The sequence below is a fragment of the Pectinophora gossypiella genome, chromosome 12 (assembly GCF_024362695.1).
Source record: "Pectinophora gossypiella chromosome 12, ilPecGoss1.1, whole genome shotgun sequence".
NCBI lineage: Eukaryota > Metazoa > Arthropoda > Insecta > Lepidoptera > Gelechiidae > Pectinophora > Pectinophora gossypiella.
This window is the reverse complement of record NC_065415.1, coordinates 7,605,313-8,155,069: the sequence shown is the minus strand read 5'-3', so window position 1 is coordinate 8,155,069 and position 549,757 is coordinate 7,605,313. Positions and strand designations below refer to the sequence as shown.

General features: G+C 37.1%; 19 protein-coding genes and 2 long non-coding RNA genes across 39 annotated transcripts; 10 read left to right on the top strand and 11 right to left on the bottom strand.

Annotated features, from left to right (window-relative positions):
• Positions 1-9,661: 9,661 nt before the first annotated feature.
• LOC126371606 (uncharacterized) lies at positions 9,662-12,109 on the bottom strand. The gene is made up of 3 exons (XM_050016923.1): positions 10,517-12,109; positions 9,870-10,457; positions 9,662-9,718 (listed from the first exon to the last, which is right to left on the bottom strand). The coding sequence occupies exons 1-3, from the start codon at positions 12,107-12,109 to the stop codon at positions 9,662-9,664; spliced, it is 2,238 nt and encodes a 745-aa protein (XP_049872880.1).
• A 2,687-nt stretch (positions 12,110-14,796) lies between these two features.
• On the top strand, positions 14,797-16,811 carry LOC126371139 (BRISC complex subunit FAM175B-like). The gene is made up of 3 exons (XM_050016360.1): positions 14,797-15,053; positions 15,132-16,115; positions 16,188-16,811. The coding sequence occupies exons 1-3, from the start codon at positions 14,970-14,972 to the stop codon at positions 16,305-16,307; spliced, it is 1,188 nt and encodes a 395-aa protein (XP_049872317.1). The 5' UTR covers positions 14,797-14,969; the 3' UTR covers positions 16,308-16,811.
• Positions 16,737-23,550, bottom strand: LOC126371135 (Hermansky-Pudlak syndrome 1 protein homolog). Its single transcript, XM_050016353.1, has 11 exons — positions 23,347-23,550; positions 22,907-23,050; positions 22,376-22,488; positions 22,015-22,236; positions 21,778-21,890; positions 20,948-21,080; positions 20,480-20,603; positions 19,837-20,116; positions 18,801-18,949; positions 18,070-18,269; positions 16,737-17,923 (listed from the first exon to the last, which is right to left on the bottom strand). Exons 1-11 carry the CDS (start codon positions 23,440-23,442, stop codon positions 17,740-17,742), a joined length of 1,758 nt encoding a protein of 585 aa, XP_049872310.1. The 5' UTR covers positions 23,443-23,550; the 3' UTR covers positions 16,737-17,739.
• A 4,722-nt stretch (positions 23,551-28,272) lies between these two features.
• On the top strand, positions 28,273-30,270 carry LOC126371138 (dihydroorotate dehydrogenase (quinone), mitochondrial). Its single transcript, XM_050016359.1, has 5 exons — positions 28,273-28,488; positions 28,573-28,782; positions 28,859-29,253; positions 29,329-29,672; positions 29,750-30,270. Exons 1-5 carry the CDS (start codon positions 28,465-28,467, stop codon positions 29,974-29,976), a joined length of 1,200 nt encoding a protein of 399 aa, XP_049872316.1. The 5' UTR covers positions 28,273-28,464; the 3' UTR covers positions 29,977-30,270.
• LOC126371145 (ATP synthase subunit s, mitochondrial) lies at positions 29,657-31,107 on the bottom strand. The gene is made up of 4 exons (XM_050016367.1): positions 30,995-31,107; positions 30,616-30,910; positions 30,276-30,539; positions 29,657-30,074 (listed from the first exon to the last, which is right to left on the bottom strand). The coding sequence occupies exons 1-4, from the start codon at positions 31,010-31,012 to the stop codon at positions 30,046-30,048; spliced, it is 606 nt and encodes a 201-aa protein (XP_049872324.1). The 5' UTR covers positions 31,013-31,107; the 3' UTR covers positions 29,657-30,045.
• Positions 31,108-31,800: 693 nt separating this feature from the next.
• Positions 31,801-34,244, top strand: LOC126371144 (ras-related protein Rab-4B). Its single transcript, XM_050016366.1, has 4 exons — positions 31,801-31,960; positions 32,056-32,136; positions 32,242-32,574; positions 32,659-34,244. The coding sequence occupies exons 1-4, from the start codon at positions 31,945-31,947 to the stop codon at positions 32,871-32,873; spliced, it is 645 nt and encodes a 214-aa protein (XP_049872323.1). The 5' UTR covers positions 31,801-31,944; the 3' UTR covers positions 32,874-34,244.
• LOC126371137 (hexokinase type 2) lies at positions 34,241-61,793 on the bottom strand. 4 transcript variants are annotated; one of them, XM_050016356.1, is made up of 9 exons: positions 61,370-61,793; positions 52,659-52,821; positions 52,380-52,561; positions 52,118-52,291; positions 50,926-51,025; positions 50,127-50,316; positions 49,572-49,777; positions 42,547-42,773; positions 34,241-39,395 (listed from the first exon to the last, which is right to left on the bottom strand). In XM_050016356.1, exons 1-9 carry the CDS (start codon positions 61,394-61,396, stop codon positions 39,309-39,311), a joined length of 1,356 nt encoding a protein of 451 aa, XP_049872313.1. In that variant the 5' UTR covers positions 61,397-61,793; the 3' UTR covers positions 34,241-39,308. The 4 variants fall into 4 exon arrangements, with proteins under 4 accessions (XP_049872313.1, XP_049872315.1, XP_049872312.1 ...); XM_050016358.1 differs by lacking the exon at positions 61,370-61,793 and adding an exon at positions 56,938-57,172; XM_050016355.1 differs by lacking the exons at positions 50,926-51,025; positions 61,370-61,793 and adding exons at positions 51,828-51,927; positions 53,468-53,625.
• LOC126371131 (proto-oncogene tyrosine-protein kinase ROS) lies at positions 58,125-106,177 on the top strand. Of its 3 annotated transcripts, none has more exons than XM_050016341.1 (38): positions 58,125-58,170; positions 79,747-79,803; positions 92,855-92,914; positions 92,992-93,082; positions 93,354-93,574; positions 93,893-94,141; positions 94,395-94,542; positions 94,620-94,739; positions 94,820-95,156; positions 95,232-95,456; positions 95,530-95,931; positions 96,011-96,105; positions 96,215-96,353; positions 96,445-96,646; positions 96,736-96,925; positions 97,003-97,121; positions 97,298-97,493; positions 98,246-98,412; positions 98,635-98,822; positions 99,193-99,409; positions 99,612-99,881; positions 99,967-100,172; positions 100,309-101,138; positions 101,228-101,368; positions 101,449-101,683; positions 101,763-101,959; positions 102,040-102,175; positions 102,271-102,404; positions 102,618-102,833; positions 103,093-103,232; positions 103,315-103,479; positions 103,552-103,746; positions 103,858-104,077; positions 104,152-104,249; positions 104,328-104,437; positions 104,646-104,809; positions 105,136-105,189; positions 105,372-106,177. In XM_050016341.1, exons 4-38 carry the CDS (start codon positions 93,037-93,039, stop codon positions 105,779-105,781), a joined length of 7,182 nt encoding a protein of 2,393 aa, XP_049872298.1. In that variant the 5' UTR covers positions 58,125-58,170; positions 79,747-79,803; positions 92,855-92,914; positions 92,992-93,036; the 3' UTR covers positions 105,782-106,177. The 3 variants fall into 3 exon arrangements, with proteins under 3 accessions (XP_049872298.1, XP_049872296.1, XP_049872297.1); XM_050016339.1 differs by lacking the exon at positions 58,125-58,170 and adding an exon at positions 76,274-76,673; XM_050016340.1 differs by lacking the exons at positions 58,125-58,170; positions 105,136-105,189 and adding an exon at positions 76,274-76,673.
• Positions 106,117-112,954, bottom strand: LOC126371133 (smad nuclear-interacting protein 1). Of its 2 annotated transcripts, XM_050016342.1 has the most exons (12): positions 112,476-112,953; positions 112,288-112,381; positions 112,066-112,209; positions 111,872-111,982; positions 111,625-111,713; positions 111,465-111,546; positions 111,285-111,371; positions 109,253-109,315; positions 108,835-109,074; positions 108,160-108,354; positions 107,665-107,879; positions 106,117-107,363 (listed from the first exon to the last, which is right to left on the bottom strand). In XM_050016342.1, the coding sequence occupies exons 1-12, from the start codon at positions 112,843-112,845 to the stop codon at positions 107,116-107,118; spliced, it is 1,938 nt and encodes a 645-aa protein (XP_049872299.1). In that variant the 5' UTR covers positions 112,846-112,953; the 3' UTR covers positions 106,117-107,115. The 2 variants fall into 2 exon arrangements, with proteins under 2 accessions (XP_049872299.1, XP_049872300.1); XM_050016343.1 differs by lacking the exon at positions 111,872-111,982 and having other exon boundaries at positions 112,476-112,954.
• Positions 112,955-119,168: 6,214 nt separating this feature from the next.
• LOC126371077 (armadillo-like helical domain-containing protein 3) lies at positions 119,169-149,565 on the top strand. 2 transcript variants are annotated; one of them, XR_007566951.1, is made up of 15 exons: positions 119,169-119,658; positions 119,802-119,962; positions 120,418-120,585; positions 120,941-121,052; positions 121,631-121,798; positions 122,156-122,297; positions 139,969-140,048; positions 140,614-140,746; positions 141,175-141,259; positions 141,691-141,791; positions 143,253-143,384; positions 143,648-143,774; positions 145,439-145,593; positions 148,135-148,398; positions 148,607-149,565. XR_007566951.1 is itself a non-coding variant. In XM_050016267.1 (14 exons), the coding sequence occupies exons 1-14, from the start codon at positions 119,390-119,392 to the stop codon at positions 148,345-148,347; spliced, it is 2,046 nt and encodes a 681-aa protein (XP_049872224.1). In that variant the 5' UTR covers positions 119,169-119,389; the 3' UTR covers positions 148,348-149,565. The 2 variants fall into 2 exon arrangements, 1 of the variants encoding a protein (XP_049872224.1); XM_050016267.1 differs by having other exon boundaries at positions 148,135-149,565.
• Positions 149,566-149,615: 50 nt separating this feature from the next.
• On the bottom strand, positions 149,616-152,794 carry LOC126371087 (coiled-coil domain-containing protein 149). Its single transcript, XM_050016284.1, has 8 exons — positions 152,729-152,794; positions 151,934-152,020; positions 151,617-151,859; positions 151,243-151,419; positions 150,625-150,903; positions 150,476-150,554; positions 150,256-150,394; positions 149,616-150,169 (listed from the first exon to the last, which is right to left on the bottom strand). The coding sequence occupies exons 2-8, from the start codon at positions 151,997-151,999 to the stop codon at positions 149,800-149,802; spliced, it is 1,353 nt and encodes a 450-aa protein (XP_049872241.1). The 5' UTR covers positions 152,000-152,020; positions 152,729-152,794; the 3' UTR covers positions 149,616-149,799.
• An 81-nt stretch (positions 152,795-152,875) lies between these two features.
• LOC126371075 (protein Daple) lies at positions 152,876-160,862 on the top strand. 2 transcript variants are annotated; one of them, XM_050016260.1, is made up of 7 exons: positions 152,876-153,122; positions 154,309-154,725; positions 155,595-155,878; positions 155,959-156,129; positions 156,217-156,433; positions 156,517-159,121; positions 159,209-160,862. In XM_050016260.1, exons 1-7 carry the CDS (start codon positions 153,066-153,068, stop codon positions 159,553-159,555), a joined length of 4,098 nt encoding a protein of 1,365 aa, XP_049872217.1. In that variant the 5' UTR covers positions 152,876-153,065; the 3' UTR covers positions 159,556-160,862. The 2 variants fall into 2 exon arrangements, with proteins under 2 accessions (XP_049872217.1, XP_049872218.1); XM_050016261.1 differs by lacking the exon at positions 154,309-154,725.
• Positions 160,863-160,984: 122 nt separating this feature from the next.
• LOC126371091 (threonine aspartase 1) lies at positions 160,985-168,563 on the bottom strand. The gene is made up of 5 exons (XM_050016297.1): positions 168,206-168,563; positions 162,471-162,548; positions 162,252-162,380; positions 161,366-162,180; positions 160,985-161,284 (listed from the first exon to the last, which is right to left on the bottom strand). Exons 2-5 carry the CDS (start codon positions 162,496-162,498, stop codon positions 161,147-161,149), a joined length of 1,110 nt encoding a protein of 369 aa, XP_049872254.1. The 5' UTR covers positions 162,499-162,548; positions 168,206-168,563; the 3' UTR covers positions 160,985-161,146.
• A 137-nt stretch (positions 168,564-168,700) lies between these two features.
• On the bottom strand, positions 168,701-169,560 carry LOC126371121 (HIG1 domain family member 2A, mitochondrial). The gene is made up of 2 exons (XM_050016334.1): positions 169,232-169,560; positions 168,701-169,092 (listed from the first exon to the last, which is right to left on the bottom strand). Exons 1-2 carry the CDS (start codon positions 169,359-169,361, stop codon positions 168,929-168,931), a joined length of 294 nt encoding a protein of 97 aa, XP_049872291.1. The 5' UTR covers positions 169,362-169,560; the 3' UTR covers positions 168,701-168,928.
• A 317-nt stretch (positions 169,561-169,877) lies between these two features.
• Positions 169,878-525,185, bottom strand: LOC126371090 (uncharacterized). Of its 8 annotated transcripts, none has more exons than XM_050016296.1 (4): positions 524,696-525,185; positions 523,503-524,562; positions 519,553-519,641; positions 169,878-170,097 (listed from the first exon to the last, which is right to left on the bottom strand). In XM_050016296.1, the coding sequence occupies exons 1-2, from the start codon at positions 524,747-524,749 to the stop codon at positions 523,870-523,872; spliced, it is 747 nt and encodes a 248-aa protein (XP_049872253.1). In that variant the 5' UTR covers positions 524,750-525,185; the 3' UTR covers positions 169,878-170,097; positions 519,553-519,641; positions 523,503-523,869. The 8 variants fall into 8 exon arrangements, with proteins under 8 accessions (XP_049872253.1, XP_049872252.1, XP_049872249.1 ...); XM_050016295.1 differs by lacking the exon at positions 523,503-524,562 and adding an exon at positions 520,549-520,788 and having other exon boundaries at positions 519,553-520,503; positions 524,744-525,185; XM_050016292.1 differs by having other exon boundaries at positions 523,503-525,185.
• Positions 173,377-192,417, top strand: LOC126371099 (uncharacterized). Of its 3 annotated transcripts, none has more exons than XM_050016304.1 (7): positions 173,377-173,536; positions 174,226-174,596; positions 184,163-184,401; positions 185,316-185,401; positions 187,712-187,905; positions 190,321-190,466; positions 190,854-192,417. In XM_050016304.1, the coding sequence occupies exons 2-7, from the start codon at positions 174,526-174,528 to the stop codon at positions 191,030-191,032; spliced, it is 915 nt and encodes a 304-aa protein (XP_049872261.1). In that variant the 5' UTR covers positions 173,377-173,536; positions 174,226-174,525; the 3' UTR covers positions 191,033-192,417. The 3 variants fall into 3 exon arrangements, with proteins under 3 accessions (XP_049872261.1, XP_049872262.1, XP_049872263.1); XM_050016305.1 differs by lacking the exon at positions 173,377-173,536 and adding an exon at positions 173,757-173,773; XM_050016306.1 differs by lacking the exons at positions 173,377-173,536; positions 174,226-174,596 and adding an exon at positions 183,655-183,808.
• Positions 224,820-226,236, top strand: LOC126371124 (uncharacterized). 2 transcript variants are annotated; one of them, XR_007566956.1, is made up of 3 exons: positions 224,820-224,922; positions 225,496-225,643; positions 226,027-226,236. It is a non-coding gene; the product is annotated as an uncharacterized LOC126371124 (long non-coding RNA). The 2 variants fall into 2 exon arrangements; XR_007566957.1 differs by having other exon boundaries at positions 224,867-224,899.
• Positions 228,719-255,761, top strand: LOC126371605 (tropomyosin-1, isoforms 33/34-like). The gene is made up of 5 exons (XM_050016922.1): positions 228,719-229,502; positions 229,839-230,066; positions 253,021-253,180; positions 253,709-253,895; positions 255,753-255,761. The coding sequence occupies exons 1-5, from the start codon at positions 228,719-228,721 to the stop codon at positions 255,759-255,761; spliced, it is 1,368 nt and encodes a 455-aa protein (XP_049872879.1).
• LOC126371123 (protein couch potato) lies at positions 290,670-469,391 on the bottom strand. The gene is made up of 9 exons (XM_050016337.1): positions 469,197-469,391; positions 300,105-300,182; positions 299,305-299,358; positions 299,150-299,212; positions 297,953-298,097; positions 297,085-297,212; positions 296,360-296,577; positions 295,073-295,283; positions 290,670-294,380 (listed from the first exon to the last, which is right to left on the bottom strand). Exons 1-9 carry the CDS (start codon positions 469,254-469,256, stop codon positions 294,345-294,347), a joined length of 993 nt encoding a protein of 330 aa, XP_049872294.1. The 5' UTR covers positions 469,257-469,391; the 3' UTR covers positions 290,670-294,344.
• A 9,618-nt stretch (positions 525,186-534,803) lies between the features above and the next one.
• Positions 534,804-539,980, bottom strand: LOC126371114 (PRADC1-like protein). Its single transcript, XM_050016325.1, has 5 exons — positions 539,821-539,980; positions 539,520-539,656; positions 539,111-539,226; positions 538,628-538,753; positions 534,804-538,178 (listed from the first exon to the last, which is right to left on the bottom strand). The coding sequence occupies exons 1-5, from the start codon at positions 539,912-539,914 to the stop codon at positions 538,007-538,009; spliced, it is 645 nt and encodes a 214-aa protein (XP_049872282.1). The 5' UTR covers positions 539,915-539,980; the 3' UTR covers positions 534,804-538,006.
• Positions 539,981-540,224: 244 nt separating this feature from the next.
• LOC126371127 (uncharacterized) lies at positions 540,225-541,982 on the top strand. The gene is made up of 3 exons (XR_007566960.1): positions 540,225-540,633; positions 541,266-541,305; positions 541,474-541,982. It is a non-coding gene; the product is annotated as an uncharacterized LOC126371127 (long non-coding RNA).
• Positions 541,983-549,757: the final 7,775 nt, after the last annotated feature.

Here is a 549,757-nt window from a genome sequence, read left to right as displayed (position 1 = left end):
ATACTATCTATCATTCAACTACATATTATTATGTACTTAATAAACTTAGTATATACTAAGTCTGTAGTTGTTTTATGTCTAAACAATTATGAGTTGTACACGTTTTATATAAGTAAATTATTATTATCTTTGATTTCAGATATTAAATCCAAAAGTGTCGACTGGATTTACATGAAAAGGTATATCAAATAATTTTCTTTTTTTATATTTTTAACATGATATACATACAGGGTGTTAGTGACATCGTAACGAAAAAAAAAATGGAACGCCTATTTTATTGTACTAAAAACGATGGTGGGTGTTTTTCTTGTCGCAAATGTTTAATTAAGATTTTCAATTTTTACTGTGCCGCAATGTAAGTCGAACAACGCGCCACACAGACGCTAAACTTACGCGCGGCTACGTTACGCGTGCGAGATACGATGTTGATATCTAGGTAGGAGTTTTCATTCTCTTGTATTTAGATGCTTAGTAGTGGTTCAACGTTTAAAAATGTTGTTTGTTGAAGTAGAACACCTACTGCCACGATTTTTCACGCACGGTACCTACCTACCAGTTATTAAAACGTTCCTAACTTATTAACAATAAAAACCCTACTCTTGCCTTACCTTAATTGTTATTCCTTCGGATGAAGTACCTAGGTAGGTACCCTAGAACATGTCACGTCACGTAGGTATGCAACATCGCGTTTCCTCCGCGGTAGGTAGGTATCACACGCACTCACAAACACAACACCTTGCTCTTTAATAAACATCAACAATCTTCCATACTTTTGCGCAGTAAATGGTCTATGATCTATCATCATAGTCGACACTACTCATTTACAGAATGAAACAAACACTCACAAACACGAAAAAAATATCCTCGAAAAACATCACGCGATTCGGGTCAAGCTTAGTATTCGACTGAGCGGAAGCGCGCGGCGGCGGTGTTAGCGCAAAGCATCAAAGGCGCCGACTAAGGGCGCCGACGACGCACCGGCCGCGGCCGAGTCGAGCCGACGACTAGAGAGAGAGAGAGAAGTATGTTTATGGTGCAAGTGACAGAGAAAGAAATAGTATCTGTTCGTATGCCTACTTTATTGGCGAGCGTTGCCCTTGACCCGTGCGCCGGCTATTCACCTGCGAATAGCTGAAGTTGTAGATACGTTATTATTATTATTGATGACATTGATAAAATTTAATAATTAGTAATTTTTATTTGTTTATTTTAAATGTGCGTTCTATGCAGCTTAAAACACAATATGGGACTGAAAAAAATCTATTTTTTTTATGAATTTGGCGACAGGAAACTTCACTTGATACCTATCAACTCAAAGAAATACCTAGTATCTGTTCGTAATGCCTACTTTATTGGCGCGCGTTGCCCTTGATCCGTGAGGCTATTCACGTCCGAGTATCCATCAAGACAGATCAAACAAGCCCTAACTCGGAGGTCTTGCGTCCCAGGATCCTTTAATTATGTCTTAGAACCTTCTTGGCCTATGTGGTCCAGTGGTTGAGCGATGGGATGCGGAGGGTCCGGGTTCGTATTCCGGTGGGGACATATCACAAAAATCTGTTTATAAGGCCTTTGGTTGGGACGTTACAGGCTGATCACCTGATTGTCCGAAAGTAAAATGATCCGTGCTTCGGAAGGTACGTTAAGTCGTTGCTCCCGTCTACTAGGTACTTATGTAAGCACGTAGCCGTTACATGAATATTGTACACAGAACAGGATAGGTTTAATTAGTTCTTTACTGATGATTTAACAATGAGATTTAAAACCACGAATAACTTAGTACTTAGTACCTCGGTACGGTACCAACATGTAACAAGAAAAATAAGATCACTCCTCTCGGACAATTTTTTTCTTTGAACATGCCGACATTGCCTACGCGGCGGAGTTGCCGAACTATCGATAGGTAGATTATCAATTGTTGAACTTGAAAATTGTCTAAACTATCGAAAGTAGTGATAGTACATTTAGATCGATACTAGCGATAGTACCGATAGGTCTTGCTTTGTAACAATAATGGGTATTGATCTAAAAGATCTATCGATAGGTACCTACTATTGGTTTTTTTTTAACTAGGTATCGATAGAATATCGATAGGCAACACTCTGGCGGAGTGTCCGCCCAATTCTAGACGCGATCTCGCTCGATTTTTGTGTAGCGAGGTTTTGCGTAGGTACTTACATACTAAGTTGGTGGATGGTTGACATAGTAGGTAACTAATTACCTAATCTGTGGTGGTTGTGTTAGTTGGTTGTTAGTTATTCTAATGACAACAAAGAATACAATTATTTACTGTTTCAACTGTTTTAGGTAGATAATGGCCCTGATTCCTATGAGTAAATGAATGAATAACCCGGTCGAATCAAAAAGGTATCTCGCTGGTAACTTAATTCTGTCGGTTGTTTTAGATTTCTGCTTAAAATTGACGTGTATTCCATAAATTTTATGCCTGTTGAATATCCGTCCATTTAAGAATAAGAATAAAATAAATTTATAATTTACGATAGACAGAGAAAGAAATAGGATCGGTTCGTAGTGCCTACTTTGTAGGCCGCGCCGCCGCCGCGCCGCCGCCGCGCCGCCGACGTGCGGCGCGGGGCGCGCGGAGCGGGGCGTGCGGAGCGGGGCGCGCGGCGCGGTGCGTGTGGCCGTTGACCCGTTCGAGCAGCTGTTGTCTCCATTACATCGAAAATTTTCGATAATTTGTCATTATTGTTTTTTTTATTGAAATTTGGGTTCTATGCAGCTAAAAGCACAATATGGAATTGAAAATAATTAAAAACAAAACTCAAAATTTCATGAATTTTGCGACGGAAAATTCCACTAGATATTAACTCAGAATCATGGTCTGAATCATCCCTCTCAGTATTCGTTACGATGTCACTAACACCCAGTATATAGAGTGTATAATTCAACCAGCTGCACAATGCACTTAAATCAGATATATTTTACTTTTATTTTTATAGATTATTTTGTACATATACTATTTTAACATTATTATTAAACTTTATTTCAGTCAGTTCAAGAAGACGAGATGAAAAATTTAAAAGAAAAGCTGAACAAGTCCCGCCCCAAGATCAAACGACTTAATGAAAAAAAAAAACAATGTGACAGGGTGTCACAAAGACAGTTTCTAAGCAAATTGACACTGTTTAGAAATTAATAAATTTGTATTTATTGTAAATATAATGTACATAATTAATAACGTGTGAAATAAATACTTGCTAATGAACAGATTTACGATCTAATTTATATTTCATTTTACCTCCTGTTCTTATTTACTCCTACTCCAACACTCCAGGTTGATACGAACTGCGCCCAATAAAGAATGTAATGAATGTTATAGATTTGTGTAAGCGACTTAGATAAATCTTGACTAAACCTTCCTTTACAAATACAAATATACTTTATTGCACACAACATACAATACTTACAAGTTTTACACGAAAGATACAGTACACCACCTACCTACCTTTTACTTTCCCTTTCTGTTCTCTTATGAATACTTGTATGCCGTATTTTTTTAAGTATAATGCTATATCTAGTAGGTGCGAGTATGGTAATCCTAGTATTGAAACAGCTTGTAGCCCTAGTAAAGACCGCCATTTTATGTTTACAGAGTGGCACGTTTTTTCTGTAGGTATTTCCAGTCCATACTCTTTTCTATGTCTATGGCGTGACCCCATCGGGCCTCTTACCGTCTGTGCGGCTTAGACCCGGCGCGGCGGCGGCGGCGGTTCCAATTTGCACGGCACGTCGATCGACACCAGTGCACGGCGGATGACATCATAAATAAATTCGAATATTACAAAATACTTACCGATGAAACGATAACAGTTGGCTATTTTTTTTCCTTCCTGAATGTGAGCTGCAGCTCCAAACTAATATAAACCAGACAATATAATCCAAAAATGGTTAGATACTTACCTATCAGAGACAGAGTCTCCTTTCATCAAGAAGAAGATAATTGCATCCTACAAAAAGAAATCTTGTAAAAAAAAATTATCGACATTAATTGTAAGTAAATTTAATTTTATCGACATATTACTAAAGTGAAACCCAACACTAGGCAATGAAAAACTTGTGACAACCTACGAAATTACGAAACAATTTTTGTATATGCGTCTTTGTCTAACATTACGCCGGTTCCGTAAGATAAAGTAGAGCAGAATTATAGAGTTCTGTTGCTATTTTAGCCTTCCTTCTATGCTTTAGTTATTGTTCTGAGGGTAAAAAACAGGTTACAGCGACAAGGACAAAAAAAACGATAATGCTATCCCCTTTTTTCTTACGGTTACTGTGTTGGCTTATCTCTTTCTAGTGCGAATGAGACAAAAACATTATTTAGTCTATTAGTTTCTCTGTCTACGCCATGCAGCCTAGTATTCAGTATAGCCTTGGGTAGCTCAAGAGAGAGTGATAAAAATGATATATATCCGTACAAGAGATATAATATATCACCATATCACCTCATTTCTAATTATATCTCTAGCTCACTCTAGCTCACTAGTTTTAGGAATCATTTTTGAGCGACTGAAATACCGTAACACTGAGCCGAGAAGATATACGAAAGTAAGCGAGATCCTGAGATGTATAAACTATTCGAAAGACAGAGATAGTAGATGATATAAGAAAGTAAGCGAGACGTTGTTATGCGTTTACTATCGGAAAGACAGAGATAGTAGATGATATATGAAATTAAGCGAGACGTTGTTATGCGTATACTATTGGAAAGACAGAGATAGTAGATGATATACGAAAGTAAGCGAGACGTTGTTATGCGTATACTATTGGAAAGACAGAGATAGATTATGGCGTTGTATCTCCTCCTGTTTTAGGCTGGTTGGCCGGCGATTATGGAACGCACTCAAAATTATTTTAAATTTTAATTAAATTATGGTGAATAACATGAAAACAGTTGTCGGTAACTAAAGTTATCTCTGTTTTATTTCTGTCTTCAAAATTAAATCTCGCTCAACAATACAAATGCATCATTCAGTTGGGAGATATTGATAGGATTTATGCACCGAGCTAAATGAGCTACTGAGCCGAAAGAGTGATATATATCTTCTGATGCAAAAGATATATATCAATCTTTTCTTTTCAATGAGTGATAGCGCCCAAGGCTAATTCAGTACATTTTCTTTGCCAAGGGTCAGGTTAAGGTTATTAGACCATTCTGCCTTACTGTCAGCAGCAGTTTTAAACAGTTTTTTCGTTTAAAACGAATTAGTTTAAATGGTTTTAAACAAACCGCACCACGAATTGTCCAGTCGATGCCGAGCTAGCGGTGTGAGAATACTTCATACAACATGCCTCCGTTTAACAAAACAAGCTAAATTCACATTATTAGCAGCAGCAGCCAACCTTGCTTCGATACCTATGTATATCATGACAAAGAAAGTTTTGATGAACCGAGTAATAATAATAATAATGAGCGGCGCACACCCCACCACACGATCCAAATGGTGCGATATCGCACCGTGGTTCGGCCCGAACAGGTGCGATCGTCTGTTATACCCACTCCTAGCCATTTATTTGTTCGCATGATCCGCAGTTATATACCTAAAAACCCATTTAATGATCCAGATTGTGTGGCTTCATACTCGCAAGAAAATATAAAATCCCAAAATTGTAAACATAATAATTATTCATCTTTATTTTGTATCATTACAATGTTTTTGAATTAGATAGGTTGTAAACAAAACTACGCTGTCTGAATCGTGTTTGTCAACACTTTTGACCTGTTCCGAGCTTCTGATACTAGATCATTATAGGTATCAGTCTTGATAATTTTTATGGCAATTTAATGTCGTTTCCAAAAAGAGGACAATCCTTAAAGTTCATTGAAACTGAGCAATATCTTCGGAGATGTAATTTTAATTCACGTTTTCCTTTTATGTTTTTTATCATTTTTAGAATTTGTATTTCTAGCTCCAGTATTTCTTCTTCGGTGAATTCGCATGTAGATTTTATAATACTATCAAAGAATAAATGCAAACCACTCTCCTTCTCTGAATATCTGTCATCGCCTTTCTCTTCGGGTTCCTTTGGCATTTTATTGTTTGCCTTATCTGATTGATTGTTTACCACATATTGATCATCCACGGAATTTTGTTCCAATCCAAATAATTGTTTACCATGAATATCAACTGATTGAGACAAAAAGAAATTTGAATGTTTTGGAAAACTTCTTTTCAAAGAATTTAAAGTGTTTTCAAGCTTAGCCACTGCTAACTCTTTACATTGCTTTTCGGAATCGGCATTATTCATGTTACCCTTTCGCTTCTTTCCGGTAATGATTTTACCTAAAAGTAGTTTTAAATTACCTGAAAATATAGTTTAAAAAATGGAGAGACTTTCCAGGCGACGTTGCCCAAAAATAATATAGATGGCGCTGTAGAGATGTAACGTGATAATTACCTACCTATTTTCTCATTAGTTGGGTTAATGGCAGAAGCATAATATAAAAAATGTTATTGCTTGATATTTGGATCACATTATTGAGTTCTTTTTATTTTGATCGGAATACTAATGGGTGGAAGATTAATTGTGCCTGGGTGCAATAAAAAGGGTCGTCATTTATACCTTATAAGATACATTATAAGATTAAACGAAGGAAAATCTTAACAGCGCATATTGTTTTTGGCGAAAGTAGCCTGGAAAACCCCTCATCATCACGTTAAATCTGAACAGCGCCATCTATATTTTTTTGAGGAACGTAGCCTGGAAAGTCCCTCATTAATAATGAATTTAATTAAACTGTTTACAAGTCTAACTTGCAAAGGTATTATATTAATGTGCTACGTGCTGGTACCAGTACATGGCTGCCCCGGCATGACATGTTATTCCCGCCTTAATCTTATATAGGTAGTTTGCCATAGATAGTGCTAGTTGTAATACATCGACCATCGTGCGATTTGGTACAAATTCTTTAATATTATTAAAAGTCAGTCTATAGTTCTTTACTGACCAATAGCAAGCTTTTTAGCTCTTTAGCAAGCCACTAAATAAGCATGCTATGTCTATCTGTACCCTTAAGTAAGTTGGATGAAACTTTTAGAGAGTACCTTTGAATGATTTTTGGCAACCTTTATTATAAATGAAGTGTACTTACTAATAGTTGTTCTCAATGCATTTATTTGGTTGCGGTTTACTTTAAAAATGTTTGTAAAATCTGGTACAGATGAGTGAACTGTATGAGAAGACGCATTTCGAGTCGAACTGTGTTCGTCTTTCACAGAACCCATCACCATGTCCAAAATGATATCTGCATGAGCCATATTAAACAAATTAATAAATTATAAAATGAATAAAATAAAAAAAAATATATACGTAGTGCTATGGCACTACAATTCTTCCAAAAATGTTTGACAAGTGCTTTTTTTTCTTTTTTAACAATGAAACAAAAATTTACAAACAAAACAATTTAGATACGGCACGAAAATTTACAAATTACAAGAATTTACACAAATCTACCAAAATTTTATCTAAGCCCAACTTACAAAAATATCAAAATGCAATAAATTCTGGTCTATGAATGCAATAAAAGTTGAAGAACAAATTCAGCCAGTAGCAACCTTTAAAGTACTTTAAGAAAAAGTATTAAAAAAGATCGTAACTCTCGTACAAAACTCACACACGCGTATATTTATTAATGATCTAAATCAAATTGCAATAACCAGTTTTGACCAAATAGGTAAATGGAGTTGATTTTTGAAATCTCAATGAGGGACTTTCCAGGCTATGTTCCCCAAAAAATATATAGATGGTGCTGTACAATGTTTCCTTGGTTTAACCTTCTAATTTCATGGATCATAGACATCTTTGCATCTTTATCTTTGTTATTGAGAATACCCAAACCCACACCCACACGATAAGAAGAAGATTGAGTATAAATCTTAATCTTTGTTATTACACCCAGGCCCAACACAGCTTCCACCCTTTATTATTTTTGATCAAAATGTATTGTCGCGACGTGTATATTTATGTATGTATATATATATATATAAGTTTAAGAAACATAAATGAACTACTGATTGGTGTTACAACCTACCACCTACTTGGTGACACACTTATTTACTAAATATTCGTAGGTGACACATCACCCTGCAAAATGTAAACTGTTGGTGAATACCAGTGTATGTGATCTTATTAGTTACTCTTAGGTTTTACTTTGTCAGTTATTTGCCCTTTTATACATGTTAACTGTTACTGATTCTTATAGTATTTCTAACCGAGTCGGTGGTCAAGAAGGACCCTTTCAATGGTGTGCTTATCAGCACTTAGGTAGCTAAGGAAAACTTATTCATCAGTATGCCCGCCAGCACGTAAGTGGTCAATGAAGACCTCTTCAACAGTGTGCCCGCCAGCACTTAGGTGGTCAAGGAAGATCTCTTTCAACAGTGTGTCCGCCAGCACTTAGGTGGTCAAGTAAGACCTCTACAACAGTGTGCCCGCCAGCACTTACGTAGTCAAGGAAGACCTGTACAACAGTGTGCCCGCCAGCACTTACGTGGTCAAGGAAGACCTCTTCAACAGTATGCCCGCCAGCACTTAGGTGGTCAAGGAAGACCTCTACAACAGTGTGCCCGCCAGCACTTATGTGGTCAAGGAAGGCCTCTACAACAGTGTGCCCGCAAGAATATTCAATAAACAAAGTGTACCTATCTATTTTCGCTTCGTGCCAAGAAGCCGCGTCATAACTCAAAAGTTTATGCGGATTTTTGAGTTAATTCGTTTGGGGTACGGAGTAGGAGTCTACTTTGAGGGTGGAGACTTAGCTTTCATCATTCATGATCATCAAGAATCAAGAAATAAAATACTAAAGATGTGGCTGTATGGGCATTTCCTTTGCCATGCCCTTCGGGGAAAACCAAAACAAAAATCATGACAGTTGTTAACCCGTTCCCGTCCGTCATAAATAGACCCGTTTTTCCCCCGAAGGGTATAAAACGGATATTTAGGTTTCAGCCGTAGCTTGAACCACATTGAAGATTACACTTTGACATTCGTTCGTATTTCATTCATTCCTACCGTCTTTCAACAGTGGGAGTGAGTAGTTCGGAGCTAGTTCACTATACCTGTCCTTTTCTTATTTGATGTTAGCAGCGCGTGGCGGCCATTTTCTTCAGTACCATAAGCTGGCAAGGAAATTAAGGTGTGGTTCAAGCTACGGCTGAAACCTAAATATCCGTTTTATACCCTTCGGGGGAAAAACGGGTCTATTTAGGTGTTCGAGCCTACGCTTGAACCACATTGAAGACGTGTTTATTATCTGCCAGCGCTGCTACTCTAAGCGTACTGTGATGTATCAATAAAAGAGTTATTCAGAAATGATAATAATTATTATTTATTTAACACTTATTATTTTAATTGTGAATAAAATCAACCTTAATTGTGAATTAATCAAACTTACAACTTGTTTTATGATTCAAAATAAATTTATACTTATCAACTAGTGAGACTTGTATTTTTTTATTTTTTTTATTTTTATTTTTTTTATTTTTTTTACTTTATCATTATTATTATTTTTTATATTAAATTGAGGAGAACGTAGTATTTAAGACATTAACATTTTGTCTCGGTTCGATAACAACTTCTTTAAAATAATGGCGGAAGAGAGTGTTCTTGGATTTCCAATTTCCTCTCTGTAGTATTTCATCTATGCTGCTGTTGCTGGACCAGCTATTAGTTGCAACTGCGCCTCTGAAACTTCCTGCTGAAGCCGAGATTCCTGCTTGTTTGAATAAGGACCTTATCCAACCCGCAATGACAGAACGAGATGCGTTTCTAACTCTACCTCTGGTGGAGATAAATAAATTTTGTAAACTTGATCGGCGTGCTTTTGACATAGCTATTTGACGTTTTACCCAACTAACAAGGTCCAATCGACTTTCAGAAGCATCAGGAGTCTTTCTCAGCAGCCATCCCGATTGCCTGTGAGATGTTGTGTCTGTTTTTGAGCCAAATTTAGGCCAGAAGATTAACTCATCACCTTTGTCTTCAAAGTTTTCCTTCTCTAGAGTCAAGAGCGTCAGATCATGAACCCTTCTGCCGGTAGCTAACAGAAGCAAAACAGAAGTATGTCTTGAAACAGCAAAAAGGTTATCCTGATTTAGTTCATACCTTTTAAGGAAATTTATTAAATCTTCTATTCGCCAAGATAAGGGTTTTTTGATTGGAGGCTTATCAGCAAAGATGCCTTTGATTATTTGCCTAACTAAAGGGTGTGAAGCAAGTTCTTGTGCGCGAGAGGGGTTGCTAAAGTTGGCAACGACTGACTTGTGTACTGCTATTGTTCTGGGAGCTAGCTTTATAACCCTATAAAGGAAACACAGATACTTAGCAACATCTTCAGGGTCAGGATTATCGATGCGGATGTCATTTTTACTGGCCCACTGGCACCATCTTGACCATATAGGCTTGTAGGTCTGCAAAGTGGATTTCCTCCATGATGACTGCAACAATGAAACCTGATTTTCAGGCCAGTCTTTTATGTATCTGTTCCAACCCGAACCTTCCAGACCCCTAACTTCAAGTGTTCTATTCCTGGCGGTGGACGATTCGTTCTGAGATCGATGAGGTTCTCTTGAAGGTTTGGAATTAGAAGCGGTGGTTTCGATATGCGATGGAGTTCTGGAATCCAGAATGCTCTGTCCCAGATGGGAGCCACTACGAGGTATTGACCCTGTGACGTCTTCAGGTGGTTCAATACGCGAGGGATGAGTGCTGGCGGAGGGAAGATCCATCCCAACTTGTATCGCCACGTCCTGCTGAACGCATCTGTAAAGTGACTGTGTGTGTCTGTGGCATCTTCGCTGACGTAAATCGAGACAACAGCTGATCTCCTCGAAGCAAACAGGTCTATTACAGGTTTGCCAAGTTCTTGGAATATCCAGTCTAAGATCTGTTTGCTCAGATGCCACTCTGGGAGAGCTTTTTCCCGCGATAATCCGTCTGCTATTCCGTTGTACAGCCCAGGAATGTGGCGAGCTATGAGGTGGCACTGTACACGTTCGCAGTAGTGAAGGATTTTCTGTGCTGCTTCGAGTAGCTTGTTTGATCTCGTGCCGCCTTGTTTGTTGATGTACGCAATACTTGTCCGGTTGTCTGACTGTAGTAAGATGGTTTTTCCTTGTAGGGTGTATCCCAGGCGCTGGAGCACTTCGAAGACTGTCCAAAGCTCCTTCATATTGCTGTGCCACTTTTTCTGCGACTGATTCCATCCGCCCCATAGATGGCGACTGTTCACAATTGCGCCCCAACCCACGTCTGCCGCGTCTGTTGTAATAAAAATTGACGGATCTGGATAGTGAATCGGCGTCGCCATGCGAACATTCTTCAACCACCAGTTCAATTCCGTCATTACTATTGGTGGAATTGAAAATCTTCGACGTGGCTGTGTACGAGGTAGTATTTGTGACGCTTTCTGTATAAGGCGACAGTGAAGACGCCCGAGTGGTACCACAAATGATGCGAAGTTCAGCTTGCCGAGGATTACTTTGGCGCTGTGCCAGCTCCATCGGTTTTTCCTTAGTAATTCCTTGATGCTGTTGCTCAATTGTAGAACTTTCGCCTTGGATAGGCTCTTCGTGTTCCTTCGCGTGTCCCAGGTCACTCCAAGGTATTCTATTCGGGTTACAGGTTTTGTAGATGATTTGGTTTGGTTCACCTGCCATCCCAAATTCTTTAGGTATTTTATGGCAACAATCACCTGCTTCTCCAGAGTGTACTGGTTTTCGTGAAAGATTAGAAAATCGTCCAAGTAAACGATCACTCGTAACCCTTTCATTCTCAATTGCTGTGCGACCCAGTTTGTTATCTTGGCAAAAGCTGCGGGTGCACTCGCCAAGCCAAAAGGAAGGCAGGTCATTTCGTAGACTGTATTTTGATACACCAGGGACAAGTATCGTCGATGACTTTCCCTGACCGGAACATGAAAATACGCCTGTGATATGTCTAACTTCATCATATAATCGTTTCTCTGTATGTGACTGGGAATTTGAAACTGATTTATCAGGCGGAACTTGGGGGCTAAGACATAATCGTTGAGTCTCTTCAGGTTGAATATAGGCCGGTTTTCTCCGTTTGATTTTTTCCTTAAAAACATCGTAGAGAGATATCCCGCTTCTTGGGTACTTTTTTGCAAAGCTCTGCAATTTAGAAGTTTTAAGATTTCTTTTGACATTTCTTTTGAGTAATTGGTGCAGAATCTGTGCATATTTAATTGAGAGAATCTGGTAATTGGTGGAACTCGACGAAATGGAATCCTGTAGCCACTGATTATCCTTAACAGGTTTTCGGGTGCCTCTTTCCACATTGATGTGTGAGTCGCAAGGCAACCGGCTATGAAGGAGTCATTTTTGCCCTCCTCCCTTCTTTCCAGACTGGGTGTATCCTCCTCCCGAAAACTGTTTTTGGGGACGTTCATTATGGTCTTTCCACTTGTGAGAGGCATTATTTGAGCTCGTATTAGTGTGGTGTCGTTTATCTCGCCCATGGTATTGCTGCGAGTTTTGAAATCTAGAGCCTCTCTTGCTCTTTGCTGCCGATATAGAGTGGTTTGTAGATTTAGCCGGTCCGCTAATCTTCTTTTTATTTGGAAAGAACTTTTGAATGCCGCCGATTTCTTTCACTGTTTCGGAAAGTGCCTTTTCTTCGAAAAGATGAGATTCCGATGGAGGGATTTCGTGCAACACGTTTTTGAGCGCTTTGTTTAGTGGTTTAAAAACTTCTCTTCTCTGTTTAATAACTTCAGCCCGGCGGCCACATACATATTGCAGCAAAGCATCCGAATTCTTCCTAAACTCTGAGTCCGCTGCGACGAAGTCTTTACCGACTCTGCTTTTAATCTCCTTTGGAAGGCTGTCCAAAACTTTTTGAAAAATGAGTCGCTGTTGAATGAGGCCATTGGTAACAGCGCCCAACGTAAGATCAGCTCTTTCGAGAATTGACGTGGATTTCCAATTTGGGTTCACGTTGGCTAAAAGATTATTAACTTTTAGTGCACAAAAAGCAGGTGTCGCTTGAAATATTTTTTGAGTATCCGCGTATCTGATATTACACCAACCGCTTTCACCGAACCTTTGGCAATGAACAGCATGTTTCAATGCGGTTGGGTCCGCTTTAGCAACCTTCGGTTCTTGTTCATTTGTAGAGGGGGCAAAGTCGAAGACACTATCATCGTTTTCGTCCGATGAATTTTGCATAGCAGCTAATTGCCTTTGAGCTTGAGCTATTTTATTTCTTAATTCTTCCTCCTTCTTAACAAATACTTCATCCCGTTTCGGTGGTTGAGGCAACTCAGTTATTATTTCTTCTTCGTCTGAAGACTGTGTGCTGTCTGGTACGGAATCGAATGACCTATCTAGGGTTTCTTGGACATTGCTTGTCGATGCGATTGCAGTCACTTGTAGTTGTCGCTGATTATGTAAAATCTCCCTGACATTATCATTCTGTTCAGACTGCATCTTCACCAATTTTTCGAAGATTTGCATCTGATGAGTTAAAACAGATGCTAACAGGTTGTCATCGTTGCCCCGATAAGATGATTCCCTTGGCGTTTCACTGGGAATTGACGCTCCGTGATTAGGGGATGCCACCGGAGTTCGGAGGCGTTTTGATCGCTTTGTACATGAGTCAGCTGTTTCATTACACCTCTTCCTACCTTCTCTGTGTTCTTTTCCTAGGGAATTTCTTTCCAAGATAGCTGAAGTTTCGGCCCGTTTCGTAAACTTTGACTTCAGTTCACGAACAGTGTTCATAAAAACGTCATAGCAAGGTGAATGTATAGACTCCATGAGGCTATGTGGGGCGTATAATAGTGCTCTGCCCAAGGGCCAAGTTAAGATGGTTTTCCTCATAGCTCTATACGCTCGTTCTGATAGAGATGTTGCTGTAGAGTCGAATGCTCGAGCCATTTCTGTTGTCGGTATAGCGAAACGTATTTTTGTGTCTATGGCTGAAGGGACATGATCGCCTCCAAAAAGTTCTTCGAAGGTGTGATTGATCACCTGCCAGCTACGCCAATCTATAGGAAAATGCTTATTTAGGATTTCTACAACAGCTTTAAAAGCATGTTCTTCATCCTGGGTTGGTAAAATAATGGCCAAGTCACCCATTGTTGTAAGCTCCGGCATTTCTGGAAACAGAAACTGTTCTTAGTTTTCTTGTAGCCATTACATTGTGAAGACTGACGCCTCAACCGAGGCGACAGGGTCGTCGTTTCATTTGAAACTACTGACATCTCAACTTAGGAGTCTCATTTAGAGACACGACGTCGTCTGAGATACACTGTCGCCTCACTTTAGACGACTGTCGCCTCGTTGGGACTACCGTCGCCTCGTTGGGACTACCGTCGCCTCATTGGGACTACCGTCGTCTCATTGGGACTACCGTCGCCTCATTGGGACTACCGTCGTCTCATTGGGACTACCGTCGTCTCCCGAGACGACGACTCGGAAAGTTGAGGCGACATTAAAACATATCGAGGCAGTTTCATAACGAAAGCTTGCCTTGAAGCGTCGCTGAGTCAAAAGACATCGAGCGGAGTGTCATCGTTGGTCTTGCCGAACGGAAAAAGGAAAAGTAAAAGGGTTTACTTACTTATTTCTAATGATTGCTCCGTAATCTGCTCTTTACGAATATCAAAAGCGTACTGAAGAAAATGGCCGCCACGCGCTGCTAACATCAAATAAGAAAAGGACAGGTATAGTGAACTAGCTCCGAACTACTCACTCCCACTGTTGAAAGACGGTAGGAATGAATGAAATACGAACGAATGTCAAAGTGTAATCTTCAATGTGGTTCAAGCGTAGGCTCGAACACCTAAATACTTCATTTTCATTACTTACTTCATTTGATAGGTACTTGATTCGTAATTTGCGATTGAACAAAATACAAGCGTTCAATCCTATCTCAATATCGAATAACAGTTCCAAATGGTTTAATTACCTACGGTGTCAACAGCAATGGCTTATACGGAAAAAGTATCACTCAGTGGTACCGCTTTGTCCTTTCTACTTTATGAATGCGTGAACTCTGTAAACAGCCAGGTAATCGGATTCCCTTACTTATTGATGATAATTTTACCTTTTGTCCTGATTTAACTAAATGTTTATTGGCGCTTTCAGGAGGGATTTCTCATCGGCGATGTTACTTCTGAAGTTACAAATCATATATCAGACTCACAAAGTGATAACGCTCGGCTAGACACGCAAATCGTGATAAGAACAGTATTGCCGCTGCCTTCCGTCTCACTATTTTATCTGCCAACAGGTAGAATAAAAGAAGACGTTCTCGCTGATATGCTCTCAAGCACAGCCAGTGAAGTAGTGGGCTGGTATAAATACAGAAAAAATAGTAACATCAAGCCCACTTTTAGAGATAAACTAATATCGAAAGGCTTACAAAAATACTTTGAGAAGCATCATGGTAAGAAGAATTTTGTAACCTGCAACTTATCAAGCAAAATGTCATCTTCGGGATCTACCCATACATTCACCTACAGATTTGGCAAAATCAATTGTTTTGATATGTATGAATACATTGAGGATGTCACTGCAAATCTGGGTGAGAAACACACAGGTTACAAGAAAGGAAACAGGATGTCCCCACATAGCGTATTCAATAAAATTGTAAAAGAAAGTAATGTGCAAAGTAATAATGCCTCTGATGCTATTCTCCGTATCCAAGAAGCAGTCAATGTGAGGCTTGTGAAAGAAGCTCAAATTGCTGCTAAAACTGAATGTACAATCCGGGAGCTTGAAGCTGAAATAAAGCAAATGAATAATATTTTGGCAGATAAGCAAACAGCTGATTTGCAAGCTGCACATGACAAGATGATTGAGGAGAAGTTCATGAACAGAGAAGTAGAAATGGCACAAGCTTGTGTCCAGGCTTTGAATACTCCTTCAGGGGTTGACATTTTGAATGTTCCAAATATCATGATGAACAGCAACCATTTATTAAATAGTGAAAACTCACTGCAGCTTATTGAAAATGATTTAAAAGGCAGAAGTCCAAGTCCTGTTCTGATGTCTACAAGTTCTGTTAAACCTATGGTGTTGAATTATGCAGCTGCACTTAAAAATAAATCAGATAAGCCTTCAACAAGTGTAAGTGTTCTGATTTAACTATTGTATTTTTTTCATGATAGTATTATAATGTTTGTCATGTTTTGTTTACAGAAAACAAACAACTTCAGTGAAGATTTGATTTCTTTTGATGTAGAAGAAAATCATACACAGAAGATCGTATATACAAGTGATGATGTAAATTGTGTTGGTGACAGTTCACCTGAGTACTAATTCCACACGTGCCTTTCCATTATAAGTGGTTATTTAATAAGTTACCATATAGAAATTTAATTTTTTAAATCTAGATTATTTTTTGTTACTAATACTCATTATTGTAATTATCTGTAAAATGAACATGTTACTTAATCTCTGTGAACTTCATGTATAATCCAACCAATAATTTGAACCACATACTATTGTGTGAGTGTCTTATTTGCGATTGTAAAATGTTTGTTACACTATAATCATTAAATGTCTGTGCATCATTATCCTTGAAGGACATTAACTATCTTTCATTAGAAGTTCTAATTTCACTATTGACTATAATCTAAGTTTAAATGCATAAGAGATTATTGTACAAAGTATTTTTGTAATAATTTAGGATAACACAACTGTTTATTACATAGACATGTCAAAATCTTAAAATGAAACATATTGCAATTTCAACGTAATATGGTATTTATTGTAACACATTTAAATGCAAATAAATTAAAAACAATAATTACAATATTAAAATGGAATGTTATATTTTTTACACCAATAGTAACTTATATTATTATACATCAAGGTGTCTGCATTATGTCTAATATTTTGGTTAAATTGAAGATTAATCAATATAGCCTGACTTATGACATCACACGCTATAAATCAGTCTATAAATTATAATTTATTATTGAACTACATACTAGACTAGATAGTTTGTTAAGGTTTATTTCAGCTTAAATACATGGAATAAAATTCTACATTAGTGTTCTGTAGGAATTAAATTCTAAAAACCATATGATTTTATTTTGCAAATCCAGATTTAGGCGGTTCAAAATAAGTGTAAACTACATCAGATTACATCAGCTCTAATCACACTAATAAAAATTTTGTGAAGTCTTTTGCTTTTATAAGGAACAGATGGACTACGAACAGACCTCAGGCACAAGTCGCCCGACCTATGTCGTCGCCGGTCGCCCTCTTTTCGAATAGGAAAATCGTGTTATACCAGGTTAATAGTGTTCACTCGCGTCAAATAGCTGCAGGTTTGCGTCAAGTATGTCACGTATGTTCTGATAGATACAAATTTGATAAAGAGGGACTTTCTAGTAAGATTCTAGGTGGAACATTGGCGTCCCAATCACGATGAAAGCACGGCGGCGGCGCAGCTTTTCAGGTTTCTTCGCAATCGCTAGTTCATCGCACGTTTTCGTACTAACAGATTTTTTTGTGCTCATTTTCTTCCACCATGAAAATAATAAATAGGCGTACCCGTTACCGACGGGGCAGCCCTTACCTCTCCCCAGATTAAAACCTAAGTATGGCCACGATAGCTCTAGATTCTGTTGGGTGAGTGAGCATCTTCTGTGTCGCATGCTGTGATTGAACGTCTCCTCTCTTCTCTGCTTTAATGGAAACCTACCCTAAGTGGAATAATGGTTATGATAAGAGTAACAGTGCGTTAGAGCAGGTGCTGGGCGCGCGGCGCGGGCTCTTGCGGCGCGGCGAGCTCGTGCACGGCGTGCGCCAGGCGCCGCGCCTGCTGCACCGCCGTGGCGGCCGGCAGCAGGCCCAGGTGCACGCACGTCAGCTCCTTCATGCTCACGCCCGCCGAGTCGTTGGGGAACGCCAGCTCTAACAGTTGCCTGGGATGAACATTACTAGTTAGCAGTCAAGGCACTGGTAAGTGTAAGAAACAGTTGTCATTTGGCCAACAGTAATACAAGAGGCATTACCCCCGACACACGGCCCGCGTTGTGAGTGTGTGTCGAAGGGGTGCGATAAGTGTTACCTGTAGAAGGCGCCCTGTACGTCCCCGGGCGGCGGCAGCGCGCGCACGGCGGCCACGTGCAGCGCGCGCGCGGGCCGCGCCGGCGCGCCGCGCCGCTCCCACCACAGCACGCAGCACGCGTGCCAAGCGCCCGCGCGCCATGTGGCCGCGCAGTAGCCCTCGCGCACGTACGTGAAGCTGCGCGACACTGTGCCGCGGATCTGGGGGGATACGTACATGAACTGCTGATTAATAAAAAAATAATAATATGTCATAAAAAAGTTTATTTAGGTAAAACCTACGACACACATATACATTTACAACATTAAAATATACACACATTAATATTTAGTTTGTGGTTGCACAAGTGCTGGCTTTTTCTTCAGCTTGGAAAGTCAGGCCGCGGGGAACTAAAGTGTGACTCCACACTCGAGTCGCGAAAACAATATACGGTCGAATTGAGAACCTCCTCCTTTTTTGAAGTCGGTAAAAACTTGCTCGAGTTGCGAGCACCGTACCATATCGAATACTTATTGAATGACTAGGTAATCGCAAAGTGCGGAACTAAATCTCGGCCACTGATTAAATGAATGATTATAGTGTCAGCAGGTACAAAACGGTATGTGCTCTTTGAGAATTAATTCAACAACTCATATACTTACTATTTTAATAATAATAATCTGACAGGGCTGATGAAGTCGACCTTACAATCCACACGAAAAGAAGAAACATTTACATTTTATTATACGTACGGTATCAGGAGACAGCATATCCGCGCAGTCGGCCATGTCGGGCGCGAGGAAGCGGCCGGTGGTGCGGTCCACGTACACGAAGTGGATCAACCCCGGGAACTCTTCCACATACTTGTGCAGCGTTAGGGAACCACTGTCCATCTCGCCAGTGCGACACCCACATTAAGCGAAATAATTGAACAAATATAACACATGATCAACATACTGCTACCAGTGCCATGAGTCTCGTGATTTAAACCGAGCGGGCATGTATTGAGATTGAGGGTGGGTTTCTAGTAAAGCGAAGAGGAATGGTGACGATCGTAGATGTCCAGGAATCGTGCAATTACCACAAGGGAGAGACCGATAGAGCATCTTCTCTCTCGCACGCTGTCTTTGTCGATTCCGCACATCTTGTCTGTTGTACGTTTTGGCAGAGAGGAAGGTTCAGAAAAGGAATCTGACTTCCTTTTGAAATTCACTAAATATTTTTTTAGATAATAACCAAACTTTTGTTTAAAATTGTTTGTGAATCACGAAACATGACACGTTTAGAACATGCAAAATAAATAAAAAGTAATTTAGAAAATAATAGCAATGTAATCATGAAGTGATTGCGTACGCAAAGCCTATAAAGTAATAAATACATACAAAAAATAACACCGAATAGGTACCTTTATTTATGTTATATTATGCAATAACCTTCATGCTAACATTCATTATCAATACAGCTATCAGGATAGTTACACTCATCTTGGCAATATTAGGTAGGTATGATTGGTATTTTCCAAAAACGGATACTTATGGGGAAACGCGTATTCGAAAAGTTCCCCAAATATACTTATCCAACACCCTCAAATTCCCTCACAATATAAAGGTTATACACCCTCAAAATCTAAAAACAAGGATGTTTTTCAAATACCAAAACCGACCAATCAGAAGTTTTTCTGATTGGTAGGTTTACTTTATATTCCTCAATTACATTGTTATGCATATGTGTGTAGCTATCCTAAATCCCAATAACATACGACTATTATATAATTTTGAAAAGGATATGATCCGAGGCTGAAGTATCTCATAGCTTTGACTCTTAGAAAGTCAACATATGGTGCTAGTATAGTCCTTAATTCTTTGACAGGTTGGCTCATTTTCAGACTAGGTATGTCTGGCTTTAAATGGTCAATGACTGCTTCTAATGCGGTGTGCATTGCAGTAGCCGTTGTCTCTGGGGTCAAAGGTGTAGTAGTCGTACAAGACTTGCGCAACTCCAACATGCGGGTGGAGAGACGAGCGCAAAGATTCGCCGGCGCTTTGTTTTTCTTCAGTGCGTCTGTTGTCTGTTTATAGATAATATACAGGGTGTTAATGACAGGGGTGATTCAACTCATGATTCGGAATTAATATCAAGTGCAATTTTCCGTCGCAAAAGTATGGAAATGAAAATAATTTAAAAAACTAACACTTTCATGAGTTTTGCGACGGAAAATTCCACTTGATATTAACTCAGAATCATGAGCATCCCCCTCAGTATTCGGTACAGTGTCACTAACACCCTGTATTATAATGGTATTACATTCAAGAAATTCGGAAAGAATAACGAATAATTGCCAACAAGATAACAGAGACTGTCTGATATATTGCAAGTCTGATGCATTGGTTTAAACGTAGTTATTATAATAAATTCTTTATTTGTCATTTACCTTTTTTAACGCTCCTTCCAAGGCGTCGAGAGTACTCGGCAACATTTCTAAGTTCCTTTGTAGCAGGAGTCTTCTCAGGTTTGATAATACTTGATTCGACATTTGTGTTGCAATGCCCACATCTCTGAAATATTATAATGATAAAGAAAGATGTTAACAAATGCTCTATGGTTGTGGAAAGGAGTCTCTTGCGTGTGTGCATAATTTAATTAATAACACATTACATTTACCTTTTATGTCGGACTTGGAGCATTCATCAATGCTTTCTTTCTTAGGGCCTAGCCAAGTAAATATTCCTATTTGTACACTTGATAATAACTTACGCGAATCGAGATGCCTGTCAGGTTCGCATCGTCCCTAATGTAAGGTGTTTATTTCATTTGGACAGGTTATATGTAGAATTTGGAACATTTGCAACCTAGCTAGGCTACTTTCAAACCATGCTATTGAAAAGAGGCGACGATATACCGGAGCTCCATATCGACGAGTATTACGAAGATAATCCTTGGCGCGATTTCAGCGAGGTGCATGGAGTGCGGCGCGCTCGGCCCGGCCGCGCCCGCGCACGTGTGCACTATCGCGCTATTCTCCTCCGACAACCCTGAATATATTTCACATTTTATAAAGACTGACCACAATCACAAAAAAAAACTACATTTTTAATCTAAGTAATGTTTATAAAAAGTGTTATTAATTTATTATAAAAAATATATAGTTATAAGGCTCTGGTTGGACCAAATCACTAGGGTAAGTAATAAAACTATTTCGTTTCGAATGGACACAACATAAACAATTTTTAAGGGACTTTTCAAGCTATGTTCCTCAAAAACAATATAGATGGCGCTGTACAGATTTTCCTTCGGTTAACCTTCTAATTTCATGGATAACAGACATATGCATGTTTTATCTTTGTTTTTGGGTATAAATGATGACCCTTTTTATTACACTCAGGCACAATTACATCTTCCACCCATTATTATTCTGATCAAAATAAAGAGAAGCAATAAAGATAGTAACATATTTCTATAAATAATAGAAAGAGGAAATAAAACGAGAGACTGTCTATCCATAACAACCAATAATAAGCCATTTGACTGTGGTAACCGCTTCAAAATTACAGCACTTCTAAAAAAACAAGGCATTCAATTACACTTTTAGCCTGTTAATGTGCTGCTAGGCGAGGAACTCCCCTTCTCCTTCCACTTATATCTGTCCTGTTGCCATGACACACCTGTTCTTTATTTTATATTCTGTGAAAACTTATATTATCTAAACTAAAATGTAAATATCAAACTTACAGGGCAGTCTAGTTGGCTGTTCCTCTTGTTTATCTTTCCAATACTCTTGTGCAGCAATACATTGAATGCTCATGAGAATCAAATCTGGCGGAGTCAAGTCTTCACTGCCGCGACTAAAAATATATCACATTTGAATATTCATTAATCAATAAGCTAATAGTGTTTTACTATTACATATTTATGTCTAAAATGATCAGAATAATTGAGCCAATATGCACCAACTATAATATACTTCACCTAGAATACAGAGCTAGGAGCTTATCACCAACAAACAACATGAAATGATAATGGTTGTATGGTGGGCATTTGATTTCTTTGGAGGCAGCTTTGAGTGAATTTAGGGCGGCGGAGGTGGCACCACTCTCGCCAATGACGCCACTGGCTCCGGGAATCGAGTCTCCTTTGCCTCGGCTCTCCAATAGTACTGACAGCCACTCCTGGTAGATGGGAGAATGTAATCTGTGGATAAAAGGATTTTACAATAAAATATGATTTTACAAATCTGCTGTTTACAAATGAATGAAATAGAATAGGTATGTTCATTGTACAGTCTAAAATAGATTTTAGTAAAAAGAAGCAGTATCAAGTAATAACTTACAAGCTGACATTCTGGCCACAAATGTGCTGTACAAAGGTCTTGCAGTCCATTAATTCTCTGTGAGCATCATCCACACTCTGCTCACTAATAATCAAGAACACATGGTCCAGCCACTGAAACAAATTAAAGTTAACGAAATCAACATTAAATAACATGTGACAATATAAATTGAAAAATTACAGACAGAATAAGGAGACAATGGTATTGCACTTGTCCTGGCCTGACAAGAGCATTTCAAGTCCATCTGTCCGAATTACACTTTTTCGATGTAATTTTCTCTTTATTGAAAACAACCTCAGAATATTAAAATATCTATGAACTAGCAGGGTTTATAAATTAAGTTTTAAATATTTGTGTTATGTATGATTCAATATTGAAAGAAGACTGCTGCAAAGCAAGCATAAAATAATAACAACTTAATCAATAATTTACTTTTGAACATCTTAAATACTACATACAAAATAATAAAAGTATGTAACAGCAACAGTTGTAGTAATTTTAGTATTGTTTTTGTAATACAGAAATAATTACCTCATCAAAGACTATAGTAGTATTGTCTTTGCATTGCATAGAAGAGTAGGTGTTCCCGAACTGAGCAGCCATGACCCTCTGTGACGTGATGATTGGTGACAACAGCTGAGCAACATTGTGATTATCAGTCACATTCCCACTTTCCTGTAATGAGAAATAAATTATTTCGAGAGGAAATATAAACATACATTAGAAAATAAATAAGATCACGCCTATTTCCCTTTGAAGTAGGCAGAGACCACGGAATTCCACTTACTACAATCCTGATACACCACTTTCGCTTCTTCCACTATCATCAGACTACGGGAAACAGGCGTGGTGTTATGTATGTATGAAATAGAAATACGCATGAAAAACTTGATGCTTGTGAAACCTGACATAAGAATAAATATAGTCTCATCTCTGTAATATACCTAAGTATTCAATATTTTACGACTTACTTGTTCATTAAACGATTTCATACGTTGTAGGAAACCCTCGTCCCATTTAGAAAATACTAAATCGTTAACACTATCAAAAATTAAAGTCGCTTTCATTTTTCTAAGGAAAATGGAAATCAACAGGAACAACAACACAACAAGAACAAGATTACAATCGGAAAACAGACGGCATCATATAAATCATACTACAACAAACAAATCAATCAATCATTTTTTTTTTTTTTTTTGGTTTGGTTTTCCCCGAAGGGTAAGGCAAAGGGAACTATGCCCATACAGCCATGTCTGACGTATTTTTTTTCTTGATGATTAATGAAATGATGAAAGGTGATGATGATGAAACCTAAGCCCCCACCCTCGGAGTAGACTCCTACTCCGAACCCCAAACGAATTAACTCAAAAGTCCGCATAAACTTTTGAGTTATGAAGCGGCTTCCTGACACGAAGCGAAAATAGGCAGATACACTTTGTTTATTGAATACTCCAATATAATAACACTCGCGAATGTCTTCCGACTAACTGAATGCGATCATTAACCACAAAACACCACTTCGTATTAATTATTTAGACCACTCAATGAAGAAAGCAACTGTCCCGTTCCCGCCTCCCGCCAAAAAGCCATCAATCAATCAGCTGTTGGGCGCAAATTGATTTTTTTTTTTTGTTTTGTTTTTCCCCGAAGGGTAAGGCAAAGGGAACTATGCCCATACAGCCATGTCTTACGTATTTTTTTTCTTGATGATTAATGAAATGATGAAAGGTGATGATGATGAAACCTAAGCCCCCACCCTCGGAGTAGACTCCTACTCCGAACCCCAAACGAATTAACTCAAAAGTCCGCATAAACTTTTGAGTTATGAAGCGGCTTCCCGGCACGAAGCGAAAATAGGCAGATACACTTTGTTTATTGAATACTCCAATATAATAACACTCGCGAATGTCTTCCGACTAACTTAATGCGATCATTAACCACAAAACACCACTTCGTATTAATTATTTAGATTACTCAATGAAGAAAGCAACTGTCCCGTTCCCGTTTCCCGCCGAAAAGCCGCGCAAATTGATTGGGCGCAAATTTTTTTTTTTTTTTGTTTTTGTTTTCCCCGAAGGGTAAGGCAAAGGGAACTATGCCCATACAGCCATGTCTGACGTATTTTTTTTCTTGATGATTAATGAAATGATGAAGGTGATGATGATGAAACCTAAGCCCCCACCCTCGGAGTAGACTCCTACTCCGAACCCCAAACGAATTAACTCAAAAGTCCGCATAAACTTTTGAGTTATGAAGCGGCTTCCTGACACGAAGCGAAAATAGGCAGATACACTTTGTTTATTGAATACTCCAATATAATAACACTCGCGAATGTCTTCCGACTAACTTAATGCGATCATTAACCACAAAACACCACTTCGTATTAATTATTTAGATTATTCAATGAAGAAAGCAACTGTCCCGTTCCCGTTTCCCGCCAAAAAGCCGATTGGGCGCAAAGTTGGTTGATTCCAGTTGATTCAATCAAAAATAGTAAATTTAAATCAGGGTTGTCAGACAAATATTTTAAAATTTCCCATTTCCTAAAAAATACCCCGATACAATACTATTTCAGAAAATTTTCCTAAAAAGTCTTTTGTGAATTAGATATGAAAGATAGTGATTCTCACATTATTATATTACATCGTACACCACCGTACATTCACCATGCACAACAAACATCCTCGGTTGAACGGTTGATGTCACTCGTCATTAAAATTTATGAAAATTTGATTCATGATTACTGCAGAAACATAGTGATCAAAATGTCAAAATCCCTGCATAATAAAATTTCATTCTATTCCCCAATAAATTACTAATCAAATTGAGATTCCCCACTCTTTAAGGAATTCCTCACAAATTGACAACCCTACCAACTTCATCAATCAGGCAATTGACTTCAATCAAACAATTGTCAATGTCAACCAAGAAGTAAAACGTGTCAAAACCAAAGACCTTGTATAGAATAGACGGAGCATATTTAAGACGAAAGAAAAACATAGGTTTTGTCTTTCGCACTCATGTGAGCCGTCATAAGTTAAAAAGAGATAAATATACTATCGTCGTAACGTCTTTTGTACTCGCGTAGCGGGTTTGTTATAGAAACGTACCTTTGGTCAAAACCAAGAGTCACTCATAGAAGACAGAGTATTCTACTTTCCGTTATTTTCCATTGAGGTAAATCTCGGACTATCTAACCAAACTACATTGACTAACTAAACAACACTTTACTACTCCATCTTGACTCCATCCCATCCGTTTTCGTTTTTTGCACAAAAATGATTAATTAAAATATATTCACGCTAGAAACTTTTTATTTCAATTATTTATGATGTAGGTATCCGAATTCAATCAATTGTTGTTTGACAAGTCAAAACTAGGATTGATTGATTGACAATTTGACTTAGCATCTCTACTTGGTCTGTGTTAAGGAGAAACGATAATCCACGGCCATGATAAAGCCCAACTGAGTATTGTATATCGAAATATTCCGTGACCATATGTACACCGAATATCATCGCATACAATCCGTGGCTGCGAATTAACTCCTTGCACAAAAGCGACACAAGGTGATAATGCCCATCCAAATATTCCATGTACACTTCCTCCTATTGGTCGATCTCATCTCATCTATTATTTGTGGTCAAAGACCAAGTTTAGCGTAGACGGAGCGTATTTAAGACGAAATAAAAACATAAGTTTTGTCTTTCGCACTCATGTGAGCCGTCATAAATTAAAAAGAGATAAACATACTATCGTCGTAACGTTTTTTGTACTCGCGTAGCCGGTTTGTTACAGAAAAGTACGTATTGTATATATTTTTGTGTCAAGACCGCTAGTGCCGTTCCATGTCTTTATCGACATTATTATCGGCTAAATATTTCATGTTAGTCAAAGATCTAAAAATGTACAGGTACTTTACAAATTGAGTGATTAAATACAGAAATAACGCCCTAGTATCCGTATCTGGGTGGGTAGAACCACAAGTAAATTAGTCAAAACGATACCTATTCGTTCCCAGATAGAAAGATACCTATGAAGAACTGTACGGTGCGGTGACAGATTCAGAACCATTTATTCAACTTAATTATCATGGACAAACTTGTTAAAGGTCAATTTATCATTTTTGAATCTATGTCATTTCGCAAGGTGTTATGGCCGAGGAGGTCAGGACGGTCCATCTAGTCCAAATATACTATAGTATCATTTTAATACGACATTGCGGCCACACTTTGGTTGCTATAAATCACATACCTACCCCGGGAAGAACGCTTTGTTTTGTTTTCGCTCTAAATCATGCTTGATTCAAAAATATTTTATAACAATTATATACACGTTTTGTTTTTCATTGACTTGGCCGGGAATCGTATCGGCTCTCGATACAAGAAGCAGACGACCTTCTAGTATATTTCGGGTATTATCTCAATGCGATTAAAGAATAAAAGCAGATACTTCTTTATAAGATTTTTATTCAATATAATAAGAATACAATGACCACGAACCACTTAACAATTCCGATTTTTGGTGATAAAAACAAATATTTTCTCTTGTTCACTTTGATTAGAAGTGTATAGATAGTGTCGGCCCTGGTCGTCTTAGCTTTACCTGCAAGAATGGCACATATTAACGAGGAGCACACAAATACACACGCATTGCATGTGCACAAATTGCACATAGAAGGAAGAATAAATCACAGGTACTTACAAAAATAGTTATTCATGCTAATTATTTTGTGCAATTAAGAATACTTATGTGTATTGTATTGAATTATTTTTTCCATGCTTATGTAGAATACAAAAACGAAATTCATCTATTAACTTATTAACTAAACTTAAACTCACCTTATGTGAGATATGTGAGTGAATATTGTTGGTACTGCATCTCTATGTAATATTTTTGTTTGGTATCCTGCTCGATAGAAAGCAAGATACATCGAAATGTTATTAGCACAGGCTTAAATAAGGAGAAGGCGTCCTTCAGAAGAGAGAATCATGGTCTGAATCCAATTGTTTCTTAATTTCTGGTTTCGTAAATTAGGATATTTAGGAAATCTGGAAAATACAATATCTTTATGTAATCTTTATCCAAATCAAAAACAGGTCAAAAAATAAATTAAACATGTATAGAATAACACAACATGTAGATGTTACATTAAAACATAATATGTTATCGACATCAAAGGACAACTCTACTCATAATACTTTGAGTACATGATCTGTGAAAGCTGATTAACGTAATGTATGAAAACAATTATTTGTACAAATGTTACGGCTTTGCTGAAAATATGCGTCTGCATCGTGTTTAGGGCTCAATAAACTTTACAAAAAACAGACCATGTAATGTATTTCTTGCACACAAACATGTATTATGTGGTCGATAACTTTACCATGGTGAGACATTATTTGATCGTTCTCCATTATAACACCCATTCCACTCTCACAACCAATGGCTACGCCAGCCATGGTTCATAATGAAAAACTAATTCACAGTTTTTTTTTATATAAAAAGTTAAAATAACGTCCCAAAACACCAAAAAAACTAACACGAGGCTACCACAACGTCTCTAAACTGGAAACACTGACGTTCTAGACAGTGATGTTTGTTATGTTTGTTTCTGTTTTTCACACATAATGTTGCCATAGGGAAGACAGAGAGCTGTGATAGTTTCATCGTTATTATAAAATATTATCTGTCCATTCAAATACTTGGTCCTTGTTTGTGTCTATGATACTGAGCCCTGATTGGCTGATTGAATAGGTGGCCGCCATCTTGGCTTATAATTACTTGGCTGTACATTTCTTGACTGATAATTCGCAGTCAGTATTTCCCGACCATAGATTGTACACAAACGTATTCCGCGTAGATTGTTATGTACACGGAATATCAGGTCGTACATTACGTGGATGTACATTAACCGGACTCGTGATAAGCACGCACGATTATTATTGTCGAAGTTATTTCTATTAATTATATTTTATGTAGAAAATTGTCTTTGGATATTTCATTTACAATACAAGTTTTAGTTCATTGAAGTGGACATTTTAACATTTATTTCAATACAAAGGATCTGATCATCTTAAAGCCTGATCATGAGCAATAAACAAAAAGCAATAGTAAGTATCACACATGTACCTATATTTTTCAATGTTTGTCGCTAATATCTTATTAGATAAATGTATTGTATAATATTGTTACAGAAAAAAATAAAGTCGTTATGCTACGTAACACTAGGGGGTACCATAGTTTATCAATTTATTTACATGAAGAAAGACTTCAAAGGTTATTATGAAAATGTTCTTCAACCTGTGAGCCAGAAGATTAGTCCTGAATGGGCTCACAAAATTGGAGTAACAGCTATTAAATATGGTGTGTTCCCACCTGAGAACTATGATGATCCATCTGTTTTGGTAAGTTCAGTTCCAACAATTGTGGGTAACATGTTTTGTGAAAGAAGTTTAACCATTTATTTTTCTATATTTTTAGAGAACAAAACTATTCAATTACAGTTTGAATAATCCAATAGGCATAGCAGCTGGATTTGATAAACATGGAGATGCTGTCATTGGATTGAGGAACTTGGGATTTTCAATGGTGGAAGTTGGATCTGTCACACCAGAGCCCCAGCCAGGCAATCCCAAACCAAGGGTGTTTCGACTTCCTGAGGATAAGGCAGTCATTAACAGATATGGTTTCAACAGTGTAGGCCATGATAAGGTGTACAAAAGAATACATAATATAGACAAAGCTTTACTAGATAAAGGACTATTAGGTATCAATCTAGGGAAAAACAAAACAACTGAACATGCTAAGGAGGATTATGTTTTAGGTATTAAGAAGTTCTCTGATGTTGCAGACTATTTTGTTATAAATATAAGCAGGTACTTAGTACTTTCTGTTACTGTAATTCTATCAATCATTAATTAAGAAATTACTTATAAAATGTTACATTTCAGTCCAAACACTCCTGGTCTTCGTTCACTTCAGAAGAAAGAGGAACTTCAAGATCTGCTTACAGCAGTGAATAGTGCCAGAGAGGCCATATACACATTTAATGGGCGAAAACAACCTTTATTCCTCAAATTAGCACCAGACCTAACAGTTGAAGAAATGAAAGATGTTGTGTCTGTTATTACAAAGAAACCAAGTAATGTAGATGGTCTCATCATATCTAACACCACTATTGACAGGTCATCTTTAGTGAATCAGGAGTTTTCTCATGAGGATGGTGGACTAAGTGGAAAGCCACTGGCAAACAAATCCACAGAAATGATAAAAACAATGTACAAATTAACAAAAGGTAAAGATTATATTTTTTACATCTATTTCATTTTACAGTGTTTGAATTGTGATTGAATTATTGTTGTTGTGTCGTAGGTAAAATACCAATAATTGGTGTTGGTGGTATTTTCTCTGGACAAGATGCATATGAGAAGATATTGGCTGGTGCAAGTGCAGTACAGATATACACTGCACTTATATACTTTGGCCCCCCAGTTGTGACTAAGATTAAGACAGAGTTAGCTGAATTACTTGAAAGAGATGGATACAAAAGTGTCAATGAAGCCGTAGGCAAAGGTGTGAAACTAGGATACTTTTTTTAAGTTGAAACTTGAAAGTGTAGATGTGTGAACCTTATGTAGCTGTATAGTATTATGTTAAAATGGACATAATTATTGAGCTTTTTCATTTTCTACAGCATCTGAAAAACAAAATAATACTTTAATGACTGATTAATAACTAAACTACCTCAAGACAACTTTAATGAAACAAGATGTATAGAAGTAATATAATATATTGTTGGTATGTTGATGTTTCATATATTGTATACAGTTATTCACATTTTAAAACAAACAAAAATACACTTAAAAATAAAAATAAATTAAATGATTCTCCTATTTACCTTGTATGTTACAGTTAGGAAGCTGTGATTTAAGATATTGTTTACATTCTTCCAAATTTTTAACACTTGCTAAATCATATAACACTAAAGTTTTCAATTTGTCCAATATTTTTATTTCTTTGACTCCTTCATCAGTTACATCAGCACATTTTGAAAGCTGCACATGGGTCAGAGTTGTTTTCCCATGTGACAGACCCTTCATTGCTCTGTTATCGATGTAGAGGTCATTATGAAGGATGATTCTTTCTAATTTTGTACAGCCAGCTAAAAAAAAATAGAGCAATTAATGTTTTTAAAAACATGAAAGTTGTAATATTTACTTGTCACATTATAATATTACTTAAGTGAGGAAATCCGTAGTGTGAAATTGAAGAATCAGTTCCATCGATTTCGACTAGTTTGGGTACTGGCTGGTCGTCGGCCGGCAACGAGTTGTAGTCAGCAAGCCTTTTTCCAGTCTCCCACATGACTCGCCCGCCGTTGCGCAGCACCCATTCGGCACAAGCTCGGTCCGGACCCACCAACTTGATTCGGTCAGGGTCCGGTTTGTTAAACATCATATTCACATATTCCCAAAATGTACGTTTTTGACTCAGTCCAGGTGAGTAAAGTTTTTGGGTAAGTGGTATGACGGTCTATATCAAAAATAAAACGTTGGTTAATTGAAGATTACGTTTTCTTATTTGTATCTACCAACTAATATTTAATTTCAAACTTACATTACGCAATTGCATCATTTTTTCCTATTGTTTATTTCTAAAAACCCACGCAATGGGCCAATGACACAATATCAACCTCATTGATCGGCGTCTGGCTGTCAATGTCAAACAAAAATCAAGTGTTTTTTAGTTGGAGAGAAGCAACAACCTTAGCTTACCGAGCCTTGTCTGGCGTCTGGGTATGGGGCCCCGCAGAAACGAAGTGAGGAGTGTGAGCTAGTGACTCTTATGTACAATCAGACATCATATTCCTTCCATTATTCGGTGTTTAGGTGATCTCTGGATAATGCTGTCCAAGAATTTGGGAATATATAATGGAATTTATTTTTAAATGTATAAAGAAAGCTCGTTACAACCAGGCCAGGAATAAAAAGAAAAATGTCAATTTTGACATTTCATTTGTGTTGTTTTGGTGTGCCTATGGCTTTTCGGCGGGAAACGGGAACGGGACAGTTGCTTTCTTCATTGAGTAATCTAAATAATTAATACGAAGTGGTGTTTTGTGGTTAATGATCGCATTAAGTTAGTCGGAAGACATTCGCGAGTGTTATTATATTGGAGTATTCAATAAACAAAGTGTATCTGCCTATTTTCGCTTCGTGCTGGGAAGCCGCTTCATAACTCAAAAGTTTATGCGGACTTTTGAGTTAATTCGTTTGGGGTTCGGAGTAGGAGTCTACTCCGAGGGTGGGGGCTTAGGTTTCATCATCATCACCTTTCATCATTTCATTAATCATCAAGAAAAAAAATACGTCAGACATGGCTGTATGGGCATAGTTCCCTTTGCCTTACCCTTCGGGGAAAACCAAAACAAAAAAAAAAAAAAAAAATGGTGTGCCTATTTCGTTTTGCGAAAAAATTGTTAGTTTCGCTAAAATTAACGAGTATTTGCTGATTTCATAGAATTAATAAGAGTCTACATTAAAACAAATTTATTTAAAAATAATAAAATGTCCGAATCGTACGGTAAGTGCTCGATATTTGTTCATTGTAGGAAGTTGGTGTACATATGGCATGAGATACACTTTTATTTAATTCCTTGTAATTGTTTCCTGTTACAGAATACCTGTTCAAATTTCTGGTAATAGGAAGTGCGGGCACAGGGAAATCCAGTCTTCTGAATAATTTTATCGGTAATAAATGTAAGTAGAGCTCTTACTACGCCTATTTTGTTGCATGTGTGCTCAAGTCTATGCAAAATATCAGGCTAACAGATACTGTAACGTTATAATAAACCTTATTTTCAGTTAAAGAAGACAGATGTCACACCATAGGGGTTGAGTTTGGTTCAAAAATTGTGAACATTGGTGGGAAATCTACTAAGTTGCAAATCTGGGACACGGCAGGCCAAGAAAGGTTCCGCTCGGTGACTCGATCCTACTACCGCGGGGCTGCTGGCGCCCTGCTGGTCTACGATATCACTTCCCGTGACTCATTCAATGCTCTCTCCAACTGGCTGCGAGATGCCCGTACACTAGCTAGCCCAAACATTGTCATTTTGCTAGTCGGTAACAAAAAAGATATGGAAGAGTCCAGAGAGGTGACATTCACTGAAGCTAGTCAGTTTGCACAGGAAAACGGTAAGTTTGTCAATAATTGTTCACAAACACTATTATTTTCTTATCTATGATGAATAATACTACTTTGCTCTTTGCCAATTTCAGAGTTAATGTTTTTGGAGACTAGTGCCAAGACAGGAGAGAATGTTGAAGAAGCATTTTTAAAATGCTCTAAAACCATTCTTGCTAAAATAGAAACTGGCGAGTTAGACCCGGAGAGGATAGGATCAGGTATTCAGTATGGCACAGGCACATCAAAGAGACTTTCGGCTCCCAAAAAACCAGCCAGGACCCCATCAGAGTGTGCTTGTCGAGTTTAGATTGATACACAATTATAGTTACTATTATGCATGTGTATTTATTGACTCTATATGTGATGTATTTTATGATTCTCATAGTGTTTCTAGGCTGATAAAGTTATTCTTATAGGATACACATTGGACATCCCAATATTGTTAAAAAATCGAAAATGAATTTAAAACTATGCTTTTTTGGAGAGTGTTAGTGAGCATGGTAATTTGACTCTCTTATTTTTATACTATTATTATTTGATGATTCATGTTACTATTATATTGTAGTTGTAAGTAGTTTTTAAGTATCACAGAGCACAAGGCCTTTGACCTGACGTGTTAAAATTCATCCATGCACTTGTCCATTGTAAGTGTGAAAAATGTTATATTTTGTAAGTTAGAACAAAACTAAGAAAGGATCTTTTTATGAGGCAAACAAATTTATGTTTTGGAAATATCATTCATTATCCTCATTTGAAAATTAAGTTAATATTTTCATAACACAGAAAGTAGTGCTTGGCCACATACTGTTGTATATAATACAGTAACCTTGCAGTTAACACTTTAGCTGCTACGAACACACCTCTCGTGCCGACGTAACCTAGTCTACCGTGCGCATGAACACGACTAGCGCGTCCATACTACGACTTACTACGACTGCTACGAACACGAGAGTAGCGTCGGTCTGGTACTGCCCATTCGAGCCATCGTAATGGCCAGGTGTGTCCATACATTTTTTCTGTTATAAGGCGCCCTTCACACTGCGCGGTTTGAAGATTCTTAGATTATTTTTTTTTATAATGTGGCGATTTTTAGGTAAGTATATAGAGTTTCGTGATGTTCGATCATGTGTCGGAAGGAGCATAGTGTGATATTATCCTTTATTATATGACAAGCGACGAAGAAATTAAGTTAAAATATAAGTAGGTTAGATTAGTAAAAAATGTTTTAAATAATATGTAGATTAATAATTTATTTATAAAGCGTTTCTCATTAGAGATTATTAAGGGTTTCTTATTGAAAGGAAATAACGAAAATACTTACATAACGTCATTTATTAATAAAATAATAAAATTCAAAACAATAATATATAACTGACATAAATTATGTAAGTAAAAAAGCCGATTCAATTTAGACTCATTAAGAAGAATCGGCAAAGAAACTTAATGAGTTTGTTTTTTTTTTTTAACATTACACATCTTTTAAGAATGAATTATACTATGTTCAGTTAGATCATTTTAAGAAACTAATTTTGTAATATCCACTCTTTTTGAAATTGCACTAAATAGTGTATGCGTGACAATAAAACATGCAAAATGGCACTACATCATCTATTATTAAATTCTTTTTGAAACATGTTTTAAGGGGATAAAGTAGATGTGAAATAAAAATATAAATAGATTTTCTGTAAATTTATTTTAGTAATAACATTGCTAACAGCTCTTACACAGACTGAGCTAGCTACAGTTTTGATTGTCGATTTTTCCTTATTGGCTCAACATGATTTAGTTTCATATAATAATGTTGGTAGTTTTATGAAAATATGTTTTTTTTATAAAAACCCAAATTATTTAATAAAGTACTATATTAAATTATAGAATCACATTACATAAATAATCTAAAACAATCGAGCTCCAGGCTCCAGAGTTATTATATTTACATATAGACACACAATACCTCTATTATATAATCCGGCTGTTTCAGTGTGGATGTGATATGTACATTTTTGCTAATAAAGACTTTTGACAATAATAAATTAACAACAGATGTTCAAGACACCTATGGAATGTACATAGCAACATGCCCATCTAACAAAGATTTCAATTTTTATTACACACAGAGTTGTATCTCAAATGTTCGACACGTAAAATTAAATATGATCGTGATTTTATTTGAGCAAATCAATAAATAACTATTGAATTACACGGGTTTGAGAGAATTTTAAGTATGTTTTCGATTTGTACTTTCACGTTAGTATTAAGAAAGATTGTCTGATTACACTATTTAAAGTACGTAAATCATTTCACGATTAAATGACAATGGGCACTTTTGTATGAAACTTGGTCCAAGAACCTCCACTGATGAGACTTATATGTAATGAAAGCTTATGCTTTCCCTATGATTCTGGCAAAGTCCTATCAGATTCTGTCCCGGGGTTCTTTTTTTACGGCCATGTTTGTCCTGGCTAAAAATGTGATAAAATACAGTGGGAGCTAAAATCGACTCAAGATGTGTTGCTGGATAACTAAGTCTACATAAATAATTATGTATCATATTGTATATCATTTTAAAGAGGATCTTTTCCAGAATCCGAAACATAAAAAAAAAACAAAAAAAAATCTTTTTGTAAGCGAATTATAGTCAATTTATATCTGCAGCGCCATTGTTTCTCGGTAGCTAAGTTCAAGTTTCATGCCTTTTACCCCTTCCAAAAGTATCTTACCGATTTTTTTTATATTGCTTCCGGAATTTGATCTGAGTGATAATAACAAGAAAAATAAATAAACACCTCTCCGATAGAGACCGGCTAAGCTATTGCCTATTGCAAGAAATCGTCATCATTAGCAAGTCATTACGGTATTGCATATTATAAGCTTATCAGGAACTTGGAACTTGGTCCAAGAACCTCCACTGGTGAGACTTGCATGTAATGATAGCTTATACTTGTCCTATGATTCTGGCAAAGTTCTATCAAACACTGTCCTAGGGTTTTTTTACGGCCATGTTTGTCCTGAGTGTACAGTAGTGGACTGCAAAATCACCTCAGGATTTGTTGTCGATAAACTATTTAACTAAGGCTATATACATAATTATATATCATAATGTATATCAATTTTAAAGGGGAAGGTTATCAGAATCTGAAACACAAATAAAAAAATGCATTAAGTAAGTATGTAAACGACTTTTAGCCAACTCACGTCCGTAGCACCATTTTTCTCAGCAGCTACGTACGAGTTTCGCGCCTTCCAACCTTTCCAAAGAAGCCCAATCATTTTTTCCTTCTTCTGATATTGCATTCTTAACCTGACAAGTGACAACAAAGAAAAAAAAAAAATAGATACCATTCCGATAGAGGCCGCGTAAGCTATGGACCTATTGCAAGATAACGTACTCAAAGGCTAGTCATTATAATCCAACAGACGTAACATGATTAGAATGCGGCGGGACGGAAATGTAGTACATCGCCTTATGCGAAAGAGACGAAATATGTGTCTCTTTAACACTAACAGCAATACAACTATACAACTATACAGCTTAGTACGAGAGAAACAAGAAATAAGTCATTCTAATCAAGATGCAATACAATGACTCTATTGTATACAAAAGAAACACATTAAACAAGTTCAGGCAATAACTGGTGCAAAAGGCGGCTTTATTGCCAAGGTAGCAATTACTACCAGGCAACCTTACGTTTACGATACGTTTGTTGTACCATTCGGCATTGTTTATAAGACAAGATATAAGCCTGGATTAATAAAACAAGATTGTGGTGAAAGAAAACATACTACATTTGCGTCCTCCCGCATTCTAATCATGTTACGTCTGTTGGATTATAATGACTAGCCTTTGAGTACGTTATCTTGCAATAGGTCCATAGCTTACGCGGCCTCTATCGGAATGGTATCTATTTTATTTCTTGTTGTTGTCACTTAGTCTTGTCAGGTTAAGAATGCAATATCAGAAGAAGGAAAAAATGATTGGGCTTCTTTGGAAAGGTTGGAAGGCGCGAAACTCGTACGTAGCTGCTGAGAAAAATGGTGCCACGGACGTGAGTTGGCTAAAAGTCGTTTACATACTTACTTAATGCATTTTTTTATTTGTGTTTCAGATTCTGATAACCTTCCCCTTTAAAATTGATATACATTATGATATATAATTATGTATATAGCCTTAGTTAAATAGTTTATCGACAACAAATCCTGAGGTGATTTTGCAGTCCACTACTGTACACTCAGGACAAACATGGCCGTAAAAAAACCCTAGGACAGTGTTTGATAGAACTTTGCCAGAATCATAGGACAAGTATAAGCTATCATTACATGCAAGTCTCACCAGTGGAGGTTCTTGGACCAAGTTCCAAGTTCCTGATAAGCTTATAATATGCAATACCGTAATGACTTGCTAATGATGACGATTTCTTGCAATAGGCAATAGCTTAGCCGGTCTCTATCGGAGAGGTGTTTATTTATTTTTCTTGTTATTATCACTCAGATCAAATTCCGGAAGCAATATAAAAAAAATCGGTAAGATACTTTTGGAAGGGGTAAAAGGCATGAAACTTGAACTTAGCTACCGAGAAACAATGGCGCTGCAGATATAAATTGACTATAATTCGCTTACAAAAAGATTTTTTTTTGTTTTTTTTTATGTTTCGGATTCTGGAAAAGATCCTCTTTAAAATGATATACAATATGATACATAATTATTTATGTAGACTTAGTTATCCAGCAACACATCTTGAGTCGATTTTAGCTCCCACTGTATTTTATCACATTTTTAGCCAGGACAAACATGGCCGTAAAAAAAGAACCCCGGGACAGAATCTGATAGGACTTTGCCAGATTCATAGGGAAAGCATAAGCTTTCATTACATATAAGTCTCATCAGTGGAGGTTCTTGGACCAGATTCGCCCATTCTCCTTTAATTTAACGAAATATAATAAATATTTGTACACGAAAATTAACACTTTAAACTTAATTAATAGTAATTACATACAAATAAACATAATGCTTGTTACACTATATGCAACAACATTCGACATTCACATACTTAATCAAAATGCACCTAATTATAACTCTAGGAACTATGGTACGATGTGATGTTTGTATGGCCGTGATCACTTATTGAATATTTGATGTTACTTTGTGCATTGCATATTCTCGGTGTCTACACTCGCGTAGTGCACAGCACAGCACAGTGCAGCATGTTCAGATGAAGTGTCAACGTGGATACCGACTTATTGCTAGTTAACGAGATTTACATTAACAACAGAATGAAAATATAATAATATGAGAGTTGAAACATACATTAATTAACATTAGATATTCTTTTCTATTTCAGATTGTGCTTTGATGATGTTTAATAATAAATGAAATTACCAACTAATATTTATCAAATAGTCCTAGATCTATCACAGAAAAATATCAAAATCTTACTAAAGAATCTTTAATATCTTCCAAAGTACTTTAGCTTAACCGTCAAAATAATGTAAGGACGTGTTTGTTGAGTTTGAATAGATTCATTTGCACTCGTACCAAATGTTTTGAATCGCTAGAGAAGCTGCGATATAATATGTACCAGGGACTGGTCGGTAAATGGAATGATCATAAATGATATTCTGTACTAGACGTACCATCCTTATAGAGAATTATATTGAGATTGCCACGTGTGTCGCTCAAGTATTGGAACCTATCTATTACTAACAATCGTCTACAACGGTAAAATTCACGAGCCAAATATTACTGCTTCTGTACAATAAAAAATCACTGATATTTCGCTGTACATAACACGTACCTATATAAATATGCGTTGCATCTAAAGACGTACGTATAATTACGTTAGTAATTAATTTTCTAAGGGATAATAATTTCTTCATAATTTTCAACAATAGCTATATAAAATTATTATTATTACATATAGGTACTTATTGTTACTTATAGAGCGTTCTCTCCGTTAATGTACAATGCTAAACTACTTACATATTGCTAAATCATAACATAATATTAGTCACTGAAAACTATAGTTCGGACCGTGTAACTGTGTGCTGGCTAAGATAGGCGCTTGCCGACATGGCAGAGCACGGCCGGCCGCGACACGACACTAAGATCAATTACACTGCACGCTGCAGCGCTTCCGGGGCGTATTGATGTTTCTAATTTTAAATCAGTCTTGTTGCAATACTAATATAACCAACGAAGAATGTCAGAATAACAAAAGTTTAAGTAGCCATCTTTTAAAATCTGATTTGTGACTAGACTAAGACCGTAAATAAGTACATTTCAACCCTAAATGTTATATTTCATTGTGATTTCGGACATCAATCCTAGTGCCAATATTGCCTATCCTCAGATGCTGCTTCAGGAAACATTTCGGAAAACGAACATGGCGCATGGCCGAGTTCTAACGAGACTTCCAACAGAGAGCAAACGCAAAATCGTTCGACCCAAGCACACAGCGGATATCATAAGACTAAATTAGTTGGTACTATTTTTATCTTATGACAGCACTAAACCACCTCGAGTCGGAGCAGGAACTTCATAAGCGTGTAAATTTTATGCTTGCCGTGTTTGGCTGAGAACTTAAGAAATTCCATTTCCGACGTACGGTCTCGGGTGAATTGTATTGTCGAGAGCCGTGAAGTTAAAGCGAGTGAGCGACCGACGAGGGTAGCGCGCCGGTCGAAGGGCCACCTGGGCAGCCGGCGGAGAGACGCTGACAGAAGACAGCTGCGGTGGCGGCTGCGTCTACGCGCCCTGGCTCTGACGGCACGCCACCGCAGCGACTAGCGCCGCGCCGCGGCCGCTGCCATCCTCCGATAACATCAGGTCGAACTGGAAACGAAAGAGCACTTTAAATTATTATATTGTTTAAATACAACTCGTTAATAATACATGGAACCTACAAGGACAATATGTTTCTACAGAAGGTAAGTAGATACATCTTCTTAGTAGGTACGACTGAAGCATAGACGCGACAATAACATAATATGATGACAAGATTTCTTATGCAGTGCATGTCGTGTGCATGCCAGTAGGTACCGATGCTTGCTTTACTTTGCAAATTATTTCCTATCGACAAATCTTCCACCTTCTACTGTAAATGTAACAATACCCAGCGTAAAAAGGCGCTTTAAACTGTTTTATACATCGTAATCAGGTGCAGTAATCTTGTTAATCTCGAAGGTAAGTAATATTTGTGTTTGACCACTTTATCGGTTGGAAGGATTTCGTGCAGAACGAACGAGTTGGTATAAAGTTACGTAATCAAAATTATTGCGATTTATTATAGTTGGTAGTTAGAGGCGTAACTCAAACAGTGCGCGGTATTTTAGTTTATACGCTCTTGACATACTTTGACGAGATGACATTGAAATAGCGTGATCAAAATACTTTTCTTTTAGTCAACCATATTTAATTAATATCTCCAATAGATCCGTTATACTCATTTAATTATTATAAAGTCAAGGAATACGTTTATTTAATTAATACTTGTATGGATACATATACTGGTTAAAAGAGCCACTTTAATATGTTACGTTAATTAATATTAACTAAATGAATGTGTTAATGAGCGGGATGTGATGCAATACTTATATATAGTGGCTAATGACGAAACACCACACCCATACCAACCATACAGATAAGCACTGGTGTAGTGTAGCATTTGTCATACACATGTAAGCAGTACAGTGTAGGTACAATACCTACAGTCATTATCGTGTAGGTCCGGCAAAATTCATAGTTGTCATGACTATGATGTTTTAGAACAAAAAAATACGACCCACTGTGCAAAAATAATAGTCACGTAGACAAGACTGAGTTTGTTTGATTGCTGTTATTAGTTTTTTATGTCTTGTACCTTGTACCTACGCGAGTAGGTATAATAATGATACCAACCAATGGGTTGGTACTCTATTATTATTGGTAGTGACAATATCAAAATCCATATTATTACACGTAACATAAGCCCACGACTATATCCCAATTGGGGTAGTCAGAGGTACATCCATCGCAAGATAAACTACCTAAGTACCCACGTCTCACCGAGCTTTCTGTTAGATCAACGTGATAGGTGGTGGTTATTATTTTACATAGGTGTATATCGTCGTTGCCAATTTATATTATGTGCAATCGGGTCAATTTTACAGAAATTAAAAAAACTACGCCTGATTTTCTTTTTTATGAGTGTGTTAAAAATATTCAAAGATAATTGATAGGTATATTTGCATACATAAGAGTTTGTACTGAATGTTTTCGGAGCAAATACTATTCTATTCGGACAAAAAATAAATTTGGTGAGGACGACACATAAGAGCTTTTAATTTGGCAACGACCATATACGATTTAAGTCCCTTTAAACTACATATAACATTTATAAACTGGTTATTGCGTCAGAAGGGGTGTGTCTGTCAATTGCCAGTTGCCAGCTAAAGGTCGGCGGAAACCGGCTTCGGCTGTCGATAAACCAAGTTGGCGATAAAAAAATGTTTATTGTCCAAAGTTCGTAACGCCCTCAATTCATTGAAAACAATTTTATCGAATGAACGTTGAACTTGTTCTATAAACAAAAGGGGCTCGACTCCGATAGGATATCTATAAAGATAGTGAGGTCATGTTGTGTGACGACGTCTCAAATGATTTAATTAACTACTTATTATAGGGCCAACAATACTCCTCTTTGCGCAAATAATTGGTGTTCGAGAACAAAATGTTGTGAACCCCGTCAATTTAAGGTCAATTCTTCGTTTTAACTGTTACCGACTTTATTATCGACAATTGAAAATTTTCCACTCTCAATCTCAATAGTATTCCTATGCGAACGATAACGGTGCGTAATACGTCATACAATGAATTCGGGATTTTTTGTCCAAGTAGGTAGGTAGGTTTATCTGCGTCACCACACGAAAATAAATAACTAACGCATGAATAACGCATAAGTTACAGTATCAGTACTTATTTACGCTTTTCATGGCGTTTTAGATTGATAAAGAAAACATTATAGAAAGATACCTAGTTAGGCAGACAAGAGTTTTACGAACTCTTATTTGACCTTTCTGAACTCCATCGAAGCTGTTTTATGACTTCAGCTGATAACTGTAGTGTTCAAATTAGTATCTACTGGCTACGCGGTTACACAGGTCAAAAATTTGACGCGAACTGTGTCTAACTGTATTTACAAACATTTCGCCACACTCTGACCGCTTGTAAACGCAATAACAGTTTTGCAGGAAAGTCACAGTTTGTTTATTTCGTAGATTACCGCTTCAAGTCGAAGTTGAGCCAAATTGCTTTTATAAGGTATCTGCCTACGTAAAACATTACGGTTTTCTTAGGCTAAGTAAGTATTTGATCAGAAACTTAGCCATATTCTCAGCAGATTGTGTTTATAACTGTATCTTTAAAGATAAGTAATAATAAATGCAACAGATAAGTAGGTACTATACTATACTAGGAAGCGAAAATCACTAAGTACCTGTTTTTATTGTGACTTCCGGTCAAGAGACCTTCCGTGTTAATTTATCCTTCTAGTATCGGTACCGGATGCGAAAGTGTAAAAGCTTTGGTATCTCTTGATAAGAACTAGGTATAGTTTAATCGACTTAAAGTTTGTTACTATGAGGCTGTGAAGTGCGACATAGGACCGGCAAGAATAGTCTGAAATGCAGGTGAGATTTTGGCAAAAATAATTGAGACCTTTATTCACTGCGGCTGGTCCTATTTATTAATAAGTACGCTTGCATTCAGATTTGACATAGTAAGTTGGTATATTATTGTTATGGTTCCGATCATGCAACCTTTCATGTGCCTATAACTAAATATTGACTAGGTATATACTACGGGACAACGAACATAGGTACTTAATAGATTAATTGGTTCATTGGCGGTTTTGGGTTATGATTAGATCGGATAGGGCGCACTGAAGTAAAGGCTTAAAGGCAAACGATGATGGATGGGATAGATTAGGAACGTAATAGATACAGACCTGTATGCCAGGGTTGACGAGCTGCGCAATCTTGTCGCACATAAGCGTGTGGAAGTGAGGATGGAAGCGGTAGACGGAACCGTCGATGCCGACGGTGACGCGTGGCTCGTTCATCTTGTTGAGAAGGGTCGCGATACCGGCGGAGACCAGGTGAGCCGCGCGCCGCGACACGCACTCACACACGTGCCGCACGCTCGCCATGTCGGTCTCCGTTGCGTGTGACAACCCTGAGGGAATACAAAAAAAATGTGTGAAATGTTTGAATGTTTGTGTGTGTAAAGTGTGATTAAAGAGCAAAGACTAGGGCCGACAGAAAGACTTAAAAATCCTTTCTGATGCTTTTTAAGCAAAAGACGAAAGATTAAGACTTATTCAGTCTAGCCATAATATAGTACGCAAAACTAATTTGCATGCTCTACACTAAAACACACACCTACACTGAAAGGTGTAAGGTTTAATAAAGACCCTTCTAGTGACAACTAAACTTTTCTTCATATAGGTACCTATGCCCACACAAGTACGTAGGCGCAGTGTATTTTGACAGTTTCTAAAGTACAAGACTTATGCGAATGTTATATTATTAAATAATAGCATACATACATACATAAACTCACACACACAACAGTGACAGTGACAGTGGCTGCAAGTTGTCTTTGATTACTTGTGGCTCTGCCCACCCCATTAGGGATTACGGGCGTGAGTTTATATATGTATGTATTAAATAATAGCGATTATTATTATTAAAGCAAGTCTTTATTATATTATCTATCCTTGTTTTGTTAACGACATCTCGGGTTACGGGACCCTTCCATTGGAGGCTCGTTATCCGTGTTTGCATAAAGATGAGCACTTAGATCCGGTTAAACAAATAATAATTTATGTTATTGAAACGCAATGGCCGATAAAACGATGGTCACGCTCCATAAGGTTAAGAGGAACAATTTGATGCGCCACCGCCCTCTGTCTGAGAAAGCTCGGGCTTTTGTCTTTGATTTGATGTTTGAAACATGCTTTCTTTTGAAACTATCCGTAAGTAAACTTCCTACAACTGGGCAGCCACTTTCCCTACCCGAGAGGAATACTGAACAATAACAGTTGTATCATGTGTTTGTGTACGCTTCTACACCGAGCAGTTGATCTATTCTAAGTACTGCCTGATCGAACAGAAGGTTAATTTTATAATAAACAAGCATAACTTGGAGGGCGAGTTCCTTGTTACTTCCTTTTATTAATTAAATATGTTAATATATCCAAAACAAATGTCTGTAGGCACGAGTGTAGATTGTACCTGATCGCTTGTTTTCGATCCACATGCATAAGTTATCGGCAGTCACTTTCACCACTTAGAATATGAATACGGGGTCATAGTTTATCTAATAAAAACAACCACTTAGACTTTAGACTGGGTTTTCACGCGGCACATAAATTATCTTCTAATATTAATTGGTTAATATAAAATCTTGAACGACTGATAAAGCCCCGCAAATTAATAACTATTCCATGGAAAATGATACATACTTCTTGATAATATGCCTAGTTAAAACTTATCACTACAGTAATTTCCTTGTGATAAATATTATTATTATTATGATAATTAAGTTTATTTGCAATAGTGCAAGGTACAATAATGTGGGCAATGAAATGTCTAATGATGCAATAGTTTATAGTCTGATAGGTAGTGATACTTTGTGTATTATCAGCTAATTTAACGCTTCATTATTTATTAGACTTACTCAATGCAATGGCACAACCCCTTCATTTCGATTCGACCCCCAATCATTTTTAACTTCGTAAATTTGGACTTTATATAGAAAAGTTCTCTATGTTAGTCCCTACACCCATTTTCATCCATATCGGCCCAGCGGGACGCGAACAGTTTACAGGATTAGGTAATTTGGCATTTATAATAAGTAATAGTAGTATGGATATGGTTTATCATTTTTTGCTTGCATTTATTACTTAGCTGAAAGAATACTGGTTTAGTTGTGCAAATTGTTTCCTAGGCATTTTGTCTCTGCCTGCTCTGTAGGACTTATGAATGTCAGTGTAAATGAGCGAAAGTTTACTCACACTTATGTGCTTTTTTATATCGTCACTGGAAAGGCAAAATTACGTAAGCGCCAAAAGGCCATTTCGAGAAAAAGCCGTTTAAAGTTTCATTTTTTCGTTTTTTTATCATAACTTTTTACCCAATTATCCAATTTAGATGATGTCAATGTAAGGTTACATTGTTTTTTAATTTTCTATGTCCAGCAATACATATCATAACAGTTGGATTGCTATTTTAGGATATAGTGGCGCTTACGTAAAAATGACTTCAGTTTACAGTAAAGCAAATTTACTTAACCGCCATCTGGTTAAAATATTATTTGGAAGCAAAATTACTTACAGCTCTTACGACAATGCATACGAGAACGACAATATTTCTTTAAATATAATAATACTGTAATGTTAGCGGAGTAAAAGTTACTGAAACGACTTTTACACATCTGCTTTCATTATGTCAAAATTGCCTAAAAAGTGATCGATTGATTATGTCAGTTCACCAAAGATTCTTTAAAGTAAGTTTTTGTAATATCTTACATGGGTAAAAAGACGTAAGAGACAAATAATTATTCTTAATACCTCCTTAAATTACTTATTACTTCAATTGATTTATAAAAATAGCTATTAAAATACTGAAGTGCCAGAAATAAAGTTTCATAAAATATAAATAATAGCGTACAACCCGTTATCTGTTTGTAAAAGTTTCTTTTTAACACTTTCAAAGACAACGTATACGGACGTTCCGATTCCAAGGTGTCATACTACCTATTATGAACCACCAATGACCCATGGTCTCTGTCCGTGAAAGGGTTAAACGGTTTTATTTAGCTAAACCCGTACGGTATATTTGTATCAAAATTAGATATTACAATTTAAGTACCTTCCTGTTGTCAGATTGATCTGAAATTTGGTACGCACCTTTAATTCCGATGTCAATACAATATAATAAAATCAATAACATTATAAATCTAAGATGGCAGCCGGTACATAATGGGGGATTACATAGGGCAGCGCAGGACCGATCGTCGTGGAGATCCTTGGGGGAGGCCTATGCCCTGCAGTGGGCGTCATACGGCTGATGATGAAAACATATTTTTCCAAACCCCCTCAATATGGGTATCAAATGAAATAGCTACACAAGTAGAATACTGTGATTATGTCAAAATTTAAAATCCAAGATGGCCGCCGTTCCAAAATAGCGGACTAGGTACATATTTTTCCACAACCAGGGGGTTGTGGAAAAATATGTACCAATAAAAATATGTAATATGTATTGAGGGCAATATGGGTATCAAATGATAGGACTACACTAGTAGAATACTGTCATTATGTCAAAATTTCAAATCCAAGATGGACGATATTACAAAATGACTGAAAGAAGGATGTTGCCCTTAATTTTGTCGTTGGCATCCACCGTCCATAATATGCAGGGCAGCATAGTGGATCGCTGGGTAATGATGCCGCCGACGAACTGGCAAGGAGAGGATCAGACACCAGGGTATATGGACCCGAACCAATCCTGCCAATACCTTTCAGTCAGTTACGCTCGTGGGTACGGGACCATACCCAGCAACTACACAACGACAGATGGGCACAGCTGCCCACATGCAGACAGTCGAAGGATATCATGCCTATGATATCCAATTCACTCGCCGACTGCTTCGCTTAAACCGCAATGACCTCCGAATAGTAGTGGGCAGTATAACGGGTCACTGCCCACTCAACAAGCACCTATTTAACTTAGGGATAACGGACAGCCCACTTTGCAGAGGCTGTCTGGACGCAGAAGAAACTGCCCCCCATGTAATCCAGGAATGCATGGGAGTGTCAGCACAACGGGTAAAAATCCTCAATGGAATGGGGTCGCTCCGCAAAGCCTGTGAAATACCCAGGAGGCTTCTGAGCTTCTAGAAGGAGATAGGTTGGCTTACGTAGTCAACAATTACACGCATAATGGGCCACCTTAGAGTCTAAATGCGGAAAACAGAGCCCACTAACATAACATATGCAGGGCAGCACAGTCGACCATGCAGTAGTACATTTGGGCTCAAAATTGTTTGAATTAGGACAAGCATACGTGGCTCTAAGTCGAATCAAGTCTCTGGAAGGGTCAAGTCTTTTTAATTCCTCAATAATTTCTAATTCCTCAATAATTCCCCTTGTTGTTTTTCAGAGTATTTACCACGAAGTTTAATACACTTTTCCATTCGCTCGAACCAGGTATTATTTAACATTTATTCCACTCCAAAGTAGAGTTGTTCAAAATGGCTGACTTGAAAGCGTTGGCCGCTTCTTCACCGCACTGGAACCTTTGACCGCGAAGAGTTTCTTTTTTAATTTTAGGAAATGTAAAGAAATCATTGGAGCTTAGGTCAGGACTGTATGGAGGATGGTCAAGAATTTCTACGTTTTCCTGCTTCAAATAATCGTTTGACGAGCGGTGTGTGAGCTTGCGTTGTCATGGTGCAGCATCCTGCACCCCTGCGCATCATCATACGTCGCTTTGGGTTAGATTTTCGAAGTTCGGCGATGACTTGTGGTAAACAAATTGTGGTATACCAATCCGCATTAACCGTCCTACGATCTTCAAGTGCAATTGTCGCAACATGACCGATTTTCTCCACGAAGGTAGCCACCATCTTCTTTGAAGTGCTTCGAGAGCGAACAACTTTAGTCGACTTTGACTCGTTTTGGAAGACCCAAACTGTGGATTGTTGTTTGGAATCAGGATAATAGCATAAATCCAAGATTCGTCACCACTGATGATGTCGTACACGTGATTTGACTCTCCTCGGTTGAACCTCTGAAGAGTTTTCTTACACCATCTGACGCGGGCTACCTTATGATCGTCAGAAAATGCGGGATGCAACGGCAAACTAGTTTTCTCACACCAAGTGCCTCATGCAATATCGTTTAAATGGTTGTCCCTGAAATGCCTAATAACGCCTCTATTCTCGGTATGACAGCAACGATATTATCTTCAGTGAAGGCGGATCCACGCTCGAATTCTAAATACCAGCGTTCGATGGTTCGCAGACATGGCACTTCATCGTGGAATAGAGATTTTAACTCTTTGAAACACTGAAGTCGCGGTAGGCCTCTTCGAAAGTTATAGAAATTTTTTCTTTGTAAGATTCATTTTCGGACGTGACCTGACAGATTCAAACCAACGCTGTGACTAAACAATTGCATTAATCCTAATGCTTTCAATTGTTTTGATATTCGAAATTCCAACAAATTTGAATTTTGAGTTCTCAATTCAAAATTAGCGCTAAATATGCAAACGACAGAACTTAAAAAGTATAACAAATTCGCTTTTTCTGTCCCTATATCCCTATGTACGCTTAAATCTTTAAAATTGCGCAACGGATTTTGATGCAATTTTCTTTAATAGATAGAGTGATTCAAGAGGAAAATTTATAGGTATGTATAATAACATCCAATAAATAGTGTATAAATACTGTTATTTTTGAGGATTTTAATGTGATGTCGTAAATAATTTAATTTTTCCTCAGCATTGCACCCGAGCGAAGCCGGGCGGGTCGCTAATAAATTATAAAATCAATTCTAAAATAGTTTTACTTTTAGATCTATTGTTAAAAAATAACTTCCTGGGAAACTTACTGCTAGCCCACAAACTTGCTTAATAACAGCATAAAAATGCGAAGGCAAATTTACGTACACGCCTTACTTATTCTAAATACTGTAAGTCAAAATTACTTATTCGCCATTCACTGCATAAACATGCTAAGACATTTTTTTCTTATACGCCTTACTTATTTTAAAAGCTGTAAATAAAAATGACTTATACATAGTCTATTTTTTATTTTCAGTAGTCCAAAATTACTAATAAAATGATACTTTTCAAACTATAGAATGCCAAATTTACTTAAAGTTAATATGTAGTTATTATATAGGACCACAATATTACTTATACACCAGCCACGAAAAAAACACCAAAATCTTGTCGTTTAAGAAACTGGAATTGAAAAAAGTCAACTATTTTCAAATTTACGTAAGCGCCAAAAAAGTGCTCGTATCGCAATGCTACCCAGACAGATCGACGCAGAATGAAACGCTGATTCCGAATATATAAAAAACCCAAAATACCTATTTTGGCGCTTACGTAATTTTGCCTTTCCAGTGACGATATGTAAGAATAAAGTGATTTTGAAGTCGTGTGTAGTAGATATAATTGGTATTTTATAGTACGTCGTACAAATTTGGGTCTGTAACAAGCCATCTTGTTGATATTTGGCAAAACGATCAATCAGTAGTGTGACGTAGGTACCTATGTAGTAAGGTAAGACGCAACCATAGTTATATAAGCTCTACTCGAGCGATACTTCATATAATAATCAAATAGGTAGGTAGGTATATAACACCGTTGTTATATTTATAGGTACCTACTTAATTAGTTAAGTAAAGTACCTATCTATATAATAAGGTTGTAATACTCTATTGCCTTTTAAAATCCAAAACCCATTGTTTAACTATTCAAAATTCAAATATATATATATTGTGTCTAAAAATCCGGCCTTACGACGTTAAAACCAAAATGTAAACTTTATAAAATAAAAAGCTTGTAAGTGCTTGAAATTGTCGAATTTCTATTTACTTTTTTTATTGTTTAAATTATAATTTTATTTAATAACCAGAATAATTAATTGTATTTGTTGCATTCGCGCAAAAATGTAGGGTGACCATGAATTTTGAATATACGATTCATTTTTGACATGAGCAAATGTATAATATTCTTCACGAAATAAAATTGTTTTTTTTTTGTTCATTCGTCCATTTAAGAGTTAAGACTAATATCATAAGATAATACTGGCAAATCATCAGTCGACGAGAAAAAATAGTACATTACCTATTTACTTATTAGCTGTTTTTTTTTTTGGTGGTGGAATGTAAAACGTAGGTACTTAATGCTTACCAAGTTGGTGGTGGAATGTAAAACGTAGGTACTTAATGCTTACCAAGTTCTTCAAGAACCTCCATGCAACTTGTGAAGTCGCCAGCTTTGTCGGACTCGATTTCCGAGACGTATTTGGTGTAGAAGCTGCCACGTTGGAAGAGCAGATCGGAGCCACGTCCGCCGAACAACAGCCCCATTTTCGTAAACTTCACTAGCGCCAATCGCACCAGCTCACCCATGTACATGCCGGAGATCATCTTCTCTTGACTGGAACATAATTACCATGACTTTGAAATTTTTAATACTCATATTGCATAATATGCACAAGTACTGGCAAAGGAACTGAACTAGATACCTAAATAAATAGGAGTACAGTTTATTAATTGATATTACTGGCATATTTTATTAACCAATCAGGTGAATGTACGATTTTTTTGGCTGAGAGTAGTATGCAATTGCTTTGATAAGTCGAGATTGTTATCTAAGTAGCTAAGCCATCTGTTAAACAACGAGATAAATGTGCGAACTACTTAGTAATAATATTATTAGATTTATTATCTTAACGAGTTTCAAAGTCAAGTAGGTACGAATGTTATGCTGGTTATATTGAACTTACATCTGTTTGCCTGGATTAATGGAATTGGAGTCGACTTCGCGATCAAACTCTGTCCGTACGAAGTCCAAAGTACCATCATCTCCAAAAGCGCCCCACTCAGTGTTTATGAGTAGTTCCGGTTTGCCCGCCTCGCCATCAAACTGATCGCAGTTTTCCGTCTTTTCCACGTAACAAGCGTTGCTGCCGGTACCTAAACACATTAGCTGCGATTAATAGTTGTGACAAAAAGAACTCCGATTTAAATTTAAAACACACAACATTTATGGCCATTTAAAACACCCAACATTTATGGTAAACATAAATTTAAGAGTTATTACATATAAATAAAACAGCAAATTAAATATTAAGCAATGTATACAATTTGTTTAGGCATAACGTATGTATTATATAAGACCACACACGTCAAAAAATTGGGATTATACGTAGTATAGGTATAAAAAATGGAGATAACAAAAAAGTAAATACATAACTAAAAAGAAGATAATAACTTAAAATAATGTCATCGCATGAATCATGCAAGACGTTAGTAATGTAAAATAATCTTTATTAAAACAAATTAAAACTGGATAAAACACGAACAGTTTAGTGTCATTCGTTGACAGTAGGTACACACATCTTTTGACGTCAGAGCATGCATGAGGCAACGCAATCATGTGGTTTGTACTCGCGCGTAACGACTTACAAAAGATATGTGTAAAATCAGGCTGGTTTCAATTAGAACAATATGATGATGCAAATACATGAGGACAAAACAGGCAAGCGACACACCACCACAAGACAATAAATAAGGTAAACCTACCAACGATGAGTCCGATTTTGCAGTTGTGGTTTTTCCACGCGCAAGACATCAATGTACCCGTGGTGTCATTCAGAATAGCGCATATATCAATCTGTACGTCCTACAAGAGTGAGAAAACATGCGTTTAGATGTAGAGTAGAGACGACATTCCAGATAGAGACAGAATAGTGTTTAGACCCGCGATATGTTGAAGATGATCACAGAGGCTTTCACTTATCATGCCACTGCAATAACCCAGTACTTATACTATGTTCATTCGTGTGCGTAAAGTCACTATTAATAATTAAAACTACCTATAATATTATGTTTATAATCACTAAACACTTTAACAATTTTATTATTTATTTTATAGGTAAATGTGCAAAATGTTTTCAGGAAATGCGCAAATAATATATTGAACTGCAAGTTTAATTCATGTAACTGAATATAATGCAGACTGCATCGTTAGCTAAAAAACATAAAGTGATGTTTCTACTAAAAAGCAAAATTAAGTCCAGAAAATTTAACAAAATTGCATGGCAAAGATAAGGCTAGTGTAACACTTAAGAAGTATTAGTTATATCGAAAACAATAGTGAAATAAAAAACAATAAAAATAGGAAAGGTATTGTTTTATAAATGTGATCAAATGCGTCATCTAAGGAACTGGTTGCATATTGAATATTTTTTGCATATTGTATAAGAAATTCGTTACTTTGTAAGTTTATAACAATAAGATTGTTACTTTTACTTGTTAGGGAATTAAAATGAAGACGTTTTCATTTATAGACTATTTATATAAAAAAGAAAACGAATGAACATATAATAGCCACCAAGTTATCAAACTGACGTGAAAGCCTCTACATGGCTCTCGTTAAGGATCATGCCTTACTGCTACCAGAGAGCTGGTCATCATCAACTCACCAATTATAACGCCTATTCGGCAATGAGGGTTCTTATGTGCACAAGACATAAGAGTACCAGTAGCATCATTTAAGATGCCCATCACAGACAATGAAAGATCCTGAAACATTACTTCTATTTACACGTGATTTACACATACCGCCCTCTAAGTATGCAATGTTGATTAGATAACTTATTTTCGTAAGTTGCAAAATATAAACCGGAGCAATCATATCGTTTATTCTTTCAAGTTGATTTAAAATGTGAGCTTATGTGTAATGATAAGTTGTTTACAAACAAATCTTACTCACCCCTCGTCTGGCGATCGCGTCTTTGAGTCCTTGGACTACATCTTCGCCAACTACACCAGAGCAGGAAAATCCTTTGGTCCAACGTTGCAAAATTCCCTTAGTGAGTCCAAGTTGTTTCAGTGGAAAGCTAAAAGTAAACCCAAGCGCCAAGCGCTCTTCATAAACGCCATGTTCCTGTAAATCAACAATATTTTTTGAAACAGTTCTTTCATTTGTTGTGTCATTTTAATTCAATTCCAATAGAGGTAAATTTAAAATCTACCTTCATAAAGTTCGCTAAACATTCAGCTATGTGGTCAAATAGAGCCATCCCAGTACCAGTCATAATGTGTTGTGGGATAGCATAAATTTTGGACTGCATATCGAAGTGGTTCTCTCCTAAGTTAATGATCAGTACTCTGAAGTTTGTGCCTCCTAGATCTAGCGCCAAAAATTTGCCACGTTCTGAAAAATAAATCGGTCTTTAGTCTTTTACCTGAGCATTAAGGAAAAAATGCAGAAGTACCTATTATAATGTAATGCTTATTTAATGAAACTATACCTTTTCCGTTAGGTAAGTCCTGTATGTATGTTATCCAGCATTTGACAATGGACTTCGCGTGTGTATCTTTTCCGAGACCTTTTACGAGATCGTTGTGGAGTCTCTTCATGATCTCCCGGAGCTGCTTGTCCGTCATTTGCAGCACCTCGCATTCTTCGCGAATCTACACAAAACACAACAAGGTTAAAAATATGTATCTTCCTACGCTCTTACGTATGCGAAACCTCACTTGAAAAAGACAGGCCAGGCGCTAATTTTAGACAGTTTTTGTTGACCAGCTGAGTAGTTGTTACTAAACGTTATATTGTATAGTATTCCTTTCAATATTTTTTCTTTTATAATATTCGTATATTTTCTCTTTTTTTGCAATTCGTACTGTTTAGTTTTGTACATATTTAATTACTAAAAATATGAGTAAGTATTTGGGTAAATCTTTACAAACGGATTTTTTAACTAAATGCGAATAAAATGTAATAATTATCTAGTTGAAAACCTAAAACAACATTTTTTTGATAAAATTTATAATCGCTGATATCTAGCAAGTGAGCTGTGAAAGTACTTAATGATTAAATTAACGCCGTTACATATATTTTTAATTATTATGTGCGCGTCACAAGGAATGCAATTTTTCCTTGCGCATAATATATAAACGAATAGCGGCGAGCGAGTCGTTCATTATCGCGAACGAGTTTCACAAGGTCAAAGCGGTCATTACAACACTACCGTTTGCTTTCCAATTCAAAGCCGGCTAATAATAAATACAATTATTTAGCACCCACTACACGTCCTTAAAACTATAAACCACTCACCCGAGGTAAATTATTGACAGCCATACCCATTTTAATTTTTTTAACACTATTTTTGCAAGTAAAATATTTTTTTATTACGAGCGCGTCTGATTATTCTACAACACACGACTTGCCAAACCCGCGATGAAATGAGGAATACGACTACAGACGGCCACCGACTGTCGAACGAGGTCTCGTATAGACGCGCTCTTTTTCATTCATGATAATAAACCATACTGTTGTCTCACTCTCGTACGTCAAATTTGAACGCGCTAGACCGGTTCGACTAGAGGACGGTCAGGAAACAAATTGAATAAAAGATTTATTCAGATCAATTTCGATAATAGTCCCTTACCAGGTCAGAACGCATTCATAACAGGATTTAAATTACGGGAATTATAGTTTTACTGGGAACTTTGTGATGTTTCTAATTTTTGTTTACCACATTTCTCTAGGCGCGCCTCTTGGTGGAAGAATCTGATTGGTCGACGCGTGGGCTCGTTCGTGACGTCATGCGAATTCCTCGACGTCTTTCTATATTTACATTTACAACACAAATTGCATTAGTGGTAGTGGGTTTATACGTGTGGTTGGGCTGGCTAGGTAGGTTGTTAACGCAATCAATATGAAATTAATCATGTGCAATTCATGTGCCTTCAATCAACATAGTACAGAATTTCTGTTAAAAACGAGGCTAATATAGTTAAGTTCTACATTAACCAATCTATTTGAGTCAATGCGATACCTACTCAAATCGGCTAAATACGTGTAGATCACTTTTATAGAGACTAATTTTATTGAGCAATAGAACTGTCTCGTATAATCTACGAATAAATAATTATAATATTGTTACGTTTATATGTACAACAAGATTAATTTCTCTTAATCTTTCTACTTACTAAAATAGGATACCTACATATTTATGAATATGTTATTTATATTAATAAATCAGCATGTGATGTGTTAATTAATGTAAACCGTCAGGTGAACGCTAAATGCACGAAAAGTCGCAAAATAACAATCAAAACGAATCTGGTTTTAACTCGTTTTTCAATAAGTATGTGCGAGGCGACTGACTGCCGACTGTGACGAATGTCCGCAAAACACACTAAATCATGGACACAGTGTAACTAAAGACATTATAGTTTTCAATTATGTTATTTTTTCAAGAGAAGAACTCAATTGATTATTATTTGTTAAGTACATATAATATTTTATCCATTACCCATTCATTACCCGAGCAAAGAGAAAATAGGTAATTATTACATTAAAAGTATTCAGCGCCATCTATATTTGTTATAGGGAACGTAGTCTGGAAAGTCCCTCATTACTTTTATGGGTGACGAAAAGTTAGGTGACAAAAACAAATAATAGGGCGTGGGCCTAATCATAATACCTATTATAGTTGGAGTAGGTAGGAGTACTGCCTTTACTAAGAATTGTAAAGATAACAAACCGCGTCGTGTCTGCATTTTTTTAGATAACATTTTGAATCGGGGAAAAATAGTACTTAGGTAGATATATACCTATCTAGATAATTATAAATTGAAAACCTACTTATATCGATGTAAAAAATATTTTCAGTCTTATAGGTCTGGCATGTTAGGTGTATTCTATAAGGTAATCACATCGGAGCTTTCAAAGGCTACTTTTAGCGGTAGATAGGTAAGTATTTGAAATAATTACGAGTAAGCACTAGGAAGCAGTTACCCACATATCCATATACATACCTACTAGGTATTATTTGTTTAAAATATGCAGCTTTATAACTTTAGTATAATGACAAGCATCATGTTTCCTTATAGAGGGCAAAGTCGGATGAGTCACGGTTTATTGCGGAAGGAAAATTAAGAATTGAAGTTGAAATTCCAAGTTGCATCATGTATGTTATAGAAGCGAATCAGAGATCGGTGAAGATTGGGGCTAGTCATTTTAGGGAAGCGAAGAAGTTGGTTCCCAAAAATGAATTCTATTTATAAATATTGTTTCTTTTACGTCAGAGCGAACGCACGCGGGGCGGGTCTTGGCAAGCAGAGAGTTGTTTATTTTAGAGACGGACTCGTCTCGTGACGGCTACCGCTAATCCTTCAACCCCAATATCAACGCACAAAGTTCATTAATACGTACGTAGGTCATAGAATTCAATGCACCTATTCGTTGGATAATCACATATTTTCCGAGGACGGTTCCTATAGACATTGCCTACACAGTTCAATGTAGACAACTTCGTCATCACACTCGAGGCTGAAGCACCGTGATAAGTAGCATGACAGTGTAACTAGATAGCCATTTTATTGCAAATCATATAGGTACACGATAAACGTGATAAAGAAAGATTTCTATTTACGTAAATGATTCTTAACTATGTGGCAGAAGCGAACATTCAGAGTATACAAAAGCATAAATTGTTTCTTGTCAATTCAAATTGGTTGGCAGACGAGCCTTGCCACTTGATTGACTCCATTGACTTATCGAAACGAGTCTCGAGACTGCGAACAGGCCTTCAATAAGAAATCGCCTCATGTTTATTTATTAATGGTCATTCTTCGATCTTATGTAACTGATACATACTTATTATTAGATGATAAATAGTAAATGCATCGTTGCATAATCTAAGTGTGGATTAAATAAGTAGAATCCGTCTACTTGAGGTAATACGAGTCTACCCACGTTTCACGCCGCATGAGTTTGAAGTTAGATTAGACTTTAGACGCGAACGAAGCTGGTTATATCCTCACATCTGCTAATTTTTATGCTAACTGGTGTATTATGATGTTAACGACAAAAAGTCTCGGTAGGTATTATACGCCGTATAGGAGGTACCTTTTTAATAATTCTATGCGTAAGACGCGACGCAGAATAAGAGTATTTACACTACTGTCGGGTTATCTATCACGTAGGTAGATTTTTTATGATTAGGCGTACTAAAATATATTACTTACACATGAGAAACAACTTTTGTAATACAAAATAACAATAAGGAATTAGGAATACTTAGTCCGGGAGACCATCGATGTTTGGACACGTGTAAGTGAACGACTGACTGCGATGACCTTGTTACATGACCTTCAACAGACTATATTATCATATTAATGCAATATATAAAGTACCTATCGGGTAGAATGTAACATATTACGTTCGCGCTACTAGTAAACACGGAAGGTATGTTTTCAGCGAGCTTATTGGCAAGGACTTTCCTTCTTCTTTCCTAACGAAAAGCTCATAATGACGAAAATTTAAAGAATAGTGGTCGCGCAACTTGTTAAATGAAGACAATAATCTGTGAAAATGATTTGAAGGACGAATTGTAACGCGTAGAAGGTTAAAAGAAATACGGTTGACACATAACCTAAATATCGACCGGGCGCCGGCGGCGACTGTGAGGGACGACAGAAGCCCAGTATGTGATGACGACTGACGCTAGAGCTAGACTATCGGAAAATTTCGGTATCTCGCAAATATTTATCGTGATAATACGTAGCGATACTCACAAAATCTCGTGCCTGACGCATATCGATTCGTCTTGTCAGCCGGGCCGCCGACTGAGATAATAGGTGATGAACGAGGAGCGTTGGAGTCCACAGGGTGCTGTCATAAATTCCACTGGCACAAAGATACGGCGGTATCCGCGATCTGGCGAATACCGGTTACGCTGCTGACCGTTTGATCGTGCAGAAGTGAAAGGAGCGGAGTGAGCGACACGGGCACTTGTTCCGAGTTGAGGGTCACCTTGAGGCGGCGCGGCGGCGCATGTGCACCACACCCTCGTCCTCCGCCTCCTCGTCCCGCGTGACGTCAGCGCCCTTCCCCCCTCGCCCCGTAGCCTGACGCTCCGCTCACGTGACGCCCTTCACGCAATACGCCGACTAATAGCGCAACTATGAATAAATGCTTGTGAAACACCGCACCGCACCGATTCACTTCACACATTTTTTTTTTAATGTTAAGGAAGTTAGGACTCCAAGAAACCAATGAGTTCGTTGTTGTGAATCATATCACAACCTATGAAGCTACGAAGAATATGTATCTACCTATGTTCTTCAATGAAAAATGTTGTTCTAAGTTCACTTTTACCCTTAGGAAACTTTCAGTCGAACTTTGAAATCTTCTTGTTTGACTTTTAATAAAGATTAAGTTATTTAAATCGAGAGGGAAACACGCAGATTCTTGTTTCTTGTTTTAACCAGATTAATTAACCTTTTAATAAATACCAAGATGAGCGATATTTAAACAGATCGCTGACCGGTTTGACACACCTACATTGTCATCATATCAGTTCAAAGGATGGGCGCTGGAAAAGGCTTTAGTGTTCCCCTTTTTGTCAGCACAAAGTAGCAAGGTGGTCTAGGTATAAGTACGGCATATTATCATTAATGACAAAGATCTCCATTCAAATACGTAGGTACCTAAGTAGTTAATGTGAGAGGAATAGCAACAATAAAGCAGGTTAGAATAAAAATGTTATAACCCACCTAGTAACTGAAGACAAGACAGCAAAAACCAGAAAGATATTAACAAGAAATTACATCAAATATGTGTAGATTGCGTGAGGTTGTTGCACATTGGGATTAGTATTGCAAAAGCGGAGGGCCCGGTTCGTATTCACATGTGTGTGTGTGTGTGAATGTGCGGGTGTGGCGAACGTGCCCCCAGCGCGCGAGTGTGTGCACCGGCATCCGTGAGTCTGCGCACGCGCGCCTCCCAGGTGCCACTCCCGCCAAACGGTATGTCGCAACACGCTTCAAAATTTAAACAGTCGAGCAGTCATGTTCCTGACCTTTGTATAAGGACGAGTAATCGAACTACCCCTTATTTTAAAAGGGGGACCTTTTGCCAACATAAAAAAAGAACGATATTCTCAATTCGTTTTGTGTGTACGTATGTTTGTACATTTTGCATATAATTTCGTAATGGAGGAACCTTTTTGTTTGTTTGAAAGAGAACATCTCAGACTCCCAGTAGACCAATGTAGCTGATACTGATTTTGGACCGCCGCAGAACACTCCAATGACAAACAGCACACCACATGTACCTATTGTTGTTGAGTTTATGTATTCAAGATCACTGGCGATAGTTTGAAAGTTTTCGAATATTTTTTTGGTGAAGTTAGTCAACGGTCTGGAGAAAAACTACACGCCTACAAAACCTTTATTATGCAAAAGCGATCCTCAGTATTTAGGGAAAATGTAATAAGGTTGTCCACGCCAGGAGTAGTAATACTGTCTACCCCAAAAGGCAAAACATGTGTGATTTTATCTATAATTAGAGTGTGTATATGGGTAGTGATAATAAGAATTGATAAATGCGCAGTTATTAACTCAGTGATTACTAACTAAATCAAATATAATATAGACATTAAAACATAAACAAGAAAGACAATAGACAGTTTAATCAGTATGATACTATGTGGTGGTTTTAAAGATTAGAGTGACAACAGGGAAGTACCGTGTAGGTAAAACGTGACACTAAAATTCGACAAACATGACTTTTGCAACAAGATTACAAGGAAAATGGGTTTAAAGACGATAAAAATAAAAATAATGATACGAGAGGCGCATGTGACCATGTAGTTAAACAGACATTGTTGAAGTTTTAGAAATGAAGAATATATTTATGATCTAAATGGCAACAGAAAAATCTAAAAATCTCTTGACATCAAGGAAAAAAGCCTCACTAACTACAACGCAATCATAGAACAAAACAAATCGATCTCTCTATAACGAAATCGACAAACGCATTTTAGGGCGACGAGAGTTAGGCAATCTGCTACACTGCTATACTATACTTATAGGTGATTAAAATATACCTACTTACAACGTAGTAAGATACTAATTAATGACAGGTGATTTGAATAGTAGCAAATCTTACCGAGGCTTAAAAGTTCTTAAGATCACTTTGTATCACAGCCAGAACATACAATGTGAAACAAAAAGATGACATAATTCCTTTTCTTAATGTTCCATATTGATGTACGGAAATGTAACGTTTATTGTAAGTAATTGTATTTAGATACTTATTAATGTTACTAGAAGAGAGAAGAAGTAATAATACCTCACAATATTTCATAATATGCATGTCTAAATTGCTATGACTGCATGAATACACAAATTTTCAAAGATTTATTAAATTATTCGCCCACTGAACTATATTCATACAAAAGACATCAACGCAACCCTTTCCTTGTAAATCGTAACTTCTACTCCAGTGTACGCATAGGTACCAAATATTTTATAACTTAAAATATAATCGAGTGAAATTTTATAAACATAATACAATCTCACGCACATAATCCCTACAGGGTAGACAGACATACTAGTCGTTAAACGGCAACTTGCGACTACATTGAAATTGTAAATCTTACATAATTCTTCTTCTATCGTGTGGGTTGTGAGGTGTATTACCAACCCCATCTACCCTGGTGTCAGGGTTACTATTGAGCCGCCAAAGGCCCCTAAATTTCGTAGTAAAATTTGCACGAAATAACGAAAACGTCAACGAAAAAATATTACATGCCATGCCAGGGATCATCAGAATGGAACGTTCAACCTTCTATCGTCACTGACTGTACCAACTTGGTTACTAAATATTGCTAATTTATGACGTATAAATTACGAGTAAAAAAAGTTAATAATGATAATCCTCATTGTCAGCTTTTATGATAGGTAATATTGATACGTGTCCGCTGTTGAGTATTTTCGAGCATAAGTGAATAGTCGTAACTTATATTATGTATGTACGTCGATTCAATGTCAATAAGTATTAAACTCAATGTGGTAAAGATAAATTATAAAATGCTAAACTAGAAAATAGAAGCCTGTCTAAAATGACCAAAAATCAATCTTATTTTACTTCTACTTATTTTCGAATTTTATTTATGAATTAAGTAACAATGAGTACCACGTTTGGCCGCTTTTATTGATGACGTCACAGGACAGTATTTCCATGCAAACACCATAATAAAACTATCGTTTTGACGTTTCGTAAAAAGTTCATCATTCACTAGGTTGTCAAGTAGCCTATTATCCCTTTTTTTAAACGTTGACATAACTTGAATTCTGAAAAATAAATATGATATTCGGAAGATATAGGTACAAGATAATGAGGTGGGGGGAGTATCCTCTTTATTCCGGTTAATTGAGCGCAGATTATGTTATTTATGTTACGTAAGGAAAACTACTCTGGGCGCCATCCCATTCGCGTCAGACAGAGTACTGCGGGGCGGAAGGCAAGAGGGAAACCACTGCCCTATTTTTCCCTAAAAAAGTAGCATAGAGAGTATTTTACAGAAATGCTGCACCCACAAGAGCGTGGCTCTTAAATTGATGATGAAGGAAAACTGTAACCGTATCAAGTCAGGGTTAATGTCAAGATCACAATAAATATTATACACACGCATAACAAGTGCAATAAATAAGGCAAATGAACACGATTAATGTAAAATGAATTGCATTACGTTTGAAATATTTTCCTCAATCAAGCGCGGGATTCCTTTTGGATTTTCCTTCGTGCATCACTTTAATATGATAAACTTTCATCGTGGAAAAACGCTTCCTATTTATATTATTATATTGAATCCGGGCCTAATTTCGGCGTTGCGGTAGGTTCCGTCATACAAAAACATTTACATCAGCTGTCCAACTAATTATCATTCTATAAACCAATACAAAGATACCTCAAGATTCTGAGCTTTTATCGTTGTATTTATTTTAAATGCTTATTTATATCGTGTATACCTAAGTAGATTATAAATTGAATCATGTGAGTACAGATGAAGTAAGTGTTTTCTGCAGATTTCATCTGGTTACGTAATATCAACGATTAGTTATGAATGCTACTTTCAGTCTCCTTATTCAGTTATGTGATATTAACAATATTGTAATTGTGGTAATTATGGCTTGTAATGATAATAAAATATTTACTTACTTTAAACTTTACGTCATCATGGGCCATCTTGTGCGGTCGTTGGTAAGCTTGCAATGCACTCCGTAGCACAACAACTATAGAAATGAGTGTTTGACTTCAACAACGCAAGTTTTCTACTTGATCCTAACAATAAAATCTTTTATCTTTGGAATTACCACTGTAATCTTTATCTATATGGATATACGGAGGAATTTGCCGCAATGAGAGATATGAATTATAAAATTACAAGTGTCATTATCCGTCGGGGTTTTATTCTATCTCATATTACGGATAACTGTAACAATAAACTAATTCACTTTTATGCGTCAATAAAGACGTTTTGTTCGTATGTGGTGGACTTGGGTCTCGCCGCACAACTGTCGGTTGTGCCGAGGTTAGGTAACGAATCGCAGGCGCATTGGCACGGGAACCGACAGACTTGGATGGCTACCAACGGTTTCAACCAGTCGCAGAATACTGAAACTGCACATTAGGAAGCAGACTATATATGCTGAGTTTATTGACTCATCTTACTATTATCTTAATACAATAGTAACTCAGATACCTGCCCACTCTTGAGTGCATAATCATATCAATACAGTAAATAACGGAACAATACATAGAAAATCCTAGTCCAACTTTGATACACACTGCTTTTAAAGTTAAATATAATAAATATATAGAAAGTTATATTTATTTTGCTTACGTTTTTTATCATTGCGTTTGTGTGAATTCTCCTAATTGGACGAAATAGTAACAAGATCCCTTTTCTGTGACTCGGCCAAGAAATAGTACGTACGTACCTATTTTTTATTACTATTATTTGACATATTGTATATTATTTTGTTTTTTAAGATGTAAATAATATATTTATTTTTACCTATTAAAAAAGTACTTCTTTTAATAAAGCAGTCGTAAATGTATTTTCATTTACACTTAAAGTTACAGCTCGCCAGTCCGGTGCTTTTAGAACAATGATATCTTTAAATATGCAACAGGTATATGTGTTACAAGCAGGTAGCGCAATAAGTAGGTAATGTAGGTACCTACTTACAACAAAACGAACATTATTATTGTTGTATCGATGACAGAAAAATAATGAAACTTCAATGTTACCTATATAATTATCGTGATGTAGCTGCTATTATTTTTAACATAACTTAAACTCACGCCACTAATCTTTAATGGAGTGGGCCTCAGCAGAAAAACAAACAATCATGACGATTTGTAGTCAATTTTGGTATGAAGTCATATGATGAACCGTATGATAATAATTCATACATAAACATAAAACAATATACGTCCCACTGCTGGGCACAGGCCTCACCGCAATCAACCGGAGGGGGTATGGAGCATACTCCACCACGCTACTCTAAATAGAGGTGCAGCACAATGGAGTATGCTTCATAGCATTACTGGTTGAATTACGACGTCTACGCGGCAGTCAGTAGTCAATTGTAGATTTATAATAATTACAGTTGAATATCCAACAAAAAAACAAGCGAAATATTATTTGTTTAGCAAATGTTGTTTGCGGAAGTCTACTAAGAACCAGTTTACTGTTATAATATGTATTGATATATGTTTGTCACTAGTTGATTATTTAAACCTCGTTTGCACTTAGTACATAATTTAAACTGGAATATAAATAAAGATATAAGTATACTTAATTTTGAATGTTCTTTGCAGCTTATCAGCTTATCACATGGGTGTGGCGGAAAATATCGACTAAAGGATGCGACATTGCAATTATCTATAGGTATATATCTGGCATTACTGTTACCCGGCTGCATTAGCAGTCGTTAATAACCATCAATCCGCACTGGGCCCGCGTGATGGTTTAAGGCCCGATCTCCCTACCCATCCATAGGGAAGACCCGTGCCCCAGCAGTGGGGACGTTAATGGGCTGATGATGATGATATATCTGACAGAATAATATAGTACATCATAGGAGTTAGTATCATAAATAGATAATGTGCCGATAAATAGCGATTATACAGCAGTTTTTCCCAGCAATCCCTTATTTTTCGCGTTGTTTTTTCAATTGTATTTGCTTACCCAGATGGGAAATAGGCGTGAGTTTATGTATGTATGTATGTTTTCGAAAAAAAACATTATAAAATTAGTTTTATAATTTATATATTGCTTACGATTTATGTCTCTGTTCACCCCAGTAGGTACATGAGTTTTTTAAATTTTGGATTACAACATGATATATTTCAATTTCATTAAGAGGTTTATCAGTACACGACCTTTAGCTCGAATTAATAAGCATGAAAACAGTGATAGTAAAGAAAAATAAAAAAATATTTATGAAGTAGTTAGGGTCATGTCATAAGTCTAGATCACAGGTCTACATGGTAACAAGGTACACAGTTATCAACAGAATAATTATTAATACCTACTACGAAAGTTGGAATATTTATTTCAATGTTATTAATTTGTGCATGATTACTTGACAGGACTTCAGTATCGCGTTTTGCAGCTCATAACTTATTCGACTACTAATAAAAAAATAATAAGAAAATAAAAACAGAAATAAATATGCCCGTGTCGTCATAAGTAAATTAGCAGTCACAATTGATTACAAAGGGGTTAAAATGGTCACATCGAAGCAATTAATCTAAAAAAGCATTATTGTTGTTTTAGAGGAATTGCTTCGATATGGCCATTTTAACCCCTCAGTAATTTTTCAGCCCTAAGATGGATACGCTAAACGTAATGGTGACGGATTACCAACTAGTCGCTTATGGTCCATCAAGTTTAAAAGGCCACATTAAAACACCTTATTTATCTAAAAAATCTGCAACTTTGCGCAAACGTTAAATGAGGGACTTTCCAGGCTACATTCACCAAAAACAGTATACATATAGATAGCGTTGTACAGCTAAAACGTGATAATTACCTATTTTCTCATTACTCGGTTACTTACATAATTATTATTATTGCGTATGGCAGACACAAACAGCCCTTTTCAGGGCTCCCCCAGTAATATCTGTCCTACTCGAGTACCTAAGACGAGAACTGTTGGACCTGTCACACGAATCCTCCAAATAAACGTGGAAGGATTATCTGCAGCTAAATGTGAATATCTGGCCAGGCTAGCTTACTTACGTATAATTATTCCAAAATACAATGTAATGGCAAAAGTATATATAAAAATAATTGTATGATATTTGGATCACATTATGTATAGAATTATGTTGCTAGGTACGTCTTTACTTTAATCAGAATCATGGTGGGTGGAAGATGCAATTGTTCCTGGGTGTAAATAAAGAGGTCATAATTTATACCCAAAAACGAAGATAAAACATGCATATGTCTCTTGTTCAAGTAATTATAAGGTTAAACAAATGAAAATCTGTACAGCGCCATCTATCAGTCCCAAAATTGCAATTATTGCTTTTAAATATGGCCTTTCTAGACTGCCTGAACGTATTCCGTCCGCCGGAGGTCCGTGTTGTGGAATGGATATTCCAGCTGAGTAAAAACTTGAAATCGAGAGCAACAAATCAATCACCAAGAAGAAGACATCAACAAGATTATGTTCACGGCTTTTAAGTCGACGCGTTATATCTTGTTATTCTGTAAGTAATTAAGTATTCATTTTAGCATGTTTTTTACAACATTCTTTAGACAAGGTGACACCTAAACTAGTGACATTTTACAATTTTGAACTAATGCTTATACAGTCCACATACACGGAACAAAAGATGTGTAAAGACTGACTAACCAACAAGCTTTTTTGACGTGCTTTATAGTACCCAGTCTATCAGAATTAAAAAAAAAAAGTATAATAGTGATAGGAGAGACTGAAGACGATGAATAAGCATTTACTGGGAAAACGTATTCCGCCTTCGGCCGCATCGTTGCTTACCATATCCGGTGAGATTGATCAAACGCGAACCTAACGCAATAAAAGATTAGATTGCTAACTGGGTTTGAATGCTTTCGTACCTACATTGGTTGATCGAATAATATTATGTTATTCAACAATCAAACTGGAATCACTGAGAAGTTATCTGAACATTATCTGAAAATAATATAAGTACTTATTTACATGTACTTAGCACAAATCTGGCATTAGTTTAGATTAAAGAAGAGGAAATAAAAAAGGATAAGGCAATAAAACATTATTTTTTTAAATAAAATATGATCGCGTTTAACCACAATCTCACCTTATGGTAAGTGAGGATGGATCACGCTTACCTAGCAAATGCCTATTCACTCTAGCCTTAAAGACTTCCAGATTATAACGAGTTGGAAAAACAGACCACGGGACGGCAGACAGTTCTATCTAATCCTCAGCTGATCGCATCAAAAAGGAAGAGGAAAAACGTTCAGTGCGAATTGGTGGTATATCCACAACATAAGGATAAAATGCTTGCCGACGTCTACGTATAGTTGTCCGTAGAAGGATTGGGGTGGGTGGAATTAACTCGTGAAGTTCCTGCGCACACTCATCGTAGTACAAAAATGTACGCTCTCAATGTCTATTGGGGAACACAGACTCGGAACATATTTTTTAATAAAAACTAAAGCAGTAGCTGCTTCAGTTTGCTCTTGTGACGATATAGGTACCTACCTACATTTAAATTAAAATAATTCAACTTTTGAATCTTCCTTCGTGTGGGTTGTGGGATCAATGACTGACCTCATCAACTAGGTTGTTCATCATAATCTTAGGATTATGGAATACGTTATATACTTATGTAGATAAGTATGATTGTAAAGTACCGTTTGCTGTAAATATCATTCGAAAACGTCCTGTAAATTCTGTTTTTCGACGCTCTGTATGTACGAACAAGTGCTGTTTGACTGACATTTTGATACAAGAAAAATGTTCTAGTTTGTACATAGGTATATGTTCCGTTGGTGCAATAAAATCTTAAATAAATAAATGGTTTCTCCTGATCTTAAATAACATCCTCATCCTCTGAAACATTGCAAATAAGCGACGGACTTTCCGAGAGATTGACGCAAACTCAGAATGAGTAACATTTAGGTAGTTACCTACGTGCAATTACCTACATTACTTACCATTCTTGGTCGTCTACGTCTAAACTCAAACACATATGAGAAATATGTACCTAATGTCTAAGTAGGTAGGTACTAATTATGGCTCGTAATTGGGTGGGCTAGGTATTTCCCCAATATTTCTGTCATCTTATTCAATACAATCTACTATAGTCCGGCAATCTCGTGCGCGACCCTCCTGCGGGGCGACAGACGGTGGCGGGGACGGGGTAGCGCGTCATCATCTTGACATTCTAGAACACGGCTGCACACGTAGAGAAGTGTGCCAGGATAAATCTTGCAATAAGTTGTACTTACTTGTGACGTAATATATGTAGGAGTGAATAAAAAGATAGAACTATTTTATTTTATTTTTATTATTATGCTTGACGACCAATTATTAGGAAAACTAAAATATTAATAGATTGTTTTATTATAAATCAATTTCCATATCGCTTTCATTTTCACTCTCCGTTTGATATTCTTCGTCACTTCTCTTTGATTTCTCCGTGTTTTGCTCATTAATTATTTATGTACAACCTCCTTAAGTTGTCTTGAGATCGCCTCACTCATCCTCAGATATTAATCTCGTGTGCGTCTCCCTCAAAGTAGTACAGATTATCAAGCACGTGTTGCCGCTTCGGCTGCGCGGCCGAGACTGCCGTACTTGACGCGCAGATGCACGCGTTTCCCTTCCCCGCTACACCACCTGCTACCCGCTGACATCTTAGCTACCCCGTCCCCGCCACCGTCTGTCGCCCCGCAGGAGGGTCGCGCACGAGATTGCCGGACTATAAGCTAGGCTGTAGTATACAACTATATACAATAATATACATATAAAATACGTAGCTATTGTGTTAGATATTTCAGTTCACTTCTTCAAGGTAAATAATTAAATAAGACAGGCAGCGCCATCTCTTGAAATATTGCGAAACTACCTCGTCTGTTAACAACTGTATTCGTTATCGTCGCTCTGCGCTGCGTACGATTGCATTGTCGAACAAGTTTGCCAAGGAAATCAGGAATGATGGAATAGATGGCGCTAGTGTTAACTACATCAGTATTTTAAAACGCTTTTCGTATAAGTATTTTTTCTCTAGAGCAATTTCTGTATCGGTAATAGATAGAGAAAAAATACCTAAATATATTTAAAACTTATATATTTTGTCTGTCGTTGATGTCTTTTATATGGAACAAGAAAATGAATTATGGCAGGTATTTACACGACCAAATTAAATTGTATAGACAGATAGGTACTCGTAGACATTCAATTAAACAATCTAAGAAAGCAATAAAATGATCTTCGAAAAATTATAATTAAATAAAAATCTTCTTCTATCGTGTGGGTTGCGAGGTGGAGTACGAACCTCATCACCCCTGGTGTCAGGGTTACTATTGAGCCGCCAAAGGCCCTTGACGTGGCTCATGGTAACGACTACTTATTTACATCACTAAGTAGTAACCGGGACCAACGGCTTAACGTGCCTTCCGAAGCACAGATCATCTTACTTTCGGACAATCTGGTGATCAGCCAGTAATGTCCTAATCAAACTAGGGACCACAAAGTAATTTTTAGGAATCGGACCCGGGACCTCCGGATCGTGAGCCCCACGCTCAACCACTGGACCACTGAGGTCGTTAAATAAAAATGATGATTACGTATAAAAGACATCAACGTGCGCCCAATTCTTTTTACCTGTTAATTCCGTCATTAAACAATATTTGTAGGTATTGAAAGGAACGAAGGAAACATTCAACAAACGAGGAATTTGGATACAAGTTAACGCTAAGCATAGTACTTACTTAGTTAAAGCTTCGATGTCTATAGTCGAAAAAAAAAATAGAAACGTTTGCCATTTGGGTAGCTTATTTGGAACTTTGATGTATAATAATGTTACTATATACGTATGGGGACTATCAACTTCTAATCTAATCTAATCTAGCCTACAAGATCCCACTGCTGGGCAAAGGCCTCCCCTTCCTCTTTCCATTTTTCGCGGTCCTGTGCGTATTCCGGCCAGTCCCTCCGGCAAGCGTCCAAGTCGTCACGCCAAAAAACGGGAATCGCTGATGTGGGACGGGAAGCCGCAAAACTCAAATGGAATTGGGCCGGACATGTTTGTCGCATGCACCCTGAGCGGTGGGCACGGATCGTCACGCATTGGGTGCCTCATGACGGATACAGGCGTCGTGGCAGACCTCGATGTTCAAGCAGATGATGTGTGTAATGTGCACAGTGGAATCTTGGGAACGGGCGAGCGCGCAGAAGATGGAAATAAAACAATTCACGTCATCTTCTCTTCTTGTATTATCATAATCCAAAATCAGAAGTCACAATTTTCACATGTTTGTTTAGATAAAAATACGATTTAAAATATTAGTGTATACGGTAAACTTATGTTCTACATGGCGGCCACGGAAGGGGGGAAGGAGCCAACGACAAAAAGATCAGCGTGCATAGATAAATTTTAGTTATTGTTTTAAACTATAATGTATGCAATGACATCATTATCATGCAGCCTAGTCTGACATTCATAGTTATATAATTAATGAATATTATTTATATCACTTCCCCTTATTCATTACATTATATAAAAGCAACACCAATCATATACAGATTCGAATAAGGACATGTAGAGACAACATATTGACAAAATATCATTCATAAAATTCAAATAATGCAATAATAAAACATGCTAATTACATTATAAATAATTAATTATGCAAAGACTCTACATTTATAACATTCATGTCATTGATAAAATGTTTATGCTTCATGGAACTCAACGGTTTAGTTAATACATCTGCTATCATTTCTTGAGTTGACATATACTTAATAGTAGCAAAGCCAGTTTGGATTAAATCCTTTATATAATGGTACCTTAAATCTATATGTTTCGTGCGCTTGTGACAATATTCTTTTGACTCTAACAATTTTTGCGCACTTTGGTTATCATTATACAAAACTATTTTGGGAACTCTACATATGACCTCATTTAGGAAATTTTGTATAAAACATAAATCCTTACATACATCAGTTATCGCTAAATATTCAGCTTCAGTGCTCGATAATGCAACACATTTTTGTTTACGAGCCTCCCAATTAATTGTACAATTACCTAGCTTTACAATAAACCCTGTGTACGACTTTCTGTCTACAATATCGTTAGCCCAATCGGCATCAGTAAAAGCAGTAATATCTAAGTGATGGGTCTTATAAAAACATAAGCCATAACTTAAGGTCCCTGCTAGGTACCGTAATACACGTTTGGCAGCAAGCCAATGTGACATATTAAAGCCGCAACAAAATTGACTTAGCTGGCTACATACAAAAGCTATGTCAGGGCGTGTACATACAGCTAAATACATAAGTGATCCTATCAACTCTCGATATGGATACATGTTTTCATTTAGACAATTACCATTAGGCTTATCTAACTTACAATTTAGTATCATAGGAGTTGACACAGGCTTACACTTTTCCATGCCAAAACGTAACAAAAGCTTCTCAATATAAGACTTTTGATCTAATGTTAAAACATTTTTGCATCTATCACGACATACATTCATACCTAAACATGTTTTCAGAGCACCCAAATCCTTAACAATAAATTCCTGTTGTAATAATTTTAATAATTTATCTTTAGAGCAATTCCCAAAAACATAAAAATGGTCTACATATAATGCTATTATAGTCATCCTTTTATCAGACCTACATATATAGACACAAGGTTCACATTTGCTCTGTTTAAAATTATTATTACACAACAGCTGATGTACCTTTTGATTCCACATTCGACTGGCCTGTTTTAAACCATAAATGCTTTTTAACAAAAAACACACTTTATTTTTATCTGTGTCAAAGCCTTCTGGTTGTTCCATGAAGATATGCTCGTTTAAGTCACTATTTAAAAACGCGGTTTCTACATCAAAATGACTAATTTCCCAATTAAATTCATTAGCTAAGGCAAATAAGGTTCTAAGTGTAGTATGCCTAACGACAGGCGAAAAGGTGTCACTATAGTCCACGCCTTGCTGTTGTGAAAAACCTCGCGCTACTAAACGAGCTCTAAATCTATCCTTACCCGAGTCGTCTTTCTTTAGCTTGTAGACCCACTTACATTTTATGATGTTTTTATCATGTGGGCGATCAACAAGACTCCAAACACCATTCTTCATAAGAGCATTATACTCCTTCTCCATAGCAAGTCGCCAATCCTCCTTATCTAGCGACAGCATAGCGTCCTTATAAGACAGAGGTTCGACCTCATTATGAACCAGCAAAGACAGATCATAATCCCCATACCTGAGTGGAGGCTTGCCGCGAGTACTACGTACAGGACGTGACAAATCAGTTACCGAACCAGGTACCTGTAGGCCGGAACTAGAATCCACTTCCCCTCGAAGCGACGACGGATCAGGTTCTGAAGAGCCACAGTTCAAATCCTCAAGATTTGGACTAGCAGCAGCAGTTCCCGCATCATCATCACCAGTACAGTACTCCGAGTCCGCACCTGAATGGATGGTTGTATTAATATCATGATCACTTTGATTGAATTCATTTTTACTAGAACTAATATCACAGTTAGATTCAGTACAATTTAAAATATCACAGTTAGATTCATTTTGTAAATTATTAATTTCATTTGTGACTATACTATTATTTAAATTATTAAATTGACTAGAAATTACAACTTGATGTTCAGCAAAATTATTTTTATTTTTACAATTACAGGGAACATTGCCCATGTCCTTTAAAAATCTTCCTTCCAAAAATTCTACATGCCTGGAGTGTATAATCCGCTTGGGATTTTTTGGATCGATCAATCGGTAACCTTTAGTGGTATCACTATAGCCAACAAAAATATATGGTTTAGATTTAGCATCTAATTTAGAACGTTTTTGCTCTGGGATCAATGAGTAAGCAATGCAGCCGAAAATTCTAAGGTGACCTAGGTTAACATCAGTACCGGTCCACACTTGTTCAGGCATCAGTCCGCCAAGGGCAACCGTAGGGCTTCTATTTTTAATATATAAAGCGGCCATAACAGCCTCTCCCCAATATTCCCGGCTGAGACCAGATTCCTGCAGCATGCATCTTGCCTTCTCTAACAAAGTCCTGTTAAGCCTTTCTGATACACCATTTTGCTGTGGGCAGTAAGGCACAGTGACTTGATGCACAATGCCCTGAGATTTGAGGTAGGAGCGAAAACGCTCATTACAATATTCTCCACCTCCATCTGTTCGTAGACACTTAATGTTGACACCAATTTGCTTTTCCACAAGGTTTTTAAATTCAATAAAATAGGAAATTACCTGACTTTTCTCCTGTAGTAGATACACCCAACTCTTCCTGCTGAAGTCATCCGTAAAGGTCAGCATATATTTCGCACCGCCCCAACTTCGAATCGGCATCGGTCCACAGATGTCCGAATGTATGAGCTCAAGTCGACCAGTGGCACGTTTGGCTTCACCAGAGGGAAAAGCTTTGGATACTTGTTTGCCCTCTAAGCAAGCCACACACGCCGGTAGCTTGTGTTCTTCATTGTCCTGAAACATAAGAACATTGTTCTGTCGCAAAGCGTACATACCTCCGTAGCTCATGTGTCCCAGCCGCTTGTGCCAGATTTCAGCTGACACTGACAACGCACTCTGTTCCTCCTGAACTCGTTTCTTCAGAAGAACTGAAGAATGCACCAATGGCTGCGAAATATTACCTGGTGTACCGCTGGACAGCCTATAAACACCATTGATATCACATGCATGACCTACTACCATGCCTGTGATCCTACAGTCCCTATCTTTATAAATGTGACACCCTTTCTTATCAAATACCAGTATGAAACCACCCTTAGTTAATTTACTAACAGAAAGTAAATTCATCGCTAATTTAGGAACGAGCATAGCTTCAATTTGTACATGGCAAGAGGGAATAACAAGTTTACCTGTTCCTTCGCTAAGCAAATACTCGTCGTTAGCCATACACACACGGCTCTTATTATTCTTAAAGCTTGTTAGCATATTCTTGTTCTTGACCATGTGATTGCTGCAGCCGCTGTCCACAACAAAGTCTTCTTGAGCAACGGAATAAGCGCTTTCGGTGACATTAAAAGCCTTCTCAGCCTCTGCATTTTCTTTCTTCTGTTTGCGAAGCTTAAAGCATTTGTTCCGAACGTGTCCAGGCTTCCCGCAGAACTTACAGATAACCTTCTTCTTGACAAAGTAGGCATTTTCATGCATAGTCCCTTCATGGTTGCCATTCTTTCGCATCTCTTCTTGAAGAAGACGTGTCCGGACCAACTCGCTGGAGAGAGAAGAACTAATACATGCTGTTTCCAAGTTACTCACAAGAACATCATATTCGGAAGGTAAGCCAGATAAAAGGATTTCAGCAACCTCCCCGTCTTCAATAGTTCTTCCAATATCAGACAGTTGTGAGACTAGCGTCATGACCGCATTTATGTATTCTTGCATGCTCATAAAGTTCTTAAAATCAATACGATGAAGCTGTCGCAACAACAAAACACGACGGTATAGCCCCCGGTCTTCAAACACCATGGCAAGCTTTTCCCATGCATCACGTGCAGACACCGCTTCACGTACATATTGGTAAAGTGACGTTTCAATACTTAGGCAGATTCTGGCCAATGCCCTTTGATCCTTTTGAGTGTCTTGAATCGATTGTTCGCTTATACAACTCCATAGGTCTTCAAGAATTAATGTCATCTTGATAGAGAATTTCCATGAAATATAATTGGCCGAGCCACGCAATTTCTCCATGTGTACTCCGGCGCCGTTGCCAGTAATAGCCGGCTGCCTAGGAGCAGTGACGTTGATATTTGGCGATGATCGCGACATGTTGTTTCACAAAATAAATCCGCACGCTCTCTTCCTCAGCCCTTTTTCCAACTTCTGGGATTCTAATATTATAATATGTATTTAACACTGGTGACATAACCTGTTCAAGCAGATGATGTGTGTAATGTGCACAGTGGAATCTTGGGAACGGGCGAGCGCGCAGAAGATGGAAATAAAACAATTCACGTCATCTTCTCTTCTTGTATTATCATAATCCAAAATCAGAAGTCACAATTTTCACATGTTTGTTTAGATAAAAATACGATTTAAAATATTAGTGTATACGGTAAACTTATGTTCTACATGGCGGCCACGAAAGGGGGGAAGGAGCCAACGACAAAAAGATCAGCGTGCATAGATAAATTTTAGTTATTGTTTTAAACTATAATGTATGCAATGACATCATTATCATGCAGCCTAGTCTGACATTCATAGTTATATAATTAATGAATATTATTTATATCACTCGAAAGAGACTATCAACTTAATAAATAAAAAAGCAATTTATAAATAATTTTAGTTAAACAGTGATATCAGAGCACACAATAATAAGAGCACAACATAGAGGCTAATAATAAACTTATGTTCGTACATGAAACTATGTCAACGGCTCAACGCGCATCTTCCTACTTTACGACGATCGCGTATCATAACGGTCAATTTGTTTAATGTTTAGTGGGCAGCAGACTGCACTAGCTTAATTCATATACCTAGCTAAGATAGCTCAGGACTCATTCATACAATGCCTAGAGACTTGCGCAGACGCATGATTCAGGCGTTACTGGGTTAGGTAAGTACTTATAAAAAAACAAGTCGTTTATTTTCACCTTTTCTTACTCGTACCTCCGTAAGTACGTATCGGTAATAAGTAATGTATTACTATCATAAAGATTATTATATAAAATAAACTATTATAGTTCTATTCAACCTATAAATTAGAACGTGCAAGAAATTCTTCATGAGATTGAGTTATTTGTATTATTTGTTAAATAAAGAGGTCAAAATATTTATATGAGTGTTTACTTTTGCAATGTGCTATTATAATTATCTGTATTACATAAGTCTTTGTTTACAAATAATTAATAATTATCGTCATATTTATTAAAATACTCATCACACATACCGAATATTCCCTCCTACTGACTGAGAAATACTCATAGGTATATTTGAATTGACAATAGGGTATTTTCCAACTTGTCAAGTCAATTATGTATTACCAAACGTCAAAACACGAAATTAATTTGTATGATAAAGCAATCTGTGACGTCATAGAAAACATGACAAAATGTCGCAATTATTATTACATTTTTCTTTATTAAAATTCATAAATAAGTTAAAAAGAAAAATGAAAACGTTTTTTGTCACCTTTAGATCTGTCTTTTATTTAGTAATCAGAATTTCATAATTTATATTTGACCTAGGAAACTACCCAATTGGATATAAGTTAAGGCCGTGATTGTTTGTTCTTCTTCTTATCTTATTTGGGTATGGGCTGATAACTTGTCATCATACGGCTTGTTTATAAGCGTGCGGATTGTCTCACTTGTGGCTCTGCCAACCCCGATAGGAGTCGCAGCAGTGAGTTTGTTACCGTAAAATTGTTTGTTTCTGATAACTCAACGGCGCGATGAAATCATCTGAACAGATCGAGGAATGTTGTTAAAGCGTGGGAAGTTAACTGGGCGCGTATTAAACTAATTGGCCGCAGTAACGCTGAGGTCTGTCCTTGTTGCTCTGATATACGGCGCTATAAAAACTGACGGTTTGAGGATCACCCGGGTCAACGAGACTTTAAGAAATTAAAGAAGGTGTGAACTTTCATAGTTCTCGCTTCGATATAGGTACCATCACGACTTGTATTGGGCTGGTTTGCCCTTCGCGGGTTGAAATGGTCAGACAAGCAGTCGCTTCTGTAATAAACTGGTCCTGTCAAAGCTTTAAGTTAGGTAAGCGGAACCTGTGGAAACGGGGGCAAGGGAGATGATGATAATAGGTACCATCACGAACGTCACGTTTTATCGGATCGATATTGTAGGTACCTGTCTGGGTAGCATTCTCATTTACAATTATCAGATTTGCGAATCCGAGCATCACAGCATGCGATGCTATCGGTGTTGTAAAAATGACTTTACTTGCATCAAAATATATAAAACAATAAGACAGACATTATCCCTGCTAAGGTCAACATGAATTCGGACGGAATCTTCAAAAAACTCAGACTCTGACTGAAAATGGGACAAGCAACGTTATTAAATTACGGCACATACAATACATAATGTATCTATCAATTTAGAGTACCTAATTAGAACAAGGAACTGGAAACACGCATCCAAAATGCCTAAAAGAATTTCTGGCCCATGAAGGAGCTAATGAAAGGTGACTTCCCGATATGTCTCAAGTGCAAACTCGTTGACATGTGCATATTGCCCATCCTCACCAATGGTGCGCAAACATGGTCCCTGACCAAACGGCCATAAAGCGCAGCATGTTAGGTGTTAAACTGATCGATCACATTAGAAACACGACACTGCGCTCCAGAACTCAAATAGCAGATGTTGGTGAAAAATCAGCTAAACTGGCTGATGGTCGGCACATGTCTGCGGTATGCATCCGGAAAGTGGGCCTAAAGTACATCTGATTGGACCCCCCAGAGTCGTCCGCGTCGAGGCAGACCACGACGACAAGATGGATGGACGAGCTAGATGCCTTCCAAAACACCTGGCAAAGAAGGAGGGGAGGGTGTTTTCCCAGCAGAGGGACATCAATTAGGCTACAGAAAAAAATCATGAATGCGCTGAAATTGCTTGCATTGAAACGTTTTAACAATTTTAACCACGTTTTTGACATGTGAATAATGTTATGGTATTGTAAATACAACTGAAGTTTTAATATAATATGAGCTGCAAGGTGAACGTATCAATTAATAGGGCTCGATGATATCGCACAATGACAAGTGCAGACAACAGGTAGGGTCATAATAAGCGTAGCGGCCGAGCGTAGCGTCCTCGTAGCGCGTGGCGCGGGCGGCGCTGCTCAGTCCTCGAGCAGCTTTCGTTGCGCGCGCGCACCGCACGCACCGCCCGCGCCTCTACCGCACGCAACATCGTTATGTCAACTCTCGCGCGCATCCCTCTACACCGATACTACCCTTACTAATAAATGACGATTGACGACCTACTAAGATCTCCAAGTGTTTTCAAGACTGATTTTAAGTAACATGTTGTGATATTTATTATTGAATGTGGACATGTATGTTAGGTGAGACTGTGCGCAGGAGTGCGGCAGGCAGTGGGCACAATGAGTGCGCCGCTGAATTGGCACAAATGGCTAGTGTTGTCGCTGCTCGGATTGGCTTTGTCCGCTCGGCCAATTGGCTGCGATTATAGTTCCATCACCGAGAAATTTGGAGCGGAAGCCGTCGCTAGATGCAATGAAAAATGTCCTTTCCAGGTTTGCTTTACAAAATACTTACTTCAATATTCATAAGGTTCCTCAGCAATGCATGATATTTACCTACTCTGCGATGTAAAACGTAACTGTTATGTAATGTCTGTTAGGTAGGTACTTTAAGTTATCGCAATGTTATTTAAATGTATCTGCGTGAGATATTAATATCATTCTAAGTAAGCAATACTAGCTATACAATGTTAACACTTAATACGTTACACTAATTAATATAACAAACAAGTTGGAGCAATTAGGGCCTCTGCTCCGTGTATTGATCTATTAATTGCGTCCATTGATAAAGGAGTGATCAATGGGTTTATTGCTCAGGGATAAGCGATCGCTATTCGCGCATTCAGCTTAGTTGGTTGGCGGCGCCCGCACAAGTTCAACGCACAACTAATTGTCAGCAATTAATACAGTAATCAACGCCGCTATGCTAAATATAGAGACCCTAAACAAGACTCGCGATTGCTGGATACCGCCACTGGCCTTGATCCTTCTTTAAAATGTGGGCCAAAGCTCTTATCCCCAAAAAGATAATCCCTACGCTCACTTTGTCCTAATATCATTACAAAATGTTTGATACTATTAGATTTATGATCAGATAATAAAATGCTTGAACCAGATCACTATACTACTATACAAGCTTATTTATACAAAGTAAAAACTTAGTAAGTACCTATGTTATTTTTGTATACCGCAGCTACTTAGTGTTTTTATTTTAACTTATCTCTGTTTGACTTTTGCCACAATCAAGACAAAACATAAACAATTTTTTTTAAACTGGTATCGTATCATTATCTGATTCCGTGTAGTTTTATGAGGTTTGTAGCTTTGAACATAAGATTAATTAGACGCTGAATGGACAAGTTTTCGAACGTCCTAAAATCTCCTGTCTAACCAGAGCAGATACACGTATGTCAGGAAGATAGAAACATGTAAATACATACATACATAATGTATATGTATATTTTTATAATATTAAGATCGCGCCTAATTGCCGTTAGGGCAGGCAGAGACCACGGAATCCCACCTACCACGATCCCGAAACACCACACTCGCTTCCTCTACTCTCATCACAGACTTCATGCACGCTCGCCGGTTTAGAGTACCCGACCTTCTTTTCCTGTCTTTAAATTAAAGAATGAAAGATGTTTTAAAGAATATCTAATAATTATCACATAAGCGAGTATGCAACTCAAAACTTTTCAAGACGAAAACACCCATACGAAATAGTCTACGAAATACGTAAGTCAATGTGGGGAAGGCCGTCTGGCCAAAAAGACCGTCTAGTGCCAATAACTACTCATTTTGAATAACGGTGCTTTATCTTATATTTAGACTTATAAACATAACCAAGTAAATTATCTATCATACGCGATCATATGACTTGGTTTACAAATAATATCTTCTTCGATAAATCCAGTCAAACTCATATTTTAGAAGAGTACCTATGCCGGTCTTCTCCACATTGACTTACGTACTTTTTTCGAAGTTTGTACATTATACCTAATAGATTAATTATATGACAACTTAACATTAGATTTTTATCGATAAATGCGCAAAATGGATAAATATCTATAGTAACTATAGAAGGGTGAGTGATACGTGTGCGATACCAAAATCCCAAAAACCGCAGCGGATCACGTTTCGGCGTGAAGCCGTGGAGGTGCTCGCGCGCCGGGTTCCGGTCTCACGCTCGCAAATAAAACTATATAATATGCTGCACCACCAGATTGCTGGCAAGTTATTACAAAACTTAATTCATCACCGAAACCTAGGGGTTAAAAAGAACACATGCGCATATAAAATTAAGTGCACAATAATACACAAATGTAAAAAAGCAATATTGCTTTTTTTAGATGAATTGCTATGAAGTGGCCTTTTAAACCCCCCTGGGTATAAAATGTCCATCTGCCTGGCAGGTTATATCTGCCTAATTCTAGCGTTCCTCTTACGTAACCCTGAGCATTTAGAAGGCACGTTTTGACAGATATGGTTGCCTCCTGACCTTCTAAACCGCAAATCAACTACAGGTCAGGCCACAATCGTTCTTATCATAGTTAGACGCAAGAGCGTATAGTGTAATAAGCAAATATTACCTAAATTAAAAAAACTAGTATTTACGCCGCTGCCTCAATGCCTCTAGGATGTCGGCATAGGTATTTTACAATACAACTTACCTACGCGTATTATACAAAAAAACCTACAATCATTTACTGTAATTGTGATAGTCAGGCATCAAATAGGCAGGTAGAGTCCCGATGTCGCAGGCGGCACGGCTCGGTGCGCGTGCGCCGCCGGAAGTTCTCCCAACAGTGACTCCGGTGGACGCGGACACAATCATTTACTATCAACCTATCTTGGTGGGATTTCATCGCGCCTGTTTTATTGAAAAAATGAAAAATGCATCTTACGATTAATAAAATCAAAAACCTGCGCCTATGTCACCAATGGGTTGAACTTTAGTTAACTATATCATTTAATACAATTCAATTTAAAAACATGTTATTGCATAAAAATAAACATAACAAATAGGACTAAAACATACGAGGAAATTAATTTACATAGACAGAAAGTGAAATAGAGGTCACTCAGAAGCAGGTTCTATACATTTTACTTACGTACTAACCATTAAATGTTATAGGCGTTGTAGCCTACCAGTAAGATTAATTATTTACTTTTTATCGTTTATTATTTACCTTAAATAATGTTTAATGCGTAGCAGACAAGAGGGAAACCACTGCCCTATTTTTTCCTAAAAAGTAGCATGGAGAGGAATGCTACACCGACAAGAGCGTGGCTCTTAAATTAGTGATGAACCATATGATTATGACCTCTATTGTAAACTGTCAAATATACTATAAAAATAAACGATACATATTTACGGTTCGTATTTATCATAAGGATATCAATACCAATAGTCGATGCAAGTTGTCCACTGACTCGTTAGGGTACACGATGTGAAACAAGTTATGTTTATATATAAGTAAGTAAGTATGATTCTTTTGACAAGAAGTAACAAGTAAATTGATTGGTTGATATATATGATGATAAGTATTTATTTTTGTTATAGAACCGAACCGATGGACATTTCGACGTGAGCTGTGCATCTGACTGCAGCGTGCAGCAGGTGAGTCATCGTCAATTTAATTAATATAAATCAACTGAATAATGAGTAGGTGTGATACATATGATACACCACTATAATGACGCCAATGTTAGACTGCCTGGCTACGTAGCTACAACACATGTACTCTGTACTACAATGATATATCTACGGATATATATTAATATCAGCTTTAGTGACACTCTTTAGTGTTAGTACGTAGTCGTTGCATGAGCCATGTCAGGGGCCTATGGCGGCTCAATAATAACCCTAACACCAGGGTTGGCGGGTTGGTAATCCACCTCACAACCAACACGATAGAACAAGAAGTGACATAATCACATATACCTATAGTAGGTACCTATCCTATTTTAATAGAAACCATTTGTATAGCCTGTCACACAAGTTATTTGCGCCAAATAGTTAATCCAGAAGAGACGGATGGAATGTTGTGTTGCTCCGTGTCCGGACCACTATTCAGTACAAAACTTCAAATTAAGTAAGTATATAAATGAAATCTACGGAATATCTACTTTCACGTGTACACCAAGACCTACATCAAAGCATTAATAGAAAATGAATGTTAAAAGGGGACCGGCCAGCGGGTATTTATGCAGGAAGTTTGCATTCTTGTTTTCCATGTTACCTTTCTTTGTAAACAGGATTTGTTTAAATTTAAATAAATATTGTGATTTACTTGACGAAAAATTCGAATTATAATGATGTGCGTATAATATAACTTGGTGAAACGCGAAAAGGTACCTACTCAGTTCGTCATGCGATGTTGTACCGTTGACTATAGGTACCCGAATTGGGAATATAGTCATGAGCTCATATTTATTTATTTAATTTAAAAAGTTTTCCTTACTATTTATCGTCGCCTTATAGTGTAAACCACGGAATAGAAGAAAGAGGCTGGGTAGGCCCACGCGCATTTTGTATGAGAACCGCTGTCGCCGGTTCAACCCCACTCTCCTTTACTAATACTCCTGCACACAGAAAACTACGATAGCTCTACTGCTTCTCAAATTCCATAGCCACTTTACCGGCAATGTATGTTTTATCTGATAGGATACTATTTTACCATTACTTTTCGTAAGATACTGCATACAAAAGTATTTTGTTGATAAATAACTGATCATACTTACTAAGATTTTTAGCTTTCCTGTGATAAGGAGGGATCTCCTTGTCGATATTTGATTTTTTGCCCTGCAGGTTATGCACAAGACAATCTTTATACTATCACGTAGCTCCGTGCGTCGTAAAGTTTGCGGACGAATGGAGTGCAAAGTTGACGTATGAATTAGTTGCTCATACTTGTATGGCAGTCGAGAAGAGTGGAAAAATCGAGGGGAGGCCTTGGCCCAGCAGTGGGATCGAGTAGGCTAAATAAGATAGGAAACTTGTATTGCACGCATTTCGCGCTCACTTGGCCTTTCCCACCTCTTTCTACTATTCCGTGGTGTAAACCACGTAAGCGACTTTTTGAAAAATCATATTCTGGTGTGATATTCTTTAAGAAAATTTAGATTTTTGCAATTAATTTAATTCCGACTATAATATTTTTCTTGAATTAAGACTTGCTTGTCTATCGCGAGGTTTTACTAATTAAAATAAAATCCGAATATGATTTTCTATTCGCTTATTAGTCCGAGATTTCTAGACAGAATAGAAACAATGCGGTTTGGATTTTAAAGGGATATTAGGTCTTAGGACTATTAAGACGACGTAACAGACAGCGTGGCTCTGTAGGTAAAGGTCTTTAATTAACCAGATAATAAAACTAAATAATCTAGTTGTGTTTACATGAGTTGTAGTTTATTATAGTAAAATTTATTTTATTTCGTCAAACGCTCCGTGACCTCACATATACAAGAATCGTAAAACAAGACTCGATAAGCCATGTTTATTGTATTTTTATATTCAAAATACGCTTATATCAACCCAAAGTTTTATTATTTTGCGACGGAAACTGTTATACTTAATATTTTATACTTTATATAAGGATTACCCATACTGTGTGACGTTATCAACTTCATAATCAATCATAGATGAGAATAAAGTAAGTACTGCTTCTTTTGCCCCGTGACTCTACTTGCGTTGGTATAGGCTATTGCTATTCACAAGTTGCTGCCAAATCGCCAACAAATACAATATTAAGTTGTTGTTGTTATCAACAGCTGTACTATAATACATATGTCAGTAAGATCATCGTTTGGCCTTTATATTATTTTTATTAATCAATTACGGTTAATACGGGCAAAAGGCAAGACATATTGAATTTAATGAGAACATGAAAAACAATAATTGCAGAAGTACATTATGCCGATTTGCGCAGTTACCATACGAAAATAATTATACATATTCATAATAATAAATTGTTATTAGTTGATAAGTAAATTCAGGCATCTCGCCTATGACCTGTGCTGCGAGATATAAGGTATTTAATGAATACTATTTCCAAAACACCCGATAAAGCACATTAAGATTACAGTGCAACATTTCGGCTCTACTAAGTTGCCAATCGAAGAGATAGACTCGGTACCTAACCTGTAGGCTCTGTACAGTAACCGCGCCGCGCTCGACGCAATTATATCGAGGCAATAGCTGTTTGACGTCCATCTACGTAGATAGTATTCGTATCGTTTATTGGTCGAAGCGCTCGATATAATTCGCGCCGCGCGCGGCACGGTTGTCATGCAGACCCGGCAGCTAGATGTTAGAGAAAAAGCCACGTTTCAGAATAATGTATAGAAATATCCTATTATAGTTTTTATTGTCGTACCTGCTTAAAATGACTTTAACGGCCGTCAATTAATCAGAGGAGGCATGAAGCGACTGTAACCATGCTACGCTGCTCCATTGCGAGTTAGATGTCAGGGTTTGTAGCTAACCAGGCAACCAAACATCTGATTTTTTTCTTAAGATACAAATACAAAACCTGCTTACAGGTTTAATCCGATGACTTGAGGTTCTGCGTGGAAAGGATTACGAAAGGAACTTTAGAGATGCTTTAAAGAAAAAGGTTGACTGAGATTGTTTGCCTTTAGAGCACAGAACGAATTCACACCACACTGGAACTAGCCACACATAAAACAATACAGGCTCGAGAACATTGGCTTGGCTTGTCCTCTCCTTGTCAAACACTTTTTGTTATAATTTTGGTATGCACATGTTACCTGACCAAGTTTTAAAATCGTTAACATAAGTGTGACCGAAACATGTTGAATGTTACTCGACCTCTAAATGATTTAGTAAGTAACATAATGTGGTACTTGTATAGTCGTATTAGCATAAGTATATTATGTATGTTCAATACTTAACTAATAGAGAAATAATAATAAGTAGAGGTACTTAGGTGGTAGGTATCATACAGGCTAATAATAGGTACTTTATAAAATTGATATTCCACGTACTTATTTCCCGCTAGAGTATTAATCAAATCAAATACCTGTTACACTCTACTGCACAGAACTTAATTTTAACAATCGGACAGCACATGAATACGCAGCACAACTAGCAACAGCAACTTAGCTAATAGTATTATGATTGTGCTTTAATGCGGCTTAAGAGAAAATCGTATAATATTAAGTAAAAAACAGTGTTAAATAACTGCTTTGTGTTTGTTCCCGAACTAAATCCCTCTCAATAGCTCTATGTTATCCATCACTCGAGTGACTAGAACTGACATAAAACGGCGTGTTCCCGCAAAACTGACAGTTACTACTGGTTTATGTCAAAATTATCAGTTTCGTTCAATTTACGCCCCTGCCGCCGCGCCGCCGCAAAAAAGGTTAAGTGGCGAGACAGGGCTGCGTACACGCACCCTCCGTTGCGGCAGTCAATTGACTTGTTTCCATTTATTTATTATTCATGTAACAATAAATACGACTCTCAACATTCACAAAAGCTATACGAAAGAAATTATGCCCGCGTGTTTCTGTGAAATAATAGCTCTTTTAACGAATTGCTACAATTTTTACTTGGGGGAAATCCTGCAAATCATGGAATGCAATTGGTTTGATTGGGTAATCGATTGGTATTTTATATTTCTGTTTGGTGTTTAATATTTATGTTAACATTTTTTAAGAAGTTTGGTCAAAGTTGTAGATGGCAGAAACATTTCCTTCCGAGAAAAATACCTGAGTAAGAAATATACCTGTAGTCGTGAACTTTTATTATTATTATTACGAAAAGCAAACACCTACTTGTATGAGTCTCACATTTGTCTGAAGGCACAAAATTGTTTCCATAAAACGTGTTTCTCGGTAACCGAGAAAAATTGCGTGTGATGTAGGTATTGTATGTACATACGTAGCACGTATGGTTTTTACAAATGGGAGTTTGAACAGAAGCTTGTTTGTGTACAAGACAGGTCGGAGGGCTAATTCGTAGGTATGCATATTGGTTGCGTCACTCGTCACGGGTCTAAGGTGCGGTGCATACCGCATCTTCTACGCATCTTTGCTAAGCACGTGTTTACATGCGCGACTCCTGCTAACATGCTCGTTAACACTTCATACACTTCGTTTAGATTACTCGTATATCTGTAAGTAAAACACTCGCCGGATTCACTTTCTTGGAAATCAATTTCCGTTTACGGTTGTTCTAAATATAAAGCCTTTTATATCTTGACGTGTGATGGGTTTAGCTATGGAGAGAAAGACGTTGTCTAAACTACGTATAATTTGAAAGTTAAAGGTCGTCGGATAGACAGCAGTTCCTTGGTAAAGGTAGAGTTAGCGAGTAATTTGAAATAGTCAATATGAACAAAATTCCATTCATTTTAAACTTTTAATAAACGGGGGATACGGAGGTGTACCTACTATTTGATTAATTGTACTGAAGCGGAAGTATGTACCTACATCCAGTAGAAATTCAGGAGTGAAATACCTACTGTAAAAATTAAATAGCTTTCAATTAATATTGAACTTATTGAGTTAGTAGAGCAAAACCACCCGTAATTATTAAATTACACGTATAATAAAAGAGTGTCCGGCGGAGAGAGGAATGGCCGGTAAGACTACGATGGGCGGGGTTGGTCATCCACCATGTTGGATGTTGGGGTCGCGTGAGACTGCGCGCCGGATGCTCGCAGGAAGGAAGCGGCTAGTTGGCTCCCCTCGTGTCTATTTTAGAGTTCATTCGTTTTATAGACCACGCCGAGCGGGTTGCAATCAAGCGCACGATGAGCCTGTATCCGGTGGAAGTGACACTAAAAGAAAAGTTGAGGAAGTGGGGGCAACGGAAAAATGCAGTGGTAAGGTTTGACAGAGAACAGATTGTAGAATCACTGGTTTAGCCCCTAAGTATTAAAATCAAGACACTAGAGGCACTAATGTGATCATGATATCTATGCTTTAACGCCACAGACATCTAACGTAGAACTGTGTTTCGTCACTAACTCGGTGAAAAAAACTATTACTAATTTGTAATGTAACTCAAGCAGAAATGAAAATTAAACTCAGGAAATCTTAATCATTTTATTTTTAAAACACATCATATAGGTGCGAATGTTTTTCAGAACGACACCGTTTATACCGTCACCCATAACAATAAATATCATGATTACAGATAACTAATGGAGCGTATGATATGGTACAAGCATGGTATGGCACCCACAGTGCTATGGTACCTCTATAGATTCACGTACCTAACTATCGGAACGCTAACCCCATACGCGGTTCGCTGCCCGCTCGGAAATGAACAATCACTCGACGGAAACAAACTCTACGTTCAGATTCATAATTTATGTGTGAATGTAGAAATTATATCGAAATTGTTCGGTCAATTTTCCCTACATATCGTGGTTTGGCGAAGTTATGGAAACGACCCAAGCTTCACAGTGGAACATAAAATCACCAAAACTACCTAAATGGATGTCTCGCTGCTTAAACTTAAGAGTAAATTCTTAAAGTGGATGTACAATTAGCTCTAAGCAGTACAATTAATAATAAGCGGAATACTTAAACAATTCTTCTTGGAAACTTTTCTAGTAAGTAGGTTCTGAATGCTTATTGCACTACCCAATCTCGACGCCTACCCTACTGATCCCGACGCATCGAGCCCGATGGATGGGGTAGTCTGGTTTAGTTTGGGGGGATTTAGATAGAACGTTGAACCACACTATAGGTATATTACGAAAAGGTACACACAACGTGCAGCGTGGGAATTCGGTATATTCCACTTTTTAATACGTTTACTCCATATTCATGAAACCAGCAGAGCAAAACCATCAAAACAATGTTCCATACAACAGCGGAACTAAAACGAGAACGGCCATTGACGCGACAGGTGCATTCATGAATATTCTAAATATTTCACTCTTTAACCACGACCTTTGCACGTTAATGACTTTAATTTACTTGAGCCCTTAAATTAAATGCATATTTTAATATTAATGTCTAATACCTACATGGGCAAGTACGCTTTCGTATATTATACGACCCGAAACGCCCGAAACACAAACGTCAAACATATTTTAATTAATCCTTTGTGTAGTAAAATCTATTTTTTCATTTTTTAAAATGTACTTATTTTAATTTTTGACAGCCATTAGACGTTAGAAAAACAAATCGAAATCTTTTTAAATAAGTAAAAGGCTTTCACAAATATTTTTACAGGAATCGAAACCAGTGTTAATCGAGTGCTTTTTTTAAATTAAATTATTTATAATCTTTTTGTTTCTGCACTTTTGAACCATAAATATTTTTTTATTAAATAAAATCGGATAGAGGGCGATAATATACTGTTCTGGCTTGTATGTAGTAGTTTTTCACATGAGAACTTTCTCCAATGAAGCATTATAGCACGCATTCGTCTCGTAGGCGACAATTAGACGACAATTGAAATATGCGCGTCGTGAAGACGTTCGAGGGCTCTCTCCCATTAGCTAATCAACGCTGATTATGTTTGTTTATTTTTGGTTAAGTCTACTAATTCAAGTACCAATCTTTATCTGACTCTGTCACTTCTACTTAGTTATAAAACTCAGTCAGTAAATTTCGTTTAGCTACTAAAAATCTGTAAAATTTTTCGCCCTTTCTATTTTGTCGGCCATCTCATAAAAATATACTTCCTTAGATTGTATTTTTTTTAATACAATAAGCTCTCCGAAACTGAGCTTTAGTGACGTTAATGTTCAGTAGCTTTTAATTTATGAATGTAGATAACTTCAAATCGTCTTAAGAACAATTAGGCCTATACAAGTAATCTAGATCTAAAAATAGGCGAGTGCTAATTGAGTGCCAGACAGTTTCATATCAAGACGCAGCTTGCACCCAAACACACCTCTTAGGCTGACCTAGGCCCTGGACTCTATGGTATTTCCTGTTGTAAAGTGGAGGCAGCTTTTAATAGTCAGCATCAGAATTTCTGGATTGAATGAGGTGGCAGGCAAGACTGTGGTTTGGGTTTTAAAAGAACTTTTTATGTCAATTATTTGTTACTTTATTTTACTTAAGTACAGACGACACGACCATAACATAACTTCACGCCTGTTTCCCCGGAGAGGTAGGTAGAGACGTATAGTAAATACCTATTCCTCGCCAGCTATGTTTAAGTCCCATCAATAGGGAGCGAGCCTATTGCCCTTAAGCGGACATAAATCCTAGAAACCACGTGATAAACCAACAAACAAACACGGGAAAGATAAACCAGCAGCAATTTTTTTCTATATTTTTTATGTTAAGTAGTCTACATACAGTTACGATCCTCAGGAGTGACCGAAAGAAATTCAAATTCAAAAATATCTTTATTCAGTAGGTACTCGTAACATAGTTACACTTTGAATCGTCAATTTTTACATAACGAACGTCTCATCCGCCTAAAACTACTGCAGCTTCTCACAACCTGTATAGCCGGGGAAAAGAAGCTGCAAGAAAAACCTCGGCACAGGGCCCTAGACGTTCTTTAAAAAAATAAAAATAAACATAAAATATTGGTATACAATTGAGTAATTTAGCTGCCTAATATCAGTTCTCAGACAGTTAATCCCATGCATTCATGTCTTCTAAATAATCACTAACTTTATAATAACCTTTTTTGTAAAGTTTTTGTTTAACTACTGTCTTAAAACAAAAAACTACCTACACTAACCCGCAATGAGGCAGAGTAGTAAAGTAGGTAAGCTTCATACTACTTGCGGATGATTAACGGCCTCTGTGGTCCAGTGGTTGAGCGTTGGACTCACGATCCGGAGGCCCCGGGTTCGAATCCCGGTGGGGGCATATCACAAAAATAACTTTGTGATCCCTAGTTTAGTTAGGACATTACAGGCTGATCACCTGATTGTCCGAAAGTAAGATGATCCGTGTTTCGGAAGGCACGTTAAGCCGTTGGTCCCGGTTACTATTTACTGATGTAAGTGAGTAATCGTTACGTGAACCATGTCAGGGGCCTTTGGCGGCTCAATTATAGCCCCGACACCAGGTTTGATGAGGTTGGTATTGTATCTCACAACCCACACGATAAGAAGAAGAGGGGAGGCCTGTACACAGAAATGAGATATATACCTATTTGTTGTTTATGTGTTTACGTTAACAGTACTGATTTCGCCAGTTGCATAATCGTCTATGTTCATCATTCAGTAGTCTCGCAATATGGAATTTGACTCTGAACGTCCTTAACACACAATTCAAACACTTTAAAGTGAGAACGCGATGAATATGATAAAGAGCTCAGTTATCACAAAGAACTGCAGTCGGCTTCGCTCACTAATTCCTATTTCCTCATTAGCCGTGCGTCCCTGCGCCGGCGCAGCGCCCATTCAACATCCCTCCCCCCGCGCGGCTATTACCCCCTCACCCCCGCAATCCGTTGAGCGAAATTGCGACGAGAGCACTCAACCACAGCAAAGTGTTTTGATTTATTGTGCATTTATTGGACACTCGACCGACTGTGGCAAAGAGAACAAATCTCCTTCCTTTGTTGGCTAGATATTGTGATCTTTAATTTATAATATCAAATCCTATAAGCGTAGTAGATCAATGCCTATAGGAATTAGACTGACTCTAATTCGTGGCTTGAAGTTCAAGAGTCATGACGATCCAAATGTTAAATCGAAAGAAACGTTTATTATTATTATTAAGTGCTCTACGGTCACCTGTCAAAAATCTTTTGATGCCATTGAAAGCATCATTAAAGGACATAAGACATGTTTTCGTGTACTTGGAATTATTAGGGTTGACGCGTAAATTGTAGCCTTATCTCGCATATCGTAGCCAGTGGTAAGTAACCCAAATAAAGTTTGTTACCAAGTCAGATTTTGAATTTTATTTATAGAAATGAAATGACTAACGTAAGGTCGGCTGTTAGAGGCCAGCTGTACTCCATTGAAGAGCTGGTCCTCTAGAGGCGACGGGATGCGCCGGTGGGCCCCAATTTGACTGAGCATTATCCAATTGCTGTAGTCAAGTGGTTGGCGTGGGCCAACGCGTGACCTAAACGCATGCTTTTTTAGTTTCTAAAAGCACAAATTACGCCTATAAAAGTCCACCAGAATATTGATATTGTTTTAAAGAAAAGCCAGGTCAAGAATAGGTACGTCTAAACCAGTGGAGGAAGCGAAAGTGGTGTGTCAGCATCGTAGTATATGTGTAGAATTTCTTGCTCTGCATCGCCAATGAGAAATAATCCTGATCCTAGAATAAGTAGTGTTCTAAGTATTCTTCGCCCTTCAGAACATTTTGCTTTCTGTATATGTGGATGTCTCAAACATTGATGATTGAGGTGTTACTGTCACGCACACTTCATTACCTGGATGCATTGCTTCCGGTACTTATCTACTTAGCTAGATAAGTATATGTGACAAATACAGTGGAGACAATATTATATGAACAATTATTGAACGCAGTCGTTAAAGTATAGGTATCTAGTCTTACTTGTTGGCGCCAACATTTTTATCGCTCGTTAAGTCTTTAGCAGTCAATTTACGCGAAGCGTAAAACTAAGTAGGTATTTAAACGGCCTGAAGCACGCGTATTCCCTGTAAATACAGCTGATCAACTCGTGCAAGCTCTTCGTAATCTGTGTTGCTAAACAATTTGTGCAATTATCACACACGGGTTTATCACAGGTCAGCAACGGAGTTAGAAAAACACCAAGTTAATATTCCCGATGGCGCCTATTGACACATCAGTTCGATAACTTGGTGTATCATATATTAAATTAATTAAAAACTAAATAATACGTAAAACGTTGTTTTCACACTTTTACAGAGCGCCTTTGCGGGTCACGTTGGTGATATAGGTACCTAATATTATTAAATATCGAAGAGTCAGATAGACGAATTTTTTTATTATTTAAAAGCGTAGATCGCACACGTTACCACATAGCAACAACATAGCAAAGCGACACGCCTGTATCTCCGAACGGGTAGACAAGGTGTATAATATACAAACACCCACCTCCTCGCCACACACGCCACGTCACACGTTATCATAGGTAGTTATTTTATTTGTATATGAATATATTTTTTAAAGACATTAAATTACTACTTTTGGACTTGGAACGATAGGTTTTTCATCTGGGTGGGAAACTCCTTTATTACGTAGAAATACGTTAGGTTATCTACTAAAATCTGTGCGATATCTTTCAGGGATATAGGCAAAACAGCCGAAAGAAACCCGAATATTTTTCATACATATACCGAGTCTCAAAGAGTACAACAACTACCTACTACATAAAGAGAAGTTGCTCTAAGTAGCAATGCAGTAATTAACGAGTAAATTATCCGTGAGTGCTTTCACATCGCACTGCATCCGGTGTGCGCCCGCGCCGCGCTGCGCTTAACGCTCCCAATTGGACTTCCGAGCGTGTTTCCGAAATCGTCGACTGTCGCGCGCGCCGAGCAGCCATTGTTTTGTTATTACTAGCTATTATTACTAGTAATTTCTCGCACGAGACAGGATGCAGGCTAATTAGACACTCATTTGGTTACTTGTTTTATTAGTTTTATGTTTTAGATATACTTATTTTTGCGCGTGCCTCGTTAAAATATATGTAAGGACATACCTAACATTTTCTAATTATTATGTAAAGGATATTCGCTTCATAAAGTGTGACTGTTTTTTACCTTAGTAGATATAGTTCTTAATTGACGGTTTATACGTATCTACGTATCACCTTTATTTATTAAAGGATAGCGGCGGAAATTGTACATCATATATCTATTTACTGTCTCTAATATGTATCCTTTATTAACACAGAGGTCCGTAATATGGATTGACAAGTGGTCGTCCGTCAAACGCCAATGATTCCGCCGGAGGGCAAACTGGGCGTTCTGTTGTGACAGATATGGCGGAAGACACGCGTTAGCGAGGGATGCCCGCACTACTCACAACACCATAATAAATGATCCCAGTCCTCTAACATGAAGTGACATCATCACAATGTAAAACTGTCTTATATATCGAGATGTCAAATTAGAGAGGAGTTTTAATTATTCATCAGTTCAAGACTAATTCTCCAAGCGGAAGAATGCTATTAACAAGCTTCCGATTCCATTAAGGTCGTTAAAGAAACGAGTAATCACTTATTTGCTTTGGAACTAAAAACTTCGATAAATTCAAGCAATCCTTAGGTTAAAACAGCAGCCGTGTCAAAAGGTCGTCGCGGCGGATGATCTGCGTCATAATCGCGTCCCAGTTCGCTGATGGAAGTGCGCTCGCCGGGCGCGACCCGCAATTATATCCCCGAAACAACGGCACAGATCGCGCACACACTCATGCGCGTGTCCGTTTTAATTGTTATGCGCGTTGCTCATCTTGTTTGAATGGCACTTCATGATGGATTATATCTGCATGACGCTACGTCCTGCACTAAACCAGTTTTACGAGTACTTATCAACGCAAAACATTTTGTCAATCAACTCTTGTGTTGGGCCGTTTCTGTTGATAGTTGATGTCAAACAGACCAGCTTATCATATCACATGATGAAATCGACCCTATTTAGTTTAATTTTTTAATTATGACAAATTATAATCAACATGTTTACTTGTTTAGATACCGGGAATATTGAATAATAGCTCAGTGACATTTGATAGATAACTTCATTACTTAAACGAAGGACTCCCACCGAGATGTTAATTGAATTCGTCTAAATTTCGACACTATGATAAGTGTATCAAGTAGTTGAGTATGTGGTGATAGAATCGTTTAAATGTGCGGCAAATAGTCTCTACGTAGTGAATTACATTAACTTTGGTTTCTACTACAATTTAGGACACAGGTATACAGGTTGTATAAAGCTGAGAAGTAAGGGTGGGCAACGCAAGTGGGCACCTGCGCCTTCCGGCCAGTTTCCCGAACTCACCACCCGTAGAGGACACCGCTCGACCGTAAAAATCCGTTACAAATATTATGTGAACTTTCTTTCCCTTCGCAGAGATAGCATCTTGAAGAAAACAAGTCAAAATTGGAAGTTCTCAGGCACTTGAGCGTGTTATCTCCAGAATAATGTTTAGACGAACTCGCAACATGTGCGCGAGAGATGTAAACATAAGCAAATTCTGCTTTCTTGCGAACCAATCAGAAACACTTGAAAGCAACTGTAAATAAACCTGACTCCTACTTTGAACTTTTGGAAGTATCTACTAATTTCCGTCGGATAAGGAAATTAGAGTCAATTATAATGTGGTTACATTAAACAAAGAATATTGTAGAGCAAACGCTGGCTGCATAATTGGATCAGAGCCCGCACCATTAGTTGCTAATTGATGTAAATCATCCGGGTGTAAAGTGTAAAAACTATCTTGTCATCGCCTATTTAAAATTTCGTCTAATTATACTTATAATCGGACTTATGGTCAAACAGCCATCTGTTTTCGTTTAGCTTTAAAACAATCTGTATTATTATTTTGACACATTTATCGGGAACGTTAATTTTACGAATATCAATGACAATTACGCGGTAGTTTAATTTGATCCACCGTCACCCCTTTTTTCTTGCCCTATCAACTTCGATTAACCCCTGTTATTCATACGCTTCAACGTTCCGTGAAATTCAAAACTAGGCCTTTTTTGGAGTAAACTTAAACTACGACCACAAAAACTAACTGGATGTATTTGTTTACAGTGTACATTGGGATGCAGTTTATGGCAAGAAGGATTGGAGTTTTCGTGCCAAACAGTATGCGTAAGTACAAATTGTGTGTTCGCACAAATTAAATTTAAAAATACTGAAGTGTAAATAAAGGAAGTTAATTCTTTCAGAACGTCACGTTAGAGACTGTCGTGTCTCGTGAACTGTACTGTGTTATGGGATGCAACGAGGCTCTTAACACGTACTTTCAAAAGTTAAGAGGTGGGTACTGAATTACATTGTTTCCTTACTGAAAGTGTAAAATTATGAATGATTGGCATTGAATACATATTAAATGTGAAAACGATCTCATAAGGTTCTTTTTAATAATGAAGTAGATTTCTTTTACATTACTTTTATAAACAAGTAGTTTTATTATTTGTAAGATTTTTCTTGGACGTGCATCACTACTGAATGAAATGGAAATGCCTATAAGAACAACATTTAATCCATTTAATATTGAATCCAACTAAAACTGTTTTTATACCCTTAGAATTGATTGGCATCCCACCGGCACCAGCGCTCGTAGCGGACAGTCTGACCGCTACATCGTTGTCTCTAGTATGGGAACCTCGCATCCTAGGCAATCTCAGTTACCTTGTGCAATGGCGATACGAAGAGCTACCTGGCAGTTGGCAGTACTACTCTAATGCCAGCCACTCAGACCGATCCATTATACATGTGGAAAATCTACGACCTTATACGAAATATCGGGTAAGATGTGAGAACATTCGCCGTAAATAAATGTATTTTATGTTTGAAGACCCTTTTAGCCAAGTTCAAGAATCTTTAAGTCCAAAGTCCTTAAGTCAACTTAAGAGATTTTACGCACTATCAACACCATGGATAACTAAGATGGCATTTGAAACTATAGACTTTATGGATTTAGGGACTCCTTGATCATTCTTTGTATTATTATTCAAATTTTATAACCCTTGTAAGCGGACCCTGTGGAAAACGGGATAACGCTAAGGAGATAGAACTTTTGTTTTCATTACAAAGACATATTTTCATAATCATTTTTTTTTTCAGTTTCGGGTAGCAATTTTCCTCTCCGGCCACAGCGGGATAGGAGAGCCCGTGTACTCCGCCCCGTCAGTAGTTATCTCCACATTGGAGAGTGGAAAACCAAGCTCGGCACCTTCAGCTTTGCGTGCCGCGGCGCCCGATCCCAGTCGAGTGGCCATATCATGGGAACCTGGCGCGTTCCCGAACGGACCTCTAATATCATATGTGCTAAGGCTTACTGACACCCAGCCTAACACAATTGATGCGTTGGAGGTAAGTTTTAGACCTAAAGAAATTCTCTAATAAATAACCTTGATTTACGCACTCAACTCTAGAGGATAATCTCAAAGTTTAATCCTTATATTCTATTTTTAAACCATTTTCAAATGATTTTCACTCTTTCAAGCTGATGACTAAATATAAATCAAATATCGATCTTACCTTATCTTATTAATCTTCCTTGGTGCTTGATCCTTTACTTGGGCTATTGCGTCTTCATACTCCTGATCTTTTTTTTTCATTTCAGGATATGCCCGCTTCAAACAACACTTTGTTCTACATGTTTCAAAACCTGGCACCGGCACGAGAGTATGAAGTATCGGTTTCTATGCGTAACTCAGTCGGTGAAGGTCCCAGAGCCTATGTCAGAGTATCCACCCCTCCTTTACCTACTGGTAGGTTGTATCACTTTACTTTTCATTTGATTCGAAACACTTTATCGAAATATTAATAATCGGTGATATGTTTTCAGTGGTGCCAAGTGAACAACCTATTTTGATTTTGGGCGGAGAACAAAACATCGTAGCGGCACCGGCAAACGATATGCTGTCTGATCCTGTTGAGTTATACAGCACTGAACATAAAATCACAGGTAAGGAGATCGGAGCATCACATTAAAAATCAAGAAAGTTTAATTAGATATGTACATAGTTAAATATTAATTTATTTCAGGTGTGGGCTTGGATGTCTCCAGCGATTCCCTCTTCGTGTCAGTTTCAAATGGATACGTCTACCGAAGCTCTTTATCCAAAAAGAACATTCCTGAAGCTATTCTTACACCACAAAACATATCCTACAAACCTTTAGATTTGTCTGTCGATTGGTTGAACCGCCATCTTTACGTTCTTGGGGAGGTTTATTACACTCGAGATGCGAATTCATCGAACGCAACCTTGTATTCGATATGGGAGATACTAAGATATGATTTCGATGGAAGAAATCAGGTTGTGGCGTTGTCGGGCTATTTTAATTCCCGACCGATTCATTTCGAAGTTGATGCTTATAACGGGTAAGTAGAGTATCCTATCAAGTCTAGTACACGATCATGATCTTGAACTTGTCATTAATAACAGGTATCTTTCAGGTATTTATTCTGGGCACTTCGAGGCGTAGAGCGTGGCGGAGGGAGTGGCGGGGGTTTATACAGACTGGACCTCGCAAATATTTCCAATGGAGTTCGACATGATGCCCCTCCAGAACTGATCGTTAGAGATGCCCACCTAGGCGCCTTTACCGTGGACCATGCCGATTTCAGACTGCTAGTTGCACATTTAAAGAAAAACACCGTACTTGCTGTTTCTTTAGATGGGTACGTTTAAATATAAATTGAAAAATGTGATGATTTGATTCTTTGTCAGTTTAAACAACAACCTTATTTACAGGCGTGAAGTAGCAGATTTTCGAAGCAACACCCAAAAGCCAATGTTCCTATCAACACGTTCAATAGCATATGCGAGTGGCTTATTCTATTGGACAAATGGCAAAGAAATGCTTACGGAAGAGTATCACGCACAAAGTGACAGCTACTTTCATAACGAATATCCTTTGGCTTATAACACGAAGACATTGCAAACGAGACAGGTGCTGGTAGCTTTAAGAAGTTGTCAGCCAATCCCAGTACCCGTGAATCCACCTATTGGAGTACAGAGTGTGATGGGGATAGAACGAGCGAAAGTTTCGTGGTCTCCACCACACTTGTTGGGTCATCAAGGAAGTGGCGCTTGGCAGCAATGGACATTCCATCTCCAACTAACTCACGCTGATAGTGGAGAAACTATAGACATGTATGTATCTCTTTTAACCTAAAGTGATATGCAGTCGTCAGGTAAAATATTAATAATATCTAATAACTTTTGTTTTCAGTAAGAACATAAATGAGTCCACGTTTATTGTTGAAGACTTGAAACAAGACGTTGAATATGTCATTAGAGTTGCGGCAGTGACCAAATCTGGAGCAGGTAAGTTGTGACAACAATCTTTCATTAAAGAAATAAGTACAAAGTTACTTACATTACTTTTATTTTATTTTTTTTACATTTGACTACTTCTTCCCCATTCCTTTTGTAGGTCCGTGGTCTTCGGAATTTGTAGGCAAAACATTAGCAGCATCACCGACTACTTTAAACAGCACATTAGTATGGTCAGGTCCTGATGGATTATTAGAAACCGATTTAACAGGAGAAAAATTAAGAACTTTGATCGACAGGTAAGATTTTGAATTGAACTTCTATAGCAATAAAATGTTGTTCAAACAATGACATCTTTCTAGAAAATAATTAACACTTTACAAATTGCAGGACCTCTCTGAAAGACTTCCACATAACGGACATATCTTGGTATCGTGACAAGCTATATTTGGTAACCAACGCGTCAACAGTCATGTGGTTCAACACCACTTCTCATGAATCTGGTCTGATGTCGAATATGGAAAATGTAGGAAGTTTGGCAGTAGATTGGGTTGGCAAAAAGATTTATTGGTCTAACCCCACACAGCAATTGGTAAGTGAAAAATATAAGTACTCAATTTTTGGCATGATTTCTAAAACGTGGCAGCAGGCGCAGTAGCTAATAATCTACGTTTTGTGCAGATTACTCGAGGAAATTTCGACGGCAGCAATCGAGAACCAGTACCGATTGTAACGGTGGCGAAAGAACTGACTATTGACTCTTTGGGAGCGTACATCTATTGGAACACAGGCCACGCTGTAGAAGCTGCAAGATTGAACGGTGAAAACAAGATGGTTTACTATCCAGCTCAACTCTTCAGTGGTAAACAAGGTAAAGAGTATCCAAGCAAATAGTAAAATTGTAAGTAATTTCAAACAAAAAACGCAATTTAATCTTCTTTCTTATAGTCATGGGTCTAACAGCTGACCTGGAAAGGAAATGGTTGTACTGGCTAGTGCGAAGTTACGATGGATCGGAGCTGCATCGGGCACCGACTGCTGATCAAATTACCAACGGCATCTATGAGGTAAGTCCTTCGATAGTTTGAATTTATAAGTTAAAATTGCGCAATTTGCTCATTGTTCTTCTGGGTTTTGTTTTAGCGGCTACATTGTTTACGTATTTTAAACGACTTCAAAAAAGGAGGAGGTTCTATGATCAATACACTGTACGTATTTTTTTGACTTCAAATATTATTCCCAGATCTCCGGTTCGCTGGTGACGCGTCTAGCAGGCACAGCCACATTGGGACCGTTATGTTACTTCAGCGGACGATTAGTTTGGGTTGAAGACGCTTCCCGTGCTGTGGTGTCAGATCTGTATGGCCGATACACGGCGGACCTCGTGCCTAGAGTCCACGTCGTAGCTGTCAGAATACCCGCACTTCATGCTGACAGTGGTAAATTTTAAATCTATTCTTTAATTTTGTTTCACACATACTTTTACACGACAAGTACCCTAATATGGATCAGGGAAAGACAAGAGGAAGAGTCAACATTTCATTTATTACAATTTCCTACTCTGATATTATATAGTAACAACATAATATGAGCTATTCCCAATTGGGCTAGTCAGAGTCGCTTCAGCGAACTTTCTGTTAGTTGGATAATGTGTTATGTTACAATTACAACAACATATACGTATAATGTGCGTGTTGCCAGTGATGACCTACGGCAGTGAGACGTGGCCGCTTACTATGGGTCTCGTGAGGAGGCTCGGTGTCGCTCAGCGGGCAATGGAGAGAGCTATGCTCGGTATTTCCCTGCTCGATCGAATCAGAAATGAGGAGATCCGCAGGAGAACTAAAGTCACCGACATAGCTCGAAGAATTGCAAAGCTGAAGTGGCAGTGGGCAGGACACATAGCGAGGAGAACCGATGGCCGATGGGGCGGAAAGGTTCTGGAATGGCGACCACGTGTCGGACGACGCTCAGTGGGTAGGCCCGCTACAAGGTGGACCGACGATCTGGTGAAGGTCGCGGGAAGCCGCTGGATGCGGGCAGCGCAGGACCGATCGTCGTGGAGATCCTTGGGGGAGGCCTATGCCCAGCAGTGGGCGTCATACGGCTGATGATGATGATGATACGTATAATGTGTTATGTAATGGTTTTTAAAATTTAGAAATATCTTACTCAAGTTATTGGTTTTCAGAATCGCTGATAGCCATTCCGGAGACAATCAACTCGTCTTCTATAACGGTGGTGGGGGAGTCACACAACTTCAATGTCACTTGGTCTCCGGCTACCAACGTCAATATCAACAACAGTAGCGTCTACTATGACGTCAGCTTGCACTTCGCTGGACACTATAAAATTGAGGTATATGGCGTTTTATTAAATACAACTTGTAAGTTCAAGAAAATGGATCCAAGATTGATATAGGATTAAAAGTGCAAAGAGGTCCATGACTGGTCTGATATTTACGATACATTTTTTGGTGATATTATATTATATATAATATGGTGGTAGCGATATATTGGATGGTGACCTTCTTCATAAATGTATCTCGAGTGATTTCAAAACGTATTTTTCCACTTTCAGAAAACCGTAGACGTGCCATGGGTGGAAGTGCGAGAGCGGTCACTAGGACCGTATACTGCGATGGACGTGACAGTCCGCGCTCACACGCACTGGGGCGGAGGCGCGGCGGCGCGGGCGCAACTGTACTCGCCACAAGCGCCGCCCTCGGTACCACGCCGGCCTAGAGTATATATACAGAGACTGCACAGGTAAATTAATAAGATTAACTTTTTCGGAAGTTCTATATTTTTTAGTAGCCTCCGTGTTCTCCGATTTGGAAGTCCGGATTCGATTTTCGATGGGGATATTGTCTAAATCACTTTGACCCATTGTTTAGTTACAACACAGCAGACTGAAGCAATGACTGTTCGAAAAAATAAGATAATTCGGTGCTTCGGAATGCTCGTTAAGCCATTGATCGACTACTAGCCCAAACACCTGTACCAAACCGCAATTAATCAGCGTGGTGGAGTATGCTCTTTATCGGCTCCATGAGCTTCTTCCTGTTATGTTACTCCTATTGGAAAATTCTTTTAATTGCATTCAGGGCCAAAATGTAAGTGAAATATTTCGTTCCAGCGGTGGTCCATTAACAGCGATATTCCGTTGGGAACCGCCGGCGCAGGCTAACGGTATCATCCGCGGCTACGAGGCGCAATGCTGGACGCTGCCGGCGGCGGGGCGCTCGCTCGCACTGCCAGCTAAACCATCTGCCTGCGCTGACGCACAACTGTCGCCGACTCACACGCAGCTCATGCTTAGAGACCTTGTCAACGGGTCCACTTACTTCTTTCAAGTAAGCAATTATTCGTGGTAAACTCGTATAATATTATATGATGTATTTTTTCGGTCCATACACTAGCGATATTAAAAGAAGATTGAAGAAGCATCAAAACGCCCTCGAGTGGTAATGATTGACCATTCCCACGCCAAGAAAATGACAGATTTTACAGCTGATCTGATAAATTTTAATATACGTGTTATGTTTTTGTATTTAGGTCCACGCTAACACAGACGCCGGCTTCGGTCAATACTCAGAAATAGTATCAGCATCACCTGATGGAGTCAATCCTATCCCGAAAGTATTGATATCTTCACAAGAATCCATCAAGATAATAGATTTAGATTCCGGAGAGAGCGAAATTATACCGAAAAGCACAGGAATACCGTTGGATTTTACAGTTTCCATTGAAGAAAATATTGTGTACTGGGTCAATAATTTAGAAGAGGTGTTCTCATCCAGAATCAATGGCAGTGGACATTATAAGGTAACGCATAAATCTTATAATAACTATTAGTAATAGGTGTAAGAACTGTAAACAGTTGATAAACAGTTGACGTTTATTTTTACAGTTGGCGTCTATCACAGATACAGCAACAAGTATATGTGTGGATTGGGTGGGCCGTTCCGTGTATTGGGCTCAAATGGAGATGACATCGAGCGAAACTTATGTGGTGTACCGAGCTGACCTGGGCATCCCCAACACCCGACCGCACATCTCACGAATGTTCGCTAGGAGACAACCGATTTACAGTTTACAAATCTCACCTTTACAGCGGTAAGACACATGGAATTACTTATTATTACGTAAAAAATAATACTCTTTCTTTTCAATATGCGAAATCTTGAGAAGAAATCAAATTCCTGTTTCTTATCGATTTACGAAAAGCTATCAATTTGAGTCTTGTTTCCAGATCATTATTTTGGTACGAAGAGAGTACCCACCCGGGATTGGGCACCTTAATGACAGCAAAAGTTAACGGCTCCCAACTAAGGACATTCTTCAACAACACCGGAGAAGACAGTGATTCGCGAGAGGACTGCACATGTCCAGAAAATCCTCAAGTGGCGAGACCATTCGTTATAGATATGACAAGTAACGACAACGAACTATACTGGGTGGATCCCTGGGTACACCACATCGTAGCTGCGGACATGGATGGATGTAAATGTCGAGTTATATTCGACGCAACACCGAAGAAGAAATACGGCTTCACCCCCAAGTCGATAACAGTAGACAGCAAATTCGTCTACTGGTTCAATTCAACCGAAAAAGTAATCTTTTTTACCAATAAAAATAAAAAGTCGAAAGTAGAACAGTTTAAAACATCTTACGGTTATAAAATTATGGCGTTAGACCCAGGTAATCAACAGTATCCGCCAAAAGATTGTTTATACCCAGACAGAACACAGAATATTCACCCCAAAGTAACTTCTACATCAGCGAACAGTATTTCTTTGCGACTACCAAAGCTTGACAAGCCTAGTAAATGCAAACATTTGGAGTACGAAATGGCGGCAACAGAGTACACGATATATTACCGCTTGCAACAGAAAGATTCACTGACATGTGACAAGGAATCATGTCCATCCATAACTACTACAAGTACAGAAGTGATTCTTAACGAATTAAAGCCGTTTACAAACTATACCGTAATGCTCGAAGCAACTAATTATTACGCAAAGCTTCATGAAGTCAAACCTATCGTTGGTTCATCTATGGTACTGCACACTGCTTCGGAAGGTAGACCATGGTCATATTGTTATTTAAATATTAAATACTTATTTGTAGAATTATCAAAATAATCGAGCATCTACTTTCTTTTCTTCCAGCACCTACGGCCCCAAGGAACGTGACTTACTCGGTACTTAGTCCAGTGCTGGCTCGAGTTGAATGGACGCCTGATCCTGGATTATGGTACGAACTTCATTGGAGGACCGATGACTCTCCTTCACTGTCACATAAGTTAAAAGGTATGATTTCTTTAAATCCCCCGGTCTCTGTTTGATTCTTTGATTTGTACAGCATATTCATGTATTTTTTTATGTTTTAGAACACAACACGTTCGAAGTATCAGAAGGTCGCAGCGCGAACATGATTGGTTTATCCCCAAGCACAGTATATACGGTGTGGGTCCGAGCTCGGTCAAATTACAGCGAAGTATCGGCTGATTCAGAACCATTTAAACTTCGAACGTACCCGCCCCCTGCTCCATTGGCACTGAAGAATACTACTGCTTACGAAATGCACGTATTGTGGCCACCGCCTACATCCTACACCACGCACAAGTAAGTACTAAGAGATGAAGAAACGTTTTTGTTTAGTCACTAATAAACAACAAATTAATAATGACAACTTTTCCTTTAGATACCAGGTGGAGTACACAGAAATTGGTCTTTCAACCGTTGTTTGGAAGTTCTGTACGCATAGCGGACATGGTGTGTGGAGAGCTAGTAACTTGCGACCGAAAACTCGCTACCGCTTCCGTCTTCGCCTTCAGTACGTTGTTAATGGCCCGGCGTACTATTGGCCACATGACGACAAATTCACTTATGAAACTTTGGGTAAGAGGATCGATTCCATTTCTCTAGAAAATTGAGGAAATGTATCAACGCAAATATGTATAAACTTATTGTAATTGCAGGAGATGTACCCGGCCCTCCTGGGTCGCTAAGGGTAGAGGCAGTGGGTGACAGGGTCCTACGCGCTTGGTGGTCCGAACCTGACACAAGAGGAGCGCCTATAGAGGAGTACCGAGTTTGGGGAAGACCCCAACACAGGTAAGTACCAAATTTACTTCTGCTCCTCATTGTTTTATGAATGTACAAGAGGAGGGGTAAGGTAACATAAAGAATCATCACTATTATTTTTTCAGGATAAGCTACGTATATGAAAACGTTACAAAGAATATGAGCGAAATGTTGCAATCGGATCTCCCAGCAGATTTGGATAAGGAAACATTGACGCATATTATACGTGAAGGACTTCATCTGCTACACAATGGGACTGGTAAAATAAAAATCAATACCTAGATATTAACGAACTCACATTGTGAGACTCTCACTTGTTTGCTTATATTAGGACATGTCTAGCTGTACATATAAGTAGCTGAGTCTCGCCTTGTTAGGGTCACCAGATTTCGGAGACAAGCCACACGAAAAGAAGAAACAATAAACGTGGACAAAAAGTTAACGGTAGCCCTAATAACTGAATTTCCCACAGAAACGTACTGGTTGATCGGCGCGGGGGAGGTATCGGAAGGGTATGTGGCGCGAGTGCAAGCGAAGAATAGCTACGGCTGGGGCGCGCTGTCAGCCGCGGCCGAACTTGATGCGGCGCCGCTAGCGTACGCTGCGAGGCCACACCCCGCCGCGCTCGCTGTCGCCGTGGCCGCACTCGCCGCGCTTGTCTTGACCGTCGCTGCTGCTGTGTTTTATAGTGAGGAAACTGAATATCTAATTTGTGTTCATCCAATGAGGAGTCGATTTACATTCTTGCAATAAGTCTTGAAATCTTCTAACGACTAAAACTTGTGACGTTGTATGAAGAGAATCATGATTTCTTCAGCAAACTTTACATGCGTTAATTAGATCAACTTGACTTGCATGTTCTGATCAACGCATACATTAAATATTGAATTGAGACATCTTGAAGAGTTCAATATAATTCACAATATACAAATCAAATGTTTTTACAGCTTATAACAATCGGACTAAGAAAAAGGCTGCCATGGAAAATCAGATGATGACTAACGTACCCAGGCGAGGACCCGATGTTGAACTGGCTACGCTGCGACAACTCCCAATTAGACATTCCACTAACATACTATACAATCAGGTAAAGAAAAACAACTTTTTCAAAGGTTCTTAGTTCCAAATTTTTGGCTCCATAACGTAATAATAATGATTCTTCTTTCCAGGGAGTACATTGTCCATCGGACGCAGAGCTGGCGAGCTTGCCACACATTCGCAGAGAACAGATCACTCTTACCAAGTTTCTAGGGTCTGGTGCGTTTGGTGAAGTATTTGAAGGCATTGCCAGACAAATTAACGGCAGCACTGTTGACACTAAAGTAGCGGTCAAAGTAAGTATTCTAAACTTGGTATAAATGAAATAGCATTCGCTTGGTTCTAAAGTCTCGAACATTTCTTTGTAGACTCTGAGAAAAGGAGCAACGGAACAAGAAAAGACTGAATTCCTGAAGGAAGCGGCATTGATGTCCAACTTCAAACATGAGCATATTCTGAGACTGTTGGGAGTGTGTCTGGACAATGATCCCAACTACATTATCATGGAGTTGATGGAGGGGGGCGATTTGCTCAGTTACTTGAGGGCAAAACGCGCGTCTCTGGTAAGATGTACAAAATTGCAGCTTAGATTCTGAAACAGTGTGGGTAGATGCAACACTGGCTCAAACATTTGGGAAACCTTTCGCATTAATGAACGTTTCTTTTCTTTACAGTATACCCCCGAGTCACTCACGCTCCTGGATCTCCTCAACATGTGTGTGGACGTCACTAGAGGTTGTCGGTATTTGGAAGAAATGCACTTCGTACATCGCGACTTGGCATGCCGCAACTGTTTAGTCGCACACCGGGCAAACGGCAGAGTCGTCAAAATCGGAGACTTTGGTTTAGCTAGGGATATTTATAAAAATGACTACTATAGAAAAGAAGGCGAAGGTACGTTTGGACACGCCACAAGACTAATAAATAATTGTCATCTAGCAAATTGACTTATAATAACGTTATTTCAGGTCTTCTGCCAGTTCGGTGGATGGCAGTGGAGTGTTTAGTAGACGGAGTATTTTCTTGTCAGTCCGATGTTTGGGCATGGGGTGTGCTCTGCTGGGAGGTTGGTTCTGTCTATTTAATCTACCTCGTAGAACCATTTAATTTTTAAAGTTTTATTAAACAATATGTATTTGCTCAGGTTTTATCCTTGGGCCAGCAACCATACCCAGCTCGGACAAATCGCCAAGTCCTAGGGTATGTCCGCGCGGGAGGCACACCTGATCGACCGCCTAATTGTCCCTCAGTCTTGTAAGTATTCTTTCTTTTTTCTTTTATAGCACTTCAATATTCCCTGTAACTGTAACTACCCACATCAGATTGGAGCTGGTTAGCGATACAAACAGTCAGTCAGCCTCTTCCTAATCTCAATTTCGAATACATAGAAAATTATCTTTCGTCTGTAAGTTCCAAAAACTGAGGCTGCAAGTTTAAAGCATAATCCTTTATTGTTATTTAGTTACGAGCTCCTCCAAAAGTGCTGGAGTTACTCCCCGGACGGGCGGCCGTCGTTCCGGCACTGTCTCGAGGTGGTGACAACCCTGCGCGACAAGACATCGCCGAATATAACGCTCACGGCGACTCCGACACCCGCGCCGCACTACCTGACGCTTCTAGGTGACGGTAAGTTCACACATAAATAGCCTATATATATAGTTTATAATTCAATATTTTCATCACATTGAAATAAAAGCGGGGGAAAATAATATTTAAGTGGATGTTTCGGCATGCCTAAAATATTGCATTTCTTTACAAAGAAACGATTTCATTCTGACGATATTTTTAGTTGGGCTAAAAATGCCAGAGAACTTTACGAGATTTATCAAAAATATAATTGCATATAGTTTCATTAATTGCTACTGTCAAATTGTAGCAAATTTTCAACATCATTGTACTAATAGCATTGTCATATAACTAACATGTATGCATTGTGCATGGGCCGCATGCAGACGCCGTCGACAACCGCACCTACCTGCTCGACGAGAATGACAACGCCTGCTTAGGTTCGTTTCATCAACATTATCTATAGTAATCATTGCTAGACTTTTAGCACTAAACAAACACACGTTATGTAATAACCAAAAGCTACTTAAATGTATAAAATTCTGGCTGCATTTCATCATTCATTTACATCTATCGCAATATTGGTCCTAATAATGATTTACTAATCCGATTTCAATTGCAGATGAAGATTTCCCTGAACAACAAATGGAGCCGTCACATCTGCTACCGCAACGGACGCCGAAGTACCTGGAGCTGATGTATGACAGCGATTCGGGTGCCGGCACTGTGTATGACGGGTACGAAATCCCGCGCGCACCAGTTACGTACCTGCCGTTCTCACGGCACAGTATAGTCGGCGTGGCGCCCAACAGACTGATCAAGCCGCCCATATACAGGACGCACTCCCTGCGCACACACACGCGCCCCCCGAACGCCACCATCATCCCTCTACGGAACGGTATCGTCAAGCGAGCCTCCCTTTGCGAGACCATACAAGACACATTCCCGCGCGACTCGCCCCGCCCCAGCTCGTCACGAGAACGCTCCATCGATCACGATATCGACAAACACGTTTTCAAGACTCCATTTTAAACTGTGATATTGTTATTAAGCGATTTATTATACTTTGTACATTACTCCACCGATCCTCAAGTCTTTTTACTTGTGAAATATTTAATTATTTATTTTATTAGATAGATGTAAATATTCGAATCGATGTACATATTGTAAGATAGATGTATTGTGTAATTTGTATTTAAGGTTTTTTAGCATGACAACTTAACATAGAACGTGCTTGAAAGTGAGAATCAAATGCTAGTTATAAATACGTAATGACAAACTAAAGATAAGTAGGTATTTTGTCTCTCAATAGCACGACTTCAGAATAAGAAACGCGGTTACGCTGAATGCAAGTACAACAAAAAATATGAAGAAAATATAATGCATTTATTGTAAGCAATTCCTATTTAATTAAACGTTTTATCTTGATTATGTAGTTTCAATAAAAACACTTCTGCGAAGAGAAGGAAGAACATCATAGTTCAGCTACAACTAACGTAAATAAACCTTAATTATGATAACGTCAAAATATTCTAGTTATTACATTAACAATAAGAAAATGTCTACTATACATAGTCCTATGTACAAAGTAATCTTATTAATTTGAGGAACTCTATTTACTATGTCGGAAGAAATTATTTTCATCCGCTAATACACATAAGGAAAAATAAAATAGAAATACAACTCTGTATCTGTCCCTCAAATATTTTAAATAGTTACCCCATATTATTATACTAGTATATTAAAAGAGGGTCTAAAATAAAATAGGTTTTGAAGAATGTCTGCAGTTATAAACCACTGAAAAATCTTTTCATAATCAGTAAGTAATTTAGTACAAATTACACACTACAAAATACGAAGCCATCATAACATCGAGAGGTTTCTTTTGGATAATGTTTCACTATTTTAGTTAGCGACTGTCACTGTTATCAACTATATAAATTTCCAGAACAATCAGATTTTAATCTATCCAGCTTAACCTATTTTATTTTCGACTTAAAAGTATAAATCTACGTTACAGGATAGGCACGGATACTGAACGCTGATCTTTATTTGCTCAGTGGTTGAATTTCGCATCTGTTTAGCTGGTATAAAGTAAAAAAAGATGTGCGAAAGGAGTGTCCTAATTTATATGTCACACATTGTGCGCAACCTATACACAGTCAAGCGTTCAAAATCTGTACCCATGTCTATAACACGTGCGAATTAACTATATCCCCTTTCCGAATGTAAGCCTGTATGAATTTGCGAGGCGTCTCGGTTCCCGCGAGTGGATACTACGTATCTCAAACACTACATTACTTCATCAAAGTGCCTAGTTGATTCGCACGGGTTGTACTAGATAATTAGACATAAATATGTCTAACCTATTCCCCGTCCTCGGCGACCTCCTGCTTCACTCGCTTGTCCTGTTTGATCTGGTCGGTGGTAGTAACAGCAGCACCTAGTGTCGGCTCCTGGTTATCGTCGTCCTGAGCGTCGTCCTTGCTGTTCTCATGTAGCAGTACATACTCGCGCTGTGAGAACCCGAACTTGACTACATCGCGCTCCAGAAGCTCTACGTAGCGCCTCGGCTCTATCTTCTTGTTGTTCACAAATGTGCCGTTTGCCGAGTCTGTTGAGGGAGACGGATTGTTAGTAAAAGATGTTCATTTGCTATACAAATTATGTGTTATATGGAAGTTTTTGCTAGAAACAATCTTAACGTTTTTTTTCTAGCTAGTGTCGTGTGTGTCTGTGTGTGTGTGTGTGTCTAGTGTGTCAGGATCGAAGCAAATGGAATTCTGTAGTCTCTGCTTACCCTGGTGGGAAATAGGCGTGAGTTTCACTTCAATGAAGCAACATGATAGTTTATACTGCATGTGCCCCCGGTCGAGAATGAGTGTGTCGTGTGTAGGCTGTGTCATGTGCCGTACCCAGGTCGATGATGTAGGGCCGCACGCGGCGCCCCTGCGAGCCGTCCGGCCGCGTGAAGGGCGTGGCGCGGTACTGCAGCGCGGCGTGCTGCTTGCTGACGGAAGGGTGCTCCAGCATGATGTCCACCACCTTCTTGTCGCGCCCCATCAGGAACGCTGACTGCCGGTGGATGTACAGGATCGGCAGCGCCTTATCGCCTTTGAATGGGTAGAACCTGGAACGTAAAGGGGTGGAAACAACTATTTCTAAACTCTTGCGATAAATTCGTTTCGCCGCGCGCGATATCGTAACCGCGCAGACCGTTTTTATTGCCGTTTTAGATTAGATATTGTTAATAACGTGTTACCATAGCCCACCATTTGTAAGAAGGAACGATAAGTAAGAAAATGCACCCGAAAACCACCTAAAAATAGTCCATCAGTCTCGGTTTTTTTACTAGCATCATCTCGTTTTTCACGGAGTCGGTTTAGTCTCACGAAGGAAAACCTCCTTACCTCCACCTCCTCTTAGGTTGTTTAGCGTCATCAGGCTCGGTATACTTGATGACCACTCCATTGACCGTATTGGCGTCTGCGGTCAGCTTGCCTGACAGACCGAAGTTCGGCTTCTCCTTGTCAGCGGCATTGGAACCTTCCTTCTTCACTTCTGTCTTGCCCCAGCTGTATTCCTTATTGTCCTCGGGACCGAATCTGAGCATATTAAAAAAAAACATGTTTTAATTGTAATACTTATTTTAGGTGGAGATCAAAAATGAGTTGTATAAATGCGTAAGTTACTTATAAATGTGCTAGTTAATTTACAATCTCTTTTCATTGCGAAAATGTAGTTAGAAAAAAACAAATTATAAGAAATATTTTAACAATCACTAGACTACCTGAGAAAAGCTAAGAAAAACTCCTTATAAATACGATACATATAACGAGTCGGAAAATAACAGGCCTCAACGTTAACGACATTCTTGCCCATAAAATGGAACAGTTGATCATACTAGTGATAGAACAACACCCTGATCGCCTTTCCTTACACATGGCGGCAATTAGGCTCCAACCGATTGTTAGTAAGGTACTGTACAGTTAGCTCGACGGTTATAGGCGGCGATACGGTTCACCACCTACGATGGACTATCTCAATTGGGATAGTCGTGAGCTTGTTATGTTACATGTACACACCTGCTCTTGCGTTCCCGAGGTTTGGGCTCCGCCTTGACCGGCGGGCGCTCGTCCCCGCGCGGCGGCCGCTCCCGGCGCGCGGCCTCGTGCGGCGAGCGCGCCTCGCGCTTCGGGTCCCGCACGTCCCGCGCCTCGCGGCGCTCGTTGCCGCGCCCCTCACGGAAACGAGGCTCCTCTTCTTTAACCTCCGGTCGCCTATTCCTCTCCCTGTAACGGTCTTCTGGGCTTCTAGAATTTTCCCTATAAAGTTTCAATACAATGGTTAAACTCTCAATGATCCAGACTTACATCTCTTATTGTAGATAACACTGAATATGCTAAGCCGAAGAAGCTAAGAAAAAGAAGCTAAAGCGTCATATACAATGCCAATTATATAAATAAAGAGAAACAATGAACTTGGAATATAAGTAAAATTCACCTTTGTGCTGGCATAGGTGGCTTGTCCGGTCTGGCAGGCCGCTCGCGTCGCACCTCACGAGTCCTGCAATTGATAAAATACAACATCAACAGGAGAATAACTCGTCACAACATTTACACACAACACTTAGACTAACTGGTAATAGGAAATTTTCAAATAGGGTTTTTATAAAAGGATCATAACTTCTGGTTAACAATGAAAAGTATGCGTCTCTAATGTCTTTAATTAGGTAACTTCAAGCTGACATTAACATGAAAACAAGATGCATATGTTTCAAAATTAGCAAGATACTAATTGTAATGGTAGATGAATTTACCAATTCTGTAATAATAAAAATTAAGTAATATAACCGGTATAACATCCTCGAGGATTCATTATTTTGCCACTCCGTAAACAGCGTACACTTACCGTTACTCTCGATATATACGACGAAAAGACGGAGATACTACCTAAGAGGGTACATCCAATCGTGGATTTATCGTCTTTACAAAATAGTTCTAAAATTACACATGAAATTTTGTAATTTTATTTGCGATTTAAAGAAAGTCGGTTTTAGCATCTTATTAGATTTGAATGTAGTTTTTAGATATTCTTCTTGTACATGTTTAATTGCACAATCAACTAGTAAAATAAGGAAATCAGGGAATGTAATTAAATCATAGGATTGCAAGATTGTTTTCCCTTAGTTTTAGTTATTTTCTTAGTCTTCATTGTAATTACAGTTCACTCAACATTTTCACCTTCTGACGTTAGATGACATATTAATCTGTGCATCCAAACATTTTCAATCAAATCCTTTGGAGTAGCAGCAGCTTTTGGAGTTTGCGTACTTCAACTAAAACATTTGTTGTTTCTATTCTCTTGAAACACATAATTTATACAGCAAGGAGCTCCAAAACTTGAGCAATTTTTCTTGTGGTACCACAAAGTATGGTATTCTATCATCATCATGTTTGTGTCTTACTTTTTCTAAAATAATAAATATTTATTTTTCTGTTTCATATATTTTTCTCCCTTCGGTTCTCTGGCTCATTATACTTTGTTTGGCCATTATAATTTACTTTTCATTAAATCATTACCATCTATTAACTTGAAACGCCATCTTTGTTGAAAATGATATCTTGATAGATATATTCAATATTTAATCTGAAAGGTTAATCTGGTGCTTCTAGAAGGTCTGTATTACATCAGGTCCAAGTTGTATAGTGTTTCTGGATATGATTTACTCTCTTCAACACAAAGGATATAATCCATATTGGATGTTAACTTCTATATCTTCTTTGAATAAATATAGTTTTGTTTGAGTATTTGCTTTGTAGTAATAAGCATCTATAAATTCTTTAAATCATTGTTATCCTGCTACATGATGATCCCTTCATCTCTCAAGTGTGTTTGCCATTCAATGAGATTCAGTTTCATTAGCAAAGCTATAAAACACTTGTAAAGAAAACTTGTATGTTTTCTATTCGAATCAAACACCGTTGTTTTGTTCTACCAATCATACACAACACTTGTAATGATATACAAATGTAATAATATCCATTATTTCAAGTGCAAGACTGCATATGTAATCTTTTCAAGCATGGTGACTGGATACAACAACAGTTAGTATCTGACTTGACAAAATAAGTGATTGTCAACCCACTTCCTGGGTGACTCCCTCAAGGGAGTCTAATTTCCTTTCACAGAGTCCAACATATCTCTACGTAGTCACACATGCCTAGACTGACATTCATTTAAAGTGCAACTAGTAAAAAACCTCAGTAACCGCAACACGTTCTGACCAAAGTCATTATAATTTTCTGTAGAGATGTCACTGTAAAAACAAATACAGTCATTTAACGGAGGAGCACCCACCAGGCTGACGTCAACATACATGCAGTTCCTTATAAATACATTTCATTGCAAGTTATACACTAGTTTAACAAAACCCTGTTTCATTAACTACTAACACAATACATTACTTTAAAATGATACAACAGTTGAGCGCAAGAGTGTTCATTGTATAAGAGACAACATAGTAGGTACATACCGTTCTGGAGAAAACTTCTCTTGAAATCTGTCCCTCTTCTCTGGATATTCCCTTTCACGGTAACGGTCTTGCTCTGGAGGTGGGCGTCTACAGACAATAAATACATTTATTAAAAAATACAATTCATTCATAAAAAAAGTAAATAAAATTTACAATGTTGTTGCCATTATTGTATTTTACCTCTCACGATATTCCCTGCCATCATCATAGTTTCTTTTAGGTCCTCTTTCTTCATATTGATTGTATCGGTTATGATTGTAACCTAGAATAGTAGATAAGTCATTATGTCAACGTATAATCTAAATAATTTCAATTAATAAATTTATATTATACTACTAACCTCTTGTATCCTCTCTAGGATGGTATGTTTCCTCTCTTGGTCTTCCATGATACTCCTCAGGTGGCCTCCTCTCTTCATATCTCTGATTCCTATAAAATAATTTAATCATTACCATCAACAGATAATTAAGTATAATGAACAGTACAATAATTGAGCAATTATGTGATGAATTAGTGACATAATTAAGGGACATATACAGTGAGATAAGCACACAAACATGAACTATATCTAGTACAATAAATTGTACCTTCTATATTCATCATACTCTCTCTGTCTCCGACCATAATCTTCAGAGTCGTTATAAGGTGCACTTTGATCATACTTTGGTCTATAGTTTTTGTCTTGATTTGATGCATATCTGCAATATATTCAGATTTAATGGACTATTGTATAGGGAATTTATAATGTAGGTAAGTAAAATAATATCCCAATAATACAGACTTGTAGGTGCGTTCTCGGTCATACTGGTAACGTTCTGCATACTGATGAGATCTTTCCTTGCTTGAACCTCTGTAGAAGCGTTGTACTTCACGTTCACGATCGTATTCTGGTTCGTCGCCAGATCCTGACTGACGATATTCTCTCCTAAAATGGCGTAAAAACTTTAAGTATGTTGGTTAGACATAATCAATATTCCATTTTCTAAATAGGTATAATACATACTGGTAATAGGTGCGTGAAGGCTGACTGCCCTCTTCCGATGAAGCACGACGCTCTTTAACAACACTATTTAGACGACGCTCAACGTGTTCTTCGTCTGTAAAACAAATTGAAAATATTATTATGATTTCATTTACTTCACCTACTTACATGCATGGCGATAAAATACCACGATAACACATTATAATCACCTTCGCTTGCAGACGAACTACGCGCTCGCTTTGAATGTTTATGTTTGTGTTTCCGTTTCTTTTTGGACGATATTTCACCCTCACTCATAGAAATCTCTTCCACAGAAAGACTTTCAACAGAATCGGTACGCCTTTTCTTTTTCCCATGCTTCTTCTTCTTTTTCTTGTGCTTACGTTTCTTTGTACGTTTTTGGTCGTCAGAATCGCTTTCTGAATCCGTGGAATCAGCACGTTTTCTTTTCTTCTTGTGCCGGTGTTCAGATTCCGAAGAATCATCACTTTCACTTCCAGAAGTACTACTCGACTTAATACTTGCATCAGACTCTTCTGATTCTTCTGAAGATGACTGATGCCGTTTCTTAGATTTCATTTTACAGAAAATTATAAATCCGCACTGTCTGAACAAAACACTGTGAGACACTATCCACCATTAGCTAGCATTAGCACACGAACGAACGAACGAAACGAACGTGTTACCTACGAAAAATAAGGCGTCACAATTTGACAGACGATAGCGGCTTCACGCTCACTTCATGCGAATAAATTTGAATGAGTGAATGATTTTTCGTTTTAGCCTGGATATAAGGATTTTGGGCCAAAGTGTTGCCATTTTAAATATTTACCACTAGTCAGCGTTTAAGAAAACGCTAATTTGAACCGGTTCTTATAAAAAGATAATTTACTTTCATTTGTCTATGATTTTTTTTTTTGGGGCTTTTTGGCGGGAGGCGGGAACGGGACAGTTGCTTTCTTCATTGAATAATCTAAATAATTAATACGAAGTGGTGTTTTGTGGTTAATGATCGCATTAAGTTAGTCGGAAGACATTCGCGAGTGTTATTATATTGGAGTATTCAATAAACAAAGTGTATCTGCCTATTTTCGCTTCGTGTCAGGAAGCCGCTTCATAACTCAAAAGTTTATGCGGACTTTTGAGTTAATTCGTTTGGGGTTCGGAGTAGGAGTCTACTCCGAGGGTGGGGGCTTAGGTTTCATCATCATCACCTTTTATCATTTCATTAATCATCAAGAAAAAAAATACGTCAGACATGGCTGTATGGGCATAGTTCCCTTTGCCTTACCCTTCGGGGAAAACCAAACCAAAAAAAAAAATGTCTATGATTTTTGACATATGTCTGTCATTCATCCATGTCATCAAGAAAAAAAACGCGGGAACCTTGAAACAGAGCGGGAGTGAAATTTTTTTCAAATATTTTAAATTGTCTCAATAGTTGTTTCTGTGGTTAAAAACCCTTATTTTCTGATGAGATTGTTACGATGGGTAGGGCTAAAAGAAAAAAATTAAAGGACCCTGACAAAAAGGGTACATCCGAAGCTGAATCGGAAGTTTCTTCGGACGCTTCTGAAGATCACGATGAAGATCCAGCTCTGAAGTACAAGCCATATTTCGTGACTGATTATGGCCGTAGATATCCGGAGGATTCAGGACTTACTGATTTTGTAGTTTTTATAGAATCTGCTGATGAAAAACATCCAATAAGCATGCGGGACATGATGTCCCTATCATCCAACATGAAGCGTTTTAATAAAGGCGTCAAATTCCTGAAAGCCATGAACAAATATAAAATAGGTGTTCATTTTGAAAAGGCCGCTCTAGCTAATGCGTTTTTGAATAATAAAACGTTTATGACTCAGTACAGATTTAAAGCTTCCATACCTGCCTCAGGGTCTGAAGTAACCGGCGTTATACGTAATGTTCCACAAAACTTGTCTAATAACAAAATTTTTACATTGATGTCCAGTTACAGAAAGATTGTCTGTGTGAAGAGGATTATGAGAAAAGAGAGGAACGAGACTTCATACAAACTTGTACCAACGGGCACAGTAACTATAACATTCGCTTCAATGAACCTACCGGACTACGTGGACCTGCACGGCTGGAGATTTCCAATCTATCCGTACGTACCTCCTGTTAAACAATGCTACCACTGTATGAGATTTGGGCATCTTGCCAAATACTGCAAAAACACAACACCAGTTTGCTCTATATGCACAGAAAGTCACTCTTATAAAGAATGCTCAACTGCCGTCAGTGAAGCGAAATGCATTCACTGCAAAGGTAACCACCTTAGTATATCAAGCAAATGCCCAATTAAACAACAAAAAATTAAAGAGAACCAAAACAATATAAACAAAAGGTCCTTTGCTGAATTGTTTAATGAGAAGTCGTTTCCTTCACTAGGGAATAAAGCTAGACCTATATCATCTTCAGAACAATTGATATCTTTGCTCAACTCAGATGATATATTGAATGTGTTATTGAACTCTATAGTTAAAATAATTGCATTAAATAAAACACAAGACAAGTCTATCTCCTCTGAATTTATTAAAACTGTCTTAATGGATACTATCCATAAAAAGTAATTCATTACAACTTTTTCCTTTTTTTTTTTGTTTTCATGGATCAGTTGCGAATAGTACAATGGAATGCTCAGAGTTTAAATAGTAACAAATTTCACTTTACACAGTTTTTATATGACAATAATATCCATATTGCTCTTATCAGTGAAACTTGGTTAAAAGCTACACAATGTTTTAAAATAAATGGTTATAACATAATTAGATTGGATTCAGGCAATAATCACAATGGTGTTGCTATACTTATTAACAATCAGCTACATTATCAGCATATAAGTACTACATATGATGATTCTAATCAAAATATAGCATTACGTTTATATTTTGGCTCTAAACAAATTACTTTTCTTAGTTATTATAGTCCTCCTAATTCTCCAAATTTCACAAAAACTTCACTCAATGCTCTTTTTAACAGTCTTCCAGAACCAGTATTTATTGCTGGTGATTTTAATGCGCACCATTCTGTTTGGGGTTGTTCTTCTGTTGATAACAGAGGTGATATTCTTCTTAAATGTATAGATGATAATAATTTAGTACTGCTAAATGATGGCAGATTAACTACTGTAGGATCTAAGACATGGCGGCAAAATGCTCTTGATCTGACTCTGGTTTCCCCCTCCCTTGCTGCTGCCTGCGAGTGGGGTGTTCATGACGATGCGTTGGGTAGTTATCATTTTCCTGTAATTACAAAAATTTCCTTTAGTAGTGTTGGGGAGCATTTCCCTTCATCTACATCTACATCTCTTATTAATTATCGCTTGATAGACTGGACTAAGTATACTAAGAATATTAATGATTTATTGCTGAATTTTCAATTTGATTACACCAATCCCTTGCAGGCTTATGATCAACTTGTTAATTTAATACATTTGGCTATACAATTATCTCTTCCTAATATAAAAAAGTCTTCTAATAATATGGCTTCTAACACAAGATCTCATAAGAAAAGATCTTTACCCTGGTGGAATGATAATTGCAATACAGCTGTAACTGTTTGTAAAAATGCATACTTGGTTTTTAAAAATAATCCAACAGAGTCAAATTATATTGAATTTAAAAAGCAGCAAGCTCGTAAGAAACTTATTATTAAAACTGAAAGAAGGTTAAGCTGGGAAAGACTCTGTGAAACTTTTAATAGATTAACTCCACTATCTAGAATTTGGTACTATATTAGAAAATTTAACAAGTCATTTATTTCTAACAGTAGGTCACAAGTTGTTTTAGACTGGGTTCATGACTTTTTGACAAAGTATACTCCTGACACAGTTGAACAACCATTGTCTTCTTCACATACTGTCACAAGTACTAAGTATGAATTTTTGACTAAAGACTTTACCCTGTCTGAATTAAACTCTGCAATATTCTCACGTAAAGACACTGCATGTGGTTTGGATAATATTAAATACAAGACATTAAAAATGATGAGCTATGACAGTCGCATAATTGTATTGGGTATTTATAATACTTTATGGCAGAACTCTATTATTCCTGTTGATTGGAAAATTGATCTTATTATTCCCCTTTTAAAGCCAAATAAACAACCTGAAGTAGCAGGGTCATATCGGCCAATTACTTTAACTTCTTGCATGGGAAAGATATTTGAACAATTACTTAAGCAGCGCTTAGAATTTTACATTGAAAATAATAGTTTATTACCTTCAAACCAGTTCGGGTTTCGACGTGGGAAGTCAGCCAGGGAGAGTATAGCACATCTTCATCTAGATATTTTTAATTCTATTCGTAATCATCAAGTGCTTGTGGCTGTTTTTGTAGACATTGTTGGAGCATTTAACAATGTTAACCATCACATTCTTGCACAGGAGCTGAGATTCCTGAATTTTCCTGAAAAAATAATATTTTGGATTTTTAATTTTTTACATAGTAGAAAAGTATTTGTTAGAGTTAATCATAATTGTGGCCTAATAGGGCCTAGACTCAGCCATAAAGGTGTATGCCAGGGTGGCATTTTAAGTCCTTTATTATTTGCCCTGTATATACATAGATTAAATTCAATTTTGGGTTCTGAAGTATTAAACCTACAGTATGCTGATGATCTAGTTGTTTATGCCTCTGGAGCTAATGTTGCTAATATTGTACAGTCTTTAAACAATGCTTTACTTAAATTACATGAGTACTTTTCATACTTGAATTTAGAATTAAGCACTGACAAGAGTAAAGTTGTAATTTTTAATAGAATTCGGCCTTTTAATGTGAAATTATTTTATAACAATCAATTATTGCCAATTGATACTACTGTTAGATTCTTAGGTGTTATATTTGTAAATAACTTGTCTTGGACAAAATATGTAAATTCCATTGTAGATCGTGCTACAAAATCTTTTAATACCTTAAAAGCCTTGGCTGGTACAAGCTGGGGTGCTGATCCAAAGATATTACTGATGCTTTATAAGTCTCTGGTGAGAAGCCACTTTGAGTATGCTTTCTTGTGTTATGCTGAAAACAAAAAATTAGTTAATAAATTAGAAATTTTACAAAATAAAAATCTTCGCACAGTCACTGGTGCTATGAGAACAACACCCATTGTTTCTTTACAAGGAGAATGTCAGATGCCTCCTCTCTTACTCAGATTTAAATATTTAAAATTTCGTTTTCTTTTAAAACTGTCCTCTCAACATAATCATCCTCTTATGAATAAATTATCAACATATTTTCATCTTTTGTCACCTTTGAGTGATACTGCCCCTTATATACTTCACGACTTCTCAGAGATTCTTCAATTTAATCAGCAGTATCACATTTATAAAAGTGTGTATACATGGCCTTGCTATAGTGGAAGTTTTGAGAGCAAATATAGTGGTATGAATATTGTTATCAACCGTGACCTACAAACGAAGGAAGAAGTGTATGAACTGATAGCAAATTATCCTGATTATCACAGTATCTATACCGATGGCTCCAAATGTGAAGACAAGGTGTCAAGCGCTTTTTATGTATCTCATAGCAAGTCAGGAAATGGAATTGTATTACCTGGACACACTAGTATTTTTACAGCGGAATGCATGGCGATTGTTTTGGCTCTTCAGTTTATTGAACAGAACTCAAATTTGATCAGGTGCAGGTGGCTAATAATATCTGACAGCATGAGTGCTTTATCCTCCCTTCAATCCGACGTCTTAAATACTTCTGCTAACTACATTCAATACGAAATTAAAGCTTTGTACTGGAAATTGAAAGAAAATCACATTTCTGTTACTTTCTTATGGACTCCGTCTCATAAAGGTGTATTTGGCAACGAACAAGCTGACTACTTAGCGAAAACGATAACAAACTACAGTGACATTGATAGAGCAAACGTCAGACCTAGTATTGCTATACCATACACTGATCTCTACCCTATTCTCAGGCGAAAAATGTACGAAGATTGGTCTAAACACTGGACAAATATTGTTGAAAACATTGAAAGTCGAAAAGGGACTTGGTATTGGGCTATAAATAATAAGATTGTGTTGCCCTGGTTTGCTAGACACAAAAATCTACTTCCTAGAAAATTTTACACGACTCTTTGTCGTCTTCGCTTTGGTCATTGCAGAGTTAATGCGCATTTAGCTAGAATGAGAATAATTGCATCCCCTACGTGCAATTTATGCTCTATAGAAGATCAAACTTTGGATCACATTTTCTACAATTGTCCTCATTTTGCAATAGAACGTTTGCTTTTAATGGATGACTTGCTTAATATTTACAAAGAGCCTGGCAAAGTCCCGCGTGCTGTGCTTGAACTGCTTCAAAATCCTGAGACTTATTTAGCACTGTATAAATTTGTTTCTAGAACTTTATTGGAAATTTGAAGACTATACTTACGTACTTACCTTAATTGGTTGGTATAACCTTTACCGGATAATACTTTACTGGAATGGAACTTCTTATTATTGGATGTGACAAGATCATGGATAAAGACGAGGCTTAGGCCTAAACTGGATTTTACTTTCAAGATTTTGGATACAGAAGACAAGGCTTAGGCCTAATATGGATTTTAAATGAAAGAGATTAAAAACTGAAGACAAGGCTTTGGCCTATTAAGAATATTAAATGAGAGAGATTGAAAACTGAAGACAAGGCATTGGCCTAAATTGGATATTGGAAACTGAAGACAAGGCTTTGGCCTAATAAGAATATTAAATGAGAGAGATTGAAAACTGAAGACAAGGCACTGGCCTAAATTGGATATTGAAAATTGAAGACAAGGCTTAGGCCTATTTTGATCGTGATTTTCGAATATTAAATTACTAAAGTCAAGGCTGTATGGTCCTGAGATCTTTGCCTGCCTTATATAAGGCGAATTTAAACAACAACAATCCATGTCATCAAGCGGCTGATATTTTCCGATATATTTTTCTTTTTTATTGAGGCAAATATTGTATATTTAGTGATTGTATTATATTGTTGTACGCTTACATGAGTCTATTATAATCGTAATGCTTGTCAGAAAATATTCATTACGTTAATTTTGGTTGTTTAATTTGTAGACACAACCATTTAGTTTCACCGCGTATAAGTTAATCTAGTTACAAAACATGGCTATGCGAAAGAGAAGCGGTTCAGGTTCAAAGAGACATCTAAAGGAGAAGGTGGTACAAATCTATGAAAGCTTTTTTCGGGGAGAAGATTTATCAACAGATAACCCAACTTTTTGGGATGAATTCTTTCTCCTCAAACCTAAGATTCCCCAGCTGGAAGCGGAAATTCACAAGCTATCTACTGAACAACTAATGAATATGAAAGACAGTATAAATCTCTTAGTTGCGCAATGCATAGAAATGCTAGGGCAAGAGCATCATATAAGGTAATCCACAACTTACTTTTACTTTCATTCACTGTTATTGGACTAATAATGGTTGTTCGAACTGTTTTCTTAATTCATCTTTTACTTATCACAGCACAGACTTATCCCTCATCATACACAAATAACATAAACATTTTTTTCAGGCTTGTTTATGCATTACAAACCCTAAGTGCACTGCTGATAACAATGTATCAAAGAGTAGGGCAGGACCCTACTTTTAACATCAAAACAATTTTAATTGGAACTGACAATGCAGAAACCAAAATGCAGAAACTGTTAGAACAGTGTAGCACAATACTATCAGGTAAATATATTTATATTCATGGTATCTTGTGAAACATCGACTGTTTTTAATTGAAATGTTTTATTTATGATTATATTTCTTATCAAATACCTAATATTCTGATGAATATAAAACTTTTATAGCTGATTGTACAGCAGGTAAGTTTATCTAGTTTCAATTATCACAGAAGTGTTAAATGTCTTACACCCATCATTACACCTACACAAATATGGCCATAAAGTAACTTCCAGAATGAGAAACTATTTTTGAAGCAAGTGAAATGACACCTTAACTTTTGAGCCACCTGTGAATTAATTCAACTAATAAAATAACTTAATCCAAGTACCTACTTGGTAAGCCGCCTTTTGTACTTGTGATTATAGAACTAATTATAATTGTTTATTTCATAGTTTGTTTCAAGTGCAATACTTTGGTATTGTATAGTAGATAATTATGAATAATTAAATTTGGTACAGGTGATGTTCCCGATAGCTTGAAGTCAATGGTCCTCAAACTGTTGCTAGTGATTGCAACAGGAGTGGATAATATTGACGACAATCCTCTGGTTGAGTACCTGATGCTGAACTCTCTCTTTGAACCACTGGTGCAACTTCTGTGTACTTCTACTGAAAGACAACAACATGGTGAGTCATTTTATTTACATGATCAATGATATAGGTAGGCTTATAACTTATCAATAACAAAAGTATATATGCAAGTTTCTTTTTATTTTCAAATGTTGTCATTTTGTTTTACAAATTACTTAGTTTGACCTTTTAACAGAACAAATTAAGTATGTATGTTCTCCGAAAAATATAATATATTAAATAAATAAATAAAAATATAAACAGCTTAATGAGCAATTTAATAATTTATTGTTCTTAATGCATAACTAGAAGCATAGAAGGCTTCTTCTATCTTTAGTAAAGCTACTAAAGATAAAGTAATGTATGTTTTTATTTGTAAGGATTTTTAACTAAATTATCTGTATTTCCGCAGGATATGATGTGGTACTGCTGATTATGTTCTTGGTGAACTACAAAAAGCAAGAGTCTGCTAATCCATATGTGGTGAAGTTGTCTATCTTGGATGATGAACTGGCATTGAATGGGTAACCAACTTGTGAATTTCCTATGCATTTATGACAAAAGCATAGCAATAAATTATCAATTCTCATTTATTTGATAGGACAGTCTGTATTGATTTGTCTATCTTATACTGCCTTTTCATTATAACTGCTTTGAATAACAGACGATACTAGGGTCGCTTTGACACAGTTGCAATGCATCTAACATCACCTCAGAAATATATTTAATTACTATGATAATTAATTTTGAACCCTCTTTGACAATCGCTGGCTACTGTCTGGATCTGACGTAACTCGCAATCGTCAGTAGAGTCATGGGTGGCTTAAAAAGCAACAGAGCAAATCATCAAAGCAATTTATCTAAAAAAAGCTTTTGATGAAATTGCACACTTATTTTTATATATGCACAAATATCAAATTTCAATATTGTTTTTTAGATGAATTGGCTAGATGTAGCCTTTTTAACCCCCCTGAAGTGATGCTAAGCCTATTTAGGCTATACTCGTACTTACAGTATAGCCTCCTATACACGGTATAAAAAAAAAATTAGAAAAGATGTATGAGGCCTGATAATGATGATAATGATCCATGCAACATTTCAGCTACGGCCAAGTGATAACAGCAGCTCTGAACGACTTCGTGATGTCAGTATTCGGCGGGCTGGCGGGCGGCGGCGGCGGCGGCTGGCTGTCCTCGCTCACCAGCATGGTCGGCGGGATCTTCCTCACCAGCGATGACACCCCGCCAGTTGTGCGGGGACAGAGGAACAGGTAACTGAGGTTTATACTATGCACGGTTTGCGACAAAACTCATAGCTACACTCGGCTTGGCCAAAAGAGCATAGGATAAAAATACTATTCAGGCCTATGCGGATCGTCTCATACTATCGGCCGTTGTTTATGATTGCATTCACAAACCTAAAGTTCGGCTAAAAACAATCATGAGAAAACTATGATTGCCTTTTTAATCTGTGTAACGGCAATGAAAATAGAATTCCAGAACCAAGCCGTAAAGTGGCATTCATATTGAAGGCACTAAAATTCAACCGCGTTTCAGGCCTTAATGATACTGCTAGGGTTGTGGTCACACTAATAATACTAGTAGTAAATATATCGATGGTTGTATAGCGGTGGCGAAGAAGGCATGCTTCTAGCGCTATACGAAGCTGCGCACGTGAATCGCAACTTCATGACGACCCTGGCGCACTCCTCATCCGCCGCCGCCTCCTCCGCGCCGCCCTCGCCGCCCGCCACGCTGCCTCCACACCAGGTACTATTACGGGGTGGGTCAGGTGATGCTTTTTAAAAACAATTTTATTTACGCTAAAAAAGATTTATTTAAAGAAAATGTATTAGAATTATACAAAACGTAGTTGCTATCCGAATTCCAAACCCGAACTAACGATTTCCCATTGAAATGAAACTTGATGGTTCCGGAGTCCTATTGCATTGACGTCAATGCAATAGGAATTGAGTATGCAGTTTTTATTTTATATGATTACCCTGTAATTTAATATATAACAACCCCCCGAATAAGATCGAACATCACCCTTAAAATGATGTGAGATTAAAATCAGATCGAACTTGGATTTCGGTTACATTATATTAAAAATTACTATATTAATAATAAGTTCTTATCGACGAAAATAATAAGTATGAATTTGAAGTTAAGGTGAGTGGTTTTGAGATGCAAGGATTATATTCCTTTTGACTGTGACTGGTGTCCTTATCTCATCTTCCGTGTCTGAGAAAGATTCCTGCACATTCGACATCACTACGGTCTGTGCTACTGGTTTGTTAGAACTCTTTTTATTGTGACATTGGTTAAATATCTGGACTAAGCATGTGGAAGGATTATTTCGACACAGACGTTTTCTACATCTATAAAGTAAATATAACAAAAATATTATTCCTAGGACATAGCTTAACGATATATAATGAATGCCATACTTTTGCATATGAGTTGGACTTTCGATACTATTTAATTCCTTTTCTAGGTAATCTAAATGCACACTAGCATGTAACAGTGAATCTAAGTTATCAATATTTGTAAGCTTATTATAAGGTAATTTTGACAATGTTTTGTTCAGTTTAGTCCTTTCACAACAATCATCGAGTATTATGTTAAAGTCAGAAATTGAGTTTGTTACATTGGAAATGTAGTTTTCAGTAATAGGATCAAATTGTAAAGTTTTGTAAAAAGCTTTACAGTTTTTTTGGCAATTTTAAAATACCAATGGAAAACAAAATTTCATCATAACTGATAGGGTTGTTCTTACAAGTGATATGGCATTTGCCTGGTTCGGATTGGGCAAAGAGCCACCTATTATTACTTATCTTATGAAAAATATCTACATGTCCATGTAACAATTTAACTTCACAAGAATCGGGTAAATTTTGTACTACTTCGGTGATTAAGGTTGTTTCACACGTAGGATTCGCAATTGTCGAATATACGTTCGTTAACACGCACACGTAACACTTGCCACTGATCACTTTACACTTCTCAATATCTTTTATCGGTGAATAAAACATATGATCAGCTGTAATTGCTACATAAGAACTTGTAGGTGCAATAAGTACAAAAGTATCTGGTTTTGAAATGTCGTAAGGAACGGGTAAAGGGATTATATTAAATAGATTATAGGTTTGAGGTAAGACGAGCGGTATCTTGATTAACATAACTATTCTGTTAAGGTGATAATAACAAACGAGTTTAGAAATGTCTAATAGCTGATGAATGTTTTGTAGAGTTAGTGATACTGCCAATTCATGGTTTTTAGGAAGAGCATTCCTATGCTTATCTAACTCGTTATACAATTGATAAGGGCTAAGCACAGTAGGATGTAATATATTTAGCTTTGCAAAAAGGATAGCATTATTTACATCATCTATATCGAAAGATAATGTTAAAATTATAGCTTCTAAAGAATTGAATAAAGAACTTAATTGAGATTTTATTTCTAGCTTATCGTTAGAGTTACTAATCTTATTTAACATATTATTCACGGTGTCCATATTCTTAAGTAGGTTTTGTTCGTTTTCATTGACCTTAGACATAGAATTATTAAAATTTGAAATAGTTGACTTAATTACATGTATATTGTCTTTCATTAGGTAAGACAACTGTTTTTCGTCTGTCTGTACCTGGTTAATTGCGTCAGTGAATTTAATCGCATCTTCATTGTCTAAAGTGCCGAAAAAGGTTTTCAGGATGGAGCCCCCAAAATCAATGAGACCTCGTTTTTGACGTCGGGGTTGTTCATCGACAAGTAAGTATGATATAGAAGAAAATTTATTGACATTAGTTATATGTTGATTATGTAAAGCAGACAGAGAGTTAGTACAGTCTGTTTTTAACTTGGACGATGAAAACGAATTGCAAAATAAATTTACTCTTTCGAATAAGAACTCCGCTTTATCTAAATTAGGTTTAATATGACTTATATCTAAATAAGTAACGACATTCCATTCGCCGTTAGTGAATTTGACATCTAGAAGTTTGTCGAAGAAAAGTCCAGGACTATCTCGGATTTGTGAAACGAATTCACAAATAACCGGTGGTGCGGCCCTGGAATAGATAGAGACGCGCGTTATGTTACGGTGATAACGTTTGATCAGCTGCGAGTTTTATTTCGTCATAGTGATGACGTACATGTTTTCTATTTATAAGTAATGTGACGGTGTGGTGTCCATTTAGCTTAATGATTTGAAAAGGACCTTTCCACACCGGTGATAAGGCTTTATTTTGTTTGTGATGGCATTTAACGTATACCATATCGCCAATTTTATAAGTTGTAGGCTTAGTATGTGAATCATAATAGTTTTTTGAGCGTTCTTTTGAAGATATAATGTTTTCTTTAGCTTTTTGTCGGCTGTAACATAAGCGATAATTAAGGGCTCTGATGTAGTCGGTATATGTATTATTATCTAGCGAGTCAATACTACTCGGGATATAAGGTTTAAAACCCAGCAAAAGTTCCATAGGCGAGAATCCCGTGGTGCTATGGACGTTTGTGTTATACGCAATCATAGCGGTAGGTAAATACAGATTCCACGTATGCTGGTTTTCTCCAATGTAAGATCTTAAATACTCTTTAAGAGTCGAGTGGCTCCTCTCTAGAGCACCACATGTTTGAGGGTGATAAGGAGATGCATATATATGCTTTATACCGAACAACTTTTCTAATTGCTTAAATACATCAGAGCAAAAGTTAGTTCCCTGATCTGTGACTATCATTTTGGGAATACCTATGTGAGATATATACCGAACGAATAATCTGGCCGTTTCCTCGGCCGAGCATGTTTGCAATGGATAAGCCTGTGAATATTTAGTCAGGTCGTCTTGCAGTGTAAGAATGAATTTGAACTTATGTTCGTGAGTTTCAGGGAGAGGACCGACTAAATCTAGGAAGACCTTTTCGTTAGGCCTTGTGGCAGTCGATGTTATTATCATCGGCGCACGATTCACTTGGCGCAAAGGCTTATTTATTTGACACGAGCGACAATTTTTTACATAATCATCAATATCTTGGCGCATGTTTTTCCACCAGTATTGAGATTTGATTCGATCGAACATGCGAGATACGCCGGGGTGTCCGGCTGAGACAGAATCGTGATTTTCTTTTAAAATGTTTTTGACTTCACTAGGAGTAGGATATAGTATTGAATTTCGATAGATATTTACTTTGATTCCGGTATCATGGAATAGGAAAGATAGAATGTTGTAAATTTTAGTGTAAACTATTTTGTTAAAAGGATCGGAAAAATCTGAGATTGCGAATTCCTTTTCCTCCAAATACCAGTATTTGATCATATCTCTGTATTCGCGTAAGACATTGAATATATCCTTATAAGACATTTCGTCATAGTGATTGAGACGAATAAATAGATGAGTAAAGACATGCTTATCATTACTTGTGGAATAATAAGTGTTAAGTTCACGATCGATGTCTCGGATATTTGGTTCGCTTGTGGAGGAATTGATGATTTCTGTACAGTATGGGACAGATTCATCTAAGTCAATTGACGTTGGATAAGCTATCAGTTTACACTTAGCTTTAAGTAGAGATTGATTGTGTTCTTCAATGATTGTATTATAAGATACGTCTGGCTGACGGTTTATTTGTAAGAACTGTTCATAAGTTTCGGAAATAGAAGGACTCGGGTCATCGGACACGCGAGGTGATGAATTAGTAGAATTAGAATTAGAAGGATTACGAGTTGAATCGGGATCTCCAAAATCATTTAGAGCGTTGACAGGGCAACGAGATAAAGCGTCTGCATTACAATTAAGTTTCCCTTGTTTATAAATTATTTCGTAGTCGTACTCCTCCAATTTTAGGCGCCACCTTATTAATCTAGAACCAGGGTCCTTGACATTAAAAAGCCATACAAGTGGCCTATGATCGGTGACGATTTTAAATTTTCGACCATATAAGTAAGGTCGGAAGGTCTTCACTCCGAAAAGGATAGCTAGAAGTTCTTTTTCTATTGTGGAGTAATTACCTTCGGCCTTATTGAGTGTTCGAGACGCATAGGCAATGGGTTTATCCTTACCTATGTCGCCTTGCGATAACACGGCTCCGACAGCGTAGTTGGAAGCGTCGGTAGTGAGAATAAATGGTTCGTTAAAATTCGGATATTGGAGGAGGGGCGCAGATGTTAGTTTATTTTTTAGAATATCGAAAGATTGTTGTTGGTCGTATGACCATTTAAATTCTGCGTCCTTTTTAAGAAGGGAAGTTAAGGGTTTGGTGATTTTGGAGAAGTTCTCGATAAATCGTCGGTAGTAACCAACGAGGCCAAGAAAAGATTTAATGTCTTTGGCATTCCTTGGAATAGGGAAGTCTGTGACTGCCTTGATTTTATCGGGATTAGGTGACACACCTTTATCCGTGATTATATGGCCTAGATAAGCGACCTCGCGACGTAAGAATTCGCATTTATCTGGCTGTAGTTTTAGATTAAATTGACGAAGTCGGTCGAACACGAGTTTTAGTTTTTGAATGTGTGAATCGAGATCATGAGAATAGATTATGCAGTCATCGAGATAAATATAACAATGTAAACCCTGGAGCCCTGTTAGAACAGTGTTCATCAATCTTTGAAATGTTGAAGGGGCATTTTTCAGCCCGAAGGGCATACGGGTGAATTCATAATGTCCTGAAGTGCCATTTGTGATGACGGTGAAGCCGGTTTTCTCAGCGTCTTCCTTTTTAAGTTTTATTTGATGGAAGCCGCTGACGAGATCAAGTGTCGTAAAATACTTGGAGTGACCTAATTGATCGAGGATGTCCGTTATTAACGGAAGTGGATAGATCTCGGTAACGGTTGCGTCATTAAGCTTACGATAGTCAATGACTATCCTCCACTTTTGTTTCCCTGACGCGTCCTTCTTTTTAGGGACTACCCAAACTGGAGCACTCCAAGGTGACATTGAAGGACGAATGATATTTTGTTCTAACATTGTTTTGATTTGGCCTTCAACTTCATCCTTATGGCATTCGGGAAAACGATAGGATTTTACATGGACAGGAGCAGAGTCCTTTGTATTGATTGAATGTTCCAGTGCACTAGTGAAAGATAATGGTTCTCCCTCCAGATGAAAGATATCTGTGTACTGAGAACAACATTCAAGTAGACGTTTGGATTCCTCATTATTAAGATGATTTGCTCGTATAAGATCGAGGACTTGTTGATTCCTATCGGAATGTAAAACGTGGACATTGTAAATGTCTTTAAAATTATCATGAGATGATATTTGTGTTGAAGACTGCTTATCATATGGAGTGAGATTCACGCGGTAATCTCGAATGATGATCTCTGATTCAGTAGTATTTAGAACAGATAAGTTAACTCGACCATTGGGTTTGAGAAGAACGATACAATTTGCAATATATACGCCGTCCGAAATAAAATGGTCAAGGACCAAACTTTCTTTAAGATTTTCGTACTCCTTTAGATCATTAGAAATTGAGCATTCGATTATGGCTTCTGATCGCGGAGGAATGGCATATGTGGGCCGATTGAAGCGGATTGGTAGAGGATGACCTCGCATATACAAACAGTTGCGAGAATATCTAATATCGACATCTAAAGTTTTAAGAAAGTCGTTGCCTAATATGCCATCGTAATTTAATTGAACATTGTCACTAATAGCATGAAACTTGAAATCGAAAGTTATAGTGGAAGGATTTTCGGATGACGTAATGCAATTGAAATTGATTTGGAATGACCCTAAGGTTTCACAATATGAGTCATCATCGCTAAGTCCCTTTAATTTAATTTTTTCGTTGGATAGTGAAGGTTTATTCGTAAAGTTTGCTAGTTTAGCTATGCTGACGGTTGAACCGGTGTCGATTAAGAAACATAAAGGGTGTTCCGCATAATTTGTTTTTAATAATATATGCGGTAATGAGATTTTATGTGAAATTGTGTTTACTTTATATATAGTATTGTTTTCCGACGAAGTAGAGATAGAACTCATAGGACCTTCACTATTTTGAGAGTTTTCAGGATTTAGCAATGGATGACTATTTTGACCCAACGAAACAGTGTCTCTCGTAATATGAGAGGGTTGAGATTTAAGGGATGCAACATTTTTATTGCGACTCAACGAAACAGTGTCTCTCGTAATATGAGAGGGTTGAGATTTAAGGGATGCAATATTTTTATTGCGACTCAACGATACAGAGTCTCTCATATGAGAGGGTTGAGATTTAAGGGGTGCAATATTTTTATTGCGACTCAACGATACAGAGTCTCTCGTATGAGAGGGTTGAGGTTTAAGGGGTGCAATATTTTTATTGCGACTCAACGATACAGAGTCTCTCGTATGAGAGGGTTGAGATTTAAGGGGTGCAATATTTTTATTGCGACTCAACGATACAGAGTCTCTCGTAAGAGAGGGTTGAGATTTAAGGGGTGCAATATTTTTATTGCGACTCAACGATACAGAGTCTCTCGTATGAGAGGGTTGAGATAGAGATTTTGAATTAGATTGGCTCTTAGATACAGTGACTCTCTTTGGAGAGTTTTGAGCACAGGCTTTAGCATAACTTAAGGAAGCAGTGACACGAGAGGATTTAGCATTTACTTTTGTGTCTAAGCGAGCAGAATTACGTCGACACGTGTCCGTAATTCTGTTTACTAGTTTAAATTATCGTTATCACATAGTTCGCACGGGCCATCCGAGTTGTTATACGACTCCGGCTCCGATTGCGCTTCGTCCGCAACATGATTTATAGGAGCCGTGGGATTGTTGTTTTGATAATTAGAATTTCGTTTGGAATTATTATGTTTTCGTTTAAAACATTCCGAAATATCATGGCCCGGGTTTTTACAATATCTACAATTTTTTTGTGATATCGAATTTTGTTGCGATGATATAGAATTTTGAAAGTTGCGTTTTGGTTTGGAGATACCTTCCGAATGAGAATGAGCTTGCTTGTTACGATTAACCTTGTACACGAGGTTTTCAAGCTTCTCTTCTTCGAGAGCTATGTTGATGGCATCGTTCAATGACCTCGGTTCTCGGCATCGAACGATTGTGCTCAATCGTGGTGATAATCCTAAATTGAACGTAAACAAGGCAAGGTCTTCGGTCATAGCGAGTCGACCGACGAGCTCCTTTTTTAGGGAAGCTGAATTGTGTATCTCCGATTGCAAGGATGTTAAGCAGCTTTCGATACGCAAAGCGAATTGGGCAACAGTTTCGTTAAATTGTTGTTTACATGATTGAAGATCTAACAACAGATGATTATAATGCTTCCTCTCTCCAAAGTTTTGATTTAAGAATAACTTTAATTCGTCAAATGTTTCAAACACTTTGTTAGAACATGCTACCTGTGCTTTGCCTTCTAATTTAGCTATAATATATTTTAATAAGATTATTTTCTGGCAAGGTGAAGCCAGATCAAGAGCATTTTGACAATTTGTCAGAAATGCGGTTAGGGTTTCTCGATCACCCTTATATGGATTAATGAAATTACAGAGAACCTGAAGAGGACAAGGTTCAGATATGAAAATTTCAGGAACCTTCTTCGAAGCTGAAGGAGTTGATGGAGGTTTGCTTTCCGCCATTATAAGAGGTAAGTAAGTACGTAAGTATGTAAATAGGATTTAGGTAAGTATTAGGGTTAGATTATTATTTTAGATTTTGGATTATTAAGACAGGTAATATAATAGGAGATATTTAGGAATCGACTAAGTGATACAAAATTTAGAATGTTAAGATTAATTAAAAGAGAGTGGCGAAGCAATTACAGTGAATCAAATATTTTACTCACATTAACACCAGCGCGAACACCACGTTGTAAATCTTCATTTCCAGCGAAATCAGGATACGTGCAGGAAAGCGGCAGCGAGGTGACGGCGGCGGCAGCGCAGCGGCAGGAAAAATATATGACGGCGATCGACTGGCAGGCTTACTCTGACAGTTTTGTTGTTGACCCCAGGATGCAGTCTCGGTGGTCCACCAGCAGGCTTCTCGAAGTAAGGCTTACTGTCGTGGTTAGACCTCCAGATAGACGGCGAGTATCGGCGAGCTGATGCGGGGAAGGTAGACTGTCGCCGTTTAACCGTGATTATTAATTCGACGGTGAGTTAGAAGATTTTGAGGAGTTTGACGAAGTGACGAAAATAACTTGAGAACTTGGAAGTCACTCCGGAGTCGGGTTGGCGACGACGAGCGGACAGGAATAGCGTGTTAGTTTATAAGTTTGTAATTTCACAGACACATCACCAATGTTCCACACAAATTTTATGAGATTCGTTTACGCGAACGCGTTATGGAATACCAGGAATCGACGAAGAAACGGTAAAAATTCACTGGTATCCCACTTCTGACACCACTATTACGGGGTGGGTCAGGTGATGCTTTTTAAAAACAATTTTATTTACGCTAAAAAAGATTTATTTAAAGAAAATGTATTAGAATTATACAAAACGTAGTTGCTATCCGAATTCCAAACCCGAACTAACGATTTCCCATTGAAATGAAACTTGATGGTTCCGGAGTCCTATTGCATTGACGTCAATGCAATAGGAATTGAGTATGCAGTTTTTATTTTATATGATTACCCTGTAATTTAATATATAACAACCCCCCGAATAAGATCGAACATCACCCTTAAAATGATGTGAGATTAAAATCAGATCGAACTTGGATTTCGGTTACATTATATTAAAAATTACTATATTAATAATAAGTTCTTATCGACGAAAATAATAAGTATGAATTTGAAGTTAAGGTGAGTGGTTTTGAGATGCAAGGATTATATTCCTTTTGACTGTGACTGGTGTCCTTATCTCATCTTCCGTGTCTGAGAAAGATTCCTGCACATTCGACATCACTACGGTCTGTGCTACTGGTTTGTTAGAACTCTTTTTATTGTGACATTGGTTAAATATCTGGACTAAGCATGTGGAAGGATTATTTCGACACAGACGTTTTCTACATCTATAAAGTAAATATAACAAAAATATTATTCCTAGGACATAGCTTAACGATATATAATGAATGCCATACTTTTGCATATGAGTTGGACTTTCGATACTATTTAATTCCTTTTCTAGGTAATCTAAATGCACACTAGCATGTAACAGTGAATCTAAGTTATCAATATTTGTAAGCTTATTATAAGGTAATTTTGACAATGTTTTGTTCAGTTTAGTCCTTTCACAACAATCATCGAGTATTATGTTAAAGTCAGAAATTGAGTTTGTTACATTGGAAATGTAGTTTTCAGTAATAGGATCAAATTGTAAAGTTTTGTAAAAAGCTTTACAGTTTTTTTGGCAATTTTAAAATACCAATGGAAAACAAAATTTCATCATAACTGATAGGGTTGTTCTTACAAGTGATATGGCATTTGCCTGGTTCGGATTGGGCAAAGAGCCACCTATTATTACTTATCTTATGAAAAATATCTACATGTCCATGTAACAATTTAACTTCACAAGAATCGGGTAAATTTTGTACTACTTCGGTGATTAAGGTTGTTTCACACGTAGGATTCGCAATTGTCGAATATACGTTCGTTAACACGCACACGTAACACTTGCCACTGATCACTTTACACTTCTCAATATCTTTTATCGGTGAATAAAACATATGATCAGCTGTAATTGCTACATAAGAACTTGTAGGTGCAATAAGTACAAAAGTATCTGGTTTTGAAATGTCGTAAGGAACGGGTAAAGGGATTATATTAAATAGATTATAGGTTTGAGGTAAGACGAGCGGTATCTTGATTAACATAACTATTCTGTTAAGGTGATAATAACAAACGAGTTTAGAAATGTCTAATAGCTGATGAATGTTTTGTAGAGTTAGTGATACTGCCAATTCATGGTTTTTAGGAAGAGCATTCCTATGCTTATCTAACTCGTTATACAATTGATAAGGGCTAAGCACAGTAGGATGTAATATATTTAGCTTTGCAAAAAGGATAGCATTATTTACATCATCTATATCGAAAGATAATGTTAAAATTATAGCTTCTAAAGAATTGAATAAAGAACTTAATTGAGATTTTATTTCTAGCTTATCGTTAGAGTTACTAATCTTATTTAACATATTATTCACGGTGTCCATATTCTTAAGTAGGTTTTGTTCGTTTTCATTGACCTTAGACATAGAATTATTAAAATTTGAAATAGTTGACTTAATTACATGTATATTGTCTTTCATTAGGTAAGACAACTGTTTTTCGTCTGTCTGTACCTGGTTAATTGCGTCAGTGAATTTAATCGCATCTTCATTGTCTAAAGTGCCGAAAAAGGTTTTCAGGATGGAGCCCCCAAAATCAATGAGACCTCGTTTTTGACGTCGGGGTTGTTCATCGACAAGTAAGTATGATATAGAAGAAAATTTATTGACATTAGTTATATGTTGATTATGTAAAGCAGACAGAGAGTTAGTACAGTCTGTTTTTAACTTGGACGATGAAAACGAATTGCAAAATAAATTTACTCTTTCGAATAAGAACTCCGCTTTATCTAAATTAGGTTTAATATGACTTATATCTAAATAAGTAACGACATTCCATTCGCCGTTAGTGAATTTGACATCTAGAAGTTTGTCGAAGAAAAGTCCAGGACTATCTCGGATTTGTGAAACGAATTCACAAATAACCGGTGGTGCGGCCCTGGAATAGATAGAGACGCGCGTTATGTTACGGTGATAACGTTTGATCAGCTGCGAGTTTTATTTCGTCATAGTGATGACGTACATGTTTTCTATTTATAAGTAATGTGACGGTGTGGTGTCCATTTAGCTTAATGATTTGAAAAGGACCTTTCCACACCGGTGATAAGGCTTTATTTTGTTTGTGATGGCATTTAACGTATACCATATCGCCAATTTTATAAGTTGTAGGCTTAGTATGTGAATCATAATAGTTTTTTGAGCGTTCTTTTGAAGATATAATGTTTTCTTTAGCTTTTTGTCGGCTGTAACATAAGCGATAATTAAGGGCTCTGATGTAGTCGGTATATGTATTATTATCTAGCGAGTCAATACTACTCGGGATATAAGGTTTAAAACCCAGCAAAAGTTCCATAGGCGAGAATCCCGTGGTGCTATGGACGTTTGTGTTATACGCAATCATAGCGGTAGGTAAATACAGATTCCACGTATGCTGGTTTTCTCCAATGTAAGATCTTAAATACTCTTTAAGAGTCGAGTGGCTCCTCTCTAGAGCACCACATGTTTGAGGGTGATAAGGAGATGCATATATATGCTTTATACCGAACAACTTTTCTAATTGCTTAAATACATCAGAGCAAAAGTTAGTTCCCTGATCTGTGACTATCATTTTGGGAATACCTATGTGAGATATATACCGAACGAATAATCTGGCCGTTTCCTCGGCCGAGCATGTTTGCAATGGATAAGCCTGTGAATATTTAGTCAGGTCGTCTTGCAGTGTAAGAATGAATTTGAACTTATGTTCGTGAGTTTCAGGGAGAGGACCGACTAAATCTAGGAAGACCTTTTCGTTAGGCCTTGTGGCAGTCGATGTTATTATCATCGGCGCACGATTCACTTGGCGCAAAGGCTTATTTATTTGACACGAGCGACAATTTTTTACATAATCATCAATATCTTGGCGCATGTTTTTCCACCAGTATTGAGATTTGATTCGATCGAACATGCGAGATACGCCGGGGTGTCCGGCTGAGACAGAATCGTGATTTTCTTTTAAAATGTTTTTGACTTCACTAGGAGTAGGATATAGTATTGAATTTCGATAGATATTTACTTTGATTCCGGTATCATGGAATAGGAAAGATAGAATGTTGTAAATTTTAGTGTAAACTATTTTGTTAAAAGGATCGGAAAAATCTGAGATTGCGAATTCCTTTTCCTCCAAATACCAGTATTTGATCATATCTCTGTATTCGCGTAAGACATTGAATATATCCTTATAAGACATTTCGTCATAGTGATTGAGACGAATAAATAGATGAGTAAAGACATGCTTATCATTACTTGTGGAATAATAAGTGTTAAGTTCACGATCGATGTCTCGGATATTTGGTTCGCTTGTGGAGGAATTGATGATTTCTGTACAGTATGGGACAGATTCATCTAAGTCAATTGACGTTGGATAAGCTATCAGTTTACACTTAGCTTTAAGTAGAGATTGATTGTGTTCTTCAATGATTGTATTATAAGATACGTCTGGCTGACGGTTTATTTGTAAGAACTGTTCATAAGTTTCGGAAATAGAAGGACTCGGGTCATCGGACACGCGAGGTGATGAATTAGTAGAATTAGAATTAGAAGGATTACGAGTTGAATCGGGATCTCCAAAATCATTTAGAGCGTTGACAGGGCAACGAGATAAAGCGTCTGCATTACAATTAAGTTTCCCTTGTTTATAAATTATTTCGTAGTCGTACTCCTCCAATTTTAGGCGCCACCTTATTAATCTAGAACCAGGGTCCTTGACATTAAAAAGCCATACAAGTGGCCTATGATCGGTGACGATTTTAAATTTTCGACCATATAAGTAAGGTCGGAAGGTCTTCACTCCGAAAAGGATAGCTAGAAGTTCTTTTTCTATTGTGGAGTAATTACCTTCGGCCTTATTGAGTGTTCGAGACGCATAGGCAATGGGTTTATCCTTACCTATGTCGCCTTGCGATAACACGGCTCCGACAGCGTAGTTGGAAGCGTCGGTAGTGAGAATAAATGGTTCGTTAAAATTCGGATATTGGAGGAGGGGCGCAGATGTTAGTTTATTTTTTAGAATATCGAAAGATTGTTGTTGGTCGTATGACCATTTAAATTCTGCGTCCTTTTTAAGAAGGGAAGTTAAGGGTTTGGTGATTTTGGAGAAGTTCTCGATAAATCGTCGGTAGTAACCAACGAGGCCAAGAAAAGATTTAATGTCTTTGGCATTCCTTGGAATAGGGAAGTCTGTGACTGCCTTGATTTTATCGGGATTAGGTGACACACCTTTATCCGTGATTATATGGCCTAGATAAGCGACCTCGCGACGTAAGAATTCGCATTTATCTGGCTGTAGTTTTAGATTAAATTGACGAAGTCGGTCGAACACGAGTTTTAGTTTTTGAATGTGTGAATCGAGATCATGAGAATAGATTATGCAGTCATCGAGATAAATATAACAATGTAAACCCTGGAGCCCTGTTAGAACAGTGTTCATCAATCTTTGAAATGTTGAAGGGGCATTTTTCAGCCCGAAGGGCATACGGGTGAATTCATAATGTCCTGAAGTGCCATTTGTGATGACGGTGAAGCCGGTTTTCTCAGCGTCTTCCTTTTTAAGTTTTATTTGATGGAAGCCGCTGACGAGATCAAGTGTCGTAAAATACTTGGAGTGACCTAATTGATCGAGGATGTCCGTTATTAACGGAAGTGGATAGATCTCGGTAACGGTTGCGTCATTAAGCTTACGATAGTCAATGACTATCCTCCACTTTTGTTTCCCTGACGCGTCCTTCTTTTTAGGGACTACCCAAACTGGAGCACTCCAAGGTGACATTGAAGGACGAATGATATTTTGTTCTAACATTGTTTTGATTTGGCCTTCAACTTCATCCTTATGGCATTCGGGAAAACGATAGGATTTTACATGGACAGGAGCAGAGTCCTTTGTATTGATTGAATGTTCCAGTGCACTAGTGAAAGATAATGGTTCTCCCTCCAGATGAAAGATATCTGTGTACTGAGAACAACATTCAAGTAGACGTTTGGATTCCTCATTATTAAGATGATTTGCTCGTATAAGATCGAGGACTTGTTGATTCCTATCGGAATGTAAAACGTGGACATTGTAAATGTCTTTAAAATTATCATGAGATGATATTTGTGTTGAAGACTGCTTATCATATGGAGTGAGATTCACGCGGTAATCTCGAATGATGATCTCTGATTCAGTAGTATTTAGAACAGATAAGTTAACTCGACCATTGGGTTTGAGAAGAACGATACAATTTGCAATATATACGCCGTCCGAAATAAAATGGTCAAGGACCAAACTTTCTTTAAGATTTTCGTACTCCTTTAGATCATTAGAAATTGAGCATTCGATTATGGCTTCTGATCGCGGAGGAATGGCATATGTGGGCCGATTGAAGCGGATTGGTAGAGGATGACCTCGCATATACAAACAGTTGCGAGAATATCTAATATCGACATCTAAAGTTTTAAGAAAGTCGTTGCCTAATATGCCATCGTAATTTAATTGAACATTGTCACTAATAGCATGAAACTTGAAATCGAAAGTTATAGTGGAAGGATTTTCGGATGACGTAATGCAATTGAAATTGATTTGGAATGACCCTAAGGTTTCACAATATGAGTCATCATCGCTAAGTCCCTTTAATTTAATTTTTTCGTTGGATAGTGAAGGTTTATTCGTAAAGTTTGCTAGTTTAGCTATGCTGACGGTTGAACCGGTGTCGATTAAGAAACATAAAGGGTGTTCCGCATAATTTGTTTTTAATAATATATGCGGTAATGAGATTTTATGTGAAATTGTGTTTACTTTATATATAGTATTGTTTTCCGACGAAGTAGAGATAGAACTCATAGGACCTTCACTATTTTGAGAGTTTTCAGGATTTAGCAATGGATGACTATTTTGACCCAACGAAACAGTGTCTCTCGTAATATGAGAGGGTTGAGATTTAAGGGATGCAACATTTTTATTGCGACTCAACGAAACAGTGTCTCTCGTAATATGAGAGGGTTGAGATTTAAGGGATGCAATATTTTTATTGCGACTCAACGATACAGAGTCTCTCATATGAGAGGGTTGAGATTTAAGGGGTGCAATATTTTTATTGCGACTCAACGATACAGAGTCTCTCGTATGAGAGGGTTGAGGTTTAAGGGGTGCAATATTTTTATTGCGACTCAACGATACAGAGTCTCTCGTATGAGAGGGTTGAGATTTAAGGGGTGCAATATTTTTATTGCGACTCAACGATACAGAGTCTCTCGTAAGAGAGGGTTGAGATTTAAGGGGTGCAATATTTTTATTGCGACTCAACGATACAGAGTCTCTCGTATGAGAGGGTTGAGATAGAGATTTTGAATTAGATTGGCTCTTAGATACAGTGACTCTCTTTGGAGAGTTTTGAGCACAGGCTTTAGCATAACTTAAGGAAGCAGTGACACGAGAGGATTTAGCATTTACTTTTGTGTCTAAGCGAGCAGAATTACGTCGACACGTGTCCGTAATTCTGTTTACTAGTTTAAATTATCGTTATCACATAGTTCGCACGGGCCATCCGAGTTGTTATACGACTCCGGCTCCGATTGCGCTTCGTCCGCAACATGATTTATAGGAGCCGTGGGATTGTTGTTTTGATAATTAGAATTTCGTTTGGAATTATTATGTTTTCGTTTAAAACATTCCGAAATATCATGGCCCGGGTTTTTACAATATCTACAATTTTTTTGTGATATCGAATTTTGTTGCGATGATATAGAATTTTGAAAGTTGCGTTTTGGTTTGGAGATACCTTCCGAATGAGAATGAGCTTGCTTGTTACGATTAACCTTGTACACGAGGTTTTCAAGCTTCTCTTCTTCGAGAGCTATGTTGATGGCATCGTTCAATGACCTCGGTTCTCGGCATCGAACGATTGTGCTCAATCGTGGTGATAATCCTAAATTGAACGTAAACAAGGCAAGGTCTTCGGTCATAGCGAGTCGACCGACGAGCTCCTTTTTTAGGGAAGCTGAATTGTGTATCTCCGATTGCAAGGATGTTAAGCAGCTTTCGATACGCAAAGCGAATTGGGCAACAGTTTCGTTAAATTGTTGTTTACATGATTGAAGATCTAACAACAGATGATTATAATGCTTCCTCTCTCCAAAGTTTTGATTTAAGAATAACTTTAATTCGTCAAATGTTTCAAACACTTTGTTAGAACATGCTACCTGTGCTTTGCCTTCTAATTTAGCTATAATATATTTTAATAAGATTATTTTCTGGCAAGGTGAAGCCAGATCAAGAGCATTTTGACAATTTGTCAGAAATGCGGTTAGGGTTTCTCGATCACCCTTATATGGATTAATGAAATTACAGAGAACCTGAAGAGGACAAGGTTCAGATATGAAAATTTCAGGAACCTTCTTCGAAGCTGAAGGAGTTGATGGAGGTTTGCTTTCCGCCATTATAAGAGGTAAGTAAGTACGTAAGTATGTAAATAGGATTTAGGTAAGTATTAGGGTTAGATTATTATTTTAGATTTTGGATTATTAAGACAGGTAATATAATAGGAGATATTTAGGAATCGACTAAGTGATACAAAATTTAGAATGTTAAGATTAATTAAAAGAGAGTGGCGAAGCAATTACAGTGAATCAAATATTTTACTCACATTAACACCAGCGCGAACACCACGTTGTAAATCTTCATTTCCAGCGAAATCAGGATACGTGCAGGAAAGCGGCAGCGAGGTGACGGCGGCGGCAGCGCAGCGGCAGGAAAAATATATGACGGCGATCGACTGGCAGGCTTACTCTGACAGTTTTGTTGTTGACCCCAGGATGCAGTCTCGGTGGTCCACCAGCAGGCTTCTCGAAGTAAGGCTTACTGTCGTGGTTAGACCTCCAGATAGACGGCGAGTATCGGCGAGCTGATGCGGGGAAGGTAGACTGTCGCCGTTTAACCGTGATTATTAATTCGACGGTGAGTTAGAAGATTTTGAGGAGTTTGACGAAGTGACGAAAATAACTTGAGAACTTGGAAGTCACTCCGGAGTCGGGTTGGCGACGACGAGCGGACAGGAATAGCGTGTTAGTTTATAAGTTTGTAATTTCACAGACACATCACCAATGTTCCACACAAATTTTATGAGATTCGTTTACGCGAACGCGTTATGGAATACCAGGAATCGACGAAGAAACGGTAAAAATTCACTGGTATCCCACTTCTGACACCACTATTACGGGGTGGGTCAGGTGATGCTTTTTAAAAACAATTTTATTTACGCTAAAAAAGATTTATTTAAAGAAAATGTATTAGAATTATACAAAACGTAGTTGCTATCCGAATTCCAAACCCGAACTAACGATTTCCCATTGAAATGAAACTTGATGGTTCCGGAGTCCTATTGCATTGACGTCAATGCAATAGGAATTGAGTATGCAGTTTTTATTTTATATGATTACCCTGTAATTTAATATATAACAGTACTACTACTCTACACTAAGTGTAGTGTAGTATACATATTAGTAGTGTGGAGTATAGTGACTACAGTATACTACATCATCATCACATACTACACTACACTATACACTACACTATATTATATCCATAATAATATGCAACTTGAAATTAACGTCCAAATTTACTAGGTACTCAATTTTCTCTATGTTTCATCTGGATATGTCAATACGGTAATCCAGATACTATATTAAAAATAATTATTGGTTATTCCACTTTCAGAACCCACCGAACTTAGCGCAGATACAAGCTTTAGACAACGACCAGCCAACGAATTTGTTAGTGACCTTCTTTCAATATTGGTAAGTGGGTACTATTCCAAGATGCTAAATTAATATCTCTTTATTTTCTTCTCCCTCCGTCCTGAGCAACCTCATTCCACAGTCATCAAAATGAAATCATACCTTATTATGAACTTATTTAAGAGCAATAATATGTATTGGCCCCGATTGCTGCAGACACCTACTAATTTTTTTACTTTAAGTTGTACCTGTAATTTTCTTACCCGCCGAAAAGGAAAGGGACGAATGATTGACAGTTCTTAATTTTAGGAAGAATGAGTAAATTAATGAATAACCCGGGCGAATCAAAAAGGTATCTCGCTGGTATGCAAACCGTTTGACGTGTGCTGTCAATATAATTCTGTCGGGTTATTGGCCAATGTAAAATTTTTAGACGGTTGTTTTAGATTTGTGCTTAAAATTGACGTGTGTTCCATAAATTTTATGCTTGTCGATTACCTGTCCCTTTCCTTTTCGGCGTATGAGAAAATGACAGATATAACTTAAAATTAAATTAGATGGTGTTTACAGGAATTAGCACCAATATAATTTTGATTAATTACATTATTTAATTTTATGTTGTTAGTTCCATAGTAATGGCGGACACACGGAGTGAATCAAGCATAAACAAATGCAGCCTGTGTTTCATCACACTCACATGCATTGTCGAAGAACAATTCGCGAATTCTATAATGCACGACCAAAATCTGACATTCAAGGTAAATGTTACATAAAGTTATGCTGGTATACTGAAATTTTAGTTGGAACTGACCGAAATTCAATATTACTTTATTTGATTTTGTCAGGTAACATGATTAGAATGACAAAAGAGACGAGATATATGTCCCTTTCGCACTAACGGTATACAGCTTGGTACGAAAGAGACGAAACATGTATAATTATGTGATTTTAATTAAGTCATACCATAGTCACCGAATAGACATTCTCGAATCTATTATTCTTGCAAATATCCCGTTCTTCTTCTTACCGTGCTAGGCTAAATATTCCGTTGAACTTATGTAAGTTCAAACAGGACATACATAAGATAGGGAGTGTCCTGTTTGAACTTATGTAAGTTCAAACAGGACACTCCCTCTATTACGACAGCTCTATTTCTGTTTTTATTTATCGTGCTATATTGTTTCAGGTCCAATTGTACAGGCTTCCAATGCGTCATAGAAAAATAGTTCCCGAAGAGCCTCTTTCACAACCTTTAGCTTCCACTTTAATAGGTAACCATTTACTTAAGATCTAACGTATTTACTTAAAAAGTTTAGTCCCCAATAATCATATAATTAAGCTGACCAGTAGGCTCTGCACGGTAACCACGCCGCGCGCGGCGCGAATTATATCGAGGCCTTCGACCACTAGCCGTTTGACGTCTATCGACGTAGATAGCATTCGTATTGTTTATTTGTCGAAGCGCTCAATATAATTTGCGCCGCGCGCGGCGCGGTTGTCATGCAGACCCGGCTGTATGCTGTACTAGGAACAATTAAAAAACAACACGTTCAGCTGCTTGTCTTCCAGGGCATATCATAAAATCAGACAAGAGAGATTGTATCCTTTCTAATATGATAGAATTGATAGACAATGGTTACGGGCGATAAGCTGATCCTTTCTCACCATAATCGATTCTAATATAATGACCATTTACTTTCAGATCTTCTAGTAGAGTTCATGATGTGCCATCTCCTCAAGAAGTTCCCGGGTGAGCTGTACGAGCTATGTGTGGGCGTGCTACTACGACTGCTCAGCTACCAAGTGAGTGCCGTCATTGGTTACACATACACACATACATAATCGCATGCATATTTTCTACCGAGGCATAAAATAAAGAATAATACCATGTACAGAACGGAAATTCTCCACCCCGCACCAATACTATCGGGCGCTGAGCCGCCGACCTCCCCCCCGGGTCTTACAATAGTCATAGCCGTAAACCGCTAAGGAGTAAGGGAGATAGCGCGCGGACTGTATCTTGCTGGCACTTATACATATATAGGCGGCATACTCGTACATGCGGTCAGAATTAGATTTTTACATGCTCATAACCGGGGTTAGCAAAGACTACGGAACTCGTATTAGTATCATCCCGACTCTGGGATTCCCGAGCCACTCCAAATGTTCTATTCATCTATCTCTTGTACAACCAACTACGTAAACGATTAAATTGGTTTGATTTAAATCAAAATCCACGTCTTAGTAATCTGACCGTCTTGGAAGATCGTAATTCAAATATATTGAATTACTTACTTTTTCTTTCACAGTAAATCAATTTTATTAACACGCGATAGCCCTGTTCGGAGGACGCGTTACATCGTATGGCCATGAGTTCAAATTCCGGCTCCTTTATGAGTTTGAATTCAGATAATTGATATCACGTGGTTTCCAGGATATGTGTCCGGTTAAAGGCAATAAGATCGCCCCCCATTACATGGGACTTAAACATAGCTCGTGAGGAGTGGACGTAATACTATACACACCTCTGTCTACTACAAGCGTGATGTTTATGTAATAAATCTTATTATTATGATGAACGATCTATGTGGTCCAGTGGTTGAACGTTGAACTCACGATCTGGAGGTCTCGGGTTTGAATCCCGGAGGGGACATATCACTAAAATCACTTTGCGATTCCTAGTTTGGTGCTGATGTAAGTCGTTACGTGACCCATGTCAGGGGCCTTTGGCGGCTCAATAATAACCTTGACACTAGTGTTGATAAGGTTAGTAATCCACCTGACTGAAGAAGAACGGGATATTTGTTTATTTATTTATTTATTTATAAAAAGGTACACCAACAGCTTATATCATCATCACCAGCCCAATAACGTCCCCACTGCTGGGGCACGGGCCATTCCTATGGATAGATAGGGAGATCGGGCCTTAAACCACCACGCGGGCCCAGTGCTGGTGGTTATTAACGACTGCTAATGCAGCCGGGACCAACGGCTTAACGTGCCTTCCGAAGCACGAAGGAGCTCGATATGAAAACTTTTTTTTTGTGACCCATCCTATGACCGGGCTTTGCGAAAGTTGCTTAACTTCAACAATCGCAGACCGAGCGCGTTTACCGCTGCGTCACCGAGCTCCTCAACAGCTTATATAATAAAACATTAAATAAAATAAAAGTTACATGAGGAATTAGACTGTTACATAAGCCAATTACAGGTGCACACAATGTTTTTAGTGTAAGACCTCAATATTATAATTAAAATTACCAGAAGCGGTGTCGCGTGCGCCTGTCGCGGGACTGGCGGCCGCTGTGGGCGGCGCTGATCGCGCTGCTCAAGTTCCTGGTCACCAACGAGAGCACCTTGCTGAGGAGGCACAACATCTTCGTTATGGCGCAACAGGTAAGGGAGAACAAATGTATTTTTAATATTAAAATCTGATCAAATGCAATTTGACTTCAAGTAGTACGGAGTATATTCTACTAGGCTACTCCACGCGGGTTGCTAGAGAACTCCAAAGACGATTTAGACAAATCCTTTTTCAGTCTAGTGGAGAAGTTTTCTAGTCAACATACATGTGCAGTGGCAATAAAAACTTTTTGCGACAATAAAAAAAACAAGATAAGAAGACAAGAGACAGTATGATAAAATGTATATTGTTGTAGGTGGTGAACATATTCAACCTGTTCATCACATTCGGCGACACCTTCCTGCCGACGCCCGCGTCCTATGACCAGCTGTATTACGAGCTCATTAGGATGCACCAAGTGTTCGACAACCTCTTTTATATGGGTGAGTATGAGTACAACTTGTATGGACAATCGCTGACTCATATTCTCGTTTGGATTATAGATAATATCACGTGGACTGAATCGGTGTAGGACCAACCATGGAAAGTAAAACCATCACCTACATACATAAATGGGGCTTAAGGAGGCGCCATACTGTGAATGTGGTCACCCGGACCAAACCATATCTCACATAGTGAACGAGTGCCCTCTGCGCCAATTCCCAGGTGGTAAAGCCCAGCTGCATTGTGTGACGGATGCGGCAGAGGCTTGGTTGGGGGAGCTTCAGCTGGATATATGATCCACAATATTTTATTTTTGTCTGCCATACGCAATAATAATAATCACGTGGTTTCTAAGATTTGCCATAAATGGCAATAGGACCGGAAAGGATGGCGCCAAAAAAAACAATTTTCTACACCAGCCCTACACGGGTATAGACAGAAGTCTATACCCAGCAAAGGGCTGGTGTAGAAAATTCAAATAAGAAAATTCATGCTTTTTTTCGATTATTTTCAGTTCTATACTTTTGCGATGAAAAATTCCACTTGAGATCAACTTAGAATGTCGTCTGAATCATCCTTAAAGTTTTCGTTAAGATGTCACTTAACACTATATGCATATCACGATATTATGTGACTCATATTTCCTTTGAATATAAATGTTCAATGTGCGTAGCGTACGCAAACAAAACCCACTTTACGAACGTTTCTTGAATTTAATTTTTTTGTATAGCTAGGTTCTACGTATTACAATAATATTTTATATTATTATAAACAGAATGCCTTCAATACTCATGAGTTCTACAATAAGTTCTAAATAGTAGTGACTATAATATTTTATGCATTTTATCGAAATTACCTCCGTTTCTTTCATAATCGATTACTCTTCTACAATACACTTCCTCCATAATCTATTGTTAAGGGCGTTGGGGCCACGAGCTGGCGGTCCGGGTTTCATTAACAAGGACATTCAAAATCTCTTTGTGATATCCTCCTTTGTTTGGCTAGGACATTGCAGGATGAATCACCAGATTATCCGAAAGAGTAAAAGTATTCCGTGCTTCGGAAGGCACGTTAAACCTTTGGCTACTAGCCCAAACACTTTCACCAACCCGCAGTGGAGCAGCGTGGTTGAGTCCTTTGCTCCGTACGCCCTCCAGTTGATTGAGGGGAGGCCTGTGCTCAGTCGTGCGAAGTATAGGCTATTATTTACTTAGGTATCTATATTACAGAAGTCTTTAACATTGTCCTAGTTAGCGTTAACCCATATTACTACAAAGCAGTTACTAAAAATGCCTCATAATATGATATATGATGATGATATCATTCAGAAAGCCTAGAGTATTCCTGCTCTCGCGGCATGGCAACCGCGCCGCGCGCGGCACAAATTATATCGAGGGCTTCAACCAATAGCCGTACGTCTAGATAGACGTACGTCTACGTAGATAGTATTCGCTACGCCTATTGGTCGAAGCCCTCGATTTAATTCGCGCCGCGTGCGGCTCATTTGGCATGCAGACCCTGCTGGCCGTTTTCAATCTAACCTACAATATCTTGCTGGGCAATTTGTAACGGCATATAGTAATTCAACTTTTTTAGTTTCTCTTATTATCAAACTATGTTTTGTGTGCAATGAACTATGTATTAAATAAGTGAATATTTTCAGCGCTCCGCTACTCGACCGGCGACGGAGAGTTTAAAGCCGAGGCGCTGAGGCTGGCCAACTGTTTGGTCAACGTGCGTGCTATCATACAACACTTCTCGCCCAAGATAGAAGCGTGGCTCAACTCACAGAGCCTATCCACTCCTACTGAAGATCAGGTATATGACTACCAGTTTGTTTGCGCCTATACCATAGAATAAGGAATAACACTACGTATAGAACGGCAACTCTCCACTCCCCACCAGCGGCTGAGCTGTGTTTACCTCATCCCCCTCGATCTGTAGTCTTCAACCATATGGACATCAGACGTCACACACACAGATGCGCATGTACGATAATGTGAATTTGTAATGTCTGTGTAAAACGAACTGTTTTGTATGAAGTGTCCAGGGTGTGTCTATAGCGCAGCCCGGACATTGCATACAAAAATCTCGTTCTTACCGTGTGTCGCCTTATGGCATTAGTGCGAGGGAGGCAGACAGTAGACAGGTGTGTGGAAGAAAACAAGTTACGCTAATTCTAAAATCATTTTGAGATTTCGTCTTAATAAGCTTTATTCCTCTATTTTTAGCTCTCAAATCAGTCGGATGGTGTTTATTTTAGCAAAAATCGTGTATCGTGTGTGACCTTTAAATGTAGCCTGTTTACCCAAAAAGTCGGTGCCAAATGCCGTTTAAAATAAATAAAGTTTAATATAATAATTTGTGGTCATCGGCTTTTGGCGGGAAACGGGAACGGGACAGTTGGTTTCTTCATTGAATAATCTAAATAATTAATACAAAGTAGTGTTTTGTGGTTAATGATCGCATTAAGTTAGTCGGAAGACATTCGCAAGTGTTATTATATCGGAGTATTCAATGAACAAAGTGTATCTGCCTATTATCGCTTCGTGCCAAGAAGCCGCTTCATAACTCGAAAGTTTATGCGGACTTTTGAGTTAATTCGTTTGGGGTTCGGAGTAGGAGTCTACTCCGAGGGTGGGGGCTTAGGTTTCATCATCATCACCTTTCATCATTTCATCAATCATCAAGAAAAAAAATACGTAAGACATGGCTGTATGGGCATAGTTCCCTTTGCCTTACCCTTCGGGGAAAACCAAAACAAAAAAAAATTGTGGTCATCACTAGAGTAAGCTTTCATAAGATGTGCGGTTAACAAACTTAATGAAATAACTTTAATAAAATAATAATATTTAAACTTAATTAGAGAAATGAAAAATTAAGAAAATGTTATCTAAATCTATGTTATTGGGCCTGAATACTGTTAGGGACTACCCACAGTTGGTATATATAGAATGATCTTCATAAAAGGTAAACAAATATGGCTGCCGATATTTTTTATCTGTGTCAATCGGCATACTAGTGAAGTGCTGAATTGATTTTAGCTCAAGTTATTTTATCAAAATGAACTGACTCTCTTGGGTTGTTTGAAAATTTTGTATGATAATATTTAAATATACTGGGTGTTAGTGACATCGTAACGAATACTGAGGTGGTTGATTCAGACCATGATTCTGAGTTAAAATCAAGTGGAATTTTCCGTCGCAAAATTCATGATTTTTTTTTTAGTTTTTTAAAATTATTTTCAATTCTATACTTTTGCGATGGAAAATTGCACTTGATATTAACTCAGAATAATCAGATGAATCATCCCTCTCAGTATTCGTTACGATGACACTTACACCCCGTACAAGTACATACGGTAGCCATATAAGTAGGTATGGGTGTTAGTGACACCGTAACGAATACTGAGGGGGATGGTTCAGACCATGATTCTGAGTTGATATCAAGTGGAATTTCGCGTCAAAAAATTCATGAAAATTTTTCTTTTCTTTTTAATTATTTTCCAATCCATACTTTTGCGACGGAAATTTCTACTTGATATCAACTCAGAATCATGGCCTGAACCACCCCTCAAAGTTTTCGTTACGATGTCACTAACACCCTGTATATTGTATGTTTCTTTGTGGTTACACTAACTCACTTTGAAAATCAGTTTTTCAACGCATTTCGGCTTATTAAGTAGAGTACACTCACTTAAGTTATTCACGGAACTGACTCGTTTTCCTGACCTGAATGAAATGTCTCATCACTAATCATCAAATTGACAGCTAGCCACAGATTAACAAGAATTTATGATGTCAACTTTTTTGTGTGAGGTTTTGTTTGATTTTTGTTTTTACATGAAAAAAATGTGTTTTTAATAATTTTTTAACGTTAATTTCACATTGAGCTAAGAAATCATACATCTATTGAGTGCTACGGATGTTATATTCGAACATTCTTTGTAGTAACAGATTTGTTTACCTTTTATGAAGATCATTTTTGAACGGACTATCATTCATTTTTCGATTTACCCATTCGGGCAAGAAAAAGGAACTTAGCCCATACACAGTTGGGACATTACCCTAATTAAATGTCAATATTAAAATTTTAATACAAACTAAGCAAAAGCAAAGGCATAAACGTCATTCAGCCTAATTTAGGAAAACCTTTATTTTTTAATAACTACTACATGAGGGGCAAAAATATTTAAATTAGTTATTTATTAGTTTAGTTATTAAATTGGTTAGTAGTAATCTTTCTTGTCTTATCTTATTTAGCCCCCTCCCCTTGATTATTAAGGGGAGTAATCTTTCATTTTAAAAGATGTGTCTAATTCCATATATTTATAATGGGAAATGGGAAATCCTTTGTCAGATCCTGGAAGTGGTCCGCAAGAACTATGACAGCCTGATCCTCAAACTGCAAGAAGGGCTGGAGGCGTACGAGCGGTACTCGGAGCGCGGCCCGCGGCCGCTGCCGGCGCGCCTGGCCGCCCGCGCCGCCGCCGCCGCGCGCGCGCGCAGCGACGCCGCCGCGCTGCATCGACACTCCGCCGCCGCGCTGCAGCACTACGCCGCCGTCGCCTGAGCGCGCCTGACGCGTGCCGCGGTAACTAACACCACTCTTGAGGTGCCTCCGGTAAGCTGGCATATAGTTATACAAAGAAACCATTATTGTGACCACAATATTAAAATAAAAACAGGCGAATGATTTGTTTGACGTCCTATTGCTGTTGAAAATTAATAATTATACCCCATTGCACGTCTGTAGGAACCGCTATTCCTACCCTAACACTGGCTACGAGCTTGTAAAGATCCGACACTCATATATCATATATCCTTTCCAGCCGTATTCGGCCATGACGACAAGTCTCCAATCTAGGAATGCCTAAGATGCGCTCTTATATGGCTGACGTAACCGATCTTAGCAGTGAATGTACAATACCCTATACAACGAAATAGATTTGCATAACAATGTTATATGTACTAGTTAGACTCTCACAGCCATACACCGGAAGGACGAAGTCTCGACCCTACAAATGTTATGGGGGTTGATGGGTCATTGCTATTAAATCTTTATCAATCGAAGAACTAATCCAAATAAATTAATAAGTGCCAATGACATTTCACACTCAGTCTTGTGCAATTTAAAACATAGTGTTATTTTACCATAATAGAGGCGACTATTCTTTGCACATTTATTATTTAGCACCCAAAGATTAACTTGAGCCGATTCAAGCTGTCATAGTCGAATTATATAATTGTAATTAAAAAACAATTCATATCAAACGCTAAATAAACATTAGAAATATTATTATACAGTCGTTCGTCGACTCAAAACGAGATTATTGAAAACAAGATGAAAGTTATTATGTTAGATTTCAGTAATGTTAATTAACTTATTATGTATGAATTTAATATTTTCTATTTGCAACTATATTAATTATCTTTCAATGTTACTTTCGTTATAGAATAGAATCGTTAAGGTTATGATTATTTGTTTAGAAAGCTAGAAGAAAAAACTATGAAAAAAAACTATTATACTATAAATGCTCCTAGCATTTAAAAAATATGTATTCCCTACCAGTGTTATAAATTAAGACTGAAATGCATAATGGAGCATGCACATGTAATTTATTGGACCTTGTTTTAGTACCAGAGAATGAAGGTTAGGACGTAGTGTGTATTTAAAATGTACCTTTTATGCTTAGGTGATGCCCTGTAATCTATATGAAAATTTCAAGAAATATCTAAATGTTATAATAACATTGAATATTGATTTTAATAAATTATTTTAACATGAATATTTACGTCTTTTATTGAGATCCCATATTTAAATAAACTAAAACATGCAAGTAAAATGACAATAAATTCTTTATTCAATAATAACTAATTGTACATGATTAAATTACGATACATAAATACTCTAAAACAGTTTAAAACATACAGTAAAATTGGACTAGACAATTGATTTTAATAGACTAGATTAGTTAAGTGTCTTTGGAATGTAATATTATTCATTAGCTTTTATGCTATATTTTTATCCCATAGGCTTTAATTCGGCCAGAGCTTCTTTGACTAGTTGTTCTAGTTCTAAAGGCAGAACAATTTTAGAAGGGATACCCTTATCAGCATACTCTGAACTGCCTCCGTCATCACTCCTAATATCTGATGATCCATCACTGTTTTCCTTATCATCATCTTCACTATCAGAATATTTATCTTTCACGTCTGTATTCTCCCGAGATTCGTTAATGTTTTTGTCTTTAGTCTCTTCTGATTTGACTGAACCCCCATCGGGCAGAAATTCTTCTAGCAACATTTGTGACGGAAATATTGGTATGTATTTCTCGCCATTGCACCAACTCTCTAAAGTCTTCTCTAGCTCAGTAATCCGGTTCGCTAATATTCTGAAATAATACAATTTATGTGATATGTAAGTGTGATAAATTGAATAAAGGAAATGAGATAAAATTATCAATGTTCATTTACATACTGGTTGGTTTTCCTCTGATGTTGCAGGGCTATGGACTTATCATTTAGTGCCTCGAATAATCCAAGGCATAAGGACTTCATTTCAGCTGCCGAATTCCTCTTCAAACCTGTTTTTGAGTTTATGTCCAGAAAATCTCGAACTGAAATCATGACGAAAAAACTAAATAAAAAGAAGTAAATGGAAAGGCCATCGATTTTTAGATAGTTATTTTAATGATTACCCTGCTTTTGTGTCATGACATCCACAAATCCTTTCTTTAGATTTAATGTTTCATTCTTGTTCCGATTATCAAGTAGGGTCTGCAAAAAAAAAAACAATAAATCAACCAGTTTATAACAGGAGAAAACGTCTAAATTATTGACCTTTCACCTTGTATTTAGTTAAGTTTCTTTTGATAATTTCCTTTTCAACTTGCAGCTGAGTTATTCTTTCATGTAAGTATTTGTTTTCTGTAACCAAAGCATCAATGTCCACTATGGGTTTTGGGGGGTTTGTGTCGCTGTCCTGCTGTGGTTTCATACGGTTGGACAAGATGTAGCTGATCTGATGGTTGAGCCTCTGAACCTTGCTCTTGTAGTAATCTCTGTCAGCAACCAACTCCTCTTTTTCATCTAGTGTGGCTCTGTAGTCTAGTTGAATTTGTTGATACTAAAACATGATCATTCATTACCTTTAACTATCAATCACACTTTACAATACTTTACATTATTTGAATTGGTGGAGCATCTAAACTTTTTTTTTTTAGTATTTTATTTTATTTTTCCTGCTACTACACAGAATACAGTCTGTTGATAATAAACTGAAAAACCAAATACAATGAATCTTTTTTTTTAATTTAAAACCAACATAACTAATAGTAGTATAGTAGATTTGTTAAGCACATACTACCTCCAGACACCAAGATCATTCCTAACGGATAATCATAGGATCTGCTTACATGTAAAAACATTCTTAAATTATTTTACTAAATCCACAAAATCAAATTACCTTCTTGTGTATCTTCTCTAACTCTTGTACAAGTTGTTCATAATCCTTATTCGAGTAACCTGATGATACAGTCACTCTCCTGCCATTCAGATCATCCTGTGACTCCTTCTGTAGCTGCTTTCTTAGAGCAACAATGTCTAATGTTGACTCTTCTAACTTACTGCGCAATGTCTCCACCTAAAAAAAATTATGAAATATTTGGAATTAAGCATACATACAATAATAATGATTAGGTATGTATGGCATTAAATGCACATTAACAAGTACATTTTATTTTTTAGGAGATATTTAGATTAGAAATATAATAAAATGATATAAAAATAAACTAAAATCAAGTACCTATTATTTAGACAACTCTAGTGACTTGTCCTTACCTCTACTTTAAGCATACTATTCTGGTCTCTAGTTTTAGCAAGCATCTCACCACCGCTAATTGTGTGAGTTGGTGTAAACCGATAAACATTTTCCTGATGCTGCAGTGGCTGGGTTTGTTTACACTTCAGCTGCTCCACCAACACTTTGTACCGGTCCCTCTCCATGCTACATTTGTCTAACTCTCGGCTCATTATAGAAAGAGCATCAATCTTGCTTTGCAGCTTACTCTTTAAAACTGAATTCTAAAACAAAAAGAAATTATATAAAAACCAACTATAGATTCCATCAGCAACTAAACTTTTAAACATTTTATTACCTCCAAAACGTAGTCATCCAGTTGCTGGTCTTGAAATTTCACTTTATTATTTGATTTTGTAAACATTTTTTTGGTCGACTACAACTCCTGCTAGACAAGGACAATATTTGTTTTTTTCAATAGGTAGATTAGCAGCACATCGTTAATTGCACTAAATTTTAATTCCGCTATGTATTGTATAATAATCAATACGAGTACGATAATTATTATATTCAAATTGGTATATCGTCAACAGTTTCTCTGGCTCAATTCCGAGTTCATTCTCATTTTCGTCGTGACGTGCATATGACGTGTGTGAATTAGTGTTGCCGCTCGATAGTGCCCTATCGATAGTTTTCGATCGAACTATCGATAGTTTACCAAAAAACGATAGTATCGATAATTAATCGATAGCTCTTTTTTGGCGATACTATTGATAAGCAACGATAGTATCGATACTATCGATAGTTAAAAGATGAAAAACTATCGATAGTATCGATACTATCGATAGTGGAAAAACAAAAAACTATCAATACTATCGATAGTATCGATAGCTTGCGCAATATCGAAGAGCGATACTATCGATAGTTTTTCATCTTTTAACTATCGATAGTATCGATACTATCGTTGCTTATCAATAGTATCGCCAAAAAAGAGCTATCGATACTATCGATAGTATCGATACTATCGATAGGCCTATCGGTTGGGTAGATGATTTTGGCTATTATTTTTCGGCAACACTAGTGTGAATAAAACGTCTGTCTACGGAATAAAATGAATCTTAGGAATGAATGAATCAGTTTGACAACAACAAACCTCAGCTCGAGAGATGAATGTCAAAATTACAGGTAGTCCAACTTAACAAAGAATAAAAAAAAAATATTCTAAGGATCCTTAAGGATCCGTAAGGATCAGTTTGCACGGGCGTTTCACCTCATTACTTTTAATCTTGTAAAAAATACAGATGTTTGTCTATGGTCTAGCGCAATAAACGTCAATTCGTTGTGTGGTGTTTGCATAGTACTCGTTTGTATTTTTGCTGCAGATGTTCAGCAAGTTATCTCATCGTATCAATTTTGAAGGCACTTTAGATGCCATGTACCCTGTGCATATTCAAAGGAACAGGTTCCGTTCATCCTAACATTTAGCGAGGATGGCCGCTTCGGGATCTGAAATCGAAGACTTCTTGAACGGGCCTCTCGTTTCGTGGGTGAGTGATCAACCATCCGTGCCTATTTTATTTCTTTGTGCGTAAGAATGAAGCGTGAGACAAAATTACACAGCCGTTCCGTATGAATGAACGTATGGTTTTAATCTTATTCAAATGACAATATTCTCTAAATATGTTATTGTATCATTAGTGACATTACTGTGCATTTTCCAAGCCTTTATAAATGGCAAGCCTATATAATGAAATGTTTATAAATACATGGACATAAAATTGTCTATATTTTTAAATTGTTGCTTTCCTTTGATATGATCAGGCACTGAAATAAATTAGTAAATAACATAAAATATAGGTAGGTACCCTGTTCAGCAAATAAAAATTATTTGAGTACTTCATTGTATTAATGAAATGTGGCAATTTAAAAATAAAGACAAGTTTATGAGTATCCTAGAGTAAAGATTCTCTAGTAACATCTAAAAATAAATTAATTACACTTTCCTACAGTTTATAATTTTAGCAAGAAATAGATAACTATCAATAGGCAATGCAATATTATATTTACAACAAAATTCACTTATATTGTCGAGAGTGAGTCCCACTCCTACATTGATGGCATCATTAATCATTAGGTCAAGGCAAAAACTGTAATAATTATAACAGAGGCACATTGAAGTATAATCATGGTTGTTGTTGTTGTCAATGGCTTGAGATGCTCCACATATCAGCCACCAGTTCTCAGATGTATAGTATTGTCTATATGTAGAACATGATTTCTAATCTTCTAGTTATGAGAATCTTTCACATAATCAACCAATATCTATTTCACCTTTCAACTGGTATACCTAGATTACATAACATTTTTTTGTTTATTTAAGTATTGTTGGCTTCCTGCAAACTTTTAATTTATGATAATATGTTACACAATAAATGAATTATATTATCTAAGTGAATAAATCAATTAAACAAGTTAAATAAAATGTTCATACCTTATCAATTTCAGTAAGATTTGCAATGTTGTAGTGTGGGTGGAGTCCTTAAAATTAGCAATATCTATTGTTTATATACTAAAAATAATAGCTTCCTACCATATTGTGCTTTTTAGAATATTACCAATTTTGATTCTACTTCGTTAGTTTGCTTAAATACCTATGCATGAAAGAAAAAAATATTTTATATAATTATTTTTGTATAAAAATAAATTACATTACTATATTGACCAAAATTGCAGTTGAAATCATGTCTGCCGAATCCAGAAAGCATCACAGAATACTCATCTCTCTCCAATGGAGATATTCTCCACCAGATCTACCTCCAGATTGACCCAGAACCTTCCTACCACATTACAAAATTAGCTGGTTTGGAAGACCAAGCCCTCACTCTGGGGAAAATTAAGAATTTCGATGCTATTATCAAAAATGTGAAGACATTGTATGAGGAGGAACTGGGCATGACCTTACTGGTGGTTCCTGAATGTATATGCTTAGGCAAAGCTCCAGAGTCTAGGGAGGGATTGGAAAATATGAAGTTATTAGTTCTATTACTTCTGGGAGCTGCAGTACAGTGCCCCAACAAAGAGCTTTTTATCACGCGCATCAAGGAACTAGATTTAGAGTTGCAGCACAGCATTGTGGAATGTATTAAGCAGGTATGTACATAACTTTTTACAAGTTAATTTTAATTATTCACCTGTACTTTCATTAATGCCATTGGTATAATCGCGAATCGGAAATGCATTGGTTTTTTCCTTAAACTCATTCAAAAGAGAAACTTAACATTGAATAATTAGATTACGGTTCTGCAAAAGAAACAGGAAATTCTAATTAATGCAAATTTAATTGCCTGTGCTGATAAGACATAATGTTTACAATAGTGTGGGTAAGAATGATTTGAAAACAAAGGACACTACAGTTGTTGCATACAGTTAACTGGTATAGTAAAAAAAACAGGTGCCAGAAAGTAACAAGCTGTGCAAATTAGAGGTTCCTTATCTAGGATGAAAATGAAAAACTTGTGTTGTGAAGTCAGTAATATGTTAAAATTTAAATTGTCGTCCTCACTACTTTAAAGTGTAGATAATGGACATAGTAAGAATCAACCAAGCATGTCCAATGTGATAATACCATACCTAGTTAAAAATAGACAACTACATAGAGTTGAATGCCAACATAACGTGTTTACATGCCATACATAGGTAGCAATGCCACATGTTAAGCTTCAACTGCGGATCTAACGAATCATTCATTGAAGAGTGGTATTTGCTTCGCCCTTGGGTTGTACCGAGGTGACAAATTTCACAACAAACGGCTTTGGCAACGCGACTCGTAACCGTATAGCTTACCGTAAGATGATGTAACTTAAATGACTTGACCTTTATAGAAAATTGATTTTCAATGTTTTTTTTTTTGTTTTCATTTGGTTCTACAAAAGAAAACCGACTATGATGGTTATTTTTAAGCTTTTGTGTTAAACTGTGATAATAAAGCCAAATCATGACATAATTTGTTTATATCTTAGGTTACAGATATGCAAACAGTAGTATTGACACCTGATGCAATAGATCTCTTCCAATCTCCAACCATGTTCAACCACATGCGGAGGCTCGCTAAAGAGCGGGATCATTATCTCCAAAACTGGGCTTCCATAGTCCTTAATGAGGGCTTGTATGACAATGATAATGAAAACAAAAATGGAAAGAGTCGTTCTACTCAAAACGTAAATCAGAGTAATGGAGAAAGCCAACATCTAGCTGTGGAACTGGCTGACTGGAAAGCTCGTTTACGAAAACAAAGACAAGAGTTGTAAGTTACAAGAGTTTTGTACAATAAATTCATAATTAATATTGTAGAAATTTAACTATTTTACGTTTTATTATTTCCAGAGAGGAAAAATCGGAACAATTGTCAGAATGTCGTGAAGAATTAGAGCATACTAAGTTGGTCCTGACAAAACTACGTACTGATAGCCAAGAATGGTTCAATGAAGCGAGAAAATCTGCAGGGTATAGGGATGAAGTAGACGCTCTGAGAGAAAAAGCTGATAGATGTGATAGGTAGGTGTTGTTACATTAAAGATTTGAGCAATAGAATGTTAAAAGAAATTAAACATCTTGCAACTCAATTTCATGGATAACTTTCAGATTAGAGCAAGAAATTCAGCGTTATCGTGACCGCCTTGCTGACGCAGAGTATTATAAAACACGGGTAACAGAGTTACGTGAAGACAACAAAGCTCTTATGGAGACAAGAGATGCTCTAGAAGAACAACTGCTGAGGGCAAGGAAGCGAGCTGAACAGTGTCTGTCGTTAGAGGCTGCTATGATTAAGTTGAAGAGAGAAGCAAATGATATTGCCTTGGTAAGTTTTTGTATTCTATGCATCGAACTAAAATGGATGATTTGTTAAATTAATCGGTCAGTTATAAATATTATTTGTTATAGGAAAGAGATGCTGATCAGCGAAAAATACAAGAGTTAATAGAAGAAAACAACCATCTACAATATATTACCAAATCAGTCTTGAGTGAAAGTAACAACAGTAATTTAGATTCTGATAATGAAGGCGAGAGTACATTAGAATCTGGCGAAAATAGTTTATCAGAGCAATTGACAAGTAACGCACAAGCTAGGGCTTTAAAACTCGAATTAGAAAACAAAAGACTTCTATCTACCATCGACAATCTAAAGGAACAGTCACTGCTAGAAAGTAGTGATAAGATTTTAGAATTAGAAAAAGAAAAGAAAAGATTGACATTGAAGTGTGAACAGCTGCAAGAAAATTGTAATAGAGTTGTGCAACAAAATTCTGAGTTAGAAGAAGTTTTTAAAAATGCTTTGGAGGAAAATAGAAAACTACAAGATTCCTTAGACAGTCAAAAAGTATTTATAGATCGGCAATCAATCGATCGAGACTCCGAAAAAAATAAATTACAAGACTTTGAGCGGCATTTAGAATCGTTGACCAAAGACAAACAACGAATTCAAATGTTATGTGACTCTATACAAAGAAGAGCTGATGATTTAGAAAAGACCCTGGATGCCAGAACTAAAGAATTGAATACTGTTAAGCCAGAGGCTGATAAAGTAACAGGCCTCATAATTCAATCAGAGGAGCTAAAAACAAAGCTTACTTATAGCGAGAAGGAATCGCATAATCTTCAAAGAGAGGTCAACAAATTAAGAGAAGCAGTTGAAGAAAAAGATGTTTCACTTGACAAATTTAGCACTGAAATTGAACTGAAGAAAAAAGAAATCGAAAGATTGAGCAGAGAGCTAGAAATCAGTCAAAACATGATATGTAAACTTCAAGATTTAGAACAGAAAGCACAAGAACTCAAATCTCAAAAGAAAGTTGATTCAGAGACTATTCAAACGTTGCAGAAAGATTTAATATTGGAAAAAGTAAATTTCGACAAATTAAGAAATTGTATGGACAAGCTGGGAATCAATGCTTCTGAAGTTATCACTAAAGATATCAGTGTGGAAGATTTACTAGAAAAGATAATTACTAATTCTGACCATGAAATATTAATATCTGAAATAGCGGGTAAGGCTAATTTTACAAAATTAGTTCCTTGCGAATGTAACCACAAGGAAATGGATTCTGACGAGAGTATAGTGAATCCTCAAATTGAACAACTGACGTCGGATCTGATCGCTTTGCAAGCTTCGCTAGAAAATTGCCAAGCTGAAAATGCAAAACTGCAAGTAAATATAGCAACACTAAATTCCCAAAACGGTTCCTTAATTTCACAACAAATGACTTTGCAACTTGCGAATAGTCAACTGGCAGCTGAAAAAGAAGAGATTGTGAAACAGCTTGAAGTGTTAAAAGACAAACAAGATAATCTCTTAAGGGATCAAGTCGCTTTACAAACACTTCATGAGCAGTTAAATACAGAATATGAAATGTTGCTTAGCGAAAGAGAGCCTGTGAAAACTACCATTCGCGATCTGAAATTAGAAAATCGAGAATTGAAAGAGAAGTTAGAGAGTTTCGAAAAGAAAGTAGCAGAATTTGAATTAGAACGAGAAAACTTGAAAATTGAATCGAGAAACTTGACTAATCTTCGAGCGGAGCATTCTAAATTGAAGGACGATTTTAGAAACCTTTTTACTGCGAGTGATAGATTGAAGAATGAATACAGACATATGCAAGAAGAATACAGAAATCTTAGAAGTGAAGTTACACAGCTGAAATTAAGGAATACTGAAATGTCAGGTGAAATCAACACTAAAACAGAAATCATCACAAGTTTGGAGTTAGAAATCAATAAAACTAATCAGCATTGTGAGATGTTAGTTCAGATGAACAAAAGTTTGGATGCTGATAGACGTTCCTTGATGGACCATGTCTCCCAACTGTTAACTCAATACCATGAACTACTAGCACATTCATTAAAGGACAAACAACATTATCACGAAGAAGAAAAAATGTTCGCTGATAAAGTTAATGCCCTGTGTCGCCAAAAAGAGAAACTAGAAGAGAAGATAATGGAACATTATAAAAAACTTGATAATTGCACGCCTAAGAGAAGAGGATTTGGTGCATCATTTGTTAAAAGAGTTCGAAAGGCTGGCACGGAATTGATGAATAAGGTTCCAACTAGAAACAATAAAAGAATAGAAGATGCTGGTCGTTCCAAATCACAACTAACACTAGCAGGATCAGAATCAGGTGAATCAGATCAAGGCAGTCAAGACCTAGAAAAAGTTTCAAAAAATTCTGATTTAGACCAGGGTTCTTCAAACCTTAGTGTTGAATCACCAAGACATAGTTCGGATTCAAATTTCAGCAGACGCTTCGAAGATAAACTATTGAAAAAGTCTGATAATGACATGACTGGATCTATTCCCAGCCTAGACACTACAAGATTGACAGGCGAGACTAATTTCGTAAGGAGACTATCGGCTACGTCTATGCACAGTGGTGGAGGAGATGACGCACTAATAAGAGCATCGCTTAGAAGGAGACCTCACAAAGCTGTACCACCTTCACATAGAAACAGTTACCAGGGCCTAGAAAGTGACACAGGACTGCCAGCAGGTAATAAACTGATGTTTGTTCAAAATTCAAATTGTTACTAATTCTTTTTGACATATTTGTGTTCACGGCTTTCTATTTTTTTTCTAGCATCTACTCCTTCTCCTGTTTTCGGCACGGCTGGTTCACGACGCACGGTTTATGTAGCGGATGACAATCCCGATGTTAACCTAAACGCAAAACCTCAGAGTACACCACTTAAAGAAAACCCTACATACCTGGTGTACAATAGAATATCTACAGTGATCGGTGACGGCGCCTGTCAAAGTATGAACGAAAGAAGTGATCTCCACCGATCAATGGAACATCCGCAATCTTCTACAGAAGACAACTTACCGGAAAGAGACCCGAGACATGAAAGAAGAACAACTAGTCGAAGTGACAAACCAGACAATTCAAAAGAATCAGCAATTTGGTATGAATATGGTTGTGTGTGAATGATTGCCAAGAAATCTATGGTTTTAAACTAAAGGATTTAATAGAGTTGAGACTGAACCATGATGCCTTTTATAGTATACTCAACTGAAAAAGTATGAAGAAACATGGTTAGTATGTGAATGCATAGCTCTTATGATGTTACTATCATGCATTGGCGCTCTTATATTTAAAACAAGTTATGACACTATTATAATTATGAACTGCATATTTATGACACAATGAAATGACAGTATTAATTTTGGCATTTATTTTTAAGAAATCATGATTAATTCCCACAAGCTTTAAGATTTGTTACAATACTTCCAATAATTGTAAAACCTGATATTATTCCTTACGGATTTTTAGATTTTATACTCATTGTCTTTTTGAGGCTATTTCAATAATGATATTATTAACAAAACAAAATGATATAGGTATTGTTTGAAAAGAAATGCGATTTCTAAATGAGATATTTTACTGTGTAGCAGAATAATTTGTAATGTTGACAAATATTTTGGTAATGGTACACATCCTTGCCAGTGATACTGTGACAGCTACTTTTTAAGTTATTTCGAAGTTTAATATTATACTATTTTATCGCTATACTTAAGCATAATGTGTAATTGTACAATATTTTTACTATCATTTTATTTTTATCAACGAAGTGTTTTAGTTCTACTAACATTTTATAGTTAAGCAATTTCTTGAATGAACAAAAGATTAATTTGCATTTGAACTTGCGACATGTTTTGACAATTTTTAAATTATAGCACAGTACAAATGATTGAATATTTAATTTTATGTATCCCGACTACAACTAATAGTGTAAAGTTTAAGTTAATTTAAGTTTTGCTTTGTAACATTAGTTAGAAGAGCTTAGAAAGTAAGTTATTTTATATATACATTTTTTTAAAGGAAAAATTGCAAAACAGCAGCTTTTAAAATTTAAAGTGTATCTCTACATCATCAAGTCAATGTTACCTTAACTTATTTGCACTTTTGTGCAAAGTTTTAAAATCCAATGTAGTGCCTTTATGTTTACCTTGCGATAGAAAAGCACCAGGTACGAAGTTTATTTTCAACTAGTTTTATTAGCTCAATTGGTACTAAAATAACTTATGGTGCTATTATCAATTTGTAGCAAAACATTTCAAGTCTCTCTATTGGAATTGATAAAAAATAACAACAAACTGATAATTATTTTTAAATATTAAACCAACATAATATGTTAAAATGTACTTAATAATCGCCTCTCACCGAATTTATACATATTTTAGCACATGATTTCCTGACCACAGGTCTTATTAAATAAACTTTTCAATAATAATGGCAGTTTTATTTCTATTACAACTAACAGGTATAGATATTGAATAACACAAATAGACATTATTCTTATTCAAGAGAGGTACGTAAGTAGGTAACTTTAGGAAGATCATTGTTTAAAATGTATTTGGCATGAACATGTGCTTTATTATTTATTGTACACTAAATTGTAGAATCAGTGACTAAAAGCAGTATTTTAACTACATAACACATTTTCTAATTACTTATAGCAAAAATTAACTACATAATGAGGAAAGACTTACTAATACAAATGATACACTTAAGTAGTCAAAGAGATCCGTTGACATCAGTCTTGATTTCCCATTGTATCATGGGGAACTGCTGCATTCGAACTTTGAATGGCTGACCAGACACTACTGCCTTACGCCCAGGCTCCACTTTTGGAGGAAGATAAGAAATTATGCACTAAAAGGAAAGTTTATAATGATTAAAAATACATTGATACAAAATGTAAAATATGTTACAAGAATTTAGTAAGTTCATTACCTTAGGTCTATCATTTTCAGTAGACATATATCCGATACACATAGTTTTTGTTGTGTGACCCCACAATAGTTCACCTTCACCAACTTGAGGGTCAAATTTTAATGCTAATGTGCCTCCTAGTCTCTCAGGAACATCCCACAAAAATGGAGATTCCAAGAAATTTTCTTTAAAGCATTTATCCAAACCCAGAACTGGTGAAGTCTCTAGTAAACTCTCAGCTGTGTTCTTTGCTAATTGTGTTCGGATTAAATGTTCCCCACAACCTGAGGTACACGCTGCTATGGAGGGCTTCACTCCATCCCTGCTCATCACAGCCCACACGCCACTGCCAAATGAAGCCGCTTGTCCAACCCTTCCCTCATGCTTTAATGAAACTCCACCAGAGCTAGCTCCTGATGCCACAACACCATTAGAATCCACACAAATAGCACCCACAGTATCTAGAGGGCTGAATTTGATATCATTCTGGAGTGAATAACGCTTCAACTTCCTTTTACAATGCTTGTAATTACGAAACGATCGAGCTGTGACCATTTTTCGGTCATCTACTATTTCTAGCCCCATCCTTTCAGCCCATGAACGTGCACCATTGCCTGTGAGTATGCACGGTGGAACACGTCCTAAAGATAAACTGTCACATTGCTTAACACACAGATGTTTTGCTAAGCTGATAGGATTCCAAACATTTGACACAGCACCACAAGCTCCAAAATGTAGTGTTTGTCCATTCATAATAGATGCATCACATTCAACTTGACCATGCCAGCTAAGGTTAGAACCGTAGCCGGCATTTGTCAATGGGCTGTTTTCTAATTCTGAAAAAGGGACCCATTTTTAATAACATTCTCCAGTAACAATACAGTAACCCGAAATTTGTTGCACATACCTATTATAGCCTTTTCTACAGCGTCTATAGCATTGCCTCCTTCTCGGAGCGCTTCCACTGCCTTTCTGCAGGCAACAAAGCACGTTTTCTGGTATTCCTTCTTCAAAGAGTCGCTATGATAGCCCGCACCTTACGACAAAAAATGGTAAGTTTTAAGTTTACTTACGGCAAATGAGACAATATTTGTCGTACAAGGCATGACAATTCATTACTACTTACCACAATGCACAGCTATAAATCCATTCATTATTTTGATAATTATGCTATAACGATTGCGTTAAAAATTAAGATTTAAATTTTTTTTTTTTTTTTTTTTTTTTCTTCTGGCTTCCGCGGCTAGCGATGCGCCAATGACAAATCTTGAGTGATAAATCGTGAGTTAGTCTTCAATAATAATTATCTTTTCATGTTGTTACTGTGCAGTCGTTAAAAACGAGGAAACTTTTCAATAATAAAATATACCGGATAGGAACGGAATTTGGAAAAGGTGAGGATCAGGAGAGGAATAATAATAAAATAATAATAAAAAGAGGAAGTTAAATTTTAATATCATTAGTATTAATAAACATACTTAATAAACGATAGACTGAAGGATTATTTGAAGATAAAAGGATCTGGATAGAAGTAGGAAAAGGAATGTGTAAATGTGTAAGTCCCTGAAAAAGTTGAACATTATCATATTTAGGACAATTCAGGAAGATGTGATCCACATCCTCCACCTCACCACACTCACATAAAGCACTGTCCACTATATGAAATTTAGCTAGATGAGCAGACGTACAAACGTGACCTAATCTCATACGAGTCAGGATGCACGATGCCGTCTTGCCCAACAGCAACCGCGAGAACCAGGGTTTTGCAGGAATTTCACGTTGGATAGATGCGAAATATTTTCCTTTTGTTTGAGAACTGACAGACCACACTTCCCTCCACGAATCACGTAGATACACTCTGGGTAGAGCAAGAAGGTCATGAGGGTAGATTTTATAGTAAGCCATATCTCCACAATCAATGGCGTCATTAGCAAGCCTATCAGCCTGTTCGTTTCCACGGATACCCCTATGTCCCGGAATCCAGGCAAAAATAATCGAAAATCCCTTTGCAGCACACTGAACAATCATGTTTCTGGTTTCTATTATCAATGGACTAATAAGTTTTGTTTTAAATAAAAATTTAGATAGAGATTGTAGAGCGCTCATTGAGTCTGAAAAGATTATAGTTTTCCTAAGTTTAGCTAAAAGTACATACTCAACCGCTTTATACAGACCAAAAACTTCACCAGTAAAAACAGAACTCTCAGGAGGTAATTTAATCTTTTGAACTATATCGTATTGTGAGTGATATATGCCAACACCTACTTTATTATCTGTGGATCGTTTGGACGCATCACTAAAAACATGATGCCAACTGTCAGTGCTATTGTCAAATTCCGTGTCTAGAACGAAATTGAAAACATTGGATGCCTCAAAAGTTTGTTTAGTTATACCCAAGTTTAAACGAACATCAGGTTTATAAACAAGGGCTTCATAGTTTGAGGTGTAAAGAGGGAAACATATTGAGTTATGAATTGGCGTATCAATTGACAGTAATTTTTGATAACTATTAATTAAACAAGGAGTGCATTTATGAGTCCAGTAACTTGAGGAGTTGACTTCTTCAGAGAGGATTTTTAGCTTGGTTAAAAGTGGGTGGTCACCTAGTTGTAAACAACGGTATAAATAACTATCTGAAAGAAACTGCCGCCTCAGTTGTAAAGGGGGTTCAACACACTCTACTTGCATTGCATTAATAGGGCTAGTCTTCATTGCGCCCAGAACAATCCTTAAAGCTACCGATTGTATTTTATCTAGTTTATTTAAAGCAGCAGCACTACATGGTTCCAGCAAAAAAGATCCATAATCAATCACACTCCTGATTAGTGCATTATAAATGATTCTCAGAGAAGTAGGATGAGCGCCCCACCATACACCTCTGAGGCATTTAATAATATTAAGATTCCGTTCACATTTAGCCTCAATATAATTGCAATGTGGGATACCAGTAAGTTTGGAATCCAGTATAACTCCTAAAAATTTACATTGTAAACTTACAGGCATGGGGATATTATCATAAAAAACATTAATTTCAGGGGGAGGTCTCATACGAGAAAAAAGCACTACATTGCTTTTGGAAACGGATAATTCTAAGCCATTATCATTCATCCAACCCTTCAATATACCAAGAGATGTTGTAAGTGTGTTACATAAATTAGAAACAGATTTACCTGAACAATACAATAAAAGATCATCTGCATACTGTAAAATATTAACTGAGTTACTTAAGGAATCCTCTAAATCATAAGTATATACATTATATAGTAAAGGGCTCAGCACTGAGCCTTGAGGTAATCCCTGCCAAACAACTCTAGATATCTGGGACCCATCTAGTGTAACACTTATAGATCTCTCTGACAGCATTCTAATAATAAATGAAGTGAGCATTTCCGGAACATTTAATGATTTTAATTTCTTATGAAGAATAGAAATAACAACATTATCATAGGCACCTTTAATGTCTAAAAAAGCAGAGAGGATGGATTCATTTTTTGAAAATGCCAGTCTAATGTCAGTCATAAACAGACTCAAACTATCAGAAGTACTTCTGCCCTTTCTGAAGCCGAACTGACTTTCAGAGAGCAATCTATTGCTTTCTAAATACCATTCTAGCCTATTTTTGACTAAATGTTCTGCCAATTTGGCCAGTACAGAAGATAAAACAACAGGTCGGTAAGAAGAAGCGTCAGAAGGAGGTTTCTTTGGTTTTAAGATAGGTATTACTAACTGGGACCTCCATGAGAGAGGAATGTTGCCAGACAACATAATAGAATTTATAATATTTAAGAAGTAATTTAAAGTTTTATCACTGCTGTTACAGAAAAAGGAATAGGGTATACCGTCTTGACCGGGTGACGTGTCAATTAAACTTGTTAAAATGCCTTTAATTTCAGACATGGAAAAAGGTGAATTTAATCCTGATAAATTATTAGAAATTGAAGTTGGCAAGCACTGAATTTGTAACTCAGGAACTGAAGAAGGAGCTAGATTATCTAGGAATTGTTCAGCTAGCTCTGAAGATAAAGAGCCTCTAGATGATGGATTAACACCCATCCTGAATCTCCTAACGCTTTGCCAAACAACAGAAACATTAACATCTGGACAAATATTATTACAGAATCTTCTCCATCCCTCAAACTTCTTCTTTTTCAAAAATTTACGAGTGTCCCGTGCCACTTGACAGTAAAGCTCATAGTTCACAGATGTCATTAAACAGGAATAAACCCTTTCTGCTTCCCTCCTTCTTTTTATAGCCTCTGTGCACTCGTTGTCCCACCAAGGTGGACAGGGGATTTTTCTGGAGCCGCCCACTTTAATTGGGAATAAAGCATCTGCAACCTCAATCATGACTTTGACAAGAGCCTCAGAGCAAGCCATCTCATTACCCATACAGACAGAAGGGAGGTTTGAAACTTTACTGTCAACTTGCTGACTAAATGCAGACCAATCACTAGGTAATCTATATTTCATACGGGGAGTAGGTTTCGGAGCTATCATTGGATGTAACGAAGGAAACTTAATAGTTATGGGATGATGGTCACTTCCACAAGTAGAAGGGTGAACTGACCACGAAAGAATAGAAGCAAGATTAGGCGTGCATATAGAGAGATCTGGAGCACTAGGGCCCTCGTCAGGGCCAGTACGCCGAGTAGGAGTACCATCATTTAAAATACAGAGATTGAGAGAATTTAAAATTCGCAACATTTCTTCTCCATAAAAAATATGTCTAGATGAACCTCCCCATGCCGGGTGCTGGCCATTAAAATCACCTAGTACTAAAAAAGGGCTTGGTATACATTTTAATATATTAGTGAGATCACTATACAAAGCTAAAGTAGGATGAGCAATATATACAGAAACTATACACACATTATTTACAGAGATAGCAATGGCTTCAACACCATTATTTACAGGAGGAAGAGATATTTGTTTGTAAGGAACAGAACTATTGATAAGGATGGCAACACCACCATGCGCATCACTAGCTCTGTCCTTCCTAAGAATATTAAAACCTGATATTCTAAAAGAATATTCAGGCAAAAGCCATGTCTCTGAGAGACAGACTATTGAAGGATTATATTTATTAATTAAAAATATTATTTCAGGTTTTTTATCAGCAGCACTTCTACAATTCCACTGTAGGAGTACCTGATCCATTATTGGGATTGATAGACACAGTGTTTTCAATTAGTTGGGCAACGTGGGACGGTATAGAATTGGTGGGAATTAAACTGGATTTAAACAAAAGCTCAATAAGAGACAAAATTAATTTCGCTATGGGTTGGTTTGATTTATCATTTTCTGAGTTATCATTTTTCAGAGCAGAACCATTTGGTGAAGATAGAGGTATATCATAATCTTTTATTAGAGATGCATGTGCAGCCCGGTCATACCCAGCCGAAGGCGTAGGAGGAGCACGAGGCTTAAGGAAAACTGTTTTTTTATATGAGCTGGAAGATGGGGACAATCGAGCTGCTGGGTTAGCAGCCTCATCTTGAGATTGTTTATGTTGCGAAGTTCTAAGAACGTCAGCAAAAGATTTGGAGACAACGGGGTGTAATTTGGAAGCCTCTAAATATGAGATGCAGTTTTGAGCCATTGACACTTTGATATTTTTTTGTCGGGAAAATTCAGGACAAGCCTTACTAGTGGCAAAATGATAACCAGAACAAAGACAGCATGATCCATCCTCTTGTTCTACTGAACAAGATTCGGCAGTGTGACCTTGCCCACATTTATAACAGCGAGGCTTGGAGCGGCATTGAGCCTTTGTATGACCAAAACGGCAGCAGCTGTAACATTGAATGGTTGGATAAATGTACAAGTCGACAGTCAATGGAGTATAGCACATAAACACACGTTTTGGTAGTACTTGTCCATCGAAAGTTAAAACAACTGTTTCAGTGTTAGTAAATTCTGGAGACCCATTTATAATTTTTTTACTTTTAATTCTCCTAGCTTTAAGAACTTTCCCACAACCAATGGGGACACTCACATTATCCAAAATCTCATCCTCAGGCCAGTCAGCAGGGACACCCCTGACAACACCCATCCGTGTGATAATAAAGGTTGGAATGAAAGCTCTCAAACTATGGCTGGCAAGGCAAGGATTTTCAATAAAAGCGTTAGCATCAGAATATGTGGAAAAGGCCATGGATAGTCTATTTCTGCCGATCCGTTTCAAGCTACCGTTCACTATGTTTTTAATCATATTTTTCTTTAGAACGCTACCAAACTGAATGGGATGCAGTGAAACAGGATCGTCAGGAGTAGACTGCTCCTTTTGAATGTGCACCACATAGGGTGCTAGGTCGGAAGAAACATATTTCCTACCAACTTGCTGTTGCTGCTGGGTTTGCTGATTAGTTACTGTGACTGTTGGTGGTGGAGGTGGAGGATCAGGTATTGTTGATAAAAGAGAATTGTCTTCGTCAGAATTGCAATTGCACTTGTCTACACCCGAAACGTTTTTACCATTTTTACTTTTGCGCTTTTTGTTGCAATGTTTGCAAATCTTTCTCAAGGGTCTTACACGTTTTCTGACTTGAGAGGAGCACCCGTCCTCCGTATCCATTGACGAAGTATCGTCAACAATAACTTCCATCCCTACATGAGGGACACGATGACGATCCCGGTCGCCACCGGGGTCGTCGGGGGGATCAACCCCCATAGTAAAAAGAAAAACTCACTTACCACTACACAGCAGCAAGTATTTTAGAAGAATATATATAAATATGAATTAACAGATAAAATAATACAGAAATACTCCACTGAACCCACACGAAATCAATTAAATTAAATTTTCACTAAAAAACACGACCGCCAATTTCGGAAGTTTCCCGCGCTTTTAAAGATTTAAATATATATTTGGATCAAATCAAAACAAGTCAAATCGAAACTGCCTGTGTGACCATTTCAAAATTACTATTCCTACCTTTGATTCCTACAAAGAGTAATACTACGTTCATAAAGGATTCCTACTAAATTCAAGGGACTAAAGGTAATTTCACACTACTCAGACGAGTCCTCTCCGAGTCTGTACAACTATTTATATGGTAGGATGCGTACTATACATCCGATACCTCTAAGTAATTTTATACTATCCATTATAGGTTGCAGAGAGTAATATAAAAAGGCAGGCACTTTTTTCTAATGTATCATGTGATCACAATGAGATTACTATAAGCAAGTTTTTTTTCTACTACTGGAATAAACATATTGAACGATTGATCTTTGTACTGGAATTTTCTCTTACCAAGCTTTTTAGGTATATTTTTCCAAAATAGGTAACAGCTGAATAAATTATGTCACATAATAACCTAAATTATTATCATAGTAAATAAACAAAACAATATATCAAATCTATTAGGTGTATTCAAAGTAACTAATATGTACTTAGAACATTTTCAGTGAATTACAAAACTTATAAGCATTGAAAAAATATGCTCCACATTGGGCTTATAAAGCTTGTATTTACAAAATCCTTTCCTAAAATAAATTAGTTTCATCTTTAAAACCACAGTAATCTTGTTAAAACATGATTCAGTTACAAGTAATATCAACAGTTGTACACTACATTATTTATTACTTGGTCCTTCCTGCAGTCATCATGACTCCGACAACAAGAGCAGTAATTGTGAATCCTTGTGCTACAATTCTCAACCTCATCATTTGTTGCGAGAGACGTGAATTTCGGGTTCGAAAAGTCCATAGGCCGTAGGCTAATGCGGATGCTGTTGCTAGACAACCTGGAACCCAATAATAAAAAAAGATTACTAATTTTCAAGAAATATGGTCATCTGTTTGTGTTTACATATTATCACAAAATATGAGAATAATTATTAATGCCGTTTATTAGTTTGGTTAGGATAGTACAGTTTTACTTACCTATAGGAACAAACGGATTTTCAGAGAATTTTCTTCCAAATTTCTCAGCAGTTGTTTCTACATGGTGAGTTGCGCCCATTTCTTGACGCAGTTGCACCCAATCCAAATCAGAGGGTTCATCGTTAGCCATTTTAATAAATTATGGAAGGAACTGTTTTATAAAAAATAAATAATTCCAGTTATTTTCGAGATGAAACGCCGAAAACAAATAATGATACCTATATATAAATTTAATTAACTGTCATTGCAAGAAATTATGTCACACAGTGTTGCCAACAAGAGCTAGCCAATAATGTAAAAATGTTTGCAGAAAAAATTACACAAACAATAAAAGCAATAAAAAGTAAGTAATATATTTTTTGACATAATTTTTATCGGCTTTACAAATAAAAATTTGCTATTTCATCCTGTTTTCATGGTTATACTAGGTATAGTCAAACCTAGTAAAAGTCGAGAATGAAGAGAGATCAGTTTGCAGACTTTTGCAATATTAATAGGCATCCTATATTTATCTAACACCTGATCTTTTGGAGTGAACACAAGTGTTATACAATAAGCATAAATCGTTATAAAAAATATAAAAAATCTAAATAATACTAAAAACAATGGGAATCTTTGTTGTGGTGTTTGTTTGTTTGTTTGGCTTTAACATCTCTGTATTGCGTATTGTCCGGTATCTAGAATACTGCATCAGCCCTCGCGGCGTGGCAACTCGAGGGCTTCGACGTGCGACGTCTATCTACGTAAATAGCATTTGCTGCATCTATTGGTCGAAGTCCTCGATATAATTCGTGGTTGGCATGCAGACCCTGCTGGAGCTTGTTGGTAAATTGGAAGAAACCTTTGGTCTCATCCGCAAAATTAACCTGCATAAATAAAAGTGGTTATTTTTGTTATTAATCAATTTATTATAATAATTAATTCGCTAATGAGGCACTTTCCAGGCTACGTTCCCGAAAAAATAAATGGCGATGTACAAGGTTGTTTTCGTTTACCCTTCTAATTTAATAGGTAACAGACATTATGCAACTTTTATTTTTGTTTTTGGGTATAAAATAAATTATAACCTTGGATATTACACCCAAGCGCTGCACATCGTTCACTCATAATTATTTTGATTAAAGTAGAAGCAACTTAGGTAGCAACATATTTCTATAAATACACTTCTCATCAAAAAAATCGAAACACTTCCGTTTTCATTGTTTCTGTCCGAATTTAACACAAAAAAGAATTCATACGATGAAAAAAAATACATAAATGTATAGCTGGCAGTTTGGCCATTACAGTAATAAGCGAAAATTCTAAATTAGAATTTCATTTGTTTATCTTATAAACGAAATGAATCACTGTTTTGAGACAAATGTGTGTTTAGGGTTGGAGTACATTTAGCGTTTAAAAACTAAAAATTGGCGCCTATCCTTAAACTTTTTGTTTTTTATTTCAATACTGTGACTTTGGGACGTCTGAAAAAAGGTTTTTTTTCTAAAACGTATGGATACTTCGCCCACAGAAGTCGCCCAAGTTGTGGCATTGCTGGATTCTGGCCTTAGTCAGCGTGTTGTGGCTGCAAGACTGCATCTAAGCCTGTCATCTGTTCATAGAGTCTATAAACGTTATCGGGAGACTGGTTTGTTCACGCGCCGTTCAGGATCTGGCAGGAATCGGGTCACTTCTGAGCGAGATGATCGATTTATTGTAACAACTTCTTTAAGAAATCGACGCCTTAACGCTTTTCAACTGCAGCAGCGGCTTCGTGTTGTACGAAGGGTGGCTGTAAGTGACTCTACAATTAGAAGAAGGTTGAAGGATCGTGGACTGGTACCGCATAAGCCAGCAAATGGGCCGAAATTAACTGCAGACCATCGAAGAGCGCGCCTTAACTTTGCACGTGAGCACCTAAATTGGTCATACCTACAGTGGAGCAAAGTTCTCTTTTCTGATGAGTGTAAAATTATGCTGTATGGTAACGACGGAAGGAACAAGGTCTACAGAAGAGACGGAGAACGCTATGCACAATGCTGCATTGAAGAAAAGGTCAGCTATGGTGGCGGTTCGTGGACGGTTTGGGGAGGAATCAGCGCCGACGGTAAGACAGAGCTTGCTTTCGTGTCTGGGCCACGTCTGCCTGCACTAAACTGTCATCGGTACGTCGAAGAGTGTCTCGAGCCTCATGTGATGCCCTATGCACATTTTATTGGCAACGGCTTCATATTCATGCACGACAATGCTAGGGCTCACACCGCGGGCGTCGTACGAGATTATCTTAACGAAGTCGATATCTCTATTATGGAATGGCCAGCAAGAAGCCCGGACATGAATCCCATTGAACATCTGTGGGATGAATTAAAGAGACGAATTCGAGCAAGAGATCCTGCCCCAGAAACACTTAGCCAGCTGCAAGATGCAATCCAAGAGGAATGGGACAATATACCACAGCATGTGATCGTGACTCTCATCCGATCGATGAAGAACCGTATGGAAGCAGTAATTAGAGCTCGGGGAGGGAATACAAGTTATTAAATAAACGTTTTTTAGCTTTTTTTTTCATTTACGTGTGTTGTTTTATCCATTTCCTTTATACTCCATACGGAATAAAAATGACTCATTTAACAAAATACGAAACCTATGAAAAATTCATTTAAATTTAGAACATTAACATTAAGATTTGATAAGCTCATATTACTCACTATTAAACGACATTTAACATTTATTCCTAAATGTACACATTTTTCTGATAATCCTGACAAAACGTAAACTTGCAAGGTGTTTCGATTTTTTTGATGAGAAGTGTATATGATCCAAATTATCTTCTCTTCTCTGCCATTACATTATATATTTTTGATTAGTTATGTACCCGAGCCGATGTATGTTATGTATGTGGTATGTGTCCGGTTAATTGAGGGGAGGCCTGTGCCCAGCACTGGGACGTATATAGGCGGTTTATGTTTTATGTATGTATCCGAGCAACGACAAAATAGTTAATTCTCACGTTGAACGTATACCGGAACGTATCCTAGAAAGTTCCTCATTCTGTGATTGATGCTGTCCCCTGGCCTGAGTTTGACATAAACGGAAAAAGGAACCTCATAAAATAAACTTAGCGCTGTAACAAAACCGATCGTTTATGTCAGAAAACTTTTGGCTAATAATATTTTTATGCTAAAAAACATGCTATATGTTAAATAACTCTAATGGAGCTCGGTGGCGCAGCGGTAAACGCGCTCGGTCTGCGATTGTTGAAGTTAAGCAACTTTCGCAAAGGCCGGTCATACGATGGGTGACCACAAATAAAAAAAAGTTTTCATCTCGAGCTCCTCCGTGCTTCGGAAGGCACGTTAAGCCGTTGGTCCCGGCTGCATTACCAGTCGTTAATAACCATCAATCCGCACTGGGCCCGCGTGATGGTTTAAGGCCCGATCTCCCTATCCATCCATAGGGAAGGCCCGTGCCCCAGCAGTGGGGACGTTAATGGGCTGGTGATGATGATGATGATGATGTTAAATAAAAATAAAATATGCTAATGAAGACAAAAATATGCCAAATTTAGCAAATTTAGCATAATATATGCTAAGTTGGCAACACTGACGTCACTTAAATCAGCTGTTTGAGCCAAAGGCCTTGGTCTTTGGTTTGAGCTGTATCCCTTTTCCCTAGCTTTTTCTAATTGTTTCAATTTGTTTCTAATACTTGGTCTTTGTTTTTCCCTTTTTCACACAAGCTGAATGTTTTGTTATATTATTGTTTTATCCAAGGTTTTATCTAATCATATTGAATCATAGACATATTTTTTGTTTTTACTTAGGTACTTTGAGATGGGACCTCAGAACAATGATGGGACAGGCAAAGGTACAATATTTAAATAAAATTAAATAAAGAACACCTATGCGTGGTCACACACGGGGATACATAAGTTTTCTGGGGCCTTCAACGTGCTTCAACTCAAATTACTCACAGATTCAGACAGATTTCCTGAAAAATGTGTCTGGAAAACGCGTAAGTTTCGTTTCTTCGTATTCGAGTAGTTAGAACTCCAGTTTACAGAGTTCTTTCATAGTATTATTCCTTATTCTATGCCAAAGTACGAGATTTCAGCGGCAGTATAATGTTTGAGGAATTGTTGAAGAAAAATTTCTACTGTTGGCAATGGCAACCCTGTTTCTGGCTGTCAGTTCAGTTCAGCAGGAGTGGGACTGGTTTGGTTTGTTGGCATCGTTTCGTTTGTGTCTCTGTACCACTGTAATATTTGAGTTTTAAAGTGATACGATGCCTTTTAGAGTAATTATTTTAAACATTCTTCTTGAAACCGTAAGTAAATTTATATCAATACAAACATGGATTTTAGGGAGTCGTGTATCCGTTTACCTGTTCATGTATCTTGCACGTGTTTATTTTACTTTTCACAGCGGAACGCTGAATGAATCGTTCATATAATGCATAATGTACAAATGATGCTGTACCAGGAGACGATTGTGTGAAGCGAACTGTGTATTCGGTTGCGATGTTTTAGCAAAAGTTGATAATAATAGATGTAGGTATCCGTAGGTACGTCGCCGTCCCACCTATTTTTTTTGTAGATCACGACGCAATATAGCTGTTGTATCACTAAGATGGATTTTGCTTTTGTTTTTTTTTTGTTTTATACTTCAGTACATTGTTAATCAGCATTACGACGGGGAAGAAGCAAATACTCCTATCTTACACAGACCTAACTGCTTACAGTTAGGTCTGTGTAAGATAGGAGTATTTCCTATCTTAATAGGAGTATTTGCTTCTTCCCCGTCGATTATTGGGCACAGGTTAAATAAGAAAGTGTTTTTTGCATTACAGCAGTGCAAGCTACATAATTATTTTCGAATTTATTTTGTAAGTGGTGTTTGCAGATATTATTTTCTTTCAAATAAAAGTATAAAAGGAGGGGTTGTGTGAAAATAGGAGGGTTGAAGGGAAAATGTATAATGGGTAGTTGAAAGTTAATTTCTACTTGTTTGTTCCAGATGGTTTCTTCATCTATTAACTCAAGTGAATCCCCAGTGTCTTGAGTACACATAATATTTAGTACTTAAATATCCCTTAGAGTAATTTTAATTTCTTCCATATTTAAATATTATTTTTCTTTTGAAGTTAATGGCAACCCCCATTTTCGTCCATTGAGACAATCTTATCATTTCTGCTCAAGATAAAATCATTCAAGCTTTGATTTTCAGGCAAGACAGTTGCTTGTTTCTAATCATTTCTATTCTTTAGCCTTAAGAGCTTGTTTCTCTTTTGTTTACTTTCTACGCAATATAATAAAGATGGCATCCAGTGACCCTGAACTCAAGGATGGATTTACACTACCAGTATGGATGAAGACCAAACCCACTAGGTGAGTTATTATGATATTATTTTGGCTTATATTCACTGTTGATTACACAGGTTGGAAATACTAATATTAGGCCCTTGAAAACATGCATCTGATCTAAATAGTTTGCACAGAATACAGTACAAGCATAATTGCTAGTACTGGACACACAGGCACATAGACAGACAGAGTACAGACAGTAAATATTATTATGATCCTTAGCCAACTCTTATCACATGCTCAGGGTGATAAACAGAATGGAATGATATAGTCACCTACATTCTTTTTTTGTCATCAAATCTACCTAAGTACATAGCAGTTCTGTTTCCTTAATGTCCCTCGTCAGCCAATGTGCTGACGAGGGCAGCCATTGTGTTTCTGAAAACAAATGAAAGCTAATTTCCATATTCATCAGTTATTAGATTTATTGTGTATTAAAATTTTAATTGTGGACTAAGTACCTAAGTACTTTTTTGTTGTTATAATTCCCACATGAACAATTTTCCGAGAGACATTAAGAAAATAGATGCACTGTACAGTAAATTATGTACATTGAAGTACCTATGTAAATGAATTTCAGAAGCCATCTGACTATTATTAGAATTTATAGAATGCATTCTTGGCAGCTTTTGCATAAATAGAGTACATTTAACCATCTCTATACATTTGTGTTAAGAACTTAATTTCTTTGAATAGTACTATTTGGCACAGTATAATAACCATTGAAAATTGCAAAGATGTCATTAACAAACATCACAAATGTATGTGTATAAAACAATTTCAACTGACATACAGTGCAATTAATGCCAAAATAACACATAACTTCCAATTTTATTTCACCACAAAAATGGTATCGTCAGAACTTGTTTTACCTCAATGTATAACTTATACAATGTTTACTTTTCGACAAGTTCAAGTTCAAGTTATATCTCTCTATATATATAGATCTACTATATCTTTCTGTTGAAATCTCAGAAACCAATAATTAACGAAATATTTAAGTTATAATATTTGTATTATGAATTATGAATAATCGCTATTAATTTCTAGAAGTCTTTATCTTCATTCAACTTGATTTTATCTTTTGTTATTATCAGTAAAATGTTTCGTGATTTTCCGTCTATTTTCAAATTTGATAAGTTTACCCAGACATCACACACGTCGATTTCTCGTCGTGTTTTTTTGAGGTTTTTAAATTAGGGCACGCTTCTATTTACGGTGGTTTACAACAGCGATTCCCAAAGTGGGTTCCGCCCGGAAAGTCACCAGGAATCCGCAAAATATTATTCATTTGAACGTTAAAGTAAAGAATAAAGTTATTGTCTCCTTGAAATAGGTATTCCGTAGTAAAGTTTTTTTTTTCATGTCTTTGGTTTGTAATCATTTGTTGGGTATTGTATAAAAAGTTTAGGAACTCCTGGTCTAGTAATTTACTAAAGATTTTCTCTTTTATCCCCAGGAGTTGGATGTATGTAGGCTGATATGTATGTTATGTTTACGTAGTTCAAGTTTGCCTGTTTTTCTCCATCTAGGCGTCAGTCTGTCTATGTCTGCAGTCCAGTAGCCCTCGATAATCACACGCGTGGTTGCAAACATCGCTGGTGAGGCTCGACACGCCAATTTAATAATAATAAAATAATAATAATAAAAACACACATTAACATTAATATTTAAGTAGTAATTTCGTCGCCAAGTCGTCTTTTTATATAGAGTAGTAAGGTTTAACAACTCGTACGGGTTGAAAGCCGTTGACAGACTTCACCGAACCCTGGTGCTGAGCTGCCATAGGATTTTGTCATGCATATATACATATGGATAACGTGCCTTCCAAAACATTGAAGCAGATAATAGATATTATATTATGGAAGTATGGAAGCTGAGAAGAATGATTTTAATAAGTTAGGTCGAAGGTAAATCTGGTCGGAGCTGAGCTGAAGCAAAGGCGGTCCTTTGAATGTCTTTAAATATTCAAATATACATCACAATAAGGAATAGTGATGTCTCGGCGGAGCGGAGATAAAGTGCGTCACGACTGGCGATAAAATCGAGCGCTCGATATTGTTCATATTTTCGTTTTATTTTGCTGCGGTTTACTTACTTAATGTTTTTCATATTTCTTTATCGCTTCCGGTGAAAGCTCCTGTGATTGATTGGTTTATTACGTAGGTAAATACTTTGGATAATAATGATGTATTGGTTTCTACGTCACAGATTTGTTTACGGGTTAATTCTTTGTTGAATAAAAGTACCTAATCTGATACTGCGACCAATCCATTGTCCAAATAAAGTTTAAGGTACCAATAGCATATTATGTATTTATAGGTAGGTTGTGCTAGTGTTGTTGATTGTTGTAAATCAGTTTGCAATGTTCATATTTGGAACTCACAAATGCGAATAATAACTCAACAACAGTCGGCGATATAACTGTGATGTTTGAAGAGTAGGTAGGTATATAACTTGTATTATGTTTGTTTATATATCGTAGAGTAGTCATCAGTCACATGAGAGTACACGCGTGGGGGTTTGTACGCGTGTTGTAAAGACATTGTCTATGGCGACATGCAGACTAGCACGTGGTGTAGAAAATAGCAGTTTTAATTGCTATGAAATGCAACCGTACGCTCTACTTAGACGTTACATGATGCCAGAACGTATCATTATAGCCATGGTTGCTAACTGCACAGTATCTACCTACCTATCTACTGTATTAGGTAGGTACTAGTTTCAACTGACAGGCATTACGATTTTATAAGGCAAATACGTAATACATATACGAAGTGGCTGCCACCAGAACTAGGTGGAAGTATTCCATACACTCGAATTAATTAAGCATATTAAACTCAATAATGCCGATGGTACATTCAACATGTAGGTAGGTACTACCTACATAATTGTCTACTAATATGGACCAGTATAGATCGTATTCTCGGCTTCATTACCTATATTATCTTCTTTTATTTTATAGTATTAGAACGTATCTATGCCTTTAGATATATAACATTTAAATCGTGATGAACTTAGTTTATAATAATTCCAAATGGTTAACAGTGTTATACGTATACCAACAAAAAAATTTAACATGTCTACACATTTTTTTCCACTAATGATCTTTCATTTTATGTAAGAATTGATATTATATCGATCACGCATAGTCGCCGAAGTCTGAAAAACTGCTGCCGTTTCGAAAGTATGTGAAAAGATGGAGGTCTATTTGAGGTCGTATTCTACCTTCTACGAATGAAGCGCGACGTTTCCACGTCACTTTGTTAAGCAGGTCCAGTGGGTAGGTACGTCATTTGGCATTTCATAGCCTTCTGGTAGTGGACAGCCTTCATAAGATAGAGAAAGGAATGCCTTAGTGCCCACTAAGTTCATTGATAGGTAGGTAGGTAACTTGAGATTTGTGGATATGCCTTGGACGGCATTAAATTGGCTGGACAGATGACGCACGTTTCATAGTAATTGACTCAATTTGGAACGTTGCCAAAGACGCGTTAAAGTGTTAGCTTGAGTTCCTAGAAATACTTTAGGCATTAAATGAATAAAGTATACCATTAGAAAGTACAATTTAAAATATTTAGAATAATTCCTACTATGCAGTTGGATGTTTTCTACTAGTCGAATATAACGTTTCGTTTTATATTTTGTTGGACGGGTGATAACGAGTTCTTACCTAACTGCCTACAGCGTCTATGTACTCTAGTGACGTTTATGCAAACTTTGTATTGACGCATTTGTAAAGTTTGTATGCTAATTAATTTGCAAAATGTGGAGAGATTAGTAGATTTCGGAGAGTTGGGGGCTTGGTCATGACAACGTATGTTTGGGTTACTATTGCACAATGTTTGTTTTGTTTACCAGTAAATACTGATTAAAAAAAAGTTTATACTTGTATTATTAAAGATTGCTTACCTATGCAAACGTCATGAGGAGGTCAGGTGTACAGCGATATTATTTTCATTGGACTGTGCTGTCCGTATTATTCTAATTCAATCGCAATTGCTCTTTAATAAAACTCGTAGTAGTTTTAATCGATTGCAAGGTAGCATGGCAAAACAATAGACGTGTGGTTAAAATATTGCTAAACAAATTGTTCGTTATTTTTAAACACTCGTTGGTGAATTGCCAATGAGTTTTATCACCCTACAGCTCATCAGTCGTAATTGTGGAAATTTTTCTACGTGCCAACATGGCATACGTAGGAAGATGTCAGCTAAAAATCTTTTATTTTTGTTAAAGTAAGATTCCACGGCCTAGATTGTATCAAATATATGGTAGAACATGTTTTCTAATAAAAAGACTAAGAAGTACAAAAATGTGTAAAAAAAATTACTATGCGCTGCCAAAAAAGTTGGCTGGTAAGCAGATTCCTTAAAAAAATCACAAATAGATAAAGAAAATAACTTCTTTGCCTTCAATAATTATAAAATCTAACCCAAGTCATAATAACGACCGTGTTGTGTTTAAAACATTTTGTTAGTTACATCAACATTTTATAAATTGATATTTTAAATGAAACAAAGGAAACGAGTCATGAACGAACAGTTATTAAAAAACACTAAATAAGTTCTATTTGTGTAACAGTTATTGTAGTGCATTTGCCGATTGATTCAACTCCATCATTATTATGACTTTGAAGTTGCATTCTACGGCGTGGTACCAAGGCTGGCTAGAGAATGTTCAACTGTAAAATACCTACTTGATTAGGACGTTTCGTAACTCTATTAGCCTTGATTAGCAAATGCGTTATATTAGTTAGAACGATCTTCTTCTATCGTGTGGGTTTTGAGGCGAATTACTAACCTCATCAACCCTGGTGTCAGGGTTACTATTGAGCCGCCAAAGGCCCCTGACATGACTCATTTATAACGACTACGCACTTACACAGTAAGTAGTAACCGGGACCAACGGCTTAACGTGCCTTCCGAAGCACGGATCGTCTTACTTTCGGACAATCAGGTGATCAGCCTGTAATGTCCTAACCAAACTAGGGACCACAAAGTAATTTTTGTGATATGTCCCCACTGGGAATCGAACCCAGGACCTCCGGATCGTGAGTCCAACGCTCAACCACTGGACCACGGAGGCCGTAGTTAGAACGATAAGGTGCATATTTTAGCAGCGGTTTTCAAAGAAACTTTGTTTCTTGCTTGATGACTGTATCTATGATGAATATTTATCATATATTATTATAACGGATCATCACATCACTAATTTAAGAGACACGCTCTTGTCGGTATAGCATTCTCCATGCTACTTTTTAGGGACAAATAGGGCAGTGGAGTCCCTCTTGCCTTCCGCCCCGCAGTCTCATCTCACTCTGTCTGATGCGAGTGTGATGGCGCCCAGAATAGTCTATTTCAATGACGATGATGATTTTTTATTTTCGTCCTAGGATTCCTGTCCTCCGCCTCTGAATAGTACTGACAGTTACTGCTGCCCTCTGTCGGGTTCCAGGTACAACGAATATGAATCATATATTGTTATGTTCATTACAAACTATAGGTGTATTAAACGTCTTGGTGACCTTAGTTGTAGGTACGATAATATATAGAGATGACATTTCGAAACAAGATGCTGTTAATGCGGGGAGTGACATTCTCGAGGTCGAGTGAACCACACGACCACACCTGAGGATATTGAACGAGTTATTTGAATGTATATCTACCTTCCCAATTTTCAATTATTTTTGTTAGTTTCAAGAAACTAACAAAAAATAATCTACTTGATACAAAAGGTCACAGATAAACAAAATGAGGAGATCGGCCGATAGGTATACTGGTTATAATACCTTCTTAATTATCTTAAGACAACACCAGTGTCACGATTTTGATATCTGTTTTCCCTAGTAGAATCATTAGCTCTTATTTAACAAGGTATATCATAAAATAAGTAACTTTATACTTAGTACTCGTCACAAATAGCCACAATCTTCGAGCAATATTGGCATGCTTATTCTTCTGCTGCTAAGTGTATAGTCTTGACTTCTTCAAGGTCGTTTGACGTCACGTATTATCGATCAATATTGACTGACGATGTGACTATATCGCCCCACTGCTATCGGACAACAACATGTTTGCCACTAGTGGCAGTTTGCGATACTTTCTTTTATTTTGTGTTTCTATTTTTAACCTATTATCTAATCTTATTAGTTTATAAGAGAGGCCTATGTTTTTTTGCTTATTTTTTAAGCTAGTTCCTATTCGATCCTAGCGATATGCGTCAAGCAAGTCCTATCTACGGCTCTTTCGTGGCCACCCTTTAACTTTCTACTGGTTGCCGCTTTTGGCCTGTTTTTATGTTACATAGCTATGTTATATAACTATTACGAAAAAATCGTTGCTATAATCAATTTTATGCGTTAGAAATGTAACGTTCGCACGTGTGGTATATACTTAGTAAGAGTTATGGCGTCATATTTCCATGTGTTGTAATCAGATCACTGCATGTTTTCTTTTATTCACAAGGCTTTAAAATACTAAGATGGCTATGTATTTTCGTGGATATCTTCAACCCACGCGATAAAAACAAAACAATGTAAAGAACATGTTATCTAGAATTCTAGAAAATTCTAGTTAGTTTACAAAACCTTACGTTCGCTAGCTCAATGCACTTCCCGTATGCACTCATACGGCAATGAGTAGCTGCAGCCAAGGCATTTGTTAAACCGTTCGTTATGTACGTACCTACCTAATACTTGGTATAACCCGACCGATGCAACTCTGATTGACACGAGAGCTCTTGTTAATTTGTACGGATTATATCTGGTCTATGTACACAGTATGATGACGAAATTCTTCCGTGTCACCTTGTCAGTTTTCTTATCACTTTCATCATCTCACTGTGTAGGTACGTTCCTCCCGGCTCATAACATCACATGACCACTGCTATGTTTTTGTGTTGCTATGTGTAAGTTTATCATTACGTAGTCTTTAATTATCGACAATAGTTGTCACTTTCGAAATTGGATTAAAATTGAAAAAGGACCTGAGAAAATACCTTTCGATTACGTAATATGAAATTCGGATATCTGTATCGTTTAAAAGTAGATTGGTGTAATATGTTTTTTTTTGTGTTTCCTTTTGCGCTTAATCTATCACCTTTGGACAATAAGCACTTGTTGTGGTGTGTTGGTATACCTTTTAGGTAAGCAACCAGTGTCGCTTCCTACTTTGGGCCTTGGTTGGCTAGAACCTGCGGCAGCCTCCTTTTTAGTCCTAGTTGTGTGCTCATCCATGAGCCTGGTAATATCAAATAGCAATAATGTACGCTATGCTTCCACAGAGTTGTTACCCTTTTGAATGTGTAGGTATCTAGATACAAAAACATGACATTATGTTATACTTATATTTATTTTGTCAAAAACAGTGTATTATCAATGTTATTATTATTGCTGCACAGTAACACGCGCCACTAATCTAAGTGTAAATATTGTTTGTTAGGTATATTTGTATCTCGAGTACTAACATCACACGAATGCCTTATCGGTCTTTAGTGCAATGACGCGATTGTCCCAAATTGATTTAGATAATGACCGTTGAAATTAGCTGAATTGTGCAGTACTGGTTGATTGATTCATGTATTGACGTCTTTAACGACACGTATTTGAAATTCCTAAATTCCTATTCTCTTGCGTCATTTCATTTGTAATCAATGAGGGACTTTCCAGGCTACGTTCACCAAAAAAAAAAAAAAAAATAGATGGCGTTGTACGGCTTTAACGTGATAATTACCTATTTTCTCTTTACTCGGGTACATAATTATTTCAAAATACAATGTATTGGCAGAAGTTTATACATAATAAAAGTAATTGTTGCTTGATATTTGAATCACATTATGTAGAGTACGTTGCTACTTATATTGCTTCTCTTTATTTTGATCAGAATAATAATGGGCGGAAGATGTAATTGTGCCTGGGTGTAATAAAAAGGGTCATCATATACCCAAAAAACAAATATAAAAGATGCATTATGTCCGTTATCCATGAAAGTAGAAGGTTAAACGAAAAAAATATATACAGCGCCATCTACGTTGTTTTTAAGGAACGTAGCCTGGATCATGGTCTATTATTTTATTTATTATTCAATTACATAGTTTTCCCGGCTAACATAAATTATAACGCAACTCCTTGTTTATAATAACAGTTTTGTTTTTACTGCAAATATTTTCCCATTAATCCTCGGATAAGATGATAATTTTCCTCTACTTTATTGAACATTGTGTAGGTATGCAAATGTTTGTACTTTTGCAAATACTTATGCTTATTACAATCTATTAATAGTCCCTTACATTTTCCTCAAAACAACCGAAAATATATATTTTTCAATTCTATAAATGAAATAGTGACGGGTACATACGCCATACGTTTACATAATTTCAATTAAAGTAGTTAGGTAGTATAGTACCTACTTGTCGGAATTATACTTAATTAGAAAGAAAGAAAGGTTTGTTATATAGGGACATCATAACAAATATAAAACAAAACACGGAATAACACGTAATTTACAATTATTATTAAAACACGTAATAAAAACAACTTACACAAGAGAGCACAATTACATAAATAAACAGTAAACATTAAGGCTAATTGTAATTGAATGTATGGATTGGTCATCAATGGTGGTGTACTTTATAAAAGGGCCTCACTTAGCATAAGCCGCGTGATTAAGTATTTAAGTGATGTCCTTAATTAGTTCCACTTTGCAAATGGAAATGAACCTCTTATAATTAAAAAAATAGGTTCCCTGGAATTCCATTCGGCTTTAGTAAGGCTAGAGATAGAACGCTTTACTGCTAGTCTTCTGTTTTTTACCGCCGCGTACAGTGCCAAATTGTGTGTGCAGCTATTCGTAGCGTCTGTCTTTGACCTCCAACACCAGATTCATCGTGTCACGTGCTCCAAAGACGGGGGAGTGCGATCACACTCGCCTCCCATTGGCTGGTGGTTATTAGCTTGTGACGTCACGGCCTGGTGCGTATTATTTTGCAATCGTGTTTTGCTCATTCCGTAACTTTATCGTGATAAGATTATTGTCTCTAAGCTATAAGAAGCGAAAGCCTCGCGAAAACATTTTCAGTTCGCGTAACGTCGCTAACTAACCATTTGCTCAGCGTTCGCATTTGTTTTCGTTTAAATAAAGTGTTACTATTGTAATTTGACGTAGAGAGCTTATTTAGTTCCTAAAAACAATGAATAGGAAGAATGTTATATCGCAAATCAGCGTGATGTTGGCTATGTAAGTGTTTAAGTGCATCTCTAGTCAATACCTCTCATCTCTAGTTAGTCAAATCGAACCAGGGGGTTTAGCCAAGTTGCAAACGATTATCAGCCTTGACAATGACAGTGATAAAAATATATGAGATTTGCATGTCACCTTATGTCAATCACATACATTTTTATCGCTGTAATTTCGTTGTTAATTGTTGATTCTCATAATGGTTTGCAACTAGGCCCCAGTTGTTAGCGACTACCATCTTCTACGTCCTGTTAGCGTCTTACGTCACAGATATTTTGTTAGTAAATATTTTTAGTTTACCGTTATACATTACTTAAGTGGCACGTTTTATATAAATTTATCTATTGTTCACAGGGAGTTTGAACCGTTTGCTGCGTCGCCGCCAGCGCCTGAGGACAATTTCTTTTACATCCGCTACCCGAAGACAGAAATGTTGTTCGGCAAGAAGATAGAACAAGAGCTGCCGAAGCTAGTTACCGATCCGATGAAGGAGGTGCCCTCAGCCTCGCACGGGTTCAAGGAGAGGGATTGGTCCAAGCACACCAAGCCTTGCCAAGACGTCCTCCACGGCATTGCACCCATCAATACTGCAGGTAAATTAATATGATGTTTTGTCTATGTGTGGTGTGTACGTGAGTCGTGTCGTAGAAGTCATCTCTCAGCGATAACAAACAAACAGGGCTTGTAACCTCTTGTAACCTTATAATATATACATAGCATCATGTGTATTTTAGACCAGAAAAAAGTCTGTCGCAGTAAGGGTTGCGGGCGTGAATTTATGAATGTAGAATATAACAAGAGTAGGTTATTGTCTGCATGGCGCAGTTGTGACACAGTTACACACTTAAATAACTGTTTTTAGCATTCCAAAGACGTTGCTTGTCTCATAAGTTTCTAAAATACCTATGTTCTTCTTAGATGACCTAAAATGCCTATTTCAATCCCGAATATTTTAATATCACTCTAGGATCTTGAGAAAAGTTAACAAATTGGTTTGTTATTATAGCGGTTTGTTATTAAAATCGATGTGGTGCAATGACGTCAGTATGACGTACGCTATGCAGTGATAGGCCGACCACATATACATACATTTAGAAGAAAGCTGTCCGCGGTAAAAAGAGGTTTAAGGTCCGTGAATAGGCACGGTATTGTTTCTATTGTTTGACTAGAACAATTGGCAAGATAGGAGTTATGCATTTTCCTAGGGCTTATGTGAATACTATGGTTATTGTGAGAACAGCCTGTTAGTACTTATCATGGAGACGGTGCGAATGTTATGGAAAATCGCCTTCATATGCATTCAACAGAAGCACGCATGCAGTTGAGTTTTCATTCTATTACGAATTTACAATAATCAGATTTTAAAATCGATTGTGGGTAGGCGTGTATGATATGGTGCAAATGAGGTGTCTTGCAGGTAGATTGCAGTTTATTGACATTGGTTGTATTGACCGTTGTATGTTAGTGTTCCTTGGCAGTTGTGTAATAGTAGTATTGTGTGTTCCAGTGAACCCAACGTCGAAGCCGAAGCCAGCTGGAACAGACGATGGGTTCAAAGGCGAGGGCGCGGCTTGCGGCAATTCCATCGTTAAGGTCAGTATATACCTATTTTTTTAATTAAACTTTATTGTACCCGCAGTGGAGCTGCGTGGTGGAGTATGCTCCATACCCCTTCCCCGTTGGGAGGCCTATGCCCAGCAGTGGGATGTATATAGGCTGTTTATATTATTCTACTCATCATTAATTTAAGAGCCACGCTCTTGTCGGTGTAGCATTATCCATGCTACTTTTTAGGGAAAAATAGGGCAGTGGTTTCCCTCTTGCCTTCCGCCCGGCGGATTATTCTACTATGTAGCACATAAAGGTAAAGTTGTTTGTGAGTAGCATGACATGACCTATATTGAAATCTCTTATGAATATATTCTCCACAGTACAAAAAAAGGCTTCGAAATGCGTATGTCCGAATACGTCAATTTTAAGATATGGGCATCCGTTTTTGTGTAGTTTTCAATGTTAATTATGTATGCAGATTCGGTGTCGTGAAAAGTCAAGGCTGTTCTCTTTGAAAGCCGATTTATAACGATATTAGTAAATCAAGTTGAAGAAAACTCAGACCTGAAAGAGTTGCTACGCTATTGTACTAAAATACACACCTCCTATATCGCATTGTGTTTACCCTAGTTACGACACTAAGTGGCGTATTTCTTGATTCGCAAATCATCGTTACTGTTGTTTTTTTTGCCATTTTCTGATTTGCGAATATATGTTATGAATCTAATCTATCTCGCCGTGTATACGAAAATGTTGATAACACAATTATTGTGAAATTTTGTTCTGACTTTCATTCAGCGTCCGTACAAACTGTCTACCCAGCCCAGTATACTTGTGTATGTGACGGAAACATTCGATCGATTCATTATTAAATCCATTCGAAACTCAAAATGACACTTTTAAAAGCATTAATCTGTTATTCAATTCTTAAAATAGATTTGTTTAAAATCTCAAGTTTAATTGACCTGTTAATTAAAATGATTGACTATAATGTTCGAAACTGCACGATCTCATGGGAGATAAACTCATTTTGCTAATTAAACCAACATGGTCTGATAACCTATGATAGGGGGGCTGACTTTACCGTTTATCGCGGATACGTACGATGCTAAAGTCATGCCTACTGACTTGTTGACGAATACCTATTCGACATTTTGGTACATAATTGCATCATGTATTGATATTGAAAGCGGCTTTATATTCGTGGTGTTATATGGAGCTGGACTTGTATCAGATTAAGGTAAATACTTTTAAAATTCGTCACTAAAGTAGTTTAAGTTACGGTTACACATGATGTACAGCTGTTTACACGAACCCATTTGTATATTACGCGGAATATGCGTATCAGGTACCAAGCGCAGGTCATAATATTTGCCTGTGTATCTAGTACCTTCGTAATATTGCGTTGTATGGTTATGTTGCCAACAAAAGTGTTATACATAAGACTGCCATGTAGTAGCACAATAGAGATAAATGGGTAATCCCAAGTCAACAACTGACGTGGTGGCTTGCATAATTGTTGACAATAACAACACTGAACAATCAAACGTGTGTCGTGCCCCCTCATACACTGTTCGTTATACAATTACCATGTTGATTGAATTTGATTTGATTGATTGATTGATTTGATTGATTATTCCATATCTTATGAAGAGTGCATGTTATTTCTGTTGAAATAAGTCGCCTACTTCTGAGAAACTGTTAACAAGTTAATGACATAAATTAAAAAAATAACAGGTTTTTTAAATCCTAAATACTCTTCACATGTTTTAGAATACAAACCGGAAAATTAACGTAACAAATATTAGACTGACACTATCAATTGTGAAAACAGGAAAAGTCTGGTCAATGCGGAAATTCCGCCATTTCAGGGTTCTTACTATTGCAGTTTTTGCCGGTAGACCTTGAGAAAATTCTCGGAACAGAACTCTAATCTGCATCTTGACAGTATTAATCTTGTTCAAATGTTGTGTTGTTTGTTAGATAGACATTATTTTATGACGTCGGTGTCTAGACGGTAGTCTTTATGTTATGACATCATCACCATCTCCTTAGTGTCGTCGATAGTGTTACTCTTTATATTATTATGTATTCTTTGTAATAAATATAATATAGATTTCGGGAATGCGTGATTTCAACTACTAGTTATTAAAAATAAGCATTTAGGGTTTTGCCAGGCTTCAACTGCCTAAGATAAAAATAATTGTTTTATAAGTATTTGTCTCATGTTATGAATACCTAATTCGTGAAGTTTCGAGTAGGTACTGCCACTTGCTGTATGAACAATAGATCTCACCCATAATTCTTATCGCTGTACAAATTAATACAACATCTGTTACCCACTCTTTGCAGGTGGCTCACCAGATGATCTCATCAACGCGGTCGCCGCGCGGCTTCACGGTGGCGTCTCCGTCAGAGGATGCGCAGGCGCCGGACCCGAGCGGCCAGTACAACCTGATGGCGCGCCGCGGCAGCAAGAGTCTCCCCGCCACTCCCGCGCACTCGCCCAACTCCAGCCCGACGCGGAGGAGGAAGAATTATAACCGGTGAGTAGTTTATATTAGTCCACTGTGGTCCTGTGGTACATCGGCTTGCTTCTCAAACGGGGAGCGCCGTTTCGGACCATGGTACTTATCTTCAGTGCAGTTTTCACTAACACAGTTGGCTCGACCATTATAGGCGACATTATATGGCCTATCACCTATCACGCTGGTCTAACAGAAAGCTTGGTTAGGCTATGTGTACGTATGACTACCTCAATTAGAATACAGTCGTGAGCTTATGTCGTGTAGTAGTCGTTACAAAAGGCGTTAGGGGAGTACACAGCATCGTAAGGCTTGAGTGTGGCTAACGAGACAAATGTTCCGGCTTAGGAGCTAAAATAACAAAACAAACAGACAGAAACACGAGGATACAAACAGTATCCGCGTAACATCAAATGATATAGATCATGAAGTATCCCACGGTATAATCGGACCTGATCTACAACTACGGTATAGTTAGTTTTCTGTTCAGGTCTTGCTTACATAATAGTTCTTACTATACTGTATAAACATACAGCGAGGTACATCTTACATCCTGTATTTAAATAAGAACCATTATCGTCACACATTCTACGTCCAAATGATTATTAATATTATAACGGTCACAATTGTGAAGTTTTATTTTTTCACACAAGATTTTAAAACAGTTTTTTAAAGAAATAAACTTTACTCTCTGTTAGTCAAGGTGAATGATTGGACACAGGTCAAATAACAAATTTTCAATTACTCAACATTTAAAAATATTAACAAAATATCTTTACCTACAAAGTTTAATGCAAACAAATAAATAATAATTATTATTGCAACAAATAATTATTTTTTCGTCAAAAAATTTAGATTCAAATGAAAAATACCTAAAAATTGTTAAGCCATTATGTTTTGACAAATATAATGATTCATAGTTTGTTAACCTACATTTAGCCGGCGTGACGTGTTTCGTTTCAAGTACTTAATTTAATGACACCGTTTAGTGTCTAATATTGTTTGTTATGGAAAAAACCACATAACCAGCAATTTAATTAAATATACTGTTACATTTCAATATAAATATTATTGTTTTCACGTGTTTATTTTGCTAATAAATTGATATTATCTCTAGTTTCCACGCTTGAACAACATGATTATCATCGGTAGACTTGTACCTTCAAGAGTCTTTGTTGACATAATAAATGTCACGAGAATATTGTAAATAAAGACTTGCCAGGATAAGCAGTGGAAATATTCTCGTCATTCGTATAATTATATACATGTTAAATTGTATTTTATGCTAATCAATCGGCGAAATTTGCATGTCACTCTAATTTATAAAGTTTCTACTGAAATTGCCGCTACATTAACGTTTGGTTTTTTCCCATTAGCCGTTACTTTCAAATTATTCCTTTCTTCTCCACGGTTGTATAATACCGGCTAGTTATAATAATAATACAACTCAATTATGGCTCACCATTAACTGATGTACAATACAAGTTTTGATGATTTTTAAACCAGAACTATATTACATTATATTTCAATAACAATTAATGTAATTATGCCTCATTGTCTTGTAAATATGTGTTCAATAAGTTACACGTGTAATATGTTAAAAAATGATGTATTTGAGGCCCAACACTCAAGAATTCTGATTAAAGATGATTATTAATAATTATTAGATTACAATATTGAGGATAGGCTTACAAAAAACGGAGGAGTGATCTGTGACTAAAAATTGATTGAGGAAACATCCTAGAGGGAAGCGTAAGGCTTATTAAGCGTATATAGGCTACTAGCTTTTGCTCGCGACTTCGTCCGCGTGGAAGGAGTTTTCCCGCTAATTCCCGTTCCCGTGGGAATTCCGGTAATTCCTTTCTTAGTGCACCTCTACGGTGCCTAAGCTACGTCCCTTCCAAATTTCAAGTGCCTACGTTTAGCCGTTTAGGCTGTGCGTTGATATGTCAGTCAGTCAGTTTCTCCTTTTATATATTTAGATTTGTTTGTATGTTGTGCATCTTAAGCTTACTGTCAAGCATTTTTATCCTTGCTATCCTTCTGTCTCGTGGGATCAATCCTGTTGTACATACATACATACATAAAGTCACGCCTATTTCCCACCGGGGAAAGCAGAGACTATAGAATTCCATTTGCTTCGATCCTGACACATTTTTCTTGCTTCCTCCACATTCATCAATCCTGTTGTAAGGGTAATTATTGAGCCAAGCCAAGCTATTCAATGACTAGTACTCAACTCTTACTTGGACAATCACAATCTGTGAAAAAATACCATATTGACATAATTCAGTTTCCCTTTACCTGGTCTACTGCAAGAGATTCCGTATGTAATCAATTTGTCAGTCCTGTATACAATAAACTGTTTAATTTAAATTACAATTAATTAATAATTAAACACGTATTTTTTTAATTAATTATTTATGTTAATTGCAGGTACTTCACATCTCCGTTCGAGCCGACAGAGGACGCGGCGAGTCGCTCGTGGCTGACCATGGCGCTGCTCGGCTTCAAGAAGGATCTCACTACATCCACCTCCACGCTCGCTGAGGAGGAAGACACCATCGAGAACAGACTACACGGTTCGTTCAACACACTATACTTTTCCACACTATAATCAGACAGATTGTATAAAAATTGCCTTATAGATAAGCTGGCAATCCTTTTCAGTATATACATTAAACTCACGCCTGTAATCCCCGATGGAGTGGACAGAGCCACGAGTAAATTAAGACTAATCATAGCCTTCTGATATTCGTTCCAAGATAGATAATATGATAAACTCTACGGTGACTATACTTTAAATAAGATGACTCTGAAAACAGGATAACGCTGCTAGGGAGATGATGTAACGCCACGGACATGATGTACGGTGACTATACATTCATACGTAGACTCTCGTAATCCACAATGGAGAGGGCAGAGCTACATGTAATCAGATGACTAATTTGCCAAATAATCTTTTACAGGTGCGAGTTCCCTCGCCCAGTCGGTAGAGAGCCTCGGGCCGGCGCCCGCACCCAAAGTCGCTGAGCCCAAGCTGCTATCCAACGACGTAACATCCCAAGCCAAGCCGAAGCCCCAAACCTTCCGCCCTAAGCCGTCAGAACTCCGAGAGATGAACTTCTGGTCGCCAACATCAATGTAATGAAAAACAGGGTACATTTGTACTGTAGTCGTAGAGTATTTATCACTCGTGTTTATGTTGAGTAGTTGGAGTTTATTCGCATGTCTACGGTATTACGATTGACGTTTGATATTAATTAATAATTATTATATTGTTAATGGATAAAGTAAATTAGTCACTAAAGTAGTTCAAAAACCAGAAAGCATGCTCCACTAAGTAGTAATTTTCATAATACTGCAACTCATTGTTAACTGTAAGCTCGCGATCTTGATACCATTCTATGCGAATTTAAAGTGTTATTGAAATATCTCGTGCCAATATCTTTTGAAAGTGTTTGACATTACTTGTCGTTCAAGTAGCAAGCTGTATTGTACTACTCAACTTGAAATGCGGTGTTGACTTATCGAGCGTATTAGCATGACTGATAAAGGTGGGTCCACATATGCATCACTATCGTGTCGTATCTTTAAAGCGTTTAATAACTGCGTCCACACTAGCGATCATAATACGTATATACGTAATAAATCGTCGTATGATTAAATCAGGAGATTGACACGTATGTGGGCCCAGCTCAACGTGACTACACTCACGAACCATAGCTAAGAGGCCGATTGGACTAGCACTTGTAAATCAAATTGCACTTTACTATCTCAAAAAGGATCAGTTCATTGTAACGATGAATTTGTAGAAGGACCGTTAAATAATTTGGTTTTAAAATGCGTACCAGTTATCATAGATTTTTAAAACGCTAAAGTGTGATTTTTCCAAACGAATTGGACAATAATTTATTGTATCTGTTAATAATTATTATTTTCGGGAATTATTTGTTTAAAATGTAAGCTCTCTAGACTATGAATTTATTGGGTAAATGTTATCTCGAAGTACCCCGAGTCTCGTAGTAAGCTATCTCGAATGCGGATTTTGGAAAGTAAAGTGCAGTTTATATACAACGAGTGTTTGCCTCAAACTATTCCACTAAATATAAGCCTGTCTTGGTTTTTTCCGTCTATGTAAGTTGGTATAAACGATCGATAGTTTTCATTGAAACTATATCGTACCCTGTTTTTCATATGTCATTATTATTGAATGTTTTGATGTATGTTGTCGCATAATATTATGTTATGACAAGCTTCAATAGTAAGGCCTAGTTTAGTAACAGTACAATAGTTTTAAATGCTATCATTGTTCACTATCTACTTACTTTATTGTTATTTTAAGTATTTTGTGATGTTTTGTATGGGAAATCCATTTGGAAAATGTATTTTTGGATGTCGTCTTTTTGTATGCATGAATAATGATATGTTATGATGTGTTAGTATTAAAAATTGTATGTGCGAACTGGACTGTGGTCGAGTCTTCTTCTATTAAGTATTATAAGTAAACTTGTTTATGTCGTAAATTATTGATATTTTTTTTATAATTCAATTTATTCCCACATCCCTATCTACCAATATATATTTGTCTTTATATGTTGAGCAGAAGTTATAAAATTGTTCTCTAACAATAGTGTTAAGCATTTTAATATACCAGAAAAGATTAAGCATAGAACTATTATAAGAATAATATATACTTATAATAAATATTTTTCTTCTAATACAAATAACGTTGTTTTAATTACAATATACGGGTTACCTGGCATGTCATAGAATGATCCCTTCTTGTAGCTTACTGAATCGTGATTCATCGAAAAGCTGGTTGGCACTCTAAGTGTAGGTAGTTTTCATTCCAGTTTCAGGCTCCCATTCAAGGGTCCAGTTTAAGGTCAAATGACTATACATCGGGCCCGATAGATTGGGTAGTGTAATAATGCCTTCACCTAACTATGCTAGAAGTTATTAATAATAATAATAATAATAAGTTTATTTCCAAAAAAAAAAAAAAAATGTTACAATGAAAATTACAATGGTTGTACTTAAAATACAAGGAACTAGAACTTATTAGAACTAGTGGTAAAAACTGAACGATCCCACGCAATAATACAGTACTTATTCAAAGTAGGTACCCGCTTTCCGTGATATCGCAGCCTGTAAGAAAATGCGACGTAATATAAACGAACCAATTTGATTTCATTTTCCATTAAAATAGGACGTTTGCGTGAGGGCGACCTCTGCGTACCTACTTTTATTGATGTCTTATCGAAGTATTTGGGCAGCATTTCGTTATCGCTCTACTGATATCCATTATAACTTCACTACTTTAGTTGAAGATTAGGTCTTCAACTCCTCTGCATTTGGTACCTAAGTATCTACTTAGTATTCTTTCTTCTGGTATTTTAGGTCTAGCTCCTAAAATATTCAATAAATTGCTTGAGCATATGACATGTTTAAATTTAGAAAATTTTAAGAATGAGTTATATGTAAGTACTATTGACTAATAAGGCACATTTACGAATATCTAACAGATAATAACCTTACATAATTAATAGACAGGTATCCTAAAATTAACATATTCACTTAGAATCCTATATTGTATAACATTTTGAGTTTATTATTACTACTACTTATTATTACTATTACTACTATTTAAATAATAAACCACTATTTGTATGCCTACTACACACACACTACTATTACACTACACACACACACACACACACATACACACACTATTACACTACACACTACTACTACTGTATTACACTATTTGTAGGCTGAATACAGATATCAAATAATTTGATGTAACATCTTTTTGTACACCTGTGTCCACAAATAAAGAATTAGATTTGATTTGATTTGATGCTTTAGAGTTGAGTCTGGACGCTTCTGATCTCGTTTTCTCCATAGGTATATAAATAAGGATTTGGCGATCTTAACTTAATCCTAAAAGAAACGGTAAACAAAGTGTCTTAGGGCCTAAACTGTCTGATAGCTGTACGGGAATACTTTCTGCCAGATATATTCTGGATTATATTAAAGATTATTATAACTCAGTAAGAGTTGGAACATGTTCTTAGTAGCAAAATATTGCCACATCCTGAATCTATGATTTCAACTACCTACACAACACAACCCGTAGCGATCAAGTCAAAGTGAACGAGTTATGCCTAGCGGCATATACTGTATATAACAGTTATGTTCGCTTAAAAAGGCAAAGCCGGCACGCGACCCAACACACGCAGGGTTACTATACAGGCACCACGTGAACCCATTTGTTATAATTTATCGATAGTTCTCGTTTTTGTGCGGAATACTCTGTAGACAGTGTTAAATCAGAGCATTCTGGTTGACAAAAAACGTAAGTCTGCGCTATTTGGATGAATAGCTTTTTTGTGGATTCCTAGGACATCTTTCCATACGGGACTTTCGGTATTCTGAACGGCCTCCGTGGTCCAGTGGTTGAGCGTTGTGCTCACGATCCGGAGGTCCCGGGTTCGAATCCCGATGGGGACAAATCACAAAAATCAGTTTGTGATCTCTAGTTTGGTTAGGATATTATTGGCTGATCACCTTATTGGTAAAAGTAAGATACTCCGTGCGTCGGAAGGCGTTAAGCCGTTGGTCCCGGTTATTACTTACTAATGTAAGTACGTAGTCGTTACATGAGTCATGTCAGGGGCCTATGGCGGCTTAACAATAACCCTGACACCAGAGTTGATGGGGTTGGTAATCCACCTCATACCCCACACGATAGAAGAAGATGTATTCTGAATACATACTAGATCAGATTTTTATAAGTTAAAGAGTCAGATTTAAGGAATCTATAATATGGTAGTTATGAATAAAGGCAATATATTTAAAATTCAAAAATATTTTTATTCAGTAGGTAATATAGTTACACTTTGAATCGTCATTTTTTACTTAACTATTGCTTGTCACTACCTGTGTAGCCGGGGAAAAGAAGCTACAAGAAAAACCTCGGCACAGGGCCTTACGTATTAGAGCCCAGACGTTCTTTTAAAATAAACATAAAATGTTAAGAACAGTTAACCAAATGAAAATCATTAAGTATAGGTAAAACATACCTAAGGTACCTAAGGATCGAAGGCGACCGTGTTGCTCTATGCTAGTTACTTACTGATAGATTAGTGGAGTCAACTGGCAGAGACATTATTAGATTGGACAGTAGGTAGGTACCTACTACGCTTGCACTAAATCTCATTCAATTTTATACATTAGACATTTACTTAACTAAAAATGATTTCTACTGTAACCTCTAAACAGAGTTTTGGAGTATTCGGAGATTATAATGGTTTCTACGCAAGTTCGTCAAGTAGGATTCAGTCATCCCGTGATCATGGCACTTGCAACAGTGTCGAAATATCGGGAGTCTCATATCTCTGCTTTAAACGCGGTAAGAACCCGTTATTATGTGTGTTTTAATTAGGATTATATAAAAAACTAATAATACCTAGTCCGATAATGAAATTAATTACGTTTGTTTTATTTACCTAATGGTTGTGTCATGGTGACGACCCTATATAGAAAATGTGCAAATGAAAAACTAATAGGTAGGTATATCTATTTTCTGTAGTATACTTAGATAACATAGGCACCAATTTAATTCCATTAGTCAGTAGCGCTGTTAATCTAAATAGATTCTATTTTTATAGGGAACCTCTGTGACGAGGGCTTGACGTTCCGCTCATTATATTATGTCGGTAATTTAATTACTTTAAAGGTGACTTCTAGTGAGCAGTGGGACGTATATAGGCAGTTTATGTTATGTTATCTTATGTGACTTCTAGATACATAATATTATTCAAAAAATACTTTTATGATTTGGTCTTGGCCAAGTACTTAAGTAGTTAATGCCATTTGCGGCAAATCTACATTAAGTCACGTCAAAAAAATGCTTTATTCCAAGTTCGTTGTCATGGTGGACATGATAATGACTTAAAAGTCGACTAAAAATATCATGTCGGTCTAACATGGTGAATGGTTCTAACTTCTACGTGTGGTGGACTGATTATGTGATACTATCACTTCATTACACAGTAACTATTCAAGAAATTGCTGCATTTCTGACAATTTACCTCTGCCGATACTAAAAAGTTAGGTACGTCGCGACGAAATTTTTAGAATACTTCCATCACGAACAATTTAAGTAATAAATAGAAGGTGACAACACAACATGGTCTGATTTAAGGTTCCAAGGCAGAAAAATAAGGCAAGCAATAAACTTGACTTAAATAAATAGCAGTCTGAAGAAAGCCTTGTTTTCCACAATTTCTCTTCGGACTTTTTAATTAGTCTCGTTTCATTACTCAAATCGGATTTGCATTCGCGCCCGTGGCTCTTTAAGACGAGCCTAATTTCGGCGTCGGAAAAAATTAACTTGTGGAGAATATTTTTTTGTGCTCAAAACTCGAATGAGTGGGGGTGTCACTTTTAATTTAAGACACTCTCGAGTTAATTATAAAACCTTTTACGTGATCCGCAACTTAGGTAACAATTTAAATTACATGGAACTCAATTCCTGTTTATTATTTGGGAACGGAATAATGAATGAAATGGGTTGTATGTAGGTAGGTCTTGAATAATTATGTAATAAGTAGGTAAGTATATCACATGAATGCTTAAATAATAAATTGCTTGAAATGGCTTGAGATTTCTGAGAGCTAACAAGCCACTAATTCTATACGAATTAGTGGATCTCAGAAATCTCAAGCCCGAATACCTTACTCTATTATCTTCTGCAATATTTAGTAATAGTGTAGTACTACTCATATGTGTACTTACCGGATTTAAATGCCATCAGAAACCCAGAGGTAATACGTTAAATAATGATCAAAGTACCTAAAGGTTACAAGATATATGTGAAATGGTATGAAATTTAGATTTAATCTGAAATAGATTCGGCATGATCGGGCGAGCCAACCGTGTGGCAATGGCAATCGAATGTCTGCCCAAGTCCGGTCACGTAGTCTCCATACGGCCATAGTGTAGGTAAAAGATCTTCTATTGCAAATTGTTATTGCTGCAATGCTATTCTATTAGTCCAACTCGCGTTAAATAGTTTCAAGGAATCGATGGTACCAGTGGGTGCTAGAAAACGACGAAGTAGGTAAAAATCTAATCAACTATAGATAACCGAAGAAGTAAAAGAGTTTTTTAAAAGTATTCGTCGTAATCGTAAGTGACGGCCAGTTTTGAGTTTAATGCGTGTACATAGGCGGTGCCAGAAGCGGAGATTTTTTATAATGCAGCTGAAAATCGTCGTCGTAGTCTAGCTACAGCTAGGCTATGAAATTTGTTGAGCTGTTGCCGTTTCGGAATGAATAATAAATAATAATTACTTAAGTAATATAATTAAGTAAGAATGTTAATTTATATTTTGTCGAATAAACATATGTTTTTTAGAAACGGTCATATGAATTCCCACTTCCTGGCCTGAACGCTCCCGGCATCGCAGAGCATTAAATAGTTCCATAAAGAACATTCTGTTTCGCCGTCTGGGTGCGAGAATAAGACCAATCCGCCTGCAGATTATTTTCGTTCACTCATCATTTAGCAGAGTTCCTCTGCCCGCTTTACTCAAGGCTGGCATTTAATAAATGTACCCTTTCCACTTTACAGCAGAACACATCAGTTTAACTGTCACTTGGCGCTATTCCTGACTGGAAACAATTTCACAAATGAAATATTTTTAAGGCCATTTGCTAGAAAGCCTTCGGTCTACTCGTAGTTGTTGTTCTTTTTTATTTATCTCTCGTGTGAGGTGGAGTAACAGGATACTTTAAGGAATTGAATTGAATCATAACATTTTTATTTCTGTTGCAGTTTTGTCGCATTGTTGCTTTAGTTCTCATTTTATTGGTTACACACCAGAGCAGCGCAGTTCTAAGTAAATAATTGACGTAGAATAAATGTAAAATATTGTTGTAGATAAAACGAGCCGAGTACATTTTTCTGCAGATCCTTTAATGAAGAGTTTACAAGTGCGATTTAATGATACGGTATTTTTAGTTTGGTACGTATTTCCCCCTTTCCAGGGAGTCGTGCCCACGCTTTCATTTATTTATAAGCACTTAAATTATAGCCTGCTTAGTAAAACAATAATATCTACCCCTAAAAACATCTGATCTAAAGTCAAAGGTAAAAATGAAATAAGGATAATTGTATAACCGTACGTTTATAACGTCCGTGACCGACACACGTGCAGGTGATCAAATAATGTACGAGCATACACAAGTCGATGTAAGTGGTCTTAACGACGGGTTACCTTCGTTTTCATTACGGTTATTGAATGACAAATAAGGGCGCGTGCACAACGCACCGGAGCGCGTCGCGCCATCAACCCGGTCAATATGGCCGGATTACCCGGCTTTGTACGACTGATGAATAATTGTGTCCACCATCCGACCCGGATTAAACCGCTTTCTGCTGATTTAATTGACAATCCTGGTATAAATTGTTAGCTATTGATAGCACAAACACGACACCGGTAATCCTATTGGAATGATGCCCTGAGTGTTTTGGCAGGGTAATGGAATAGTCAGGCAGGTGAAGAACTGTCTATTCATATTGGGATTCGGGCAAAAATGAACTGCTGCAATACGACCTAAGAGCAAAAACTCGGTAAGCCGTTTAGGCGTTTTACAAAAGGTTTTTGTAACGGGTGTATAAAGCAAACCCGTTAAAATATTATAGTGTAAAATGACGTAACCTGACTGTGACTAATGGTATTCACATTCCTACATTTGTATGGTTGGGGTAATAGTATACATTTAATTATTGTGACATAATGGACTAATGTTATGGGCGATAGGCTGATCCCTTATCACCATAAGGTTCATCATATCCATCTTAGGACTTCGTATCAACAGTGGCTGCAAGTTGTCTTTGATTACTTGTGGCTCTGCCCACCCCATTTGGGATTACGGGCGTGAGTTTATGTATGTGTATGTATGTATTGTGAAATAATTGATGTCATTTATTTGAAATGTTTCTTAAAAAAATTGCTCTCATTAGGTAGGTATTACGAAGTCGACTTTTGATAGGTATCTATAACATGTATTATTAAAATGTTGTTTATAAGTTACGGTTAGCAACGTTTAGCAATAAATAAGAACCTTTTTCTATAAAAAACTACCAATTTAATGAAAATACCATGGCAACTCATTAAGTAGATTTACGATAGGAAAGTAGCCGATTCATGCAGATTTCGCTTATTCCGGGAACACTCTAACAAAGCCATTTATCCCTTCTGTGAGCACTTCAAAGAGCGACCGCAGCGCCCGCAGAGGGTCAGCATACCACATCACAATTATTTTAATTTGAATACATATACTCTGGTCCCTAGTTTGTTCCGAAATAAAGTAGTTCTACGGGAATGGATTTATTATCATTGTCCCAATAAACTAGGAAGACTTACAACGAATGAGATGTACTTAAAAATGTTTCTAAACTGTTAAAAATCATGTAACGAACTTGCATTGATATTGTGACATTGTGGATTTGCTTCAAACAGCAACACTACGTGGCCGACGCTTAACAATGAATCCCAGAATTAACAATGAAATAAACAATTCAATTTACAAATCCATAGAGCAGTGTAAAGATCCGGACCTTTCTCAAATCGAAACAATAAAGAGAATTGGCCAATGTATAAAGCTTATATTGCGAAATCTGGCATTGTTTTGAAACAACACCCTCTTTGTGAGGTCGCAAACTTCTTACCGACTTCACCCATTCAGTATGCGAGTCAAGTCTGTTAGGAAATACAAAACTATATTTTCTCGATTGCCCCACACTTTTAACAACATTTCGAGTTACAAAGAGTCGTATTTCATCGCACAATACTCTGCAGAGACGCAGTTGTAGCCCTGCCTTCCTGGGTAATTGATGAGGAATCTTTGTTAACTTTCTTTTCGGCTGCTTTTAATTTGTGGGGTTTTGTTTCGCTTAGCTTTTAACTGACGTGACTACAGGGCGATTGTTCTGAAACTTCTATTTTTACACGAACGCTGAAACAAGTTTCAGGTCGGGAGTTACGCACTTTTTTCATTAGTTTGTCGGAACACTACAATTAAGTAAAAGGTCACATTCTTATAGAGCTTTTATTAACACAACTCATTTTATTACACTCCTTTTTTGAGTTATTGTAGATTTGCCGCAAATAATATAAGTACTTAGCCAAGTAGCCATTTGGGATGCGGTGGAGGCTCTCACCTGGACATTACACTCCGAAAGATAAAATGAGTAAGTATTCTGTCACAGTAGGCACCTATTGTTTTAATGCCTTGTGGAATGTTTGTGAAATCGAATACCTAAATTAAGATTAAGTACCTATTAAGACATTATTTAGGTAGGAACTTAGGGAACAGCAAAGTAAGTACTTAACTTCTTACTGAAACTAAGCCTATATTTCATCTACGTAGGGATTATAAAGTGGCTCAAAAATTGTAGCGTTGGAGTGGGTATCGTATTTCTGATGCTCTTAGGTTCAAATAAAATTGTCACGAGAGACGCGACGGTGTCGAGTGTTGCGGTTCAGAGCGAAAATAAATGTATTTTTCTTTCAAAAAATAAGTAATTGCGGCTGGAAGTGGAAATACGTTTCATATTTTGTCTATGACATAAAAAAGCTGGATATTCGTTTGTTTGTCTCGTATCTAATGTATTTTTTTTTATTAAATTGTTTTATTCTACGTCTTATTAGTTATTTATTTATTTGTACACAATTGAATAGATAAGAGAAATATACAAAGTAAAAGTACAGATCACGTAAGTTTGGTCCCTAGCTAGTTCCTAATAATTAGGTACCTATACGTATCTACCTAGAAATTGCGAGCATGAGTTATTGATCTAGATGATAGGCACCAGTTTTTTTAGTAAGTATTTCATCGAGTTTCCAGGATTTATTTCTTGCAGACTTACGTAACTAAGTTTAATAGTTATATTAAATAAAAGTTTTTTTGAACGATAACTACGTTAAATCCACCAGTTTGTAATGAAAGACAATAATTAATTCTGAAAATTCGCCGTTTGTTCGTTGACAAAACTGGAATTCGGAATTGTTCATCTAATTAGCGACTTTCTGGTAGAAATTGTTGTCGAGACTCGTGATTGAAATAATAATGCGGCTCAAAATCAGTGATAAGTATAAATAAAACGAAAATCGCATCGAAGTGCTCTTAAAAGCATTTAATAATGTTTAACTCTTTTTGACAGTCGACGCGTCTCAAGGTATATTGTGTGCACTACTATCTAGTGCATCTCACTAATAGAACAATGCTGCACAGATAAGGTCGGTTTTATTTTAAATTTTGACGCATAATGTCAAACATCGTACACATCCCGAATTTTACCAGTACTGGGTGTTTGCATCCCGATGTTTGCAATACTTTTCGTCACGAATGAAATGTTCATGTCACTCCATGAATCTCCCGTCCTTATAGTAGGTACATACATATAGGAGCATAATAGGAGTAATATTCGCTGCCGTTTACACGTAACGAGATGACAAGAGGCGGTTTAGACGGCGGGAATTAGTCCCGCTTGCGTGTGTTGATTTCCCAACTGGCCTGTCAATTCCACCGCCGTATCAACTGCACTTTACTTGATTAAACATAAATTCATAATCAACTTTTATTTAATACACGCTGTTACTGGCCTACTTGACCAACTTAGATGAAGTAGGTACTAATTATTAGACCAAATCAAGTAAGTCATACCAAATCAATTACTTACAGGGTGTAAGTGACATCGTAACGAAAACTTTGACGGGTGATTCAGACCATGATTATCAGTTGATATCAAGTGGAATTTTCAGTCGCAAAAGTATGGAACGGAAAATAATTAAAAACACTATAATATTTATGAAATTTTCGATAGGAAATTCCACGTGATATCAAAATCATGGTCTCAGTCATCCCCCTCAGAATTCGTTACGGTGTCACTAACACCCGTACTTACTTGCATGGCTACCTGTACGTACTTGTACAGGATGTAGGTGACATCGTAACGAATTCAGAGGAAGTTAATATCAACTAGAATTATCCATCGTAAAAGTATAGAATTGAAAATAATTTTAGATATTATAAACAATCCTGAATTTGGCGGCGGAAAATTCCACTTGACATTAACTCAGAATCATGGTCTGAATTATCCCACTTAGTATTCGTTACGATGTCACTAACACCCTGTATATCTCCGTGGTAAATCTAAAGTAGGTGTAGATTAAAAGGTGCAGCAAATAACTTGTAATTGATAACGGATCTAATAGAAAATTCCGACGATTTGCGATCACTCTTCTGTCCCTGCCTTGAATTATGACAAAGCAGTTGAATATTCAACGAAAATTGGAATTAAGATTCCTGATATGGAAGCGTAGGCGTAGAGTTATAGCTTAGCACATAGTACTAGTGTAGTGAAATATATTAGATACCTTTTCTTCTATCGTGTGGGTTGTGAGGTGGATTACCAACCCGATCAACACCAGGGTTACTATTGAGCCACCAAAGGCCCCAGACATGGCACATGTAACGACTACTAACTTACATCAGTAAGTAGTAACCGGGACGAACGGTTTAACGTGCCTTCCGAAGCACGGATCATCTTTCTTTTGGACAATCAGGTGATCAGCCTGTAATGTCCTATAACCAAACTAGGGATCACAAAGATACTTATTAGATACTAGATACTTACCTACCTACGTATTTATAATATTGTCTGATGTGGTGATGTCGATTTTGCCTTATGTGTAAATGTAAGTTAGTATAAAGAAATATATTTTATTCCAAATATTAATATATGTCATAATTCGGCTAAAGAGTATATAAGATATTACAATTCGATGAGAAGCACTCGATCAATTAGTTCGCTCGTTCTCGTAATCAACTGGAATTCGGTGTCCAGTCCACGACTCGGCGCTTCGGGGCGTGCCTAGAATGTAACTACATTCTAAATAATGTTAGTACCTAGTATATACTTATTTATGTATGGATGAATCATTAAAAGCAACTAGCGTATTTCTTGCACGTTTTTGTAAATGTTGGCTACAAATAAAGCCATCATTGACCATTCTCTTATCCACAAAAACCAGTCATTATTGACTGTGCATGTGCGCAGACAGCAAGGAAGGAGTATCATAGAATATCTCCATCAAGAATAAGTAGACAAAAACAATAAAATCAGGAAATAAGAGGCCATTAAAATAAGCAATTTACGCAGTCTGGTTGGATTATAGATAATTGTGTTGTGTCTAAGTGGGTGTTTAGTCAAAAAATAAAGTGCGCCGTAAGAGCGGTGTGGTAAGTGCTGGGTTACCGGTTACGGCAGTTAATTCCAACAAGATGCAGATAAAGCACGATGTCATTTTACCCTCGTTTCCACGCTCTACAATTTCTGTTTGAATGTCTCTAACATATTTTATAAGCTTTAAGACTAGGCATTTATTAAACTTAAACGAAATTACACCTACTTTAGAATAGCTTTCAATAATTTGAAACTTAGCACAAAGGATCTTGACAAATTACCGACTAATATTACAATCATAATTGAAAGGCTTAATATTTTAGAAATTAATAATTAAGTGTTTTATGATTCCAAAATAGCCGGGCCGGATTTGATATCTAAGTGTCCCAGTGTCGTCAAAATCGAAAGTTATTACGCTTTATACGGTCAACGTCTAGCATTTTCTAACTCGTTTAATATTTTAATTCTAAAAATGGTTGTTAATTTATTAAAATGAATGGGGTTTGTGTGGGCGTCAATAGGGCGTGGACGGGGAGCGGGGAGCGGGGCGGCGGTGGCGCCCGACGTCAAGTTATTGAAGTTGCCGGCTCTCAATCACCTTCCGCCAGATTTGGCGCTGATTGATCGATTGGACTTTGATTTTTAAATAACACCGCCTTGCCCTCTCACCGCTCCTTTTGCATCGACAAAAGCTCAATTTCTTTATTGAACCCCGAGAAAATAGAAATCATTTTCCTCTATTTTTCCTAAAGCTTTTTCTCTCCGCTAAATCAATTACTGTTTGTATAACCCAATTGAATATCTCCGCCATAACTGCGTGTATTCTCGTGTATCCTATCACAACATCAGCGTTCGGTCAGTTAGGAGGTACGTAGCAAAACAATGTTAACATCGACCTTAATAATTTCTGTGCTCGGGTTATGGTTAATCCATTGTGGTTGTAATTCAAAAACGTATTACCGGGATTCAATAGGGTATTGTAGGAGCGGCGCTTGGGCACGACGCTCGGGGGCCCCATAGAGGCGCGCTGAAGGCATTACGGCTGTAATTAATTATCTAACTTCACAACCCCCTCGCAGGCCATCCATTGATCGCACCACCGACAATAGATTCCTACTGCCCGACTTGCTAATGGCAGATTATATGAAATTCGATAGTTACTCCTAATCCTGACCCTCCCAACTATTTGCAGACAATTTCACAGTGTTTAAAACAAATTCCAACGAGAAACTTATATTTTACAGATAATAATCAGCTCTTAAACAGATAAGAAGAAATATAAACGTCATTAGCCTTTGTACACTGAAATACGGTGTACGCTCCAATTAAAAAACCCCGTTCCTTTGTTAATAGAAGGGAATTTAGAGTTAATCTTTAAAGAAGTAACTCTTCCCTGAGAGATAAAAGTATCAACGTAAATAACGAGGAATAAAACTGGCTTCAGCGTTTGCCGGAGTTTATTCAATCTTGCTGAGTACAGCATTATAATTTCAGGGAAACGAAAAACATGCACAATGTATTGGGTACTCCCTAGAGTCGCGCAGACGAAGTTTGGAAAGGCACGTCAGTTGCGGCGAAGTACAACAAACCAATGAAAACAAGACTTGCTCGGATCTCCGGCCGAGTTCCAGTGTTGCCAGTGCAGGAAACATTCAATGATTCCCGACCGCGGCGTTCAACAACACCAAAATATTTTGCCGATGCATCCCCAACTTTCCGGCGACTCGTTCGCTAACATGTCGCGCTGAAACACTTTTATCAGCTTTTATCTTATTCTTTCTGTTCTACAATTGTTCTTTTCTCAAACTCAATTTGTGACTTAAATATTTTTGTAAGTATCAGTATTTGAGTTCAGAAATATCGGTGAAATTGTTATGTCCATCTTCAATGATTTTAACTAATTTTTTTTCGTAACAGTCAAGAAGGCACTTAGAAGATTTAAGCGAAATGAAATTAAAGTAAGGTCATTAAAGAAATATAAACTTTGGAAAATTTTGTTAAGAGTTTGAGTTTCGAAACAAAGACAGGCAAAAGTATCGGTTTCTTTGAAATAGGTACCGCCTTAACTTAGCCTTTTTTAAAGTAAATACTAATTATACCCATTTTAAACTCGTTACCGTTTACATTATGTGTATATCTATCTAATTATGTCTGTGTGTAGTAAATTCTCTTTGTTTGGCTAGAACATTGCAGAATTTTTGAATCACCTGATTGTTCGGCAAAGTAAGATGATTCTCTGCTTCGAAAGGCACGTGAAGCCGTTGGTATCGAGAACAGCCCAATGCAAACACTTCCATCGACCCACAGTGGAGCAGCGTGGTGGAGTATAATCTCCATAATCCGTTCGGTTGATCGAGAGGAGGCCTGTGCCCAGCAGTGAGACGTATATATAAGCTATTTATGTCACGTATATGGTAAACACTGAAAAAATAAAGTAATATTCTAAAATAGTAAGTTACCTAGTCGTAGTAGGTAGAGTAAGTGCGCTGCAGCATCCTGCGTACGTTTTGTCTTAAGTCTCGACTTGTTAGTTAAGACTTGGCCAGAAGTTGTTCTCTATAAGTTCCTGTGAACATATTTTAGGTACTAAGTTGTTTGGCCTCCGCTCTCAGGGGAACATGGTTACTCGGATTATTCTTGCAGCCATGGCGAACTTACAAAAGTTAGCTGTAAACATCGTATTTAATGGCTTGAATAAACAGAAAAGTTATATCAGATTATTGCTCTCATATTAGACTAAAACGCGATCAGAATAGCGTATTAAAAAAGAAAACCCGGAACGTATGAACTCCAAATTGCTTTACAGACGGACGTCGTGTCTGGGTTAATAAAGTTCTAATGGAGAAGTTAGCTAGCACATCAACCCGTCACATAGCCGACGAGACAATTTTTCAATTGTCATATTTCCCGATGTGAGACGGCGGTGGAGAGAACGGAAATAGGCTGTGCATTATACAGAGGCCGTGTCTCAGCCCGCTTACCAATATAGCCGCGTGTCAAAATCAATTTCCACCTTTACAGGTCGCTATTTTAAGTTTTGTCTGGATTGCTACTCCGGTTTATAGTGCAGGGGTTGACCAGAAAACATTATCTAAAGTGTAAACAACGCAGAGAGTGCGAATTTTCTTGTTTATGTAGAGTCATCAACAACTAGGAAAAAGAAAAAGAAATAATTTTTGATTGTATGTACATACCCAAAGACAATTAATACATGAAGTTACTTTAGGTACTTATAACATGTTTGCTCATTTTGATAATAACGGATAAGTACCAAGTGTATGGATTTGGTTGTGTCTGTACATTTATCCTTATTATTTTTAGAGTAACAGACACGCTATATTCATTTCAGTTGATTAGAATATGGAAAGTAACAATAACCAGTATTGGGTTATAAAATATCTAGTAAGTAAACATAATAATCGGATGGAATGCTGGGGTGCGCTGCCGATGTTGTAACGTGAGACGTTTACGGCAGTTATTTTTGTTACGTGACGTTACGTTCTGTCCTTAGACAGAGTGGTACTAGTACCGCCGGTTTGTTTCAATTTGATTATGAAGATTGTTTACGTCAAAAGCTGTAGTCGTAGCATGGAATTTGCATATCGCGTGCGATGCGATAAATGCATCAAATGTATTGCCTGATTAATCGCGTGCATGATTTGCGTGCAGTATGCGACGGGTACTACGCATTAGGGGGTTTCATCGCCCAATAGAATATTTTTCTATATTTTGCAATACTTTTTTGAATATTAGTGTTTATAAATGTATTTTAGTAAATATTGACTCGCCAGGTAAGAATTCTAAAACATTTTTATCAATAAAAGCCTAGTCTAACCTAGTTAAATTATTTTTAAATTTATCCAAAATTAGTTATATAATGTCCATGTGCACATACATCATGTCATCATAATAAGCCACCGCGTGTCATTTCCGGTGCCAAGGTGCCCATCAAACTAATTGATACAATACTAATTTTCAGTTCCTGGTCTAAGCCTGAAGTCTATTTGAGGAGCAGACTGCAGGCCGCTGCAGGCAGACAGGCCGAATGCAGCACGACACCGATCTGCACTTTATGCATGAATTTTTAATAGCCCAGCTATTTCGGCGTGGCAAGTCTAATTAGCTGGCTGATCTCTGACTGTCGCGACCGCTACTATCGCGACTGTTCGCCATTGAATTAATTACTTCAAATGGATTTAGTATAATTAGCAGATCGAGATTTTATTACTTTGTTTATTCTAGTAGGCAAATTTCAGGTGAGCATTGACATAAAATACATTTAAGCAAGTAACTTAACTTACTTTGTAATGAGGATATTAGACGTTAGTAGGTATTTTCCTATTTCAGTTTCAAAGCAGTTTTATTTATTGACAGTTTAATTACCTCCTTAATCTAACTTTCACTTGATCAAACTTCTTTGTTCTTCCATTCTCTTTTAACAATGTTTCAATCAAAATACTTTTGGTGTAAAAACTTAATAATGTTTAAAAATATTTGCTTCCTTCAACAAAATTCGAATAACAATGGAAGTAAATTGAAAGTTTCTCACATTTAAATAAGAAAATAAATCCCGGTTGCAACTAGCGTTGAATTAGCATTTAGGATGAAATTGGGAAGTTCAGATTGCAGATAGAAATAGGTCGCTTGGGTCAGCAGAAAGTTATGAATCACAACGCTTTTAATTAAAATAGACACCCATAATTTATGGCTTTTGATACTGGTATAGTTTTGAATAAATATATATTTTTTACGTCAACTTAGAATCAATGGAGCAATTTTCGTACTCTTGTTGAGGAGTAGTAACGCCACTAGTTCAGTAAGACTCTGTTAAAGGATGTTTCTGCAGGAAAATTGCTATAGAAAAAAATTTATAAATGTCACGTCAATCTATTTTACTATAACATCTTGATTACAAAATTCCAGGTAAAAGGGTCTGTTGTCGGTGTATTCATCCGCGTGCCTTATATTACAGAGGCGCGGGTCAAATGCGTGCTAACCCCAAAATTTGCCGGTGGAGGATAATTCATCAACGAATATCCATTGACATGCCGTATAACTGAATACTGACAGCGGACGCATCCGGACTTATCCACAATCACAAGCTTGGAATCCACGCCCCAACCGACATACGACTTGTTTAAGAAAAGTATGCTCTGTCATCGGGAATATACGATTTTATTTACTCTATCAAGCTAAGTTCGGTTTTTCAGAGGCAAAAGATTCCACGTTAACGTGCAGGGTTTCAGTAAAATCGACTTTGCTTGTGTAGTCACAGGATAACTTCTTGCATAAACAATCGAAATTAGGGACAGGATTGATTGGACTGTGATTTCGCTTTAGACCCTCGCAACAGACTTAGTACATGCTTAATTAAACTGTCAAACGTCGGGTCGAGTGAGTTTAAATAATATACCTACCTAACCGTGTAGGTTAAGTTTGTTTAATTGAATATAATTGCAAAATATTTGGCCGGACTGGCTTAATTATAGAAAGTTTTGACTGGCCGGTTTTCTGTTAAATGAGAATCGATTTTGAATGGAGCGGTACCGAGTACATACAAATAATATAAACGGATTACTAAACCCCTCTATTTAGTTATTATTTGTATTATGTCCACTTCATGATATTGAATAACTTCATGGTATTGACTTGTATATTTCTTCATTCCACCAGTAGTATTTTTCACCTCACGCATTCTACTTCCCTTCACTTTTGAAAAGATGGCAAACCGACACGGTATCAATCAAATTAGCGGAACTGATAACAAAATAACAACCGAAACCTTCCCTAACAAGAATTGACAGGCCGCCGCTCACCGTACTTTTCAAACAGCGCCGGAACAAAGTGACAGAGACGTAGTCATCCAAAGCTAACAGGAGAAAGTGAGAGGGAGAAAATCCTCCATTACAAACTGCGAAGCCTTCCCATTGATCACAGTAAAGCGTAAAGCCTTTAAAAAATCCTGCAATTTATTTAGTCGGTAACAACAGCTTAGTTCGGATTGTCTCCGAAATAGAAGGCCGTTGTGGTCTTTTATTAACACCGTCTATTTTTTATTATAAGCCAATTCCTTTGAGGTCGAGAACTCTGTGAAGCAGGAATTACTGGTTTATTTCTGTTATTCTTCTGTTTTTTTATTATTACACATTTAACAAGTGATAACATACGAAATACTGTATTGCATGTTAATTATTGCACTAATAGAAAGTTACAGAAACAGAAGAGAAATAGAGTCTACAATACGCGGCCTTATATCTAAGTAGCAATCTCTCCCAGGTAACCGTTAGGTAGTAATCCCTTGAAATATTTTGTAAGAAATAATATAAAAAACCTTCCTTTGAGTACCTTCCTTAAAGTATTATCCTAAACAAGTACAAGACGTAGACTAGGTATCTGTTATCAGTATGACTAATACGTTTTGTTTGTTTAGCTCATCAGGGTAGATTGGTGTAGGGACGTAGTAAATCCGATGACGTCAATTTGCTGGAGCACACGCACATGTCACTGAGACTCAGGATAACATGTTGTCTGGGCTAGGTGGTAATGGGTGGTACAACAGGAATACAAAACTAAGGAGATTCAGAAATCTCAACCATATAAAGCTGTTTCTAAGTATGAGGTATAAAATATTAAAAAGTAGACTTACGAAAAAGATTTACGATGCGGGTGTAAGTGGTAGAGTTAGAAGAGGAAGGCCTAAGCGTACATATTGCGATCAGATTCGGGAGGTTTTAAAGAAACGCATGGTCAAAAGTACTCTAAACCGGCGAGAATGTATGAAGTCTTTGATGAAAGTGGAGGAACCGACAGTGGTATGTCAGAATCGTAGTAAGTGGAATTTCGTAGTCTCTGCCTACCCCAACGGGAAATAGGCGTGATCTTCTGTGTGTATGTATGCATGTAAAGATAATAAAGTATTACTTAACGTGAATCCGGGTGGCAACAGCCTCCGTGGTCTAGTGGTTAGAGCGTTAGGCTCACGATCTGGAGGTCCGGGTTTGATTCCCGATGGGGACATAGTCGAAATCACTTTGTGAGACTGTCCTTTGTTTGGTAAGGACTTTTCAGGCTTGAATCACCTGATTGTCCGAAAACGTAAGATGATTCCGTGCTTCGGAGAGCACGTTAAGCCGTTGGTCCCGGCTATTAGCCGTAAAAACACTTCCACCAACCCGCATTGGAGCAGCGTGGTGGAGTATGCTCCATAACCCCTCCGGTTGATTGAGGGGAGGCCTGTGCCCAGCAGTGGGACGTATATGGCTGTTTCTGTTATGTTATATGTATGAATCCGGTTGGCGAAGTTGGCAACATTCTTTCCGTGCACATTGATGCGAGTCCTCTCTTTAGTAGTACTAACTTCCGAAATGTAATAACTCTGGCTGGAAACATGTCATAGCGATGCGAAGGTAGCTTCTGTGCTGGACTGAGAGAAAAAACAATCTTCCCGGGTATGTCGTAACTTGTAATACTGTGACTGAGGGATTGCTTTCTATCATGATCGGTCATTATGATGGGCGATAAGATGGGATGGGACTACGAGTCAAAAGTGGCTGGAGTTGTCTTCTGATTGACAATATATTGATTTGTATACGATTTTGCAAATTGTGTATTGACAAGGATGCCTGACTCTAGAAATTACATGAGCGTGTTCATGTGTATATTATTTCTTATATAATTAATTAATAATTTAATTCGAAAGGTATACGTATAATTAGTCATATTCCAGTACATTTCGTCGTTGGAAATAAGCGGTTTCTCTGAAGCTTCACAGAAAGGGTGGCTTTCATTATACATTAAATATTATCAAAATTTAAACTTTGCAATATAAGTACGTACATTAGCTCTTACTCCATTCAGCGCATTCCTTTCAAGGAGTTTGGTGGCGTAATTTCAAAATTTTCGTGGCAAATAATTTGGGACCTCCAACTCGCCCGAATCACGCGACAGTTTCATCAATCTTCTCAGCTGATGAAACTACCAAATTACATTGACCTCTACCCGTTCCCCCAAAGCCCATAAACAAAATTCGACTAAGGAAATTAACACAGTGATGGGAGTTCTATGTAAATTGGCCAAGTTACACTCATTGTTGTTAAAGAAGCTTTGAGCAAAGAGTTAACTTTGTGCCGGTATTTCGGGGTCGTAGCTGATGGTTTAATGAATTGTTTGGAAATTACAAACTTTGAACAATACGTTTGTACGGCCACGAAATGGGGATTAATTTAAACCTAATTGTAGAACATGAGATTTTTGTTCTCTCATAGCTGTTACGTAGTATTGTGAAAAACTGCGTTATTTTTCTTTAACACGGTAAATTTTGCACAATCCATTATGGCACAACGTCAAAATGTAGGCAAGTTGCTTTAATACTGTCCCAGAAATTCCATTTCAAAAATGAGTTGGTATAAAAAATCTGCTAACGCCGCGTTATCCAGGCAGCCATCAAAATTTAATTTCGTAGAAAGCGCACTCCGCAAGTAATGTGTGCCGAATGCGAGTTCGTAGCCCGTAGCTCGTAGCTCGTAGCAGGTCGCGTAGCTTGTAATGAGACTCGTAGATCTTGCTTGTATCTACTTTTTCTGAATTTGGTAAAAGGAAACATATTTTTGTTCTCACTATCATGACTTCTTTTACAAAATAGATAGAAAGAAATGAAGCGCTAAATTCTCGGCACTTCAAATTCTCGTTGGAATACCAGATGCTAAGTTAATAGTAAGATAATCGTGTAGGCAGTTTCATACTATTAGTTTAGCTTTATTGTAAAACCGTAATTTATTAGTCGTAAATTGATAGTTCATTTCTATTGTCCAGATTTCAAACAGAAAGCTTTCGAGATTGGAACTGGAAATTCCGTGAATTACGTAAGATTAGTTTTCCTTTAATTAAATATTCAAAATTTGATTCAAACCACTAGAAGCCAATATTATCCTAGACTTCGGAGTCCATTCACAATGGTCAGTCCAAGTGCAAGTTACGAAGAATGAAATACGATTGAGTTGGTTTGTTTCTATGAATTCTCTTGCGAACGAAAGGTTCTATTAATAACAATATTCATGTATTTATGGAATCGATCGAATAATTTACATGTTAATAACTTATTTCGTTGTACCGTTAAGAGAGAAGCCACACGATTGTCACCGGTTAGTCGCATCGAAACGGTCATATTTCAATGTGTAAGTACTTACTAAGAGACACAACATAAATTATATTGGGTAGCCAAAATGCTAAATTGTATAACGATTTTTTTTTAAGAACCTTCTTTTCCCCTGCTATACAGGTTGTGAGAAGCTGCAGTAGTTTTAGACAGATGAGACGTTTGTTATGTAAAAAATGACGATTCAAAGTGTAACTATGTTACCTACTGAATAAAGATATTTTTGAATTTGAATCGCAACAATTCGAGTGGCATGTCGAAGTGGCCTCGTTCGTGTAGCCTCACATTACATTTGTGGTTTTTCGTTGTTAATCGTTTTTTACTGTAAGTACCTACGTACGAGACAGGTCAGCCTGCTCACCCTGCTGTAGAAATTGGATTTCGTGTTAGAAATTAATAGTCTGTGTCTGATAAAAGTTGTATGCAAGAAGACAAACTGACTCATAATTGCCTTCTGCGGTGTTATATTATTTACGTTTTACTACATTTGTGCCATCACATTATAGCGCAGCGCTCACATATGCGAGGTTGATACTATTTTTAGTGGACCTCTCATGTACTCTAAAGCCTCATTTCGACTGGGCAACATTTGTCGAGCGACATGTGTGGGGATACACCGGGCGATATCAGACGATAGACTTTGCCAGACATCATCTTGTCGCCTAGTGGAAACGTGTCGACTTTAAGAAAAATATATTGGTACGGTACATCCAGTATAATCCCAGCAAAGTTTGGTAACGCAAATCCTCGGCGCATGTGATAGTAGATCGTGGAACTCGAAATGGCGTAGATTGAAATTCCCGTTCACTAATCGATACTAATTCCAGTGTACGTACTATCACGGGGGCAGGGCTACCAGTCTCCACAAATCCAGGATAATGAGCAAACTTAATTCAAACGATGAAGTTTTGAAAACTAGGAGCACTTTCAAACACAGGTGAGAGAGACTTCAACTAGGTAGTTTCATACCGCTCCAACTACACCTCGGGTTTGAAATAGTTAAGAGATTTCTTTGAAGCTTTAAAATAATTATTAAATGAAAAAATATAAATTTGTAAGTCAAAATATCAGAAAGAAATGTCATTGAATTGAAGACTAGGATATACATACATTGATGTTTCACCCTCTCTAAAGTTCCTGAAAGATTTATTTTTTAAAATATTCACCGTTGTTTCCTGGAATTCTTGATATATGACAATATGACAGGGAATATTTTTCAGAACTATTGTGCTTTTTATACTTTGTATTCGCATAGGCCATCGAATTATTCTGATCTTGCAGTGCGTTTTGTCACAAATATGTATAAAGAAAGCAGAATTGGTCACAGTGTACCTCAAACATGGTCTACAATGTTATTTAGTGTAGTTCTCATATCTGCTTGGTTCCCGCAGCCCTGAGTGGTACTGCGCAAGAGGGCAGGATTTATGGCAGCATTAGATTCGCATTTGTACCAGCGCCGAGCGAGGGCGGACGTGTACCGCGTTAGCTTGCATCATATTAATGTGAGACTACCAGGTACACTCCCTCATTACTTATGTATACCTTCTGCTACACTCAGCGTGTTGGCCTAATCACCAATCACTTGCAGGTAATCCTTGCTTTATTGTGTGAGAAAGCGCGTGCTCTTGATATACTTACGTGTTAGTATATTGTATTCGACATAGAAATTCATTTCCCATACACCGTCACATACGTAACTAAGTATAAGGTAGTTTCCCTTAAATCAATGTATTTATACTTAGAATATCAACTTCAAATAATAAGTTAGCAATCTGACTTCATCTAACAATTTCGAAATTAAACTTTGTTCCTCAACCATTTTACGAAGTAAAGCAGTTCTTGTATTTTTGTAGCAAAATCTTTCTCTTCATAGTTTAAACTGCGCTACATTTAGCATAATCTTGAATAAAAGATGTCGCTTTCAACAGACGCAGCGCGTTTGTGTGCAATGGCATTTTTTTATCGCAATGAACCTTCTCGTGGTTTGCATAAAATAATTGCATACATTCGTTGGGAGCGAGCTAGTCCCATAGCGGAATGCTAACGTCGATATTTAAAGCGTATAGTTGTGCCAAATGCTAGAATTATTTTAGACAAAACTAACCGAGACATTTGCTATGATATTTGTAACATGACGCACGGTTACAAAATAAAATTGTGTTTTCCTTGTAAAAGGCGCGCGCGAAATTATTTTATGAAAATCTTAACTCGCGTTGCTTCTTTCACTGGAAAATTTAATAATGTTTATTAGATCTTGTCGCTATCATTTTTGAAATATTTCTTATGAGAGAAGTCTAGTACTTTTGGGTGCGGTGACGAATATAACATAGACACGTTTTGTTTTCTTTTCTTTAGACGTAAGTTATTTGCGAATACGTATCTACGACACTACGAATGTCTATAGGTGCATACCTAACTATTAACCTACCTAATATGTACGAGTACCTATATTAAGTTTCCGTCGGTGCACATTATTAGTGGCGGCGGCGCGGGCGGTGCGTTGCAATACCAGCCTCAACCCGACCACTACATTGCGGTGTCCTCGACCGCTGTCACATAACTGAGACGAGGTTGTATCCATGTTGCATCCCTCATTGACCGCATACATCGTGCACGCGATGCCAACTATGTCATTTAAAGTATACGCTTTTGAAGATACATATTTTAAGAGAATTAAAAATTAAACATAACATAAACAACCTGCAACATCCCATTGTATGGTACAGGTGTCCCCTCGCTTAACCAGAGGTGTTATTCATATCACTTGGTGGAGTATGCTGGAGCATTGCGCCCAACAGGGCACCCTCAGGCCTGTTATCTTAAACGTTGTACCGGGTGAGAGCCTTCAGCGCTTCCCATTTGTCCGGCCAGGTAGTTAATGCCATCTGCGGCAAATCTACAATAAGTCACGTCAAAAAAAAAAGCTGGAGCATTGCACGTTGCTCTACTGTGGGTTGATGGATATTCCATTTAATACTTATTTATATTGATATTACGAAAGTTAATAGATGCAAGTTGATTTCTTTTTGTCGATCTAAGGAAGAAAAGGCCACATCGAAGCATTTCATCTAAAAAGCAATATTGCAATTTGACATTTGCGCATATAAAAGTATGTTTTAATAATGTTTTTTTGGGAACGCGTGGATCTATGGATATGAACGCGTTGATAATAGTCAACGGCAAAGTCAAAGCCTCGGAACCCTCGATGTGCGAGTTGGACTCGCATTTGAACGGATTTTTTTCACCTATCACCTAATAAATCTCATCTTGGTATTACATAGCGCGACGTGACGGTACATGATAGGGAAGTATCGACGCGTTGGTTTATTACCTAAGTATTATTATTTGTACACAATATGCAAACGCAGAACAAAATTAGAATTTCCCAGGAGGGCAGGTCGAGCGTGTCATTGCGCACGCGACGTATTTACCACAATTTATGATTTCATTTGGCCGCGCATATTTCAACGATGCGCCGTTTTGCATCGGAACGACCGCAATATCGCGCCTTCGCTTTATACTTACAACTTATTGGCTTAATAAATTCTTAGGTAAACGTAATAGTAGCTTACGCTTTTCCCGCTTAACGTTCGCGGGGGTTACAATTAATTTTCTACTCGCCATCTCTTATCCTTTCTATAAGTAATTTCCATTGAAAAAACTACGTACTTACTTAAAATAATTTGATTTACTTACCGCACAACCTATGAATATGATAGTTTAGCAATGCGCTCTAAATAGTTATGTATTTTTTAAAACAGAACAATATCTTACGATTTGAAGGCGTCGTGAACCAAGGAAACACCAACATTTTTATACATATAATAAAATGTTATTCACCCGACATTTCCAAATTCACCCTGTTCCGAAAGGCAGGCGGCAAAAGAGACTCCATACAAGTACATAAGAGACATCGTCACAAGAGATTTCGAATGCGTGTTTCAAGTTAAGGTTATGCCGCAAAAGTTCGTAAGACACAAGTTTCCGAGTTATTGTGCATATATGCGTTTGTAAGTATACCTATTGTTAAGCACTGTAACAATATTGCAATCTTCTTTTTCCCACAGCGGGAAGCAACCTGTTGTGAAGTTTTTAATTAAGTGTGGGCCCCGTTGTGTACCGTTTTTTACTTTTTTCAGCGCTGGAATTACTAGTTTTCTTGCCCCGAAGCTAAATTCTACATGCACTTTATGAAGTAATGGCATTATTTTTCATTCTAACTTCCTGTTTGAGCATATACGTGTTTTAAAATTGCTTTGTTCATTTGATTGGCATCCATTGTTACAAAATGATGCTTTACTTTTTTGAGTCGAAAATCCCATCGTTCGCATGTTTGACACTCTCTGAAGAACATAATAATTTAAGCACACAGCACCTTTACGAGTTTAATAATGGAGTTATATTATAATGATACCGAGATTGAATGAGTCAGTCATTTGGCATAATAAAGGTTATTATTATGTAACGAGACGGTAAGATTTTTTTATGGGAAAATACATTTTACCGTCATCTCCCGGGGTATCGTTTCGTCAAATTTAATTTCTCTAATGAATGGTAATGTGAGAAGGAGACATTTTTATAATTTGGAAAGAAGTATCTGTAGCAAAATTGTTTCCTTTTTACGAAATTGTTGACAGTAATTGTTATAAGCTTCTGACTGGCTTTTAAGAATGATCTGAAAAAAAATATATACTTAACGAATTTCTTTAAAGAATTTTGTTATCGGCATTACGCCTAGCTAGACGCATAAAAGCAAAGTATTGTTGACTCCGTGTCTTTGATACAACTTTATAAATAATTCGTGATTTTTACCTAATTTCAAGATAGATTTTCGTAATATAAATTGACACGGGCTTCATATTTTTATAATCACCCAGAAGCTCGTAAAAAACCAGACAACCATAAGGATATATACTTTTGGACTTTAGTGGGTTAATAATTTATGATAGGACGTAGACAATTTTCCTCTTAGGTAGGTAGGTACCTATGTTTGAGTATATATTTTTAGAGCTAGAAACAGATACCTAATCGCGTTGCAGAGCCAAATGTGTTCATGTTCACATCGTCGATGAGCACAGACATTGCTTTGGCAAGTTATCACGTTTTCACGTGCCACGGAACTGCAGGCAGTAGATCATATTATTAGACATATTACATTCACACAATAGAAGAATATAGTAGTATTCTTCTATTGTGAGATCAATGACCGCTGTCATCAACTTTGGATTCAGGCCCTACATCCGCTGCACTGCGATGTTGTCAAGGGTAAACAGTGATTATTGCTGATTGCTTCTGTTAGGTCACAGACCATAACAATAAAACTCCTTGCAAAATCTTTAATGAAGTAAGTACTTAACAAGCTTTATCAAACCAAAATCAAAAGCTTTATCAAATCAAAATCAAAAAAGCCAGGGGCAGATGTGTTCGAATCGCACCGGATATTGGCGGGCAGCGCGGCTCCGGAAGCGGGTGGGCCGCCATAACCATAATTCACGTGCGTCCGAAAGTGACGCCGACTACTATTTATGTACCCCGAACTAGATTGATGGCTAAGTTCGACCTGTAATGTGCCCCACATCCACGTGTTTGCATATTTGATAGCGTTTTTATATGGCCTCGTGGTAATGGTAAAGTAATAGGCATCCCGTTTAGGAATTGAAGGGGAAGTTAAAAACAACGTACTTACCTACCTATTTATGAAAACGTTGAAAATGTGTTAAAGATAATTTAATGTTAGATAAATAGAACTACTTACTTAAAATATTTTACAATATTATTATATTTTTAAATATGAATATACATAAAATAGAAAATATGCATAGAAGTTGTCTTCTTTTGTATGTACCTATTTCTTACGTCTTACCCCAATAGTGACTTACAAGGTCATTTCTTTTTTGACGTAACTTATTGTAGATTTGCCGCAGATGGCATTAACTACTGGGCCGGACAAATGGGGAGCGCTGAAGGCTCTCACCCGGTACAACGTTTAAGACAACAGGCCTGAGGGTGCCCAGTTGGGCGCGAACCTCGGCTCAGGGCGTCGTCAGAGAGGAAAAATATTTGAAGGAATTAATCGACCCTAGTGGGTCGATAGCGATAAGCGCTGAATGAGGGAAATCGTCGACCACGCTGGCGGGGTCGATATCGGGGTCCTGAAGTGTTTGGTGTCGCGAGCTGATTGGCTGCCTCTATGGCTAGAGTAATCGGGTCGTCGGGATCGTATATTACGTCCTTCGGACGCCGATACTTTTCAGTACCACTTACAAGGTCAGGTTATGTATGAATGTTAGACTATGTGACTGTATTGTGTTAGGTTATGTTGTGTGTGTGTTGTGTTGTGTTGTGTGTTTGATGTGTTGTGTGTGAGTGTTGTTGTGTGTGTGTTCAACTAATGTTCATTTGGTTTCGGTTTTTAACAATATCTATGAGTCATTGTCTGCACTAAAATGATATCACCAACGTTGCTCCTCCCCTATTGATAAGTTAGTTCCGGTGGATTTACTTCAACCCAGTGGGTAAAATTATATATTTGATCCATGTCATGTTAGAGATGAACAAGCTCAAGGGAGCAAGCACTATACCCCAGAGTTGAGTCAATGAATGCTAGGCCTATGCCCAGAAATATGACTTAAGTAACTTTTTCTTCTTCCTATCATGTGGGTTGTGAGGTGGAATACCTCATCAATCTTGGTGTCAGGTTTATTACTGAGCCGCCAAAGGCCCCTGACATGGCTCATGTCGTTACATGACTACTACATGACATGATTACTTATATCAGTACATAGTAACCGGGACCAACGGCTTAACGTGCCTTCCGAAGCACGGATCATCTTAGTTTCGGACAATCAGGTGATCAGCCTGTAATGTCCTAACCAAACTAGGGATCACGAAGTGATTTTTGTAATATGTTCTCACCGGGATTCGAACACGGGGCCTCCGGATCGTGAGCCCAACGATCAACCACTGGACCAGGGACGCCGTTACATAACTCAAAAAAAAAAAATTCAAAAATATTTATTTTTCAAAATTGGCTTACAAAGTTAGCGCTTTTTGAACGTCAAACATAATTAAATTACATATTATGTAACTAGCTGTAAAACTACTACCACATCGGAATCTGTAACGCTGAGGGAAAGACGTGGCCAGAAAACCTCCCAGCACAGGGCCCTAGTCCTAGAACTGATTTGACTTCGTATGACTTAACTGATTTGTTTTATCATATTGGATCTTACTAATACATACCTTCGGGACGCAGCATTTCAATTTTGGGATAGACTTTTCTTTTGGCGGATAAGAAAATGACAGGTAATTATGAATTAAAATAAAATTATCTGGTATGTACTGAAATCAGCACCAATATTGGTATAATTTTAAATGCAAAGCTACAACTTGACAACTCATGCGAATTCCGTATATTGGCGCCGGGACTAACCCCGAGTTAGTTCTTCTGATTACTTTGTAAAGTATAAATGTTGTTGGTGTGGACCAAACAGAAACTTATGACTGGGTAGCCACCGGGGACGCACTGGGTTCACTGCTGTATGAAGACACATCGGATAACCCGGTTGGTTTAGTAAGTACTTATTCGTATAGGAGTAATAAGTGTTAACGAGCGAAATGAAAGAAGACTTTCTCTGAATTAATATAGTAAGAACACAAAATAATTTTAATATAAAAAGCCTTACTTAAAACCCCCGTTGCTATGCGCCATATAATTAACAAACCTAGGCAACGGGGGTTTGCCAGGTCTGACGCCAATAGTAACCCGATATATAAGAAACACTTATATATCGGGGTAAGCAGATTCCATTTGCTTCGATTCTGACACACTTCTCTTACAACAGTCTCTTAGGACTTTTTTTTTATAAAATATTAGTTACCTATCTCAGTACTTATAATTCAATAGAATTTCATTAACGTTACTTAGTTTTGAAAAAACAAAATTGTAAATTGTTGTGTTGTTAGCATTTGTCTTTGCAATTGAATTCATTTGGTTTGTTTGAGGTATTAGGTATAATTTACTTACTTATAAGAAAGTTTATTTATTATATCAGTTCTTTAAAGTCATGATTAAACCTCTCATATGCCGAGATACCAGACACAATAGATTTTACATTGTGTCTGGTCGAGATCCGCGTTCCGGCGTTCGAAAGATTAAGTAGATAACGTCGGCGGCCAACTTCATAATTCGAACATCTAAACTAAATTGATAAAAAATAAAAACAACGGTCCGCGCGCAGCCTTCACTATTAAAGAGTAAATTATTGAGATGATAAGAGGGGGGTGAGGTAAACCTAGCTGAGACGCTGGTGGGGAGCGGAGAGTTGCCGTTCTATAGATAGTATTATTCCTTATCATTTTTATGCGCGTTGGATAGGCACAATGGCGCGTAGCCATGTCTACTATTTTGTGTGCATTGGTAATGCTATTACCTTAACAAAATAACTCATTTACCTGCCTCAGAATTACGGCTTAAATATTGTAGACGTAATCTAAGCTACTAATTATGACAGCAGCAATTGTTGTCTAATTTTAATATTTTAGTGAGAAAAATTCAAGTAGTCAATGTATGTTAGTCAAGTGTATAACAAGTCACGTCAAAAAGAGTCGTGGTCAAAATAATACGGGCGCTCGCGCATGCGCGATGCATCGTTGCCGTAGCCTGCGATTCGTAAAGTTATCTAAAGCTTACATGCACAACTCGTCAGAACTCTAGGGAACTAACTAATCCCCGACACGTGCGGCTATTACGTGCTAATGTAGGTATTTTCCACTACTTTCCTATTGTTTACAACTTGTTTCTACGTAAAACAGTAAAAATAATGTAGGTAAGTATAAGTAATGTAGGTATTCGTATGTTTATGTACTTTGTATATGTCGTTGTGCAATAAAGTATTATTGATTGATTGATTGTAAGTTGAAGATGTGATTGTTATAAATATTTGTGAATTTACATAGGTTTATACTTATATTGAGAACGATTTCTTTCCTTCTTAACTTTATCCTTCCTTCTCCTTCTTAATTTCTGTTATGTCAAGCTTATTAAAATAATCAATACATGCGCAGGTTGAAATATCTATCTAACATAGAGTTTTTACTTCAACTGAAGTAAATGCCGAATTTCATGTTACACTTCTTACACATTTCAGAAATTAACATCCAAATTACTGTCTTGTATGTGAAATATGTACCTAATAGGTATTTCTTAAAAGAAGTGACCTCTAGCGCCTGTGATATGCACCAGCATCCAACCAGCACATCTGGTGTACGTAATCTTGTTATGAGGAAAAACTTTCTTAATAAGCGCGTTGTTTGGTGCCAGATCACTAGTCGTACATCGATCGACGGACAACGCTGAAATAATTACACTTGGGCCTTCTAACTCTTGAATGATTGGCTCATATCTGAATGTTGCGGGATTAATTTGCTAAGAAAATGTAATGAGTATAGAATGATGCGTAACATAACGTTGGATCTTATTTCATTTTATATACGTACTAGCTTTTGCCCGCAGATTCGCTCGCGTTAAATTCGGGGTGTTTCCCCTTTCCTAATGGACCAATTTTCAGCTTCCTACCTTGAAAAAGGCCCCTGTCGTGACTCAAGTAACGACTACGTACCACGTACGTATTTATAATATTATTATTATAGATGTAGATAAACACTTAGATTTGTATTTGTTATTTCTGCAGGGCCACTTTTTATAACCGATGTACAAATATATTTAATGATAATAAGGTAAGTTATGATTTTAAAAAATGCACACTGTTACAGTATAGAAACATATTGGCAACCAGCATCGTCAATTAGGCATTAATATTAGTCCGTAACGGTGAAATGAAACAATTTTGTACAAAAACAATTTTATTTATAAAATTACAAAGAAAATCTTGTATCAAAAACAACATTTGGCAGCCTTATTAATTACATAGATAGCAGTAAGTACGTAAAGGAATTTACTGTTTATCTTATCTACTAAGGTGGATTAACAAAAAGAGTACACAACATTCCAGATCTTTGTTTTTGAAGAAGTTGCAATGATTACGTCATCAATTCACCATAATTATCACAGTAAAGGAATGTAAAAGATATTTATCGATGAATACAGGTTCAGTTCGATACAATTTTACGTAGGAGTATATATGTGACAAATATTTTTGTTCATTTTTCAGGTTTTCCATTGTTCATTTTGGCTTCAATCCTTGGAGAACAACGTTTAACGACGATTGTAGAACGGTCGTCGATAGGGTCTAGTAGTGTGCTTAGGTAAGATTTGCGTTCAGTGATGATTGAGCACAGACTTATGATTAACGCCTATAGTGATGGGGTAGAGGTGGTCCGTGATGGTGGGGCGGACCGTGAAGGTGGGGCGGGTAACCATGATGGGGGGGCGGCGGAGGTGGGTGATGGGGGTGATGTGGGTGGTGATGTGGGGGCGGGGGGTAATGTGGGGGTGGCGGGTGATGCGGGTGATGATGCGGCGGCGCCGGCGGGCACACTTGCAAGCGGTGGCAGTGTGGGTAACAATACCCCGTACCACAAGTAGGACCGCAAGGGTGGGGGTGCATTGCTGAAAAAAAAAACAAATTAAGAAGATATTTTACGTTTCAGAACGATTTCTGTCAGAGAGATCTTAGACTAAATATTATCAATGACACAGTACGCTCCATTCGGTGTTAATGATATCTGGGCCTGTCTGTTTGTGATATCTATCAGCATATTTGTACACTAAGAAAATAGCTCTACTAAGGTTAGCCATAAATAAGTTGTAATGTAAATGATTTTAGAATCGCACCTAAATTACCCATTGCTTCTGTAGATAAACTCTTTAACAATGTTTCACTAGTGACTAGGCTGATTGCTCACCTTTCTCAAATTATATGCACTGACTAATAAAAAGATTGGTGTGTCCACTTTTATGATTCACAATAGACTGTTTTGATAAGCGTTCGATTGTTGTTTTTATGATATTTTCCAATATCTGTATAAGTACCTCATTTATCAGTACCGCGCAGTACGAGGAACTGATAACGGTATTAGTAATACACGTGAGTACCTGAGTATCGATTAATCATAGATATATTTACATATTTGGGCTGAAAATGATGTACTTATGGTGGTTGTATGATTCATTTTTGGGTTTTGTTTGGCTTTTTTCAATATGGTGGCGTGAGCGGTTAGGATACATGCTAATAAAGTTGAAATATGTAAATAGCACGTGCTCTAACCATGATGACATGTATTTTGACATCATAATCTACTAAATAACCAAGTTTCAAAACTTTTGTAAAACTATCAGATAATTAAAATTATAATAAAAGTACTGAATCGAAACATACAGTATTAATAGAGCTGAAGTTTGAGAATCTCATTATATATCAACTAAATATGACGTTATTTTTAAATATCAGACGCACACGACTAAAGCATAGTCATTGTAACAGTTACTATTTAGTAAGAATAAGCATCAACGCATTCCTAAATGAATTCCTACTAAATAGTAAGTAAATGTTTTTGATTTTACTAAAACTCTGAGCAGCTAATCAATTCTCAAGTAATTCACAATTCTGAACAAAACAATTGGCTTATCGATCAGGTAAAATATGGCTTTGTTTTAATATATTTATAAGAATTAAGTAAATAATAATGAAAAGTGAAAAAAATATCACAATGGAAAATAAACATTAATCATTTTATTATTATGACTAGTATTGATAAAAATCGTAAGATAAAAAAACAACACGGTCATAGAGTAATATTTTATGTGAGTAGTTACTGATCTTAACAATTGAAAGTGATATTTTATCTTTGATAGATAAGTATATCGATAACGCGTGATCACGGTTAGATATCGTTATAGTACAGGAGATGGTAATATATTTTTTAAGATATTTTAAAGGTCGTATTTGCTACATTAACGAGTCTCATCTTCGGTCACACTGTTCACAAGGTTATTAAAATAATAAGATGAGAGACTGAAACAAAACGAGAAGAAGAGAAAAGACAATAGAGTTGCAGTACAGAAGATTAAGAATTTAATTAACGTTCGTTACATTATTCTTTGAGCTCAGTTTTAGCATCAGCTCTAATGATTATTATTGATAAACATACCTATAACCATTTTATGTATATGTATATATAATATAAAAAATTAACTGCTGTCCGTTAGTATCGCTAAAACTTGAGAACAGCTGCACCTATTTGGCTAATTTTAGTCTTGAAACACTCGTGGAAGTTCAGGAAAGGTATAATTAAACGTTGATAAAATATAGAAAAATTGCGAGGTAAATATTAAAAACAACAATTTTATTTCACGCGAACGAAGTCGCGGGTAACTGCTAGTAGCAAATAAATAAATCAACAAGAATAAAATAAATACTAGAATCATAAAGTGTACCATGTTATATAAAACATAAATGGTTATGTTATATTATAACATCAATAATGTCAATAAATATTGTTTTAATGCGACTATTTATTTGTTACCTCTAGTACTATAATCATTTGACAGTATGTCAATATAAAAGCTTATCGTTTGGGTTTTGCCAGTCGTCAAGTACATGTAGACGAAACCACTTGGGTCTTTATTAATATCAGGTTTTTCTTCATTCTTATTTGAAGTAAGTGCCAATTTTTATAATATAATTTATAGATTTTTTTGTTGGCACGTTCAATTTATTTATTACTAATTATAAGCGTAATATGGGTACTGGCAGAATATCAGTGTTGGTGAGAGTGGGCATTCGTACCATACTCTTAGCAACAATATGCTGAGTCAGTCCCATTTCCCTGGGCAGTGTTAGCTACTAGTCATAAATTGTTAAACTTAATTTATGTAAATGCTTTTGTAACCTTCACTGTTTTGGGAATAAAGTTATTCTATTCTATTCAATGATGTAGAAAAAAACTGTTTACTATCCAACTATTTAAAAAAACAAATTAAAAAACATTTATTGGGGTACTAGCAGTCCTGTTATAGAATTAATAATATTAATCACACACTTTTTCCGTTCTTGTCATTCCACAAATAGAAAAAAACAGAAGGTAGTAACCGCTACATATTACTAAATGGTTACTACGGTACTACTACGAATAGTGGATACTTTTCCGAGAAGATTTGACATTAACCATGGCAATTTTTTTCATATATCTACCTCTTGATAGCCCCTTAAAACCTTATTTGTATCCAACAGAAATGCACCCCGGAGGACCACCAGGACACGACCACCCACCGGGCCCACAACATCCCCCGCACCACCCCCCACATCATCCGCCGCATCACCCACCAGGTCCGTCACCCACAGGACCTCCTGGCCCTGAACCTCGCTAAATTAATGATAGGTAAAATAGATAATTTCTTTAAAAAAATAATAATACATTTTTGATTAATTATTTTGTACTTAGACATTTTATAAAATGTATTTCGCGTTATTATTATATCACTGGTGTACGTCATAATAAAGGTCTTAAAAATAATATTGTATGGAACAATGTTCCAGTCATAAAATAAAAGGTGGAATGGTGACCGTGAGTTTGACAACACCCACAGGGCAGTGCACAGTTATCAGGGCGCTATAGTGAAATGGATTTACATTGCACAAGACCGAGAAAAGTGACATAAAATGACAGAGGCACCAAGTGGAACAAGGCTTTAGGCTATTTTTTATGAGAGAAGAATATTTTATCAAGTCTGTGTAGGTATTATTTTTTTTTTTACTTAACAGGTCACGGGTACTGCCCCCCACCACCTGGCCCCCAGTTTCACCCGCCGCCACCTGGACCTCACTTTCACCCGCCGCACGCGCACGGTCCACACCACCCACCACCTCCACATAGACGATGACCTATCATTTCCACAATATTATTTTTTTATACATATTTATGAAAGATGTAAATAACCGTTGACTGTAGTAAAAATAATCTACTAAGTATAATGGGTTTTTTTATCACATAAATTCACATATACAAACCGACCGATGTGTGTTGACCGATGGACTGACGATTCGGATGTTCCGGGTTCGTGTCCCGGTGGCGACATATTTTTCACAAATATTAGGTACTGTGTGTTGTGATCCCTAATTTGTTTAGGAAATTACAGGCTAGATGATCCGCGCTTCGGAGGGTACGCTAAATAGTCGGTACTGGCTACTATTTACTTAAGTAAGTATATGAACCTATAGCGGCTCGATAGTAACCTAGGATATCAGGGTTGCTGAGGTTGGTACTCCACCACACAACCCGCACAGTACCGAATATTGAGGGGGATGATTCAGCTCATGATTCTGAGCTATCAAGTTTTCGTTACGGTGGCACTAACACCATGTATATGATAAAACTTCTTGTTATAAAATGTTGACTAACTAAAAAAAAAAATAAGTGATAGTGGGTTATATTTTGTCACTGGTGATGCTGCCTACATCGAACCGGCGATCCGGTAGGATTACCGGCATGAGTCTGTTTTATTAATATAAGTAATTGTATGTAGCATCAAATCGAAATTCCGAACGATAAAGGGACGTATTTTTATGAAGAATGACAATCCGGTAAAAGTTGTTTCGAGTTTTTCACCGTCCGTTTGTTTGGAAATTCCCTCAAAGCAGAAAATGCTATTTACTTATTGCGCCTCGTTTACTTACAAGGTATTTAGGTTTGTGTCGTCTGTTCTCAGTTTTGTGTTTGGAAAATGGAATTTTCCTGTTGGGTTACACCGCTCCGGAATTCCCAATCGATAACCGAGAAGGACGTTTTGTAATAGCACTTCTGTTTTGTTTACCCTTTTATATTTTACTGGTCGTCTTTTGTTTTCATATTGTGGTTGATGAAGTTTTGTGGTTTTATCGGTTTGCAACTTTATAAATGTTTCGAATACTTTGTGGGAATTTCGTATTTATTTATCGGTATTTATGCTTCTGTGGTGAAGTAAATAAATACTTTAAATGCTCTTGTCTTAAGTTTTATATGTACCTATCTATTGATATTACTGTTTTACTAAAGAACACTTTAAGGTGAAGGCTCGGTTTCAGGTTTAAACATAAAATATGCTTATGATATAGAGCAATGGTATTATTATTACCTAAACATCATCGCGTAAGAGATATATTTTATTGGGGAGTGGCTGAGGGAAGTACGCCGTCGTTACATGAGCCATGTCAGGGGCCTTTGGCGGCTCAATAATAACCTTACCGAACATTGACATCAGGGTTAATGGGGTTGGTAATCCACCTCACAACCCACACAATAGAAGACGGGTGACTTTATTATTCTATTATAATATAAGTAATAGAACATTATGATGCAATTGAGCTATATTGGTCAGTACAGTCGAGGTTGGATGTCAGCCCTTTAATTTATGGACGTAAAAAGTGTCTAATCGCAAAAACATCAGGGTGTTAGTAACATCGTATCGAATACTGAGGGGTATGATTCAGACCAGGATTCTGAGTTAATATCAAGTGAATTAATACCGAGAAAAGGTCTTGACAGACAGACGGACAGACGGATGGACAACAAAGTGCTTTTCCTTTTGAGGTTCGGAGACCTAAAATGGCTGCACTTAGTAAAAAAGCGCTAGTGCGATAATGGTGCTAATTCCTGCGGACGCCATCTAATTTTAAGTTATACCTGTCATTTTCTTATCCGTTGAAAAAGAAAGAGACGGGTAATCGACAGGTATAAAATTTATGGAACACACGTCAATTTTAAGTAGAAATCTAAAATAACCGTCTAAACATGGCAACACTGACGCGTAAATGTCAAGACGCGTATCTTAGTTTTAATTTCTTATTTTTATTAATATCATAGTTTTTAGCCGATTAATTTACTTGTATTTGTATTAATTTTAGTATATAAAGTGTGTAAAATATAAATTTGTGTATTTGAAGTGGAAAAAATTGTGTAAATTCAAATCAGCTGATTGTCGTACGAAGACCAACGGACACCGACGTTACGAATTCGAAAATACGGACTAAAACCTGGGGAGTATTGCTTTTGTTCTATATTATTACATTAGCTAGCGATAAATATTATTGCTATAACATAATAGTACATAGATCACACCAGAGATTAAAGTCCAACCTCACACCCGGCACCGTTGTAGTCTCGCTTTGTTTTTGACGTTAAGTAAAAACAAAGTTGACGACAAAAGCAACGGAAACACACAATATTTTCTGCTTATTTGCACACTTGCAATAACATTATATTGTTAGCAATATATTGTTTGTTGTAGCAGTGTAAAACATTACTTTTTACTCCACAAATTAGACATACTTAAATAACATAATACAGACATACACATAGCATTCCGTTATGTAGGTACTTATTGTTGTTTACTAAGTAAAATAATTATTATAGGTATTTTCTATTTTTCTTGGAATAGTTACTGCTGCCTTTCCTTTATTATTTCAGATTCTGTCTAGTATGGCTCCCTGCAGCAAAAAGGAATTAGAACAAAAACTGAAGCAAGCCCTTCTTGAACTACAGGCATCTCAAGAGGAATGCAAGAAGCTTCTAGAAGAACATGAAGAGAGTGAGGCAGAAGTAATAAATATAAATAATAGAATACTGTTTTTAAAGAACGAGCTCACTGAGTTAGATGGTCGGTATAAGGACTTACAGGAGCAACGGGACCACTTACAATCCGTGATCAACTCACAGGAGGAATGTCAAAACAACCATGAGGCTGCTCTAAATCGTATCAGAGAACTAGAGCAACAGGTTGCTGTAGCCTATAATACAATAAAAGCTCATGAGGACCAACATTCTACCAATGAGTCACAACAAACTTTGGCATTATACAATGAGTTAGTCCATGAAGAAAATTGCCAAAATAATGAGTCCATGACCATAGATCTCACTTCAATGAGCGATAAATATAGTGATGATGATGAAGGTTATGAAGAAAAATATAAATTACGACAAGAAAATTGTGAGCTCCAACGCCAATTAGCCCGAATACAGCAACTATATGACAATGCACAGAAGGAAATTGCCGAACACATCAAGGCAACAGAGTCCCTGGTAATTAACACGGAACGGCTTGAGTCTCTGGTGCACGACCGAAACCTGGAGCTGGAAACACTACGCGCCAAAACAAGCAGCGAGTCTAGAGAGGATTTGCAGCGCGGGGGGCTGGTCGTAGATTCTGGAGCCTCACCGTCCACCGGCGCCGCGTGTACCACGCGCCGCGAGACCGCGCCGCGAGGTACCACGCCCCGTAGGGCTGTGAGACGCAACGCCGCGCCGCCCAGTGCCGCGTCGCCTAGTGCTGCGCCGGCCAGGGCCAAATCACGCAGGGTTACAACACGCAGAGCCGCGCCGCCCATCGCCGCGTCGCCTATTGCTGCGCCGGCCAGGGCTGCATCGCGTAGGGCTGCGACACGCAGAGCCGCGCCGCCCAGTGCCGCGTCGCCTAGTGCTGCGCCGGCCAGGGCCGCATCGCGTAGGGTTGCGACACGCAGAGCCGCGCCGCCCAGTTTCGCGTCGCCTAGTGCTGCGTCGGCAAGGGCCACGCCGCGTAGGGCTGCGTCACGCAGAGCAGCGAAATGCAGTGCCGTGCTCCCCGCCGGTGCGCCGCTGGCCGCAGTGATGTGCGACACCGCACCGCCCAACAACGAGCCGCCGTGTGCCGCGCTGCCAAGTGTCGCGCCGGCCGGCGATGTGCCGCCGGGAGCCGAGCCGCGGAGGGTCGGAGCTCGCGGAGCCTCTCGGCGCGGGGCGTCAGCGACAGCGCCACCGCCCGCGGCGCCCGCGCCCGCTGCGCCGACAGGTGGGGCGCTGCGAGGGCCCGAAAAGGTCGCGACCGCATTGCCAAACATCGTCGCGCCCCAGAAAGACTGTGTCCCACGTCTAGCGAAAAAGACTGTTGTGTTCTCGGACGATATAGGCATAGGTTTAGGACTACTTCTAAAAAACTCTTTTGATCATGACATTATTAATGTGTGCATGCCTGGCGCGTCATATTCGCAAATCATCACAAAATTATTCCAGTGTAAATATGATGCAAACACTACCGTTATTCTTTTAGTAGGCAATAGTACAGGGCTCACAAAAGAGCAATTGACTAGGTATCATAGGTCACTAATGACTGTTGAGTGTGGAAACTTAATTATTTGTTCTTTTCCATACTCAAATACATTAGCTAGTGAGGAAAATAATTATATATTTTCTCTCAACCAACACCTTTATAACAGAACCTGTCATCATAGTAATATTATTTATTTAGATTTGAATAAGTTTATTCGAAATTGTATAATAACGACAGATAGAATATATCTATCTAAGTACTTTAAAAAAATTATATGTTCAGTACTAGTTTTTTATATTACAGACACTTCTGCCAGACCAGGCAGTAAACTTATTGACTGTACTGTCTTTTACAGTACAAAACTTTTTATTGACGGTAGTCAGCCATGTACCACGAATGGTACTTCATCTTTAAACTAGACAATAAGACAAAAGAGAAGCTTGGAATATTAAAACTAGTTCACCAAAATATTCAAGGCTTCTCTGGCAAAGAATTAGACGTAGAATTATTTTTAGAGACATTTTTTATTGACATTTTATGTATTACAGAGCATTGGTTGAAGGATTATGAATTGTTATTCGGTTTTAAAAATTATCATTTCGCTAGCGCTTTCTGTCGAAAGATCAAATTACGTGGTGGCTCCCTTATTTTTATCAGAAATAGTTTAAAATATAAAGAACGCAAAGATATTACTGGACTTTCGATAGAGGGCACTATGGAGATTTCATGTATAGAAACAGAGAAACATATTGTTGTAGCCGTATACAGACCCCCATACAGTGCTAACTTCACAGTTTTTGAATCAGTGATGGAAAATGTACTGAAGGTCATATCTAAAAGTAATAAAGCCATTATAGTGTGTGGAGATTTTAACGTTGATTTATATGAAGTAGATTCAATTACAACTAGATTTCTAAGTTTGTTTACATCTTTTAACCTTGTTAATATATTTATGGAGCCAACTAGAATTACAGAAACAACTGCCTCATGTTTAGATAACGTTTTTTGCAATTGTGACTTTCAAGACAACAGTATCCTTAACTGTTTTAAGTCAGATCACAGTGGGCAGCTGGTCAGTTTTCCAGTACTTAAAAATGTTCAGAAAATTAAATTTCGTACACGACCCATCACTGATACTCGGATAGAGAAATATCGAAATAGTCTTATAAGTAACTTACCTTGTCCAAACTTTGATACAGACAATCCTGACGATTTTTACAGGGATTTCTTTACTATTATCCATAAAGAATTTGAAAATAATTTTCCTCAAAAGGTAGTTACCAACAGTCAATCATTCAAGTTCAGTGACTGGGCTACCGTAGGCATTCGCAAAAGTAGAAATACTCTTTATTCTTTATATGAGGAAAAAACGTATACACACACTGATAGTTTTAAAAGCTACGTCAAAAATTATTCTAAAATATTTCGAAAAGTGTGTTATACAGCCAAACAGATGCATATTAGTAGTAAAATAAAGACCGCGGATAATAAAATAAAGGCAGTTTGGCAAGTAATAAATAGCGAAACAAAGGCTTCGAAACCGCGTGAATTAGAATATAATATAGAATCGAGCACTGGGTTAGTTAAACAAGATAAAGATGTAGCTGAAGTTTTTGATAAATTCTTTACGAACATCCCTGTAAAAACTACAGAATCTCTCAGGTCCTCTCCTGTTCAAGCTGATATATTGTTGAAAAGTAATGTTACTGCTTGCACTGAATTATTTGATTTTAAACGCGTTGATCCGAGTAGTATTGTTAAAGTATTCAAACAGCTGAAACTTAAAACCTCGAAAGATTTATGGGGATTGTCTGTCAAATTGATGAGCTCTGTTATTGATATCTTAGCACCATATCTAGCTTACATTTTTAATATGAGTGTTGAAAATAGCACTTTTCCAAATTTAATGAAAATCAGTAAAGTTATACCTCTTTTTAAATCGGGCACAAAATCAGACCCCACGAATTATAGACCGGTTTCTATTCTACCAGTACTTAGTAAAATTTTCGAGAAAATTATTCTCGACCAACTGCTATGTCATTTTAATTTAAATAACTTACTTCACAGCCAGCAGTTTGGTTTTACTAAGGGTCGGTCTACAACAGACGCGAGTGTCACATTTGTTCGACACATTTTCGATGCTTGGGAGAAGTCGCAGAATGCCGTAGGAGTATTCTGTGACTTGTCTAAGGCATTCGACTGCGTGGATCACGAGACCTTGCTTTTGAAATTGAGGCACTATGGATTAAATAATGGAGCTCTCAGTTTGTTAAATTCATATCTAGGTGATAGGATACAAAAGGTACAAATCAATAGTACGACTTCTTCGGGCTCTCATGTTCAAATGGGAGTTCCTCAAGGATCCATTTTGGGGCCATTCCTTTTTTTAGTGTACATAAATGATTTACCTTATGTAGTACAGAACCAAGCTGACATTGTACTGTTCGCGGATGACACTTCTCTTATATTTAAAATCGATAGAAAGTTAGAGGAACTTGACGAAGCAAACAGCGCTGTGTCGCAGGTTCTAAGCTGGTTTACAGTAAATAATCTAGTTCTAAATGCTAAGAAAACGAAGTGTATTAAATTTGTTCTACCAAACGTAAAGAAAGTAAATAATAACATTAAAATTAACGACGAGAAACTAGATTTTGTTGAACACACCGTTTTCTTAGGAATTACTGTAGATTCAAAACTTCAATGGGGCCCACATATTGTATCACTAGCGGGCAAGCTAAGTTCAGCAGCATATGCCGTCAGAAGAATCCGACAACTCACAGATGTACCCACTGCTAGACTTGTCTACTTCAGCTACTTCCACAGCATAATGTCTTACGGTATTTTATTGTGGGGTCGAGCCGCTGATGTAGAAACTATTTTCATTATTCAAAAAAGGGCAGTTCGCGCTATTTATAATCTGCGTTGTCGGGACTCTTTAAGGGAGCTGTTTAAAGAAATAAATATACTGACGGTCGCAAGTCAATATATTTATGAAAACATTATGTATGTGCGGAAAAATGTATCTCTCCTTCCGAGAAACTGTGAAAGGCATACTTACAATACAAGGAATAAAAATAAAATTGTTGTTCGAAATTCTAGATTAAGTAAATTAAATTCATCTTTTTTGGGGTTATGTATACGTTTTTACAATAAAATACCAGATAATATTTTAAATTTGTCAGAGAACAAATTTAAAGCTCACGTGAAGCTTACTTTATGTAAAAAAGCCTATTATAAGATTAATGATTACCTAAATGATAAAAATGTCTGGTATTGAATGTGTTCCTCTAGTTATTAAATAACTTGTAATGTACCCTCATTGATTTAAAAGATGTGTTGCTGTTGCAGTTTCTTGTCATTTCTTCTCCTCAGCCATAACACCTTGCGAAATGACGTAAATTCAAAAATGTTACATTGACCTTCAACAAGTTTATCCATGATAATTACGTTGAATAAATGATTCTGATTCTGATTCTGATTCTGACATTTTACATCGGCCAATAACCCGACAGAATTAATCTGACAGCACAAGACAAACGGTTCGCATTTACTCATTCTTCCTAAAATTTGCGACTGTCAATCATCCGTCTCTTTCCTTTTCGGCGTATAACTTAAAGTAAAATTAGGAGGTGTCTGCAGGAATCGGGGCCATTGTCAATAAAGCACGCGTATGTAATGGAGTGCTTTACGCACATGCAAGCGGTGCAATGAGAGATACATACTTTACGAGCAAATGTATTGAAAAAATGACTCAAATAACTCAAGTTGTGTAAAAATACTTAGCTATGTTATGTACAGTAGGAATACGAACGCCTTCTCGACTGAGCTCTCTCATCCGGCTCTCACTTTTGTCTCTTTGACGAACTTCCCCGTTTGGCATTCCGTCTATCAAACAAAAGTCGTGAGTATCCCTATTATTGTTCTCCCAGTAGCTATAATACCCAATAGATGTAAATTTTGAACCCCAACTTTTTCAAGATAGATACCTATTTTTCTCAAAGCCTCTTATTTGTCAGTTTTCCAGGAAAGACTCTGTTAATAAGTTAGTCTAAGGAAAATGGATGATGATAGGTAGACTATTTACTTTGTTTCTTCAATAAAGTTTGAGGAAAGGAAATCGAACATTAATCAGAGCCGAGCAGAGATGTATTTCCAAATGTATATAACCCGGGCCACAGTGAACAGGCAGCTTCTGGGCGCGCTCGCTCGATCTTAGGCCTCGGCAATGCCTTCGGGCAAGGCTAGGGCCATGAGCAAACCCATCAAAAGTAAAAAAAAGCCCTCGTCAAGTATAGGTTTATTACATTTATAGACATTCATTACATTACGTAAAATTATATAAGGTAAGTAAGTAAGTAGTACATTAACTACCACTTCATTATGTCCGGCAGACCTATATATGGATACTATATACGATACAGCGGTATACTTTTCTCAACACAGCTAGATAAATTAAATGGATAAATTGCAATTAACGTAAATTGACACGAGAAAACAGACGGAAAACGAAGAATTGCTATTTCTGTATACTTTATTGCACCAAAATAAAAAGAAATAATGACAAAAAACTCTTAACTAGGTACATGGCAAATGGCGGCCTTTAGGTGGTGTAGCTATATAAAAATACTTACCCAACTTATTTAGTGCAGTAACTATAATTTACACAAATCCAATAAAACAGCGGACATATTTTTCCGTTTCTGTTATTCCAAAAGAGATGAGAATTTTTTCCTGCAATGCTTCTGTAGTGAAATTTGTGAGTTAATTAGGAAAAAGTCGGAGGCCGGAAGACAGAGGAAATTAGGTGTAGTGAGCATCCGGAGGTCCGGAGTGTGCACTTAGCGACCGTCCTCACAGCGCGACGTTATTCGTGCTACTTATATCTAAACAGTTGAATATAGGAACAACCTATACTTTTTACGTGACTATGTAATTTGTACGAAATATTTAATTGTGACGTCACCAAAAATGGTCAAACGTTGCACTCATTGTTACACATGCTCCAATACTTGCAACCTTAAATAATAAATAGATCAATGCGATATCGGATCGCGCTGCGAAGAAGGTCCCTTTTGGGAGAAGGTCCCGATTGGCCGGCGGCGGGCGGCGCGGTCGTATCGGACGGACGCGGACATTAGCGCTATCTTTGCTTTTCATTAGCGTCCTCTGTTTGTTAGAGGCATAACTTTTTTGCCTCCTAAAGCCAATTTATTTTTTGGTGCTTGACCAAGGGATGATGTTGCATTCTGCGGAGGTACTTGAACTTGAAGAATTGAAAAAGGAAAATTAGTACCTAGAATTGGAATAATCTAGAACGTTGTGTATGTAATATTTAAAAATAACATGTTTATTCATAGGATACGGCCAGTGGTTATTACAATATTTAGAGTTCTCTTCTCTAGATGGCAGTAAGTATTTGAAAAAAAAACCGCCTTTTCTTTTATCAAAAAACATGAAAATAAAACCTATTTTAAATTAAGAATTTCTAATTCAGTATAATTGTCTTTTAGAGGAAATAACAGATCAAAAGAACGTAAGTATTTAATTTAATGGATTCAAATTGGTGTAAATAGCTTGATAGTCATCAATTTCATTTAAAAGTTTGTAATTAATCACTCGACTGATTCATAATATCAGTCGTTTCAAACAAATAAAATATGAATGTCAAAAGGTCAAGTTGTCTGTAGTACTTACCCAAAACTATATTTTTTATTTTCTTCTGATATTTCAGAACTTAATATACATCACACAGAAGAGGTAGGCAGAAGTGTATAGTATGTACTTACATAGAAATAGTTCAAATGAAAAAAAGAAACAGTCCGACCCCCGTTTCTTGCTCTGGCAACATTTCTGCCGATTTCGAATCCCACAAGTTTATTTTTACAAATTAATTTATGTACCATTTTCATTCAAGCATTTTTTGATTTAAAAAAAAACGGGGCACACATCCTGTTGTTTGCATAAACATTTCAATCGGGGTTTTCATTCGTGGTGGGCAGTCGACCGTTGCACACTCGCCTCTTTTTGCCGGTCCAGTAGCCGCCGATGAATGAACTGTCTGGTATTAGCTCACTGACGTGATATTATGTCGCTGTATGGTGCTATGACTACTGGTATCCTGAAATGTTCGAGGATTTAATAGCACTGACTCAATCCTTAAATTGGATGGTTAATAATGAATGAGCGGTAAAGACTCAGATTAGGGTTGCAGATTTGCGAGTTTAATGTTCAGTCGGATTTTGTTACACTTACTTGCATAATATCACGGAGTAACTACGAATAGACAATATACTGTAAACACTGCTATTAATTTTATGTTTTTTAATTATTTGTCGTTGTTGCTCAGTGGTCTAGCGGGTAGAGCATCAGGCTCACGATCTGGAGGTCCGGGTTCGATTCCCGATGGGGACATTGTCGAAATTACTTTGTGTCGTTGTTGCGCAGTGGTCTAGCGGGTAGAGCATCAGGCTCACGATCTGGAGGTCCGGGTTCGATTCCCGATGGGGACATTGTCGAAATTACTTTGTGAGACTGTCCTTTGTTTGGTAACCTTTTCAGGCAGGAATCACCTGATTGTTTGAAAAAGTTAGATGATTCCGTGCTTCGGAGGTCACGTTAAGCCGTTGGTCCCGGCTATTAACCGTAAAAAACACCTCCGCCAACCCACAGTGGAGCTGCGTGGTGGAGTATGCTCCATACCCCTTTCTGATCGAGAGACGCTTGTGCTCAGCACTGGGATATATATAGGCTGTTTATGTTTATGTTATAATAATTATGACCCGCCTTTTAATTCACTGTAAGTACTGGGTTGTTTGAGTCCATTACTATTAAATACTACAAATGATATCTCAGTGCATACATAAAGCGTCAAAACTCGCTCGACGTAAAGGGAAAATAAGGACACTCGCCGTAAAGAGACTCGCCGTAGCGCGGGTCGCCGTTCGGAAAGTCGCTGTCAACGCTACAATTCGCATACAAGACGTCCTTTTTATATTATGCATGTTATGTTTATTTACCCGTCCCGCGTGATAGTTAGCAGACTCGCTGTATCTTACAAGTCGTCTAAAAACTTCAGTCAAACATTCGTCTGTAGAACTACGCCGAGTTCGTACTTTCTCCATGATTTATTATATTATATTCCTATCGTAAAGTAACCAGTAACCAGTTGTTTAGTAAGTAGTAAGTATCGTAGTAGTATCGTATTCGTATGGTATTCTTTTTTTGGCACAATGCAAAGAAACATTTACATATTTTGTTTTTAGTTACACAATACTTACTTTTTTCTTTAATTCCACCAAAGTCGGTGCCTCTAACCAACTTGGAGAAAATGCTTTACACAGCCAGCGGCGCCCGTCACAACAAAGTTAAGCTACAATAGCCATCATAAAATAAAACAAATAAAATGGAGTTAAGAAATAATTCCAAGTATTTTTAATACACCTCGCAATAGTCTTGTTTACCCAACTTAATGCGAGCGGAGGGTTTTCAATGCGGATCTCCCGAGACTCTACATCTAAGTTAGGTTTAAGTTAGAGCCCGCTTCGTCGCGGTATATGTCCCTCTTGTGGCGCATACAAACACAAATTCGGACAACATATCCACACTTTCAAGAAATAATGTTGCTGAACACTTCAAGTCAGGTGGAAAAGGGTCTAGGTAAATCTTAATAAATTATTTGAAGGAAAAGATGAACTCGGGTTCTTAAATGCTGAAATTTAAAACGTAACGTCAAAATACGAAGCTGAGAATTTCGTCAGGCTACGGATAACTTTGTAAGCTCCTGCGATATTCAATAGAAGGAGCAGGTACAATGTCAACTGAAAATATTTTATGAAAGGAGAGAGGAACGACCGGTGCCGAGCTCATATCACGTAGCACCTTCTTTGGAAATGCACGAATAAAACACCAGACAAAGGATACGAAACTTCGCTGCAATCGTAAAATACTGCCGGCCTATGCACTGGATGCAGTACTCCAGATTTAAAATTCCGATTCGACTGTTAAATTTGGATTCGCGGAATAAGTTCTCCATTAGTGCGAAACTCGAGCTGTCAATTTGGTTTATTAATTAGTCTGTCTTGCGCCAAAATAATCACAATTAAATATTCAAATTTAGGAGTGCAGAGCCGTGTCGTTGCAGTTGCGAGTCAGCTCTCGCGCTGTCAGGACTTGCATTTGGCTTGTCGGTAAAATGAACATGTCTGGCTGCGTATGGCTGCCAACTTCACTGAATCATTGCGGGACAATATATCACCAAGCATTATTTAGCCGACGGGGATATTTTGAGCAAACGACAACTATTTGAGCTAATTTGACGACTGAAATTACTATTTTTTGCTGATTTATAGCATCTCATTACTGTCTTAATCGTACTTCATTATTTTGTAATGTATGCTCCAACTGCGTAGGTAATTCAAGAACTGCTATAGAGATGGTTTCAAATGTGTACGATATATATAAATAAAACATCCATATTATTTATAACTTTTCTAGGTATAAAGAAGGAGTTTTCTCACATGACCAATAACAACATAGTCCACTCTTCGGGACATTTTCCATCCTCGCTGGCTCGGGGACAGTCCCGTAGTCTCTTGCAGCACCAGCACCCTTACTGGTGGTTCCAGGAATAGCGTCGAACGGGACAGGTCAAACGGAAATAAAACAGGCTGCACTCAGCGAAGTTTGGACATGTCTGATAGCTTTACTGGCGGCTCGTGAATAAAATACACGCTATTTCTGTCTGCCTTTTTCAACCTTCCTGCACTATTGCATTGTCGTCGATAAAAAATATTTAGTGCCGATATTTTTTTGTTATCGTTTTTTTTTTAATAAATATTTGTATGCATGGGCAACAGCTTTAGTTTAGGTTTTTTTATTTTTGGTGTCAGTTTCAAATTCATCGGCGCACAGTTGAGAATGGTTAGACTGTAATAGTAATATAGGTGGGTACATTTCCTTTTACAAAATATTTAGAGAACAGTTATTACCGGCTTAAGCCGGTGGATAATAAGCAGCGCATATTTAGATGGAGTAAATTAGTAGAGGAGTGGCGCCCAACATGGGGCCGAGTATACTCGCCTAAATTACGTCCTCCTAGCTTGCATTATCCTGCCGACGCCACATGTGGCCGGCTACACAGCGTCTTATTTATTCTTCTTGCTTCGAAGATAAACACAGGAATGAATATTAACGATTAGTTATACTTAAGACATATTTTTCACGGTTAATTAGGTTTCATCGCTACCTACTCAAAAGTAGATATCCATCAAGGTATACGTTAACACCTTGCAAATAATTTTGGTTAGTGTTTAATAACATATATTAAAGTAAGGCTATAAATCTATAAGCCTAGGATGTAAATCGAGGAATGATTTTCAAGATTTTTATAGCGTAGCAATAAATAGTATCTCCGTCTAGGATCGGAGCAGACAGTTGGTAAATCGTCGATCGTAAAGCGATCGCACCCCGGTCACTGCGCATGAATAAACAACACTTTTGAGATAAAAATGAGGAAATGCGGACGTGGTGTTAAAATATTAACGCTTGTACTGCGTCCAAGAGGAAAGGCTCAAGCTTGTGGTAAATTGGACTTTACATATGTAATCGAGGCTATTTGTTGACACATTGAGATATATTCTTCTTCTATTTCTATTCTCCATTATTATTTTTTCGTTATTTTCTATTATTCTTCTACTATTTTTCTTTTCTTTTTTTTTAGATATATTGAAAGTTGTATTTTTAGACGGAGCACAATTTGTTTTCACGTGGGTTTTGGCTTAACCTGCATTTACTATCCACTTGGTTAGTTTGCTACTGTATCGTTCTATCTACTGGTATTGAGTATGACCTTTTATGTTCTTAATTCGTTGTTTATAAAGCGCAATAAATATAATTCCACTTACACGATATGAAACAAGCAAACCTGTTTTTAAACAATTTCGTACTAGAATCGAACAGTACTTATTTGCCTGTACGTTCACAAATCATCTGGTACTTCGGTAGCGAAATACCGTGTGAAGGAAGCGGGAATATAATAAGCTGACACATGTATTTATGTAGCTGAGCGGCCGCTTCGGGCACGTACCGACAATATTTGCCGTATAAAATTCACAACTGTGTCGGCGTGTGCGTAATAACGCGGCACCGCAATGTTGCAGCTTTGCATCGCCGTCTTTAGAACAAAAAGTTAATAAGATCGTAGAAAGACACTATTCATTACTGTTGTCTCTTGCAGTAAAGACAACATTGTGAACAACAATATTACAAAGGAATGTTCCGGTTTCATATCTTAATATATTATCATGCTTGGCATATGTACTTAATACATTCTGAATCTCTATTATTCACACTTCAGGACCTCGATACCGACCCCGCTGGCGTGGTCGACGATTTCCCACTAGGGGAGATTAATTTTTTTATATATTTTTCCTCTCAGACGACGCCCTGAGCCGAGGTTCGCGCCCAACTGGGCACCCTCAGGCCCGTTGTCTTAAACGTTGTACCGAGTGAGAGCCTTCAGCGCTCCCCATTTGTCCAGCCAAGCAGTTAATGCCATCTGCGGCAAATCAACATCCTTACCAAACAAAGGACAGTCTCACAAAATGATTTGGACAATGTCCCTATCGGGAATCGATCTCGGAACTCCAGATCGTGAGCCCAACGCTCTAACGACTAGACCTCGGAGGCAAATCAGTATAATTCCTAAAAAATAGCATGATTTTCGGAACTCTCACGTTTACAACATAATACACACGAACATACCACATCATCATAAAGCAAAGTAAAGCATAAACTTTACTTTTATTACAATTTGTACATGGTACATCATGAAATATCTAACAAAATTGAATTTAGAATCAGCTTAACACGCTCGAACGACTTGCTAAAATTATTCCTCAGTGGGTCGTTCGGAATTTACAGTGTGCCACCAAATTATACTTTTTTCTGCAATTTTACAGTGACATTTCCTCGTATTAAAACAGAAGAATAAAGAAGCGGCGAATTGGAATTTTTATTTACTTAACTGATCATTTAGATCGCTTAATAGACAACAATGTTCATAAGATACTTATTATTGTTTACATTGGCTTGTTAATGTATCGATAGTTGCAAATATTTTCACAAAATAATGCCGATTTTACATACATAAGTAATGAGTTTTAAAGTTCAGAATATTTGTGAAGGAGACAGCACTTCTAGTTAATTAAATTAAAGTGATATTTAAAATTCAGATGAACTGGCGACAGTCGGGCTGGAAATAAAACAAAAACATCCATTAGAAGTTTGTTTTATAAAAATATTTATGCTTCTTTCATTAAAAATGCTATCTAGTTTTACTGTTCGTTGTAGTGGTTAGGTTACCTATAAAAAATATTGTTATATCGAAAAGATACACTTTGGATACAGAGTTGTGGATCCTGCAAGCAAAACATTTGATTCAGAATTAGTACGAATTTAGTTTTGCCGCCAAACGCCACACATGGTGTGTTTAAAAAAAATCGCCGTGTAAAATTTTAAAATGGAGTGGTATGCTCATCGGACGCCACAAAGTGATTATGAACTCGGCGCATGCCTCGCTAATTCCGCACCGGTCACGTTGGAACAATATTTGAGGGAATCTCTGCTTCGTATTATAAGCGGCCAACACCTACCCTCTGTTACTTTTTCTTTATTTTTTTATGTTTTTGCGCAGATTCATAACGCCCGTCGACGCTGCTGTTTGGTAATCCGATTCTGTTTTGTTTTTTGTAGAAGTACGTTTTTTAGAGTTGAAACTTTTATACAACGCTTTTTATAGAAACATAGGGTAAGTATGCATATATATTAGGGTGGAGTGAAAAAAAAAAAACTTAAACTTTGTTACTCCTGTATCACTAATGGATGACCGACATTCTTAGAGATATAAAAATAAAATTTCAAGTTCCTATGTTTACGTCTTAAGGTGGCGCATCAAATTTAAAAGTTAAAGAAAATAACAAAATTTGTTTTTTATAAAGTTTTTATTTGAGACAAACTATTTATCAAAAAGAAAATATTGCAGCTTGAAATTAAGTATAAGTACTTATAAATATACAAAATATATTAAATAAAAGCATTTTAACATTCGGAAGCTGAAGTTATAGACTCTTCTTTTTGCTTAAAAAATTGTGATTTTGTGTCAAATACTGGTATGTCTTGCCTTGCCTTTATCCTCGTGCGAATGAATCCATCTCTTGCCTCTGGCCCACAAACAGATAAAGAAGCCTCAGTAACGAGCTTGACGCACCGTTCTACTGCCTGAGTGTGGCAAGGATACTTTTCGATTTCAAATAATTTGCCACCTGAGGAAATCACGCTTGAAATTTCTGCGTCACTATATTTCATGGTCATCGGAGGTTCTGTTATTTTTTCATTTGACCAGTCAATCAAATCATAATAATTCGATGCATCGATTTTAAGATTTGGGAGTTGAAATTCTCTTACTTTCTTTCCTTTAAACTCTTTTCTTGCCTTTAAAACTCTACGAAGTCCTATTTCCCTTATGTGAGACTCATTATCTTGTAACATTGCTAATAGTATGTGTTAGGACACCGACCATGAATCCCTTCCAAAAACTCCTTTGGTTCGCGCCAAAAACTCCCGCCACCCCAAGCCAGGAAAAAAGAAAAATAAAGTGGACTCGACTACCGCCGTCGCGCGTTTCTATACAAGAAATTTCTAAAATAACATAAAAGTGTATTAATTCAAGTTGTGCTGTTTAAAATTAATCTGAAAGTGCACTAGCAGTCTCCAGAGCACCCCGGGGTCAGAAGAAACCAAATTCAACAATCCTGTAAGTACCTTTCCTTTGGTCGGTGTTTTGTATGGGCAAGTCTACTTTTCAGATTCAAAAATATCACTAATCTCAGTTATCCAACATTTATGGTCCTTCGATACGGATTCAGTATATCAAAATAGGTATTAACAGACTATTTCATATATAATTTATGTTATTTTATTCAAAATATTAAATTTACAACATCACATTTCATTGTGCAAGTATTTGTTCAATAGTTCTATTTGTCACAGTGTAATATCATATTTAATATATTTTTTTATACGTAGTCAAATACTTAGAATCTATTTCTACAGTGTAAATTACTTTTTGTTCGGTTTTACATAAACAGGCAGTTGTAGGGACGCGTTGTTCTCGAAGTTTCTAGTACATTTTTCTTCAGTTCAAAATGGCGAAAGAAACACCTACAACTCCATTTTTGACCGATCTTGATATCAAAATAAATACGTTAATAAATAGAAAAGAACGTTATTTTAGGCGTGTTCAACAGATGTACGATTTATCTAAAATTGTCGAAAGTGATTCCACGTTAGTTAACAAATTGTTGGTGCGGGTCAGTGAACTCGAATCTTCTCGCGAATCATTCGAACGAATTGTTGATGATATTTCTGCGCTGGAACTAAAGCGTAACCCGGCGTATATAATTAACGACCAGGAAATAAAGGCTTTCGATGACTTGTATTACGAAGTTAAACGTATTTTTCATCAATACGAAACTGTTTCGAATACGTCAAAAAGTGGCGGTGAATTCAAATATGAGCGAAGCGGCGGCTCTCAGCCTCGCTTACCTAAAATTGAACTTGTTCATTTTGACGGAAGGTTAGAGAATTGGATTACATTTCGCGATACATTTATGAGTTTGATTCATACAAATAATTCGATAGGTAATGTCGAGAAGTTCCATTATTTACTTTCCGTAGTAACCGGGCCAGCACTTCAAATAGTGAAAAGTTTGCCTGTATCGAGTGACAATTATAATATTGTCTGGTCATCTCTGTCGGACAGGTATGAAAATAAGCGTGCTATAGCTACCCGCTATTTGGATAAATTGTTCGCGTTCAAACCTTTGCCGAACGAATCTGTTAGCGGATTGAATTCCTTTTTAGAGACATTTCAAGAATGCGTTCAAGCGTTAGAATTATTAAAAATCGATGATTTAGCGGGATTTATTCTTTGTTATATCGGTTTACGTAACCTGGACCCGGTTTCTAGACGAGAATTTGAACAAAAAATCGGTATAAAGGAAATACCTATTTTTAAAACATTAAGCGAATTTGTATCGAATCAGGCGCGTATGTTGGAAATGTCTAATCCTCCTGTTTCAAAGCCCGTTTCAAATAAACCCATTCTAAATGCGGTTCAAAACAAAACTAATAATAATAGTAAACCTATTACAAAAAATGTCAATTCAAAAACCTGTTTGGCGAGCAATGCGGGCCCTGATAATTCTAAGAAGGCATGTTTGTATTGCAATAAGCCATTTCATTCGATTTATAAATGTTACGAATACATTGCGCTGTCTCCTAAGCAGCGAATTGAAAAAATAAAAGATTTGCGTTTATGCGAAAATTGTTTGCGTCAAGGTCACACATCTAATGAGTGCCCATCGAAGATAACATGTACGGTGTGCAAAAACAAACATCATCACACGTTGCATTTAGATTCCAATGTAACTTTGATAAGCACGGGCTCTGATGACAGTTGTGATAACGACTTTAATAACGATCAACAGAATCGGGTCTCCTTGGCATCGTCATGCTCGTCTGGGTCGACAGTTATGCTGGGTACTGCGGTTGTACACGTTACGGATGTTTCAGGCAAATATCAACCCGTGCGCGTAGTGATCGACAGTGGTTCTCAAACCAGTTTTATCACAAATGATTGTGCACAGCGATTAGGGCTTCCACGTCAGAAGTGTAACACTCAATTGTCGGGCCTAGGCGGAACAGTAGTTCGCGATCACGGTATGGTGTCCTGCACTTTAAAGCCGACCATGTCTAATGACCCTGTTTTTAATATAAAAGCTGTGATCATTCCGAAAATATCTGGCGATATGCCATCTGTCACTTTGTCACAGGATTTAATCAACGAATATAAACATTTGGTGTTGGCTGACCCTACTTTCTATCGCTCGAGTCGCATTGACATGTTGCTTGCCAGTGACGTGTTTCCATTCATTTATGATGGTGGCAAGTATCATCCGTCACGTCAAGGGATACCGCTCGCGTTAAGTAGCATTTTCGGGTATGTCATTACAGGCCAGCTGTCAGTGAATACCGGTGCTGACGGTGTGTCGACTTGTATGTTCACTAGTAGCACAGTTAAGGTGGACGATTTAATTAAATCTTTCTGGGAAACCGAAAGTTTATCCTGTGACGTACCTAAAAATCCAGATGACGTCATCGCTGAACAGATGTTTGTCAGTGACCATAAGCGTGATAATACCGGTCGATACATTGTGAGCTACCCATTCAAACCTGACGCGAAACTGGGCGATTCTAAACAAATTGCATTAAAACGATATCAAAATTTGGAACGCAAATTATCTCGTTTACCCGATCTAAGGGGCGAATATAAAACGTTCATGGACGACTACGCGTCGCTCGGTCATATGGTCTGTGTCGGTGACGTATCGGAAGTGGAATCGGCGTATGTCATTCCCCACCACTGCGTTCATAAGCCTGATAGTAGTACGACAAAACTTCGCGTAGTTTTCGATGCTTCGTGTCAAACTACAAATAATCAATCTTTAAATTCCGTTTTATATACGGGGCCCAAACTGCAAGCTGATCTTGTGGAATTATTAATACGTTTCCGTTTACGTAACGTTTGTTTATGCGGTGACATATCAAAAATGTATCGTAATATATTAATTGACAAATCACAACGTCAATTTCAACACATATTGTGGCGAGATTCGCCCAACGAGCCTATAAAGATGTACGAGTTGTGCACAGTCACTTACGGGGTAGTCAGCAGCCCGTTTTTAGCCATTCGCACGTTACAGCAGTTAGCCGCGGATGAAGGCGATCGTTTCCCTGATGCCGCCCGTGCTCTGCGTGAAGGTTTTTACGTTGATGACTTGCTTTGGTCAGTGGATAGTGTAGACGACGCGCTGACACTTCAACATCAGTTGGTAGAATTGCTAAAGCTTGGCGGTTTCGAATTGCGCAAGTGGTCGAGTAATAGTGCTCAAGTTTTAAATAAATTGCCTAGTGATCAACTCGAACCACCTGTTCAGTTCGATGACGGCAAAACTATGGCTATCAAGATTCTCGGCCTGCACTGGCTACCTGAAGAAGACGCTTTCTCCTTCCGTACCACACAGATGGAAAGTAACGTGACGAAGCGCTCCGTGTTGTCGGAAATAGCTAAGTTATTTGACCCTTTGGGGTTCGTTGCGCCTTGTACTTTTCTCGCTAAAACTTTTATGCAAAAGTTATGGTGCGCCAATTTAGGTTGGGATGACGCGCTGCCTAATGCGCTTCTCAATGAATGGCGTTTGTTTTCATTTCAAATACCTTTATTATCGAAACTAAAACATGACCGACATGTTTTTGTGAAAAATCACATTACAGCTCAAATTGTGGGTTTTTGTGACGCGTCGACGAATGGTTTCGCTGCCGTCGTGTATATTCGCAGTCAGGACGGGCATGGCAATGTCAAGGTTAGCCTACTGTTATCAAAATCTAAGGTTGCGCCCTTAAAAACAGTATCGATTCCGCGTCTTGAATTAATGGCCGCTCATTTGTTATCGAAAACCCTACAATATGTCGTATCGATATTAGCCAAGGAAGTACTGATCAGCGAAGTACTGGCTTTCACCGACAGCTCAGTGGCGTTGACGTGGATCAATACACCTGCATTCAAATTAAAAACTTTTGTTGCGAATCGTGTGGCTAAGATTACTGAATGTTCAGCCGGTGTTCAATGGTATCACGTCAACGGCACTGACAATCCTGCCGATGTATGTTCGCGCGGCGCCACGCCGGCCCAGTTGCTGCACATCGCTGATCAGTGGTTCCGCGGCCCACAGTGGTTGTACGATCCACAACATATGTGGCCAGTGAGGTCTCTAACTGAGTTCAAAGGAGAACCCCTGGAACTAAAACCTGTAAAGGAAAGTACGTCATTACTCACTGAAGGTGTCTCTCTAAAAAATAACTTTGATAATATAATAAATAAATATTCGAATTTTAACAAACTGCAGCGCATAGTCGCCTGGTGTTTCAGATTCTTACACAATTCCAGGGTTTCTCGGCCTGATAGAATCAGGGGCGCATTGCTCACCGCAGAGTTAAATAAAGCTCACGATAAACTTATTCAAATAGTTCAATCCGAACATTTTGGTGATGACATTGAGTCATTAAAACGAGGTAATCGATGCTCTCAAAGCCTACGTAAACTCGACCCGTTCATTGATAGCCGTGGTCTTCTCATGGTGGGGGGTAGGCTTTCACACGCAAACTTACCATTTACTCAACGTCACCCTTTAATTTTACCGAAAAAATGTCATTTTACGAACATTTTAATTGATTATTATCATAAAGTTTATTTACATGTCGGACCTAGGACTTTACAAAACATATTAGTTCAAAAATATTGGATTATAGCCGCTCGCTGTGTTATACGGTCTCGCCTTTCCAAATGCGTTACATGTTTCAGAAATAGGCCCACTGTAAATCAACCTAAAATGGGCTCTTTGCCTAAGTGCCGCTTACAGGACGTTTACCCGTTTCACACGGTCGGTGTCGATATTGGAGGTCCATTTTATACAAAAGAAACAAATAGACGCAATGCCAGAATCTCAAAGTCTTACTTATGTCTATTTGTTTGTTATTCGACTCGTGCGGTTCACCTTGAGGTCCTTTCGGCGTTGACTACTGAATGCTTCCTAGCTTCATTCGATCGGTTTACGGCTAGGCGTGGTCTTCCACACACCATGTATTCGGATAACGGTAAAAACTTTGTCGCGGCCGGTAAACACTTAAACGAAGTCGTTCAATTTTATAATGCAAGTCAACGGCAGCTTATTGACGGTTTTACAGTCAGAAAAGTGACATGGAAATATAACCCCCCGACAGGTAGTCATTTTGGGGGCATTTTTGAAGCCGGAATAAAATCGGCAAAGTACCACTTGAAGCGCGTAGTAGGTACTCGTGCCTTATCTTTCGAAGAGTTGGGTACTCTTTTTGCTAACATAGAAGCGATTTTAAATTCGCGCCCTTTGTGTAGTTTGTCTAATGACCCGAGTGAATTCGACGTCCTTACGCCAGGACACTTTTTAGTCGGTCGTCAATTGGTATCGGCTCCCAATTACGATCTTTCAGATATACCGTTGAATCGTTTAACACGATGGCAATGCATTACGCAGGCCGCTCTGCACTTCTGGCGCCGGTGGAAGTCGGAATACTTGCACACATTGCAACAAAGGCAGAAGTGGTTTGTTGATACACCTAACTTAAACGTAAACGATTTGGTCTTAATTCATAACGATAACGTACCGTGTCAACAATGGAGTTTGGGTCGTGTAGAACAGATTCACCCTGGACGTGATGGTAGAGTTCGCGTTGTTACATTACGTACACAAAATTCACGGTTACAACGGCCTGTTTCCAAATTGAGTCCTCTCCCAAAAGAGCAGGACCAATAACTTTGTTATTTATTTCTATCATAATAATATCATTCATACACTTAATTATTTATTATACAGTCCATTAGCTTATCTTATTATAAAAAAATATAACTTAGTTTTCTTTGTCAACAATAAAGTACATTATAAGTAGTATATTTAATAATTCTACTCTTGTGATGTTATTACCTATTTTGAAATCACTGTTGATTTCGGTGGGGGGTAAATGTTAGGACACCGACCATGAATCCCTTCCAAAAACTCCTTTGGTTCGCGCCAAAAACTCCCGCCACCCCAAGCCAGGAAAAAAGAAAAATAAAGTGGACTCGACTACCGCCGTCGCGCGTTTCTATACAAGAAATTTCTAAAATAACATAAAAGTGTATTAATTCAAGTTGTGCTGTTTAAAATTAATCTGAAAGTGCACTAGCAGTCTCCAGAGCACCCCGGGGTCAGAAGAAACCAAATTCAACAATCCTGTAAGTACCTTTCCTTTGGTCGGTGTTTTGTATGGGCAAGTCTACTTTTCAGATTCAAAAATATCACTAATCTCAGTTATCCAACAGTATGTTCTCTGGATGTGCAAAGAAGGAATTTCTCTGAATAGTTTTTATAACCACGCTTTTTTGGTCATCCGGTAGATACAAACATCTTTGAATCATATTAAAGATATGAATTGGGCCATATTTGCAAGAAGGTTTTGTTTTAATGTCAAACCAAGTTGGTGCATAGACTTTTATTATGAAAGTTGCAAGATCTTTTAAAGATTTAGAAGGTTTCGTTGTTCCAACATATAAACGAAGAATTCTATTAGCGCAAGTCAACCACCGTGAATGTGCAAGTTTACCAGGATCTTTGCTGGCTAAGTTTTGTGGGACCGTACCTGTCGAAATGGCAGAGCATATTTCATATAAATATTTTTGATCAGTGCTAAGGGTATTAGTATTCAAATCCGGTAATTCTATGGGAATGCGTTCGAACACCTGTATTTGACAATTTTGGCATTTTTCTAACAATTTCCCTATGGTCCCAGAAAAACTGTTTGGTCCTGTAGTTGTACCATCAAGGCTGGTAAATAAATGACGAAGCGGTAGTTCATTTGCATGTAACAAGCACACAAACCATTGCAAAGGTCTTTGCAGATGTTTTTCTAATAAAGTTATGACTCCATTTTTATGTCCTGTATTTACAGCGGTACCGTCACATCCAATAGCTACCAAATATGTCCGATATTTAAACTTTGACTCAAGAAACTCAATTATATGTTTCACAATAGTCGTGGCTTTCCCAGAATCAACAGAAAGATGACCGATATATTCAGAACCAGGCTCCGAAATAATTGAAATATGTTCTTCAGTAATATTCTTCCGTTGTGAGATACTGCCACTTTTAGTCATGATTAAAGTTTTATCTTTACGACCATCAAAGTAAACAGCCGTCAAAATTTGTTTGCTCTCAAAGCTTTGTAAATCTTTGCGTCCCTTTTTCCGCTCTCTACGTATTTTACTTCGATCTATTACTTTTGAAGAGTTTTCAGCGCTGATAACGTTTAAATCCAACAATGCAGCATTTACGATTAATGCAGCAGATCGGTCAGAAACTCCAGTTCGGTCACATGCAGAAGCTAAGTTTTGCAATTTACTTCTCATTTGTTCAGTTCCTCTGGTTGATTGAGTCGTTATTTCTGTTCTAAGAATCACATCTTCATCCTCGTCTGATGCTGCAATGGACGAACTACTAGAAGACCAATCAAGAACTGGATCAGAAGAAGTACTTGGGATACTACTGGCTTTTTTTAAAAACTCATCATACTTTCTCTTCCTTGTCTCTTTACGGCAGATAGATTTAGTAGACACTTTATCAACAGACCCAATATACATTTTTCGTTCATTTCTTTGGTCTTTCAAAAAGGTTTCTTCCGCAATAGGAACTTGAATCACACACTTACAAACTTCTCTGGATTCACATTTACAAGTAGCGATGTCAAATAATTTTGATTCAGATTCTTCGTAGAACATTTGCTTTTTCTTTTCATTCCGCAATTTCTTCACATTCTTGTATTTATTATAATAGGAAATCAATCTGGCAACTATTTGTTGATGGCTTATAATGGGAATTGACGCCTTGTTCCAAATTTTTTCAATATCAGCGGCTATCATTTCACACAAATCTTTCACTGCAGGATCTTTACCATTATTCAGTTCCAGTAAGTCATTTCTTAACCACAAGTAATATTTTATAATATCACAATAAGTTGGTAACACATTATCACTTAGTTTTATTGGATCGCCAAACAAGGGGCATCGCAAGTCTTTTCGAGTTTTTGGCATTTTATTGACTAATAATCAGACTTTTTTTACACTTGTCGTTACCACTTAAATGAGAAAGTTTAAGAAAACTATGCAAAGACGAACAAGTTAACCCTTTAAAGTAACGTGATATATAAGTTTTATTACATATAGATACACAATAACATAGACGTGCAGGTACACGATAGACGTAAAAATTGTTTCTTTTTTCAAATTACCCTCATAGCGCGCCACCTCAAAATAAAGTCGTAGGGTTTTGATTTTTAGCATGAATAAAGCTTTTATGTACGGTCATCGGTTAATGACACAGTAAAAGTGAAATTCCAAAAAAAAAAAAATTTTTCCAAATTCACTCCACCCTAATATATATCTCTCAGCTTATATTCATCATATTTAACACCTCTTGTGAACATAGTACTTCAATATACAAATTAATTCATAATTATTTATAAGTATAATATATGATCATGGCATAATTTTTGTGTGCGTGTGCCTAGTCGTACACACAAGCTCTGTTAATTTTAAATCCGGAATAGCGTAATTATGTCGAATTTCGATATGAAAGCTGCGTTTAGTGATCTCACAATTAAATTAGAATCGCTCATCGTGAAAGTTACTGCCCAATCAAAGTTAATTGAGGCGCAAAATAAGGCAATTGAGGATCAGCAGAAGCTGATTTTGGAGCAAAAGAGGGTAGTAGAGATACTATCTACTAAAGTAGACACACTTGCAAGTGTCTGTCAACAAAAAGGAAGGAGGAGTGCGACGACCTTGACTGCTCACACATCAGCTGTGAGCGATAAGCCTGTTGCGCCGGAGTTAGGTGCAGATCGGGCGATTCCGTCTACGGCGAAGTTGACCGATCGGGCCCGACGAGCGTTAGAAAGAGGTGGTAAAAAGGCGGCTGCTACAGTTGATAAGCGACAGCGATCCGCTGCGCCGGCTGTCTCTGAGCAGGACAACATAGTGAGTGATAATAGTGACCCGAAAAGCGTTAATGACCAGGACAGCGAGGGATTTATAACAGTGGAAAGAAAAAAAAAAGCCGAAGAAGCCAGCAAGACCCAGTATTTTAATAGGTGGTTCCAAGGATGTGAACACCATAAAAGCCGTAGAAAGGAAGAAATATGTACACGTTTGGTCGTTACATCCGGATACCACAAATGAGTCCGTGCTACTACACGTGAAAAGTGTATGTGGCTCGGATGACGTAACAATTGAAAAAATCAATCCGAAAACAAAAAGGGATTACGCGTCGTTTGTGGTAGGAGTTCCAGAATCGCATTATGAAGACATTTGTAATGTCGATATTTGGCCGATGAACGCCAGGATCAGTGAATGGGTTTGGTTTCGGAACTACCGAAAATCTGGAACAACATCAGCATCCCGTTGATACGATATTATTTTATTATCAAAATGCAAGGGGATTGCGGACCAAGGTGGATATTTTTTATAAAAACATATTGGCGTCAACAGCGGATATAGTTGCTATAACGGAAACAGGATTGAATAATTCTTTTCATGATGGGGAGTTAATTCCTAATGGGTATACCATGTTGCGTTGCGACAGAGCGGATGGACGTAAGCAGGGCGGTGTTTTGTTGGTCGCAACATCACATTATGAACTGAAGCGAATCGCGCCGCCCGTGAATGTAGATGCTGCCGCTTTTGAACTTGTTTGTGCGCTAGTGTCCCGTAATAAACAATATCTTTGTATGTGTTGTGTTGTTTATATACCGCCAGATAGTTCGGACAATGAATTTATGCATCTATTTTTTGTATTAGAAACGATTTCTGTTCAATACGAACAGGTTATCATTGTCGGTGATTTCAATATGTATTCGACATCGTTAGACGTGCAAATATACTTTGAATATTTTATGTCATACTGTGAATTTCGCCAACGAAATGAAGTTGTGAATAGCAATAATCGTATTTTAGACTTAGTGTTGACAAACTTATCGGATGAGGAAGTGGTAGTGAGTGTGGAGACAGAGGTACTGGTGCCGGTGGACCCGCAGCACCCGCCACTGGCCGTGCGCTGGTGCGGCGGGGGCTCGGCGGAGCCCGCGCCGCCGCCGCAGGCCCCGGCCCCTTCTGTGTTAACCCGTCCACAGTGGAATTTTCGTAAGGCAGACTTCTTTTTATTATATTCCACGATATTAACGATAGATTGGTCCCCGTTATACAGTATTCGTGACCCGCAAACGGCGATTGACTATTTTTACAATACGTTAAATAACAGTATTAATGATTGCACTCCAAAGAAAAAGCATAGCAAGTGTGTGCATTCCAGGTACAGTTACCCGGAATGGTACACCAAGGACATTATATGCGACATAAAGGAAAAGGCGGTCTGGCATAAAAAATATAAACAAAGCGGGTCGAAGTGTGATTACGATATGTTTTCTCAGTATCGAACAATAGTGAAGCATAAGATTGCTATCGCGTATGAGGGGCATCAAAAACTACTAAACAGCCAATTTAGTACCAATCCCGCTTCCTTTTGGAGCTTTTTAAAATCGAAGCGTTCAAAACGCTTGACAAAGCAAATTACTAAACGGGGATTAGCTTTGTCTGAGGAGGAGTGTGCTGGTGAGTTTGCGAATTATTTCCACTCGGTGTACAGCGACATAGCACCGACCCTGGATGTGTCGGCGTGTGTGCGGGAGGCGGCGTGCGGCAGCGGGGCGGCGCGCGTGCACGTGCCGCAGCTGCAGCTGGCGGAGGTGCGGGGGGCGCTCGCGCGGCTGAAGCCTAAGCGTTCCGCGGGACCTGACGGGATCCCAGCTTTTGTGGTGAAGGACTGTAGGAAGGTTTTTGATCAACCGTTACTTCATATTTTTAATTTGTGTCTCGAATGTACTTTTTACCCCGACGACTGGAAACTTACGCGTGTTATACCGATACCTAAAGGAGGAGCAGACACAGATTTGAGCGGGTATAGGCCGGTAGCTGTGCTCTCGTCATTTGCCAAAGTTTTTGAGACGGCACTACATAATTCAATTTCTGCCCAAGTCAGTGCACAGCTGAGTGACGCGCAACATGGGTTTCGACCAGGTCGCAGTACGGATAGCAATCTTATGTGTTTCATGTCCAGGGTGATGCCGATCGTAGATTCGGAGGTAGGAGGGCAGGTGGATGCAGCTTACTTCGATTTTCGAAAGGCTTTTGATCTAGTGGACAATGACGTCTTGTTGAGGAAACTCGCGGCCATAGGTTTCACGAATCACTTGTTAAGCTTTTTCGCGAGCTATTTGCGAGATCGTAGACAGTACGTGGAATACGCAGGTTACAACTCGGAACCGTATTATACATTCTCCGGGGTGAGTCAAGGTAGTAACCTTGGCCCATTGGAGTTTTTAATAATGATTAACGACCTTCCGGGTGCTGTTAAATCGGCGGGCTGTTTATTATTTGCTGATGACCTGAAATTATTTATGAAGGTGAAAGACATTTCAGACAGTGTAAGGTTACAGCAGGACATCGATAGGGTGGTGCAGTGGAGTCGCGACAATAAGCTGTCATTTAACGTTTCCAAATGTAACGTGATAAGCTTCAGTCGGGCGCGTGCTCCACTGCAGCATGACTACTTGGTGGACGGGGCGGTGATGCCGCGTGTTTCCTCAATAAAAGACTTAGGAGTGCGTTTGAACTGTGATTTGACATTTCGTGATCACATTATCGATTCGTGTAAACATGCTTTTCGGAATTTAGGATTCATCTTGCGTCAATCGAGGGATGAGTTAAGTATAGCGATAGTTAAAACGTTATATAACGCGTTAGTGAGGAGTAAGCTAGAAATGAGTGCAATCATTTGGTCTCCCCATGAGAATAAATATTGTCTTATGGTGGAGAAAATACAAAACAAATTCACTAGGTATTTATATTTAGTACAATATGGTGTGTATCCTTTCTACCCACTTATGTACCCATCGTTATTTGTACTAGGAATGGTTGGGTACTACCAGTTACAGGTAAGACGGGATGTGACTTTGTTAAAATATATTTTTAAAGTATTTAGAGGACAATTTACCAACCCGGAAATTTTGTCGTCACTATGTCTTTATGTACCGGACAATTATTGCAACGTGCGACGGCAACCGCAAATGTTTAAAGTCCCGCTGTCGAGAACCAATCTTGGTTGGTACTCGCCGGTTACTCGCGCGATGCGGATGCTTAACGCCCTGGCCCAGGACAACCCGGACGTTGACCTGTACAGCTGTTCGGTGGCCAAATTCACAGATGTGGCATTTCGCTATTGTTCAAGTTAAATAATAATAATTGTTATGTCTTATATGTGTTTGTTTCAGTCGAATTGGTTTTTACTGTAATGGCTGAATGTAAAACTGTAAAAATAAATAAATAAATAAATAAATAAATAAATAAATAAATTTTACGTACATATAGAATACAGAATAGAAGAAAGACACAAACATACACACAAAGTCCTCTTTCTTTTATTCTGTGGTATATAAATGCTGCCTACGCCACGTAGGTAAAAAGCCTACGCAGGAGCGTAGCTGTTTCGTAACGCGTTTTCTACGTAGTCTGAATAGCGAACATTTTATTTTTTACACACGTTGTATTTTATAACGTGACGTCACATCGTTATCATACGCCCACGTATTGGCTCATTTAACTTAATACTTTAATATCCTTGTTTGTTCTAGGTAGTGTAAGATATAACCGCAACATTACCAGGTATAATACATATTAGACTCACATTTAAACAAATTGTTCTGTACAATACCGATTCTATAGCCATGTATAAGTAACGAAGATACTTCCTCAAACTCCTTTAATATATTATTAAGAGTCAAAGAAACCCAACAACGATAGAGCTATTGGTAAAACTTGCGGCAGGGAGTTGGAATGTCTATCTATTTCCACTCAAACAATTACTCACGCAGCAACTTAGGGCAGTTACAGGGTAAACAGCGAGGTAATTAAAAAGTTTCCTGACAAGATCGGACGTGTGGGCGAAGACTGTTAGTTGATTGGCTAGTGTTGTTCGGAGTCTCTCAAAGTACAGAAATATATACAAACATACATATATTAACTCACGCCCGACTTCCCGAATGGAGTGGGAGAGCTACAAAAAAGACAATTGTTATGAAGTCCTAAGATGGATATATGAAACGTGCGGTGACAAGGGGTCAGGCAATCGCCCATGACAATTGTCCATCATGATGTGATTGGAAAGACATAATTCCTCAGACGACGAGCAGCTGAACGTGTTCTATGTTTAATATTAGCTCCCAGTCTAGCAGAATCAATATTGAAGTAATGTCATCATCCCTAAATAGCATTATCCCGTTTTTCACGGGGTCCGCCTTTTCTGAAAATTTGACAGGCCCTGTTTTTTATAGAAGCGACTGCCTGTCTGACCTTCCAACCCGCGAAGGGAAAACCAGCCCAATACAGGTTGGGTCACATACCTCCGAAAGTGCATTTCTCGAGAATGTGGGTTTCCTCACGATGTTTTCAGCGTTAATCATTTATGATCCAAACATAAGTTTGAAAACAAATTCGACAATCATTGGTTTAGGCCTAGGCTGGATCCGAACCTGCGACCTCAAAGTGAGAGGCAAGCGTTTTACCAACTGGGCTACCACGGCTCAATATTGAAATAATATAAAAAGTAATATTGTTTTTATACACGATGTTTCCTGTCGATCCGATTACTGTAGCTATAGAGGCAGCCAATCGGCTCGCAACAATAGTAGTATAGTGCCCTAGTAGTATGACAAGTAGGTATATTTGGATACCTATGACAAAAGTGCCTGCTACAAGTATTTATACCGACAAAAATTGTAATGTATATATATATATATATATATAAACTGCCTAAATACGTCCCACGGCTGGGCACAGGCCTCCCCTCAATCAACCGGAGGGGGTATGGAGCATACTCCACCACGCTGCTCCACTGCGGGTTGGTGGAGCATGTAAAGATACTTACAAGTATACTTTTTGGTCCAAATCTCCATAAATAAGATAAAGTGGATAAACAACGTTGTTCAATTTACAGGCAACATGTATCTGTGTCTGGTTGAAAGCCTGTCAGTTTAGTCGCACGAGTGACAAATACACTGAAGTGATAATGGATCACTTTGTAAGTAAATACCTGTATGATTATCAGATTTTCGTGCAAAATTTTTTGGAAATCCTAAAAAGAGTGATGAAAAAAACTCTTCCTTTTTAAATCGGTGTTTAATTGTTTATTAAATTTGATGAGATGATTTTTAGGATGACTCCAGAATAACGCGAAGAAAAACACATTATAATTATACAAAATTAAGCAGCGTATATTTCAAAAGATTTTGAACTTTTATACTAGTTTCCAATAAGCCTTAGCCTCCAAACTGATTATTCGTTTATCTATTTTCCTCTGAAGTAAAAAAAATCTGCTTAACTTAAAACATCTTGATATTTTGTCTCGGGACGAGAATCTTTAACGTTGAGAAAGCGAGTCGTAAATAATGTTTATCCTGAGTTTATCGGAGAAACGTGACTATAGCAACCGCTTTTTTGTAGTGGAGATATAAAGGTAATTTTTTTAAATTTATTTTGTTATCTTATTTTAAAACTCGTCTGGTACTTTTCCAGTACGTATTTTCCTTATAAATGAGCATATCTTACACGGTTCTTCCAAATATTGAATCAAACATTTATAGCAAAGAATTCCTTAATTCTTTGAAACTTGTAGTTTCCTTACCGTTTGTATTTGTATATAGGGTATTAGTGACATCGTAGAGAAAACTTTGAGGGATGATTCAGACCATGATTCTGAATTGATATCGATATGAATTTTCCATCGCAAAAGTATAGAACTGAAAATAAAAAAAAAACATAGTTTCATGATTTTTTTATATCAATTCAGAATCATGGTTTGAATCATCCCCCGTCAGTATTTGTTACGATATCACTAGCACCCATACGTACTCGTATGGCGACCTGTACGTACTTGTACGGGGTGTAAGTAACATCGTAACAAATACTGAGGGGGATGACTCATCTCATTATTCTGAGTTAATTTCAAGTAAAACTTTCCATTGCAAAAGTATAGAATGAAAAATAATAGTAAAAAAAAAGAATTATAAGACCAAACATTCCACTTGATATTAACTCAGAATCATGAGCTGAATCATCCCCCTCATTATTCGTTACGATGTCACTAACAGCCTGTAGTTACTTATAATAATATGTTCTGTTTTACGAACCTATTCAATCGTTCGTTTTACCCATGGTGTAAGAAAACCAGGTGTGCTCAAAAGTGACAGCTAACATTTCATGGTGAGCCCAGCTGACGTCATCCCACTCCGCGTTGCCATTTCGTAAAAAATAAATTACCCACGACCAATGGTTTTATATTTATTTTACAAGAAAATTTTCAACTTTTAGTAAAGGATTTACTTACAGTTTTTATGATCAGTAATTCACTTAATTTTCAATAATAAAATTTACGTCCTTGGAATGTTGGAGATACCAATTTAATGGTAACACAGTGGTAATACTTACGTCATCAAAGGGCTAGCAATGGCGGTTAGTCATAGGATTGAGCCTACCTGGTTTTCTTATACCATGGTTTTGCCTATAATGGGATGGAACTATTCCAAAGTTACTTTCATCAATTTATAAAAACATTCGTTCAAACGTCTTTGCTTTCATTAATCATTTCTGAATAAAAAAGTTGCCGTAATTTGTAACATAATAAACTTTCTATTAGTAAACTGAAACCCCATAATTTTGTATATTTACCCGCTATTAGGCGTACGATCAGGGCTATTGGGCGAACGTACACGCGATCTAAGAGTTTATCCTTATACGGGGACATTTTTTATTTATGCTTAGTTAATAGAAACCCGTCATGCAACAGGGATTGAACTTCGAACGGAAACCACGAATAAATTTGCCTTAATGTAATTGTTTGAAGGCAGTAAACCGATTTGTATCGCATAATGTTCTTCGTAATTTTTGCTATTGAATACAAATCAGTTTTGGTTTTGTTATTATAATTTTACAAGTCTTACAAGTTCCTAACCCTGTTCCAATTCAATTGTACAATAAGTTGCTGGTTACCAGTTTAAATTTACATCATTAATTTGAGAATTAATAGAACGAAATTACAACGAACGTGAGTAGTATACAACATACAACGTATATGTATTTTGAATGATTTCAGTTTCAATTAGGTACTATATTCATTCATTCGAACAATAACACGCTGTACTATTCAAATAAATTGAAATAATAGAATAGTTAATTTGATGCTGTTCGATAATTGAATTTATGTCTCAGTTGCCGGTCACACCCGCACCCGGATAAGAAGACTGGATTTATCGCTCACTCCGCAGATTCAACGGCGCATTCGAGAGCACTCATCTCGAATTATTAAATGTAAAAGGGTTTTTAATATAGTCATCGTGGGCCATTTGAAATACTAAAAAGGTTTGTTATTGTTACTATTAAAAATAATATTGTTATATTAACGCCTGTTGATATTGTTAAAGACTAAAACTTTGTTGATATCTATAGTTTAGCAAATAATTTCTTGCTAAATTCTATAACAATTATAACCTAATTATAAGCAATGACACTCGATTTATTATGTTTTGATGAATTATTTCTGCATTTAAGTACATAACTATAAAGGGTAAACAAAATGTTCGCATTACATTTGTCGAATCAATGAAACCTATGAATAATAACTGAAAGAGAATTGAAAACTATATTCAGCTCTATTCATACTTCTATGTATATCCAATTTCAAGAATTCCATATTGTAACATACAACATGCATTCGATCTATGGACTGAAGTAACAAAAGAACTCAATGTCATTATTTTTAAAATTTGTGCGCAGCTAGGACGTGGAGAAATACTTATATAATATTTGTTTCAGCGGAGGTCTGTCACGGTAAAAAAATCTGCGATATTATAATACTCTGAGGTTATAAGTCCCCACAAAGTGTAGGGAACATTTGTATGGGTGTTATCTTAAACAAATTATTTCAGTCTCTACTGTCACCCCAAAAGTTAAAGTGTAAAAAGTGACGGATAGCGATGCGATTTTAAATGAAATAGGTACTTTTTTGCTGTAAAATAAAAATGGAAATTTACCAGTGTTCATTTTTCCTTTTAATTGCTTTTTATTTTTACATTCTGAAATGAACAATAACAAACGTTTCGAATATATAGTGTGAGTTTTCCATTATTCAAAGAAAGTAGTAAATAGAAAGCCAAGCGAAATTTTTATTTATTAGATATATATTATTTTGTTCCGACGTCAGTAAGTCAATGTGATCCTGTATGGCACTGGGTTGCATGTTAAACGGGGAGCGTCGGTTCGAACCCCGGTACGTACCGGAGTTGGCTCGACTATATAGACGGCGATCCGGCTCACCACCTATCACGTTGGTCAAACAGAAAGCTCAGGTGATGCGTGGGTATTCAGTTGATCTTGCGACGGATGTACCTTCCTCTTCTTCTGTCGTGTGGGTTGTGACGTGGATTACCAACCCCAATTAACCCTGGTAAAAGGGTTACTATTGAGCTACCAAAGGCCGCTGACATGGCTCATGTACGACGGATGTACCTGTGACTAGCCCAATTGGGAATATGGCCGTGAGCTTGAGTTATATCGTCCTGGGGTCGATAAGGTGGAATGGGTTTCGTACCCAATCGATAAGCTTACGCCCAGCAGCCTACATTTTATGTTATGAATTCGTACACCAACAACTATAACTGAAATAATTCATTTCAGAGAGGCTTATTTAATTCGGGACATTGTAAACTGCGGACAAGACTCGTAACTCGGCAGGTGGCGGGATTTACAGCCGGACAATATGTTATAAAACACCCCCTCTTATTTTACGGACCCAAGAGGATTTTATTCCATGTGAGGGTCAATTTCTCTTAATACGTATTGTAAAATTGCGCGTGAAAATTTTTATTATGATAAGCGCATTCAAGGAGAACTAAAAATTTTAAATGAATTTGGGTTTGTGATTTGATTTTCAGATATGTAATTTATAAAAAATCTAGAGTAAAGGTATATTAAATACACATTATATAAATTACAATAAAATTAGGAACACCGTGTAGGTACGGTCACGAGTACTAATATTAATATGTACTAATATGTATGTATGTGTACTTTATAACTATGTCACATTTACTTTTTTGACAAATTAAACCGTACGGTTATTTATTACATGTCAAATATGATAGTGCGACAGGGTTCTAAAGTGGGTAAGTACATGATATTGCTCATGACTGTACATACCTTAAAAACTATAATTATATATTTTCCATTACTTGAAAGTAATTATTTTCATACGTTATTAAGTCAAGGTTCCTTGGTAAAACCTCTCTCGTTGGATGTTCAACATTAATTTAAGCTTTTAAGCCCAACTTAGACACTGTTATGAATTCTGTAGAACTTTATGTATGTTCGTATATAGGTGTTCATGTAAATAAAAGTAAAGTAAGTATACTTACTGAAAAGTTTCATTGTATTCCAAATACTCAATAAAACAACTGAAAGGCTCTACAGGATATGCTTCAGCCCACAAAAGTTGTTTTCTCCAGTAGTTCTTTGTTACGATACAAGATTTTATCATAATGTGTTTAAAGGTTACAATATGTGTTTTATCGAAAGTAAAGGAGGAAAGAATGCATGTAGAGAAGTAGGTATTTCGTCCTTGTATTAGTAAAATGAAATTAATCTGTCACATGTGTTAAGTATGTGAATATCGGGAGCGAGACGCGCAGGCGACAAGCAAACTCACGGGCTAGTTGCACACTGTTTTATTAGACAAAGGGAACTACCGTCGCAGCGGCGTTAAGATATAACTTATAGACTACCCACATATATACCAATCCCTCCCCTTTTATTCGATACTAATCACAACACTATACTAAAAATAACGTTTGAAGTCCACATTAAATCTACTTCTTAAAGCACGTCGTTGGATCGGGGGTTCATCAGCTGGCTCGCCGACTGGTACCGGCTGTGGGGCGTTATCACGCATGCCATCGCTCTCTGCGCTTGCCTCTTCTCCCTCCACACTGTCGAAAGATTCCGCGCTCTCGGCTCTTTGACTCCGGCTGTCGTTCACCGGCGGATCTGGTTCCTCGCTTGTTTCTACATCACTGTCACTGTCTTCGGGCAACACTATCGACGGCGGTTGATTAACCGGGGGTCTCTTTGGACATATACTCTCTGTAATGTTGCTACCCGCTGTGACTTCTCCCGCTACTCTCTTCCTTAAGTGATCCACATGCTTATTTACTTCGCATTGTAGCTCTGGCAGATACACCGAGTAAGTCACACTTCCCGTTTTCTTCGTGATGATCCCTTCGATCCAACACTGTCCTTTATTATTTGTGTATTTTTTCACCCATACACTGTCTTTCACGTTTAATTGTTTTCTATTTCTACCTCCGTACGCTCTAACCTGTGAACACTGCTGACGTTCTACCGCGTGAGAGACGGCTGTGGACGAAGGAGCGACTTTCGGCGTCAACAAGTCTAGCCTGGTGCGCATGGAACGGCCGTACAATAACTCGGCGGGTGATTTACCAGTTGTACTGTTTTTGGAGTTTCGATAATCGAAAAGAAATTTTGCTAATTTTACCTGCTCCATAGCCTTATTATTATTATTTAGGATAATCATTTTCAAACCTTTTTTCACAATTTTAACGAAGCTTTCCGCTTGTCCATTACTGGATGGATGATATGCCGGCGAAAACATGTGCTTGATCCCGTTTAGCAAGCAAAACTCATTAAACTCGTTTGAAGTAAACGAAGTGCCATTATCACTCACCACGACGTTAGGTATACCTACCCTCGACATTAGGTCGCACAGACTATTAATTACCGCCTTGGTTCCGTATGACGACGTCATCGGATAGCACTCCACCCCCTTAGAATATGCATCTACTATTATTAAATACATTCGGTTATTAAAAGGGCCTAAGAAATCCAAATGAATCCTATAGAAAGCGTGTGGCGGGTGGGGCCACGGCGCGAGCGGCGCGTGAGGCGGAGACGGACGCAACTGTGCACAAACGACACACGCCGCTGCTAACCGTTCCAGGGTCGCATCTATGCCAGGGAACCAAAAACGTTTCCTAGCCTCTGCCTTCATTTTAACTATGCCAAAATGAGAACTATGCAATTCCCTACAGATGACGTCGTATAGGCTTTCCGGAATTACTACCTTGTGACCGCGCATAAGTACACTATTTTCCCATGACAATTGTAATCGACAATTGTAAAAAGGCTTAATTTTGTCCTCATTTACCTTCCGCGGCCATCCGTTCATTACGTAACCAACGACTCTCGTCAAGACAGCATCCCGCTCGGTGTGGCGCCGCACCCTATCTATTGTGACCGGCAGAGTGCCCTCCACTACGAAGTTAACGTAAGCGGCCCGCTCCGCGCACTCGGGGGGCTCCCCTTGCGCCTCCCCTCCCGGTAAAGATAACCGTGACAAAAAATCGGCACTGTTTTTATTGCTGCGAATGTACTCAATTACGTAATTATACGCTGTTAAAAACAAAGCATATCGCTGTAATCTGTTCGCCGTTACCTCCGGTACTCCGTGTTGCGGCCCAAAAATACTAATTAATGGTTTATGATCACTTCTTAACACGAATGGAACATCTCGCCCGTACAAGTACTGGTGAAAACGCCTAACCCCAAAAACTATCGCGGTTGCCTCCTTCTGTATTTGTGAATACCTTTTTTCCGCCGGAGTTAAGGTTCGCGAAGCATATGAGATCGGGTGTTCAGTACCGTCGTCACCTATTTGTGATAAGATCGCTCCGAGCCCGGTCGGGGACGCGTCCACCGTTAAAATTATTTTAGCCTCTGGATTAAAATGCGCTAAAACCTGATCTGACGCTAGCAATTTTTTAATTTTGTTAAATACCTTATCGTGTGTCGATGTCCATTCCCATTTAGTATTTTTATGTAAAAGGTGGTACAAAGGACCTAAGGTAGTCGCGGCGTCTGGTACAAAATTCCGATAATAATTTGCCAATCCCAAAAAGGATTGTAACTGCGACACGTTTGTTGGTTTCGGCGCTTCTAAAATCGCTTTAACCTTCTCCAGGGATTTCCTAACACCGTTTTTATCTATTACGTGCCCTAAATACGTTATCTCTTTTTTCATGAACTCGCATTTACTTTTCTGCACTGTTAAACCGGCTTTATCTAACCGCTCTAAAACCGATGACAGCCGCATAAGGTGTTGCTTTTTATTTTCCCCTGTTACTAAAATGTCATCAAGGAAAACTATAACACCGTCTAACCCAGACAAAACAGTTTCCATTGCCCGTTGGAAAATAGCGGGTGCGCTCGAGAGTCCGAATACCAGGCGAGTGTACTTAAAAAGACCTCGATGCGTGTTTATGCAAGTTAATAGCTGTGACTCATCCGATAACACAAACTGGTTATAAGCCATCGACAGATCGAGTTTAGTAAATTGCTCCCCATTGTGTAATTTGATAAACATTTCTTCATAGGTAGGAAACGGATATTTTTCTACTAACAGTTGTTTATTTAATGTCACCGAGTAGTCTACACACAATCTAATAGTACCGTCTTTTTTAAGAGCGGGCACTATGGGTGATGCGTAATCGGAGAATTCTACCGGTTCTAAAATACCTAAATCAATTAAGCGGTCTAACTCACTATCTATTTTTTCTTTTAATGCGAAAGCGACCGGTCTCGGCTTGAAGTAAACCGGTTTAGCGTCGGGTTTTAAATGTAGTTTAATTTTATATTTATTAAAACAGCCGAGATTTCCGGAAAAAAGTTTTGGGTACTGATTTATTAGATTTGCGACAGCTTGTGTATCCTCTTCACTGACGTAGTGAACCTCGGACGCTGGCGATAGTTCTAACCTAAACCCTTGAATAAAATCTCTGCCCAGCAGCGGCGGCCCGCCGCCGCGCACTACATATATATCGAGTGCATGCGTACTCGCGCCGTACGTGACGTTAGTTCGGATGACCCCTAATGTTTGCATGCTACTACCGTTGTAACTTGTTAATATTTTTTTGGCGGGTAATAATGGCGCTTTCTCGAAAATAGATGAGTAAGTCGAATCAGAAATAACGCTGACCGCTGATCCGCTATCGATTTCGAACTCCAAAAAACGATCACCTATTAAAACTCGCTCCGTCATTGGTTTTCCATTTTCGCACTTAATATTAAATAATCGCTTACCATCATCTCCTTCATCCATCGACCCCTCTGTCACGTATTGCACCTGCGCTTTTTGATCACACATTTTACGTAAATGTCCCTTACGTCCGCATTTTTTGCACTTGTAATTTTTAAACCTGCACCTGTCGGATTTGTGATTGGTATATCCGCACACACCGCACTTCTCACTCTTTACGATGCTAAAAACACCTTGCTCGGCGATAGCGTGTGCCTCTGCCGCGCCCGGGGTGGTGCTCCCCACGGCCGCCGCCTTCCTCGCGCAGCGCACGCTCTCAGCCACCTCCACAGCCTTCGCCAAAGTGAGACCTTTCTGTTCTCGGGCATATAGCTTATCCCGTTCGGGACCTGCCACCATGCCCATCAGGAACCTGTCCACGAGTGCCTCCTCGAGACTCTTGAACTCGCAGTGTGTCGCCAACCCCCTGACACGTGCCCCCCATTGAGTGTGCGTTTCCCCTATCTGCTGAACCGCTGAAAAAAAACGATGTTTCTCCGAGAAGCCTACCCTCTTCGGAATAAAATGTTCGTCTAAAATATTAATTATTTTGTCATATTCCACTTCTTCCAGCTTCGCAGGTTGAGCTAGATTACTAGCCAGCTTATGTGTTTGCTCGCATAACGCGCTCAGCAAAATCGCCCGTCGCTTGACCTTGGCTTTGTCGGTCGTGTCGTTCACGTCGTTCGCTATGAACCACATGGAAATCCTGGATTTGTAGCTTTCCCAGTCTTGTGTCTGGTGATCAAACGTGGAAAGCACACCAAACGACACTGATGCTGTTGTCGAAGACATTATACTATCGCGGGTACGCTCGTCGCCACTGTTAAGTATGTGAATATCGGGAGCGAGACGCGCAGGCGACAAGCAAACTCACGGGCTAGTTGCACACTGTTTTATTAGACAAAGGGAACTACCGTCGCAGCGGCGTTAAGATATAACTTATAGACTACCCACATATATACCAACATGCTAAGAACGATCGAAATCCTGTTACTTATTTGGTTTTAAGTGATAAGTAAAGATGGCCGAAGATGGCGGTACTTGACTAAACATCAAACGATTAGCAGTCTATCAACACGCTGCGTGTCCGATCGTTTGGTCGTATAACTCGACAAAAGCACACAACCACCGGTAGGCAGTGCATTACGAACAAATCGGCGACTACATAACGTGGCGGAGTGCGCCGGCGCGCGTTCGCAATTAGTTTTTACTGGCGGTAATTAGTGCGGGCCGATTGCGCGCCACTCGCTGCTGGCGACCGACGCAGACGTGAGAAGCGACAGATTTGGAAACTTATACGATAATAAGGGTATGGATTCCTTTCTTTTTTAATTTGATATTTAACCGACAGGACTGACTTTTTTAAGTATATATATATATATATGTACATATGCCTCTCTATATATTATATGACTCTCCATCCCGTATTTCACAGGGTCCGTTTACCTATTCTAAAAATTTTAACAGGTACGGTTTTTTGCAGAAGCGACTGCCTATCTGATCTTCAAACCCGCGAAGGGAGACCAGCCCAATATAGGTTAGGTCACATACCTCCGAAAATGTATTTCTCGGGAATGTGGGTTTCCTCACGATGTTTTCTTTCACCGCTGAGCACGTGATTTATGATCCAAATATGAGTTCGATAACAAATTCGACAATCATTGGTTTAGGCCTGTGCTGGATTCGAACCTGCAACCTCAAAGGGAGAGGCAAGCGTTCTACCAACTGGGCTACCACGGCTTCACTATACAGGGTGTTAGTGACATCGTAACGAAAAAAAAAATGGAACGCCTATTTTATTGTACTAAAAACGATGGTGGGTGTTTTTCTTGTCGCAAATGTTTAATTAAGATTTTCAATTTTTACTGTGCCGCAATGTAAGTCGAACAACGCGCCACACAGACGCTAAACTTACGCGCGGCTACGTTACGCGTGTGAGATACGATGTTGATATCTAGGTAGGAGTTTTCATTCTCTTGTATTTAGATGCTTAGTAGTGGTTCAACGTTTAAAAATGTTGTTTGTTGAAGTAGAACACCTACTGCCACGATTTTTCACGCACGGTACCTACCTACCAGTTATTAAAACGTTCCTAACTTATTAACAATAAAAACTCTACTCTTGCCTTACCTTAATTGTTATTCCTTCGGATGAAGTACCTAGGTAGGTACCCTAGAACATGTCACGTCACGTAGGTATGCAACATCGCGTTTCCTCCGCGGTAGGTAGGTATCACACGCACTCACAAACACAACACCTTGCTCTTTAATAAACATCAACAATCTTCCATACTTTTGCGCAGTAAATGGTCTATGATCTCATCATAGTCGACACTACTCATTTACAGAATGAAACAAACACTCACAAACACGAAAAAAATATCCTCGAAAAACATCACGCGATTCGGGTCAAGCTTAGTATTCGACTGAGCGGAAGCGCGCGGCGGCGGCGTTAGCGCAAAGCATCAAAGGCGCCGACTAAGGGCGCCGACGACGCACTGGCCGCGGCCGAGTCGAGCCGACGACTAGAGAGGGAGAGAGAGTATGTTTATGGTGCAAGTGACAGAGAAAGAAATAGTATCTGTTCGTATGCCTACTTTATTGGCGAGCGTTGCCCTTGACCCGTGCGCCGGCTATTCACCTGCGCATAGCTGAAGTTGTAGATACGTTATTATTATTATTGATGACATTGATAAAATTTAATAATTAGTAATTTTTATTTGTTTGTTTTAAATGTGCGTTCTATGCAGCTTAAAACACAATATGGGACTGAAAAAAATCTATTTTTTTTATGAATTTGGCGACAGGAAACTTCACTTGATACCTATCAACTCAAAGAAATACCTAGTATCTGTTCGTAATGCCTACTTTATTGGCGCGTGTTGCCCTTGATCCGTGAGGCTATTCACGTCCGAGTATCCATCAAGACAGATCAAACAAGCCCTAACTCGGAGGTCTTGCGTCCCAGGATCCTTTAATTATGTCTTAGAACCTTCTTGGCCTATGTGGTCCAGTGGTTGAGCGATGGGATGCGGAGGGTCCGGGTTCGTATTCCGGTGGGGACATATCACAAAAATCTGTTCACCTGATTGTCCGAAAGTAAAATGATCCGTGCTTCGGAAGGTACGTTAAGTCGTTGCTCCCGTCTACTAGGTACTTATGTAAGCACGTAGCCGTTACATGAATATTGTACACAGAACAGGATAGGTTTAATTAGTTCTTTACTGATGATTTAACAATGAGATTTAAAACTACGAATAACTTAGTACTTAGTACCTCGGTACGGTACCAACATGTAACAAGAAAAATAAGATCACTCCACTCGGACAATTTTTTTCTTTGAACATGCCGACATTGCCTACGCGGCGGAGTTGCCGAACTATCGATAGGTAGATTATCAATTGTTGAACTTGAAAATTGTCTAAACTATCGAAAGTAGTGATAGTACATTTAGATCGATACTAGCGATAGTACCGATAGGTCTTGCTTTGTAACAATAATGGGTATTGATCTAAAAGATTTATTTATTTATTTATTTTCGATTTTTGTGTAGCGAGGTTTTGTAGGCGTAATAGGCGTAAACTGGGCTGGGGATGTCTACGACAACCGCGCGGGCGGCGCGGGGTGAAGGGGAAACGCGGCGCGCGCGCGCGCGCCGGCCGCGGCGCCTCCACTTCCCATTAGAACCGATCGCGAACACACATGTACAGCGCATTTCATTTTTATTTTATTATAATTTTCTCAAAGTTAAAAGGCATTTCTCTTATCTTGTACCTTTATCGCCTACAAGAAGTTTTTTTGGCGACCTTATATCTGCAATCTCATCGGTCAACATCAAGAATTGGATTGGCGCGTATGGTGAATGGAACATTCCATTGCAACGGCAACTGCGCACTTCTAGAAAGATCGACGCGGAGCGGTGTGAAGAATATTCTCGCTACGTCACGTACCTACCTTCGCCGCCGAAACCAGGGGAGTGCCAGTTTCCTTTCATCTCCTTTCATATTCTTGCTTTAATTTGTGTTATTTAGTGTTGCAATTCTCCAAAGACCTAGTTAAATTCATTTCACCTACGATATTGCAAACTCACGGTTTGATATATATTTTTTCATCTCCGTGAGGCAGCTTAAAATAAATCCAAAATCGTCAAACATTAAATTATTACATTATTTTTTTCATTACTGTGCAATAATCCAGTCATCCATTATAATCATAAAATACAATAACGAACGTAATAGTACCTACTTGCTTAAATACAATAGGGAATTTTATACTTACCTTCGTGATAATAATACATGAACTTAACATAGCCTTCATTACAAAAGGCAATAATTTTCTCACTTTAATAAGTCCCTATGAACAATAGGTTTAGTTTAGCCTTCCTTAAACAAGGCATTTTATAACCCAAATTTTAAATAATTTTACCACGGTACTATCGCGCGCCTACCCACCCCGCTTTGCTGCGTGAAGCTTGTAGCTTCTACCAAGTTTGATGCTAAGTCGCTATTTACGTAAATTCACCATTATTTATCACTGTGTATACCTGCTTGAAGCATGGGCGATTGCCTTCGTGCACAAACAGCTGATGAATTCACTGTGAATCTTATAGCTGTACATACCTAATAATATTTAGTAAGCACGGGTAACATAAATCTTATTTGCGGTGCAAATTGTTTTGAGAGGTAGGTAGGTATAAGTACAATAACTTTTTCACTTCTTAATGCGAATATTCGTCCCTTATGTACGTAATAAACTCATCACACCTACTTAATTACATAAGTTGCTATTAACTATTACCGTAGCCTTCACGTCTAGCTATACTGGGGTAGGCAGTGCGCCAATTGCTGGTATACAACATTTATTTCTTTACCCACTTTATCAAAGATATTTTATATTCCTACAATTAGTATAATCTTCTTCACGCATAAACTATAGCCGGGTGAACAGTAAACAAAACCCGCGTTATATTCAATATTAATGAGCTTCATACCTGCGTAGTAATTTCGCTTTACTTATTTAGATACATAAGTCGTTATTCATTAACCACCTGCTTGCACCTTCATGATAAATCGTATCAGGGTGAGCAGGGCATTTTTGCTGTTCCACAACTATTAATTTACATATGAAGGATTATTTTAGAAACTTAACTTTTATACCTAATTAATATTTCGCTTCTGCACGCTTGATCCGAAGCAGGGTGAGCAGTCTTAATTTGGACCTAAGAACTTTTCTTACGAATTAAGTTTTCAGTTACTATTCAAAATACTTACGTGTGTTCATTCGCGACATAGTAAAAAAAAAAAAAAAAAAAAAAACATATACCCACTGTCTACAATATTTGAAATCGTAGTTTATACAATTTACTTTTATAATCATGACAAGTCAAGCTGTTCCGGAGGATACTAAAGAATTTAAGGATCTTGTCAGACAGCGCGGTTCTATTAAAGGGCGCCTGACAATCTTTGCAAACTACCTTAAAGGCTTAGAGGAATTTGGAACCAACAAAATACCTATTTCCTCAATACAAGAGCTAAGCTTACGAACAGAAAAAATAGAATCTTTATTTTCTGACTACGACAAGTGTCAACTAAAAATAGAAGTTTTATGTTCGTTGATAGATGAACAAATCAAGGAACGGGAAATAACGGAAAATATTTTTTATACCAGTATTTCTGCCGCTCAGTCATTATTGCAGGCTCACCCTAAGGCTACATTGGAGGTAACTGATTGCGCTAGTGTTGCTTCTTGTAGTAATGTAAACATGCAGGTCAAGCTGCCCATCATAAAACTTCCAACCTTTGATGGAAATTATTTTATGTGGTTAGAGTACCGTGATACATTCCAATCTTTAATACATAATAACGAATCGGTTCCAGAAATAAATAAATTTCATTATTTACGATCCTCTTTAGAAGGGAGCGCATCCCTAGTTATCAAGGCAATCGAATTTACTTCGACTAATTATAGAATTGCTTGGGATTTATTATGTCAGAGATACGACAATAAAAATATTTTGATATATAATCACTTAAAGGCCTTATTCAAAATAGATCCTCTTACTAGGGAATCGCATAAAACATTACGATATATCATTGATTTGGTAACAAAAAATTTAAGAGCGTTAAAAACACTCGATTTACCTGTGGACAGTTGGGACATTCTCATCATTTTCATGGTTTCTACTAAGTTAGACCCCGTAACCAGTATGAAATGGGAAGAATACAGAAACGATTTAGATGATCTGCCACGTTTTAGCCAGTTTATTGAATTTCTTCGAAATCGGGCCGACTTACTTGAAACGGCACTGGCAAATAAAAGTGATAGACATGAACAAAATATAAATTTTCGGTATCACCATAAAAACGATAATAAAAATTCATTAACGCATAATAATAAATATACAAATTCATTACAAAATAACAATCATAAATTTGCAAAAAGTTTTGTCACTTCTGCTACCACTTCAAAACCAACAGGGCCTTTATCGTGTCCTCTATGTGGTAAAACACATAGAATAATAGATTGTGAATCTTTTAAGAATTTAACATTAGATAAAAGATGGAATGAAGTGAGGAAGCTTAATCTTTGTTCAAACTGCTTGAGACGAGGCCATGATATGTCCGTCTGTTATATTGGTCCATGTCGGTTATGCAACGAAAAGCATAACACGATATTACATAAGGATAAAAATTCACATACAAACTCATCACCTGTAACGTTGTCGCTGCGTACGGCAGGGCAAGTTCTTCTTGGTACTGCTTTAGTTGAAGTTACCAACCCTGAGAATGAAGCTACTTACCGCGCTCGAGCTTTACTTGATGCAGGAAGTCAGTCCTCATTCGTGACACATAATTTAAAACATAAATTAAAAATAAATAGTCATAAACTTGATTATGTAACAATATCCGGCATTAATAATGTTCAGGTACCCATTGCAGACAGATGTAATGTCTTCATAAATTCATTAACTGATTCATTCAATTTTGACTTAAACTGTTTCGTAGTGCCGGAAATAACAAGTAAATTGCCAAACACTTTTGTAAATATCTCGTCACTAAACTTACCTGATGACCTTCAGTATGCAGATCCTAACTTCAACATCCCGTCGAATATCGACCTACTATTAGGGGCCGAGGTTTTCTTTGATATATTATGTCCGCAAAAAATCTCATTAGGAAGAAATATGCCCACGCTTCAAAGTACTAAACTGGGCTGGGTAGTTGCGGGTCCATTAGGTCTTGATGGAAGTCAGCCTCCTAAATCTATCCATTGCCATTTTACAAGAGAAATTAATGAGAACCTAACTAAATTTTGGAATCTTGAGGAAGTTCCTTCATCAAATTCAATCATGACAACTGATGAAGAATTTTGCGAGGAACATTTTCTTAAGCACACGACTCGAAAAAGCGATGGTAGGTTCTCAGTTTCGATGCCCATTAGAGACAACCCTGAAACTGCTCTTGGTGAGTCATACAAAATGGCCACTAAGAGATATTTTAACCTAGAGAAAAGATTGAACAAAAATCCTGAACTTAAAAAACAATACATAAACTTTATTCAAGAATATGATTCATTGGGGCACTTGACTAGAATTGATAAACCTAAATTTGGATATTACTTACCTCATCACGCCGTAATCCGTGAATGTAGTGAAACCACGAAGTTACGCGTAGTCTTCGATGCTTCGGCAAAAACTACAAACAAAAAATCATTAAACGATATTCAATGTGTAGGCCCGGTGGTGCAAGACGATCTATTTAATATTTTGATTAGATTTCGTCAACACAAATTTGTATTAACGGGAGATATACAAAAAATGTACAGACAAATATTAATAAATGAAAGTCAACGACAGCTACAATTGATAGTATGGAGAGACGATGAATCCAAACCTTTAGAAGTGTTACAATTAAACACAGTAACTTACGGAACAGCTTCAGCTCCGTTTCTCAGCACTCGCTGCCTGTTACAGTTAGCTCTCGAATGTTCGAATCAAGATATTTCAGAGATAATAAAACAAGATATCTATATGGACGACTTGCTGACTGGAGCAGACTATGAAGACGATTTGAAACGCATTCTTGAGGAGGTAACAAGGGAGCTGCATTCAGGAGGCTTTCCTCTCCATAAATTTCGCAGTAATTGCCCTCAAATATTTGAGGATTCAACCTTAACAAATTCTCTTGATCTCAGTAACCAAGCGAGTGTTTTAGGCGTGCAATGGACACCTAATACAGACACGTTATCATTTTCTATAAAATTAGATACTTTGAACGATAAAATAACCAAAAGATTAATTCTTTCAAATACATGCAAAATATTTGACCCCCTAGGTCTTCTAAGTCCATGTACCGTAACACTAAAAATACTATTACAAAAACTGTGGCAACTTAAATTATCATGGGATGAACAGGTCCCTAATGACATAAAGAAAGTATGGTTAAAAATGATTGGTAGTCTCGACGATTTGCTTTCATTATCGGTGCCCAGACACGTGATGTGCCTGTCACCAGTTAAAATTGAAATCCATTGTTTCGTTGATGCGTCGCAGCAAGCATACGCTGCTTGTGTGTATATGCGCACTGTTAGCAACACCAAAAACATAAATATAAAATTAATCTGTGCTAAGACTAGAGTTGCGCCTCTCAAGGCCGTCACTATACCACGACTTGAATTGTGTGCGGCTTTATTAGGCGCTCGTCTTGTAGCTAAAGTCAGTGAATCCTTCCGGTGCCCAATACATACAAAAAAATTTTGGTCTGACTCCACAATTACATTGGGTTGGATAAAAACACATCCTAAAACTTTAAAAACATTCGTTTGTAACCGAATAAATGAAATTCATGAACTAACAGAAAGGACCTCCTGGAGGCACATACCGACAGATATAAATCCGGCGGATATGGCCTCTCGAGGTGTGGAACCCAAATGTGTCCTTAATTCTTCGTTGTGGTGGGAAGGTCCTGATTTCTTAAAAAAACCTGAATCGCAGTGGCCTCAATCCCCGAATCCTGAAACAAACTTACCTGAAATAAAATCATTAAAAACAACTATTGCTGAAAAGGAACATAAAATCATTAAATTTGAAAATTGGTCAAATTCATCAAAATTAAAGAGAATATTTGCGTATATAATTCGATTTATAAATAATTGTAAAAATAACTCCAATAAAACTAAAGGTCAATTGACACAAAGAGAACTAGATCAATCTCTTACATACCTCCTTAAACTGGCACAAAACGAATGCTTTTCACACGAAATTACCTTAATAAATAGAAAACATAAACTTACCTCATCTAGCTTGTTACAGCTTTCACCTTTCCTCGATGACAGGGGCGTGCTCAGAGTAGGTGGTCGGCTTGATAACACCAATTTTAATTTTGAGAAGAAACATCCAATATTACTAGATGCAAAACATCATTTCACCAAGCTTTTGATGAGAGCCGAACACTTGCGACTGTTGCATGCCGGTCCTCAACTGCTCCTGTCTTCATTCAGAGATCAATTCTGGCCTCTCGGAGGAAGAACGTTGGCACGTAAAATAGTACGTCAATGTGTAACGTGTACACGGCATCGCGGCAAAACTATGGAGCCGTTGATGGGCCAATTGCCATCTACGAGAGTGACACAAAGCTTTCCCTTTCAAATTTGTGGTACTGATTTCGCAGGACCGTTCTATATTTCAAGTAAAAAGGGACGTGGTAATAGAATTTCGAAATGTTACCTATGCTTATTTATTTGCTTTTGCACCAAGGCATTGCATTTAGAAATCGTCAGTGATTTAAGCAGCAACGCTTTCATTGCCTCTTTACGTAGATTCATTTCTAGAAGAGGAAAACCTAATCAAATATATTGCGATAATGGCACAAACTTTATAGGAGCAAATAATGAATTAAATAAGGTAGTTCAATTAAACCTAAGGGCTATGCAAGACTTCACAGCAGAGGAGGGAATAAAATTTAATTTTAATCCACCTTACTCTCCGACATTAGGAGGTCTATGGGAGGCCGGTGTCAAAAGTGCCAAATTTCACTTAAAAAGAGTTCTAGGTGATCTCAGTTTAACGTATGAGGAGTTGAGTACGCTTTGTACACAAATTGAAGCCGTCCTCAACTCCCGCCCCTTAACTCCTTTAACATCTGATCCAAACGACCTTTCTCCCTTGACCCCAGGGCATTTCCTCATCGGGCGGCCGCTGACGTCATTACCTGCCGCTCCGAACATCACAGAGAGGAAGATCAAGACGAGATACCAGATGCTTGAATCTCTACGTGTCCACTTCTGGAGAAGATGGCACAACGAATATCTATCTGAATTGCAACAGAAAACAAAATGGCGTATACCTTACGAAAACATAAAAAACGATGCATTAGTCATCTTCAAGGACAAAACGCTACCGCCCATGAAGTGGAAATTGGGGCGAGTTATCAAATTATACCCCGGAAAGGATGGAGTATGCAGAATCGCTGACTTTCGAACACAAAGAGGAGTGGAACGGCGAGCACTGAACAAGGTGTGCCCCCTCTTACAAGGTGATGACGACGTGTCGGATGAACCCCTAACTAAGGCACCAGTTGCAGCAGCTGCATCTTCTTCGGCTCCGGCTGAAGAGGCCCCAAGATGTCTACGACAACCGCGCGGGCGGCGCGGGGTGAAGGGGAAACGCGGCGCGCGCGCGCGCGCCGGCCGCGGCGCCTCCACTTCCCATTAGAACCGATCGCGAACACACATGTACAGCGCATTTCATTTTTATTTTATTATAATTTTCTCAAAGTTAAAAGGCATTTCTCTTATCTTGTACCTTTATCGCCTACACGTAGGTACTTACATACTAAGTTGGTGGATGGTTGACATAGTAGGTAACTAATTACCTAATCTGTGGTGGTTGTGTTAGTTGGTTGTTAGTTATTCTAATGACAACAAAGAATACAATTATTTACTGTTTCAACTGTTTTAGGTAGATAATGGCCCTGATTCCTATGAGTAAATGAATGAATAACCCGGTCGAATCAAAAAGGTATCTCGCTGGTAACTTAATTCTGTCGGTTGTTTTAGATTTCTGCTTAAAATTGACGTGTATTCCATAAATTTTATGCCTGTTGATTATCCGTCCATTTAAGAATAAGAATAAAATAAATTTATAATTTACGATAGACAGAGAAAGAAATAGGATCGGTTCGTAGTGCCTACTTTGTAGGCCGCGCCGCCGCCGCGCCGCCGGCGTGCGGCGCGGGGCGCGCGGAGCGGGGCGTGCGGAGCGGGGCGCGCGGCGCGGTGCGTGTGGCCGTTGACCCGTTCGAGCAGCTGTTGTCTCCATTACATCGAAAATTTTCGATAATTTGTCATTATTGTTTTTTTTATTGAAATTTGGGTTCTATGCAGCTAAAAGCACAATATGGAATTGAAAATAATTAAAAACAAAACTCAAAATTTCATGAATTTTGCGACGGAAAATTCCACTAGATATTAACTCAGAATCATGGTCTGAATCATCCCTTTCAGTATTCGTTACGATGTCACTAACACCCGGTATATTTAATATGTGACTATTATATATTTTTTATGCGCACGCAATAAGTAGGTACGCGAGACGAGTGAAAATGCTATGATCAACAAAGATCCTTTATATCTTATGCTGCCGGATATTAGCAAGAATATCGAAGAGAGTATTTTTTAGAATATAAGTATCCAATATAAACATGAAATGAGCTTGTTGACTGTCTGCTGGGATAAGCTGCTTGTATTGCGCGGGGTACTACAACAACTGCGGACAACAACTAGAGCAAGTGAGCCATTTCTCAGCTGGTCGCCGCAAAGAAGATGTTTATCATTTCAAATGCAGACGGTATTTCCCTCCGAACTGTCTATTCAAGCTAAGAGAAAAGTTTTACATAATACCTACGATGATGCAGAAATATACATAAAACATTTCAAAAGTGCTTTATCAAAGCGATGGTTCTGTTATTAAAATTTTATAAAGCAATGCTGAGAGGACAGGCAGTAAATCGCTCTTCGTGTACTTTGGTACTCAATGTGACTGCTGTTCTACTACTAAACTTCGTTTGTATTATGTTTTGCAGCAGTTACGTCCTCATGGCGCGACTCGGCTTGTCTTTTCTTAATAAGTACTTAAGTATATTCTAAAATAGAATAAAAATTAGTTTTAGAAATAGATAAGTTTTATTAGGAATTTGATGCAGTCTAATAAATGAAATACATATATTGAGTGTCGCTTCAAGGACATTGTTAGGTCTGCGTTTCCAATAGGGAAGTACCAAAAAATAAAAGTTGCCATCATCGCCACATGCGAATCGGAATTAGCCGGAACTCTGTATTGGGAAGGAAGCCACATTTGCATTTCAAATACCACCTTATTGCACAGATTACTAAGGACATTTTTAAGAAATTGGGTACATGCAGATTTTTGTTAATTATTTAAATTATTATATCGTGTTCAATAAAAAATCATTGTATTAAAACTTTCTGTATTGTTTTGTTTATGTATGAAGTTAAATGATTTTACTTGTAATTTTCCATTGTTATTACAGGTCCTACCTACTAAGTGACTTGTAACGTCGTAAGATAAGCTCACGACTTTATTCCCAATAGGGCTAGTCAGACGTACATTCATCCGGAGATGAGATACGTACCCACGCCTTTGTTAGACCAACGTGATAGGTGGTGAGCAGTATTGCCGTCGATAGCAGTCGAGCCATTTGTGTTAGCTAAAATAGCACTTAAATTTACTTCTAAATAATTTAGAACGACGATTTCAATATCCTTACCCTAAAACAAAGAACTTACTAAAATAAAAATACTGTAAATATAGCTTTTTGGGCAGTTTTGCTGATAAGGCAAACGTTCGGCACTAAATGAGAAACAAACACTGATTTTGAGATGATAAAATGCGGACGAATGAAAAACAGAGCGTCGAAATTCTGAACTTGCATTTAGTTGTTGTACTTGTGAACTTACCTTATTTTTATAGTCTTATGAACTATTACAAATACTATTACTTATTGTGCCTATAAAAAATACAGTATTGATATGTACTTTTATATTGTAGAATCTAGGTTAAATAAAAAAGTTTGTCTAAAACTTAGCAAAATATTATTTTTTAATAAAAAATATTTTTTTCTCTTCTTTCTGAATGTATTTATGCTAATCTCAATTCTTCAGCAATACAAGCACCCGAGATAAGGCTCTCTTATTCTGAGCCAAAATAACGGCGTCGGTTCAAGCCGCGTCAATAAATCGTCTGCGGCGCGGGCGCGGGCTTTCGATGCACTTTTTGTAAAACGACAAAGAAGACTCGTTTCTCTATTAGCAGGCCACCGTTTGTTCAGTTTACTGTTGACGCTTCTCTGCGGATGGGAAGCGGCAGGCAATTTGTTGGTCAATCGTCAACGGCAATTAACTCCGATTTAGTCACAGTTTTTTATCTAAGGTACGTAAGCCCTCTAAAAAGATAAGATGGGCTTTAACAGACGTTAAAATTAGCATATTCCTAAGTCTACGAGTATTATTATTTCTTTGGTATGAAAAGCGGTAAAAGGAAGGGTTCATTCTAATCGAGAACGTTTACCACTACTTATGTATTGCTGCTGTTCTACTTCATTGGCGGTGGTAAGAATTTCCTACGCTTTTGCCGTTTTTCATTTGGAATCTCTACAACATGACATAACATAGCGTTGCGCCTGTATCTTTAGACAGAAGTGAGTATATACCTACGCACTTAAAAAAAATCTCGATGAATCTTGATGTTTTAATGGAATGCGTCTGTCCTTCGTTTGCAAATAGACGTTTCCTGCGTTTGGCGCCTCCTTGTCGCCTGTCCGGTTCCGGGAAGTTCCGGCGGTCAGCGGGAAACTTGCACCATGCGGATACTGTCTGTATTTAAGTTCCCAAGAACTTCGAAACAAGAGCTGTACTGATTAACTGGACTATATTTTTTCAGTCTTTAGTCAAACTGGAAATGAAACCATGTTTCTGACTTTTTCCAGTGTAATTCGTGATACAGAGCCACGTGTCGTGTCCGGACGTGCCGACACGCCCGCCATTACTGTGCGGCTCTCTCCACGGTAACGCTGCGAGCTACTTTATATTCGCGTGGGCGCACCACCACATTTCACCCTGGCACCGGGTGCTCTTACTATCCTGAACTTTGTTATTTCACGTACGGTTTTTCTTCCACTGGCAACATCCCTCGGCTATGTTCTAGAATATTAAATTCCTCAATATCTGTACTAATGCCGTCGACAATAATTGCGTTGACACAAGAGTGTTTATAATGTATTCAACTTTTCGCTTCCACAAGCGCTTTCGCTTCTGATCAAAACTGTGGAGTTTTGATCAGAATTCCTACGTAACTTTGAATGAATATTTTTTAAAGCAAATTAAACTATATAAAAACTACTATTGAAAACTGAAATTGCGTGTGTATCCACTGTTTAATCAAGCGTGCAGCGCGCTTAATACCGGTAGTTATTCCGGAAAATTCGATTGCGATGCAAATAATGCGTTTAATGAGTAGTAAAACAAATTCAATTAAAGTGTTTGAACGCAACAGTTCAGACCCTCGAGTCCGAAACCGAGCATGTAAACAAAGCATTCAATTCGTGCCCGCAGGCGTGGTGTTACACTTTTTGGTTGCAAGTTGATTTGTGCTGCTCTCAGCATTGGTGTAGCTTTGTTCAGCTGTTGCTTGCCGATTTCGTGTCTTAGATTTCCCAGTTCTTTAAGCTTTTAGTTTTTTAGTTTTCACGTTCTCAGAAGATTATTTTTACTTTTTGCGTTTATTAATACTGCAGTAATTTCTGTAATTTTGTAAGTATGATTAATTGGAAAAACCTAAAGGATTTAAAACTAGGAAAAGACAGTTAAATTACACACCACAATACATACGTACTTATAACAACAATACTTAGTACTTACTTCATTAGGTATTTGAAATTCATTTCACTGGTGGATTGCTGACGGCGTGCGTAATGCTTGGCATACACAGACAAATCCTGGAAAGTGGAACAATGGTGTTCAATGGATTTTGTTGCCGGTTTCATACAAAATCATATAAAAGTAGCTGTCTGCTCTCGACTTTGTCCGCGTGGACTTCGGTTCGGTTCGCGGCAGGTTTTTAACGTGATTTTCGGGATAAAAGCTATTCTATGTTCTTCCATAGGTCATAAACTATCTCCTTACCCGATTTCATTTAAGTCGGCTTAGCCGTTTAAGCGTGAAAGTTAACAGATAAATATAGTTGCTTTCGTGTTTATAATATTAGTGTGGATATCATCGTGCATTAGTCCAATTGTTCCGTTATTGAAAAATAATAATAACAATAAGGGCGCCTTTCAAAAGTCCGGGACTCCATAGGCCCGAGGTATGGAAATTATATACTTACAAATACTAGTAATAACAATAAAACGCTTATTACACACAAATTTACAAGACATTATAAATATTTTTTGGTTAGGTATTGTTTATAAAAAATTTTGACTACTGAACTAGCTATGAATTACTAGTAACAAAACTGTTCAGTTAACAAATAAGTAATAAACGATGATAAAATATTACAAACCAGTTTTGTTGCTAGTAGTACATAGTTGGGTAGTCACCATACTTTTGTAAACAATAACCAAACATTATTTACCTGGATTTGTGAGCATCCAGCTTAATTCTCGTGTAATTAGGTGAGGTAATTGGCGACCCACATGCGGCCTACAGGCAGACTCTTTTGAAACCATCTCTTTTGATGTACAGCATAACAGTGATGATTTATCCCTCATTACTGCCGCCGCTCTATTTATTTATACTAGCAATGTTATTTGGGTTAGCCACTAAATTACGCGTTCTTCTGTTCAGTTCGGAGTAAGGTGTCTGTGAAATTGTGAACAGCTTTGGCAGGTGTGGGTCAAAATAACGGGTGTACTGTTGCACTGCAAACACGCAATATTAGTTCTTCTATTCCGTGGTTGCAAATGTGATTATTATAATTTCTCCCGTTTTATGCAGGTACATACAACACACACATACATAGATGAACATCCAGGTACGTTGTGGTACGTTTCGTATACATATTTGTGTATTCATATTTGCGACAGTACACCCGCCATTCTGACCTTCACCTGCCGAAGTTGTCCACAATTTTACAGACACCTTACTCGCAATTGAATAGAAGAACGCGTAATTTAGTGGATAGTAGTAGTTTCATATATAAATAATAGAATTCCTTCCCTGAATCCATTACAAGGGCCCCACCACCACCTTCAATTTAAGAGCCACGCTCTTGTCGGTGCAGCATTTTCCATGCTACTTTTTTAGGGAAAAATAGGGCACTGGTTTCCCTCTTGCCTCTTGTTCTTGCATTAGCCGTCCTTAAATTCTTTTAAAAGGCAAGTCGAGTAGCACTTTCTCAACTTTCTCTCCTCTTCTTTATAACGTCTTTTTCTTTTTCTCCATTCTTCTCACATCTTCTTTATAAAGTAAAAATATTTGTACTTTATTTTATTTCGTTGCTTATGATGACAATGTCCCCGATTCCTGTAAACACTTCCTAATTTAACTTTATGTTTTACCTGTCATTTTCTTATCCGCCGAAAAGGTAAGATGACAGATAATTGACAGATATAAATTTTAATGAATCAATGAATAACCCGAATCGAATAGGCATCACGCTGATATGTAACCCGTATGACGTGTGCTATCAACTTGATTCTGTCGGCATATTAGCCCAATGTATACATTTTAGAAGGTAGTTTAAATTTCTGCATAAATTGACGTGTGTCCCATAAATTTTATGGCTTTCAATTACTTACCCGTCGCTTTCCTTTTCGGCGGGTAAGAAAATGACAGGTATAACTTAAAAATAAAATTAGACAGTGTGTACTGGAATTAGCACCATTAGTCGTCGTAGACGCGAAATGGTCTCAGGGTGGAGTTGTTTTACTTACATTTTACTACGGATTGCAGATTTGTGAAATAGTTTGTGACGTTCAGCAATGTGGACGGAGCCTGTGTTCGCGTAGTAAAATAACAAGCATGATCTTACTTATAAACGTTCTTATTAAATATTTAATGTAGGTACTATTTTTCAAACAATTTAATGAACCGATTATATTATACATTATATATCATAATCGACAGCATTTTTTTTAGTGACGTAACTTGTACACATACTTGGCCGGATAAATGGGAAGCGCTGAGGCCTCTCACCCGGTACATAAAACAGATATTCGCCAGTTCTTGTCCACTCCGATATACTAAAAAAAAAACATGCGGTAATCGTAGTGTGATGTTAATGTATAGAGTACAATCTGATCCTGTTACGTTTATTATTCGTAATAATGACATGTAGAAGAGGAGCTCGGTGGCGCAGCGGTTAACGCGCTCGGTCTGCGATTGTTCAAGGAAAGCAACTTTCGCAAAGGCCGGTCGTAGGATGGGTGACCACAAAAAAAAGTTTTCATCTCGAGCTCCTCCGTGCTTCGGAAGGCACGTTAAGCCGTTGGTCCCGGCTGCATTAGCAGGCGTTAATAACCATCAATCCGCACTGGGCCCGCGTGATGGTTTAAGGCCCGATCTCCCTATCCATCCATAGGGAAGGCCCGTGCCCCAGCAGTGGGGACGTTAATGGGCTGATGATGATGATGATGACATGTAGAAAAAAGTTTCTCGCACAGGAATTCTGAATTTAAATGTAGTATTTTAATATTTGCTGTTGTAAAGCAATACTGTGCAGGAAAGGAGATAAAACGAGTATTGCAGGGAGACGCCTCGAGGACGTGCCGCCACGTGCCGGGCAGTAAACTACTGCAAACCCAGCCTTGCATTGCACATAGTCTAAATTTTTCTTCCCTTTAGCGAATGATATTAGATATCGGAAAGAAAATTGTAATATTCCAATTTTTTTGTGTGTTCCAGAAAATCCTTGTTTTGTTGTGATTGATAATATACTTATAACCTTTAGTATGTTCAGTATATGGATTCTCCGTTATTTTGCGTTTTCGTTTATTTATTTTATCAACATCTCTTTGAATGATGGGTTCACCGTGCGGTTCACCGTATCCGTTTTGAGACGAATGCCAGAAGTAAATACTTGTCTTATGATTGTGATTGACGACTGACTAGAAGACGTGTGGCTCTGTCCACCCCGATAGGAATACGGGACTCATTTGTCAAGCATCTGTAATTGCTGCTTAAAAGATTGGGTTCTATTAAATTATTTGTAATAAGTATTATATTCTTTGTTGTATTACACACATTAACAAGAAAATATGTTAAAGATGTGGTAAGTACATATTTTTTTATTTAAAATGAGGCTACTGCTTACATAACATAAACAGCCTATATACGTCCCACTGCTGGGCACAGGCCTCCCCTCAATCAACCGGAAGGGGTATGGAGCGTATTCCACCACGCTGCTCCAACGCGGGTTGGTGGAGGTGTTTTTACGGCTAATAGCCGGGACCAACGGCTTAACGTGCCCTTCGAAGCACGGAATCATCTTGCTATTTCGGACAATCAGGTGATTCAAGCCTGAAAAGTCCTTACCAAACAAAGGACAGTCTCACAAAGTGATTTCGAAAATGTCCCCATCGGGAATCGAACCCGGACCTCCAGATCGTGAGCCTAACGCTCTAAACACTAGACCAACGAGACTGTTATCTTATAAAATAAGTAGGTACGTAGCCGTTGCATAAGCCAAGTCACAGGTCTTCGGCGGTGCAATAATACCTTACTCCGATGAGATAAGGGTTAGCAAGGTCGGTCATTGGTCACACTCACTCGTTTTCACACGAACACGATTGAAGAATAAGATTAAAAAGGACTATCTGTGCATACCTACTGGTCCTAAGATGTTGGAAGTAAATGACATTTTCTATGTGGGAAAGGATCCAATTAACCCTTCACTATTCGTTCGGAGTAAATTGGTCCAGTCTCATGAAATCATTTCAGGTGTGCAAACTAAAAATGTATAAAAAGTGTAAACTCCACCATATTTACTACCCCATCTGCATTTAGGTTAGGTATATGTTGATAGAAAATACATTATAGTTATCAATTGTCGTTGTATCAACTTGCGTCGTCTCCCTCGTCTCTCGATGAAGATTTATACACTGCCTGCGCTAAAACAAGTTAAACGCCTCTGAATTTAGTGGTGGCAATCTCCCCAGAGGACAATTCGTTAGGTAAAGACATCTTCACTGCATCGGCTAAAGAAATACTTATAGGTACGATAAGCTGCAAAAGTCCAATCAGTTTCTTGCAAAGTATTAAATCAACTGGTTACATGTCGTTTCTGTAATAGAACAAAAACACCTACAAACTAAAGGTTCATAATTTCACCACTGTTTACAAATAATTCGCTGGGCTCAGTGATTGAACTTTTTTTTGCTCTTTGATTGTACATTATATTTTGTGGGAAACAGAAATAGTACTAAAAATGTAACATAGAGCAACACGGACCTTTGACGGACCATAGCCATAGCGTTAGTTGTAATGCAATAATAGAGATTTTGAATTATAAATAATACGACAATACGACGTCCGGGCGAAAAATATCTAAGGCGACGGCGCAAGAATTGTTTCTGTACCGATCATCTGAAAACTGAAGCGTGGCGGAGTACGTTCTGTGCTCCATTTGTTGATATTATAAACCAGTCCGGTTGAGCAGCACATTAGTTATGATTAATTTGTAAGTTTTTCTTCGAAGATTTTTTATTCATTTTCATGCATATGACACCCGCAGCAAGACAGGGAACGGCTATAAAATATTCAACATGCGCCCGATTCCGTTTTTCAGTATCTCCCAGTCTCTTTTAGCATATTAGAGAGAGGCCTCACGATACGATGCCCCTCCGTTGTCACATCTAAACGGTGACGCTCCGGCGTTATTTATTTATTCATTTATTTAATGTTCGGAGAAACAACAGCTATAATTAATTTAGTAGCAACTTATGGTAAAAACAGAAAGCCAATTATAGTTATATAAATAGTCACGACACGTTGATATCATAGCGGCGTCGCACTGGAGCGGTTTGTGTGGCCTCTCTCTTACGGCGGACTTCTCATAACTTGATGCATATAAAATAGATGTAGGAACAACCCTTGTGACAAATGCAACGAATAAGTTTAGTTCAGAAGAAAGCTAACACTAACTACACACACTAACGTTATCTTTGTAAATTACTTACATTCAATAGCGATGCAGTTTGGGGCCTTTGGGGATATTTGTAATGTGTTTTTTGGTAAAAATTAAAGAGTAGTTTTGAGTTGCATAATCAGAAGATGGGGGAATATTTTGTGTTAAAGTTATCGACTTACTTAAAGTTGACGACAAAAAAAAATACTAACCTACACCATCCCACTGCAAAGGCCTCTCTCCCTTTATTCCACTCCTCCCAATTGACAAAAACATGACCTTCTAAAATATATGAAATCAGTAATTATCATAGATAAAGTTGTTGAAGGTCAATGTAACATTTTTGAATTTACGTCATTTCGCAAGGTGTTATGGCTGAGGAGAAGAAATGACAAGAAATTGCAACAGCAACACATCTTTTAAAAACCAATGAGGTTATACATTAATCTTATAATAATAAGCTTTTTTACATAAAGTAAGCTTCACATTGATCATTATGAGAAAATTCTTCAAGCATTCCATTTACTCAATAAATGTATTGTATTTCTGTAACTTTGTCATCTATATAAGTAGATTATTTAACTCTGTATTAAGTACTTACCTATTTTCTCATTCAAATATACTCATTCGTTTGACGTCTTTACTCAGACATTGCTGATTTCAGGCGCTTGTATATGAAGGCTACTATGTAAGTAATATTCTACATGAACTTGTCTGTGAAGTTCGTTGGAATTGTGTATTTGTGTGCTTCATAGAATCATAGTTTTATCTGAAATTTAGCTTGAAACCCTGCGAAGCTCTCGTTCATAATCCTACTACGGAATAAGCTCTGTTGGAACTAATAAAAGTAGTTTGAAACGCATACGCAGGTGTTCTGTACTTTCCAGAAAACTTTAATATTCGGCCACAATCTAGTTCAGTTTGGTATTTTTTGGAACGAAACCAATTTCGACAGTTATTCAGCAGGAAACTCTGCATGCAAAGGTAAGCTTTACCTATTCCTCTATAGTATTTGGCTTAATAAAAGTTTAAAGAAATCACTATTGCTTTGTGATATGAAACATAAAACAGAACACAACACGCCTGTGTTCCGCTCCAAAAGTTGATTTAAAAATCGATGTATAATATTGTTTCTGACCTAGATTACGAAAGTAGAAGATATTGTGTGACTTCATATAAATATTATATTGCATCATCATTCGGAATGTAAAAAGGAACGAATATTTATAATTATGTGTATTTTCGATATCGATAAGTCGAATCTTCAATTTCCTAAGAAATCCTCAGATGTGAGTCTTTGATGTGGCAACATTCTCAGACATCTGGGATACGTCTTTCAAATGTTGAAGCGACCGAAATGATACGCGATTTAACGGATCAACGTTCTGTTTACGGTAGCTCTCGTGGTTATATCCGAAACGTACAAATAAACATGTCTGGAGATACACAAATACATTTGTGTGTATGTTTCAGCTGATTGCCTTGTTCAAGTGCCCACCTATCTACAGTTACAACTACTTTCACTTTCTAGGTCTACGGTTCTTTTTAATGACATTACAACCGACTTGTAGATGTAGTGTAGGTACTTTCGTATATATCCACATTATTTTGTCTACATTACCATAGATAATCCGTACATCTATAATTACCAGACACAACGTGATTTTCCTTTTAGTTTAAGTTTGCTCAGGATGTTATTGCAGAATGTTACCTATATTTTATTGTTTTAGGTAATTGTTATGATACTTTTTAATACTAAAGCCTTGCTATAAGGCGCAAAATCGAATAATGTATTTTTACTTCATAAAATGAAGTAGTATTCTTCTAGTAGCAGTACATACTTCTCGTGTTAGTTTTGAACTGGACTTCACTTTGATCTTTTGTATATCGATATATATTATAAAGAACTTACCATGGCATACTTACGAACTGAATCATATCACACTCGTGCCGGCGGTGTGTGAGTGTAGACTAGCCATTCCTCGGTAATACAGATTCTATTTATTTCATTATAAACGATACCCAGATTCGTGTGCTAAGAAAAAAACATATATTATCCCATTATTCAATCATTTCAGATGCCATATAATAGTACACAGGCAGTCAACTAGACTGACTATCGAAAATTATTGTCCTCGTGTTGCCAAACTGTTGTGTTGAACGAAAACTAGGGTGTGAGTTGTAAACGTGTTTTAGAGTATTTTCTACATATTTAACGATTAACTTTCTCAATTTGTCCCTGCTTACTCTGTTTCTTTACTATGAAGTCACATCGTAATATGGAGCATGTAGAAAGTGGTATGCCCTGCTCTCTGCATACCCGAACGGGAAACAATCGTGATTTTATGTACGTACCTATGTAAAGAGCATGACCTATTACCGTAGAGCACACTAGCCGACTGCGTCAAAGACGACAGCAGGTGCACTTAAATCAACTGGTGTAGCCAGCAACATTGTTGTTCATACATTAGCAAAACTTAATTAAAGTACTGGCTGTAAACTGTTTTAACGAGTGGACCAAATGGAGCCCAGGCAATTTGCAAAGTAGACCAAGTCCTTTAAAAGTTTGTCCTCGTGGGGCACATAACGTGCTGTCAGGAGACGCCGCGACGAGCTGAGGCATTAGCCTATCTCTGTTTCTAGCTATAACCATAAAGCCTGACATGATATCCATAGGTCGGAAATTCGGTGGCATATTTACCAAAACTTGAAGGTAGTACATAATATAGAGTTGATATTACCGTTCCCGTTTATCATATTGCAATATGGCAGGTACCTTGAGGGCTTTCAATATAAGTGAAGTGCTACACCATCATAAGTAATAAGGCGGAAAATTTTACCTAGTGTCTTTCAATTAGTTTTTTAAATGTAGGATATAGATACATAAACTCATGAATATTTCCCGCCGTAAAATACAAAACGAACGAACTAAGAACGAATTCGAGCGATGGAATACAAATATTAACATTAATATAACACATTCTATAAACAGTTTTCATATTAAACAATAATGTCACATAAAACATATACTTATTTGAAAACGTTAAGAAAGATGGAAGGATCTTCTGTTAGGCACAATCGAGTTCTATAATTTCATGGTAAAGCTTTCGTCATCTTGACGGTCACGAATTTCCGACCTAGGTGTAATGATAACAGATAGGTAGGTATTATTTATATTATTACACCTATATTTAACGATTTCATAGATGTGTTCTCGGAGCGTTTCTTACTCTGGGTTCCTTCTCGTTTCATTCTCACACCTTCTGAAGCATTTCATACTTACGTTCCATTAGATTTTGTAATTACTATCGTTGAGTGAATGATAATACTAAAGTATGGTAAGAAGAGTGTTCTTTGATGTGTTTTTAGTAAAGAGAAGTCATATTATTCCATATTATTGAGGCCATATGGTATACAGACATGCTTCTTAAAACGGGAGCGCCGGTTCAACCCCGGCAGGTACTGGATTCGCACCAATCAGTTATTAATTTATCCTAAGTGCAGTTTACACTAACATAGTTGCCTCGACCATTATAGACGGCGCTACGGCTCACCACCTATCGCGTTGGTCGAACAGAAAGCTCGGTGAGTTGTGGGTATTTAGTTCATTTTTACGATGGATGTACCTCTGACTACCCCATTGGGAGGTAGTTGTGAGCTTATGTATGTTATGTACATGAATATGTTGTGTATGTTTATGTTGGTTACCTATGCAGGTCTACTGGGAATCGACTGTATATTTCAGCACTCCAGTTGCGTAACTTGCTCCATATATACTCATTTCCCTGACAACAGCTCGCAGTTACAATATTTCACTACTTTGTGACTGGACTAGCTGTTATTGGATTCAGGGCAGCTATGATTAACGTTTCTTATAAAATGTATGCCTGCCCCAAAAGGGAAATCCGGTGTTAATTAATTAGTAACACAATTTAACTCTGGCTCACGGTTGGAGGGTAATGTGATATTAATGATATTCGCAGCAATTTGCTGCGGCCACAAACGAGGTCGCTCCAAGTTTTGACTGTCTAAATAATTACCAGCGCACAACGCTCCACTCACGCTAGTTTCACCACTCCAAACTTAGTGCTAATTAGCTTGTAACTTTGCTTAAGAACACATGTTTTGAGGAGCTTAATTTCCTTTATACTTTAAGACTCAATATGATGGTATACATCATCAGTGTATCAAGGTACTGCGATTGACATTTATTTAAAAAAAAAAAACGTGTGAAAAACTCAGAAAGAAACAAGGGATAATTTCTCACATAATTTTATTCCCAATCTTTGGACCCTATAATGCTTTAAAACTAATAATAACATAAATACAACACTGCCATTAATTATTATTGAAACCAAGAGACTTCATAGCCATTTCACCGATATCATTAACGAGTGATTAAGTCTCCTTTGTAAAACCAATTTACAAAACATCGATACGAAAACTATTCCTTATCAAAATAATTTAAATTAGTTTTACAAGAGGACGCACAAAGCAGTAAGTCTACAAAGCAAAGATCAAAAAAGCTCAACTGTCAATTATTATCTAATCTCAGTAATCCTAAACTAGACACTAACTTTCGAATATTACAGAATACCGACAAAAATGTGAAACATAGTGACGTTTGTAACAAGTTGAGGACTAACTTATTGATTGGGACAGATCCGTTGAATTAATGACCAGTTGAAACAGACTGCAGCCGAGCAGCTACTGGAGTCGTTGGAGACTTGCACAAGTTGCCCGTGCGCACGACCAACAGGGTGTTCACGGAATAAAAACTTCGATTGAGGATGAGCTCAAATTTATTTGAATTATAACAATGACGTGTCCAATGTCACAATACTCCATGAAGTAAGAAAAGAAAATTAATGAACATCTATAAAAGTTGTAATAATGATATAATTAAGCTAAATTTATCACTATTTTTACAATGTCATTATGTTTTTCTTAAACCACAATAACACTTTACCTCTGCTCTAAAAGCATTTAAATAATCCAAGTCACACAAATCTAACAATTAATTACTAACTATATAGTTTGTAAGGTTTACTTTGCTCGATATACAAATAAGTTTCAGCAATGCACTAAATCTTGCTGAAATTAAAACAAGGTCATTAATACTGAATCCGAAGCGAACTGTTAAAATTAATTTGGTAATTAAGCCATATTTTAATCATCATTTTAATCATTTTAATAATCATCATAGTCTAAAATAACAATAAAAATAACATTTAAAATCTATGCAGCGATAAGTTAAAGTAAATCCAAACTTGCGCGACACTACTCGGGTACTATGCGTAATGATCCATTATAAACACAATCTAATTCACATTATTATTTCGTCAACGTACGAAAACAACACTTAGTATGTATTTGATACTCCAAACGATTATTTTGTTTCTTTTATTCTATTCATATGTATCTCTTAGATTAGTATTTAACTAAATTTATTAAGGGGCACAGAATTGATATGTTTCCGATGCACGGCGTTTGTTTGTTACCGCTTCACTTAACCTAACTTGCAAGGCGATGCTACACCCCTACTCTACCCTATCACATGCGAGCCAATGTCACGCGCGCGGCTCCTACTCACCACCACGACCATCGCTGGTCGTTACTGACCATCTCTAACCACTCCGTCTACCCGATTTCACAGTAAACGTTAACAAAATATAGCTTTTACGCTTCGTCTGTTCGATGCCGAGAGGTAAATCAACTGGAGCTACACGCAAGCGAAGGTTACTTTCAGAGGATCCGAATTGCCAAGTGATAAACATCATTAAAACAAATTTCGAATTTAGCGTGACATACAGCCGATTGCATTATAAGTAGTAGACGATAATACAGAATAAACGTCTCTATGAAACCGCTCTTTACTTCTAATTACACATTAATATTACACGATGATATGTATCGAGTAGTCCCGCAAAAGGTGACGTAGCCGTGTCCGCAGCCACTGGACGTCTCTTACTCGCTATCTACGGTTGTTGGACGGAATCATGGCGGCGGCGGCGACTCTCGCGCAGTCCACGCCCGCGCCATCTTGACGCTGCGCCGCTCTATGCGCAACAGTCGTGCAACAAGATGGCGGCGATCACGTGCAAACCAAACGTCTAGTATTTCAATGGCTTCAGATATCTATATCAGATCATTCTTGCAAGAGAGCTTTTTCGTTATAATTCGCTAAAGCCATTGAAAGACACCAAGACAACAGAAAAGAAAAATCTAACTTTTCGTTGTATTTTAGTCTGCGGTCGAGTACACCGACGCCGAAGGTATGGGAGATCACTACTACATTATTACACAATTACTTACATACGAATTAGCATTACATATCGAATAAAATAAGTAAACATTGACTTAGCTTAACTATTAAACCGACAATGTATGACGAATATAAGAGAATCTGACATTTTACACAAATTACATAAAATTTGTTGTTCATGTTGTTCAGTGGGTATTATTAACATTTGTGATATTTAATTAAAAACGTAGATAAATAGAAACATAGTTAACAGTGTTATGTAACATATTTGGTTCTAGTGAGATGACAAATAACGTGCAAACGTGTAAAGGCATCTTAATTCTGCACTGTGTGCGTAATCCACACAGTGCAGGGATTAGATACAACCTATCATTTGATGGTAATTTTCATATTTTTGTCCTGAATAGCCAGATTACTTTTGGAATTTCAACAATGTTTCGCGTCTTTTTACAAAACTTTATTGCCAGTACATTTGCCTACAAAATATAAGTTTGGTACGGTCTGAGGTTAGTATTAAAATTATATTGTATATCCTTTATCTTTGGTCTTTACGCCACGACGTTCGGTACATTGTGAAAGTTTAGTTATTATAAACAACGTATAAAATTTTGCTAAGTCAAAAATTGACGAAATTTCTATCATATATTGACTAAGAGATTTTCATAAGAATTCACATGCGGAATCTCCGGCGACGTACCGTCGTGAATACCTCGTATAATATATTTTGTCGCTTCAACATTTAACCCAAATATCCAAAACCTTATTATTATAGCCTAAGCAGGGATTTTTTTTTACTTTTTTTTTTGTATAATTTTTACATGTTTTCATCAGCAGAATACGTCACTACCTACAATAACATTAAGATTTCATTTTTTGGTTTATTGCTATCTCGCTCGCACGGTTGTACAGTGTGCTCGTAGCGTACTGCGTAGTTACGCCCGGCGTTACGCGACGCGCGACGCCGCGCGCCGCATGCAACTTGATAGGTAACTAAGTATTCCTCTGTATGCGATAGTCAACTAGCTAAAAATAAAAAATATATTAATCTTCCATTTGATTACCCTAACACTTCAGTAAATTTAAATTTCATTACATTGTTTCATTATTATGTATGAATAACTTTCATTAAATAGTAATGTAACTATGCTGATTTTCTACAATAAATACCCTTATCTAGTTATAGTATTGACCTAACGATTACACAATAAAAAGTAACTACTAAATTTTAAATTAGATTATTACCAAAAAGCTCGTCAAAGCATGCAGATAGTAGAATAATTGTTTCACTATTCAGCGTTGGCGCGCTCGTCGCCAAATATTTAATTACAATTAATTAATATAATGATTACATTTAGTTATTAAACTCTCATAAGGCCAAGGCTAAATTCTCGCAACAAGACTGAACTGGTCTCGATAGTATCGCATCGCACACTAACCGTAAAGACAACTAGGGCCGTCCGAGCGGGCCCGGAACAAGGGGTCCAAATCACAAGGTTTAACTTGTATCGAAAATTTAGGAGAAACTTCGCAAGGCACAAGAAATATTGGTGTGTTGTCGTATAAAACAGACGTAGAAGGAAAGGAGCCCGCAGAAGGAGAGCGGCGCGATGCGAGTCGCGACTGAGTTCAGCGAGGTGCACTCCTGCGCACTGAGGGCCGCGTGCCGTATCGCGCGGCTGCTCGACCCAGCACCCGCTTACCGCTACCCTACCAACTGGCTGGTACCACCAGTATACACCTCAGTACCAGTCCCCCACACACAATCTTTATCATTATTGCAATAATTCCAGTTATAGGTAGAAAGGATCGTAAGACCAACACTAGAGTGCCAGCGCTTTAACGAGTGATTGAACATTATAAAAATTACTAAGAAAGTAAGTATTAGGTAAATATAATTTGAAATAGTCATGAAATTCATTTAATACACTAACATTATCGAGGCTAAAACAAAAGTATCGTAATTATTACATACAACTTCATTAAAATCATTCAACTTGAAATATTATATTTAACAAAACGTAATCTTTCTATGAAGGGCACCTTTGGTTTTTAGCTTATTCGAATGAGATATTATCCTAAAATGTTTAATTTCTGGTAATACACTATATTCATAACAAATCCTCTCAGTTGTATACATCGGCCTTGTAGAAACGAATATACAAACATTCCCGTACAATAAGTTAGTTGTAAATAAATCGTATAATACACAATAAAAATGAATAATATTAAATAAACAGATTACATTTCTATGAAATTAATAATTTCAAATAATAATATTTTATGAACGGTAAACAATAACCTGGAATGTTAATAATAATACAATAACCCTTTATACTAAATTTGGTATAATAAACGAAAAGATACACCACACCACCTCTGACGCTATTGAGACGGAAACATAAGTGAGAAGGAGATAGAGCGACCTACTTATCTTACGAGAGGGTCGTCATCGGTGACCCGTACATCTTGATCCATTGTTATCCGCAGTGTTGACACGCGCTGTAGCTGTAGGTAGTGTTCGCTCCGTCTCCTGGGAGTACAGTTCCGATGCGATGCAGAGGATCAAGATTGCGCGTCCCTCAGTTAGCTGGTTGTCAAGTGCCGAGAGCCACGAACGAGCTAATGCTGTTCGCCCTCTTCTCCGCCTTTGGCTCCCTGGTAATCAGACAACACTGTATATTTCACACTCTTTATTACAAGAATTGAAAAATCCTTCAAAAGACTTAGACCAGAGTAAAGACTGTTTATTATTAAGCAGGCATTATGTAAGTACTAGTGCACTGTGCAGATGGTGAAGACATTTATAACTTCAACGATGTGAAATCTATGTTCATCCGTCCAATTAAATAAGTCACAATATTAAATCATAAGTCTCAAGAAAAAAGAACTTAAACCTTTCGCAATACTTTATATATATATATATATATTATATATATAATATGTTTAAGTATACAGATTTAATGATTAACACTTCGTTATGTTCTTTTGGAAGGAATGTTAATAAAAACTGAAAAGATTATCCTCGAATATACCATTCAATGAAATACTTTTCAGTGAATGGGTCAGTTTTTCCGTGGAACATAATGAGCTTCCGCTGTCATGTACTGCCAAGTTAACTAGCATAAATAGCTGCAGAAGACTTCGGCCAGAAGCCTTTAATTTGCAGACATATTTGAACCAGTAGCCCTTTTTGCAAGCCATCGTTGCAATTCTAGACAGCCAGAATAAACAGCCAACCAACCACATTGGTACCTAAGAGTTCTGAACTCGTTTAAAGGAATCAGCATTGTCATCTTGGGACAATTGGGGTAGCAATATCAAAGTGTTGAAACAGTGCGCGTGCATACTTCATGTGCGAGAATCCAGCCGTTGTGTGCCATCTTATGCCTGGCGTATTCAAGATGGATGGCGCCCTCGGAGCTGAGGAGCAGGGCACCCTGCAGGCGCGCCATGGCGGCGGCGGCGTCGGCGGGGGCCGCGAAGTCCACGAAGGCTACCGGCCCGCTGCTGCCACCGTTGGAGCCGCTCAGCAGCCGCAGTCGCGTGAACCCGGCGCAGCTGTACACACTCACACGTGTCCGACTACCCACACTCGCACCCCCCCACTCAACGCTTGACAAGTGTGGCTTTGTTACCTAGTAGCTACTGTACGCGTACCTAGTTCCGAATGACGCGGTCTATTATGAATAACGTATGGTTGCACTTGCTCGTTCGAGTGTCTCATTTCGTGAGTAGCTTAGTGATAATAAGTTACTCTACGTTCGAAATTAATTGATTCCATTCAATCAAATTCATCCAGTTTTCTTATAGCAAGAGTGATTAGCGGATGGTCGTAAAAATAAATTTTGATCCGCTCAAATAATAAAAACAAAAAGTAAACAGTGCAACGTTGACATTTGATTCAGTTTACAGGACGACTGTTGTGAAGTGCGACACAAATTGTAACTGAAAGTGATATTTATTGCGCTTATCATGTAGTGTCGTGCTATACGGCTAGTTCCAGTGACAAGTGTGAAGATAGTGACGTCTGTCATGCTGTGGGTACGGGTGCAGGCGTTTGCTTATCACACAAATAATCTAGCTTCGTTACGGTCAAAGTCATTCAAAAGCTACATTATTTGTATGAATTATATCAGAACATAAAATTAGGCGACTCAATACTTAGACGACATAGTGATTCGGTGCGACATGCACTGTGGAATACAGTTTTGATTATATTATAGAGTTGATTATCTTAGTCAATCACTTGATTAATATTTTTTGTATGACCATGCATGTGGTTTATGATTTAAGACTGTAAATTTAGGAAATGTAAATGTCTTCATATTAAAAAATCAGTGAAACAAGATTTACGCTACGGCGAATGCATAATAAGTATTATGTATTCTTCAATTTTGATTCCAGTCTTAAACCATAGATTAGACTGTATACTATAATATAGGCAGAAGTCGAAAACGATTCGAAAACAATAAAGAGGAATTGGGTTGCTAATATGAATGTCCCTCGATTGTGTATATCGTACACTATCTATTTCAAAGAATGCACGGCATCAGATATGTACAAAAATTCCTCTTTAATGATTTTCGAAAGCTTTCGTCTTCTGTTATCATAGACTAGCAGCGATAAGCGCGTACCTGCTAAATATTTCCTTGAGCTCGTGCTCGGAGACAAACTGGCCGAGGTTGGCGACGAAGAGGGTGGAGCAGGGCGGCTGCGCATGCGCGGCGTGTGCGGGGTGCGCGGCGTGGTGCGCGTGCTGCGCGGGCGCGTGGCCCGGCACGCCGGGGACCGCCGCGCCCGGCGAGCCCAGCGCCGGCGCTGGCAGCACGCACGCGCCCAGCGTCAGGGGGGTCTGCCCGTAAACATACTTCGTACAATTTATCGATATCATTCTCATAAACGCGTGATGCAATGCTACAGTGATTGACTTGACATGAGTATCCACTTGCCCTAAGAGAGACCTAATAAGTCTGTATGCTTATGTTAGTGCACTGACTGTAGAACGGAAGGGACTCTTGAGTGTGTCCATCGAGAGTAGGACACTTTTAAGTCAAGACAGGGACTGTTTTAAGTCAAAATTTTATGACCATTTCAAACTCTTGATTAACCCAATTGGAGATATAGTCGTGCCGTATATCTTATGTGTTAAGACTTTTAATTTAGCGTTCCCAGTCTGATTGAGACTATGTTCTTGTTGTAAAGCAGCGTAGCACAATGCGTACTACATTGCTGTTTACGTGATGCTTGTCTTCTATATGTACTTATCATCAATATCAATAAAGTAAATAGGTAATAAAGTAATTATGAAACTCACGTGGTGTGGCCTATCGGCGGCAGCTAGTCAGAGGTAGGAGCGGACGGGCGCCATCTGCGGGTGGATGGCGGGATGCACCAGTCCGTGGGACAGCGCTGGCAACTCGCCGCCGTACGCCAGCGGGTGGTGCCACAGCTCCGCGCCGCCGCCCGGGAAGAACGGACTCGCTAGGTCTGCGCAACCACAACACGTCACCACAAGCACCACACCGAGGCTGCATTTACATCAAAGATGTGCGAGCGTGCGTAGCGACAGACGTGTTTCTTAAGAACCAATAGAATTGCCTCATTTACCTATCGGTTGTTAACAAACACATCCCTCTCTACACATCCACACACATCTTTGGTGGAAATTCAGCCAAATACATGGCGTACGTATAAACCGAAGCGTGTCAACCTGCTCTCAACTTGATCGCATTCGTATCTAACGTGACATTAGAATACTATAGAAATTAATTATTTACAGTGTGCTTGACATGTTTTCACGTATTGTCTCGATAGAAAATTAATGTATGTAATTAAATATTATATGTAAATTGTCTCTGTGAACCCAAAACTACATGAAATTTAGACGTAGCCCAGTTTCCCTTCTAGCGAAATCAATAATGGCAGTGTTATCATGAAAACATGTAGAAAGTTTTACAATAGTGGTATAGAACCCGACAGATTAATCGATAATAGCTTCGCGGAGCTAGGCCTTGCGTGGTACGTGTAAGCGGTCACAGATACTTTGCCCAAAAATTGCGTTTGCTCGACTACCCGTCCAACAAACCGGACGACAACCGTGTGGACGCGAGTACTTGAGTGTGGGATCACACAAACACAGTTGATGGTAGTCATTAGTCTGAGATGAGGCGTGTGGGTATGGGCGGTCGAGCGAGCGCCGGGCGGTGTGTGCGTTCGGCGGTACTTACGTCCAGTGAGTGGGTGCATCAATGCGGGGTGTGCAGCTGGCGCGGCTGTGGCAACTGCCGGCTTCGGCTTGCTGACCTTCGTGTTGCTTTTAGCGAACTCCAGCCGAATCGTTTGCGGCATGTCGGGGTCGAACCGGACGCCCTGCTGTGAACAGCCGCGAGCGGTGCGGCGCTCCGATATAATGACGATGGAAGGGTCGTGGCCGCGGGGCCGGGGCCGGTCTCGCGGGGCGGTTGGACGAGGAAACTGCATTTGGTTTCATCTTGATTTTTGAGTTTACCGAATTCACATCCATTTGCAGTATCCCCAAGTATTTTAATTTATTATGGTACCTAATGGGGGATTTCTTTGGAAGACAATAAGATCTTGGTAGACAGGTATTTTTATAAGTAATTGGTAAATGTTTAATAAGTTTTGAAGTCCGCGCCTGCGCCTGCTATGGTGACGGAACACAGTGCACGGGGTGTGACATCAAAACCTGTCAAACAGTGACATGCAGTTGCGTATTTACACCGTTACATCATGTATCTCTCTCCGGTGTCTGACGGTCGCCGCGTCTCGAGCCCGACGTGGTCTATCGATATGTGCATGGGTTTAGCATAACTTACGATGCGGTTACTCGAGTCAGGAAAATGTTATTCCAAGTCTACAATGAGAATATTAACTATAGTGCTCATTGGCTGTGTTGAGGCATGTGATGAGAAGAGGTTTAGTAACACCGTGCGTCTTACAGTATGTTTTAGTATTTACAATAGCGTCAGTTTAACCGAGTATCTCAGTCTCTTTAACAGATATATTGTTGTTGTAGTAACTTGTGGTATCTCGAAGCCATTCAAAGTATACAGTTATTAAGGCGAGTGTGTGAGTGATTTTCATTTTTACTATTATATTACCTACGGTGTCTTTGGAAAGAGTACCGTTGTAAATGCCTAACTGAAACCATTTAGAATTTGCCTCATTTTGAAGTCACTCCTATGTTTACTGTTATAAGAAGCAACTTCATTTAATATGTTATAATTGTAGCGTTGACGTTAATATAATAACTAAATCATAGCGTAGCAGCGTAACCCAAAATATCTTAAGTGCTCATTCGTGTTCAAACTAGCACTTTATATTAAATTTTGGCTTCTGTTACATTGCTATGCTTTTAAGACATGTAATTACCAGTAGCATAAATAACTTGTAACTATACCAACCTGAAGATCTTGCTTAGCTGCTTCTGCGCCGGCTCTTGTGTGGAAAGTGACGAATCCAACCGGCTGAAAGCAAAATAAATAGAATCAGTATTATTACTTCACATCTATAATACGTAATATATTATATTATTTTTTAGATGCGTAGGAAAACTTACCGAAGCTGTTTTCCCATTCTTGCTGGTGACTTTTAGTAGCGAACCCTCGTAACCCTGCACAAAACAAAATTAATATTAATGTTTATTTAGCAAATCGTACGTTTGCGTGTTGCACGTATTAGCATTATTTCCTACGTTTCAAAGTTGAATTGTTATGTAATGTGGGCCGCATTACAAAAATTACTTAAGTTGTCGGTGTCATCATGTCATAGTGAAATTCTATTCAGACGAAACGCCGTTTAACTACCGAAAATGGTACGTCCCTGTACCAGCCTCGGAGGGAAACACGCGATCCACTAAAACTAACCCTCGGCTTTAGCCACCTTTATGTTTGCGGTGCCATCCGTGCCAGCCAAGAATCGAGTGTAATCCCCCTTATCGGTGGACTAAATCGATTCAATCCGAATATTACGAATCGGGGCATGACATTTGATATTTACGACATAGTAATCCGAATCGAGATCTCCTTCGTCGCGTGACGGGAGCGAATTCGGTTTATGTTTTATATTCCCTTGTGGTAAATATTTGAAAGTCTAAGAATCGAATTTGATGCCGGCGTTCTTTAAGGAAATGATTTCTTGAGCGTTTGATCCTGTAAGTTTTCGGCTTATTGTAAATTGTTGGTAGACAATTGTGTTTGTTCTCTAGCATATTTCTTTAGGTCTGGGTATTTGTTATTTGGTGATATAAGTTTTCGTTGAAAAGGGTGTAACAGGCCGCAGTGTCATCATGTCTAATAACATCCTTCAAGTAGATGTTCGTGATATTCCTACACAGGTTGTGTTTTTGTTCCAACTGACCTCATATGCTCGAAAGAGCAGGTAGAGTTCCCGTGGTTTTGCATCCATGGGCAGCCCGCTCACGAACAGCGTCCGCACCTGGAACAACACATGCCACATTTAACAAGATATCCAGAAGAACACACTATATGAGCCTATTACGATATTGTGCAATTTTATTATATTGAAGACAACTAAAAACGGAACGCCTATTTCAAATAGACGCTTCCAGCACCTGAGAAAGTGACATAGTCAACGAAAACTGTAAGAATGTTTATAAACAGCTGAAAACACTAACAAAAAGCATAATAGAAAATATGCGTGATAAATGTCTATAATCGTAATTTTGATTCCGACTTCAGTTGACAGCAAATGGAGGGAAATAAGTTAGAATCACGATCATGAAAACATGAATCATTTAAAAAATATATTGCCAGTAATTTGTTTAGTCAAAGAAACGCAACGTTGCTTGTATCACGAACGAAGTTCTTGATTCTATAGAAAGTTGTTGATTGAAGAATGAATATTATTGAATAGATACTGCTCATCCGTAATTTCATGTTAAAAAGTTTTCGTACCAAACAAAGCGTTCGTTTTTCGCCGACCGACACAAAAGCGGCTCGGAAACATTCAATGCCTCTCTTTGGCGATTCTTTCATCACCTTTGTAAGCGTTTCGGCGCATTAATTTGGCGGGTCCATTTAATGAAATAAAACAGAGGCAGTAATGGCGTACGATTTGGCGCGTGCAGGAAATGGAGATTAATTGCAGGCACCACCACTGTGGTCGCCGGCGCCATCTTGTTCTGCACTTTATTTATGCGTCTGATTTTCACTCTCAGAATATTATATATAAAAAAAGTAATGAAGATGTCGTGCAAACTGTCTCCGCCTTTGAAAATCTAAAATATTTTTCAATATTTATGCAGGGACGTAAAGCGGAGATACATAATTATACGAACTGGGCGCAGTTTATACGATAGATAATCTCAAGTTATAGCGCGGCACTTTGTGGGGTATCCATTGAGTGTGGATGCACCCTAAGGGTAGCTCTCTTATATTTTATCGCGTCCAACCCCCGGTCAGTATCAGGATGTCGGACCTTTATGTCGGCTATTTTCCAGTTGAACGCACGGGAATTCCCGGTTTGGCCGATATGTGATATTTTTACTCGACGTATATTTTAAATGTCGACTAACCTACTGAAAACCTTGTTTGATTTACCCACATGTAACCTTTTAAACGTTCACAAGGTCAAAGTTAGTTAGCACCTACTTAATTTTTTATTTGTTTGGTTTTCGCCTAATCGAATTTTCATAATGACCTTTGATAATATATTATATTGGTATTTTTTCGTGTAAAATATTAGGTAACACAAGAATCACCATAGCACTATACCTGCTTGTCCAGAGCACTATCTATCAACAATAGCATTTTTCAAATATGAACTGTGACCTGAAATATTTTCTATTTTATATACTCTCGCTTCGTATCTGAGGCTGGCATTTTGGTCAGACCCACTACGGACGTCCTTTATGCCTGTTATTTTCCAACCGAATGCTTCCCTTTGGCGTTGGAAAATATTTTACTGTGACAGAGAACAAACATTAGATACGTTGGGGTATAAATCGAAATGTTCAGATGTTTCTATGAATATCATCTTTGTTTTGATGCCAGCGAGCGCGATACAAGCCAAAAGGTCATATGAGGGTAATATAAATTTAATTCTGAGTAAACACATGTTGGTTGCGGGGTTGTTGATAGATAGCATATTTACCCACACCGTACTCCTTCCGGAAAAGGTGGAAGGGTTTAAAAGTTTGGATACTCAAACATGGTAAATTTCGCTTAGTTTTCATGGTAGTTTTGTTTTAACAAAAAGAGAAAAAAACATATTATGACGACGCTGTAACAATACAACTTACAATTGTAACTTCGAAAAATTTAACATACACGAAATGACTTAACACAAAAAGAACAAAAGAAAGATATGATGTTGAAGTTGTGTTTTCACTAAAAACTATTACTTATTTAACTTTCTTTATGACGTACATTTGTACATTACTGCTGGTTGTAAAAGTGAGAGCACTTCAAATTGTACCTTTATGAATTTGAGTTGTAGGCATTAGGTATAACGATTTTGATGAAACATCGTACACAGTATGAACGGCCCGACCGCAACGCATGATGTAGCGTCTAAACCACCCCCACAATGAGTCAACGCAATTCTATGCATAACAAATATGCAATTCAAATCGTGTTAACTTCATGTCATGTTCGCGTAACAATGTAAGTATTTATTATTGTATTTTATTTGCAGAATTATGATTAAAACTGTTTTTGTACAGTCAGGAACAAGATAATGGCGCATCATTATCGAACTCCCTCTTATGGAAGTTGTTCCTACTTCGGAAGGACGTTACACGTGTGGTTGTTATACGTAGTTCTATTTATTCTAAGGACATCTCTTTTACTGACAAGCAATACAAGCAGAATACAAAGCTCATTGCTACGAATAGGCTCAATTCATTCTTACGAATTGTTCAATTGTCGATCATTTCCAACCAGTTTTCACTCTGAAATTGCGCGTAGATTTCCAAAAACTCTGGCGAATGAAATATCTAACACAGGTTATGTCAGATCTCTGTGCACCTCACATATTTCATCGGCCTGGGGCGGTGTCCGGTCAGTTTGAAAATGCCCCTCTATGTCGACCATTTTACACTCGGTTGCCCTCGAATCCCGACGCTCCACTATTGAGTTATGTTTCATACTATCAGAGAAAGGGAAAATTTTCAAGCACGTATCTGTTGTAATCTATTTGAGTGTTATTATCAGTGATTGGAGTGGGTAGCGCTTAAGTAGAGGTTACTTAACTGAGTTCATTGATCTTAAAGTTTTGAATTTTCATTGATGTATTTAATGCCGGGTTTTATAAAATCGTGTTTTATGCCTTACCTACTTGGACAAGATCGGTAATATTTCAGTAAACCGGCATACTGGACTTTGTTGAAAGAATAACTCCTAGGATAATTAATAATGGATTTAAAAATCACTTTCACTTTATCTATCAACACCGATCGCTGGTTATTATTATGCAATTTCCCGTTCTAAGATTTCCATCGAGGCGACTGGCGACCCTTTGATCTTGTATTGAATAAGCTTCTAACTACATTACACTGAGCTTTCATCGATAAAGCGGAATATTCGATTAATACTCGTAAAAGCATAATTGTTCTGGGAGGGCACACGTGTTCGTTGTTACTCTGTTTAGTAATCTGTTGTAATTATACTTAGATATGCTCGGGAAATTGATATTTAATGATACATAATTATGTTACCGAGTGTACATAATCTAGGTAAGTTTAATGTAATCTATACTTATAATAAATCTGTAGAGAGGTCAATTCTGTACATTAAATATTTTTTCAAAATAACTATCAGGGGGTGATAAGTGGTCGATACTGATGCCAAAAATGCAATCAGTAAAATTTTTGTCTGTCTGTCTGTCTGTCTGTATGTTCCTTATAGAAACAAAAACTACTAGACGGATTTTAATGAAACTTGGTACAATTATTCTTCACACTCCTGGACAGGTTATAGTATACCTTTCATCACGCTACAATCAATAGGAGCAGAGTAGTGAAGGGAAATTCTTTTGTATGAAAAATCTAAACCACTCAAGTTAGACGTTTGAAATTTGGCATGCAGATACCTTAGATACCGTAGAGGTGCACTAAGAAAGGAATTTCCGAAATTCCTACGGGAACGGGAAAATCCTTTTGTATGAAAAATCTAAACCACTCAAGTTAGACGTTTGAAATTTGGCACGCAGGTACCTTAGATACCGTAGAGGTACACTAAGAAAGGAATTCCCGAAATTCTCACGGGAACGGGAATGCGGGAAAATCCTTTTGTATGAAAAATCTAAACCACTCAAGTTAGACGTTTGAAATTTGGCATGCAGATACCTTAGGTACCGTAGAGGTGCACTAAGAAAGGAATTCCCGAAATTCTCACGAGAACGGGAATTAGCGGGAAAATCCTTTTGTATGAAAAATCTAAACCACTCAAGTTAGACGTTTGAAATTTGTCATGCAGGTACCTTAGGTACCGTAAAGGTGCATTAAGAAAGGAATTCCCGAAATTCCCACGAGAACGGGAATTAGCGGGAAAATCCTTTTGTATGAAAAACCTAAACCATTCAAGTTAGATGTTTGAAATTTGTCATGCAGGTACCTTAGATACCGTAGAGGTGTACTAAGAAAGGAATTCCCGAAATTCTCACGGGAACGGGAATTAGCGGGAAAATTCTTTTGTATGAAAAATCTAAACCACTCAAGTTAGACGTTTGAAATTTGGCATGCAGGTACCTTAGATACCGTAGAGGTGTACTAAGAAAGGAATTTCAATTCCCACGGGAACGGGAATTAGCGGGAAAATCCTTTTGTATGAAAAATCTAAACCACTCAAGCTAGACGTTTGAAATTTGGCATGCAGGTACCATAGGTACCGTAGAGGTGCACTAATAAAGGAATTCCCAAAATTCTCACGGGAACGGGAATGCGGGAAAATCCTTTTGTATGAAAAATCTAAACCACTCAAGTTAGACGTTTGAAATTTGGCATGCAGATACCTTAGGTACCGTAGAGGTGCACTAAGAAAGGAATTCCCGAAATTCTCACGAGAACGGGAATTAGCGGGAAAATCCTTTTGTATGAAAAATCTAAACCACTCAAGTTAGACGTTTGAAATTTGTCATGCAGGTACCTTAGGTACCGTAAAGGTGCATTAAGAAAGGAATTCCCGAAATTCCCACGAGAACGGGAATTAGCGGGAAAATCCTTTTGTATGAAAAACCTAAACCATTCAAGTTAGATGTTTGAAATTTGTCATGCAGGTACCTTAGATACCGTAGAGGTGTACTAAGAAAGGAATTCCCGAAATTCTCACGGGAACGGGAATTAGCGGGAAAATCCTTTTGTATGAAAAATCTAAACCACTCAAGTTAGACGTTTGAAATTTGGCATGCAGGTACCTTAGATACCGTAGAGGTGTACTAAGAAAGGAATTTCAATTCCCACGGGAACGGGAATTAGCGGGAAAATCCTTTTGTATGAAAAATCTAAACCACTCAAGCTAGACGTTTGAAATTTGGCATGCAGGTACCATAGGTACCGTAGAGGTGCACTAATAAAGGAATTCCCAAAATTCTCACGGGAACGGGAATTAGCGGGAAAATCCTTTTGTATGAAAAATCTAAACCACTCAAGCTAGACGTTTGAAATTTGGCATGCAGGTACCATAGGTACCGTAGAGGTGCACTAAGAAAGGAATTCCCAAATTTCTCACGGGAACGGGAATTAGCGGGAAAATCCTTTTGTATGAAAAATCTAAACCACTCAAGTTAGACGTTTGAAATTTGGCATGCAGGTACTTTAGTAAACTTAAAGCTTAGTTGCAACAGGATATTACAAAATTCCCACGGGAACGGTAGTTAGCGGGAAAAAACATTTGTATGAAAAAATCGAAACCGCGTAAGATAGATGTTTTCAATTCAATTCAATTAAATTATTTATTGCATTCCATGTAGTACAATGGGGTGTTACATAGGCATAGGAACTAAAACATGGACCCTGTAGGGCACAGCAACGTTGAAGGGAAGAGAGGAAGTGTGTATTAAAATGAAAACTCAATGAACAATCAATTAAAAAAAATCAATTCAATCAATTGATTCAATCTAGCATGCATGCATACCTTAGTAAATATAAAGTTTATTTTTGGCTGTATTTTGAAAAATGGGAGTTATTGGGAAAAAAATTGTACTTATGAAAAAATCTAAACTGCATAAGTATGCACTCCCACACACACAAAGATCTCTCTCTTATATAACACGCCACGCGGACGAAGTCGCGGGCAAAAGCTAGTAACTAATATAATTACACTGAACTCGTAATTTCATATTCGTACCTACCTGTAATCATTACTAAATGGGATAAAATAAGGAATATACCTAACTTTTTAGTATTCAGAGTAAGGATAAACAGCTCCACCGCATTCAATACCTTAACTTGTGACGAATAATACCTTTATTTTTATTTCATCGCTAGACCTAGAAAGGAGAGGCGTGACACAGTCTATTTTAAAGCTTATCTCAATTTTACGCCTTCATGGCTGCGAAAGCGAAACGAATATTCGATCTGTCTACGAGTCAGACAGTTGTGGGGTGACATTAATGTGAGAGGCAGAACAAATATGTTCCTCGCCATTGATATAATACGGATGTGGAGAAATTGCTTTGAAAATGGAATACGAACGGCAACTTGAACAAACACGGGCTTGTCGTTGTAACGAATGCTGGCATTCACATCCCGTGCGCGGTCAGGGAGCGAAATCTTTTCCATTATCTCATCGATGTTGCATTCGATTATGTGATCACGCTGTGTGAATATCATGCGTGGACGGTAGGGTAGTCACCCGCTATATAGCTTATCATAATTGTATTTATTTTTCGAACACATTGGCAGATTTGTATTGTAATGACTTGGCGACTCTGCTTACTTCAACAAAGATTTTTAACTTCAATTCATAATAATAAATGTAAGAGAAAGAATCCCGTGCTGCACGAGCAATACAGTTTAATGAACATGATTGTGGCGGTGGTCGGGCTAAACGCTATCCCAATACGGAGTTATACCGTATACATTGATTAATGAATGAACAATCAAAGCGATGAAGCAGATCATTAGCTTTATACTCCGGTGGACAATTGTTTAAGTTTATGTTCATTAGCGCATTATTGGTATTGCATTTCTGATAATAGACATTATAAGTTCACGAACACTTTCCCGCGTTCAGATTCTACCTAATGCGATGTACGTCTTATAGCACCTTACCTTGCATCAAACTTGCTTCTTGTGCCGACATCTATACAAATATGAAGTTTTTGTAACATTCAAAGTACAAGTATATAGAACCCGTGCTATGAAGTGTGCAATATACAGGCAGATGAAAGCTTGCATGTTTCCTAGAACTTTGTTCTCCAGACACGCTAAACTAAATAAAGGTAACATCAGGAAAAACATGACCGTAGTTGGAAAGAAACGGCAATATGAAATCAATCACTCTTAAGAGACATTCTATCTGCCGAGGATAAACAATTTGAAACAACGGTGCTTACCCGTATTTATGCTACATCACTGTCTATTGCGTTGAGGGGATGAACCTATCCATTGGGCGACAAGTAAACATACAGTGTAAAGCCGATGGAATCACGGCGCACAGTGATGCAATAAGATAATAGTTGCTATGACTAATCGGTCAAATGCTGTGTTTTTACAGTTCGATAGCGACACTACAACATTTTAAAGACATCCGGGCTGAACAAACTGTAAAAATGGTACCTTAGTCTCGGAACGACGTAAACGTTCTTCCAATAATGTTTAATAGTCTCATAACTTATAAACCAAACGAATAAACCAAATAATGTAAATAAAGGTAAAAAATAACTGCAGATCTTCGCAAATTGATGCTCTGTCAGTGATCTCTGACTATAATGTCGATGTTTCGGCACTCGGCCAGAAATTAATTTAACTGCGAGAGCTGGTGAGCGTGATAATAGTGATTGGCGTCCACTACGGTGCGAGCCGGGAAGTTGAAACAAAAAGAATTAAATTTCGATTCCCGACCAAACCGTATGCGAGAGCCCGCGCTGCGGTTCGATACATTGACAAGGATTGCCCGATCCAATAAACACAGAATGACGCCAACAAATATGCATTGGCATAAACAAGGAAACTTAATTTTGTATTCGCAATGTAAAATATTTTCTGAAACGAAAATCGTTTTAAAGTAATAATCACAATTTGCGTACCCACATTATAATTTCATTGCGACAACTCGAGCGCCACCTGACGCTGATTAATCCAAGGGCTAAAAATAGTGTTGACATTCAACAGAGGCTGCTATAAAAGAATTAAAAATAAAATACGGATAAAGGTGTGTTCATACGATCGATCGGTAAAGCGTGCACCCGGAGCGAGCGGAGCGGAAACACCCGGGGCGTTGCACAGCGAATTTATCAACGTTCGTGTGTGTACATACCTCCCAGCTAAATACTAATGTACTTACGAGGGTTCTAGGGTTCCATTCGTATTCTACGCGATATACGTTACCAATTAGGAACGTGTAAATTTTTGTTTAACGAGCTTGTAATGGTTCAAATTATTTTATAATATTAAAATTATATCTAGACTAGCATATCTTGCAATTGAAAGAATGGGCTCAATTTCTTAGAAGCGTTCAAAACATAACACGACAAACAGTTTGTACACAACTGGGCATATCAGCGACGGACATGGAAAGCGCAAGAAAACATTTTACGTTGACAAAGATTTAAATAAACACAGCTAATTGTATTGGAAATGAATTCTCATTTAGATACCACACACACACACACACACACACACACACACACACACACACACTCACACTCAAACACTCACACACACACGCACTTTACTGTGCAATGCACACGACACCTACTGATTTTTTATTTATTTATTTATTTATTTATTTTTTATTTATTTATTTACATTTCACGACTTTACAGTGCAGAGGCGCCAATGCGCCGTCAATCAATTGCGCTGATCAATCTCACTCATTGGAATAGTTTTTCGTGTTATCCAATGTTACAATATGTTACCTAGTGTTATACTCGGCACACCCAGTAGTCTATTCCTGTTATGTCCTAGTAATATGTGCTGATCCCAAGATTTATACATCGTAGGGCTGGGTGTGCTGATATATATTCTATCTGCATGCCGTAGTACTTGTCTTTTTTTTTTTTTAAACCTACCACACTGCTTTATTTACATACAATTTATTTGTAATAATGGAAGAGCGGGGCCTCCAAACACAGGCTATGTCGCTTAAATGGAGACCCCAATCCACCAGTAGTTAAGGCTTTATTGTAAAAGAAAATAAACATTTTTCATTTTCATTTTTCAATGAAAATAGCGTTGGAAAATACACACACACAAAGTTAATCGAATTGGATTCGTCGCGTGCCTATTGGCAGTGGACGTTGCGATTTCCACTTCCACAAAAAAAGGACAATAATGAAAAACGCTTCCTCTTTTCAGAATATACCGTTACAAAGGGGAATTGAAATTAAATGTCAGCCGTCTGACACCAATAAAAAATAATAATCAACGATTTATCATTTTCTACCCGTCTGGAAGCGGGGGGCGCCAAGTTTCTGTTTGTTTTACTTTGTTCTACCAACTACCAAAAGGGGAGGATTGTTTGCCGCGAATATTTAACACGACTCTTACCTGTTATAGCAATTTTGTTTTCGGTTCGAATGCGATTCTGCCAGTTATCCTGTTTTCTACTGGCTGCTTGGAAATGTTACTAATTTTGTTTATTATAAACCTTCTGTGTTAGATGTTGACGAACGAATTTATGTTTTCAATTAAGTACATTTTGCAATATTTGTTATTTGAACGTCGCTGTTGGGCGGACTGTGACTGTCAAATGTGTCTTCTGTTATTTGGAACCGTTTATAAACTGTAGCTGTTTTATGTCCACAAACGAAGTCGGCAGAAGTTAATTTATTTAAAAGGTACTTTTACTCATGACCTCGTCGCAATGTCTATTCAACGCTAACTTTATTCAAAGCTAACTTTTTTCAAACGGAAAAATTCCAATAACGCAGATACAATGTTTTTGACTTCGTCCAGTGGCCGTTCGCTGTTCCATTTCTATTTTCCTTCTTGATTGAAACAACGTTCGGTTGAATAGAAAATCGGCGGTTACTCGACCGCCCACTTCACCGTGATCTGTACTCGTTCATTTGTTTTCCACTTTTCCTGTACCACGCTGGCTAAGTAAACTACGGATGGGGGTTCATTTGTATTGGTTACAGCTTTATCCCCTATTTCCTGGTCAGGTAATAAAATCATGATAACTCTCTATTTGTACGACTAACTGGCGACTAATGTGGCTTTGTTTTAATGATTTAAGTATTATTATACATGAGCGTAAATAATGTTGTTTTTATCCCGGCCTATTTAGCAATTCTAATCGGGACTTAAAATTGTATAATATTCAGAATTGCGAATTAATGATAGGAAGCTGAGAGTGATTTTTAATAGGCGTATTTTGGGGCTAGTTAAATTGCGATCGCTAAGGCTGGTATCGGTTTATAATAAAAACGTTGGGGAAGTGTGTTGTGTGTTGGGGAACTTGGGAAGGGCAATTTTTCTTGGCCGTCAATCTGTGAGGCAATAATTCACAAGTTTGTAAGCAGGCTCGCAGCTATCGCCGCGCCCCGGAGCGGCTTGCTTCGCGGAAGCCGCGCACAATATACGCCGAGTCTGAAAGTTTCCCTTTATAAATGGTTTTCTGATGCACTCGCTCAATCAACTCGGTTCGTGAACGTTGTGGAATATATTCTTCTTTTTATCGGCTTATTTTTCACAAAATAGCAACTGATATATAAATAATACATGCGAGTCCATCTCCCAATAGATACGATATAAATATTTTTTATATTATACCTTTGACGACTTACTCTGTTCGAATAGTTAGTATTTTAATTGGAAGCAGTGAGTATTCTAACAGACAATGTCGTACAAAAATAACAGACCTCTATAAAAGGCAACGGATGGTCGAGATTGAGATGTTTCTAATTTTTCGGTTGGACTGCGCAGCGTCGGAGCAGCGAGCGGAGGAACAACGCAAACAGACTGTAAACGAGGAAAAAGTTAAAACTTTCCTCAAGAACAACCCGATGTTCACGCTAATTAAAATCATTGGCTTCACTTTAAAACACTTTCACAAATATTTGACGGCCTTGTTCCAAACTTCGTTATCAGGTAAAGCAAGAAATTCTTCTTATGTTTATTACTGTTTTTACGCGTTCACATTCTTTCAAGTGCTGATGATTTTATTTGCTTGGTATAATAAAGTTATTTTAGGCAAGATTTATAATCAATCTGTAACAAACAACAATATTGGTTGGAATATTATTGTCAAATGGTCCACGATACCACCAGGGGTATCGTCAGGGGTATCGTGGGTCCGAAATGCGTCCTTTCAAATCCCGTTTTAATCAACCTTGTTATTCTTTGGACGTTTTAGTATAACATAATTTAATCGATAACTCATAAAATCAGTTTAATCACGGTAGTTCACGGTATAAAATGTACCCTCCATAAACGGAGATTATTTGCAAGAAATATGTCTTTTACGTAAAATTAGGCACAATTCAAGGAAACGATGTCTAAAATATAAAGGCAAGGACACAAAAGGAGTCGTAATATAAAAGGGACCATGGATATTACGGTATTACGTTTCGTAGGTCGGCTAGTGTACCTATGTGTCATTTTAAAATATTCTTCGAGTAGATAGTATATTATGGTAGTAGACCGGTTAAGGGTATATTTTTTTTTCACTATATCATAAACATTATTAGAAAATGTTCATTTGTATCCTTTCTGTTGTGCAAGTAATACGAATTAAACTTAGGCAGGTAAGTAGCTAATTGAAAATAGGTACGGTTTTACTTATTTAAGGTACCTACTATTTTTATGATCCAAAAGAAGCATTTTTTAAATGAAGGTATGAAATAAACAGAAAGAAAGAAGAAATCGTGCAATGCATTTCACATGTAAGACAACTTCCACAATAACAAAAATATAATATTAAGCGTTGTGGAATAGTGACTCCACAGTAGATTAATAAATAACATTTGTACATGACAAGCCAGGGAGGTAACAGGTTTCGGGTCACACTCGATTAATGCGGCCGATACCAAGCCGGATAGTTCAATTCGCAACTTTGATTAAAACACAACAATGTTTCAAATGAAATCAGACTCAGCCGCCGTACAATTAAAATCACGAGAGAAAACAAGAAAAGAGTTGAGAGGGCAATATCGTCGACCACCTGCTCGGGGAGATAGGGATCATAATGTTAATTTAATTAAAGGACTAATCTAAATTGCAGACGACCCGACACTCCGGCGGCCATTAAAAGGATATTTCGACGCCAGCAACTGGGGAAAGTTGCCGACTATAAATATCTTTGAGAACAAGTCAACGATTCTACGCGGCCCATGGACTGACTACGAAAATTGAACAAGTTTAAATCTTTTGGGTGTATTCTCCGTTTTTTGATTAAAGAGTTACAGAGGGTAAGTAATGTTTAAAGCTGGTATTTTGATTTAAACTTGGAAGCTACACTTTATGGATTTAAATTAATATTATCTTGTTTCAGTCAGGTTTCTCAAGTAAGATACTCGTTTAAAAATGATTATTTTCCGTACTTACCTAATTACAAACTCTGGAATCCTATTTGGTTGGCAACTATCTCACTTGTTCCGCTTATTGGCATAAATACTATTGACTTATAAAAAAATAAAGAAAGATGTTTAATTAACCTAGTAGTAACATTACAAACAAAATTGAACTTTCTGCCGCGACGAATTAATAAGGAATTCAGTTGAGATGCATTTATCTTAATTGCATTGGTTTAACTTTTACTTAAAGAGGTTCTCCCAGTGTTCGAGAAGGCAGAAAAAGTTTCACATTGATAAAGCTGACGTCACTTTCCGTGCAGACAAAACTTAGTGAAAACAATTAATTATTATTCTGGATAGGTACGTAAGGTATTAGTAAGATACGTAAGGTATTTGATTATTGGTAGATAGCTCAGATTAATGCCGGTAATAAATATAAAAACGGAATGCGGAGAGGAACAATTAATGCTCATAATTACCCATCTCCGTATAATTCCCGCCACGAGTTTTTGCAATGAAGATTATCAATGTTATGAATGAATGCAATGGTATTTTTAAATTATCAAACGTACGTAATAAACATGTTTTCTTTCGTGTAAAAGAAGGCAAGAGAATATTATATTTCATCTAGAAACTTTTATAATTTTGATTTTCAATAAGACTAAAACATGAATGAGACTGATTTTAGCTTATGTTGATATTAAAGCGATAATAATTATAATTCAAATTATGGATGGTACTATTTTGCTTAAATAATAAAAATAAAAAAGTACCTACGTCTTTGTATACATGACATGGGACAAAAAGAAACACTAAGAGTGGCCACAGGTTCCATCTTCAAAATTATATGTAATTATAATTCGTTGATCCAATAGAAAGCACATGTGAAACGTGGGTACTTAGGTCATCTTGTGATGGATGTACGAGTACCTACCTCTAAATAGGTTGTTATGTTGAAAATTCTGTAGTATAAAATTTAAATATTATATTTTATAAAAATATATTTTTACAATAAATATAAATATATTTTTACAGTGGAGGCACCCCTTGAGTGCTGTGAATCGGTCGGTGACGACATGGGCCCGCCCAAGTTGTGTTCGATGGATAATTAATTGTGGCTGTTCATCCAATAACAATAGGGCCAATATCAAGACGATCATTATAGGCCGTATTAAGGCTCGAGCGAGAGTAAAGTATTTACCTATTGTATTAGGTTAATAGGTGCTGCACGACAGATGATAGTTATCAAAATCTAAGTTAAGTACCTTATATTATTTCCCAATAATACGCTTATTGAAATAAAGACTGTGCGTTCTTCTATTTTAGTCTCGAAACAAAAAGAAGAATAAAACAAAATTTAAGGTATTACATCAATGATTTAAGATATCTCGCCTTTTAATAACACCTTTAAACATTTAAGTATACGCTTTTATCCCCAATAGAAACAGCTTGAGCGTTGTAATATTATTTTAATTGAAACCAAAAGAGGGTCTCGTTAGCAATTAAAATTTTCCATTTTATTAAATTAACGGCAGAGCAAAGCGCGTCAAGTGTTTCATTCACTTCTTTACAGTTAAGGAATTTCACAGGTGTGATAATGACTTTACAATTTTCTTCCCGTAGACTTTTTTCAGGCTCAACTTAGCGCAGACGACCTTTCTAATTACTTCTTAATAGCTTTTATCAAGTTCAGAACTATAAGAAATATCTTGAGCAGTGGAAAATTTAAAACTTTGGTAAGTTTTTGCGTTCATTTCTAAAATGAAATAATAAAAAATAAAATAAAACTCTATCTTTAGCAAAGATACACTCGTACAGAAGTTGTACACAAATTGAAGGGTTCAACTTCGACATTCAAATGTGTATAAATAGGTATATGTATGAGTTTCCTAAACTATTGCTTTTATCTTTTATAATTATTTGCTTTTGAACTCTTCAAAGCGCGATGAGATCTCTGAGCCCTTCAATGAACGCAATAACTGCTGTCACTTTCTTTTCACATGTCAGTGACTTGCTCATTCATCTACGTACAGATTCCAGAAATCTTCGAGGCGGTTTTCGAGATATGTTATCAACGTGAAGAACGCTCAGAAGGCGCTGCGTCGAGGAACTATCGGCGATAAACATGTACGCTACAAGGGTCCCGGTTCGCCTCATCTTATTTGAATTTCAAATTCAGGTGCAGGTGAGGACACGATTGGGCCCAACTTCCTGTACGGTTTAGATTTACCCAAATTGAATTTAACACCGCCGCTTCCAGATGCTGTAGTTGGCGAAGTGGCTTATGAAATAGATCCAGTTACTATGTTTGTGAAGCCTTTGAACGCGGAAACATTCCGCGTTCGATGGATATTCTTTTTTTTTTCCTATGAAGGGGAACAAATCTTTCGAATATTTTCCTTTTAGGAGCAACATTTAGTATAATACATTTAATCTCAATCCGTAAATAGAAATGGTGACTTACTTAAATAGTATTGGAATTAAGACAAAGTTGTAAACGAACTAAACCAAGTAGCGGAAAATATGTTCTATATATAATTAAGGTTCGAATTAAAATTTAGCGCTGCTGATGGAAAGCAAATCAAATATTAATAAGAAGATGGCGACACGAGTAGGAGCTCCGTCTGGAGCCCCGGAAGCAAGTAAGTTATTTGAAGCAACAACTCTTAATGCAATTGTAAATCTTAACAGGATAAATAAACTTCTCAAATACCTAGTTGTAGATGTTGCAAATGAAGAGCTTCTGAAGTTGCATATTTTTGTTTGTACCTCTATAATAATTACTAATGAGAACCTTTATTATGTGGGAAATAAATCTATAGAAAATGTACATTAATATGAAATTAACTTCACGTGTAAATTCGTAAGTAATTTTTATCTTCAGCAGGCAGCGGCAGGAATGTCTAAAATGGCAAACGAAAACTGTTATAACCAAATATAAGTACTTACCAAATAAATATTATTTTCGTCATTTAAAAAAGTGTTGCGAACAACAAACGTGTAACGTATTCATTAATTTTCCATTTACTACACTGAAACTACTTAGGATCTTAATCCGAGATTACCCAAATGTTAAAGAAGGTGGGAATTAAGCCGACAGAGGAAGACCCTAATCTAAATTGCAAATGTATCTATCTACCTTGTGTGTGTCGCCTAATTGTAACGCGTGAAATGTCCTTTTACAAGTTTTAATTAATAATTAAGCTATTTAAGTACTACATCGGTTTTATAACGAAGTTATTAATAAAACGGTATTATTTAAAGATGTTTGGCTTAAATCGAGTGGTAATGTAAAATAGTATTGACTCGCGTCCTTACGAAGACTCGAGATTATAAATTGACGGGAAATAAACAGAAATACCCATAAATAACGTTCCCATAAGGACGATTAAATTCTCAGAGAGACGGGAGAGGAAATTTCTCCGCTAGACGTCTACATCGAGGGCAATTTTTCACAACTGTGTATGGCTAGAGCCGCGGTTGCTGTAGCACGCGTGTTGCGGTGCAAGCACGGTGGGATTAGCGAAATACACCCTTACGTTTTAAAACCATTCCAAATTCAACCAAAAATCCCAACTTAAAACAATTTTTTTTTAAACAATATGGTTACTTTTATTTACAACGAAAATTCCGTTATCCACCGAGTGGAACAGAAAATATTTTAAATTCGCTCTACAATATGCATTACATTAAGTTTTAAAGCAGATAAGACTTGTGAGAAGTAGAAACGAATTTCGTGCCGCACATGCAAATTGCTTTGGTAGAGCAAACGAGTATGATAATTTAAATAATTCATATATGAACCTTGAAAACCTTTTTTGCGATCAATGTCGATTAGATAATACTATGAATACACTTGGATTACTCGCTTTACAATCATGTCTTGCGCCGCTGACTGATAGAGGTATCTCGGCAAACGCTTTCTCCAGACCACCTGATTGATGGCTCTAATCTCCACAACTAAAGAATTCGTACGAAGATAGATAACCGGCCAGTTCTATACACCGGGTCTAGCACCCCGCTAATATTCGTACCGTTAAATACTGCTTCGTGTTATTGTTTCGCATGACGAATGATGTAAATCACGTAGATTAGTCACAAATGGTACGCGTAGAACAGTAATGCAATCGTTAGTATGTCTTATGTGAATTAGTTAACGTAGTAGCTTATTGTATTGATTTTGGTTGTTCTCAAAGTTGAAGTACACAATAAGCTGCCGTGTACAGAGGACTTATAGTTATGAGCCAATTATAGTTTGATGGTCACTCGGCCGATCCTCGACATCTCAATGAGTTTCAGCAACGACAGAATATTTGTACAATACAACATACTTTTAAGGGCGAATTCAATCAGTCCAAACAAGCAGAAAATCGAACCCAAAATCATCCAATCGTGGTAAATCTCGAATTCCGAGTACGCAGCTAAGGAGCCGGCCGTCCCGACCAAGTCCCTGATTTAAATTGCAGATGCCCCCGGGAACGAGCGCCGACTCCCGCGATATGCTAATCATAGTCAAGCTAAGGATTATCCCTGTTTACACTCAACAAACTCACTTAATTTCGCACCGACCGATGTCTGCCATATTTGTTATCCGGAGACTCGTCGCGGGCAGTCGACAATCAGAGAAACACAATTTGATAACGAGATTGCGCGCTGCCCCTCTGCTTGCGTGCATATTTCGGGTTTTGCAAATGGGTACCAATTTTGTCCCTTGCGGGAAACTATTTCGGTTTCTATTCGGGATATTACACGAAGATGTATTAGTCATTTAACTAGTTGACAGGAACTTTGATTTATATAGTAATTATATTTACTTTAAATACAAACTATTAGGTAAGTAGATTGTTTCACGACTGTCGCAATTGTTTTACAAATCCAGGAAAGTGCTACCTTTCAGCTAAGCCACATTTGTATATGTGGCAACAACATTGGTATTGGTGCAAACTCATCTTCATTTGCATCAACATGTACACACGTATCAGTTCCGTACATTATAGCCACAACTTTGAATAGCAGAATCTGTAACGTCAGCTCAAATCCTTTCAGTAGTTTCCCTCTAAGTCAGTCTGAGACTAGTTTGAAATTGCAACACATTTAACTTTACAACGTCTAACCCTGATTTCAGTAAATTCTGTTTCTACGTATTATATTAAGTCTCCCCTTTTCATCCTCAAAGTCCTTTTAAGTACTCCTGTTACTTAAATGTTATTACAATTATGATTAAATAATCCACGTCAGTCCAAATTTCCGATTAATTTTGTGAAAACTTCGACTCCTCTAATAATGTCTTCCTGGCCAAGTTCCTCTTTTGCTTGAAACTAACTTTAATGTTTAACTTTCTCTTCTTAAATAATCTTAAGCGTTGAAATGTTGATGTTCTCATTTCGACGTTCAATCGATTAATTTTATTCAAGTGTTGTTTACCTAAACTTCTGATTGCCAAATTTATCAATTTACAAACGGAAAGGAGGTTATGCGTAGACTGTAACTATTGTGTTTTTAGTTGTTTGCATTGATATTTTAAGCCTAATGAGACACAGATAGCGCAGATCGTGTCATGAAGATATGTAAACTTATTGTCTTGTTTGTTTGTCGACAGAAAGAAAGCAATAACATATAAACGTGAACATGCTGCATATATATAGGCAAATATTATTCCTGTAACCGGTTAGCATTTAACGTGTCGGGTAAATATCTAGAGCAAGCAATAAGTATGGCAGAGGAGTCGTAAAGTCGACCAGAGGTGGCACTAATACGAATTTATGTCGATGGACCCACGCCGGAGCCGATATCGATCCCGGTACACCCTATAAATGTTTCAATTTTGAAAACCCACCGTCTTATATGTAACTATGATATACTTTTTTCACAATTTCCACTGTAAAATGACAAGCCTTTACATTTTTTCTTCGTAATTGAGACTATTGGATACGTCGTAGACGTTGCAATTTGTAATTGGGTTACACTAGTTGCCCGTTACAAGTAAACTCGGAGGGTTGTATCATTTGTCTGTGTGATTTGTAGATATCATAGCATCCTTGAAATAAAATGTATTTGCTAGTGATTATTATCAGTGTGAGGAGGTGGGAAATGTCAGGAGTCAACCAACTGTCAGCATCGACAAACAGGGACGCGTAAGCGCGGCGTTTAACTTTATATATCGAGTTTGGAGAGGAAATCTTGGAAATTTACATGAGAAAGGCTCGTGGAAAGAGGGCCGCGTTCCAGGGGACTCGAGATTCGTCTCCTAACAAGGGACGAGAATGTTTGAGGTATCTGAAGCAGGCATGCGGAATACGACTGGAATATTTGATTGAAATCACGAACGCGTTTAATATTGATTTTTTACTTGATTACGTCTCGGGAGTATGAACACTTCCAAACGATTTTTTATTTATTTTACGGCTTATACTACCTCTATATTACTTTAATAATAAAAGTAGTAAGTGATATATATGTTGTCATTAATCTTACAAGTCATTCAATTTCACCTTGTACTTTTAGTTAGCACTTGGCCACTACAACAACATGTTCCATAACGTATCACCAGAAACTAGTCTTTGTTACGGCAATCACAACTTTTTCTATTATCAGAGTTTGTTAGCAAACAAGATTAAACGTATCCCCCTCAGCTGACATTAAAAGATAAATATGGTAGCGTGGGCCCACGTAGGGCGCCAAAGTTCGCGATATGCGGCGTGCCACACGAGTAGTAATTAACACCACCCCCGCGCCCGCGCCGCACCCCGGGCCCACATGTTACCCCCTCCCCGCGGCGCTCAGTGGGGCACACCGATTGAATTAAACTTCGGCACGGTTGTTGTGGTTCCGATCCGAGGTTGGTTTTGTCGCCGCGTTTTGCGCAGCTGCGATTAAACTGGCAATACTTGTCCGGCATTTATTAGTTTTGCTGTAAAGTTTTTGTGCAATATTGAGTCAGTGTAACTAAAGACTTGTGCATTGTGTTTGGATTGTTGCAATTATTGCCTACGCTAGAATATATTCAGAGGAAAATCATCGATAGAACGCATGTTAAAGGGCCTTGTGCCGAGTCAACAAATTGAAAGGAAACGCATCCACATTTACACAACACATTTACATTATTTACGCATTCTTTTTTGTTGCATTTTTGACATTTATTTTATTATCGTTTGGTAGGTACTTAGAAGATTAATTAAGGAAATCACTTAAATGAATTGGAACTTGTATCCACTTTGCATCGGTTTGAATAGATACTTGCGGCGGTCATGTATAAATTTACAGTACCAAGTGAGGCTTCGCGGTCTCGTGGTCTCACTGAGATTCCCGCGTCACATTTAATTAATTGAACACATTAAGTTGACAAAGTGGCTACCTGCGAGTTAGTAAAGCTTTCTCAGCGCCATTAACAGCCGAGACATGAGTTTGCCTCCGTATATGTGCGGGTTATGCAAATACTCCTATCTGCTTCTGTCGACGGTTTTAGAATGGAATTCGAAATATGGCCAACTGTAGGTACAATCTTCAACAGGGACAACGCAATATATTAAAAGCACATACAACGTTTACCTACCAGCGTGGGTACTTATTAAGTTCATAGGTTCCACTGGGAATACAAAATGAAACAAGTAGCCACTGTTAGTATTTGTTACTGAAAGATAGAAATTATGAATTTGTAAAAGGCACGTCGCTAATTTTACATGCGAGAGCAAAATTCACGGAAGTGCGGAGTACTGTACCGGTATGAATGCAAAGAAAAAAACATAAAAATTAAAAATCTTTCAGCATTTAAAAAGCTATGTGATAGTCTGAACAAACTTCGCTAACGACGCGAGAACAAAAACAAGTGAAACGGAATTAAAAAGACTTGGATTTTTTAAGCGTGTGCTGTACGGAGTATGAGCTCAATGTCAACAGTTAGAAAGTTTTTCTCTGTATGCACCAGTCGGCGAGTCGTCGAGCCGTCGAGGCTCCGAAACAAGGAGTGTGGAGCACTGGGCTAGAGCAGGCAGGCTCGGAGTGTGGGGCGGGCCTGCCACCTAGAGCACAATTAGCGCGCGAGACTCGACACGGCTTGAGTTTTAACAACACACTCGGCATCATTCACACGAGATGGGCTCACTCGGTGCTACCTTGCGGGACTCTCCTGTAGACATGTTAAAGGAATGCCAACGTAATTTGAGATCCGTATTTCGAGCACGAACTACTTCCCTAATGATACACTTACTTAGTTTCCCGCGAAATAAGTTCGTGGCTAATATATGGAGATCTGATCATGTGCGCAAATGGACTCTTCGGAGAAAAACGTCCGCATCAAACGTCCATGCAACGCATCCGAAAGTTTCTGCGAAATCGCAATATTCAACTAAGTAACTAATTCGAATAAAAAAAATACTTATATTTTTCTTTGCCTTTCATAGCATGCGTCGTTTAATAAAGCTCTTTCTTCAGAAATAGGGAAATGAAAGCAGTTTTTACATTTTAGAAAAGCGTGAAAAGTAAAATGTGGAGTTTTCGTGTGTATTCCCCAGTAATGTTGCAAGCTGGAAACTAGAAAGTGGAATCTGAGTGCATTGCTGCAAGAAATTAATTTGTTTATGGATGTGTGAATGATGAAACTTAATAGATTGGTGTCGTTAATATCTATTACATTAATGAGGGAGCATTTATGAGCGATTAAAACTTAGTGGAAGCAAAGTAAGGCAGTTTAGAAGATAATGAGGAATACATAGCGCCGTAGAAGCAGTAAATCTGGCTGGCAATTAACACTAGTTTCACCAACACGCTTAGCTGCGAGATATATTTTATTGTTATGTTCTACGTTAAGATTGACGATAGCAGTACCTACTCAGAATGTGGGGGTATAAATGTGGTTTATTTCTCTACGTATTATAATGAGGATAAAAACTGCCTATTTCTCCCATCAGGTGTCGCTACTGTTGAGTGTTCTTAAATTTGGTCAGTTCCCCATACGTTTTGAGTAAACAAATATATATTGTTTTCGTTATATTTTTACACTATAACCCGCTGTGCAGCGATTAACTGCAAATTCAGTGTTATATTTATTCCCTAAAAACTGCCTTTTTCCAACTGACGGTTTGTCTTTTTCATAACTCATTCTTCAGACGGGATACACTCCACGTTGCTCAATATTTTATAGCAACTTATCTTTAGAAAATTGTCAAAATTTAAGAACACTCTACAAAGCTGCCGTCTACATCTGAGCGTCTAGTTTTTATCCTCATTTAATTTATAACACATATCAGTGAAGTGCTTAGTATTTTTAATCGCACCTTTTATCCTAACACATAATTTTATTTTTGGATATTGATTATTTTTTTTATAAAAGTAGAGTATTTCTTATAGACTATGGAATTATGTGTGCTGCTGGCTGATTAACAATAAAATGGAAAGTCGCCCGACTATAACGAACATTTTTGCGCGAACTCTAGGTGGTTAAATATTAAAACGCAAATATTAATAATAATTTATTTTAACCAACAACATACCATGGCATCACACCTGTATCCCCGAAGGACCAGGTAGAGGCGTATAGTGTAAAGATGCATGAAATTTTAAAGGCAAAATTCAAATAAAATATTCGAAGTGCCACTTAACAACTTCCATTAGCCATATTGATGTTTGTAACATTAGCAGTTTGTGGGTCTATTAGTTCTACAGTAATATTCTATGATCGTAAAGAAATATACATGCAAAGTGCATTTAGTAGATGGTCGATATGTCTTTTAATTCATCGTAAGGTTATTGTCCAAAATAATACACAACAACACAGAAACGGAGATAAAACTACTCTGCAACGTCATAAACAGAGACAAAAATATTGTTGGTCATAAAGAAAAGTTTGTATACATATTAGTCTGGTGGCATGAGCACGAACCGTGAGTAAGTGACAAAAACATGTCAAGTGCCATTACACTAATAGTGCACGAACTAGGACAGGATGTAGCTCTGACTGAAAGAAACCCCCAACAACACATACAGCTAAACGTGCTCCATATACTACAGACAAAAACACGGAAGGAACATAGATAAAAAGCCATACGATTGTTCACTGTTTAGAAAACAAATTAAATCTAACGTTACATTTCTTATTATTGAGTTTGGTTATATACATAATAGATAGAGAGTAAAAATTACTCGTTATTGCGAATGAAAATTGAAAAAATACTAAATAAAGATATAAATTGTCATTTTAATGAATAAACAAAGTATAATGGATTGGGGGTGAGCAAACGTACAGATAAATACAGATATAAAGGTGACACGGTAGAAAAGGGTAGAGGGTGTACAAAATAGATAGCTTTATTCATTCATTACTCGATAATAGAATAGGGTGGAAGACTACAAATCTTGTAAAAACGTAAATATGCACATTGTAACTAACACAGATAACAGGTCTCTACCTAATTAAGTAGTTGCCAAGCAAAAACTTAAAGGTGTTAATCAGTGTACGTTCACCGTTAAGATGTAAGAAAGTTAAATTAACTGAGGTTAGTTAAAAACAGCTTAGCTCGGCTTCACGGGCGCTAAACCGTGTAGTAAATGGTTAGTAATAAAAGTGCATGTAGATGGAAACAGCGAACGCGATATCTAGTCTTAATAAGGTAAAGTAAAAGTCATTCTCGCAGCCTGATACGAAACATGCAACATGTGAAAATGAACGCAGAAGTAACTTTAACAAGTGTTTATAGAATCTGTAAGCTTTTCGCTGAAATTGCTAACTAACTTCGTCAGTAAGTTGCAACGACATGCGCAGGAAAATATTAAATTACGTGCATTCCTGTATCGTCGTTATAGGGAAATATTGAATTTCAAAACAAAGTTTAGCAACGTGATAAATGACTCGATATACAAAGGTAACATACACACGCGTAAGCTTACGGCGTTACGGCCATTACTATTCTGGGGGAAGGTTTTCGTACGACGAACTATATTTACAGATTGCCATACCATCATTTTACATAACATCATTTTCGCCACGACTTAACCCGTGATGGTAAACTTAACCCTAAATGTAACAATATTAGGCCATGCATGTATTTTTCTATGTCATGTTAATATACAAAATAGTATGCTCCGTAGAATATATTCTGAACCGGCATTTGGTGGAAGACTGTAATTAATAAAAAGTCGCTGCCTGGCGCTTCGTAAGCGGCGAGTGTCGAACGCGTGTAGCGTACTCCACGCCACTCGACGTTCTCCGAGACACTCCAGCTCCTTTATAAGCCGTGTAGTAACCCCCTGCCTCATTCTGCTTTCCTAGTACTTGCTCATTTACAGCTCTTACATTTCTCGCTCTACGTATCGTGACGACATTATACGAAAATTCATTAGATGTCTTAGGAGATTGTTATTTACATTTGTATTGTTATTAATGCTGAGTCCACTGATGTAGCTTTCTCTTTAAGAAAAGCACAGTCAGTATAAGGCGCATTAGCTAGTTAACATGATATTCAAATAACGTCCGAGTTAGTTATCGGCCATACTACGGCAGAGCGCGGCTGCTCAGCAAGACCTAGTTTGTGTAAAACTCGATAGCGCCGGCGCTGAGGGTTTTCCCAGATGTCTAGTAGCTGCTTCCACGCTGCTGGTATCCTAAGAATCTAAATAGCTACGTTAGCATATACCAGTATGAACATATTTTTCTATCCGGGAATCGGTTTCACTTCTGTTTGCAAATAGAATTCCGATATGGAATATCTCCCAGATGGGTTAGTTTTGCGAAACTCCAATCCTCCAATTTTGATTGGCTCGTCAAATCTGTTTACAAATTAACTTGAGTAAATATGAAGCTTGAATCAATTTGATATTCAGAGGAGCAAATATTTCAGTAGTTACCGATAACATACATACATACATAAACTCACGCCCGTAATCCCAAATGGGGTGGGCAGAGCCACAAGTAATCAAAGACAACTTGCAGCCACTGTTGACAGAGGGATTGCGTCCTCTAACATGATGGACTAATGTTATGGGCGATAGGCTGATCCCTTATCACCATAAGGTTCATCATATCCATCTTAGGACTTCGTATCAACAGTGGCTTACCGATAAATTTGAGAATTTGTTTAGTTTTACCTGAGACGTTGGGTTTTTAATGATTTGCAAGGCAGTACGGTTGACGTCTTGGTTTCTGTGCCAACAGGTCTCTGTGAGGAGGTTCAACTTCCCCCCTATCCTCGCTCCACGGCTCAACTATTTAACTATTAAACCGGACCGCCGGCGAACTAACGTATTCATGAGTTTGAGAATACCACCCCCTATTTTACGAGCGGTGGTCGCATTGAATCGGAAAGGTAACCTATTCGGCCCCGTCTATGTGAAATATCACGCCACCATATGCTACATAATTTGAGGGATTCACGAAATTTTCCGGAAGGGTTTGTCCTAAAAGTGAGTTCGTTTGGGGTGAATCGTCCGATAAGACGATAAAATGGTATCTACTTGAAAATAAGTATAGCTTCGTCATAAAATTTTGCTTTTATGTCTAGACTATAAATACATACGTCCGCGTGAAAAACTTTTTTGCTATAGAAATGCTTGGATGAACGATGGCAGTAGATACCTACTTATGTGACTGCTAATTAGATTTACAGATATTGGATTTCAATTAACTCGGCAAATCACGGTTCACCAACTTTTAGGTAACACATGGTCACCTCGCCTGGACCCGTTCACTTCATTACGTGACTACCGTTTCCCACCATTAAATATTTATATTTAGATCGCGCTGGCCACCAATTAGGCGGTTCTATATATTCAAATTGGCAGTTGATGTTGACAGTAGCCAGGTGGCCTTCGTAGGCGGCACACGTCTCCCAATCCGAAATCGAAATATCTACGTATATTCTCTCGACATTTTAATGACCCTCTTTGAAGTGTTACAAAATCATCGTAAACCTATTTCTGCGTACGAACGTCACAAAAACACGTTGTATGAAATTATGTTTCAATAACATACCACTGAATTGTCCACCATCATGTCGGAAATGTGGTTTTATTATTACCTGTAAAAAAAATACACTGAACGTTATTATAAAATTCAATTTATATTCACGGTAAACTCAAGGAACTCGCGTTAAAGTTAAATATTTTCCTTTAAAATATTGACGACATTTTTCTTTTTTAGAATATTCGTAACGATGTTGGGGGAACTCTTCGACAGCTACGAGTTTTAACGGAAAAGTTGTATCTTTTATACAGGTCACACAGGAAAGTTGCGAACATACTGCGCGTATTCCGAAGGATTCTCAGGAATATTTTCGCTGAATAGCTTATAAGATTGTTCTAGACTTAGGATGTAAAATAAATAAAGGTGCGGTAAAAAGCGAGAGGCTTACTAACTATGTTACAGAGTACAGGAGACATCTGTCTGCGGACGGATTTATCTGAGAACAAATTGCATCGTCGGGAGGAGCGTGCGGAGTGAACGAAGCGGCCTCGCGCCGTCCCTTGTGCAAATGAGACGCGTAACAATGCCGAAAATGGTTTCGCCAAATTAATATGTTTGCACAGTCTTAAATTATACATAGCATAGTGTTTACTACGCGGCTAACGAGCCACAGCTTATTCGATGTTAATTGAAATTTGTCTGTTGTGTGAAATATGTTAATGTAGTTATGATTTAAGCATTAAGCTTTTAAATTCTTTTACATCCATTCTATCTATTTATTCAATTTATGAGTATTATCTCACGGTTATGGGTTAGGCCTTTATACTTCGATGATTGTAATATTTCGAGTCAAACTTATTTCAAAACGTAATTAATGTCTCAAAGTAGATGTATTTTGATAACTGAACGTTAAACATTAATGTCGCATTCATTACCATCTAAGAAGACTCGATGCGAGTCAACAGCGCGGACTAAGACACAATAAGTTGACAAAATCGTCCCTCCACCAGCGTCTCGGTTTGTTTAAACGTTAATTATCCTTTTATTTATGTTAGGAATATTCTAATTTACTCTGAGCTAATACCCTGTTCCCGAAGACGAGACAAGACGCCGCCCGTCCTGGTTGACAGGTGTCTTACGCGTGGTCGGATTTATCTGGAGATAAATTGCTCCGAGCCCCGCCACCTACAACCACGCGGACTCTGTACCTACTGTGTGCGCCTGCTACGTTTTCAGCTACTCAAATGAAACAACAAGCTGAATTATGAGGGCGCGTTAGATAACACGTGGCATGAAATGCTCCGAAATTGCGTACATATATAAGTAGATTGATAAGTTTGACATATTAAGTTACAAGCAAGACTTCAATTTCTTTGTTTTGTTGTTACAAGTTAAAGACCTATAACGAAATATCTTAGAATTTTTCCTAGAATTAAAAAACATGAGCCTTTAAGAAAGTAACTTTAAATTGAAAGAATTAGGAAATTGCGTTATCAAGGTTTATAATTTATGGAAAGTTATTTTCGTAATTTGTGCTCTTTGCCGAGGGGACAGGACCCTTCGTTCCTTTGTTTTAAATATGCATCGGCTCGTCTATACTGTAGCGAGCGTCTCAAAAGTGCCCTGCCACTTGTTTGAATATTTAAAAAGAGAACTCCAATCGAGGGACAATTTCGTTCGAGCGCAACTTGTTCGTGTTTTGGTAAACCAATAGTTGTTTCCCTTCATTTCTGTTTCAGGAATGTGCCGAATGCTAAATTTTCATGTATTAAACAGCAGGTAATTGTTTATTATAACTTAGAACTTGGGGCCCATAAGAAGTACGAGTACATTGTAGGCGCAGTTAGGTACGAGAAAAGCGATTGTATTAAACCACAAAAGTCATATGTTTACTCACAATCACCTATGTAAAACACTACAATTCATGTCTACTTATTACCATGAGGTCTATTCTTCAAAAAATTAATCCAGTAATTGTAAAAATAGTTCCGAAATGTAATTTAAATCGATAAACAGATAAATGAGTCGCGTCCGGTGTAATTACTGGCGACAGTGTTAATGCAAATGATGTTTATACACTCGCGACACGGCCTATGAAAATGGCAGAATTAAAATATCGTAGGTACCAAATGAATTGTTCAATTATCCTCATACATAAAGTACACATACAAATAAAGTTAAAGTGTAGCGGCTTGAATTATAGGTAGTGGGGAAATATATTTTTTCCGTCCGGCATTCTTACATTATATGATGCCTTCAAAATATTAAAGCAAGATATGCGAAGTTATAATATTGTGTTCACCACTGAACAATTTATAATAAAAAATATACTACAAAATCAATACCGGAATTATAACGCCTGTAAATAAAGGAACTGAAAAATGTAATATAATGGTCCTATAAATAAAGTTATTAATGTCGATGGCGCTATTTGCGTGATATTAATGTGATTGCTTTTGTCTTTACGCGCGGCGTTGAGCCTCTATTTAATTTACTTTAACGACTTGAGAGGGCGCTTATGTCACAACATACGTCAGTTAATTGTGTTCGCAACGAGCCGTAACACTTTTACGGGTCTTATAAATACTGCAGGTAACAAATACCTTTATACAGGCAATTATCTGCACTCGCGTACGTTGTATTGTTGTATGATTGTATACATGGACTCGTGGCGCGTAATCTCGACGTCGTATTGCGAGGGTTGAAGGGGATCAGGCGTCAAGTGCGCCGAGTCTTCTTGACTCCCTCTAGTTATAGACAGGTATAGGGTACTCGAGTCTACCATCTAACATTGTGCAAGAATTAGGTAACTGCACGCCCACTTAAGCACCAAGGAGCTTTAGCGCAGGGGAAATTAGTAACCCGTTATATCTTACACTGGCCGCCACTTAAAAGTCTTGTAAATTCGCATTAAAACGCAAAATTTAGCAGCACAGGCGTCCATTAAACAAAGTAGAGTTGGTACGCTAATGTAAGGTACTCAGCGGCGGGCGTAGGAGTCGCATAGCGGCAAAGATGCAATCTGCATACATTAGCCTAACGCCCCTTTAGTTTTGACACCTGCTCTCCTCGAGCCCGAGATGGATGGCGCAAACACGTCACGAATGGAGATAGTTGAAAAGTTGGACTTGAAGAGTCGCACGAGAAATATATTGTCCTACCGATGCCTCCCGCTCAACTTTCAGGTACGTGACACAATGTTGAAGATATTGTGCTGATTCTATATTTTGATTCACCATTTTCTAAGCAAAATAGGCTATAAACAATTCTAATTTTTCAAATTGTAATTATTTTATTGTTTCTTAGGCGCAGAGACATAAAACGATAGATATGTATCTTCTAAGCAATAGTAGCCCTTCCAGGGAATCGAACCAATACGTCTAGCGTGTCCGACACTGTTGTACGTACCTAGTATTATTTTTTATTCTATGACTGTAGCGCAGCCCGGACACTGCATACAAAAATCTCATTCTTACCCTGTGCCGCGTTAGGTACATCAAGTTCGCTTCAAGCACGTATTGGTGCGGGGCAGAGTGTTCCTTCTATTCGTAGTATTATTGTTTATTCTAATTCGTGGAGTAAAAGATAATGTTTTACACTGCTACAATATATAATATAATGCTATTGTAAGTGTGTAAATAAACAGAAAATATTGTGTATGCCCGTTGTTTTTGTCGTCAACTTTGTTGCTACTTAACGTCAAAACAAAGAGAGACTACGACGGTGTGGAGTGTGAGGTTAGACTTTAATCGCTGGTGTGAGCTGTGTACTATTATAAGTAGTAATATTATTTATCGTTAGCTAATGTAATAATATGGTAACAAAAACAATACTCCCCAGGTTTTAGTCCATAATTTGTAACGTCGATGGCCTTTAGTCTCCGTACGAAAATCAGCTGATTCGAAATTACTTCAAATACACACACTTTATATACTAAAGTTTACACAAATACGTGTATTTTAATCAACGAATAACTATGATTATAATAAAAATAAGAAATTAAAACTAAGATACCCGTCTTGATATTTACGCGGCAGTGTTGCTAGCCTAAATAAATATTATATTTGTACTTTAAATCACGGGGGGCGGGTCTCCATTACAATAGTTCCAATAATTACACGTAAGCATCGAAACAGTACAGCATGAGTCATAATATTAAACTATAGAGTAGCAATATAGGTAATTAATATAGAATAATGGAGGGTGGAATCATATCTAAATCAATAATCCAATCCATTATGGTTCTCCTATCGCTCATGTCGATCGCACAAACTTCGGATAGCAGTCCCAAGTTGCCAACTTTTGGTACACGACTCCGATGGCATTAAACATTCCAATGTATGTTCGATATAATAGCCTATAAATATTGTATATATTGTTTTGTGACGTCGTAAATCAAACAGTCATAGTGGAAAATTATATTGGGGTAATTTGGGTGCTTATTTAGTTGAAACTATTTTAGTTTCTTGCTTAATCTTTTGATTATCGACACTGCACAATTTTACATTAGTATATTGAGTGTGTACATTGCAAGTCTAATATAGTATATAAATTATACCTTACTATACTAACGCCCGAAATGCCTATTAGGGTAGACAAAGACACAAATCAGATAGATAACAGGATAGGGAAGTAACATAAAATACGCTAGCAAACTCTTATAAGGGTAGCATGCAAAAACTAAAACAAAGAATTCCGAGGCCTGAGCAACAAGTTTCATGTTCATGACGCGTTACAAAGTTCTTAGGCTTAGTGAGGTTAATGACAGAAGTTCCAGTCTTGTATGACGTATTAATTAGCCAGGCTTGCTAGGTGTCTGAGCGAGCATCATCAATAACGCAGGAGAACCGTCGTCGCTCGCCAGCTAATTTTCATACTAAACGAGAGGGTGCATTATTAAAATGTATTCCAACGTGACAACCCTCGATCTCGCAGGGCATTTAAACTTGACTCGATGGCTTGGCGGTTAACTATTTACGGTATTTACTCTGCCTCTTGATAAGCTTGTCGGAAGTGGTAGTGGTCGTGATGGGTAGCTGTATTTGAAATAGGATACAGAACAGTATTTGAAAAATATAGGAATAATATAAGTATTTCGGAATGCAAGTACCTATTGAAACGACTCTCGTGTGGGTTGTGAGATCGACGTATTCAACCCTGGTATCAGGGTTACTATTGAGCCACATGCTTAACATGCACTTAGAAACACGGGTCATCTTCATTTAGGACTATCCAGTGAACAGCATGTCCTAATCAAACAAGGGATCACAAAGTGATATTTGTGATTATGTCCCCACTAGGATTTGAACTCACTTCCGATACCCACTTCCGACTTCCGGATCGTGTGTCCACCGCTTAAGTGAAGAATGGCTTATTGCTCTGTTGTTTTTAATCCGCATAAAATAAATAAAACGAGAACTCGTTTCGTCGTGTGGACTCGTTTAAGAAGCACAATAAAACTATGCAGCATACAGACCTCTCTAAGTGACGTTTAGCATGCGGATAAATTAACAAAATGAGGAAAGCTGCGGCCTGCTTATCATAATGTTGTATGGTTATAAATTTAAAACCAAGTTATTCCTCTCGTAACCACAAGACCTATCTAAGCACTTACAAGTTTAGAGCCAAAAGCTACGTAAGTGCCTAAGACTAGTCTTGTTGTAAGTAGCCTGTCATCACGGTAGCTAAGTAATTTACTCCCATGTGATGTGAGAAAATAAGAAAATTCAAAATAAGTGCGTGCTGCAGGGGTATTGCACCGTTATTACCTACAGCCTCTTGCTTGGCATGGCGCCATAAAATTATTATCATCACTTTTTCCATCGGGAACTGGAAGTTAAACAGTTTCAATTTTTTTCACCCCTGGCCCATATCTCGTCCGTGGATCTGCAACCAATCGCAAAATAGTACCTTCACGCTTGCGATCCCGGTACGTGACTGGACTTCTTAGTGATAATCTCTTTACACCCTCTATGTAGCCAAAGGTTGTATATGCAGCCCTTAAATTGTAAACTTGTTTTCTAAAGAGGCGAGGGTCTATTTGGTTTGGCTGTACGCAGCGTTGTTCAAAGCCTTTTCGCGGGAAAGCGGGAAAAGTACCCACGTTAAAAGCAATTATAATTTGTTTGCTGTTGGGGTAATGAGTTGCAGGCGCAGTATAATTTAAGTAGCGCTACAAGTGTCTGTAATGGCTTTCTTCGTTCAAAGTAGTAAGAAGAAAGGCAGCAATCAGTTAAATAGTTAATAAACCCTCCTCGTAAAGTATTCATTCCAGTCCCGTTGTTGCATTTGAAATGTTGGTCGCTTTTATTGGTAAAGGCAGAAGTTTTCGAGTGTCTTGAACACTGCAGCGGCTTGCACGGTTACCATCCTAGACACTAATCAACTATACTTTCCGGCTTGTGGGAAAACCAGTGTCTTCAGGTTGGATGTTTGCACCAGCGGTGCGCTATACAGAGCTACGCGGCACAAACATATTCCAAGGTACACGTCTAGGAACAACACCAATCCAGTAAGCTAGTTGCGAACTAGCAGTCCGACTCCGCAGTTTACATTACCTACGGGCACGGCTTTTAAAATCAACATCAAGGGGTCTCAAGTATTCACATGGCTGGAAATTCAATTTGTAGTTTTCCCGAGTTCATGTTATTATGATAGTTTAATACCACGGGGAACTGTGCAGTTAAGCTTCACAGATTTTTGAAAGCCTTTTATATATCCCATCTGAAATAAACTCTGTGGAAAATAATAGTAGTCCGCTAATTAGTGTAGTATAAGTTAATAGTTAAGTGTATTCATGGTTATTGAAAAGCTAATCCGATTTAGGTACATAAATTAAAAGTCTAAAACCACTCTCGTAGACATTTCGGCTGTCTACGCGAATCACCTGTGAAAATGTTGTAGATTTATCACGTTAAAAATATCCTCATTAGATTAAGAGCTTAATACAAATCAGAAATATCACGACCTCTTGGCAATTACTGATATTTTCTCTTTGTTTGAATTTTTATTTGTCCAAACGAAAACGTAAAAAGATAATGCCATATCGCGTTCAGTTTCACAATTAGTCAGGCAAATTCAAATGCTCGTTCAACTCGACCTGCTACCGATGTCCTTCCCATTAATCCCCTGTTTTCTATTTTTTATTTTCCATTCGGCTCGCTGATTGTTTGGCCGGGTTTCTTCGGATTTTCCATTTACCAACAAAAACGGGCGCGAGGTCGTCTTTCACAAAAGCAATTGGAAAAGAATTAATATTTTAACAAGAGTGCGCCTCCGGATAAGTAATGTTATTTTTGTACAAAATATATGGCGCATTTGTGCGATCGAATAAAAAGAGATCAATTACGTGTATTCAACTTGTGTTTTCAAAAGTAGAAAAATGAGATTATAACTTAATATAATTTATTTACAAAATACTCCGAAGTAGTTTGATTTACTTAACTACACTGATGCTCGTATCAACAACAATCGTATTTTCTTTCAATACAATACAACAATTTATGGGATGAAATGATTACTGTTTTTTCCCTGTTACACCAATTTTCAAAGTGCTCTCTAAAGGTCACGTCTATCAATCAATTGTCAAGTACCATACATATGTGCGTGTATATGCATTGCAATGTTTGTTGGTAAATACGAAACGAGCACGAAGAACAGGGGATTTTATGTTATTGTTGTCCTTCCGATAGAGTTATTGACTAGACAGTCAGTTTGAATATATACAAATTAAGAGCAAGCGAAGGCAAAGTTGAAGTAGACCAGTTAACTTCACGGAACATAATAATCAGGATCAACGTAAGCGCTGTCATTCCGCGTCAAAATCGGGGCGTGCCGTTAGAAATTTTCCGGGTTCTTTAACGGGATTCATTCATAACTTACGGGCGAGTGGAGCGTTCGAATATTTCAGGGTAGCAGCCGCACCTCCATAAATTCCGCGCGTCGGGTTGCCAAATTAGGCGCGAGGAACGTCGACTTATTCCCCCCCATTACGCGCGGCCAGCACTGCTACACTTTTGAGGAAACTTTCCACGCCTGACGCAGGTGCCATAGCAATAAATTATACAACGCCTCGCACATTCAGTGCGGAGAATTGTTACCGACGCCATCTTGGCAGTCAAACTGTTCAAAACTATTCCTAGAGTAAAAATAAATTCTTTACGATCAAAAAGAGCATCATTTAATAGTAAAAGATATTTCATATAACGCGTTTGTATAAAAATCAACCATCTTCGTATTCGCGGCTGGAATACGGCTTTGACCATAAATTTCCAAATTGTGCCCTGTATTTCTGGCAAATACACGCTTCAATTTTGGCAAAAAAAGCCAGAAATATCCCATTTCCACAGAGCGCGGGCGTGTAAAGAATTCAGGCCTAGTTCGTGTTGAATTTTCTATACCAACGCTGAATTTAGTACTGTGTGTCAGCAAAGTTATTGACACATTGTGCTAACATTTTGCCAGTCTAATTTACGAAGAGGTAGATAGAAGTGTATAGTATACACGCACTCCTTACTAGCTATCTTTAAGTCACTTATAGGTAATAGAGGGCGAGCTTATTGCCATTAACAGGACACGAATCCTGGAAACTACGCGATATGAATTCTTAACATAACATAACAAATACTTTATTGCAGAAACAGGAAAATACAAAACAAAAGAGGAATAGAAAGAGTACAATAGGCGGCTTTATTGCTAAGTAGCAATCCAGTAGTAATTCAGTTTGTTAATTCCTAGTTAGGTATAAACATGCGGTACCTCATGTACGTAAGTTGTCTGTGTTACAAACGCAACTTAGTATAATTTCATCGGCGTGTATCTCGTCTCGCACCGCCGCGTAATCCGAAGCACATCAAGAGTAATTACGTGGCAAACTACGGACTAACACAAAACACGTTAATGCTAACAATCGAATGAGCTTCCGGCCAATTTACTTTATGTGTAAACCGTTATAATAATTGCCGTCGGTTTGGAACTTAGCTGCGGTCGCGTCGCGTCGCTGCCAACTCAGATGAACTGACTCAAACGGGAATTACATTAACATAAGTTTTCTCTTCTCGGATGGATTTGAATCAACTACGTAATAGAAATTAGAGATAGAAAAATATTTCTTCAACTAGATTTTTTGTTTTAATTCACATTGCTGAACAAATTACATGTTTTTTTACATGTTGTTGTTTTAATAAAAGTTGCCGCAATTTGTACAAATCACGTTAAAAGAAAATATATTTTAGACAACATGTCACTATTTTGGAATCACAATGTCAACCAGTCTATATAATTGGGACAAATAAAAGCATAGGATCCTATTTATTAACCATTACCTGGACACAAGAGAAAATCAAACAGGCGAAATGAAGAGCGAATCAATATCAATATTGGGCGTCACAATAATCATCGGGAATAATCGAGATAACAACGGGGCCGGTTCCACAATGACCGGTAATTTAGCGAGTGTAATTCCGAGGCGGGCGTTTGGTAAATTTAATTTTATCTGGGATAAACCCGGCGCGGCTATATTTCATGGAAACCACGCGCCACCGCCGCACATTGGTTGGCTGCGAAAAATTATTAAAACGACGTTAAGTGTTTTTGTGCATGGCTCTTTAAGGCCCTAGTCCAATATCATTTTGAGATAACTTGAAATTAAAGTGCAAAGCTTATAAATTCTATGCATTGGTCTTATCTTCATATCGTATGGGTTATGAGGTGGATTACCAACCTCATTAATCCTGGTGTCAGGATTATTATTGAGTCGCCAAAGGCCCCTAACATGGCTTATGTAACGACTAGATACTTACATCAGTAAGTATTGGTCTTATAGTCTTAAGATATTTAGAGACTAATATAAAATATATTTTTTTTATCTCTAGAGACATACGTCGAATTTCTGTTTGATATCCGATATACTCGCCACAAAAACCGAATATTCGGTTTTGGTGCCACACATATTCGGTATAATTTATTCATGTGAGAATATAAACATTACAGAAAGTAAAATAACAATAAACCATTGAACTTGTTGCAATTTTATCCTTATAAATTTCAGGCTTCTTAAATATCTACACCCATACTATAAATCTTTGAGCGTTCAGAATCCGGAACCTTATTACTGATACATTATGCTGCATTGTATTCGTATTTTAACACCCATCACTAAGTAGGTATGTGACAGTATGCAGAAATAATTATAATAAAAATAATGTGTTTCAGAGAATTACTTCAGAAATGTATGAATAGATAGAACACCAGTTCTATCTATCCAAAATAACCATATATTTTGGTTATTTCGTCAGATGGTTTCAGCAAAACTAGACACTGTTAATAAGTTAAACTATTGACATGCAAATCAGTAAATACCATATGTGAAACTTCCTTACATTATGAAGATTGCACGGAAATCGAATTTCTATTTGCTATTACCCGTGTACGCTTGTTTTACAGTTGTTCCTGGCAGTCTTACGAATCAAAGGGAAGCCGCACATTACATTCCTTTGCCTCCAAGGTAAGATCTGAAAGGGCGTCACGAGTAGAACGTTAAACTTTACATTTGTTACGGGCGGAACGAGGCAATAGAATTAATTCAATCGGTAACTCTACATTCAGGCTCAGAGCGATTGTTCTTATTCATGTTGGCGAAATAGGGAAGCTTCGAAGGGTTGAGCCACGCAGCCACGAAATGATTGATGGATACGACTGGCTTACAGCTCGTAATTGTATTAATTTATCACACCCCCGGGACCTGATTAATTTGGCCCAAATGAAACAATATGTTTAAAGTCGATAGAATTTGGTAATATAATACATTTGTTATTGTTTTCATTCGGGATATAGTCGCGAGCTTATGTTGGTGTTTTCATTTGATGTTAATACGTAGTTTAATACTACTAATCATTGCACTGGTATTGTTATACTTGCGGTCTTTACTGTATAGACTTAACCATAAGCAATCAGGACATTTACTATTCATAATGTTGTTCACAACGTAGGTAACTGGATTTTTACGGCATCATCGGATTGATAAGAAGCAGGTTGCTTTTTTTCGTTGTCGTTATAGGTGTGTAGGAAATCGTCTCCGTGCATTGTCATTTCCATCTACATTTCTGAAGATCGATACCTCAAATTTTCAAGAAAAAGAAGAGTTCTCAAAAGCATCAAAGTGATTCAACCGAGTTAAAAGATCGGTGATAAAACCTCAAGTACTTACTATGAAATAAGGAGACGCAGGTATCGATTTTGAGGTTAAAAATGGCGACTTCATCACTTTCACCAGCAGCTGATTTTGTTTATGATTAAATATGATTCCAAGAATATCTTTTGGTTTTCACAAAATATCTTTTATTCTGAAATAGCTCAAAAAGGTAAATTATTAATTCTGTTCAATGGATATTTTCTGTGGAATTTCACGCGTCTATGTTTTTGCGCGTGTTCTCTCTGTTGCATTATTTAATGTCAGTTTTCATTTTGAAATTTATTACCCTATACTAAGTAGCAGTAAAATGTTAGTCAATGTATTGGAAATTAACACCCTACATTAGTTTTAATCTCAATATCGCTTGGGTCTACAGAAAAGTAGAACAGAATATAATAATTTATTTGCCTTGAAAATTGTATTAATTCAGAATCACGATTAAGTGTACATATTTAATTATCTAAAGTAAAATATAAAAAAGTATTAGGTACATAGTTATTATAAAAACAATAGTATACAGAAACAATCATATAACAATCTATCCATTCGTAATCGTTATATGAACCACGTCAGGGGCCTTTGGCGGCTCAATAGTAATCCTGACACCAGGGTTGATGGGATTAGTGATGCACCTCATAACCCACACGACAGAAGAAGAAGATCTATCGATTCATATCATCATAATCGATCTGAATATCGAATTATGTTAGTATTCTGAGTAGCTGGTGAATGGTCATATTGTTTGTAGAGTATCTATCGTTATCATCGTTGTTATCGTTAGTTATAAGTATAAGCATTCTGGCTTATACTTAATCTGCATGGTTAAATCTTTCCTTGGTTGGTCACTTCCACTCGTAATTATTTACACGTAAGTTACAGCAACAATACAGGCTTTCGTTCCACTTTTTCCTCGTTACAGCTTGAGGCAGGAACGCAACATCAATTTTGAGTGGTCTTGACATTTCCACCGTGAGTCATAATCTAAGCCCAATTAGCAGTCGTTTGTTTTGCATCCAAGCTTCGAGGGCGTAAGGGCGGCGAAGGAAAGAGGGTGAGAGGGGGGATGATCTGAGGGCAGATAAAACGACACAACAATGCCGATCACGTCACTTCGACATTACCCCGCGACGCGGCGATCAATTATACTGACAACCGCCACGTGGTGGTGAAACTTTCGTTTCTAAAGATGGTTTGCGTACATAAACTCGCGCCAAACAACAAGCCATACATACATGATGTTATAAAACTTTGACTCGTGTTTACCTACATCATCTAAGTTTAAACCGTAATATAATTTACGCCGAAAGGGACGTGACGTTAAGATATATTATTATCTTACAATATTACATGTACGTACACGTACAATACGTATAATAATAACACCCTATTTCTCAAACACTATTATAATCTTGGGAGTTTACAAAGTTAAATAAATAAATAAGCTTCTGCTAGGTAAGTGTGTTCCAGCCTAAATCACATTGTCACGATTAGGTGAGATTATACTTAGTACAAGTACTGCAATGCAAATAACAAAAAAATACATTATTGTCCCCTAGGCCAACTTAGGTGAGGTTCAAATAAGCCTTGATTAAAAGGTTCATATTCATATTCATATTCATTTATTCCTTGTAACAACTTAACATTGTGTTGGAAATTGAAAATAAAAAATAAATAAAAACAAGCTTAAACTACATTACAATCTAAAACAACAGTGGGACTATAACTTACTTACAATATACCTAACAAACTATTACAACAAACACATACAATATCAAAATAATAAAAAAAAAATATCTTACACTTTAAACTTACACTAAAAACAATGTCGATGTTGTTTGTATTCCTCAACGCTGTAAAAACAATTCTCCAGCAAAAAGAGTTTAAGATTTTTACTAAATAAATTAGCGTCATCAGTAGTTTTAAATTCTTTTGGGAGGCAATTAAATAATCTGACCGCTTTGTTGTCTTTTTTTGCGAACGTAGATAATGAAAACCGATGCATGCGTCTGTTACTACATAGTTTTATCTCACTCCAATGCGGCAGATGTTTAAAAAGAAGCAAAAACGTTGAGGAAGTGACCTTTGGCGCATAGTTTCTTTTAGACTTCAACGCTTAACCGCAATGCAGTGTAGAATAACAAGGTTTCTTTACGCAAGTGGACGAATCAAGGTTATTAGAGATAGTGGAATCAAAATAAATTATTATTTAATTTGTATTGTTGTTTTTTATGTTTTGTTTTTTGTTTTTTGCATAATTGTTTGTTCCCTTGTCACCATTAGGGATTAAGAGCGTGAGTTTAGGTATGCATGTTTAATTTGTTTTTGACGAATAAAAAACCATATCTAGCAGTTAAAGTTCTTACTTGTTTAGGATTTTTTTAAATATCAACGTAAGCTCACAACTATATTCCAATTGGGGTAGCCCAAGGTACATCCATCGTAAGATGAATTAACTACCCAACCTCACCGAGCTTTCTGTTAGACCAACGTGATAGGTGGTGAGCCGTATCCCCGTCTATAATGCTCAAGCCAATTTTGTTAGAAAAAAAATCGCGTAACAAAAAACTTATGTACAAAACCTTGTGGTTCTATTTCCGTCCGAATGCTAACAAGCGGGAGTACAAAACGCGGCAACTCATTTTCAGTTGAGCTATGCAAAATTACTGGAAGAATAATGCGACGTAATCAAATGAACGAACGAGCCCAATTCCGGCAAGGTTGGGCGCAAGTAAAGCAGCTATTCTGCACCCCGCACCCGCAAGTGGCATGGGGTAGCAACCAGTGATGGGCCGTTCCACTTTGGGAACATTCCCGGCAGTAGAAAGGCGCAAAATTAACGTAAAAAAATCTTATTATAGCCTTTAGGTTAGAGCTTTAGCCTAGCCTTTAGGTAGATAGGATCAAACTGACAGAAATAAAAAATAATTAAAACACATAATAACGGGTTCTTACCGCGTTTAAATGGGGATATGAGACTCCCGATATTTCGACACTGTTGCAAGTGCCACGATCACGGGATGACTGATGAGATTGGAGTGGAGTAGGTAGATCCATAATTTTCTATGGGCAGACATATCTGTCTACCCTCTTTCTTTGCCGCTTGTTTATGTCGAAATATCGGGAGTCTCATATCCCCATTTAAACGCGGTAAGAACTCGTTATTATGTGTTTTAATTATGATAATAACCGCGTAAATTCTTCTTCTTCTTTGCGAGTCGATGGCGATCGAAGCTAAATTTTTGCTGACCAATAATTGGCAATGTAGAAATAATTTTTTTAAAAAAGAAGCAGTTTCCTTACTCTTAAAGAGTTTTTACAACATGCATATTCCCTTGGGAACATTCCCGTTAACGGAACGTCGCTTGTAGTAATAAAACAGAGACAGGCGATAGGACGGCTCCGACGGAACCAAATTATCTCGTGGAGACGCAGATCAATTACTGGGGGTCGGAATTAGGACCCACCGTGAACCATCAACTAGGTGAAGATTTGTTACGACCACTTCAGCCTTAATTCTCGTTGGGTTTTAAACGGGTCGCAGCCGTGATCAGAAACGTCGGTGAGGTGTGGGTACTTAGTTCATCTTGATGGATGTACCTCTGACTATCCCGTTTGGAGCTTATGTTATGTTGTGTGTGAAGCCATGATCGTTAAATATTCGGTATAAAAATATGTAGGTACATACTTTAGAACCATGTCGTTTAAGAATAAGAATAAAGTAAATTTATTGCCAGTAACAATTTACATTTGCTATAAGGACTAGGTAATTATGAATATTACGAATACGGGCAAAAGGAAATGACTCGTTTCGAGTTAAATGACAAATTGAAACAAATTCTGACTAAATGTCACGTAAATTAATGCGGCAGGGTTCTAAAGTATGCAACGTATCCTTGCATTACGAAAATTACAAGTTTGAATAGCGACGTCATACTTCCGAATATTTGTAGGATCGTGGATCGGTCTAAAAATGTTATGTATTTTAACGAAAGCTGCCTGAAGAGATTTCAAGCATCAAGCGTATGGGAATTCCTCATCGACCCATCATTCCTTATAGTAGCGATGCATGCTTAATACTTCATCATTTTATCGATGTGAATCTGTGCTTTATTACAGTGGTACGTAATGTGCTATTTATTTTTAACCGATTCGTCTAGGTATGTGAAGTAAACAGCTACGTACGGTAACCCAATCGTGATCAGTCTATCGTAAATCCCTTCACAATTAGAACAGCCTGTAACCTTATATGTGTAATAGGATCTGTGCAGCCGCTATTTTACATAGTCTGCTACGGAGCTATCAATTTGTAGCCCAGAGCGAATATTGCGTAGCATTGTCTACGTCTCGTAGCACGTAGGCTACGAAGATTAACTCTCCACACTCTACGTCTATTGAAACGGGGGGAAATGTTATCAGTATTAAACGATACACATATGAAAACACATGAAATAAATTAATTCACGCCAATAATAATAATTGGTACGTGGTTCACTTGGTACGTTTCTCATTTATTCGCTCATTTCTTTGCTGGGCGCAGTGTCCTAATACATTTGTGTCTAGTATATTTGCGCGAGTTATTATACGCGGCACTAATCGATGGCAGTAATCCATAATTACGGACTGGATTATCCTTAATTGGGAGCCTAATTGAGTGGCACTTGTATAACGGCTTGCTTCAGTATAATTCATTAATAATGAGGGACCTACTAATCTGGTAAGTATTCCAAGTGCTGCAGTATCTTTTTAATTTTAATACTTACAATGTAAAACACAATGAAAGAGCTGTTTAGGTTTTAAATAAAAATATTCTCGTATTTTTTCAGAATCTACTATTTGACCAAATTACGGGACGGTATTTGAATTAATTGCGAATCGTGTTCACGATTCGCCAATTAAATTCCTTTAACGTGTTCCGTTATAACCTATTCCGGGGGAGCCAAACGCGGATTAAATACGAAAACGTCGCGATTACGAAAGGAAACCTGAATCGGCCGCGCCGCCGCCGCCGCCTCGCTCCCGGCCGCCCTGCGCCATTAAGGATTCAGCAAACGAATTGGGGACATCGAATCGACAAAATTGAGCTCGCTTCATCTTTTCTTACATCGTGTGTTTTCGCTCCCTAAAGACAGATATTTTAATATTTTTCCCTTGCTCAAGGGACGAGACCGCTGTTTTGATCTACGACTCGCAAAATACACTTTTTCTGTATAAACATAGAATATTCTCATTCCTTTCGGGCATATAACTTTGCGAATACGGCTCAGAGTGATACAGGAATCTTTTATGAATGAGATTCTTTGCTGCGAAGTTGTAAAGGCCAGCCCTTAATGGCGGAGTATTTTTTAACTTACTGTCGGCTAGGCTCAGGGGATTGTGCATTCACAAGTTAAACATTACCTGAAACAAGAACAAATACTCATTAGGGCAACGTAAACATACAATTATGTAATTATATTTCTGTGAATATTGTCTCTACGTATGAGCGTCGTGGGATTTTATATTTCAGGTGAGATTGTAATTGTTCTGCTTATATTACATTAAGAAGAGACATTTATAAAATTTACAAACTTGTCTGTGAGATCAGGGGGGTTAAAAAGGCCACATCAAATCGATTCATATAAAAAAGCAATATTGCTATTTGACTTTTGTGTGCATTGCGCACTTACTACTTTGTTTGTTTGTTTGTTTGTATACTCTTTATTGCTTTGGAATACAAAGAAAATTTACATATAATTTATCATTAGATAAAGCATAGGCGAGCTTATCCCTAATTGGGATTTCTTCCAGCTAACCTTGGACAGCCTGAAAGAAACTCAGTGGGCCGGTATTATCACGCAATAAATGAGCTAATATCTATGAAAAAGCAAGTAAACTAAATGTATACTTATTACTAATATTACTAAATACGTATATAGACTACTTATTGATAATTACATAAATAAGTATATTACAAGATAAGTATATACATATATAAAACAGATATAATATAATATATAGTATGGTTTAGCTCAAAGTCAATGTGACTCAACAAGTCTGTGTGTGTGTGTAAGTCAACTTTGATATGCGCATAAGTTAAAATGGTCTTATTATAAAAGAATATTAAAAAACCATCGTTGTTTTTTTCTTCCATGTAAATATAGAGGTATAAATAGCATCCATTTCATGTATTATTCACATGGTTATGAATCGCGATGAGGTCGACCCTCTGCCTCTATTGGCACCATTAGTGCGCGGGATCACGATGGGTCAAATGCTCTAATTGTTGCGGTCACCGAGGTACCTCCTTCAAATATGTGCTAATTGAGTTACAACCTCTTAATTGGAGTCTTTAAGATACGCATCTGACATTAGAACTTATTATGTGCCCTTTAGGAAGTAATACGGCAGGACGGTTGTAACTATTTCATTACGTTAAGTAATAGGTGTAGCAGGTGGAATTCCATGGTCTGTTTACCCCAACGGGAAATAGACATATGATCTTATCTATGTGTATAATACGACTACCCTGACGTCATTGGTAGCAAAACCTATGTACACTCTACAGTTTTCAAGTTAAGAATAGTTAATTACTTATTATAATTCAATATAATTGACTTAAAGATGTGTTTCAGGCATATTAAGTACATACCTACTTAATTACGCAGTGTTACAACCAAACCAAGTTTAACCAAATTAAACGGACACGAACAATTTATACTTATAACTCGCCTACTAGTAACATAATACCAGCCACAACAGACCGTAATATGAAATCAGTAAGGGAAACAATATCAATTATGTAGGTATGACTTGTAGTAGCGCTGAGTAAACGCTTAGGTAGTAACTAGTAAAGCGTGTTGGAGTATTGCATATTGCGGAGTGTAGTAGGATCATCGATTGTTAACGTGGGTTACAGGCTTCATTTACGTGGGCGTACAGTACCTATATGATGTAGGTAATGGGACTGCAGCTAATTAAAATAGGTACCACGTGAGACTCCTTTCACTGCGGTGATGTCGGTTAAATAATATGGCTATAATATAACAGACGAATATTATTAACGGTTAAACGAACTTACCTGTAAGTGAAGTTCTATCGTAATTATACGAGTGCTTCGTTCGAAGAGATTAGTAACCTGTAAGATGATAAGCTTGAACACAATGTAGTAACGCATAGTGACACCATTCATTGCACACATAGTTGAAAGCATATAGAAAAAAAAATAATAACAAAAGTAATTCTTTTTTTTTTTTTTTTTAAAGGGTAGTCTTATATTGTCTGCCCCACTCGGATAGTCTCCGCGCGCTTCATTAGTTTAGGGCTCTGTTTGCGATATTTGCAGAACAGATTTGGGGTCTAGGGCGGGCGGGGGTTACTAATCTCTTCGAACGAAGCACTCGTATAATTACGATAGAACTTCACTTACAGGTAAGTTCGTTTAACCGTTAATTATACTTCGTGCTTCGTTCTCGAGATTAGTAACCTGTAAGATGATAAGCTTGAACACAATGTAGATGTTGAGAGCAGGTTCGGGAAATATCGCAGTAAAGAAAACTATAACGAAGTGTAGATGAAATGTATAATTGTCTAGTACTTATTATTATAATGTGTCTAGATGATTACAAACTAAATAAAATTACAAATTATTATTTAATATAGCACGAGCCAACTCTGCCTCGTTTGTGGTCATGATGGTTCTATTGTAGAATTTTCCAAACGTGGTGGAGTTTTGACTCCAACTAGCAGTTTTTCGAATCTGGTCAATGCTAACCCCTGCGCTGTATGCCTGGGATGTGGCAGCGTGGCGCGTGCTATGTGCTGAAAAGATTGACACATCCACACCAGAATCTTTCAGTGTAGACTTAATCCAACGACTGAGTGTTTGTGTGGTGACGGCTTTATGAGGCCGCTTAAAACTGATAAAAAGGTAATCTGACTCTCTAATTGAGGCCGTTCTATTTATGTAGCTAATTAATGACTTGGCTGGGCAAATCCCAGGTTTTTGCAGAAAGAAAGGTAAGGTAAGGACTGGATTATTCGTACCGACTTTCGAAGTTTTGATGAGATCTGAAATTTTGATAACAATCTTATCTGGAAACATCTTAATGTTATAAATATTTATTTTCCACATGGTTTGTACCCTATGGGCGGTAACCAGTGCCAGTAATGTTACACATTTTTTTTGCAAGTTTTTCCATTGATATGGCCTCGTTAGGGTACAAGAGAGCCAGGTAATCTAGCACGCACCCAGTGTCCCAAGTGATATCGTACTTGGGAATAGTAGGTCTTAGCCTAAACACACCTTTGAAGAACCTTTGAATACGATAATCCGTCGATATATTGGGTCCTAAAATTAAGGACAAGGCTGCTCTACAGCAATTTAACGAACCATATTGATTGCCACTATTATATAAATCAGTAAGGAACTCCATGACTTTAAATATTGATGCATCGTATAAAGGTGTGTTATTTTGTTTACAAAAATCATACCATTTATTAATATAGGTGTTGTACTGTTTAAAAGATGAATCAGCTAAAGAACTAATCATTATATCTACTGCCGAGGCTGGTACGGACCGTCGCAATAGTGCTGCCCGGATAATATTCCGGCAGCCAGGGTAAGGTTCGAGTGAATGTTCCTCCTGCTGGAATGAGAAACGATTACATAGTCATTTGAACTGAACTCAAAAATATGGGACGTCAAAAGACTGCGGAAAATTGGGTACCAAGGTTGTGTGGGCCACAACGGGACGATCATGATACCGGTCGCTTTGTCGGCGATAATCTTGCGCAGTGTTTTAAGTATCATCGAAACCGGTGGGAAGGCATAAAAATATAGATTCTTCCAGCTTATCGTATATGCATCGATAGCGAAGGCGTCAGGGTCCCTGTGCCAAGATACGTACTTTTCACATTTCTTGTTCAGTCTACTGGCGAACAGGTCGATGTCTGGGGAACCAAACTGTGAAACTAACTGGTCAAAAGTAGAGTTTTCTACCTCCCATTCTATGTCTGGATGTGGACGTCGGGATTCAGTGTCAGCTACGATGTTTTCTTTAGATGGGACATATGAAGCCTTTATAAAGATTTTCCTATGTTCACACCATTGCCAGATCTGTCTAGCAATGTCAGTGAGATGTGGGAATTGAATCCCGCCCATGCGGTTAATGTAGGATAGCGCAGTAGCGTTGTCTATGCGAATTAAAACTTGACAATTTTCTAAATGTTTTGCAAAAATTTTAATCGCAAAGTAAGCAGCTAACAGTTCGAGATAGTTAATGTGCATCCCGCGCTCCGACTGTGACCAAGGCCCATTCGCGGTGTCACCCCCGCAGGCCGCGCCCCACCCCGTAGTTGAGGCGTCAGAAAATATTTCAACCGCGTAACAGTCGTCTCGAATACGGTGCGCAGGGCTCTCTATAGCACGTAGCCACCATTGAAAGTCCGAAAGTATGTTTTCCGGGATTTTCATATACCTGTCATAGTCATCATGAGGTTGTAAGTTTAAATACTTACACCGTTCTAACTGTTTTGTATATAACATTCCATATTCCACTGCGGGACACGCAGACACAAGAAGTCCTATAAGTTGAGCAAATTTTCTAATTTTACACCTAGTAATGTTTATTATTTTTTGTAACTCTGCTTTGATATGTGTTTTCTTTTCGGGGGGCAAAGTTATTTGCATAGTATGTGAATCCAAGATGAAGCCTAAAAATTTACATGATTTTGAAGGGGTCAACTGACTTTTTTCCCTATTGATTATAAAACCAAGAGCGGTAAGTAGATTAATAATTGAGTTCACGTTGTAAGAGCATTCAAGATATGATCTTCCTAACAATTGAATATCGTCAAGGTATATTGTGGAAATATGTCCAGCTGCTCTAAGTAGACTGATTACAGGCTTCATTAACTTAGTAAAGATGTAAGGCGCCGTGTTCAACCCGAATGGTAGTACATTAAACTCATAAAGTTTATTGTTCCACATAAATCTCAAGTATTTACGAGAATCTTCGTGAATTTTTATTAAGAAATAGGCGTCCTTTAGGTCGACAGTGGCCATAAAACAGTCCTGTGACATTAGTTTAATTGATGTACGAATATCCTCTAGCTTAAAATGACTTGTGTCAATAAACTCATTCAAGTTCTTTAAGTTTAATATAAAGCGCATTTGACCATTAGGTTTTGGGCGCAGGAAAACACTAGATATAAATTGTCCTTCGCAGTGTTCGCATGCTGAAATGGCGCCGATACCTAGTAGGCTATTAATAGCCTCTTCAAAGCATTGCATTTCACTGCTAGAGTAGTTTGGGATCGGTTGTACATAATGTTGCACGACTGGTCGGGCAAAGATAATTTTATAACCTTGAATTATATTCAAAATATTATGGTCGGAAGTGATAAGTGACCACTGCGAGTAAAACTGTGCTAGTTGTCCAGCGTACAGTACCGGGTCTAGCGGCGGCGGCGCGGCGGCGACGACGGCCTGGAGGCGGCGGCGCGCGTGCGGTTCGCCCACGTCGTCGTGGCAGGCACGCGGTTCTTCTGAGCCCCGGCACCCGTCGGCCTGCGCTGCTGCTGCGGTGCTGGAGCTTTCCAGTTTAAACCTTTGTTTTCCTGAGGTTTCTGCGTTTGAACAGCAGATTTTTTCCCCACCTTGTTTATCACCTTAAGCTCGGCGCCCGATTTGTTTACTGCCTTAGCCGCTTTCAAGGTATCGGTTAAGTTTTCTCCGAAGAGATATTTATCCACTTTGGAAGTACTTAAGTTTTCTTTTAGATCCTTTTTAAGGGAAAACATTGCGAAGTTTCGTCTAGTGATGGATTCTGCATATTGGATGTCGCATAATAGGCGAGCAGTGTCCATCAATTTCTTAATGAGTTCGTGATCCTTATTTTTGACACTACTTATGTGGTCAGTCATTGCGGCCCCAAGGACTGTAATAGCCGTGGCGAGTTGTTTCTGCCGGGCTTCAATAGCCTTATCTCTCTTGTACATACTATCGGGCAGAGCAGCTTTGATTTCGGCGTTGAGTATAGGCGCGCCGATGAGGCCGCAGTTACCCGGAATAGGATATTTGTCGACCAGTTCCTTCCGAACATTTTTATCTACCCATTTGTCGCAAGGTGTTCGAAACGGGATGCTAGGTCCTTATGTATATCCGGTCCATATTGTATGGTTGCAGAGGGGTCATCGCCGAGAATCTCTAACAATGCGCTGTCGAGGACGTTCTCTGCAGCAGGTGGGGTACTCGTGGTAGCCCGAGCTTCATCCACGGCGGCGGCGACGGCAGTGGCGGTCGCGGTCCTCTCAGCCACCGCGTAGGACGGTCCCGGTTCGACATCAGAGTTGGGTCCGTGTAGAGTGACGATCAACGCCGTCCGGTCGCGCTGATTTTCTTCGCCTAGATGACAAAATTATACACGTATAAAGATACGCGTCGTAACTAGGGGGTGGTATGACTCCCACAGAATCATACGTCAGCAAAATCCGAGATTACGAGATAGTCCCACAGACGTCTCTGTACCCGAAAATTAATGTAAGGTGTATTTCCCATAGAAAAACACGCAAACATATTTTAATTCCTGAGGAATTATTCGTGTGAACAAAAAAGGTGCCTAAATATCTATACCTATACCGTACTCGTGGAGGACTCCCAGAGAGTCAACCGATTGAGCATAGTAGGTATGTGGTTATAAGTATCTAGGTACTTATATAATATATAATTATATATTTGAATCTGAGCACGTTGTGGCGGTGGAAAAACTCCCAAAGAGTTATCCGATTGCCGATTGTGCCGTAACGAAATTTGAATTTAGAACAGGTAGATTGTTGGTCATGTTTTGACCTTGACCTTGTTTTATGCAGTGGCGAGATAAACACCTAAAGTGTCTGACGAAGCCGTACATAATAAAAATTTAAATATCGAACTTGACGAAAATTATGTAAGTTTGTACTAAATACCTTGTAGGTTCTTCGAAGTAGGCGATGGTTCCCGTGACGACGCTTCCGACGATGATGATTCAATAACTCGAGCACGAGGTCTTCGTGAACGCATTATCATGCGTTCTAATGTTTTTAGACGTTTGTTAATGTGATTCACGTCACCAATATCCTCACTGTGTCTTTTGGACATTATTAGCTAGTAAAACTATTGTATTCTAAGAGTTTTTTCTCGAATTATAGGTCAATTATTTGAACCGTGCAGAATGGCGGAGCACACAAAAGCGAATGAAGCGCGCGGAGACTATCCGAGTGGGGCAGACAATATAAGACTACCCTTTAAAAAAAAAAAAAAAAAGAATTACTTTTGTTATTATTTTTTTTTCTATATGCTTTCAACTATGTGTGCAATGAATGGTGTCACTATGCGTTACTACATTGTGTTCAAGCTTATCATCTTACAGGTTACTAATCTCGAGAACGAAGCACGAAGTATAATACAGGGTATTAGTGACATCGTAACGAAAACTTTGAAGGACGGGTCAGATCATGTTTCGGAGTTGATATCAAATGGAATTTTCCGTCGCAATAAAATAATTTAAAAAATCACTGAAATTCTCATGGATTTTTTGACAGGAAAATGCACTTGATATCAACTCAGAATCATGGTCTGAATCATCCTCCTCAGTATTCGTCACTAACACCCTGTATTATGAAAGTGTCATAATTATAAAGTAGCATGTAAAACGAAGAAAAACATGTTATTATGTTGATGTTATTCTTGTGTTATGTGATATTGCTATTGTTGTGTTTTGTTATTTTTTGAATTGTCATTTTGTGTAAGTTTCAAATCTGATGTTACTGTATTGTTACTGTGTGTGGCAACATTTTTTTATTACTTGGGTGGCTGTCAAAAATAAAAGACTGACAAAATACATTTGTTTATGGGCGCAAACAGTAGACACGTGATGAACAAAAGGAAAAAGAAACCATTGTGGGTAGCAAAGGCATTAGATAAATGGTAAATATACTAGCGTGAATCTATTTACCAGTGGATTAGGCGTGTGTTTATAATACAGGCTTGGTGGTAATCCCAATAACAATGGACTATCAGTAGCCGCCACAGACAGTTTAATAGCTCTCAATAGGTCGTGTTTCTAATGAACGATATGTATAAACACGACCGACTGCGACTCGTGTCCTAGGAGTTAATACAGAATTATCGTGTAGATATCCTAGACCCTACTTCAAATCTAGTTTATTATCCCACTGTTGCTTAAACACCTCCCCTTCTATTTTTCAGAGACACGCTCTATAAAAGTTTTTTCAAAGGTTATTCTTTTGGAGCATATGACATACCTTTCAGAAATACATTTTCTCTTTAAAACTATTCCAAAACTCTAACACGTATAAATAAAGTTCAAGAACGCAACGAACGAACTAAAACTCTTTCATTCAACTTCCAACTATGTATAAGCAAAATGAAATAGGAGCAAATCTTTGACAAAAAGCCATTTTGGTAAAAGAGTTGTGTCACAAAAGTGTGATAGAAAGCTGGGGCGCACAATATGTTGGTATTTCACCTCGCTTCGGCACACAAAGGATGTTTGCAAATCTCCCGAGGTAAACACTAAGTGATCGGATCAGTGTAACCGACTCCTTTATGTGGTCTTTATAGCTTGCACAGATAAGAGCGATAAGAGCAGTGCTTGTGTAAGAACCTTGTAAGTACATCTCGCTGAATAACGATGAGCGATCGTTCAGACTGGTGCGAGTTTAAGCGAAAGTCAAAGAGGTAAGATATCTAGGTATTTTATTGCTTTTTTATCACACCAGTAAGTAGGTATATGCCTTAAGCCCAAAGTTCGTAGAATATTTATATCAAAAGTGCTGAAGCTGTCGGATTCGCATTTTCAAACACATTCCAAAATCATCCAAAATTTCTAAGCAAGTGAAATTGCAATAATCTTAGTCTTCTATTGTGTAGGTGTGAGGTGGATGACCATCCTCAGAAACTCTGGTGCCAGGGTCATTATCGAGCCGTCAAAGGTCTTTCACATGGCTCATGTACTTGCGTATATATATATCATGTAGTCCGGAGTCCGGGACCAACAAGATGAAAGGAAGGTACAATAATAATTGTTACTGTAACGCCTACACGCGCGTTATCAAGGCACAAAAGGAAACAATTTCCAGAAGACCAAGTTATACTACAACAACAATGAGGAAATTGACGACAAAAAACGACCCGCATGATGTGGTGTCAACAAAGATAATACGTATCGTTATATCGGGTGTCGACAGCATTGTTGAGCTGATCCCGGATCGCAGCGGACTCGTTTGTCCGGGATATCCTTCGGCAAACATTCACGAAACCCGAGATTCACTAGACCTTTACACAAGAGCTTTGTTGAGTCGCCCCACGATATAAAAATATAAATAGGACGTCGTTTTTCACAACCCATATTCGAGATTATTGTAGGGTCGCAGTTGATATTGGATAAGATTGTTTTAGCGGTCATTGCCCCCTTGTTTGTTGACGGATTTTATTGAATTTAGTGTGAAATGTGATTAGAATAAAGTATGGCAAAATACTTGTATTAGGTATCCTCGTAAGACCCTGTTTTCCAGAATAGGACATATATTTTAAAAGACATTGGGCATTACGACCTTATTAAGTAAATTTCTTATAAACTATAAGTTGGTAAATATAAGAACATTGCAACATTCTTTTAAAACAGCAAGCCTAACGCGTGATAAAAGTATCGTTAAAAAGAAATCTTAAAGGCGTTTATGATACACTTTTCATGGATTTAGAATTGATAGCTGTTCTCGTTACCCTTCTAGAGTTTTAAAACAAGTAAAAATCGAGTATAAATCTCGCTTTACAAGGGACCCACTTGAGAGCCCTGTGCAAAGATCACGTCGCTTTACTCTGAGAGTGTGCAAAAAGACGACAAGAGAAACTTTCAGGAAACATCCAATAAAACGGCGCCAGTCGCACCGAAAACTTTCCATCGCCCGATCAGTTGGGTGATCGGTCCAACTTACAGTCCAATACGTGTTGTGTCAATGAAGTTCTTAATCGAAACTTTTTTATGACTGTCTAATTAAAATAATCAATAAACCACAATAAAAATGTGCATATCGTCAAGTCTTTTTAATATTTTTTTACGCGGTGTACATTTCTGTACACGTTCAATTTGTAAACTTAATTTGTAATTGTAAGCTTTATCAATAACTAATGCGCATTTTTACTAAATACACTATAGTTATGTAGTTTTATCGTGTCAAAAATAACTACGATAAAGACTTTGCAAAGGTCTAAAGCCAGTTATTTTTAAATAAATGGCATGTCAGTTTAAAGCCTACACAAACACGCATCCATCCAAGCTGGTTGAGTGTACTTGACTTAGCGTAGCAACTTCGATATTAGTTGAAGCGTGATCGATCCGCCAACGGCCTGACAGCTCGATGGTGACAGATGACGCCCATATCGCCGCGGTGATTTGTCTCAACTTCCACTTATTGCACCGCTTCCAATGTTAAGTCATTTTGTACGAACTTTGTTCAATCTCCGAGCGATTTCTATAGAAACTGTCGAAGTTTAATATCCATAGAGTTTGGTCGATCAATTTTCTAATATTTTTAGTGTAAAAGGAAGTTTGTCGCTGTCATTTTATTACGTGACATGGACCTGTTCTGTTAGTAGGAATGTATCAAAAGTAGACTAAACGGGTACAAGACCATGTTTCGCTACTCGCTGATAAACTATCAAGAGCTTATCCAACATTATAACATTATTAATAACCATATTGAAACACAGGTTAACAAGAATGTTAAAAAGAACAAAATGTTTATTTAATACTATATTTGATTTTAGGATAGTAGTGAATCCGATTTTAAAACATTGAGAAATACTAAACTACATTTTTATACCCGAACAAAACATTTTAAAACTTCAAAACTGAAAACTGAAGGGTGAAAAATGTGGCGGTAAATAAAATATGATAGTATACCGACCTCGGCGGTTCTTGGGGAAGTGTTAAACGCCTTACTGTCATTCTCGTGATTAATTTGTGTCGAGGCTGCCGCGTTAATGGGCTAAAATAATTTAGTGGGTGGTGCTGTTATTTATTGTCACTTTTCCTAGTTTACAGGGGTAAGCGTTCGACTTTATAAGACTTTCCATAGTAATATTGTTGCCAAACACCTAGCCCTTTCAACTTTCGGTTTCAATATCTTTAATTGTGTATACCTATCTCACGAGAACATTTCTTCACATGTCGTAAGAAGTTTCCCAAAGTTTGTAACTGCAGCAAAAAACTGAAATAGGTAAACCGCTGTATCAAACCCCCTAAAACCCTCTCTTTTAAAATCTTGGGAAAGACAGTATGCTCCATACTCCATCATATTACGCCCCACTGATGGGCTCAGGCCTCCCCTTAATCATACGGAGGGGGTATGGAGCGTTCGCCACGCTGCTCCAGTGCGGGTTGGTGATAGCTGGAGGCGTTTTGGCTAGTACCCCGGCACCATCGGCTTAACGAGCCTAATATGTAAACCTTTACGTACTCGTATTATATTTCATTTCAGTTCACAAAAGGTATGATATCCTTCCATTAGTTAATTTCATTGTTCAGCGGCCTCCGTGGTCCAGTGGTGGAGCGTCGGGATCCGGAGGTCCCGAGTTCGGACATATCACAAAAATCACTTTGTGATTCCTAGTTTGATTAGATACATGTCACGATGATCCGAATCTGAAAATAAGATGTTCCGTGCTTCGGAAGGCACGTTTAGCTATTGGTCCCGGTTACTGTCTGATGTTATTATGTTGTCGTTACATGAGCCATGTCTGGGGTGTATGACGGCTCAATAATAACCCTGATTGACAAGGTTGGTAATCCGCCTCACAACCCATACGATAGAAGATTTCAGTGTTAATAATATCTATCAGCAGGTATATCGGTGGTACTTTATTAATGGAATCTTCCACGAGAGACCGCCTTTACCGTCTCTAAGACAATTTCTTAGGAACTAGCGGGTCCCGGCAGACTAAGGCAATGTATTCGTCTACTTGCACGATTAGCTAATTCCTTCGAGACCATAATGTACGCTGTCAGAAATTGATTAGTAATGTCGATATGTTTATGCAAATTGCACATTATAGGTAAAAATTTAAATTTATTATTTACTTGTGTTGGATAACTGAGATTAGTGATATTTTTGAATCTGAAAAGTAGACTTGCCCATACAAAACACCGACCAAAGGAAAGGTACTTACAGGATTGTTGAATTTGGTTTCTTCTGACCCCGGGGTGCTCTGGAGACTGCTAGTGCACTTTCAGATTAAGTTTAAACAGCACAACTTGAATTAATACACTTTTATGTTATTTTAGAAATTTCTTGTATAGAAACGCGCGACGGCGGTAGTCGAGTCCACTTTATTTTTCTTTTTTCCTGGCTTGGGGTGGCGGGAGTTTTTGGCGCGAACCAAAGGAGTTTTTGGAAGGGATTCATGGTCGGTGTCCTAACATTTACCCCCCACCGAAATCAACAGTGATTTCAAAATAGGTAATAACATCACAAGAGTAGAATTATTAAATATACTACTTATAATGTGCTTTATTGTTGACAAAGAAAACTAAGTTATATATTTTTATAATAAGATAAGCTAATGGACTGTATAATAAATAATTAAGTGTATGAATGATATTATTATGATAGAAATAAATAACAAAGTTATTGGTCCTGCTCTTTTGGGAGAGGACTCAATTTGGAAACAGGCCGTTGTAACCGTGAATTTTGTGTACGTAATGTAACAACGCGAACTCTACCATCACGTCCAGGGTGAATCTGTTCTACACGACCCAAACTCCATTGTTGACACGGTACGTTATCGTTATGAATTAAAACCAAATCGTTTACGTTTAAGTTAGGTGTATCAACAAACCACTTCTGCCTTTGTTGCAGTGTGTGCAAGTATTCCGACTTCCACCGGCGCCAGAAGTGCAGAGCGGCCTGCGTAATGCATTGCCATCGTGTTAAACGATTCAACGGTATATCTGAAAGATCGTAATTGGGAGCCGATACCAATTGACGACCGACTAAAAAGTGTCCTGGCGTAAGGACGTCGAATTCACTCGGGTCATTAGACAAACTACACAAAGGGCGCGAATTTAAAATCGCTTCTATGTTAGCAAAAAGAGTACCCAACTCTTCGAAAGATAAAGCACGAGTACCTACTACGCGCTTCAAGTGGTACTTTGCCGATTTTATTCCGGCTTCAAAAATGCCCCCAAAATGACTACCTGTCGGGGGGTTATATTTCCATGTCACTTTCCTGACTGTAAAACCGTCAATAAGCTGCCGTTGACTTGCATTATAAAATTGAACGACTTCGTTTAAGTGTTTACCGGCCGCGACAAAGTTTTTACCGTTATCCGAATACATGGTGTGTGGAAGACCACGCCTAGCCGTAAACCGATCGAATGAAGCTAGGAAGCATTCAGTAGTCAACGCCGAAAGGACCTCAAGGTGAACCGCACGAGTCGAATAACAAACAAATAGACATAAGTAAGACTTTGAGATTCTGGCATTGCGTCTATTTGTTTCTTTTGTATAAAATGGACCTCCAATATCGACACCGACCGTGTGAAACGGGTAAACGTCCTGTACGCGGCACTTAGGCAAAGAGCCCATTTTAGGTTGATTTACAGTGGGCCTATTTCTGAAACATGTAACGCATTTGGAAAGGCGAGACCGTATAACACAGCGAGCGGCTATAATCCAATATTTTTGAACTAATATGTTTTGTAAAGTCCTAGGTCCGACATGTAAATAAACTTTATGATAATAATCAATTAAAATGTTCGTAAAATGACATTTTTTCGGTAAAATTAAAGGGTGACGTTGAGTAAATGGTAAGTTTGCGTGTGAAAGCCTACCCCCCACCATGAGAAGACCACGGCTATCAATGAACGGGTCGAGTTTACGTAGGCTTTGAGAGCATCGATTACCTCGTTTTAATGACTCAATGTCATCACCAAAATGTTCGGATTGAACTATTTGAATAAGTTTATCGTGAGCTTTATTTAACTCTGCGGTGAGCAATGCGCCCCTGATTCTATCAGGCCGAGAAACCCTGGAATTGTGTAAGAATCTGAAACACCAGGCGACTATGCGATGCAGTTTGTTAAAATTCGAATATTTATTTATTATATTATCAAAGTTATTTTTTAGAGAGACACCTTCAGTGAGTAATGACGTACTTTCCTTTACAGGTTTTAGTTCCAGGGGTTCTCCTTTGAACTCAGTTAGAGACCTCACTGGCCACATATGTTGTGGATCGTACAACCACTGTGGGCCGCGGAACCACTGATCAGCGATGTGCAGCAACTGGGCCGGCGTGGCGCCGCGCGAACATACATCGGCAGGATTGTCAGTGCCGTTGACGTGATACCATTGAACACCGGCTGAACATTCAGTAATCTTAGCCACACGATTCGCAACAAAAGTTTTTAATTTGAATGCAGGTGTATTGATCCACGTCAACGCCACTGAGCTGTCGGTGAAAGCCAGTACTTCGCTGATCAGTACTTCCTTGGCTAATATCGATACGACATATTGTAGGGTTTTCGATAACAAATGAGCGGCCATTAATTCAAGACGCGGAATCGATACTGTTTTTAAGGGCGCAACCTTAGATTTTGATAACAGTAGGCTAACCTTGACATTGCCATGCCCGTCCTGACTGCGAATATACACGACGGCAGCGAAACCATTCGTCGACGCGTCACAAAAACCCACAATTTGAGCTGTAATGTGATTTTTCACAAAAACATGTCGGTCATGTTTTAGTTTCGATAATAAAGGTATTTGAAATGAAAACAAACGCCATTCATTGAGAAGCGCATTAGGCAGCGCGTCATCCCAACCTAAATTGGCGCACCATAACTTTTGCATAAAAGTTTTAGCGAGAAAAGTACAAGGCGCAACGAACCCCAAAGGGTCAAATAACTTAGCTATTTCCGACAACACGGAGCGCTTCGTCACGTTACTTTCCATCTGTGTGGTACGGAAGGAGAAAGCGTCTTCTTCAGGTAGCCAGTGCAGGCCGAGAATCTTGATAGCCATAGTTTTGCCGTCATCGAACTGAACAGGTGGTTCGAGTTGATCACTAGGCAATTTATTTAAAACTTGAGCACTATTACTCGACCACTTGCGCAATTCGAAACCGCCAAGCTTTAGCAATTCTACCAACTGATGTTGAAGTGTCAGCGCGTCGTCTACACTATCCACTGACCAAAGCAAGTCATCAACGTAAAAACCTTCACGCAGAGCACGGGCGGCATCAGGGAAACGATCGCCTTCATCCGCGGCTAACTGCTGTAACGTGCGAATGGCTAAAAACGGGCTGCTGACTACCCCGTAAGTGACTGTGCACAACTCGTACATCTTTATAGGCTCGTTGGGCGAATCTCGCCACAATATGTGTTGAAATTGACGTTGTGATTTGTCAATTAATATATTACGATACATTTTTGATATGTCACCGCATAAACAAACGTTACGTAAACGGAAACGTATTAATAATTCCACAAGATCAGCTTGCAGTTTGGGCCCCGTATATAAAACGGAATTTAAAGATTGATTATTTGTAGTTTGACACGAAGCATCGAAAACTACGCGAAGTTTTGTCGTACTACTATCAGGCTTATGAACGCAGTGGTGGGGAATGACGTACGCCGATTCCACTTCCGATACGTCACCGACACAGACCATATGACCGAGCGACGCGTAGTCGTCCATGAACGTTTTATATTCGCCTCTTAGATCGGGTAAACGAGATAATTTGCGTTCCAAATTTTGATATCGTTTTAATGCAATTTGTTTAGAATCGCCCAGTTTCGCGTCAGGTTTGAATGGGTAGCTCACAATGTATCGACCGGTATTATCACGCTTATGGTCACTGACAAACATCTGTTCAGCGATGACGTCATCTGGATTTTTAGGTACGTCACAGGATAAACTTTCGGTTTCCCAGAAAGATTTAATTAAATCGTCCACCTTAACTGTGCTACTAGTGAACATACAAGTCGACACACCGTCAGCACCGGTATTCACTGACAGCTGGCCTGTAATGACATACCCGAAAATGCTACTTAACGCGAGCGGTATCCCTTGACGTGACGGATGATACTTGCCACCATCATAAATGAATGGAAACACGTCACTGGCAAGCAACATGTCAATGCGACTCGAGCGATAGAAAGTAGGGTCAGCCAACACCAAATGTTTATATTCGTTGACTAAATCCTGTGACAAAGTGACAGATGGCATATCGCCAGATATTTTCGGAATGATCACAGCTTTTATATTAAAAACAGGGTCATTAGACATGGTCGGCTTTAAAGTGCAGGACACCATACCGTGATCGCGAACTACTGTTCCGCCTAGGCCCGACAATTGAGTGTTACACTTTTGACGTGGAAGCCCTAATCGCTGTGCACAATCATTTGTGATAAAACTGGTTTGAGAACCACTGTCGATCACTACGCGCACGGGTTGATATTTGCCTGAAACATCCGTAACGTGTACAACCGCAGTACCCAGCATAACTGTCGACCCAGACGAGCATGACGATGCCAAGGAGACCCGATTCTGTTGATCGTTATTAAAGTCGTTATCACAACTGTCATCAGAGCCCGTGCTTATCAAAGTTACATTGGAATCTAAATGCAACGTGTGATGATGTTTGTTTTTGCACACCGTACATGTTATCTTCGATGGGCACTCATTAGATGTGTGACCTTGACGCAAACAATTTTCGCATAAACGCAAATCTTTTATTTTTTCAATTCGCTGCTTAGGAGACAGCGCAATGTATTCGTAACATTTATAAATCGAATGAAATGGCTTATTGCAATACAAACATGCCTTCTTAGAATTATCAGGGCCCGCATTGCTCGCCAAACAGGTTTTTGAATTGACATTTTTTGTAATAGGTTTACTATTATTATTAGTTTTGTTTTGAACCGCATTTAGAATGGGTTTATTTGAAACGGGCTTTGAAACAGGAGGATTAGACATTTCCAACATACGCGCCTGATTCGATACAAATTCGCTTAATGTTTTAAAAATAGGTATTTCCTTTATACCGATTTTTTGTTCAAATTCTCGTCTAGAAACCGGGTCCAGGTTACGTAAACCGATATAACAAAGAATAAATCCCGCTAAATCATCGATTTTTAATAATTCTAACGCTTGAACGCATTCTTGAAATGTCTCTAAAAAGGAATTCAATCCGCTAACAGATTCGTTCGGCAAAGGTTTGAACGCGAACAATTTATCCAAATAGCGGGTAGCTATAGCACGCTTATTTTCATACCTGTCCGACAGAGATGACCAGACAATATTATAATTGTCACTCGATACAGGCAAACTTTTCACTATTTGAAGTGCTGGCCCGGTTACTACGGAAAGTAAATAATGGAACTTCTCGACATTACCTATCGAATTATTTGTATGAATCAAACTCATAAATGTATCGCGAAATGTAATCCAATTCTCTAAACTTCCGTCAAAATGAACAAGTTCAATTTTAGGTAAGCGAGGCTGAGAGCCGCCGCTTCGCTCATATTTGAATTCACCGCCACTTTTTGACGTATTCGAAACAGTTTCGTATTGATGAAAAATACGTTTAACTTCGTAATACAAGTCATCGAAAGCCTTTATTTCCTGGTCGTTAATTATATACGCCGGGTTACGCTTTAGTTCCAGCGCAGAAATATCATCAACAATTCGTTCGAATGATTCGCGAGAAGATTCGAGTTCACTGACCCGCACCAACAATTTGTTAACTAACGTGGAATCACTTTCGACAATTTTAGATAAATCGTACATCTGTTGAACACGCCTAAAATAACGTTCTTTTCTATTTATTAACGTATTTATTTTGATATCAAGATCGGTCAAAAATGGAGTTGTAGGTGTTTCTTTCGCCATTTTGAACTGAAGAAAAATGTACTAGAAACTTCGAGAACAACGCGTCCCTACAACTGCCTGTTTATGTAAAACCGAACAAAAAGTAATTTACACTGTAGAAATAGATTCTAAGTATTTGACTACGTATAAAAAATATATTAAATATGATATTACACTGTGACAAATAGAACTATTGAACAAATACTTGCACAATGAAATGTGATGTTGTAAATTTAATATTTTGAATAAAATAACATAAATTATATATGAAATAGTCTGTTAATACCTATTTTGATATACTGAATCCGTATCGAAGGACCATAAATGTTGGATAACTGAGATTAGTGATATTTTTGAATCTGAAAAGTAGACTTGCCCATACAAAACACCGACCAAAGGAAAGGTACTTACAGGATTGTTGAATTTGGTTTCTTCTGACCCCGGGGTGCTCTGGAGACTGCTAGTGCACTTTCAGATTAAGTTTAAACAGCACAACTTGAATTAATACACTTTTATGTTATTTTAGAAATTTCTTGTATAGAAACGCGCGACGGCGGTAGTCGAGTCCACTTTATTTTTCTTTTTTCCTGGCTTGGGGTGGCGGGAGTTTTTGGCGCGAACCAAAGGAGTTTTTGGAAGGGATTCATGGTCGGTGTCCTAACAACTTGTAATAAAACTGTTTGATAACATATGTCAAAGTTTATTATTAGATAACGAAACATTTTTGGAATAGTACTTACATAACAAAACTATTATAGTATTTTATTTTCATCATTGGTTAAATTTGTTAGGTACTAGTAATACATAGTTAGTATTTTTACCCTATTGCGGCGAAGCAAAAAGAAGGCTTATTTATGTCTTTGACCGTATGTATGTGTGTATGCACGTCTTTTCCAACAACTTATCAGAATTTAACAATTGAGGTGTCACTAGAAGCGTCTTGACTGTCCGGTAGTTATAGGCTATGTGACGTCACACTAAATTCAATATGGCGCCATTTAAAAAATATAAATTGACGAAACGAAAAAATAGGTACATTTCTCTGAAATTCTACCGAATAGTGTAATATTTGGAAAATAGCCGTGGTCGTATGCTTATCTGTCCCAAGACTTTTGCTTACCACGGCATACAACCACGACTTAGAATACATAATATTATCACAAATAGCCCCAAAAACGATTATTATGCGGATGTACCTAATAACCAAAATGGTGGATAAACTTCGGATTCACCGCGTTAATGTGTTTTCTTTTATCACTTTCTATCTCTCATTAGGGATAATCGACTGTACATTAAGGAAAATATTTGTTAGTCTTTTCGATGAGTTGTTTTACTTAAGTTTCCGTTATTTGAAACGTTTTTAATATATAGCCTTGTGTTTAGTGTCATAACAATAAGATTCCGTATGTTTTTCTTGGACATAAATTGCTTAGTAAATCCGGGTCCATATTACATAATTTAAGTCATATAATTCCGCAGTACAAAAAGGGGCCTTAGTAAAGGATGCAAATAATTATGGCAAACCTCAGTGACTGTGATAAAAATGTATGCGATTGACATAATGTGACATGCCAATTTCATATATATATGTATATAGTTAAAACTTACACTACAAACACACACACACATACACATACTACACTACACTTTAGCTTGTCATAATCGTTTGCAACTTCAAATTCAGGTCTATAATTCAACCGTTGATAAACATAAACACCAACTGGGGTCGAATCAACGTCACGCTTCAAGTTGAAGTGTTTAGCTGCTAGAATACGAAGTAACTTGTCTGATTTGAGAACTTTGCATCGTAGTTCCTGTAAACTTGTCACACAACAGATCAGAGGGTAACAACAATGGACCGCCAAACAAAAGACCTCTTCAGCATACTTAGCAATGCGCTGTAAAACAATTAAAATGAACAGCTGGCATATTATAATAAGTAAACTTGAATCTTGGGAGTGCGAAATATTCCTGCTTGCAATAAGGAAAGACAACAAAAGTCCGTTCTGTAGATGGAATGTTATATTAGTTAAACGAACTCCTCTGGATACTGATAGAGGTACAAAATTTATATTTATCAAACAAGCACTTTCTACTTTAATATTTGATAAAAAAACATAAGCATAGTACAAAGCAAATTACTTATTATGTTACACCCCTTAGAAGCTTGATTTATACTATCAGATATTTATAAAATAAAACTGATTATTCTATTTGCACACAACTGTTTGCCAAGTGTCTGAGTACTGTCTTTGAGATTAGTATTGTATATAAAACAGTCTGTTAAAGAGCATCGAGTTTAACGCTGTCGCAATGTTTCCAAATTAGAGAGATTCATTTCAAAACTTTGCAGCCAGTTAGAAATTTTGACAGATTTTCTTTGTTAATTAGCGTTATGAATCTTTTGTTTTGTTTCAGCTTTGTATATTGCCCCGATTACTTAGCACTGTGTTTAAGGGGACAAATCGTGTAGACATGCATTGTCCTCGAGGAAACGTTGGTTGATTTGTACGTACAAATATTTTGAAATAAGTAAGTTACTTGACGTTTGATTACAGTTTTCTGAGTATTCTAGTTTTCCGGTAAGCCTTTGACTACTTGTGTTTAAAGATGACATGTATACACGAAGGTGAGAGTTATATACAATATATAAACCAAAGCATTAAACAACAATAAATTAACCACGGGCTTTATTGCAACTACCTAAGGTTGCCTAACCTTAGCGTATAAGAAAATCTAAAAAGTCGTAACGGGAAAATTTAACACAGTACTTGTTTTCTGAAGCAAGCGGGATTTTTGTAGGAAATTAAAGCTATCTATTATAAATCCAGTGACATACTCAAATTTCAAAAATACCCTCATGAAAAATAGCGCGCAATAAAGAAACTACAATTTCAAACAAGTCTGTCCGAGAATATTATTAAAGTTGCTGTTAATTATAATGTAATCTAAGTATACTAGTAAGATCACTTTGTTTGAAATTATTTGAGCTGTAGATTTATGTGTACAGACGCAGGTGCTTTTCTAAGTTTCATCTCATTTATTTATTTCATGTTACGCTATCATCTGTCCTAAATAGTAACCATTTGTCAGGAACATTCAGTAACTTGTGAGAAATTCACTTCAGAACCCTAAGTAGTTTCTACTCAAGTTAAAGTAGTTGGATTTGATATCTATTTGTAACAGTAATTTTGGTGTTGAGGGTGGAGTTGTGTTGCATATATTATCGAAGTAGAAGAAGTAGCTAGGTATATTTTTTAGTTTTTGTCAGAAAACAAATTTCTTTAAAAAATATCATCATACTGCGGCTTCGCAATGTTTATGCATTTGTTTTTTTTTATTCAAGAGTCTTATTAGGTAAATAATTTAAGTGAAATGTACAAGTCACTTAGAGTTAATTGGTTTACTTATTTATTTAAAAATTTTATATATATATATATATATATATATATATATATATATATATATATATATATATATATATAATTTCAATAAAAATACCACGTGGTTTAGTAATCTTCCAAAACAAGATTACTCAAACGTTCAAATGTCTGTAACATTCTGGAACAATCAAATGAACCTTGTACCTCCAAAGGGTAACCCTCGGGCTAAATATACTTATAGGAGTGTAGACGTAGTAATGCGTATATGATTAAATGTTTCGTTTTGTATTCCCTTTGTTCGCCACGCACCTTGCTGTGTTTTCTCCACCCCGCCATGTAAGCTTAAGTATATATATATATATATATAATTTCAATAAAAATACCACGTGGTTTAGTAATCTTCCAAAACAAGATTACTCAAACGTTCAAATGTCTGTAACATTCTGGAACAATCAAATGAACCTTGTACCTCCAAAGGGTAACCCTCGGGCTAAATATACTTATAGGAGTGTAGACGTAGTAATGCGTATATGATTAAATGTTTCGTTTTGTATTCCCTTTGTTCGCCACGCACCTTGCTGTGTTTTCTCCACCCCGCCATGTAAGCTTAAGTCGTATTTACACGATCGATTGTCGGACTGAGGGTCAGAATATGAAGAGCTGTTTCTGAACTTTCATCGGAACGAATGCCATATTAAAATTTTAGTTTATTTACTCTATTCGAGGCTTCATTTTTGCTGAAACTCAAATTGGCTGGTGTATTCCGATTTATGTTTTGAAGATTCTTTTAAAAAGGAAAAAGTAATTACATAAAATTTAATAGATGGAAGAGGAAAGTGTGTTTATTTATTTCGGCTTGACTAAATAAAAATAATGAACAATCAACATTTTTGAGTTGTGAGATTTATATTTAGGTAATGTCATATATTTGAGCAGGAATAGATAAAACGTTAATAGTTATCTACAAAATAATAATACTTTATTTGTTACAAATAGATATGTATCTGTAGTACCAACTACTAGTTACTGTCTATTGGTTATTTCTCGACCCTTGTCGGTCACGACTTAAAGGGACTCAAGATGGACGTGCCACCGACAGCGACTTAAATTGTTTGCCTGCAACTCTGGACATCAAAAATGTAAACTGTGAAGATAGGAAATCGAATGTTTTGCCGTAAGATCTATTTTATAAGTACTCCTTCATTAAATATTGTTTATTGCCATGGTTTAAGTACGTTTATACATGCCTCATAAAGAGATGAAAGAAGCTCGACCTTTGTATTACAAAACATATAGAAGCAAGAACTAAATCGTTCGATGTACTTAGAAAGCTTTGTATAAAGATCTTTCAAGGCTTTTCGAGCCTCTTTTTCACAGGAATTTACAGGGAAGATATTTTTCCAAAAGTTCGATTTTGTGTCCGCAAGTGTACGGCCGGGACTAATGCTCTTGTCATGCCGAATGAACTGTAACTATTGTTTTCATCCGTGAAGCTAACTTTGGGGATAACTGAGAGCTCAAACCCAAAGGTTTTATAAGCCCATTTTTTACGTAAGTAGTACAATATTGGGGGACGTGTTCCATAGATATTTGTTTCGTTCTGTGTTGTTGACAATAGCTATCAGTAGGAACGAACTTTGTTGCTTATTTGTTTGTTTCCTTAAGCTTACATACCTACGCTAGTGTTTTTTATTTTTCTTCGATATAATCTTTTTTCTTAGAAGATTAATAAAAGACTGTAAGCGCCGTTATTCATAAGTAGCTTCTTACTTATTTAGTATTAGAGTTGATGCGCGGAAAGTATTGACATAGTTCGTTCAGCGCCCGTAGCTGATACGCCCACGTACCATAGACCATCAAAGAAACATAAATGTCGAGTCATCCATAAATAAAATGTAGGAAACAAAATCAATATGAGTGGGACATGACACACCTGTCGTAACCTAGCGACAGCGTACAAACACTGGAGGAACACGCCCAAGCACAACTACTACATAAAATAGTAAGTTGGAAAGCATAACTACTAGTTTAACCAGCTATTACGGCTCCACATCGACGTACAAATTACTTGATACATTATGATAAATTCAAATGCCTGTAACTAGAGGCCGCTTTTGTTCTAAACAAGGAGTAACATGAATGTTTGATAAAATGATTAATTTAAGTTGTTTGACTTTAGTAAGGAGATAATTGTTTGAAAAAGAAAATAGTAAGTACTATTCGTTTATTTTTTTACCGGTGTTATTATATTATCTATTCTATACGTAGAAAAATAAGTGGTTCTGTTTTGTTTAGATAAATTAGTTTTTGATAAAATTGAAGTGTTGAATCTTTTATAAGGGGTGTCAGTGACATCGTAACGAAAACTTAGAGGAATGTTTCAGGCCAATACCCTGTAAGTTGATCTCTTTTGTTTTAATCATTTTGACGCTATAAATTAAAGAGACTTCATAAACAACTATTTGTCTCATTGCCAATGGATAAACTTAAATGCATATTTTACACTTCTAAGATTTTTAGTCCAGAAGGAAATAGTAAAATTAAAGTACTTAGTAATTACATACATACGGGTCAAATTGATAACCTCCTTCTTTTATGAAGTCGGTTAATACTGTAGAAGACTACGCGACGTAAAATAGTACGAAAATAATCAGACAACTACTTAAGTTACTGTTTTATGTGGCAATAAAGATTAAGACTATTACTACGGACAATATGGGTTTCATGGTGTACATAATAAAATTAAATAAAAAACTCCGAGATGTGATATTTTTATGTTGTCGAACAGGTGAAGATACCTAAGTTTTTTTCTTAGAACTTCACTGGCCTGCAGAAGTAAGTTATACACTTTAAAGATTTAAGCCGACATTAAAGGTTATCACGAACTTTTTATACGATAGTAGGCAAACAAGCTTGAGATCTAGTTAAGCATACCTACTATGGCATAACCAGGTCCCTCAGACGTGCACAGAAAGAGGGACACACAGTTATTGCTCGTATTTGGTCCACGGAACACAATTACATCCCTCCGATACACGCGATCTCGTGATCTCGTGCCATCAACCAATCAGAAGCGTACATGGAAAAATGTGTATATATTCCAAAAAAGTAACACAACATAATAGGGAAAATCCGGATTTTTAATGCTGCTTCTTTTCCACAAATCATACTCATGTTTTTTTTTTAAATACGGATTTTTTTATTGATTACTGAATATTTTGTAATCTTGTTATTTTTAATCTAGACAATTATAATAAACCTTCCAAAAACATTTCCTCCACCAACGCACACAAGAGCAGCGTGGCTCCATATCCCTCAGGTTGATTGAGGGGGACGACTGTGTCCAGCAGAGGGACTGTTTACGTAGATATGTGTAAAACATTTCACCAAGGTAGGCCAGGTAAGCAACAAATATGAGTGAACACAAAAAACTACAAAATCACATTACTCACTGCAAGGACAGAGGGCACTTTCCAAAAACACTGGGACGCTGAAAAGTCCACAGAGGGGCGGCCATCGTCACGTAAGTAAATATTGTTCTTGAAAAAAAAAAGCCAAAGAGCCCAATAGGCGGTAGCGAGCTCAAAGGCGCAAAAAGCCCACCCATTACAGGGCACACGTCCCCGGAAACCACAAAAGACCCAATTATTCTGGCGTGTGAAGCCGAAAAAGGGTTGGACCAAAACCAACGCGGTGTACTTCTATTAGACTTTTTGAGTGCAATTATAATTAAAATGTACGCGAAACCACTGGGGCCAGCGAGCTTGTGATGTCCCAACCCTAATGACTAGCTGCAGTTGAGCCACTTTGATATAGTCGACATTATGAGTCATATTCTGATTATGACCAGTTCAGAGGCGAGCAAGTCTCTGGTTCAACTTATTAATCTAACATTGCTTATTATGAGTATTATAGCTGCCTCAATGACATAATAGCCCGTCGAATATAATTTTCAAATGAACGAATCATAAAGCCCGGAAGAAGTCATGGGTAAAAATGCCAGTTACCCGAAAAACATTTATTATTTTAATCGTGACTGACAATATTATTCACTTCAAATCGGTCGAGAGGACAAGAATTGACTGGCACGTGTCAAATTTATCACTTTCAGATACCAGAAGAGAATTGGTCGGAAATATGTCAAATTCAAAAGAGTAAGAGAGATAAATTATCTTCGGGAATTGTTTTATATCACCATCGTTTAATTTTTTTTAATTAGATAGTTTCTTCCTTACGGCAAAGTTCTTCATATTTTTTGTTGTAAAAGGATTTTGTTGAACAGTGATTATAGTTTTCGCATAAATGGATATTCACGCTTGCATACGATGGTACTTTATCGGTGATAAAGTTTCACAAAATTTGTTCAATATGGCGCTTGATTTAATAATGGCCGCGTGTGGCTTACAATATCAAAGTGGTTGGAAGTGATATTGGCGATATAAAGTTTACTCGCAATTTATAAAATGTCATATAAATCTCGTGCAATATTAAGCTCGTTAGTATCATAAACGGCAGAGACAGTCCCGCAGTTGTTTCTGTATTATAACTCTACAGAGTTCAACGGTTTGTCTACTATAAAGAACTTTACAATGAAAATTTTATTGCATGTCATATAAAATTATTTATTTGAAATCGGATCCCGGATAAGGTATCTTGCAAATCCCCGCTAACAGCAATTAGCGTTGACATCGAAAAATATTCTTTCGGCTTTTCGCAACATAAACTTTACCGCTGAATAAATCACTGAGAAAGTTGCTTCGAAACAGAGGACCTCGGGCGGGAAAAATACGCCATTTTCATAAGGGGAAAAACAATAACTGGAGGCGTAGAGCAAGGGCCGCTTTTAAGGCCCATAAATCAAAACACGGCACGATATTTTCAGTGCGGGCCGTCGGCCGGGCACTTTCAGTGCGGGATTTTTTCGGGACACATCGGGATTAGTATTGTTTTTACGATTCACTTCTACTTTCTGTTGTTTCTTTATTGGTGCGGTCGTAAAGGGACTTAAATGGGTTTCTTGTGGGGTCGTGGTCGCAAACATGTGTTGCGACGGTTTGATCCCGGTCGAACCTCCCGTTAAGTTACGTCGTAGTAACAAAATTCAGTAAAAAACATCCTTCAAAAGAGGTCATTTTACTATGTTGTTGCTGTGAGCAAAGTGTTACATGCACCTTAGTGGTGTTTCAGATTAGGTAAACATTCATTTTCTGCAACAATTCAGTCCATTCATAAATTCAATATCTAACATCTTTCGCAGCTAACATCGCTGCAGGCACGAACGGAATGAGATTCTTCCTTTGTACCTTCATATTTCATCCACCTAGTGGGTTTCCTGACGCATCTAAAATGCACTGACAGTGCACACTCGAAACAATCCTTATTCCAACAGATTAGAGTTGTATTCGAAATGTGGAGTGTAGCCAAGTAACTAACACAATGTTCTGGCGTTGCACAGAGGAAAATTTGCTTTTAGGAAATTTGGTTCGGAGGTATAGCGCAGTAGATAATTCAGCATAAACGGATTTGGGAGATGCATATTGTTTAATACGCGCACTCCACGTAAATATGAATTTAAAGGCTTCGTAAGCTGCCCGCTTTATGGGCGTAACAGTTGCCATATTTTGTTTTTAAAAGGTTTTAAATCGTGATTTTTTGGAGATTACTGTACAGCGTAAATACAAATCTGTCTGGTATGTGTTAATATATGAAACTGCGTACGTGGTTCCCGTAATTTCAACATTGGTACATATCTACATTGAAGAAGATATAGAATTAGCAATTGGATATGCTACACCGACACCAGTGTGGAGGCTCATAAGTTAGTGATGATCTATTTACAATTTACAATAATTTGGTTAGAAAGGCGCTTATCTAGACTATTTAAAAAATGCAAAACACCTCGAAGAGAAAAGCGTAGCAAGTAGTTTACAATTCCATTCAAAATCAAATCTTCACAAAAAAGTTACGAGTTCTATTCCTACATACTTAATATTACATTATTGTAATTAATCATGTGTCGTTTGATATAGTTTAGACCACAGTAACATAGATTGTCAATTAATGTGGCAACAAAGGGTACTACAACATGCTAGACATTTTCTCTCACGTTGTTTTCCCACCATGTCTATTTCTAGATAGACGAGTAAAGTATGGGGTCATAAAAATTTTACGTAGTTGGCACTCGAAACGTGTTTGTAGGTACAGTCATGAGCAATATCATGTACCCACTTAAGAATCCTGTCGCAATATCATATTTGACATTTAATGAGACTTACGATTTAATTTGTCAAAAAAGTTAATGTGACATGGTTTCAAAGTACATGTACATATTAGAACTCGTGACCATACGCGTCGTACAATCATACAAGAATAAGTATATTTTGATCGGAATCATTACTTCAAAGGCGATGTTAGGCTAAAATCCATGGCTCGTTATATCGTGACAAATTGACGACATTTTTCCCCCAAAGCTCAGAGAATTAGCGTGATCAATTGCAGTCTTCGGCAGTTCTGTACTCGTCTATCCGTCTCGTTTGTTCTTACTTGGAATAAGATATTGTCCTCTCACACTAACAAAGTTCCTAAGACAGTGACACTCACAGCTCAATCGAAGTGTTCATTTATTTTTATTTTTGTTCGCTTCGTCCTGGTCGTCTGAACAGGAAATCTAGTGCTTTTTCAACTTGAGTGGCCAAACAAATCATGTGAGACCCTGCAGAGATTTTATACCGTCGTGTTTGAAGAGACAGGAAAGAAAGGATCTTACTTATATCATTGTGTAACTAAGTGTTAACATGCTTTAGTGGCTGATCTCTACAATCTTTGTTGCTGTACTTTATACTAATAAGATTTATGCTCCAATAAAAATCCTTAAAACCACCTTAACCAAATTGCCGATATGATTTTTATACTTTATAGGCGTTTCACCCTCGCGGCTTAGTAAAGCTTTATAGATGGCTGTAGTAGGGCGCCCCTGTCGGTGACAATTATGAGACATTCTGTTATAGATGGCACGGTCCACCCGCCCACCAGGGCAAGATAACGCAATTACGACCAGTTATTAAGCGCCAGCCATTATTCACTCCTGAGACCCGGCATTCATCAGAAAGAGTCCGAGTGTTATTCGTTGCTTACCGTTAACCTGTCAAATATACCCCCATGTCAAACATACCCCAGACTAAATACGACCTGTTAATAGACCTGTTAAATATGCCTACTGGACGCAGCATGAAATTCAATCTAACGATATCTGAATAAAGGTAACCTCATCTCGGCTTGCTTTTATATTAAGTTTACCCAAAAAATACGAATACGATTAAGAAATTAAATTGAAATCCTTTGATTCCACTATTTAAATCAATTTCATGCAATTCCACCTCCAAATGAACTGTAAACTTTTTTGCAATTATATTTGTATGTTCGCCGGCACTGAACGAGCTTTCGAAATGGAAAATAAATACACTTACGTACAAATAAGGGTGGAAAGCGTTGTCGCCCCATATTTGGGAAGTTGTGAAATCGGGGTGCAATAAGAGGGAAAGTTGACAACTCAATACCGACTCACTTCCACGAGCTTTTGTAAGCTTCGTACTTTGAACAGAATTTAATACACATTTACCACTTGCTAGTATGCGTCTGATATGGGGTAATATTGCTATTCTAGCTTCTATGCTGGAGTGGGAGCGAATAAAAAACTTAGAACATGTTCAGCACTTGTCTTTCCTTTTTGAAATCTGACGGAGGTTATGTGTGCTCTCTAACGTGATGTTATGAGCTACAGGCTGATTTTATCCATCATATTCATCTTGGTTCTACGTATCAACAGTGGCTGCAAGTTGCGTTGATTACTTGTGGTTCTGCCCATCCCAATGTAATATTAGTATTAGATACTTATTCAGTAGATATGCTACCAGCAAAATCATATTTATTTGTTACTTTTATTGTTTTGTTGTTATTTGTAGGTTTTAATTATATTTAATTCTATAAAATATACATTAAATATTTGATCCGAACTTCAGGCCACACTGTGTGTAAAACCATAATTATAAACTATGTTAACAAGTGAAAACGTCATTTTATCGTTGGGAACCGCCACCACAATCATGAATACGTTAACTCTGTACAATGATATCAATATTCGATAGCACACTAGTCTATTAAACCACAAATTGATCGACCCCAAATGAAGCATTCCTGTCTCCATGGTTAGTGCTTATTAATTATATAACTAGAGGTATAATATGTATGATCTGTAGGAAGCGAATGTTTTTATAATGTACGTAAGTGACAACAGTTAATGCCAAAGATATTTCAAGCGAGAACTCGAATTATTCACTTACTTACCAGCCAAATAAACCTTTCCAACTCATAATGACCTAAATACTAGAAAATAATCTGAACGTAAAATTCCCTAAACGCGCAAAAACAAATAAACGCATTTTGTATTATTATGAGGCAGTGTCTGTATTTATAGCAAGAAGTACTTACAGATATATAGGCTGTTAATATATGACAATTGCCAATGCTAAAACATTTTCCTGATAAATAATTGGCTAAAGCGATAGACAAGTAAAATGCAGTCCAATTGTCAAATCATTTGGATGATGAATTTTAGACGCGTCGTAAAACAGTGCTATTTTATATGGACAGACTTCTTATAATTTGTCATTTCTTTTAGTCAATGAAGTCAAGTAGAGAATTAACCATTTCACAGCACGCCATCAACCGTCTGCGGTCACGGGACATCAATAGCAATTATTTGGCAACTACGTACATAAACCTATATTGAAGGTACAGTAAATTGTAGACTTCGTTCAGTTTCAAGCTTGATACAGACAGAGAAACCACCGGGGGTGTTTATTTTTATCTTTATTTTTTAGAGTTTAGTCACAAACAGTAGGTGTCTATGTCGCTCTGTATAGAAACAAAAAAAGTGGTACTAAAAACTAAATACAATAATTACCTTACATTTAAGCCTATATTCACTAATTTGTCCGTCCGTCAAAGTGTCCCGTCCCGAACCGTCTTCAAAGTGACACTACAATATTACCTACACGGGACTGAACAGGTTATTTTATCTACGTCAAAATTAAAAATACAAATATAACTTTTATAGTATTGTGTATTGCAAGTATAGCCCCTCCAACTTCGGTCTACCCTTTCGGGGATACAGGTTTGAGGCTCTTTTTGACATGACAGGTTGATTTTTTATCGCATTTTACTAAAGTAGATTAATCTCAGATTAACGTATGCTTTATAGACGGTTCTATATAACTCCTTTCTTTCCGCGAAGGTTGAAGATACTGTTTGTTTTATTGAAAGGCCCGGGTCAACTTTCTAACTAAAATTAGAAACAAAAACGATATTTTAATGGAAATTCGATATAAACATGGGTCCGAAAACCCGGCGTTAAAATTAGCCGAGTATTGGCATAAGTACCAACAAGTCTTATACTATAACAAGGATTACTACATTAATGTTTATTTTTGTTGAGCATTCCATTTCGGAATACATCTCTGGCAGAAGCATAGCATAAGGTATTCTGTAGAGCGTCGAAGTCCCCGAATTATTCACGTTAAAGCTCGTTTCTTCCGAGCTATTTCTTTATTACATGCATTCCTTGCCTTACCTTGTTTCATGTGTTTTATTGTTTGAGGAAAGTTCACATACTCGTAATACCGATAAACAGAAATAAAATACACTCTTGAATCGTATTTACTGTAGAACACATAGGTTGTAGATCCTTTAAAAGAGTAGTAGATCAGAATTTCCATTGTCCATTTGGTTTTAGAAGAATTTTAATGTAAGTAAACTAATAAACATAATAAACAACGATGTCAAGACATGACAAAGAGATACATTAAGCAATTATACCGAAGCTAGGAAGTCTCGACGTCATTAATTACTCTGTGAAAGCCTCTGATACGTGCGCGCTGTGTTCCATTCGTAGTCAACACTTATATTTCTTATCTGTGACTCGGCACAGAAACAAGGTGAAATTTATCGCTGGCTTGTTAACGTGTAAATGTATTGCGCTTGTTAGGCTTTAAGGCTTATCAACGTGTTTCCTTCTGCAATAATGAGGGGTACATTTACATGGCTTCTTTTATTACACCATTCTCGATTTACAATTAACAAAACTAGTTTCTGATGCAAGGCAATTAATTCAAGCGTCCCATACAAATTAAAGGCGTTTTCTGATAAAGCAACACTACAAATAAATACAAATAAAATATAGCTTTAATATATAAACCTTCCTCCCCGATACCGACCCCGCCGGCGTGGTCGACGATTTCCCTCATTCAGCGCTTATCGCTATCGACCCACTAGGGTCGATTAATTCTTTCAAATATTTTTCCTCTCAGACGACGCCCTGAGTCGAGGTTCGCGCCCAACTGGGCACCCTCAGGCCTGTTGTCTTAAACGTTGTACCGGGTGAGAGCCTTCAGCGCTCCCCATTTGTCCGGCCAAGTAGTTAATGCCATCTGCGGCAAATCTACAATAAGTCACGTCAAAATATATATATATATATATATATATATATATATATATCAATCAATCATATTATATATTTCAATCTAACTAGTGGGAAACTCTAAAGCCTCAGACAAATCGGTGTCACTAGTGCGCGGCCACCTCAATCTGTCGGGGACAGAGTAATAGAATCGACAGAGACAGCGGTTGACCGCCCGCCGTCGGATATGACCTGTCATCCGCTAACTGACAGACTTGTGTAAGGACGAAAGCTTGTTTACTCTCTCAGCACGAACAAACAATACTTGATTTTGTTTTCGTGTGTTCGAATATCGATTATATTGGCTTAGGACGTAGTGTTAGATAGTCAATCAAAATGTTTATCTTTAATTATTTGATGGCAGCTCAGTTGTCATGCAGAAAATATGAATAGATAGAATAGAGTGACTAAACTTGTACTTAACTCAATTAGTGTTATAACCTTTTATATTTCATAGAAGCCTTGACTCGACCCAACAGTGTATAGCATGCAAGTGTAGCACCATTAGCAGAGCCTACATAAATAATAATGTTTAACCTAAATTTGGGCTTAACAAACACGCGTCCTATATCGCAGTACGGCAGTTCGTGCCAGTTAATTGTTTGCAGGTTCGTCCGCCGCACCGAGGGAGTAGAGTACACTGCCTGTCACTCGTTCTACACTACCCTACACTACACTGTGTATCGTGACATTGTGCTCAACTATATGAAACTGGGGGATTGGAAGGCTATAATCCTTGTGCCTCGGAAACAGAAGTGGATTTCGTTGTAAAAGCGAAGTGACGCTAAATTATTAATTTTGTATTATCTCTAAGGATCTCTGTGGTACACCTGTACCAGCACCTGCTCGAACGTTTTGGGTTTGATTCTGAGTTGTATGAAAATAAAGTTTATTCTCTCTGTATGTATATCCATTAAGTGCAATGACTCGACATTTAAAGAAAGAAGAAAGAAAAGATTTGGCAGCATAAAATATTTATAGAGTATGCTCAACATTTCTGCTTGCAATTGAAAAACCTTACTCAGTAAACGCAACTAAGATTTTTATATATAATTCGCTACTCTATACATTTCACTTTCTTACCACTCAAGAGATGAATTTTCCATCAAATACGGACGCTTACCTGCAAAAGAAAAACGCAATTAGAATCGAAAACAAACCAATGTAGCAGGGTCTACCGCCTGTGATTTATTCAAATCTATTTAATTGAAATTTCCATATCTATTGGAGTCAATGGTAATTTGAATATTGTAGCGTTTCCATCTAGAAGGAATTTACCCCTGGAATATTGTTTTGATGAGGAATGTTACGAGATGGTAATTAAAACGGTCGGTATAATTCAAGTTTATTAATAATAAATGTTAACTAGGTATATAAATTGGACGTAAAATTGATGTTTAATGGATGGTTATCTATTCTGACACCGTAATAGGACGGTCCTTGATTTGATAAAAATTATTTAAATTATCGTGAAGTTAGTTAATTTATCGTGAAAAGGAATAAGGGAGTAATGTTTTATCGATAGCACCGCTAAGAATAATGTCGATAACAGTTTTTATAGCTATGTCGACATCCTTAGTAAACATAATAAAACCGGCTGTCTCGCGTCGTGTCATTAGTCTGCAAATTGGGTTACTTGGAAAAAGTGCCCGATTCCCTCGCTTCGTAGTTCGTAGACTCTGCCGGTTGATCCCTAGTGAACAGTGTGTCAGTTGATTGGACAACGGACCTGACGCGAGTAGATTGATTCCGGAATAACCCCGCGCCCCGCGCCCACTTCACGCGTCGCGCGCTCTCCGCGAATTTCGCGACAAAACGTTATTATCGAAACTATCCTATCGGTTTATTGACTCGGCGAGGAATTTTCCGTCCACGCATTATTCTAGGTTAACGAAGATTGTCAGAAATAAAAATGAATACTAGTTACACCTAAAAATGCTGGAAAATGGTATCTATAAAAATAATACAAACATTTATAATTGTATCAGCCATTGCGTTTTTATCCTATTTTCCCTATATTTATCCTATTTTCCCTGTTTGATCCGATAATTCACTCTGAAGTTATACGGATTCTTACGTAAGCATCTTTACGGAAATAACTCTGAATATCTATTAACCGTATCTTAAAAGTAATCAAACAAGTTTAGGTAATTATACAAAATACTTAGAATTCTGAAAAGAAACGAATACGTCAATCCCGAATGTATGCTGCAGTCTAGTTTGCCTAACCTGAAGTTATTGAATTTCAGAACTAGACTGCAGAATACATTCGGGATAAAATAAAAAGAATCAGTTTAAAGAACGCAAAAAACTTGCAAACTAAACTATAATAAAACAAATATATAAATATAGCATACCTCTAAGAAACGAGAGAACTAACAAGCACAAGATTAACATGTCACTAAGTTCCTAAAAATTGGTTTCAATAAATCCGACATGGAGCGAAACGCGTGGGATGAAATTGAGACAAGCAGGAACAGGGTGTATAACTGAAAAAATCCAACTTTTCCCTCTGGGTCGGCTGTGGGTGGAGTTATAATGAAACAGATCTAGTTTGCGAGTTTGTCAGTGCGGCGCGGCGGCGGGAGGCTGAATTCAGCCGGATTGTTACGCTTTTTCGGTTCATTCGCTTTCGTGTTCCACCGATATTGCTTAGCAAAATACGGTATATAGGCCTTACCGACGTTGTTTTGCGGTTACACAACGTTTGTTTCCAAGGCTCAGTTGGAAACCTTGCGACGTAGCGTTGGGTTTATCGCTACAAAGTATTTTTACGTCTGATTTCGGCGTTTCCTTTACAGTGGTTGATACTTCAAAGGTGTTTTTTGTGTAGAATATTTTTATATTCTGAATGGATACTTCATTTACGTTATTTCATATTAAAAGATGCGTTTGAAAATGTATATAGCTTTGATGTTCAAAATATAAGAGGTAGGTAGTTAGATAATATACATCTTTGTAGAACTGGTTATGTAGTTGACAAAATTATGGTATCACCCCATCCGGAACAAAGGATAAGCATTGACAACCATCAAATCAAAAGAACCTCACATGAAGTAACTTAAAATTGCTCTATAACTCCTCCAGTCGACTTGCGTAACAATGTTACCCCTAACGTATGTCACCCATAACATTTCAATTCCATCAGAAGGCTGTGTCACCTGCGACACAAATCGGGACTCATGTATCAAGGCCGTTCGTAAATCACGCATCATTTTACCAAGCGGCAATACGGGCCCGCTATATTTCAGGCCGCGAGAGTTTTCCCCGCGTAGACTACGGGAGTGGGGGAACACCAAATAACGGCCGCAATTTATTTTTGGAAAATGTTCTTAATAGAGAAGAGGATGACTAAAAAAATCTGTAAAATATCAAACAAGTAAAAATATCCTAGCGGTTCGTCTACAACATCTACCGTTAAAATTTTACTTACGTATATATGAAGATATACTTCTTCTTGCCCTATACCATCCCTGTCCGTATGAAACATATCTCGTGGTGAATACGAACGCAAACGCGCACGTTACCGCCTGCAGTCAGACAAACTGGCAATACTTGGTTAACTTATACTGCGAGGGGTGACCATAAGTCTCATGTTACTAACACTAATGGATAACCAGGAGTTTCGAGAGCACGTCCAGCATTGGGTTCGGGTTAAGATGGCGGTTAAGTATCTCGACATTGTAATAGTATTAGCTACTTGTATTTAATGACAGATTGTTAGGATATTTGCACGGGCTCAAAGCAACCAGCCGAGCGTTTAACTTTGATTTACTAATGTAAGGAAAGAACAAATATAGAAATGAAATTCCTCTGGTTTCCCTTTCGATTGCTAACAATATTTCCAATAAATATAAATGTCACTTCACCAAAGCTAACAACAACCATTATCCTTTTAGCAACTCAATAACATGGTCACCCGTTCAAGGTGATGGCGTCTTTCAACCCGTATGAAAGACGCCAAAGACGGCGGCGCCGCGCCCGGCGTTTTCGCACGGAATATTCAAAAATAGACGTCGTTCGTTCCTTGGAAGTAATGAAGCTTACTTTATAAACGATTCAACTGTATTTCATACATCACAGAGTTTTATTGGAAACATCACAATTTCCTCCTCACCTTCTCACATTTGTATTGAATATTCATTCCTCTTTTTTACGACTTTGTGTATTATTCGAATGTATTTCTTCGTTATTGAGAATCTATAAAAGTCTTCGAATGAGCCTTAGTAGGTTGAAAGTACGTTCAATGTATGTTTTATCAGGTCGAGTATTTTATTCACCGCTTTATTTAATAATGAATTAAGTTTTTAATAATATTAATTCTATCTATAGGTCTACTTAACCCATTAGAGATTTCGGGCATGAGTTTATGTAATATATAAAAAATGGGACAATACCTAGGTTCCCAGCCGACGCCTACGTAACTTTTGCCTACGGTACCCACACACAATCCTGTCAGCTTTGTACCAACAAGATTAACAAGCTAAGTTATATCGCAGTACAAACATGTACCTAAGTTTATTATAAGTTTGATCTTATAGAACCGTGTACTCACAAGACCTATACTCGTATCTTTATAATGTCTCGTTCATGCACGCACAGTTATAATCATAACAAATATTATTTAAAATATGTAAGACCTTTAATGTATTGTTTACCATTCACCTTTGCCTTTGATTTAAATCGGGCTATATGAAAAAATATAAAAAAGGAAAGTCTTTTGTAAACAAGTAATTAATCTAATTTTACTCCACATTAAAATTTGCGTCCGCAATGTTTACGTAAAATGTTTAAGTACAATCAGTACAAGGTAAAAGGTGTTAAGTTAATTAAATCCTACACAAACGATTCGTGACATGTCGTCAGCCATAGAAACAAATAACAAACATGTTCCGTCTATAAAATGACATCCCTTAGGTGTGACACCGACCTATACACACATTCCCATCCCTCAATACAACAAAAAGGACATCACACGCAATTTCCTAATTACGAAATATGGTCGCCGTAGCAACACTTATCAGGGTGACCACACGCTCTCTGTTTGCTTAGGACTGTTGTTTTAATGGACATGGAGAACGTTATTCCGGGAATTTCCCCTTTAATTGCCTAATCCGATACGATGGGCGTCGCCAGTCCATTTTTTTGCAAACGAAACGAACAAGCTTTTCTTTTTTGGCAAACACTCTGTGAAAATCAATTCTAGACATCACACGAAGGTCTATAGAAAGTAGGTAGTTACATTCTTAGAAAACCTAATTGAATAGATGTCGAAACAAATCTTCATCTACTTTATTCGTACGGAAGAAAAACTTAACGGTCCCAGTTTTAAACACGGAATCTTCAGAACTGAAATGCGGTTTCAGCTTCAAAACTTTGGGCTAAATATTTACGTTAAACTCTATATCCGTAATTTTGTGACGGCCACGAAGTTGGCCACTGTATCTCAGCGACGTTTAAAGTTGGGAAACTCTCGACTTGAAAGCGTCATTTTGTCAAGAGATTACAAATTCTCATCTAAATCTGTCTAAAAGTTCATATTGTAAATTCTGATGCATGATGCAAAGAAAATGAAACAGTGTAAAGATACGAATCCTTATAACACTCTAAGGAGCAGTGTAGGTACCGCATTTCCTTATAAATCAAATCAGTTCCAAATCAATTTGGACTATAATAAGCAATATAACAATATTCTCAAAACTCAAATATAAGTACATTTGAGGTAGCTCGTTATGAGTTTGAAGTGACTTCCTGTTGAGGGTATCTGACAACCGGCGAAGTTGCGTTATGACATCAAACACGGAGTAATACAGACTCGTCTATTAATAGAGTAATGGATAGCAAATATGAGGAGACAAGAGCAGACAGCTGGGATACGTGGAAGGAGGATATTTATATCGTCTGGGAAGTAGGTGAAAGTTAGTACGTATCGGGAAGTAGAGAATACCCGTTGACAGGTATCAGCAGACATTAAACAGAAACTTTGTAAAAATGGTTATTATAAGATTAGTGATTATCTAGAAGATATGAATGCATGGGATTAGCTGTCTGGGGACTGATATTAGGCAGCCATATTACTAAATTGTATAACAGTATTTTAAAAAAAAGAACGTCTAGGGCCCTGTGCCGAGGTTTTTCTCGCAGCTTGTAAAGATATTTTTGAATTTGAAATTGAATATAAAAAAATATAATGTCTCTGTCTATCCCGATAAGAATATAGGCCTGAATACAACATGTAGTAGTTTATCAGAACAGTTTATCTTGTTTCAGGAAAATGAAAATAATATAATATTTTATATCAGCAACCCTAAACTCCATTTCCAAGTAAGTATAGGATACCATTATCATCAATCACTGTGAGATTTTATTAACAAAAATGGATGGCAAAAAATAAAATGTGGATTTTGACGTTAAGTTCTCAATAAGTTATCTATGTTTTAATTTCATTGTCATTGGAATAAAATACGATTTGATTTATGATATAAAAATTGACAAGTCGTATATTCAGAATGCGTCATGTAAGTTACTTTTCCTTTCTTCCATAGCTTTGTCTTACACAATGACATACTTAGTTAAATGAGTCTTTTGTAAACATTTTCTTTTATTTTGGTGCAATAAAGTATACCTATTTGTATTGTATTGACGTAATGATTAATTCACGCTATTATATTTACCACGGGAGCAACAAAAAGAGAACAAGAGACGACCAAAATTCTTCCACAACGTACATGCTGTTAGAATTTTCAGTTTTAGATGGAATTATAATAACTAAGTAATTAAGTATGGTATGGTATGGTATTATAATATATTATAATTTATATACACTATTAACACATGTTTATGGATGACGATGTTCGTGCGTCACCCAACAGGGTCCACATAATATCAGCGTCGTGGTTCGCGCCGCGACTTGTGCTGAGCGAGGCCCTTTTATCTCAGGACATCCACCACCACCTTACGATCATTTCGACATTCATCCGTCTTGCTTTTTTTTGTTATGGTTTAGTGGAAATTTGATGTGATGTTGTTGTCTTTTTTTTTGTGTGTGGCGCCCTTTTATAATAAACTACTTTTCTATTCTACTCTATTGTATAAGTACAAAACGGCTAAGGTCGATTTTCGTAGTTACTTCGAAGAATTCTGATGACGTCATAATAATTCGGTGCGTAATATCCTCTAATGTCACTGCTTGGCACCAAATTTTTTCATATTAACAAAATAAAAATCGACCTTCTCTGGTGTGTGATAGTGATTTTAATTCCATGTAAAACTAAAATTAATGACAGCGCGTACGATGCAAAATAATTTTGTTTTACTGGCACCTTTACTCTGAGTAGCGTACTTTAGAGTATTAATTTTTTTGTTTATAATATATGGATTTAGACAAATAAGCTTCTACGTGTTAACATTATAATTATCTACAAAATAATTTCTCAAAGTTCATAATGTATTTACTTTGAGTGGCAACTCGTAGAAAACTGTATATTTGATCGATTCATGAAGATTGTTGGAAGGAGTCGACAGCATTCTTAGGCCAAACTTACTACTTGGGGATAAAATTTATGCTAATGTATTTACTTTGAGTGGCAACTCGTATAAAACTGTATATTTGATCGATTCATGAAGGTTGTTGGAAGGAGTCGACAGCATTCTTAGACCAAACTTACTACTTGGGGGTAAAATGTATGCAAATGTATTGACTATGAGTAGCAACTCGTAGAATACTGTATATTTGATCGATTCATGAAGGTTGTTGGAAGGAGTCGACAGCATTCTTAGACCAAACTTACTACTTGGGGGTAAAATGTATGCAAATGTATTGACTATGAGTGGCAACTCGTAGAAAACTGTATATTTGATCGATTCATGAAGGTTGTTGGAAGGAGTCGACAGCATTCTTAGACCAAACTTACAACTTGGGGATAAAATTTATGCTAATGTATTTACTTTGAGTGGCAACTCGTAGAAAACTGTATATTTGATCGATTCATGAAGGTTGTTGGAAGGAGTCGACAGCATTCTTAGACCAAACTTACTACTTAGGGGTAAAATGTATGCAAATGTATTAACTATGAGTGGCAACGCTTAGAAAACTGTATATTTCATCGATTCATGAAGGTTGTTGGAAGGAGTCGACAGCATTCTTAGACCAAACTTACAACTTGGGGATAAAATTTATGCTAATGTATTTACTTTGAGTGGCAACTCGTAAAAAACTGTATATTTGATCGATTCATGAAGGTTGTTGGAAGGAGTCGACAGCATTCTTAGACCAAACTTACTACTTGGGGGTAAAATGTATGCAAATGTATTGACTATAAGTGGCAACGCTTAGAAAACTAATATTATACATTATTCTCTTCCGGCCAAGTATGGGCTTGCGATAAGAGGCAAATCTATAACTTATCATCATGCAAAATGCAAAGGTACATACGACCTGCTTTGCATAAATATGGCTAAGGATTCCTTTAACAAGCTTACCGAGGGAGATAAAAGGGAGTGGTTATGTCCAACCTGTTTGTGTTCGCTCCCAAAACGTGACAATAGTTCCACACCCGTACGCCAAATCACGACTGCCACCTCCGTGTTAAACGATACCTACTCGAAGGACAGTGAAAAAAATGTAAACACCATACGCGGTAGCAGGCCGCAGGCACATAGACCGAATTCGAGTTCTGACAATAGCTCAGTAAACCTTGAGCTACACATTGCAACACAGTTTACCGAAATTAAACAATATTTGGACTCGAAGCTGAATGCGATTAAGGAAGAAATCCTGGTTGAACTGACTAAAAGAATCAGCGTTGTGGAGGAATCTGTTCAGCAAATTAAGGATAAATTTAGTATGTTACATGAAAAAATTAAGAAATGTGATGACGCTCTTAGTACCATGAAAATCGCACAGGAAAACACAGATATTAAAATAAAAGATTTAACATTGGAAATAGCAACATTAAAAGAAAAAGGCTATAATACGGAGATTGAAAACAATTTACTAAAGTCAAAATTATCCGATATTGACACTTTACGGCTGAGTCTGAATGATGTCGAACAGCGGGCCCGCCTTAATAATCTGGAGATTTTTGGGGTCCCTGAAAAAAGTAACGAAAATCTATTGCATATTGTATTGAGGATAGCAACCAAGCTTGGAGTTACCGTCGCAAAAGATGACATTGATTATGTTGCACGTATTCCATCTCAAGGTGCCACATCAGGATTACCGAAAACTATTATTGTCAAGTTCAGAACGGCACAATTGCGTGACAAACTTCTCAGCGCAGCCCGAAAGAAGCGTGGGGTAACCTCGACGGACATTGAGATCTCGGGTGAAGGCAAACAAATATTTATTAATGAACATCTGACATCCTACAATAAAGGTTTATTGAAGGCTACAAGGCTGCAATGCAAGGAGTTGGGGTTTCAGAATATCTGGACAAGAAATGCAAAGATATATATACGGAAACACGACAAAGCTCCTCCCATCAGAATTCGAAACTTAGAACAGGTGGAGAACTTAAAAAACGTAAAATAGTTATTAATTGTTCATTGAACTTTCCTTTGTTGTTTTTATATAAATTAAATTATAGGCATATTCTGATCACATCGCTGTTGCACACACACCACACTCACACATTGTCATACACTGCGTTGCATGTTTATTTGATATACGTACAGACTGCTATGACTGCTGTCCTCTGGTTAGTAATAGGTAACATTTATCGCCGTTACGGGAAAATCAAGTTTCTTTATCGTTTTAGCTAATTGTTTACTTTATGAATTTTAAATTTTACTTTCAAAATTCCCGTAGCATTCGCGGTAAATTAATAGATTTTACGCAAGGACTTCTGTTGCACGATTATGATGTAATAGGTATATGCGAGACTTGGTTGTTAGATAGCATAAGTGACTCTGAGGTTAGCGATGGTCGTTATGATGTACACCGGCGCGATCGGCCGGTGAGCGGGAGCGTGTGGCGGCGCGGCGGCGGCGCGCGCTCGGTGGGCGGCGGCGTGATGCTGCTGACGCGTCGGCAGCTGGGGGCGCGCCGCCTGCTCGCGCCTGCGGACGCACCTTACCAACTCGTTCATGTCACTATACAGGCCCGGCCGCTCTGCGCTATGCGGAACCTTAATATCATATGTGTTTACTTACCAGGAGGTGATTCCCACGATGCGCAGGTGTTGCATCTGACGACCTACCTTTTCGACTTTATGGCTATACATCCGAGTGATGACTATCTTTTAATAGGTGATTTTAATTTCCCAGATATTAAATGGGAACTGAATCCAGACCATAGAAATTATTTATCATTTAATGTAAGTAATGAACCACAGAAAGGTTTTTTGGAAACTGTTTTTAGTTTTGGACTTTTGCAATATAATACTGTAATAAATGGCAATTATCGGTACCTGGACCTTATTTTTTGCACTATGGATGTGACCGTTACTCGTAGTTCACTTCCTCTCACACGCGAAGATTTACCTGATCACCCTGCATTAGACTCTGAGATTCCTAATTTAAGTTTATGTAAAATGTTAAAAGACCCTAAAAATAAAGTATATAATTTTAAAAAAGGTAATTACAATGATATAAAATTGAAGATAGACGGCATTGACTGGGACACAAAACTAAACCAGGGGAGTGTTGATGACGCGGTTATTTGCTTTAATAACGAGTTGCAGGTTATTATTGATGAGGAGGTTCCTTGCTTTTTTAGCAATGGAAATGGCTTTCCAATATGGTATTCAAAGCCTTTAATAAAAATAATAAAAGAAAAATCAAGATATCATAAATTGTGGAAACAATTTAAAAATCAATTAGATTATGATAGCTTTTCTTTGCTTAGACAGAGACAAAAAGAAGTACAATCGGAATGCTGGAATCGGTACATTGAGGGCTGTGAAAATGCTATTACAAAATGTCCTAAACAATTCTGGTCGTATACTAATTCTTTGCGTAAGGACCGAGGAGTGCCCGTACGTATGACTTCTGGGGATAGTGTAGCGTGCGGTGGCTCCAACATATGTAAAGCATTTTTGGAATATTTTTTATCTGTATATACAGATGCGCCACTTGTTCCTTGTAATATTGCAGAGACTACTTCGCCTAATTCTATAAACTCAATTGACTCTATTGAAATCTCACGGTCATTGGTACAAAAATATTTGCAGAAACTGGATCGCAACAAGGGGGCTGGCAGTGACGGCATTCCTTCGGTATTTGTAAATATGTGTTCTAAGGAACTAGCCCTTCCATTGTCAATAATCTTTCAAAGATCTCTTACCGAGGGCGTCTTTCCCGAAAAATGGAAGGAGGCCCATATTACACCTGTTCTCAAGAATGGCTCAAGGCAAGATATTCATAATTATAGACCGGTTTCAATATTGTCTGTGTATGGTAAGGTTTTCGAGTCAATTGTTCATGATCAAATATACCCAGTAGCTGCTGCACACATACCTGACAGTCAACATGGTTTTATGCGCAGAAGATCGACCGTCACTAATCTCGCAGTGTTCACGGACTATGTTGCACGACATATGGACATGGGTTATCAGGTCGACGTCGTGTACACCGATTATTCTAAATGTTTTGATCGCATTAACCATGATATTTTAATTTCTAAGTTACATAACATCGGAGTGCACGGTGATCTCTTGAGGTGGCTAATCTCTTACCTTCGTAATCGGATGCAGGCAGTTAAAATTGGTGCCTATAAATCCGATTTTGCGCCCACTTCATCGGGGGTCCCGCAAGGGTCCCATCTGGGACCTCTTCTATTTAATATTTATTTGCATGACATAACAACATGTTTTAAATACTCTAATGTTTTAATGTACGCCGACGATAAAAAAATATATATGCCAATTCATTCGACGGTAGATTGTGAAATGTTACAGCAAGATCTAAATAGACTTTTCGAATATTGCCGCAGGAATCGGCTTGATCTTAATGTCAAAAAGTGCCAAACAATCACGTTCACAAGAAAACGTAATTATACTACATACAATTATGTACTGGGTGGCGTCGCTATTCCAAGGGTCAACCTTGTTCGCGATCTTGGTGTCATGTTGGATATGAAGCTTCTTTTCACTGAACATTTTGATTACATCACACAAAAAGCTAATAGAATGCTGGGCTTCATTCACCGATGTTCTAAACCTTTTCGGAAAATTAAATCACTTCAGACCCTTTACTTCGCGTATGTCAGAAGCATCATGGAGTATGCGTCGCCGATCTGGTCTCCGTCTTACGTTACACATAAGGCTCAGTTAGAATCTGTCCAACGAAGGTTCACAAAAAGATTAAGCTATCGTATTAGGAGAAAATTGGACTACGACGATAGGCTCATACGTTTTCGTATGTGGTCCCTCGAAAATAGGAGAGTAATTGCGGACATGAAGTTTCTATACGACGTTGTTAACGCCCTGCTGGATTGCCCCGCGCTGACGGAGCGGGTTGGCCTCTGTACCTGGACTGCTCGTACCAGACGTAAACGTTCCTTGTGCTCTGGTATGTCTCGGACTAATTATGCCAAATACTCTGTCATACACAGAATAGTTTCAACCTACGAGGAGAGTTTTGGTTCCGCAGATATCTTCTTTTTAAAACGAAATGAATTTATAGAATTCATCGTCAGACAGTTTCCTATATTTGATAACGAACCGGATCACACATCATAGCTGACGTAATTTATTTTCTTTAAAATTTGCAACAACATGCAGACATAAATTATACATACATACCTACAATACACCTTTCTTCACCTACTTCACACGCATACACACCCTAACAATCTCACACACCGATCTCTTTGTGCAACATGTGTTGTGTATTCCTGTATTTTTTTTTTCTTTTTAATTTTTTTTATTCCATTTCATCTCATCTTATCAGCTGTTTTTAATTAAGTGTAAGTCTTATGTATTCGCTCTTATTATAATGTAAAATTTGATTTGTCATACTTTTTAATTGGCCAACAAGAATTTAAGCTATTGTAATGATATAAATTATGTTAGCTGTAAAGTATGCAAGTAACAATAAATAAATAAATAAATTATCACAAAAAATGCTATGTCCTGATGTTTTATGGAAAATGGTTGGTTTTTAAAATAGGTGTAGTCATTGAAATCCTACACAGGCGACTAGCTATCTGTGTGTGGCGAGAGGTACAAGTCCCCGAGGCGTGCCTTATTGCCAGCTCTAAACGATTCCTAGTCCCTCTGGAACTTGACTCTCATAGGTACTCTTACTTTTCGACTCAAGTTATATTCGAATTTTCGATGTACAAATATTTTGGATAAGTTACAAGCAACGTTATGAACAGTCAAGTTTGTTTCTGAAATATCTGCATTTGATATTTTTATTTTTTCAGCGTTTATTGTAAAAGATAAGTCGAATTCAAATTAGTTTTGATCGTAACACAAAGCTATTAGAAAAGACCCTTGAGCTAACGTTAAGGTTTCTTTACTCGTTTCCTCACCATTTCTGTGTTTAAACCTAAGTAATTACTATCAAGCCACTGTAATCGTGTTACACGAAAAACCGATAGATAAGAATCCTCGAGAAACCAAAACCGCAGACAACATCACGCCCACAGGCAAACAAACTGTTTACGCACACACCCTCTCGTCGCTAGGCAACGGGTCTGATCCCTACGGAGTGAGCAATAATTCGCGCCTGGTTAATAGGGTCGCGAAAATTAGGGAAAGCACCCAGCTTCGTAGCACTAGCTGATTAGAAGCGGGGAAAGGCGGAAAATTACTTAAATACTTGATGACAGTGTGTTTCGCTCAACCCCGTGCCATAAATATTTACTCGCTCGCTATAAACCGCACTGGCTGTCGACAAAGTTGAGAATTAACGACATAAGAGTAAACAAGTGTTACATTAAAAGCGTTTTACAGTGTTACATAAAAATGATAATTTTAAACTCGTGCCGAGTATTAATACAACGTGCACGACTCTTTGAGGTCGCGTAGCGCCTGTTCAAATATTTTAGGCAAACATTTTCTGTAACATCATCACATTTTGTGTAGGAGCTTGCGCATCATGTTTAAACTATTTTAAACTTCATTATTATAACTTCGCTTATCTAATTTTGGGGTTAAACTTAAATCATTTTACGGACTTTTACGTTTTCCGTAATTTCCTTCGTAGGTACTTATCAAATAACTTCGTGATAAAATCAATGTTTTTTTTGTGAATAAATAAGTATATCAGTTTCAATATTAACGAAACTATCCTTGATATAATCAATTCAAACGGCCTCTGTGGTCCAGTGGTTGAGCGTTGGACTCACGATCCGGAGGCCCCGGGTTCGAATCCCGGTGGGGACATATCACAAAAATCACTTTGTGATCCCTAGTTTGGTTAGGACATTACAGGCTGATCACCTGATTGTCCGAAAGTAAGATGATCCGTGCTTCGGAAGGCACGTTAAGCCGTTGGTCCCGGTTACTACTTACTGATGTAAGTAGTCGTTACATGACTCATGTCAGGGGCCTTTGGCGGCTCAATAGTAACCCTGACACCAGGGTTGATGAGGTTGGTACGTCACCTCACAACCCACACGATAAGAAGAAGAAGATTAATTCAAGGAGCTGTAAAAGCAAAATATTAATAGATTGTTATATTACGGGTAAAACCAGTGTCTAAGTACGTGACGCCCACGGCCATCCTTTCATGAATAATAAATAACTGGATACTTCGGATGGACTCCTACGTAATTTTACTAGATGCCAATAATTAATAGACCTTGCCCATCCATTGTCATATTATTTGAACAGTATGACAGCACTTCAGTCATGACCACGAGATGTCAAATATTATCCTGTATTTGTACCTAAATGAAAAATACCAATCAGTGCAGTTGATAGGTAGACTATCTGGTATGCGAGAAGCGCCAGGTTTAATAACCCTGCATCAACACCACCTCCATAGCGTTATCCCGTTTTCAGAGGGTCCGCTTACCTAACCTGAAGATTTGATAATCCCGACCAAAAATATATTTCGTTATAAAATATTTTGTTTTGCATGTACTTATGTTCGTCAATAAGACACATTAACTCTATATGATTGAGCACTATCTACGTAAGTACATAATATCGTACAATTCCAATTGATCCAAGACATAATATCGTTTCTCTCATATACGTTTAGTTAGCTTTCACTCAGTATTGATACATTGATTGCTATCTTTTATTATAGCAATTGGCATAAGTAACTTAATTAGCTTTTAGTTTTATACGTCTGTCTGCAATTAAAACATTTTCACAGCATCTGATGAAATCATTAAAAGTTGTTAATAAAACATCACCTACTTATATAGAAAGTTGCTTAATTACTAAATTATAAAAAAAGTTTAATTTGAAGCAAAGATCATCTCAACTACAAACTGAAAGAGTCCACAAGCCTCCGCAAGACCTTTAAATGCATTTCATTTTGAATTTAATCATAGAAAAAATAATTTAATACAATATAATAAAGTTTGAATAATTAAGTTTGAATGTAGAATGATTAGATTGGATTCACAAAACCAATCTAAAAGAAAGTAGACAATGGAGATTAAAACTGAAAAAAGAATTCAAGAAAAAGAAAAGAATTGCACCAACCAGTAATCTATAGGTAGTTACCGAAATATAGGTAGGTACAACTAAAGTACTATGATATTTGAAAACTTTTCAATTAACGCATCCATTAGACAGTCTTAATACTTTCACCTTGTGTATTAGGATAGAAATACTTATTATATACATCAATAAGATAGACATTCGTGAATCACTCGTGATTTATTACAGAATTTTCCTTTTGAAATGAGACACCTACCTACATTTCTCCGTTATAGAGATGGATTAATTTCGCCGAGTCAAGATCCAACTGTCGCGGCCGCATTCAGTCGGCAAGAATACTACTTTACTACACTGCAGACTAACTTCGAATTGAAACTGCTCTTAAGGAGAGCCTTCAGACGTTCGCAGTCTGAAATCTGTTTAGTTTAGTACTAAATATAGGAAATTAATGCCGTGGCCTACCTCGTAGCTCGGTTGCTACTGTCAATTGCATTGATAGCAACATCAGGCGCTACCAGTCACTGAATTTGTGAGCTTGATGAATCATGATTCATTAGTATTTTGGATATGTAACGCGTTTTCTTCTTAAACGAGTAATATGTGTTGAATACATATACAACATTATCTAAATTGCTAGACGAGATATTATTGTCGAAAAGTTTTTAGAAGTAGGAACTGTACATGGCACACCGTTACAGTACTACATTATATAAAATGAGCAATCGAAAAGAAGCCACACTCATATCTCCCGCCACATCTCTCCGGGTATCATTATCCAATTTTCTATCCACACCGAAGAAGCTTACACGACTTGAATAATTTAACCATTTTTTATCAGCCTCTATCGGTTCTTTAACGAAAAAAAGAGTGTTTTATGGCATGTTCCTTTTCTGCCTTTTCATTGGGACAGGAAGGGCGTCCTCTTTTGATAAAGTGAAAAATAGCACCTCTAGAATGTAACCAGATTCACCCTTCACAGTACCTAAAGGATGTCTGATGACACGTTTCCTTTAGATATAGCCCGGCCGACCACAAATTGCCCCAAACTGGAACATTTTAAGTAAATATTGAGGAAGATTTCGACCAAGCGGAACAGCTGATATAAAAACAAATAATATTCTTCATTCATTTTTGTTAATTAGACAGATATACTATACCTAGTCTAAAGTTGCGTATCAAAAAGTAAAAGTGACATATCTGTATATGTTTATGTTGACGGCTAAGAATGCACACTATGACAGGTCATTCATTTCATCATTTAGTTTTGACAGTCACTTAACAATTTAACAAATACCTTGTCAGTTTGACTAGCTACCGTGATTGTATAAAAACTCGATCACCTGGCACCACCATTACACCACACCATCCATTATGATCGTGTCAATGTCACACTCTCATTTGCTACACATCTGGTAGCATTATCATGTCATACTGTGTACGACATTCTTAGATTATGTTGGCAACGTTCTACATGTCTTTGAAACATTTTTTTTAGTTTATACTAAGACCGAACGCCTTGATAGCCCAGTTGGTAGAACGCTTGCCTCTCACTTTGAGATCACAGATTCGAATCCAGAACAGGCCAATGATTGTCGAATTTGTTTTCGAATTAATGTTTGGATCATAAATGATTATCACGTGCTCAGCGGTGGAGGAAAACATCGTGAGGAAACCCACATTCACGGAAATGCATTTTCGGAGGTATGTGACCTAACCTGTATTAGGCTGGTTTTCCCTTCGCGGGATGGAAGGTCAGGCAGGCATCTTCAGGTTAAGTAAGCGGACCCTGAGAAAAACGGGATAATGGGAGATGATGACTTAGACCGAACGCCACGGAAATTGCACAAAAAAGTATCTTCAAAAATTCGCCCAAATATGCTCCGTTACATTACTTACACTATTTAGTGGCATCATAACCAAGTCAGCGGATGATAAATGTAAGAGGTTAACTAGAAATCGTCCAAAATAAAGCAGAATTCAAAAATGGTATTTGAAATGGTTCAGCTAATTTTGTCTTACCGCGGCATTGAAAAGGTAGAGGATACAAATACAATCTCCCGGGCAACTTGCGCCTCTTATCCTAAACGCTCCTTCCACTTTGCTCAATCAATTAATCACTCGATTGTCACGCTCGGAGTTCCCTAATTTAAATTCAATGTCGATTTGAACGAGCTATCATTGACAGCGTCGAGTGCGTATTATTTAGATTTGCATTGTTCAAATTATCTGTCGGATTGATCTTATACCTATCAAGGTGCTTCCTAGTGATTTTTAGGTTCCTGATATTACGTAATGTATTCATATACTTGGTAACATTGCACTCTTTCTATGAAAATGGGGAAAAAATTAAAACTAGAAAGTTGGTAGATAAGTAGGAAATGTTCTACACACTCATGGAAAATACATAATTTCATATATAACTAATATCATTCCTCTGATCGGGGTAGAAAGTGTCGAGCCAATAGGTGTAGGTATCACGTAGTATGTATGTAATGAATGAGATAAAAGCTTACAGTTTTCTAATCTATATTCAAGTAGGTACTTATTTGTAGATTAAATGTTAATTAATGCATGTTGAGGGAAATGTAGCTCAAAGCAAATAGCCATAGATTTCATGTGACATCCGCCCAGACTGATATATAGGTAACGTTAATCCCTCGAGACATATTGTCTGTAAGTGACGACTGAAGACATACGGTAATAACATAACGTTTTGTAAGGTAATTACTTACTACTTAAGTTTAAAACGAAAATATTTTGTATACTTTGTCTCAAGCTTGTTACTTGCTTTTAATCTCACTACTATTTTTTATTGTTTGTGCAATTTTGTCTTTTAGAACAGTAAGTTATGAGTTAATATGTATCCATTGGTACCATTGCAAGTCGTAAGTATTATTGAATTGACAATATTGCAATGAGAAAGTACTTCATCAGGCATTTCCTAATGTACTTAAATGAAACCGTGCTTTTCCTCTCTGCAAACAAAGAGGTACCTAAGTAGGTTCAATAACTTCGCGCTAGGCGTAGTGTGTTGTTTAAAAAGCCTTCCTAAAATCGTGTCCAAGTTAGAAATCTTTTCACATACTTGTTGAAGTTTCCTCATTACAGTAGGGGCTGGCGTACCGTGAGTGTCTGAGCGTCTGAGCGTCGTCATCAAAGGCACTTCACTTCAGGTCGTAGGTTAACAATGCGGCCCTTGCCTTTGACCCGGTTGATGCTTTGTCGCCTCGCGGACAGTTGTGATGACATCCCGTTATGTCTATATCGCTGGTTCTCTACATCTGGCTATTGTGCACGAAGGACGCGTACTCGCTCGAGATTCTTCGCTTGTTCGTAAGGTTCCTGTATGTCATTCCATATAATATATTGTGAAGTGCTTTGGGCACCATGTATTTACTTTTTCTTTCAATTTAATAATATGTACATATTTTTATAATTAAATTAGAAAGTAGACAGTGAATATCGGATTTTCACGCAACAACTGGTGAAAAAGGAATGCTACAGAATATAGTCATCAACTAAAACTGAAGAAAATTCATTTATTTATTCATAAAATAATATAATACCGTAAAAGTGGCTTTTAAATGTAAAGTTATTTCCTTTTTACCGGCAAAAGAACGCAGGAAATCTCATTATTTTCAGCGTTCTCCAAGTACTTACTTGAAATACTTCTCTTGATTCGTAAGCCTACGCAGTACAATCCAAAGAGAACACAAGTTATGTTTCCTCGTTAACCCGGGACACTTGCAAAACTCAATTTGCTTATAAAAACATAATGTTTTCATACGCCTCTCCTTATACTGTAGATACAAGGTACAGAATTGCACGGCAAGTATCAGGCATGATAAAAATCTGAATGTACAACATATCTTGGCCATGCCGCGCAGTCCTACTGAATGCATCGGAGCGAAAATGTACGCCGCCGTCTTTTAAAAAATTGGTTTTCGAAGTTTTTTCGAGTGGATTTCATGACTTTGTACAACTCTAAATAAGCAAGTAGGCACAATGTCGAATATTGCTGTCAAAAATATGTACATATTTCGTTAAATTGGAGTATACTTACTGGAAAATTCTGGTAATTGTAAACATGATTGTAAGTCATATTTGTCATAACCTTCATATTGTATGTGTCTATTTTTATATAATTAATTAACATTTAGTATTTATTTATATAATGTTACCATTATTATGAACACCGTCTCATTGTAGCTCTTTTGAGTTCCAAAATAAAAGAGTGTTATCTTTCACTTCTTCTTCTTTCAAGAATCTTAATAAAATGCTGTATACTTCAGTAGAACAATATCTTGTTATTTTACAGAAAAATAAGTATAAGATACTCAGTTGGCAAGCTTGTGAGTACGTAACCATGTACTCTGAAAAATAGTGAAATGTATTCTCAGCGCGTGTCTCAAGTATTTTGTGAAAACCTGTTTTTTGTCGCCACAGAATATTAGTCATACTTCGTTGGTTCCCTAGATATCAAGTCGCCATACGTGATAGGAATGTAAAATGAAACAAATTGTGATGAAAATTCCCGGCGTGTTTTCTCCGCAGATTTAGATGTCGGCTGTGGTGAAAGGGCCTTTGCTCTCTTTTGTTTTGAGCAATGATACCACTTGTTTATTTCTTAAGCATTATAGAACCATTATATTTTTACATAGTTTTCTGTTATAGCGCGCACTAAACCCGTCCCTAGAGAGTACCCCATGTCCTTCCCTGGAGCTCAAACTATCTCCATACCGAATTTCATCATAGTTCCGGATATTACTTCCTACAAACAAACTCATAAACTTACAAACTTTACCTCTTTATACATTCCTCTTATAATACGTATATATTGTAGATAATATAACAACACAATACATCATCATCTCCCTAGCATTATCCCGTTTTTCATAGGGTCCACTTACCTAACCTGAAGATTTGACAGGTCCGGTTTTTACAGAAGTGACAGCCTGTTTGACTTTCCAACCCCCGCGAAGGGAAAACTAGCCCAACACAGGTTAGGTCACAGACCTCCGAAAATGTATTTCTCGGGAATGTGGGTTTCCTTACAATGTTTTCCTTCACCGCTGAGCACGTGATAATAATTTATTATCAAAACATGAATTCGAAAACAAATTCGACAATCATTGGTTTAGGCCTGTGCTGGATTCGAACCTGCGACCTCAAAGTGAGAGGCTACTGGGCTACCAACTGGGCTACTCGGCATGTAACAATACAATACAGAACACTTTATTGCACATAAACACAACATAACCGATAAAGAAATAAACAGGACTTACGTATAATAATTTGAAAGTCATGGTCGTAATATTTATAGAAATATTATATACTTTTTTATAAACAGATCAACTTTCCGCCTTACCAAGAATCAATGCTCTTTATAGAATCTATCTATTCACTGTAAAATAACATTTAAATGAATAGCGGTATAAAATATAAAAGCGAATAGATTATCTATCTCATTTCATGCACTATCAGATTTAGAATTTATCTCTAAATACGATTCTTACGGTAGAAATTGAATGCATTTTAGGTAATAAATCTTGCTACGTTACTTTTGATTTTTCGCTTACTTACTTTATTATATACTTAAATATAATTCTTTCAAAGATTTTCTGATGTGATTTAAATATAAATAAATATGAAACGGGGCGTAATAGTAGTCGAAGTTTATTTAAGTTAATGTATGAATCAAGTCTGTTGAAAAATTAAGGCTCTATCTGCCTCATTGGCATTATACGTGAGTTTAAGTACAGGTTTGAAAATTATATTTAAATTACTTTAGTTGAATTATTCTATTCCCTTTAAGCTTAACAGTTGTACAAAATGGAACGAGAATTCTAGTTTGTAATGATAAATAGATTTGGAGCTAAACCCGTTTGTTTCCACTAGATTGTCCTCTGAATTGCGTACTAATCCTCAGGATTTATCAGAGTTTCGCGGAGTTTATTGCACTCCATCCCTTCAGGATATCGCTTGTTTAACTTTGGTAAGTACATACTGCATGGAACTAGTTATCGAAGCGACGTTTATTTGACTGCAGGTAATATATAAACTTCGCACTAACCTTCAAGTTTCATACATTGGTAAAACCTTTACGCGAGTTATTGCCCCTAAAATAAAAAAAGATACCCTCAATCCTTTAAAAGTATTTCTATTCAATCATTTGAAAGCATTAAGTGGTACTTAAATAAAGAAAATGATCGCCGTCTGCTTATTTACCTACTTTATTTATCGCAAAAACAATATTACGTGATACTTTTCCACAAAAAATATGTAAGTACATTTCATTTTAAGAAATAGAAGTGAATACAGTTGATGCTTTCCCAAATCCTTTCGTTCAACAGAGACGGACTCTTCAAGTTCCCTTATTGAACACAATATGACAGCTGAGAGTCTCGAGACCTCTATACTCCAGCAGGGGTACCTCAGACATACCCTCGGCTCAAGCGTACCACTTCAACCTTATTGGAAATTTCCCTATAATTCATTACGACCATGATAAATGTTCGCGCGGCGATGCCATTCAACGGAGCCCCTTTCACTTTAGTAGTGATATGCAAAAAAGAGGTAAAAGGGGATAGGGGATGATATAATCAATCTGTGCTGGCCGGGAAAGTGTTACCGTACCAAGTGACGACCTCGGCGCAGACCTTTTGACTTCAGTCTCACTTTGTAATCGCAATTCAAAAGCAGACCATAGAATAAGGAATAATACTACGTATCGAAGGGCAACTCTCAGTGGCTCAGTTAGGTCCCCCCCCCCCCGCAACCCCCCACACCCGGTCTTACTTCAGTCTTCAATCGTATGGGCGTAAAACGTCACACCCACAGAGGCGCGTGTACGATAACGTCAATGTGAAGTGTCTGCGTAAAACGAGGTTTTTTGTATCAAGTGTCCGTAGTGTGACGATACTAGACATATAATACGTCAAAGTATAATATGTACGTCCCACCGCTGGGCACGAGCTTCCCCTCAATCCCACCACCATTATTTCTGATAATTTCCTTAAAAAGGTCATTTACATTATTAAAAATTTAATAAAATAAGATTAAAAATATGAACAAACAATTAAATATTCCTTTTTTCCAACATTTAATATAAACAGGTCTGTTTTAATTTTTGGGCGTAAATAAGGAGTCCTAGAAAGTAAGGAAGACGAATTACTGTAATTGCTACGAGGATCATTTTCCTTTTTGAGACAAGGTATTTGGGGTACCTACCTACCTACTACGTCTTAATTAGGGTGGAACATTTTACAAAGACGTCTCCTACGGGACGGAGACCTTCGTCTTACAAGTTAGCGTCTCAGCCGACCTACTATTGTGTTTAGTCGCGAATTTGCGACGGAATAAAGTAAATACTTAATGCGAAATTTAAGGCCACGAGATTATACAAGCTTTGATTAAAAAGGTTTTGGAGATGTCGTAGCAAAAAAATGCTAGAGCTTTTTATATAAGTATTAGGTTTCTATCCTAAAATGGTTTTTGTTTTGTTTCCATGAAACGGTAATAATAAAGTTTTAAATGGGTAAGAAAATACATGAAAATTTTAATTAATATAAAAAAAACTTAAGAATGAAAAACTATATCAACTCGCGTTCTGTTTCATTGCGTTGGGATTTTAGTGTAAAAGGAAACAATATAATTACTTAACTTTTTTATTTAAGACTAGAAAACTACCTGGTATATATTTCATAATTATGTCGTATCATCAGCACGGAGGGAGGAGGGAATTTAGACTGAGCAAGATGGTCTAACTGAACTCTATTCATTTAATGAAACTCTATTCAGATTTTCCATCTTCAGTGTGGGCGTTAGAAGACAAAAATTGCCACCATTAGTATCACAATAATTGTATTTACTTTCACATAGTTTTTGTATCACGATTAGATAAAGTTACAGCATAAGGTCCACACTCACGGCAACGTCACAGGATTCGTAACGGTTACACAGTCTCTGGTAACCTAGCGCGCCTATGGACGTTAGCGAGAAGGGGGCCCTCCACCCCCGAGGGTGGGGAGGGCCCCGAATATAGGTATTCGGACCGAATCATCGGGACATGTGAACGTACTAGCTAGTTGCTCTTTTCCGATCACACTTTCTTGACGTCCCTACAAGTTATAGGTGAGTACCTATAGCACTCCAATTTCCGACCGTAGATAGATAGATAAAATACTTTATTGAGCACAATGGACACAAAATACAGAGATAAGGACAACACATACAGAAAAACACAACATGCGGCCTAATTATTCCACACGTCCGTTCATGGCGATGGTTTGCGGTAGACTGACCGACTTGAACGGCAGTGCACATCTGTTCGACACGACGACTTTGTAGTGACTGCCTCGACTTCACCCAGCTCTGGCTACACGCCACCTGTCGTCGGAGCGTTGCAACTTCATGACGAAAGTGTTGTAACTTCATTTTATTTTCCGATTTGATCAATTTCTCTTCTTAATTCATAACTAACTTCAACATATATAACTTTTCTAATCTATTCTAGTTCGATGCAGTAACGCAGAGATGCGGGTGAAAATAAATCAGTGCGCAATGCACAAACTGCAACGGCCAATCCCATCGAAAACATGTCAGCGCCGTCGACATCCTCTGTTTACACGAATAGATAGCCTAGAGATAGATGCCCGCCAAAAAATATTATTCCGACTTTTGGAAAGCGAGCTACCTATTTATGGAAAACGTTTTTGGTGAAAAACAAAACTACACTTCGTCTGACATGCAAAATTCAGTTTAATCCTACCTATACGTTCACATTTTTTTTTTAAAGTACGCTTTTAGTTTTCCAAAGCGTTTGAGGTGAAATAGCAATTGGTTTCGAATGTTAGAATTCAGTGGAGCGTAGAATTAGAAACATTGTCTTTACAATATTTATTTAAGCGGTACATATCAGATATATCAGAGATAGATTTCACATCAAGGGTTTACTTTTTAATACAAGTAGATAGAAACACTCTCGGAATGGTTGAGAGTCGTCGACGCTAGCTAAACGTTACGTCTTATGAAATATGAAATGTAAATAGTGCACGTCCGCATGTGACGCTCACATATCTGATGGTAATAAAATCCGTTTCGATTACACAGCTATGTTTGCAAACCGTGGCCATATTGCTGCGACCGCGTGCCGGGTGGCCACTGTACCGGTAACTTCAATCTCGAATACCGGTACATTCCCGCCCTGTCCTGCACCCGCTCCTCCGTGGACCGACATTACAACAGTCTCGTTTCCCACGATCGCTGCAACCGCTCCGTGTCAAACGCTATTTCAAATATTCCTCTCCGAACCCAATCCTTATCCCTCGTACGTTCTTTTATTATTCTACAGCTAAGTCGTTTTAAATCTCTTCTAAAATTTGAATCTCGAAACTCAAATTTAAACTCGATGAAAATTTAAATCATTTCTAGGATCGGAAAAATGAGATCGTGCATCGTTAAATCTCCAATCCTGAGAGATAACGTTCCCGCCGGCGTCATTACGTAATGCAGCAAATTGGGAAAATTGACTGAACCCGATAACGGCAATTCGTATTTAGTAGGTACATACAGCAAGGATATTCCATCATTACAGGAGCCGATTTTATAATTTACAATTTCATCCGTAATGAGCATAAACGATCATGAAATTAAATACCCAGCACATTAAATTATACGGTGATATTTAATATACATGCCTGCGTTACTTTACGTAAACTAGGCGTAAAACCACGAATAAAGTAAAATACTAGTGAATCACAAAAGCAAACAGTGACGTTCTTCTAAAGCCAGCGAAATACAAAGGAGCATGAATATGTAATACGCCAAAGTAACAAACGGCAAACAAGTATCAATACATCAGAGTTAGCAGCTTGTTGCGAATGTTAACGGTCAGTAAATCCACAGTTATCACCTGTAAAATATACTCTGTCGATATATCTGTCAAACGCTCGGTAATGAGGGCCAGACTCAAAATCAAATCAACGATTTTCCCAGAAAATAGGTCGAAAATCTAAATTTGACATATTTACCACTCTGTGATTCACTAGAAATTCGTGCAACTCTAAGTACTTACCTTTGAAGCGTGCCGTAATTTTCGTCTACGACGTTACGAACTAGTCACAAACGACTGCAATATTTTGTGTATACGATCCGTGCTGTGATATTGATGAATTGTGTTTACAATTTCAGTATCGGCCGTCCCATAAATCAGAGCTTTCCAAGTCTCAATACCAACGTCCGTTTGTCTGTCAATAGTCCATAACTTTCTAATGCTCCAACGTAAGAACATAGAATAGTGCACATAACTTTACCCTAGTCATTTAAACATGGACTTGACGATAAAAAGTATTTCTTTCCACCATTCGAGCGTCTGCGCGAAAGTGTCAAAGAGTATTTGCTTGAGCTTTACCTACTGAAGTTTGTTGACACTCGGCGCGTCCGTATTTTGGCTGGGATATCATTACGATTACGTCAAATTGCTAAAAATAATGCGATCTTGACGCTGAGTAACTTCGATGTAACTCTGTCTTCGGAGACGGTATTATCGGCCGGTGACGCGCCGTCACACTCCAGAAACTTTCGATCGAAAAGACAAGGCCGATAATACGACATGACGAGACTTTAGAAAGTTTGTTACACAGTAAAATTAAAAAGATATTTCTATTTTCTAAACCACGATACGGCTGAATAAATATTTTTCCATGCGAATTGAGATTTGTAGGAGAGAAACTTGTCGGGCGTAATATTAGACAAATTGAATTTTGAATTGTAAACCAGAGTTGAGGCACAAGCTGTCACAATTTCTTTTACCTAACTATCAAATTATTTTGAGAAAATATACAAAGTAACATTTTTATGGAATATAACCACAAATAATTGTTTTTCGTAGATAACTATTGCCCAGATACTAAGAAGAAATAGTAGGCTATCTAATGAAATCTAATTCGGGGGCAGTAATTCGGGAGCCGAGGAATTTAATGAGAAAATATTCGTTGGAACGAGCCCGTACTTCGGATACCGTGCGCGGCATAGCTAGGCGTTTATGACTTCCCGTGTCGTGAGGCCGCGACCAAATTGTACCGAAAAATTATCAAAATATTATTATCGACCGGAATAAGAGCTAAAAATATCTGTGACCAGCACATTACACGCGAATCAAGCATCTCAGCGGTACACCATTTCATTATTCTAAAACAAGTTTAAGATTGCAACTATAATTTATGTTTCTTATTGATTTAATAGTTTATTGTACACAGAAACAAACACATAAAAATAAGTAGATTTCACACAAAACAGACAAACGGTTCAGCTTATTTCTAATAGAAATCTCTTCCAGCAGACCGGGAAAGTGACAAACTAAAACCAGGAGAGAATAGATAATACACAAATTTTAAATACATAGTAGGTTTTTAGTGTTTACACTGTACAATTTTGTAAGATTTATTTTACGTTTAAACCGAATCTAAAACACTGCTATCAGAAAAATCGTGACGAAAGTTTTAAGACCGTTACATTGTTTTTTGTGACTGTACGATCACGCAGTATCATGATTATTCATGATGACAAAGTTTGTCATGATGAGTTCCATTTGATCTACGGTCACGTACTGTGGGCTAGTGCGCAGGCGCGAGAGACGCACGATGAATCACGCACACTCCATCATGTCACGTTTACGACCTCAAATAAGAGCTAGGTGCGCACTCTGCGGTTTGCGTGCACTTGTCGATAACGTTGCGTTTCATCGCGTTGCATTATAAAACATTACAAGAATCTAACATAAAATGCATGTTGTATTGAAGCGTAATTATTATTGTTCCCTATGGTTATCAAAATAAGAAGAAGAGGGTCTTATTATTAAGAAGTGCATATTGGTGAATAAATATTTTCTTAGTCTCTCCTTCTCTCTTATTAGACACATATTTTTAGTAGCCTATAGTTAAGCAGCGTTATTCTTATTAGATTATTTTTTAGAATTTTATTTTATTAATTATATTGCATTTTTATTGTACCTATAATCAGTAAAAACTGCGGGATATTTGAAACTACAAACGAATGTGATACAAACAAGAATATTATACCGACAAAATTATCGAAGTACTTATACAGTGTAGAACGGCACTACGCTATGCTAATCTGCGGCTCGGATGTCATCTTGCGCAACAGGCGGCGCAGTGTGCACGCGGCTTAACCTGACTCTAGTTGTACTAGCTTGCATACTACGGCTAAAATGTGTTGGACGTGATGGCATGAAGGAATTACGTGTACTTACAGTATTTTATAAAAATAACTTTTAATAATATTGGCCGCGTAAAAGTAGTTAATGAGAATTTAATACTTGTTATCTTGCCTTCACAAAATTGATGTTTTATTTTTAAAACTCAAAGTGTCATCGGTTCATTTTTTTCTTTATACGTGTCGCAAATTCTTTCTAAGAGTTTATTACTGTTTAGCAGTGTGTATTTTAGTAGTGCTTCTTGCGTGCGAAATAAATTTCTTAAGTTTATTTATTAACATCGTGATAAACTTGCATATATTAAAGTTACAGTAGGTAACAGTTATTGAAATTCCGCAATTATCATCAATTAGCCCGCATCATCCCACTACTGGGTATAGGCCTCCACTATTTTGCACTATCCTTTCCTGTCATGCGTTAACCTCCACAATTTTTCCGCCATAGAAATCCGCAATACTAAATACGTATATGAAATAAAAAAAAAACACTGATTTCACTCACCGTGTATTCAAATGTTCTTGTTTGTATTTACCAGCTGGTTTTGCAGCGAATTCAGTCATTTGACCATCAGCTTGGCACACAAGCGGTAACTAGATTTTCAGAATAATTTGGCTATTATTTTCATTGAGCCGTTTTGACGGTATAATTTCAGGCCGTATTGCGGAAAATTGCCTCTTATTATATGGACAGATTTCAGGGTACTTATACTTTAAAATATATAAACTCTTTTCATGTTGAAAAATGATCACTAGAAATACAAATATATTTTACTGCACCAAAACAAAGCAACAATTTCAATAAAATTACGTAATAAGTACTTCTATTTCTTTTTTTTTTATTCTTATTTTTAACGAGGCTTTGAACACCCTGTGTGATCATGCCAGCCTCATAGGTGCTTTCGTGTACCTATCCCTTAGACAAGGGATTACTTCTATTTCAAAAAAAAAAATTTTTCTAGTAATTAAGTAGTATGATACCGTTATACCGTTTGCCTGTCTTGTGTTAGTATGATTTTTTTATATCTTGTTCTGTGTACAATAAAGTATTAAATAAATAATAAAATAATAATTTAAAAATAGGGCGCTTTTCTACGTTCAAATTCCTGTTTGTCCAAAGAGTTCTATTATTTTATTAGACACGTGTTGTTCAACACCCAAACCCAAAGGACTTAGATTAAAATAGGTAGATTATTGGTAGCTTTAAATTTACAGACCAAGCAACATAATTATCTAGCCGGTTCTTAGCTAACTAAATTAGATTTCATAAGCGTGCCATCCTAAATTAGAACTTTATATGATAGATGTTAGTCCGAACAGTTATTCAATACGAAGCAAGTAGCGGCACGAGACACTACACATATGAATAATAAACAGTAAGCCAACTACATAGGTTGCGTAACACTTCACAAAATCATAATTGAATTGTCATGTCCGCAGTTGTGATACATTGACAATAGGCAATATAAGACTATTATAATACGGAACTCTACATGATACCTATTATTTTAATATTTCAACTATTGTAGGCAGTTGGTTGCGAACTTTGTTTGTATCCAGGTTATTTCTCCTTAATAGGTTAGCCAAACCAGTAAATATTAGTTGGTTTGTAAGTGATTAGATACATGATTCTATGAAGTGTCCTGACTGGTCATGAGTCTTCTATGACACGGGCTCCGGAAGGCAGCAGTTTGGGGGCACGCCCCACGTATCCGGTGGTCGCGCACCGCTGAATGCAAATAGTCGTCCGTCCGTCTGTCCGTTCGTTCCTCCGCTTGTCCGTCAGGTGACGAAAGCATACGGATGTGACACTCTAATACTTTGCAGCTTAGGATCGACCTTTATCGATAATAGCTGCCAATTGCTTAAGAATACAGAGACATAACTCTTTATTTTCGTAGTTGGCAAGGGTTTTTGTCATAATAAAATGGCGCCGCTGTTTTTATAGCAAATCGATGACTACTTTGTAAGAATAATACTAATCAAATAATGCAACAAATTTCAACCAACGGCTTTAACATGTACACATATTCCGCCTATACACTGAAAAAAGGGGTACGATAATCTTTTGTGAAACGTAGCACCCCATTTCGATCTCTAAACCCGAGTACGAAAGTACAGTTACCCACAACAATAGCACGGCCGATGAAAAATTCATATTCATTCCAAAGCGGGTGTAATCGCGGATATTTGTTTGCACCACATTGCCTTTGCAATTAACCTGGCAGTCGTGACGTCACATCCGACTGTCCGGCAGGGTACCGTTCGCGATGGCGCATTGAATTTTTTATTCACCATTATTGCCCCCTTCGGTTGATCCGGCCAGTTTCAAAAGGTTACGTCTACGTGACCCGAAGGGCTGCAACGGTTAATTGACTCTACGAGATATATAAGGTTTAAAAGCTTTTTTGTACGATTCAATAAGGGCACAATGTCTGACTAACAACCTTTCTTAGCGTTCGTATTAACGCTACTAAACGTACTCGCTTCTAAACGGCGATAAATTATGTTTTATTCAGGTGCCTAGAGCCTGAAATATTTTTCCACAAACAAGATTCTGTATCATTATAAACTAGTGTAGCACCAATAAACTTATTAAAAGTTAAGTAATGTTTTTCGGCAAGTTATACCTAACTATATTTCATTAACTAAACTAAAGCAAGAACTTTTAGGTGTCGGATTGTGATGACTTAAGTCTACCTTATTTTTTAAACAAATAAGTAGCGTATGTATATTGACTTTTGATGTCGTAGAATATTAATAAGCATAAAAAGTTTTTAAAATATTAATATTGTTGTAAGCAAGCTTGCAAAATGTAAGTTAAATAAACGCTGTAAAACAAGACTTGGTTTAACGCGTTTATCGCCTTAAAATCCGTTTACAGATAGATTTCATGCTGCCGTAATGTAGCGTGACGTTCTATTTAATGCTTTACTTACCGCAAACTTTCATTTTATTAAACACAAACCTAGGCTAAGAGATTGGCCTCGAAAAGCCAAATTACATCTAGTAGTAGGCGAGATAATGCGTTGCAAAAAAAACTGGCGAACAAACATGGGATTGCGTGCAAGAATCCACCGAGAAACAATGGACGGCCTTGAGGCGGTAATCAGTGCTGTGCTCTCGGACAATGCAACTGTGTTAGAATGTCTGTAGGCGGTCGGACAGAATGAAACTAAAACTAGATGATTTCGAGATAAAGTTTTTGTTTAATGCTAGAACACTTTCCGTTTTGTAAGACGGTTTTGTGCCGCTTCATATGGTTTTGTGCCTTGAACGGCAGTCATGTAAAGTAAGCCTTGTAAAGCTAGAATGCTTCTGTTAAACCTTAGAAAGTAGTCTCCATGCTATACTGTCTTGGTTCAGCAAGAACATAGGTCCAATTTCCAATAACAGTAAATTATTATTTATCAGCTACTATAGGTATTAGGGCCATGTAGTGCCTACTTCAGGCTTCAATCAAAACTCAACTAGAACTACTACAACTGTCACTCACTCTTATAGAAAAACAAGATAGTTTAACTCAATTGCAACATTCTGTTCTAAGTAAATATAGGAACAGATCTGGCTTGTAATTTCAGACTCCCAAACCGAGTAATGATACGTGTTGCTACTACATTTGTGCGGTAGTAGATGGTTAAGATCACGTCTGAGACCACGGCAAATAATAGTAATCTCTGTCAATGTCGTGAGAACGCTGCGTCTTATGCAAGGGAACGTGTTTATGGTGGAATAAAATTGCTGTGGGTTTTCGGTTTGGGGTATTTTGTCGTAGTTTAGATTAAGGGTATGCTATATATACGTATATTTGTGTAGCTGTGAAAAACTAGCTGAAGGTGGATCATATCTGCCGCCAAAACTCATAACAAATGGAATAAATAATGTGTGTGGTGTGTAACAGTGGCCTTGGCTCTGCTTGTCATAAGTAATAGAGAAAACAGATGGGTTGGCAAATTTTGCATTTTGTTGCTTATTGATTGTTTAGCCATGCATAGTTTCAATCCCTCCCTATCAGAAAGTATAGGGAGAAGCTTCAATCGATTGAAAATTGGTCAGAATAATATGTTAAATCAAAATTACATTTATAATTAATTACATATAGGTAGAGTTTGAATTATAATAATCGAACTGAAACTGTGCGCGAATAGCCAATTTTCCAATATTTGTATAGAATTATTTAAAACAAAGGGTCGTTGTTTGTTCTGTATGGGAAATGTGAGGACGATGAAGTTTACTTTTAATCATACTATGCTAAATGTATCCGAGTTATCTGAACAGAATCTATCTCATAAATTTTAAACGCGCCTATTAATTCCAGCGATTCTGCGACCGGTTAGACAGCGCGGTAACGGTTTAGTAGGCACTAAGCTAGGAGTCGGGAATTCGAGATGATGATTTCAAAAATGATAAATATTGTCATATAAGTACCGTCTTTTCGGTCTGGGTACCTGAAGGTGCAAGTCAATTGTGATAATCGTAAAGGGGTTCGCACCATTTTCACAGAGCGCCATTTCTGAAAACGGCGGCGCACAATAATACCTACGTCTATCAAAAAAAACCATATCCTAAAGTGTCACGCTTCGGAGATGGATTTAATCGTCGATGTCATATATACCAGTCTTGAAAAAAGTTACAGTAAAAAGTAAAGTAATCGCATATAGGTATAGTATTACAAGCCTGTTTGCATCTACATAAAAAGACATGTACAAAATGAAATCTTCTGTAAAGAATTGCCTTTTAACCATTGAACTAGTTCACAGATTGAGGTAATCTTTACTGCGATCATTTTTATCAAGTTGACGGCGAAACACGATCGCAAATGAAGACAGCGCATTACGTAGGAAATCGTGCGCCAAATTGAAAGAAGAATATTCCCATACTTGGAACTTTAGTGTACTTATATCACACGTTATAAAAGTACTTATATCACGCATTCGGACGATCAAATCAAATCAAATCAAATATACTTTATTGCACAGAACTAAAAACGATGAACGATGTATCTTATTGATGCATTATTTTGAAAGTCCTAAGTAGTTTTCCGATCATGGAGGTTTATAAATATGACTGATCATTACTTGCAGTCAAGTAACACTTTTTTTCCAATTATCCAACTTCCCAGAAACTTCTTGTACACAGTTTTTATATTTCATACTTCATCATCATCAGCTGTACGACGCCCACTGCTGGGCATAGGCCTCCCCCAAGGATCTCCACGACGATCGATCCTGCGCTGCCCGCATCCAGCGGCACTACTTCATACTTACTGTCACACTTTTCCATTTCCATTTTAAGTAACAAGAGTATTGAAGTCGCAACTTATTCGAAAGTTGTCAACGCATGACAAAACCTGGCCCGTCGGCGATTGCACAACCAACAGGTGCTCTATCAAAGAGTTGGATCTATTTGGCTTACGTCTGGTGGTGTCGTCGATGTGAATCTCAATCGGAATCCAATCCGCAGTGAAACCGAGCTAGCCGACGAAACCGTACACTATGGGACTTCCGTCCATGATACGTCGTCGTCGGTGTCCGATGACTAAGGAGCTTTGAAACCAGCGGGCGTCAACAGACTTAGCGACAAGCGATACATGCAAGAGATATATAGTATTTAAATTTGCCAGTGTAAAAGTTCCATGCGCGACCTGCGATTGAAATAGAATATGACTGGCAAATATTCTCCAAGTACGAATCATTATTTTCAATTCTGTTCAGAAAACCGTATTTTTACGGCACAAAACAACATCTTGCAAATTTGTATGGATGGACTGATCAGATTATCTATAAGTAAAGTGAATAAATCAAATTAGTTGAGTCAAGAGCGTGTCTTCACGCTATTAAGCCAACAAAGTGGGTCAAGAAGACAAAGTATTTTTATTAACAATATACATAAATTCATGATACCTATCGTGTACAGTTTGTTAACATGCACGACTTAAAACTTAAGACAACAACTTGCGAGCATTTTTAATATTAAAGTTAAACTACTGAAGACTAGTAACGTTGAAGAGGTAGGTTACCGTTGAGGCTAGCGGCTCATTATCTACATTTTTAAAGTATTATATTATGATCTCTAGGTGATTTTCACCGCTACTATTTAAACAAATTAAACAAAATGGTAAGTACACTTACATACACTTTTTTACGACAAAACATGAAAAAGTGTTTTTTTTTTCAAATATACTAATGGTGCAAGTAAAAGTTATTGTAATTTTGGTATTTACAAAAACTTAACATAACAGATAACAGAACCTCACGATTATATACGTAGATAGATATATATCCCAATTGGGGTAGTCAGAGGTTCTTCCATTACCATCGCAAGAAGTTATTTTTTTAAATTAGAAGATTTTTTTTTAATTTATATGTTTTTGTCTATTTATGGTACCTAATTAGTCGCTGTTTGTAAGGCCTCATGACGGCGGAATAGGCCGGTGGTTGCGGTGGGACGTCCGTCGTCGTCACGCGCCCGTGTGCGGTAATTAGACGGGAACACAGATACGCGTTCGCTGTTACAGGTGAGGTGTAATGTATCATAGCATTATAAGATAACACAACACGACTGTAGCCGCAAATGCCCTTTCTAAAATGATGTTCCGCACCTCCTGTCCATATTCCAAAGTCACTGTTCCATATTTATATATATTTAGTTTTATATATTTATTTAAAATGTTTTTTTAAATATTTATTTTGTTAAAATGTACTAATCCGCTATTTATTACATTTGTACAAAATTTTCCTGTACCCAAAGGTTGCCTGAGCAATAAGGCCGCCTGTTGTGCTTTTCTGTATATGTTGTCCTTATCTCTGTATTTTGTGTCCATTGTGCTCAATAAAGTATTTTATCTATATATCTATCTCCTGGAACGAATATCGGGAGAGTAAGTAATGTCTACGTTATACGCCGTAGGGCCCCGTAAGTAGGGTAAGGTGAGGGCCTCAACGTTTGTAGAGGCGGAGGATGGGAGCCATCGGTACGGTAATGCAGGACGGAAGGGACAAGTCACAGGGACTGTAACCTGGAACCTGACAGATGACAGCAGTAACTGTCAGTACTATTCAGAGGCGGAGGACTCCGGCCTTGTACGGCTTTGAAATATACTACTCTGGGCGCCATCCCACATTCGCGTCAGAGAGAGTACTGCGGGGCGGAAGGCAACTGGGAAACCACTTCTTATTTTTCCCTAAAAAGTAGCATGGAGAATGCTACACCGACAAGAGCGTGGCTCTTCAATTAGTAAGTAAATGATCTCTATGTGTGTACCAACAAAACACGGTAAATCTAAATAGTTTATTACGTAGCAATTTTACAATCGGTTATTTATTACCTAAGTAAAATTTATTCGCGGCTCGATTGTTAAATGTTTACTTCAAACGTTGTATGCCTACCATTAAGGAAAGCAAATAAAGTATTGAGTATAATGAATAGAGTTGTCTGAATAAAATGTCTGCACTTATAAGATATTGTATGAAAATAACATAACTCAATCTCCGTACAATAATGGCCTCCGTGGTTCAGTGGTGGAGCATTAGATCCCGTGTTCGAATGCCGGTGGGGACATATTACAAAAATCACTTTGTAATAACTTTGTAAGGACATTGCAGGCTGATCACCCGATTGACCGGAAGCACAGAATACTTACATATACTTAGTAGATACAAGTTCGAATGTAATATGATCCGCACTTTGGAGGGCACGTTAAGCAGTCGGTCCCAGCTATTATTTACTTAAGTAAATATGGTCTTTATATGAACCATATCATCTCCACTATCCATCGTATACGAGGAAAATGTCGCTGCGACGTTAGTCTTCATATAAAATAAAAAAGTTATGGGGGACAGAAGGAACGAGGACAACTGGGGATAAATATTCGCGGTCCTACGGCGCCGTTATAAAATATTCATAATTGCGTTGGCAGAAGGACAGAAATAGTACAAAGACGCATCTCGAAAGAGCCGTATGAGTGATATACATACACACTCCACTGTGTTATCTACATACATAATTTATAACCATTCCTCAAATGGAGGAAAAACGTCAGAATACAGAGTTTGGCTACATAAATTTAAGTCCTGAGCCATGTCATGAGCTTTTGCCGGCTCAATAGTAACCCTAACCACAGGTAATAGTTATAACTATTGGGTTACGAAGTATACTGCGCCCCTTAATACCAAGGTGGTGATGTCGGTCATTGATCTCACAACCCACACGAAAGAAGAAAATAACTTTTAAGTTTCTCTTTTATGCCACTTAAGTACTGGTACTTGAGTCGTCAAAATATCGTTACTTCGTGAAATTCTTACCAACTTTCCAAATGATGGGGTAGACTATCTAAGATATTCGTGATATATTTACCTGTAATAAAAAAAAAGTGAACATTAAATGGATATTGAAGAAATAAGTAAGTAAAATAATGTTTTTATTATTGGCATGTAAGTAAGTACACAGAAGAAAAGACTACCTAAGTAATAATAAACGATCTTGGGGTTTAAAGGAGCAACATTGGAGCAATTCATCTAAAAACATACAAAAGTGCAAAAGAAGAAAAAAAACAAAAGTCAACAAAATGTCAAATAGCAATATTGCTTTTTAGATGAATTGCGGCAATATTTCAGGTTCGGCGGATTTCAGGTTCAAGGGATTCAGTTATGAAAATATCAGTTGCTTAAATCTAGCATATCTTTAAACGAAAATAAATGAAATTACTTTTTCAGACAATCAGGTGATTCAAGCCTGAAAAGTCCTTACGAAACAAAGGACAGACTCACAAAGTGATTTCGACCATGCCCCCATCGGGAATCGAACCCAGACCTCTAGATCGTGAACCTAATGCTCTCACCACTACACCACGGAGGCTGTTCCGTGCTTTGGAGGGCACGTTAAGCCGTTGGTCCCGGCTATTAGCCGTAAAAAACACCTCCACCAACCCGCATTGGAACAGCGTGGTGTAGTATGCTCCATACCCCCTCTGGTTGATTGAGAGGAGGTCTGTGGCCATCAATGGGACGTATATAGGCTGTTTATGTAAATGAAATCAACTCACGGCTGTCACGTGTTGTAAATTGAGCTTAAAGTCAGATACAACATTAATGTGTTCACAAGTAACACAACCTTGAGCTTTGTTAGTCTTGTGAGCAGTGCAATGTTTTACAATAAATTCTCGCACATTCTAGTAGGCGCGGCAATGTGTTTTGATATATAAAACATCTTCAGATGAGAACCAATTGGCAACAATATACAAAGCTACGAACTAAAGGTGGCTGAAGTCAACAAATTTCGCACGTTTGCCATTCCAATTGACAGATCTAGGTAGGAATGCAACGGTGTCTTGGAATTTGTAGCAGCTTTCAAAATATTCGTTCTATAGGAGCAGGTACTCGATAAAATTAGATAGCTGATAACGTAAAATTTGGTACATTTAAAATGCGATATAAGTAGGTATGTAGCGGGTGGTAGCGAGAGTTACTTCAAGAAAGGTTGATTGTGATGTTAAATTCGTAAACGTGAACAGATTTTCAGTATGTTCGTATAAATTAGTAATATACTTATGACGAAAAGTAGAATAAAATACAAAAAATAAACAAAATGAAAAAAATATACATCGCAAAAGTATTTTTGTGATAAAATCAATCCCACAGAGCATGTCCTTACGTTCGCTAACGGGTGGCGACGGTGAAAATTGTTCTCGGAAATAATATCTCACCTGTTAAAATTAGATATATTTTATACATTGCAGAGCTAGAACACATGCTCTTCGTTTCTAGCCAAATATTTGCAAGATGACTTCTAAAGATAAACGTATGGAATGCAGGATTAATTCAGGATACTGTTTAATAAATTGTCAATGTAAATAATGGTTTTGATAATATAAACCAACTTTGTTACACATGTTCTGACTATCTTGAATAATGTATAAATACCAATTGGAAATAAACGCGCCAGTAAAACATACTCTTGACAAAGCAAAGATTGTAGTTAAATATTCAAACAAAGAAGAAAACCCCATTGTGAAAATTTTATGTAAATAAACACATAATTACATAATAAACACAGGATAATTCCCTTCCTACTCTGTTCTAAAGACTTTTTTAACTTCAATTTTATCTCGGCTGAAAAAAGAAAAAACTGAAACAAGAGTGACTGTAAAATTTCAACGGTGACTGTTTACGTCCGACCTTTTTTACGATGGTGTTAACTGTTGATTCTTTTTAAACATCTGCGTTGGGAACTGTAAACTACATTGTTCGCGGTAGGGAGCTAAAATGACGCTAGTCGTGTTTCCTGCATAATCGCAGGATGTTTGAACTTCTTTATGCGGAATCTTAATCATTTTATTGACGTCATCGACATTTCTTATCTGTGAATTGCAAACGTTAAGTTTACAGAGTTCGTGACGTGTCTTTAAAAACTTTTTTAATAAAAATCTGTTTATATAGATAACAACTTTGCGAATCATATAATGGTGGGCCAAAAGTACCCTACATTTAAAAAAAATATGATAAGTACAAAAAGTTTTCTATCTTGAACTTGCTAGTAACCTACTGGTCGTCGTATAGCGTCATTTTAACGCTCTCGATGCAGTATTTTAACGTGTCTAAATGCAAGTGTTTAGTCGTTCAGCTTCTGTATTGCCTGATGATTGATATGTTGTTTAGATCTTTGAAACGTGTTTAAGGAAGTGTTTGTGAAGCTTTATCTCAAGGGGCTTAATAGGATGGGAAAAGAGGGTCGTTTTTTTCTCAACCGTTTTTTGTTTTCATACATACATACATACATACATAAACTCACGCCCGTAATCCCTAATGGGGTGGGCAGAGCCACAAGTAATCAAAGACAACTTGCAGCCACTGTTGATACGAAGTCCAAAGATGGATATGATGAACCTTATGGTGATAAGGGATCAGCCTATCGCCCATAACATTAGTCCATCATGTTTTGTTTTCATACTTTTTATAATTCATGTTTATGGTTTCACTCCCGTGTCATTATAAATTAGATGATTTCATTCTAAAGCAACAAATAATATGCGTTGGGTTCGAAATTTTTGTGAATAAATGGGAGGGAATTTTTCATTTGTCGCTCGCAAAAGCCAAATTCATTTTGACTGTGCCACCGCTGTATTGGCCGGTCCGATGACAAGCTTTCAAAGCCATGACTGACGTACGACACGAGCTATCAATTTAATCTAGATATACGGCGAATTTTATTAACACGCTCCAATTACGATTCTCTGTCGAACAAAAATAATACATTTGAAAAGCAATCGAGGACATAAATCACTAAACAGAATACCTACGCGTAAACTGAGCCTAAGTAACGGAACATTTTAACTACAATTTCGTGCAAACACTTTGTGCAAATAGTAGAACAGGTCGAGTTTTCGCGAAACTAATTTTCCTTTTTCCGCTGTCGCTCCGACTACAAGCGCGGAAGCCTTAATCGCCCCCAGCATCGATACAATTTAAATCGGAACAAAACGAGCAAAGCGAATCGATCTCTATCGCGTCGAGAGCAAATCGCACGACTAAAGACGTTCCCGGGCGGACTGCTCCGAGCAATTGGAAATACTTGTGTCTGAACTTCGGACAGGGAAAAAAGTTAATTGGTACTGTTTTTGTCGCACCGTTCCGTTACTTCTTCGTCTAATCTCTCAATCCGAAGCACTCTCACCTACTTTTACACGGAGTTTAGTCGCGAAATCGAAGTCTGAAAAAATTCGGAACACTGTATTAGCAACTCGTCTTCATTAAAACCGATTTCTCGTCCCAATCTCAAATTGAATTTAGATTTGTTGGAAATAAACGTCAAAGCGTAATGGATTTCATCGTATTTCTTTGTCGAACTTCTATTACAAATTAGTTCTTTGTTATCAAGCCATTGTTTGTCAGGGACCCGTATCATGTTTTATTACTTGAAATTATTTGGACTTCGTTGTAATCCTCGAATGGCTTAGTCGAGGAGCATTTACGAGTAGAATTTGGAATCAAAATGTTAGAGAATTGAGATTGAATGTTTCGTCGGGCCGCTGAATAATAAATCATAAGCCTGCTCCGGCGAATATCAAAGGGATCTTCAAAGTGCTCACTTAACACTGTTATTAAAGAGCCGTGTAAATGAGCACTAAATGTTAACTTTGTTCCATGTTAACGACTCTTACAATGGTAAATACTCTAAATACTTAGCAAACAAATCGTGTACTCATAATCTAGACAAACAATCTCTGTGTCAAGCACGTGCATATGTTGTTGGATAAACTTAACGTTTCATTTTCAGTTTCCTCGCAATGCGGTATCATAACACAGCTAATAAATAAGTATGTCCTGTCTCTTCCATGGCATAGCAAGATATTCGTATACTTTACGCGTAGGATAACCAGTCCATGACTAGAGTCAGTCAGAGTTCTTACGATCTATAAGAAGCTAGCACTTTTATCGTCGATCTCAAAGTACTTAATTCTCTTTAATGGAAAAATTGACTTTAATCAGTTGCTAGTAAAGCGAGCCACCGAGCGTAAATAAAGCGACGCGCACTGTGACCGTTACGCGCATGCGTGTAGAACGACGCGCGCGCTTGAACGCTAATGCTGCTGTGATTTGTTACTCGATGCTTTATGAACAAAGGGAAAAAAAATGATTATAATGTTGACTCAATCTCTTGAATACGTAAATCACGTTTCTATCGTGTTCGCGTTCTAACCAACAATGCAAAACGCTACTTTAGGAATAAATATTATTAATACATGTTACGTAATAAAAGTGTTTTTCATTACGGAATGTCGCTAACATCAATGTATCTTTACAAAGTTTCCACAATATTGTACACTGGCCTTCAGACGCAGAGACAGGGTGATTAAATTCAGCGCCGGGACGCGACGGCCCTTAAACAAAGACATCGGGGAAAGTCATCAGTCATTATCAGCAACAATAAAACGGCAAGTCAGTGTCGTTAAGAGAATCCACCTTACAACATCGTCTTTTCAAACGCAGTGGTGTGGGAATATTCCGTACATACGGGAAAGTTTGTCGTAGAAAGTCCAAGAATTCCTCTTTGGTGGTTTAGTACGGTTTAGTTTGAACATTATACACATTAGCGACTACTCGGGAGAAAATACCGGCCTCGGCTGCACTGATATTAACTTTATCGCCCATCACGTTTTTAGTCAAGAGATAATTTTACACGAGATCTTTTTCAATACAATAGGGATGACGAATCAAAGCTGAAGCAGGTGGCGAGATTATCGAATTTATGTCTTAAATGAAGATAAATAGGACAGGAAGACATTAGCAAGAGTAATGTTTTGTTGCCGATTGGCGAAGATTTACCTATTCATAGATTAGATTGTCCAAATACAACGGCGTTGAATGGTGATTTTAAACTTTAAATAGGTATACCTGTTCATTCTTGTTCTTACTAATTTTAGCTGAACTGGAAGTAAATTAAAACATCGAACGCGTTCAGCTGCTTATCATCATATAGGCACGTTTTAAAAATCGACATAGGAATCGTTTCCTCTCTAACACGATGAAGAATTAATGGGCAATGGATTGATAACTGGTCACCAAACGGCTTATCATGCATGGGGACTTCGTATCAAAAGTTTCTGTAGATCGTATTCTGCTTACTTGTAGTCGTATAGGGCTCTATCATTTTTTTAGGGATTTCTTTAGTTGACATTTAGTTCCATCATCACTCTGCTACAAGAGACAGTGTCACTAGCTAGTAAGTAAAGCGAGCACAGACATCTAAATTCTTAGAAAGGACAGGTTTAAGCTCTTCGGCTACTTTATTTGCTACCCCTTCATTAACCTTCCAGAACTAGCCATTATGACCTCTATGCCCTTTAACTAGGGATAATTTTACGTCCTATCTTCGTGTGGGAACGGTTTCGATGTAGCTGTGAGTCGACAGGCCATTAGAGCAAATCACTTTACTTCGGAGCTTGCTGCACTAGAACCGTTACATGTTGGGATCTTGGAGATTTCCTGGCTAGATGGCAGCAGTATTAATCGTTTGCCACCATGTTTCACCAGCTATCCGTAGCCCATTCTAATAAAATAAAAATGCGAAAGTAATTCTGTAACCCTGTTTACTTTTTACGCCTAAACTGCTGGGCGAAACTGGATGAAAATCGGCTGAATATTTGGATGAAGATAAATCAAAATTCAAGGACGAATATAATGTATTTTACAAGGACGGATATTGTGTAAGTACTTACGAAGTTCATGCGGAGGAAGTCGCGGGAGAAATGCTAGTCAATAAAGGTACTTACTTTAAGAATGGACGAGACGGAAGTTTTGGTTTTGACAGATAATTTAAAACAATGCCGAAGGAAATATTCGATGATGGTTTTGCGCCTTTTGGCAGCTGATTTAATTGAACGAGAACTTAGAGGCAATTATATTAAGGAAATAATTGTGTAGTGCTAAAATAAAATCAATCATTATAGTCTTTTTATAATAATGAGACAAAAACCCGTTTTCTGTCAGGTATAACACAATATTACAGAAACTCCATTAGAAATTCAGTCACAACTTTAATAAAAGATTCCGAACGTCAAAATATTTGACTTTCCCCTCACATTTGCGTCTTAATAAACGGGTAAGTATCGATTTTATTACTGGACATTAGTATGGCTATCACGCTGCATACCGAGGTCTGCCGCGGGGCAGAAGAGAACCACGAATCGGACCCGGCACGAAGCAGAGCGAGAACAAACATCACTACGGCAAGTCCGATTAGTGCTAGTCGAATGCAATTATTTAAATTCTTCTCAAGGGCAATTATGCTAAGTTTATCGTTGCATTTTCACTTAATATTACATAATATTGACATTAGCACAATCATAAGTATTTTTTATTTTTTAAATATTTTTATTTATACTACTAAAATAACGTATGATCGTAAGTCACTTCAAGTAAGACTCTACACACGCCGCTTTAACAGCAGCATAGAGTAAAAATAATCCTACTACTAAGTGATATTATAACCTAGGCTACTATTCAATTTCTTCTAAGCTGTATAGAAAGAAGTACAAGTAAATCAAACGTACAGAAACAATAGATCTGTTATAAAAATAACATTCAAAAAGCAACTGTAGTATAACCGAAGTAACTCAGGTGAAGTGAGCAGCAAAACTAGTTTCATCATCACGCGATCTAAAAAACGTCCGCATCAATCATTAGAGCACTTTCTAAACTCTTTGTTGGTATTGTTACTCGAGCCTTTTGTATGGATGGTCTTTTCTTACGGTTTGATTGGAAAAGATAGTAAGTAGTCTGTCCTTGTGATGGCGGACACTGTTTATCATTACTTTGGTTATTTCGACTTAGGGAAATGATTACTTATAGGTATGTATTAATAATCGAGTAACTATTTTTATTTTGTATCTTACACGCATATTACGTGATTTTAGAAAGATAAAGTATATTTTATAATATTGTAGAGGCTGCAGTCGCTATTTGGAGTACTTATTATTATTTCGGTTGATTGGATGGATGTATTCTGACAAAATTAAAAGTAACAAAAAATACAAAGAATAACAATGATTTTCTAATTGAGAAACTAAACGAAATTAATAAGATGAAAACAAACAAGAAATAAATACAAACAAAAAAGACCCACGTACCGGCGATCGGTTCAACAACGCTCGCAGGAACAATGGCCGAGAAAGTTTCACTGCCATTACTACGATATCTATCTGAACCTGTACTGTATATCTCTCACTAGCTATCGTCTAACGTATGGTGAAGTTGAAAGACGAGAAACAGACACTCTAGGAGCGGGCCATTCAAGATTTCTGCGAGGAAATCAAACGAAATGTTACTCTATCAGCATGATTTATGATGACAAAATAAAAATGTTGATACAGCTGCAATATTATGCATTTGCTTTTTAATGGATAAACAGAAATCACATGAGCCTCCTATTAAATCACCAAATTAGTCAGTTATTCAAACTGAACGGAATTGATGAAGCAAATCACGTAATAGAAAAAAGAAGTTGCAAAAGGCTCTAACGCGCATTTTGTATGAGAACCTCTGTCGCCGGTTTGACCGCATTCTCTTTTACACTGTTCTCTGATTGTTCTACTGCTTCTCAAATTCCATACCCACTGCTTATTTTATGTGATAAGCTGCAATTTTATCATTACTTTTCAGCTGCATACAAAAGCATTTTATGATAAATAACCGATCATACTAAGGAAAAACCTTAGCTAGCTTTCTTATGATAAGGAAGGATCTCCTCACATGAGTCGATATTTGACTTTATACCCTGCAGGGTTATTGCACAAGACAACCTTTTAATATATTTTCTCAGAGCTACGTGTGTCGCGCACGTGTGTTGTAGGTATGGCGCGCGTTGGGAGCTCTCCCTTGGCCCTTACAACTAACCTCTTTCTTCTGTTCCGTGAAGTAAATAAATTAATTTATACTACTTGCAAAAAAAAAATATTCAAGTAATACGATTGAAACGAACTACTATTGACTGAATACAGAGAAGAATCGAAATTCGAATCTTTTGATGATACCTAAAAAGAATACCAACAGGTAACGTGATACGGCGGTAAATACTGTTGACGATTCACGGCTAGCTTACACTTATATGGCTACAAGTAATATCACGAAAATGCTCTTAACCTCAACAACTAAACAAACCTAAGTATAAGAATAGTAAACTATGATAACATTCAAGAGGCTACTTACACAGAAGTTATTTAATCAAATAACATACTTAATGAAATAGATAATATGCACATGAATACTGGTTGTTTGATTGGAATTCGAAAAGTTACGTTGGAAGAAATTGAATCTATTTGAAATGTATGCATGTTAATTAAATTAATTCTCACATGTTGCATATCATCCTGGGAATGTCGTACTAGTCGGCTAATATCATGATAACAGTCATTACGTAATAGGTACAACATTACGTCCTGTATGCTTATATGGCCTAAGCTTTTAGGAACCTGTCATTATACTGTCAATCATTTTACAAAGACGCAAATACGACAGCTGTGAGTTGTATTTTACAAATTGTTATTCTACTTATTACAAGTATGTATTTATAACTAGTATATATAAATATTTATGTACCAGTTATCTTAGCACACTTAATTATAGGTACACATTGGTGGAACAACATTTCATTACCTGTGGTCTAGCCATAGAGCGATTTACGCTTCTAGCTCCTTAGTTAATCTATGTAACAAAACGTTACAATTTAAATTGTAAACCTCACTCTTATAAACAATTCCTTAAAACATATTAATTTGTCTAGGTCGAGAACTACAGTATAATGTAATGTCATTAGTCATATTAGGGCGTTAGCTGTCTAATAAATCAAAATAAGCTTTGTAAGGCCTCTAAGGCAATTCAATGGCAAAGGCCACACGAATCATTACAAAGATCAACGATAGCCCGACGAAATCACGTGAAGTCGATAATAATACTGAGCTTTTAGTATAAAAGCAATTTATAAAGTAAGAAATAACGATATTGTTATAGCTATGTAACTTCGCAGAACCAGATTATTATATTAGTAAGAACGGAAAGAAGCTTATTTTTTTTTAAAATATTAACAATTATAGATCAGAGATTTTAGGTATTAGCTAAGTATGAACGTCTAGAAGCTAAACATAATTATTAAGTAAAATGATTAATATGAATGTTGATATAATATATTATATTAAACAAATAGTAATTTAACCTTTCTTAGACTAACGATCAATCTTATAGGAAGTAGAAATAAAACTGAGGGGACTTGGAATAGGTAGGTACTACAAGTTCCCAAATCGCCGCGATCAGCGATAGCGAGATCTCGTCAAGGCATCGTCGAACCATGGTAGGGGTATAGGTCGTTGCACTGAGTTCTAGTTCAAGCGATAGTGGATAAGAACCGTCAACACGCGCAGCCAAACAAAGGCACTTGTTTTGTTTTGCTTTATTTCGCAACGGAGATAATACTCGCTTTTCCGCTTGCCATTTACAGTGTTACGGTTAGATATTTTGACCAGTTCAAGCGAGTTTGGTTCACATTTCATCCGAGTTATGTTGTTTACCTTGTTCAACGACAAGTGCATTTCTGTTTCAGTTAGTTGGGCAAATAAAATATGTGTTACGTATTACGTTTATGTCACTTCACGCTTTTAACACTAACGTAAATAATTGCTAGTGACAAACACAAAATAGTGAGTTAGTTAGCAGGCATTGTCACTCGCAGTAGGCAATGGAAGAAAAACATTTTTCTAACTAAGGCTAATAGTTGTTGAAAAGCCTCCCCCCGCATGTTACTCAACACAACGCGCCTCATTAGAACCGGGCCGTGGGAAGTAGCTGCCAATAGTGATGCACACCGCGCTTATCGGTAAATATTGATACTTGTCTATCGATAAACGATAATTGTTTATTAGTTGCCTTTAAATAGCACGATTTTTCTCACGATTCAAATGCTTGTTTTGCATCTGTAATAATACTATTTTATAAACGTTTAACATGTCAACAAATTATAGGTATTTATAGGTAGGCACTGTAAATAGAATACTGTTTACAAGTTATTAGGTTGGAAAATTACATTTTACAGCTCCTACAGTACATAACAAACAAGTATTTTGAATTGATTGAATATCATAAAACTAATTACTACAAATCAATCTACTTAACAAGGAACGTAATTAAGACATTGTAATATAATATGTAAATGTAACGTAGTAAGATTACGCTCGAGGCTATACAATTCATCTTAAACGACCGTGTTTATGCTCGCCACAAGTTCGCTCTAATTATTATGATAATCTACCGGACACTTCGGGCCATTGTTGTGCTCGGTCACAAGACAGATAAACACCAACAAAAGTAAATGCTTCACCTTGTTTCACGTTCTAAGGTCGTTACAGATTATGGTGGTACGTGGAGCCTTGATATGTTGTGATTACGAGAAGTTCTCACGCTATGATTGTATCAGTGAATGCCTGCGCTTTGTACCTATTTTGCTTAATATTCCTCTGCTGCAGATATGCTAGTTACCGTAGCTGCCCTTGAGCTGGTTTCGGCTTTTTTGGATGCTCAAAATGTGCAACGATTGAAAGAACCATTGTTTTTGAAGAAAATTATTGTATTAAATTATTAAATACTTTGGGAATTTACACATTATTAATAACAGAGCGCTACGAGCCTAAGATATAAAATTTAAGATATGAATTTTCACAGCAAATTTAAACGTCATACCATTTTTATTCTAACGGTAACCGGTTTATAGTAAGTAAATCCTATGTCCAAATTTGTTTCCTGTTACATTATATAAATGAGCTCGGAGATAATGATCTTAATACTCGTATGACACACAAGAAATACGCGGTATTACGAAATAAACATCATAATATGTCCCAATCCCACGAAAAACTGCTGTCGTACAGGCAACAAAATGTAATATTGTATTGTAAATTAACTTATTTCTTAGTTTAGCTTAATTAGTAGGTTATCTATCTACTTACTTTGAAAATAAACATTTCATTGATAATTTATAATGATACATTGTAAAGACAGCACACATTCATACAAATCCAAAGTTTATAAATACCTGCAGTGCTATAAGAGAGGAATACCTGAGGATATTTAGGGAGAATATGAGGGTTTTACCTATCTACTGAGATTGCTTTTCAAAAGACATTGTAAGTAACACGTAGATAAAAGAAACTTAAAGTAGTAGAAGAAAGCATAAGCCTTCGATGTCGATATTGTTATGGTGTAAAAGGATATCGATAATGTTTATCTGTTGATGAGTGCGGATCATCCCTAGCGGATTGCGGGGCGTTTACAAACATAGCTGCGAACAGTGAATGTATGCGAACACACTCGGTGAATACGACTAGTTTCCACATACGCCGCCGCTACACTCATACCAAGCTTTATAAACAAACTACTCGCTAAAAATGGACGGGATATGTTTAGTACAGTTTAGATTTATTTATAATTTCACTCTTGATATTCAATTTATTTTAAAACTGTTTAAAAAACAACTTTTGTATGTATTTATTCAATAATATAGTATTATATGTGTCTAGGTATACGTACTTACCTATATAGTTGGAAAAACATAAATATCGAATAAAATAGAGAACTTGCATAGTCTTTCTGTTAGATAATGAAAACTGTCTGGAGGATTGTAAAAATTTCGCTCACGTATTTATAATAATTCGTGCATTGCATACTAAATAAGCTCTAGCTGTTTTATCTTTGTAGATAAGCGACTTAAAAAGTAAGTCAAGTATAGACTATCCTTCAAACCGAACCCGAGACAAATCGCATAGACAGGTATGACAAATCATTTGCCAAATGTCGACGTGGAATGATTGTCATTCGGACTGGCATGAATACACGGCCATGTACAGACATGCCACTGCATGAATATTTATGCCGACGTGCAGCTACCTACTTAAATAGGCAGTGGAAACCGAAGATTGCAACCTAGTCGCTACTTCACTAAATATCCACAGCCTAAGCGCCGTGACGTTGATTGCGAAATGTTTAACACAACAAAACTTAATTACACGTAATGTGTTGTCACTATTATTCTCGAACAAATGATGACAAGGTGACATAAAGGCTTTGTTCACCGTGCGGCAGAAACCGGCAACTATTGTTTTAGCACACAATTACACACATTTGACTTTACATTAGAATGGTGCATTCACACAATCTCAGTGAGCACAAAATGCAACCGTAGTTCACAATTCCATTACATTGGAAAGTTATAGTTTGCTTTTGGCATTAAAGCGACTTGTCTAACATGAAATCCAAACTCCCCGTAAAGTTGTTAGCCGAATCACGCGAAAATGCTATCAAACCTTCCATTCATGATTCACTGGAAAATATAAGAATTTCAGATAAAGCTATTCAGCTGATTTAATTAAAAAGTTAAAGTTGAGGTACTTGCTTAATAACAACTTGATTAGGGCTTGGCGGATTATTCAGATAACTTCTTTAAAGTAGATTTTTTTTTACTTCGTCCATTTCTCATTTTCCCCTAGTTCATTTATCCTAGATAAATCAAGGAGGTAAAGAATATATGTGTGAAAAATTCCTTGACCGAGGTCAAAATTTCATATTCATATTCATATTTGTACAAGGAATAATCTCGCCGTCAAACAACACATTACAACCCGCATCACTTTATCCTTTGAGATTATATCAAAAACATAAACTGACCTGGAGCCGCGTAACGAAATTAAAAATCTAAAGTTCCAATTGAATCACCGACTTCAAACTTATCTAAAGATCTCTCTTCCCGGAAGATTCCCGACCTGTGTAAAATCCCTACTTATATTAGTTAGAAAAGTGACATTACAAGGGAAATTTCATCTTGTTTAAGTTAAATCGTAGCTTTTTATCGCCGCCGCCGTGAATCTACTACCGCCGGTTCCCAGTAACAAGCAGACACAACTTTGTCTTTAAAAAGTTAACTCAGTACGCAAAATCCCTTGATATTTTTTACATTGTTTTTTCTGTGACATTTCCTCTGATATTTTGACGACTAGATACAATGTATTTAAGGAGATTCGTAATATATTTGCGGGTTAACGACGGGTTTGAGACGAATATATCATAATTTACACTAATTTCAACAACAAAAATGTCTTAAAGCCGCTATAAATTTCTTCGTTCGCACCTGGAAACTGTCCAAAGTGGCAGTAGGAACGCGGAATCGTGACCATTGCTCTTTTTGACGTTGCCGTCTTTACGCAGTATTAAGCCTAACCCCCAATGTACTACATAGAAACAACATAGAACAATTACATTTTAACCAATCTACACGTGGGCGCGCATTCACACTACTGCGCCTTTTAAACACTTTTTAATTATTTACGTCATAAAATATGTTAAACTCGTGACCGTAGATTTTTTTTTCAGATTTTAATGTCACTAAGGCATGATAGATATCCTAAATTACTTTTTAAACACCCACTTCTACTTAATTCTAATAACGTTTATGTATTATCTATTTATGTACTCTGTACCTACTTACATCAAATAATATAATTTTACAGAATCTACCGAATGGTTGTACGAATAATATACCCATATATATTTATTAGATATATAATTCGCGAGCAGCTTTTTCCTAACAAAATTTTACGTCTCCGGTCCCTGGTATGTAAATAAATATCTAAGTGTTATAAATATTGAACAACCCTTAGATTTAGTTTATCAGATAACGTAAACATTTACTTCCACTTGTGCCGGATTTATTCAGCACAAATTCAGGATTATATCCATATTTTTAGCATTACACGCACGTAGGGGTCGAAGGGTGTCGTAGGAGGGTCGAATGTTCGAGGCCCTAACCTTAGTCAGTAGTTACACATTACTCTTTTTAAAGAATAAACGACGAAGTTTTTCATAAATGGAATGGAACGTGCTGACACACTTTTCGTTGGAAGTGCACGTACTTTTAGCGAATGAGTTTTGAAGCTATTTTCTGATTCGTCTCGACTTCGACTCACATAAACTTATTACTAATGTCGTATGCGGAATTTTAACTGCAGTTGCTCTACTGACTTTCATTTCACGGAACATAACCGATCGTATATCATTTTGTATAATTATAGTAACTACATACTATCTCAATTTACTCGACACGGAATTAGGCAGCGTCAGCAGACATAATTATTATTGAGAGGAATTATTTATAACCCGTGTTTTGCTTTAGAATTCACATTGACATAATAATATATTATGCATGCTGTATCTCAGTTTCCATTCATTTCAGCTTATTACGTACCTATTTTTTTTACCTATTGTAAAAAAATATTCACTTATTTTTATTCTTACTTCAACTCGTGTTATAATCTGTAGAATAAATATTAAATACATAACTCCTTTAATATTTAATATATTTCCTGCGATTTGATGTCATTCCACTTCAAAGGAACTGTCTCATAAATAAGTCATCTTAAAATATTATTAGGTGCTTATATTTATTCTAATCAACGCTTTAAAAAAACGGGCACCGTGCCGGGACGAATATGTCAATCGCACATCATTGTTCTGGCGCTAGTCGCTAAAAAAGTGTAAAACCCATCTGTCGGGTATCGTTCGAGAACGCACCATCTGGCCGGTATCAAGACGTTATAGTGGGTAATCCGGATCATGTGTTAGAATAAAAACGATCGGGGAGAATCGAGAATATATCGATTTCGCGCTCGCGACGTACGCGATTCCGAGAAAACGATATGTCGCGCCGGCACTAGAAATAGATTCCAAAATCGACGGTTTCTCAATGTTCTTTGATATATGATCTTTCACAGAATAAACATCAGTTTTAAACATCAAGCTAATGCTAGGAATTATTAAATTATTATTTCAATAAGAAGCAACATTAGTTGAAACTAACACTTTGTTTTAATTGCGATAAGAATCTCAGAAATTCTAACAATTCTTACTTACTTGAGTGCGGACAAACAAAGGTTAAGAATATAATAAAACGAATTAGCAAATGTATTCTATTAATGTCTTGAAAAATACTTAATAAAAAAATTCTCAACTGTTTATAAATATAAGTACTTAGGTCTCTAAATATAAACATAGGATTAGGTCTAAATAAGTATACCTAGATACGTAATAGTTACATTATATTGGTCTACAGCCTCAATAATTTCGCGAAATAAGCATTTTAGTTACCTGTGCCGAGATTGTTGAACGGTTACCTAAATACGGACAGCCTTGCGTTCAGTTTACACTAACTTCTGAGAAACTTCGCGCCTGACGCAATTCCTGCCGTGATCTCTCTCCTCCGCTCCTAACTCAACAACTCTTGGAGCTAATTTCCGAACGTCACTTTGTTCTTTATTCAATTTCCGATATTCAATTTCTGCGCCCAATATTCAAATTCACATTTTCATCAAAATAAACCATTAAAATCCCATTTTAATTTACACACCTACTTTGTTATTCGTTAGCAAAACAAATACAAACCATTTATCCAAAAAAAGGTATCCACAACCCAAATTAAATTCCACGTCGGGATTAACTTGAATTACTTACGAAATTAGGGGAAACAAATTACTATTTAAGCGAATCCGAGCGATGAAACATAAAATGGGAAATCTGATAGACATAAGAAATTTGAAAATGATAGCGCGATTTCTGATCCACGTCTTCGTACAATTTGTATTTTAATTTAACGCAGGTGTAGAGCGCAGGAGATATATAATGCGGATAAAATAAGAAGGGGATGATTGATACACGGGGGTCGTGAGTAAAATTTTCCATTTTTCTGTGAATCGTCCCCCTCCCCCCGGACACCCGACCTGACGGCAGGCCCGACATAACAGCCTTCTCGGCCGAATATTAAATTTGCCTCGTCAGTAAAACGCCAGTACGTTTCGCAATATTGTGACTTTTGTAAGGATAAATGCCATTTTAGCTGTTCATTACGAATACAATTTTTGGAATAACGAATTTTAAATACCTACTATTTAGTTTGTATAAGCAGTTATCTTTCGAAAGGCAAGTGTGAATAATGATGCATGTTAAGCTGTTATTGTTTCTGCTAGTTTGTAGTCGGAATTACTCATAACTTGTTATTTGTGACTTCCTCGCTGCTCCACTGTTAGGCGGCCATTATATAGCTAGCTGTAGCCCAGCAATTTCGTTAATGGACATTCCAACAACGGTATAAACATAACATACATATTCACATCATCAATACATACTTACATCAATATGTAGAGCTGCAAATCGATCAACCAACCAAACAAACAAAGCTACTTAAAGCTTATTTCGTTTATATTTAGTATATAAATAAGAACTTACACAATTCCCAAGTTTTCAATACATCAAACATCTCACGACTAACTTACCTGAAATAAAGCAAACATTACCATTAGAATAAATTAAAATATCATTAATTCAACATAAGTTTTTTTCTAGAAATTAGTTGGAATTAAACTGTAGATTTTTCCAAAGAAACACATAGGAAAGTACTTGAATAATATCACATTTATATAATCCTAGTAACAATTAAAAGTTATATTAAATATTTAATATTACATACATCGAATATGAAATACTACATAGATAATGGTTTTGATTAATGTTTTATATATATATTATTTTTTAATATAAGAAAATTGTATTTATTTATGGATTTCAAATAATCTGAAGTTTCCGAGAATTTTGCTAATCACATTAAAATTATAATTGAATATAGAATCCTTGTAATCCTTGAAAGAATTACAAACGATAATAATGTAAGTAAAATTACTGCTAATAATGGGGATTATTGAAGAAGTTGTCAAACTTTTAGATACCTATCAACTACGATAAATCTATCATCTAGTTTCGTAACGCCTGTCTCACTATCTCAGTCTAACTTTCTAGACTAATCCCTTAGGTAAACGCTTGGACATGTCGATAAATCTAGATATTATTCTAAGGTCTTAGATCTCTTTGAACAACAATTATTTAAAAACGCCGATATAATGTTTTTGCAAAATTTATTTAAAATAAATTCATATTAATATATGAATAAAACTATATAAAACCAGTCTACTGTTTTACGTCACAGCTGTACAATGATATCATTAAAAACATTGGACTACATTGGTCATTCTGCGAATCCGAACCATTTCGACGAGTCGTCGGAATCAGCGTCACAGAGTAACTAATAAACGCAGCAATACCACGAGTCCGTCGTGTAATTTAGTGGTGTTTAAATAAAATTATAGCCTCTATGTAGGACGGAAGGAGTGAACGTCGCCGTAATAAAACGCATCTGCGCTGTACCACCAGAGAGAGATTAGTCCCGGTATAATGGACAAGCAGATGATAAATAACCTGCTCTTTTGAGCCGCAAAGTGTGTTATCATTTTGTATTTTTCTTTTTGAATACGTATGTCATGTGTTTATTCCGTCGTGTACCTACTAGGTGTAATTAGTCATACACTGTTTTGCAGGGAGAATGATAAGGCAGCTTTGAATTCATGAAAGATATAATTATATATCTAGATTTACCTAATTATGAATTTGTAAATGTGCAAAGTAGACGAATGTAGAACAAAAAAATAAAAATAAAGCATTGAAAAAGATAACAGATTGAACCTATAATTTAGAGCACCGCCAAATGAACAATTGGAACATCATTGATAGCATTTAAAAAATTAAAAAATTGGTCGCAAAAATATACGTACACTTGCGCAAGCAGGAGCACTGCGTCGTTTTAAATATCAAAATGCTGTAATTCTTCTCAGTTCGTTGCTATGCAATTAGGATAGTAAAAAAAGGTAAAAAACCAAGTGCATGCCCCCGACAGATGTCGGCGAAGCCCTGAGCGACCACGGCAGGTGCGCCGGCAGGGTTGTTACAAGTAAGAAATATATGACGTCACGGCGACTACTATAATATAGAGGTATGTATTATGTCATGACAGAACAACAACATAAGTATGTTGTTTACGTATTACCTTGAAAATTGCACTTGTCACTTATATTCGACAGAACAATTTTGTAAATACGCCATTTTTCTCTCATTATTGATATTTTAATAAGATAGGTATTTATTTTTTTGTCAGCTAAAACCATCAACTAAAAGAGAATAATAAAATTACGTTCAACAACGAAAGTAAAGTATTTGTTATGTTATGTTATGTTAAGTAATAATAAAATTTATCTTTTTACTTAAAGAGATAGTATAGTAATAATAACAATTTCTCATACTAGAGCAAAGAATATATTGCTTGCAAAAACATCAAAAGCATTTTTCTACAGCCAAACGACTTCCCGTCACCAAAGTGATCGATCAACCCCATGTATCAATGAACGTGAAGAAAACTAAATAAAAACGACAATATAGAAAAGCATACCGATCAGTTATAATATGGCTACGTAAAATACGTTTAAGAAACTGAGTCACATCATAGCAATAAAATCGAATGTTGTGTACTGCCAACAATTATTATTTATGCGGCCGCGAATAGCTTTGCAAATGAAAATGTCTCGAGTATTAGTTTTAGTATTTTATTACGGCAGTTATGGAAAGTAAAATGTTTGACGGCGGTGGAATGTGACAGCGTTATCGTGAGACGAAAACAATAAGAGAAATAAAACAGTGTTGCTATTGTTTATATGTGTAGCTCATATAGATACTGTAGGTATCTAAACATGATAGGATTGTTTGGTAGTAGGATTCCTTGCCTTGCAAATAGGTTAAATTTTACGTGAAGGTTTCTTTACCTAAGCTGAAACCAGGGATGAGTTCGGTCAATGACTTCACAACGCACAAAAGAGAGAAGAAAAAAATCTGACTCCGTGCACAAGAGTCGGCACCGAATTACTTTCTAATCTAATAGAAGGCTCGATATTAGTATCAATTAAACTACAACGACAGATAATAGCGACTGCTTTCACTGATAACCGCCTACTTCTGAACGAAGCCCCACCCCGATCCATAGATCTGACAATTTGGCAAACTGAGCAATTATCGCTAATCGGTATAGTTCCCCAGTAATTTGTGCGAATGACGCGTAACAGCCATACTGCCTAATGAGTTTATGTTCGGCGTAATTGTACTATCGACTATAATCCTTTTACAATTATGGTTAAGGGAAAGAAATAGCGAATTTATTGGTCGATAAACTTAAACTCGCTTTATTGTATTGTTAAACAATGCTGTAATATTATTAAAGAATTGTAGTTCTATCGAGCCAAGAACGACTCTATCGTTTAATGAAGTCGGACAAAAAACGTATTTCCTTTATTCCCTGCCGACTTTTATGTGTGAATTAACGTCCCTTCTAACCTCCCTTTTAGAACTTTTTTTTTGTGTGTACATAAACAAAATTAATTAATTAGTTACACAGTCCTTTAGTGGCAGCCCTACCGGGTAGTGGAAGAATCGACGGCGGCCGTCTCTTGGCCGCGTGCTAATCGACCTATTAATCCTCACCCCGTCTACTCAGATAAATAACTCAACGCCATCGGTCATTTGCTAACCTTTGTCAATAACGGGACAAGATAAACCATTATTAAATACTATTAAAGTAACAAGATTAGTCTCGATAAAGGCAATCAATCCGGCGCAGCACGGAACATAAATGATAATATTTTCGCTCAAAATCGCCTTTTATTTAAATTACACAATAAGTTTCTCAACAATATTTTTTCAACGTTCTGGATCTGGCTAAAATATTCTTATTTTAAAGAAAGAAATTGAAAAAAATATTAAAATAAACGAGTTTTATTTTATTTTGATTGAAATAAATTACTAATGAAATGACTATTAAATAAAACATAACGGAATATAAACCCAATTTTTAATCTTACAAATCAAAATTGTGTCATACAAAGTAAAGTAGCCTAAATGATCAAAAAAGAAACAGTGAGTGAATCAGAGTGGAAAGCCTAAACTCTTTATAATACGATGCAATTCCAACAAAGACATTCCGCAGTCCGGCTTACGGCCGGTCTAGCCGCAGCCCCCTCCCGCCGTTGTTTAATTCCATTAAACCACCCCTTTTATCTTTTCCTCTTTTATCTTTCCCCACTATTGGATTACGAACAAAATGGCGTGCAAGAGACACACGCAATCTTTCGCCTTTGCCATTACTCGTGCTTCACCTCTATTTGTAATAGCCTTTTCTAGTCGTGGGCAAGCTGTTACAGTTCGTTCAGTTTGCCTTATTGAAATCTGCACCTGCTCAGTGGATTTTAACAAAGTATTCACATAAGTGAATACTTATGTTGCAGTTTTTTAATTAATTTAAACTAATTTCATTAAATATTGATCAAGATATTATGAAGATTTGAGGAGAAATTAATTAACCGAAACGTCTGTACCCCTGTACCCCATTTCATTTGGTCGGGAGGTAGATACGTAAACAACCCCGGCTCAATCCCAACTACTTTGAGACGAGTGTCAAACTCGCATTAGTTCGAATGACATTCTCAAATGGAAATAATTTACTTGGTTTAAGCGATTCTTGTTACCGTACTGCTGGAGCGCGCTAGTTGTTCATTTGACACACATCTAATGAAACAGAGAAATTTACTTAGGTACACGAGCTGCACGCCAACGGAAATGAATCCCATAATGACAACGATTATTGGAAGTTGTACAGAACACTCAAGTGTAGACATGTGTAATACCTAGATATCGTACTCACATGTATATCCTCCGAAGGAGAAATGCTACAAGATTTCGTCAATCTCCATCCCACTTTTCGCCGGTTTGTGAGTAACCAAGTCGTGCCTTAATGTTACTCGTCACAACTGCACATAAGGTTCTGAACATTTTATATAATATATAATTATTTCTTTACAAAACATATTCCATCCATTAATAATTCGGACGGAAATTCAATGGACTTAATGTCCATAGCACTGTATTAACAATTATAGAGTTAAATATTTCTGCAATTCGCATTCGAAATTCCTCATTCATATTTGCAATGATGGAGGATATTAAACGTCCATTTTAAAATATGTGGTATTTATTATTAAACAGGAACTGACCTAATAAATTGGGAACATTGCGACCAATTTCAGTAAATGTTGTCCATGAAGTTTTAACACAATTTGGTGGACAGTCTTGTCGGTAGTTTGAAGAGGGCAAATTAGTCTTTAGAGGAGGTATCAAAATAACGTAATCAACATGGGCAAACCGAGTAGAGAGCTTGTCGTGACAGAGGCAATTTTAGGCCCAACATTCTATCGCATCAAAGAGATAGGCAAAGTTCGCGATCAGGTCGATTAGGATAAGCACTAAGTAACGAAACTCATTTCTAATATGTTTCGTTAACGGCACTTGTATGAGTTTCAGCCGGTTGTTCGCCGCATACACAGCATAGTTGGTTAACTAACTTAGCCTTTCGTGTTAATCAATATGCGACGCTTCATACCGTATGTTCAAAAGTGCTGACATGGGATTTGCATACGTTTCGCGCTAATTTTAACGCTTATTAATTAAAGCGTTTGCTAACACAGTGAAAATAGGTAACATAATAACAAATTGATCTATATGACATAGAGTAGTGTGAATAGTGAATAATTTCAAATCGCTTTTGATATTAATAGAGAGATATGCCAATTGATATGATTTATATTTAAATTATTGGAATTATTAAATTCACCATCACCACGATTGATATGGGAGATAAGCTGATCCCTTGACGACATAAGGTTCATCATAATATCTATCTTAGGACTTCGTGTCAGTAGTGGTTGCAAGTTGTCTCCAATTACTTATAACCATTCCCAGCCCGTTAGGGTTTACGGGCGTGAATTTATATCTTATACAAATAGCATACATGAACTTCTTTTACTACACGATGCTAAACTGTAGCAATATCGTGGGAGGATGTGCTCTAATTTGCAAGCGGGTTGGCAATCATAAATATTATAAATTATCATTAATTAACACAGATTATTGAGATGAATCTGATGGTTAAGGAACTGAAACAAATTACTGGCTTATAAATAGTGAGATAACATAAGTTGTACATATCATGCTATACTCAACCCATTGATCCTTTAGCCAACTTCTCCTATTTGGACGTTAAGCGACATAATATCATATTCTAAGATTTTTTTATTCTCGGTCCATGCATATACATTTTAGTATATAGTGCAAAATAACAGTCTTGAGAATTAACAGCTGCCTAGGAATGACAACACAAGTTACAACTTAATACGAGTATCTGTCAAGTTGTTCTATTTTGTCATTGAATAGAAAAAAGTAGTATGTAATGAATGTTCGCGTTCTTACCGCATTGAAAGCGCACGCACAGAGAAGAATGCGTGTGCGACGTGGCTAGCGTAACTGGACGTAGGGCTGCCGCAAGATGCTGCTTATTTTAATAATCACATACTTATCTAATAATAAAAACTGGTGAAAATAAGTTAAATAAGTAAATGTCTTAAAACAGGGATTAAAGTATTTTTCGTTCCACAATAAATAATAAAGTTCCACAAAACACATTTAAAACTAAAATCGTTAAATAAAGATAAAACTGTTATTTGTTACTGTTTTAACAGCCCTACACACTGCGCTTGCGTTGCGTTCCAAGTTCCATATTCAAAACCGACCACTCACTTTCCACCGCGCCGAATTACATTGACTTAATTACGCGTACATGTGCGCACGAGTGGCGTGGCGGTCGCGTGCTCTTTGCAGATGCTTGCATCTGACAACTCACGGCGATACAAGCAATATAACAAGTTTTATTGATTGCCGAGCGAGAAAATGCCGAAGAAGCATAAGACTTTTTCTTTATAGTACAATTAATATTATTGAAGAGGTGGTGTCGTGAATTTTAAGTACATCAAACTTTCAAGATAAATACCTAGTTGTATAGCACATCACTTTATTCATACAAACATGCGAACCACGTTCAAATACGGTCAACAATTTTTTAAACAGTTCAGATTGAGCCGTGGGAGCACTTGTAATCCACACTACAACCATTTTGTCAGAAAAGACAATTCACAATCTACTAAACTGTACCAGATTTAATTTGTGGCTGTAGTGGGGAAAAAACACACCATCGGTACTTCATTAGTAGATTGACAGATGCCAGTTTCATCTGTAGGCCCGATCCCTATTTGATTTTATGCCTCTCGCAGCCGTAAAGCTCAGCTCCTTCAATCGACATGCTATCGGACCTAAACCACAATTAATCTGAGCTGAACCGGCGATACCAGCCCTCGATGACGTGGGCATTTTATACCCCTTTGTGAACGGATACACTTTGATCGGAACAATCGGGAGGAAGGTCGCGTAATCAACTACCGATTGTGTCAGCGCGCTTACACTGAAATGTCATTGTGACGTTCATCAATAATTCGCGCTGGGCTTGTGTGCGGGCAAATATTTGGTGTAGGCCGTTGGCTCATTATTTGTTTGAGTAGAGGATAGTATCTAGGGAGTTTATAGTGCAAGAAGATGTCAGCTTCAGTAAGCCCTGAAACGTTCGGAATTTATATTAGGAATATACGTCGAAAAACTGTTTAACAACTTTTCTGACAAAACAATAAATTCTATCACAGATATGGTCAAGTATCTAATAAAAGTCAAGGTAAGCGTGTTTTAGATTAGCTAGCTATGTCACTTACCATCAGATGAGATTGAGATCAAACGCGAGCCTATTCGGAATTTAAATTAAGTATATTACTATCTTACTAGTAAACTAGTATGTATTGTTTAATGCATAAACATAGTATCTCCCATAATATGTGTTGAGATTAGTACATTTATTCTGTACGTTTAAATTGTCATGAGTTGTGAGCATTGAAATCCAAAGAGGATTCACGTTATCTCGCTCGCGTCAAGTCACGTGCGAGGGAGTAAATATGCGAAATTAGATTCCGCAAATTATAAAGTAGGAAGGACGGGAGTATGTGGTAAATGTGCGAACAACTTTATCTTATAGTACTTCTGCGACCCAAAAGTATTTGGCAAAGCGGACGTACCAGACAATAAAGTATGGTAGTACTTATAACGTAACGACAAAGGTTTCAATGATTTAATTATTAACAGTATCACAATATCAATGTGAACAATGCAAAGTAAAAAGATGAGCGGTAGAATAATTAATTACTTAACAGATTATTTTGATTTCTATTGAGGAAAAGAAAAAGTGGTTTTCACGTGCGATTCAATATCTCTTTGTGGATAATGGCTGTATAATTGATAACATTACTTATTACTTATAACGCTTCGTTCCACCACTGACAAATTCTGTAAGATTACTATTCAATTGCGAGTGATCGTCTTATAATATCCACTCTCAATTTTCCGAATGAAATGCAGATTTTACAATTTCAATTTCTTCTGAACGTTCGTTCCCTCCATTAGGGCCACGTCCAATTTCAATCTGTGTGGAATGACGACTCCTAATGTTGCAGCGTCATGCATACTATCTAATCGCAATCTCTGTGTAGACCTCAGTCTGTGCAAGTCTGAATCTGTGTTGATTGAAAGGTAATGTACGCTATGTATGCTATGTCCTATGCTATGTACGCTATTCCAATAGTATGTTAGAAGAATGAAAATTGAGAGGTTGTCGAATATAACATTCTCTCTCTCTTTATTTAAGAGCTGCGCTCTTGTCGGTGGAGTAATCGCCATTACTCCATAGATAGGGCGTGTAGAACGGTGGTTGCCCCAATCGCCTTCCGTTAAACGTTAAGAATATAACATTACATAGTAATAAAACAATAGAATCTCCAAATTGTATGAGAAGCCGTAAATATAGAATTTTTTACGTTTTATAAAAACTTACCAGTTTATAAGTTTCAACTGTAGATAATGGTGGCACAAATTATGAAACAGATCCAACACTTGAATGGAGCCCTAACGATGATATAAAACCCGTGGATTTCTTGTTAAAGCGCAATTGAATTGGTATGCCATCGTTAAGTGGCAGATAATTTATTCCACATCCAGGAAATAGCGATGAATCGATTCCGATGTCGAGACACCCCCTTAATCCTTTGATGGATTCCACCGTAGACGGCGGAAAAATACCGGAAAAGTGCACTCAAACCGGGATAATATAAAACTTATCTTTTAGGGATTTCTTTGTGCAAACGTTACCAATGTCTGTGTTATAAACTTCGTATTTGGATGGTATTTTAATGTGGACATGTGATGTTCAGAAGCCTTTATTTTTTGTTGGTTAATTAAATAAATTAACGAATTATTACGATTAATTCAGAAGATAAGACATAAACAGGTTACGCACGCGCCGGTGCTGTCATCGGAGTAAGAGCGGAGGACCAATGGGAGCGCTTCCCGCCGAGTCATCGACCCCCGAGCCAGCCAATCGCGACGTGCACGATCTGCTCTAGTACTCGTCACCCGAGACAAATTGCTCTCTTCAACATATTTTACTAGTCACGATTTGATGTCAACGTGACGGAGTCCTCCAAATAGTTTATAAGAAATCTAGTTAGTTACAGAATAACTGAGTACATACTTTGACAATTATAAAAACAGATGAAACAAAAAACGAATAGAATATATATGCAACAGCTTTTGTCAGTTGAGTTAAACTGTGCAGTATAGACTAAGAGAATCTATCTACCATTGCCTGTAAGTACAATAAATTAGACAGTTCATACTTGTTAGAACCACGCCTGCAGACACTCACAAAGTCAGTGACTAGCTCAACATAACAAACAGGCTTCGTAATGAACATGCAAGATAATTATTGGAACTTAGGAGGCTATAAATAACAATGGATTAACAAAGCAAGCCGGTGAGACGCATGCGGTGGACGCCAGCCAAAACTCAGCGAGCCGAGTAATGCGCCCACCCTGGGATTAACAATTCGTAAGCAGACAGTTTGCACCGGAAATATTAATGCGGTGCAATTAGTTTCGAAGTTCAAAATGTAAATAGGACGACTGTAAAAGGTAATTAGCGACCAAGAACGGCGGTTAAAAAGATTTAAGAGCCAAACGATCGCATCAGAAGTTTATTGTGCAAAAAACTACAATTTCAATATTACAAAATAAAGACGAATATTAAAAATATCTTCATTTGAGAGTAATTTTTCTTAGTATTTCATCTTCCTAAATAAGAATATTTGAGACAAAGGAAATCGGCTTGAGTGTCATTGCCGAAATTTGGAAAATTCGGCGTCTCAGCACGAGTTCCTCTTTGAGAGCAAACCGCTCCGCAAACACACAACCATCAAAGACAGACAGTATGTTATGAAAACAAGCAACCGAGAACAAACACAAACAAACACGAGGAACAATTGATGAGAACGAGGGGAGAGGAGAAGCGGGGCACGCCGCGCGCTCATCGCCAGATGAAGAATTTCTTAGCTGTAAAACTGTCAACACGTTCTTTTGTAAAATTTCGGCAGAAAGTAAACAGCGCAATGTAACTAGAAACACAAAACTTGTCACATAAGAAACGAGGCGAATGTATCCAATTGAAAATTCAATTGCCCAGAAGAATTTGCTCAACAGGTGAACATAATGTTGAACGACGTTGTAATTTAACGTACTTACGGCTCTTCACGTCACGAGGGCCTATTGGTACCGATACGATCTGTCTGCATTGTGGAGAAGGATATAAGAGTGATGTTACGTAGTGAAACAAAAATAAATAAGTAAGTACATAGATATCGAAAAGATTTTTAGGATCAATTGAAATGTGAAAACAAGACAAAAAACAAAATAATAGGACAAAGATCAATATTAAACAGTGTTTATTATTCTTTTCTTCTACTTTTTTATTATTTGTTGATTTAGGTACGCAAAATATATATTTATACAAAAAAGTATATCAAAATAGAACAGATAAAAATAAAAGTTTAAAAACTAAAACCCGATTACGGAAAAATCACTTTAACCCGTGGTCGCATGCCAATCTGTCCTAAAAATTTGCTAATCACGACATGCGACCACGACTATCTACTAAACATCACTATTCGGAAGAATTTCAGAGGAATATACCTATTTTCATACTTGTTTCATACTTTTTAGAGCGTGATTTTTCCGTAGTCGGGTTTTAGTTTTCAAACTTTTATTTTCATTTTATATTATTTTGGGGTCTCATTTATTACGATAAAGTGCTTCTGATACAAGTTTTACGCAAGATATGGAGATAAAACCTATCCGGAACATGTCTGAGCAGTCATTTTGGAACAGACATACATACATAGCGGTCAAACAAATAACCTTTACTTCACTGAAGTCGGGTAAAAAGAAAGACTCAATACGAATGCATCTCGTAAGGATGGTGTAATCAACCATTACATGAGCTTTTCAAAATGTATTTTGATGACAAAGTAACAAATACGGCTATGATTTTGCAAGAAAATTTGGTTCTTATAATAAAGTTGGAGCATTAATTTCAAAGGTTGGAAAATAAGGAAAAATCTTTGTTCATTATCTTGGGCAAACATTCATTCGCGTTATTTTTCGTCATCAATATTAATACACCTATATATCTCCCTCCTACCTATAAAATTGATTCAGTATCTCATAATATAAAATATTTTCTATGGTTCAATATGACAAAAAACTGGTATACAATCTAGTTATAAATACTCAAAAGAAACAGATTTACTTAATTAAACACACGCCAGGGGGCTAGTCGCTTTATCGACTGAGGATGTTACAAAAACATCGTCAAATTACAAAATTGCGTTCGAAGTAATTCAGTAACGACGAAACAGTCGAGCTCAACCCTATTTTCCATATCTATCAAATAATCTCCCTATTTAAAAACAAAAACAAGACTTTTTACATGGTGGCGTGTGGTAGCCGTGCAATAAACTAATTTGTAGGCAGCCATTTTGCAATATGGCGGACATCATAACCTCACTTTATCGAGTCCATTTGGCTTGTGCCAGTCTTTTTAATAACGTGCTTTAATTTTATGTCTCTGTATCTCGGGGATTATAGCACTTAATTGAGGTTTTTGTGCTTACGTTTTTACTAATTTGTTTTATTAAGTATCTAAAATGTTCGGGCCATGTAATGCATCTACTACTAAGTATACACTAAGTATAATACACTTCTCATCAAAAAAATCGAAACACTTCCGTTTTCATTGTTTCTGTCCGAATTTAACACAAAAAAGAATTCATACGATGAAAAAAAATACATAAATGTATAGCTGGCAGTTTGGCCATTACAGTAATAAGCGAAAATTCTAAATTCAAAATTAGAATTTCATTTGTTTATCTTATAAACGAAATGAATCACTGTTTTGAGACAAATGTGTGTTTAGGGTTGGAGTACATTTAGCGTTTAAAAACTAAAAATTGGCGCCTATCCTTAAACTTTTTGTTTTTTATTTCAATACTGTGACTTTGGGACGTCTGAAAAAAGGTTTTTTTTCTAAAACGTATGGATACTTCGCCCACAGAAGCCGTCCAAGTTGTGGCATTGCTGGATTCTGGCCTTAGTCAGCGTGTTGTGGCTGCAAGACTGCATCTAAGCCTGTCATCTGTTCATAGAGTCTATAAACGTTATCGGGAGACTGGTTTGTTCACGCGCCGTTCAGGATCTGGCAGGAATCGGGTCACTTCTGAGCGAGATGATCGATTTATTGTAACAACTTCTTTAAGAAATCGACGCCTTAACGCTTTTCAACTGCAGCAGCGGCTTCGTGTTGTACGAAGGGTGGCTGTAAGTGACTCTACAATTAGAAGAAGGTTGAAGGATCGTGGACTGGTACCGCATAAACCAGCAAATGGGCCGAAATTAACTGCAGACCATCGAAGAGCGCGCCTTAACTTTGCACGTGAGCACCTAAATTGGTCATACCTACAGTGGAGCAAAGTTCTCTTTTCTGATGAGTGTAAAATTATGCTGTATGGTAACGACGGAAGGAACAAGGTCTACAGAAGAGATGGAGAACGCTATGCACAATGCTGCATTGAAGAAAAGGTCAGCTATGGTGGCGGTTCGTGGACGGTTTGGGGAGGAATCAGCGCCGACGGTAAGACAGAGCTTGCTTTCGTGTCAGGGCCACGTCTGCCTGCACTAAACTGTCATCGGTACGTCGAAGAGTGTCTCGAGCCTCATGTGATGCCCTATGCACATTTTATTGGCAACGGCTTCATATTCATGCACGACAATGCTAGGGCTCACACCGCGGGCGTCGTACGAGATTATCTTAACGAAGTCGATATCTCTATTATGGAATGGCCAGCAAGAAGCCCGGACATGAATCCCATTGAACATCTGTGGGATGAATTAAAGAGACGAATTCGAGCAAGAGATCCTGCCCCAGAAACACTTAGCCAGCTGCAAGATGCAATCCAAGAGGAATGGGACAATATACCACAGCATGTGATCGTGACTCTCATCCGATTGATGAAGAACCGTATGGAAGCAGTAATTAGAGCTCGGGGAGGGAATACAAGTTATTAAATAAACGTTTTTTAGCTTTTTTTTTCATTTACGTGTGTTGTTTTATCCATTTCCTTTATACTCCATACGGAATAAAAATGACTCATTTAACAAAATACGAAACCTATGAAAAATTCATTTAAATTTAGAACATTAACATTAAGATTTGATAATCTCATATTACTCACTATTAAACGACATTTAACATTTATTCCTAAATGTACACATTTTTCTGATAATCCTGACAAAACGTAATCTTGCAAGGTGTTTCGATTTTTTTGATGAGAAGTGTATAATGGTTGCATGAATAATTTATTAATATATAGTGCCAGTTATTCGAATGCGTCTTTCGTTTATAACCATTTTGCTAGACGGTGCGTTTATAAAATAATCACATAAAGTTAATGTTAATTGGAAATGAGGAAAAAACGAGGACCCAAAAATGCTAAAATACGATCGTCTATGTCTATACTGGTAGTCGATAACGTCAACGTCAAACAAGCAAAAGTTCGGGCATTAATAAAGTTGGGACATCGTCCGTTAATAAAAGAGACACTGAAAACACAAGGTGAAGTCACAGCAAAGTTGACGACATCGTAAATCCTTTGGCCTATAAATCTCGTCTTAACCATCAATAGGCCTTAATTTGACGAGAAGCCTCCAGCCCCGCCAAATAAATGAACTCGCAAAAGCAACGATATAGCAGTACGTAAATCGAAAGGTGATTTTTATTGCGCCAGTCGGGCGGCCTAATGAAAATGTTTGATTGTTAAGCCCGTTTAATTGTTTTCGCTCAGTGTTAACGCTCGCCAGTAAAATTGTTAGTGCGGTAGATAAATGACAATCAACGACTATTCCAAGCAGTAAATAATCCGTTCATTCATCTATTTAGAAATACTTACTAGTTCGCATGTTACTTCAAAATACCATATATCTAGAATATCATGATACAATTGTCATTAAAGGTTACTCGAAAAACAGTAGATATCTAATTTCTAGGAATTTCCAAGGGAAATGTACAATTTGTTCCCCTACTAATAGGTAGGTAAGCAGTCTACGCAGTATCGCATTGCTCAAGTCGTAGAGAGAAATATTCACATTGCAAACACGTAAAGCAGTTCAAAGGCTAAGGAAGCTTCCCGAGGCGAATCTCCGCGAAACGCTATAAATTTTTACTAAAATAAACAAATGCGAGTGTGCAAACAAACAACTAAACGCGTCTCACAGCGGCATATGAACATTGCAACCTTTAAATGTAATGAATAACCAACCGAAATACCATACGATTTCAACAGAATTTGCTGATAATATGTGGCTACGAGAACACTCGTTCTTTGTTTCATTTCATGCTCCGTCTGACTTTTGTTATGTGGAAATGTGTTCAATAAGATATTAATTATAGCCTACAACCGACATGTAGGTACATGCTTAATCATTACTACTTTATATTTTTTATCGCAAACTATTCTCATAAAGTACTCAATTTTCTACGCTGTGCACGCGTGTTCTTTAATTTAAACTTTCTCGACATCAATGCGGTGATTATGAGTATTAAATCGACCAAGAAAATCATCTCACGTTCTATTTAATCCGATAAATATTGAACAGCTCAATATTCCAAACGGATGGTACAAAATGAAAAGAATAAAATTGTTTTATCAATTATGTTGCACAAAAGCATTCATTAATATCGGACAAGCCGCCTTGTTGACAAGCTGTTCAAGTATAAATAGCCAATTTTTTATTCAAAACAAGTCGTCTGTTTTTAATTTCCTGTAATATTACTCCGTGCTAAAGCAGGTAAGTAAAGTAGGTACGTGTAAAGTAAAGAGATAAGATTCAATTTTGATTGAAGTTTTCAGTGTCGGATAAGACATAAAGGAAAACTTTTAAACAGTCAGGCTCAAAGGCGAGTTGCACGAACCAAGTTAGGATTGATAGATGGAGATCAAAAGGAATTCCGGGCTCTGGAGAGAAAGTTTGGTGGAAGGCTGCACTCGGTGAGGTTGTCTGTCGAACATTCACAGAGAGCCCGCGGAATACTTCAGCTATTTATTCAGTTCGCTGATGGTAATAATTACGTAGACAACAACAAACATTCAAGCTCCAACAATTAACTAAGTCATGAAATGTTACATCATAACAGTTTTCATAGTAACTTCGCGTGACTTTTTTTCAGCTTCTTGATTTTTCTATCTGGTATTATTAACCCGTTTTTAATAGTCTCTATCGCGTCATTGTTTAATTGAATGCTTTATAAATGTGGTAACAAAGTGCTAATTCTGCCTTCGTGTTTTCCTACTGAATAACACTTGTTAGATGAAAATGTGTTTTAATCTTAGCAAGAATGTTGTTTTACGTAACATTTTAAATTGGCTGTGTAGCATAGGTGTACGAAAAGCGTGCATCGGTGCCCATAACAAAGTTGTCGACCTTGAGGTGCGCGGTGCATTTATTCTGGTACTTGTTTATGTTGTGCTATTACATGATCGCTTGTAATACCGACAGGTTCGATAACTATTACACCATCTTTAAACAAAGCATGACGCGGTTGATCTTTAATAAATATTTCCTTATTACAGTTACTCAGACTTCTAAAAAACATTTTACAAACTCTATGTTTATACCATAATTGAGAATTATTACGTTTATTTATTCATAAAACGTCCATATAAATTTGCCCTTGGTGATGATATCAACTATAATTGCAATAACAATCAAGATTAATAAGAAACAATAGAAACTGGCCCATTATGTAATATAACTTAAAGAAAAGTGAATAGCTACCATTATAGGTAGACGGGATAGATTGGCATTGATTTTATGATTGCTTTATTTAAATCCCAGTGATACTTGACTTTTCATAGCTGCAAGCGATTCGTGTCCTATAATTAAGGTATTAGTTATGATGACCAGGTTACATCCTATACTAATTACGCATTGAGCTGCTGCATGACATAATCATAATATGGGTCTGACGTAGGTATACCGTTTGTATCTCGAAATAATAACAGTTTGTCTAATGCAGCTTGTGAAACATTAGACCATACTCCGGACTTTGTAAGTACTATGGGAATACTGTCAATTGTCTTCACCGATAGTTTGTTATGAGCATCACATTTATATCTCTCTGTAGAAACACGACAGTCCCAAATTTATTTGATTTCAGTTTTCATTACATTTTTGGCAACAGTACAGCCATCAAGTTCAACGCTCACGGTGGAATGCCATATACAGAAACTCATTATTAAAAACCTTTAATTTATATCTTTATTTTAAAATTAATAGTTTAAGTTCAAATAAAGTATTTTTGCTAGCAATAACATTGATACATTCATATTTTGAAATATATTTTTAAAGCTGGATTTTAATTGTAAGTGTAAGTAGCATTCAAAATTGGAATGAGATACGTCATCGTAACGGCAAGCCCACATTCAAGTAACATTTAATATTTTCCTTCGAGGGTGGACGGGCACGCGCCATCGCCGGGGGGACTCGGCAGGTGACTCCGCAGATGCCTCCCTAAATGCCAACGACCCCACTTATAAAAAAACTTTATTGATATTTACGGTAATAACCAGCTGATACGAAATATTATGAACAAATTGAATGGTCAACTTTTCAAGTGAGGAGCGTACACATGACTTTCATTATTTTAATGTTATTAATCTAAACTTAGCTTTATAAATAATTTCAACTACCAAAGGTCCTGTACAATGAAGGTCATTAGAAAAACGTGTTCATCAGTTCAGTGTTATTTTTTGTGTGGAAGAAACTAGAAATAATACAAAGAAATAACAAGCTTAAGATAATCATATTTTTTGTTGCTGTCTTTAATCTTAATGTCTTACTTAGCTCATACAAAACATCAATTATCATATTTATACAATTAACACGAGTGCAATATATAAACTATGAAACATATTTAGATATTATAAAATTATGAGTAATTAAAACAGACAAGCACGCGTATAAGGATGGGCGTAACTTTATTTTATATAGTTAAAGAATGTGAATAATAATATAAAATTTACATAAGAGTAGTAAGGATAGCGTAGGAAGCCTTCTGACTAGCTGTGTAAATGATGGTTTGTTACAACAGCTACTCAAAAGAGCTGTGAAACAAGCTTAGTACCTAGCAGCAATAATTCACGTCCCACAATTAATTGAGGCTTTTTATGCTTACGTTTTTGCTAATTTATTTTATTAAGTACCTAAAATGTTCGGGTCATGTCATGCATCTACTACTTCGAAGTATATTATAATGTTTGCATGGATACTTATAGTATAGTACTTAGTAGTTATATGAAAGCGGTTTGCTAGAGCGTTTACAAAACAATCACAAAAAATAAATCAAAATTGCTGTAATAGATGTGATTAATAGACCCTAACTGAGAAATCCGCAGAGTATCTCCGTGTTGCTCAGAAAGCAATGGAAAGAGCTATGCTCGGCATTTCCTTACGGGACCGGAAGAGAAATACTTGGGTTCGATCTAAAACCAAGGTTAGGGATGTGGTAAAAGTAATTGCCGAACGCAACTGGAGGTGGGCGGGACACATTGCTCGAATGAGCAAGGAAAGATGGACCCGGAGATTGTTAGAGTGGCGCCCACGAGCATTCACAAGACCGAGAGGAAGACCACCAATGAGATGGAAGGCGACATTGTGCGGCACGCAGGATATGGCTGGATGTCGATAGCCCAGGATCGTCGGAAATGGAAAAACATGGAAGAGGCCTACGTCCGAAATTGGATATAAATTTAGGCTGATATAGATAGATAGATAGAATAAACCACATGCCACAAATGTTATTAAAGCTAAAATATATGTTATAATTTGTGCTACAGAAACTGACATTACTAAAAGTTTGGTAAGTACCCATGTAGGATACCAATAAGCCTCGGTTATAAGTAAGCAAGTAGTAGGGGAATAGTAAGTGGAAGTTTTGAAAATAAAACGGATTGTAGCTAAATAGCTACAAAACGAAGTAGAAAACTAAACATGCACTTTAATTGGGGAGAACGCAGGAGGATTAAATTAACAAGCAATTATACCTCACAAGTGAGAGCGGGTGTCTGTTGCACGATGTTTGTACATACAACATTTTGTGTGCGCGAAACCCGAGAAGTCTTTAGCGAATGTTAATTTGCATCTAGTAGATGAAAAGCAAACATTTGGGTTTACTCCAAATATGAAGCTACCTACGCACCAACGGGAATGATTTCCATTTGTAAACGTTCATTTATTTAATACGAATATCATTATGTTTGTGCACACCGATTAATTGTTGGCTTGTAATTAATACATTGATTATGACATTGAAACCTTGATTGAAACTAATTGTGTAAATGTCATTGCCAAAGATTTATCTAAAGCCTTGATAAGCGCGAGTAATATTATGACATTTATACTAAGATCTATTGTTTACCTGCCGCTATATCGGCCTGAAAAAAAATGAGATCTTCGCCGACGGCAGTATTAACACTCATCCATCAATAGCTAACGAGTTTACTTTTTAAGCCGCGCCTAAAAAGTTAAACAAAAATGTGGGGGCAAAAAGTTGTTTCCCTAAACTTCGCACATTGAGCCGAGCGGATGCTCGCCGTGGTTAATTAATAACTGAGTTAAGCCCCGGTACTGGAGCTTAACACATCAGGCGGGTTGCGCAAGTTCCGGTCAAATCCCGCGCTTCCACCCGCAAGCACTTCCGGTCAACGAAACTCCAGCGGGAGCGTATGGTTCGGACTAAACACGGCTTCGTATTTACTTACCTAAATATTATTATTTCAAATCTGAGTACATAAATACGGGTAAATATCATTACAGTGAGTGCGATGGACTGTTAAAACATTAAGAAGTTAAGTAACTATTTCAAATAACGAGAAAACAAACCGCATACAAGATACGATAGAGGAACAGTACCAATAATTCCCAAGAGCAACAACAAAATTTTTACTGTTTTCTCTAATACACTAATAAACTCCCTGAGCTGCCCAGCGGTGGCCTTATGCTAGGTCCTGTATAAAGCTATTAAGTTACTTTGAAACTTGCAAGGCTTTGGAAAGATAGGTACTTACAATGTTTCTTAGCCTTACATGAAGTAGAAGCGTCAATACAAATGTAGAATATCAGGCCACGATCACAACGACCAACTTTCGCCAGATGAAAAGTGATTTCCGAAGCAATATACTAAAACATTACGTCGATAAAGAACTTGTTCGCACAATCGTTGCTTATTTGGCATTTTAATAATTGCAGTATTTCGAGTGATGTTCATGTAGGTATTATACAGTTTTAATCTAGTCAAGCATTTTGTTAATTAGGTATTATTGAAGTTAAACGTTACATGGCTTTTTTACAACGAATAATATAAAAAAAATACGGAAATATGTATTAGTAAATGAAGGTGAACTCTAAGGCGACGATGACAATAGATCTTATAGGTCGCAACAGTACAGTGCCTGAAATAAAGTCTGCAAAGCCGCCAGTGTTGTAACCGCCACATAAATAAAACAAAACTTACTCGCCTTGACTCCGTATAAGTCTTTAAACGGATATGGTGAATCTTATGCAGACAAATCATCAGTATATCATCCATAATTATACATAGTCCACCATGTTGAAGTGGATGTACCTACTCGTAATTATACATCAGATGATTTTACGATACACCTGAGGACAGCTTAAGGCATCCAATGTTTTTTTTTGTCGTAGTCTAGAAGAGAAATCGAACAGAATATTATTGCACCAAAACATATAACCTCAGATCTTGTGAACCATAAAAGAAAACAACTATAGCTATACTACGTTCAACACAAAATAGAAATTTGCACGTAAACATCTTGAACCCCTACCCTGGAGAATAAGCTATTGAATATTTGCTAACAGCTTGCTAAAGCTAACATTTTGCGAGCATTTCAAGTTGTTAGATGGCGGTACATAGCAAAACTTGGTCGACTCAACTCTTGCGGTTGACCACCAACCCCAACCTGGCACAGATTAACGGACATTCGAGACCCTCACTCAGACAGCTCATATCTATGAGCTTATAGTTTTCTTCAATGAGCAATTATTACTCTAGGAGTAAATTATGGTATCTTGTGATTTAAACAGACCTTTGACGTGTTAGGTGAATGTCTCTGGCGAATCGTACCACACATTTACTTTAGAAAATTCTGTGACTGTGTCAATAAGGTCAAGATCCAAACAGACAGAGGCAATATGTGTCAAGTGAAATTGTGATTGAATAACTCATATAGGTATTTTTTTTATGAAAACACAATATTTCAAAAGGGTTCTGGCTTTTGATAGAGAGAGCACTTCACTTTAACAAACTGTACGTTCCGCAGGTTACGCATCAGAGCAAAATAAATGTGTTATAGTATAAAATTCCGTATCACGTTCACAATTCACCGACCCAATTATATTCGCCACTCGCATTCATAGTTAGGAGTGCAACCCCGAAAAAACCTAATCAAATATGGATGAGGTCGCGCCAGGTGACGGGTGGCAGGTGTAGAACAAAAACCCTTTCTCTCTCTCACACCCACACGTATCCTGCTTCGGACCTTTCATGCGTTGACTTTTTTTCACGTGATATTAGGTTTTAGGGGAGCAGATACGCAATAAACACTGTATATTTGAGTATTATGTCAGCGCCATGCATTTCAAGAGCTTACAATATTATAACCAGTTCAAAATTGCGTTATACTGTTCCTATATTTCCGAGTCGTGTTTGGCTACTAAACTAGCCAGAGGAAGCCAAAACTGAAAGTTTTTCTGCTAATTAAATTTGCGTTTACTGGGAAAAGTTACTGAATTCTGCGTTACAAAATGCTTTTATATTTTACTTCAGAAGTAGCAAAACACTGCCTTAATTGTAAGGCTTTGGCAAAATATCTACAATCTATGAAATTGTGTTAATATTAATTAACCTTCTTTGTAGCCTTCTAAAAAGAGATGCGCGTAGGCATACATCACCATTATTGTACTATTTTATTACGCAGTTTATTACTATCCAGCATTTTCCTGTGCTATACAAAATGGAAGAATAACTGGCCATATAAAATAACAATGTGTACATTTTATTCCACTAGCCAATATAGATGTCGGTGGTAGATAAATGTAGGCGATACGTTATCGCTGGATCAATAAATCGTAATGAAACTTTTGTAACAATAGTGCTCTATTTGAAACATGTAGATACGTGGGATCTACCACTACTGGTTTAGTTAATGTACGGACGATGTTGAAATCAAAGTCCAACTTGTAATTGCAAGTTAGGATAACGTTATATTGGGCGGATCGTGTCGTCTCACTCTGTAGCTTTATAAGCTCTATCTAAATTACGTTAGTCGTTAGTATGTACATTTCCATATCAATATATAAGTAATAGGTATCATTACTTGTATTCAGCTAAGTTTATCAGATATTACATAATATACCACTTTTGTATTATCAAAGATCTATTTATATGGAACTATTACCTACATAAAAGTGGGATTCTTGTATGATGTGAAACATAAAGGAAAATACTGCACGAAAGGTTCAGAAAGTTAGGATTATGCTAGATGTGTTGAAGAAAAGGCTAATGAATTGTTTTATAGGTAAATAGAATCAGGCAGGCAATAAAGAACAGGTAACTAGAGGTAGGCTATGCATTTGGCATGTTATAATATCCTCCTGCGGTCCAGATTTCCACACACAATAGCTAAACAATGGAGAGTTTTGGCCTTACGACCATTACACTTAGGATCATAGGTACAGTCGAATGGTGTCAACATAATTATTTTTATTTGCCGCACAATATTGAATTCGTATGTTGCTACCCTAATAGGTAAATCCAATCACTGTGATGGAATTTCGATTTAATCTACTGATTCGGTCAAGCGATTTTCAAACTAAAATTCTAAAACAGACTTTACGCACAAAATACAGATTTCCATTTCCGTCGACGCATACATTCGCAACCAACCACACGAATGGTTGAAATAATTGTACGTATCATTAAAATTTGTTCAACACAAATTACATTTCCGTATAGAATCTGTGGTTTGACGAACATACGTCGACGGACACAAAAGATTTAAATAAAATTAAAGTTGGTTTGATAATATTACACAATCCATCATTTACATTTTAAACCAAAATCCAATAACGTCCTGTCCAAAAATCGAGAAGGGAATGTATTTAAATAAAATGTTAGCTAGCCCAGCGTCTAAAATATTAGATCTAACATAATAATTGTAGAAAATTTAATTCAGAATTAACGTGGGTTTTACGTATCTACACATTTAGGGATAATAAACGAATTGAATTTCATTTTACTGAAAAGATTTGAATTTAGGTAAGTAACAATACGTAGAACAATTTAACTCAAAGTAAGCCGTATGGCCGCGTTAGAAAAGTGTAACATTGGATATATTAAAGGGAAAAGTTGGAAGCGTGCAACACCAACCGTGGATAATTTATGGCAATAATTTAATAACGCCATTTAATTAATGCCACCCATTAAATCCCACCCTTGGAGAGTCCGAGAGTTATCGTCATTACGTATCTTGTGTGGCCGCGCCTCTCATGACGTGGTTTTGCGTTACCCCTTTATTTACTTGACGTTCTGTTGGCCGTTATAACGTGGTTATGGCGGGGTTTCGTGGCCGACCGACAAAATATTGCCGGGTAAAAAAAATTCGCTACAACCTACGCTTTTTGATAATCATTTCAAGTCGACCTTCGACATTCAACTTAAAATATTGGTTCTATATTTATTGAAACTTGTCAAAACACCTTTTCCGATCTAAAATTATAACCCTAGGGCCTTAACTTACTTAACTTACAAGACGGCTATTCAAAAACTTTTCACTTTCCTTTGGCATAATAAAGAAATCTATCGGGAATATAATATTTTTCTGTGTCACCCGACATTGTCATAAATGTGGACACGTCACTTACATTTTATATGAGGCTGGTATGAAATATTGTTGTTGAAGCTAATGGGGGGTTCGCGTGTGGGCGCGGCCTTAGCGGACACCACGTCTGTCGGTGTGACCGCGCCCTTACAATGTTTTTACAGTAAAAAATACATCAGAGTTCACTAATGAACTGGCTTATCTAAAAATATTTTTGAACGGTAATATTTTAACGCATTCTATTAAGTGAAATAACAATCAAAAATCATAATGTTATACAAATATGTTTTTAAATAAAATGTATTTCGCAAATACCGCAATACTTACATGAAACTTTTAATTTAGAAATATGATCATCAATTAACGCAATCTCGTGCACTGATTTACGCGTTTTATGAATCAACATTTATACAGATTATATAGCATTTTGCATTACACTGATGTTGCCAAATGACATTAATATTTTCTAGAATCGCATTGAGTCTGAAAATTTTGAGTAATAAAATTTTTGCTCTAGATTAATGTGTGTTGATTCGCAGTAATCAGTTAATGTAAATATTATAGACTCAGCGGAAGGCTGCTGTTAATCGCATCCTTTATTAAAACATCTAAATACATTTCATGGCGCAATGCGCTGTTTAGTTGCAAAACATAATTACCGTTTAATGTGTAACACAAGGTTCGGGCGGCCTTCACCGATTCCCAAAATTGTTGGAACACAAAACATTCAAGTTGAAACGCTTCACACTTCACTCAGTGATAGAATTGAACTGAAAATTCTGCAAATAACGTTTGAGAATTTATGATCCGTAAAAATTTGGCACGAAAGCAAGTGGTCCGGCATCAGTTTCTGAGTCATTCATTCATGATGTCGCTTCAAGAAACAATTGCAATTCGTACATGGTTTCATTTGTTTTTTAGGATTGTCTAATGTTTGTGTAATATAATGTCAGAGACGCATCTGGACGTCAACAAATACCTTTTGTATCATTTATTGGTGAATTGTTCTCAACAAGACTAGACCATCTTTACTTTTTTAAGAACAAGATCAGATAGTATGTTCAAATAAATGTGTAACAATGCACATTACTTCAAGTAGTTGGATGTACGTAAGTGCAAGGTGGATAAGTCACGCAGGATTAGATACTTTACTTACTTGAGAAGAAACACTACAATTGTTTTGATATTTATAACAATCCAAAGGCGGATCCAGAGGGGGGAGGGGGGTCATGACCCCCCTGGGAACAGGTTGGGTCATGGGTGGCCACTGCATTTTGTTACTAATCCTTTACGAAAATAGGCTGTCTGAGACCTGGTTTCCCACCTCCGACGATATAAAACCTGGATCCGCTCTTGTACCAACCGGTTTGAACTCAATCATAGTAACTCCATCTTACAGAACATCTAACTTTTACGTCTTTATTTTCCAATACAATGTAAAGACAAGTTTGAATCTACATCACGTTTGTTCCGCTGCTGCCTTCGTATCGCTCTTAGCACTCTCAATATTCACAACTCGTGCCGAGTTCGCGTCACCTACATACTTACAAATGCGCTTATAAACTTTAAACACTCCCATTCATCTAAGTACAAGTATTTCTTCACACTAAAAAAATATTTTATTACCTTCGATACAAAACACTCTCGCACGCCGCGTCCACATTTTATATCTTTTCTCTTACATTGTTACACAAATAGCGATAATAACACTTTAAGATAATAGTCTAAGTCCGAAACAGATTGAAATCTAAATTGAATAGCACTTCTCACTATTGTGCTAATCCATTCTCGGCAGCCTTGTCTAATATTGAGGCGCGGACACGGCGCGAGCCTCGCCTATGAAATGGCCTAAGTACAAGAACGCCTAAACACTTTCCTTACAACGTTAATCTTTATCTAGACGAAAATGTCCCGGATTACTAAATGAAAAACTATACTTTGAACTGACTTTCCACATGAGACACCCCTAACTCTTCATTTCCACCATTAAAGTTTCTACACAAAGAGCTTTACAAGCAATTGCGACATAAACAACTGTAGTTTTTTCTGTTTATTACTATACAAGCGGTCGCAAATAAAAATGATTCTTTATATCACAATACCTACGTACAGTAAGCGTGGAAATATTCACGCGTGGCAGAGATTCTCAGGGCATTGTGGCGAGACAATGTTGTTTTCTTGTGCAATATTAGCGAATTCGCACACCTTGCGAAACGTTTATAAATGGACACGTCCGAATATATGTTCTTTGTCATCTTTTAGCCTTGTGGAATTCGTAAACTGCATTTGATTTGGTTTGTGTTGCAATAGATTACTATTGCAAAAATAAATATCAATTTAGAGCATCTTGTATCTTTTAATAAAACCTGAAACTCGTTTTTGTAATTTTAATAGTTTATTAGACCTATAAGGACGTACGTCGACCAAATTAGGGATGTCCTTAGGTTTAATACGGTATATTCTGAGCCGACGTGCGTAACGATTGATGAATGTGGAGGGAGCAAGAGAAGTATGTCAGGAATTCAGGATCGAAGCAAATGGAATTCCATAATCTCTGCTTACCCCAGTGGGAAATAGGCATGAGTTTATGTATGTAATGGTTTAGTAAATATTAAGTGCCTACCTAAAGCCAAGTCAAGAGCAGTTTGACAAATACAATCATAAGCCTTCTCTCGCCAACTCACAGAGGTGCAACAAAGTTGTTCAATACCCTCTTAGATCGATGACTGTGGCTAAGTGTAAAAATACATTCAAGTTGGTCATATATTATGAGGGTTTCTACAAAATCTGTTACATATTTTTGGTAACAGATTTTATATTATTTCTTTTATATATTATTAAAATAGGTACCAAGCTAGTTACTATACGGAAGTACGGTAAGGCGCCGTTTCATGACATTCTATCACAAATCATTATTGCGCAATATAGAAAGGTATTTGATGTATCCTTTTAAATATTAAGTATTTAAAACAGGTAAAAGTAATAATTGAATTTGCTACTTCACTCATTATAATTTCATCCCAAGCCAGTTAGCTAAATGGAACAAAAATGTTTTCCGTTTTAAAAATTTTACTCGATGCCAAAACGCCAATCCGGCCTGAATCCATAGCGTCGCGTGACTAACCGTCGAAGTTTGAAAGCTGCCCTCTAAAGCAGGGTTTAATTAAATAAGTAATCAACATAAATTAGTTTATTATTTCGTGCATAAAATTTCGTAGAAAATTTTAAATTGCGTTTGCTCTATGATGTAGGCAATATGTGTTAAAATTGCTTGTGCGTTCACTCTTTATTTACGGTTACCAACACAGTTTGCTGAATAGGTTTTTTTACCCTTGTACCATTTTTATAAAGTTAATAAATGTAACGCTACTTTTACTGGTGACTGTACAACTGACAAACATTTATATAGTGCTGTTTGCAAGTGTTTTCTTTAACTTGCCGTTAAAAAAATACATATAATCAGCATAATCTTCATTAGTAAATTAAAAACTTGACACTAGAAATGCTATTAGAGTGACTTAAGAACTTACAGTTAACAAGTGCCTAAGCGTTTCGAATTAAAGCTAGGAACGAATTTACGATCTGAAGGAATGCTCTATCGATCTAGGATGCAAAGCAGAAACTAGTTTTAGTACTTTTAAATGGTTTTAGTACTCGCTACTTGGTATTTGGCTGTATTATGCAATACTGGGTGTTTCATTGCCCATATTGTGATTTGTAATGTATGTCAAATAAGGTACTTATAGTAGTTTCTTATCTGTTTGCAGGAGTAGCAGTAAAAGAGAGTGGGGTCGAACCGGCGACAACGGTTCTCATACAAAATGCGCGTTAGAGCCTTTTGCAACTTCTTTTTTTCTATTACCTACGTGACTCGCTTCATCGCTTCCGTTTAGTTAGGGCCTTTCTAACCTCTTTTTTCTATTCCGTGGTGCATGTACTCCGAGTAGCTAAATCTACTAAATATACATATAATATTATATTTACATTTTCCAGAATATTCACCTCATATAAATCTAAACAATCGTCTTAAACATACTGTTTTATAAAACGCAACGTGGCCGTGCTTGTAAAATGGTGAAAATTGCAAGCTGTGTAACTTTACCTAATCTGTGGCTGTGGAATCCAGATGCGCATATTGGCCAAAATGGGTAAGTATGTAGTAGTCAGTAGTAGTGGCATTGTTAATCAGGGACGGATCAGGGTGGTGTCTTAGGGTCTTTTGACCAGTTACTTTTAGGACTTCAATTTAAAATAAAAGTCACAAAAAACTTACTGTACGATATTACGAGTATTTTTTTTATGTTTTGTTGCAAACGACACACCTAGGGACTAGGTCTGATAATAATTTATTTTATTAAAAGATACGACTTTTGAGGATTTCAGCTCTTAAAAATTCAACCTTCCACCCATAACATTCGCGTTATCACAACGGCCAAAGCTGTGGTTTATCTTTATAACTACGATACGATAACTACTTGACGTTTGTATGGAAAAACTGTACTGTGACGTCATCAATAAAAGCAGTCAAACGTCGTACCCATTGTTACTTAATTCATAAAAAAAAACGAAAATAACTCGAAAAGTAAAATGAGATTGATTTTTGACCATTTTAGACTGGCTTCTATTTCTAGATAAGTATTTTAAAATTTATTTTTGACCCAATCAAGTACGCTACTTTTTTGATGCTGCCGAGGCCTGTGGTCTAGCTACGCTACTGTATGTTGCATGTTCAGTTCGTAACATGCTTAGTATGCAGTATGCTCAATGTGCAACGTGTATGCACTCTGTTTACGTCGAAACCCGCAAAAACGGCGCATCGGCGTTTTCAAATAGACACTATCTCCTCATCTAAATAATTATCTGACTCCATTATCTCTCCTATCGTCGCCGTATTGTGAAATATGATAAATAAATATGTATAAAATTTTACAGAAGAAAAAAGTGTCTGGTTAACTTTTTTATAGGGAACCAATTTTATTATTTAACATTTAATAAAGTCGTAATTGTGTTTACAAGAATTATTTCAGGAGGTTCTTATTCGAAGCCACACATGACACTACGAATATTGTTTTTAATATAATTTACTGCTCCTGATGTTTTCAACCAATATACGAAATACATTTGTTTGCGAGGTTTTCACAGTACGCCGACGTTATTTGTCAATTTTTCAGACTAGGCTAAAGTACTTGATAGTTTTATTTTCGTCAGGATCTTACCTTGTGCGTCGCTGCTGGTGTAATTGCGAATGTTACATGATTGTTATGTACATACCTGAAACGGATGAATATTAGGTTTATTACGATGTCAACCAAAAACAAACTTATGGGAGAGAAAAGTGTCAATTGTCTTTAGTTCATGCAATCGTGGCCTGTCCCATTCGTCATGTAGTATTGATTACCCGAATTCAACTATTTAAAGTGTCCATTAGAGCGAGAAGACAAGTTCATCGCGTGTCTACTCACTAAAGGGTCAGCCATCTAGTAGTGACTAAGTGATTCGCGGAACTACGAACTTCTCTATTTTTGATAATACGTATCTGGTACAGTGAACACCAAACACTTCACATGTAAGTGAAGTCGAGTGTTAAAACCACAATTTTGAAGGGAATCATGATTGGTGAATCGTACAAATCGAGAAGGACGCAGAGAACACCTGCAGGTTAATATGAAGTTCATCGATGAACCTAATGAAGCGGTTATGTTCAGTCAGATCGTATTTTCCGGTATACCGGTGCACGGGTACCGATCGCGAACGAATGGAACAAATAAAGCAAGAAAACTATTTCCGACATTCACACGGGTCTTTTAATATTGTTTGACAATTATTTTTATTGATAAAATTGGTAAATTTTAAGTTTGAAAGTTATAAATTGAGTCCATATTGTGACTTATGATTAATTTATATGGATTCTCTTGTTGGAAGTTTAAAATATAGTTAACTTGTGTATTTAACGCCTTGTTGAGCTTGACATTATTACTAAACTCAACGATTTCATATCGGTAGGTAATTCTTAAAGTACTTACTCACAAAAAGAGAGAAACTACCTGAAATCAACGCTGAAATTAGCAAAGGCCATATTCCGGTCATATTTACCGGCCGCGGATACCGATCGCGAATGAATCTGAAATGAGGCAAATAAGCAATTATGCGCCCATATTCGGGCTCGATTACGCGATGTGGGAAATTTTAGACGCACCGCTGGACACTGTAGTCCAACGACAGCAATGACGGACGGTATGTTAATGCAATATTTAACGATCGACGATGAATTGTATAAATTGTTCAGTCTATTTATCGCGACTTCGGAAATTCAGAAAATCTTACATCTATTTGCGGTTAGATGTTTCAACCACCACTGAAGAATTCAGATTTTATTTTCAGACTATACGTTTATCGTTTTAGTGCATGGTCATAATAATAAACAAATTATGACGGCAAAATGAAATAAAAGTTAAATAAAAATATAAATTTCCACTTTATAATAGCGTAAAGCGTTTCATTTAACAGTAAGTAACAATCGTTTGAACAATACGATCCTTGTAAATGCTACTATGTTTGACAAGGTTTAGTTTACACGCGAGATATTATATACTAGCTTTTGCCCGCGACTTCGTCCGCGTGGCGTGTTATATAAGAGAGAGATCTTTGTGTGTGTGGGAGTGCATACTTATGCAGTTTAGATTTTTTCATAATTTTTTTTTCCCAATAACTCCCATTTTTCAAAATACAGCCAAAAATAAACTTTATATTTACTAAGGTATGCATGCATGCTAGATTGAATCAATTGATTGAATTGATTTTTTTTTAATTGATTGTTCATTGAGTTTTAATTTTAATACACACTTCCTCTCTTCCCTTCAACGTTGCTGTGCCCTACAGGGTCCATGTTTTAGTTCCTATGCCTATGTAACACCCCATTGTACTACATGGAATGCAATAAATAATTTAATTGAATTGAATTGAAAACATCTATCTTACGCGGTTTCGATTTTTTCATACAAATGTTTTTTTCCCGCTTACTCCCGTTTCCGTGGGAATTTTGCAATATCCTGTTGCAACTAAGCTTTAAGTTAACTAAGGTACCTGCATGTTAAATTTCAAGCGTCTAACTTAAGCGGTTTAGATTTTTCATACAAAAGGATTTTCCCGCTAATTGCCGTTCCCGTGGGAATTTCGGGAATTCCTTTCTTAGTACACCTCTACGGCATCTAAGGTACCTGCATGACAAATTTCAAACGTCTAACTTGAGTGGTTTAGATTTTTCATACAAAAGGATTTTCCCGCTAATTCCCGTTCTCGTGGGAATTTCGGGAATTCCTTTCTTAGTGCACCTCTACGGTACCTATGGTACCTGCATGCCAAATTTCAAACGTCTAACTTGAGTGGTTTAGATTTTTCATACAAAAGGATTTTTCCGCTAATTCCCGTTCCCGTGGGAATTTCGGGAATTCCTTTCTTAGTGTACCTCTACGGTATTTAAGGTACCTGCATGACAAATTTCAAACGTCTAACTTGAATGGTTTAGATTTTTCATACAAAAGGATTTTCCCGCTAATTCCCGTTCCCGTAGGAATTTCGGGAATTCCTTTCTTAGTGCACCTCTACGGTATCTAAGGTACCTGCGAGCCAAATTTCAAACATCTAACTTGAATGGTTTAGATTTTTCATACAAAAGGATTTTCCCGTTAATTCCCGTTCCCGTGAGAATTTTGGGAATTCCTTTCTTAGTGCACCTCTACGGTACCTATGGTACCTGCATGCCAAATTTCAAACGTCTAACTTGAGTGGTTTAGATTTTTCATACAAAAGGATTTTCCCGCTAATTGCCGTTCCCGTGGGAATTTCGGGAATTCCTTTCTTAGTACACCTCTACGGTATCTAAGGTACCTGCATGACAAATTTCAAACGTCTAACTTGAGTGGTTTAGATTTTTCATACAAAAGGATTTTCCCGCTAATTCCCGTTCTCGTGGGAATTTCGGGAATTCCTTTCTTAGTGCACCTCTACGGTATCTAAGGTATCTGCATGCCAAATTTCAAACGTCTAACTTGAGTGGTTTAGATTTTTCATACAAAAGGATTTTCCCGCTAATTCCCGTTCCCGTGGGAATTTCGGGAATTCCTTTCTTAGTGCACCTCTACGGTACCTATGGTACCTGCATGCCAAATTTCAAACGTCTAACTTGAGTGGTTTAGATTTTTCATACAAAAGGATTTTCCCGCTAATTGCCGTTCCCGTGGGAATTTCGGGAATTCCTTTCTTAGTGCACCTCTACGGTATCTAAGGTACCTGCATGCCAAATTTCAAACGTCTAACTTGAGCGGTTTAGATTTTTCATACAAAAGGATTTCCCTTCACTACTCTGCTCCTATTGATTGTAGCGTGATGAAAAGTATACTATAACCTGTCCAGGAGTGTGAAGAATAATTGTACCAAGTTTCATTAAAATCCGTCCAGTAGTTTTTGTTTCTATAAGGAACATACAGACAGACAGACAGACAGACAGACAGACAGACAAAAATTTTACTGATTGCATTTTTGGCATCAGTATCGACCACTTATCACCCCCTGATAGTTATTTCGAAAAAATATTTAATGTACAGAATTGACCTCTCTACAGATTTATTATAAGTATAGATGAAGTACTCTTAACCAACAACATATTTATATTTATATTTGAATAAAGATTAATATTATTATGTTGATACAACTTAAACAAATTATTTCGACCAAATTTGGTACCATAAAAACGGTCATTGTGACTAAACCTTAAAAGATAGACATATGCCGTCGCGGACTTTTTTTTAGATCATGTATAGAGGAATAATTCTTTCATACATATTTTTTGTGTATCTTGAACCGTTTTCGCAGCGCACGCAAAGAAAGCCTTCAAAAATGAATAATTTTCCCCGTTTTTTACACATTTACCGCTCTGTCTTTGCTCCTATTGGTCATAGCGTAATGTTATTTAGCCTATAGCCTTCCTCGATAAATGGACTATCCAACAAAAAAATAATTATTCAAATCGCACCAGTAGTTTCGGAGATTAGCGCGTTCAAACAAACAAACAAACAAACTCTTCAGCTTTATAATATTAGTATAGATTAGTATAGATTATAATATTAGTATAGATTAGTATAGATTTGAATAAAGATTAATATTATTATGTTGATACAACTTAAACAAATTATTTCGACCAAATTTGGTACCATAAAAACGGTCATTGTGACTAAACCTTAAAAGATAGACATATGCCGTCGCGGACTTTTTTTTAGATCATGTATAGAGGAATAATTCTTTCATACATATTTTTTGTGTATCTTGAACCGTTTTCGCAGCGCACGCAAAGAAAGCCTTCAAAAATGAATAATTTTCCCCGTTTTTTACACATTTACCGCTCTGTCTTTGCTCCTATTGGTCATAGCGTAATGTTATTTAGCCTATAGCCTTCCTCGATAAATGGACTATCCAACAAAAAAAGAATTATTCAAATCGCACCAGTAGTTTCGGAGATTAGCGCGTTCAAACAAACAAACAAACAAACAAACTCTTCAGCTTTATAATATTAGTATAGAAGTATAGACTATACGTTTATCGTTTTAGTGCATGGTCATAATAATAAACAAATTATGACGGCAAAATGAAATAAAAGTTAAATAAAAATATAAATTTCCACTTTATAATAGCGTAAAGCGTTTCATTTAACAGTAAGTAACAATCGTTTGAACAATACGATCCTTGTAAATGCTACTATGTTTGACAAGGTTTAGTTTACACGCGAGATAGATTTGAGACATAGTACCGTAAGCTTGAACGTACAATGTAAAATGTTTTATATTTGCTCAGTAAACTTGTCGTTGTTTACTTTGCAAAGTACATTTTTCGCTGCCGTTTTGACTTTCCCTAACAAAATAGCCCCAAAGAGCACACAGTGTGAAAACAAGGCTGCTATTATGTATTCAATTGAACAATAAAAATTTAAAGATATTGCCCAAGATTCGGAGAAGCACTATGTGGGGTGAAGTGTGTAATGTGCGTACAATTTTATCAACAAAATACATGAGGGATCACATTTACATAATAAGCCCACGCCCGCATACACACAACGCCAAAATATATTCAGATTTTCGTTATTATTTTACCTCATTCAATCCACACGAAATTACATCACGGATGAAACAAAGGCATTGATAACAGCAGGGCGGATTTATTCATCGTACCGTTTATGTTTGAATAGGTTAAGATAATGGAGTACCTACTCGTAAGTACGGGCGTACTCTACCTACGCTAAACGTTTGGCATTATCTTGAGTGGCTAATACCACTTAACACAGCGTAATCACAATCACCTGTTAATTTGATATAATAGGGTAATGCGTTCAAGATTTCATATAGTAGCATCGTCAAAACGACATTCTGATTTCGAGAAGTATTCCCGGTTTAGCGATCCTAAAGCAACAAGCTACGAATAAACTTGTCTGCTCCATGATAAGTATCTTAATTTGCGCCGAGAACAAGGTTAATAAGGACACTGCAGCGAGAGAGACGGTCTATTTCTTGGGTCTAGCAGTAATTTACTCGTTAAAGGTCCTGATGAGAGCATAAAATAAAACGGAATGGTCAGTCGGCGGCGGGGACATAGCGTTGGTCGCGAGCCAACATCGTCGTCGCGATGTCGAATTATATCGTTACACTTACTAAAACCAACTTATCAAACTGTCGAACGTATTTAATAATAGGCGCGTTTAATAACCATTGGCCTGGCATTTACACTCGCGCGAAAATAACAGCGTGCAAGAGTTTCAGAGCTGAGGCTCGTAAAACCGCACGAATGAACGGTGTTAACTAATTAAAACTCACGTGGTTTATTTATTTGACAATTTAAAGCTCTTTTAAGTGTTTGTCAACCACCTTATGTAGTTAACATTGTTACTTTACTCTTATCTAAAACACTTTTATTGTGACGTCTTGCTTACAAATGAGTAAAAAAAGTTAAACTTCACTCGACCATTGTGAAACATTCTTGAAACTGATAAGAAATGGAATCGCAAAACTTTTAGAAATCAAAACACACTATATTAATTTAACGCCGGAAAACAATATATTCTATAGTACCGCGGTTATTACATTGATTATATCCATAACGATTTCCGAACACCAACTAGTCTAGCTATAAATATGGATTATAACGCAATAATGATGCTGCCAGAACTGGCACCTTCCTAACTCATAGAATAAAGCACCTAGACACACTTGCAGACACGCGTGCCGAATGTTAATGCCACATACGCTCACACACACATGCACTCATACACTACCTACATCCCAAACTCAAGCATTCGTGTACATGTGTGTGTCATGTGTGTGCGGTCGCCAGAATGCGTTGTAAATCATAGCACCTTTTATGGGAAGCTCACGTCCGGTGCTATCCGATAAAGAAGCACCTCCTTGAGACATCGAGTTTGGATTGTGTCCTCTAATTATAGTCGCAAATGAATCGGTCTCCTTGTGCTTTTGTTTGTCTTTAGAGAACAAAATTGGATAAGTACTTGTCAGTGTGAAAAAAAATACATATCCCATAAGTCTGTCAAATTATATAAGTATCTTAGCAGTGTTCGTTGAAATTAAATTTTATTTTAAACATTCATAACAAACAAATAGTTAAATCAAGACATACAGCTATATACGCACATGTAATGCAAGCTATTAAGAGGTGCCCCAATATGAACAGGTCCGTAGTCCACAATACGTGAGGATGCCGACTCAATGCGGATTGTGAGATCCCACTCCATACGGCATATAAATCTCTCCATTCATTACAATTATAGGCGCTATAATCCATTTGGACAATGCCTACAAACGTATATACAAGATTCTGATGTAATAAAACTGCTTTGCTATTCAATGGCAGGATCGAAAGCGTAGAGTTGCAACTTTTAAAAATTCCATCAATTACGTCATTTCGAAAAAGTAGTAAACTATTTTGATCTAAGGTAAATACTAAATCAATCTTTAAAATAAAGTATACCTAAACAATTAAGTACTTTGCGAAACATAAAATTTCAAACTACTCAATCACTTTATATAATATTTGCTAAGCGGAGAAAATAGCAATGTTGCCAACTGGATTCTTTTTACATAATTCTACAATTAGCACTACTATGTTATAGGAGATTTTAATGTAATAAAAACAACAAACAATCACAATAGGCAGAATGACCTCATTTCAATCATCACTGAGCTCAAATATGACGCGAGTTGCATTTTAATTGTTACGATCTAATGCAACAATACAATTACCAATGGACCATCTGAGGAACGTAATTTGCAATCATGGACTTCTGAGTCAGTGCAACGTGTAAATCGAATATCGTAATCCTTGTGCAATCGGTATAAGACGCATATTGACTTTAATGCGAGTAGTTGCACCCACGCTTAAGTATTATAATTATACTCCCATGGGCTTTATCTGCATCATGATTGCATTAGACCACCAAGATAGCTCACAATTCTGTTCGATATTTATATTTTTAAGATTTTCTAGAACTCAACTTTTATATTCAGATAAAAGACCGCCTTCTGCCAATCGTTCATTACTTTAGTGTCAAAACAAATAGTTTGCATACTTTTGGCTCAAGATAATGCTAAATTACGCTAGAACTACAACGTTAAAGCGACTTCAAGAATGTGGCGAGCGTGACTGATCTACAAAATAATTTCAGCGGTTAATAATACGTGTAAATTTATCATAGAACAGGCATCGAGTTCACCAGGTCCTGATAGCAAGCGACACATCGATTACAGAAACACGCATCATACGTCAACAATAGACAACGCAAAGCTGTGTCTATTGTCACATTGCATCTACCAAATCGACCGTATGAACTGTTCAAACAACAGTGTGAACTACATAACGTGTCAGGACACACAGCACATTGTGTTGTAACTAATTATGCATCTTCACCGTGTTTATTAAACATTACAGAACAGATTAGAACAGCTGTAGAGTTTCAGCGCGTTGTTAGTGTCCCAGACTCCGGAGCTGCATAAACGATAAAATGTGACCAGCAGACGTTAGAAGCGGAATACTAAATAGAAACAAGATTTTTTTATCTTTATTTAATAACGTGGACACTAAAGCTCCTGAGAAAGAATATAAATTTATTATTTTATCTAAAGATAGAAAGTAGGTATGCAACACGAGACGATCTGACTATCTTATCTTATTCTGGTTTTGGAATTCGATGCCAGTTAGACGTAACGAAAACCAGAATAGGCTGCCGGTCGATTATTGATTAATATTACAAACATATAAAGATGAATAATAGTGTTAAGACAATAGGAAGTGAATGTACAGACTTGTACAAATAAGCATGTCCATAAATTCCCTTGGATAGTGTGGAGCTCCAAGTATGTGCTCTATGCTAAAGGCTTTTTTTATTATGTGCATGTGATAGTTTCATTTAAGGGTGAGTATTGCTTCAGCTCGGCCTCGTTAAATCGAATTGTGCGTAGCATCGGGTATTGGTATGGGAGTACGGGACAATATGCATGACCCAGTGCCGGCAGTTTAATATTCAAGTGTCGTGTATCCGCGGCGCGCGCCTCGCTGTAATAAAAGCACGCTCCAACGCTTAACGAGCCTGGCCGATGAGCTCCTTCGTATTTCAAACAAGACGACCCCGTACGTGACCACAACGGGCCAACTTAATTTGTGCAGTAACAAGGAGATTGGGAATTATTGTTCGTGTAATACCTTGTTAGGGAAGAAAGGTCTTACCGAGCGATCTTGCTGCCACGATAGATCACAACCATACAACGTATCTCGTTTGTTGAAAGCCGCTCTAGAGATTGTAACAAGAAAACACAAACGTCTGTCTCAAGCCGTCGTTATCTTTAAGCGAACCAAAAGACATAAAAATGATAAAAGGTATCTTCAAAATGAAAAATAAACTTTCTTAAATGCAAATTCCGCTGAAGATACCTGATGTTTATAAAATGTGCCGACCAATTACAAACTATCAGTCACTAAGAGGGGGAATGTTGCCAGCGGATGCCCCACTATTGCCCAACCAGCACTTCTGAGTTTAAACTTCCCAGACGTAAGGAAAGTTATCAGCAATCGTGGGGCCATTGATTGTGCACAAAGGACGTTCGTCCCGCGACATTCGAGTTCGATTTTCCGCTTACAATGCGGGCGTCGAGTTTCGTCTTGCATTCCGGATTATACTTCCACGGTTCGTTCGGTCTCCGTCGGTATTGTCCGGCGATTTTCGTTTAGCTTAACGTCTTAAAGAATACTTGGAGATATTTGAGAAGAGCTCGATAGTTTTGTTCTAGTATTGAATGCTCCTATTTCAGGTCTAATTTCATTGAAATGTTGACATTGTTGGATGAGCAGGGTGGCTAATGCGTTGAGCAAAATTAAAATTATTTTTAGTGGAAAATATTATTTTATTACTTTATTACTTAACTATGTCTACACATTACTGGGGGATCTCGACATCAGACGGAGACATTAATCAAACTTGGCATAACAATATCATCGAATTAATACTGGTTGTGATTCATAAAGCTGCGCGTCCATTTTGGCCGGTGGCCAACGGTTGCACAATGCACAATAAATACCTAGTACTCTTAATTACTTCACTCCCATTACCGAGAACAATACAAAGCGCCTGAATGGATACAACTTACGAAAAGCACATCAGGCTGATGAGACTTTAAGATGAAGAAATATTAACATTACCATGTAGTAACAGCATTGTTATTTCCACTTATTTCATATTATCGATGTGTACTTTCATAAACATGTTTATTCTACAACCTTTTCCATTTGTCCGAAAGATACGAAGTTAGCTTGCAACAACATTAAATCAGAATTTCCGTTTAAAAACAAACAACTCTTTCCCCAATAGTATGGCTAATTAACTCTTTCCTGATTTTCTTTTTGAGCCTTGCAACATCAAACAGGGCGCTTTGCTCTTATTCACGAGCGCGCGATCGACGGTAATCCGAGGTGCAAAGCGATTCATGTGGTGCTCAGCACATTGAAAAACTGTTATGTAGCGACTGTTTGTGACCTAACGTCCACTTTACGACTAGACCAAGTCACGTGATGACATTAATGCTATTTGATTACAACATTTGTTACAGTTTACGATCTAGAAGATACATTTGATATGGCTAACTTAAAAAAAAATACCCTGATGCTTGCTATCGTTTATACTTTCATAAATAATAAACACAATAGGTACCTATTTATAATTTGAGTTTGAAACTCAACAAGTCTCTAACTTTCACGGCTGGAGGTAAATTCATAAGCGAAACTTGGAGCGTTACCTAAAAATCGTTTTAAAGGCGCAACACGATCCGTCAAAAGCCAAAATCGACTAACAAATTCAATTAAAAGTTTCCCGCGGGTAATCTAAACCGGCAGCATAGGTAGATGTCGATTAATTATTACTCTGTTAATGGACAAAGAGGTTCCTCTTTGCAACATCTGACAAACAAGAGTCGGACCGGGGGACAAAAGCCTGGACGTAACGTAACCAGCAATCGTTCATTCACGCGACTAGGAAAAGTGGAGCCGGCAAAACTATTCCTCCCTTTCTTTCGCTTAGTTGGAATATTCCTGTCTTTGTCTGACAGGGGAAATACGGGTGCAGCTATTTGTTTTTACAGTCGAGAGACGACGAACAAATTAGGTGGACAAACTGTTGAAGCGGCCGAGGTGTCTATATTCTACTCGGTGGGAATTCTTCTCTTAAAATCGCTGAGAGAATATCCCGAGCTCGAGCGCGGTAATAATTTTCTTTTCAGTTCCTTGGATGGAGACATTGTTCGTTCGATCTGCGTATTATTGGCAGAAGCTTAAGGGATTTTCGTGAATGGAACCGATAAAAGATTGTTCGTTGCAATAAACACTCATGATTTTTTAAAATGTATTAGCATCGTTGATGGTGGTGGTTAATATTATATTGTATATTCCTTTAGCTAGAGTAAAAATGCAATTAGGTAATAGATTAAGGTAATAGAAAAGTAAATAAAATAATACAATTTTACAAAGCAAGAAAAGGCTCACTTAGAGAAGTATTTTATTTTGGACAAGGAGAGAAACGCATGTCATGTGGGAAAATCAGCCGCATTTAGTCCAATTATAAATAGAAATCGACCTCTCAACTAATAAAGACGGCGATACAGCTCACCACATATCAAGTTGGCCCGAGGCCTCCTACGGCCTCGGTGAAGCGTGGTTACTTAAATACATAGTTCATTATGTTATAATTGGGTTAGTTACCTAAGTCAAAGATAAATTATGAAATTCTATTTCTACTACTAAATAAAGACAGATCGAAAACTGACGAAAGATTTTTTTTTCAATATTTATGATAATAAAGAAAAATTTAATAATAAGCGCGACATTTTGTCACGTTTTTCTATGACGTCACAGGTTGATTTTTCATACAAGTTCCATAGTAATTCGTATTTTGTCGTTTACTAAAAAGTAACTGATTTGACTATTTGGAAACCACCCCATTGAATTTTTATTTATTGTTCTAATTACTATAAACATAAACATGGACACAGAAACAGATCATAGTACGGTCACGAGCATTAATATGTGTACACTTCGGTACCATGTCACATTAACTTTTTTGACAAATTGAACTACAAGTCTCACTAAATGTCAAATATGTTAGTGCGACAGAGTCCTAAAGTGGGTACATTATATTGCTCATGACTGTACTTATTCAATGAAATATCGGGTATAAGCCGCTACCGCAAACAAGCCAAACAATATTTTAGGAAGTTTCTTGAACAAATGTAAATAAACTTGAAAACAAAAGATGTTACAGGTTTCAGGAAGCCATAGGACCGTAGTCAGTCGTCGGCGACCCGATGAGTCAACCAACTCGTCGCACGGGTAATCCGGCGGTTTCCCTTGTGTCGTTACGTTATTTCTAGACATTATAAATAAAATTCAAAGATGAATAGATATGTCAAGTTATTAAATGAATTGATGTAAAGAATTTCCCGATTCCAGAATTGGAAAATTTAAAAAAAGCGGATATATGTAGCATCAGGTCAAATATTTATCAGAAGCATTTGGCGTTGATTAAGGCGTTGTCTTATTTTTTAATTTCGTCTTTAACCAGATATGAGACTAAAATAAAATTAAAAAAGGAAATGTTCTAAGTTCTCTTAACGTTAATGTTTTATATTTATAATTTAGGCATAGGAATCAAAAGGCGAAGCTCACCGCCAGTTAAACTTTTAAAGCTATCCGTCATAAAACTTTAACAGCCATAAAATTTACAATGTACCATATCGGAAAATTGCAGAAACTGGCGTTATAAATTTAAATTTCACGCAGACAAGTATTGTCAAACGAAAATAGACACCATCGTCGGCGCCAGACCCGACGGCGCCAATCGGTCGGCCGACGGCGACGCGACTGCACGGCGGCGCGCGGGCAAGCACGAACAACACCCCAATACTTCCTCCTCGTATCCTTATGCCAGCCAACAGGTTACTAAGTTGACTCTCTTCAGAAATAACAGCCATAATTGCGAAAGCTACGAGCTTAACTATTTTAGTAACCTTAGTTCCGTTTTGTAAGACATGGGTTAACACTGAGTTACTAGATAAGTGTGGATCGCATCTTGCTTACCTGCAGACGCACGAGGCTCCATCGAACAAGAATCAATTACTAATAAGAATAGAATAGGTTTTTTCTTTCAAGACGTATCATAAAAACTTAAGGATAAATCTAAGCCCATTTGTGTTCAACTTTATATAACATCAATTTTTTTGCCGCACAAATTATCTGATACCGAAACGTAACGAGGTAACCTTTTGCACCAGCCAAACTCAAGTAACTCTAAAATGGGTAGGTACTCCATCTCACTTACAAAGTTACCTGTTCGGTGAAACTATCTGGAACATTATCTCGGTACAGTTAGTAACTATATCATAATGTATGTGTGGCTATAGTTAACCGCATGAATGATTGCACCCACGCTACGTGGGCAAAGGGGATTGTAAACAAGACCCCTTTGCCAGTGCACGAATTCACATCAAAGCTGAGGTAAATCAACACCGACTTGACGAACAAGCTCGGACACCGGTTCAGCCACTCCACTAAGACCATCTAACCCCACTTATAAGTTAACCGGTAAGTGGTAATATATGCAGCAAACTTCATAAGTGCGTCATTCGTCGGTGACGAGCGTTTCTTGTCTTCTTTTGTCAAATTACAACTGAGTAGAAACAACAATTAGAATACTAGGTAACATTACGTTTTATAGGTATAACGACCATCCATACCATAGCTTTTTCCATGAAAAATTTGGAGTCAGCGGAAACCTTACAAAACTAAATCAAATCTAAACACGAAAAACAAAATGTTGCAAATTAGAAATCAAAAATCATATTCAAAAATTCTATTTGAAACAAAGGAGAAATATGATGTTCGATTTATTATGACAGAACATAATACACAAACAAAACGCCGCTGACAACTCGAAAACATATAAACAAACAGGAATATTCAGGAAGCATTTTAAGTGCACTTTACTTTCCTCGGTCGATAGAACAGTGACCGTGCCATAAAGAGAACGTAGTCGATATCAATAAGCAGAACCAGTCTCAAAGGACTCAATTTGCAAACATCACGTGCTGGCTACTTCAATATTTTCCCGATCATCGTTTGAAACTTCTTCTTTCCTAGATTCTACTATTATGATTTCTATCAAGTTGACTTCATAATTCGTTTTAAAATATTTTTTGTGACAGAATAACTTACGTTTATTAAAACTACATATTTATTTGTGTAAAAGGTGTATCTAGATACACCTTTTAAATATTTTATGTATCGATGAAAATGTATCCCCTTTCAATAGGTACCCAAATTACTTAGGAAATGTCTTTATAATAATATCAGCAAGCCTATCCAGATTTTCATGGTGTGATCAAATTGACATTCCCCTGATTAAATAAATACTTGTTTTTTGAAAGGTTACGAAATGATCCTTTTTATTTATTTTGTAAAACGGTCTTGACAGTGAAACTTTTCATTACATGTATGTGAGAGGCATGAAATATGCACATAATAATGAGAATATACTGACGAAAAGTAAATGTATTGTTTTTAAATTTCACCATGATGAAGTATTATGAAAAATGAGTATTTATCAACATTTTTAAATAGTTACGTACTGTATCACAACCTATGGTCACTACTAACTAAAGATTTGGAAGTACTATAATATTATTTATATACAAATAAATTCGCCTAGCCACAAAATTAAGACCAGAAGTTAAGATGACGAATAAGTGTGTCAGAAAACCCTCATCAGTGTTTATGAGAAGACTAACAGGAAAATTCCTCAGGCAACACCGAGGGGCGCAATGAAGCCTGGGGTAAAACAACCTATTTATAAAGCTGTCCGTACACGGGGGAGCGGCTGAGAGCGCTGAAGCGACATCTACTCTATTTGTCTCGGCTAACACGGACGCTGCCCACTTCTCGTCGCCTCTCCTAGTTTGCACTAAGGATTTTATAGCTTTTTCTTTAGGGTTGGCCTTGTTACTTTGTTTTTGGGTCGACGACTTAACATTTACCGACACTAAAAAGCGGTTGCTGTTTTGCATTTAAAGCCGGATTTTGTAAAAGGTGAAATATTTTGGTTCAGAGGCGTATGTTTCGTAGCGCAAGAAATCTAATCAAATTAACGAGTGTTTCTCGAATGGATTGAAAATGTGAAACGCATCACGTGATTACTCCGGAAAGGTGAATTATTTATATAAAATATGATATGAATTCGAATATCAGATAGAAATGTTAGTAGGAAACGACGCGCGATCCCGCCCGAAAGTGACATGGCGCCGGGTAACCCCTAGAGCTGTTTGTGACATATCGATGAACTTCCCAAAATCCAACCTAAACGAAACCTACACTTATTGAAAATAAGGGTTAGAGTAAGGTGAGAGCTATGTAATCTTTCGCTTTTCAGCTACCGTCGTCGCCAGGAAAATTTCCTTTTATTGTGTTAGCGAATGCTTATTGTATATCCGAACGTTTTCCCCATTGTAACGGCTTCGGAGCCGCGCCTCTCTGGCATTACTTTACAATTGTACGATGACAAATCGCTAAAGCGATACATTAAGTTCTCTGCAAAAGGGGATTTAAAGATCATTCTTGCTTTCATTAATAATTTATGTGACGCTGTTACAGCCGTTGCCAGACAGCGGCGGCGTAAGAAGGGTTTTACTATTCAGAACAATTGACATTGTTACGTAAGTGCTACCCTAAGTCAAGACTAAGTTACAATGCAAAAATGTACACACCTCTTCCTCAGTGGTGGCAGTGTTGACGGAGTCCATGCTTTGACAGAGTGCGAGCTCCATGTTCTTGTGCTGTGGGGATGCGGCCCGCGGCGAAGGCTGCTGCGGCGGCACCAGCGCGCCCTGTGTCGCTCCTGCCGCCTGCTGCGCGCCTGCGCCGCCCGTCGCCGCAGGACTCTGTGACGCTTGCAGACTCTGCGCCGCTTGCAGGCTTTGAGCTGCTTGCAAGCTCTGTGCGGCCTGCAGGCTCTGTTGCGCTTGCAAACTCTGTTGCGCCTGCAGGTTTTGCAGCGACTGGTGGGCCAGGTTCAACTGGTGCTGTTGCACGATGCTCTGCTGCACTATGCTTTGCTGCACTTTGATGTGTTGGTGCACAGCGAGCTGGTGGATGGGGTGAAGGGATGTTGGGGGAGCGGGGTACGGGGGGGAAAGCCGCTGGCGTTTCACTTGCGCAGTCTGAAGCGCTTCGTGCAGCCTCTTCACCGGGAGCGGGCTCTGGCCGAGGTTATCCACGGCTGTGGCGGGGCGTGCCGGCCGAGTCGCGTGACTCCGGCGAGCACCGACTGGGGCAGCGACAGGTGAGGACCCGCGCGCGGCGCGACGCGGTATCGATGTCGGCCTACCGACAACAGCGTACCACTACGCACGTTGCGATACGCTTATTAATTGACGTTACGGTTTTGACTGTTAACGATTACGCGCGTTCAGCGAATGTTTTTAGATTATTCAGCGCCTGAGCACTTTTACTTCATTCGTGTGAGCTGATCAACTGCATGTATAGCACTCCTGAAAACAAAGAAAACATTGGTTAATTTCAAAAACGTAATGTGAATTTCAGCACGTAAATCATAAAAGGCAGCTTGACGCTTTTCAGAAAATATTAATGTTCAAAATTGTATGGATCAAAATCGCATACAAGAATTTAATAAGACCAATTAGCGAGGCAATCTCCTTTCAATAATACCCTCAGTAATGAAAAGCCTCTCTTATGTAACGCCCACGGTGGGGTATTTTGAGGGTTAAATAGTATTACAGGTACTTATATCGGACGGCTGAGGTAAACAAAGAACGTATAGAGAGGTATCTAAATTCCGACATAGAAGTTAAATGGCTATCTGCTAAACAAGAATCCAATAAAGACTTCAAAAGCGTTCAGACGCTAAATAAAGAAACAAGTTAGAAGAGCGTCCTTGAAAATAGCTTCAATGTTAATACATAGACTGATAAAATATAAAAGCTATAATGCACTGTAATGGCTAGAGCATAAGATGCGGTTTAGTGTGTCCAAATGACATTATTCTAAAAGTGTCAAAGAGTGCCGATTGCACTCGTGTGGGTGGAGTCGTCATTTAAATTGTCGCTCATCGCAACAAACAACTAGAACCATCTAAATTAAAGACTACTGTGATGATATCAGTGGCCTATTTTACTATAATAACCATGAATGTTGATTATCCTCCAAAAATAGCGCCACGTTAATCTAAAGGTAACAAGAAAGTTATGAAAGAAAATGTTATTTCAGACGTAATGTAGATTCTTATCTTACTTATATCAGCTTTTTTATTACGATTCTAGAAATATACAAAACGAAAACCTTATTTAATATCACTGAATGAACAAATACACAAAAAAACTTCTGTTAAATATAAAGTAGGCAATATTTTCAGACAACGATCTATCTTCCGAGCGAAATGTTTAGTAACGATTTGTACGGGTACGTATTTGAATATCTAAAATTGAAATACTTTACGTAAAAATACCTACGTTCAGAATCCCTAAAATCATTATACCTAATGGTTTATAATACCTTAGCTTATAACGCCGACTTATAAAATACCTAAGTTTAAAAAAACTAATGGACTAAATGTCTAATGTAATAAAATATCTACAGTTATAACACCAACGTTTAAAATACCCAGTGGTCAAAATACCTAAATGATGCATCACTCGTGAGCGTTTTTCTTAAATAGTAGTTCGGGCGCCGCGAGCAAAAAAGAGGGTGGACTTATAAAATCGTACTTATCGTACTTTAGTGTACTGTATTGTTTCTGTACCTTTGTATTACTAAGTAGAAAATTACACTTTTATTTTTGATAACCATTATGTTGATTAAAATTTAATACTGTAATAGGTCGTGTTTCTTTTTGCTTATACCTTTTGATCTTCACATACTAACAGTATTTTGAATTTAGGTCAATAAACTTTGAGGTACATCAATTTAAGGGATTTTAAACGTAGATATTTCAAGTTTTAGCTTTATGAACTTAGGTAGCATAATCCATTTGACATTTTAAACTTGCGGTATTTTGAATTTAATTAGAAAAACCATTAGGTATAATGATTTTAGGGATTCTGAACGTAGGTATTTTTACGTAAAGTATTTCAATTTTAGATATTCAAATACGTACCCATTTGTACACAGTAACTCTTATTTTAACTAGCTCGAATAAATAAAATGAGAACTCTGTCGAATAGCTTCGCAGGCAACAGATTAATGTTGCAAAAATCATGTGTACCTACAGCATTTGAGGTACCTCAAGGTCGCAGTTTTTGTTCTACCATGACTAAGATGCTGACAAAAACTAGAGTACTTAGCTGACCATACACCTGCGACTCACGTTTCTAACAATATATATCACGCAAATAAATGCTGGTACCTACCATAATAACACCGACATTAAGGAGCCTTGACGTGATTCTATAACATAAGCCTAATTGCATCTTCTATTTCCGTTGATATGCTGCTCTAAGCACGTCTAATTGAATTCTTATGTTGATGTATGCACGCAACCATATGTAAGTAACCCGATTCCGTGTAAGGCGTGATTTTATATTATCTGTTTCTATACTCTATGTAATCGATTATAATTTTAAATGGGACTTTTACGGTTTTCCAGTAATTTTAAAACGATTTCTTGTTAACACGATATTTATGATTATTGAATTTATGATAAGGTAATTTTCAGTTTCGATTTCGAATTTATAATCGACGCGGAATCTTTAATATCGTTTTAGATTTATTCATTTTAATGTCATGATCGAGTGAGCTACAAATGCAATTTTTCAACTCTTAAGCCTAGTACAGGACTACCTACAGGGGAAGGAAATGTGCACAATAGATCCAAGCCCGTTGAACAGTGTAATCCGGCGGTGTATTTACTCTGAGGCTGTCGTCGTAAATAAGTCCGGGCAACTCTTCCACTTTCCATTTGTTATAACTACTAAGTCCCTCCGAGATCCCGACTTCGACGGACTTTACTATCAGCCAGTAAAGTTGTACGAAACCGGAGATTCCGAGGAGGTAAATATGTAAAAGTTGTTGCAAACTATGTGAGTTTGAAACCCGGTTTTTATAAAGACAACTGAAGCAACGTCTCAGACGAATTTCATTTTTACTTGAATTATTATTGGCTAATGAAACTATCAATAGCCTCAATCCCATGTAAATTGCCTTAGTAACCGATAATTATGTATATTATGGAAATAACCCGACTGATTTGATTTTGTGGGTATTCACGTTTGTTAGTATTAACAATAAGTGGGCTATAAATAAATAACAGTATAAGTAGATACCTAAGTAAGTAAAATCTTAAAATGTGAGTATGCTACGTGTTCCTATTTTTGCTAAGTAGACGTTTCGTTATTAACAGTGAACAATTACTTACAATTCCAAGTTTATTGTCAGCATTCCATAACTTAATTATGAGAATTCTACTCCTAATAAAAATGTACAATTTATACATGCAAATTTCGGCTGTGCATTATTTTTATTTATGGTTAACGCTAGCAGGTACTCAAGTTTTGTACTTTTCTTACTGCGCATAAAAACACCGTTATAAATATTTATAAACACATTCATATCAAAACTACAGCTAAAATATACCTACTGGGTAATAAATTCCAAAAGACAACAACGACATGATAATAATTAAGATCTAAATTATTGAAAGAGTGTAAAAAATAATAAAAACCACAAGGGAACAGTTTTTGGAGTATAACCGACATAAAGTTTTAACCATGTTTTGAGTATTTCGATCCACGTTAAGTAACATGAGATAAGCATGAAAACATTTTATGACAAATCGTGTCATCATATCAACACCAACTGACTCATCATACCTTAAATAGGAACTTGAATTCTAATAAAAGACTCACAAAACTGATCGCAACATACGTAGTGAAGCCATAGCGATGGAGTTTTGCGAATAACGTGATTACCCTCACAGTTTTAACGATGTCGATCGCAATTATTGATTATTAGATTACGGGCTAGTAGGGCAAGAGAAGTCGATATATATATTTCATAGTATCGTGGTCTAATTTGAATCGTTTCTGACTTTCTAATATTAAGTCTGTGCTACAAGTTTGTAGGATTGTAGCTGGGACGAATTGAAAATCGCCGTAATTAAAACATTTTCTTCATGCTGGACGAAGATTCATCGTATTTCTACTAGAAGTCCTTAGTTTTAATGGCAAACAGATTAAAAGCCATAGTTAGATAAGAACGTTTACTTCGTTAAAGACGAGTACTATTCAGAAATTAAGAATCATAGAACAGGTTTAGACCCTTCTACGGTAGATGGAAATAGATGGTAATTATATAAAAAAAGTTGTAGCAATTCTCAACTACCTGCGCAGTTGCACAAAATATGTACCCAGTGCCTATCTCTAAAATCAATTTTAAAACTTAGACACTGTCGGTGTATGTAAGTAGCCACGGCCACGTTGGGAACCCAACAAAATGCTTTAACTTAATTTGGAAACTATGAGGACGGGCTCAAAGAAATAGTTTTGTCCGTTCAAAGGGATTATGCTGAAGATAGCGCCACAAAATACTGGAGATTTATTGAAACTGGGAACTTGGAAATTTATAGTTCATGAAATTAATGTCCCATGAGAATATGAAAGTAAAATCGACCTTAAATTATTACTTTGTAAAAAGAAATCGCACTGTTACATGTGTGGAAACTTTTGTCATTTCTCTTATTTAAATGTATAAAATTGTTCCCAATATATTAAATATTTTGCTGAAAAAGCATTCGGTTCAGGTCGTATTGAGGCCATCCCATAAATATGGTTAACAAACAAACCCATTCAATTAACTACGTCGGTCTGCCAACCAATGGAGCCATTCACGTAATGAAATTTCGACTGGAATACACAACAATGTAGATAGAATAGCCTCTACCACTCGAAAAGGTACCATGTCCTTCGAATTGCTGGATATTGAACAACAAAGTATGTAGGTACGTGTATTGACGTGAAAGTTGCGAGGAACTTTCTAGAAGCTAAACATATAATTAACCAAAAATTAGCGCTCATTCGTTCTAATTTCCAGGAAAACGAAGCTTTGTTTGGCGCGAGCCCATATTCATAGTGAGCGCCCGTGCAAATTGAATCTAATTGCCTGAACGAAGTGTTGAATCAGACCGACGAGCGTTGTCCTAAATTGCGCCTATTTACCCACTTAGGATGAGAACACCCACAGACCACCTGTTTATGGAATGAAATTTTCGCGCGGCAATGACATCAGCTGTGGTGCACGCCGCCATCTTGATTTTGACGCTTGCCATTATTACACTTTCCTACAATAAACCCGACCACAATCGTAATGCGGTTAGAATGGTATAGATAAAATGACTGTGTTTTGTCAAGATGAAACTCACGTTGTGATCGTTATTGTCGGATTGCAACACTCGGACGCGTAGAAAATCAACGCCGCCAAACATATAAAAAGCTTAACTCAATGTTTATAAAATGCTGCTTTTATAGTGTAGGTGGGTATATTAGAGAACCACGCAATGGCAAATAATAATGAATAAACTAATTAAATGTTGTCCTAACTAAACACGTTAAGTCACTTAATCCGCCGTTGAAAAGGTTCTCGTTTTTCAGCGGACAAAGTACTGGTGAAAAGAAAACACGTCATGTTACATTTAATTAATCACCCAAATAGATTTTATTGCGGCAAATATTTACATTTACCGTAAAACGGAGCTGCGGAGGCAGACCGACGCTCCACTTTTAAGCATTTTTTTTAAATATCGAACATTCGCATGAAGCGCACATATTTAATTCTGCGTGTTATGAAAAATGTGGAAACTTTATTTCCGTTCATACATTTTAACTGCCCGTTTTATAGTTATATGTGAAAGAATTAGTCCGCAAAGCCAAAGCTTATTTAGAATTTATGGACGTGTTACCTAGATTGTTATAGCATTAAGTTTTTTAGATCTGAAATTGTTCTGTGTTCATAGAAACGAATCGAAAATTTATTATTTTTTCCACACTGTTGCGCGGCACGGCTCATTGCCGGCTATGTTGTGAAAGAGCCACAGCCACGGAAAGCGTGACAAAGCAATATTTTTTATTGCAAATCAATGCTATCCGATCGCTTTCCGGAACGCACAAAACAAATTGCTATTCAACGAAAATCCTATCGCACATACTTTATACCTGCGTGCACGCGACTACTTAAGTAAGTATTATCTATTTTTTTACACAGATCTCATCAAATAGTCATTACGTCTCTATCTAATTTTTTACTCGTTACTACCGAAATAAGTCTACATAAACGCAAATGAAACCATATTTTAACTAGTGCATGGAACGGCTGCTACAAATTTAATAACGGTGAGTGTAACTTCAACCTTATAAAGTGGTTAAGTTTAACAAAATAAATTACCAAACTTAATTGCAAGGTTCCTGAGGTAACGCTTTTAAGTTTAGTAAATTACAGTCTTGTTTAAAGACTGAAATGTCAACCTTAACGACCTTTCCAAAAGTCGCTTTATCAGCCAATTGAGTAACTATTTCTATAAATTTTAAAACACAAATGGAGCTGTCATAGTAAAGTCACCTTCATCCGGACACGAATGCATAGATCCCTATTTAGATCAGCTACAATTAATTTAACAAGCTACTATTAGTTCGTAGATCGAGGTATCTGAACATCGTGACGCAATGAAAACGTGTACAATGGCAGGCCTTGGTACAAGTGACTATTCCGAATGGACTTGCTTCAGTAATTACGACAACGGAGCACAGAACAGATTGACAACAAAAAATACTATACGTATACTTAATAATAGTCATGGACGTGGTACAAAATGTACGAATGAATGTGTGACAAAAAGTATCTAATGATGATAAATGAAATTCCAGATTGTTCGAAAACATAATTTTAGGCTTTAGGTTAAATGATAATTTGTGTGGCTGCTAAAAATCACATTAGCAGAACAGTTTCCCTAAAATAACTTTCCAATGTTAATAGAGAATACTTAGTAGCCCAAGAAGATTCCCATCTAATACTAGCTAGCCCATAATTGTATTAGCAAATAATCATCAAGAAATTCAAAACGTTAACTTCAGATACTAGAAGCAGCAGAATCGTGTAGCTGTAATTAATAAAGATGCTGTTCACGTTTCAATCCACTAACAGCAGTAAAAAGAGAAGAATAAATAAAAAGGTTTACTCTGTTGATTGAAAGAAACAATACCATTGTTTTCAATTGCATAGTTTTATTCGCGATATACAAGCCATAAAATGCAATGTACCGTTTATATTTGTTCTTTGATAACACTAATATACCATTACTATTGTGTTTCGATTTACACACAAGCAATAGAAAATTTGATTTAGATTTCATATTTTCATAGTAATTGTTTGGTATAATGTATTGCACAACAGTTTACGCGGCATATAAATTCCCAATATTGTCAAGTTAGTATACCAAACTTTTCTCCAAGCGTATTTTCCAGAATTTGTTAATGAGCCATTCCTACTTATCCTACTTTATATAGAATTTGATTCTTGTCTGGTAGAACTAAATAAACTTCAATAAGCAGCTGTGAACACTCATACATATTTGTTCGTTAATTCGATTAACCTTCCATTTCTTTCGGCAGTAAGTCTAATGGTTATACCGACGTTCTTGAGGTCATTTTCATTCATTGGGATCAATTAGGCAGGGCAATCCAATTCAAAGGTCACGACACAGCATTATTTCTTCTTTCATAATGTTACAATTATTTGACATATAATTATTTATCATTCTGGAACCTATTGTATCGAATTAGATCTTTCGTATTACAAGTTAGTTACATTCGACGTAGCCAATCACGTTGATCGACGGTCGGCGCCTCCCAAATCATTATTCGAAGCTTGCCTGTCGATCTAATAATGGTTACGACGTTGCGTTGTTCGTCCACACATTAAGTTCACCGTCTATACGGCCATCTGTCCGTCTGTCACACCGGCCATTTGCGCAACCACCGACCGTGAAAAATTACGTTTATATGACTCTACTGTACCAATCATAACTACAGGAATTTTTGTATTATTTGAACAATCCAATCTCATCTTTGATAAATTGTACCATTGCAACAATTTCGTTTTCTTCGAGTCCACCGTTCTGGTTCACTTCCCGACAACCAGTTTCATTACATGTTGTGTGAACGTGTTGTAATCGGATCCGTGCCTGTGGGTAATAAGAGCTGTCATTACGCGCAACTGCCAGTTATATCCTCTTACGTCTAGTTCTTAGCGAACGAATTTCATCATTTTTCTAATAAGTACCTACCGTCGAACAAAAAGGCTTTCAACCGCCGCCACAAGTCAGTAAGCTATTGTCAACTATGTAAACATTCTTTGTGAGTTTTGCATCACTTGATTAACTTTGTTTTACCAACATCCCGCAAACTGTTCAGTCGCTGTTGTGTAACTTACCTTATCTCGTAGTTTTTAAAAACCTAGTTGCAAGAATCATTTTCAGACAACTTTCAGGTAAATTAATTTGAAATGCAAATTGCTTAATATTCTTTTTTAAAGGACACGTAGGGTTTTAAATTCTATATTGTCACGTGCTGAATTTGGTTTCTTTTAGCATGTTTTCGTAAGTAGGTACCTAAGATACCCAAACGTCGAAAAATGTATAAAGATGCAGTAATTTTTCTATCCAGAGTAGGTAGGTACCAAATTTTATTTAAGTTTCTGGAAAAACAAGTTCTATTGAAGTACGTATTATCCAAGATGCTGTAAAGTGAAGAAAGTTTCGTCGTAGTTTCACATAAAAGAACTAGGTACTTATGATAGTTTTCGAGTCCACTAAGTTTCCTCATTGTTTTGCGTCGAACGTGTACAATGTGTGTGGTTTCAAAAAGTGCTCTGCTCTTCGATACTTGGCTGTAATTACTACGTTGCCTGCCATTGTTGTGTGCCTCTCTTTTGTATCACATGAATGACATGACTTCGCGGGTTTCTCATTCCGACTCTTATTTTCCACGCACTTCGGAAAATGTAACGTATAGAAATATGCCGGACCTTTTTGTATTTGTTTGATTATATTTTTTTCATCATGATTAGTAATCTCTAGATTATTATTATTTGAAATCCCTTCATTGTTATGGATTAATTTGGTTCTTTTTAGCAATCTGTGCGCAATATTAGTTTTCCAGAGTCCATTTTTATTGGCGCACCAGAAGTTTTCTCGATGTTAGAAGTTATTTTCATACAATGTTGAGCTCAAAACATGTGTAGGTAAGTAAACATGTTCACAGTTAGTTTATTAAGCTTATCTAAAACGGCGCAACAATTAACGGTTCATAAATTCGTGCGCAGTGAGCGCTTTAATGAAACTTTGCTAGAACAACATGTACCGGCGAATATAAATTTAAACTTATAGGAGGACCTTCTGTAGGTGTCTCAAAAATGTTTTGCTTACGATGCTTTCGTGGGAAACATAAAAAAGTGAAATTAAAGAACCGCCAACTAATGTATCGGTAAATAAATTGCATCCAGCTGCCTTTTTTTAACAACAACCTCCGTTACCTAGAAAACAATAGCACATCTCACAATCACACACACTGCTCTCGTCGGAAAACGCACATGCACAATTTTCCGAACACCGGTTACGGACACTGCGTCGGTCGCGTCAGAGCAAAGGGCGGCACATACAAGCGTCGCCTCTGCGCGCGATAGACTGACGGCCTGCGGGCGGACTCGCGCGCGAGCGGGACGCGCGGCGGGCGTGCCGGCAAACTGCGCGCGCACAGGCCCTCCCTGTCCCTCCTACGGCCTCCCCATAGTGCCCTCCCGCTCACGCCCGCTCGAGCACACCTTTCGTTCCCGAGACAGGTGTTCCCATCCCTGTGTGCGTCTAGATATGGCTGGCTACGCGTGTTTGCGCGCTTCCTGCGGCGGCGGATCGTTTTTTATGCCCGGCAGAAATTATAAAAAGTAAATGGAGGGAAAATTAAATAAAACGTTTACAATGAAGCGTTTTCCTGTGCGCTTTCAATGATTCAGTGTGCGCTATTTTTCAGGGTTGTTATCATGAAGGTTCCATGGGCAGGGTGATTACTGAGCTTTTTACGGATGTTTGAGTGATGTAGGCGGGCGTAATTAGGCATGGGGCGGAAAGGTATATTGATTGCGGTGACGCGGCTTTGTGGAAAAATCGATATTTTTGTATTAACCGCGGCACGCGACGTGTCCGGCGGTGCGTCCGTGGATAAGCAAACCTACGTATCGATCCTACTACACCGACAACTTTCGACCCCAGTTTATGGCGCACTATAACTTAGACCGCACTCACCACCGCCAACGGAAACACTTTAAACTCTATCTATCTATCATGACCAAAAAATATTCCACAACTTTTTAAATTGCTTAACTTTTATGGAACTTTTAATTTGATTATTTATTACTTAAAATCAACTCCCAATACTACAAGGGATAATTAAATAAAACGAAAATCTCGGTACCAAGAAAATAGGCATAAAAGACCTTTTACAATACTCTGTTATTTCCAGATGCATAAGTAATATAATTCTAACAGTGATATAGAGTCAGCCTTGCATTAAATTATGAGAAAGTGATAAAATTTTGTTATAACTCGAGCGAGCGCCATTCAATGTGTTTTGTTATCTTTTCTTGAATATCAATTTTCATATCGTAAACAAAACTAGCTCTACATTTCATGAAATAACGTGACTCTGATAGATAAGCTTCAGATTAGGTGGAACTCTATCAATACGAACAAGGATAACAAGCTATAAGTTTCTAATTCTGTAAGCTTTAAACGGCTTTCTCAATTCGAAACTAAGATAGAAGCCTTCGGCTCAAGCCAGCAGCTAATGCTTCACCATACATATTCATTTCCACCCCGTCTAAACATTCGCTTGTTACCCTTCACCATAACGTCTCCCCAATTATTCGGGGTCGGAATTTAGGAGTTGTTCCAAATAAGCACCTGCTTAAAATTTAGTACCGTTAAAATCTCTGAACCTTGAAGCCTGCAGATTTTAAGCTGGCTGCCTACCTCACAGGGTAGGTATTTCGTTTATAGTTCATAGTAGTGTAAATCTCAGTTGAAGTTTAATTTGGAAGTACTTAAATGAAACCTAAATTGTACTGATTCTAAATGGAGGTAAAACTACGCACTAAGACAGAAAATCCAAACAGAATGGAAAAATCTTACAAGGTAATCCTGTGAAACGAAACAAAACGGACCTGCTTATATATTGATCTCCACTTATAATAGGTACTTAACGCTATTATTATCTTGACACGTGCTAAAAAGTTACTGATCTCCTTAACGGGTGAATGTTTAAAGAGAAAATAAATTATTTTACGAGAATACAATATTATTTACCTGTTTACGAAAGTAAACTCCGCGGAAATCAATAAGCAGAAGAATAAAATTAATTTGACTGAAGGTAAATATTTTTTTACCTCGCTACAGTACTGCGTATTATTCAGATAAAGAGCGTGGAAAGAGGTTAAAAAATGTACTATCTATTTTTGCATTAACATACAGTGACCATACCGTACGTACCGTGTAACACGTATTCCCCTGTGTTTAACATATGACATAACATACTTTTCCAGGCATTCATAACTTACCCGGGCACGCAATAAATTATACTCTTTCAAAATAACACGCCGCGTCTCGACGGTGCTTTTTACCCGACTGAAACGAAGCAAAAGGCTTTTAGTCGGCGACTAATGTATTACTGGGATAATGAGTACAGCTAAATTAAAAAGAAATTAAAAACGCGACTACGCGTCTAATTCTGAGGTTACCGGTCGTTAAATAAACTGAATTAATGTGAGGTAAACCTCGTGATAGGGCATTTATCTATTTATCTATGTGAGTGTTACTGTTGATGTAAAACAGTAGATTAGATTCAAGCATGTTGAAATCCTCAACATCTTCAGCCTTACACAGGTATACGACGTTATATAACATAAGCTCACGACTACATCCAAATTGGGGTAGTCAGAGGCACATCCATCGCAAGATGAACTCAAGTACCTACCCACACCTCACTGAACTTTCTGCTAGACCAACGTGACAGTTGATGAGCCGTATCGCCATCTATAATAGTCCAGCCTACTGTGTTGGTGAAAACTGCACTTAAGATAAATTAACAACTCATTGGTGCAAATCCTATAGCGGGGTTCGAACCCCGGTAATTGTAAATAAAAACGTTCACATTACCACGATGTAGAACTAACTTAGGATTACATCAACCCTTATCCAGAGCATGTGCATCCTATAACGATTTGAACGCGAAATCTCTTCAACTAGATATATTTTCTGATTCACAGCGAGCTCTGAAGAGCAAACTGACAAGACACTATCTCCATCAAAAATTTGTTAAATTAGTATAGTTTATTTGTTTTTTGTACCATCTAGTGCAATAATATCATATATTAGTGTTATTAATAGTGAGATTTTAGCTGTTGAGAAGTTAGTATCAACAGACTAGATGTTGTTTTCTTTTTATGGTGAATGTTGTGTTCACTTGTAATAGGCTTACACATAAGTACTGTTTTACTTTGTTTAATTATGTTCTAACTAAATGTTATAATGTGCATAGCTGTAAGTGATCCATAAATAAATAAATAAATAAATAAAATATTAAGTACAAGACAGTACTTCACCAATTATTGTAATCGGTCAATTGTCACCTACTGAGCTGAGATTTTGACATAATCATTATCCAAAATGACCAGGTACCTAAATGTTGTCTACGGCAAAAATACAATAATGCATGTCACGTCATGTCGTATTCACGTCAAATAATTCCAAATGATCGTTACATATTTTATATGTCGAATACGTTCCGTGCATATGATGCTTATCAACCTGTCTAGGTTGATAAGTTGGTCTACAACAAAAAAAGAGTTGTGTCTACAACTCTTCAGAAAATGTTCTGATATGTTCAGTACAGTTCTTATATAACACATACCATACATAGATATGTCATGGCCAGATCTTAGAATTGATCATTCCATGATATGTTCGACCATTTCATGAAATGGTCATATTTCATGAAATATAATCATGCATTTAGTTGCTCATATCGTTAAACGTTTTGTGTTCATTGATCTGGCCAAACTACATCATGATGTGGTGTGTGATATTCTATTTCATGAAATAAAACCGTTTCATGAAATTCTAAGATCTGGCCACGACAGATACATAAAGTGATACCTGTCAATAAGCTACGAGCTATTTGTCCCAAAATATGAAGGTCCCCAATGGTCGTCAAAATCGACAGTCCACCATTTTGTATAATAATTAAAGAGCAGGGGATAATAGATATAATATAACAGATATCATTATATAATAGATAACAGATTAATATAAAATAATAATTTTCATTTTTCCGATCCGATTTAATTACTTATATATTTATGTATTTCAGTGAGGGATTTTTCAGGCTACTTTCCCCAAAATAAATATAGGTGTGGTCCAGTGGCTGAGCGTTGAACTCACGATCCGGAGATCCCGGGTTCGAATCCCGGTGGGGACATATAACAAAAATCACTTTGTGATCCCGAGTTTGGTTAGGACCTGATTGTCCGAAAGTAAGATCCGTGCTTCGGAAGGCACGTTAAGCCGTTGGTCTCGGTTACCACTTACTGATGTAAATGAGAGTCGTTACATGAGTCATGTCAGGGGCCTTTGGCGGCTTAATAGTAACCCTGACACCAGGGTTGATGACGCTGGTACTCCACCTCACAACCCACACGATTAAAGACTAAATGCATGATTACATTTCATGAAATGGTCGAACATATCATGGAATGATCAATTCTAAGATCTACTACATATCTATGTATGGTACGTGTTATATAAGAACTGTACTGAACAATTCGGAACATTTTCTGAAGAGTTGTGTCTAGGTTGATAAGCAATATGCACGGTACGTATTTGACATATAAAATATGTAACGATCATTTGGAATTATTTGTCGTGAATACAATTCAACCATGGTTGATGAGGTTGGTGATTCACCTCACAACCCATTTTTGGGGAACGTAGCCTGGAAAGTCCCTCATAACGTTCAACGCACAGTAATCTATTTATAACCAACTAAAAATAGTTGACCCCTCATTCTACTTGAAGTATCAGAATGTGAACAAATATCCGTGGCACTTCACAGAAAAACTCTGCAAGTAAACGGAACAAATTTTGCGAATCGAAGAAAATATGTGAAGTTTTTCTAACAATTTCCGCCTTTCGAACAACTTGAAGTGCCTTACAATAGTCAAAGGAGCCAATAGCTATCTATACTTATAATAAATCTGTAGAGAGGTCAATTCTGTACATTAAATATTTTTTCAAAATAACTATCAGGGGGTGATAAGTGATCGATACTGATGCCAAAAATGCAATCAGTAAAATTTTTGTCTGTCTGTCTGTCTGTCTGTCTGTCTGTCTGTATGTTCCTTATAGAAACAAAAACTACTGGACGGATTTTAATGAAACTTGGTACAATTATTCTTCACACTCCTGGACAGGCTATAGTATACTTTTCATCACGCTACAATCAATAGGAGCAGAGTAGTGAAGGGAAATCCTTTTGTATGAAAAATCTAAACCACTCAAGTTAGACGTTTGAAATTTGGCATGCAGGTACCTTAGATACCGTAGAGGTGCACTAAGAAAGGAATTCCCGAAATTCCTACGGGAACGGGAATTAGCGGGAAAATCATTTTGTATGAAAAATCTAAACCACTCAAGTTAGACGTTTGAAATTTGGCATGCAGGTACCTTAGATACCGTAGAGGTGCACTAAGAAAGGAATTCCCGAAATTCCCACGGGAACGGGAATTAGCGGGAAAATCCTTTTGTATGACAAATCTAAACCACTCAAGTTAGACGTTTGAAATTTGGCATGCAGATACCTTAGGTACCGTAGAGGTGCACTAAGAAAGGAATTCCCGAAATTCCCACGTGAACGGGAATTAGCGGGAAAATCCTTTTGTATGAAAAATCTAAACCACTCAAGTTAGACGTTTGAAATTTGTCATGCAGGTACCTTAGGTACCGTAAAGGTGCATTAAGAAAGGAATTCCCGAAATTCCCACGAGAACGGGAATTAGCGGTAAAATCCTTTTGTATGAAAAATCTAAACCATTCAAGTTAGATGTTTGAAATTTGTCATACAGGTACCTTAAATACCGTAGAGGTGTACTAAGAAAGGAATTCCCGAAATTCCCACGGGAACGGGAATTAGCGGGAAAATCCTGTTGTATGAAAAATCTAAACCACTCAAGTTAGACGTTTGAAATTTGGCATGCAGGTACCATAGGTACCGTAGAGGTGCACTAAGAAAGGAATTCCCAAAATTCTCACGGGAACGGGAATTAGCGGGAAAATCCTTTTGTATGAAAAATCTAAACCACTCAAGTTAGACGTTTGAAATTTGGCATGCAGATACCTTAGGTACCGTAGAGGTGCACTAAGAAAGGAATTCCCGAAATTCCCACGAGAACGGGAATTAGCGGGAAAATCCTTTTGTATGAAAAATCTAAACCACTCAAGTTAGACGTTTGAAATTTGTCATGCAGGTACCTTAGGTACCGTGGAGGTGCACTAAGAAAGGAATTCCCGAAATTCAAACGGGAATGGGAATTAGCGGAAAAATCCTTTTGTATGAAAAATCTAAACCACTCAAGTTAGACGTTTGAAATTTGTCATGCAGGTACCTTAGGTACCGTGGAGGTGCACTAAGAAAGGAATTCCCGAAATTCCCACGGGAATGGGAATTAACGGGAAAATCCTTTTGTATGAAAAATCTAAACCATTCAAGTTAGACGTTTGAAATTTAGCATGCAGGTACTTTAGTAAACTTAAAGCTTAGTTGCAACAGGATATTACAAAATTCCCACGGGAACGGTAGTTAGCGGGAAAAAAACATTTGTATGAAAAAATCAAATCTAAATAAAAGGAGAAACTGATTGACTCAGTGACTGACATATCAACGCATAGCCTGAACGGCTAAACGTAGGCATTTGAAATTTGGAAGGGACATAGCTTAAGTACCGTAGAGGTGCACTAAGAAAGGAATTCCCGAAATTCCCACGGGAACGGAAATTAGCGGGAAAATCCTTTTGTATGAAAAATCTAAACCGCTTAAGTTAGATGCTTGAAATTTGGCATGCAGGTACCTTAGTTAACTTAAAGCTTAGTTGCAACAGGATATTGCAAAATTCCCACGGAAACGGGAGTTAGCGGGAAAAAAACATTTGTATGAAAAAATCGAAACCGCGTAAGATAGATGTTTTCAATTCAGTTCAATTAAATTATTTATTGCATTCCATGTAGTACAATGGGGTGTTACATAGGCATAGGAACTAAAACATGGACCCTGTAGGGCACAGCAACATTGAAGGGAAGAGAGGAAGTGTGTATTAAAATTAAAACTCAATGAACAATCAATTAAAAAAAAATCTATTCAATCAATTGATTTAATCTAGCATGCATGCATACCTTAGTAAATATAAAGTTTATTTTTGGCTGTATTTTGAAAAATGGGAGTTATTGGGAAAAAAATTGTATGAAAAAATCTAAACTGCATAAGTTAGATGCTTGAAATTTGATATGCACCACACACACAAAGATCTCTCTCTTATATAACACACCACGCGGACGAAGTCGCGGGCAAAAGCTAGTTTGAAAATATTTTTGTTACCTGAATTTCCCCATTCGGTAACTACAAACATACTTTAAAACGTCACCGAATATTGTGGAATGGGAATACTCAGCTGGCTTTGGTTTTGAAGTGTTTGTCGTAGTGCAGGGAAGGTTTAAGCGGTGAGAAAATGTATGAAAAAGGTAATACGAAGTTCTATAATCGATATTTTTTCCACGGAGGGTCAGGGACGAGAAGGAAAGCCTATCTCCTATAATTTGGGCATTACATCACGGTCGACAGGGTATAAACTTTTAGGTTACTTCGACGAAACACCCAGACACAAATAAGATAATACATACACACAAACATAATCATAATCATATAATTTATTGCGTTTCACATGGTAGAAAGTTGGTAACATAAGGTGAGTAATACATAGCTTGCAATTTAAAAAAAAAGTTACGTCACATTTTTTAGGTTTAAACATATTTAAAAGTTACTTAAACCTACTTGTCAATAAAAAACTCCTGCAGTGCAGAGTATACAATTTTTTGTTAATTAGGTACTGTTTTATGCTTTTTTTGAGATTATTTAAATTGTTTTAAGTTTACGCGGTTATTATCATAATTAAAACACATAATAACGGGTTCTTACCGCGTTTAAATGGGGATATGAGACTCCCGATATTTCAATCCAATCTCATCAGTCATCCCGTGATCATGGCACTTGCAACAGTGTCGAAATATCGGGAGTCTCATATCCCCATTTAAACGCGGTAAGAACCCGTTATTATGTGTTTTAAATATTTAAATTGGTCATGTCTTGAATACATAAGATCACGCATATTTCCCGTTGAGGTATTAAGCAGAGGGCAGAGAATTCCTTTTACTACAGTCCTAACACATTATCTTCGCTATCTCCACTAAATAGAAATAAAATTAGTATCGAAATTCGTGTTCACAGTTAACTCAACCAATATAGACGGTGATACGGCACACCACTTAACACGTTGTTCTAACAGAAAGCTCAGTGAGGTGTGGGTACTTAGTTCATTCTGCGATGGATATACCAGAGGGATGTACTACACCAATTGGGATATATTTGTTAGCTTATGTTATGTTATGTAGAAATTCTTATTAAGTTCCGAATTATGTAAAGGAAAACGAATGAAAACGTATAAAGAACACAAAATATATTTGTCTCTTAGATTGTAATAGACTGACTTCGAATAGACGACAAGGCGCCAACAACTACACGCTTTTAATTTTTTTATTGTTGGATTTTTGTTATTCTCACAAAAGTTTCAAAGTATAGATAAAGAAATATTAAAACTGTTCAATAACGTTACTAAGGTATTTCGTAGCATTAAAACAACACATTTGTGTTTTAAAAAATATGTAATAGGTATATGAAAAAAGTTTATTTTTATTTTTTAATTAATTTTTTTATTAAATTAATTAATTAATTAATTGTATTTATGTTTGGTTTTTGGGATTATTTAAAAAAATAATTCTACTGTTAAATTATTTGCGAAAATATTTATAAATAGACATTACTGTGAAAAGGATTAGTTCCCTTTCCCAAGTGTCGAAAGCACACTAATACATTTTTGATAATATTGACGAATATTTGACTGATACGCAAAAAAATAAATATTTTATATCATATGCACATACTAATCATTCTTCCCATACACAACATTTAACATTAACGGTTATAATCAATGGCTGTAATCGAATAGGAAAGATCGCGACATCAATTAGTCATATCAAAAGACAACTCTAGTGCTTCCCTTGCAATGTAGAACAGAGCAGAGGTTATCAACTTGTATACCTAATAGTGATTCAATTCAACAAAGATGCCTTGTGCCAATAAATAATAATTATATGAGCAATAGAATTCTAAAGATAAGAAGAAAGTACAGTAAATAGAATATAATAGGTATATTAATACGTATAGGTACATGAAATCGATATAATGACGGACTTTCCAGACTACATTCCTCAAAAATAATATATATAATAAAATATAATATATATATATATTATTTTTTATTACATATTAATATATATATTAATGAAATTAGAATTTTTTTTTCCTTCGTTTATAATTCTAATTTCATGAATTACATGGATGAAATAAAATAAAATTACACCCAGGCACAATTACTTCTTCCACCTATTATTATTCTGATGAGAATAAAGAGAAGCAATATAGGTAGCAACATAATTCTATACATAATGTGATCCAAATATCAAGCCACAAATATCAAGCTTTTGCCATTACATTGTATTTTTTGATAATAATGTACCCGAATAATGAGAAAATGGTTAATTATCGCGTTAAATCTCGACAACGCCACCTGTATTATTTTTTGGGGAAAGTAGTCTCTCATTGAAATGTGTAATGTGAGGCCAGTAGTTAAATAAATCAATATGATCGATTAGTACGGACCTCGAGGCTATAAATAATCATAATCATCAAATATGCGATAATCGATTCGATTAAATTTTGAGCGTTCTAACTTCGCTTCCATAAAATATGACTGAAGTTTCAAAGGAATCCAAAGCCAGAATAGTAGAATATCATGTTCATTCTGTAAACTTTACAGCCTGAATATTGATTTACTTGATAAAATTGTACGTACTGTATTTTAGGAGTAGGTAGAGTTTTTAGGGTTCCGTACCCAAACAGTATAAACGGGACCCTATTACTAAGACTTTGCTGTCTGTCTGTCCGTTCGTCTGTCTGTCACTAGGCTGTATTTCAAAACCCGCGACAGCCAGACAGTTGAAATTTTCACAAATTATGTATTAAGAAAGAAAGAAAGAAACATTTATTACTTCCGGACACCACAGACACAGACAAACAGGTACTATTACATTCAACACAGGACAGAAACCACACGGAAATCAATAAGTACACAGAAAAAAAAATCAAAACAAAAAGAAAAACAAACCAAAATCATAAAAACAATAATAATAAAAGTAAGCATCCTAAATGCAACGCACTGTGACGCCCCGATCATCTGCGTCTGAAATAAAAGGACCTCGCTCAGCATAAGTCGCGGCGTGAGCCACGACGCTGGTGTTCTACGGGTCCTGCCGAGTGAGGCCAATTTTTTCTGTTGCCGCTATAACAACAAATACCAAAAACAAAATTGCTCGATATCAATACCTACTGTTGTTTACGTAGTCAATGGCACGGTCACGAGCATTAATATGTATACACTTTGGTACCATGTCACATTAACTTTTTTGACAAATTGATCTGTAAGTCTCACTAAATATCAAATATGTTAGTGCGACAGAGTCCTAAAGTGGGTACATTATATTGCTCATGACTGTACAGAACCCCTCGTGCGCGGGTCCGGCTTGCACTTGGCCGGTTTTTATTCTACTCAACATTTATTCAGTTCAGTTTCGTGACAATTAATAATTAACATGCAGAGGTACAATGTACTCTTAGCAGGTGAACTCTCTGGCAACCCAAATCAAGACAACCTGTATAAAACCCAAAATAGCGGTACGCACCTAAGTCTATTCCTGCAATGTACCCTATCGACCCTTTACGACCCTCAGCGCTCCCGCATTTGTCCGGCCAAGTAGGTAAAGCTATCTGAAAATCTACAATAGGTCACGTCATAAAAAAACCTATGTCCCTTCCTAGGTCTCAACCTCTCTACGTGTCAATTCTTATCCACATTCATCTTGACCTGAGCGATGGAATTCTGAAAAATGTGACAAACATATAAAGCGTTACACATGCTAGAAACAAGAGTCTCTACTATAGTACAAAGGCTCTCTGTCATCGTAATAGTATTTCGCAGTCCAGCTGTTACTTAGCGCCGCGCCGCTTTTATTATGAATAGCAACGGAACTAGTATTTTGTGGTTTCCCTCTGAAGCTAGACGCAAATTAATGCCCGAGCTTTCAGCTGGAAATTAATGTAATGCACCTAGGTTACGTAGCCAAATTGTTGGCATCCAGTAAATTTTGCAGACACCGGAATAGGTACGGCAAATTTTATAATTGAATTTTTGATTCGGTTTGTATGACCTAGCGCTTGTCGTTGCTATTTGCGAATATTTTATATAAATGTGGTTTTAGAGTGGATTTTTTAGTACAATGGCATTATTAAACAGTTTAGAGGCAGGGTGTAAGTTGCTTGTGTTAGTAAAACGATTTTTGAGACATTGTTTAAAATTTTAAGTTTCTAATATCCAGTGTAATCTAGTCATATCGTGTATGCTGTGGTGTTCTTTTGAAACTTTATGATAGAGTCGAATCTGGTTGTATAACCAGTATAACGTCGCCTTAGTGTGAAAACCTCATAAACGCATTTTCCAAAATCTGACAATACCTCGAATAGACGTACACTAGTTTTAATCCAGGTAAAAAATTGAAAGCAGTCTCGATTTGTACCCCGGCCCGTCTATTGCAAGGTTTTGTAGTAACAAAACCATCAGAATTTGATTTTGGAAAAATGCGCTTTCGAGTTTTTCACCATAAGGCTAAGGTAAGTAGGTACTTACTTTAATGTATCTGGTATGTACTACCTACAAAAAAATACATTCTGCAAGCACATAAAGAGCTAAACTTTATCAAAAATTACTTCTACAATCGCGGTTAAAACGAAACATGTTGAACCACATAATAAAGATAAGAATTTAAAAAGTTGTTGAGGAATTAAGTATTTTGAGTAACTTTAAAGGTCAGAGGCTATACTTGATGTTAAATACGAGTAATAAACTTTCAATTGTGAAGTGGGTTCTTGAGTTCTTTCACCCCTTTTTTGCGTGACTTATTGTACTTGGAAAGTATTCTCTACTTGGCCGGACTTTCACCCCCGGTGTTGGTGATACGTACCTGATGTTCCTGATAACACTTGAATTCGTTTACCCACGCTACTCCGTCTGTCAATGTCAAATACCTGCGACTTTTTAACTGCTTCGCGACGAATACATTTTTTACTGGCATTCCGCTGAGATTTGTGAAGTAACATATTGCAAGGAGTCCTCTATAGTTTCGAAATAAATTCATGTTAGTCTGAAGTCAGGTATCGGGGTTGGAACCGAAACTCCCCGTTTAAGAAGCAACCCGTTAAACCACACGACCATAGTGACTACTTAATTATAAAATATTACTTTACATAATAAGGTTTAAAATGAAAAACATCATTACTTAAGTTATAATTATATTCAGGATAAGGTTGTGTCTAATTATATTGAAATCTTCAAATATAGTTAAATTAATAAGAAATATTCTACCTAGTCGGATTTACCCCGTTTAGAACACTATATTTTATACACTACTTAGTACGTATGTAAAGATATGCGTGAACCGACTCGTAGCCGTCCGTAGTCTTAAATTCCGAAAGTGTGGCAACACTTAAAGAGATTAAAACGCTTATCGTATGAGTTCCTTGCTCGTTTTTCATTCTCCTTTTAAGAGCTTTTACTTTCCTTTCGGTTCAGTTTACATGTTGTACCGTTAAGAGATTAAATTTAAGACGTCTTTTATTTCGCATCACTTCTTTACAAATTTTCTTGACTAAAACTCATTTAGCTGACTTGTTTTGTGAGGTTGTTTTTAAAAATCATGAATAGACTATTTCGCGCCGCCGCCCCTGTTTTTTTTAAATAAAACATCGCTTAAATAAAAGCTGACGAATATTTTTATACGCTATTTAATAAAGAATCATGTTAGCGAATATTTAAAATGTAAGTACCTATATTTACGTAGCAAGTATAAATATAATCTTGTATTGACACAGGATTTTTATAAAGTTGCGTGATATTCACTACTTGACCGTAACTGAAGAAGCAAATAAATAGGTACTAGTAAGCGAATGTCACTTTAAATATAAAATAGCACGCGTTGATGTCTTTTGTATGAAATTCTGTATAATATAAATATATATAGATTTGAAGAATTAGTTTGAATAAAATTAATCTTTATATTTAATGGTAAATGCATACACTATATCTTTTAAACAGAGTTATTCAGATCCAGATTGACCTGTAAAATTAATTAATGGCATACATTCTATGAAATTATTATATTGTTTGATCAGACAGCAGATAATGCGACAAAATTAATTAATACGTATATAATAATACTCAAGAGTATCGTAATACTATTTATGTAAAGAGAAAAAGAGTTCACGATAATTTAAAATACGTACAACTTGTTTGAGTAGTTATTTATATCTTCATTTGACATAACTGCTCTTCGCATTGTAAGTAACAGGCTAACAATGACGGCGATAAATGACGTAATGGCAGACTTGACTCTATAATTACATGCTTCGCAGAAAGAAAGAAACGGTGCCACATTGCCACACCTACAGTACGTAGCAATCGACTTAAACTTAGCCCTAGGGGAACATAGAAAAGGTCAAGGAGTCAGCAGTTTGCAGGAGCCACGTACGAGGCTCTCACCCGCACTCCAATTGGGCATTACTTACTTCTTTAAAAAATAATTCACCACCTATCCGGCACTCCGAAAAAGCTGAGCTAATTGCAGTAAGATACCTTCGCTAATACGATATGTTACTTGGGTGCGGTCAACCCCGATCCTTCACTACACAAATGATCATCTCACCAGCGCGAGTTTAGAACCAGTGTAGATGAAACCAAGACCTGTTTTTCCTTGGCGGGGTAAAATTTTGGGCCGTTCCTATTTCGACACAGGTTAATGGAAATTGCGAGCCGTGCCCGTGTCGTTACGCGCTGCAAATGTACATAATGTGTCGTCAAAAGGGTGAAATATACTTTACTAGACCGAGATTTCGTGCGTCAGGAGCTTTTATAAGTTTCCCCAATGAGATTTACATTAGTCACACGGATACTTGCGCCCCCGGGGCGGCGGAAACGCAGGTGTTAACGCGAGTTACAACCCTTTTAAAAAAAGGATCCAGTTCGATCACGATGTTTATTCGTTCTTGTTTCACATGCTTAGTTCTCGGGAAAGTCCTTGCAGGTAACCATAAGAAAAATAGGTAACTCTGTTTATTTCATATACTTACTTTGGTATCACTGGCATGTTTTAAGTTATGACAACCACTTCATACACTTCAGTGAGTATAAGTCTTTTAATAAAACCTCATAGCAACATACAATCTTATGTTATGATTTCCCTTGAGCTTACAAAACAGGATAAAACAAATATCGTGGAGCCTAAAGAAGGATTTAACTTCACGATACAAAATCCAAACAGTTTAATTTTAATAAGTAAAAGCAAATAAGTGGCTGTTTAGTTAGATATTCTTTGAAAAAAACAAAGAAGTGTACTCAAAATATAATGCTTTTATTAAATTCTTCGTGCATTTTATTAACTGGGGTGGGAAAATGCCCCGACTCGCTCGGAGGCTGGGAATAAATAAAAATAAACAAAAGTTTCATGCTTCTTCAGTGAAGAATTTTATTAATGTTGACTCCAGTGTTTCTTGTTGGCGAACATTATTTTAACAACAAAGCAATGGTCAGTGCGATCCTTCTTAGCGTAGTGGAAACTAAAGAGAAACTCCTTGGGTTTACATTTTAAATACGGGACCTCTTTACAAGTTTCCAAGATTCCGTTTTCTGTTAGACGTTATATTTCAAATCGTCCATTGTCAGCTGGTAGAGGTTTTTCGTTTGAGTAATTGTTGAAAATGTAATTCTTCAGCTAAGAGAAGTCTGTTAGGTATTCCTTATCACTTTCACAGACACAATGTCTTGATCCCAAGGGTCAATGACCGGTGTTCAGTGTAGGTAAAAGTGTTAATACGTTAATTCTAAAAAAACTATTTAATTTTGATAATAACATCATATCCGAGTTTGTGTAATAAGAACAACTTTTGCCCTAGCAAAAACCACGCGGCTATCTTATTTATAAATTCTACATGTAACTAGCGAACAACAGAATCCAAACGCCGATCTGTTACTTGAAGCTGCTAGCTTATCCGAAGCGTAACCACGATAAAAGCAAAACAAGGATCGGATTCAACGCAACCTGGTAATGTTCCAAAAAGCCTATTAGGGCAGCTGTGGTCGGCCCGCTATCATAAATGTCAAAAAACACTGCATTGCAGCTTAATACGCCAATTTACGTTACTGAAGGAATGAAAGGATAATTATGAATAATGGAGTTATAAATAGAGTTGTGATTAAAACAAGGTCAAAAAAAATATTCACACGAAAAAAATCGATTCAAACTCCAAAGCCTAAATACCGAAGGCTAGACTATGATCCCATGAGTACATAGCTTTAAAGTATCATAATCGCGTGTTAATGTGCATTCATTCAATCGTAAATGGTTGACTGTAATTCAAATGAAGGTCCTCCGAAATGTCCTCGGATTTTGGCTTTATTAAATTTAATCTATAGAGATACAAACATAAAATAAAAACAATATATTGGGAAGCAACATTTTCACTGAAAACAGCTACGTTATTTTAACGGTCTGTGGCCTGGTTTAATCTGTATTGCTGAGAGCATTTCGGCAATCAATAAGCTTAAATAAAGTAAGCAGAAATCATAGAGAGTACGTAGACCACAATCGAACGATTAAGACAAGAAACGATGCAGCCTATTTTATAACACACTACATATACAGGGTGGCCCAATGAAAAATTAGACCGAGGGCCTCATTGGCTACCAGAAACACCCCCATGTATGTCCAGCGCTTATTTACGGTTTAGGAGACCCTAAAAATTATTGAGAAAGAGATAGAAACAAAATAATGATTTTTGAACTACTTAATGTAGAAAATCTTGAAAAATGTACAAAAAGGGTCATATCTCCTAAACCGTAAATAATCGCTGAACATACATGGAGGTGTTTCTGGTAGCCAATGAGCGCTTCTATCATTTTGAATGTGAATCTTTGGGCCACCCCGTATACATATGGGATAGGCAGAGCCACAAGTAATCAAAGACAACTTGCAGTCACTGTTGATCCGAAGTTCTAAGAGAGGTATGACGAACCTTATCGTGACAAATTAGCCATTAACTTTCTCCATCATAATATGAGAAAGCACACAATCCCGTTATCGGATTTTACTCCATGCCCGGGTAGACAAGCAGTTGAATGTATTTTATCTATCTACGTAAGTATTTGTTCGATCCAGTCCCGTAGCTATAACCTATTTTTTTTTTTGGAACAAACTGAATATTGAAGATATATCAACAAAACGCCGAAAAAAATGTTTTATTAAAAATACTTAACATAACATAAACTGCCTATATACGTCCCACTGCTGGGCACAGGCCTCCCCTCAATCAACCGGAGGGGGTATGGAGCATACTCCACCACGCTGCTCCACTGCGGGTTGGTGGAGGTGTTTTTACGGCTAATAGCCGGGACCAACGGCTTAACGTGCCCTCCGAAGCACGGAATCATCTTACTTTTTCGGACAATCAGGTGATTCAAGCCTGAAAAGTCCTTACCAAACAAAGGACAGTCTCACAAAGTGATTTCGACAATGTCCCCATCGGGAATCGAACCCGGACCTCCAGATCGTGAGCCTAACGCTCTAACCACTAGACCACGGAGGCTGTGATATTTTAGATTTTCGAACAGCTAATAGTGACTTTTTTGTAAAACACCAAACTCTATTTTCGTAACAAAAATCAATTGTCCTCCTGAGCTAACACCGTTAATTATAACCGAAATGATATCAAAACGTTAACTGAAATTACAGTAATTTGTACGACAATCGGCCGCATGTTGAGTTATAATTAATTCTGATACAAAATTGATTAATAAGCTTCTGATGTGGTCTAAATCCGCAATTAATATCATATTTGAATACCACCAAAACATGAATGTTTAACATCGCAAGTAGTTTTTTTTTTCAATTGTTGTTTTGACGGAAATACTGTTCAAATCCAAATCTCTACACGAACTACATCTTCTTTCTTTTCTAAATCTGAGGAAAGCTTTTTGAATCGTGTTAAACTTTTTGTAAAGCACTTTATTTTCTTCTTTAAAAAAAACATTGAACCCTCTTTTAGATTTTTATTTAATATTCTGCAACCCTACCCTCTATAAGCATGACTACCTTATCAAAATATTTCAGGTTCATCATTTTTACGTTTATGTGTATGTTATGTCAATTCTCACTAGCTAGCTTACAAAAAGAGCAATGTGTTTGTGATATAAAACTAAAGAGGCACATTTGCAAACAGCCCTGAACAAACACGGACACATCCCATACACAGGCCGCAGTACCGAGCGGAGTTATCCTTTTTGTATAAAAACCTTTGTAAAGGTAGCCTTTGGTATTTAACATAAAAATGGCCGCACTAATTACGCGTGGGAAGAATAAAGGAAAGTTTTCTAAAGAACTATACATAAAGATGTTGTCGTGGACATCATTATGCTGAGGTTTGCAATAGTTCAAAGGACTAACAAGAAATAGTTCTCGTTTTATATTTACCCCATTATGACAATGTGCCTTTAATCTACACAAAAGGTATTTGAAATAGTTTGTCATAGTTATAAAACATTATTATAATTTATCAAAATATGGTTGAGTGTTTTTCGCGGGTAAAGTCATCAAAAAAGGCTAACTATATGATATAATATTAGCCTCCAGAATGAAAAAATGGCCAATAGGCAGACAAGGTCTTACAGCCGATAACTAATTCGAATCTTCCAGACTTTGTAAGCTCTGTGGACAGATTATGTCCAATGAATCATAGCCTCAGATAGTCTGGATTCCCCAGCAGCCATGTATCATTGTCAGCAACATTTCTTTTGGACTTTCGTTCGCGGGAAAAAGTGAAGCACTTTAAAATAACTATTGTAGAACCCAAGCAGGATGTAATTGCGATTGAAAATATAGAATTCGAAAGAGTGATGTTTAAACAAAAACGAATTACTGCTAAATCTAAAAAACGAATCGTCAAACCAGTTATTTTTGTCCAAAAAGATGTTCACAAAGTACTTTATAAAACAGCTGAGATTTAAGTACTTAGATAGATGGTTGAAATGGCATAACATTTTTATTTACGTTTCTTCCAGGAATTTTCATTAGACGCTTTAAATAAACTTTCTCCAAAGGACAGTAGCACATTACATGCCTAACATATAACATGAATCTAATACGCGACTCGGCAAATAGCATAAACTGAGCGTATTAAGCAAATAAGTACAATTTGCAACAGAACGAGCGTTCGTGTTATATTATTCCTTTGAAGTCTAAAGGGAGTCGCTCATTTACCGTTTGAAAGTATGAAAGTGTAAGTACTTACGTTACATTGAGTGGCAATGGAAACATGCATGGGGATATGAATTCTAAAAACTTTACCCTCTTTTTAGGCTTTTCGACAGTCGAATAAGAGGTCCATAAGAGTCCGTTTTGTATATAAAACAAGACTACTTAAAAGACAATTAATTCGAATAGATACATAAACAAAAAGCCATTGATGGATCTAAAGAACATTTCTATGAAAACAATATCATTATTATTATAGGAATCATGCAAGAATAAAAGATATTCATAGGTAAATACGCCATGAATATGCGTACTTTAAAACCCCAAGCAGTAAACTAAAATAAATAGTACCAATTCAAATCAATATATTTGAATGTCTCGATGTGTACAAAGCAACAGAAGTTTGTAATATTTATAACGCTGAGAACTAGAGTACGTGACGACTACTAACTAGGGATGTGACATGTAGCTGAAATTGTACTTTGAACTTTCTAAAATTGTATTTAAATGAACTTCTGGAAAATTAGGTAAGGAAATGGAAAAAATAAACAGTTTGAATACTGTTCTTTAAGGCAACCTTATTGGTAAGATATCAATTTCTTCCAGGTCCCCTTTTGGTGATATAATATTAACAACTAAGTACGTAATAGAACAGAAACAAATAAAAAAACTTATATTAACTTACGTTTAATACGTATTTAATCTGAAGGGAAAGCCTGCTCGTATCCCGGAAAGGGAAATGACAAAAGAACATTGTAATTTTTCTCGACAGTTTTTTGTTAGTTTGACATATGGAGGTATGCTACCGTCATTGAAAGCAAGTGAAACCTGTTCATTCCCTATGGCACTGACAGCGATGTTCGCCTATGGAGGCCGGCGGGTCAGCTGAACTCAGGGGGTGGAGTTGGGGGGTGTGGGGTGTTACCATGACAACCGCGCCCCACAACACGCCGTCGCGGCGCCGTCCCTGCTATACACACACCCGGTACTCAATGTTTTATGTGTTTGTTACTTGTTCCTCGCAAACGGTGTATGTATGAGTAAACACTTTGAAATAGTACACATTTTAATATTTAACAAGTGTCTTACTTCGTGTCCCCCGGCGTGCATGAAGAGGTTGATGTCGTTGGTTCAAGCGATAACAGAAAACGCGTATTAAAGTCTTTGCGATCACTTTAGTCCTTAAGTTGTATCCTATAAATATTTTAAGGAAGAAGATCATTGGGTGCATATTTCACATCAGTAGTCCGGGTGGACAAAGCCAGAAAAAAACAGAAATCAACTTGAAGCCGCTCTTGGTATTGGCATCCTAGGTTAGACAGAATCATTATGGCATTCCTACTTGGCCGAACACTTCACCTTCAGTGCTTGGCTACTTACATGAAAAATTCAATCTGGACAGATGGATCTTCAGCAACCCACCGCCACCTACAGAGTAGTTTCGTTTGGAAGAGTTCGTCTGTATTCGATAATGGAAGGCTCAGACGTTAAACAGGACGTTAAAGTACTTAGGTTTAGAAATACAAAACATTTCGATATTGATTCAGAGTATATACCTCGAACGAACATAGAAACCTCTACTTTTATTTTCCTTGTATACTTTGGGGTAAATGGTATTGTGAAATTATTTTTCTACTTACTTATTATAATTTCAAATTATTCTATATAGATTTCATTCAAATGACTTCGATAGATTACAATTTTTATTAAGTAAGTTTTATTATAGGGTGGAAGGCAAGAGGGAAACCACTGCCCTAAAAAATTAGCGCGGAGAATGCTACACCGACAAGAGCGTGGCTCTTAAAGTAATGATGATGATGAAATTTGATTATATATTGTAGTCCACCATCGATTAAGTTCACCTAAGTCATTGCTTTCTACAAAACATAATGGTTCTTAATATTAAGCAGTAACAGAATAGCCTTTTATATACGAATGCGACCTAAGATGTAATAATCAAAGAAATTACAGCGATGTAATGTAGTAATTGGTGCCATAAGAGGCAGTTTACCCTAGCCAGCCATTATTATAATTAGGGATGGGATAGACTGTTATTCCATGTAACGGTAAGAGCTTTTCTGCTACCGAGAGGAAAACCTAATGCGATTGAAAATACGTAATGAATTGGAACATATGTCCAGATATAAACAAACAAAAACTATTAATCAAATAATAAAAATCAAAATTATAATATTAAGTGAGAAAAGAAATACGCAGAATTAGAATTTAAAGAAAAGCGATTTATTAACTGAATTATATAAGGATTACAGGGCAGCGCGTGCGCAGCCTAATCGCAGACGAGTAGTGAAGTCGACTAGATAAGGAACCATAAAAAGTCCTTTTTACCACTTGAAAACAATACGTATAAACACATTTGAGTATGAAAGAGACGACCAATACAAACTAATGTATCAGAGTAGGATAGATTTATTTTTGTTAGTACCTATATGCCTATACCAACAAAAATATCATAGACTATAAAATGTAGCAGTATTGATAAAAGAAAAAATCTCTAAGACAACTTACTGTTTTACTGAATTTAAACCGAATAAAAAATAGTTTATCGTTAATAGCAAAATACATAATTTATACCTAATACAAATAACAGCAAATTATATTGCCTTAATGCACGAACGCTCCAATTCACTCTAAGTAATTAATTTAATATCAAGGAAAATAATATTAAATAACTAATTCATATCCGTAGCGTTCATTGCAAATCGAGAGTAGCCTCGAGAGACTAGATAGATACCTAAGCCACACAAATACTGACTTTAATACGACATTGAATATATTTTTCACATCTTTCAAATACCATCATAAAATACCAGTAGTATAAATGTCGGGTACCTGTGAAAGATATATTAGTACAGCACTAATTATAACAAATTCCTTGTGGGTAACTGCTTGGCTCACGCACGTCGTCCACTATACGGATGGCCAACAACTGAATTCTTTATTTTGTTTGCGTGTTTATTTGCCAAATAATTAATAAGCTTTCTTTTCGTGTACACGAAAAAACGTCATCTATAAACGGAATGTTAACTCGAGCCACAGAGAACATTTAGAACTGACAGTGAACTTACAATTATTTTCAAGCAATTTAACTCTAGAATCCTTTCGGTTTTTTCTAATTAAAACTACTTCATCATGAAATGATATAAATGAACATAATATAAACATAAGCTCACGACTATATCTTAATGGAGTAGTCAAAGGTACATCCGTCTCAAGATGAACTAAATACCCATACCTCACCGAGCTTTCTGTTAGACCAACGAGATAGGTGATGGGTCGTATCGCGTATAATTATATAATCGTATAATTATATAGCTTAAAGTGTAATAAGTCATAAGGTTCAAAGAAAAAAACAAAAGTTTACAACAACGTAGTATTAAAATTTCCAACTTGTTCAAACTTTCAACAAGAGTGTGAAAAATAAATGATTTCAAGCGCTTAAAACTTTACGTAGGTTGTGAGAAATGGTATTAGTATAGATGGTATAGGAAATCAAATTTTAAGAAGGCTCTATCGATCCGCAGAGGGCCTACGTGTAATAAATGTAAGAGTTATGACTTTAATTTTTTTAATGGTAGAGTATAGATAATATAGAAACTAGAACCATTTATCGAATATTCCGACCTATTCGAAATCATCAAGAACCATTAAGCCAGATTTTGACATACAATAAATATTCTATTGTTATATGGGTACTTATTGAATTACTGGGCATAAGAAATTCAACATCTATATTTAATGTAACGGAATCTGTCTCATTTAATACACATTTTAAATTCAAGGGCTTACCTTAGTTTAAGAAACCTTAGTTTCTTTTTTTAAAGAAAAATAAATATAACACCTAATACCCAAGTATTGATGATAACAATATCGTGTGGGTTAAATTAATGAGCTAAGCAGTTTGCGAGGCTATTTGCATTTAAATATAAAAACGAAAAGCACCAATTTTGTGTCGCACCATGTCCAATTTGTTAAAATATGATTCATGGTCCAGTATATACACTAGCGTTAGCATGAAATGCGTGCAGCACGCAGATCTGAATTTTATACCTCTTTATTTTATACAAAGCCCAAAAACCCAGCAAACGGTAAAATTAAACACGAACGTGAAATGAAGCCGTGTATTTTTTTTATTTACTTATATTTTCAATTAAATCATTAAGATAATGGCGAATATTTAACTTATAGATAAGAAAGCTTTGTAAAGCTCGGTGAGGTGTGGATACTTAGTTCATCTTGCGATGAATGTAGCTCTGACTACCCCAATGAGGGACTTTCGATGGCGTTGTACAGATTTAACGTGATAATTACCTATTTTCTCGTTGCTCGGGTACATAATTATTCATAAATAGAAATTAATGGCAGTCATATAAAAATAATTGTTGCTTGATATTTGATAAGATGTTTATAAAATTATGTTGCTACCAGTATAGCTTCTCTTTATTTTGATCAGAATAATAATGTGTGGAAGGTGTGTTGTACCTGATTGGTATAACAAGGGTCATCATTTATACCTAAAAACAAAGATAAAAGGTGCATATGTCTGTTATCCAAGAATTCTTATTTCTTGGATAACAGACATATGGTCAAACGAAGGCTATTCTTTACAGCGCCAGCGCTAATTTTTTTTTTTTTTTGGGAACGGTGCCTGGAAATTCATTGGGATACAGTCATGAGCTTATGATGTGTGTTATATTATGTAAGAAAACTTATTTTATACTTTTATTTCTTTTACAGTTACCCAAACCTTGACTAATACTGAACGCAAAATAACATAAGCCAAATAAATAAAAGCAAAACAAATTAAGCTAGTGAAAATTACATCCATCGCATAATGTGCTAACTAATAATAAAGAACTCTATTTATAATTTAAATTGGAAAGTACCTAATTATTTCATCATTACTCAGGTAGATACTTTGGGAAAGTCAGAGTCATGAAAAGAGTTTCCCCAAGAACAACTTGTCTAACAGCTACAGCGGGAAATAAGTAATTTCAAGAAAAGCTTTTGAAAGTCTTGAAACATTTTTTTATTAACACTTAAGTGATAAAAGTCAACTAAAGTTAAACGAATATCAATATAAGTTAAATAATAAACAAAAACTATGGGTAAGCAACTTTAGTAAGCTCATAGTTCTCCTCGGTTCTTCTACCGTTGAAGCTCAAAAAATAATAAAAATAACATTTTATTAGCCTGAGCAAATAATTTATTATAAATTACCTTATTACCTACTATATTTATATGGCCTAATTCCATGTATAACGTAAATCACGGTAATCTATCGACAATTGCCAACAACTATAGAAGTACCGGAAATTGGCGCACGGGTCGGCGCGCACGCAGGAAATGAAATCGCGTCCGACACGCTCATTGGTCTATTGTGGCGCGCAAGCGCATTGTATTTGCGCCACAATTGAATATGTTTTGATGTCTCAGGAAATATCCTTTTGACGCACAATGACCAATAATACAATGGTTTTTTTCGCAATATGACACATTCGCATATTGACCTATTAGCATTTCTACTAAAACGCAAAATGACGCGTACGTGAAAAGACGTATACGTATAATGACTAACGGAAAATTCGAATTTAGACATACACGCAAAACGTCCAAAACGCATAATGACGCTTTAGCAAAACTAACAATACGCATAATGACCAATACCAAATCATTTATTGTCATTAAACACGAAACAACAAATACGCTGTTAGGTTAGCCAATACATAATAAGAAACAATACAATATAATAAATAATAGTCTATGAATGGGGCAAAGAAAATAAAATCACACATAATAATGAACGGTTTATTAATGGATATTTTTGAACTACAAAAGTAAACTTAAAAGTGACTCTGGTAATATTCTTACATTAAAATAATAATCATGCAATACGTTTCAGCCGCGAAAACACTATCTTCCTAAGATATTGCATGGTGTTAATTTTTTTTGCATGCAGTTCACGCAACAAAATAGACAGTTTCATATCAAAATCGATATCACATTTTCTTCGATTTACTTTTGGCTCGCGAAATAACGATCTTGAAATTTCATGGTCATAAAATTTTGTTTCCTTTTTAAGTTTAAAAATAAAACGGTAAAGGCTTGGATGTATGGACATTCTCACGTTCAAACGGTGGTGCCACCCTTCTAAACAGTTGGTAGTGCGGTGTAGTAATGTGGCAGAGCTAAAAACATCAGGTGAAAATGTTTTAAGCCACTGTCGCTCAAAGTAGTGTATAAACAAATGCATTTCTTCGCATTCAGGCGATTCGGTTACAATCAACTCCCAAGCTTCCTTGATACGGTTAGCAGGCAAAAGTGGCATTTGGCTTATTAGTATTTTTCGACCTTCACTTATTTTAGTCAATTTAATTTGTTTAGCTTTTTTCCAAATAGCTCTTGAAAAATGATAGTAACATCCAGATATTTGGCAGTCTGAAAAGACGCGTCTGACAGCATTTATAGCTGCTATCTCGTAATCACACTTGAACGACTTAAAATGGACTTTCAACTTCTCATTTAACAATTTAAAGAAACGTGTGTATGTATCCTCACTCTTATCAGGTAAGAGACCATAAATTACTGGAACTACATTAGTTGATTTATGTGTGGATCCCAAATCAACGTGAATTGTGTATAGCTGATAAAATGGAGACGGAACACATTTAAACGTGCCGTCGCCAAAATAATCAAATTTCGAATTTTGAATAAAATTTTTAGCAATATTGGAACAAAATATTAGGATTTTCCTTGAATCACCATCCTCACAAACCAATAGGTTTTTTCCTAGTACCTCAGGGACCGTGACATGTTCGAATTTTATGAACTTTAAGCTATTGCAATCAAGATATTTTTTTCCGGCTCTATATAAAGAATCTTGTATTTCTTTTACTGAAGGAATGTAATGTATATATTCAAGTGCATCTTCAGCCTCTTTTATAGGCTCAAATGTGTTTTCGACAATAGTCTGCACAGTTGATGATAAGTCTTCACACACTTTCCTTTTACAATCCGCACGAAGTTGAAATATTTTATTGAATTTAGGGTCAGACTGGCACAAGTGATCACTCGATCTCACTATATTATTCATATTGTCTAATGTTACTGTAGCAGAACATATCTGGCGTTTTACACATCTCCAGATAGTCGTATCATTGAAATTTTTTCTCGTGTTCTTGTTGTAGCGATAGCCATTATGCAATAGAGATGGGAATCCTTTTTGGTTATTCACGAATTTCATATTGAATTAGTATAGTAAACGTCGTTATTCTCTTCAATACAATAATAATTAATAGGGAAAATATTAATGACAAATGCTATTTTATTTCCTTTTATGCGTCATGTAATGAAATGATACTTATGTCATCATAATACTTTTTTTTCTAGCAATACCTATGGCTATTGGCCAGTACCTAAATTGTATCAAAACCTTGTTGATTGAAAACTTTTTTTACAGACAAGCTTAAAAAATGTAAACTTGTTGCGCGTTAGTCAAAATGCTAATAGGTCAATATGCGAGTGTGTCGAATTGCGAGTTGGTCATTATGCGAGTTTAATTGGTATTGGTCATTATGCATATTGGTCGTTTTGTTTAGGCGTCATTATACGTGTTGGTCGTTATGCTTGTGTGTCAATATTCGTATTACCTGTTGGTCATTGTGCGTATTGGTCATTGTGCGTCAAAAGGATAAATATATTTGGGTTTCGTGTCTATTTTCGAATGGTCAATTTTTTATCGTATGGATATGATTGGGAATTCATATAGGTATGAACTATGAACTTAATAAAAGTCAACTAAAAGTAAATTTGTAAGTCCAAATGCTTTAGGAATTCATGGCTCATACTATTCGACTAGAAGTAAATGGCGAAAACAAATACAATTAATTTAATAATAAATAAGTACTATTCTTTTTTCTTATCCTTCGTTTAAGTTAATTTCAGTAAAATTACACAACATTTACCCAAGTCACCCAAAAAAGTAGAGACCCACTGATTTGGGCAATTCAATTGCGCCCTAAATGTGGATAAAAAAGTAAATAAAATAGTTAGCCAATAGCGGAGGCGAGAAACGGTTTGCAACGCATCGTAGCGCGTTCTAATTGGCCGGTTGCGATTTCAAATCCGGTGACTGCGCAGCCGTGACCGCAGGCCGTTGATCGATTTCTAATTATAATAATCCGTCTTTTTTTCCAGCTATTGATGTCAGTTTGGCCAGTTTATCGTAACGCTGTTGCAATTTTTCGTTTCTACTGCAATTTATTAACGTAATTATTGCATAGTTAAACTGTTTAATTCACGTTTTCCCTTCACGTATTTAACTACGTACTATTTGGCGTTTCAGGTAGCATGTGAAGTGGTAACTATTGAAGTTTACTAAGTAGGCAAATACGTAATGTATTCCTTATATGGTGGGTGTGCTATAAACACGATTGAGTAATAATTTAAGTACTTACCGAGTTATTACTTGTGTTATGTATGCATTATGTAGCATGTATTATGGCTTTTTCTTCCGTAGCTAGTTAACTAAAACCCTGTAACATCACCCAAAAATCTTTTTATAATAACTATTTTTATTAGTATTTAATTAAAAAAAAAACATTCAACCTCTTCAGCACGAAAATGATTCCAGCGTAAAAACAATGTGGAAAAATACGTTTTATCCAAAATAGTTACTCATAAAATACCTAATAAAATGAATGACAATAATTATATCAAACAAAAATTGGCGCGATTCAAATGTCGAATGTTTTCTTTCAGCATTACATTGTTTGGACTATTTTTGTGTTAGTAGACGTTTACGAGTATGTGACGAAAAATGAGTGCATGCATTAATGGGGACAGAGTTGTGTAAGACTAAAGGAGCTGAGAGAAAAGGCTTGTAATTCTGAATTTAACTATAACCTATAAAACTTTTCTTGCTAGTAGAGGTGAGAAGTTGTTTGTTTTACAAGAGAGAAAATTTAATAAAATGTCTCATGCTTCTAAATTAAGGACTCATCGCGCTTAGTAGTCTAGAAGTGATTCATGAGCGTAGTTCGTAATTGAATATCGACATTCGCGTATAAAACATAACTTTCCACTCTTGTATAAAAATAACTACTTATTAAAGATAATCTGATTGCCTGTCAGTTCAACACTGACAGGCATAAACCATTAGGTTTATATCGAGACTCTTTTAAGATATAGTAACTACTTACTTATTTTCCGCGCGAGTCAAGTACCTACTTACGTATAGCTGGTACGATATTAAATTATATTCGTCGTTAAAACATTAGTACCTACATATTCAACATCTACAAGAAGAATTAATAAGATATTAATAAAAGTTTAAATGCTAAAACCCGACTATAGAAAAATCGCGCTATGATAAGTATGAAACAATAAAAAAAAATCTTAGACATTCTTCGGAATAGTGATGTTTAGGAGATACCTACTCGTGGTCAATAATGTGTACATATTTAAAATGTGCAAATTAAGCCCTTTCATTTGATAACCAACATGGTACACTTGAAAAAAAAACCTTTTCATCGTTCTCAGTTCAATTCCTCAAGAGGGCGCCACATTGGTTTTTTTAAACGTTTCTTTCCTTACTACCGGCCAATCAAGATGCTTCTAGTGACACCTCATTTGTTAAATTCTAACAGGTGGCTTTAGAAGTTAGGTGGTAACAGACGTGCATACACACATACATGCATACATAGCGGTCAAACACATATATCCCTCCTTTTAGCTTCGCCACAGTGGGGTAAAAATATTGCAATTGAATGACCTACAATGCCCAACTTTCAAACTACTCCCTTGTGTAGCACAAGTAGGTACGAAGTATTCTCCTGAGTCCTAAGGGTTCTTACAGACGAACTGCAAGTTGTGAACGGCAGAGGTTACTTCAGCCGTCGCCTATGTCGACGCGTCGGCGGCAGCAGTCAATGCGTCGACGGCTGCCACAACGGCTGCCTTTGACAGGCGACAACTGTTGCGGACGAAACAAGCCGAAACTGCAAACGTCTACAGCTGAAGTAGCCTCTGCCGTTCACAACTTGCAGTTCGTCTGTAAGAACCCTTACATAGCTAAATATGTATTGTGTTGTAAAAGGCATGTAGACTATATGGCAGCATTACATCTTTTTACATAAAATAACATATAATCGTTCCCTAGAGAAACTACGTGTGGTCAAGGCCGCGAAATAGGTATTACTGTTCCCTAGCCAACATAACTAAGTAATACGTAACATAAAAACTACTTACTATAATCAATAGCAAAAATGGTTGAGAACTGCACCTACCTACTAAAGAAAATCATTAATAATTCCTCTTTACACCTGTCAGCTGAATGTTAACCGATTCGATATTACATTAGTATTCCTATAACACATAATAATACACCAATCGTATTACCAAAAAACGGTAATACGGGCCTTTTCACATCGTGAGAAAACCCACATTTCCGAGGAATGCATTTTCGGAGATATGTGACCTAACCTGTATTGGGCTGGTTTTCCCTTCGCGGGTTGGAAGGTCAGACAGGCAGTCGTTTTTGTAAAAAACCGAATCTGTCAAATCTTCAGGTTAGGAAAGCGGACCCTGTGCGAAACAGGATAATGCTAGGGAGATGATGAGTATAGAATAAACATACTTATACATTTGGGTCGACCATTATAGACGGCGGTCCGGCTCACCGCCTGTCACATTGGTCTAATAGAAAGCTCGGTGAGGTGTCGGTTGATCTTGCGATGGGTGTACCTCTGACTACCCGGATTAGACTTAGTTGTGAGCTTATGTTAAGAAACAATAATACTATGGAGCGAACTTGATTTACCTTATCCCCGATGACGGGCCACTTTAGTCTATTTAGGCCGTATGCCGTATTGCCGTGGCTGTTAAGGAGCAAGAGTAGCGCGCGGTCTGTCTGTCCCGCTCACTTGCACGGGGTACAACGAGATTTTATATCGAGTGTCCGGGCTATGATAATAGCCTTATGATACGCTGTTACAGTTTTCTTGAAACTAAGCCATTATTGCAAAAATAAAAAATCTCTGCAGGCCATAATGGGCTGATCACCTATCACCATAAGGTGCAACATATCCATCTTAAAATTGACTTTCAACTGCACGAAGTAAAGCGGTTTCGTAGAATCCGCCGTCCAATCTACGTCAGGGCAAAACACTTGAAACAAACCTTCATGATTTTCACATTAAACATTACTTATCAGATTATTCACGCGATATTTTAACGAAAACTTATATAGGTAAACTATATATTTTATGTAATTGACCAATTTTGATACTTTATATTGCAGGCCCACGCCTTTCACATCATGATGGAATGGCCCCATTTTTCAGTGGACTGTAGCACATGCGAGGAAAGCTTATACACGCAAGCCGCGCCTATGCGCCATTCGACCTGGCCAACACAGCGAAATAGCTGAAAACATTCTATTGACACAAGCTTGTTTGCCCGCATGCCCGCACGAAGTCTGAAGCATTTCATTACAAATGAATTGCCTTCAAAAACGCTGTAACGAGTCCGTTTTCACGCAACGTGTGTATTTACAGGTGAAAAACGTGTGCAATCCTCTGACAATGACATCGCTTGCGTAACTAGCATAATGAGCGTAATTTCATTGTTTCACAGAACAGACATAGAGATTGGCTGAAACACTGTTTATAAACTAAAATTGTTTAGACAATAAATAATGTTTCGTGTTGACTGAAATATGACCGCAATTTTATTGATTTTTTTAAACTATAGAATCATCAACAGTTTTTCAAAAACTGTTTGAGACTACATTACACACTGCGATTGTAATGTATTAGGTAACTAAGGATTTGTTAAAGTACATCAACTTTGATTTTATCACAAAAATCCAGTCTGAATTTTTGCAACTGGTTACTTTTATTCCGTGATTGAGTTATTTCGATTTAATAAAACTTAGCTGCAAAAAATAGAAATATTTTACATTTTATAAAATACACTCCGAAATTATTTTTGTTTACTTATTATTTTATTTATCAGTAAGTATTCCTAAATACTGTCGCTGCTTTTTAATATATTTTCCCCTCTTATCAATGTGTTGACGCCGAGTCACGGAAAACCGTAATTTTGACAGCGGGGTTGTCTTAGCACACCTTTATTTGGCTTCCGTCGGTTCTAACTTTTCACTTTACTGAGGAAATGCGTTGGCAAATAAATGCTAATGTATTTTTTTGTAGATCAATAGACTTGTCTATAATCTAGGCTACACTGAATGACAGGTTTGACGCTAAGGAGATTAAAATTGATATTACAAGATAACGTAGTAAGTATAGCTAAGTACTTATGTTATATTTAGCTAGCTATGATTAAGTAATAAAATTAATGTTAGATATTTTTAGTAGCCGGATTGTTTAAAGACGTGTTGCCCTCAGCGCACCCCATTTGTCCGGCCAAGTAGTTAATGCTATCTGTGGCAAATCTATAACAAGATTAACAAGTCACGTCAAAAAAGACGTAAGTATAATTGTTTATTTTTTGTACTACATAATTAAAAAACGAAATGTAGATAATTAGAAAAGTTATAACACAGGTACAGTAATCTTTATTAATCGTACAAAGATAGACGTTAATTAAATTAATTAGGTAGATACATTTTATATGAAAAAAAATAACACGCATTTAAATAATTCGTTTGCACGTAACAGTATATGATACTGTTAGGGTACGATCACATTGGTGCGCAATATACCTACTTTTCCGCCACGCGCCGCGCATGTGTAGGGAATATGCATGAAAAATAATAAGTAATTTTAACATTTCTTCGGAAAATACACAGTAGTAGAATAGTAACGGTCAAATTTATATCTATGGAGTCCATGACCTTTTCATGTTCACTACTTCTCTGCTAATCAACGACTTTGAAGCCTTACGCTTTTTTTATTATGTAAGTATAATTATTTGAAATAATTTCATTTTTGTTTACCTGTGGCTATTTTGAGTATTATTTTTACAAAATTTCTAAATTTTAACTTCCAAATTGTTGTTAAATGGTTTTTTGTGGAAATAAATTTTACTATTTTTTATTATTATTATTTATTAAATTAAAACATCGCACTTACTTCCTTAAAGTTCCAGCAAAAAAATGCCATTCACCTAGCTTTTTTAAATAGGTAGGTATCTGCCCGCAATGTCAGTACCTGTGTACTCAGAGCAGTATGTATGCAACCTAAACCACGTAATTACAAACGCCTTACATAGGTTAATCGTATCACTACAATACAAACAATTAAATAATTTAAATCAAAAGCGCGGTAGACTAACACTACTGTGAAAATACAATACTTGTATTTACTAACAGAAAACATGAATCTTACTGTCGAGGAAACTGCATTATTATGTTGCATTAGGTATGATTATGGCTAGGCAGAAAAATATGTAATCAACAGTCAAAAAAGCAAATAGATCAAAGCGTAGTTAGTACTTACCGAATAATCGTCTCAAAGTACCGTTAGTTGACTAGTCCAACTTCTTTAAAATTGACTTCACGTGTAGAAAGATATGTTTCACAAGTATATATTATATCGCCAATATGAATATTTAAAATGTTAATATTTAAAAATTGCAAGGTAAATATAATTAATATTTAAATCTACAGGCACAGTAATGATATGTATTTTCGTTTCAATTATACTAAGAGCTAACTCATGGAATTGTGAGCTTATCTAGGTGTTATATCCAGTTCATTGCACGTTATTTATTTGGTTCACAAAGTCTGTTGTAGCACGGCATAGTTCTTTCAAAAGATCTTAAACAATTTCAGTCCCAGAGTCACTAGTCCATTCATTTCTAAACACTTTCCTGTCCAATATTCTCACTCTATTCCATGATTATTTAGGTAAGTTATGGCGGCTTGATATGTTTAGCTTGGTTACTTTCCTTCACCGCCCACAAACAATCACAAATAAACGTGTTTTCTTCAGCAAATATTCGTTTAAAGCAACTTGAAATCCTGTAGAATATTTTGGATACTTTATAATCGACACTTCTCTAGTAGCAATATGAATATTTTGCTGTATTTTCGGTGTAATATTTCTTCTCTGTGATTTTTCTAAGCGTGTGGGGGTGTCAAAGCTGTCAACGGTGCGCACATGCGCAATGGGGGCTGTTTTGACAAGTTACGTAGAAAGACGTCGATAAAACAGTAATGTCAGTGTGGCCAAGTTAAAACAAGGACTCGTCGCTTTTCTTCCTGAAAGAGTATGAAATGGAAACACTGAAGTTTCAAACTCCCTCTCCGCTTCAAAGGTTGTTCGAGATCAGTGCCCTTCGCCAAATCCTCTTTATTAGAGCATTCGTCAATAAAAGCATTTTACGTAAATATCCACTAAAGCTGTTTTAAATGTTGAATATTAAACTTGGCTTTTTATTAACAAGTTTATTGGTAACTTGTTAAAAGTAGATTCATATTTTCGTCCATATTCACGTTATCTAGGTAACGCCCTGTGCCGAAATTTGCGTTATCATTTTCTTGTCGAGCTATAAATTCACGGAAAAAATACTTGAAGATACATATTAGTAAAAACTTACTTATAATAATTCAAATTCATTGCAATTATGTAGTCCCCATATTATTTTGTTCGCAGCTTGTACAAACTTTCGTAGCGTCTACATGAACCATGTATCTACCTACATACACAAATATACCTACATACCTTCTATTTGTTTTTTATGAACTCACAAAGGTCACCTAAAGGTCTACTTACTATATTTAATATACTTACCTATAACAGTATTTACTAAAGGTATGCGTGACTCATATATAACATGTAATAAAATGGAAGAAATGTTGACGGCTGGAGCTATAAAACTTTAATGAACTATTAGTTGAAATTATACCTAATAAGTAAACTGAGTCGTAGCTAATAAAACCATGTAAATATAAATCGTAATATAACTGCGCTACATTGTTTTGCGTAAGGGTCTTTCTTTACCTTTGTCCAGTCCCTACCTTTTGTTTGTGGAAGGTTATATGACAACCCATAGACTATCATTAGGCCTTCACAATTAAACAGGATGTAATCTGCGAATCGAAATCATCGTTGATTATCCTTACTTTTTCTAATGATCCCTGGCTGGTCATACCCACATGGACTGAGCATAAATAACTAAATACCTAGACTTTTCCATAGGAACAATCAGCTTTATTTAAGCGTACGGCAGTGCCCAACCCAAGTACCCACAATACCAGTCGCACACACGTCGTGCACTATTTACTTACACGAACGGTTTCGAGCAACTGTTTACCCGCTGTAGCCTATTGCAGATACATAAAATACTCAAACCTGCCAAGTTCAAATTTAAAAATACGTATTATAATTTTAGAAAAATATTTTTACAAAGTTTTATTCACAATCATTTCTATTTTATGTTTGGTGTATAAATAAAAAACGTTTAAACTTGGTATTGGATTCGATTTGATTTCGATTGAGAAGGGAATGTTAAGTTGGTTTGGACACATAGAGCGGATGAAATATAACAGGACTACGAAAGCAGTATACCTCTATAAAGCGAAGGTTGGTGGTAGGGCTAGCACAAGAAGGTCGTACAATGACCAAATTGGAGATGTCCAGTTAGATCTTCTCTGAACCGGCGTGCGTGTATGAAACGATTGTTGAATGTGGAGTAAGCAAGAGAACTATGTCAGGATCGAAGCAAATGAAATTCCATAGTCTCTGCTTACCCCGGTGGGAAATAGGCGTGAGTTTATGTATGTATCTATGTTGGATTCGATTTCAATACTTTTTTAGCTGAACTGAGTCATCGACCTGGCCGCTTTGTTTAACAGTAATGTTTTTAATTGGAATAATATTTTACTCAAACGCTAAGCCTTAAGACTAATTAGGAATATAATGCTTCATAAATATAAACACGCAAGCAAGGGCATTGACGGGTAAATACTCGTATATATTAAGTCGAATAAGTATTTTATTCTGGGCCGATGAAAAAGTATGGAGAAATAGTTAAATGTCACGCTATAGTCGCTACACACGCACTTACGTGGAAGGTCACGCTAAACTTCAGATTTCAGGCTCAGATTTCTACTTATTAAAAGCATATTATGTTATAATTAGGAATTCTTTCTAAATAACTTAACTAGGTACTTACTTACTAAGTTGTCTGAAAACGATCAACGAAAAACCGCAGGCAATTACCTAAATAAGTACATATTGTAAAGGTGACCGTTTCTCTGGTTTTCCCATCGTTATGTCCGTAAAGAGTAGATGTCTATACCATACTCGAAATGAAAATCATCGTTAATTTTGTAAGAATCAGAATGGCCGGTCACTTGGCGTATTTAAAGTTGAAATGGTGCTCAATCATCGCTTCCATGATATAAGAAGACCAGGGGGGTTAAAATGGCCACATCGAAGCAATTCAATTGTTTGCATTGCGCACTTGCTTTTATATGCGCAAATGTCAAATTGCAATATTGCTTTCTTAGATGAATTGCTTCGATGTGGCCATTTTAACACCCCTGGTATGCTCAAAACTGACAGTTAGCATTTTAAGTAGGTTAGCCCAGCTAACGTCATCAAGCACAAGTACTTACGGAAGCCATACAAGTAGAGGTATGGGTGTTAGTGACACCGTAACGAATACTGAGGGGGATGATTCGGACCATGATTCTGAGTTGATATCAAGTCGAATTTCCTGTCGGAAAATTCTTAAAAATATTTGTGTTTCTTTAAATTATGTTCAGTTGCATACTTTTGCAACGGAAAATTTCACTTGATATCAACTCAAAATCATGGTTTCAATCATCCCTCAAAGTTTTCGTTACGATGTCACACAGGTTTTGAGGTGTATTACCAACCTTATCAACCCAGAAGAATATTATATTACTTATTGATTATAATCATATTATATTTATATTTTTATTATTCATTATATTATTGCACTGACTGTACAAAATGAATAGGATAAAAAAACTGGTTGTCAAAGTTTTATTCTTCCGATCATCTCCACCGTAGCTTCTTCTATCGTGTAGGTTGTGATGTGGATTACCAACCTCATCAATCGTGGTATCGACTACGTACTTACATCAGTAAGTACCGGGACCATCGACTCAACGCGTCTTACTTTCGGACAATCAGGTGATCAGCCTGTAATGTCCTAACCAAACTAGGGATCACAAAGTGATTTTTGTGATATGTCCCCAACGGGATTCGAACCCGGGACCTCTGGATCGTGAGCCCATCGCTCAACCGGACCACGGAGACCGTAGCTTAACAACTACTTCTTCACTCGTGTGGATTGTAAGATCAATGACCGACCTCATTAAGAACTACTGACATTACCAATACCTATTCACACTATTTGATTACTAAAACAGAACACACCTTTGTTGCCTACATAGTGTCTCATTATAATTAAAGCGAAAGATTTAATGTATATCCTCAACAATAATAACAATGAATCAAAACTGATGGTATCACCGTTGAACGTCCTACAAATCCGAGTTCCAGCCCATTGGATACTCACAAAGAACAATATACCGTCAATCCGTAGCATAATTGGCCCATCATAACAATGGCTGGTAATAAATATTGTATGCTTTCCTTGTTATTTTAAGCTAGTATTAATTCCAACAGGGACAAGAAAGAAAGACTTAGAAAGTATATTAAAGAAAAACCATAATAGTTCATGTTCATACACATATATATCGACGTCCAACATTTTTTTCGATTGTCTACCAATTAAAAGTATTTATTCAATACGAGTAATTATAATTAAATATCTATAAGTAGTTGAACCATTACCAATCGTTTTCGCTCCCGATCGTCACCTGTCTTCTTTTCTTGTTTTCTTCTTAAAAATGTCCGCCATTATGTTCCTTTTTAAAGGACTAGACTATAGAGTTTTGGCCAAAGGAGCAATTTACTTCGTTCAACGACAACACTTACAAAGTGCTATTATAGAACAAAGACTAAAAACTAGGTTTAAAATAATAATCCGCGCCACGAAAGAAGTCGACGGTTTTTAATGAAACTAATTGACAAGTCATGATCATTCAGGCCGCCTAGCCTATCTAATTACAAGAATACATTTTAAAGAGTTTTGTTTTTCTAAGTTGACAGCACACGTCAAACAGATTGCATATTATTATGAACGAGATGCCTATTTTATTCGCCGGAGTTATTGATTCATTTTAAAATTAACAGTTTCAATCATCCGTCGCTTTTCTTTTCAGCGGATAAGAAAATGACGGGTATAACTTAAAATAAAATTAGGAGGTGTCCGCAGGAGTCATTAAATTTTCTTCAAAATTCAACATAACAATAGCGCCTTATACTTAAACGACCTCGCCGGTTACCGCTTCTCGATTCTGGGGTCACACAATAAGGATTACAATATAAAGCCACATGAACAAAGTATCCTCGGTGGAACATGTTATTTTCACATGAAAAAGTAAGCCGATGCTGCGTATTTGCAAACCGGCCCAAGCCCCCAGAACAATTTACATTTTGCATTAATATTGAAGAATAAGCATGTTGGTAATTCCAGATGAAATGGATTCCAGCGGTTTGCGTCCGATACGAGTCGAATGGGAAACTGACTATATTAATTTCGGGTAAAACACTTTTGTTTTTTGATCATTTATTTTATCGTTTCTTTGTTGTTTTATTTTATTACGCGACTGAATTTAGAATGTACTTAACATGAGAACTACAGCAGACGATCAACTACAATTAGGTAATTTGTTGAAAATTCTAAAACCAAGAAAACTCGTGAGTTAAATACTAAGTAGTTAACGACACAATACCTTATGCTCATGTGATGGTAGCAAAACGGCCAAGTCCCATATTTTGCCTAACTGAGAATTTGAGAACTTAGGGTTTATATAGGTAGAGCGCGTATAACTATAAGCTTGGCTCTGCAAGAGATCTGATAACTTTTTGACATTCCGATCGATATAATTTCGTCTTGGCATTATTTTATATGAAAATGTTTTTGTTGGGATACTTATCTTCTTTTTCTATAGTTTATTCCCGGGTCCCTTACCTAACCTAACCTTCTTAAGTATTTTATAACTTAGGTTTAGGTACATTTTATAAGTACATTTTTTTGATAAATATCTACTTAAACTGAATATGGAAGACATCAAAAAGCTATTAAAATAAACAACTAACAATTGAACTAAGATTACAACAAGAACTTTGTAGGTGGCTACTTTAGGTACTTACAGAAGATTGAATCTCATATCTCGATTTCTCGCCTATTCTGTGAGTGAATAAGTCTGTAACTCACTTCATTTAATGTAGAACAATACTCGTCTAAAATTATAATCTGGCCTATAAAATTAGTATAAATCTGCAGTTATCTTCCATTGTTTAGCTTAGTGGAGCAACCTTGGCTAACTTACTAAGAGAAACAATTAGATGTACTACTCGAACATCTTTGCGTGCTACCGAAAACAATTAGAACAGAAATATTGGACGATTCACGTAACGATTACGTACTACGACTAATATTACAATTCTATGATCTAAGTACATACGTCGTGGAGATCCTTGGGGGAGGCCTATGCCCAGCAGTGGGCGTCGTACGGCTGATGATGAAGTACATATAATGTTAAACTTCGAACGACTTTTGGGTAACAGTGCGATCGCAATTAAGCAAAAATGTTGCTGTCGCGTCAAATTGATACAAAATTTGATACCATACTGCAGAGTGACTATTGACTATTAATTTACAACAGAATTACAGACTATGAAAATTCTGACTACAAAATCAAATATACTTTATTGCACACAAACAAAACATACAAACATATAGCAACAGAACAAATTGGCGCTCTTATTGCTCTGAAGCAGTTTCTTCCAGGCAACCACTAAACAAGAATCAGCCATAAAAAAACATGGAACAACAACGGGTATATAAACAACAGTTAATAATTATACAAATACACTACACATAATACAAAGGGTTAACCTTATACAAAGCAAATAGGTTAATTAAAATGTTGTGTTTTAAGCTGTTGCAATTTATGTCACTCTTATGATTTTCATAATTTTGTAATAATACAGTCTTTACTTATACCTAATAGATCTTTCAAATAAAAGCAGAGAACAAAATACTGTTTTCAAATGCGAACTGTATGTGAATTAGGAGTAGACTAGGCTAGTTTTACGCGAGTCAATTAACGATATTATCGCCTCGATGCGAATTCCGAGACTGCAAGTGATGATAAACGATCGATGCTCTACTTATGATGACTAACGTGCATTTATCCATACATAATCAAACCTCCAGTAATCTCTAAATAGCAACACCGTAAATAATCAGAAAACAACTTGCAGACAGTTTTTATACGAAGCCCTAAAATGGACCCAATTAAACGTCGTAGATTAGAAGGATTTATTAGCAGCATGGAAGATTATCAACCCATCATGCACATGTAGATCCTATCCCGTCACGTGACGTGTATCACTCTTTTCAAAAGCAAATATACATTTACTAAGTAAATGTGTACCACCTTAGGTCACATATTGACTTACCATCAAGAGAGAACACCTTTAAGTGTGCTCTTAATTCATCGTGTTGTAAAGAAATGAGTTAGAATATTAGTTCCCAAAGTTTGGGCTACGACCCAACCATTTGAGTACAAATTGAGTACATGTTTATACGAACTCGGGAGGAACCCTTACCAATATGAATACAGGACTTCCAAATGTTGGCGTTCTCACCAATTCATAAAATTATAATAATAACAATAATACGTATTCACTATTTAAACGTAAAACAACGAAGATTAAAAAAAAAAAGAAAAGAAGAATCGAATGGTAATCGAGAATGAGCGACAACATTCTGACATTCACTCGAACATTCATATGAGCGGCGGCTGTCAAGCTCGTGGGGAGAACACAAGATATTTTTGTATTAGGGTTTTCATAATAAAAGTATGCTTATACAAACCGTTGTTTGATATCGAGGATTTTCTACACAAATGACAAACATTTTAACAAACCGTCGGCTCGCTCGGTTCATGCGTCGATCTACAGGCAGGGCCCGCTCCAAATTCGATAGTTTCCATAGTTTGAGAAACCCTGAGTTAGATATTGTATTACACACGTAATATGCAAATAATGAAATAAAGATTATTATCAAACTATAAAGACATTCCCACCGTCTAACACTGCCAAGTTAGGCTAGGCCCATACATTATAATTCATATCACAAACTGCACCTGCAACGTTTTGGGAAGAATTGCAAAACACTCCCTAAATGGAGAGAAACACTTCGCTATAACATATCCTAAACGAGAGCGAACGAATAACAATACGTATGTTTATAAACTGTAACAAGTAACCGAACATTTTTGGACCTTTTCATTTTTTTAAAATTTTAATATGGCTCTGTAAGTGGATTGGAGGTTTTTTTCGTCGTCGCGTCAATATTTTTGAGTATTTTTTTGACTACTATTTAAGTAGGTACTAAAACTAATGAAAGTGCATCTACAGCTTTTCAAAGTCTACTGACAATAAGTTTCTATGCAAGAATTGATCTCAATTGCTCACATTTCATCATTTTTAACACGTCCAGCTACAGAACAGTTACATTCAATTCGTAATGAGTTCATAAAACATTAAAACTCTACAACGCGTGCGCAACTCGATCCGCGCATCCAAGATGGCGGCCATAGCGCACTGCGCACACGCCATGTCCGCCACGCTTGACCAGCCAAGCGCGAACCGTTTTTTCTACATAAACATTGTTCGCGGTAGAAATCGACGGGCGTAGCGGCCATTGTTGTATACTGGCTAAACGCTGAGGATATCAGAGCGTGATACTGTTGTACAGTAGTTTAAAACTTCGAAAAGTTTAGAGCAGCCTTTGAACAATGACCCCGCCCAACCACGGTGACAACTCTAATTTGGAGCCCCAAATTCTAGGTTCGCTACTTGCGGCTCTAGACACAAATTGAGTCGTAGTTAGGGATCAAACTTTCAGGGGTAATACGTTTGAAAGTTATAGTAATTAAGTTTAAATTAAATTGATGGTTGCCTAGTGTCGCGACGACTCTTTTACACTTGTGTATATCTATAATTATGTATATAGATAATCAAAGAATTATGAATCTGTTGTAGGGATGTGAATGCACACATACTAGACTGACGTCGCGAATACCAGTCAGTATGTGTAGATAGGATGTAACTCTTACTCACTCATAGGTTCCTATGTCAGTGATCAGATCCTCAATATGGCTTTCCTTGCACCTTTCCTTTCACCTCATGGATACGGATTACTTCTCCATCTGTAAGTTTAAGAAACATAAATGAACTACTGATTGGTGATACAACTACCACCTACTTGGTGACACATCACCCTGCAGAATGTAAGCTTATCTCTCTTAATGACTCTGGCTGAACACCAGCGTATGTGATCTTATTAGTTACTCTCAGGTTTTACTTTATGTCAGTTAATTGCCCTTTTATACATGACCCTTTCAATGGTGTGCTTATCAGCACTTAGGTAGCTAAGTAAGACTTATTCATTAGTGTGCATGCCAGCACTTGGGTGGCCAAGAAGGCCCTATTCATCAGTGTGCCCGCCAGCACTTGGGTGGCCAAGAAAGCCTCTTATAACAGTGTGCACGCCAGCACTTAGGTGGTCAAGGAAGACCTCTTCAACGGTGTGCACGCCAGCACTTAGGTGGCCAAGAAAGCCTCTTATAACAGTGTGCACGCCAGCACTTAGGTGGTCAAGGAAGACCTCTTCAACGGTGTGCACGCCAGCACTTACATGGCCAAGAAAGCCTCTCATAACAGTGTGCACGCCAGCACTTACGTGGCCAAGAAAGCCTCTCATAACAGTGTGCACGCCAGCACTTACATGGCCAAGAAAGCCTCTCATAACAGTGTGCACGCCAGCACTTACGTGGCCAAGAAAGCCTCTCATAACAGTGTGCACGCCAGCACTAACGTGGCCAAGAAAGCCTCTCATAACAGTGTGCACGCCAGCACTTACGTGGCCAAGAAAGCCTCTCATAACAGTGTGCACGCCAGCACTAACGTGGCCAAGAAAGCCTCTCATAACAGTGTGCACGCCAGCACTAACGTGGCCAAGAAAGCCTCTCATAACAGTGTGCACGCCAGCACTTACATGGCCAAGAAAGCCTCTCATAAAAGTGTGCACGCCAGCACTAACGTGGCCAAGAAAGCCTCTCATAACAGTGTGCACGCCAGCACTTACGTGGCCAAGAAAGCCTCTCATAACAGTGTGCACGCCAGCACTTACATGGCCAAGAAAGCCTCTCATAACAGTGTGCACGCCAGCACTTACGTGGCCAAGAAAGCCTCTCATAACAGTGTGCACGCCAGCACTTACATGGCCAAGAAAGCCTCTCATAACAGTGCACCATACTCTTAGATGCAACCTGGCCAGGAAATACTTCTTCGATTTCGCTACTCATTTGGACAACGGTAGCCAAGGAAGGCTTCTACAATTGCAAGCTATGCATACAGACAACGTCTTCAATTGTGGGCATTACTTATTGATGCCCCCTAAAGAGTACTCATCTATCTTTACAAGACGCATTGCCGGCCGGCCATTTTAAACACAAGTTATCAAACAGAATTTGGCATCATCGTTAGTAAAATTATAGTCAGAATAATAAAAGGGAGTTATATCACCACTACGTAGCTTTGGTAACAGCATCAGCGGGACTTTCTGCACTTTTTCACTCATATAAAAGTTAAACTCACTTTAACTACTTTCTTAGAAAACGAGCTTGTCACGACAAGATTTAAGACATAGACAAGATTCACTTACTGATAGAAAAATTAGCGGGCTTCCGTTTCGGTGTTGCTACTTGTGACATTCCATATTTAGAATCGTGACTCATCGTCACGACACTCCCGACGAACGAAGAATTTGAGGGACATCGTGACGGCGTCAACCAGCCTTCGTCACGACACTCCCGACGAACGAAGAATTTTAGTGACATCGTGACGGCGTCGACCAGCCTTCGTCACGACACTCCCGACGAACGAAGAACTTGTCATAGTAGGGCGACCAAGTTGGCCGTCCATTCCCTTATCTTTTCCAGGGCTCTCGTGGCAGCGGCACGCACCGGTCTAGACTCATTATCATTCTCTTGTTCATTAACATCATTTTCTGATTCATTAACAACTTCAGTAATATCATTTTCTGGTTCACTGACAACTTCAGTAACCCCATTTATAATTCGTTTAGTGCTGTCTCTTACAGTTTCCATTTCTATATCATTATCTTTATTTTGTATATTAGTAATTACCTCTTCAGGAATGTCTATAGGCCTTGAATCATTCACAGAACCAACTATTCTTGTTCTCTTTAGAGTTTGACCAATATTTTCAGAACTATTCTCAATATTCTCATTATCAAAATCCTCAACTTCAAGCGGATACAACTGAGTGATTGATCTCGTATATATCTTGTTTCCAACTTTAACATTAGCTACTCTACAAAATCCATCTTTGCTTGTAGTAAGTGAGACTATTCTACCCACTTTCCAATCTTCTCTATTTTTTGTATCTCCTTTTATCTGTACTACCTGTCCTTCTTTAGGTATTAACTGAGACTTAATTCTTGGCTCCTTTAATGAATTTTGAAATCTCTCACGAAGACTAGAAAGGTATCGGTTCATAAACATGTCTTTAAACTCATCCAGAATTACTAAAGCTCTTCTCCAGCCTTGAATCAAATCTTGTTTCGTTGTTGTGCCTTCAATAAGAATGTCTTTATTATTTGTTGTCTCTGTCCTGATACATTTACCCATCATCAAAAAATCAGCTGGTTTCAGTATATGCACCATTTCTGAATCGACACAGGTAAGTGGTCTTGTATTTAAAATAGCTTCAATTTCTTTAATAACTGTATTGATTTCACTGTCATTTAACAAATGTTTATGCAATGTTCTCTTCATACAATGCTTTACTAGACTCACTAGTCTCTCATAAAAACCACCAAACCATGGTGATAACTGTGGTATAAATTTCCATGTAATTTTATTCTCTTTACAGTATGAATTGGTTAGAAGCTCTGATATAAGTTTGAATTGTGAAGCATTGTCTGAAATTATCAAACCAGGAGTCCCTCTCGTAGAAATCATTCGTCTTAGAGCAAGTAGCCCTTCTTTAGCAGATAAATCTTGTACCATTTCTAGATGTATAGCTCTTACAGCTAAACAAGTGAATAAACAAATCCACCTCTTGGCAACTCCATTTTCAGTCTTTACTAATATTGGTCCTAAATAATCAAGTCCAGTAAAGTAGGCGGAAATTTGAATGGACCGCCTCCATGCTTGATACAGCTCGAACACTGTCTTATAATCTTTTGAACTTGGGCTTTACCCTGTGGTATCCAGTACAACTTCCGAATTAAACTCAGTGTATGATTGGCTCCAACATGGTAGTTGTCTTCATGTATTCTCTTTATTAAACTATTTGTGAAGTCACAGTTCTTGGGCAATAAAATTGGGTATTTCATGTCAAACGACCATTCAGTATTTTCAAATCTTCCTTTGCTTCTTAACAAACCATCATCATCTTTAAATAATCGTAGATTACGACTTAAAGCAGTTTCTTTCATATTAACCTCATCAGGAAAATAAGTTTCTTGTATTCTTTTCATTTTCGTTTGTAATAACCACGAATATAGACCAGTGCCGCCATCTAGTGCCCTTTTACAGTATTACTGTCAGATGACCAATTTTGAACATTTATTCATTTTCATCATAAAACTTGTCTTATATGCCTTTACAACTCTTGTCATGTATATTATTTTCTACTCATTTTATTTAGGTAGCTTACAGCCTCATTTACACATGGATATTCTTATCTATAACCAAGCAAATGCCAATTATAATGCTATCACATATGAATTGTAAAACATCATCATATCAGAATAAATAAAGGAGAAGGAAAGCCACATTTACCACTCTTAGATCTGACTGACATTAATATCCCAGCATCTCCATGTCGCGACGACTCTTTTACACTTGTGTATATCTATAATTATGTATATAGATAATCAAAGAATTATGAATCTGTTGTAGGGATGTGAATGCACACATACTAGACTGACGTCGCGAATACCAGTCAGTATGTGTAGATAGGATGTAACTCTTACTCACTCATAGGTTCCTATGTCAGTGATCAGATCCTCAATATGGCTTTCCTTGCACCTTTCCTTTCACCTCATGGATACGGATTACTTCTCCATCTGTAAGTTTAAGAAACATAAATGAACTACTGATTGGTGATACAACTACCACCTACTTGGTGACACATCACCCTGCAGAATGTAAGCTTATCTCTCTTAATGACTCTGGCTGAACACCAGCGTATGTGATCTTATTAGTTACTCTCAGGTTTTACTTTATGTCAGTTAATTGCCCTTTTATACATGACCCTTTCAATGGTGTGCTTATCAGCACTTAGGTAGCTAAGTAAGACTTATTCATTAGTGTGCATGCCAGCACTTGGGTGGCCAAGAAGGCCCTATTCATCAGTGTGCCCGCCAGCACTTGGGTGGCCAAGAAAGCCTCTTATAACAGTGTGCACGCCAGCACTTAGGTGGTCAAGGAAGACCTCTTCAACGGTGTGCACGCCAGCACTTAGGTGGCCAAGAAAGCCTCTTATAACAGTGTGCACGCCAGCACTTAGGTGGTCAAGGAAGACCTCTTCAACGGTGTGCACGCCAGCACTTACATGGCCAAGAAAGCCTCTCATAACAGTGTGCACGCCAGCACTTACGTGGCCAAGAAAGCCTCTCATAACAGTGTGCACGCCAGCACTTACATGGCCAAGAAAGCCTCTCATAACAGTGTGCACGCCAGCACTTACGTGGCCAAGAAAGCCTCTCATAACAGTGTGCACGCCAGCACTAACGTGGCCAAGAAAGCCTCTCATAACAGTGTGCACGCCAGCACTTACGTGGCCAAGAAAGCCTCTCATAACAGTGTGCACGCCAGCACTAACGTGGCCAAGAAAGCCTCTCATAACAGTGTGCACGCCAGCACTAACGTGGCCAAGAAAGCCTCTCATAACAGTGTGCACGCCAGCACTTACATGGCCAAGAAAGCCTCTCATAAAAGTGTGCACGCCAGCACTAACGTGGCCAAGAAAGCCTCTCATAACAGTGTGCACGCCAGCACTTACGTGGCCAAGAAAGCCTCTCATAACAGTGTGCACGCCAGCACTTACATGGCCAAGAAAGCCTCTCATAACAGTGTGCACGCCAGCACTTACGTGGCCAAGAAAGCCTCTCATAACAGTGTGCACGCCAGCACTTACATGGCCAAGAAAGCCTCTCATAACAGTGCACCATACTCTTAGATGCAACCTGGCCAGGAAATACTTCTTCGATTTCGCTACTCATTTGGACAACGGTAGCCAAGGAAGGCTTCTACAATTGCAAGCTATGCATACAGACAACGTCTTCAATTGTGGGCATTACTTATTGATGCCCCCTAAAGAGTACTCATCTATCTTTACAAGACGCATTGCCGGCCGGCCATTTTAAACACAAGTTATCAAACAGAATTTGGCATCATCGTTAGTAAAATTATAGTCAGAATAATAAAAGGGAGTTATATCACCACTACGTAGCTTTGGTAACAGCATCAGCGGGACTTTCTGCACTTTTTCACTCATATAAAAGTTAAACTCACTTTAACTACTTTCTTAGAAAACGAGCTTGTCACGACAAGATTTAAGACATAGACAAGATTCACTTACTGATAGAAAAATTAGCGGGCTTCCGTTTCGGTGTTGCTACTTGTGACATTCCATATTTAGAATCGTGACTCATCGTCACGACACCTAGTCTGTCTCAGTCTGTCACTTATAGATAAACTAGCTATACGCCCAAGACACAATCCGCGTGGATTATTGCATTTTTTTTCCACGCCCCCTTTCATTATAGGCTGATCTCTGGCATAAATACTTTCCTATATTTTTCCATGGATCTCAAACTATCTCCATACCAAATTAATTTCGTCTCAGTCGTTTAATCGTGTAACGGTAATAGACAGAAAGAATTACTTTGCAATTTATAATATTAGTATGGAATATCTTTAGAGCATCAATAGCAATCAACCACGGTATCTTTCACATAATTATTAAAGAACAATGCTAGGTATCTCCTTCATAAACCAGTCCACAACACGAGTATATCACTTCCGGTCGCTTGTTATTCTTATTACATCCTTTGTTCGAACCTGTTCAGGCGCAACCATTCAAATTACACATATCTATGCGCATGCGTGATGAGCCCGCATGTTACCAGAACATTATCGATCCTATATTGCTTACGTAATTACCTCAGTTTTATCATAAGTGCCTACTGCGAAGTGACTTAAAAAAATAAACAGTTTCAAAGTACATAATAATGCAAAAGCATACCTAAGGCAGCGATAAGAAAATTCAATTATGGAGTTTATGCGTTTATTCCAGAAAATAGTTTGCGTTGTACTTATAATTGTAAGCGCTATTGATTTATGATAGCAAGTTGTAACCACATATAGGTAGTTGAAAATAAACTACTTACCTTCAAAGCTTGAAGTTTGTCTTGTTAATTACCTAAAAACTCTTTAAAGGTAGCTGGCTATTTTTAATGTAAGTATCATAAAGCGGCAATCGAATAGTAGTGCCCTTATGATTTATAAGAATAAGCATAGATCCCAGTCGGGGTAGTCAGAAGAGGTCCATCCACCGCAAGATAAACTAAGTACACACACGTGACCGAGCTTTCTGTTAGACCAACGTGATAAATGGTACGCCGCCGTATTGTATCGTTTAATGTAAAACGTTTGTTAAATATAATATTACTTTCTTAGGTGTGAAAATTTGGTCCAAAAGTGGCTTTCATTTTGATAGGAGTTGTACTATCAAATCGAAGAGGTGAAACTTCTAATCGTAATATAGATAAATTACAGACATACTTAACGGAAAATATACCACGTACCTTAAAGATTTTTCAATACGTAGAAGTGCTAATTCTGGCATACAAAAACTTAATTTTATTTTAGTGTGACAGACAGCTGCATAAATCGTGCCAATCTTCTTTTATGATACATCTTCTTTTATGATAAATGCAAGAAAAGGACAGAGCTACTTCTAGAACTGAGAAACTAAAATAAAATTTAGATTTTTTAAAACACAATCCAGAAACGTAAGAACCCGTATAGTAAAGAGCAAAAACTAAGTAAACGGATTATTTTACCGTTCAACGGCCGCTCAGTCGAAGACCTATTTTCTTCGTCACGCTTAGCTTGTTGTTTAAAAAACTTATTAAAGCTTTATATCAATCTATACCGAGGTATTAATACGAAAAGCAATTAAGTTTACTGTTCCTTGTTTACCATGTTGTAAAATACATAAATTCACGACCGTAATTTCTAACGTATGGACAGCACTACAGGACAACTTGTAGCCATCTCAGAACAGAAAAGCAGCCACCTTTGATACGAAAACCTAACCTAACCTAACGCTTCAATACATGCCAATTTCATACATGAAAACTTCCAAGAAGATAAACATCTGAATGTGTTCTATGATTTTCTGGTTTAACATAGAAACAACCATTTTGTTCTTTTTATTAATAAATATAAGCATATTTTGAAATGATCTTTTAAGAAAGTAGGACCTTAGGATTTCTATACCTACGAAGTTTCCCTAACAACTTGTGGCTCTGCTCTGCCAATCCCAGCAAAGGTTATAAGCTACTCATCATGAGCCACGCTCTTGCAGGTGCGATGTCGCATTATCCAACAAAGGCCAATTCTTTGACTTCTTTATAAGACACAATATTCGCTTTCTATTTGATTTGATCCATGTAAGCTCTTTCTAATCTTCCCCTTCTCTTTTATAATGTTTTTAATAAATTCGCTGTGTCTTATTAAGTATGTGTCCAATCATCTCGCCTCTTCTTTACTCGAAGAAAAAACTGCCCTAGTACAATTAGTGGTAGCTACTAGAACTAGTTAAAACAGCTGTCTATAATCAGAAGAAAATAGAGGTTTGTCATTATTCTATTAATTATGCATTCGTACGTCATACTCAATAGCACTTTTCTAAGTAACATATCAAGACATCTGGTAGTAATATTCCCACTGATAGCATCAATGTTTTATGAGACGAACGACTTGACGTCGCAGTATACAGGCCAATTACTTAAGGTCTAAGAACTCGTACACACTTAGATGTTAAGGTAGTTTTTATCTATGTTAGTTTTTAGGTATTGCCTGAATTCATCAAAATCCCGTCTTAGTGAGCACAGTCCTAAAAGGAACCGTCATGAAATTTGAGGCTCCTGCCATTTGGTGATTATGAGATTTCATGTTTAATCAGTGAGTGGAATTTCGCTTTTTTGTATAAGTATAATTATATACATTAAGCTGTTCTATGAGTTTAATGACATTAAAATAAAACCGAGTCATAAATTACTACCGCGGTTACTCCAACCGCGGTCAATCTGTGACGTTTTGCGTGTTTTCCAAAGAAAAAGTACACGCATTGATGTCTTTTCATGACATGTGAGTTTCCTCGCGGTATTTTCCTTCACCACTGAGCACGTGATAATATTTTATGACCCAAACAAGAATTCGAAAACAAATTCGACAATTATTGGTTTAGACCTGAGCTGAATTCGAACCTACGACCTCAAAGTGAGAGGCAAGCGTTGTACCAACTGAGCTACCATGGCGGTCAAAAATATTGTTAAGTACATTATAATAATAGTAATAGCTGATTTATAGATAGTATATGAGTAACTTACTTACATAAACAAACAGTTAAAAATATTTGCGTAAAACAAACTGTGTAGTCTATTCGTACTTTTAGGCAGCAAAATTTAATCAAATACAAATTAACACGGTAAGGAAAATTAAACCGAAAAGTACCAAGAATGTATAGTGGAATTATTATTATATTTTTAAACGGGTAGGTCAAATTTAATAAGCAGAGTTAATTGCAGTTTAAAATTAAATTTATAATGCTGGTTTAAATATATTACGTGGCATGGAATTCAGTATAAAAACACTAAGCGAATTTTTAGAAGTTATTAAAACGTAACTTTTTATAGCATCGTCTAACTCGCATTTGCGTTTTGTTAGGTTTATCAAAGTACCTGGTAGATAATGGCATCATATAATAAGTTGGGATCATTGAAACTTTTTATGGGTGCCATTTAACATGCTTAACGCTTTTCTTTACGAATGTCATTCGAGCTTGGTGCGCTGCTGGAAGTAAAATTACCTTCAATTTAAAAAAAGCTAGGTAAGGTAATTTTGTCCTGTGTTACCTATATTACTTCGGAAAAAGCATTTGCTCTAGTTTGATAACAGCCCTAACAATACTTTCCACTCTGTGGCAGTATTTTTTTATTTTACCTCTGAACACGCAACTATATTTTCTGACACGAATGTCGCCGATAAAAGCTCCAATCTACCTAAGTACATAAAATCTATGTAAAAATACTCTGCGTTCATGCGACTTTACTTTATATGCTGGCATACTGTGTCGTGACTCGTTGTAGAATCGTAACAGATGACATTTGCTATTGCTACGTGACTGAAAGCAAGCAATGGGTTAGAAAATCAATAAACACTTCATACTTGTATGATACTTAGTTCATACATAAATAAAGAGACGCATCGAGCAACTTTGTTAAAAATATATTTTATTATTATTAAGGGTACGTTTATTGGTGGAGGAAACTTGTAATTTTCTACATGTAGGTATGCCATTATCATGTATATTTCTTATGAATGTTTGTTGGTCTTCCAATAAAAAATAAATTAAATTATTAGCATGTTCTAGAGTCGATAGACGTAGTACTCGTAGCTACTCGTGTTCATCACTGTAATCACTTTTCTATTAGTACTTACCAATCTTTTCTTTAAAAAAAATTCTTAACATACATACATAAATTCACGCTCAAAATCCTTATTGGTGTGGGCAAGCCACAAGCCACAAGTAATAAAAGACAACTTAGAGCAACTGCTGATACTGTACTATACTATACCTGGGCGGACAAAGGTATGAGTACCTTTACCGGAAAGTACCAATGCAAAGGTATGTATATTGTATTGTATAAGTTACGTGCTGCGTTCATGATGGAGCCGTGGTAGCCCAGTAGGTAGCACGCTTGCCTCTCACTTTGAGGTCGCAGGTTCGAATCCAGCGCAGGCCTAAACCAATTATTGCAGAATTTGTTTTCGAATTCATGTTTGGATCATAAGTGATTATCACATGCTCAACGGTGAAGGAAAACATCGTGAGAAAACTCAGATTCCCGAAAATATGTATGTGACCAAACCAGTATTGGGCTGGTTTTCCCTTCGCGGGTAGTCGCTTCTGTAAGAGACCGAACCTTGTCAAATCTTCAGGTTAGGTAAGCGGACCCTGTGAAAAAAACGGGATAATGCTCGGGAGATCTTCTTCTATCGTGTGGATTGAGAGGTACATTACCAACCTCATCAACCCTGGTGTCAGGGTTATTATTGAGCCGCCAAAGGCCCCTGACATGGCTCATGTAACGACTACTTATTTACATCATTAAGTAGTAACCGGGACCAACGGCTTAACGTGCCTTCCGAAGCACGGATCATCTTACTTTTTGGACAATCAGGTGATCAGCCTGTAATGTCCTAACCAAACTAGGGATCACAAAGTGATTTTTGTGATATGTCCCCACCGGGATTCGAACCCGGGACCTCCGGATCGTGAGCCCAACGCTCAACCACTGGACCACGGAGGTCGGCTAGGGAGATGATGATGTGCTGCGTTCATGAGGTGCTTATGTAGGTAATTACTTGTTAAAAAAGAATATATATAGGTACCTACTGCTTCAAAATGTCATTCAACAACTTCACATTTAAGGTACGGTTGAAGTTCTTTGTCCCGTTTCCTTAATGAGCCCTAGGATACGGTGTCATAAAATAAATGCCTCATTTCCGGACGACTCCCAAAATGACATAATTACGAATAGACTGCATTTTAATTGGGTGACTTTTGTTACTAAATCCGACGTTATATCTATGGGGAAGATTATGAGGAATTGTAGGGTTGACAGCGACTTTCCGAACGGCGACCCTCGCTACGATCCTATAACAAGGTGGCACAAATTATGTTATAAACAAAGAGCAACAGGCCCGTGTTGCTCTATTGTTATCAACTAAATTAATAATGCGTTTTAACAAAATGTTGAAATAGTAAACTAATCCCAAAGGACTCAAAAGTTCTCTCAATAATTTCCAGCGGCTGCGATGCGAGATTTTCCCTTTGATGAGCAGTAGTTATCACAGCAGTGTTTTTCAAAAATACTTAGTTAAAATAGTGTATTGGATGTTGAGCCCTGGTTCATACATAAGTATTACTGTCCACAACTAGAAATAAAAAGTGACAGTATCATAAAAATACGCAGTGTCGGGTCTTTTTATGACATTCTCTCCCCTCAAAGTACGAACCCAGGATAATGTCATATTCTCCGAGGGAAATTTGCTGTGACATTTCATGCACAATTAGCTACGTCTGTCCATGGAAAATAATGGTTTCGGCGCTCAATAAAAACTCGATACTCGAATGAAATACCCTTGTTTACTGAATATTATTCCGAATAGGCTTTATGGCGTTGATTGCCTGTGCCTGGTTAACTTAATAATAAATAAGCAAAATAAGGGTTTTATTCAGATACATGGGTATGTATCTAGGTATTCAGCTCTGGCTAAAAATCTGTTTTACATCAGTTAACAATTAATTAAATCAATGTGAATTCACGTAGCACCTTGGAGAAATATGTTGTGGCAATTATAGTTGGGTACTTACTCACTTACCTTAAGCTCCAGAATTTAACCACGCTATAAACTACGTAGGTACCTCGCCTAATCAACTTAGGTTATTGCTAGTGTTTAGAGTGACATACCTAGAAGATCAACAATCTCATAAAACTAGGTCCCCCAGACAATCCTTTCGCAACTTACAAAAAAATGGCTATAAAACTTCATTTTTTATACCTCCCCTATTACAATAAAGTTAAAGTTACGTTTCCCGCCAAAAAGTGTTTCCGCAACAAAATGGCGGGCGAGCGTCGATAGCTTTGAATGTTTGATTCACTCGGCGCCGCTACGACACGGCGGCAAAGCGTCAATGTAGGTACGTTCCAGCTAATCGTGACCTGTGTAAATTAAACGGCCTATTCCGCATGCACCCTCGTAGCTCATCATACGAGGGGCAAGGCGGCTCTGCTTATAGTGGCGGTTACGACGCGTACGTCGCATTAAATATTTAACTTTAGCCTAGTTTTCATAATATCCCCTTTGAATACAACATTTAATTCCATCTAATTGCAGAGTTAACGGAGACCTATTTCTTTTTCCTCGAAATGGGTAGGTATTGCTCGTGTGCGTTAAAACGTAGGTGCTTGGTATTTTGTATCGTTAACAATGCCTAATGAGCAGTTACTACTTTACGACAGAGGTAGACTATTATGAGCAATTAGCAGGGAGTGTAAGAGTGTAATACTGGACCATTTTCCTTGACCCGTGGCTTTGTGCCGTGCTTGTCCTGTATAATAAAACAATTGAACTACTTAGTAGTATTTATAAGAAGCTCAGAGGGGATGCCTTTGCCCAGCAGTGGGACAATCCAGGCTAACTAATAATAATAATAACTACCATCATAGCTGTTAAGTAGATTATAAGTCACTGATTTCATACCTTTCCGCTAAGCAATAAACAACTAATGCAAATATCAAAACCAAATTATTTCTTTTGCCGATGCCGATGAACACTTTGTTCTTCACTTTCCTACCCCTTTTTTGCAATGGGGTAAAATTCGTTACTGACGCATGTTGTAGAAATTTCGACTTCCGTCAGCAACCATAATCCAACACCACTACTTTGGTTTTTACAATAAAAATAGGTCTGACCTTTTCGACTAAGCCCTACATTCAAGCCAGACAGTCTATTTCGAACACTTCCAAAGTAGATTTAACAAATTTAGTTTATTCCAATTCATTCAGGTAGGTATCTGCTGCAGCGCTATCTACGATACCTAGAACAGTGGAATTGTTTGCACGTTAATTTCATAACAGCCGGATTGCATGATACCTCGACGAGAACATAAAACACGCAAATGCGCCATTTTTGATTCTGATTTGTTTGTAGTTATTTTTAAATCTATTTCATTTAGAACTATGAACGTTGAAAGTTGTACCGATTTCTGTAAGGTTGAAAGATAAAAAAGTTGTGTTTAACTTGTTTAGTCCTTAAATATACGTAATATTAGGTATTCAAAATGGTAGACCCTTGAGAAGCTAGGGATCTACTTTAGTCGTAGGTATTTTGTATTACAAGGAGTATTCATTCAGTGCAAGACCGGGAATAAATAATCGTGAGCATGTTGTAATAATTTTCCATGCATGTATGTTGTATTTTATTTTGTTTTTTTTTTCGTGGGCTCCCCCCATGTCTTAGAAGTCGCCTTAAGAATGACGGTGTAACATCATGGGAGTCTCCAACAAGATGGAATGATTACCTTATAATTACCTTCGTTACATTCATCTTTGGATTTCAATCACCGCTTGTTCATTTTTTTAACAGTTGAATGTTATACAGGCAGGATGTTAGTGACATCGTAACGAATACTGATGTTGATTCTGAGTTAATATCAAGTGGAACTCTCCGTCGCAAAATTTATGATTTTTATTTTAGTTTTTTTTTTATTATTTTCATTTTTATACATTTGCGATGGAAAATTCCACTTGATAAGTATTAACTCGGAATAATGAGCTGAATCATCCACTAAGAGGGAAGGGAAGGGAACGAATACTGAGGGGGATAATTCAGACCATGATTCTGAGTTGATATCAAGTGGAATTTCCTATCAGAAAATTCATGATTTTTTTTGTTATTTTATAAATTATTTTCAGTTCTATACGTTTGCGACGGAAAATTCCACTTGATATCAACTCAAAATCATGGTCTCAATCATCCCTCAAAGTTTTCGTTACGATGTCACACAGGTTATGAGGTGCATTACCAACCTTATCAACCCAGAAGAATATATAACTTATTGATATATTTTTATTATTCATTATATTATTGGTGGAGGGGTCATTAGAGCAGCGTGGTGGAGTGTGCTCCATACCCCCTCCGGTTGATTGAGGGGAGGCCTGAGCCCAGCACTATTATAGACGGCGATATGGCTATCACGTTCACGTTGGTCTAATAGTAAGCTCGGTGAGGTGTGGGTATAGTTTCTTTTTGTTAATAATAATTTATTTATTACAAATAACTACAGCGAAAGAAAAATAATGGTTATAATGGAGATACAAAAAAGAAGTGGTTAAGAGAACGAAGGTCTCTGACCCCCAAACTGGGAAAAACCTTGGCCCCAATTGGGATATACAGGGTGTTAGTGACATCGTAACGAATACTCAGAGGGATGATTCAGACCATGATTCTGAGTTAATATATTATCAAGTGGAATTTTCCGTCGCAAAATTCATGTTATTTTTTTAGTTTTTTTAAATTATTTTAAATTCTATACTTTTGCGATCGAAAATTCCACTTGATATTAACTCAGAATAATCAGCTGAATGATCTCTCTCAGTATTCGTTACGATGTCACTTACACCCCATACAAGTACATACAGTAGCCATACAAGTAGGTATGGGTGTTAGTGACCCTGTAACGAATACTGAAGAGGATGATTCAGATCATGATTCTGAGTCGATATCAAGTGGAATTTCCTGTCGGAGAAGTCATGAAAATTTTAGAGCTTATTTAAATTATTTTCCGTTCCATACTTTTGCGACGGAAAATTCCACTTGATATCAACTCTGAATTATGGCCTGAATCATCCCTCAAAGTTTTCGTTACGATGTCACTAACACCCTGTATAATCGTAATCGTGACAAAAAGAAACACAAAAACCAAACAGTGCAGGTAAGCTTATCCCTTGATATAAATGATATCACGTGGTTTCCAGGATTTGTGCTCGGTTAATATCAATAGGTTCGCCACATGGGAATTAAATATACACTTCTATCCCTTTGGGGATGCAGGCGTGATGCTTTGTTGTTGTTGTTGAATGTTGTTATTCTCGAATACTGTTTTCCTATCATTATCAGAAAATGACGGTAAACACGTGGCTATACACACCTAACCTAAGTGTAAACTAGCTATAGACGTTCAGCTGCTTATCATCGCAGGCACCTTTCTAACATGATGGACAATTGTTATGGGCCATAATCTGATTCCTCGTCACCATAAGGTTTATAATATCCATGTTAGGACCTGGTATCAACAATAGCTGCAAGATTCTTCGATAGCTTGTGCCTCTGCCCACCCATAAGCGATGCGGGCGTGAGTTTATGTATGTATACGCAATACGACATAAGTTTAGATAAGTATAATTAAAAGAAACATTACAGGAGCATATTTTATTGCGACTGAGATCCTTATACTTTTTACAGGCATGCTTAAGTGAAATCTTACGAGATTCATATTTTACGTTTACATATTTTCACAATTACAATAAATAACAGTGTTTAAATGTTTTGAAAACTATTTAAGCCAAGTAGGCCTTAGGCCTAATATGCTTTTTTTAAGGTATAACAAACAGTATTTACAACACTATTTAATAGAATTTCATAAGTTAAGGCCGTCTCATTAGGTCCGAGGCAAGTACTGAAAAATAAGCTCAGTGAATATTATTCATGTTTTTTTTTCTTATCGTCATGGTCACGAGCATTAATATGTATACACTTTAGTACCATGTCACATTAGGTTTGTAGACAATAATGTCAAATGTGTTAAAGCGACAGGGTTCTATTATACATGTTACACCTCATGACATGACATGAACAATCTCAGCTAAACTATTTGTGGCCTTATCATAATTTTACATCTAGAGACTAGATGAAAATAACTAAACCCTAGAAAAATATCAACAAATCACTACGTTAAATACGGCTTGATTAACTTGTAAGCAGTACAGAAAGAACTATCTTTCTGTCTCTTTCTGTCTTGACTGTATTAGTATGCAGTCTAGTGCGGTCTTCCGCACTAAAGTCAAGTGCGGAAGAGAGACAAAACAGGAAAATGTATTGTTCTGACAGCTGTCAAATCCATCAACCTATATTCAACGGAGCCTAGACACAAATCATACTACAATTTCAAGTTATTATCACCAACTGGAAAGCTTCTAAAAATAAATCAAATTCTCACTGGTCACTTGTTCTACAACGAAGTGTGAAATAAAACATACAAAACACATCAAGTATTTGGCAACATGGTAGCTTAAAAAAAATAACAAACAACAAAATTATTTGTACTTACTTAGAACTGTTTATCAGGCTGTGTTAACAACATCCTGACAATAATATAACACCATGATTCTACAAAGATCGCACGCCTATCTTTTTAAAAATTGGTACTTATAAATATCATGCATTTTGCCCTAATTTTGCTTTGATAAAATGTACGATACTTCCCTGCGAATAGTCCTACAACAAGTACAGTAGGCAACAAAATATAAATCACAGGATAAACGGATACAGTTGTATGTGATCCTTAATATTTTCAACTATATTATCATTGGTCCGTATTAAAGTCGTAACGCCGAGTCCTTTTAAAATCCAAACTCCATTGTTTTACTATTGTGTCTGGAAACCTCGGCTTTACGAGGTTAAATGGGACTTAAACATAGCTGGCGAGGATTGGGTGTATATAGTACTATACACCTCTGCCTACCCCTTTGGGGTTACAGGCGTGATGTTATGTTGTAAATTTTACAGCTCGACAAAAGTAAAAATGTGCAGGTTTCAGGAAAAAGGATTTTAATTGGCAACACAAGTATAGGTATACTAGTAATTTTTCTGTGGCATTATATTTTTTAAAAGAACGACTATACACCTCTGCTTACCCTTACGGGGATACAGGCGTGAAGATATATTATGTTAGTTTGTTAAAAAAAACAATATGACACTAATCTTCATTATTCGGCTTCCAAGAAGATAGTATTGTAATACTTTTTTTCAGAAAGAATGATAATTTCATTAATTTACAGCTGCATCAGTGAAAAATATTAACTATATAACATAGAAATGATAATCACATTTCTTTTTTCCAGTTATTTTCCGATACAATAAAACCCATAATATGTTCGGTTTGTTCATTCCTGAGTCCACTAAAGACATAAATAGTTCTAAAATGTACCCACTAATTGTATACGAATTTGGCCAACAAAACCCAAAGCTTCTTTCATTCTTATCATTATCAATCACGTGTTATTAAAACCGGGTATTCATTAAGCAACATTTGCCGGCAATAAATTGCGCAACATGCTCAATATATTGCAACTTTCCTCACAACCAAATCGCGGAAGTGTGGCGGAACATAGTAAACGTCCCTATTAAATATAACTCTTAGTTACCTTAGTGATTAAGTCTTTTAACATAAAGAATAGTCAGTCTCCTCTACTCAAATGTTGCCTAGGTGAGATTGCTGTTTAACAATAAGGTCACCTATTGTACTTTTTATTTATCTTTTGTTTTTGAATCTTGTATTTCCTGTGTGTGCGATAAAGTATTTGTTATGTTATGTTAGTTATGAAGTAGAATAAAATAATTAGTCAGGCAAAATAAAGTATTTCTGAAGTCATTACAAGGAATTCTCGATGAACGAAGAAATTAGATAATCATCTAAACCGTAATCAATTGCTGAACACTCTAATAGGCAATGTCTAACCTCACCTCTGTTTCTTTGGACCTCAACCTAAATATAGGGCATTTTTTACGTGACTTTTGTAGATTTGCTGCATTAACTACTGAGGCGGCCTGAGAGCCAACACTCGGTAACAAGGTATTTATGAGTAATTCCATGGACGAACTATACTAGAGGACTTAGTCAATCGCCATACTGCGACGCATAACCCGGAAAGAATAAAAGAAACGTATTTCCACTTACGTGTCGCATTTGTTCCAGAGGGATTTAAAGAATGAGTAAATGAATGAATAACCCGGGCGAATCAAAAGGTACGTCGCTGGTATGCAATCCGTTTGACGTGCTGTCTACCTAACTGTGTCGGGTTATTGGCGGATGTAAAATTTTTAGACGGTTGGTTTAGATTTGTGCTTAAAATTGACGTGTGTTCCATAAATTTTATGCTTGTCAATAACCCGTCCCTTTCCTTTTCGGCGGATAAGAAAATGACAGATATAACTTAAAATAAAATTAGATGGTATTTACAGGAATTAGCACCAATATGATACTTTGCAACGCCATCTAAGTTTTTTTATATAATAAAGAGCTGCAGCTAACAAAATCAACTATTTCCGAACACATGTCATTGCCATCTCACCTGCAGTATGCATAATAATATTCTTCTTTTATTGAAGAATACACAATAGAAGATATTGATAATGTTTAAATACAACTAGAGACATCTAGTTTATTTAAAAATTACTAAATAATGGGATACACAATCTACTATGGTGATCACTAGTCCTCTATTTTATTTAAGTGCAGTTCATTTCATAAAATTTGTCAAAATCATTGCACAGTAAAAAAGTTGATAATGAATACCCAATTTGACCTTTACAATGTAAACAACTAGAATTTTATCACATTACCAAGCAATCCAAGGCGGCTGATTCATTTTATTAATAGGCACATGGGTCATGTTGACTGGTAGGTTGATAATTGCGTATCTTCTATGTAATCTTCTTAAAGTGCGCAGAATCGTGGCTCCGCTTCGCCCGAGTAGGAAACCTGCTGGTATATTAACATCCACTTCCATCCTGAAAGGAATACAATATAATAGTGAGATCAATGATAAAACATAGTAATATAATATTTTTATAATAACAAGGGAGTCACCTTAATTGTTATGATGCATGGTAAACTTCATAAAATGTATATAACATAAATAATTTACATATACTAATTTAACATAACAAAACAAAATGATATATTATTTTAAGAAAATTTATACAATCTAAAACCATTGCCATTCAATAAACTGCATTTACTTGACAGACATTGATTCAATGCAATCTAGTATGACAAAGTAAAATTCCTCAGATTTGAATTTAAATATGATAATTAGGTAAACAAACAGGTGAAGGTAAAGACAGTAATGTGGCTTCATTAGAGACATGTTTACAGCCTTTAAAATATGAAATTATCAGAAGAAACAATGGTGAAAATCAATAAAAAAATTGTTTACTTATACACAAAAGCAACTTACTTATCATCAACCATCTCTATAAGGTGGTCGAGAGCATCTTCCCATTTGTCTATGGATTCTGTGATGATCACAGCTCTAGCACCAGCCTGCTGGGCTTTTGCAGTTTTAAACACGAACGAACACTCCCTGGAAGGAGAAAACATCTACATTAACATAGAATAAGGAATAATACTATGTATAGAATGGCAACTCTCCTCTCCCCACCAGCGTCTGGTGTATGAAAATGTCAAAGTGTCTGTGTAAAATGAGGACTTAAATGTCCGGGGTGCAACATTAAATTACAAAAAAAAACTATTTTATACACTTTCTGGCACATACCTAAATACATTAACATAAAAAACACTAATAATATTATATTCACCTATATACTAATACTTCTATAATACTAGTCATCATTGGCTTGTTTTGACTTTCTGCAAGGCATATAAAAATTATGTTGTTAGAATTTCCAGAACTCTTGACAAACACAGCAAAAAATCTTACCCTCTTTCAGATAATGCAATGTGCCCTAACAAGTCTTCTTGATTCTGAATATCTGTGCAACTGTGCAGTGGAACTGTTGGGACTAATCTTGCTTTGTCAAACCGCATACTGTCATTCTGAAATTGTAAATTGTATTTATTTTATTACCTGTTAATACACAAAAAGACAATAAACAACTGCCATCTCTATGTCTCCCAATGGAGGTTTAATTACTTATACAAGATTAATCAAGAAGACAGCCCAAACAGTCATGCACATAATAAAAGAATAATCATTTGCAAATATCTTAGTACAATAAGTACACATTGCTACTAGTAATCCTAGTAAGTTGTTTTTAACATATCACCTCAACCATAAAACCAATAGAGTGCATAAACATATTACAGAAAACTGAATAGAAGTTACTTACAAATACTGCACCAAAGTCTTTAGCTGGCCTTACACGAAAAGAGTAACTAAGCTCGGGAGGATCCAAAATTTCAAAAAAAACATCTCCCGCAATAATATCCGCTGTAGAAGCCCCATCGTTAAAATGTAAATCATTGGCTGAAAAAATGATAAATATTCTGTAATATATAAAATCACACTGTACACTAGTCTTCAGAACATTGTAATCGCGCAATAAGATATTAAATTAGTCACACATTCGATATAAAGAGGTAAGTATGGGAAACATAGACGACATCAAATAGTTTAACATATAACCATACCTCCCGAAGATACGAAGCCAGCAAATAACACAATCAATAAGCTTGAATAAAGTGGCACTAAATATTTGAATTTGAAAATACTTGTATCTTGCATGTTTTATTAATTAATTATAGGCGACTGCACTATGACAGATCACAGAAACGAACTTAACCTTAAAAAAATAAAACATTCCGACTTGATTCTGACCAAAGACCTTGTATAGAATCAAAGACCTTGTATAGAATAGACGGATAATATTTTAGAGTGACGATCAAACTATCACAGCTCTCTTTCTTCCCTATGGCAACAATCTCTGTGGAAAAAAGAAACAAACATAGACAAACACCGCTGTCTAGAACGTCAGTGTTTACCTCAGAACAATAACTAAAGCATAGAAGGAAGGCTAAAATAAGAATTCAGAAACTATAAACCGGCTCTCTTCTAGCTTACGACACAAACTATGAGTGAGAAAAGGACAAATGATTCGCTCTTTGCTTCATTTTTTCCGAGGTTGTCACAACATGAAATGTCATTTGGACCTATTGGACTCATTTTAACTCGGCCAAATACATAGTAACATACATAAGAAGATTTTACTTATATTTACCGAACTATTTGACACGGTCGCGTCAACTGTGTTTACGAGTGTCTTGTGTTCAGATTGTTTTAAGTGATAATTTAACAATATTTTTCCAAATAAATGGAAAGAAACTTTTATTTATATCAAATAATTGAGTGTCTCGACTGTGTGACATTATGTCTTGTATGGTATGGGGCTGCAGCTCACATTCAGGAAGAAAAGAAAATAGCCAACAACTTCTGTCGTTTCATCGGTAAGTTTTTTGTAATTTTCTAGTGAAATGTGAACTGCTGAACAATTTTAGGAAAGTAATATGTTTTGCTGAATAGATTTGTAGCATAAAATATTTGAGATATCCATTATATTATACGTTTCATCGATGAATACGGAATTGATTTGAGGTTATGTTGATTGTCCATAGTGATGTACTAAAATTATCGATACTTTTAATTTTTAGATTTCCTGTAGACGATAACAAAGAGAAAGAATGGATAATTCGCATTAATAGACGAAATTGGATTCCAAATAAGTACAGCCGTATTTGCTCGAAACATTTTACTGCGGATTCATTTATGTGTGTTCCTAATTCAAAGCGGAGGCGTCTTCGAGACGATGCTATTCCTACATTGAACATTATAGATCAGACAGATGAAATGGTGTTTAAATTTAAATTTCAGCCTAGCCTGCATCATCTCACTGCTGGATAGATAGATAAGATATTTGTATCATGTTATCACAACACGTTTATACTATCTATCATTCAACTACATATTATTATGTACTTAATAAACTTAGTATATACTAAGTCTGTAGTTGTTTTATGTCTAAACAATTATGAGTTGTACACGTTTTATATAAGTAAATTATTATTATCTTTGATTTCAGATATTAAATCCAAAAGTGTCGACTGGATTTACATGAAAAGGTATATCAAATAATTTTCTTTTTTTATATTTTTAATATGATATACATATATAGAGTGTATAATTCAACCAGCTGCACAATGCACTTAAATCAGATATATTTTACTTTTATTTTTATAGATTATTTTGTACATATACTATTTTAACATTATTATTAAACTTTATTTCAGTCAGTTCAAGAAGACGAGATGAAAAATTTAAAAGAAAAGCTGAACAAGTCCCGCCTCAAGATCAAACGACTTAATGAAAAAAAAAAACAATGTGACAGGGTGTCACAAAGACAGTTTCTAAGCAAATTGACACTGTTTAGAAATTAATAAATTTGTATTTATTGTAAATATAATGTACATAATTAATAACGTGTGAAATAAATACTTGCTAATGAAAATGAACAGATTTACGATCTAATTTATATTTCATTTTACCTCCTGTTCTTATTTACTCCTACTCCAACACTCCAGGTTGATACGAACTGCGCCCAATAAAGAATGTAATGAATGTTATAGATTTGTGTAAGCGACTTAGATAAATCTTGACTAAACCTTCCTTTACAAATACAAATATACTTTATTGCACACAACATACAATACTTACAAGTTTTACACGAAAGATACAGTACACCACCTACCTACCTTTTACTTTCCCTTTCTGTTCTCTTATGAATACTTGTATGCCGTATTTTTTAAAGTAATAATAATAATAATAATAATAATCTTTATTGAACATAGGCTTACAATTTTACATTAATAAAAATATAGACAACTATAATAAGACCAATTACTCTAGATATGCGGCGGTCCCTGCACTAAGCTCAGCTTGTATCGCAGGGGCCAGAGTACGATTTCCTGTCAGGATTTACAAAATGGACACACGGACAGAATACAGAGCACTATGAAAAATTATAACTGCTTATATCAAAATACACAATAATGAAACATAATAAAAATATTTAAAATTAACAAAAATAAAACTTCTAGGTATGGAGTAATGTGTGTGTGTGTGTGTGTGTGAGTGTGTGTGTGTGTGTGTATGTATGTGTGTGTGAGTGTGTGTGTGTGTGTGTGTGTGTGTGTGTGTATGTGTGTGAGTGTGTGCATGTGTGTGTGGGAGGTTCAAAGGGAGCAGTAGCTGTTTTTCGGCATTAGAGCCTCTGTTTCGACATAGTTTAGCTCTTGTAACCAAATTTCGATCGCTTTCTTAGCCTTGGACGTGGAAAGTGTTTTTACGAACTGCAGAGCTCTGCAAACCTTATTGTAAAGATATGGATGTAAAAAGAAAGGATGACGTTTTGAAAAGCTGGTCCTAACAAAGGGAACGTAAACACTGAAAACTCTACGTTTTATCAGTTCATCATATTCCTGAGACCGGATGGTAAGTATAATGCTATATCTAGTAGGTACGAGTATGGTAATCCTAGTATTGAAACAGCTTGTAGCCCTAGTAAAGACCGCCATTTTATGTTTACAGAGTGGCACGTTTTTTCTGTAGGTATTTTCAGTCCATACTCTTTTCTATGTCTATGGCGTGACCCCATCGGGCCTCTTACCGTCTGTGCGGCTTAGACCCGGCGGCGGCGGTTCCAATACCGGAGTTCCAGACGGCACGTCGATCGACACCAGTGCACGGCGGATGACATCATAAATAAATTCGAATATTACAAAATACTTACCGATGAAACGATAACAGTTGGCTATTTTCTTTCCTTCCTGAATGTGAGCTGCAGCTCCAAACTAATATAAACCAGACAATATAATCCAAAAATGGTTAGATACTTACCTATCAGAGACAGAGTCTCCTTTCATCAAGAAGAAGATAATTGCATCCTACAAAAAGAAATCTTGTAAAAAAATTTTATCGACATTAATTGTAAGTAAATTTAATTTTATCGACATATTACTAAAGTGAAACCCAACACTAGGCAATGAAAAACTTGTGACAACCTACGAAATTACGAAACAATTTTTGTATATGCGTCTTTGTCTAACATTACGCCGGTTTCGTAAGATAAAGTAGAGCAGAATTATAGAGTTCTGTTGCTATTTTAGCCTTCCTTCTATGCTTTAGTTATTGTTCTGAGGTGTTTACCGTTTTGAGATGTTGTGGTAGTCAGCTGGATACCAAACCTGCCGTTAGTTTTTTGGTGTTTTGGGACATTATTTTAACTTTTTATATAAACAATCTGTGAAATAGTTATTCATTATGAACCATGGCTTGCGTAGCTATTGGTTGTGAGAGTAGAATGGGTGTTATAATGGAGAACGATCAAACAATGTCTCACCATGGGTAAGTTATCGACCACATAATACATGTTTGTGTGCAAGAAATACATTACCTGGTCTGGTTTTTGTAAAGTTTATTGAGCCCTAAACACGATGCAGACGCATATTTTCAGCAAAGCCGTCACATTTGTACAAATAATTGATTTCACATTTTACGTTAATCAGCTTTGACAGATCATGTACCCAAAGTATTATAAGTAGTGTTGTCCTTTGATATCGATAACATAATATTATGTTTGAATGTAACATCTACATGTTGCGTTATTCTATTCACGTTTAATTTATTTTTCGACCTGTTTCCGATTTGGATGAAGATTACATAAAGATATTGTATTTTCCAGATTTCCTAAATATCCTAATTTACGAAACAAGAAATTAAGAAACAATTAGATTCAGACCATGAAACGAGATAATTCTCTCTTCTGAAGGACGCCTTCTCCTTATTTAAGCCTGTGCTAATTACATTTCGATGTATCTTGCTTTCTATCGAGCAGGATACCAAACAAAAATATTACATAGAGATGCAGTACCAACAATATTCACTCACATATCTCACATAAGGTGAGTTTAAGTTTAGTTATAAGTTTATAGATAAATTTGCAGCTATTTCGTTTTTGTATTCTTCATTAGCATGGAAAAAATATTTCAATACAATACAAATATTCTCTATTGCACAAAATAATTAGTATGAATAACTATTTTGGTAATTACCTGTGATTATTCCTTCTATAAATAATTAGTATGAATAACTATTTTTGTAATTACCTGTGATTATTCCTTCTATGTGCAATGTGTAAACATGCAATGCTTGTGTATTTGTGTGCTCCACGTTAATATGTGCCATTCTTGCAGGTAAAGTTATAACGACCAGAGCCGACACTATACACTTCTAAAGAAAGTGAACAAGAGGAAATATTTTTTTTTATCACCAAAAGTCGGAATTGTTCAGTGCTTCGTAGTCATTGTATTCTAACTATATTGAATAAAAATCTTATAAAGAAGTATTTGCTTTTATTCTTTAATCGCATTGAGATAATCCCCGAAATATACTAGAAGGTCGTCTACTTCTTGTATCGAGAGCCGATTCGATTTCCGGTCAAGTCAATGAAAAACGTGTATTTAATTTTTATAAAAGGGTAGGTATGTGATTTATAGCAACCAAAGGGTGGCCGCAATGTCATATTAAAATGATACTATAGTATATGTGGACTAGATGGACCGTCCTCGACCTCCTCGGCCATAACACCTTGCGAAATGACATAGATTCAAAAATGATAAATTGACCTTTAACAAGTTTGTCCATGATAATTACGTTGAATAAGTGGTTCTGAATCTGTCACCGCAACGTACGGTTCTTCTTAGGTATCTTTCTATCAGGGTACAAATAGGTATCGTTTTAACTAATTTACTTGTGGTTCTACCCACCCAGGTATGGATACTAGGTCGTTATTTCTGTATTTAATTAATCATTCAATTTGTAATGTATATTTTTTTAGATCTTGGACTAACATGAAATATTTAGCCAATAATAATGTCGATAAAGACATGGAACGGCACTAGTGGTTCTGATACAAAAACATATACTATAGGTACGTTTCTATAACAAACCCGCTACACGAGTACAAAAGACGTTACGACGATAGTATATTTATCTCTTTTTAACTTATGACGGCTCACATGAGTGCGAAAGACAAAACCTATGTTTTTCTTTCGTCTTAAATATGCTCCGTCTATTCTATACAAGGTCTTTGTATAGAATAGACGGATAATATTTTAGAGTGACGATCAAACTATCACAGCTCTCTTTCTTCCCTATGGCAACAATCTCTGTGGAAAAAAGAAACAAACATAGACAAACACCGCTGTCTAGAACGTCAGTGTTTACCGTTTTGAGATGTTGTGGTAGTCAGCTGGATACCAAACCTGCCGTTAGTTTTTTGGTGTTTTGGGACATTATTTTAACTTTTTATATAAACAATCTGTGAAATAGTTATTCATTATGAACCATGGCTTGCGTAGCTATTGGTTGTGAGAGTAGAATGGGTGTTATAATGGAGAACGATCAAACAATGTCTCACCATGGGTAAGTTATCGACCACATAATACATGTTTGTGTGCAAGAAATACATTACCTGGTCTGGTTTTTGTAAAGTTTATTGAGCCCTAAACACGATGCAGACGCATATTTTCAGCAAAGCCGTCACATTTGTACAAATAATTGATTTCACATTTTACGTTAATCAGCTTTGACAGATCATGTACCCAAAGTATTATAAGTAGTGTTGTCCTTTGATATCGATAACATAATATTATGTTTGAATGTAACATCTACATGTTGCGTTATTCTATTCACGTTTAATTTATTTTTCGACCTGTTTCCGATTTGGATGAAGATTACATAAAGATATTGTATTTTCCAGATTTCCTAAATATCCTAATTTACGAAACAAGAAATTAAGAAACAATTAGATTCAGACCATGAAACGAGATAATTCTCTCTTCTGAAGGACGCCTTCTCCTTATTTAAGCCTGTGCTAATTACATTTCGATGTATCTTGCTTTAAAAAAAAAAAATAAAAAAAAATAAAAAGAGTTTATTTCGGACATGTTCCATAGTGGTTAGTAACAAGCAATAAACAACTTAATCTAGTGTTAGTAATAGAACGATAAAAATAAAATAACATTTACACACGACACGGCTCGACAATTATAAACAACAAGAAAACGTACACATTAACACAACACATTACTAATAAGCAGGTTCCCACCGCCTGGTCACCGGTATCTGCAAGTCCACTTCAGTATGTAAGCGCATCCAGTGGCCCAGCAGTGGGGAGTCCCACCTATCAGTCAACACGCTCAGAATGCCGTTTGAGCTGGAACGTAAGCGCCTCAATAGCGATGCACACCTCTATCGATCGATAGAGCGATGCTTTCTATCGAGCAGGATACCAAACAAAAATATTACATAGAGATGCAGTACCAACAATATTCACTCACATATCTCACATAAGGTGAGTTTAAGTTTAGTTATAAGTTTATAGATAAATTTGCAGCTATTTCGTTTTTGTATTCTACATTAGCATGGAAAAAATATTTCAATACAATACAAATATTCTCTATTGCACAAAATAATTAGTATGAATAACTATTTTGGTAATTACCTGTGATTATTCCTTCTATAAATAATTAGTATGAATAACTATTTTTGTAATTACCTGTGATTATTCCTTCTATGTGCAATGTGTAAACATGCAATGCTTGTGTATTTGTGTGCTCCACGTTAATATGTGCCATTCTTGCAGGTAAAGTTATAACGACCAGAGCCGACACTATACACTTCTAAAGAAAGTGAACAAGAGGAAATATTTTTTTTTATCACCAAAAGTCGGAATTGTTCAGTGCTTCGTAGTCATTGTATTCTAACTATATTGAATAAAAATCTTATAAAGAAGTATTTGCTTTTATTCTTTAATCGCATTGAGATAATCCCCGAAATATACTAGAAGGTCGTCTACTTCTTGTATCGAGAGCCGATTCGATTTCCGGTCAAGTCAATGAAAAACGTGTATTTAATTTTTATAAAAGGGTAGGTATGTGATTTATAGCAACCAAAGGGTGGCCGCAATGTCGTATTAAAATGATACTATAGTATATGTGGACTAGATGGACCGTCCTCGACCTCCTCGGCCATAACACCTTGCGAAATGACATAGATTCAAAAATGATAAATTGACCTTTAACAAGTTTGTCCATGATAATTACGTTGAATAAGTGGTTCTGAATCTGTCACCGCAACGTACGGTTCTTCTTAGGTATCTTTCTATCAGGGTACAAATAGGTATCGTTTTAACTAATTTACTTGTGGTTCTACCCACCCAGGTATGGATACTAGGTCGTTATTTCTGTATTTAATTAATCATTCAATTTGTAATGTATATTTTTTTAGATCTTGGACTAACATGAAATATTTAGCCAATAATAATGTCGATAAAAACATGGAACGGCACTAGTGGTTCTGATACAAAAACATATACTATAGGTACGTTTCTATAACAAACCCGCTACACGAGTACAAAAGACGTTACGACGATAGTATATTTATCTCTTTTTAACTTATGACGGCTCACATGAGTGCGAAAGACAAAACCTATGTTTTTTTTTCGTCTTAAATATGCTCCGTCTATTCTATACAAGGTCTTTGCCGGCAACAGTCATAAACATAAACAGTCTATATACGTCCCACTGCTGGGCACACATTCAAGAAAAAAAAACACTGATATCTGACACGGTGTAATAATATAAGAATACCAAGGACCAAGTATTAGAATACTTGTTCTTTGAAGAAAACGAAGAAAAAGAACGTTTTCTTATACCGAGCTTATACTATGCATGGTAAACTGGTAAATCTCAGAACAATATTAGTTGAATATTAGAATATTAGTTATTATCATAGACTAGTAAGAGATACAACGTATCAGACGAACATCTCTAGTACTAACGTAGTACTAACGTTTTGTTTGATTGGTTTTAATGATATATGACAGTTAGTTTTTTTTTAATAACCGAATTTTACTTGGCAAAGGACTACGCGTCATGCGGCCTAATGTACAGGAGTGGGACGTTCAAAAGAAAAGGTCTTGTAACTGGGATAGGTATTATTCTACTGATTTTTAATTCGACTTTGAAACAAGTAAGTACTTGTAAAAAGCAGAACCAAACAAGATCTAATGACCTCTTTTTTTAAGTTAGGGCTTGGTTCGTAGGGTTAAAAACATGTGAGAGATTATTCATTAAATTATTTATTTTTTAATCTTATACAATATTTTTTACGTGATGCAAGAAATGGTTCTTACATCGGAGGCACACACTTCTTTAGATTTAGACGGGATAAATCCAAGCCTTTTAATATGCGATTTACACACAAAGAGATTCAAAAGTTCACTTCTTGGTGTATCTTTTAAATTAATTTCGTTTTCGAGACACTTCCGCCACTTATTGAGTCTTTTCTCGGTGCATGGAAAATGATGCAATGAAAACAGCGCCTGGTCGCGAATTTTTGCAAACACAGCACTCGCGATACATTTTTGAAAGAAAATACATGCGAAAAGATTCACTGGGCTTTGTATTACAAGATAAAGTGGAGAAGATAAGCACAAATACACTTCACTCGATCACACAGTTTGTTATCTGTGTCGGCCATCACCGCTAACCAATCACGGGCCAGCACAATTGTCATACATCATTAAAAAATATGGCGCCTATCGACAACATTCGTTCTACGCAGATTTCACGGCGTGGTTATTATTCTGACAAAGTTATTCTGAGTGGCAAGCAAATACATGGTCTGACCATAGACATATTTCCTATCTCTATGGGTCTGATGTCTGACCTGACCAACGTCTGACAGATAGAAAGGGTTACAAATGGTTACAAATTGGTTACAAACGGGTTACAAGAATAAATATTGTTCTCCCCAATGGGGAGGCAAAGGCGAAGCTATATAGATCAAATATAGATGTTGCTTATAATATTTTTTGCGGATAACTATTCCTATATCAGTCATCTATTACTATTTATGCGGGAAACAAATAAAATTATTTATTGATTTATCTATATAATAACTGCTACTATATAGTACAGCTCGTCTTGCTCTATGGTGTAGCATTATCCATTCTTGTCTATCAAAGGCCAATCCAAGGCCAATCCCTTCACTTTCTTATAAAACAGGATGTTCACCTTCTCTTTAATCTGTTCTATGTAAGTCTTCTTGTTAAAAAAAAAGTACAACAATACACCATTACCAATAATTGCTTTCCACGTTGCCGTCATAGAGCAACACGGATCTTTGCGTTGCTCTATCACGAATGTCTTTGGCGGGGGAAAAACGTAAAATGTATTTGTAATTTACGTTCCATTGCATGATATTTGCTCGTTGATACTAACTAACTGGCCCATGATATTCCCAACAAAAAAATATCTTGAACTCAAATTGTATATAGAATAACCAAATTCAAAATATTTTCTGCGCTTTTATTTATAAATTATTATATTATACATATACTTTTGGATGTTTTTGATTAAGTCTTGTAAAAATCTGCTTTTTGAAACTCAGTGAGGAATGTATCTTTTAAAATGTTTCCATTCGAATAAATTACCCTAAAAGCAGCCAAAT

Bases quoted from the DNA above. Each gene is read 5' to 3' on its own strand.
- LOC126371139 (XM_050016360.1), top strand. From the start codon at position 14,970: ATGGCTTATACGGAAAAAGTATCACTCAGTGGTACCGCTTTGTCCTTT. The intron at 15,054-15,131 runs GTAATCGGATTC...TGGCGCTTTCAG, and splicing joins TGAACTCTGTAAACAGCCAG to GAGGGATTTCTCATCGGCGA. The intron at 16,116-16,187 runs GTAAGTGTTCTG...TTTTGTTTACAG, and splicing joins CAGATAAGCCTTCAACAAGT to AAAACAAACAACTTCAGTGA.
- LOC126371077 (XM_050016267.1), top strand. From the start codon at position 119,390: ATGGCTATGCGAAAGAGAAGCGGTTCAGGTTCAAAGAGACATCTAAAG. The intron at 119,963-120,417 runs GTAAATATATTT...AATTTGGTACAG, and splicing joins GTGTAGCACAATACTATCAG to GTGATGTTCCCGATAGCTTG. The intron at 121,799-122,155 runs GTAACTGAGGTT...ATGGTTGTATAG, and splicing joins GTGCGGGGACAGAGGAACAG to CGGTGGCGAAGAAGGCATGC.
- LOC126371075 (XM_050016260.1), top strand. From the start codon at position 153,066: ATGGCCGCTTCGGGATCTGAAATCGAAGACTTCTTGAACGGGCCTCTC. The intron at 154,726-155,594 runs GTATGTACATAA...TTTATATCTTAG, and splicing joins TTGTGGAATGTATTAAGCAG to GTTACAGATATGCAAACAGT. The intron at 156,434-156,516 runs GTAAGTTTTTGT...TATTTGTTATAG, and splicing joins AAGCAAATGATATTGCCTTG to GAAAGAGATGCTGATCAGCG.
- LOC126371091 (XM_050016297.1), bottom strand. From the start codon at position 162,498: ATGAATGGATTTATAGCTGTGCATTGTG. The intron at 162,381-162,470 runs GTAAGTAGTAAT...TTTTGTCGTAAG, and splicing joins ATTTATAGCTGTGCATTGTG to GTGCGGGCTATCATAGCGAC. The intron at 161,285-161,365 runs GTAATGAACTTA...CTTTCCTTTTAG, and splicing joins CTGAAAATGATAGACCTAAG to TGCATAATTTCTTATCTTCC.
- LOC126371114 (XM_050016325.1), bottom strand. From the start codon at position 539,914: ATGCAAGATACAAGTATTTTCAAATTCAAATATTTAGTGCCACTTTAT. The intron at 539,227-539,519 runs GTAAGTAACTTC...TTACAATTTCAG, and splicing joins AAGACTTTGGTGCAGTATTT to AATGACAGTATGCGGTTTGA. The intron at 538,754-539,110 runs GTAAGATTTTTT...TTCTCCTTCCAG, and splicing joins ATTGCATTATCTGAAAGAGG to GGAGTGTTCGTTCGTGTTTA.
- LOC126371144 (XM_050016366.1), top strand. The intron at 32,137-32,241 runs GTAAGTAGAGCT...CCTTATTTTCAG, and splicing joins TAATTTTATCGGTAATAAAT to TTAAAGAAGACAGATGTCAC. The intron at 32,575-32,658 runs GTAAGTTTGTCA...TGCCAATTTCAG, and splicing joins TCAGTTTGCACAGGAAAACG to AGTTAATGTTTTTGGAGACT.
- LOC126371605 (XM_050016922.1), top strand. From the start codon at position 228,719: ATGGCTCCCTGCAGCAAAAAGGAATTAGAACAAAAACTGAAGCAAGCC. The intron at 230,067-253,020 runs GTGGGGCGCTGC...ATCGTATTTTAG, and splicing joins CGCGCCCGCTGCGCCGACAG to ACTTAGTGTTGACAAACTTA. The intron at 253,181-253,708 runs GTTAACCCGTCC...CTCGGTGTACAG, and splicing joins CAGGCCCCGGCCCCTTCTGT to CGACATAGCACCGACCCTGG.
- LOC126371135 (XM_050016353.1), bottom strand. From the start codon at position 23,442: ATGAAAGCGACTTTAATTTTTGATAGTGTTAACGATTTAGTATTTTCT. The intron at 22,489-22,906 runs GTAATTATTTCT...AATTTGTTTCAG, and splicing joins CTACTATAGTCTTTGATGAG to TGGCTGGACCATGTGTTCTT. The intron at 18,950-19,836 runs CATATCCTTTTC...GTGGGTGTCGCA, and splicing joins GAGATACTTCAGCCTCGGAT to CTGGCGAGATGGACAGTGGT.
- LOC126371606 (XM_050016923.1), bottom strand. From the start codon at position 12,109: ATGTTTTTAAGGAAAAAATCAAACGGAGAAAACCGGCCTATATTCAAC. The intron at 10,458-10,516 runs GTTCGGGTTGGA...TCATTGTTGCAG, and splicing joins TGAAGTTAGGGGTCTGGAAG to TCATCATGGAGGAAATCCAC. The intron at 9,719-9,869 runs GTAAAACGTCAA...TCTCGGCTTCAG, and splicing joins GATTGGACCTTGTTAGTTGG to CAGGAAGTTTCAGAGGCGCA.
- LOC126371087 (XM_050016284.1), bottom strand. From the start codon at position 151,999: ATGTTTACAAAATCAAATAATAAAGTGAAATTTCAAGACCAGCAACTG. The intron at 151,860-151,933 runs GTAATAAAATGT...TTTTTGTTTTAG, and splicing joins TGGATGACTACGTTTTGGAG to AATTCAGTTTTAAAGAGTAA. The intron at 151,420-151,616 runs GTAAGGACAAGT...AATTTTTTTTAG, and splicing joins ATAGTATGCTTAAAGTAGAG to GTGGAGACATTGCGCAGTAA.
- LOC126371123 (XM_050016337.1), bottom strand. From the start codon at position 469,256: ATGGAGCTCGCACTCTGTCAAAGCATGGACTCCGTCAACACTGCCACC. The intron at 300,183-469,196 runs GTGTGTACATTT...GTGTTGTTCCAG, and splicing joins CTGCCACCACTGAGGAAGAG to GTGCGGACGCTGTTCGTGAG. The intron at 296,578-297,084 runs GTCCGCTCCTAC...GTTTACGGGCAG, and splicing joins TCCACCCGCAGATGGCGCCC to ACCCCCCTGACGCTGGGCGC.
- LOC126371131 (XM_050016339.1), top strand. From the start codon at position 76,521: ATGAGTGCGCCGCTGAATTGGCACAAATGGCTAGTGTTGTCGCTGCTC. The intron at 101,960-102,039 runs GTAAGAGGATCG...TTGTAATTGCAG, and splicing joins ATTCACTTATGAAACTTTGG to GAGATGTACCCGGCCCTCCT. The intron at 103,480-103,551 runs GTAAGTATTCTA...ATTTCTTTGTAG, and splicing joins ACACTAAAGTAGCGGTCAAA to ACTCTGAGAAAAGGAGCAAC.
- LOC126371090 (XM_050016288.1), bottom strand. From the start codon at position 522,527: ATGGTACAAGATTTATCTGCTAAAGAAGGGCTACTTGCTCTAAGACGA.
- LOC126371138 (XM_050016359.1), top strand. From the start codon at position 28,465: ATGAGCAATAAACAAAAAGCAATA. The intron at 28,489-28,572 runs GTAAGTATCACA...ATATTGTTACAG, and splicing joins GCAATAAACAAAAAGCAATA to AAAAAAATAAAGTCGTTATG. The intron at 29,673-29,749 runs GTAAAGATTATA...GTTGTGTCGTAG, and splicing joins AATGTACAAATTAACAAAAG to GTAAAATACCAATAATTGGT.
- LOC126371145 (XM_050016367.1), bottom strand. The intron at 30,540-30,615 runs GTAATATTATAA...ATTTTTTTTTAG, and splicing joins CTACGGATTTCCTCACTTAA to CTGGCTGTACAAAATTAGAA. The intron at 30,075-30,275 runs GTAAATAGGAGA...TTTGTTTTTCAG, and splicing joins TCCTAACTGTAACATACAAG to ATGCTGTAGAAAATGAAAAA.
- LOC126371137 (XM_050016355.1), bottom strand. From the start codon at position 53,497: ATGGGTATGGCTGTCAATAATTTACCTCGG. The intron at 51,928-52,117 runs GTGAGTAAGATT...GTAATGTTTCAG, and splicing joins ACGCGATCGCCAGACGAGGG to GATCTTTCATTGTCTGTGAT. The intron at 42,774-49,571 runs GTAAGCATTAAG...GTATTCCCTCAG, and splicing joins GGAGGTTCTTGAAGAACTTG to GGTTGTCACACGCAACGGAG.
- LOC126371121 (XM_050016334.1), bottom strand. From the start codon at position 169,361: ATGGCTAACGATGAACCCTCTGATTTGGATTGGGTGCAACTGCGTCAA. The intron at 169,093-169,231 runs GTAAGTAAAACT...ATTGGGTTCCAG, and splicing joins AAATCCGTTTGTTCCTATAG to GTTGTCTAGCAACAGCATCC.
- LOC126371133 (XM_050016342.1), bottom strand. From the start codon at position 112,845: ATGAAATCTAAGAAACGGCATCAGTCATCTTCAGAAGAATCAGAAGAG. The intron at 111,714-111,871 runs GTACAATTTATT...ATTATTTTATAG, and splicing joins GAGTATGATGAATATAGAAG to GAATCAGAGATATGAAGAGA. The intron at 111,547-111,624 runs GTTAGTAGTATA...CTACTATTCTAG, and splicing joins TCCTAGAGAGGATACAAGAG to GTTACAATCATAACCGATAC.
- LOC126371099 (XM_050016304.1), top strand. From the start codon at position 174,526: ATGGCATCCAGTGACCCTGAACTCAAGGATGGATTTACACTACCAGTA. The intron at 185,402-187,711 runs GTCAGTATATAC...CACTCTTTGCAG, and splicing joins GCGGCAATTCCATCGTTAAG to GTGGCTCACCAGATGATCTC. The intron at 190,467-190,853 runs GTTCGTTCAACA...AATCTTTTACAG, and splicing joins CATCGAGAACAGACTACACG to GTGCGAGTTCCCTCGCCCAG.